The sequence below is a fragment of the Gouania willdenowi genome, chromosome 11, assembly GCF_900634775.1.
Source record: "Gouania willdenowi chromosome 11, fGouWil2.1, whole genome shotgun sequence".
Lineage (NCBI taxonomy): Eukaryota > Metazoa > Chordata > Actinopteri > Blenniiformes > Gobiesocidae > Gouania > Gouania willdenowi.
This window is the reverse complement of record NC_041054.1, coordinates 9,381,488-9,843,162: the sequence shown is the minus strand read 5'-3', so window position 1 is coordinate 9,843,162 and position 461,675 is coordinate 9,381,488. Positions and strand designations below refer to the sequence as shown.

Here is a 461,675-nt window from a genome sequence, read left to right as displayed (position 1 = left end):
TGCATTTTGCTTTCCTATTGCATGCTTCAGTCTCTGAACGCCCCACCACGAGCAGCAGCAGCAGCAAATCATATTGCTGGATTTCTCGATAAGGACTTTGGCAGCGAGTAAATGGGAAAAAGTTTCGTGAGTTCATCTAGGGGCGAGATAGTGACACGTACTGTTTCATTGCACTTTGTGCCCTGTTGCACTTCTCCAGTAAGGCACAGATTTCAAACCCAATTTATCTGTAAAAATTGACTGAAAGAAAGTTTTTGTTTTATTACATTTTCTCTGGTGTTCATTATTAATATTGTAGGATATTTTTCATTGTCAGCGTGACAGTAAGGTGCTGGGTACGATTCCCATGGTGGAAACCTGTGACTTTATTTGGTGAAGTGCGTGTGTGGTTTTTCAGATATGGCTTCTTCCCACAGTTCTGACAATCGCTAATGTCTGTAAGGTGAGTATGTCCATCTTTACCCCCTGAGGAGCATAAACCACTGTTTGTGTAACCCATGGAGTTTTACAGGGTTAGGTAATCAACCCTCCGCCACTACCCACAACCTGGAGGACCAGTAAACTGTTCTTATAGGGTTAGTCTGACCTCTCTTTTCAGCTCTCTAGCCTTGGTGACCCTACCAGGGACATGGGCAACTGGTGGCCCTCATCATAATTTTATGTGGGCCCCAATGTAAAGGTAAACGAATCCAAAAACAAAAGCACAAAACAACAGAAAAAGACACAAAATTATGACAAAAATATGCAAAACGACAGAAAGGTACTTAAAACGAGACGTTGGCAGTTATCTGGATCAGTGAATCTGATCATGGCATCAAGAATATTGATACAGCAACCGTACGGATAGCCACTGTACAGTAGATCCAAATGTATCAGCACCCCCATTGTTTTTGTTGGAAAATCTTGATGAAACGTACAATAAGGATCTGATTCTGATAGTCATAACTGAGTCATATGTTATAAAGATCAGTCAATTACAAACCGAGATGTGACTTTTTCAAAATTGGCCAATTATGAGCGATCAAGATTTTTTGACTTATGAAACTGATCCAGAATAAGTATATTGATCCAGATCTCCTCCAAAATGTCATGGAGTCGTCAATAGTGTAAGGTCTATCTTTGTTTAAAATGTTAAAGTGTAAGTACACCCTGAAACCACTGTTTTCTGCTAAATACATGTATGATTAGGTATGAAGTAATGTAGTTTATTGATCCTAGACCCACTGTTCATGTTTTAGTCCAAGTACTAAAAACGCAAAATTATTTTGCGTTTCTAGTCATAAAATGTCAGAGTGACTGCCAGTTGATTGACATGCTCCATGTGGAACTGTGTAGCGCTGTGGGGGTGGGGCTACTGTGAATGGGCGTGTCTTAACTACTCTAGGAGCAACGCCCCAGAGCGGTTTAGAGACAGAGTGGTGATAAGGAAAGTTTGAAATGCTTGACCGTCACGTGATTCATGTACGCTAGTGATAGACCGATACATCTGGCCGATTTTGGCGTTTTTTTTTACGTGGAAAAAAAATCGGTATTGGCATTGGCCCTAAAACATCCATATCGGTTGATCCCTAATGTTGACTGATTTTGTTTCCAGAAGTTATTGGCGGGCAATTCTAATCTATTGATTCCAAGTCAGATAACTGGGATTTTCGGTATTTTTACAATAACTGCATTGATTTAAAATATTTCTACAGTACACCGTCATATATATGTGTATATACAATATATGTTTATGTAATTCCATACATTTTTTGTCCTAACGTAAATTCGTTTTAAAGATTTGTGTAATTTTAACCAAGCTTACCTGCTTGATTAAAATATGTGTTGATATTTGTATGCAGGATGTATTGTTTTGAATTTTCTTTAATGTTCTTGAACTTGTATGGTTTTCAGAGCAATCACATCCCAATGTTTGACATACTAATAGCCATACAACTTTTGTGCATACAGCCAACTTCTATTTAGAAGTTTATTAATAGTTTATTTTCAGTAATCCCATGGTAATTAAGGGCCTATGTAATCTTAATTATATAATGTAACATTTTTTTTAATTTCCTGCTAGTGGCAGATCAGCAAAAACTTAGGTTTTAAGCACTTTTGACAGAATCCTGCAAACAGACAAACAAATAAATGCTGTGATAATATTCCCTCCTTGGAGGTAGTAATAAAAAATACAAAGAGGAACACAAGAAAAACACGGAAGCAACAACAAAAATACTCAGTTAAAAGAAAAATATACAAAACAACAAAACACACAATGACAACAATTAAACAACAAAATAAATGCTAAATTCTTTGTTTGAATACTCAGATTGGTCAGTAATGTAAATGCTGACATGTAAATGAAATAACATGGCCCACAGATCAGAAAATAGCATTTTAAAAAACATACCCATGTTTGCCTTACCTGCAGAACTTTTTTCCACCATAATAGTTTTTAATGGGCCATGGGAGTGAATGTAAGTGTGCCTGTAATTACTTTTCTCCCTTCATTTTGCTTTATAATGGTCTGACAGCCCGTCCAGTGTGAGCACTTACAGCCTACAATATGTACAGTATGTGGAGATAATGGATGGAAAAAAATATTTTAAAAAGCAGTTCATGATCATAACAACAACAAAAAAAAGACACGTTTACAAAAGCAATTAGCCTTTTTTTAATTTTACATTGCGTTGAAAATTTACATAATAGATTTGTACATTTTACAAATAATTTCCTCATAAAAATATAGTTCTGTACAAAACACTTTTTTATTCTATATTTGATCTTTTTTTTTTTTTTTTTTTTTCTGAAATGGTGAATGTCTCCAATGTCCCCATGGGCAGGAACGCTTTAAGTCTTTCAAATCGCATTGGTCTTATTGCGGTCGCTCCGTATGAAAAGCTTGTGGCAAAATAGACTGAAGCTTAGAAAAAATGACCACTGATGATAGGGCTGGGGGGGGGGTGCAATGAAAGTGAGGGTCACGTGATTTTTGGTAGGCACTGTGTCAGATTCATACCGAGGAAAATAACAACAGCAACATCGCCAACAATATCAGCGGCGGCAGCAGCAATTAGTCCCAACTGTGATAAGAAATAATGTCATCATCGCTGTGCAGTGCAGGGCGACCATGGCGAGAGGAAAACAAGGAACCTGCAGCTGCTGTGTCTTTTTAAATCACTAATAACTTTAGAGGGACTGTCTTTCTTTTGGCTGGTTGGTCTCGGTGCCTGTGGTCACAGCAGCAGGGGTCCTTCAAACAAAGTGGATGATTTGGCTCATTCTGCTATCCAGGCTCTTTTTTTTTTTTTAAAAAAAAGTACAGTTGTTCATCATGTGTGGGACACAGTCACTGTTCTTTTTTTCTTTAAGTCAAACAAACAAACAACAATAACCCAAAAAAAAACAAACAAAGAAAATCATTGCCATCAGAGATTCTAAACTGATTCACTCAGTTCGTTACCGACAAAAGGAAACCAATTATTATTAAAGTGGATTATGCAGCAATCAATTGCACAAAGATCAAATAGCCTCTCATCTATTAGCAGTGGATTTATTTTGGGATTTTCTCTGATTATTGCACACAAAGGCCAGTACGGTGTGCAATAACAGCCCCTGCAGCTCTTTAGCGTGTTATACGAGTTAAATGTGTAGATGTTTGACCCGCGGTGGAAATTGGATTATTTTAGATTATTTACGACCAGGGTTGGGCTCAATTGATAATAATTACAATTATGGCATAATTACCTCCACCAAGAGCGGAAAGGTTATGTTTTACCCTCCGTTTTTCTGTGTGTGTTAGCAAGATAGCTTGAAATGTTATGAACAGATTTGGATGAAATTTTCAGGACAATTGATAAATGGGACAGGGAAAAGGTGATTAAATTTTGGTGATGTTCTGGCTACCAAAATAAAATATATAGCTATATATATCCCATTCATTTTCCTATCCACACTGTGGAACTTCTGTTTAGAACACGAATGATGTCATCAACAGCGATGTCATCAGTGTTCCAATTAGAATGTTCTAACTGATGTCATCAACAGTAAATATGTCAGAATTCTATGCTATGCTAATGCTAAGCTAATGCATTGCGACGCAGGCCAGCACCTGCATCCACACTTCCTCTGCGCTTATGTTTTACCCTCCGTTTATCTGTCTGTCAGTTAGCTGGATAACTTGAAAAGTTATGAATGGGTTTGGATGAAATTTTCTGGAAAATTGGGACAAGGAACAGATGATTAAATTTTGGTGATGTTCTGGCAACCAAAATAAAATATATAAGTATCCCATTCATTTTCGTATCCACACTGTGGAACTTATGATGTCATAGGTCCTGTCAACAGTCAATGTTTTGACAGGTAGTCATGGTAACACAGCTCAGCGTTGACAGGTAGTCATGGTAACACAGCTCAGCGTTGACAGGTAGTCATGGTAACACAGCTCAATGTTGACAGGTAGTCATGGTTATCCTGAGTTCACCATGTTACAGGAGCATGTTAGCTGAGCTTGAGCTGCTTGGTGGAGGCTCCTAGTTATAATTGTAACTATAAATGAAAATATCTCTCGCTGTTGTATTCGTAATTGAATTGTAATTGAGTCCAGATGATTGACTTTGTAATTGTAATTGGCATGGAAATTAAAACAACTGTCAATTACAATTCAATTAAATGTAAACCTGGGGAACTGTGTTACAGTTCATTGACGTACACATAAGTAGTCAACAACCAATAAAATATATTTCATATAAACTTTTCCCACTACCTGTCAGTTCTCTTGTGAATCATTTTATCATTTAAAAAATATATAAATCTAGGGGTATACCGAAAAAAAGGCTAAGATGCCCATAACAAAAATATCAATACCAATATTTTCATTGATTAGGAAGCTTAACAAGGTAACAAGGTCAAACTGACCCATGTGATTAATTAAATTTGAACTTCAGTAACTGAAAATGTAATTGTAATTGACTTTTAGGGGGAAAATAATAATTGTAATGTTAACTGTAGTTGGAAAAAATGCTGGTCAACATAATCATACTTGAGTTGTAATTGAACATGGATACTGAAGACGTAATTGTAATTGAAAAATGTAAATGACCCCAACCCTGAAATGTGTACACGTTTGATAGTTGAGTATTTTTGATTATTTACTATGTTACTGTTACTATGTATGTGGAAAAAAATAAAAAATCAGATGAAATGTGACATATTAGCGGTCAACTAAACTTAATCTTTAATTTTTGCAAACATTTGAAATATTGTGTTTGCAGCCCAAAGTAAAAAAAAAAAAAAAAAAAAATATATATATATATATATATATATATATGAAGTCGATCAGCACACAGTCACTTTAATGTAGCACAAAGCTATAATTCTTTGCGTTCACTGCTTGTTTGCCTCTCTCCCCTGTGAATAACTTCCTACTAGTGCTGAATTTTGAATAAGATTAGCACGAAAACACAACAGAGCGTCGTCTGTGCTGCACCGAGAGCGTTCTGCTGCTGTCCACGCCAACACTGCGAAGAAGTAAAAAAAAAAACGGCAACCTTGATATAAAAAACCCACCTTTGAAAATGTGTTTATAAACCTGTGCCAGCGAGGAAGTGAAAAGCATGATTGTTGCGGACGTAGTTGTATCTTAACAATAAGGACGACAAAACCACTTACACTCATTGTTGCCTCAGACAGAAACACAGTGATCCTCATGTTACACATAGATTAGAAAAAAAAAAAAAGAACTATCTTAAAATATCCAAACTGTTGACTTCTGTGAACAGCACACATGATCTTTTATTCAGATTTCTTTCTTACTTTCTTCTTTTTTTATCTAAAAACTCTGATATAATTCCCTTTCAGCCCCTTGTGGTAATATATAGCACAAAAATATAGATGATGGATGATCCCGAATATATATGCAATAGATTTACAGATCAGAAGATTCTGCAGCAATATCAAGGAAAGAAGATGAGCACTCTTAGAGTGCAGAATAACAGTGGAGTCACATCCACAGTCGTAGGGCTACAACCCTGTTTGTCTTTCCTTTAACCTGTCTCTCAGATCACGCCCGTATCTGCCGTCTGTCTGATCAACTTTTTGTTTTTCTACCTACCATCTGTGAATAAACTCATGTGTCTGTTGAGTCCAGACCCAGGATGACAAAGTCTGTAACGATCCAGGACCCTGCTTGTCTATCCTGACCTTGTCTGTTTTATTATGGGACTTTTAATCTTTAAAGCATCTGTCTCCATCTGCCTCTCCAGATATTCAGGCTTTACCTGCCATCTTTTCACACTGCCAGTCACTCTGTCAGTCCTGTCTCTCCAACCTCTCTGTCCCTGTGCGAGCCAATCGTTCAGCGGGTAGACAGGGAAAGTACGTTCCTGTAAAATGTGCTTTAGTGCCAGAGCTTTCTCCACGTAGTCTCTCTCTCAGTTCGCCCCGTAGAATCAGGATTTTCCTAACGGTACTGAATCAGGAATGACTTTCAACAGCTGTTTCTTCGTCACTGACTTCTGGTAGGTCAAGCTCTGATTGGTGGTGATGCTTCTTTTTCCTAAACTACTCCATGTTTTAAGTGATGTGTCCGTCTCTTGGATACTCAGTGTATCTGTTGGACAGGACTACAGAAGAATCAATTAATCAGGTTCAACTTCGCCATTAAACTCTTTTTAGCTATGATCATACTTGTGTTTTCATGTCTGCCTCGATCTTTTGCTTTGGAGTTCCTCTTTTTAACAATCTGTTGGTAAAATTAGAGTCCATTTCAGTAGAAAACGATGACAAACCGGGAAGACCGGTTTATCATCAGCCCAGGTAGTTGTCCTGTCTGCTTGGCAGGGCATACATTATAATCCGTGGTCTTGTTTACTGATAATCTGTAGATTGTATTATCACACTGGTGTCAACAACCAACTTTGCTTTGCTTTTACAGCATCACAATGACATCATCTCCCCCTCGGTGGATACGGCGACTGTGTTCTGTTGGTAGTTCTAACGTCTGCTCAGTGCAGCTGGTGAGACCGGGGGAACCAACTCACCTTTGTAGCATTTTGTCTCCCTTTTACTGGGAAAACCATGGCCTGAATGCAAAAGATGTGGGGTTTTGTTTTTACAGTAGCTCCAAGTGGGTCACTCTTCCACACAATTCTCTCAGTGACAGGTCTTGATTTAAGAGGCCAAAGTACGAGAGCCTGGTCTGGTTCTGAATTAGATTATGAAGTATCCATTACTCTCCGAGGCTTAGGTTAGCAACGATTTCTCAAATGCGTTTTCTTTCTCTTTGTCAACGTCCTGTCTTACTGTGGGTTTACACTGGCTGTTTTGCATTCCTCAAAAGGCAGAAGGGCCTCCATAGTTTGTGGGTATAAAAGGCTATCAGTAAAGGGAACCGGCGCTGAGTTTTGGTTTCGGCTGGAGTGTTTTCCTCTGCAGCGGGAGATTAGATTTATGAACTGGGAATGAGTCTTTTTCAATCAGTGTATAGATCGTCCTGTTGACCACGTTTGAGTCGAAGCATTCAGCTTTCTCTTCCACAGCCTCATAGCAATGTGGTCCCCATGAGACATCACAGTCATTAGGTTCAAGGGAGGATAATCAATCCTCAGACCATGGTGCAGACAGTATTAAGATTTGGATCGAATCTAACAGCCTTTCCCTCCACGGCCTTGGCGTTGGTGTTGTACATGGGGTTCTCAAAGGCAGCCTGGCCATTGTTGTTCTCATGAACGGAACAACCTGTGTACTGGGTTTTTGGTGTGGTTCTGTGGAAAGAAACAACATTAAACATAAAAACATGTTAAAGTTGCTCTAATCGTCGAATGGCAGCATGACAAAGTATCCAGTGGACAATAGGGAGTGATTGTGTGGTCGCCTAAACAAGCTCTATTATAGATTGAAACCCTTTTTTAGGAAGCCAGATACATACCCAGTACGCATGCCTTTTCTTCATATATACACACATATATATATATATATATATATATAACACAAGTATTTGTTCCAGTCCAAAATACCAAAGCTAAAGAACAAAACTAAATCTGCAACGTAGCACGTCAAAATGTGTTTTTATTTTATGTTAAGGGAGACGTGACACTAACACACAGTGTACATTTTGACAGTTAGTTTTAGTCAATCTTTTGACTAAAATACAATGTAGTTTTAGTCAAAATTTAGTAACACTATTTCAGTGAAATACTAGTTTTGGTCAACTAACTGGCATTAGGCTTGTCGACTAAAATATAAAGGACAAGAGTTAATTCTTTTTTTAAAAGATTCAGTTGCCATTGATCAACCTGATATTGGATAGAATGTGACAAAATTATAGTTTTGTTTTTTAATTAGTCGTAGTCTAGTTGTCACTTAAAAAATGTAGTTGACAAAAACTGACAAAAATTTGAAATGGACAAAAATGAACACTTCTGTCACAAAAATAATAATTTCACATTTTAAGTACATTTTCATTGAGCTGCGCGACCCCACTTTCAAGCTCAATGTGTTTTGATTGGAAGTTAATGAGGATGAGGGTTATGGTTAAGATGGTAATCCTCAATAAAATGCATCACATTGCAATCACCACCCGGCAGTACCACAGTCACACTGCACAAAAAGATTTCGTGCTACGCACTATGAATACATATCATAACCTGCAGCATGAAAGCTCATTTCGTGTCGTTGTTACAAACTTTGTGAGACTGGGCTGTAATACCCTAGATGTGTTAACAGAATTCACTCATATACTTGTCTGACTTGTTACATGCATACCTTTGCTTGTAGAGATAGAAGCCGAAACCAGTGAAGATCAGAGCAAAGAAAGGCACCAGGATAGCAATAGCCACAGAACTGCTGTTGGTACCAAGCTGGGGTGGTGGTGAGTTCTGACTCTCCGACATGTTCAGGCCTGCGACACAAAAAAGAACCCACGTAAGCAGAAAGAAGTTGTGCATATTGTGCTTATTGTGTTATCAAGCCAGTCTGGTGACAAGTGTGAGGCTTAGCTGTAATGGTGGTGACAGAGGGAAGGAGTGAGTGGTTATACCTAGAACAGGTATTTGGGATCAACGTGTCTAAGGTTAGGGCCAGTACGACTTTTATCCCACAGCCCAAGGCATGTCAGTGCATCAGACCAATGTATGTGCAAGAACCGCTACTGCAAACCCAAGCGCTGCCCCGAGCTCGAAGATGCAGCCAGGCCAGCAGAAAGAGCAGGGGCCAAGAAGCCCAAGGCTACCCCCCCACAGCCGAGCAGCCCCCAGACGCCCCCCAAGATCCCCAGCTGAGAGGCAGCCACAATCCCCCACATACACACCCGAGAAAGCCCCACGGAGCCGAGGACCCAGAGGACGCAGCACAACCCGCCACCCGCCCAAATTCCCCTTCCTACCTAAAGCCTCACATTCAGTCAATTCAAACTGGTCATTTTTTGATCATGGAAGAGATGCCAGTCTTTTGCAAATACTATACAAAAAAGGTCTAATTTGGTCAATATGTTGGTGGTTTTCCGACTTAAGACATGCTTTTGAGAGGTATAAATCTACTCAACCTTTATACTTGTTGATCCTAAAAAGCTGAGTCACTGTAAGGACCTTGAATAATATCTTTTCAACACGAAGAAGAAAAAAATTACCCAGTCTTTGCAGTCCAAACTGTCCGTAGTCTTTTCCCTGAATAAAACCTTGGAATACGTAGCTGGATCCATCAGGCTCTGCCGATACCTGGGGGGACAAAGGAAAGAGACAGGACTCAGCCTCACAGAGGAAGTTGAATAATAATTCCTCGAACTGCAACATCCAGATTCTGGTCATGTTTGGTTATAGTCACTTTTCGACACATTTTAAACACCGTCTTTCTTCTGCAACCTGAATGGAATAAGTACCTCATTATCAGGCTTTCAGCATAACTGGGTAGTGCAGAACACATTCAGTAGTGTTAGTGCATGTTGATCTCTAAAACATAAAAGATAGTGGCTTTCCAGGATCAGGAATGAAGACCCCTGTACTGGAATACAGTTTCGACTTTCTAGACTGACACAGAAAAGTGCCAGTATCATTCGAAATGTTGAAAATCTATGTCAAAACAAACCATCACCGAAGATTTCACTTTAGCCCACGAGGGTACAACAAAAATCAGCAGCATCGTTTGTGATTCAAAGTGACTATATTCATCTCAGTTTTTGTGTTGCCTATTTCAGTGGTAGTGCTTCAAGCTCATACCAGTATTCTTTTTTTAAACCCACATCCACCCCATATGAAGGTCTTCAACCCTGCTGATTTTTCCACTTCGTAGAACAACTGACAACAGACGGTTGACTTCCAAACAAAAATAAAAATAGACAATTTCTACTTACAAATCCATCCATGGTCCAAGAGTCATCGATGATCTTTGCTGGGGACATGGCAGGATCTTTCAGCTGGTTTCCATGGCTCACATGGTTCACCTGGTACATGAGCAGCAACAGCCTGGCTTCGGAGGCCTTGTAAACTCCTAGGAAAAGATTCACAGAACTTGAGTGAATGTCATTCTCGTTAGATCTCGGAAGCTAAGCGGGTCTGGGCCTGGTTAGTAGTTGGATGGGAGACCACTGAGAATTCCAGATGCCACAGTGGAGGACAAGTCACTCCAGTGGCATCTGTTATTGTGTCCTTGGGCAAGACACTTCACCCACATTGCCTGTATGAATGAGTACATGTTGGTGGTGGTCGGAGGGGCCGATGGCGCACTATGGCAGCCTCGCTCAGTCTGCCCCAGTGAGGCTGTGGCTACAATAGTAGCTTACCATCACTAAGTGTGGAGTGAAAGAATACTCCCTTGATTCTGTAAAGCCTCTTTGAGTGTCCAAAAGAAGCGCTATATAACATCGATGTATTATTATTATTATACATAAAACAGTTACACAAAGAAAATTGAGGACTAAACACTTAGCATTACTCACAAGCCTAATGTGAGGAATGACATCCTATTTATATCATGTGCATTTACTGTGACATTTTCGTTAAATATATATCACATTTCAGAATCTTAAATTCATTCCAGGATACAGGCTTAAAAGGTCTTTGGAGACACACACTTTGTATGATCACTTCACTCCTTTAGACGATGGAGCACGGAAAGGGCACCGTGTGTCCCAAAGTGACAGACAACTTCATTAATAGCAGCACTTCACTTTGGAACGTCTTTATTCTGAGAGGTAAAACATCCAACTTTTATGTGACTTTGTGCTTCCTGGCCTTTCCGTGACTGTGCAAGAGCTACAGCAGTCATTGATTTAGAGCTTCTTCTTGAAGCCAGAAGACGAATGTGAAAGCCGGTGTGTTTTTTTTTTACAATACGGTGCCTGCACTCTTTGATACTCATGGACCAATGCAAGTTTTAACAAGACGTGTTTTCACTGAGTCTTAACCCTCTGCTGACACTGCAGTGATTTGTGTGTGCGCTTGTGTTTGTGTGTGGAGCTAATACATGAAAATTTCAGCATGACTGACCACCTGAATGATTGAAGTTGTCCTCAGTGTTAATACCAGGATGTGCAGAGTTCATAATTAACTTGAATGCTACACACCCGACAAAAGCAGCTCCATGTTGCCGTTGCTAAGAGTCACGTTGACTCTACCGGTTGTGGAATTGAAACTGGTGATGCTCAGTGTCATGGGCTGCTTCCTCCCACGGTAATTATAGGAACCCTTCCAGATGTAGTTCGGTGCAAAGACGTCATCTGGAACTAAACAGGAACATGGAAAAATGTTTAAAGAGAAAAAATGTCATCAACAAATACCTTTATTAGTGAGGATGCAGGAGGCACTATTGTTATCCGTCTTTTCTTCCGTCTGCCGTTAACTCCTCCGACAATTATGTCAAAGAAACTATCAAAACTTTCAGAAAGTTCCCGAGATTTATGCTTTTACACATGCTCAGCTTTTACGTTCAATCCATTTCAACCTTTTTAACTTTATTGCTAATGCTAGGCTATTGCTATGTTAATGTTAATGCTAAGTTAATGCTATTGCTAGGATATTGCTAATGCTGGGTTAATGCTAATGCTAGGATAATGTTATTGCTAGGTGAATGCAAACACTAGGCCAGGGTGGCCAATCCTGGTCCTCAAGAGCCACTATCCAGCATGTTTTTGATGTTTCCCTCTTCCATCACACCTGATCCAAATGATGAACTCATCATCAAGCTCTGCAGAAGCCTGATAACGATTCTGGTCAATTCAATCAGGTGTGTTGGAAGAGGGAAACATCTAAAACATGCTGGATAGTGGCTCTTGAGGACCAGGATTGGCCACCCCTGCACTAATGCAATGCAAACACTTGGATAATGCTGATGCTTGGTTAATGCTAATGCTAGGCTAATACAGATGCTAGGCTAATGCTAACCAATACTATGCTAATGCTAGCTAATGCTAATACTAGCTAATGATAATTGTAATGCCAGCTAATTCTAGCTAATGCTAGTTAATATTAATGCTAGCTAATGCTAATGCTAGTTAATGTTAATGCTAGTGAATGCTAATGCAAATGTTAATGCTAATGCTAGGCTAATGCAAATGTTAATGCTAATGCTAGACTAATGAAATAAAGAAATAATCAAAACAACAAAACATAAGGTTTAAACATTGAACCATCATCAATCAGTTTCTTTTCAAACTACGAAATTCAGATTCAAAGCTAATACTTAAATGTGATCCATTTCTCATTTTTGGTCAATCTGGAGTAACAGTAGATCAATAAACATCAACATTCAGCATTTTATTGAGGCAAAGTCACCAATTTTTAGTTATTCCTATTTGTTTCAGACAATGAATGAAGAGGTCTTGACTAAAACAGGAGAATTAGTTTCATTAAGGGAAACCCAACAGTAAATAAAGGCTCAGGTCTTATTACAAGAATCTGTTTTTAGAATTGTATAATTTAATCTCCTTTTAATAATTCAAATTTTAAGTCATATTTTCACTTACTGGGGCAGTGGACCAGTGTATTTAGCAGTGCTGACAGAAAATACTCCAGTTACTAAGAATTGTATTGATAGGCCTGACATTAGGTTTTAAAATAGAAATAAAGTGCAAAAATAATACAAACTGGGGGAGAAAACCTCATTTTTACACCAAATTTGTGACTGTGAATCTGTGAAGTGTGGGTATTATGATAAAATTTTTGTTGGAAATGTATAGCAAAACAAGAAAAAAAACAACAGCTGTAGCAAGAGTGTCTCACAGGTTAAAGCCCAGGGGTGGACAAAAAGCTTTTTGTTAAGATCTCATCCACCTCATTAACATGTTTCAAAAATTCATATTTTCTGTGAAGATGCCAGACTTTTCGAACATTTAAAAATGGTGCTTCCTTCACTGGCAGTTACTAGACCTTCATGTTTACCTGGAGGCAAAAACGATTTTAAACTACAACAGAAGCACTGGGGCAGCTCACAACAATGGCTGAAATACTGAGAACCAATAAAGTTTGTGGAGTAGAGATGGAATATCACAGGAGCTAATCTACCTTTCAATGTGTAGTGAGGCAAAGTAAATTATTTATAATGACGATTGAAGGCAGTAAAGTACAATCAAATCGACAAGAACAGAAGAAGGACAATGCCGTGCAGCTGAGCAAACAGAAGAAGAAGAGAATTTACTCAGACATTGACTTAACTAGAACAGATGGAGGAAGTCAATAACGGGCTTTAGGTGACAGGACAGTGTGAGTATAATAAGAAACAAACTGACCATTCAGTTTTGGACTTGGAGTTCCTGTTACTGGTTTCACAGGTTTCTTCTTTTCTCCAGCTGTAGATGTGAGAAAGACAGACACGGTGTGAGAAAAGGTCCGGTTCTGACTCACAGTGTGAAAAAAAAAATGCTATGTGAAAGTTAAAAAATGATATTTATGTGAGAGCACACTTTGTACGAGCTTTTCCTAAAGCAGTGTTGGTCATTCTTCTGCACAAAACCAGCCAGTGTTTTTCATCAGGGTCAACAAATAAATAACAAGTAAATTAGTCATTTGTTGGCGCAGGAATTGTAATGAGTTCATTACGAATAATTGTTGTGCAAATTGGACTTCTTTGTTTGAGACCATACAATGTCGGCTCTCAAAAGCTTTATGTTGAAATGCATTATTACCAACAGGTCAGGGTAACAATGCTTCGGAATCTTAAATTACATTACTGTGTTCCAATTTTTAAAGCCTGTTTTAGGGCAAGGTGGCAGCCTTGGTAATAAGTTTCAAGATTGCAATGAAACCTTTACATTTATCAGTGTGTGGTGAATAGGATGTTTCTTAGTCAAGCTTTTTTCAGGGTCATACAATGAGCAACTGGCAAGTGGAGTCCAACATATACATAACATGATTGTTAAAAGGAATAGATACGAATATTAAAGATACCAGGGAAGCATAGGCGGAGTTTGAGATTCTTGCCAGGTGGGGCAAAAGAAAACATATAAATAAATATATAGACTGTCGCGCCAACCACAATGTGTGTAACATATGCAAAAATGACTTCGAACATAATTGATAATGTTGACTACAAAAATTTGCATCGACGCATCGTTTAATGTTGTCAATTAATAATAAAATCCGGCCGGCAGCCGCTTTCTGCTTCATTTTTTGCCGCAGTACCATACATGAACTGCTGGGCGCAGTGTCGCTTCACCATTTACATTGTGAAGAAGAATTACGCAACAGAAGAAGAAACAATGAAGACATGAAGAGGTTGGTCACATGACTCGAGCTCCCAAAAAGAACTTCTACTTTTAAAAGAATAAAAAATTAATTCATATATATTTTGTACAGTCACTGTGTTTCATGACACTTAAAATATAATTGCATTTTTTCGAATGAATTTGGGAAACCTGTAATGAAAACTTTTGACCACTAGGGCGGGGAATACGTCCCCTGCCCCCCCCGCAAACTCTGCGTATGCAGGGAAGACTTAACTCATATGCTGCTTCTAGCTTTTTGGGGACCCTCGGCAATAAAAGATTCTAAACCAATTCAATAGTTTACAAGCTGCCACACTGGAATACATTTTACCAGCTAAACAGGCTACAGTCATTATAAACTCTGTGGGAAACTAAGCATCTTAGTGTAAACACGAGAAGGACTGAGTGGATGGAACATGAAATGGTCTGGCTGTCCAATCAAGTCAAAATAAAAACCATGGGGCATTTAAAAAAAAAAAAAGATCTTTCAGTATTATAACTGCCAAATTCTCCATCATCCTACCAACACATCCAACCCTCCTAGAGGGCCAGGCTGTTCCACTGAGTGACATCGGCTTAAACAGACATCATCAGTTTACACAAGCTAAACTGGATAAGATCATCAAAGAGCACACAGGCAGGAAAACTAAACAGATAAATGGAGCACTTACCTCGACATATAGGCATCTTTCCGGTCCAAGTGCCATCACTCTTACAGACTCTGTGTTCAGAACCTCCCGCTAAGAAGTAGCCATGCTGGCAGCTGTAGACCAAAGTGTAGCCAAAGCCAGGCAGATCCATTCCCACCACGTCTACATGAAGTGGGCTCTCCGGCTGCTTACAGGCATGGGCTGAAGGACAAAGATGTAAAAAAAAGTGACTGAATAGAGACTCTGATGGACAGTGAGTATGGGTTGGTAAAAGTGACAGATTTCAGTTTTCTTACGGATACACTCTGGCTGCGTTCCAGTCCATGTCAGATCAAGCTGGCAGGTTCTGGAGGATGATCCCTGAATCAGATGACCCGGCTGGCACTGAAACGACACCACACTCCCCACCTGTGCACAAAGCGGCAGACAAAAGGCAAACAGAGGCAGAGATAAAAAGAGTTGGTTGTTTGTTTACTGATGGTTAACGTGGAGTCAGAGCAGCTATAGAAGGAGAGCCACAGCATTACAAAGCAGTGGCAGATGCCATTTATTCTTTTTTATTACAGGGAAAGTAATTAAAATTGTGGCATTTTGTCGTGCTGATTACTACCGCCAGTAAAATACAATACTTTTTAAATTAATATCTCAGCACTTGACAGCCTGAATTGATTAATATTGCAATAGACTACTGCGTAATGACAGTAAAAGTAACCTCGAAAGCTTGAAGCCCTTTTATGTGCAAATGTAAAATAAGATACTTACATAGAAGGGACCTTCTGGTTGTATTCTACATTTGTTTAGGATGCATTTCTGCATGTGTTCATAAAGCTTATGAATACAGACCAAACAAAGCATTACTACTAATGACCAAGAGGGGCAATCTGGCTTCCGAAGGAGATGGCAGATGTCTATTTTGTGGCTTTCCACATAAGCATCTGAATATGGCTGAAACGTTATGTCTCGTGGAGTGACGTCATGTCACGGGGAACAGCATACACAAACCACAACAAAATGGCGTCAAATGAACCAGAGGATAGTTCCAAGTTCCTGGTTTTCTTTTACTGTTGTTTTGCCGCATCTAATATGAAATGCCTCTCATGATCACACTAAATTTGCGATGTGAGGTTTGACCTCCACATTCAAAGTTACATTTCTGATATTTGAGTGTTTTTTTTTTCCTTTATTCTGATGTGATTCCTTGAGCATCAATAAACCACAACAAAAATGGTGTTAAATGAACCACTATCGTCCTTATTTGTTGAAGAAACTCAAGGAATCACATCAGAATGAAGAAAAAAAAAGATAAAGCAAAGATAAGTGTGATAATGTGAGGCATCTCATATAAGACGTGACAAAACAACAATAAAAGCAAAGGACGATGCTACTTGGAACGAATGTATCCTTGCTCTCTTTCTTGCAGAATTCTTCTACGGGATTCCCAATCCCACAATGCCATGTGTGAAACTTTTCCAAAGTTCAAGTCACATGACCATTTGTCAACAAAGCCTTTGATCTCTCAAGCAGCAATTTCAACCTCCGACATTGTGAGTAAATTATCTGTGTAAATGAGTGTGTTCAAAGAGGTGATAAGAAGGATTGACGCTGGCAGCTACGTGACAATTCAAGGGATGTCTTTAATGATTTCAATTATCAACTGTAACAAATATCTATGAGCCTTTTTCCTCACATGAATAACATCCAAATGGCAATCCAAGCGTAATGATTTTGCATTACAGCTTTGCAATTAGTTGGATAATGTTTCCCTTCTGTGCCAGTAGATTTCTGGGTAAGTGTGTGGGCATGTTGAAAGTATTAGAACCAATTTAAAGAAAATGTGCATCACAGTTTTAGTTTCTAACACTGTACTGTTGTAACTTGTGGGAACCTTTGTTTCACGTGTCAGCATTTTTCTCCTCTCCTGTGTTCTTTCTTCATCATATTGCTGACTGTTGAGTGCTGACTGACAAAATGTCTTAAAACCGCAATTGTTGGAAGCCCTCCTGGTAGTTCTCATTTTCATAGGCTTTCCTGTTTTCTGATGGCCCACTTTCTCTCAAAAGTGTATTTTTCAACAACTGTTTTCTGTCCTTGGATGGCACACCTTGACTCTCCTACGACGCTTGCAGTAGTGGTTGGGATACATCGTCCAAGTCATTGCAAAAGTGCTTATTTGAGTGTGTGTGCTCTTGTGTGTCTATACAAATATGTACTATAGGTGTGTGCTGTAGTAGTTAAAGTTCCCATATTATGAAAAACATGTTTTTTTCTCTACATCTATAAACTGGTCCTCCCCAAGCCTGCCAACTCCCAGAATGAAGAAAACAAGCGATTCTTGCATGGTCTCAACAGCCCACCCACTGGTAAAATGTCACTCCTACCGGCTGTTCAGATTCAGCCCCTGTCGTGATGTAACCAAAGGAGTCATTTTCATAGGCCGACCTCCTCTGAGCTGTGATAGGAGTCTTTGTGGCACAATGTGATGCAGCAGTTGGACGAAACGGCGGCCTATCACCTTGAATGGACTATTCCTGTAATCACTAGAAAGGATGACGACAAGAAAGCGACTTAGCAGCTTCGGTAAGCGTTTGAAGTGTTTTGAACTCCTCTGCTTTTGGTGCTGCTGCTCTGGCTCTGCAGACATACTGTATACTGCTGGCGCACGACGCACACACACTTCATGAAACACTGTTTTCCTGACTCACAATCACAATAGCCGCTTAAATAGCCATGTGTTTTACTGTAATGTGCAGTTTTTTGGTGGAAAACAATAACAAGAGTGTGTGAATTGCAAATGAAAATTGCCAGTGATCAACTGTTGTGTGCAGTCCGTGTCTATAGACACGCCCACTCAAACAGCCCAGTTTTAGAATTGGTCAGAAAGTCACTTTTCAGAGGGCTAAAACTTTAAAAAACAGGCGAGTTTGGGGAAAAAAAAACTCAAATACTATATAAGGGTTCTTAGAACAAATGGAGATGGGTGAAAAATAGCATAATATGGGACCTTGTGGCTTCTTCTTTTTTGCCTCTAAAAAGTAGCTAAACCCTCGTTAAACTGAGGCCAAATTTAATTGTAATAGCTGTTTTAATCCATAGAGGGCAGTCACTCTTACATTACACTCTTACACAATATGCCACATTAAAATACTGTGACAAAAATGTCAAGATTTGGACAAAAATCAATCAACAGGACCACTTCATACCAAATACATTTGTTTTCAGCAGAGAAAAAGAGGGTTGCTGGTTCAGCTCCTCTTTAATTCAAGGTTATTTGGTTGAGTTTTTGAACCGGACTATGACCTTTTGTAGAGTGGCTTTTACAATAAGTTTTTTTCACAAGATTACAATTTCCTTTGTAGTTGTGACCACGTTCATACATTCTTACATTAAATAAACCAATGTTACAGTTTGGAAACTTTCCTCATACTTTCATCTTACTACCCTAACACAGCATGCCATGTTATTAACTACAGAGTAATTTATAGTTTGTGAGCTCATGCAAATACTATACCTTGAATCCAAAGGTACGATTGAGGGAGCCATATCGTGGTGTTCCCGGGTTATCACAGCTGGTTTTGGTTGGTTCTGAGAAAATATAAAAATAAGCAGCACAATAGTCTAAGTAACCCAAAGTATATGGTAGAAATTTAAAATAGAAACATCACAATATATCCTCTTATAGGGCTCCTGTTCGTAGCTCTCCTCTGTTGTCATGGTAACAGTCAGTTATATGTTTATATGAGAACAGCAGGGGGCAGTAGCACCTTGTCAGAGAACGAAGCAGGCCTCTGTGTGTGTGTGTGTGTGTGTGTGTGCATATTCGTGTTAGTGCGTCTCTTACTTTAACTGTCAGTGTGTGTGTGTGTGTGGGGGGGGTGTAAGGGTCATCAGCATGTAGAGCACATCCTGACGCAGAGCTCGATTCAATACAGCTTCCGAAATGACAGATTCACTCTCCACCTCTCTCTCTCCTTCTTTCTCCCTCTCTCTCTCTCTCTCTCTAACCTCTCTACCCCTCTCGCTCTTCTTGTAGCTCTCCATTTGTCCTCTTTCTGTCTTTCTCTCTCACTGCTCTCTCTCCTTCCCTCTCTCTTTCCATCTTTCCGTGTCACTATACCTTCTCTGACCCCCCCACCCCCCACCCAACATGCCTTCCTTCCCCAATCTTCCCTCGTCTGTCTTATTTAAAGGCCGGGGCTGCTGCTTTAGCTCAGAACTCATTCTACTTCAGTCACAACGTAATACACATCCCACAATGACACACAGCTGCAATCCGCCAGTTATAAATCACCTAAACATACGTACAGTACACACAGCCCAACACTCAACATTACGTTTAGGGATGTCCTGATACAACTTTTTCATTTCCGATATTGCAGCCTTGCATATCGGCCGACACAGATATTGATCCGATATCAGCATGAATCATACGCAAAACATTTTTCTTTAATAAAAAAATAATAATTACTTATTTTGTAGAGTGGAATGTTAAAAAAATCTTGATCAAGTGATGTCACTCAGAGAACAATAGTCAGCAACAGTAGGTATGAGGAAAAACTGACCCATTTATTATTAACCAATTGGTTACATACATTTTCACCATCAAAATACTACCTACAGTATTCTACAATTTAATAAAATAATAATTGGGGGAACAATATAAAACAAAAAAAACCCCAGAAATTTGAATCAGATATTTGTATTCAGGCTGATATCGGACTGATATCCGATATCAATATCGGATCAGGACACCCCTATTTACGTTCTCAGTTCATTTCAATGTTTTAAAAAAAAAATCCTCAACAATAAACGTTTTGTGTGTTTCAGTGCAACAGTGTAAAAAAAAAAAAATCATTTAAGTAGCATCATAGTCACTGTCATATTTCAACAAGTTCTTCTTTAGCACCTAGTAATGCACAGTGTTGGGAGTGACTAGTTATTTTTGTAATATATTCCTTTATGAAGTAACTCAGTAGTGTAACTCATTACAAAAGTGAAAAGTGGTAATATATTACTAGTTAGAATTAAATATATATATTTAATTTAAGTGCATATTTGCTTTGTTTTCTCACTGTTTGCAATTATTTAAGGAAAAAAGATGATCATTATAGTTAAATATAACTTATAGGGAACAAAAAAAAGCTTTCTGCTCCTGAAACAGCAGAAGTATTTGAAACAAAACTTATCGAACACTATCAAAGCGATATAATTAGTGTTCTGGATCAAAAGTAACTCAAAGTAGTGTAACCCAGTTACATTTAAAAAAAAACAGTAATATTGTAATACAAATATATTAGATTTTCATCCCAGTATAGAGTAACTTACCCAACACTGGTAATGCATCATGAAGACTTCTTTAGCCATATTTTATGCATAGCTTCTTATTTTTATAACATTTTCTGAGTTTGTGGCTGTTGGACAAATACCTTTGATTAGGGTGTGCGGTATATGCTGTATATGGTATCAATTACTGTATATACATTTAGCCTACACTAGATACTTGGATTCTACCGACCAAGCACGCTAATGTTTGTTGATGACGCATTCGTATCTGCCTCTGCGTGAAAACAGTCACTGATTTGAACTTTAAAAAGTCAGATAGTCAGCAGAAAAATGTTATTGAAATATGTGTTGAGTGTCTGTATACAGGCAAAGGTAACATGAGCACTTTGTTCTACCGTCTAAAAACAAAACGTGTCACATCAGGAAAAGCAGAGGAGGCTCTCAACTCAAACTCAGTCGGTCTCAACAACAAGTTTGTCCTCAACTGCACACCGCTATTGTGCAAGCTTTTTGAAGAGTACTTCCTGATATAGAGAGTAAGCGTCGGACTGACATTACAACAGCCATTATGCTACAATTGTGCAAATATGTGGTTGGTTTCCAATCTGATGAGACAGAAAAGCTCAAACTGTATAGGTAGCTCCCAAACACCTCCATGAATTAAAGTACTTAGTAACCATACAGACCTAATGTTGAGCTTTATACAGTATTAGCCTCACGATCCATTTCATAACCTTTGAATAAACTCATAACTGTCCATCCATTTTTTACAGACTTCGTATTTTCCTGATGACTATACGAATTAAGCGATAGATTAAAGGATGCGCTGAAGTCATGTGGTCTCAGGGAATAATCTCAGGTGTCCACTGCGTACTCACCGACAACGGCGCTAACGTGTTAATGGCAGCAGAGCTTCAGTCACTTGCTCCATCTCACCAGAGGCTAAATCTTTTGTTTGTAATATTATAAGCTATTTTAATTTCATTATTCCACCAGGTTGAACAGAGAAGGCATAAGTGCAACTTGGCATAGCCACCGGTTGTGTTACTTGAGTGAGTAATTGTTGTTGACGTTTTTACTATTTTGCTTTATAGAAAACAGCCTGTTGTACTGTTTTTAGTTAAAATATTAGCAATGTTAGCAGTGTTTGTTTGCACTATTTTGCATTTTATTTGTTAGTTTATTATTTTTGAATCAATGCGTAGCTTTGCTAGGGGACTATGGATCTGAATTTACAATTTTTACACGATATATCACGATATATACCATTACCGTGAAAGTATTCATTTCATACTGTTATATGAATTTGACAATGAATGAATGAGCCTTTGACTAAGTCTGGTGTCTGAACGGCAGTCATTTAATGCCATTAATTCCCATACTTGATGTTTAAGCACCTGCTCTGCATCAGACATGTGAAGTGGTTCTCTGAGGATCACACGTGGTGATGGAAATTGACCCAGCGGGACCATTTGTAATGTGTGCAGAATATCCCTCCTCATTTTCCTCCTAATCCCCGGATAGCGGCGGCTTGTTTGAAGTTAGATGTGGATGCCTGCTTCTGGAGGTCTTTAACTAAATACTGTACATTCGGCTAACGCTCAGTTATGCTGGGATTTCTAAAAGGCTCGTCCCATACATCCTCTGCATAATTTGTGGATGTTGTTCAGCAACGGGGGGAAGTTAAAGCAGTGAAAAAAGAAAAAGGGTTATGTTGTAGGTCAGATCATTAAACAGTGTTTTCAACAAGAGAAGATTACCTTGAAACTGGGCTAACGAACAGCCTTTGTGCAGCAGTCCATTAAAATGCTCTTAGCGAGCCAACGTACAGCTTCATTGACACAGGCACTTATCCCAAAGCTAAACATACAGATGGCAGGGTTGTTTATTCTGGTTTGACTACTGAGAGCAGGTACATTTTTGAGATATTTATCCAGTCCAACAGTCAAAAAAGCATTCTGAATCAGTCTTGTTAAACTAGAAATGAGTCATCTCTTAAGGGAAGTCATCCTAAGCGTTGAGTGAAATTAGTTACCGCAAGTTTTACTCAACTTAAGTTACAGTACAGCAAACTCCTTGTCCTCTGAATCGTGGCTGTCAGCTTGATAATGGCCAGTCGTTAATTGCCATGACATTAGGAAGAAAAGGGGCCGGCGATCAAACAATCACAACAGAATGCTCCCCACTGAGACTCAAAGGGTAAAGAACAAACCAAAAAGTCAGCAAAAACCGACCAAACTTCACAGGAAGGGATGGAAACAAAAATGAATAAAAACAAACCGCAAATTATCAACCACAAGAACTAATGTGCTGTAGAAGAAAAACATTTGTGAATCTATGCTCTGATGTGTGTTCTTCATCTTAAATTAAAAAAAAAAAAAAAAGCTTGTTTTACTAGAAAAATCTCTGGAGGAATCGCTTTGACAAGTTTGGAGGAGGTGGCGGACCGACCCAAAACCCTTCTTTAATTTGAACCCAGACTTTGAAGTGGGGGAGACGGCTTTGCCAAGGGAATAGTCGGCTGTGCTCCAACTCGTGGGGATAAATGTTTGATGACATTCAGGAACTGCTTGAAAGCAGCCAGTAAAATCTTCAGACAGTCTTTGCCAAAAGATAAAAGCCTCACTAATGTATTTTATAAAACTCAGTCATTCAGGCTAACATGGATATATTTAACAATAATAATAAAAAGAATACTTGGGATACTTTCTACTTTTGTTTTTATTTGTTGGGGAAAATATCCATTTATTTTGATAGAGCTTTTTGTTCACATTAGTATTTTTCTTAATTAGTCATAGGCCATGCTTACATGGGAGCTTTAATTCTTCTTTAAAGTGGAATGAAAGTGAACTCAGTGCAAGCCGTTTTTGAGCATTTTTACTGATTTTTAAAGACCCACAGAATATTTTCTACTATGACAATCTGAAATCTGACAGCAGATTCTGAAAGATTGAAACCTCTACTTTCATCAAAAAAAGAATTTGTTTCTGGCTCGTTTCATTCTTTTGTAATCTGCCGATGAATAGAAAGTTTTACACAAATCTTCAGTTTCAGAGAAAAAAGCCTTTTTCTAAAAAAAACCCTGTCAGTGACTTTAAAGCTATTTTTTTTTTTTTTTTGCTTTAGTGACAACTCTAACATCTGAACATTGTTTCCTTATACAAAACCAAAAAAACCACTGAGACAGGGCTTTTGAGGGCAAAATTATTATTATTTTGCTATCTGGGTCAGAGTTGAATGAATTTCTTACTGTATTTTGGCATTCCTCCAAGCTTCTCTCCCGTCAGTCTGCACACACGCAACTTCCTCTTCCTCCCGGACATACAGAGTGTCACTGCGTTCCCCTTTTTTTTTTATTGTTTTATCTCACAATCACCACACTATCCATGAGTTCCACACATGCTCTGGTCAAATATGCGCTGCTGTGCGCTGCTGGGAACGTCAACTCTCGTACGTAGCCCCATTTTCTATCTCGTAAACACCTTTCGTCCTCTCCCTCTTAGCTCTGCTAAGCACCCCCCCCCCCGCCCACCCCCTCCCGACACTCAGCGATGACCCGTTTGGCCCGGTTAGTTGATGGTTTTATCTCACCATCGCAACATTATCAATAATCCACTCATGTCCATACATGTTCTGTGTTAGTATGTGGTGCTGTGAGCTGCTGGATACGTCACAATATCACTCTGTAGCGCCATAATCTCACTCGTTCCTGCATCTTCCTCCTTTGCTGGGTAGCATCAGTGGCTAATCTCTCATCTAAAGGTGTACTGCTGCCATCTTCAGGGCACAGTTGGTCACTACAACACCCCACAGCTTAGATATTGATGAGGGACCTCCGCCAGGGTGTTTTCTAGTAACCCCGTGAAAAAACGCAAATGACGAGTTATCTCGTCAATGGCACTGAGCCTGACCTTGTAAACACATAATTCCTAATGCTAATTGAATTCCGAATTAAAGTTAATTCCGAATTAGGTGGCTGGTTTATTCCGTTTTTAATTCAGAATTAGATAATTCCTCTTTCTTGTAAACACTTCACTTGGTTGAAGTGGCTTTAAGTTAATTCGTATCGTTTTGAGCATGTGCGACTTGCGGCGATGACGCACTGGTGACAACATAATCCAAGATGGTGGCGGCCCGGACTCCAGCCTAGACGATTTAATAAGAGTCTTAAAAGACATGAATATAATGAAAAGAGTGGATGGACGGATGCATAAACATGCAGATTTTCACACGGACACACACAGACTTATGAAACACACACGGACCTCGTTTAACATGGTAAATGAAACAGGCTTCACAGGACATCAGGCACTAGGAACCGGAGGCGGAGTAAATGCGTCCCGGTACTGCATTCACAGGCTGTAATATCGCCAGTTTATCATTTCACCAGTTGTTAGAGCTACTGTCTTTACCAGAGAGCAAATATTTATTCCTGGTTATTGTTTTCCAGAGTTTTACTGGGCTTTTTACCGGTGATTAGTTCCTATCGCTCTTCTGCTCCGCTTGTCCAGCTGCTGCTTCAAAACTACAATCAAAATAAAGGTGAAAACAGTCTCGTGTGGTTTTCCGTGTTATAGCCGACAATAAAAGGTTTGTTGTGTGTTTTTCCTGATAGACGTGGTACGTCACATTCTGTCCAATCAGAGCCTTCTCAACCCCCAGACCTGAAGCGGATTTAACTAAAGCCCAATAAACCTGTTTTCCATGTAAACCTCGTTCGGGTATTACCAGTTCCGCGTAAACACGAAGCAGAACACTTTAATTTTGAATGATTTAATTTGGAATATATAATTCGGAATTAAAAAAACATCATGTAACCATGGCCATAGTCTCGTTATTGTCAAGTGTAGTTAATGTAGTCGACGAAAACCTTGACAAAAACAGTCAACAAAAATAACACTGGTATTGACCCAGTTTAAGGCCTTCACCGTGATTCGAGTGTCAACACATAAAAAGATTGGTAACCGTGTTCATTATTTGTTGACTGGGTAGATTTGATTGAATTGATATTGTAGCATACAACATTTTTGAAAAGTCAGTTGGGATAGCAGAAACAAGTTTTGTACAGGCACAGGAATCTGTCCGTTTTGCTTTCTGAACAAGAAAATTGCATTACATCAGAATATGAATCAGTTATTTTTTATCATAGGTCATTGAAGGTGGCGATATGCACCTATTCAAATTGGTTGCAACACACCAATAACCATCGGAATCTTTAATCTTAAGCGCTCCACCCGTTTCATCTCATTATCTTCTGTAAACTAATACATTTACCAATGCATCGGGGCTGCGTTCCACTCCAGGTACCGTCGCTTTCACAAAGCCTGGTTGTCGTGCCGACGAGTATATACGGAGGAGCACAGTTGAAGGATACTTCTGATTGGTAGATGAAACTTCTCCCCTCTCTGAAACCACCGACTGGCGTACCAGGGTCGCCACAAAACTTAGCTGCGAACACATAAACCACCAAGTTCTCAGCGTAACTGTGAATGTATGTTAACAGTACGGTGTACATTTTAGGACATCCTCAGGTTTCAGAATGAGGAATCAGGTATCAGGGAAACCTCTGTCATTTGTCAGACCAAACGAACTCATGACTCAGCAAAACCTCCGTCAAATGAAACGTCGTTAAATTACAAAACAAAAGTCGTCAGACTCAACGGCCTCAGTCCGTAAAACGCAACATGGCATTTTATTTTGAAGGAACCGGAAGTATGTATGAAGAAGTAAGTTATTTTTTAAAAGTTAAGATATATCAACGTACTATTTGATTAATAAATAGATAGTGAAATGAAACATTAATATGTCTTAACCTTTAAAAAAAAAAAAAATCGAAAATTGCAGCTTTCAACTTACTCCCGTCTTCGAAGCAGCGCATATTGATGATGTCATGTGTATTTTCGGTTCCTTCAAAATACAACGTCATGTTGTGTTTTACGTCCTGTCTGACAGCTTTTATTTTGAAGCCTGAGGCCGTGTCATTTGACTGTGTTTGGTTTGACATGTTAGGCCGTCTCATCTGACAGAGGATTTCCTGATACCTGATACCTCACTCTGAGACCTGAGGATGTCCTAAAATGTACACCGTAAAACATTTACCGTATATATTTTGTGATCAAAGCCTTCATTAGGTCATGAAGTGAAGACCTTGTTTGATATTGTTACTTACGTAGACACTGTGGGAGCATGCCGCTCCAGGTGCCGTTGGCTACACACGTGAGGACAGCAGGGAAGGAGAGCTCGTATCCAGGAGAGCAGCTGTAGCTCACACTGCTGCCCCACTCAAAGTCAGTGCCCTGCAGAAGCCCGTTACTGATGGCAGGAGGCGCTGAGCACGTCACCGCTAGCACAGAACAAAAACAACAACAACAAGCGCTCATTCACACAAGCTGATTGTGACGCTACAGCACTTATTACACAGAGGAAGGGGATTGAAAGCAATTGTGTTTTCACTTAAATTAGGTTGCCTCCTACTTTTTCATCAGGCAGTGGCACAGCACAGCGATAGTAAAGGTGACTTTAAAAAAAAACTTTTTCTCATTATGGAGGTGCAGTTACTTGCAACAGGGAGATGGTGTGTGCCACAATTACGTTGTTTTTTTAAAACAGTTAATATGAAATATAAGGAGTAAATCATAAATGCATTGTATTGTAATAATGTTCTTCTCTTTTAAAATTTAGGCCTGACAGTTTGGGAATCACTGTCACCTTCAGTCTACATTTTTGTATAAGCATGTATTTAACAGTGTGATACAAATTTATTTTCTAATGTTTTAAACATTACACTACTCTATATAACTATATATATATAACTTTAAGACACACTTTTCTGCTCCTAACCCAGAGGTTCCCAACCTTTTTCGGGTTGTGACCCCATTTTGATATCACAAATGTCCGGCAACCCCAGAGACATTTTTTTTTTTTTGCCTAGAATTAGTTTTCTGATCATGTTTATTAAAGTGTGATACAAATACAGAGTAGCCATGATTAGTGCACAAGTTGACAAATGCGCCACATTAGCTATTTTTATACTACATTTGAGAAAGTTCAAGTATAGGATACAGTTATTTGATATGTATTGTGTGTGGTGTGTATTTGAAAAATAATAATATTTTTTTAAAAATGTAAAAAAAAAATGTAAAAGTTTATTTGAATACGTTTTTTGTTTTTTTGTACCAAGTACTAGACATTTCAGGTGACCCCATTTGAATTCCAGGTGACCCCACATGGGGTCCCGACTCCAACGTTGAAAAACACTGTCTCAACCACTCAGAGGCGGATTTAGGTGAATTAAAACGTGAAAAAATCACTCCACGCACTAATAATCCATACAAACCCAATGGAATCAGGAGTGCGCGGCTGCTGCACGTCGCAATGCGCCCTCAATCCATTAATCCATTCCCTCTAATGAATATGTATAGTAGGCGGAGCTCACAAGGGGAGCCAAGATATGGGAGAAGGAAATGCAAATAAATTAATTAAGCAATGCGATTCATCAAAGCTGGACTTCACTGCTGCCTCTTTTTTTCTGTATGAATTTAGCACGGCCCACAACCAGGTGGTAACTGTCAAAGCTTTTTGTGCAGTGATGGCAGCAGTGATATTTGTGAGGAGACGAAGCAGGGGAGAGGAAAGACGACCGAGGAATGGCATTTTCAGACCTATTTGGGATGAATAAATTCACAATTTGAACAACGTGTAAAAGCCTTTCCTGCTTCGTCTCCCCACCGTGGCTGGGAGGACACAGCGGAGATCCGCACTCTCCATAGCCGTAGAGGCTGCTTCTCCTCCAGGGATCACTCCCGTACACCTCACGCTTGTTAAAGATGGTACCACGTAGGAAGAACAGGCCGTTTTGCTGTTGTAGAGCTGCACTTTATTATGTGGCTGCACTATAAACATACGCTCGCTACCAGTCTCGGTCGCCGTGTCGGACTCTACCCATAGGAACGCACACACAACTCTCCTCCGCGATTCACTCTCACACACGCGGGCACACCCCCGTCACTCACACCCACGCACATTTCCCCATTGCGGGATGAATAAAGAATCTATCTATCTATCTATCTATCTATCTATCTATCTATCTATCTGTCTTTGCTGTAATTCATCCAATTTTTTTATTAGCTTCCTCTACGAACACGCTTTGCTTCTACGCACTTCGTATGAAATAGGGCGGTCTCCACCACTTCTGCACGTGCACTAATCATTGCTGCAATCTTAGTGAATTCCTCGCAGCAGGTGAGGAAACTGCGTCACCAAAGGATTTAGGGAAGCAACTGGTTTACCACCCTTTATTTCAGATCTTAGTGAATCCGCCCCTCAATCTTTTATCCAATTAAGTGCCTTTCAAAATAAAATACCAAAAAGCGCATTACAACCCAGCAGTGGTTTTTTATGTTTAATCTAAACATGATATATAGATTCATAATTTGATCTTTAGTCTCTTTTTCTTGTCTGTGTTTCCATTTTTGACTTTTAAAGTGTCTTTGAGTGTTTTGAAAAGCAATTTGTGAATGAAATGAACTATTAATTATTATTATTATTATTATTATTATTATTATTATTATTATTATTATTATTATTATTATTATGATCTTACAGTTTTACCTGAGCATATAGGCATATTCCCACTCCATGTTCCATTCTGTGTGCACATCCTAATGGGTGAACCGTCCTCCTCCATCCTATAACCAGGCTGGCACTGGAAAGAAATGTTCTGGCTGATGGTGAAGTCTTCTCCGTACCGCAGACCATTGGCTGGGACTCCTGGATCCCCGCAGTTTATCACTGAGCAAATAATATAAAAAAAAAAAAAAAAAAAAAAGGAAAGAAAAGGTGGAAGTGAGTGGACACAATGGGATAAAGATGAAGATTGCTTTGCAGGTCATGCTATTGCACAGGGTAATTGGAATTTAAATTTGAATATTACAGCTTTATCAATGATTCTTTGTGTGGGTAATTCAAATAATAAAGAGAGGGTGCATAATGAAGACAAGAGGGACAGCAAAGGTGACAGAAGTTAAGAATTACATATTGGCAATTTCCTCCCTAAGCAGGGAGATGAGAAAGGGGAGGGAATGGTCTTACTTTCACTCTCTGTCAGATTTATCAGATGTTTAATTCTTATATTTTATGGTAATCCATGATGCATGTTTGAGGCAAAGGAAAAAAGCTGGAAGTCTGTAACGGTATGATCATTTTGTCTGTGACCCAGCAGATGGCAGATAATGTCACAGCAAAAATCCTCTAATTGTCTCTGGTAAACTCTAATTGTAAATCTCGCACGCTTGTTTGCAAGTGGAAGTTCAACTTGAGAGGTTTACAGTCAATAATGAGTCGCGTAATATACTAGATGATGTCTTCACAGATTTATATGGGCTTTTCTTCTCATAAAGAAAACAACAGGAGTAATTAACACAGCAAAGGTTGCACTCTCTTTAAAGGAATATAAATTCTTTTTCAGTCCTTCGTCATTAATGTTGACAGTTAAAATGCTTTTAAATCCCAAACCAGAACATGTCAATCTGGATATCTGCTCTGATACTTCATTTTAATCACATTAGGTCTCCAATGTTTCTCTTAAGGTGATTTTTATTATTTTAAAGACAATGTTTAATATGACAATAATGTCAGAGATGTAAGATGCCACACATATCAGTAACTGCAGGATCTACACTTTAAAATTACTTTATTTGTGTCCAATTCCTATTTAATTTAGGAAAATTTTGTGGAATAATTTGGGGGGGAAAAGCAGGATTTTAGAAAAATATTGATTCTTTCAACAATTTATGATTAGAAATGACGGCCATCATGTTGGATAAGCATGGGAAAACTGTAAATATTATGGAGTTTTAGGTTCATTGACTTTCAATGATGTCAATTTTTACTTTTTCCTGAGGGCCAAAGTGAATGCTCAAAAGGGCCGGATTTGGCCTCCAGGCCTCGAGTTTGATACATGTCCTAGGATAAAGTTTTCTTAATGCTTCTGGTTCTGACTGAATTTCCTCAGCAAACACAAAGACACATTATGTTTGCACACAGATTATTGGCAAATGTAAATGCTGCCTGCCTCTGTCCCCGAACATCTTTAAAATATGCTTACACGTACATTTTCTGTGGCACGGTGAACGTACAGCAGTGATTAACACATTATTCCAAATGGCACTGTTCATATTTTACATAAAAACGGGATGATTTCTTTCAAGGTAATATGCTGTTGATATTTTCTCCCCTCTGGGTTCAAAAAGCCAATTAGTTGTAGTCAACAGCCATCAGGGTTATTCATGCTACTCTATAAAAGCTGCCGAGAGATCAACATTTAAGATTCATTTAATTACACAGACCCTATAGTGTGGCAGGATAATTTAAACAATGGCGTATGAAACAAGGTGAAAAGGAAAACTTACAATCTCACATTAGAAATTTAGGAATATTTATGATTTGGACGTCGTTGCAAGGAATTTATAGTACACAGCTCGTATTCTTTGTTTAGTCGCCCCATTGGGTTCAATGTAAAGACGGATTTTAAAAATGGCTTTTGCTTGTTTTGCTAAGGGTTGGAGAAACATCTCCTGTTAACTACCAACTTTATTTTGTCTATTTTTTAATTTTCATCATTTTGCTTTAAGAACAAAAAAATAAATAAAGTGAGTAAAACTATATGACACTTGTCAACGGTTAAATTCAATAATTGTGTGGAAGGATAGATTTGATCAAAGCTAATGTTTCCTAAAAGGAGAAGGTTAGGCAGTATTTGGACATGATGGTGAGCAGGCTAACGCTAACGAGCTGCAGGTGTGAATTAGCGGGTTTGAAGTTGCCGTACGGACAACCCCCGGTTAACCGAAGTACACGTACGTCGCGTCTTTGGATTAGGGTTAGGTTATAACCCTATATCGCAACATTTTTTAGGGTTAGGGCTTAGGTTTACGGTTAGGTTTAGCCACGTGACCTAAACTGGCCAATGACTGACCTATCATGTGACCTAAACTGGTCAATGACTGACCTATCATGTGACCTAAACTGGCCAATGACTGAACTATCATGTGACCTAAACTGGCCAATGACTGACCTATCATGTGACCTAAACTGGCCAATGACTGAACTATCATGTGACCTAAACTGGCCAATGACTGACCTATCATGTGACCTAAACTGGCCAATGACTGACCTATCATGTGACCTAAACTGGCCAATGACTGACCTATCATGTGACTTAAACTGGCCAATGACTGAACTATCATGTGACCTAAACTGGCCAATGACTGACCTATCATGTGACCTAAACTGGCCAATGACTGACCTATCATGTGACCTAAACTGGCCAATGACTGACCTATCATGTGACCTAAACTGGCCAATGACTGAACTATCATGTGACCTAAACTGGCCAATGACTGACCTATCATGTGACCTAAACTGGCCAATGACTGACCTATCATGTGACCTAAACTGGTCAATGACTGACCTATCATGTGCCCTAAATTGGCCAATGAGGGGCTAGATGGATAGAATGTCTGTATATTGATACGGCAACAATACTGATAGCCACTGCCAAGAATATATACACAAAAAGACCAACAACTAACACAGAATAATTAATTTGCTGTTAAAGAACGGCTAATTTCCATTCACTATAAATCCTTTAGCATAAGAACGTTTATTATTCTTAATAAACTACATTAGTCAAAAAAATTAAAAAAAACAACAAAAAAAAACAGACTAACAAAAACAATAACTTTTCAGGAACTCCTATTCAAACAAATGTGCTGGTATTAATAAATAATGTATTTCTTCATGGTGGTGTTAATCTGTGAATGGCTGCCTGGGTAACTCACTGGTACAGTTAGGTTGTAACCCCGACCAAGTCCCGTTGGCCTGGCAGAGCCTGGTGGTGGCACCAGTGGGCAGATACCCATCCATGCAGGAGTAAATCACAGAGTGAGAAAACGTTGTTCCGTCCAAACGAAACACTCTGCCATTACTGGGAGTGCCAGGGTTCCCACACTGGACAGCTGGGAGGAGGATGAGAGAGAGTTTAGGTCGTTTGAGTTTCTCCATTACTGAATCGTGATCAAAGCTGCATCGGACTCAAGCAGAAATATCATCCTACGTTTACAAAATGGCTGCGTGCCAGACCACGTTCCGTTCGGGAAGCACATCCTTTCCGAGGAACCAATCAGATCGTATCCCTCTGAGCACGTGAAGAAGACCTTGGAACGAATCCTAAAGTCTGTTTGTTCTCTTGAACCATGGGATGGGATGCCAGGATCACCACAGGAACCTGTTGTGTCGCCTACAGACAGGAAAACACAAACACTGGTTTTGAGCCTCTGGATTTTCAACTATTCATTCTTCTATAAAAATCAAGGCAAAAAAAAAAAAATACTGTATGTATGATGTAATTTAAGTCCTTGCAGTGCTTTGGAAAACACACTATGGCTTCAATTTTTCAACACTACTCACATTCTTGCGTTACACAAGCGTGCCAAAAGGTTGTTGTGAACTGTATATACAAGATATTGACAGGCGGGAGTGTATATCATTATGTGTGTGTGTGTGTGTGTGTAAACCTAGTTTGCCCTTGTACAGCAGCTTGGTCAGCAAATTCTGTCAGACAGAATAAACAAGCTACTGGAAACACCTTCACACATATGAACATAAAAAATGTATTGATTATTCTTTTATGTGGCATTTTTTTAAAAATTATATTCTACCTTATTTTGAGGTTAATATAATATTACATTTATTAAGAGGTTAAGGTGTTCCTTATCCTGAATATAATTCTTCTTTTGTGAATTCCTATCTATATACACTATAAATACATAAACATGAGGTTTATTGGTAAGATACTTCAGTTTAGAACGTATATGGCAGTGGATATAATACAATACAGAAAGGCTTTCTTAAATGAAAGTGGGTTAGGAGTATATTTCTAGTATAGTGATAGTATACCCATAAGGTAGTATGAAATAAAGCTTTGAGCATATAGACCCCTTAATGGCCCACGTCATGAGTGACGTGGCTGGAGGCAAAAACAGGAAACACTATGGAGGCTAGTAATGTTACAGCTTTGTTGTGTGTTTGGGTGCCAGAAAAGGAGGAATAACTTTAGTGGACGTAATATAAAGTTTTATAAGATTCCAGCGGACACTCATGCTCAGAAATAACAAAGACAATTGTGGTTTTGCCTTCAGGCTAAGCCCCGCCCAACAAAATACGTCACAATGTTTACAGACAATCAAAGGGTCAAAACCCTAGGTTCCCAAAGTGGGGTACGGAAATTGTCATAGGGGGTACATGAATAAAAAAATAAAAATTGGAAACTAGAATATGAATCAATCAGCAGTCAGAAGTCTCCATGCATTGTCACAAATGATACATTAGCCGATGTTAGACTACCCATGGTTACAGATTATTATTATTTTTTTGTTATTATTCTATATTTTTCTTTAACAGGATAGGTAAAATGCAGAGACAAATTTCACCGTACAGCTACATTGTGACATCACATCAGTGGTTTCCAACTTTTTTTTGGTCGTGACCCCATTTAATATCACACATTTTTGCCATCTCCAGAGCCTTATTTCTTTCTTTCTAGAATTAGCTTTTGATGTTTTTTGTTGGATTAGTGCATTTATATTTGAAAAACTGAAAGTATAGAATACAGTTGTTTAGGATTGTGCTTTGTATGTGTGTGTGTGTGTGCGTGTGTTTATAATTTGAATACAAATTTAATACATCTTAAAAATGCATTTTGAATCAGTATTTTTTAACGGGACCCCATTTGAATTCCAAGTGACCCCACATGGGGTCACATCCCCAAGGTTGAAAAAAAATTGCATTACATTACTGTGTTTTTTAAGTGTGCAGGAGTAGGGGGTACATGGCTTCAGGTTAAATGTCTGAGGGGGTACGGTGTGGGAACCACTGGTCTCTACTAAAAGCCAATATATTTTACACTTATAGTACACAAAGTTTACTCTTGATACATCAAAATTGGGAAAATTTAGTCCCAAGAAGTATTAAAATAGTAGATTTTGAGTTATAGTGTTAATACTTTTTACCCTAATGCACACTGAGCAAAATACACTTAAGCTATACTACTGTATATTTAATATAATGAACTTGAGGTATATTCTTTTTGGTCGAGTGTTTCTAAGCTGTTTTTAGGTCATTGACAACATTTTGGGTATGAAATGACTTTCCCCTAGCGTTAACCATGAGTTCAAAGATTATCTGTACAATGTTCAACCACTCTGAGGCTCTTCTTTAATGCATGCGGAGACATTTTTTTCGTATCCGCTCATACGTTTAACAAACAGCAGAATTTCACACTGGCTCTTGATACTGCAAATATCCAGAGGCTTGCTGCTAAATTGAGCTTACACATGGGAAGGTTCCAGCAGATAATGACATACCATCTTTTGTTACGCCTCCGGTTGGGAGAATGTGGCCCTCAGATGTGAATAAACATCACACCATGTCATTATCATTTGTCTGTTAAAGATCAGAAATGCGAGGGAAATAGTTTGTGACTGCAAGGATGATTTTTCACTGTGATACTGAGTATATTGGAATGCACGCATGCAGGCGCTGTCTATCTATGCCTTCACACATAAGCAGCCTCAGCCCCAAAGCCAGTGTGGATCCGTGCATAAATTAGATTTCAGCAGAAAGAACAATTTTATATATCTCTCCAAAATTCAATAAAAACTCTCCTATAGGGTGTTTCGAAGTTTCATCATTATTGTATTACTCAACCAAAGGGAATATTCTACACACTTTATGATGATGGCATGTTTTCAGGGTTTTGAAAATCCTTGTTTTTTAGTCTTTTACTTTAGTTTTTGTTCTAGTGTGAATCTATCTCAAGGATTTGGTCAACTACTCCCCAACACCAGAAAACGTAAAGCTTTTGACAGCAACGTAAGTTAAACAAATTGCAAATGACATGACGCGTTAAGGTACAATTTGGCTTTTTTGAATGTTTGAAGGAAGTTTATTCCAATTTAATTAGGTTAATGCTCTTAAATCTCGACATTCGCAAACATGATTACTCAAAGACAATGAGAATGCTTAAAGGAATAGCAAAAACCAAGGTCTTTCCTTTATTAGGCCCAATAAAATAAACCTAAAAACTGATGAAAAGCAGGATCTATGGACGTCTAAATGGTTATTTGTAGTCATGAAATTTGAACAAAACCTGTTAGAGGTCAAACTTTGCGATAAATCAAATTAGAAGTGAAATCGCCAAATAAAAACCTTGCACATTCAAAGTCTAGTAACGTATGAATATGCACACAGTTTATTGTTCCCACCTAAAAAAGGAACACATTTCTATATATATATGAAAGTCTTTTGTATAACAGCAAGACTTAAAGTGATTTGCAAAGATTGCAAACGAACTACAGGATAGACTCTTATCTCTGCAGGGGTTTGGTGCCAACCTGCCAGGTAACAAGTATGAATCACTTCTTTTTAAACCATTACCCTTCCTCACCCCACGTCTTCCCCCAGGCATTTGCTGTAAATAACAACACATTCTTCGTCACTCATCTGGAATGCTTTATCAACCATTTGTTATATAAGGAGCAACTGGGAGCCTCTCAGTCTCAAGACCCATAACCGTGCCCCCAGTCAGCCAACTGAGAACCATAAAACTGAGATACTTTGTTTGTACATGATGGAAGGTAAGGAGGTCTTTGTGTCTGCAGAGACAACCATCTCAATAAGTGTGGAGATATACATAAATCCAACAGGGATGAAATGTGCTGGTGTAAAGCAATCTGAAGAACAATTACGCTGATGCGTCTACAGCAGGCAGGCAATCACATATAAATCTATTCCTCTTCAAATTAGAATACAACCAAAGCTGAAGAAGAATTTGAAAATGTGTGATTGTTTCTTCAAGCTGCCATCTCCGACACAGTTTTTATTTGATAAAATCATAGTGTTTTCCTCTTAGATCAATGATTTAAACATCGTTTACTCCAAAAAGAAAAGTTAAATGGTTGAAATTGCTGCTTGAAAGCATGTTTTCATCTCCGCTTTAAACACTGTTGAGATTTTGGCGCATTGCATTGTGGGAATCAGGAGGTCATAACAAGTTAATGACGATCCAATTCAGCCACCGGATTTATTTACACCCGATCATTTGAATGCCGAAATTGGTCAAATATGAATGTTTCATTAATCACAAGTTTGTCCTGTCGTACGACCAAATGTGCACTTAGATTTGCACCCGTTTTCACGCAAAGTTGACAAATGAGGGTCAGAGTGTTTGTGGTGGAGATGAAAACAAACATTCTAGCAGTAATTTTGACCTTTTTCCTTTCTTTTTGGAGTAAAAGCTTCGATTCATTGATCTATGAGGCCTACGCTATGCTTTTCTCTAATAAAGGAATCATCGGGGGTAGCAGCTTGAAGCAGATTTTGGTGGTTTGTCTGCTGACTTGTACGTAGAACATGTAACATCTCAAACTGCTAAAAGAAGATTACTGGATGAGAAAGACACATACAATAGTCCAGAGTCTAGGACAGAGGTGAATGTAAGTGCAGGGCAGGATATGCTCCAGAGGTTTTTTAACAGACAGATGCTGATATATTCCCTTTTCATGTGCAAATCCTTCCCTCTATATGTTCATCCATCCCTCTCATTATCCCTCTCGCTGAGAGCAAAAAGGTCTCAAAAATGCAAAGGCATGAAATGCTCCACACTCTGGTGAACCTACACACATCATCTGAAGCGTTTTTTGCTTTTCATCTGCAACTCCTATCTATCCATCTCACCTTCTGATAAGACAGACATTAAAGTACGTATTTTCAATAGGGGTTAAATGGGTTACCAGAGCAGAAGGGCATGGGGGCACTCCACATGCCATTGAGCTGACACGTCCGGGATGATTCTCCTTTTAGCTGTCTTCCTCCCAGACAGGAGTATCGAACCGTTGAACCAAATGTAAACTTATCTCCGTTCAGCACACCGTTAGGAGGAGAGCCAGGGTGACCACAGTCTACAACTGGGGATTCAGAAGGAGACAGCAAAAAGGAAAGGAGTGAGGTTAAGGTAGGTAGGTCACCCTGACCAAACACTGCCTTCTGTCAGCTGCAGCAAACCAAGAACTTCAAAGAAATACAGACACATTCAAAAAGACTGAAAGGCCATCGACAAACCATTAACTTTATGTGGTGCATGATATAGCATTTACTAAGTGGAAACAATGATTGACATTCTTTATGAAAAATAACTGAAAATCGACATGAAAATGACTTCTGTGGAGTAAGAAAGTTGAAATAATCTCTGTGATGAAAGTTGTCCACTGGGTTTGGTTAATCTGGCAAGATGGAAGGAGAATTACACAGATTAACAACTTTGAGACACACACATTTTTAAAGGTGTATTTTCTTCGTTTTACACTTAATATTGTGCACAATATTGACAGACATAGTTCACAAAAAGCTTTGTGAATTAGTTGCTCTATAATTGGATAGTACCAAATACGTTTTGTGTTGACCAAATCGGAGAGAGGACAAAAACCAAGATAAATCTGTGTTTAAAGAAATAATAAGATGACAGAATTCTTATTATCACATTGAGGGCAGCAGTGAAAAGGAAGAACGCGCCGAGCGGAGAGAGAGCGTACATCAGAATCAGTATCATGGGACCAGAACTGATGGACTATGATGCCAGGCCAGATGTTCAGCTGTGGTTCTCCCAGGGCAGGGGTCTGCAACCTGAGGCTCTGGAGCCAAATGTGGCTCTTTGACTCTTTTGCAATGGCTCCCTATAGCTTTAAAAAGAACTATTGAAATAATTAGTTTTTTTTTTTTTTTTTACAGAGGCTATTAATGATTAATGACAAATAAAATCAAGATATAACAATTTGTTAACCTAAAATAAATCACGTTGTGCAATGACTCAGCACCTTCCTACTTCACCTCCTACAACATCTACAGACCATCAACTTTCCTGCACCTGTGGCTAACCTTAAGTTTTAAATCCCTGGTAAAATAACTAAACTAACAAAAACACTATTCTGGAAGAAAATAGAGATTTTAATTGTGTGGGTACAGATTCATTTAACTGGTTAAATGCATGTGCTGGTTAAATATGCATGCTTTATGTGTGGCAAGAAATGAGCAATTAGCATGTGTTAACCACATGATCATGTGTTATCAAATTCAAGTTACTTTTTGTAGCCTTTCAAATACATTAACTAAAAAAAATCTTCTTTATATAACATTGTGTTCATGTAAACTGAGATGTGTAAGAATATGAAGATGCAAGATACTGTTTTAAACTGTTTTTAAGTTTCCATTTACATGATCAATAATAAATCAAATTAAATTCAATCAAACATTATTCTCTATAATTTTAACAGTATATAATTTAATACACTGTATTGTCTTCATTGAGAAGGTGTGTTTTTGGTTCCAGGAGGACTTTAATCCAGGTGAGATGAGGTTAAATGGTTCCTTGTAGAGTAAAGGTTGCAGACCCCTGGGTTAGAGTAACGAATGACACTCAATGACAGCCTTCGTGACACCTTATTCATGCTAACGACAGGTGTCATGTCATATCATAATGTCAGCTTTTATGTATAAAATCTCAGGTAAAGTGTTACCACATTTTCAATAGTTTTTTTTTTAAGAAAAGTGACAAGCAAAAAAAAATAAATGATGAAAATATGTACATTGGACTAAAAATGCGTAAAAATCAAAAAACAATTATTCATATGTAATAAAGTAAGTTGTAGTATAACAAATGACGATACATTTAGAACAAAATAACAACAAAAAACAAAAGTAGATCCGGTGTAAGGATACTAACCTATGCATTCAGGTAGAGGTTTGTCCCATTGTCCTGTGGGCTGGCAAGTCAACACAGGTGATCCAAACAGGTAATAGCCAGGGTTACAGTCGTAGAAAGCCACTGTGCCAAAAGTGAAGTTGCCATGCTCAATTTTACTCTGCCGGATAGAGTTGGCTGGTATACCTGGATCGGAGCAATTGACCACTATACGCACAGATATGGGGACACACACACACACAAACACACATGGACACACGAGTAGAAAGAGAGACAGCAAGCCATGTGTTATTTGGCATTAACCAAAGAGGGTGACTGCTCTCCCCTCTGTTTGATGTCCTGGTGACTTGACAATGGAATGCAGTGGAGCGGATCTAAAATCTGCATTGGTTTTGAAAGGTTCAATGAACTCAGTGGTAAGATGATGATGATGATGATGGTATGAAGAGGCAGGTTTTCGCTGGATCCAGTTCCAAACATGCTGCTGTCTTTGCTGTTGTTGTTCTTTTTTTTTTTTTTTTTCAAAATGAGCTTCATTTGATCACAGTTCTTCTAGAAACTGGGCATAGAGCCATACAGTCTCTGTGCAAACTTGTGAACAATCAAAGCTATAGATCTATGCTGTACACATAATTAGTCATCATTCTCGGAACTGGATCCAGGAATGGAAGGCATGTACACAGAGCATTATGTCTACCTCTAAACACTTTCATTATTAAATCAATGCAAACAAAGTGTTATTTTTCAACAACTTGCTTCATTTAAAGTCACTTGGAGTTAGAGGTAGAATTAAGTGTGTTAGGATGAAAAATGGAGGGTATAAAGGAGGATGGGTGCTACAGGAACAAGTAAATAAAGATAGGCGTGAGGTGGCATTAAAGGCTGGGGGGTAAATAAAGTTAGGGGTGAATACACTTAACTTTTCTCCCCACCTTTACACGTTGGGGGCGGATGGCTCCACTGGCGGTTGGCCTGGCATTGAGCGCGTGCAGGCCCCTCCATTTCATAACCACGGTTACAAACGAAGCTGACCACGTCGTTGAGATTAAAGCCGTTTCCCACCGTGCGACCATAGATGGGACTTCCTGGATGGCCGCAGCTGATCGCTAAAGAATAAACCAGTTATACACAGTAAGACGGAGGCAAATTTAATACATTTAGAAAACTGCTGCAATAAAAATGAAAAACATAGCTCTAATGTTAACTTCATTACTTTATAAGTGATGTAGGTCTTTTCATATGAAAACCAGGGGTGTCCCAATACATACGATACAGATATTGCATCTTTGAGTATTACTGATATCAGCATGAATCATACATACTTGAATTACTTATTTTGTAGAGTGGAATGAAATTACTCAGAGAACTATAGTCAGCAACGGGTGTGATTTTGTTATTAACCAATGGGTTACATACATTTTAATCTTAAACATAACAATATTCTAAAATGTATTAAAATTAATAAAAAATAAATGAGAAGGCTCTGAAAAAAAAGTCAACACGAGCACTCAGAGAATGGAAACCTCCGGCAAATCTCCTCTTTGCCATATATTGGCAGATATATGGATCAATGATCCTGATAATAGTACCATGATCATTCACACTCTAAAGGCTTAGAATAATTATTAACCATGCGGTAGATCTAAATGTATGGGCACCGCCATTTTTTTGAGAAATTGTGCTAACATGCGCAAACCAGATCTAATCCGCGTGAAACTCAGCGATAACTGAAGAACAAACTTGACATAACTGAATCAAATTCAATAGAGATCGGTTAGATATGAATTTTTGACATTTGGACAATGATTGAGAGATTTTCTTTAACTTTTCCAAAATCAATGTGTTGATCCAGATCCCCTGATCCCCAAAATGTAATGGAATCTTATATAAATATACATTATATCAGAGATTTTAGATGCAATACTTAATACAATACTTGTTTTTTGCTGATATCTGACCAATAATCGATATCGGGACACCCTTATTGGAAATTGTGTATTCTACAACAATAACTCAAATCTACTAGTTGAACTGTTCACGCAGAATAACAAGTAGAATAATGTCAGTGCAGTTCACTTCCTCTTCCTAAGACCAGAGGTATAACTCGTACCCTGAGGCAGCACTACTGAAAAGGTTCCTCCTGTGAACGTGACAGATGAAACACTTTACACAGGCACAGGTAAGAACAAAAACAGGGGCTGCTTCAGCACCAGTAGCCACACATTTTTATTCCAACTGCTTTGTAAACTTCATTTGTAAAATCGTTATGCTTGTAAAGTTGAAATAAAAGAAGCAAAGATGTAAAAGAGAAAATAACTCGAGAATAATGCGCAGTAAGTCATAAATTAGAAATGTGTTTGTTTACCCAAAAGCTAAATTTAACTGACCCAATCATCCTGCACATGTATGCACGCATGCATGTCGCCACGCAGCCTCATCTTCTTTCTCCGTTTCAAAACAAGAGTCTCTCATCTCCATAATTACAGTATAACGTGACTGTAAAATGATTTCCCTCAATAACTCCTGCATGAATAACTGCAATATAAACAGCATAGCATTATTAAAATAGTTGAGACTTTGTCGAAAAAGATGCTTTCTCACTCAAGAAAAGATCCTTTATTATTAGTTCCCAACACTGAGCATTGCTCTAAGCTGTACCAAAAAAAAGAAGAAGTAAAAAAAAAAGAGCCTTCTGCTCTATAAATGTAAACACTGTGACAACCCCCTCTGTTCTTTAAACATGTTCCTAATTTGGTGAACAAATGAGCTGTCTCTTTTGGGTAAAGGCGCCTGTAATTGGCTTCATCATCACCACCTCAGCTCTGCCTGTGAGCTTTCTAAAATCCTTTGAGTAGCTCTCAGCGAGTGACCATTTTTAGAAGAAGTAGCCTGGACATGTCAGAGCTTTCTGGTTTATCCTCCAGCACAGCTGTTTATCTCATTCTGACTACACCGGCAGTTTTGGTCCCCTGGTCTTTCAGGAGAAAAAAATGAAAAAAATAAGTGCTGGTTTGAGGAGAATCTTTTTGAAGTTACACACCTTTGGATAAAAAGTCCATAAAAAAATGCAATGTTGGCTATAACATTGTAATGTTAAATATTTTAAAGGACTTTGGACTTGTCACTGTGGGATACATAGGGAATGTATCAAAACTTGTTTTAAAACAAATAAAATAATATTAATAATACTGATAACTAGACAATTTGCATTTCCTGAAGAAAATACAAATGAGGATGCAGGTGCTTGTCCGTTACGCAGTACGATGCATAAGCAAATTCAGAAGATCCATCCATTCATTTACTGACCCGCTCGCTCAAAACAACACTAGCTTAGCATTAGCAGAACATTAGCATAGCATTAGCTACTATTAGCTAGCATAATTTAGCATTAGCTAGCATTAACATTAGCTGCCATTAGCATCAACTAGCATCAGCATTATCTTTCACTAGCATTAGTTAGCATTAACATAAATTAGCATTAAATAAGCTAGCATTAGTATTAAATAGCATTAACATTAGCTTAGCATTAACCTAGCATTAGCATTTATCTAGCGTTAGCATTAGCGTTGTATTAGCATTAGCCAAGCAAGAGCATTTATTTAGCATTAGCCTAGCAATAGCATTAAGCTATAGTTAGCATTAGCCTAGTTGAAATGGGTTGAATAAATAATAATAATACATTTATACATCATAAATGAACATATTCTGTGTGTTTGTAAGGTGTTCTTACATATACAAATGGGCAGCTGGCTGGACCACTGGTTGTCCTGGAGACATATTCGAACTGATGAGCCTATCAGCCGAAAGCCTGGTAGACACTGGTAAACCACCGTGTCACGATAACCAAAGTTCTCCCCGATCACTTGGCCATTAGAAATGGCTTCCGGAATTCCACAGTGACCAGCTGAAAACAACACAAAAAGACACACACACTTAAAACAAGTTAATTTCTCCAAATGTGCATCTATTTACCTAATATTTATGTTTTTGGTGCTAATTATATAGTTATTATATGGGCTTTGTTTTTTATAGGTCCTTCATTTATATGTTAAATTTCCTCAGGAACTTAAGTTTGGCAATTTTGGGATTATTCATGAATATATAGTTTGTATGGGAATAATTTAATTAACACATCCTGTATATTTTAGTTGACTCCATCTTTAACAGATTTAGTCGACTAAAATCTTAATATCATTTATTATGTTAAGGTTTCATTTATTCAGACAATTTTTTTTCAGGAAATTTACTTTGAAGTTTAATTTGAAATATACTTTGATCTACTGTCAGTCTTCCTCAAAGGCATCTACTAATTGTTTGGTAATCATATGGACAGATCAAAGCGATCAGTAGATGTCTCTATAAGGAAGACTGTTGGCAGTCGAAACATGTCAAAAGATCAAAGTACATTTTCTGAAAAAAAAATTGTGTGAATGAATGAAACCTTAATATATTATTTCACAAAAGAAGATCAAATTAAAGTGCTGGAATTGCACAAAAACTGCAACTGTCCTGATATTTATTAACTAAAACTATATGATATTTTAGTCGAAAGACAAACTAAATCAAAATTTGCTATCAAAGTAAAAGTAGCTTCATTGAATATAATAGAAGACAGTTGTTTTTTTTAAAAAATGTAGCTTTACTGTAGAAACTGTATAATAACTGTGTAATAGCTGAGAACAAAAACACAAAGGCATCAAAGAGTGAACGGTATTTCTTTTCTTCAGTGTGTAAAACGTGAGAGTCAAATCAAACAGTCCAACCACAAAACACCAGAGAGAATTTCTGACACAAATTGGATCAACACTCAGCGATGATGACGGCTCAGGTGCTCAGTCGTGTGGAACAACATGTCCACCTTTCAGAGGAGGACGTGTTGTCTAAACGCACACCTGTGTTTTGATCGAATCAGATGTGATGATTGAACGCATGTCGAATGGAGTTTGGAAACTGTCACTGCTCCATCAGATTCCCAGAGCAAACAGACATTTCCCGTTCTTACACGTTTGGGACTGAATGCTTGTTGCACCCACTTGATTATTAACTGTAGGCCAGAGCACGACTGTCTCAATAACAATCATACAACTTTTTACATTCATAGGCAACAAAGTAAATACATAGACCTTTTTTTTTTTTCAATAGACTTTTTGATGGGACTAAACAATTTTACTATTAATCAAAAAATCCTGACTTTAATCTAACAATTGTGAGAAATTCGGAAAAATTCTTAATTTAAAATCAGAATCCTTAGATTAAAGTCAGAATTTAGATTTTAAAGAAAAATGTGTTTAGTGAGTAAATTACTTTTTTTTTTCTTCAATCTTAAGATCCAAATTTCCATGAAATCAAACATCTCTACATCCATAAACTAAATCAAGAGTTTACATCAACCATATATCTTCTCAAATTCAGATATTTGTCATCTGAACCAAACACATTAACACTTGTTTATTATGTATTATACATTTATATTCACTGAATTATTTAAATTTTGCCAAATGCAGATTGGTCCATAGTAACACTCTGATGTACAGAAATGGTCATTTGTTTTTAATGTAGTTTCACCAAATGTGATACATGTTTTTAATTAGAACAAAAGTTAAAAAAAAACCATGTGGATTTTTCATGTCATGAAATCCTTCAGTCTACGAAGTTTGCAGAAAAGTTTGGTTGTTACTGTAGCTTCTGGGTGAAGAAACAGCTCCATGTAATAACATCTGTAACCTCTGCTTGGCAGACTGACAGAAGAACAACATTTTTGCTTGTTGGTGAAAAAGTGTGTGTGTGTGTGTGTGTGAGAGGGGGGGTGGAATCCAAATGATGATGGGTGCACAGCAGAGGATTGTTCCAGGTTTCTTGTGAGGTGGTCGGGGTCACGGAGAAGCAGTTGTGTGGCAGCACGAGAGGTGTAGGGGCCACGCTATACCTTTGGTAACTGTCCTCATTAGGTTGACTTGAAGCATCACATCTGTCCAACTCTCCCTGAAGGGGGTGTTTCACACATCATGTGTGTGTGTGTGCGTGTGTGTGTGTAAATTACACACTCTGTCCGCCGTGAAAAAAAAAAAGAAGAAAATAGGTATTTACAAGATGTTTGAATGTGCACTCACCTAAACATTGCGTTTCCGTTCCACTCCAAAGACCCGACGACAGGCACTCCCTCACCGCCGAGCCCACCAGCATGAAGCCAGCATCACAGGTAAAGATGGCTGTAGCACCGAATGTGGTTTGAGTTCCGATCTTCTTCCCGTTGGGGGGAGGCGGCAGCTCGCCACATGAGATGACTGAGACATAACCAAATAACAATAAAAGTAAGTTCCCAAGTCATGGTGTCAATAGCTGGGTTTCCATTGCCCTTGGCAATGCGCAAAATCTATATAGCGCAATAAAAACTGGCAATGGAAACACCTGGATTTCCAAAAACACTCGATAATCGCTAAAAAGTTTTTACAATTTCATGAGGAGGAATTTCAGACCTTTCGATCTTGAAATGTGTCGCAAAAAAGCTATGGAAAAACTTGTGACGCGTGACATACCTGGTCACATGACCACTTCTCTCTGAGAAAACATGGCGCGGTAGGTGTAGACAGAAGAGGAGACCAAGGCATTTCTTAGCATTATATTTTAAATGTATTACTGCCACATTAGACAGCAAACAGCAAAGGAATAAAGAGTGTTATAAGGAAGTTTCGCAGGAGCTCCTGCCCAAAACAACCTTCAATGAAAAAACCTTCAAAGCGCAATTATACTTTGTCGAGATGTATAAATATCGCTTTTATTTTGAGAAAATCTGTAATGAAAAGGCAGCTTCTTATGTTTGAGAAATATATGTATTTGCTAAAAAAGGTCAAACATTGTTTTATCAAACCTTACCTTGGCAGTGTGGTCGCTCGTTCCTCCAGCTCCAAATGCCATTGGGTAAGCACTCAATGTGAGCAGGACCCAATCTGTAGTATCCGGGATCACAAGTGAACACGATTCGCGTTCTGTATTCGTAGTGTGAGCCGTTGACAATCCTCCAGCGACCGTGCTCCAGAGAAAAAGATCCAATGCTGGGACATACGACAACTGCAAACAGGGACGGTGATGTGACATTAGACAATGTGGAGTCATGAATACGTCAGAGAAACGCAACTGGTGAAACTGATAGCTACTTGCTAAGCTAACCCAAACATGAGAAACTGGTCGCTACATGCCAAGCTAACACAAACATATGAAACTGGTTGCTACGTGCTAAGCTAACTCAAATATTGGAAACAGATGGCTATGTGCTAAGTTAACCCAAGTATGTGAAACTGGTGGCTATGTGCTAAGCTAACCCAACTATGTGAAACTGGTGGCTACGTCTAAGCTAACCCAAATATGTGAAACTGGTGGCTACGTGCTAAGCTAACCCAAATATGTGAATCTGATGGCTACGTGCTAAGCTATCCCAAACGTGTAAAACTGGTGGCTACATGCTAAGCTAACCCAAACGTGTGAAAGTGGTGGCTACGTACGAAGCTAACCAAAACAATTGTTGGCTACGTGCTAAGCTAACTCAAATAACTTGTGGCTATGTGCTAAGCTAACTCAAATAATGTGGCTATGTGCAAAGCCAACCCAAATGTGTGGAACTGGTGGCTATATGCTAAGCTAACCTAATTATGTGAAACCGGTGGCAACGTGCTAAGCTAACCCAAACATGTTAAAATGTAGGCTTCGTGCAAAGCTAACCCAAACAACTTGTGGCTATGTGCAAAGCAAACCTAAACTTGTGAAACTGGTGGCTACATACTAAGCTAACCCAAATGTGTGAAACTTGTGGCTACGTGCTAAGCTAACCCAAACATGTGAAAATGGTGACTTCGTGCTAACACGAACATACTGTACAGATACTGTACACTGTCACTCAGAAAAAAAGTTAAAGTCAAAATTATGTTTTTTTGAAAAGGTCAATAGGGTCAAAAATAATGAACATTATCAAAATTATTTTAAAAGACATTTAAATTAGTAATGATTAAAATGACAGATAAATCTGTGGCTGACCTGAGCATCTTGGGATCTTGTTGTGGTTGCTCCACGTTCCATCCGGCTGACAGATGGCTGATGTCAGCTCTTTGCTGGAGAGTCTGTACCCATCATTGCAAAAATAGGAGACTCTGGTTCCCACAGAGTAGTCGGCTGTTAAAACACCACCGTTTAATGGAGCCTTGGGTGCACCGCACGAGACAGCTAGGAAAGGACACATACAGCGGGTTTAAAAAACACGCAAACAGCTCCGCACACAACACTTCTGCCCGTCAGGACCACTGGACAAAAAGTTGACATGTAACACCGTATGTCTAAATCATAAAACCAAAAACATTCATATTTGACAATAAATAAAACATCGACCTTTCAGAATTGCCAGAGGGTACAGCATTGTTTTAGAAAGTCAACAGTATTGTTAATGTTATAAATGTCGTTTATTGTGAAAATTATACACCCGTGGTTAGCGACAAAGTTTTAGACAGATTGGTTCACTGAAACTATACATACGAGCAGATGGCTCAAGAGAGACAGCTTGTGTGAAGAAAAAAAAACTGGATGTTAAAGCTGTTAATTGAAAACATGACACAGAGTGATAATAAAACATGTGAATATGCATAGTTTTAATCTAATTTTAACCAAAAGATGTACTGCTTCCAGCTTATAAACATTACAGACGGATGCTCACGTATTAACCTACATTGTTAAGGCTGATAATTGGTAAGTTGATAGCCATATTGGTGAAAGTTAGCTTTGTCTTTAGCAACATATGGGCCTGTCCTGGGCAGTCGTACAGACTCGTGGCTGCCAATGGGAGGACAAAGGTCCTAACAACCAACACGCAACCAGTGGTTAATTTTTACATTTAACCAGGGCAATGTCGATAAAATGACATAGCAATAAAAGTGGGAATAAGCCGTTTTTTTTTTTTTTATTTCTGTACAATCCAATCTTTAGGAAGAGACTAAAACAGTCTCAATGGCTTTGGAGACAAAATATGAACTTAAACCTTTCTTAGTCAATGCAAAGGTAAAATGAACTATACCTTGACACGCAGGCACGGCAGAGTTCCAGGCGTGGTAGCCCAGCGGTGTGCGCCTGCAGGTAGCCGTAGTGTTGCCGATTAGGCGATAACCGCGGTCGCAAGCCCACCGCACTACGCTGTTAACGTGGCCGCCACTTTGTGAGGAGATGGAGCCGTGGAAAGGAGAGTCTGGGGTGGAGCAATACAGGGCTGTAGGCGAAGCGAAACAAAAAGAGGAACAAGTCAACAAAAAAAGCTGAGGAAAAACAAATAAACAGAGTTGATGCCAATTATCTGTAACAGTACTTCAATCGAACACTTCACATCATGAAAGTACTCCAAGCGTAATTGTGCTCAATTTTTTTATTAATTAAAAACACCCCAGTTTGATTAGTGTGATTGTAGGAGTAGGGTAAACCTTGTACCAATGTGTCAGTGTAATTTAAAACCTATTCATAACAAAAATAACCACAAATCGTCAATGGAAGCCATTGTCACAAGTATCAGTACCTCATATAAAAAAGTATATAACAAGGTTCTGTGCTCTTAGTGTGAGGAGGAGTATATCTTTAAGCAACCCGGCACAAAGTTCAATTTATGGATTTTTATAACACCATTAATATTGATATTGGAAGCATTGGTGCTTCGGAGTCAATTAGATTCTGTCTGACAAGAGTTCTGAACACCACACAATATAATAACCTCAAGTGCAGCTTAAATGGCCAATCAATGAGTAGAGTTACAGTAGATGTCAGAAGTTTCCGAGCACTGTGTCCACAAAGTCAATGGCAGCAGGAAAGTTGTCAGTTTATGAAGTACGGCGAGAATGGAAAGCATTCATCTTTCACTTCAGATCATATTGGCAGAAGAATGAAGAATTTCTCCCTGAGGACAACCTGGGACCATGCACACCCCCGTTTATTGTTGTGACTTTATTTGCAGCTGGTCACTTAGTACTAGTGATGTGTCGGTCGCGAACGAACTGGTTCTGTGACGTGAACGACGGGAGCCAGCTCCTGATTGGGAGCCGCTTTGTTTCTCTCACTCTCTTTTTTTCTCTTCAAGCCACATCTGATTTGTTCAATGTGTGTGTCATCTCTGTCTGCGCTGAGCAGAGGGGGGAGGGGCCATGATTTTACATTAGTTTAAAAATCAACACACGTGAAAGCAGCTAAAGCACTAACTGTAGTTAGTGAGCGGGCATGCACTCGCGGTCCCTCTACGAGGTGAATTCTCGGTAACTCTTGGTAACTCCATGCATGCTCGATCGACATCACTTCCTGCTTGCTCGCGTAGCAAAATCACTTTACCCACCAAGATCAACCCCTCAAAGCTGAGGCAATTGGTTTTTGTCAATGCCAAACTTCACTGAAGAAGAAAACTTTTACCTGGATGCAGAATTGTTTTCATTTTCTTTTACATTTTAATTTATATATTAGCTTCTGTATGTTGTTTTGCATTAAATTTGTTCAGTAGTAAAAAGCTAAAACTTAGTTAGTCATTTGTAAATAGTTAAACATTTGTGTTTGCACTTTGTAATTTATTGTATCTTATCACTCTGTAGAGTGTATAAATAAAGATGTATTTATATAATATATAAATATACAGTGCATGCATTTTTACATTAGTAATTCATATTGCACATGATTTTACATGATTGTTGGTAATAGTGAGCCAAGCAAAAAGAGCCGGTTCTCAAAAATGAGCCGGAATTCCCATCACTACTTAGTAATAGGCTATGTTATGTTATGCTATGTTAATTAGTGAACAAGTATCTGCTTGCAGCGGTTCTATTTAGGATTAACCATAGGTCCAGGTCCAGTAATATGTTGACTTGGGCACGGTGCCTGCTCTGTAACCCTCCAAATTGGGCAAGACCTCAAAATGAAGTTTTAATGCTCCTTATTTATTGGTGCTAAGTCTGTTTTATAGCCTCTGAGGTGTGCTGCTGGCCCACCATCTGTGTGGGGCATTTTTGAACCCTAACACTCTGGTGCCACTTTAGAGTTAGTTCGGGAATTTTTCAGCTTTTCCTTCACTGAGGGAAGACAGTCTCCGGCTGTAAAGTTTATTACACATTTTCCACAGCCATTTTGTATGAAGGCTCTCTAAAACATGTTGCCAGCTGAAAATAATCATTCAGCTCCAAACCAGTATTTGTTTCTCTATGGGAATTTGATAATACTTCATACATACCTAAAATACCCGTTATGAAGAAAGTAGTGATGAGAAAATAATGCAAGTAAACATGTTCAGTGTTGTGTTGTACAATGGTTCGATGTTGCAAGTGAACGACATCAGGATTTTAGTTGACTTCCAACACGTGTTTAACATCTCCTGAAGATGCTTACATTAATCACAGCTACAAGGAAGGTTAAAGAATGTGAGCATCTTGGGAGGTTTCTTTTTTTATTCTTTGCTGTATAATTCATCATGCAGAGCAAGAGTGTTTTGAAGGTTGAAGCCGGCGACGGAAAATGAAAGGTTACAGAATGAATGACTTAAAAAACTTCCTGGTAAAAGTCTTGCCGAACCAATAACTTGTAAAGCTGGCCATAAATAAATAAAAAACCTAATCCTTTATTACTTAAATGTGACAATAGCTTTGTGCAGGCAAATGTAAAACTAGCTTTAACTGAACAGCATGCACCACTTCTGAGATAAATTATTTCAGGAGACAGACAGAAGTTGGATGGAAGATGCAAAACATGGACAGGCCAAATTCAATAATGAAGAATATTACGTAGAATGAATCTCTCAGAGGAGAGACACTTCATTCAACAATAGTTCTCGGAACTTTTGTCTGTCCGTTTCCACATGTCCATGCATTGTATAATAAAGTAGTAGTAAAATAAAGTTGGGATACATACTTTGGTACTCACCAACATAGCGAATTTTGAAGCCTCTTTTGTTCGTGCCATGGTCTGATGACCAGCGAATGAGGAACTGGTGACTGGAGGTTGTGAGGTTGAATGGCGTTGGCAGATCACCGCTCAGTGTTGCCAGAGTGGGACTGTTGGCTGTTGGACCTGTGGGCGACAAGGCAAAATAAAAAGAGAGGGTAGGAGTATGAAAACGCAAGAAATCATTGAAGCTAAAATTGTATAAACCACTGTTAGATATGAGTCAGTGTTTCTGTTTCTTTGCTCTTTTTGTGTTGTACCATCAAAAATCTCCAACACGTCAAACTCTCTCTCAGTGTGGAAGTTCTCAAAGGTTATGGTGATATTGTATCCTTTCTCCACTGTAATGCTCCACGAACACATCTGAAGGTTAGGGTAACTCTCTGGCCAGCCAGGGCTCAGGATGACACCCGATGAGTCATAGCGCACATCATGGGCAGGGCATTGAACTACAGGTGAGGGAAATATCAAGGGAGTACATGCTTGAATTTTAACGCTGACGAGAGATAGTGCTGCAGTATGAATTTATGACTTGTATAGAAGGTATTAACATACCTTGGCATGTTGGAGGCGCTGCGTCCATCTGGAGTCTTTCTCCTAAGCGGCAGGTGAGAATCTCACTGCCTACGAGAGAAAATCCTGGATGACATCTGTACCTGATGATGTCACCTGGAAGACAAAATGAAGGGAAAAATGAGTAAAAAATTCAAATATGTAACAATAATGTAAAATTATTATTTTAGGACAGCCAAAGATAATGTATGTTTTTGTAACCGTATCCACTCCAAGCAAATTTAAGGTATTTCGACAATTTTGAATAAAATCACGACTAAATCATAACAAGTGGCTTTTTCAGTAATGTTAGCGTCAGTGTAGTTTACATTGGAATTTCCTAGATCATACAAGTATTCCACATTGCTGCACTGATGAAAGCTAGTGGTGCCTGCACTAATTCTTGTTTTACTTTAAAATTTAATTGATATTCCTTGTAATATTCATACATACAATTTATATTTGAACAATTTGAATCTATCAATTAGGTTGATTATCGATAGTTCTTAACAGTACGACCAAAATGGCTCCACTCTTGCCGTTCTTTTTAGTGTCCCTTGCTCGGGTGTAACATTGGCCTCTTTTTTAAACTTCTTTCCTCTTAATAAAATTTATCTAGCCCTTTTTTTGTGAGGGCTTGTGACGGTGACAATTATGGAATATAATAAACTTATTATTTTACGTTTTGTCAGAATAAAACATACATTGTTGTAACGATTGATTAGTGTTAACCTTTGACGACGTATGCAGACAGCTGACTGAGGAAATCAGTAACAAATTGTGCAAAAGATACATACATGTATATATTTAATTATTATTTTAGGACAGCAAAGGGCAGCCAAAGATAATGTATATTTTTGTAACTGAGGGATTTTTAATTCAGTTAACTAATATTTTCACATTTTATACACAACAAGCAAATCTAAGGTGATATCGAAGAGTTTGCTCTTTTCTTCAAGCAGATACCATATGTCGTCACAGTGTTCACTGTACCGACTTAAATAGCATCCAGTGTGCTGTAGCTTTTTCCTACTAAGGGATTACATAACCTCGACATATTATAAAACACCCATGACTCTAAATGGCACTTAAATTCACCCGAGTTTTATAGCCTTGTTATATTGATGGGATTGGAAAGTTTCCAGTTTGCACTCCAGTTTACAATCAAGCTGTAACATTGTGGAGGGAGGCGGACAGAAAGCTCACCTATCTCCAGCTCGCCATCCTCCATCAACATGTCAGCGTTGGGAACCTCTGGAGGAGGTTGGCAAACCCTTAATTGGTAAGCTGGAAGAGAGCGAAGGAGACAGAGTCATTATAAAGTAGGTAGGGAAAAGACAATGATGAACCCCAAGAAAAGGGGACACTTATAGAAACATGAATAGTTTTTGCTGCACTTTGTTAACGTGGTGTTTTTCCTTTGTCAGACACTTGGACGTCCCCTTAAGATACAAATTCATGCATTTCTTTCTTTTTTTTTTAATTGGAATTTTAAACATGTTTCCTTGGTGTGAGTAGGTGATTGTCTGTCTCTGTAACAAACTGGCATATTGTCGATACACCCTGACATGAGCTGTGATAGACATGAGCAGACACAGGCGACCCTCTGCACCAGTGCTTCTCTAATTGTCTGGTTTCCTGTCCCACCATCACCCTTTAAGAAACATGTTGCGACCGAAAACAGGGAAAATTGTAACATTTTTAAATAAATAATGCAGTGTAAACCAATGTTAAAGCAAAAAAAAGTGCATATTTTCCCGAAAAAAAACTTTTATTGCACATTTTTGGCACTGAATTAAGAAATATTTCCACTTTTGGTAATTACGTGCATTAAAAATAACAACAGGATCAAGGATAAACCAATAAAGTCAATAATAACGGGAGCATTGTTAGTAATAATGGGTATAACAGCAACAATAATGTTAAACGAATAGTCAAGCAGAGCAATAGATATTGGATACCCTTAAAAAAAAAAAAGTACATACTGTATGTATGTATATAGACACCCACATACCCATAAATATATGTACGTATCAATAAACAAAGTAAATAAAATACACAGAATACAGATTCAACAAACAGCATACTGATATTTAAAAAATAAGTAGACAAAATTGAAATAACATATATAAAAAAAACTAAATAATAATAATTCAATCAAATTTGGGATAGGTCAGAGGGCAAACGGAGGTTCATCAACAACCATACCAGTCATGATGTACCAATGTGTGCAAAGTAACAAAAGAATACGTACAAAACATATTAAAAGAACAACCAAAACAACAAAAAGTACATCTTTACAACACAAATAGTGCAAAACATGTTTTTTGTTCAACAGTTCCATTAATTTTTTTCAAATCTGAATAGATACCACTACATTTAAAAAGCATAGCGTTGCCCCCGACTACCGAAAGGCAACTTGATGTTTTTCTGGTGTCTCAACGTGTGGTGATATGCTGTGGTAAGAACAGGAGAAACACACGTTATCTTAACAGAAAGGACGGTTTATTCTTCCTCAGTGCGCAAAGCTTACGCTATGCCACAAGTGCAGTGCGCCCCCTAGTGGATGAATGTGGAATAGCTACATAGAAACAGAAACTGCTGTAAAATAAAGGTAAACTAGAGAGAAATAAATAATAGGGGTGTCTGTTTTTCCAGTTTTAGTGTCCTAGTTCAAATTGTTCCTATTCAATTTGTAAGCTCATTTCAACTCTCTACAATAGCACCTACTAACAACAGGTCATTGACAAACGTTTGGATCCAAAAGTCGAAAAACCTCTGCTCAACATGAAGAAGTGGGATATATATATATATATATATATATATATATATATATATATATATATATATATATATATATATATATATGAACACAATAATTAATTAGATACTGATTGGATTAATACATGTTCCTTCCCATTGATTTATGGTTCGAGGCAAACTCTAGATCAATCCAGCTGGAATTCACCCTTGAAGTTCACGTTGGCAGGTTAAAAAAGGGGTCAAAAAACAAAGCAGCTATTATAGAAGTGCTTTAAATCATGAAAAAAGGAAACTTGACTCCACAGCCACTAAGCTAAAGGCTGTAATCAATATTACCGCATGGCTGTAGATCACTGAGTAACAGAAAGAGAGAGAGGGAGAAGAAACAGAACAGATGGTGAGGGGAGGGGGTCTGCAAAGAGTGAGGAGAGCAGGCTGAGGGCTGTAAGTCAGGATGAAATTGACTATGAAAATGAGACCTGCCAATAGTATCTGCTGCTCTCATGCATATCAAAGCCCAGTGGTTTGTGTGCCAGTGTGTGTGTGTGTGTGTGTGTGTGTGCGCAGTCCAACGTGTGCACGTAAGTGTTTGTGTGTGCAGCGATGCCTCGTTGGAAGGGAGGGGATGACCGCTCACGGTCATTGATCTCACTAAGCTCTAAGAGCGCTTTTATAAGCGCTTCCACATTCACGTCACATCGCGTTCTCAGTCTTATGTCCATGACAGCATTATCCTACAGTGAGTGCGGGGCCCATCGGAGACGGAGAGGGAGCCCTGGCATTCAGAACCATGACCCACAGATGAATAAATACAAGGACAATGCCAAAGATAAACATTCTCAAACATTGGATCGCTGCATCTTGTGGGCTTTGTTTGGCATTTTAAATAAAGTTTGCTCTTTCACAGTTGTCTCTGTTGGAAACAGTGACATTATGGATTTTTTTTATCGGGTCATTAAAGGACACTATAGAAGAACCACAGTCCAAAGTTTCTTCTCTAAACTTCAGCCACGTTTCTCATCGAAGCTGCCAACGCATTTCATATATATATATGTATATATATATACCAATATTGTCCTTTTAAACAGGGGAATAACAACGGCTGCCACACATAATCCCCCGCTTTCTACTTTATCTACCACCATTGTCAATGTGTACTGTATTAAAATATATATTAAAAACAAACTTCAGCAGAAGTCTTTCAGAGCGAAAGCTGACAATCTGAACCCGCCAACAAAAGTTCATTAATATCACAATAACCCTTTGTGCAAACAAAAACAAGGCTGTTCAAACACAAGCCGACATATTTTCACTTAGAGCAAAGAACTGTTATTGCCAAAAAGCAAAAGAATTTTATAGGAGGAAAAAAAAAAAGCTGGAGGTTCTCATAGAATGACATCGATTTGTGTGCTGATGTAAAGAAGAGGATAACCAACAAAGTCTTTTCTAAAGAATGAATAAAAATGGACTCATTAGCAGCTTCAGTTTTCCTCTGAAAACTTTTGACGTGTAATTGTTCCTAAAAACATACTTGGAGTTTGCGGGGGTTTCTCCCAAATTCATTTGAAAAAAATACAATTCCTAATATTATGTACATAATATAAAACATTTTAAGTAAAACAGTATGTATTAATGTTCATGTCACAGATGTTAGTTCTACCTCAGGTGTTTTTCAGTGAAATGGTCCCCTAATTTTGAGACTTTAGGTTGGTTCTTCTGTTAAATGGAGAAGCGACACCGCACCCAGCAGTTCATGTATGGTACTGCAGCAAAAATGAACCAAATAATGTAGAGAGTTTACTTTTAAAAAATCTGCCCAGTTTGATGATGATAATTGATGATGGCCGATGCTTGGATGAATGTTGTTTGGCTGTGGGTGTCTGAGTGATGGTGGTGTGTGAAAGGAAAGGAGGAAGTGGCTCATGTGGTCACTTGTGTTGTGTTTGTGACCTTGTTACTTTAGTCAACTCAGACTTGTTCAGGCTTGTAGAGTGTCCATGTGTTAGTGTACAGTATGTGTGTTAGTTTCCCTTATTACCAACACTAATGTGCAATAAATACTTAAACATTTCTTCTATATTTAGAATAAAAACGTCACATTAGATACAATTAAGCATTCATTGAGAAGCCGCTGTGGTGGTGATACTTTTACAATGAGAGAAAAACATAGTTTGATTAAGCTGCTTGTAATAAACGTTATTAAGTGGTAATCAAACGTGAATAAGCCTCTTAATAAGGCGTTAATAAATGCTTATTATTAACAATAACAAGTCTATATAAACGTTAATAAAAAGCTTCATTAATATATTTACATTGCTTGTAATAACCAGTAAATATACGTTAATGAGTTTTTTAATAAGGCCTGATTAAGTCCTTATTAACATTAATAAAGCATTAATTAAAAAAAGCTTCATAAATGTATTTATTAATCCTATTTAAGCAGTCATTATATTAAAAAGCCCCTAAAGAAGGACTTATTAAATTATTTTTTATAATTTAACATGAATGAGATGTTTATTGACATTAATAATGTTTTGTTAATGTATAGTGATTCGCTCTGCAGCTACTGGATCTAAAGTGGGAACAGTGCTAAATAAGTGTTAATAAAGACCTTCATTAATATATGTATTACTGTTATTAACACACTGAAGCTGCTTGTAAAAAGCAGTAAATTTAAGTTAATGAGCTTCTTAAAAAGGCCTTATAAAGTGATTATTAACATTAATCAGGCTATATCAGTAATATTTAAAAAAAAAGCTTCCTAAATGTTTTTTCTAACGCTATTTAAGCAGTAATTATATTAATAGCCCTCTTAATAAGGACTTATTAAAGTAATTTTAATAGATTAACATTAATGAGATGTTTATTGACATTAATAATGCTTTGTTAATGGATAGTAATGCCTTATAAATGCCAATAAATCATTTTATTATGCACTCAGTGCTGGTCTGCAGCGACTGGATCTAAAGTGGGAACAATGCTATATAAGTGTTAATAAAAAACCTTCATTAATGTATTTAATATAACTTTACATAACTTAATGAGCTTTTTAATAAGGCCTTATTAAATGCTTACTAAAATCAATCAGGCTATATAAATGTTATTTTTTTAAAAGCTTCAGAAATGTATTGATTAATGCTGTAATTATGTTAATAGGCCTCTAAATAAGGACTTATTAAAGGATTTTTTTAAATTAATTTAACAATAATGAGATGTTTATTGACATTAATACTGTTTTGCTAATGTATAGTAATGCCTTATAAATGCCAATAATGCACTCAGTGATAGCTGCTCTCCAGAGATTGAATCTAAAGTGAGAACTTTAATAACGTCATTATTTTGCATTCACTATTAAAACTGCTTATCAAGGCTTATTACAAGCTATGTAATATTAGGTGTTTCTGTTTGATGGGACCCAGTAGATGAGAGGTGTTTTCTCCTCCTCACAGCCTTACCGTGATAACTTAAGACAAAGAATCCAGCTCCTGAGAAGTCTGAGTGGAACTTGATGAGGATGATGTTTGAGGTGGAGTAAACTGACTCTAAGGCTGTGTTTCCACTGAACTGGCCGATCTGTGGGGATGATTGATCAGGTCCATCCCTGCAGAGACACAGAAAAACAGGCGTAGGATGAATGGTTGGATAGTTTAGAACAGTGTTTCTCAAATGGGGGTACGTGTACCCCTAGGGGTACACGATGGTACTTGAGAGAGAAAGAAGGAAAATAAACAATTGAAAGCATTCAAGATATGGGGTTTTATATGGTTTATTTTTAGTTATAGTGCAGCAGATTAGTAAAAAAAAATGTTCAATTTGGTATAAAAGCATGAAATTTGGCACAGATTTTGGAAAAAAGGCGTTGGCCTCTCAAAAATTCAATATGGTGGCCATTTTTAAAGATGGCCGCCATTTCTATTCAATGGTTATTACATAAACTATTCAACAGTGATCCAAGCATAACGTTTGATATGAATACAATCTTTTTTTTTTTTTTTTTTTTTTTTTTTTTTTTGGTCGATGGGGTGGGGGGTCTGGGGGTTGGGGGTGGGATCGGTGGCGTGGTGCGCTGGGTCCTTGGCTCCTTGGGGCTTTCTCGGGTGTGCATGGGGGGGCGATGGCTGCCTCTCGGCTTGGGATCTTGGGGGCGTTCGGGGGACTGCTTGGCCGTGGGGTGGTCGCCGGGGGCCCTTAGGCTGCCTGCTCTTGCTGCTGGCCTGACTGCTTCTTCGGGCCCGGGGGCGGCTCTTGGGTTTTGCAGTGGCGGTACTTGGAAATACATTTGTCATGGATGCACTGGTCTTGGGCTGTGGGATAACACTCATACTGGGCTCAACCTTAGACACGTTGTTCCCAAATACCTGTTTTATGGAATTTCCACTCACCTCTTCCTCTGTTCACAGCCACCACCATTATTCCTAAACCACACACTGGTCACCAAACTGGCTTGACAACACAACAATAAACACAATATACACAACCACAATTTCACATCGCATCACTTAAAACTATTCCCCACCCATTCCATATCCTATCTTGTATCCCTCTTCCCTGTTAACTTCCCCACCCCTCTCCAACCCCTCACCTTGGTGTAACACTGCCCTCTCTTTTTTACATCCTCCCTTTAATAAAGTATTTCTTACCCTTCCCTAGGGAGGGCTGGTGACGGTCACAATTATGCAATGAAATAAATAAATTTATTTAATTGCAATAATAAAATATGCATTGCTGTCAAAAGATTGCACTTCTTGTAGTGTTAACCTTCGACAGCATGTGCAGACAAAAAAAAAAAAAAAAGATATGAATACAATCTAAAGGACATGATAATGGAAATAGATGCTTGTCCCAAACTCAAGATGGCCGCCATTTTTAAAGATGGCCCCATTTCTGTAGAATATTAATTATTTCAATTGTTCAAATGGTGATGAAAGCACACAATTAGGCAGAAATACTCTTCAAGGAACACTCTTTTGGAAAAAGGTACAGTATGTGTGCCACTCAACAATTCAGGATGACGACCATTTTCAAGATGGCCGCCATTTCTGCCTCATCTCCTTTGACCTGTACGGCTTAGTTAAACTTGTCAGGGATATAAACTCCCTGCCCGCATAGCGCTCAGGTTTATTAGAGTACACAAGCCTCTCCACCACGGCAAGATGGAGTCCACAGAGCGGTGTGTCCAATAAAAATTCAGGATGGAAACAATTTTTCAAGATACCTGCCATACCTTGCCACTGTTTCCAAATATTGATACAGTAAATATGCCACAAGTACTCTGTTAAGGCCACTTTTAAAAAAAAAAAAAAATTGGATGGCCAACAAAAAAGTCAAGATGGAGCCTTTTTTCAAGATGGCCGTCATTTCGGTAGTATGTACACTGATACACATATACATTAGGGATGTAACGATTAATCGTAAGGCAGTTAAAAATCGATTCATAGGTACCACGGTTCACATCGATGCTCTGACAATTGAATCGCAGTACTTTTTTTATATATTAATCCTTCCAGAAGCGGACGTGACGGGCGGAATCTGCTACTATTTTCTTTCTGGCCGCCATTTACTGTTAAACATGCTCATAAATGATTCTTTACTCCTTTAGCACCGAAAGAATATCTGTAATATTACGTGAATATCTGTGAAAGTTAGGTTTTTCTATTAACTCTGTCTGCTAGCATAGCTTCTCTTCTTCACTGGTGGAATAACTGCATGCCAACCGACCACTGAGTTACCAGCGCCCTCTGCTGGTCCAAACAAATATCTGACGTAAATACAGTAAAATGACTGTTTTTTTTTTTGTTTTTGTTTTTTTTAAAGTCCAATTGTAAAGGCACAAAATACATTTTCAGTTGCACTTTTAAAAAGAACTATTATGTAGTTTTGAATTGTTTATTATAGAACCAGAATTTAAATTAATAGGTTTCTTCTTCATTTGTATTATTCCTTTATTTAATTCATTCAAGATTTATTTTTAGTTAAATTGCATCATTTTGAATAGTTTATCAAGGGATTCTTTTGACAATGAAAAATAAAAGGAAAATAGTATAGTATTTTCCCCAAAAAAATAAAGGAATATTTTTCAGTCATTTGTCAACAGTCCCATTTTGTAAAATAAATCGCGAGAAAATCGTATCGTGAACCCAGTATCGTGAATCGAATCGTATCGGGAGTTGAGTGAATCGTTACGTCCCTAATATACATGTTAGCAAAAATACTCTAACAGCCACACTTTTAGAAAAATTCAAGATTCATTTTTCAAGATGGGTGTTGCTTTAATAGTGTACTCTGTATGGACTAAGTTTAAAGGAAGGATTGAAAAAAACAAAAAAAACAAGTTCTATTCACATTTTGCCTTGTGGTTAGTGTCCAACCTGCTGAGTCATAATAAAACAATGTTAAATAGTAGCCAATGCCTCCCTACTTAGCAAGTGTTGTATTGGGAGCAACATATCCAGGAAGGTGTACATACACATTCTTAAGAGAGTGTTTTCAAAAAATGTTATGATTGCATCATAGTTTGAACAGATGACATAATGAGCATTTCACAGAAATAGCGGCCATCTTGACAAAATGGCCGCCATTTTGAATTTGTGGGTGGCCAATGTCTTTTTCCCAAAAAGTGACCCTTAGAGAGTATCTGTGCCAAATTCCATGTTTTTATACCAATTTGAACGATTCTCTTGAAATATGCAATTCATCTGCTGCACTATTAAAAATGATAATCACACTAGATATTACCAGCAACTCACAAAACGACAACAAAAACACACAAAATAAGATGAAAAACAATACTGAATCCTAAAAAAAAACAGACAAACAACAACAAAATACAGGAAATGACAGCAAAAACACACGCATTAAGAAAAATAACAATAACGAAGACACACTAAATGAGAGAAAAATACACAAGATCACAACAAAATACACAAAAACATACAAAACAACATAAGAAACAACCAAAGGACACCAAAAACACACAAACTGAGAAAGAATAATTTAAATAATACCAACAACACACAGAAATGACAACAAAAACACACAAAATAAGATAAAAAAATTAAATATTGAATAATAAAAAGAACAGACAAAACAACAAAATACCCAAAATGACAGTAAAAACACACACACTAAGAAAAATACTTACTATTACCAGCAACACACTAAAGGACAACAAAGACACACTAAATGAGAGAAAAATACACGTGATCACAACAAAATACACAAAAACATACAAAACGACATAAAAAACAACCAAGAGACCCCTAAAACACACAAACTGAGAGAGAATAGTTTAAATAATACCAACAATGCACAAAAACACACAAAATAGGATAAAAAATAAACTGAGTAATAATAAAAAGAACAGATGATGACAAAATACACAAAACGACAGCAAAAACACAAAAAATGAAGCAAAAAACACAAAATGATGATAGATATCTTGATTAAAACGTGAACTGAAAATACCAAGGTCAGTCTTGGTCCCACACCAGGTGGGAGATGACCATAAATGATAAAAAAAAAAAAAAAAAAAACTATAGAAATAAATCTATTCATTCTTCTTATTTACAACATGAGATTCTTTAAAATGTGTTAATCTTTCATTTCATCATTATGCTCTATAGTTTCTGAGTCATTAAACCTTTCACTCTGGAGATGTTCTTTAGGTGGTGGAAGCTGTTTTTGTGATAGATTTGATCTGACTGGTAACACGCTGTTTAGAAATCATTGTAAAATGACTTTGAAATTATAAAGTAGATACATAATTATTAATGATATTTATGAAACCATACTGTGGCTGAACCAGTAACAGATCACAAATGTCTCGGCTGGATGGCGGTAATGAAAATAAGAAAAAAAAAAAACATGTCTAAATGTCAGAATTCTCTTCTAAAACTATCTAACCTTTAGCGTTAAAAACAAATGTACTACAATGCGGAGCTTGTATCTCGCTAAACAAAGAGCTGCTCTTGATAACAACATTCTATTCCTCTTTGAAAATGCTTGAGGTCATAACTTTTGATTGAACATTAGGTCAATTCAGAAAGCAATATCAGATTGCCTTTAGGCATTTCTCCAATATACAGTAATATTCGTAAAAAGTCATACAATTACAATAGAATGAAGACAAAAGTCATTTGTCAGAGAGACTATTTTACAACACCACAGGCATATTTCACCTTTAATGATGCCACTGCCACCTTTAAGACTGGAGCTAACCATAGCAGAGTCATTATAAAGGATTACAGAGCATCATCTGACGTTCGATTAACTAAATTCTTCCTGCTGTTGAGTGTTGCGTGATGAGCCTAATTATACCTGTCACATAAAATGATGAATAATTCTCTTCATGTTACTGGGAGTCATTAGAGTTCCTTGTGTTGCTTTTCTCTACACCAAAGGACTCAAACTCATTTTCGCTCACGGACCAAATACAGAGAAATTTGATATCTAGTGGGAAACAAACTTTTTTTTTACATTATTGTGCCCTAGTTTGCACTTCCACGTGTAAATTATATCTTCAACCAAGCAATAAAACACAGATTTGAGTCCTTGCAGGATCTTCTCTTTTAAATTCTTTGATTTTCAGACCAATTTTTGTTTAAAGTTTTTCAATTTATGTATCCATTAAAAAAAAAAATTAATAAAAAAATTATAATAAAAAATATTATAATATAGTGATAATAATACAAACAATATATATATATATTATAAAAAAAATATAATAACAATAGTGATAATACAAACAATATATATATTATAAAAATTAAATAAGTAAAAAAAAAAAATTATAATAACAGTGATAATACAAACAATATAGATCATAAAAATAATAAATAAATAACATGTGCCGTAAATGCATTTATCTTGCCATGTCCACATATGTCATCTACATACAGGTAATGCAATTTTATTTATTTATTTATTTTACAACAATGCATGGTTTATTCTAGCAAAAAGTTAAATCATCATTTTTTATATCGCCTAATTGTGAACATCTTTTGTGTGCTCTTTAGGGGAAATTTGTGGAATTGTTTGACAAAATTTTAAGTTTACAAAGAAAATTCCCACAATTTGCGATTAAAAATTATGGCACTCATGTCATGTAAGTGTTTAAGCTTAAGTGAATTTCAGATATCAACTGGATTATTTGGTAATTTACACATTGATAAATGTTTTCTCTGTCATTTTCATTTTCTCCTGCGGGCCAAACTGGATGCTCTAAAGGGCCGGTTTTGGCCCCCGGGTCTTGAGTTTGACACATGTGCTCTACACGGTAGCTGATGATTTTCATTCCCTTTGACTTGTACCAAACAGTAGATTAAAGTCTACACTACAGGGCTGTATGGTGGATGTGATGCTGTGAAATACACAGTAACAGCATGATATATGATATTCCTGTATATATATATGACCGCATGGAAACACACAGTTTGAGACCAATTTTGCAGATGAAGTAAGTGTCAGGTCGTTGGCTCTGGACTGAGACGGCCGCTGTGAAAATCACACCTTTACTACAGACACTGTGCACGCCGTGGGAGGCCAGCACAGTAACCCAGTCACTGTCAGTTTCTAGTTTGTTCTTGTGTGGTTGCAGCCTTTGGCTTTGTGTGCGTTCAGCACTTTGTCAGCCGGGTCAAAAACATGCTGGGAGAACAATTTGTGCAACTCACACAATCAGCAGTGGTTGAAAAAGATGAGATTCATCAAGGTGATGAAACTAAACGATGGTATTTTGACACTTTTGAATAGAATCACCAGGAAAGCATGGGACGTTGCTTTTTCAGTAATGTTAGCTTTATTGTGGTTTACCTAAATCACAAGTGTCAAACTCAAGGCCCGGGGGCCAAATCCGGAGCAGTGTGTTGTTGGTTTTATTTAAATTATTCTCTCTCAGTGCGTGGTTTTTTAGTGTCATTTTGTGTATTTTGTTGTTGTTTGTCTGTTCTTTTTATTATCCAGTATATTTTTTCTCTTATTTTGTGTGTTTTTGTTGTCATTTTGTAGTTGTTTGTCTGTTCTTTTTATTATCCAGTATATTTTTTCTCTTATTTTGTGTGTTTTTGTTGTCATTTTGTTGTTGTTTGTCTGTTCTTTTTATTATCCAGTATATTTTTTCTCTTATTTTGTGTGTTTTTGTTGTCATTTTGTTGTTGTTTGTCTGTTCTTTTTATTATTCAGTATATTTTTTCTCTTATATTGTGTGTTTTTAGTGTCATTTTGTGTCATTTTGTTGTTGTTTGTCTGTTCTTTTTATTATTCAGTATATTTTTTCTCTTATTTTGTGTGTTTTTGTTGTTATTTCGTAAGTTGGTGGTAATATCTAATTAAATTCAATTCAACTTTATTTATATAGCGGCATCAAAATATTTAGTATGATAATCATTTTCAATTAAAAATAAACATTATTAAACCCCATATTTTAATGATTTTATTTGTTAATTTTGCTCTCTCTCTCTCTCTCTCTCTCTCTCTCCCCCACGGACCCCCTGTAGTGCCATCATGTACCACTAGGGGTACACGTGCCCCCATTTGAGAAGCAGCACTGCTTTAGAGCATCCAATTCAGCCCACAGGAGACAGTAAAAATGACAGAGAAAACATAAAATATTGTGTAAATTACCAAATAATCTAGTTGATATCTCAAATTCAGCAATTTAATGAAATTCTGCAATAGTTTTAATTTGTTCTTATCAGATGAATGCAGTCATTTTTAATTGCAAATTGAGGAAATAACTCTGAATTTTTCCACAAATCTTGCAATTTCTGACAAACAATTCAACCTGCATGGAGTGATATTAAAAACTATTGCACAATTCCACAATGCTGCACTGATTAAAGCTAGTGGTATCAGCACTAGTTCTAGTTTTAGTTTAAAATTTTTACTGATATTCCTTGCAATATTGATTTATATTTGAAAATGTTTATCTTTCAGTCAGTTACATAATAGGTATCTCTACATTTGGAGATTTAAATATTTTTCCGATTTTTGTACAAATCTGATTGGTTTTGGTTTTTGCATTATACCAGGGGTGTCAAACTCATTTTAGGCCCAGTTCAGTTTCCAGTATGGGCCAAACCAGAAATACTGTATGCATGATATTGTAATTTGTAATATATTTGCATAACACTTCACGTGTAAACAACCGTATACATATAAGGTGAAATACAGGCAGTTTTAGTTATTTTGAACTGAACTTTGTGTTGATTTAGCAAACGACTAATGCACAAGTGTTAAAATAAAAGCCAGTAGTCCATGTTTACCAATCAAAATGTGCTAATTTGAAAGAAAAACGTACTGGAATTACAGGAATTATGAAGCAAAATGCTATTTATTGTAAATGTATGTATCACTTAGCATTTTGTTTTCAAGCAGATATTTTTTGACGTATTAATAGTCATATAAATCAATTGATGTTCAATAATGTCACCGTATTTCTATTATAAATGTTTAAATGAATTTGGTCTAGTCCAATTGATAACAAACTGATAAAATGTTGCTCCAGAGATAAAACGACTGTGATACTACAAGAATAATGTTTTAAATGTAATTCTAAGCAGAATGCTATGCAGGGTTGGATTTGGCACTATATTGAAAGCCTTGGAATTGCACCTAAATGTTTGAAAATCCCTGTTTTACCTGTTTTTTTTATTCAGCGAGGCTGTTTATCAAATTGTCATATATTCATGTGAAAAAAAAAATTGGAAGGTTTGCAGTTCCAGCAGGATGACAAATGAACAAAAGAAAAACGAGAGACGTCTGGTTCCAGAGCTCGTCTATCCATCCAAGCTTTTCACTTAAGTGGGACTAGGAGATAAGCATGTCTTCCTCTGCTGTTTTTTATTTTGCTCACCATTCTCCACGTGTCTGTTCTTATTGCTGTTGCTCTTCTATAGCCTCTATTTATAGGACGCTGGATTTAACCAGAACACCTAAAAGAATGGCCAGCGACACACGGCAGCCATCGAGAAACACTGGTTTATTTATATCTGCAGCCAAAAAAACCAACAACTGTATTTGCAAAAGATCTACTTTGTTCATGTCAGCTGGCTTCATAAAGTACAGTAATGAGAGAACTATGTCAGAAGGATAAGGAAGATGTATCACATGTCACTTTTACAATACTCGATGAAACACAACAAGTGGGGAACTGTGTTTCGCTAGCTTTATATTTGAGGAGAGCCGCCAGTAGTCATAGTAACCTGGGCAGGAGTTGAGCCAATTAGTGGCAAAGTGTGAAAAGATCTTAGAGAGCACAGCTTTGTGTATGTGGCAGAAAAGTGAGAATATGGTAAATGTGCTTTGCACAATATCTAATATAAATTAAATAACTTTTTGAATCACTTAAAAACCCAGAATATTTGTGAATGAAAGCACTTTAAAGTTCTGCTGCTGATGTTTAAATGTGTGAATTAGATTTGGTCCAGAATTCACCTGTGAGATGTTAGTCAGGTATGAACCCAGCAGGTCTCTCAGATAAATTCATTTTTTATGTATTTTATTCAATTGTAGAATACTGTAGATATTATGTTGAAGGTTCAAATGTATGGAACTAATTGGTTAATAATAAATGGGTCAGTTTTTCTCATCCCTACTGACTATTGTTCTTAAGTGACATCACGATCAAGCCTTTTTCTAATATTCCACACTACAAAATAATTATTATTTTTATTAAAGAAAATATTTATTTAAAAATATTAAAGAGGTAATAAAATATGTATGATTCATGCTGATATCGGATCAATAACCGGTATCGGCTGATACGCAAGGATGCAATATCGGCATGATATGGGAAATGAAAAAGTTGTATTGGAACATCTCTAATAGATAAAGGTCAGATAATGGAGCCCAGAGTTCACAGCAAACATGGTGATGCTGCTTTTAGAGCTAAATTACTGTAATCATTCAAAGGGAACATTCCAAGTTCACATTTTTCCTTTTCTCAACTGCTTGTGACTGAGAGGGAGATTTCTACTCATTTTATTGGTAATTTAATGTTTTTATCCTTTAATGCAGGGGTGTCAACATCATTTTTGTTCAGGGGCCAAATCTTAACCAGTTTGATTTCAAGTGGGCCACAGATTTTAGCAAGAGAAAGAAAAATGTCAACATTAATGGGCCCCAATTTGCACTTCCAGGTATATATTACATATAAAGTATATTAGAACAACGATCTCAGAGCATTAAGTGACCTTAAACTTAAATTATTTACATTTCCTTGATATTATGAGCAGTTATTTAATTTAGTAGAATAATTTGAGGAAATTTGCAGGATTTGGAAAGAAATTCGTTTTTTTTTCATCAATTTGAGATTTAAAAAAATAAATAAAAATGACTATCGTGTGATATAAGCGTGGGAAATTTCTGTAAATTTGTAACCATGACTATTTGGAGGGGCCTGTGAGTTAACAAGTGCAGGAAACTGAAAAGCGCCTCCACCTACCAGACAGTGATGTAGTCATAGATGGGCTCGGTGCTCAGCACAGTGAAGTTGATATAAATCCCATGTCCTGGAGGAACTCGAACACACCACACGCAGTCTTGAAAGTTGGGGTATTCTTCAGGGTGGCCAGGAGAGTAAATAGTTCCATTTAATGATGTGATGTTTCCGCCACACAGAGCTGGAAGACAGAATATGAGGACATATGTATCTTAACAAAAAATACCAGCAAAATAGTTGCACTTTTGTGAAAGTTCAGCAACTGACGCAGGAAACATCTGGTCATGACCGATGTCGGGCTTAATAACACTTTAACACCTTTTCATAAATTCAAGACACATTGATATTCCAGATCTCAGATACATTTCAGTTGAAGTATTCAACCGAGAGCTTTGAGGTTAAATATGTACAGCTCTATTTAACAAAATTATTCAAAAACAGTCTGGCTTTACTTTCGCTTCACTGTCTAAAAGAAACCATAAAATGACTCATTATCATTATTAAAATCATTACAGCAGTTGTCATTTTTATGAAAAGAATAATGTTTTTAATAATCTAATTTCACTTCCCACAATTATCTGGAAAGCATGAGGACAGTGAGCTTGCCTTCTTTGCAATTAATTCAAAATTTATTTGACCCTTGCAATCTTTTTTTAATCCCTATGCAGCAGCAGCAGCACTGCAATTTTTCTTTTACACGTTCATTTTCTTGTAATTGCACACAATGTTCATCTCACTTTGCTTTTGGCAAGGCATTAAAATAACTGCTTAGAATCAGTGAAAATGTCAAGGACAATTAATGTGCTGACTTTCACAAAGCAGGCATAGTTAGCAGGTAAGGAAAAATAAGTAGTTCAAGAAATGTAATTTAGTGAAAAGAAAACAATAGTACATTCTTTTCAAAGTCAAAAACGCTGCAAAGACAAGGCTAACAGGTTCACACATTGGCTGTTTGCTATAGTAGATTACCTTCACACCGTGGCAGTGGGTGGTTCCAGTTCCTACTGATGCCATGTAAACATGTGAGCGAAGCTTCCCCAATCAGAGAGTAACCAGGAAGACACTCGAACGACACCGTCATTCCAACGCTGAAGTCTGTACCGATCACGATGCCGTTTCGAAACGGTCGTGGATCTGGACAGCTCTGGAGCTGGTAGGCTAAAGATAATGTAACCCAAACAGGTTAAGAAAACCATCATTTGGAAACCTACATGATGCTTGTAATGAGTGCAACATGTAATACATTGTGTTTGGCAATGTTGTTGAAAAAAGTAAATGTTGATAGAACGTATTAACTCTCAATAACCTGAAGATATTGATAAAGTCGTGAACAAAAATCATTGGTAACACTTCACTTGAAGTTTTATACATAAGGCTGACAGTATGCTGTCATTATTACAACATGACACCTGTCGTTAGCATGAATAATGCTACATTCACACCAAACGCCGTAGTAGGATGCTTGTGCTCATTGAATCACACGCTTGTCACCAGCGTTGAGGACGCTCTGGACACGCGTCCAAACAAGTTGGGAATTGGGAAGAGCGCGTAGAGCGAGTTTAGTGGAGGGGCTTCTCTGTTGCCAGTGGTGTTCATACAATGGATGATATTGTGGCGATCAGTTACATTCATAATTCACCCAGTGACTGTGAAGTGGTGGGGAACATTATTGTGATGAGAAGGCTGTGTTTCCGGTCGGATGTATTTTGGTGTGACTCAGTGTGTGCACTGTGATATAGAGAAGTGTGGGTGCATGGAGAATAAAAGTCAGAGTTCCTTGCTGAACACGCCGCCTCCGACTCCCGTTCATAGGCTCTACATTATCCAGAGAGTGGCTTGGCTTTTTTTGTGCCTCGACGCCGTTTCTGGATTCACCAGAGCTGCTCTCGGACAAGAGTCGCTTTCAGCGCTACTTCCGTCTCTCCCGTGCCCAGTTTGACAACCTGCTGACCCGCATCAGTGCTCACATCTCCTACCAGGACACCAACTACAGGTGCTCTATTCCAGCAGAAGAGCACCTGTCCATCTGTCTTTGATTAGTGTTTTTTTTTTCCAATATTCTGAATTCGTCAAGGTTGAAGAAAGCTCCTGATTGGTCGACACGCCACGATATGACCCAAAAGTTCAACAATCCCAACTCTAGCATCAGTTGCGTTGGAGGCGCCGGACGCATGTCAAAAGCTTGAAATCTGAAAACGCGCAGCGTCCGCCGCGTGTAAAGCTTCAAAACTTGCCACACAGGAGGCGTGGGATGTGCAGCGGGACCTCAACGCTCCTAGAAGGGCATCCACCATATATTTTCTATGTAAACCTGACACTGTTGACGCTTTGGACGCGTTTGGTGTGAACGTGCCATGAGGTGTCATGAAGGCGGTCATTAAGCGTCGTTCGTTACCCTAACCCTAACCTTAACCTTTAATTGTGGTGTACACAAACGTGGTAGGCTCTAGTTTGCCTGATTTCTGGGCACCCTGTTAATGGGAATTCCCTATCCGTACATCTGCCTTTACTTAACAAACAGAGCATCTTTATTGAACATTTATGTTCAATTCTGCTGTAAAAGGGAACCATTCAACGAAACTATGCAGCGTAAAGACTCACAAATCATTTTAAACTATACGCTATTATAGCAGTTGTCAAGCAGGAGGGAAATTGCACAGTGAGTATTTACAGTGTAAGTGGGTGCAAGATGAAGTTCTACCAAAGTTGAATATTTAAGTGATTGTTTCTTTCTCTGTGATAGAATACATATCAAATACATTTCAGAAAATGTCTGACGGAGCATTGTCTGATATGCTGTACATTGTCTGGCCAAAAAAAAAAAGGTCAAAATGACATTTTCATTGGACCGCCTTTAGCTTTGGTTACGGCATAACACTCGCCGCAGCATCGTCTCCACAAACTTCTGCAATGTCAGTTTCTTTCTGCCTAAAGTTGTATGGGGACACTCCTACCTATTTGCTCAGTTGAATCCAGGCGATGATCTTTTTACTTTTTTTTTGGCCAGCCAGTCTATCTCGTAGCCGACACTGAGTCATTGCAGTGCGAGTTACATATCATATTGTGCTGTCGTTTGCATGACTAAAGGAAGACACCTTGCATTGTCAGCAGCAATGTCATCAGAGGTAAAAACAACTACAGCTTCTCCTGATAATCCTGTTTTAAAACCTCCTGCCAGTGCCATCCACAGAAAATAAAAGATGTTATTCATCATCCGGTGAGATTTGTACATCCATAACATATCTAAAAAAAGTAATTTATGCCATCCCAAAACACATTTTTTTCCCGTTGTAAATATACAACTTCTCAAATAGTTTTGGTTGCCAGCTGGAGAAAATTTTAAATTCCTCTCATCACTGAGATTAATCTCTACAGAGAACCGACATTCACACTGCAATCTCTTTGAGGAGCTACTTCACACGCACTTGAGGAAATATTTTATAATCAGGCCTCGGTTTGTTTTTAATCACTTTTTGTGCAGGCAGAAGATTCCTGTTTGGTAAGCGCGGCACATTCGTATGCCAGCTGCTGTTGTCTCTGTAAAGGATTGTTGGAAACAAAATTGTTGGAGAGGAACGTGCCGGAACAACATTTACCTTGATAAGTGATGTGGAACCCCGGTTTGTTTTGGGAGTAGTCACTGTGGAAAAAAAAGCTGGTTTGGTGGGTGGTGCTGAAAAGAGGTTTGGGAATGAGTGGCCCGCTGAAGCGGTCGATGACCGAGCCCAGTTCCAGTGTTCCGCTGCGGATCTCCAAGTAATCGTGGATTGCTTCAGTGGAGAAGTTCAAAAACTGTAGGTGGATACCTACAAAACAACAAAAAAAGAAACTATGCTCAGCTTGAGATAGACTATAAATAAGATAAAATGGTGATTCATGGTAGCTGTTTTAGCTAGAATAGAAGAGAGTTTATTGCCATATGTACAAGTTAAAAAAAACAGGTACTATGGATTTTTTGTGCATGTCTCTGAATCAGATGGAAAAATTACAAACAACAAATTATCCAACACAGTATAACAGTAGAAGGTGCAAAACAAGTATAGCAGGGATGGGCAACTCTATCATAGCGGGGCCACAAACGTGATTGTATCTGATCCGAGTGCCAGATACAATCACAACCCCTCTTTTCCTCCCCTGTTAATACAGTCCCTGTCTGTGGTTTTGATGTTTTCTCAGTTTTTGTCATTTTGTGGGTTTTTGGTGTAATTTTGTGTATTTTTCTGTCATTTTTTGCATTTTTGTTCTCGATATGTGCATTTTTTTTGTTATTTTCTGTATTTTCCTGTCATTTTGTATATTTTTGTTGTTATTTTCTGTATTTTCCTATCATTTTGTGTATTTTTGTTGTTATTTTCTGTATTTTCCTGTCATTTTGTGTATTTTTGTTGTTATTTTCTGTATTTTCCTATCATTTTGTGAATTTTTGTTGTTATTTTCTGTATTTTCCTGTCATTTTGTGTATTTTTGTTGTTATTTTCTGTATTTTCCTGTCATTTTGTGTATTTTTGTTGTTATTTTCTGTATTTTCCTATCATTTTCTGTATTTTTGTTGTTATTTTCTGTATTTTCCTATTATTTTGTGCAATTCTTCCAACAGTTTTTGTGTCTTTGGAGCTATTCTGTAATGTGTTGTTGTTTTGTGTGTTTTTGTAGTCATTTCGTTCGTTTAAGTCAGGGGTCTGCAACCTTTACTCTCAAAGGAGCCATTTAACCTCATCTCACCCCGAATAAAGTCCTCCTGGAGCCAGAAAAATACCGCCTCAATGTATACAATACAGTGTATTAAATTCTATACAGTTAAAATGATATAGAATAATGTTTTATTTAATTTGATTTTTTGTGTATTATGTTGTGCTCCATATTCCTTCCAGCTTCTTGAATTACAATTTTTGGGGTTTTTGCTTTAGGGGCAGCAAAAAATGAGACTGAGGGTCCCGGGGCAGCCAGTTGCCCATGTCTGAAGTATAATATACTAAACATAAATATAACCTGAGTTGAAGCACATTTTTAAACATTTTTACAAGTAGACAAACAACGTTTTCTATAAATAGAAAAAACAACTACAAAACAAAGCAGAGTTTCTTACCAAAGCCGATGGGAAGATTGACCGTCCATGTGCAGTGTAACCCACTGGGGTAGTTGCCTGGGTAACCTGGACTAAGGATCACTCCACTTACATCAGTCATCATCCCACCACACTGAGCTGTGAACACGCACCCACACAAACAGACAAAAATAACAAATGAGGAAGACCTAAACAAGTTCAGCAGATGTGCTTTTCCTAACTCTAATAGTCTAGAGCTGTAACAGATACTTTAAAACAGTGAAACATTTTTTTTTTACTATTCTTTTTCAAACTTCATAAAAATAACACATTTGGATTAAGTTTTCGTCATAGTCTTTTGACTATGTAGAATCCCCACCCTGGATCTGCCAAGGTGCCAGAGCTTAAAGGTCCTTTATCATGCAAATCAACTTTTTTGAACTTTTAATCTTGTTACAATGTTAATTCTTTATCAAAAACACCACCAAAGTATTATTGGGCTTCCTTCCTGCATCTCTGAGAAATCCTGAATAATCCTGCTCTCTGAGCTGCTTCTTTGCCCTCTTCTGAAAAACGAGTGGTTCAAATGCTAGTGAGGTCACTAGAATTCTGAACCGCCCCCTCCAGGAAGTGCCTGCAGCTGGTGCCGCCCCTCCACAGTGAACATACACGCCCATTCTCTCTGGTGCTAGAGGCATGCGAGTGGCTGAAGAACATCTGTTTGGATGGTCATTGTCCTCTCTTATCCAGTCTGCACAGGGAAAATAGACTGTTTTAGTACCAAACAATAATGTCTGGTAACTGAAAATGCGTGTTCGACTGCTAAAGTCCTCAAAAGTTGTTCAAACTTCCTAAAGAAGAGTCTACTCACTAGAAGTAGTTGGAATTTATCTCTGGGACACACGCGACACACCATCCAGCATCCGTTAGTCTGTGACCATCACTTTACAGAAGACTGCTTGGTGAACCTTGGCCAGTTCCATAGTGGATTGTCCAGTAAATTACGTCTTCTAACCAGAGCGATTCCCACAATAAAACCCACTGATGGAGAGGCCACAGCCATAAGTAAAATAAACCTCTAGTGAAATGTTAGCTATACTCACTTCTTTGTCTTTATATTAGAAATACATTCTCTGGAACTGTTTACTAAGTTTAGTGGGCGTGTCTGTTGCCCATGCTGCCGGGGCTCTAGGGCTATACGTCATGAAATGGGAGGCACTCACACGAGGAGAGGCGGCGCTCTGAGAAACTGTGTGTCTTAACTTCTGGGTAAAAAGAAAACATGTAATAATTCTTAATAAATAAGTATTTTATTTTGCAAAATGTAACATATTACCCAGGTCACCAAAAGAAATTCCTCGTGTGTATTCATTCACCCCTGGCCAATAAAGTTGATTCTGATTCTGATTCTGATATGTGACTGTAGTTGATTTTATAAGGTCTTAATATAGCATGATACAGGACCTTTAAAGCAAAACTGCAACAAAAAAACATGGTTATGAAATCTGACATGCATTGATCTAAGTGAGCAGATCCATTTTTTTGCACAGTCAGTCTTTTGACTAAAATACATATTAGTTTTAACAAAAATGTAGCCATCGACTAAATCTATTACAGTTAAAGTCACCAAAAATATACAGAATAAGAGGTTCTGCAGTTTTAAAAAAGATTAAATTATTATTTATCAGCCTAATTTTGGACGGTATTAATGTTTGTAAATACATGGATTTGATGTGATCAATGCGTAAGAACACATGGTCACATGACATCTGATTGGATTTCCTCCCATGTGACGAAATCATATGAAAATATCAATTTATTTTATTGTCACTTTAAAAAAATTTGTTGACAAAAACTACAACAAAAATGTATAAAGAGGAAAATTACCACAGATGCAGACTGATGCCCTGGTACACCCTCAGCGCTGCTTAGCTTGTGCATCACTTCAAAAAACCTAATCACATTCTAGACAGATTGCTCAATAATCAGCTCCACACGAAACAGTCACTTTACCAAAAATACATGTTTTTTTAATGAGTGGAGGAACGCTGAGAGTGGAGACATTTTTGCATCATCTCTGCAGCACGGTTTCATTGCACATGATCTAGTAGTCAACGTATGGAGGACGTACCAATACACAGCGGCACTGGATAGTTCCATCTCCTCACAGGTCCAGGCATACAGCTGATGTGAGCGTTGCCCTAAAAAAGTATTATCAACAGAAAATTAAAAAAAAAAAACAAACTAGAACAACACAGTTAAATGAAAACTATTGATGTGTATATTCAGTTAGAAGCTGGAAGGGGAAAAAAAAGACTATTAGAGCTTGGCAATACAAAGCACTGAAATTGGGCAGAGCCCCCCTGCAGGCATACATTATTTAGGAGTTTTGTAAACCACACCAGCGATGTGTGTTTAGAAGAAGCTGAGAAGAAGAAAAAAAAAAAAAAACCACACAAGACCGAGGTTTCCTTTGATTCAGTTTAAACAGTTTCTAGCTTTGTGCAGCCAAGAATGCATCAGAGGAGCACGTTTCACATACATATTTGGTAGATGGCTTGTATTTTACAACTGATAGTGTGTGTGTGTGTGTGTGTGTGTGTGTGTGTGTGTGTGTGTGTGTGTGTGTGTGTGTGTGTGTGTGTGTGTGTGTGTGTGTGTGTGTGTGTGTGTGTGTGTGTGTGTGTGTGTGTGTGTGTGTGTGTGTGTGTGTGTGTGTGTGTGTGTTATAACTGAATGGCTTTCCTCCAAATCCTCACTATCCCTGTGTAGGTAACAGATTTGTAAACACAGGGACACACAGGTAGAGGTTTTACCTGTAGGGAGTATCCTTGTTCACAAGAAAACTGCACCACATCTCCCACCATGAATCTGTCTCCTTGCCTGATTCCATAGTTTGGAGTCTGAGGTTCTGGGCATGACTCCAAACCGATAGCTGGTATGAGAACAGGATAGGAAATTCAATTACATTTCTGTTTGCCTCCCATGGTGTGTATTTATATGGTTGGATGACACTGGGTGATAATAAGTCTGCTTGGAAAATAAACATTTACCTGTGTATTCCAAGTGAAATCCAGCAGCGGAGACGCTAATATCAGAGCTGAAGCTGAGATGGAGGTTATTGGATGTGCTGTTCAGGAGAGGAGGGATAGTAGTGCCTAAAACCAAGGAGAGTGAATTCAAGTATTTGAGAACAATAAGGATTTTTTCTCTCTTTTTTTTTGGTTTTGTTTTTCTTTTAAACCAAAGCTTGACAGCCCGTGATCTCAGTAAACTGACGGTCAAAGAAACAACAAAGACTTTTCAAACTAACACTTTACCTTTGTTTTGTTGGTAAAGTATTCACACGGGAGGTGAAACGGGAATTACTTTTATTTGAGATATCCGTTTTATTTGATAATACTTTAAAATGTTGGCTTGACCTACTTAGGGTGGCAGAGGAAATACTGTGTGAAGAAAAAACTACTTTGCACTTGTGAGGATAGGGCTTCGTAATGACGTATTTGTTTGTAGTACCATCTACAATGACTACGTTTACATGGGAGCTTTAATTCCTCTTCAATTCAGAAAAAAAGTTAAATCCTCTTTAAACTGACCAATATAAACACTTAAATCCTAATGCTAATTTAATTCCGAATTAAACTTAAATCCGAATTCGGTGGCTAGTTTATTCCGATTTTTTATTCCGAATTAAATAATTCCTCTATCTTGTACACACTTAATTCCGCTTTAAGTTAATTCCGGTCATTCTGTGCTTGCGCAACTTGCCGCAATGACGCGCGGACTGGAGCTGAGACTATTTATTTAACAATAGCCTTAAAAGATATGGACATAATGAAAAGAGTGGATGGAGGCATAAACATGCGGAAATTCAGACGGACACACAAACTTATTACTCACACGGACATCGGCAAACGGAACAGGCTTCACTGGACGGCTGGCGTAAATGTGTCCCCGTACTGCATTCACAGGCTGTAATATCACCAAGTTTATCATTGTACCTGTTGTTAGAGCTACTATATTTACCAGGGTGCAAATATTTATATATTATTTATATTTATAATTTTCCGGAGTTTTACTGGGATTTATTTACCGGTGATTAGTTCCTATCTCCTCCTGCTCTGCTGACTAAAAGTGAAACCGTTTGTTATTGTTGAGCTACTGCTTCAAAACTACAATTACAGTTCTCATGTGTGGTGTTCTGTGTTATAGCAGACAATGAAAGGCTTTTTGTGTTTTTTCCGATAGACGTGATACATCTTGTTTCCCAACCCCCAGACCTAAAGCGGAATTGAATAAAGTCGAATAAACCGGTTTTCCATGTAAACCTCAATTTGGAATTACTGTTTCCATATAAACACGAAGCAGAACACTTTTATTCCGAATGATTTAATTCGGGAATAACTAATTCTGAATTAAAAAACATCATCAAACCAGCTGACATGGCCAAATGGTGGCCCGGAGGCCACATGCGGCCCTAGGGTCTAACTTTGGCGGCCCTGAAGTAAACACTCAAGACATCAACAAAATCATATCAAATCCTTCAAAAATGCCAAACAAAAATAAGAAAAAGCAACATCTGTTAAAACAATTAATTTAAATTCTCTCTCAAAATTACATCTGGGAAAAAGGTAAGGCTCAAATGTGCTTAATTCAAATTAAAAGCATACATTGAATACTGTACTTAGGTACAGTGATGAAGCAAATATTTGGAGTTCCTCAAAATCTACACTTGATGATATTTTTCAGTACAAAATAATATTTTTTATGTAATCTTCGGTTTGCAATTAGATCATGTTTCCATGAATGACTCCAAAGTCTGATTCTTCACGAAAAGTAGGAGACATTAGGATGGGTTTGCATTCTCAAAAAGCATGAATCTTCCCCTCGGAAGACTTTCCCCTTAAATTGAAGATATAATAGATTGAAAAAAAAGGTTGAAACTAAAGATAGCCCATTTTTTTGGGACACATCTTGCTGCTGCACTAGAAGGCTGCACTTACGCTGTAGTCAGTGTGGATATTTAGACTAGCTACACTAATGGAATACTAATGTACAACACTCGCTTTTTAGTATTCTGTCAAGTTCACTACTTTTCCTGCAGGCGCAGATGAGGAGAGACAGCTTGTGCAGTGACTTTTTAGCTCTGTGCGCGTGTGTGTGTAGGTGTGTAGGTGAAAACCAGAAGAAAATGTCATAAGAATCAATTTAATCTTGATATTATTATTTTAGTCAACAGACAACAGTTGCATTTGGAAATGTTTCGGGAGTTTTAAACTTAAAATGTTACATTGAAATGAAAAATATTTAAGCAGGCCAAAACGAGGTAGAAAATATGGGTCGGTTTGCCTCAGACTCAATGTTATGATTATTGGCCAACTGAAGGCACGCTTGAAGGTTAGGCTTCAGCAGAAGAATAGGAATCAGATGCGTAAATGTTTTCTGATGAAAAATATCACACTAATCCTGGGTTTTAGGAATCTCCAAAATCTTTTGAAATAGACGAAAATTACTTTCAAATGGAGGCAATGTCACCACATCTCGCAGTCAATTTTACTATGATTAAGGAGTAATGCAGTAATGTGTTTTAAAATTACTGGGTTTGAAGAATCTTTTCAAATGTGGCTTTAAAAGAAACCATTTTTTTTTAAAGAGGAGAATTAGGCAGTAAGAGGATCAATTAGTTATGCACCTAAAATGCCTTTTCCTTTCAGAAAGTTAGAGGAAAACAGGCCAGCTTTGATGAGAGTGGAGCCGAGCACCCATTAGAACACGCTAAACGAAAGCAAACTATCTCTAATTACTCCCTTTGCATTGAAAATATATCTCTGTCTCACACAGCAGCATCAAAACACTGATTAAATCAACTGCTGGCAAGCAACAATTACCTTATCGAGAGAACAGATGGATGCATAGATGGATGGATGGATGGATGGATGGATGGCTGGCTGGCTGGATGGATTAAATAAAAAGATCATCATCAAACTAACTGCTGCGTTTGACCAAAAAGAAAAAAAAACCAAACCTTTGATGATCCTATCAAGATGTGGATGAATTCATTGAAATTGAAGGCAGTTGTACCTGAGTAGCTTCCCAGTCTGGGTGCGTGGTTGTCAGCACCATCATAGAAATCTAAAGAGTCCCAGTTATGCTCAGTGGCAAAGCTCACAACTTGAATCTAACAAAAGGAAAGAGAATGGTGTTAGCGGTTGTCTATTAAGTCGCCACATTCACTGAAGAATTGTTTCTTTAGAAAAATACCAATGACACCAGTGGCTAAAAGAAGCAAAAATGTGTATAAAAGAGACACTAACGCTCCCTTAAAAACTAGGCTTCACACGATCAGGATCTTTGAGCCAATCACCAATCAACGATCAGTGAGTATAAAAAAAGCAATCACCAATCCAATCATATAAATCGGGATGGTTACCGAGTTCACGTTTTTTTAGGTACAAACTGAATTCCTTCAGTACTATCTGACAATTGTTCTCGAAAAATCAAATGGTACTATGTTTCAGTACCTAAACGCATCCTTGTGACTGTGACCAAATGTAAGATTTTCCAACTTTCCTAAACATACAGAACATTGCGAGCACAAGAGCGTCATGACGTCAGTATTTGCTGGTTGAGTAACTGATAACAAGGAGTCCAAAGAATGACTCTGCTTTTTAAAATGCAAAGCACTTGTAAAAAAAAATACATGACAGGTGTAAATGTGAGATTCACTCCAGCACTTAACCATTTAATGTAGTCCCCTGAACAGCAACTCGCGCAACTACAAGAGAGTTGGAGATCAAGCTGCTGAGGCAGGCGACATGACAACTACGTGAAGCCTCCGTTAGCCAAGCGCAGACATTATTCCCTGTTCTGTGGGATTAGAAAACCCACTGTTGCTTATAGTCCGTATTCACCATAGTATCCGGTATTAAAGCAAAAGTGAACGGGAGTGCTCCGCTCTTAGGACTCTCCCGTTTACCATGCAGTTGCACATGTTTAATAAACAAAACATGCTCACACACACACACACACACACACAGATGCTAACAACAGACGCTGCCACAGCTTTCAGAGTCGTTAGACTCCGGAAGCAAACGACGCTCTGACGCTCCGTTCCAACCGAGCGACATTTTTGCTGTTCGCACATGGGTTTTCACAAATGCGAGTGAAATACAATAAAGCTGTGCCAGGCAGAGCAAACATGTTGGTGGTGTGTAAATGAGACGGATAAAACAATGCAATTGGACCATCTACAGAACGTTTCATCACGACACCACAATAATTACATAAAATGCTAAATATCGGCCAATCCGATATAGCCGATCAGATTGGTGTAAAGCCTATTAAAAACAATACTATATCTGACAGAGCACTTGAGATCCTCAGTCCTAGTGCTGAAGTAAAAGCCAAACTATGTAAGATGTCTGTCAAATGCTTTCAGAAAGACTCTTCTGTGTTAAAGGAGCCTGTGCCTTTGTGCTCGTCGGGGACAGCAGCTTAGCTTACATGCAATCAGGCCTTATCTATTGTGATTAGATCCTATCTACTTATCTTTAGATGGCCTCTTCACAAAACCCGCACATCCATTCATCCTTCTAATAAAACCTTATCTTTTCTGGGATCCTGCCTGCTCAGCTTTTAGGCCAATGATACATAGGTCATTGAGGAAGCAGTCTGCCAAAGGGACTACCTGTATTCCTGCCCCTTCTGGGACAGAGACCTTCCACACACAGTTCTGGTTGTTGTCATATGGCTCGGGGTAGCCAGGTGACAGAATGGTTCCACGTCGGGAGGTCAATACGCCTCCACAGGGAACTGGGACAAGGATTTTGAGCAGACACAGCAGAAGAGAAGAAGAGAAGAAAATGTAGAGGTTAAAGCAACACAAGGGTGTGTTTAGCCAATTCTGCTTTGGTTCTCCTGCAGAGAGGAGCTGGTATTTACCAATACATGTTGGCAGGGTGTCGTTCCATTGCGCAAGGTTGTCTGGAACACTTTCACAACGAATGGCCGACGAGCCTTGCAGGACGTATCCAGGGTTGCACTCAAACTGCACCAAAAAGCCAACTGCAAAATCGTTACCCAGACGCTTCCCAAAGCGTGGTTCAGGGACAGAACTGCACTGGGTGGAGCTGGTCCGAGGTACAGCTGGAAAAAGACAAGTCAGATACTAGTATGATATGGGTCACCAGGAATCCCAATTTTTTATTGTTACAGCCGCCAAAGAGAAATAGTTTCACTGTTTGTCTTTTTGCAGAATTACACTGAAAAAACTTGACAAATTGTGATTAAAATTTGAAGCTTAAGGCATGGAAGATTCCATTACATTCTGGATGCGATCTGAATCAATACACCAATTCTAGATCAGTTTCGGAAATTGGCAAAATCTCCTTTGGTAATTTGCCAATTTTATGAAATTTGTCAATACAATTTGTTGGTCAACAAACCCAACAAGTTTAATTATTTTTAAAAAATGTGGGTGACCAAATGGGAGATAAACATTCTTACAAACCTTTAAAGTGTGAATGCTAATGGTACCAGATAACCGGAAATATCCTGAAAAGAGGAAATTTGGCAGCAGTTTTTTGCTCTCTGACTGCTCTTGTGGTATAATCAGTTTAGTCTCAAAATGTCAATTTAGTGATGCATTTTACAAATTGTACTGTCTGAATGTTTTCCTTTTCATCATGTGAAAAGCATTGAGTTATCCTGCGTATAAAACGCTCTTCACAAAGAAGTTTGCCTTGCCTTCAGATCAATCTAGAAATAATCTTGATTCTCCTGTGGATATCTTGTGAAGGTTGAGTACAGCAAAATAAAATATCTCATCTACCACATCAGTGACATATATATATATATATATATATATATATATTGTGGGATGATGCAGAGAACGATACTCAATAGGGGAATACTTGAAAATGACCACCTTGGTAGACAAAGTGAAATCCTTTGGCAGTTTCTGGTCCAACCGTGGTAAACTTTACTGTAATCTGGTTTCCAGAACTCAGTGGAAGGGATTCACCTGGAGCAAAGTGGAAGTTAGTGTAAAGAAAGAGAGTTTGGTTGTCAGATGTTCTATCAGACATTTTAATCAATACCAGAATGGGACCCGGAGAGCGAAGACAGAAGTGTGCTTTGTTGAGTGGACCCGTCATAGATCTCCACCACGTCGTTCAGGGATGTCTGGAACAGCACAAACTGACCAAAGAGAACTGCAGATGAAAAAGAAAAAGAGAGAAATAATGAAGAGATGAATTAACCGCAGTCGGATAGTAGCAAATGTTCTTTCCTGGCCAATTTCTCCTTCTGACCTTCCTGTGATAAAATCAACCTGAAAAACCTCATTTAAATTCTATTAGGGCTCGAATTCTATTAGGATCAAATTCTATTTGAAGCCAACTATTGGCAGAAATTGCAGATCAGCGTGCTTATTAGTCGAAACACAACCTAATCTTCATCCTGCAGCAGTCCTACAGCCCTCGATTGCCTTCCTTTCAAACTGTTAAATGTAAGAAAAAAAATCAGGTTTTGACAAAACAGGTGAGCAGCTCCATTATATTATTCTGTTTATAATATTGTAACCGTTCTGGTGCTTTTATTGTTCCTGTAAACTACAATTACACCAAAGCAGCTCTTTATTTGCTTGCTTGCATGACGATTTTGTTATTTTTCTTTTATCTTTCTGTAACAATTTTTTGTCGTTGTAAAAAGTCATTTTTAAGTTTTTGTTGTTTTTTTTTGGATGGCAAGGTGGTTTTTATTTAATGTTCAAGGGAACGTGTTGGGCCACTTGTTGATGTGAATACTACTAATTCTACAATGTTCCTCTGACGGTTTAGCTGCCAAAAAAGCATTGATTTTGGATTTTTGTATCTTAAACTCAGAACTGAGAAACAATATCTACAAAAAAAAAAAAAAAAAAAAATCTAAACCCGGAGTTTTACAAACGATCACTGGATTTGCCAACAACATGCACTACAGTATATATGAATTACTTTTCATTAAAAAGAAAACCCTCTATCTCCCATTACACACATATCACCTTTAAATCCCACCACATTTTCTCTCTTCAGCGTCGATTAAGGCAGAGGTGTAAAGGATTAAAAATTAACATTACCAAGGATGTTTGGCTTTAAGAAGGTCATTGGTCACTCTGTACAAGACTTTCTCTCCGTGGATTTTTGTAAAACCTGGAACTAAGACACTGATGTGGCTCACAAAAGAGAGTATAGGTCCTTGTTAATGCAAATTCTAAATTTAGGTGAGGATAATGAAAATAATTACACAATAGAAAGAAAATATTTGCTTAAGAAGACATTTGATTGGACAAAAAACAGAATTCACTGAATAAATTCTACCCATATGGTGTGATTTTATTGGTTGTTCTGGCCTCGTATGAGATGTATAAACTGGTAAGAAATAGACTCAAACTTTTTTGGCTCAAGTACCCCCTTTCTCTTACTTCTGAATCCAAGTACCTCCTTTTGTCCAACTACAACATTTAGCTTAGAAAATAATCTACTTTTGTAAATAGTGGAAAAAACACTATTTATTGCAGTGATTCATAACCTTTTTTGGATCGTGACCCTATTTTGACATCAAGGATTTCTGGTGACCCTAAAGACATATTTTTTCTACAGAATTAGTTTTTGATCGTGTATGATCGTGTTTTTTTTTTTTTTTTTTTTACTGCAATTTAGTTGAACGAGATTAATTATTCATAAAGTAAAAAGTATAGAAATACAGTTATTTAAGATTGTGTTTTAATTTAAAAAGAAAAAGAATAATTAAAAATTTTTTTTAAATCTATTTAAAATTTCTGTGGTTGAAAAACACTAATTTAGTAGCCCCTGAATAGATTTATTTCTATAGTTTTTATCATTTCCAGTCATCTCACGCCTACGGTGGGACCAAGATTGACACTTTATTTGTTAATTTACCACTTTATCTGTCTCTCAAGTACCCGCTGTAGTGCCATCGCGTACCCCTTGGGGTACATGTACCCCAATTTGTGAAACACTGGACAACAGAATGAAACGTTTTTGGCAGAGTAGAAAGAAATTTCAGAGTAAAAAGCAAGAGTCAGAAATATAATAGGTTTTTTTCAGCACTTGCTCTGATGTCATCATCATTTACAAACCTTTGATGCAAGACAACACCTAATGAAATGTTTCTAGACCTAAACATCTGTTCATATTTTTGTCAGCTATTTTTTTTCCAATTGACCATTGAAAGCTAGCTTGAATAACTACAAAGATTGCGCGCACACACACACACGCACGCGCGCGCGCGCGCACACACACACACACACACACACACACACACACACACACACACACACACACACACACACACACACACACACACACACACACACACACACACACACACACACACACACACACACACACACACACACACACACACACACACACACACACACACCACAAACACAGGAATCAGCGAGTTTGGTCCTCTCTGTGATAAACGAACTGCTTCTGAATTGTGGTCACACCCCACCCAGGAGGTCTGGTCACTCATCAGCGCCCTATTCACCTCAGCAATGTTTGAAACAGTCACGCCGACTTTTTTTTATTAAGCGACAGAAAATGTTTCACCGTTTTGTTAAAAGGCCTCTATCCAGCTCTCGACATGAGACGGAGGAAGCCTGAGCATCAATCCCCGTGGAGCTGTCATGCCCCCCTCTGCGCTGGCTGAGTGGGCGTCTCATTCTGAGTCCAGAGGTACTGCCTCTACAGAGGGACGCACGCCAAGGGCTTTCCTCACCCGCTTTTAATACTCTGGCAGTCATTTACATAAATAGTGCAACACTGCAAATCACTCAGTGCGACGGCAGGTCCCATCCCATCACTACTGATGATGACACGCACTTTTACCGGCATTGCGCCCATAAATCTGAAACCACCAAGTGACAGCCAATATTAAGCACAGTGTCTGAAACCTTTGCTGCTGACTGTCCTTTAGTAGAAAAAAGATTTTACATAACCCTTGATTCATCTTAAGCTGAGAAATTACTAGAATGTGTGAATCCAAATAAAGGATATTATCCCCTTAAAGTGAAATATGTGTTCTTTCTGTCTGTGTCTTTGAAGCTGCGGCTTCATGTATAATGAGACGAATACCTGTCAGCCTGACGTTATGCTACTATATATTAACAACACTGATGGGTATTGAACATTACATCCAATTACTTAGTGCTCACTTGAAGCTTGATGTGTCGGTCGACCCCTGACATTATAAACCTCCAATTACAATTAGCACATCTTGAAATATAATTCAAATTATGGCTCTGACAAAAAAATCTATATACACTGTCAAAATTATCTAAAGCATAAAACTGTTTCACAAAGCAGCTCTCAAAGCTCTCAGAACAGGTCACGTGCTGTGAAGATTTTCAACAAAAAGCTGATTTCTCAGAAAGTAACAAATAATGTGTTTGGTGTGTAGAATTCATAGGTGGAGTTTGAGATTCTTGCCTGGGGGACAAAATAATTAAATATATCGACCGTCTCGAGATTTTCACCAACCACAATGTGTGTAGCATACACTGTACAATAATGCAAAAATAATTTGTAACATAATTGATAATGTTAATGGCAAAAATGTGCGACGACACGTTAAAATCAGCCCGGGGGCCACTTTCTGTTAAATTTTTGCTGCAGTACCATACATGAACTGCTGGGAGCAGTGTCGCTTCACCATTTACATTGTGAAGAAGAATTGCGCAACAGAAGAAGAACCAACCTAACGTCTCAAAAGTAGGGGACTATTTCACTGAAAACTTGAGAAAGAACTAACATCTGTTACATGAAACTAACAGTAATATGTTAGAATCAAAGCAGCAGAAAAGTATTATATATATACAAATTTATTGAAAACTGTAATGAAAACCTTTGACCACTATGGGGGGCAATGTAAACGGTAAATGGTAGAACTGAAAACTTTTTCATCTTCATAAATCCTTCTCGTAGTCCCTGTGAGGGTAATACAAGTGTTTATGGGGTGATTGGGGGGTCTTTTATCTCTCCTTGCTGTCTCTTACCAGAAAACAGCACTTGCAACTTACCTGCCTCCGACCCAGTGGCAAGACGTACTGCTTTACGGCAGCCCAATACAAACTAATGCTAGATTATGACCAGATCCGTGGCTGTACACGGTTGTCTGTCTTTTCTGAAATTTATATCATTAAAAAAAAAGGCGGAGACGACCTTTGTCCGAGGAACGGAGCGACTCCATGCAATGACAGCTCAGCAGCAATACACAGCAATCACGCTCACTGTCGTCGAGGCAAGCATTCACACACACTCGCAACCCAGTGCTCCATCAGGCAGCACACACACAAATATCCATCCATCCATCCATTTTAGAGCTGCTTTGTCAGCACACAAACAAACATCACACACATTTCCACACTCCCTTCCGTATTACTCACACATCATTCATTTATTTTACTTGTCTCTCTTCCTCATACTGTTCACATGGTCACATGGGACTATATGTGTGAAAGCACCCTTAGTGTCATTGTTGTATTTGGATTTTTCATTGATTGGTTGCTACCGTCTTGGGAGAGCAAAGGTGTACATGTACCTGTGGGGTGGGGCAGGCGGCGGGGGGGTGCGGAGTGTTTACAACAGTGACATAACCAAAATGACCTTTAGGGGGAGCGCTAAGCACAAGTTACTTAGTTCTGCTTTAAATAATCTTGAAAATGTGTGCATGGTATGGTGCACTATTTCTAAACATTATAGCCATTTCCAGTCAGTATTGTTTGGCCGGGCATTAAAATTAGTTTGCAAAAATATTCAAACTTAAAACATAAATTGTCTCTGGCACAATAATACTATTGTTTGACTTCTGCCTAATTCTTCTTGCCAATGACAATCTAGCCCCTGCCTTTCCTCTAATGACCACAATCCCATCACCAGGTTCATTGAAGTAATGTGTAACATCCCCTGCATCACAAATATTGTCTTAAGTTTTCATTTCTGACAGGTTTTAGTACCGATGATCAAATGCAGTGAGAGAACAATTTCAAATGTCACTCCTGTCATATCAAACCCTAACATCCAATCACATAAACTGCAGTCAAGGGAATGTTCCGTCGCTTGTCGTCTCCCTGCTAGCTTTTTATCATGCTTTTAAAACCCCAAAGGAGTCCTTCAGGGTTTTCTGAAGCATTCCTTTTAAAAAATCTGACAGGGTTTGATGACACTTTATACTGAGTGAAAAACAAATAACAGAAGTGTCAAAAAAATCGTGGTCAAAGTTTTACACTTGCTGTCTTCACGATTAAAGATTGCGAGACCTTAAGAAATGTGTCTTCATTTTCTTTTCAGGGGAGAGTTGAGGATTATGACGAATGATTGTGAATTTGCACTGAGACACAAGAGTAGAAAAACTCACCAAACTCTCTCGGGACGGATATTGAGTAGACACACGTCTGTCCTGAAGTGTAGTTCCTGGGGAAGTTTGGAGACAAAACGGTTCCCTCGGATCCTGTAGAGCGACTCCCACAGGGAGCTTGACATGTGTATGTAAAGACAAGCATTTCATCACAAAGCAGAGAAACATCGAGTTAGACAACACGTGCACACAGATCTACGTTTTTTTGCGCTTTTGACAGGTGCATGTGCGTTACCTTGGCAACTGGGCAATGCTCTGTTCCATCCCGGTCTGCCATCGTCTCCCATGCTGCACGTCAGAGTTGAATAACCCTGAACAAAATCATTAGCAAATCATTTGCCTGACTAACATCATCACGCACACCCAATACGATCTCACGAGGGATCGTAAAAACTGTGACGTTAATCAATCTATGGTTTTGTGCGTCAACGCCATTTCCTCTTTTTTTTTTCATGCTGCTTGGAACGAAAATATGCTTCATACTGTATGTAAAAAAGTGAATTAAACCTCTGCTGCCTGTGTGAAAGAGACCTTCACCACTGCATTAACTCAAGTTATGTACTGTATGATAACGTGGTAGAGCTAATATAATATAATATAATAAGGACTTGGTTAGGGTTAGGAGAAATGGAAAGGGGCCATGGTTAGGAGTTAGAGTTAGGGAAATTAGTTCCAATTACAAATTATATCATCAGCCAATATTAGCCATAAAATGTAATATCGGTCTCAATTAAAACCAGTTTTTTTCCAAATACTGAAAAATTGAGACAACATTATAAAAAACAATATTGCATTTACTCCTTTCTTTCTTTCTTTCTTTCTTTCTATGTAAGACATATTCTGTTAAGCGCGCTGAGATGACTTTGTTGTAATTTACGCCAGGGGTTCTCAACTGGTCTCATCCTGGGACCCGCATTTTGCCACTTTGTCATTAAATTGCGACCCAACATGCATTTCACAGCATGAGAAAAGTTTCTTTCAAAATAAAAGACATGTCCAACATGCAAAACATTAAGTAATTATTTGTTTTTGACCACCTGTCCGCGACCCACCCAGTACAGGTCCGCGACCCACTTTTGGGTCCCGACCCACCAGTTGAGAATCACTGATTTACGCTATATAAATAAAGTTGAGTTGAGTTATTGAATAAGTATTGAGATTTGAAATGTATCTATTCTTTTAAAAATGGGACAATATGTATTAATAAACATTTAAATGTAAATACATGGGGTTGTAACCGGGGGGCAAATTTCCATCCCGTCTCATCATAAAATCATAAAAGAAAAGAAAAATGTTTTTATTTTATATATTATTTATCAAATTAAAGTAGGTTGGGGGCTGGGGGTCTATGCTGGTATCGGCTAATAATGGAAATAGAAAATCTATTGGCATATTGGATAACTATCGGCAAAACACTAATATCAAACAACCCCAGTTCCAATTTAAATACATCAATTTAAAGTTCTTCCTAGTAGCACACAACTAGTTGGCACGCGTTACTCAGCATATACAACATCTATCAACTGGCACGGAAACGTTCACTGAGATATAAACCAACTGATTGGTTCTTGTGACATTCAGCTGCTGCTTACCTGCAGCACATATCCAGCTTCACAGTAGAAAGTGACGGTCGACCCCAGTTTATAATCAGATCCCAGTCTGGTCCCATTCAGAACCACCCCAGGGTCGAAACAAGACTCCCTTAGCTTTGCTGTAGGAAAAAAAAGAATGACTTGTCTTCATTCTCCATCTATACAAAACTAATACTTTATTGGAGTGATGAAAACTCACACCCACTAACAGCCTGACAAAGACTCCTCAGAGACCTTACAGTGAAAGTATTCAGCCTTTTTAAAATGCTGATGTCGTGTTCCATCAGTATGGCAGTGCATGGGCAATACATGTGCCCTCGTGTTGGTCTGACATAATGAAATATACCCAAGTGAAAAAACACTGAAATGCAAAACCATTGAAGCCTTAAAGAGTCACTTTTCATGTTACCTTGTTTATGAAAAGCAGATCAGACAGAAAGTCTCTGATGCATTCACTCCAACCCAATGTAATGACATTATTTTTCAGCTGTTGACATTCATAAAGGGGCAATAAAAACACTCCCAGCTCTCCCTTGTGTTGTTGTTTCATCAAGATGAAACCTGTAAGTGTTTCCTACAATGCATTACAACTTCTACCACTAAATAAGTGATACAGTTGTTAGCTACCTTCAGTATTCATAAGGACAAAACAAATGCAATCACGTAAGACATTCGCAAGCTTGGTCACTGATACCCTAATATTGCCTGATAATTGAGTCTCAATGAATTGAAACCTTTATTCAAACAGTGGTTACGCAATGCAAAGTAGACAGAATCACTTACCTTTATACTCCAGGTGAAAGCCAGCGTAAGAAACGGACCCATCACTGCGGAATGCCAAATGCATAGTGTTGGAACTGCTTTCTATTCGCTCTGGGAGCTTGCTGTCCTGGAAGCTACCAATCAGAGGACTGTTGCTATCAGGGCCATCGTAGATATACAGGAAGTCATAGTTCGGCTCAATGTTGAAACTGGAAAGAAAAGAGAAAATATTACCAAGCAGAAGGTGAAGAGGACACTTGATACAGTGTAAAACAAAAGAGAGAGAAAAAAACTTCATAAAATCTTGTGAAAAAATAAACTTCACCCTAAAGTGACATGTTACTATGGAAACCCATTCTCACCTAGGAAAAGTAAAAAAATAAAAAAAATAAATCACATTTCATAATTATGACTTAGCACCTCATGATTATGTGATAGTATCTCATAATTATAACGTAGTATATCAGAGTTTTGACTTAGCATCTCACAATTATGATGTAGTATCTCATAATTATGACTTAGCACATCATAATTTGATTTAGCATCTCATAATTATGACTTAGTATCTCATAGTTATGACTTAGCATCTCTTAGTTATGAGATAGTACATATGTATCTTATTAGATAGTATCTCATAATTATGACTTAGCATCTCATAATTATGAGACAGTACAGTATATGCATATCTTATTAGATAGCATCGCATAATTATGACTTAGCATTTCATAATGATGAGATTGTACAGTATATGCATATCTTATTAGATAGTATCTCATAATTATGAGATAGTATCTCATATTTATAACTCAGTATCTCATAATTATGACTTACAATGTTTTAAATTATTCTTTAACTTTTCCTATTTATGTATTTTGTGTTCCTGGTGGGAATGGGCTTCCATATGTTACACAAGTTAATATGATGAGTTGTTGTTTTTCAGGCTACCTGATGAAGGCCAGTGATAGGACGTAGTCAGAGTTGACAGCGATGAGCCAGTCACAGTCCTTTGAGTGTGGGTAAGGGTGAGGGTAGTTGGGCGAGAGGATAAATCCATTGGGGCCAGTTAGGTTTCCTCCACAAGGAGCTATGATGAGAACACAAATCACATTTGATTTATGGATGTCCTAAAATGCCATTAAGTCATTCACAATGCAACATTAAAGAAGATCCAATTACTAGTTTTATGTTTATGGGAATTTGCAGCTCAAAACGTTGTGATTCAAAAACAAAATGATGGAAAGCTTTGGTTGGATAAACATCTCATAGGAAGTATTAATAGTGGTGTCCTTGGCTTCAGACTGAGCACTAGAGCTTCAGCTGGATTTACAGCCGCCCAGTTTATGTCCCCACTGGCCATGTGAGACTTCTCACCTATGCAGACAGGAGGACTGGGCTGCCAGTAGTATCTGTTATCCACTTGTATGCAGGTTATTTTGTCATCCCCCTGGAGCTCGTAGCCTGGGTCGCACTGAAAGGACACTGAATCCCCCGGCTCACGGCCATCTCCACTACGACTGCCGTTCATTGGCACACCTGGGTCCCTGCAGGCTGTGGCTACTGAGCCTGAACCAACGAGGAGAAGGACACAAGTTTAAAAGAGCAGGAAGCCATTACCTGAACTATCAAAAAGCTGGGGACAGATTTACTAATGATCTGGATCAGTCTGATCAGTCTTTGGTTGCTTTGGGCAAAAAATGTCACCACAGTTACAATGTTTTCATTTTGCTGACTCAAGGCAGCACAAACTGAACAGGTGGCAAGTAAACAGTAGAACAGTAGTACAAAATGGTATTAAATACAATTTATTTCATTTTTCTTTAAAAGTGCGAGAACAAGGAAATGGTAACTAAGTGAAATTCAAGTTTATCAAACTATGAAATTGCATCTCTCAAAATAGTAACATTTTTGCTTCTACAACAGATTCTGATTCTGTTAAGTTCTTTAATTCTTCAATAAAGGGCAATAAACTTTCAAAGCTAAAATGCATGGAGGAGTGAGGTAGCTTAACAGGGTCTGATGTGGTTCACTGACACCTAGTGATTACGTGCTATGCATAATGTTAGCGCAATTAAATGTTTTATTTTTTTTTTTTTACTCGTTAAAAACGATTAAAAAACCAATTGTAGATTTTTTGAATAGATACAATAATTGCTAGGTGAAATATCGCAAAATACCGCAAAATATCGGAAAACAATTGTTTCTTACACCCTTAATAAACATTGCTGAAAGAGACAATCAAACTTGATACTAAGTATTTCCTTATAAAAATGATCAATACTATAATATTTGCATTATATGTAAACTTTTTGTTATAATGCTAAATTGCTAAGCACTACATCTAATAAATCGGGTAAAACATTTAAAGACGTGCTATGTAAACAAATAAATCTTGATCAATACTCTATCTCCTATTTATACTTCTAAAGCAGTGGTTCCCAACCTTTATTTGGGTCAAGGCCCAATTTTGATATCAAGAATTTCTGGCAGCAACATATTTTTATACTGCATTTTTTTTGAGAAAGTGAAAGTATGGACTATAGTTCTTTTAGATTGTGTGTGGTATTGTAATTTGAAAAACATAATTTTGATCAGTAGTTCCTTCAATCAGTTACACATTTCAGGTGACCGCATTTGAATTCCAGGTGACCCCAAGGTTTAAAAAGATAGTTCTGAAGCATGTACCAATGACTTACTGGAGAACTGGATTGCAAAGCCTGATTTGCTGATGTAGAAGTCGGTCTCAAACTGGACTGAGACTGTATTCAGAGTAGAGTGGATTCCCTCTGGGAGCAAAGAACCACTGAGCTCCGCCAAAGACACATCATTTTCAGGCAATCCGTCCCAAACTTTCAGCATGTCGTGGCTCGCCTCAGTGTCAAAGGCCAAAAACTGGAGGCTGAAAAGTGACAAATAAGAATGTACATGTATAGATCCATTATAGTTTAAATAAAGATAATCAAAGATTCCTACACCTCCCCTCCTAGAAAGATATTTTAAAGGTCCTACATCATGCAAATCAACTTTTTTGAGCTTTTAACCTTGTTACAATGTTAATTCCTTTTCAAAAAAGAAATCCTCAATAATCCTGCTCTCTGAGCTGCTTCTTTGCCCTCTTCTGAAAAACGAGCGGTTCAAATGCTAGTGAGGTCACTAGAATTCTGAACCGCCCCCTCCAGGAAGTGCCTGCTGCTGGTGCCGCCCCTCCACAGTGAACATACACGCCCATTCTCTCTGGTGCTAGAGGCATGCGAGTGGCTGAAGAACATCTGTTTGGATGGTCATTGTCCTCTCTTATCCAGTCTGCACAGGGAAAATAGACTGTTTTAGTACCAAACAATAATGTCTGGTAACTGAAAATGCGTGTTCGACTGCTAAAGTCCTCAAAAGTTGTTCAAACTTCCTAAAGAAGAGTCTACTCACTAGAAGTAGTTGGAATTTATCTCTGGGACACACGCGACACACCATCCAGCATCCGTTAGTCTGTGACCATCACTTTACAGAAGACTGCTTGGTGAACCTTGGCCAGTTCCATAGTGGATTGTCCAGTAAATTACGTCTTCTAACCAGAGCGATTCCCACAATAAAACCCACTGATGGAGAGGCCACAGCCATAAGTAAAATAAACCTCTAGTGAAATGTTAGCTATACTCACTTTTTTGTCTTTATATTAGAAATACATTCTCTGGAACTGTTTACTAAGTTTAGTGGGCGTGTCTGTTGCCCATGCTGCCGGGGCTCTAGGGCTATACGTCATGAAATGGGAGGCACTCACACGAGGAGAGGCGGCGCTCTGAGAAACTGTGTGTCTTAATGTCCGGGTTGAAAGAAAATAAGTAATATTTCTTAATAAAATAGTATTTTATTTTGAAAAATGTAAAATATTACCCATATGTGGCTGTAGTTGATTGTGGAAGATCTTAATATAGCATGATATAGGACCTTTAACCATAACATTGCAAAGAAAATTGCATTTCTAAAGGCAAAATGACATTGATATTATAGAGAAAATTATGGACTGTCATAGGAGATGATATTTTATACCTCACAATATTCCCTGAGTCGACCTCGATGGTCCAGGTGCAGCGAAGGTTATTGTCGTAAGGAAATGGGTATCCAGGGGAAAGAATCCGCCCTGAGGATTCACCCTTAAAACGACCTCCGCACTCCGCTGCCACAGACACAAGAAAAACATAAACCTTTCAGTTTGAGTCACATTTGTCTGCACTGTCAAGACGTTAAGTGCACATTTCCTATACATTCAATCCATTATTGCCACCCAACAAAAACTGCATAAACATATTCGTAAGACACATTGTTTTTTAAGTGCAGCTTTTGAACACGCAGACAATACGGCGTGCGCAGGAAGAAGAGGAAAATTACTGGTTAAACACCATCCCCAAAATACATCACCGGACATTTGAAAACAGAAAATAAATCTCCCATTTGTTTCCTTGTCTCTCATGGTTATATTTATTCCCAATTTTGATTCCACTCTCTGCTTTTCCCTCTTCCTATTTTCCTCCTCCCTCAGGCACCCATCCCATCATTACTAGAATACATTATCTCATGTAATAGGAGCAATATTCAGGGTTTAGATGAGAAAAAGGGAGAAAGAGTTAAAGAAGCAAAGGGTTAAAGAAGGATACACCACAAGTAATATTATAAGGAAATATAATATTAAGACTAGAGGTAAGATGAGGTCACCATGTGCCACTGTTAAAATATAAAGCCAAAGAGTTTGAGCCGGGGGCTTTATGAGCGCTTCATTATTAATAGTGAGATAGAGACAGACTTATTAGGATGAATCTAGAATCAGAAAGTTCAGCGACAGAAAAGGAAAAGGAATGGTTCAATGCTCCCTTTCTTTAACAGTGTGCTGGATTTGACAAATGTTTGACCGCTTTTCTGAAAAGATCATTTCCTACAAAGTAAAATCAAGGGATATCAGTCTGTGGATGATTTTAAAATTGCCATGGAAGGCACTGAATCTGAGATTGGTATTTAAAATGATGTTTAAAGCTGCTGGAGTTGACAGTTTTTTAATCAGATAAAAGTGTTGGCCTCATACACCAATAAATCAAAGACCATCTGCTTGAAAAAAACAGATGTAAAAGCTTGAAATTGTCGCTTTGAAGTTTGTTTTGATCTCAACCGTAAACACATTCCCATTGATATTTGCAGAAAATATTTTTGCATTGCATTGTGGAATGTGGAGTCCCATAAACGAATGCATACAATTGTTTTTCCTTCTTTCTTACCAAGTGTTTAGTGGAGATCAAAACAAGCTTTAAAGAAGAAATTTCTAAACTTTTATGTCTTTTTTTGAACAAATGATCTTTGATCTATTGATCATGGGGCCTACGCTCAAGAAGCTTTGAGTATTATATAAGAATAATATTTCTTGCCTCACAGCAACAAGGTCCCTGGTTCAAGCCCTGAGGTGGACACTTAACTGGGTCCTTTCTGTGTGGAGTTTGCATGTTCTCCCTGTGCTTGTGTAAGTTTTCTCTGGGCACTACGGCTTTATTCCACAAACCAAAAACAGCTATAGGTTGATCTAAGTCTCTAAACAATCCATAGGAGTAAATGGGAGTGTGAGCATGGTTGTTTGTCTGTGTGTTGTCCAGCGATAGACTGGCGCCCTGTCCAGGGTGTACTCCTGATGACAGCTGGAGAAAGGCACCAGTAGACCCAGAAAAGGAGCAAGCGGGTCTGAAAATGGATGGATGAATGGAGGAATGAATAATGTACTTAATTTTGATGACTATGATACACAGAAGAATACATAAAATGAGTAAATACAAATAAATCTCAATTGGACTTTTTATCTTTCCTTGTCCCTGTACTCACAATCAGGTGTTAGAATTACAATTTACCTTTCACACTCTCAGTCCTAGATATAAACTGTTTTTTGTTGGTCACTCTAATCAACACACTTTTTTTTAAAGAGTAACTAAAACCTGAGGTTTTGGCTGATATGCGTCGAGGCATTTTTCTTCAAATGCCTTGATTATGGGCGTGTCTCTTGGAACAGTTAAGACATGCCCAGTCTACACTATAAAATATGTGCTAACAACCTATACTATACATCTCTATTCACAAGTCATATATTCACCAGCTAGTTTTTTATAAGAGGGGTGGGGCTAACAGTGACAATAATGCCACAAAACACCATTCTCAGCCTATAGTATAATTTGATTGTAATAGTCGGGTTTCAACCAATAGAGGGCAGTCATTCTGAGATTTTTACAACAAAATACACCAAATTGAAATATTTTGACTAGAATGTCAAGAATTGGACAATTGTCAATCATAAAGCTACTTCATACCCAAATACAATTTGGGTTTTTTTTTTAGCAGAAAAAAGTGGATTTGGGGTTTAGTTACTCATTAATGTGCTATATCACTGACTATTAGAGATGTGACGATACACTCAGCTCACAAGACGAGACGAGATACCATATTGGGTTCACGAGAACGAGACAAGATGAGATTTTAAGAAAACTACAATGATCAACAGACTTTTATTTAACCGAGTCGCACATGCATTTTGAAACGTTTCATTATAACTCTTTACATGGAAGATGTAAGCATGAGCTTTTAATAAACTTCTTCTTCCACACCTTGAAACTAAAAGTTATAGAAGTTAAAATAAAATAAATAAAATTAAATATTTCTTTTTTTTTCGAGTGCAAACAATAGTATGTGCAAAACCAAATCAAAGTACAGAGTACAAACAATGCAAACAGAGTCTGAACAAGTATGTAATTAATAACATGCTGCAACTACACAACCATGTTCTTTTACCTGTTAATAAACTACTTCTTCCACAAATTAAAACTAGAACTAAAATGTCCTCCTCCTCCTCTTCTTCTTTTCCTTCTCCTGCTTTAGGTTCTGGCAGGCTAGACGTAGCAAAGGTGCATTACTGCCCCCACAGGTCACAAATAGAAGTTTGGATAAAAAAAAATTAAAAAAAAATCTCAAGAGACAGATTTTTCGTCGTCGATCTCGTCACACCTGTGTTGACTATTATTTTAAAAAAAAAAAAAATCAATCACCAACCACTGAGCAAATTCTGTTTTAAAATACATAATGATTGACATATATTGAGGCATTAGAGGGATAGTAAAAAAAGACTAATGAAATGCAGCACAAAAGAACAGTCTCCAATGACAAAGAGAAAATGATTGACTTCTGGAGAGAAATGCTTGGTCTGGGCAGAGGGAGTCCAGGTGGTGCAATCCTCAACAAATAGGTTTTTCATTGACACCTTAAAACTATCGCTGTATGAGATATACTCAGAAAATCAAGATGGTATTTTGACAGGAAATTGCCGAGCATCTGTTTTCTTTCCAGATTAGTGAATAAAGGTCCTGTAAGCATGAAGACTTTGTGGGGAAAAAGCAGCCACTTCTTATAAACGCAGGCAATAGCATCAAAACCTCAAGGCACTGGTGGGGGCCTTCGTGTCTTTACCTGTCAAGCTTATTGAAGAGCTGTAACTCAAGGTCAACAACATTATGCGTGCGCTTACCAGGCTTTGTGAGTCAGCAGAAGTGTGCATGAGTCTTTTCGATAAAACTCTTTGGTTGCGTATGAAAGGTTCGACAAAACAACGGGACTTACCTATACATGAAGGCAAAGGGTTATCCCAGGCTCTCCTTTCACCTGTCATACATTTAAGAGTAGTCGCTCCATGCAGCGTGTATCCAGGCTCGCATCTATAGGTGATGCTGCTGCCGGAAAAATGACCTTGGTCATTGACTTTGAAGCCGAACTGAGGTACACCTGGATCCTCGCAGTGAGACAACTCAAAACCTGAAATAATAAATGAAAGAAGAATAAAAAAAAGACGTAGGGGGATTATCACCGTGTGCTCACAAAGCGATATCTGGGAGCCACACATTTAAAAAAGGAAGCACACCATTCCCTCCCAAATCCTAGCACTCAAGCAATCACTTTATTACAAAACATAGCCTATTTGGCTCCCCAACCTGATTCAATACCTTGTGTTTGTGATGGAAAATTTGCGGTGATGCAGGATCAAGTGCACACCTTTTCCAATATCTTTTTTTTTTTTTTTGCTTTCACGCAGTCTTTTAAGGCTCCGTTCCCATGGCAATATCTACAATATTCCATTTGTGCACAATTTTTGCCGTGTGGGCTATGAAAAGGTGTATAAACAGCTTATCCCTGTACGAGCATAACCAGGATTTGATCTGCAGCATTACCTAGGAGATGTGGGGGACCAGGTTTGGAGTTATTTCCCTGCAGATTGCAGCAGGTACATGTCTAAATCCCTGCAGAATGGTTACTTGGGAAGCTGAAAGCATCTGTTTTTAGTCTGATAGTTTGATGCTTATTAAATAGTACCATGTTTGAAATTGCATTTGCATTTTGTTCCATATGTAAAGTTAATGTTAATAAATCTTATCTTTATTTCAGTGCTCACGACCATATCTATGGTATGGAGCACAAGTTCACAAAACAAAACAAATCAAAGCACAATTTGAACAAATATGATTTCAACAAAGGAAAAACATTTTTCAAAAGGCCGTGTCTACGGGTACACCCCTCATTGGCCAGTTTAGGTCACGTGATAGGTGCACCACTCATATTTATTTTTAGCTGCCCCACTAACCCTTTTATTTTAGTCCTAACCCCAACTGTAACTCTATCCCTAACCCTAAAATGTTTATTTTTGTCGGCTATGTATTTTTAAAGGTGGAATTTGCCATGTTAAATATGTTAAAATGAAAAAAACATATTTGTCAAATGTGGGATTCGAACCCACGTTAGCAAAACCCATGTTAGAGGGGAGTGCAGCGCACTTTCTTTTCAAAAAGGCACCAAGTTTATGAATTGCTTTTTGACTTTCATTTTGCATCATTAAAATAAGTTTGAACATAGAAGGGTGTCTTGCATAAAATTTAGGCAAATATTTTTCTCTATAAATGACAACTTTGACAAACAGTAAATGAAAGTCATCACCAACAACATTATCATTGCAGAGATTACAATAATCTCTGTCAATACCTTTGTATCCGCCCACTATTTTTGCAAGTCGATTATTTCCAGTTCTTAAATAACAAATAACATGTCTGTGGGAGACATTCTCACACAAAAGATACTTTTCTAGTTTAAATATGGTCTTAAATTCCACATAAACGTCACAGGATGACATAGTTCCACCATTTCTGGATGAACTGGTCCTGTAGAGTTTGTTCCACTGTGAGTTTCAGCCAGTTAACATTGGTGATTTCCTGAGATCTCCAGATATAGGAGAGACCGCAGTCATCTAAAATCTGTTTCACTTGCAGTAACCATGGCGACATACTGTATATTCACATTTTCTACTATATTAAATGTAGTAATACAAATGCTAGAAAGGGGTAGAGCCAATACAAATGTAAGATTTTTCAAACAAGCGTTATTTTAAAAGATAACGTCACTTGCTAAAGTAATTTTAATTGCGATGAACCACTGACGTATGGTCTGTCAATACCAGGTGTTTTATTGCGTCTATGTTTACTGACCGTGGTGTAATTTGAAGTTGAGCAGACATTGCGTATTGTTACTTTTTCCCCCTCATAGTCACACACGGGTAACACCATGGATTAAAAAATAAAAAAAAATTAGAATGTATTTTATTATTTTGTTTTAATTTAATTTATACACAAGTTAGTTTTGACCAAGTAATTTGATTGGTCAAGAGGCATTCCGTAAGTGCTGATATGGAGCAATAACAGCACAGGGACTTTTTACAGACACCATCACTCCCCTGTACAGGTGTTCTAATAAAATGTTTGTGTTGCCTGGCAACAGCGTCGTCTCCCTTCCAGTTGAGGAACTAATTGTTTTGGCGGAGCCAAATTAATGAATAAATAAACAAAAATTTATTTTTTTTTTTAATTTTTTTTTTTAATTTAAGATTTAGTTTATTATTTTCAAAACCTTTTCTGCTTTTTCACTAAAATGTGCAGGTACGTCTTGTCACTGTTTGTTGAAGGAACCAATATATTGTTTACTGGAATATGGCACTATAATGGTGTCACTGGAATGTTTACAGAAAGCACTATTATCTCATCGTTTACATTGGAATGTTGACACTTATTTACAGAAATGTTGCACTAAAATAGTGTCACTGTTAATAGGACACTTTTTCAATTTATTGTCTTTCAGAGATATAAAATAAAAATTGTATTTTTTCATTCAATTTTTTTTCCTTCTTGTTATGTCATAGATTATCATAGATTGTTTTATGACCAATATATCAAAAATCGCAGTATTGTCATATTGTGAGATAATCGTTATCGTGAGCTGTGTATCGCGCATCGTATCGTGAGGTACCCAGAGGTTCCCATCCCTAGTCAAAAGCCTGCAAAGTTGTATTAACATCAACTGTTTCACGTTTTCAGATGTCCATAAATTTCAGCAAAATCTGAAGTTTCGGAAATCCCGTGCGAATGCGCCACATAAAAAGCAGACAATTGGGGGGATCATTTATTTATTACATGTGGTCCCTAGGTAAAATTAATCCCGTGCGAATAGGGCTTAAGAGCGAAATAACAAATTAATTTGGTGATGTATTACGATATTTCACTGCAAGATTATCGTATCTATCCAAAAAATGTCAAAATTTTCAAAAAATTGTTTCATTGTGCTAACATATGCATAGCACGTAAACGCCCGGTCATTAGATGTCAGACCATGTTAAACTACCTCACTCTTCAATGCATTTTAGCTTTGGAAGTTGATTGCACTTTATTTTCATGAAACACACTTTTATAGATGAATGAGGTTACTTTTTAAAAAAAAAGAATTTAAGAACTTTAACAGAATCAGAATCTGTTGGAGAAGCAAAAGTTTAACTTTTTTGAAAAATGTAATTTGACACTTGTTTTTGATAGTGGTACTTGAATTACACTTAGTTACCATTTACCACTTACAAAAAAAAAAAATCAAATAAATTGTATTTCATACCATTTCATACTTGTAAATTTGAAATTTGTAATTATTGACGTTGCGATATATCGCATTGTATATCGTATTGTTTAGTACTGGGATATATCAGGATATATATATTGTAATGTGACATGCAAATCGTGAATCGTATTGTATCATCAGAGTCATGGCAATGCACACCACTAGTTACAAGACTAATTTATCCATCAAATTATCACTTATGCGAAAAATATAACAATAAACACATTCTTTTAATCAAAATTGTTTACCACTTGAGTGAATTTACGCACCAGCTGCAAAAACCTTTTTCCAGATGTTTTTTCTTGGGTCGGGAGAGTGTTGCGTGCTTTGAGTGTTGATATCATTAGCGATGTAAACGTTCAGCTGGGTCTGAGTCAATAGTCGCGTTACTTTTGTCTCGCGTTACTTTCTTAGCGGTTCTACTACACTATCAGTGAAACAGTATGAGCTCCATTCTGCTCACGCAGCACAGAGACAACAGAGCATCAAAGCTCTATGCTAATCATGCAACGCTACCATCCCAGATGAATGCATTTCAACAATTACACATTCTAATTCCAACTCTGTATCTGAGAGGGCACGCGTGGGTGTGTTTAGGTGATCATCCGAATCCACCTTGAACACAACACCCCACGCTGGAATCGGGGCTCTCTGAAAGCTTTGCAAATCAAATGTGACAAGTTTCTTGTGATTGTTTTAGTGATAGAACTCATAGCCTCTATTGTGATGCCTGGACAAATGAGAATCATTTAGAGGTAAAGTGATTCAACAAGTATGTTACAATTGTCCGACATTAGCAGTGCTGTCACATGGAGCTGCATGTAAGGCAAACTGGCTGACAGGCTATTACTCGGATCACCTACCTCAATCTTGTCAAGCTCTGCTCGATTTAAAAGTAAAAAGAAAAATCTGATTGCTCCCAGACAGGGATGGGTAATTTTTTATCAAAGCGGGGAAACCAATAAAGTGTATTTGTGTGATCCAAGGGCCACATTATTAACATTCAGGTCAGCGTTTAGAATGATCTGTTTGTGTCATAATTTGGTCTTTTTAGTCATTGCGTTTTTAAAAAATAAAATGTGTTCGTGTTCTAATCATTTTGTGAATCTCTCTTTTCTGTCATTTTATTTAAGTGGTTGTTTTGTATGTTTTTGCTGTGATTTTGTGTTTTTTTATGAGTCATTTTGAATATTTTAGAAATATTTTTGTCTGTTTATGTTGTTACTTTGTGTACTTCAGTTGACATTCGTTTTGTGTGTTTTCGAAATAATTTTGTGTAATTTTCTGTCATTTTGGGAATTTTTGTCATAATTTTGTCTTTTTAGAGTCATTGTGTTATTTAAAAAAAAAAAACAATATTTTTTGTGTTTTTATTTTGTGAATTTTTTTTGCTGTGATTTTGTGTGTTTAAGTGGTTGTTCTGTATGTTTTTGCTGTTGTTTAGTGTTTTATGTCATTTTGAGCATTTTAGAAATATTTTTGTCTGTTTGTGTTGTTACTTTGTGTACTTTAATTGACATTCGTTTTGTGTTTTTGGAATAGTTTTGTGTAATTTTTAGAGTCATTGTGTTTTTAAAAAACTATATTTTTGGTGTTATTTAGTGAATATTTTTTTGCTGTGATTTTGCATTTTTTTAAAAGGTCATTTTGTGTATTTTGGAAATTTTTTTGTCTATTTTTGTTGTTACGTGTACTTTGGTTGCAATTTTCCACATTTCACTGTCATTTTGGGCGTTTTGGGAATTACTTTATGTATTGTGAACAAAATTTCAACAAAATGGGTACAAAACTAAATTAACCTTGTTTAAAAAGGTAAAAATAATTACTATTCTTCATTCAAAACTCAAAAACAAAAACGTGCAGTCACATATTTTATATTTTAGAATAGTAATAATAAAGTTCTCAGAGTACAAAGAAAAAAAAACTTTTTTTTCCTATTCTTCATGCTCAATGAATGCTAAGGCTGTTCTTTCCCCCCATTGGGAACCAGTGATCTAACCCGTGATTAGAGGCCACTCAATAACCTCAGTCCTCATTATGAATGAAAAAGGAGCATCAAAGGGTGAAGGGCAAGACGTCCAATATGCATAATCTCCATAGAAACAACACTTTAGTATGGGTTTCACTGCATGAAAAGTGGGATTTCCGGCAGCTTTCGTCACTTTAAATTGCCCTTAACTACGGGTCCACTGGAAGTTCCAGTCAGCTCCAGATAACTGCCAGGAATTGCCGTAAACTCACAGCACAAGGTGAGAAAGTTACTCACCCCCAGCTTCTAAGACTGGGTAAGGTTTGCATGTAAATGATCATACTGTGATCTATCAGGGCTGTCTCCACCAAAAAGACACACAAGACTCTGGGAGCCAACACGTTGACATGGGAGCTTTAATTGGAATAAAAGTTTATTTCTCTTTAAACTGACCTTGTAAACACTTAATTCCTAATGCACATTTAATTCCGAACTAGGTAGCTGGTTTATTCCAATTAAAAATATGGCTTCCAGTCTAAATTTAGAATAATGACCAATCTGAGCGTTAACACAGGAAAGAACAAAGAGTGTTTTTCTATCATTCTGTGTATGTTTGTGGTTGCCCTGCTCCTTATGAGGCATTCTGTGCATCTAATATCAAACAAATAATATGAATAAATAAACTATGGCTTTCAGTCTCTCTTTCTTGTTTCTCCCTTTCCTCTCTGAGCCCCTCTAACCCTGGATTTCACATGTTCTTTCTTTCTCACCTCTTTCATTTTGTCTTGGGGAAGCCAAAATGCTTCCACACTTTCTGATTTAAAACACGGTGGTGTGTCCTGAATTTCAAATTCTAAATAGATAGCGCCCTCTGTTGTTCAAAAAAATTACTGCAATTCAATTTCAGAGTATCGATGTGAACCGTGACACTTTTGAATAAATTTTTAACTGCCTTACGATTAATCTTTACATCGACAGTATCTAGTATGTGAGTCATAATGAAGGCTGCATTACTACTTACTTGAGTAGACAAGTTTAAATCCTTCCCCTGTGCTTTCTGTGTCGCTGTAGAATTCCAACCACAGATGATTTGAAGTGGAAATCAGCGTTAGACCCAACATGGATGATCCCGTAAATGCTCCGAGAACATGGGCCATGTGGTCTTTACCGTCATAAATCTGTAGAGAAACAGCTTGATTTCATTCATCACCAACCAGGTGTCCACACAGACAAAATACATCATAAAGGACATGTACATACAGTATACGTACGTATGTGTGGCTGCACAAGTGTGCGTGGGTGCACGTGTGTGTGTGTGTGTGTGTGTGTGTGTTTACCTTCAGTATATCGCCCTGGGCGAGATGAAAGGTTCTAGCTGAGATGTTGATGCCTTTTCCTGCTTGCACCTGGAGTCAACATGAAACCCCAAATTGCTTCACTGACCAGAAGCAGACATGAAACATTCACTAAAAGTTCAAATAGCTTTGGTGTGTGTGGCCCTTTGCAGACGTCATAACAGAAAACAAACAGTTGTTCTTTTTGTACTTTTCAAGCTTTTTTCACCTGAATACTGTAGATGCACTCATGGTTGTTGTCGTAATTCATCGGGTAGTTTGGAGAGAGAAGTATTCCTTCATTGTTTATAACAGATGAACCACATTCAGCTGAGGATGAAAATAGACAACAATGAGTTAAAACACGTGTTAAACTCAAGGCCTGGGGGCCTAATCTGGCCCTTTACAGCAGTGTTTCTCAAACGGGGGTACGTGTATCCCTAGGGGTATGCAATAGAACTACAGGGGGTACTTGAGAGAGAAAGAGAGTGGAAAATTAACAAATGAAGTGTCAGTCTTGGTCCATATCTATATATTTTCCTGTGCAACATGCATTTCACAGCAAGCCTTTAAAAAAAAGTTTTTTTATTTATTTTTTTTAAATTTATTTATTTATTTTTGACCAGCTGTCCGTGACCCACCCAGTACAGGTCCACGACCCACTTTTGGGTCCTGACCCCCGATCAATGCTTTAGAGCATCCAATTCAGCCCGCAGGAGAAAGTAAAAACGACAGAGAAAACTTACAAATTATTGTGTTAATAACCAAATAATCCAGTTGTAGAAATCTACAACTGGATTATTGTAGATTTCTACAATGGCCCGTCGGGCAATGACGGGCCATACCAGCCTGTCATTGCCCGATCCTGTTAGATTTTGGAAGCTAAGCAGGTCTGGGCCTGGTTAGTAGTTGGATGGGAGACCACTGAGAATTCCAGGTGCCACAGTGGGGTGGCAGTCACCTCAGTGGTATCTGTCATTGTGCCCTTGGGCAAGGCACTTCACCTACATTGCCTAGTATGAATGTAGTGTGTGAGTGAGTGTTGGTGGTGGTCGGAGGGGCCGATGGCGCACTATGGCAGCCTCGCTTCCGTCAGTCTACCCCAGGGCAGCTGTGGCTACAATAGTAGTTTACCACCACTAAGTGTGGAGTGAAAGAACAATACCTTAATTCTGTAAAGCGACTTTGAGTGTCTATGATAAAGCGCTATATAAAACTGATGCATTATTATTATTATTATTACAAATTCAACAATTTAATAAAACGCCACAATATTTTAGGGACTTGTGTTTATATCACTTAAATGCAGTCATTTTTAATTGCAAATTGTGGAAAGAATTCTCAATTTTTCCACATATCTTGCAATTTCTCACAAATATTTCCACAAAATGTATCTAAATTACACAAAAAATTGAATTTGGCCCCTGAACTAAAATGAGTTTGACACCCCTGAGTTAGAACAACATAAAGAAAGCAATAAATCTTCCAAAATCCCATTGTTTTTCATCTAGAATGGGTGTTGTTACCTTACACACTTTTTGTCTGATAAACTAAGTAAAACGTAAACACATTTCATCCTTTAATTACATGGCTTCTTAAATGCTCACATTCAAGGGTTTTGTGACAAATAGGAGCAAATCAAGAGTTCTGTCAAAGGCCGTCTTGTAAACCAACCACTTCATTTCGAGAGCACGAGACGGCAGTAAAACTAAAAACCAATTTACTTAAAGATATCCTCTCTCCACACTTCTCACATGTCCGCTCCATCTTACCATCCATGTCGCTATCCCCTCTTCTTCACTCCACCCCCCCACCCCCCCTCGCCCCCTCATGTGTCTGTACTGGTGTAATAGTCGTATTACAGCTGTCACATTGTCAATAAATCACCCTGCTATGGTTTCCATTTAGATAATTACCTCTGCACCCTATCTCTCTTCAAGTCCGTCGCTCAATGCTTTCCCCTCGTCTCTGCCACTATATGAATAGCTCCTCCTTTATTCTCCTCCTCACTCAAATCAACCATCCACATTAACTTGTCCTTAGCTTGCTTTTCTGTCTCCCTCTTGCTTATTTTTGCCCAACAATACCTTTAGAAAAACGAATAAATGACTCTGAGAATTTATTATAAAGTACATAGAAAACCAACATTATCAACAACAACAACAAAAACTCAAGTATTAGCTTTGAGCACAAAAAACCACTCCAACTTTTTTTTTTTTTTTGCAACTAAGACGAGCTCTAAATACAATAATAAGATGACACATAAGATGTTTATCCTTTATACCCCCTATCTTCTATGTGGCACATGATGCAGAGGATCGCATTGCCTATATAAAGCAAAGTGTACTCACAGCACACACAGAACCCCTCCCATCTCGATTATCAGTCCTGTCACAGGGATGACAATGAAGCTAACATGAACACACCAGAGATTATTAGGCGATCTAAACCAAGACTGACATGCAGAGGTCTCACAAATATGATAAGAAGACTTCACACAGCCCTAAGGAGTCTGGTTTGTCATCACATAAACACATGCATTGGCCATTTAGATCCTCTACCTGCAAATCAAACACCATAAAGGCTGGACATTGATAAATATACGCTGAGCCGCATTGCAATTCCTATTAATTAATAATATTTAATTATTACCATTGTTATGTAATCTGATCATGTACAGCTGCAGAAATGAAGACGGGAAGTATTTCTAGCCTCCCTTTAGCCTAATGGTTGAGGAAACAGGCTTACAGCCAGAGGGTTGCTGGTTTGAATCCACTGTGGGCCATCACTACCCTTAACATGGCGCTAAGATTTTGGATTTAAAAAATATGGATAGTGGGCGGAAGCGTACGCCAAGGTGCAACAAAAGCAGGGTGTGGCAATTTTCATTTTACTGGATGTTTATCTTTGTTTGTTTGTCAAGATTAAGTCAAAAGCACTCAACAGATTTTTAGAAAATGTTGCCATGAAAGATGGCATTACATTGTGAAGGGGATCTGGATCAATATACTGATTCTGGATCAGGTTAAAAACTCTACAAACTCTCATGATTGGCAACATTTCTAAAGTTCATATCTGGGGGTGCAAAAGACCAATATTTATTCTTCTTGTTAATTGATATTTGCATGAAAAGGTAACAATGCCAAAAAATTGCAACATAGGGACTTAACCATCCTATCATCTATGGGGTCAATTTGACCCCATTCAGTTTTTTTTCTAATTCAAAAAATAATTGACTCTTTTTTGCTTCATATTTCATGGCTTTTCCTAATTTGATGGGTACAATAATTAATCATAAAATTATCATGATGATATTTTTTCGATATACAGTATGTGCTGAACAGATATTGCACACTTTGGTGTTCCTCTGGGGTCAATTTGACCCCAAGCTATTTTAGCTGTGTAAAACTTGTCTATGTCTGACCTTACATCCCCACACCTGCAGGTGCAGAGTTTATACTTTTGAGTTGATTTTGAGAAGATTTTGATGATGGATTTTCAAGATACGCAAACTCTAAAACTGAATGTTTGACTTGATGGTGGCACCTGAGGAAATGTCACATCATCACCACAACCTATAGGGTTCATACTCTTGTGGTCATTAATGTTGTCAATAAGTTTGCAAAAATTTGGATGAAAACTAGATAATTCAAGATAAATTAATTCTAATTTAAAAATTTGGCCTGATGGTGGCGTTAGAGAACAGGTCAAGGTTTCATTATCAAATGGATATTTATGTATTCAACAAAGTGCATGACATAAATACTTGGTGAACATTTTTTGGAAAATAATGCTTTTCTGGAGGCAAATATCCCTGGGGTCAGATTGGTCCCTAGGGTCAAATGTGTTAGAATTATTTGAGGATAATCTAATCTGCTGACTGAGCTCCTATGAGTATTGTGATAACAACAAAGCATTCACGTACCAACACATCTTGGTAATAGGGCACTCCAGATTCTCCGCCCTCCGCCGAGACAAATTAACTCTGGTGCCCCCTCCAGGCGATATCCCATATTGCAGGAAAAGGACAACGTATCTCCGACGCCAAAGCTGTAACCGTTCCTCCGGCCAAACCGGGGCATGCCTGGATCCTCACATGGCTCCAACGTATACTCTGTAGAAGAAGAAATGGATATATTTAATGTATAATATACAAGTTAGAAATAACAGGATGACAGTTCTCTAGAAAAGTTGGTTGGACTTTTATTCAAGCAAAATGTTCTTATTCAGCAAACGTCCTTCATAGAATCAATTTATTGCCTATTTGTCTCAAATGAGTGCTATTAGAGGAAGGAGAAAAGTATGAAATTGGTAAAGGGGGATAATTTTCTCCTTAGAGTGTTTATTTAGCAAATCAATACACCCATCACTCCGCAAGCCTATCCTGCTAAACTCACGCTAATAATTAAATTAGGACTAAATGGAACAAAGCTACAGCCGTGATCTCGCTCTCCTCTCAGAAAAATGTCAGAGCATCTCCTGCTAAGTATGTCTTCATATTATGAGCAAACAACACACAACCTGTGCTGTAGCAATGCTCTCCATTAGTGATGATAGGCCAAAGAGCCTGCCTCTAAAAACACATGAATGCATTACATGTTCAATGAAACTTGAACTCTCTTCAAGGAGAAACTATTTTCAGTTACATGAGAAAAGCCAATCAGTGAACAACTGGAGATGATCCCTTTCACACAGAATGACGGAAATGAAGGAACGGTTACATCAGTGACCTCTTCTGAGATCCATCAAGCTGCTTTCATGACAACTTTGAAACACAGGGTTTTACCATCACATGCCTCAAGAGTCACTAGTTGTGTAGTTTGTGTTTTTGTTCAAAAATGGCCGCCAAGAGGTGAGCACCTGGTGTTTTTGATTGAAGTTTTAAAGGAGGGCAGCTGGGCCTTATCTTGCAGTGCAGGTTCTACATCAATGTGTCCAAGCACAAGGCATTGACGATGAGGCATGTGGTGTTGCCAGATTGGAAGCTCTCTAGTTTTTATTGTGTTAGGGGATGGAAATCAGTAGGTTTTCATCTGCAGTTACAATAACAACAGTACTTTAAAGAATACCCCCAAAACCATACATACAAATGTATGTGGGTATGAAGTAGTGCTGTTGATTGATCCTCTCGACATTTTAGTCAAAGTATTTGAATTTGGCATATTTTGTTGTAAAATGACTGCCCTCTATGGGTTGAAACCTGTTACAATTCATTTTTACTATTGACTGAGAACAAGATCATGTGATGTTTTGGGACCATCTTGCATCACAGACAAGCACTGTTAGCCCCGCCCCTTTAAAAAAAAAAAAAAAAAAAAAATAGCATCTGTTTGCTCTACAATCTGTGGTGAGTAGGTTGGATTGAGAGAAGAGTGAATAAAGAGGTGTAATGAGTAGCTAGTTAGCATAGCATAGATTGGTCATTAGAGATTATATAGTATAGACTGGGAGTGTCTTAACAGCTCCAGGAGCCCCGCCCATAATCAAGGCACTTTTGGAATTTCCTTCCTAGTGGCAGATCGTGAGAAGGAAGGAGTTTAGTTACTCTTTAATGCAGCAATTCTCAACTGGTGGGTTGGGACCCAAAAGTGGGTCACGAACAGCTGGTCAATAATAAATAAGTACTTAATATCTTTCATATTGGATTTTGTCTTTTATTTTGAAAGAAACTTTTCTTTTGACAGACATGTTGTGAAATGTATGTTGCACAGAAAAATATATAGATTTATGATTTCAAAAAAACGATGTGTGTGTCTTCAACAGCTACTTTTGAAAAAGTGGGTCGCGATTTAAAGACCATGGAAAAATGTGGGTCCTAGGGTGAGACCAGTTGAGAACCCCTGCTTTAATGAATGGTTTATGCATCACAAAATATAGCTGATATCAGGGTATATACTGTATATATGTATGTATAACTCAATATAAATGTATATCCTTCACCCACATTGCCTAGTATGAATGTAGTGTGTGAGTGAGTGTTGGTGGTGGTCGGAGGGGCCGATGGCGCACTATAGCAGCCTTGGTTCCGTCAGTCTGCCCCAGGGCAGCTGTGGCTACAATAGTAGCTTACCACCACTAAGTGTGGAGTGAAAGAATAATCCCTTGATTCTGTAAAGTGCTTTGAGTGTCTATGATGAAGCGCTATATAAAATCCAATGCATTAATATTATTATCATTATTATTATAAATATATATATATTTGTTTGAATTTCTAGTAATTTCCCATTATTCTAGATATATTCCCATTCTATATCGAAATAAAATAAAAATAAAGATGCATTAACTGTATCCTGTGGTGGACTTTTGTCATATTATGGGAAGTGTTTGTTAGTTTTAGAATTAAAAGAAGAAAGGGTTTAGGATTTATAGAAAGGTTAGTAAGTAAAGTAAATAACCCTGAAGTGTTCTATTATTCATTGCAAGTTCGTGAACCTCTTGATGCTTTGGTTAAGTTCGTCACCCGTATCTACATTAGGGAGCTTTTCCAGGCGTGTATTAATAGAAGGTCAGTGATCTCAGACCTCACTTTACACAATGTGTTTGTGGTAGTGGCCTATCAGGCTTTAAAGCACACTATTTTTTTTATTATAAAGCAGGATTTTGCATTGAGCTGCTGCGTGTAAAAACCGTACAGCTTGAAATGAAGTCACAACTTATAATTTACAACATTGATTTTAAGGGATCGTAATTGTCTAGTGCTCTGCTTCCTCCTTTAAAGAGAAGCTATAATTCTTGAGTTATGTCTTCTTTCCGCAAGCTAATCCTGAGGTCCTGGATTCTTAATAACTTTTTGGCATTTTTTTTTTCTTATTTTCATCTAATTCTTATTTTATAGGTCTCTCGGACTGATTATCAGACTTAGCTTTAAAGTCAGATAAAAGCTGTTCTAAGATGTACGAACAGCAAAAGAGTATTTAGTTATTTTGCATTAAATGTAGATTTAGCCGAGATGAAGCGACTACAGAGAGGAGCGGGAGTGTAAACTGAACCCAGACTCCGTGAGGTGTAACAGCAGCTTATGAGTGTGACAAACACTGGAGCAAATTACCGGAGAAAGTTATGTTGAAGCCCTCGTAAGAAATGGAAAAGTCGGAGATGAAGCGGAGCTGGGCTTTAAAGTTGCCATAGAGACCAGCATTGATGTTGCTAGGCAACTCGTTGCCTGTCAGGCGAGCCAGGGGTTGAAGGAAACTCCCGTTCTCGGTAACTAAGAGGTAGTCGTGTTGGTCCTCCAGATGGAAAGAATTGAACTGAAACTGGACTCCTGTAAAGGAGAGGATTTAGTTTCATTTACCATACATGGTTATTATATCTTTAACTTCAGCTCCACAGTGTTTTACTGTACATCTAAAAGAGACACAGATTTAAAAAACATTAAAATAAATAAATAAATAAATAAATCACAATCAAAGCAAAGTAGAAATTACTGAAATAATCTGGACACGATGTTGCCAAAAACGACTAAAATGACTCATCAAGCAATTTAGTCTCTACCAGGGTTGGGGTAAATTACATTTTTCAGTAATAATTAAGTTTTCAATTACCCATGTTCAATTACATTTCAATTACAATTACAGTGACTAGCATTTTTTCCAATTATAATTAAATTACGATTGTTTTTTTATCCTCAGAAAGTCAATTACAATTTTCTTTTCAATAACTAAAGTTCAATGACAATTAATCACAAGTTAACCTTCCTCTTGTGTTAGCTTTCTGTTAGCATCTCTGATGATAACTGGTCCTAAATCAGCTGTAAAATACAAATATCAATCATCTAATTTCTTTCCTATCAATTGATGACCTTGATAGGCTTCCTAATCAATGAAGATATAGGTTTTAATATAACTAGTGTGGGCGTCTGAGCCTTTTTTGTGTCAGTACACCCCTCAATTTCAATTTTTGAAATGGTAAAATGTGGCAAAGCTTGATCTGAAACATATTTTAAAAACTGTTTACTACATACAGTATGTGTAGAGCTGTACATGGAACTGTATCGTGGTTCCCCAGTTTAATGTATAATTGTATCATTTTGAGAGAATTACAAGAGTAATTTTTCTGAACTCAACTATAATTTAATTCTGATTACAACAGCAACAGTTTTTAAAAAAATCATAATTACAATGAAGCCATAATTGTAATTAACTATCAAATATGCAATTACAATTATAATTGACCCCAATCCTGGTCTCTACAAAAAGATACAGAGAGAAACAGTGGTAATGAAGACATATTATACAACAGTTTGTAATCTGGTAATGTCTGGTTTTATTATGAAGTGCTCGTCTCTTGCCTTTCCCGTGGCTCACTTCAACGGTCCAGGTGCAGTTGAGAGATGAAGGGTAGCTGTCTGGGTAGCCTGGACTAAGGATGGTTCCCCAGGGACCCCTAACATCACCACCACACAGAGCTGGACAGATTGAGAAAGACAGAGTGGAAGAAAGAAGCAGAGGACGGAGAACAGAGAGAGGGTTCACATCAGATTGTAGATGGCTAAAACAGATAACGCCTCCCCGTGGACCTCTAATACTGCCTCTTTGGTTAGCATACCCACACACTAATGCAACGGAAAGGGGAAACAGAGACTGAAACAGATAAGACAAAAGAGGCGAACCAGAAAGAGAGAAAAAGAGATTTGGGGATAGAAAATTCTGCAGAAAAGTCCCACGTTAGTAATTGATAATCATCAGTGCATCAGTGTGTCGACTCCTCTCTCACAACATTGCTTAAAATGTTTGAGCCAGAAGTTCAGATTTATTCCTCCCACTGTGACACAAGCATAAAATAATGACATAAATAATGTAAAATCTGCTACACACTGTGCCGGAATCATAAATAATGCATTATTTGTTGTTCATATAGTTTGATGCCCTTGAAACACCTCGTAACGATTAGCTGCAGAGATATGTCTCATTGCTTCCGTGGTTGGAAATCAATGCTGGGAGAACACATGGCATATCTGTAATTGAAAGTATATAATCCCATGTTTTAGAGGGGTTTTGGGAAGAAAAAAAAAGTCACTGTGTTACATCAGACTGATGTAAAAAATGTATTTCAACTAAGACAAGGACTGTGGTCCCCTGAATGGTAAGATGTTCCACAACAGTACAAATCAGCTTTAAAGGTAACAGTCTGGCCAATAATTTTAAATGTAAATAGTTCCTTAAACTTTTACAAATGCGCTGCAGTAATCAGTAATGTGATTAATTATAGGTGAAATTGGCTGAACGCATCATAAACACAGTCAATGGACAACATTTAGTCATTTTTAAGGCTTTTTTATGGGTTTCGATCGTTAATTATCTTTTAATGTGATATCTATTGCCAAAAGCATGTGGACTGAGGCTAAACGTCATATCTGTGTGTGTCTTCAGGTTCTCTGTTGTGAAGTAGCTCGCAGCGCACACAGGGAGGCAGACGTCAACTGCTCAGTACCTGATCCTCTTTCACAGACAGTTTAATGAGCACATGCCGAGTTTCATCCTGAAAAAGTTTTGTTGACTGTTCGACCTCGGTGGGCGGGGCCTCCAAAACAGAAGGGCGTAACAGTTGATGATGATCGAATTCATCCGCTGCATTTATCAACACCCAATCATTTGTACGCTGGGATTGGTCAAATACAAATGTTTCATGAATCACACGTTGATGGTGTTCTACGACCAAACGTGCACTCAAATTTGTACCCGTTTTCACGCAAGTTTGATAAATGAGGACTACTGAGTACATAAAGTGAGAGAGAATAAATCCATTAACTCAAACAAACACTATTTTATTTTATTTTACTTTTTTGCTGCCCCCCTGGCAAGAATCTCAAACTCTATGAATGACATCCTTTAAAGTTTTCTCTGAGAAGAAAATAAATGAAATTTATCATCTGCAATCTTGTTTTTCTGTAATCTGCCAGTTACAGCAACAAGTGGCAACTTCTTTCTAAAGAGTAAATATTGCAAAACAATAGCTTTCCTCACCTGAGAACCGTTTTGCACAGCTTTAAGATTGTGTTTGGGTTGAGGGGAGAAGAATAGGACATGATGCCGCTCTGTTACGTTGTTGACTCGACAGAAATTGCACTCAAATTGTAGGAATTTTGAAAAACAAATTGCTTTGCACAAATGGGGACTGTTATGAAAGATTGCATCTGAAAACTGAAGTTAGTATTGTTGTCTGTTTATTCACAAATGAATACATAACCCCCTTAAGTTATGAACATGTTTGTTACATATCTTTTACCAGTGACGTGCTGTGAGCACTAGGGTTGGATCGGCAGGGCGTTGAAAATCGAGACCACCAATGTCAACACCAATGACAATTCCACATGTTTCTGCTGGCAAGTGTTAATTTATTCAACTTTATTTGTATAGTGCAATTTACAACAAAGTCATCTCAATGTGCTTATCAAAATATAAAATTCATAATACGTATAGGTACTGTAGGAAATGAAAAAATAAATAATTTATAGTTATACTATAATTAAAACAAATAATCAAAATATCAATACACCCTTGGGTAGGCACTGCCTACCTGGCCTACCCTGACTGCACGTCACTGCCTTTTACACACATGCCGTGTGTATATTTTCATTCTAATCTATTTATTTGATCATTTTCTTTATTTTTTATCTCATATCAAGCATCATTTGCATCCAACTTCCACACAAGTAAAACGGGCAAATTGCATTTATTTTTGTTTGATCTCCAATAACAATAAATATAAAAGATATATTTCATCTTGGAATCTTTTTTCCCAATCAAAATTTTAATTGAAGTCAACACTGCAATGCTGCACCGAGAAACAGCTGTTTCCTTCAGAATACTTAAAACATTTTGAACCTCAAAGTAAAAACCTCCATATGACCCTAGAAGTTCTGCATGTGCTTCAGCTGAGGAAATTGTTATGCAGAAGACCTGCTCCTGCAATAAGATCAGGTCCTCCAAAAAAAGCTGAGAGAAATCTGTTGCTCGCTCTATGCATACTAATGCGTGCATACGTCGCGGGGTGCATCAATTCTTCCTGTTCTGGTCAATTTCTTTCACAATGCCCATGGTGGCCTGTCATTTTATTTCAGAAGGTATCAAAAAACGGACACAACATTTGATCAAAAGCGTAACTGGAGTAGAGCAGGAAGGGGTGGGAGGTGGTGGAAGGTCAGAACTGAAAGTTTTCCTCAAGTCTATGTGGAAGTGACAATTTACTGAGCAGGAAAATCTGCCAACTCTGACAGCTGTTAAAAATTGGTGCAGTTTTTTGTGGATTTTTTTTTTCCTTGTGGCTGCTTACGACAGAAAGAAGCTGAAAGTGTTCAAACCACGACAGGGAATCAGTGACTTCACACAATCAACCGCTTGAAATGTGAGAACATCTTCACTCAACTGTAGATTGGCACGCACATATACCCACATGTGCCTTCATGGCTGCCTTGAATTATTAAATCTTTCCAAACCAAGAAGCCTTTTATTTGAAATGCTCAGCCTTGCATCACATCCACATTACTACCAGATCTCTTCTTTCTCTCCCCATTTCAACTTTCCATCCATCATTAAGAGCTCCTCTGCATGCAGTCCATCTCTTTGTCCAACGACTCATTTGATCTTTACAGCTGAGTTGGTGGTGGAAAATAATTTTAAGCGTGCCAAATTATTTTATTCTTAAACCCTTTATATACCCTTTTATTCTCTAAAAAAAAGATCAAGGTAGAAAGCAAATGCGGAGAAAGAGTAGAGTGGGGGTGCGTTGGGCAAGTGTCATTAAACACAATCACTGTACAAAATATTTATGAATTCATTTGTTGTTCTTTTAAAAACAGTTATTTTTTGGTGCTCAAGTCATGTGACTTGGTTCTTGTGTTGCGCAATTCTTCTTCACAATGTAAAAGGTGAAGTGACACTGCACCCAGCAGTTCATGTATGGTACTGCAGCAAAAATGAAGCAGAAAGTGGCCGCCGGCCTGATTTTTATCATGAATTTACAACATTAATCTAAAAATTAGGATTTTTAATGACACAATCAGCCTCAAAGGAGCTAAAAACAAAAAAAAAAGTAAGAAGAAATCAGGGCGGAGCTACTTTCGTCTTGTAAATAAAACATTACTTTTTATTTTTTTACAGCACTTTTACTGTGTTTTGGGGTAAATGCTGGAATCCATTAGATCTTTTAATTTCTTAGGAAGATTCTGAGACCACGGATGATGGAATATATGGATTCAGTAAAACATGGCATCACTTTAAAGGTGAGGGGTGCTGGCTGGTTAATGTCACCATTTTTTATTTCCAAGTTTTACAAAATAATTGAGTGTATTTGTTGTGATGGTTGAGTCTTAGAATGGTTTATGGTTAAAATGGAAGATTCTAAGCTTTCCAACTGTATATGATACTTGTAATATGCTGCTGTATTTGAGAAACATTTAATCCCTTAAGAGGGTGAATGATACGGGGCGGTGGACGTCGACGCACATTTTTATTGTCAACATTATCAATTATGTTACTAATCATGTTTGCATAATTGTATACAGTATGTTAAACACATTGTGGTTGGCGCGGATCTCGAGACGGTCAATATATTTAATTCTATTTTATCTTCCCCCCACCCCCACCCTCGGCAAGAATGTCAAACTCTGCCTATGGTAGAAAGTAATCTGTAACTACAACACAGCCCTATGAATTAGCTATTCATTCATGAAAAATAATAACCAAAAACAAATATCATAATGAAAGGGAAAAACAACAGCAACACATGCTTTCTTTGAGCCAAACTGGTGGACTCTTAAATTTTACATGTTAGGAGTTGTCATTCATAAGGGTATTGAATTCCTCTGCAGCCACAACAGCAAATACTTGTTATATTTGCATGAGTACATATTGTGTAAACACACTCTAATGGCATTCAGCCTGCACATTTCAGACAGTGTGCTTGATGTTTATACTCTCAAAATGCCTCCTCAGAGGAATTCGCTGACAGTCCCAGTAACTGTGCAATTCAAATGTGGCACACAAACAAAAAGGCAAAGTGAGCGAGCCACAACAGTGATGCAGCGGTGCAGCATCCGCCCGCGTTCCCCCCTCCCCATGCTACATTACTGAGAGAGAGAGAGAGAGTGTGTGTGTGGAAGAAAGGAAGCCACACAGTGAGGAGAGAGGAATGCACAGTGCCAATAACCCCCCCTACACACACGCACACACAGCGACCTGAGAGAAAGGAGAGACGAGGTGACAACCAACATAGCCTCTCGTCAGCCTAATCTCAAGCCTTACTGTGCTTGTAGTGCACACAGTAGAGGATGTAAGCAGAGGCACATGCAGGAACACACACACACACACGCACACACACACACACACACACACACACAGATATACTGTCGATGGCCATCTAATCTTCTTTAATCATCCCCAATCAACCACAGCAGTATCTTCTACAGATTGCCTCAATGTGCATGTGCCGTGCGTGCCTGTGTGATTGTGTGCACACAAATATTTGTGCAAACTTTCTGATTGTGTGCATGCGTTTCCATGTTCAACCATCTGTGTGAATCAATCTGGTGTTTTGCCATGCACCTCATGTGACTCAAACACAAACGTTGATTAAGACGCTAATCTGTTCCATAAAGAAGAAGAAAACATGGAAATAGGGTTAATATTATTGTCTGTGCCTTTAATCATGAAAATGAAAATAACTTCATCAATCTACAGTATATAGCAATTAAAACATTGATATGCACGTTATTATCAGGTAATTTTCAGCTAAGATAGACAATAAAGGATAGCTGTAGTAGCCGCATTAGTGACATTATTCATGTTTTATACAGGGTTTGCCAATAATCAAAAGAAAAAAGTACACTTTCATAGTAAAAACACCATTCCCTCCACTTCTTTTTTTCACCTTTTCTACACATGCTGCCAAAGGTCACTATATGTAGTGCAATCTTTTCATGACAGAAATGCATGTTTCATTTTTGCAATTAAATAAATACATTTATTTTATTGCATATTTGTGATCATCACTAGCCCTCCCTAACGAAGGCTAAAAAAACTGAATTAAAGGGAGAATATAAATACCTCGGTGAGAGGGAAGGGAACAGGGAAGAGGGAGTCAGGGAAGGACAATGGAAGGGGTGGGGATGACTATTTTAAGATGAGAGTACAATGTTGGTGTTACAGCTGTGCATATTTGATTTGTGTAATCAGTTAAGCCATTCTGGTGACCAGTGTTGTGCTAGTTACTGAAAAAAGTAACTAGTTACCGTTACTAGTTACTTCATTCACAAAGTAACTCAGTTACTATTTTGTTTGTTACTTAAACCAAAAAGTAATGCGTTACTGGAAAAAGTAACTTTTGACTTACTTAGAATGAAAGAATTATTTATTTTGGGTCATTTGTGTCCATACAGCTTCATATTAGTGCTGTAATAATATAATAATCCACTGTTGATCAACTGCTATAAAGCAACCATAAATGATGTGCATATAAAGCACAAAACAGCTGCTCCAAAATTAAAACAGTAATTTTTCAGCCTTAGCAGAGTAATGTAAAGTAAGCTGTGCATATTCCAGGTGCACATTCTGCTGTTGAAAATGCTTATAAAAATAAATGTGGAAAAACAAATTCACAGCATTTTTCTCAGCTACACAATGCTAAACATATCAGGCTAATGAGCTGCTGTTAGCAGTGACTCAGCAGCAGCGACAGGCTGCATTTTTACAACAACATACCATGCAATAGTTTGGCTGACCTGTCCCTGGATAACAGTCACAGTCCGTTAAAATCCAGCCGCAGCGTTAGCTTAGCTTCACTGATCTTTTGGAGACAAAAATAATGTGAGTATTTCCACTCTGAGAAGCTGGTCCTGTTCTCGCATTGACTCGCCATGATTGGCGCACGTGATGTAAACAGAAACACGCTGACAATGCTTCTTCTTCTTCTTCTGTTTTACCGTGTTTGGCACGGCGTCCCGCAAAAATATGTAGCGCCACTGTAAACAGGAAGTACACTGCAGCTAGCAAAGTGACGGACAAACGCACCATATTGTAACGGTTACGGCGTTATTTCTTTAGAAAAATATTGCGTTACAGTACTAGTTACTGTCAAAAGTGACATTACCGCCCAACACTGCTGGTGACAAGTGTGAAGAAATAAAACTTAAAAAAAACACCTTAAAAGCACTTTTTTCAACAACTCTAATCCTTTAGTGATTTTCAGGCTGAATGCGACATAGTGTAGGTTTGTAGACTTTGGTTTATACTGTAAGTTACAGGCAAAAAAACAGTGTTCTGTTGGTCAACGGTGATTGAGAAGTAAAAAAAAAAAAAACCTAGTAACTGTATGAGAAAAGGGTGTAATTGGTTATTTGCTTGAGCCAGAGTGGGATTATCCCGCTTAGACGTGCTATCCCGCCGGGATAGCACGTCTAAGGAGAGGGAGTCTTCATATTCAAAGAGCAGCATAATGTTGGAATGATGGATGTTTCATTCTAATTGTGTATAATAAAGCCTTTCTGCTAGATATTGTGCAAATACATATCCATGAGTGAACACCGACTATTAATTCTATTCTAATTTGAAAACAATCAAAACAATTCATGAACCAATAAATGGTTCAGCCGTTAAACACAGCAACTCCACTTGTTATGCGTTGCAGCCTAATCGTAATAAAAAACCATATTTATGTTGTGACATAATAAATATGTGTATTATATTATATTATAAATATTTACCGTCACATGTAGGTAAAGGATGGCTCCACCAGTGGTTCTTCTCACACACTAACGGCTCCTCGTGGCTCAGTCTGTAGCCAGAATCACAGCCAAAGGAAACTGTGGAGCCAATGGAGAAATCCTGCCCATAGCGAATACCATTGACTGGGATACCTGGGTCCAGACAAGAGTAGCTGTCCACTGTCACACCTGTGGCACAAAAACAGTATTTATTGTATATTTCAAAAGACATTACAATTTTTCATGATATGAATACAAATTCCTTTAGGATGAAAATATAAAATACTATTAAAGACATATAGGGGCGGGAACTGGAGGGTTGCCAGTTCAAGTCCCAGTGCGGACCAAAAACATGGAAGCTGTTCTGGTAGCCGCCAAGGTGCCCTTAAGCAAGGCACCAAACCCCAACACTGCTCCCTTAACTGTAAAGCAACTTTGAATACCCAGAAAAGCTCTATATAAAACTGATGTATAATAATAATAATAATAATAATAATAATATAGGCATTGTTAGATTAACAGATGACGCAACTCTTTATGCTATGCATATATTCAAGCCCTTTCCATGCAAACCCCCATGAAGTTTTGCCCTTCGCTTTTCACAATAAAAGCTGGACAGACTGCTCTAATGTCACCAACACCAGATGTTGTCAGAGTTACATACTGCTGTCACATGTTTTTTGTATATAAATTAGGCAGTGGCTATACGTACGGTAGCTGTATGAATATACCAACATTCTATCCGTATGCAGCACCCCTCATTGGCCAGTTTAAGTCATGTGATAGGTCAGTCATTGGCCAGTTTAGGTCACGTGACTAAGACTAAATCTAACCGTAAACCTAACCCGAACCCTGAAAATTGTTGCAATATAGGGTTATAACCTACCCTAACCATAAACCTAAACCTAAACCTAACGCTAAGACGCCACATACGTTTACTTCGGTTACCGTACCAATAGCACCTGGGGTTGTCCGTACGGCAACCGTACAAATAGACACGTTCTATAAATGAACCTTCTTTAAATGTGTATTTTCACTGAAGCATTGTGACACATGTGTTCAAGTGTTGCAGACAGGATTTGGTTCCAGATGTGGCAGATTTGGTGTTTAGATTGTTGTCAGATTGTTTTTTTTGTTGTAGTTTTTTCTCATCGCAAAGTGGATTTTTGTCAAATATTACATATTTGTTCAATTGTACAAACATGTCACTTTAATATGATTAGTTAGCAGCTATTCAAACAGAACATGATCATTTTGGTTGAGATGTCATGAAAATTAAACAATTGCATAAAATGACACAAAATAAAGTGTTGCATTTACAAGCTTTTTAAGCCTTACACTTACTGTGTCCCCAGCGACACTTCCTGGTATGTGCACATTAAAATGACCTTAACTCTGTTAAAACTTGTTCTATTTGAAAAAAATCTAACTGTTTCTGAAAGCTATCATTTTCCTGACAACCTACAAACATTACGGTAATCACGTTCCCTCCTTCTTAGAAAAGCCCGCTAAGAAATCGCTTCGACTTGCGAGTGTAATACAGGTAGTTGCCATAAAATGGCCTGATTTTGCACATTTACAAACATTAAAACATTTTATTATTATTAATATTATTATTGTGAATAGTAATGAAAATTGTATATATTTGTTGAAAAAAAATATCTGTTATCTGAGCTTTCATTGTTTTTTTCCTACTAAATCTCAAAAAATCTATTTCGGGTTAATAGTCGGGGAACCAAAGTCTCAATAGCTCAATAAATTGGGTTGAACCTGACATGGTCTGTCATACTTTTTATTTGTGTTTTTTCTGTTAACTTTTACTATGAGGACAAATAATTGGAGGGTCTGCTCTGCTGAAAATATTGTGGAAATATTGTGTATGCACCCTGTATTTTTTTATTAGAAAAATGTGAAAAACAATTTTTTTCTTAAAATCCTCAGTGGGTTGGGTAGGCTGTCAATAAATGTATTCCCCATACACATGTGCTGACAACATCCACTGAAAAAATAACTCTTAAAACACATAATTTTACATCAATTTAATGCAAAAAAAAAAAAAAAAAAAAAAAAAAAAAAACCCAGGCGTTTTCTCACTTTTTTCCAATATTTTCATCTTTACTTCATTGGCAAACAACTATTCCACCAAGTTATGGCATCAGTCAATATGCCATTCTTTTAAAAAAAACTGTAAACTCATTCCACAGAAAAAATATGATAGAAATCCAAACAAAATCATTGGATCTTCAATCAATAGACTCAGACCCTCAGAACTCTCAAAATTCTGAAAAACATTCTGGATGTCATCTCAACATAACCCAATTATTCCAATGGAAATGTGTCACACAAAAAACACAATACAGCAAAGTAACTTTCATTTTTCTACTACCGACTATAAGTCACTGCTGGTCTTCCTTCAATATCTTACCCTTTAATTAAAGTAAAACCTTGACAATTTGGTATTTAAAAATGTTAAATCAACCTGTTAGCCGTTTGCATTTTTCAGTACATTTCAAGTAGCTCACAGTTTCAGATCAGTCGTTCACCCTTGGACTTTACCCTAATCAACAGAAAGAGTTATTAAAAAAAAAACCAAAACATTTATGGATTTTTTTTTGAAAGTACAGGAACTTGTATGCATGATACAGTACATGTACCGTAGCAGAAGAATGGAATTTCTTTTTAAAATATTTGGTAAATCAGACAATCGCAACAATATTGAAACAGCTGGTGTTGTTTGCATAAAGCCTGTAAACATATACCCATGCACACAAAATAAAAATATCTGCACCACACCAGTACATTCCTGCCTCACTTACTTTCATAAAGTATTTTGAAGCCGGCGTTGGAGCGACTGTTGTCAGTGGTGAACAGCAGATACAGGAAGTTGCTGCTGCTGAACAGGAACTGGGGCACTTGGGTACCGTTAAAAGAGCCGACCAGAGGGGACAGCAGGTTGGGACCGTCGTGGATCTCCAGGAAGTCATAGCCAAGCTCCGTCTGGAACCTGGGAGGATGAAAAAGTCAGAGGATCCCTTTTTAAATGCTGAGAATTTCAATCAAAAAAAAAAAAGGATCTTTAGACATATTTGAGGATGGCCCAGCAACAATATGACAGTAATAAAGTGGCTGTGATCACACATATATATAGACCATTACTTTATTTGTGGTCATAGTTTTGAATATGGCTTCAGGATGGAATAAGATATAATCACTGTCAGTACTGGTTATTAAAAACAAATATAGAATAAATGGTTCATCATTACTTAAGTAGGTCTTTTGTGCCTCGATTATATTGTATATCTTAAATTGAAACAAATAATAAAAAAAGAATTATCCACCTTCCTTATTTAAATATGACTATAAATCTCAACTCAATAGCCTAAATATTTACAGATGAATAAATACATCATACTTGCATTTGTAATTAAGCTCCATAAACGTTAAATCCTGCATGTCAGACAATTGATGGGAATTTTAAAATAGCTTCACATTTGTGCACATTTAGAGCAATAACTGCCTCTTTTATTGTACAGATTTCTGAAATATTCCGCCTACCTGTCAAATGTGATTTTGATTGAACGTCCGGGCTCTGACTCAATCACCCACTCACAACTTAGGGAGTCTTTGTAGTACCCAGGCCACCCAGGAGACAAGATGACTCCATTCGGTGCTGAATAGTGGCCTCCACATGGTGCTGGAGAGATGAAAAGGGGACACAACAGTGGGTAAATGGAAAAGAGTGCACTGGAGATAATAAACCTTAGTCCAAGTTAGCATTAGGTTGAGGGAAATGTCTTTCCACCCATTAGATTACATGTGTTTGCTAAACCTGAACCCTGAGGCAGAGCAGTGGACTGAGAGCACAATGGTGCTAAGGTACCAAGTGGTATTGTGAACACTTGTGCTTCTTTAAAAAATAATGGGGTAATGATTGTCATAATAACAACCTTCTTTCACTGGAGGCGTAGGGGGTTGTTACTATGAGTGTCGGTGGTGTTTCCACTTTAAAACATCTCTGTAGACCACATTAGCACAGTGCTCCTGCATTAGCTACAAAAAAAACTAACATTTTACCAGCAAACACTGAAGTAATATTAACAATAATGAAGGCACACATTCAGTTTAACGCAGTGGGCCTTTATGAGACATGTAGCATTATTAAAGTTTGTAAGTAATATTATTATTATGAGAAATAAATATGAGAAATTGGAACATTTTGATATTTGATTATTTACCATTTATTACCACACAAAAGTACAGAAAATTGGTGCCGTTGAGTATCAAATGTGAAAGGTACCCATCCCTAACCCTGATTGGTTGTAATATTTTCAAAAGCCAATGGCAAACCTAAATTGGCTTTTCCCCACCCCCTTATTAGCATATATGGCTTACTAGTGACACGTTTTACTTGACTATTCACACACTAGTAAACCAAATTGAGAACATGTGCTCCATATTTGAGCACTAGTAGAGCATTTTATATGGTTGATATCACTGATATCAATCGTATGCACAAATGGCTTTCCATAGTGACCATTCTTTGTACTAAATAAATAGTGTTGTTTTAATCATAGCTTCACTGAAAATAAAGCAACGAAGCAGATTCCTGCTAAATAAGCAGTAAAAACAAAAACTCACGTTTCTCTCTTTGTCTCAGGTACAAATCACATGAGCGCTAGGAAATATTCTTCCTCTTTAATAACTAGACTCTCCAAGCTCCTATTCTACATATATTAGCATGATAAATTGTAAGCTGTGCTGGAAATATTAGCCATTTCCATCAGGGAAAGGGCTTTGGTTTAAAGACTAATAAGATGGAATTACCTGACATTTAAAAGGTGCTAGAGTTGGATTATACACAATTACAGCTAACACTCTCACAGTAAGGATGTCGTTACCTTCACATTAGGTTAAAGGTCACTTCTAAAGCTCTGATCCCACAAATCGCTCACAGACGATGCTTTATCATTAAATACTACTACAGTAGGTACACATTTGTTAGCTAGTTGCTTTTGTGGTGGAAGCACTGTATTAATACAATATATATTCTCTAGGTGCTAAGGTTAACTGGCTACTTCTGTATTTTCCTTCCATTGCGCTGACAGCAAATAATTCTACCTTCTGACTTTTTATTCAGCTGTAATAACGAGGCTCTTCGTGACATATTGTTCATGATTTAATATTCCACGATGAAATATAAACATAATTTACCTTCACATTTCGGAATGGGCCCACTCCACATGACTTTCCCTCTGTCTAGCTGACATGAGATGGTTTCGCTTCCTTGGGTTTTGATAAATCCGTCCTCACACACCACGGAGATGGAGCTGCCGAGCTGAAAACTGTCCCCAAAGCGGCGAGCGTTGATGGGAATGCCGGGGTCAGGACACTCATTGTGGCCAAAAGCTGTGGTTAGAAGTTAGAAGGTTACAAGGAGAGACTGGGATGATCTATTGAATACTAGATGTGCAAAGACACAAGAGAAAGACTATTGATATAAAGGAAATCTGCAGCAATCAATATTTGTTATATATTAGATTAAATTACATTTATCTTTCTTTTCCGTTACTGAAAACCTTTATACATGTGATTCTTCCAATCCTTCTTTAATATATAAACTGGCATATGAGATAGTAGGCCACAAAATGTAAGCTCTTCCATGTTGTCAGGTTGATTTAGTTTAGTGTAATGATTTTGTTAAATTACAGCGAGAAGTTGACAAAATAGAAATAACAGGGAGAAAACTTTTTTGGTCACTTTTATTAATTTATGCTTTCAGCCAACCAGTCCAGAAGATCAATATCATATTATATTTGTGTTGTCCGGTATTGGTTCGTGTGGAGCCTAAATCACCACACATTTTTTTTTTTATTATTATTATTCTTTAAGAATGCCTCCAAGTGCCTCAGAATCTTTGGACTTGAATACTTTAAATATTGGTTGCAGAAGCTACCAGCTTCCTAAAAACTGGATATTATATCATGATACAGTACAAAGACATCAGACCGTTGAAGGGTCTAGATCAGGGGTGTCAAACTCATTTTAGTTCAAGGGCTGAATATGGAGCAGTTTGATCTACAGTGGGCAATAGATTCTATGTGGGAAAATTAGTAATTTTAATATTATTGTGTCCTAGTTTACACTTTACTACGTGTACTGACAGATATCATTCCCAACAGGATCTTCACTTTAAATTTTGTGACCAATTTGTATTTAATTAAGGAAAATATGTCAAAAATTTTTAGAAAACCCTAAATTTTCGTTTTCCCCTACAGCTTAACGTTAAAAATGACTTCCATCACGTCATATAAGCACCGGGAAAAGCTTTGAGTGCCTGCAAATATTGTTGAGTTTAATTTATAATAATTATAATTACATATTATATAATTATAATAATTAATGTTTTCTCTGTCATTTTTACTTCCTCCTGCGGGCCAAATTTGATGCTCCAGAGGGCCGGATTTGGGCCCCGGGCCATGAGTTTGACACGTGTGGTCTAGATGTAGGATCTGATTCTCCAGTCTCTTTTGTTGGGTGCAATGTTTTTGACAGAGCTAGAATTGCCTTTTTTCATCACTTCAGTCTTTGTGTCTTAGAAAATCTCATTGAAGGCATTATAATCTATCACAGCACTTGAAACACTCAGACCTTTGACATAATCATTGGCAAAAAAAAAAAAAAAAGTATAAACACCTTTCTGCAAACCACTTTCTACTTTCTATTCTTAGCACCTTAGTGACACACGAGACATCTCCAGACGTTTCAAATGGGATACAGCAATTAGCAATAAAAAAAAAAAAGAGAATAGATCTGAGGTTTAACTTCAAGAGAGGGAAAATGAGGTTCTGCTTCCTGTGTGTGTGCGCCTGATGAAAGCTGAGTAACTGACAAATAAGGCTAACAACTTAAGGCAGGCATGCACTGTGCAATTTTTGGCCCATTTTGAGCAGATTTTTTATTTGTGCGTCTATTTTTGGGATCGGCCCGAGTCTCGGTTAAATCGCGTCGTGCATTGTGTAGTATACATAGTGTCACGAGAAGCGATTAACACCTCACGACCAGCTCCCGATCAGCAATCGTATGGTCGTAAGGAAATCAAACATGTTTGAAATCCTGGTCGCCCCTTGTGAGGTAATCGCACTGTTGAAGCTCACATTGCCCATGCATGAACACCGTAGGACCGCTGTAGAGTGGATGGACTGTACAGCCCATGACTGTCCGGCCAGTTCCTGGTCCATCACATTGCCGCCTTTTCTTTTTTAAAACTCTTTTTGCTGAGATCTCTCCACTTCCGGGTTCTTCTTTTTTTCCCTGTCTTAAAGGTACGAACACTAGCAGGATTTTGAATGTAGCCTCCCCGATGGCTCCGCCTTTACCCCCCTAAACTCTAAACTTTATCATTATATATGTTAAAAAACATGACTTCTTCTTCTTCTTCTTCTTCTTCTTCTTTCTTCTTCTTCTTCTTCTTCTTCTTCTTCTTCTTTCTTCTTCTTCTTCTTCTTCTTCTTCTTCTTCTTTCTTCTTCCCTCTTCTTCATCTTCTTCTTTGTCTCCTTCTTCTTCTTTCATCTTTCTTCTTCTTCTTCTTCTTCTTCTTCTTCTTCTTCTTTCTTCTTCTTCTTCTTCTTCTTCTTCTTCTTCTTCTTCATCATCATCATCATCATTTCCGAAACAGACCCCGATGTGTCGTGTATGAATGTATAGTTTGAGCTGTCAGAGTGTTTGGTCGTACAGTGGTGAGAACTATTAATCGTGAGCTGTGCACATTCAGACTCTGCAATTGAGTCGCAACAGTTGAGCTGGAGCTGAGTACAATTGAAAAAAAAATCGCAACTGTGTCTTTTCTTCTGGCCTAAGCCGTACTTCTCTGTACATGCTTTGAAAGGTGTGAATTAATTTTGTGATACTAAAACAAAGTTAAGAGTGGGTAGAGTTATAGTTATACCATAAACCTGAATATAAAAATGGAAAAAACAGATGAAAAAGCACTACTTTATATGCTTTTGAGAAGCTGGCCTCTATTCCAGAGCCATTTCTTGCTATATATGGACTATGAGGACAGATTTATCTTTGTCATCCCCACAGGGGTGCAAAGTTGCAAATTGCATTAGACTCTTCTTGACCTACAACATAACTATTATGATCTTTTCTTTATGTTGTTTTTCATTGTTTTCTCTCTAAATCAATCCTGGTCTGTCCAAAAGCCCTAAATATCAAGCTTGTGGTTTATACTTATCAAACCTTGAAAAATCCAGATAGATATATTAGATGGGAATGTTTTTTCCCTCTACCAGTAATATCAGTATTTGTCATACAGTAATTCTAAATTTCTTACTTAAATTTGATGCTAGTTTCTTTTCGCATGCTACCAAATTGGTATGACTTTATATAATTGTCTTAACATCTTTCTTCTCAGCTCTCTTGCAATTTAAACCCATATATGGCCATACCAGGTAGATGAAAAGATAACATACATTTCTGTAGTAGACTTTTTTTTAACCTATTTTAGTTTGTCTTTTAGAAGGATATGTCTTAAGTAGATTACTCAAAAGTACGTAAGTAGACCTTACGCCATGGAAGATTCCATAACATTTTGGAGGTGAACCAGGTTAAAATACCTGATTCTGGATAAGTTTCATCCAAATTGGATCCGGAATTGCTGATTTCATTGGAACCTTTCTAAAACATGAGGGTGACCATATATTGGCCTACTGTATCATTTTTAATGTGATAGAACTTTTTTCCCAGCCTTAAAGTATGAATAATCATGGTATGATGATCAGGATCATTGATCCAGATAACTGCAATATCTGTCAAAGAGGAGATTCGGCACTTGGTGGAGGTTTTGCGCTCTGACTGCTCTACTCTTTTTTAAATTTACCAATCTTATTACACAACAGTTTCTTTTGTATTGAGGCACAGCAGATATACGTACTACTATATGTGATATTAAATCCTCTTCCGGACATGGAGTGATCAGCCTGAAACTCCAGCCTCAGCGTATTGGTATTGGATGTCAGGTGGGATGGACTTTCAGCACCGGAGAACCTCCCGATGACATTGGCATCATTCATCTCACCATCTTTCACGGTGAGGGCGTCATAGGGAGCTTCAAGGTCAAAGTCATTAAAAGCCAAGTGTATTCTGGAGCCTGGATCCGACTGGATGAGCCAGACGCAGTTCATGTTGTTTCCATAGCCTTCTGGGTAATCTGGGGAGAGGACCGTTCCTGATGGTGCAGTGAAGTTGGACATGCAGGGGACTGGGTGAGGAAAGGAAATGACAGAAGACAAAGATAGGACAATGGAGATGGCATACAGAGAGAAATTTGCTATTAAGTATTCATCTCAACCCATCAATCGTCATCGTGGCGCCTTAGGCCATAATAAACTGAACTGTCACCATGGTGACAGGTCAGACTGAAGTTATCCAAATCACAGCAGTTTATATTATATTCTTTCCACGTTCAATCTTCTGCATCCGTCATACTGAAAACCTTCACAAATGATTCCAGGACTTACAAATGCATATGGGGATGTTTGCTGACCACTGATTGTTGTCTTGACAGGAAATGGTTTTTTCTCCAATGAGCTCAAAGCCAAACTGGCATTCGAACCTCAGGATGCCTCCGTTTAAAAAGCTGTCACCATCTCTTACAACCGTATAGAGGAGTCCCAGGGTCCGCCACAGCTCTCTTTGTCAATTTCTGGAAAAATTGAGAAGAAAATGACAAAAAAAAATGTTCAGTTATTCATGGCAATCTGTCTCCAAATATGAGCAGCATGTATGCAAGAACATTTCAAAATATTTGAATTATACAATCTGCCATGTGAAATATAGCTGGAATTAATTCTATGTATCTGTTATCTAATTATCTTCAATAAAAATCAAAGAGAAAAAGATTTTGGATCTCAATCATCAAATTACCTTTTACCACCGTTTGCATGCCTCCATTAAGCAGTAAGTTCCCATTGACAAAAATATCTCCAACTGAAGCGAGAACCATTGTACATAAACTAAACTAGCGTTATTAATTTGTTCAGACAGCACGCATGATTCACTGATGTTTGAATGGTTCATGTTCAGTCCAGCTCTTCAAGGTTTTCTCTACATTCTCAATTCACAAAGATATTCATCGCCACTCTTGATCTTTAGATAGCTTTTGAAAAGGGATATTCAAGTTTAGGACAATAAAATGGGTCGGATCCTCAAAACACTGCCTCTGCTCCATGGCAGTCATACGATCAAATACATCGGCAAGAGAGAGAGAAAAGACTTTTCTTAAAACAACAAATGTACTATATGATAGCCCAGCAAAAGTCTGTCTAATGTAAACATCATATTGTGTCGCCCTGTAATGAGACTTATGAATGAATGTAAGCATAGGGACATTAATATGTACAAATGTTACTGTACAAGGTCAGTGTATGCTAAAGGCCTTTGTTTCTATTTCTATAACCTTAAAGAAAATTAGAAGTGGCAAATCTTTGAATGACTGATTGATTTATGTTTCCAACCATGTGCAGTGAACGCAGCAACTAAATAGTCTATGTCTTACTCTGAGATCTCTTCCTTCTCCCATTTAGAACAGAATAACTCTGCCAACTGAATGGAGTCTAGCATGAAAATGATTGGCTCTTGGTTTGCAGAGTCAGGAAAATCTTATTGAATACTTCTGCCTGGAGCTAGTTTGTATCTATCTCCTTCTGAATGCCTCCTTTCCTGAGTTTGCAAGTATTCATGACACCCCTTCTTTTCTACATTAGGCTGGAATATAAGGTTAAACATTACCTTCTTTGATTTTATATAAAGGTGCCACCTTGTCACCATAATTCTGTTTAAAATGTTGTCGATGGAATTTCTGGAAATATACCCTCTGTTCCCCCATCTTACTCTGCTTTATTACCCTATCACTTTCTCCTGTTTTCAGTGTTATTTACAGTGGTGGTCAATGGCAGGAACGTGTGTGCTTAGAGTGCCAGTGTCCCACTTTTAGTGTATGTATGTGCATGGCTGTGTCGACGTGCGCGCTTGTGATGTATTGCATTAATTTCCATCATGACACGGTCTTTATGAGACCCACAGACCCAACCAATCACAAGCTGCCTAACACACACTTTTACGTGTAAACCTCCAAACAGATGCACTGGCACACAGTGAAAAAAATTGAAAACAAATTGCTTTGGAAGAGAAATCAGCCACAGTACTGGAGCAATCCTCTGCTGCTGCTGCTTCCTCCCATATATGCATTTCTTGGAGACTGCCAATGACGAAGAACTAATAAATAAGATCCCCAACCAACCCTAAGCCCCACTTAAAAAATAGCAAATAAGCCAATATCAAACAACTAGCCCAACAATGTGTGTATTAAAACAAAGCAGGGTTGATGATAACTTTGCAGGTGAAAATGGAATGATATGTCCAAATATGTCCAAAAACCGACTCACCACCTTACACTTTGACTAGTGTGACCATATGTTCAGTCTTACCTGGACATGTTCATATCTCATGGAAACGCCAAGATTTCCCACTGATGCGGAATGTGTCACTGAGTTTAAATTAACACAACTACGCCAACATTTATTCAAATGGAATAACTGTAAAAGTTTCAGAGAGATAAACTTGTTGCACTTTACAGTCCCTATGGTTTTTTTAGGGTTATTTTACTCAAAAAAGTCACGAATTCAAGATGGACGATATTATCTGCCAGGCAATATTTTAGGCCTACTGGTTTTTCCACCAATGTTGAAATTTATAAATTATGTTTTGGACAATATTGGCATTTAAAATATTACCAAAAGCTCATGTATCAGAGGTAACTGTGCTGGGCAGAGTATACCCATCACATATAAATACCTGTTTGAAAAGTTTCTATATTATATTTTGCACTAGTTTCCATTGATTGTCTTTTCCTTGGAGTTTTACTATCGTATCATGTATTTATACTTACTTATACTGACTGATGCTGTAACCTCTGATTTTACCTTTTCGGGATCAATAAAGGTTCTTGTGTTACTTTCTACATTTTATTATATTTTCAATAAAATATTTTTATTTAATGAGACCAAGGGGGAATTTGCTTTTTCCATTTGTGCAAATTGTGGATTTGCTTTCAACATTGCTAATGGCAACTTAACATTGAATGTTCCAAAAGTATTATGTAATACCGTACGTTCTAAATTTCCAACGCTGTTCATCAGTGAAGCCGCAACTGAAAATGTGACGCATTAAACCCATTTTCATGACATTTGAGAGGCTTTAAAAGCCACAGTGAAGAAGAAAATGAGTGAACAGATAGTTAACGCTCCCATGCAGGTGTGAAGAACGAAGTAGGAGAAAAATGTGCCAGTCTAATCGTATTGTGGTGTTACGATGCTGTGACTTGAAGGGAGTGGCTAAAAAAAGTCTTGTTCACACCGTAGACATCAGTGAGGACACCGTTGAATGGAAATGTTCTCATTTGTTATTCCGCCAATGCAGCCAGGATTTCAGGTTCCAGGCCAGGCCACAGTAGACCTTTTGAAGATTGATTTGATAGTTGTGTAGAAAGAAGACAAGAATTTTCTGTTCCCCTTTAAAGCCTAGTTAATAAAATGCAAGGCGTGTGTTATATTCCACCTTATGACTCCCAGATACCTGCAGCTCCAGGAACTCTTTCAATACCTTGGCCTGAGACATTCAACACTTTCTTACATAAACTCAATTCAGGACCTAAACTTTTTTTTTCCTCTCAGGACCAAGTAAAAGGCTTGTGATGTCAACATTATCAAATAATCTTGGGATGTACTGTAGCAACATATCCGAAAAAGCAATAACGGGGATTAAAGTTCACCGCCCTCTCAGAGCTTCTATATTTGGTTATTTTTGTTACACCAAGATGTTTCAGGTGCTTCCTCATCAGACTTAGGTATAGAGCAAGAGGAAGGAATTGCAACAGAAAAACAGAAGATGAAGAACAAAGGTAAGGCGAAAATGCACACTTTCTATCAAAGTCATTTTAAAGTAAGACAGTAAACCAATAAACCATTGCTAAGCCTGTACTTAACTAGGTTAAAGAAAGCATTTCCCAACCTATCTTCTGCTTGAAGTAAATACAAGAAGTCTAATGAGCCCTTAACCATCTGGAGCACCGTCTTAATGAGCTTTTCAAATTACTTCATGACCAGTAAGGGCCAAAACAACATATTGCTTGTTTCAAGTAGCTTCGTCTTGCATTTTACAGCCTATATCTGTTTAGAATGCCTTTTTTCTGTGGAAAAAAGTAGAATATGTATGGAATTTATTATTAGGTCCGCATGAGGAAAACAACTCCATTTTTTCAGGTACATTTACATTACATTAATCGTGTAATTGATATTTAATTACAATTACATCATAATTTCAATTGTGATTGTAGTTTAAAAAATGTGTTGCTGTCATAATCATAATTAAATTGTAACTGAGTTTAGATAATTGACTTTGTAATTGTAATTGCTATGAAAATTCTATAAGAATTGACAATTATGATTTAACGCAAAACTGGAAAACCATGTTACAGTTCTACATGTACAGTATGTAATTAACTATTATCAGAATATGATCATGCTTTCCCACATTTTACAACAAAAGGCTCAGACGCCCACATTAAGAAATGTAAAACCTATATTTAAATTGATTAGGAAAAAATGAGATGATATATATTTGTTTTTAGTGTATTTTACAGCTGATTTAGGATCCGTCATCATAAGAGATGCTAACAGAAAGCTAACACAAGAGAAAGGTTAACTTTTATGAGGTTATTTATTTCAAGCTCAGTAATTGTAATTGAACTTTAGTAATTGAGAATGTATTTGTAATTGACTTTGAGGATAAAAAAAACAACAACTGTAATTTAATTGTGATTGGAAAAAATGCTGGTTACTGTAATTGTAATTGAATTGTAATTGAACATGGATAAATGTAACTGAAAACTGTAATTGAAGCCAACCCTAATTTGGACTGAATGAATGAATGACGATTTTCACAACTCAGATTGGACTGAATATTACACCAGTCAATAATTAATGACTGGCAAATGAAACAGTGCTGTGATTAAGTGAGTTTTGCCCTTCAGGGGTCACCCTATATGTTCACACATACAGCACATGTATGTAGACACCCAGGAACAAGGAAGAATGACAACACGTATTCGTTGGTAAGAACCAAAGCTCAAGGATGAAAGAAAACGCGTACGCCTCCCCCTACCTCTGAAGTTATTGACTTTGAAATTGAAGCACATTTGTGGTCATGTTGTGAATGAATATTTCATTAACTCATACCTCAAGGTGTCTCAGGTTCTCTATTTAGTTCTGTGTCATTAGGAGCAGCCTGTTCAGTGCTTAGATATCAGGGCTGACATCATGCAGATCTTAAAAGAACTGTGGAATTATTATTATTACCACCGTGGCTCAGGTGGTAGTGGGTCGTCTTCTGATCGAGAGGTTGGGGGTTCGATCCCAGTACCTGACTATGTGTCGAAGTGTCCTTGGGCAAGACACTGAACCCTAAGTTGCTCCCAGTGGTCGACTAGCGCCTTGCATGGCAGTCCTGTCCCACTGGTGTGTGAATGTGAGAGTGATTGGGTGAATGAGCTGATATGTAAAGCGCTTTGAGACTGCTTCAGTGTGGTGATAAAGCGCTATATAAAATCAAGTCCATTTACCATTTATTATTATTATTATTATTATTGTATTAAAATTTAAAACTAAATTAAAGTTTTTTCTTACTTTACTTCTTTGCTTGTTGTCTCTTCAAAACGTTATACTTTATTATCTGTAATATAGCCTTGTAATATGTATATCATACTTGAGAAGAGAACTCCTTGATCACATCACACACACTTACTGTATAATCATACATTAATGGTGATATGAAAACACACAAGAAAAAATACTCATTCATCACTCTGGCCATCTGCTTCATAGCACACACCTACAATATTGAACCAGAGGTCATCTTATCCATAAAAACTCACCTTGACATATTTCCTTCAATAAAACACTCACCCCTATCACTGGCAATATAAAAAAACTGATGAAAAAAATAAAATAAAATAATATCTCAAAAATAGGAGCTGACCTCCTGACTCGTTGAGTGGATTCAACTACCCACATGGGTATGTGACATTCAGATTGAAGAAAGAGAGTTTTTTATTCAAACCAATAACTAAAATAGCTGGTGTGTCATTTCTTTGAAACTGAAGCCTTGGCTAGAAAAAAACACGAGCTGGAAATTCAACAGCATACAATTAGATAAACCTTCCAAAATGTGGCATAAGGCAGAATCTCATTAAAAAAAAAAAAAAAAAAATGAAAAAAATTGCATCACATTCAAATAAAATGCGTACCATTTTACCTTTCTGCTTCTCATTGGCTGTAAGGCAAATATTTGATGTAAAGGCAGCTCCGTGTAGTCTCAAAATCCTCCTTATATAACACCAAGAAGATGATTTGTTGCTGGAATGATTCATTTATAAAAGCCATCGAGAGCGTGACTCACAACTTTGAATTCATGGAAATAATATATAATTTACGCTATCTTTTAATAGAGCTAAATGTCAGGACAGGTAAATGTCTATAATTTAGAACAGTTTTAAAGAAACAATATAAAAACACTTAGAATGTAGTTTCATTGTAAGTAAATATGACACATATTTTCACATTAATATACAGTGGTGAAAGTAACAGATTACAAGTACTCATGTTACTGTAAATGAGTTGCTTTTATGGGTAAATTTACCTGTTTTAAAAAAAGTAAAGTATTTTGTTAAAAAGTTACAGAAATTAGAGACTTTAATCTTTCAGAACCTGGTGTCAGAATTCAGATTGTACAAAATATTCTGTGGGTCTTTAAAAAATGAATCAAAATGCTCTAAAACGGCTGGCACTGAGTGGGTAGAAATTTTGAAAATGGCTGTCACTGTAGGAGTTAATAAAAAAAAAAAAAAAACCTACATGGCACCAGTTGGTCACTGCATCATGGTACAAGTTAGATATTCACCGAGGAGCTTCGTCACACTGTCTCCTAGCAACCCCAGCCGAAAAACACAATTCTCGTCTATAGACGGGAGCGGTGGCCTAGTGGTTAAGGACGCTGGGCTTGTAATCAGAGGGTCGCTAGTTCAAGACTCACCTGAGCAAGCCACTTAACCCCCAATTGCCCCAACAGCGCCACACCGTGGCTGCCCACTACTCCCTAGGGAGGGGTCAAATGCAGAGAACAAATTTTGTATATGTACCTGTATGTATATGACAATAATGGCTAAATAAATATGTGTAGACATTTTTTTTGCTTTTCTTCTTTACTGTGTAAAGCCTTGTTTCAATGACTGAACGAAAAAATTTACTAACTAAACTAACTATTTTATGAGTATTTCATGTATGACTCACTTAATTTAATTTTAAATCAAGTAACAATACATCGACTTGAGGAGGATATACTGTATCAGTACTCTTTACACCTCTGCTAATATACCTATATGTGGATTTTTTATGAATGCTGTTTGCATGAATGATAATCGATACAATGTTTATATCTAAACCAGAGGTATTTTTAATTGAAACACTGTCCCATTATTAGGTAACTCGTACATTATGCAATATGATAAATTTACTTAAGAAACAAGCTCCATATTTGCCAAAAGAAAATACACTTTTGTTTGTTTCAAATGACAGGAATTAACTTGTACTGGTAAAAAGAGAAAGCTTTATCCGTGGCAGCTGCTCCAGTACATTTCAAGTAAAAAGAACAATAGTGTTCATGGCAGACCTTCACATGTCAAGAGACTACACAGTTAAGATTTACTGCTGCTGAAAACTGACAAATAATTGGAACATATTTTGCAGCTGGATCACTGCCTATCTAAAAACACGAGAGGATTAAAACAGCCTCGACACCATGTCAGCCTCCTACCAAACAATGTTCCCCTCGAAGAATATGTCTCGTAAATTATTAAAACATTACTTTGCAAGATTGACTTCCTTCAAATGTTAATGCAAGAGCAAGACAGTGAGGATTTGAAAGGTGACCTTTGAGTTTTTATCTTTTGTATGTAAAGTCATATTCAGAAGGAAACCTTGTAACACTCGATACAAAACAGCTCGAGACAGTGTTTTTTTTCTTTTTCCTCACAAAAAATATCTTCCTCAAATACCAAAAAAAAAAAAAAAATAGACTTTATCAATTTTGCCATTGAAAATGCTAAAAATGCTTGAGAAACTCAAAAGCTTAGTGAGTACTTGTTTAGTTTTTGAAAAGAACTATCAGATGTCAGAATGGGAAATATTGCTCTGCACAAAAAACACAAATCAATCAAAAACACAATAGAAAGATGTGACAATCACTGTTTAGTAGGAAGACAGAGGGCTGTTGTTTAGGGACATGCAGGATGAATTCAAATGAATGAATGTTTGGTCTGATAGAGCATTGTTCTCTTGATGGGCAAGAAAAACACAATGTTTGCACGCTGCATAGTTTTTCATTTTTTTTTTAAACAGTAAAGCAAATAGCTACTTTCCTTGGTAATGAGTTACTTTTATTATAGAATAATTCAGTTACTAACTCAGTTACTTTTTGGAACAAGTATTGAGTAACTATAACTAATTACTTTTTTGAAGTAACGTTCCCAACACTGGTGACCAGGCTCACCTCTCCAACTGGGCTGTGCCAACCACTTGACAAATAATCAATATTTTTAAGTGACAATCTATGGGTGCCAAGTGTAAAAATTTTGTATTAAAGTTGTAGCTAACACATTTTCATTATTTATCTCACTTTTCTCATATTTAGCACATTTTCCTACATTTAACACAACATTTAACCACATATATAGAGGTAAAAAAAAGCATTAAATCTAAATATTTCAATCTAAATCTAAATGGTAAATGTTTTATCTAAATGTTAAATCTATATCTAAATACCTAATCTAATTCTAAATCTAAATGGTATATGTTTTATCTAAATGTTAAATCTATATCTAAATACCTAATCTAATTCTAAATTTTAAATCTAAATCTAAATGTTATATGTTATATCTAAATGTTAAATCTAAGTCTAAATATTAAATCTAAATCTAAATATTATATATCATACCTAAATGCTATATCTTATATCTAAATGTTAAATCTAAATCTAAATATTAAATCTAAATGTTGAAATCTAAATGTAAATATTATATGTTCAATCTAAATGTTTAAATCTAAATCTAAATGTTATATATTATATTTAAATGCTTAATCTTATATCGAAATGTTAAATGTTAAATCTAAATGTTAAATCTAAATGTTAAATCTAAATTTAAATGTTAAATCTAAATTTAAATGTTAAATCTAAATGTTGAACTTAAATGTTTCGCACATATGCAAATTGACCCCGCCCCCTGCAAGCTCAACCAATACACAAGCAGAGACACACACAGCCGCTCCCACCCACCTCATAACAATCATGATGGGGTACAGCATGAATCTGCCCAAAAACTGCTTTCACATCAGAATCGTCTGTGACTCAAGCAGATTATTTAAAACCTTGATTTGACTCGGTTTGCATTCACAACGTGCTTCTGGATTCTCAAACTGCCCAAAAAGACCTGATGTAGATGCATGATGTGCTTGTCTGTGTTTCTCAGCCCAGCTACTAGTTGATTGGCCAGAACTAAGAAATCATCAAAATATATCTGCACCTCCTTGTTGCTCCAATGTTGTCCATGTTCCATTTTCTAACTCTCTGCATTCTTTTTTTCCTGATACTTTTACACTATGTATCACAATGATGTTTGCTCTATGTCACTTTAGATGCAGTTCCTATGTTTGTTCCAAGCCACGAAGCATTAGACTGAAAACAAATTGCTGTTGAGTTTGTTTGCAACTCTGCCAAAACTCTGATTCTTTTATTCACGCCGTTTGTGTGTTTACCAAAAAAAAAAAAATGCAGACATTTTGGTGAGAAACTGCCCTCATCAGCTGCAATGCTTTACTTTAAAGGCAACAGTTGAAATTACGATTATTAGGTTATTATTTTAACACAAGAAAAACATTATTCCATGTTATCATTACATGAATTTATCTATTTATCACCCGATGCATACAGAAGTTCTCATGCATTTATGTAATACCGTGTATACTCAATATGATACAATAATGCAGGGTTTTTGAACTTTAGGATTGTGACCCCAAGTAGGGTCGCCTGAAATGTCTAGTAATTGATAAAAAAAAATACTGATTAAATTATGTATTTATATATTTTTTAAGTTATTATTATCATTCTTTAATTATTATTCTTTACCACACACTAGTTCAAATGAAATGCAGTAAAACAAAAATTTTAATATCTGAGCTGGCCCATCTTGTCACTTTGTGCACAAATAACAAAGATGCACAACAAACATGATAAAAAAAATTTAAAAAAAACTAACTCTATAAAAAAAAAAAAAATATGAAATCTGTGTGTTAAAAATGGGGTCACAACCTGAAAAGGTTTGTGAACCACTACATTATCATAATACATTAAACAAGAAATACAGTACTAGCATTGCTTTTATTATGGTTATACAAAAACCACAGAGTAAATACATGCTTCCAAATCACTTGTGTGTACCTGCACTGTAAAATTGTCCTACATAATTCAAGAATTGCAAACAAGTTATTATATTACTGCCTACAGACCAGTGACATGCCATCAGGGTAGGCAAGGTAGGCAGTGCCTACCCAAGGGTGAATTGATATTTTGATTATTTAATTATATATATATATATATATTTTTTTTTTAAATTATAAATTATTTATTTTTCCATTTCCAATAGCCTACAGTACCTATAAGTTTGAAAGTGTCCGAATTTTGTGCGTTTCATAGCCCAAATTACTAAACAGCGCTATTTCCTGGAACAGCTGCAGTCTTTTTTTTTTTCGCTCCGCTGTAAGGCAGAGGGAGGCCACGCCCCCTCCCAAAGGCACGTCGCTCTTCTGCCTCCGTTCCCATTGCGTGATTTTACGTGTTTGCGCATGTGCAGTCAGGTCCCCAATATGAGAACCATTTACGCGTAAAGGCAGCGTAGAGAGCTGCCTTTGCACGTACCTGCGCTATGCTAAATGCTATACGTAAGTTCACAGCACATTAGTGAATAGATGACTGCTGCTGCTACGTTCTCTAGCTAGTGGGCGGGATAACACTACAGTGTGGATGACGGCGCTAGAGATGATAGAGAAACTTTGTTTTGAGGAAAAATGACAGCTTTTAAAAGATGGAGACCAACACCTGAGTTACCAGAGCTTTAGCAAAGGTAAGGTCAGAACATGTTTCATACTTTTCACAGTGAATGGAACAAAAGGAAGGATTGACTTTGTGGATGCTCCTCACTGAGGCTGTTCTAAGTTGTCATTTTTTCCGTGTTTCTGTGTGTCCAACACAAACAACAGATGTGCTGTCGTGTCATGAGATATATCTTGTTGGGAGAGTATGGAGGTTATATTAAATAATTGTTTATGTTTCTTTAATGGTGTTTATGATGTTGATTTTGTTAGATGGCTAAACACTTGTTCATGTGGATCTTATTGGGTTTTTTCTTTCTTATCATGAATTTTATATTTTGATAAGCACATTGAGATGACTTTGTTGGAAATTGCTTTATACAAATAAAATTGATTTGAATTGAATTAACACTTGACAGCAGAAACATATGAAATTGTCATTGGTGGTCTCGATTTGCAACGTGGTCACTGCTCCAGACCGAGTGACACCTCTCTATAGGCTGTGTAGACATATACTGTATATATGCTACTATATTACATCACATTTATGTAGTCACTAAATAGAATTAAAATGAGAAAGACGGTAAAATTCTTTCTTTAGAATGAGAGCTGTTTATTGACTGAAAGTCAGCTATGCAGCCTTTAAACTGATCCTTTCACTCTAGCAATTTGACTCATATTGGAACCAAAAAAACACATTTACTACAGCTTTGAAGTTAAAGTCTCAGCTTTGAACGTGTTTTATTAAACAGACGGGTAGATTAAGTTGAGTGAGGTGTGACATTTTTTGCCTAAGTATATTTTGTGACCCCTTAAGAGAAGGAAAAAGGGTGGCGTTTGTTTTTTTGTGTGTAATTTGTATGGCATGCGATGGCTGTGTGGAGTCAGAGTATTGCCAGGTTGGTGACCTTGACTTTAATAAAAGATGAATGGCGACAAGACAAACACAGGGACTCAGAGGGAAACTGGTGGGCTAGAGCCAAAAAAAAAAAAAAAAAAAAAACAGCGAAAGATGAAAAGCGAAAAAGCGCATAAAGAAATGTGAGCGATGATGGCATTTGGAAAAGGACAAGACAAAAAAAGAAGGTTGTTCCACACAGGAAATGAGTAGAGGAGGAGCCAATCACAAGCAGCAATGAATTAGAAAGCATCCATCCAAAAACCCCAAACATTTTATTTTTTTATTTTTAGAAGACAGTAAAAGGAAGATAGTGGACAGCCAACACAACAAACAGACAAAAAAGCACATGGGCTCAAAATAGTCAGAATGTGAGGAATGAAAAGACTACATTTGTTGGAAGATTTGTTAATTCACGCATGGAAGATCTTTCCAACAACTACATTCATTAACAATTCCAGCAAGTTCACTTTGTCTTTTTAAAAAAACATATATGTTAAGGTTGGCCACGCCCACAACGAATACATCAGGAAACATAAAAGCCATCAGAAAATGCTTTGATGCTTTCCTTACAGTCTATGTGAATTGTAGGGATACATCAAAGCATTTCACCTCTGAGGAAGACTGGCAGTTGACATTTGAAACATGAGAGATACAATTTCTTGAAAAACCTTGTCTGAAAAAACAAGACCTTAACATACATAGTTATGAACTCAAAAATGGAGAAAATAATCTCCATTCAACGCTGTTTTGGCACCGTGTATTACGCTTAATCTGATTGGTCGGCTATGATGTGATACATTTGATTGTTGTCAGGTCATTTCATTTTTTGTAGTTTAAAATAATAATAATTTACTCAGTAATGGTTGAGTGTAGAAATGTAACAAATTATTTTACTCATTTTAAAATGTACTTAAGTACAACTAAAATTACTGACTCAGAAATATACTCAAAAAAGTACAAGTATGCATAAAAGCAGTACTTGTAATTCATTACTTTCACCTCTGGTTTTAGGAACACCGACATAAAAAAATACCACATTTTCCCTTAAATATACACATATACGCTACATCTACCACCACACCACAGTGGCAGATTAAACATATACATTGTTATATCACCCTTGATGAACACATTTGTCCTATAGTGAGCTTTGGAGAAAACTTTGCTGGCATAATGGCATGAAGCTCATACTCCACATACTTTTGCTGACAAATAATCAGAAAATCTCACTGTATTCAGGATGCTCTTTGTGCAGGTTAAAAACAAAAATAGGTGACTTCTTTACTTTCAAACATTTCTTTGTAACTTACCTTTGTAGTTAATTTTGAATCCTATCGAGCCGACGCTCTCGTCTGACTGTAGGTGAAGCCACATCTGGTGGGTCATACTGACAATCAGGTCTGGAACAAAGCTACCTGACAGCCTGCAAAACACAATTCAGAACTATTCAAAGGGTTGTTCCAAAAAAAAAAGAAGAAAAAAGGCTATTAATAATTACCACTTCCACAGTTGTAATCATATTTTTCAGTTGCACTCTCCTTATCTGGAAAATGAGATCTTCCATTGTGGATCAATTCCTGTACCTTTCGTTCTTTGGTTATTTCGTATCAAAACCAAATTTAAAATTTAAAAAATGAGTTGGGTTTTTATTCATTTAAAACCAGAAACAGAAAAAAAGAAATCCAAACAAGCAGCGTTTTTCTATTTTAAAATTTAATCTGGTTCTGTTTGTGCGATATTTGGATATTCACAGGGAAACTATGACGAGAGCGTCATGTTTTAATCTCACCACGCAGACGGGACCGACAGACAGACTTTTATTCTGCTGCGTTTGATAAAATGATCTTGTATCATGTTTTCCACCTCACACTGAAGGCAGAGGTGTAATTTGCGCGTCGATGACGTTTCGTTAAAGAGTTATTGATGCTGGAAGTCTGAATCTGTGAATATCTGCCAACTTTACCGATCAGTGTTACAGTCCAAATAGTATCCAGATAAACTGGTGACTGGGTAGACTTTTGCTCCCGGTTCGGACATAAAAAGAAGCAACGCATTAGTCACATTACTGGTGAATTGTAACGTTATTAAGACATAAAAAAATCAAAACAAAAAAATGGATGTTACGTAAAGCATGTACATGATGTGTGATTAAAGGAGCCAGAGGTGGTGTAATGACTCTACTGGTGCTCCTCGTTTCTTGTGATCAACTTCCGTGTGTGTTGACGGCTGCTGTTAGCGGTATTTATAAAATAAACATTTTACCGCCCTCAAAAAAAGCTGTAATTGTTTTTGCAAAAGTGCCAAATGGTAGAAGTTCTAACATCTATTGTTCCTCACACCAGACTCACAGTCGACAGTCAGTCACCAGTTTATTTGGATACTATTTGGATCGTAACACCGCGAAACAAATCATAAACGTGAGCAGCTCTTTATGAGCTAAAACATCCACAGACTGAATGAAAACAGAAAACTGCTGAAATAAATCCTTAACAGTCCTATTGTGTGAGGAGACCTGGTCCAGGACCTGGGGAGGGAACCGAGGTGTAGTGGACTTCAGCTCTCGCTCTGATTTCCCCGTAAATATCGTACAAACATAACAAGTGAAAAACAGAAAAACTCTGCTTATCTGGTTTTTGGTTTTTCTGCATTTCTATTTTGGTTTTTAAATCAGTAAAACAAAATAACCACACTGTTTAATTGTTATTTTGATTTGGTTTTGAAACGGAACAACCAAAGAATGAAGGGTACACGGATTTGGATCTTTTGGGAGTGACCATTTACAGCAATGGCTCCAACTCATTTTTTGTTTTGTTTTGTTTTTTGACAACTTTCTTTTTATTTGTTTTTGAACAAGTATTAAATAGAAGGACAAACAAAATAAATCAATTTAAAAGTAAAATAGTAAGAAAAACAATAAAAAATAAAATTACAGGGGAAAAGGATTTCAAATCACATGGGGTCACTATTTTCCAACATGTCTCAGTTCACAATGTCGCTGTTCCCATTCCTGTATAACGTCCATTTCTCCCCATTTATCCTCAACATGTGAGTCGGAATGTCCATGAGATAAATCTCTTCAATAGTCTGGATCCATTGGTCCATTGTTGGGGGGTCAGCATGGTTCCACTTCCTTGTTATAGTACGGTATATCAACATTCAATGGTATATTATATCCTAAAATGTGTTTTGTTTCTGTATGTATGTTTTTCCAGTGGTTTCTTACTTTTGAACACTTCCAGAATAGATGGCTATGATTAACATTTCCTGATCCACAAAAGTATTAATTCCATTTTGTCAATATTCACTCGTGTGCATACACATACGCACAAACAAAGACAAGAATAAAAATGTCATCACGCAGCTCCTTAGAAAGCCTGATCATAAGCCTCTGCTTACAATAGGGGGTTCGGAGCACACCAGACGCCATAAACACACTGTTGTTTGAAGACTGAAGTCGGACAAATATTGTTTTTAGAATAAACTACGGTGGCAGCTTTGAGACGGGTCTGCATCTGTTATCCTTGGTGCTGCAGAGCACTAAAGCCTGAGCCCCGTTTCATGATCTAATGTTGTGATTTAATGTGTCGATATAGATTTGAGCTTCCGTGAGCGGAGGATTGGGAATACACCAAATCGATGGAAATAAAGACATTTTAAGAAACAAACAGGGCGAGCTTTGCTGACAAAAGACAACAATTTATCACAGTATTTTAGAAAAAAGATGTCATCTCTGCTTCTTACTGTTTCTCATGACATGCACTAGTTTGTTGTTGAAACTTCAGTAGGAGTTGGGTTGTTATTGGTGTTTTTAATAATAGACACAGATGATAACAGACAAAAACAAACTCCATAGAGCTTAAGTGTCTTAGTGAAAGGTGGAATGAAAGAGTAACTAAGCCCCAAAAAGCACTTTCTGCTGAAAACAACAATGCATTTAGTTCATTTTTTTTTTATTGATCCGAATCCAACTCTTGACATTTTCGTCATAGTGTTTCGATTTGGCATATTTTGTTGCTTATTTTGTGACTTCCCTCTATGGGTTGAAACTCGGCTATTACAATCACATTTTCTAATTGGTTGAGAACTGTTGGCCCCGCCTCTTCTATAAAAACAAGCACCTGTCGACTCTGCAATGTGTAGTGAGTAGGTTGGAGTAAGAGAATTGTGAGAGGAATATTGAGTATTAAGGATGTAATTAGCGTAGCATAGATTATTAATTGGTCTTGGAGTCCCACCCATAAAGAAGACATTTTTCTTTTATTTCCAGCCAAAACACACGTTCGTCAAAACCTCTGGGTTGAGAGACTATTTATCATTTAGTCCAAATATCTGGGCACCTTAACCTCCATCTATACCATTTGATATAAACTCCTGGTACATTAAATACAATTTAAACAAATTAAAACAGCAAGTGATATATTTAGTTCATTTCTCCTCCAACTACCTCTCAAAAGAATTAACAGGCACCTGATCCCTTCGACTTCCAGCCAACATCTTTTTCATAAATACCTGATTATTTCAACCAAAAGTTCACTAAAACAGTGAAAATCAAAAATCCCTGCTTTGACTTATTTGAAAAATCATCTGTTATTTCACAATAATCCAAAGTATTTCAGAGGGACGATTCTTATTTGCTACTATCAAGTGCAGCAATGGTGTTCTGGTGTACGTTTGATTACTTACACTTGTAGTATTGTGGTTGGATCCCCCACCTCGCCTCCATCTCCTATTGTTAGGGTATCGTAGGCAATTTCTAGATCAAACTCCTCAAAGTTGATCTGGATCACCTGGAAATGACACAGGAACAACACATTCAAAGGCTTCATTTTTAATTCAAGAGAGGAAGAATTACTTCGCAGTTATGTGTAACATCACAATGTCAGCAATACACAGTTTAACTTTCCCTTCAGACTTGACCTTAAGGTATTTCAATGTGAATATGTGTTTTTTTGCCTTTCCCCGTCTAGGAATCTAAACACTTTCTAGGAATCTAAAATTGATATTTTACCGTGTGTCAACTGAAAATGAACATGATAGCTTTTTCGCATCCGAAGAAAACTTTAATCAACAGCGTAAAGTATGTATAAAAGTGTGTTTAAAAAGTCTAATGACACTGATCAGTGTGCAGTAAGTGCTGAATCTGATTACATGTAGATACAGGAAATCAAAGACATTTACTTGCATAAAACAAGGCCTAATGTATGTGTAGGCCACACAGGCACCAGTAAGTAAAAACACAAAAGTAGTTAATAATAAAGCAAAAATAGTAAAGTGTAATAAATAAGGTGAATCAGGGACTTCCTGTGATATAACAGACATAACAATATAGCCATACGGTAGACTGATGTGCAATAGGCTACTGTATTTTTCTTTTTCTTTATTTAATAATACACACAAGTGTGCTACCCATAATATGGCCCAAATATTAAAAAAAGGTATACTTCAACAAAAAAAGCTATTTTTTGGGTATCAAACATTTCTTTGCAGTTGAACACTTCCTTCTTTTTTTATTTAACTCAACTCAACTTTACGTATATAATGCAAATTACAACAAAGTCATCTCAGCGCGCTTAACAAAATACATGGTTCATAGTAAGAAAGAAAGAAAGAAAGAAAGAAAGAAAGAAAGAAAGAAAGAAAGAAAGAAAGAACCCAACAAGATCCACATGAACAAGCATTTGGCGACAGTAAATATTTTATTGAGTTTAAATATAAAGAAAAATCATATTTAAACATATAGACAAATTCATATTTGTATGTAGGTATGTAGGCATACTTTTAATGTGATTACATACAAAAACCAGGTATTCCTAAAACTTAACGCTTCATCCCACTGCTACCCCAGCCTTACCTTAGCCTGGCACTGGCAGCGGAAAGTGAAACCACCAGAGACATCAAATATGAAACAAACGTGACCCCGGTGAACAGTGCTGACACATAATGTTAGTCAGCATGTAAGTCAGCGGATTGGATTAAAGCATTGACTACAAACTTGCAAACTTTGTCTGGAAAGCCCACAGGCAGACACACTCACTTACACAAGCAGGCTTAGCTTAGTAGAGATTAGCCTATCTATTGCTGCGATTACAGTTTGTGCATTCAAACTTGTCGCTGTATTCCAATGAGCTCACAGCAGGCTGCCAATACATCAGCAGACTTTACATATCACACCTGTGTAGAAGAGGTTTTACATAATTTGATAGAAAATTCTACATCCACGACCAGACAAATCACTAGTCTATCTCAAAAGCCCGAATCCATCTGAACACCTTAGAAAAAAAAAAAGAAGAGCACTCAGAAAGCATCAACCTCCACCAAGCACCAAATAATCTTTATTATCTGGATCAGTGACCCTGATCACGGTAACAGGATCAATCACATTTTAAAGGCTTGGAAGAAATGTATATCCCCATTAATAGCCATACAGTAGGTCCAAATGTATGGGGTACCCCCATTTTTTAGAAAAGTTGCGAGGAAATGCGGATTCTGGATCTGGAACAAACTTGACATATCTGAGTCAAATTGATAAATTTGGTCATTATGAACTGAGAAATGAATTTTTGAAATGTTATCAATAATGAGAGACTTCTGGCTTTCTGAAACTGATCCAGAATCAGTACATTTATAAACCCCTCTATCAGAAAATCTGTCTTTGATTTATTGACATAATCCTGCTAACAGACAAAAAGGCGACAAAAGGAAAAATAGGATTAAATATACTGTATAGACCGTCTTGAGATTTGTGCCAACCAAAATGTGCGTAACATATACAATATTGCAAAAATGATTAGTAACATAATAAATAATGTTTAGTACAAAGATTTGCATCTTTGTACTAAACACAGATTTGCGTCGCTTAATATTGTAAATCCATGCTAAAATCAGGCCCATGGCCACTTTCTGCTTCATTGTTGCTGCAGTACCATACATGAACTGCTGGCCGCAGTGTTGCTTCATCATTTACATTGTGAAGAAGAATTGTGCAACAGAAGAAAAACCAACCTAAAGTCTCAAAAGTTTGGGACCATTTCACTGAAAACTCATACTACACACTTGAGGTAGATAGATTTTTTCAAATGAATTCGGGAAAACTGTAATGAAAACTTTTGACCACTAAGGGGGCAATGCTCCACCTATGGTTTGTAGGGTAGGATGAAGTTCAGGAAGAACATTTTCCTCAAAGGGATTACTTTGGTTGTAAATTGTCATGAATAACACACTTGTTTAGGTGTGATCAAAGAACAGAAATGTTCTTCAGGCTGCTTTGGGCTTCACTGTATGACAGAAACAGCCTCTGGATACTTTGGTGGGACAGATTGCCCTCCATCCCTTAGCAGAACAGCCTCCTGCCACATCAGCACTGTTCACACAGCATTAAACACCGCTTGCCTTTAGGACATTACACAGAACCCACGACAAGTGCCTGTACACATGTGCATGTGAACGTGGCGTTCATGTTGATTCCAATTGGTTTGCTTACAGTATGCACGTGTAAGAGAGATATTGAGCATGTTTCTGTCACCTTTCCTTTTTTTATGTATCCAAAGTGTGTGCATGATGGATGGAACTGAACCCTTATACATATTTCCTCTCACCAACTCTAATTGGTTGGTGTTCATGCAAACATCCATCTCTCTCTCTCTCTGTCTCTCTCTCTCTCTGTCTCTCTCTCTACCTCCCCTACCTCTCTTAACCGTTCCCTCTCCTGCTGTCATCCTCTTTGTCCCGCTCATTCTAATTGGCTGCTGCATTCCCTCTCTACATCAGTCTATGGCTTCTAGCCAATGAGGCGACAGAATTGGATTTCTGCTTGATAAAGCACTTCCTTTGGGTTGTCGTGGGGGAACAATGAGGTAAAGGAAACACCTCTCCATTTGTAGTGTAACATGATCAAGGGGCAGTTGGGATGATACGGTTCCTGCCGGAATGTCACAAAGATGTGCTGAGCGACATAGTCAGCGATGCAGGGCAGTCATTGACAGGCCTGTGCAATAACAGATAGTGTGTCAGGGTGGAACAGTCAACCACCCGCTTGAAAACACTCCTGCCAAGAAAAAATAAACTGTTCCAGCGTGATGTGAGCAGGGCTTTAGCTGATGAAGACTGATGGATGAGAACCTATCACCACTTTATATGTTTGCCTCTCGCTGCAGCTTCATCACACCGAGTCTAAACTTATGTGCATTCTTAGCAGATATTAACTGAAAGGTCAAAGTTCGCTTGATAAAGTTGCCTTCCATTATTGAATAATTGTAAATAGCAGTGTTTTCTGCAGAATATGTAATTATTTGCCTCGAGCTTTAGATCTATTTAGTTTAGATAAACAGAAAAACACAAATTAAAGCAGAAAGCAAAGTAAATAACATGCAATTTTTACTTGCAGGGTTTCAATAAGTTTGTTATATTACTACTGAAACACCTAATAAATACTGCATGACTTTTTTTTGGTGGAAACAAATTTATCTCAAGAGGTTGATAAAACATGAATTTAAAATTGCATGATGCAATGTTTTGGAAAAATGGCTGCACTTGAGTTTGATCTCTAGACATACAGTAGTTATTTAAGCTAAATAGGAATATGTGAAATAAAAACAAACCATGTAGTACACACGTGTCAAACTCATGGCCCTGAGGCCAAAACAGGCCCTTTGAAGCATCCAATTCGGCCCGCAGGAGAAAGTAAAAATGACAGAGAAAACATGAATCATTATGTAAATGAAACTCAACAATATTTGCTGGGGCTCACAGTTTTCCGCACAATTGAAGTCATTTTTTATGTTAAACTGTTAAACTCAAAATTCTTACAAAATCCTTCTATTTTCTTTAAACTATTACACAACATTTCCCTTATTTTCCCTTAAAAAATCTAAGAAATTTATAGTGAAGATCCTGTTGGGACACTTATTGCTTGGATGCTGTCGGTTTCTTACATATTTTGTATTTTATGTATACGTAGAAGTGTAAATGAGGGCACAATATTGTTGAAATTACTAATTTTCCCGCATAAAATAAGTGGCCTACTTAAGTTCAAGCTCCGTATTTGGCCCCTGAACTAAAATGAGTTTGAAACCTCTGATGAAGTCAATCATTTGGACTTTTTAAAAACATTTTAACCCTCCCACCCGCAATATCACTCTTACCCTTGCCGATACATCTTGATAGCATTTACAATCCCAATATCTTGTAGCGCAATATATCGTCCCACCCCTACTTTACATGTAACCTTACCAAATAAACATGAGTTCAGTATAACTGTTAAGCACATCTGTATATCTATAACTAGTGAATGTCCCAATACAACTTTTTCACTTTCGATATACCGATATTGCGGTCCTAATTGCGTATCGACCGATACCAATATTGATCCGATCTCAGCACGAATCATACATACTTTTAAAACTTAGAAAAGGCTTGATCAAGTGATGTTACTCAAACAGAGAACAATAGTCAACAACAATAGGTTACTTTGTTAGAGTGTGAACCACAGTCACCTATGGATAGAAGTGCGAAAAATTTTATCGGAGAGCTTATATCGGCGATTTTAGATGCAGTCCGATAAAATCTGATATTCGTTTTCTGGCTGATATCGGACCGATATTTGATCTTTGATATTTGAGGTGTCCCAATATTTGAGATCGGGACACCTTTATCTATAACTGAGGATATTGTGATGAAAGGCATAAAGATGTGGGGTTTTTTGTGGGTGTGGTATTGTGACTGCAGTATTATTGAGACTTACACAACTCGTTCAACCTCACAAAGCCTCTATATTTCTGCATGAAGATTTTCAAAAGCTAGCATAATTTTGAATGTCGCCTACCTGATGGCTCTGCCTTTACCCCCCTCGCCCTTCCCCTCTGTGTTCCTTCTCACTCACATGCATGAGCACAGCTGCTGCAGAAGAGGAGCTCGACTCAACGCTTGTATTGTGTACAAATGTTGTTGTCTCATGTCTCATTCAGCAGTAAGTAAACAATAAAATGTATCATTGTATATGTTAAAAACGTGACCAAAAACTCTGTTTTAACTCGGTGATGCGCTTTCAGTGTGAGCTCGTGCATGAGAGGGATCGAGAACGTGCAGGGAGACAGGGAGACGTGATTGGTTAAAAAAAAAAAAAAAAAACAATTAGTTTTTTCATTGGACGAAGTTATTACAGATTTACAGCTGCTACTGATTTTCTTCATTCATTTTTCAGAGCACATAAGAACTTGATTTCTGTCAGGACATAAAGACAATTTCAACCAAGAACTTAAAAATTGTATCTACCCTAGTTTTAAGGAATAAGTAAAAAAAAAAAATATATATATATATATATATATTTTTTTTTTTTTTACTAATTCTTTAAATCTATATCCACAATTAATCAAGACAGAGAAACTAAAATGCAGACAAGAAAATCATGTAAAGAAGAAGTTATGTCGTGCCCATCCGACCATCTCCAAGGTTAACTGAGAACAAGAGCAGATGAATTAGCTTCAAAGGCTCAATCTGCCAAAACTAGATGAAGCCATAACATCAGAAAGCCATAGAACCCCATTAGCACTTAACCTGAGAGAAGGTGAGCAAGAAGAAAGGGGTGAGCAGAGGAAGAGAGGACAGAGGGATCTGAGCTTACATGGTGAGACCCTGCCCTGCTTTCCTCTCAGTGTGTGTGCAGCGCAGAGAGTGAGACGTTGTGTGTGTGTGTGTGTGTGTGTGTGTGTGTGTGTGGGTGTGTGAACACTTGTAATGAAGAAATGAAGATGGAATTGAAGCTGTGAAAATCGGATTTTCTCCCTCCAGTGCCCCCCCTCTGTGTTCCTGCCTTCCTCATAGTAATTTGATGGTTTTAGCCATGGCTCTTTAATGAAGGATCTGGGTATACTTAAGAGAGAGTACCTAGTAATGGAGAGAGGTTTAGAACCACATGTTGGGTCCTGGTTACAAACCATCTTGTTGGACACCTACTTTAAGTTATGTACCTACATTTTTTATTTTCATTTTTTTGCCAGGAAACTATACTAGTATTCTTTCATTATTATAAAAGCTTTCTTTTTTCTTCACAATAACTGAATGACTCCATATCCATTGATTGTATTTTTATAAATCTCTTCTACTATATTTTAGTGGTTTCGTGAATATTGTAATTCCAGTAAGTTCGTTTTGTCTTCTTTTTTGAAATATATGTCAAAGTTTATTCAGACAAGGTTTTTCAGATGTGTGTGTTTTAAAGCTCACCTCTGAAGAACTGAGTGAGCAGTTGCTTTCCCTTATTTCACTTTCTCTCCCTTTCCTTTATTTTCTTGCGTTTTTGACCTGGTTTTACTTTCTTGAGGAAAGACATGCTTTCCTGTCGCTGTCAATCTCCCTCTCCTTGTCACATCCACAGTTCAGACTACCTGCCACAGCTCAGCAGCACAAGCACATGCGGGTCGTACCATTTGCACTGTTTTAAAAGGGGTTGTAGCTAGGGCACTGATGCAGCATGAATAATAGTTTTTAGTGCAAAACTGTGCTTAATAACCAGCTTATTTTCACACAGGGCCCTTTTCATTCCAATATAAATAATCTAAAAACGTTAAAATGGCATTTTTGTACATATGTAAAACAGACCTCTGAGGTACCCTTTACGTAAGACGAACGTGCATCACGGCTTAAAGAATGGTGGAGAAACAGCCCCTCAGCCAGGTAAAGCCCCTCAGCCAGGTAAAGACAAATGCAGGACCGTCAATCAAATCTTGAAACAATAATTTTTCTCACAATGTCTATTTTTTTAATTCTACTATACTAGGTAGACATTTTGTCCTTACTCACTCATTCTCTCTCACTTGCACTTTTTTTTAGCCTAGAACAAACATGATGGAGTACCTCCATGAGGCCAAGGCATCCAGACCATAACCCTACGTCCTGACACGGGGAAATGACGATCAGCATGCATCTCAGGCCTTTGTCATCGTTGCTGGACAGGCTTTGGAACACTTCAGGCCATCAATGTCTGCTTCAAGGCATTGTTCTTTCAGACCTTAAATACCCAAAGCAGTGTGAACATGTGTGGGCATTACTGCAGAGTGCTGTCTATGAAATGCCAGGAGGGGAGTCCAAACTGGTAAAGTTTCTTCAAACTAGAATACTTGCTTGCAATTAGAGCTAATGGCCTCAAGGACAGCTTGTTCCTACCAGGCAAGAAGGCGTTTGAAAAATGGACACTAGGCTTGTTAAGACTGGGATACACTGTGCGACTTTTTGAATCATTGTACTCACCTCCAGCTCAAACTGTGCGACTCATGTGCAGAGCCCGAATGTGCGCAGCTCACAATGCATGTTCTCACACTGTACGGACCAGCGCTCTGACACGATCAGACTGCTCACACTGTACGTCCATCAATCAATCCATCGGGGTCTTGTTTCCGGAAATGCGATGTACAAATTAGAAGTAGTACTCTGAAGCGTCGCCATTAAAAGAGACAAAGAAGAAGAATCCAGAGGCGGAGAGACACTCACAGATCTCAGCAAAAAGAGCTTTAAAAAAGAAAAATGGCGATGTGATGGATCAGGAACTAGCTGGACAGACGTCGCAGTACAGTCCGTCCTTACGACCATACGATTGTTGATCGGGAGCTGGTCGTGAGGTGTTTATCGCATCTCGTGACCCCATGTATACTAAACACAATCGAGCAGAGACTCGCACAATCCCAAAAATAGACGCACGAGTCGACAATCGGCTCAAAATGGGCCAAAAATCGCACATTGTATGCCTGCCTTTAACTGTTGTCAGTTGTTTTGCACTGAATGTTTTACTGACACTGATTTGCATTGTTCCAGTTCTTAACCTGAATGATAGAACATTTTTTTATTGTGGATATTTTGCCATAATACATTTCAAGGTGGTGCTTTGTTAAGATTCCAGTATTGTTTAAGTGTTTATTGCATAATATTTGCTTTGCATGACCAAATCTAGTATGTATTTTCTTATAGGTTTGTAGCTGAACAGTTTTATAGATATGGGTAGTCTATTGCATTTTATTTTCTTACAGATTGTACTTTAATGTGATAGAATTAATCTGGCATATTGGTTAATTAGACCAAGCATTAGATAGATTACTGAATAGGGATGTAACGATTAATAGGCAGTTAAAAATCGATTCATAGGTATCACGCTTCACATCGATGCTCTGAAATTGAATCGCAGTACTTTTTTTTTTTAAACAGCAGAGTTTATCCTTCTTGTCCAAAAGTGTAGGTGGTGGGCGGAATCTGCTACTACTTTCTTTCTGGCCGCCTTCTACTCTTAAAATGTTCATAAATTATTCCTTACCCCTTTAGCAGCAAAAGAATATCTGTAATATTAAGTGAATATTTGTAAGAGTCACGTTTTTCTATTAGCTCTGTCTGCTAGCTCATAGCATCTCTTCTTCACTGCTGGAAAAGCTGCATGCCAACCAACCACTGGGTTACCAGCGCCCTCTGCTGGTCCAAACAAATATCTGACGTAAATACAATGCACACTGTTTTGTTTTTTTGAAGTCCAATTGTTAAGGCACAAAATACATTTTCAGTTGCACTTTTAAAAAGAAAAAGAACTATTATGCAGTTTTGCATTGTTTACTATAGAACCAGAATTAAAATTAATAGGCTTCTTCTTCATTTGTATTATTCCTTTCTTTATTTCATTCAATATTTACTTTTAGTTAAATTGCATTGTTTTGAATAGTTTATCAAGGAATTCTTTTGACAATGAAAAATAAAAGGAAAATAGTACAGTATTTTCTATTTTTTCCCCCCAAAAAATAAAGGAATATTTTTCAGTCATGATTTGTATACAGTCCCTTTTTGTAAAATAAATCGTGAGAGAATCGTATCGTGAACCCAGTGTTGTGAATCGAATCGTATCGAGAGTTGAGTGAATCGTTACATCCCTATTACTGAACAAATAAATTTAGTTGAAACAACCCGGAATTGTAGTTAAATTGACCCAGCATTTGGGTAGAATAGTTAAATCATCTGTTGGGTTAAATGAACCAACCCATCTTGCTGGGTCAAAATAATTAATGCTGGGCTGGTCCTATAATGACCCAGGTTATAAAACAGCCCAAATTGGGTTGTTTCTAACCCAACTGTTTTTAGTGTCTATTAAAAAAAAAGAAACAAAGTGTGCAAAGGCCACAATAAGAATATGGCCAAACAAGATAAAAAATAAACCAGACATTGAAGAGCATAAAAAAGATATAAATGCAGAAGGCAGTCAACACTGGACCAGTAGGGACTGCTGGGGTATTTTAAATGTGTTGTGTGACTTCTCTCATCCTCTTATCAGTGCTAGACAGTTCCTTGTTTTGGGGTTGACAGTTGCTGGTTGCCCTCTCTCCTGCAGAGATCAGCTGATCACTCCCATTTCCACTGAGCTGCCCAGCATCTCCTCATCATTCACATAATCATAACTGCATTTCACTGCCAGCACTGCACATCATCAGCGATCCCATTCTGTTCCCCTCACTTTTTGTCTATTACCTGCTGCTTACTTGCCAGGTTCCCACTGTGCCTTTGTCACTGCCACCTGTCCAGGTCCAGCCTCGCTTTTGAACTGGTAATTACCTTTTAGCTCAATGGGATGCAGCTCTACATCTGCAGTGTTTTTTTTCCCTGTTTTTCCAACAATGTAAAGACAAACTGATGCTAACCATAACCTTACTGTCAGCTATAGACCTTAACTAAAGAAGGATATAGGTACTGAAAATCAACAGAACTAGATCAGTAATGGGCAATTGGCGGTCAGCAGGCACCATTCAGTCTAATATTGTGTGGTCCCTAAAGTAAATGCACAAAATGACCCCAAACAAGACAGAAAATGACAGAAAAATACACAAGATGACAATGAATATACACAAAATAACTAAGAATACACAAAAATGACTCCAAAACACAAAAAACGAAAGGAAAATGTACAGAATAACCACACAAACAAACAACATGATAACAAAAATGTACAAAACAAGAACAAAAACATAAAAAGCCTTTGTTCTTTCCTGTATTAAGATTGGTCATTATTCTAAATGCTGACATGGATGTTGATGTGGCCCTCGGATGAAATACAATCAATGTTTTTGTGGCCCCCGGGGGATAAAAGATGCATATCTCTGCACTAGATAATACGTCTATATTATATCAGTTTATGTGGCTCATTTTGAAATTATTGTTTACTGCCATGTTTTAGTTCACATTTTTGGTTTTAGATACGCTTCAGTAATCCAAAGCTCATTTATTTAAATTGAAACATTTCAATTTCTCAATAATAATATTCATTAAAAAAATAAAAAAAATAAACATAACACCCAAGGTTGAAAAAAATGTCTAATTTTTTTTCTTTTGAAACCTGTTATGTTCAACATTATATATATTTAAAAACCATGGTACTATTGACATTGATAAAGCATTTAGTTCTCGCTTCTTTATCTTTTTCTCCTAATTTGATTGAACTTCTGTATTTGTCAGGTTTGTTCAGATGTACAAATACATAGAAAATTATGGAAAACGGCTTGTGTAATTCAGTGTGGTGCTTGACTTATCAGATAAATACAGTGTGAAAAGGAACGAACACGGGGATGTGCAAGGCGGCGTGGCGTGAGTCACACCTAAGAGTGAGAATACGTGGTAACAGAGTGACACGATGTAATCTGGAGACTGAGAAAAGCTGTATTTTGTCTCAAGGTTTCCTTCACGTGGTCTTCATTTAGGACAGCCTCTGTTATAATTGTATCCAGACCTAACTCCATTCTAGAAGCGTCGAAACTCTTAGCGTACAGCCTACACACACAGACTGCTGAGTGCAGAACGGACATTAGCATCGTAGCCTTCACAGTCACATCCACGTTGTAGCCTTGAACAGGAAAGATACTGGTCCAGGACATTAATCATCAACTTCACGCATTGACACTGAGTTTGTAAGGTAATAGAACAGGAGAAATAGAATCAAAGGCAAACAACAAAGAGAGCTAAAGGGTAAGTGCAATTTTTTTCTTCAATGTACTGCTACTCTCCATTAAAAGGCTATGTACAGTAAGACAAATATTATTTGTATGTGTAGGAGCATACATGAGTGTACGTGCAGTATTATGCTGATGCAGGTGTTGCTATTGACAACAAAGCGGCCGGCAGGGAGACTGGGAGTTGAATTAGGACTTGTCACCAAACCCTGGGCAGTATGATGTGTCACACATCATGCCTTTTGTGAGAACAACCAATCACACTGTTGGTTCCTGATCTGCTTTGACCTCCAAAAAACATTTTATAATAATTAAAAGCATAAAAGAGCTTTGATCATTAGTGCTTACTAATCGATGTAGCCATAGCAACCCTGGCTTGACTTCAGGCCACTTCAAGCACAGATAAGAGCTTTTTTTTCCCATAAGGTGGTTGGCAAGCTAAAAGTCGCTAATCTTTTGTCAGTCAAATCCTTGTAGTGTAGCAAACAGATTGGCTTAGTATTATGAATTGTGCAACGCACTTCAATTGTGACAAGAAAACAACCGCTATACTATTCTGTTTGAAAATAGTGAAGTCTATTGAATTATTCATGTGATTTCAACACCAGCACTCGCCGGACAGTCTTTTCAGTTTCTGCCACAGCTTTGTGTCAGATGCTCATTTATACTCTCTTTAAGACAAGTGTCAAAACCCAAAATTTCATTTCAGAGCATGGAGGATGCCGCAAGACGTTTAATGTTAACCCTAACCACTAGGAACGAGTGTGTCATAGTGTATCACGTTTTTCCTGCAGTCTGTGCCTTGTCCTCGCCCACCGCTCTCTTTTCTGTTTCAGGTGTCTTGATGCTGGAGCTGGCGGTTCCTTATTGATAGCTCGCGGCTAAACTAGTCTGGGACACCCGGATGGACTGATCAACAATTCACAGCTCAACTAGTCTGGAACACTTGGATGGACTGATCATTGGTTCATGGCTCAACTAGTCTGGAACACTTGGATGGACTGATCATTGGTTCATGGCTCAACTAGTCTGGAACACTTGGATGGACTGATCATTGGTTCATGGCTCAACTAGTCTGGAACACTTGGAGGGACTGATCATTGGTTCATGGCTCAACTAGTCTGGAACACTTGGATGGACTGATCATTGGTTCATGGCTCAACTAGTCTCCGACACTCGGATGGACTACCCTTCTATCCTATTCTGTTTGCCCTTCTGTTCAGTAACCCAACCAATCGAAGCGGATGGCTGCCACCTCTGAACCTGGTTCCGCTGGAGATTTCTTCCTATAAAAAAGAGGGAGTTTTTCTTCCCACTGTCACTAAATGCTTGTTCATGTGGCTCTTGTTGGGTTCTTTCTTTCTTACTATAGACTATTTTTTTATTTTTATTTTTTTTGTGAAGCGCTTTGAGATTGCTTTATTGTAATTTGCGCAAAATATAAATAAAGTTGAATTGAAAATTGAATAGAATTGCACCCCTGTATATGGCATAATATAAACATACACTGATTTGTTTTTTTTTTCTAAAGATATCATAGAAAAACAAATGTTTTATCTACAAAAATAAAGCACAGTTTAGAACAGAAGATGTAATCTCAATAATATACATACAGTAAATGTCTTAGAGTGTGCCAAACTTAAAGTTTTGGTTTTATTCCAACAGATCACTGATTCTCAAACTGTGGTACTGCATACCACTAGTGTTAGGCGGGCTCCATCTAGTGGTACGCCAAATGAATTTTATTTGATTCATTATTTAAGTACAGTGTTTTATTTTTCAATATTTAAAACAGTGTTACTCTTCAAACTGTGTGTAAAGTTCCAGTGGCCAACAATGTTAAATATACTTGTTAGATAAAACCTCTGCATTGTTTTTAATGAATACTTAGGCCTACTATTAGTGTTGTTTTCAAGACCACACTATCCGAGACCAAGACTTGCCTGTGACCAGAATGCACGGAGACCAAGACAAGACCAAGACTTTCGGGAGCCGAGACCGAGTCAAGACCAAGATCGAGGCAAGCCGAGACCGAGACCAAGACCATAAACATTTTTTTTTTCAATTTAAAAAAATGTATAAATAAATAAAATTATGGCAAGGTTCAACAGTTAAATAACATTCTCTCTTTAATTTTAGTTTATTTTAAATACATTTGACGGACAAAAAAGGTGCCTGCAAAAAATTAACTAAAATATTAAAACTACTACTGCTACTGATAAATTCACAATTATTCTACATATTTGAAAACAAGATTTTTACGTCAGCAAGTGTTTAAAAGCATTTCTGCCAAGAAATAATGATTCTTGATTCTGATTCTTTGAGTTGTGCAGGTCAACAGGTCACAGATTTCACAAGATATTTTTTTAGTTTGAAAAAGCCTTTACACAGGTTATTTTTATTAATTCACTTAGTTGATACAGTTTAATTTGGTTGCTGTAATGTAACTAGAATATTCAATTAACAAAGGTTTCCAACTGTAACTGTAAAAGTGAAACTTTCTGAAATAAAACTACAAACAAGTTGGCATCAGTCTAAAAAACAAAGAGCTACAGGTAGATGTGAAACTAAATAAAACAAACTCAAACCCTGGAACAGTCATGTGACAAATCAATCAATAGTTCTTGTTGAGAATTATTATTATTCTGGATACAGTGGAAACAGAAACTATAAAAAATAATTATATTGTGAAGCTGTTTATATTGTGGGGAACATATTATATACATAAATGTAATTGGAGTCTAAAGCCACAAAAAAAACACCACTTTAAAAAGATAATAGACTAATATAAGACCTCTTTACAGTTATTTGACTCATTCTGTGCTAGTGCAACTCTGCGGCGATGACGCGCTGGTGACGACATAAACCAAGATGGCAGCGGCCCGGACTACAGCCGACATTATGTAATAAAGCCTTAAAAGACATGGGTATAATGAAAAGAGTGGATGGACAGAGGCATAAGCATGCAGACTTTCAAACGGACTTATTAAACACACACGGACCTCAGTAAACACGGTAAACGGAACAGGCGTCACCGCTCGGCTGGCACTAGGACCCAGAAGCAGAGTAAGTGCGTCCCCTATCCAGCATTCACAGGCTGTAATATCATCAGTTTATCATTTTACCAGTTGTTAGAGCTACTGTCTTTACCAGGGAGATAATATTTATTACTGGTAATTGTTTTCTGGAGTTTTACTGGGATTTTTACCGGTGATTAGTTCATATCTCCCTTGCGCTCCGCGGTCCAAACTGACATCGTAGCCACACACACGTATGAGTGTGTCACACACGTATGAGTGTGTCACACACGTATGAGTGTGTCACACACGTCACTCAGTCACATTAAGGAAGGTTGCGGTCATTATACGGGGTGGATTAAATAATGAATAAAGGATTGTTTTATCCCGTTCTTCTACGTGTTATTATCACATTATAAAAAAGTTTTAAAATAGCAGGAACGGTCTTGAGAGAAAATCCCGAGTCCGGGCAGCCCGAGTCCGAGACAAGACCGAGTCAAAATGGTTCAGAGTCCGAGACGAGACCGAGACCTTTAAAATTTGGTCTTGAGACCAATACCGCTCTCGACTACCACAACACTACCTACTATGCTACTGTATCGAAATGGTCATTTTGGTGGTACTTGGAGAAGTATTTTCTGAGTTGGTACTTGGTGAAAAATGTTTGAGAACCACTGCTTTAGATGATAAATGGGGGAATTTAGTAACATTTTACATATGTTTTGTCTGCTTGGACTTGGTGGATTATCCTTTTGACGAAACTGTCTTGTTGGGGGTGATTGGGGACAATTGGCTGCTTGGGCCACTGATGTGTGCAATCTGGTCTTGGATAGCTGTTCCCATTTACTCAGTACTATGTTTGAAACTTTGAGCCCATGATTCTCCGCTGAAAAAGACAGAAGCCCTCTTGAGGTAGAAGGGGGTCCTGAGCACAGGTGATTGAAGGGGGGGTATTTTGAGATAGGCAACAGGATTGGATGCAAAGTGGCAGTGATGCGAGCAGTGTATCGAGCTGCTGGAGTGAAGAGAGTTGAGTTTTCACACGCTCTCTGTTGTGCAAGAATCATGGATTAAGATCCTGACCGATACAGTGGGGCTGACCTTTAGTGACTAAATAAAGAATTTGGTGATGTGAAAAAAATGAGGGGGGGAGTAGAACTGCTATTATGTCATAATGAGGAGAACAGAGAATCTGGCTAATGATGCCTCCTTGAAATCTAGCAATGCACACAATATGTCCATAGCTACGCTGGAATTGGAAAGACACTCAAGCCCTCATTATGTTGGACAGGCTGAGAGTTAGTAACACATGTAAACACACCAAAGGAGTATTTACTGTCTGGTGACTACTACTGGTTGTCATCCAATTACCTCCAGATAAATTCAAACAAAACTCGCTCCTGATAAAAAGATCCCTCTGATTAAAAACACACTTGGTGATCTGCGCTCGTCTGTGAAAACCAGCCTCAGAAACTTTGGGGTTGTGTTTGATCAAGCGATGTCTTTGGAGGGACACTGTCGTCAACTGACTGAAATATCTCTAAAGTGAGGCATTTGTTATCAAAATCCGATCTCAAACTGGTCATCCACGCGTTTATGTCATCTCGCATTGACTATTGTAATTCTGTTTTCACTTGTTTTAACAAGTCAACCCTAAACAGACTCCAGACCGCACAAAATGCTGCTGCCAGACTTTTGATCGGTGCTTCCAGAACATCCCACATTACCCCCATTCTTTCTACTCTGCACTAGCTTTGTCAAGTTTGGCATCGAGTATAAAATCTTAGTTCTGACTTTCCGAGCGTTACATGGCCAGGCCCCTCAATATATCTCGGACTTGTTGTGCCCCTACACTTGAGGGCGCAGCCTTTGGTCTTCAGGCAAGGGTCTCCTAAAGAGCCCAAAAACTAAATTTAAAACCAGAGGAGACCTGGCGTTCCAGGCTGTGGCCCTCAGATTCTAAAATAACCTGCACCAGTCTCTCCAGAAACTCAACTATGTGGACAGGAAATGTTTATCTCCTGACATGTTTCGACTGTCAACAGCCAGTATAGTATGTTACGTTGAGGTTTTGTTTATTCCTTGTCTGAATAAACAAGACCTCAACTTAACATACTCTTCAAAAAGAAGACAAAAGGAATCTTGCTTCAACTATTACACGGAAGTCAAGTGAAACTTCAAAGGAACCATCAAAGGCAGAACTCCTCTGACAAAGACTGGCAGTGGAAAGTCAAAACATGTCAAGAGATAAACATTTCCTGAAAAACCCTGTCTGAATAAACAAAACCGAGCCTTAACAATGTATCTGAAGTTTACCTGAAAACTCGGATGGAAAAGGTTGAAGTTTACCTTGTTGGGATTTGATGCCGTAATGATCCACACACACTGTGCGTTGCTCTCGTATTGAATTGGGAAGTTCGGAGATGTGAAAGTTCCTGATGGCCCCTGCAGATTACTGCCACAAGTCTTCACTGTGAATACAAAACAAAGTTAATGTTAGTGTTATTACAGGCCACTGCAGGGTCGCCAGTCTTATTGGCAACGGCAATGTTACTGTTAAGTCACAAGCACGACTCCAGAGTGAAATTACCCTTTATAACTACACCATTATGAATCATGCGTCAGAGATTAAAAACAAAAAAACAAAAACCCAAAAACAAAGGCAATTGTTGTTCGGAGTATTGGTTCAGTAGGAATCCATTTTATGTGACACTACTACAGTCTTTAGAAGGAGAAAAGGAAGAAGAAGAGAAACAGGAAAAAGGGTATATATTCTATATATTGTGAGCATTCATCAGTACTTATTGGGAAGCAGCCAGTTAAAAGATAGATATAATTCAACGCAATGTTAACATGTCCAAATTTTGTTTTCTGTAGTAACCTGTAATAATTAGATTTCTTAATATCAAAAAACAAACTCAATATTTGTAAGTTTAAAGCTGCTGGAGATGACGGTTTTTTTGTTTTGTTGTTTTTTCATCAGATAAATCCATAGTGTATATCCTCATACATCAATAAATTGAAGATAATTTGCTTGGCAAAAAGATGTAAAAGGTTAAAATTGTCGCTTTGTGAGATATGGAGTCCCATAGACGGATTTCTTGTGTTTCTTTGCCAGACAAGGAGGACTGGGATTTGCTTGATACCATTTTTGTTCCAGTTTGTTCCTGGTACTCATCATGATATTACTTCACTCTGCAAGATGATCAATTTTGGGTGGATTGAGATTGTTGGTTGTAAGCCATGAAATAAACATCTGCCATTGTTTTGGCGCAACTTCCAGTCTGTGAAAACATCATAAATGTGTTGGGGAGTCACTTTGGTGGAGTTTTGGGGCAAATGCAAAAAATCTCGGTAAGAATGACGTGAAAACACTTCTATGCATCTGTCAACGGAACTCTACATTTTTTTTTAGCAAATTTTTTTTCAATGTATTGATCTATGAGGCCTAGATTATGTCTGTATCATGTTGAAAATTGCCTTTTCCAACAGCGTTAAGTTCTTTTAACAGTAAAAAATGTTCCGAAATCTTCTACAACTGCACACTCACTGACACCAGGCTTAAAGTCAGCGGGGTGTTAAAAACGACAAATGCTAAGTGTTCGATAAACCAACTAAGCCTGTGTTAGGCTTTGTGCTCTCACTGGGTGTGATAGAGAACCTGCTTGTCTGTCCTTGGGTCGTCCTGTTAGAGTTGGGAGGTAATTTTCTGGTTGGTTTGAAGCAGCGTTTGTTCCTTAATTAGTTTGTTCAGTGGCAGGCAGCAAGAATGCGTACAGTTAACACGCACAGGCACAGACATACAAAAAACAAAACCACACCAGAAGGAATGTTTATATCACAAGCGGTACAAAAAAAGTAATAATGAATTGAATACAGGCTGACTCATTTATGGACACGCACTGCACAGGATTGAGACAATTAACTATATATTGCTAAAGGACAGATTAAAATGGCATACATCCTCAGCAAATACAAAACCAAGACGTATGTGTGTTTTCAAGCCTTGCTGCTCACATAATCACATTCATCGTTGCTGCTGGCAGACATGTAGAGTACTGATGTATCCCGCTTAAGTAGAAGTACTGTTACTTGATTGAAATTGTACTCAAGTACAAGTCATTCATAAAATAATGAAGTACACGTAAAAAGTAGCTCAATGAAATAATACTCAGAGTAAAAGTTACTAGCTACTTTCACCACCCATGCTTATTTTTGGTAATAAATTGCCTTATATACAGTAAACATCTGATGTATAAACAAAAAGAAAGAGATAAAATCTTGCACAATTGAAATGTATTTTATTTTCCACAAATACATCTGTATAAATTAAATGGTTTGTCAAAATGTACAATTCTTTTTAAAATAAAATAATACCAATGAATTCAATTCAAAATGAAAAAAAAAAAATTCTCAGGCTCCAAGTATAGCTAACTTTATGAACTCTAAAATAGTGCCATGCCAAATGTGACATGTGGATAACAACATAATAGGTAGAAACCACAACTCTTACCTTAATACAGTCAACTCTTCCCCACCCCTTCCATTGTCCTACCCTGACTCTTTCTTCCCTGTTCCATTCCCCCTCCACAAGGTGTAACACTGCCCTTCTTTTTTTATATTCTCCTTTTAATAAAGTGTTTCTTACCCTTCCTTACGGAGGGCTGTAATGGTCACAATTAGTACCTAAGTATAAGTAAAATGACTGTTTTAGAAATGTACTAAATATATACCCATAAAAGCAACTCAATTTACAGTAACGTGAGTACTTGTAATCCATTACTTTTACCTCAGTGGACAGAGTGAGGGTAAGGGACAAATAAAAAAAATCATTCCAATGTTTGTGTGTGTATTTTCTTGATGTGTGTGTGTGTGTTTAATGGAGTGCATCCATGAGGAGCTGTAAGAGAGTACCAGAACAAGTATAAACTCCCTCAGAGACAACTTCATATTGTTCTTGTCCATCTGCACCAGTTTTCTGTCTCTCTCTCTCTCTGCCTGAGCTCCCTCTGACTGCACACTGTTGATTCTTGCTTATCTCATTCTTTGTTCATCTTAGGATGACCTTCTCTGTGTTCAACTGACTGCAGTTAAGAAACAGATAGAAAAGGGGTGATAAAATGTGTGGGCACACGAGCAACATGTGGGACAAAAATGTATTTATTTATTTTTAAAAAATGAGTAACACTTTATTTGAAGTTTTATACATAAGGCTGATATTATGCTGTCATCAGTAGGGGTGAGGATTGGCAAGGATGCTGCAATACAATATGTATCACGATACATGGGTCACGATACGATATTATTGCGATATATCGGAATATTCTACCCAGTTAATATTAAAATTAAACATAGAAATGAAAAATCAAGTTGCTGTAAATGTTCATCAGAAGATGTTGATCATTCAAAGGACAAATTGAGTCAAAACTATAAATTATTAGTGTTTTTGCACATGTTCACTGAAAAAAACTAAATGCTGTGTTAAACACTATCATCATAAAATAAAGTGCATCAAGTAACCATTGCAACACATTGAAAGCATTGTAACCGCCACTGAAATATTGCACAAATACACAAAAATATTGATTTATTATAAAAAAATAAAAATGTAAAATTGGCACCCAAAAAAATCACGATATATCGTGAAATCAATTGTTTTCACACCTCGAGTCATTGTCGTTCATTAAATGATGACACCTTTGGAGCTATGTTGGTATTTTTTGGGTTAGGTGGAGTAATCTAGTGGGGTTAGGTACACTGTAAACCTGAACGTTTAAACAAATTAAATAGATTAAGTAGTTTATACTCAAAGTTATAGAAAAAGTTGCACTAACTTAATTATGTCAAGTTGGTGAAACATGTTCTTCCTTTTTAAGCAACTTTAACTAATAATTTTTGAGTAAATGAAACTATATTTAAGTACTGTAAGCATAGCTTAAAAAAAACAACTTCAACTTCATATAATTGAGTAATTCCATGCTGAGAATGATAGAGTTCTGTTATTTCTGTTGTTTGAAATAGGGATTATTTAACAAATAAACTTAACTTAATTCATATAGCACTTTAATTTAACTGTTACCAAAAATTACAAGTAGCCAATTTTCCAAACTTTTCATTTCTGGAAAAATGTTTTCAGCTGCTTTTGAGCTGCTCAACTTAAAAAAAATTGAGGCAATCAATTGCCTCAATTTTTTTGAGTTTTGGTAACTTATTCGGATTTACAGTGTAGGGTTAGGGGTTAGGGTATAGGGCAGGGGTCTGCAACCTGCGGCTCTGGAGCCTCATGTGGCTCTTTGAGTCCTTTGCCATGGCTCCATATAGCTTTAAAAAAATACTGAAATAAAGAGTTATTTTCTTACAGAGGCTATTAATGATTAATGACAAATAAAATCATGATATAACAATTTGTTAACTTAAAAATAAATCACGTTGTGCACCATCCTACTTCATCTCCTGCAACATCTACAGACCATCAACTTTCCTGCACCTGTATTATTTTATATAATTTTAACTGTATAGAATTTAATACACTGTATTGTATACATTGAGGCGGTATTTTTCCGGCTCCAGGAGGACTTTATTGGGGTGAGATGAGATTAAATGGCTCCTTTGAGAGTAAAGGTTGCAGACCCCTGGTATAGGGGTTAAGGTTAGTGGATGGGGTCAGGGGATAGGGGTTATGGTAATGAAGGGTTAGGGTAACAAACAACACTTAATGACAGCCTTCATGACACCTTATTAACGCTAATGTCAGGTGTCATGTCATAATAATGACATCGCAATGTCAGCTTTTATGTATAAAACTTCAAGTAAATGGTTACCAAAAAAGTGTGATGCTAAAAATATTGATTCGTCAAGAGCATCATACATGCCAGAGTGTAGTTGTAACCAATATTAACACATATCTCAATAATAGAATTGTACAATTACGTTACCGGGGCGCAACGTGAGCAACACAATCTCCCTTTGATTGCACCTGCTTGTGGGTGGGCACATTAGGCTGGAAGTGATAATTAAGTGCGTGTTAGAAGCAGAAAAAAAAGAAGAAGACAAGCCCAAGATTATGAGTGAGTCAGACAAGGGGAAATTAATAAATACCGCAGCTTTTGAGACAGGTCAGTTTTTCAGAAAAGATAGCGTAAATGGCTGTGACAGGAAGGCGTCATAATGAGAAGTGCTGGTGGTTATATAGATTTTAGCGACTCACCTTAAAAGCACAAATGACTAATATACAAATTAAAAGTTACTATATAAGTTTTGTCAGTAGCTCGTTGAAAAATGTGATCATTTATTTAAAGCTGTTTGTGACCATCTGGCAAATGTAAATTAAATGTTCTTCGTTTTACTAAATAGGTTTTTGATCTATTCTTTCTGCCTCTCTTTTGGCTCTTTAGCTGCTAAATAGCCTGATATCCTCATCAAATACTCACTGAACAGTTTAAGGAAGTTCTTACCAGGTGGAGAAATAATTCAACAAACTATGAAGGGTCTAGAACCACATACTGTATTCTCAAAAGGCACATAGACAAAAAAGAAATAAGAAATAAAAACAGAAAGGTATGACAATTAGGCTTGCTTATGAAGAAATATGATTATTGGAAAGACAGGGTCAAATTAGCCTGCTTAACTACATTAATCAAATATCACATTTTAATCTGTACATGTATTTTATCCAAAAGTTGTTCTCATCCACTACTGATGCCAGTATGGCCAAAGTCATATTTCTGGTGTTTTTTTTTTTTTTTTTATAGATAGAAAGTTGCTGACATAACAATGGCAGTGTTGATATTTATTGTGGCTTTGCATGGAAACACCGAAAATCGGAGTGAAGCCATAACACAGGTAGAAAACCAGAATAAACATGACATGTGAATAGGTCTTGTCTGGTAAAGAAACACAAAAAATCAGGGTGAGAATGAAGTCAAAACACTTCTTAAAGCTGATATCTGGAGTTTCTGAGAATCTATGTTTAAGTATAATTCTTTTGAAATGAAATGAAAAAACACCGAACTAGTCTTTTACTATGGTCTACTGCCGGTGGTCATTCATATACATTAATGTATATAAGTCCCGCCTTCGTCCTATAGACCCCTATACAAATGGATACGAATAAGCTTCGACTTCCTGTTTTTGAGACTGTCAATCAAAGTTGATGCGGAACTGTGAACGGAAACAAGGCCACGCGTCACAACAGCAAACATGTAAATATGATTTTGGCTCTTACCTGACCCATAAACCTATATCAATGTGACACGATGCAACCTTATTATGTTTCGCGATGCGCGCACAGAAAAGTAGAGGCGTGGCTGCTGGTAGATTGGGAAAGGCAGTGGGAGGAAGTGAGGCTGTTTAGGGCGGGACATCGAGACGTTTCTCAGAAACTCCGGATATCAGCTTTAAAATAACCCTTTTCCATTCTTCTACGGGTATTTAAATCCCACAATGCAATGCAAAAAATCCTTTCAAGTCACTTGACCATTTGTCAGCCACTTATTTGTTATTGGTGAAGACAAAAACAAACTTCCTGATGGCAATTTCTACCTTAGACTCCTCCCTATCAGAGGATTTCAAAGAACACATTTTGGATGACATCGCCCTGTGGTTCCCAAACCTTTTTAGCCATTTTACAAAAAATGTAACCCCTATTAAAAAAGGTCAAAATTGTGATTCCTATTCTTCAAAACAGTAATAATATAGTTGTTTGAGCGCAAATAATTAATTTTCCAACTATTTTTCATGCTCAATGACCCCGCCCATCCTGCCACGATATCACGCCCCCCCTCTAGGGGCGGGCTCACCCGTTAACCACTGACATAGCATACGTTACATTTTTAAAAATGTGAGTTAAGCAGCTATACGTTTAGAATCAACAAGGAGAGCAGATTTTATACAGTATGTGACATATAGTTTTCCTCTTTAGATTCTGATTTTAGGCATTCCTTCAGGTGTCTCCTTCACCGGTTGTCATTCTCACTTCGTATCAAAAACAATGTCTTGGGATTTGTATCAAAATTAAAGAATGCTGCAGTCAGGGCCCACATTGCCAGAGTCTCTACTCACACATCAGTGCTCCTGCGTGACTTTAAAGTTTTGTTTTATGACTTCAAAACATGGCCAACGTGCTCCACAAGCACTAGTAACACTGCTGGAAGACTGCTGAGAGATGAAAATCCTTTTCAGCCAACAAACTGTTGGAATTCCCATGAGCTTCGTTCAGTGTGATCTGCTTTAACCACAAGGCTTGCAGTATAACTGCTCCCCTCCCAGCAGGACAAGCTTTGTGGTTAGTAAACTGTCCTTCCAGCAGAGGCTCAGCTTCAATCATCCACAAAGTAATATCTGCTGAAGCATACTAAGGACACTTAACCCTTCCCGTCTCCTGATTATCTGCGTGACCCTGTACCCCTGGCTGGAAGCATGGAAGCAACTTGGGAGGTAAATAAATCAAATTCCATGAAATCTTGAGAGGATGGGATTAATCTAGGGGTCCTTGGGTTTTACTTTACACCAGGGGTATACAAACTCAGTTCTGGAGGGCAACAATTCAGCATTTTTTAGATGTTGCCCATTCTCCAACAAACCCGAGTTATTGTTTATCTGGTTTTATTCAGGGCTGAATGATAACACCAGCGCCCGATTTATCAGTTTTGGAGCAGTTAAAATCAGCAGGAATGCAGTTTTTTCTTACACTGACTCAAACCCCCGTGGTACATTTTCCATGTTATTCTTCATTAGCCGTGCAAAGGGGTGGAACATTTCCGGACAGGGATTTGCTTGATGCTATTTTTGTTGGAGTTTGTTCCTTGTATTTATCATGATATCACCTCACTAAGCGAGACATTCAATTTCCATGTAAACGCCAAAATAAATATCCGCCAATGTTTTGCCTCAACTCTCAGTCTGTGAAAACACCGGAAATGTGTTGGCAAGTCACTTTGACAGAGTGTTTAGAGCAAACACAAGATATAGTAAAAATGAAGTAAAAACACTCCTATGCACCCGTCTATTGGACTCCACATTACACAATGCAATGCGCAAAACTTCTCTGAAAATGTTCATTTCATCTTTTTTCAAGCAAATTATCTTCTATTTATTTATCTATAGTATGAGGCCTTAACTATGTATATATTTAATGACATAAATACATATGTCTCCATGCAGTTATTCCAATTTTGGGAATATGAACAAAATAAAATAAACTTTTCGTGGGAATTATTTATTGAAATTGACCAACAATTGGATCAAATATTTCCAAGATTCCTTAAGTTCCCATGGAAATTTACTGTGAATTTTCTGCCCCTCTGCAACACTAACCTTCATTTTCATATTGCTTTTATTTGTATGTCCTCATAATGATTGAGGGTTATTTGATTTTGTGCTACGATTAGATTTCCTGAAGCTTGTAAACCAAACAACTAACCACTAATCTGTCTCGATAATCATGCTATAATTAACATGTCAGAAGCGTGTCGTCAAGGAAACGCTCGTGAAAAATGTAATTAATTTCAAAAGAACAGAACATAGGGTTGAAGGTGAATATTGTATTTAAATGTATCTCAACATTATCTATAACCTCATTTAACGTGGAAGTTTAAATATTTAATGTTAGATTTTTTTTGTCTATGTTTATATTGGACAGTAGATAAGGGTTTTAAGACATATTAATATTAAAAAGTTCCTGCAGCGTAGTTGAACAAGCTACACAGGAGACAAGAGAAACTGACCAATGGACATTGAGAATGAGTGATGATGTCATTAAACTGGCTCACAGTGTTTTAGTGTCCCCTCTTTATGGTTACAGATTTGATGTGTATGCACACACACCGATGGACACACACAGGCATTCTGGGCACAGTTCATCTCACCTCCTTTCATTCCATATTCCCCCAAAAAACCAACATATGTGCATATGCACTTGTGTATCTGGCTGACATATAGCACACTTTGTTGACACACAGTGTTGAAGCAGATCAACTGAGGTCCCCTGGAGTTCGCTTATACACACACACACAGAAACACACACACACACACACAGTTGGCTCGACTGCACTGCCATCTGTCCATTTATCAAGGTGCCACATGGGCTGAATCTCTCTTTTTCTCACTCACACCATTTAAGTGTTATAAGAGTGGACAAAGGGCCGCTACAGTGTGATCGTCTTTTATCGGTTTTTTTCTTTCTTTCTTTCTTTTTTTAGGTGAATACTGACAATTCTGCCTCACAACACTCCTTTTGTCGTTAACTCCTCTATGATCACTTGTAATTCTTAATGGGTGATTTGACGCAACACTAAATATCAGGGACACATCTTACACTAAATTCCATCTATAGTTAGTGGTTTTTAAGTGTTTTGACAGCAACTCTGCTGGCTTGATGCTTCCTGACATATTGCCTTTCTCTTGGTGTTATTCATGAGTTTCCACTTCGACTATTGGCTGGTTGGATGTAAAGGTCAAATCTGTGCTGTGTTTAGCCAGACACTGGCTTATTACTCTCATTCCTCTTTTGTTCCAACATGAAGAAAAAAATAAATAAAAAAATCAACACAAGGCTAAATGAGGACACGGTGCTTCATGAAATGAACCGAACTCATGACACATTAAGATTTAGTTTTTTGGTGTCAACATGAAGCTTGTGTAAGGGGTAACTAATGCTTTGGGTTAAAAAGGCATTCATGTGTGTATATGTCTTTGTATACATATGCAGCTTCTATGTTTGTGGTTATACTTTTGTGACCAATATTTATATTGAAAATAATTAAAAAAAAAAAACAGGAGAACCTTTGGCCCAAATATCCTCTGTCAGTTATTCTGATTTATCTGGATCAATGATCAAGATCATTGTACCATGATCATTTATAGGGCTCTAATTCTCCCATGCGCATAGTCCAAATAGCCACGCAGTGGTGCTGTTTTTGGCGGCGCGCTATTCTCTCCCTGTACTTAAGTCAGTCGCTGCGCATCTTCATCCCAGTTACGCACTGTGGGTGGAGCAGCCCTGAAATGTAGGTGTTTCCATTCAAATCTGCCATTGCGCGCCATTGCGCGCATTCTCTTCTGCCTAAGTCCTTTTCCTCTTACGTGCTTCTAACACTGGAATAAGTGCAGCGCCCCGATTATATTACACTAGCTCAGCTGCTGCTGCATGATTAATTCAAACTCTGACAGACGCAGACTTCTGTCCACGTTGGCCACAGTGATTCAACTATTTTCATACTATGTCCAACGTAAAGTCACAGTTTGATCCACTACAGAGTGAAACAAGCTGTCACATGCGGATGAGGATGGACCAGAAACTGTTCCTACATGTTTTTATTGAGGCTCAGCTCAGGTCGCTTTAAACTATTTATATTTAAAACTGCGAATTATGGAAGCCAATAGTTCTGTTTCACTGCAAACATCCCTCTGTATTAAAGCAGGACGCTCTGCCGCCGGATTATTTCCTCATATCTCCAGTGCATTTGACTCGGTCACGCTTTACAGTGATGATGATGATGATGCCATTTTAGATTATGATGAAATGCACTAATCCGGGTTCAATCCTAATGAAACTGTGGGGTAATTGGGGAACCAACCTGATGTAACCGAGACAAATTACATAAAGATCGGTCAATTACTAACCGAGATATGAATTTTTTAGTTAGAGAGAAAGAGGATTTTTGTTTTTTTAAACTGATCCAGAATCTGTATATTAATCCCGATCTCCTCCAAGTTTAATTGAATCAAAGATATAACCAAGTTCTATATTTGGTTAAAACATTGGGTAACACTTTACTTGAAGTTTTATACTTAAAGCTGACATTACGCTGACAATATCTGTCATTAGCATGAATAAGGTGGATTCAGATGGATTCCACCGTGGAACTTTAAAAGGAGTGGATAGTTTGTGTCACAGGAAATGGCCACACTAATGGATTAATGATTAAATGACCAGGAACAGTAGAGCTGGCAGTCATGTTATGGCTAGCCCGTCTGAAAACATCTTTTATCTCATTCGGCCACTTCTGAATGAACAGCCTGTCAAGGTTTGTTTCTCTCCAAACTCTCCAAGGATGGATGTTGATTTTACGCTCTGACCTCTCCCTTACTTTCCACGTACACCTGGACCCGGCTCTACCAACAGTCATCTCTACGGCAACGCATTTGAAATACAGTTAGCAGCAGAGTCTGAGTCAACAGGCTTATCTCAACGAACACTTTCATTCCTCCTACATCACTACATACCCTGTCTTTGTCACTGTCTCCTCTGGCTCCAACCCCTCCTCCTTCCCAGTGGTTGGTCAGTAGTAGGCGCACCGTAAGGGCAGCGCCATACTTTGGCTGACCTGCGAACTACCCATCCTAAAAACCAATTTCCTGTGCTAACGTGCTGTTGTATTAAATTGAATGTTGTGTTTGTTGGTTCTTGTCGCAATGTTGCTGAAGAGTTTTTTCATGATCCCAAACTCTGCCCATGTCTACAATGGGCCTAGTTTGGTTTTACCCGTTGTTGTCATCCCATTTCTCATATAAACAAGGGGCGCCGCCCTTGTGGCAAACCGCAGTTCTCCCACTCCTGTGCTCCCATGTTATAAATGTTATGTTTTACTGTCTTTTCATGTATTATTGGACGGGATGAAACTGAAATGTTGCGTTGCTCTGTTGCTTTGTAACATGTGCAATGACAAATAAACATCATCATCATCATCATGAAGGCTTTAATTAAGTGTTGTTTGCTAAATTATGACAGCTTTGGAGCTATGTTGGCATTTTTTGGGTTAGGTGGAGGGATCTAATGGGGTTAGGTAGGGTTAGGGATTAGAGTAACAAAGGGTTGGGGTAAGGGGTTAGGGGTTGGGGTAACGAACGACACTTACTGACAGCCTTCATGACACCTTATTGATGCTAATGACAAGAGTCATGCCATAATAATGAGAGCGTAATGTCAGCCTTATGTATAAAACTTCTAGTAAAGTGTATTGGTAAAATTCGTCAAACAGGTTTTGACGTAATCCTGCTAAAGAAAAAAAAAACCTCAGTTGAAAATATAACAAGGTTTCGAATAAACTAAACTCCACGTTTCTTTTTATGTCATTCATTTGTTGGGAAGCTATTTAACACTCATATTGCCCTTACTTTTAAACATGAATGTCTTATTTCCATAACCAACGTGTGCTGTGAAAACTTCAATGATGAAAACAACAGCAACAGTGTAAGGTGTAAACTTGTGCAGGTGTTTTACATTCAGAAAAGCTTTTGAGCAGCGATGCACATCTGCTGCTTTGAAGCTAAAGTGACTTTGAGAAAATGTTTCCCTTTGCCCACTTAGTTTCCTTGCAAATACCTCTACTGGCTGATGATATTTCTCAGTGATAGAAGCCATCCTCGTCCCTCATTCAGGGCTTCAAACAACAACATGAGTGACTTTCAATGTCACCCGCATTTCTTTGGGGAACCTTAGACTATAAAAGTGAGGCGGTGAATGCAAGGCTTCATTGGCTTAATGTGAATCGCTATATGTAAATGATGATTGTGCGGTCTGTATTTAGTGATGATGAATCCCAGTTGGCTATTCACATCTATAATGAGCCAATCAAAAGCTATCTGTACTATGATATCTTTGGTAATGAGTTTGATGATAATAAAAAAAAAAAAAAAAAGTTGATTGGCAGAACTATTGCAGAGATAAAGTGGCACCCAGATGCCTTTGGACCAAAAGGTGTCTCACACTTTTTATTTTACTTTTGGGTTTAAAACTAACTAACTTTCTCCCCACACTAACAAACAAACACAAACACACACATCAGAGCAAGGATGCAAGAAAGTCTAGTGAATATTGTTTTATTTGTTAAAGAATGTGCCTTCGGTCACAATCTGAGGCCGACTGAAGGAAGACATGACAAATGACTTTGGCATTTAACATGACAGATACCCTTTTTCTCTGTGTGTGTGTGTGTGAGAGAGTGTGTGTTTTAGAAACACAGTGAAAAATGTCAGGAATTAGTAAATTATTCAGAGCTACCCATGCTCCCATGTATACAGGAATTTTCTCACACACTCAAATGACCTCATATGACCTATAAATTAAAGCCTGGTGCACATAATGAAAAGGTTGTTTTTTGTCCTGATTTTACCCCATCGTGACTAAGGACAACCAACACAAGATTATATTATGTTTTATAAGATTATCTTGTGGTCTGAGATGGGACGGGGCCGACAATAGAAAATATTAAACCTGTTCAATATTTACAACCTTAAATCCATGCGTGTGTGATAAAAAGTAGATGACTCCTAACTCATGACCCACTGATGTGATGACGTGGAACGGAAAGTAGCCAATCAAAAAGCAAGCTGACAGAGAAACAAGTAATGCTGCATTAAAGGCAACTTGGAACTCGACCTTTCCGTATTCAAAATTCCAGTCGTCGAGTTCAGCAGCACCACCTCGAAATATCTCAAACATGGATGACCGATGTAATATTAGATTTTTTTCCCCCTATACCAAGTATGTGCTCCTGGTTGTGTTCAAAATGGCGTACTACTCATACTAAGTCTGACGTCAAAATTAGTATTTAGTGCGTTCACATTATAGTATGCAAGCAATACCCGGATTTATACTATATCGGGACATTCTTTTAAGTATGCACACGAGTCATCAATTGCCCCATGATGTATTGCTAGCAGAATGTAAAATCGTCCTGGGACTAACTTCAAGCTAAAAATCAAACATCTCGTTTTCAAAACAAAAGCATCTCCTCTTGTCTTTCATTTGTTTTTAACGCTTTTGGCAATGGTGGATCTCCGAAAATCTCAGAAATGTCAGAATGAAATGTGTTTCTGTGAGTTTTATGGATCAAATGACCACATGTTGATATTCTACTTGGTCACTTTCTCGCTTAAAATGTTTTCAGAACTTTCAAAGATGGCTAATAAACAGAGATATTTAGACTCAGTGTGCTTCCGTTTTTTGTTATAGGTTTGAAATGCATCTTGGGAAACTCGGACGTATACTTCAGTGGGAACAGTCATCATCCTGATCCTCCTAACCATACTGATATAGACAGCATATACTCATTGAATTTGTAGTGTATAGTACGGAGTGTGACATTTCGAACACAGCCATTCTGTGTGTGTTGTGCTGTGTTGAGATTATCGGATCACAACTGTTCTATGTTGGATTTTTTAATCTTCGTGTTTGGGGTGTTTAACAGATAAAATATGTCTTCAGACTGAATAAATCTCGATGTGTACCCCCCTTGAAATTGATGCTATTGGCAGCATAGTAGCATTGTTGTTCACTGGGTTTGACTTGTAGATAATTCAGATTCAGATTCAGAATACTTTATTCATCCCCGAGGGGCAAATCAGTTTCAGTTACATCCCGTCCAAAAAAAAAGGCAATCACATATAACATGGGAGTACAAAAGAGGGAGTACTGTAGGTCGCTACAAAGGCAGCGCCCCGTATCTTACATGAGAAATGGAAAACAGGAGGTAAGAAAAGGGGGAAAAAGGCAGGTCCCAAACTATGCTCCTTTAGTGAGGAGCACAGTGTGGGAATAGGAAAAAAACTCCTCGGCAGGGCAGATAAGGGGCAAGAGGGAGTGAGAGAAAAAGCGTCTGCCTTCGTTGAGAGCAAGAAGAGGAGACATGGGAACCTTTTTGACTGTGTTTGCATGATATACTGCATTTGTGTGGGTTATACCAGGCATTTCAGTGTACATGTCTAATTAGAGCCACTAAATTAGCGAGGACTAAATGGGTGTTAGCTCTGCAACAGACTGGTGTCATGGCGTTGTTATTTTATGCTAAACTGAATAACTGTGATTAAATAGGAAATGTGTTTGCAGCTACATGCTAATGCTTGGCAATGTCAGGTCCTGAACTATCTCTCCAACTCCTCCCATTAACAAAGCCGACAGCAAATACATGCCAGATGCTCCATGCAAACTTTGGAATGATTTGTGTTGTGTCTAATCTCTTCATCAATAAAGGCTTAAAGCAGAACAGATACTTGTCCACTAGCATCTCAGTCCTGCTTAACACAAACACTAACGCTGAGGAGGGAGCCGTGGCAACCTGCTGCTAATATTCAAGGTCATGTGTCCTTGAGCATTTTCTAACCGTTACATCTGTCATGATAGCTCGTTCAGCAGTCCGTGTCCGTGACGGATTGGAGGATGTCAGTTATTTATGTGCTTGTGGGGAACCGTGTTTACAGGCATTTCTTACCTTTGCAGACTGGTCTGTGGTCACTCCAGGCGGCAAAGACTTCTGCAACTCTCTGACAGCTGATTGTTTTACTGCCCTGGAGCACATAGTCCTCTCCACATGTGAAATGCACCTCGCTCCCAATGCTATGCACAAACACATGAGCACACAATGGATAAAAATTCAAGAATTCGAGTCTGAAAGTCTGCTGTAAAACAAAACAAAAAATAATTAGCAGCGTGCACCAGCAATAATATTGTCAATACATATTTAGTGTCATTGTTCTGGTTGGCAATACTCTTTCTACCTGACTAAAAACAAGCAAAGATTAAATGAGAACAAAGGGAGAATGAGTAAAGCAAATACTTAAATCCATGACATTTACAGAAAAAAATAGATATTTTGAAAAAAAGGCTTTCTATAGACAAAAATGTATTCATTTTGTTCATTTGTTGGTTATTTTTTTACAATAAATAAATTGTGGCCACTAATTAGCTATGATATGCGCACAAAACATTAATTTGTGACCAGTAAATAAGGAAATAAGTGCAACGTGTGCACAAAAGTCATACCCCCTGCTGGTAAATAAACCTGTTTCTTAATATTCTGTTATATGCCTCTTGGTAATAAGTATGTCGCTAATTCCCAACCTATAATACAAAATGAATTAATACCATCTCTGTCCATTGTGTAGCTTTAGCCTCTCTACTGCCTCCAACTTACACCTTAGAGAAGGTGCTAATTATTATTTTGTGTGCATATTTAATATACTGTATATGTTATTTCGTGTGCACAAATTATTCTTTCCTGGCCACAAATAAAAAATATTTTGGACGGAAAATGCATTTGAATAATAAACAAACACATTTCAGCAGGCAGAAATTGTTTCCTGAACTATGAAAAATTCTGATGCTAAAAATAATGAGTAACAGACATTTCTCATAAACTAAAATTTAATTTGTATAATTATACAAATATGTGTCAATGAATTATGTCTCTTTTTACAGTGTAAATAGGTGTATATTATAAGAAGATTAATGTGTAGAATTAAAGTATAGTACTAGATATTATAACCATTTATTCTCTCTTTGCTTTGTTTGATTCATTATTATTATTATTATTATTATTATTTTCTCATTGTAGTAAATACACTGCTGTTGTGTTAAATATGATAAAAATTAAATCAAAATCACATCAAATTCAAAATTTTGTTTTAAATTAAGTTCCTTAATTGATGTCCTAAACAAATTGAAAACATAAATGAAATATTAATGGTACCTGAAGTCATTTCCATGGCGCCTTCCGTTCTCTGGCTCTCCAGGGTCGGGGCAGGAGTTTGACGCCTGTTTTACACCACCTTCATTCACTACACAGGGATGTGGACAAACAAAGAGGACCAGGACAGACATGTTAGACAGGACAAAAGATCTGGTGTTAAGACCAGTTGGTAATAATGGACTCACTTCATTGATTGATGCTTTTTTTTAAAAATTTGATTTAATTTTGAGAAAGTAACTATTAGCCATTTGTCAGCAAGTTTGATAGTAATATCAAAGCTATACTAAGCTAGGTTTCCTCTTATCGCGCTAACTTCCGGGATTTAATCAGTGTGTGCTGAACTGCGAAGCTGGCTAACGTCTTACAGAGCTAAATCACCATGGAAACTTAGGCTGAACGACTAACCTGGTCGAGACAATGTTTTGTTCTGGATAAGATCTGAGCGAGTACTAAAGTCCCGCCTCCTGACCAATCATTTCTCTTGGAAAATGATCTGCCCAATAAAAGGAGGATCATTGTGTGGATATAATGTGACACTGACAGGAGACTTCTCATCGGAAACTTATAGATTTTTATCTGATGGACTAATAAAGTAAAATAAGTAAAACAGGTCAGCTGATAAAGCCTGCGTGCATCAGGCGCTTCCAGACCGATACATTAATTAATTAATTCATTCATTCATGTATTCTGGAATGACGCAAAGAGCCTCAGTCCTATAGGATAATATAAAATAGAAATATATTCCACTTTATGATTTAGGCTGATCTGTATGAACGCAGCATCAGAGCCACGGACAAGGCAAAAGAGAAAGTGAAACTGATCAGATGTGTCTGTTTATTCTCCGTTTATAATCTCATTAATTTAATCATTAACACTCATCAATTCCTGCATTCGTCCCAGTGTTATTTTTGGTCTGAATTATGGATTTTAATTCTTCATATTTTAAAAGAAATATTCCTCAATTGTGACATAAGTTGTTCCATACAGTTCCTCCGTGATTGTGATTGGTCTGACGCTGTAGTCTCCACCTCTGTCACAACAGTGCGCACGTAGCCAGGCTGAAATAAAGATTCATAATACTACTTCTGTCTGACATGCAATGATTGGTTAGGTGAATCCAGGATATAATTATCTAGCTTCCTAGTATAGACCCTTATTGCTAGACTTCCCTGAAATGTAATGTAACGATCCTTTAGCAATTCGTTATCATTTAACGTAAATGTTTGATAAATAATTTCCAGCTCTCCACTTTGCCTTAAAGACCGTGTAAAGCAAATTCTGACATTTTCTTGAAAACACATTCAATGGGTCATAAATATATTCATTAAAAAATGTACAAAGCCATTCAACCATTTATAATTTCATTGTGGAGCTTGGCTTCGAAAACTGTATTTCCAATTTCTGTGTTCAGGATTTAAACTTCTGCGCCCTGCAGCGGGCGCAATTCGGCCCCGAGCCGAAAACAAACCACATATTTGGACTCAGGGGAATAAAACGCGTCTGCTGGTGCCACATTTTCCATGAAATTAGCAAGTTTACGCACCGCAATTTTGTTTTTCGCCTCTAGCGGGCTTAGTTTTGACTCTATCCAGGAGGGATGAAGATATTCGGACTCAGGTGGAGCAGACCTTTCCGCTGATATCTCGTTTGGCCCGATCCGAGCACGTTTGGAAGCACCATCACACTGCTCTTTCTCATAGACACAGTAAGGAGGCGGAGCCCTTCTAACTGACACGCCCCCAGCGTCTCAGAGCAGAGAGAAGTGCTTGTTTTTTTTTATGATTTTGAGACCTAATTTTATATACTTAGCGATATTTTTCATCTTTCAAATTTGGCTCAGTGGTCAATGACATGTTTCTGTGGTGTGACAAATGTATTTCTGCTTTACACGGACTTTAAGTTTCAGTGCTAACCGTTCACTTTAAAGACTGAAGCAAACATGGTCGACCTTACAGGGGTCGTACCTGTCGGCTAACACAGGCCGACAGGTATGACCTACACTCCAGACTCACTCCTGATCCTTTAAGAAACACCAGTGCTAATCCTGACAGTTACACTCCAATTATCACAGTACTAGAAGTCTGCAGACATGAATACACAAAGGTGCTTGTGTGACGTCTTTGTCCTAGTTTCTAATTACAGCACGCCAGCAGTTTTTCATGTAACTTTCCAAATTTTAGATTTAGTTTTGCGTTGTATTTATTTAATTCATTATTTTGTTGCAGTGTCTCACTGTCGGATTTTTTTCGTTGATCCACAAGCTCGTTTCAACATGTTTTACGAATGTACGCAACATTTGATAAAATTATCTTAAACCTGAACTGATTTAGATACATTTTCAATTAATGTTTTTTTTGTTGTAATAAATTGCATGAGTGAGGATTTACCATTATATTAAACTTAGTGAATGCAAAACATTTTTATTGCCTGTGTTTTCTCCATAAAACAAAAAAACACAGCCCTTAGCTTTAGGAGTTTGCTTAGGAAAAAAAACAACAACAAAAAAAGACTGATGACTTATGATTTCATATTTCAACTTGATTTCCAAGTGTCTCGAATACAATCAGGACTTTTGTTGTGAAATGCCAAAGGCGGAAGTTTGAGTTTTTGGGGTTGTTATTTTGAGCTCATACATATAAAAATGTTAATTTTTAGTTTTCAATTGTTTTTTTTGTTTTTTTAAATCCTTTTTTGAGGCTACTTCTTACAGTGGCCATCATTCCCTAATGCCCGGTGTCAGTTCAACAACACCAGAGGGAAAAGCTGTCTGAGTGAGCTTGTTTATTTCAGCTGCCCACCAAACAAAACAACCCATGGTGCATTTTGATATTCACTTGCGTGTTTTGCAATACAAATGAGTAGGGATGTAACGATTCACTCAACTCCCGATACGATTCGATTCACAATACTGGGTTCGCGATACGATTCTCTCCCAATTTTTTCATTTACAAAATGGGACTGTAGAAAATACTGTATTATTTTACTTTTATTTTTCATTGTCAAAAGAATTCCTTGATAAACTATTCAAAACAATGCAATTTAACTAAAAATAAATCTTGAATTAAATAAATAAAGGAATAATACAAATGAAAATTAAGCCTATTAATTTAAATTCTGGTTCTATAATAAACAATGCAAAACTGCATAATAGTTCTTAAAAGTGCAACTGAAAATGTATTTTGTGCCTTAACAATTGGACTTTAAAAAAAAAAAAAAAACCGTCATTGCACTGATTTATGTCATATTTGTTTGGACCAGCAGAGGGCGCTGGTAACCCAGTGGTCGGTTGGCATGCAGATATCTTGCAGTGAAGAAGAGATGCTATGCTAGCAGACAGAGCTAATAGAAAAACGTGACTTTTACAGAGATTCAAGTAATATTACAGATATTCTTTCGGTGCTAAAGGGGTAATGAATCATTTATTAACATATTTAAGAGTAGAAGGCGGCCAGAAAGAAAGTATTAGCAGACTCCGCCCGCCGCCAACACTTCTGGATAAAAAGTACTGCGATTCTATTTTCAGAAAATCGATATCAACCGTGATACCTATGAATCGATTTTTAACTGCCTTACGATTAATCGTTACATCCCTACAAATGAGAATAACTCATGTACTTCAGTGACCAAAAAAAAAAAAACAAAAACGAAAAAAAAAAAAATCCTTTTATTAATAGAGCAGTAAGCAGACAGCCGAGGGATGAGTTTCTGTTGATTAGGCTACTTATTTTATTACCATGACTAATTTTGTGTTTGATGTTTGGAAAGAGACTCCTTATAAAGATTCCATTTTTTTTTTTATCCTACAAACTGTTTAATAATTTCAATCATGTTTGTAATTTTTGTCAGCGGGATATCTTCACACATCATTGAACATAATAAATACCTAAAGTTGAAGCCTGGAAGTCGCCCATATTTTGAAAACATGGATAGCTGCTTGTCATTTCTCGTCAGATGTTGCTCAAATAAATAAATGAAGCACTAGTTTTGATTTTTCATCACAAATAAAGAAGAATATCATTAGCCGCTAGCAGCAGAAAACCTCCTCAAAGAAACCTTTCCACAATGGCAAACACGTACATAGATGTTGAGTTCATATCCACAAACCCAGCAGGTGGTTGGCATGTGTGCGTGTGTGTGTGTGTGTGTGTGTGTGTGTGCATCTTTGCACTGAATTACACTGACGTTACAGTAGACAGTTTGTTGCTTTGTTGGAGCAGCTAATTTGACCATCTGGACAATTACCAACAGCACAGGGGGTATTTACAGTATCAGGACTGTGTGCAAACAATTCAAACACAAACCCTGAATTCTTTTTTTTACACTGAAACATACACATACATGCACGATCACTAGTGCACATCTACAAACACATACTACATGTGCACACACAGCAGGCACACATGAGAAAAAAAACTAGAAAGGGTAAACCCGTCACAGTCGAGCAAGCAAGCAAGCATCCGGACCAATCGGAGCCAGACTAATTAACACACACATTCACATCTGTAGGAAACAACTTCATCCATGACGCTCCAACCTGTCAGGAAACCTGATGAATCCACAGTGCGCGATCTGATTATACCCATCCCTAGATCAGCTACTGTACGAGTAAAATCAGCAGACGTGCTAATATGTGTGCATTGATCAAATAATGTGAATTTTTAACAAAAGCTGATTTAATTGATTTTTGCTTTCTTCTGTGTCACACTGTGTGTGCATAGTTATTTTAATAACTATTTGCAGGTTTACAGAAAGATGCATATGTATGAGCATATGATCCGTTATGGATCGGGTGGACGGTTTGGAAATCTCTGGCAACTAAACAACCATCCGTCGCAGATGAATCCCAAAACGCAGTCAAAGTAAAGACTTAAAAACTTAAAATAATCAGGCAAAGTTAAAGCACTTTTTTTTTGTTGTTGATCAGATAAAGACAAAGCATCGTAAATCAATAATTTGAAAATGTTTTGCTCGAGAAAAAAAAAAGGTGTGAAAGGTTGAAATTGCCACTCCAGTATGTTTTGATCTCCACTGTAAACACTCGTTTTTTGACAATGTCAGAAAAGTTTTGCACATTGCATTGTGGGATGTGGAGTCCTGGAGACAGACGCATAGAAGTGTTTATACATATTATTTACGTGATTTCTCACATACCCACTTTAATACTGATGAACTTTTTAAACAGACAGACTTTTACTGTATCTTATGTTGTTTTTATGATGATTGTGTCAGTGTGGCTTGAATATTTGAAGAGTACTTGAATATTTGTGGGAGGGGCAAGTGCAACTTTGTAGTACTTTGTGCAATGCCATTGATTTGATTTGATTTGACTCAATTCAATTCAATTTTATTCTGTTTTATTCTTGTGTTTACCCCAAAAACTTGACCAATGTGACTGCCCAACACTATTTCTAATGTTTTCACAGACTGAAACTAGCGGCAATACCATGACGGATGTTTATTTTGAGACTCACACAAAAAGATCCAAATACAAACAATCTTGAACAAAAGTAGAAGAAAAATGGTGTCAACTGATTCATTAAGATTAAGAAAAAAAACACTTCCCTGCATTCCTCTACAGGGTTCCACATCCCACAATGCAATGTGCAAAACTTTTCCAACAATGTCAATAAACAATGTTTACAGTTGAGATCAAAACAAACTCTCGAGCTGCAATTTCATCCTTTTTACATGTTTTTCCAAACAAATGATCTTTGATGTATTGATCTACGAGGCCTACGCTATAACTTTATTTGATATATTTTTTCTTTTATTGTCTCCAGCAGTTTTAAAGTGAATAATGATGAATGGAAAAACGCGTTCAAAGCTTGGGTTTTGAAATAAATGAGCTGCTTTCAATTGAGGCTCAACATTGTGTCAGGTTTTAATAAGCTTTCAAGGGAACTTCATCAAAATGCGTTTATACATCAAATGGAAAAGAACACCATTAAAAATAACCTGGCATTTAGATTTAGGTTGATTTTGAAGTGAGCTTGCTTTATTGTTATCAGGGGGCACATGTTTACTTATCAAGGATGCTTATGGTACATCATTTAAACTAACAAGCTCCCGGTGGCATTCAAGTTCGTCGTCGACTGTTAAAAGTTACATATTACCATGCTCTGATGGAAATAATGACCAAAGTATATAAAATATATTCCTCTAAAAAATAAGCTACAGTCTATGTGATTGAAAAAATATCATTTTTCTCAAGTATATGGATGCATTAACCTCCATGACCCACAGAAATGTAATTACGAATCCAAGAAGAAGAAAAAAAGGAGGAGAGAGGGAGAAGGAGATGTATAGAAGAAGAGGCAGGAGTGGGTGGCAAACCATATCACGTTAGCTGAATCACATTCCCCTATAAAGCCTAAAGCAAAGCAAAACCAACTGTGATTAAGCTTAGCGGAGCAGACCATGATTAAATATAAGAAAGCGAGACACCATGACCAAAACACATGCATGCACAACAGAAACACAAGCAGAGAGCAAAACAGATGCACTCACGCAGGCCGTTTCAACACATTTGTGCGTCACTTTCATCCAAATCTGTTTCTCTTTTTTGTATCTCGACATGAAATTTTAACAGGTTTAGTTGAAGCTATTTTTTTTTTTTTGTAACCGGACACACAAAAGTGTTGACTGTCAAATCTTTTTTAGGAAAACAGAGTCCTCCAAAAAAGAATAAAAAAATATCATTCCAAGCAAAACAATCACATGTAAGTCCATTAGCCAAAAAGTACATTAAAATGCAAACTCACATATTGAAAACTTGTTGGTGGAGTCTTTGCCAGGGAATAATTTAACGCCCCGTGATTTAAAATCTACTGATCGCTTCACTGCAGAGGAGAACAAAATACAGGAAAGAAAAACCAGAGAACAGATCAGATAAAGGGAATAAAAATAGTTCTAGCAGAAAATGTTTTAATTGAAATGGCAAAGTCCTCTCCCTCACAGTGCTGAGGAAGAGAGGAGAGCGCAGCGGAAACAAAACCTACAAAGCCAAAGTAAATCTTAAAGAGAGAGTGAGGGAGAGGAAGGCAAACATAGGTAGGAAGACAAAGGTAGTAACAAAAAGAAGCAAAAAACGATTGAAACAACGGTAACGATAAGATTTTTTTCGTTAATGGGAGACTTAATCGCTCTCCGTATCTCTGTCACTCAGACATCAGCTGTTTCACTGAAAGCTGCGTCGCATTTGGAACAAAAGCTGGTAAAGTAAACGGCAGCTTTAATTGGGAACACAATGATGCAGCTTTGTAATCAAGGCATTCAGATAATGGCGTGTTTTCACAGGGATGACCGTTTCATCAGGGGAGGGGAGATGGACAAAGACCAACAGACTGATGGAAACCCCTTTTGCTCCAAGCTTTTGTTTTCTAACAGTTACATTATTTTTTTTACAAGGTGAGCAATGCTGTGTCTCTGTGGTTATAAAAGGTTATAAAAGACTGCTGCTCATGGAAGTGAGTGGGAGGGTGCTGGGTTTGAATCCCTAGACTGCAAACATGAAAAGAACCTCAACGCTCCTCAGTTCATCAGGTTAATCTAAATTTGACTCTGTGAGTGGATGTTTTCTATTAAACACTTTTTTTTTTGTAATGACACATTATCAACATAAATGTTGTGAAGGTTTGGATGAATGAGGTGTAGGGTTGCTGGTCAGATGTGGACACAGGGTTTGCAACCTGCAAAAACCAGAAAGCCAAAACAACCCCCGGACACCAGGGGTGGAGCAGCGATTTTAAAAGTGAGGGTGTTCTAAGGGTAGTTCAACTGTCAACTTAATAAATACATTTACTAAAACCATGATAAAGCTGTTATTAAGTGAGGGATACTCAACATGTGGCTCTTCATGTCTTAATCTGAGTTATTTCCCCAAAAACCTTAAAAGGGGGAACCTTTTTAACCCTTTTCTTTGGCCATTTTGCCACTTCCTTTGTCCCATTTTTGCCCCTTTTCCAAAAAATGTAGCTTTCTTTTGCCAATAAATATCCCTTTCTCCTCATTTTTGTCTATTTTTGCAAGTTCTTTTTGACACATCAAATTTTTGTCGATTCTTTAACCATTTTTTTTTTGCCACTTTTCATCCAAATAAGCTATCTTTTTCCCAATAAATAAAACTTGTTTCCTTTTTTCCTTTTTTTGTTCAACATTTTCGCCCTTTTTCACTATTGTTTGCCACATTTTGCTGATGTAAGCTACCTTTTTGCCATCACAAAGCACCCGTTTACTTTTTAGTCACTTTTCACTTATTTCTTGCCACTTTTGGATCATATCTTGCCACCTGTCACTCATTTTTTTGTCACTTTACTTACACTTTACTCATTGCTGTTAATTCTTTGTTTACCTCCTTGGAACGGCGGCTTCGTCAAATGGTTGGCTGTGATTGGCTTTATCACCAATCAATCAATGTAATCCCTCTGTAAAATTAGCCACCAGGACTGATATTTCCTTGTCAGCTCTGGTCAGACTGTCCTAAACAGGCCAGATACCATCGTACACTGACAGCATCCACCAAGCTCTGCCTGAGGATGCTTCGCTATGTTTTGACTACCACTATCAGCAACATACATAACCCTAAGAGATCTGAACAACAGCAGATTAACTGAGGCACACACACTGAAAGCCTGTTTACCTCTGAATCCCAGACCGGAATGTTCCCCAAAACCCTTTGACCAAATAAACCCGTGTCCGCATCTGACCAGCAACCCTAAAGCTTGACTCCGTCTCATTCATCCAAACCGCCACAACAACAACAAACACAGTATCAACATAAATGATAACACAAACATATCTTGTCCTGAATTGCAAAATACGGTGACAAATCACTGTAATGAATGTCTGACAGACGCCGCCTTTATAATGACATGACTAATCCACTGAATAGTGACGAATGGTGGCTGAGTTAATGTGCTACTATTCCCCCTGATGTTAAACAGCGACTACATATATGCACATACATCAGTGATGAATGGATTCAGCATGTTTAATGACTTCCTGGGTATTTTGCATAGTGTTGGGAAGTACCAACACCGACATACATGTTCAAGATACTCCACTTACCATGTTGACGTTTACCAAATTGATTAAAAGGCTAACAATTCATCTAAGCTAAAGCGCTTCCACTTACCAGCAGCATGCTAATCTAACACAATCCATCTGCTAAAGGGTATGTTTGGAGAAAAACACGTAACGAAACCCTCTAAAGCTCCATTTGAATGACAAATATAAATCTGTGACACACTAGAACAAAGTAAATGCAACCTGACACCAAAAGACAATAAAACTAATGTAGTGTTGGTTGGTAATTTGCCTCATAGTATTAAATTGGGTCTTAAATTTTAACAAATCTACACAAAGTAAATGTATAAAACTGAATCATTAGCTGGTATTTTACAAATAAATTCTATTTGTGTGTTTCATGGGGAGAAAGGCATTATTTTAAGTAGGTAAAAAAAATGATTGTTTTCTTTGATACCAAGTAGAAACTGGATTTCTCTGCATTACTTTTCATTAAAAATAAAATGGAAATTAATTTATTAATAATTAAATTTTAATGCAACTCTGTTCAATAACCATTTCAAGGTAAATTATGCACCACCTAACTTTAAAATCACATTTGCTATGCTACGAAAACTTGAAACCCCTAAGGATTGTATAATCTGAAGGATTTTCTCCGAGCAGGCGATGGTTTGTGCACAGTTTAAACCATAAAAAAGAGAAACGTCGCTTCACCTACACAAGAAATGAAAGTTACCATTACTGACACTGCAGTCACCTCCATTCAGGAGGAAAGAAGTTTGATATCTCATATACGCAAACATTCATTATGTGATTGTAAGAATAAGTGTCTACTTTTCATTGGAATGATGTGATTCACGCTGCACTTGGCTGCTACAAAGGCTTGAGAATTGCTTGTGAAAATATTTTCACATCTGTGCACCCACTAAGAAAGGGAGCTATGGTTCCATCATTATTATTATTATTATTATTATTATTATTATACTACCTTGAAATTGTACTCAAGTAAAAAGTAGCTCAATTAAATAGTACTCCAAGTTACCCCCCCACCCCTTTTTTTTTTTTTTTTTTGGTTAATAAACATTGCCATGGTTCCCTTGCATATAGTAAACGTCTCATGTATAAACCTAAAAAGGAAGAACTCTTGCACAATTGGAACTTAATTTAGTTTCCACAAAGGCATCTATATAAAATAAAAGGTTTGTCAGAATGTACAATTATTTTAAAAATAAAATAACACCAATAAATTAAATTAAAAATAAATAAATAAATTATATATATATATATATATATATATATATATATATATATATATATATATATATATATCCATCCATCCATCCATTTTCAGACACACATATTCATGTTTGACAGGGTCGCGGGGGTTTGCCGGTGCCAATCTCCAGCTCTCATTGGGCGCTGAGCGGGGGTACACCCTGGACAGGGCGCCAGTCCATTACAGGGCATATACTGTATGTATATATATATATATATATATATATATATATATGTCAGGCTTTAAGTATAGCTACATTTATGAACTCTAAAACAGAAAATAACCAGAACTCAATGCTGTTTTGGGGCCATGCATTACGTTTAATCTGATTGGTCGGCTATGATGTGATGCATTTGATTGTTGTCTGGTCATTTCATTAAAACAAAAAATAATAATTTACTCAGTAATGGTTGGGTGTGGAAAAGTAATAAATGACTTTACTTCTTTTAAAACGTACTTAAGTACAAGTAAAATGAGTGATTTAGAAATATACTCAAAAAAAAGTACAAGTACCCATAAAAACAACTCAGTTACAGCAACGTGAGTACCTGTCATCTGCTATTGTCACCTCTGCCACTATGTGACAGTCCAATCAGACAACATGGGCTGAAATAGTTACAACTCATATACTGTATATTTGGGTTTGTTGCCACAAACTCAGATTTAACTGAACATTTTTCTCCTGCTTTACGTTTCTTTGACCGTTACTCATTGGTTCTATATGTATTATCTGTGACCACACCCATTACCTGATTGATCCTGGTTTACCTCATCGATCGAGCCTGCTTTGTCTAAGTGCAGCGTTGTGTGCACTGTAGTCTGATTCTGTCATGTCTATATTCTGATAGTCTGACCTACTGTTAGCAATATTTCTCTTGATCTCTCACTTCCTACTGTGCAGCATATTTTTGGACTCTTTTTTCCTTAAACTGAACATGGATCCTGCCATCCTCCATCTGTCCCCTCGCCCTGTCCGACGCATTTACGGTTTCTAGCCCCCTAATATGCGTCATTAAACATTTTTTCTGTGCATCAGAGGTAAACATGCACACGTTAAAATTCTAACCTTCCAGCAGCAGTTTACAGCAAACAGCAGATGGAAGCGCAGATGCATTTAAGTAACCATATTCATGAACTCAAATATTAGATGTTGGGGGGGGGAAAGCAATAGCAACAAAAAACAAACAAGCTTGAAGTGTAGATACAGTTAGAAATATCATATCTGGATAAACAGCATTAATAAAACACAAACACACACACACACACACAGCAGCATATTTGAAAAGAACATTGCCTCTCCGGTTTCTGTGTATAGACTTGTTGGTTTTTAATATTCTCTGATATTACAATGCACGCAGCAGTTTTGAAGCAGCAGCCCCGCTACCCAAGGCAAAATCTGGATTAATGACTCATAATGGCGTTTTACACTCCAAACCAACTGTACTTTACATTACCTTTTCACAATTGTGGCATGAGGAGGAGATTCTGACTGAACCATTTTGAGCAATATTTCCCCATCTGTTGTGTAAAATTCTCCTGGGAAGCTAAATGTTTACTTGTGTTTATAGCAACACATGAGGCTTTTGTTTTACAAATACACTCACAAAATGTAAAGACAGCATTGCATTATGTGAAACTGATTTGATGCAGCACTGTTGACAGTAAAAATAAGAAGTAAAGATAGTTGAAAGAAAAGCAGACACTGCAAATGATGGATGACGTTTATGTAGACGTGCTTTTTAGATAGAAACATTTGCATTGTGTCCTATGTCACAATTACTTAGATTGAGGTTGTGGAAAATTAATTTTTTTCTTCTCTTCTTTCGTTATTTGTTTAACATTTATTCTTTTTATTCGTACATAAATGAAGAACTTCTGATTCTGATAAGGAGTGTTTGAGCGTCCATTTTCCTGCAGCAAAGTCACAGGAGTTACGCGGCGCCTGCCCAAATGAAGTTGCTAATTTGTTAGTTGTGGTACAGGGATGAGTTGCATTTCTTCACTGTATGTTTTCAAGCTCAGTTGTGCTTTCAAACTAAACATTTGATGTTTTTAATCATGTTAAAACTATAAAAGCAATTTATTGTTCTTCAACAACATATGCAAAACGATGAATCCGTATCTTAGATTGAGACTGCAACTAGATAAACCTTTGCTGCAATGTTTCCTGCACCACACAGATCTGTTTACAAAAAAAAAAATATATATATTTTGATGTGGTAACAAAAAAGTAACATCAAACTAAAATGTAAGCCAGCTTTACTTTACTAGGATCGTAAGCCCCCACAATATAACAAAAGATGATGAAGGGATTGTTTATAGGTTTACGTGCTGATATGAGCCCCTTAAGGCGAGGAAGTGTCTCTTTACTCATTGTGACTAATAGTTCTTAGGATATGACGGAGAAAAAAGGTTTCTGCATTATATGTACAGAACGAACTACATGTTCCATAAGTGCAAATATTGTTCCTATTCCGTGGCAGTAATTATCTTCAACACCAAGCGCTACGAGAGAGCTGCTCTTGATCACGAAGGGTTTTTGAGCCATTATTAGAGTCATATCCAATGTAGCATGCAGCCGACAAAATCCAATATGTCGGTATCCCCGAGGGGTCAACCGTCTCACGACTCCAGCTGAATAATATCTCCGAACCAGTGGTTGACTGGCGTTCCTTTTGTGCCAGGGGACTTATTTTGTTGCCATGGCACCGGCTCACTGATAATGTCGTCAGTTGTTTATTAGGGACCAATCACAAGCCTGCAGACGGAGGAAAACTCATGAATTTGTGATGAAGAGAGATGATGGAGGGGTGTGATTGGTAGGTTCCGCCTCGAGGAAGGAAACAGATTGTTCACACCTGCCACGCACACACACACACATACATGTACACACACACACACACACACACTGAGACACACGCACGTGTTTGGAACAAAGCAAACACTGTTCCTGATGTCAAATCAACAGAGTTTAAAGGGTATAAGTGATCCAACTGGGACCACAGGAAAATAAATAAATAAAACAATGTATTTAAAATGCACTTTTGATTAAGAATACGTCTTAAAAAAATGCTACAGGTTAAAAAAAAGGTGTGAAGTTAAAGTAATTGACATTGCAATCATTTGTAATGGTATACTATAAGGTAGACACGGGCATGTGGCAGCCCGGGGGCCACATGTGGCCCTCAGTCTCATTTTTTGCGGCCACCAATGCAAATCCCCAAAACTTGTATTTCAAGAAGTAGGAAGGAATATGAAGACCAACATAATACATAAAATAGTTCCCAAAACAGACAAATCAGCAGCAAAATGCGCAAATTGCACACGGACGTAAAATGACAACAAAGACATACATAACAACCACCTAAACAAACAAAATAACACCTTACACAATCGCTCCAAAGACACAAATGCTTAACAAAGTTGCACAAAATGACAAGAAAATACAGAAAAAAACAACAAAAATACATAAGGTTTCTCCAAAAATGCACAAAATGCAGAATAAGACAGAAAAAACATGCAATATTACAACAAGAACACACAAACTGACTAAAAACTGACAAAACACCTAAACCACAGACAAAGACAAAAAAAAAAAAAAAAAAAAAAGACAAAACCCTTTCCCTACGCCTGTATTAATGGTCTGATTGGTCAATTTTCTAAATGCTGACATGACTGGTAATCATACGGCCCTCGGATCAGATATAATCACATTTTCAGTTCTCTAACTGAATTTTATGCTTTATTCCAGGCTGTGTTGGTAAAATAAGTGAAAACAAAACAAAAAATAAGAAAATAAAAACTCTAAGAAATGCCTTTATTGTCTTTGAACAATAAACTGAAAAGTTGCAGCATAGACTCAAAGGATGCATGAGCCCCTGAAGGGAGATGCAGTCAGGGGAAACTGAGACTTTCATGTCATCTGTCACATTTCAAAATAAAAATAATAATGATGTCATTTGCCTACTCAAGTGTGCAAGTCATTTTTTTTTTTTTTTTAGCAAAGCAATTTGCCTATTTCATGGTAAAAATGGTGACATGATAGGAGGAAAGTTTCAACTCATACCACAGACTGAAATATGGAGCATTTCATCTTCCTACCTGTAGGGGCAGTGTTATGCAAATTCGTTTGCATTCATACAAGAGTCCTTTTTTGCGCACCTGCAGTTACGCGCTTCTCTCCTACGCGCATTCTTTTTTCAGACTGCGGACACGCCCACCACGCGTAAGGAGCCAAAAAGCACGTATGTGTGAATGAGGGCGGGCTGAAGGAAAGGAGGCGGTGATGTTATTTTTTTGGGCTGTCAAGAAATCACAGAACATGGAGTTTTCCCAACCCTTATAAATGTCATTGAAATCCGTGAAAATGATAAACGTTCACTTTTAATTTGAAACGCCTTCTTTGATAAACAATGTAACAGGTTGATTTGATCAGATTTCTGCCGTGTGACTTAGTCACAGTTAAAATCTCTTTCCTTGATCATCATCATCATCATCATCGCTGTAAAGCGTGATCGAGTTAGATGCACTGGAGATATGAGGAAGTAACGCGGCCGCAGAGCGTCCTGCTTTAATACAGAGGGATGTTTGCAGTGAAACAGAACTATTGGCTTCCATAAAGCGACCTGAGTTGAGCCTCATTAGAATATGTGTGGGAACAGTTTGTGGTCCATCCTCATCCACATATGACAGCTTGTTTCACTCTGCAGTGGATCAAACTGTGACTTTACGTTGGACATAGTAGTTGAATCACTGTGACCAACGTGGACAGAAGTCTGCGTCTGTCAGCGTTTTAATTAATCATGCAGCAGCAGCTGAGTGATCACAGCTGCTGCTGCGCAACACACAAGTCTGTGTGGCTTCAAATGTAACTAAGTCCATATTTCTAGTGCAATATAATGTTTCACCTTATCGTGGCGCCGCACTTATTCCAGGCTTTTTGGACTTATGCACATACCATGTGCATTGGTCAAAAAATCTGCGCAGCGGCGCTGTTTTTCGCTGAGCGCTATTCTCCCCCTGTACTGAAGTCAGTCGCTGTGCGCCTTCATCGCAGTTACACACTGTGGGTGGAGCAGCCCTGAAATGTCGGCGTTCCCTTTTAAATCTGGCTTTATGCGCATTCCTTTTTCTCTTACGCGCTTCTAACCCTGGGATAAGTACAGCGCCCCGATAAGCTGAAACATTGTATTGCGCTAGAAGTGTGGACTTAATTACATTTTAAGCCACACACACTCATAATATTGCAGAAGAAACTCCCGGAAAGAATCAATCCAAAGCGACATTGACACGCTGTCACGGGGGTGGGGGGAGTCACACAAACACGCCAAAGGAATGACTATCAGCATTTCTAATATGTTCACATTGACCAGTTCTAGACGTGAGAAAATGTGTTACATTATATTTTACCCGTGCGTTACGAAGCTTATCAGCTGTGTGTGCGTGCGTGTGCGTATTTTAACACTGTGTACAACGTAATGCTACAGTTTGCTCACACTACAAGAGTAAATAACAAGTGAAACATTAATGACTGATGATGATGACGATGACGACGACGACGACGATGATGAAGTGCTGATCAAGGAGAGAGATTTTAACTGTGACTCGGGCAGAATGCGGCCGATTCTCACAGTGGAATAATCTGATCAATAATTTGATCAAGTCAACCTGTTACATTGTTTATCAATGAAGGCGTTTCAAATTAAAAGTAAACTATATAATTTTTACAGATTTCAATGATATTTACAAGTGTTGGGAAAACTCCATGTTCGGTGATTTCTAGACAGCCCAAAATTAATGACATCACCACCTTTTTTCCTTCAGCCCGCCTTCATTCACACTACGTGCTTTCTGGCTACTTATGCGTGGTGGGTGTGTCAGGAGCCTGGACCGGAGAATACGCGGAGGAGAGAAGCGCGTAACTGCAGGCGCACAAAAAAAGCACTTAAATCCAGGTGGGAGAATAGATTATTATAGATATAGTTTAAGATGGATGTGCCTGTAAAAGCACTATCCCAATACTTGTTGCAATGTTACCTTCCCTGCCACTGACTTTAACACACATCACTGACAGCATTGTGTAATATTTATACCACAACACAACATTAACCCTATTATCCTCAAATATTACAAACACATTTCACCCATGGGGTAAATCTCCTTTTTTGGTCAAAATGACCCCAAAGGCATTCAGCACATTGAAAAAACATCATAATTATAATTTTATGCTTGTACCCATCAAATTAGAAAAAGAACTGAAATATGAAGCCAAAAAAAGTTGAATGGGGTCAAATTGACCTCAAGGATAATAGGAAGGTTTAGAAATTCTTCAAAGACTGTGAATTTATCATCTGTGTTCATGTTTTTAAACATTACAAAACAAAACTAAACTGTGAACAAATAATCTGAGCTTTTTGCATAAATTATTTTATGAGAGTTACATTTGCATTTGTGTTCCACTCGACATTTTGTTTTGTCAGGCACACTGAAAAGACAGTAACAGGTTTTTAGTGGCGTCACAAAAATACAATCAAATAACTAGTGACATTTTCATTATGCAGATGCCAGGAGAGTGAAAGGCTCTGTAAACTTTTTTTTAAATTGAAGACATAAAATGCATATTGATTTGGGGAGCTACTGAGAATTTAAACACTTTGACCACCAAAGGTCAAAGAAGCACTCAGGCCTGCCTTTACTTCAATTGTTTAGAGGCAGAATTTAGTTTCCCTTCACCTTTCATAGATTGGTTAAATTACAGTTTAATAAAACGCACTAAGAAATCAGACCTTTTTCTGCAGACGTGGAAACAGATGGGACCTCACAGAAATTGCGCAATCAAAACTGCAGAGTCTGCATTCCTGCTTTAATGGATAAGAGCATGGATCCATACTATTCTTTTTTTTTTTTTTTTTTTTTTTGTTTTTTTTTAAATCAGAGGTTCAGCCTGGTGCTGTGATGTGTGGGGGCGACTTTTCCACAACGCAACCTACGATCAGTAATGTTGCTGACGTAATCCGTCCCTTTATGACCACATCATACCCATCTTCTCCTGCTGGTAATATTTATTAGGAATCAAAAAGGACTTCAACCCAACCCTTTGATCATTACTGCCCATCGCGGTCACCACATCTCAATGGTGTTGGAATATTTACATCGTCATCACTGTGCAGAACCACTTAGCAAAAACTGCATGAAGTCACTTTTTGTTGAATTAATGCCACAGACACTCAAGGCTTGCAAAGCATGAGCAAGCAGTGCCTATTAAACCGCCCAGTGAGTGTATCGGCTCAGTATGTTAGCAGTGATTAGTAGGTTTTCAGTCTCCACCAAAACGTACACAAATACTCTTAAAAAGGCACGAATGCACATATTAATAATTAATATAAATAGGTTCCCAAACTTCCTAAAACTCTAATAATGAGTAATTTAATATCATTTATTATAAAGGCAGAATAATTTCCGATCTGGACCTTTGTGTGTGGAGCTTGTATGTTCTCCCATTGCTTAGTTATAGTAGGGAGGTTCAAGGCTCAAACATACTCGGGCAGACACCCGCAAAACGGAGTCCCCCGTCCAATTAAATGCAAGCTCAGTTTTTACCACGATGGACAAGAGCTTAGAGGAGAGACAGGCAGACGACCTACGACAGTAGCGACACCTTTAAAACATGTCCCAGGAGTACAAGCACTACAGAGAACCGCTAAGAATCATGGGTGCCAAGTATGTAAGCTCTCGTTTGTGCGCAGAGCCTTAAGCCAAACTCATGATGCAAATGTCCCCTTTGGTACAGAGGTATCTTAGTGTCATAGAAATAAATTTACCCTGTGACACAAGGGAGATCACACTTAATATATTGGGAATAGTTGCGTTTCAAAAATGGCCACCAATTTGCTGGAAATACTCTCAAGCCTATCTTTGCTTTTGTTATAGCTATAATTACAAATTTGGTGTCAACATTTCCATTTTGGGGGTCAAGGAATCCAATGCAATAGGTTTTAGGTTGAAAAAACGAAAAAGTTTTCCTCTTACTATGACAAAGTAAGGGTAAATATGCACGTTTTACATCAAAATTGAGGAATACTGTTGGTTTTTTAAACTTGAAAACAATTTTAATGGATTCCTTGACCATAAAAATGTATACTTTGACACCAAATTTGTCATTATAGCTATAATGGAAGCAGAGATATAGGCTTCTCATGTATGGCCGGTGGCTATTTTTTGTGTATTTTAGGCACAAAGTATGTTCGCACTTGGATCTTAGGATACATTTATTTGTATGGCCCTAAGGTACTTCAATACCAAAGGGAATCTTTACATCACGACTTGATGTCATAAGTCACTAAACCTCCCTATTATTAGGTTTACACTGGGTACTAAGGTTTACTCCTCAATCAAATATAGTAATATTTACCCAACTACACAATCCATCAGTCTTAATAACTCATTAGTTGTAATTTTGTTGATATCCATGAACATTTACTGTGAAGTAAGAAATATATAATAAACAATACAACCAATCGATGTTGGCCAAGCTGCAAAAAGCTAAACGAAATCAAAAAAAGCTGTCTGGAGGCCTATTGTAATTTGGTAAAGGGACATATTTTTAAAAAATGGTGATGAAACATCTGCACTGGTCTTTTACTTTATGCTTAAAAAATAAAATGAAATAGAATAAATCAGTTGTGAGATTCCCTCTTTCAGCTGGTTATGAATCAGAAGAGGCTCAATCGATAAAAGAAAAATGGTTGCCTTGAATGGAAATTACAATATGTCTATGGATTTTTTTTTTTTTTTTACACCCATTACACAGTAAACCTTAAAAAACAGGGTTCTGATATGAATAATTTGTTGTGGCTTTGCACATAAAGTCCCCCGGGCGATGGCACTGATGCTGTGTTCCTCCATGAAACACACAGAGCTAATGTATACATGAGAACTATTAATCTACAATTTTAGGTTAAGTCCTCTGACTCTAGCGTCACCCCACAGGCAGGTTAATAATTTTAATGTGTAGCAAGATATGCAAATGTGAATCAACTTTGAGAGACATAAAAGCATAGCCAGGTCTCATCCAGGTCTGCTACTTTCCTGTTTTACTCACCCTTTTGTTTTCTTTTCAAATCCACTTAAGGCTTTAAGTGATAGAGATTCAGGTAAAGTTCATTTAGAGCTTTTAATTAGCATTCCTCCTCTTAAACTGTTTGCTTCTCACTTTGAAGTGCTGCCATGGACTCCTCCATTCCTGCTTTCTCTAATGTTATTGTTCATTAATAAGAGTCAGACATTATTTCTCTCGGTGTTGGGATTAAAGTCTGTAAAGGAAATGGAGTCGCTGGCATCGGTACAGCTGCTTGGACGGCTTCCTGACTAATCCACTGTGGTTGACTGCCGACGATGGTAACACAATCCGACTAACGGCCCATGGTTGACTTTGACATTCAGTCAACTAACAGTTGATTAATGACAGACTGTGGGAATCTAACTAATTTCTAATGAGTGGTGGTGAGTGCTGCGGTTGGTTTTCGTAGCTTCCAGGAAGAACTCAGGCCAGCGAGTTTGAAATCTGCCAGAATGGCTGTGAACTTTTTTTTTTTTTAATGTTCTTGTTGGGATTGGGCAAAAACGTAAGTGTAATAAAAATGTGACAGAAACGCATGCTGATTGATGATTGAGACACGAGTGAGAATTCAACAAAGTCAAATAGTGCAAACCGAATGAAAAATAAAAAAGTGCCTTCAGGCACTTTGCCTTTTGCAATTTTCTCACTGTGTTTAAAAGTGAAAATACAATAAATAAAAAAATCAAAATATGAATGCCCTGGGATAAAATGTAAACTTAAGCATCCCATATGCATAATGAAATGCTTGGTCAACATTTTGACGTATACGCAAATAAAGATCCCAATGCAACATTAAAACATGCATGATAAGGTTTTTTTGTGCACTGGATTTTGCATTTCATTAATTCTTTTCACCAATGAGAAGTATGGTTTTACTCAACATATCGCTGCTTAAATTAGTCATAGGTTAAAGACAAAGTGCCTTATATGTGTGCTTTAAAAAAATTAACAAACATATTAACGATGTACAGTATATGCTGACGTCAAATGGTCAATGCTGAGAGCACCAGAGAAATGTTGTTTGTTACAAACAACCTTTACCTTAGTCTGTATATCAAAGTAAAAGGCCTTTTCATGTGTACATGAATATGAAACTTCTACTACTACCTGCTATCTGACATATGAATACTAATAGTTTCAACATGAGAACAGAAATGAGGAATAATTCTCACTTAGTCAGTGTAAGATGCTTCAGGGGTGAATAAGGAAAGAAAAACTTTCAGGGTACTAAAAGTTACTTAGTGATGTACTGAGTCCTACAGCCAAATTAAAGATTTTAATGATCCAGACATATACATTAGAGCACTGATAACCATCTTACTGAAAAGCTGTTTATGCAGGTTGCAGTGAATCACACCTGCAATTAGGAGTGTGACGATATCTCGATATGGCGATTATCGATAATCTCGCGCAAAGTATAGTTTTTTTTTTTTTTTTTTTTTGATTTAAGATTTGTTTTATTATTTTCAAAACCTTTTCTACTTTTTCACTAAAATGTGCAGGTAGGTCTTCACTGAAATTTTGTCACTGTTTGTTGAAGGAACCAATATATTGTTTACTGGAATATTGCACTATAATGGTGTCACTGGTAAGAAAGACCCTATTTTATGTTTACAGAAAGCAATATTGGAGATACTCATTTGTTTACATGGGAATGTTGACACTTATTTACAGAAATATTGCAGTAAAATAGTGTCACTGTTCATAGGACACTTTTTCAATTTATTGTCTTTCAGAGATATAAAATAAAAATTTTATTTTTTCACTTGAGCTATTTTTTTTCTTGTTATGTCACAGATTATCGTAGATTGTTTTCTAAGGAATATATCGATAATCGCAGTATCGTCATTTTGTGAGATAATCGCTATCGTGAGCTTTGTATCGTATCGTATCATGAGGTACGCAGAGGTTCCCACCCCTACCAGCAACATAGTGCTAATGGAATGGATCAAAACTTTTGAAAATCATAGAAGTTATCACTACATTTTTAACACAAATGGAACATGGGACACTTATTTTTAAGTGCCTAATTAATATTTTTTATTGAAAAAAAAAAAACCTTTGTGTGAAGTAAATATAATAGTTACAAGTAGGGGTGGAACGACAGATAGAATTCACGATACAATACCATACAATATTTTGGCAAAAAATTGCGGTTGTTTTGTTTGACTTTAACATTCTTACACTGGGTATGAACTTTTGGAATATTTAAAAAAATCTACAATAAATAGGACAGCAAATAAATGCACAAACATAAACTGACTATCCATTATCATAGGGACATTATCTAAAAAAAATATATTCATCTGTGCATGAACTTTACAAAGAAAGTTTAAAAAAACTATTCTTTTTCAAGAAAAATAGTAGGAGTGGTGGCGTAACCTGGGTCAACACTGTGGGGTATTGAGCAAGTCCCTTAACCCTAACTGCTCATGTTGTACGCGTCGCTTTGGATAAAAACATCTACTAAATTAAATTGTAGTATATGAGCAATAGAGACCTTTGGGCATTTTCTTTATCACCAGCAGTTAAAAAGACACCAATCGATAGCTTTTGTGACATTTTAATATCTTGTCACACGATATATTGTCCCACCTTTGGTTATACAATAACTTAAGTATCAGTACAACGTTTACCATGCTGGCTCATTCTCCTTCAATTTCACTGGTTCAAGTTATTATGAAACAAGGACAGTAAAACTGACGGGGATAAAAGTACACTGCATAAAAGGTAAATTCACTGTGAAATTGTTAACTCGTGTCTTTTTAGTGCAAGTCTAGGTTTATGGGCCAAGCTGATATAGAGGTTTGGTGCTTCCAGTCCAACATCAAGTGTTTATAGTCTATTCAATGACAGGGACTGCGGTAATCAGAAAACTTTTATTATTGTGATGAGACCCTGACATCTGTCTTTTATAAATGAAGGGTTTTCTCGTTTATAAATTTGCCTAATGTCTTATTATCCTTAGTGCGTGTAAGTAGATCAGTAGATCTGTTTCAGATAGAGACAAAAAACTGAGCTATTCTTATGGTAGTAGTTGAAGTAGAGCTATACTTGCAGCAGAAATCCATGCAAATCTTCCAAGAAATCTCGACACAAGAACCCTTGCCATTGCTTGAAAAGATACATACTGTACATCCAACGTAGATTATGTAAAAGAAAGTACAACAGTCCAATACCTTCTGATCTCCCATAATATAACAATAACTGCAGTGTTCATTTAAGTTTCCTTAACTTAAGTCGCCACAATTGTTCATATTTCATCCATTCTGTGGAAAACAAATGTGTAATGAATGCAAATGTGTGAGTTCTTAAAGCAGAAGGTGTTTTTTCATTTTAACGAATACACTTTGTAAGAGGGGTAGGCATTTAGAAATGAATGTATAATGTATCAATGTAGATCAATCAACGTGAGGCCAAAAGGCATACTTCAAATCCTTGCTATTGTGAACCTTTTTAAAGCCTTGATTAGAATTTCAAATGAAGAATAAACCAGGCCCGTCTGGTGAAGCCATGCCAGGGGACTGCTGGCTTTACATTACTAAGTATATTCATCACAAAGCTTTTTTTTTCTGTGTTCAAGAGCCCTCACCGTGCACACACACACGCTTTCTATCAATGGCGTGGTCCTCCAAAGATGTTAATGACAACAAGAGATTATTTGAAAACTTCAATGTTCGATCAAAGAGAATGCCTTATTCATTATTTTACATGGAGGATTATATACAGTTGAAACCAGAAGATTGCATTCACTGTGCAATAAGACAACACTTTTCTCACTGTCTGAAGTTAAATCAGACTAAATCTCTCCTGTTTCAGGCCTCAAAGAAAGTAATAAAAAATTATCTAAGAAAGTATCTCTCTCATTATTGTTTCACAATTTTGGTAATCCTAACTAACTAACCTGAAACAAGAGAGGTTTAGTCTGATTTAATTTCAGACTGAGGAAAAAAAAAGCATTGTGTCTTTTTGCTCAGTGTATGTAAACGTCTGGTTTCAACTGTTTATATAAAGATATATATATACATATTTACTGTATGGCATCGGCGAGTTTGAGATTCTTGCCGGGGGGCAAAAGAAAAGACATAATTAAATATACAGCATAGACTGTCTTGAGATTCGTGCCAACCACAATGAGTGTAACATACAATAACGCAAAAATAATAAGTAACATAATTGATAATGTTAACTACAAAAATGTGCATCAACGTGTCCTTTAATGTTGTAAATCTATGATAAAATCAGGCTAATGGCCAGTTTCTGCTTCATTTTTGCTGCACTACCATACATGAACTGTCGGGCGCAGTGTTGCTTCACCATTTACATTGTGAAGAAGAATTGCACAACAGAAGAAGAACCAACCTAAAGTCTCAAAAGTTTAGGACCACTTCACTGAAAACTTATAGTAGTAATTTAAAAAACAACAACAAATGAATGTGTTTTTTTGGCACTTCACATATTTGTATATGATGTACATTATATCAATAATTGTGTTTTTTCGAGTTAATATGGGAAAACACTGGGGATCTATAAAATATATCCTGTGTTGTGACATTCTACCATTCTGTAAATGCATGTAAACAGATGCTTCATTCTTACTATGATTTCTAGCGTTTTTTAGCCAGAGAAGGTCAGCGATTCTCATGACACCATGTTAGTTCTAGTTTGTTGCCAGTATTCCCAGTGATATCACCTCACTCACGAGACATTCCATTTTTGCCAGATTCAGATCGTTTTCTTACAACTGTGTGTGTTGGGAATTCACTTTGGCAGAGTTTTTGAGGGCAAACACAAGAAATCACAGTAAGAATGAAATAAAAACCCTTCTATGCATTCGTCTATGGGGCTCCACATCCCACAATGCCATGTGCAAAACTTTTTCAACCTTTTACATCGTTTTTGCGCCAATAATCTTCAATTTAATTTATTTATTTTTTTTTTATCTATGAGGCCTTCACTATGGAGGTATCTGATAAAATATTTAGTCTCCAGAAGATTTTTTACTTTTTTTTATGTTTTAAACATAAAAATAAACAGTTTTGCAAATGTGGATTTGTCTTCTGTAATGTGTTGAAAAGTTTAAAAATTTAGTTTTTATTGACTCAAATGGGTAAATATATACACACAGACACATATACACAATCATTTGACTGTCTTTTTTAACGATCTGTTAGCACCTCAAGCCAAACCCCTTGGAGGTCTCATGGTTGTCTCTTATAAACTGGACCGACTTTAATCGAATCTGCCCGAGCAGATCTGTTCGTTTACTCTTTCTGAGAACATTTTGGATGTGTTTAGACACTAAACTTGAGTAACCCTGCCCAAAGGGCTTTGCTTTTCTTATTTATTTTCCTGAAGTAAAAAAATAAAAATATAGAGTTTAACAGACCAGAAAATCACTGAGCGCTCGGGGCATCATCAAGTGGAACAGTTTGAAAGAATAAAAAGGAGCTGATAATTCACTAACAATGCTATAAAAGTAAAGGGTGGGTTGAAAATAAGAATATTATTTTCCCAACCAAATCTCACTACTTGTTGTGTCATTTGGCACATTTTTCGTGCAGCAAAAAAATTCTTATGTTTTCATAACAGTGCCACGTTCTCCACTGAATTTCCTCATTCCTCTAAATGAGTGACATGTGTTACACCCCAAAAAGGGAATAAACACATTAGGAAGGACACGGGAAAACAATTAGGATTTTAACTTTTATTCATAACTGTTAACTATTATTTACTACTCCAAAAAAAAAAAAAAGAAGAAAGCTCAGGAACCTGAAGAACAGAATAATGTTAAACACAAATAAAGGACACAAAAAACCCCAAACCATCCCATATCCTTAAACTAATGAACTTTAAACAAAGTTTACCTGGTGGGCCGGCCAAAAAGAAGAAAAAGATGCGGTACTGGGCCAACCCTATACAGGGCCGTAGAAGCCAGTACCACATCCAAACTAAGAAAGAAAACCCAATCTACTCCTGAAAACCAACTGAAAACGAAAACAGGACAGCCGGTCCCATCAGAAACAAACAAAACATACCTAAACCCCAAAAAGAGAAGCGCAGGTGGAGGAGCAGGAACAGACCTCCGCCCAGCTCCGCGTCTGCAGGTGAATGAGCGAGAGAGAGAGAGAGAGAGCGCGCACTCCAGGCCCAGCCTATTTATAGGCGGAGCCATAGGCTTTACAAGCGCCTGAAACAAAAAAAATCCCCAAATTGGAAAACAGTATAAAAATAAAGAAGAGGTAATTTAATCACAACTAAAAACTACCTTATGACCAAGAAATAAAAAGAACAATGTCTTAAAGTCATAAATGTATAATATAATAAACACAAAGAAACTTGCAAATACCTAACAACATGGAACCGCTTGTTTGGGCCATTTGGATATTCTACATATTTTTCTAAAATGTTCTGGCTTCACTCAACATAGGTTTACTTCCTTTTATTTTGTAGTCATGGTCGTGTGTGTGAATAAATTAACATCAGTATTGTTGCTTTTGGATTGAACAAAACACTATTTTATTTCATTTTTCTTTTGTAATCTTGTGGTTCTATGTTCGATGTGCATTACATGAATTTAATGATATGAATTCTATATAATGTTTTGCAGTGTGTTAATCTCTAGCTGTGTTTCCTTTTACAGACTTTTGCAAAATAAAAAGCAAAATTTCTAAATTTTGACAAAGTGGCAGTAATCATTTTTAAGTATAATGCTTAGAAATGTCTCGGTCTCCTCTTCTGTTTACATGTACCGCGTCATGTTTTCTCTGAGACAAGTGGTCACGTGACCAGGCACCTCATGTCATGTGACCAGGTATGTCATGTTCTGTGACATGTATTTGCTAAAAAAGTGTTTCCACGCTGCTTTTGCAACACATTTCAATATTGAAACGTCTGAAATTCCTCCTCATAAAAGCGTCAAAACAATATTTGAGTGTTTTTTTAAAAAAATTCAGGTGTTTCCATTACCAGTTTTTATTGCGCTATTCAGATTTTGTGCATTTCCAGGGGTAATGGAAACGCTGCTAAGGTCACATGACCACACAGGTGTTTTAGCTCACGTTTCCTGTATAAGGAAGTGTACTCATTGTTCATGCTCTGTCTGATGAAGTTCATGAGTCTGAAACGTTACACTTTCCATTACATTTTTCTATTCAAGCTTTGTCACCATTGTCATGTTCTCTCACGGTTTTTAGCAACTACAGTTAAGCTCATAAGTTTATATATACTGGGCAAATTTGCAAAATGTGTATGAAAACACGAGAAAACTGCCTATAAAATGTTTTTAGTATCACAGTCATCTGATTTCTGTAAACTACTGTAGGTCTTCTTGGTCATTTGGTTTGACCTAAAGTGTGAGACGTTGATGACTGACAGCTGACACAAACTAGCCAATCAATCATCAGCCAGTAAAGAACTTTACCAATTAATCAACTAACTGATCATACTGATGCCACTCATTACCGTGTTGATTAACCTTTTACACTAATTAAAATCACTTAAACCAATTACAACCAAATCCCAAGAGGACTGGTTGGACTGTCAGTCAATCAATCAAGTTGCACGTTGAACGTTGATGGCAAGACAAGGAAAAAAGAAGAAGAGTTATTAGAGTTAAGCGTTATTGGGATAAAGAACATGGTAGTTGAAAATAGAAAAAAAATCCAGAAAAAAAAAATGTCGGAAAGGCAAATGTTTTATAAAAAGAGTCAGTAATAGAGTTAGATTAAACTATTCTTTCACTGTGTGTTTGAATCCTAGATTAAAGTATTGTTGACTGCAAGGTCATAGCCCATATGCAGACATTGCAGGGGTGGGGGGGTGGATTTACTGCATTTTGGATTTATTTTGGCAGGTCCATAAAACAGCTTTCAAAACTTATGTTACAGAAATGATAATAATAAAAACAGTTAGATTGGTAAATTTATATTCATTCCTTATTTGGAAGCGAAACTCGAGACATTCTATATACAGTATATAAAATTGATTTATTTATTTTATTTTTTGCTGCCCCCCCGGCAAGAATCTCAAACTCTGCCTATGCCGTGGCCCATTGACTAGTGAGTAAAAAATTCGTAGACACTGCAAATGCAGAAATCTGTTCTCAGGTCCAAGGAAGCATCTGCAATTTGCATATTTCATTTGTATGCAAATTAAATATAAAGATAAATAAAACCAAGTATAGAAAAACAAGTCTTTTGAAAATATCTATAATTTAAGTTATATAGTGAACTTCACATTTAAACATACACAATTTAAAAAACAAAACAAAAAAGGAAGTCTTCGGTCAGAGAAAACTACTAAATCTATCAGACACATTGGCAACCTTACAAAAGTCTACTAACAACCATAATTATGACAAAAAGAGGTCACTGTGTTCCACAGCGTGTATGTGAAAATTGCCAGTTTTATATTTATAAAAAATAAAAACTGGAATTAAAGGTATGACTAAGGGAGGAACAAAACAGAAACCTCTGAAATGCACAAGCCGACAATAGCCTCAAGTTTGCAGACGTCCACTCTTGAAATGTGATGTTTTGGAAAGGTGCGTACCTTGTTTTTACGCCCGAGTGTGTTTGGTATTTTAGTGACTTGGAACTAACGCAAATGTGCTTGAGCAGTAGGAGCACAGTCATGAGTGTGTCAGTAATAACCGAGGGGCACAGTGCAATCTTGGCGTCAAACAAACTTGATTTATGGCTTGATTTCTTGCCCACTCACAACACATGAAAATGTGTTGGAAATTCAAACAACACTCCTGCTAGGAATTTGGTAGGAAAAATTTGAAAAAGAAATTAATTCAAAAAATAGATAATGCTTCCCAGAATATTGAATATATAACACAAAAGCTTTACAGAAATATTTCAACAAATTGACCAAAACCTGCATAAAAGCTGCCAAAGGGGTTTCAAATCATTTTTTATCAGCTAACAAAAGAAAAATAATCTACTTTGTACAAATGAGTAGTAACTCGCAATTAAACTAAGCAAGAAAAAAAGGGAAATTCATAGGTCAAAGACAACAAGCAAGTAATAAATAAAAGCGTTTTGCATTGATGACAACAAAACAGCAATGAAAGAAAAAGAAGCATTTGTTAAGCAGAAATGTCTATAGGAACATAAGGAACATAAGGCAATGACAGAGAACTTTATATGGGGAATCCTGTTTGATTTAGTTCATCATAATGTGCATATTCTGTGCTGTAGGGGTAAGTGCATTTACCACATCTTACCCGACACCTACCTTGGTAATGTGCGCTGAAGCCTCGGTAACGATGGTTGCCATCAGTCACAAAATGCAGCCGGAGCCAGTTTTTGTTGCTGACAATTGGAGAGGGAACATTACTGCCAGACAACCTGAGAGAAAGACAAAAAGAAGATATTCAACAACAGGGCACTTATCATTTACATTTGCGTTGTTACACACAGTTATAGGTATGGAACATTAGCCTTTGTTTGACACGTGTTTTAAATGTATACAAGTTTATATGCAAACAAATGATGGTTTTTGCAGTTGTTTTTATTTTTTGTATAGAACATTCAGATTTAGTACTTGTACAATATAGTAAGGGTGTAACCATGAATCTGCACCGATGCATTGATTAAGCAATTATCCAAGAAAGGTATGCATTTTTGTTTGATTTTTGCATGATTTCTATTTATGTCTGAAATGTTTTTGCAATAAATCGTCAAAACATCAAAACTGCTTTGTATTTATTCCAAGCTTTAGGTGAAATGTAACTATGATAGATGAGTACAATATTTTCTTGAATCGATCTAATGGCCCTGAATTCAAGAAAATTGTGACAATTATTGTATCGTTGTCCAAAGAAACGTATTGTCTGTATTGTCACAAAATTGTGGATTTACACCCTTACGCTATAGAAGTAGTCACTTAAAAGTGGTAACATTTCTTAAATGCTTGACTCTTTACTTTGAGTGCACAATATTTGCTAAATATTGAATTTTGTGGACTAAGACTGCGTTCACACCGAATGTGTCTGCTGCAGCACCGAATGTGTCTGCCGCACGAAAATGTTCCGCATGTGTCGCAGAATCAAAAAATGTCCCCATTCGCTTCATATGCGCATTTGAAGAGAAGCACCGCCCACCAGCGACACATCCAACTCGGTGAGTTTCACTGCCTGTTGAAGCGAGGAGCTGCGTTTCTTTTTCTCCTCTCATAAACATAAACCATCAGTGAAAAAAGCTGGTGTGATTAGCGGCTAATGCTATCCTAGCTCAGTGCTACAGAGAGAAGTTTTATCTCCTCCAAACCGGTCCCGGTTATAAAGGCCGTGTCATACAGCTCCAGGTGGACACACACAGCTTCTACTCCATGGTTGAATGGGTGAACAGACCGGTGTCCGTGTTGTTGGCCTGACATCATCGTCAACAAAGACTCTGATTGGCTTTTGTCCAGCGAAAAAGTCGCAAGAGTTCAATATTTTCAACTCTAGCGGATATGCGTAAAATCGGGAGCGTGCTCGCACGACAAACGCTCTTGACGTGCGGATCGGACCGCACTGCCGCACAGGAAAGATTTAACATCTGGGACGCATCTATAAATTGACTTTATATGTAATCTGGACGTACGGACATTTTGTGACGCATCCGGTTTGAATGCAGCATAAGAGCATCACCATGTTCTCCATGAGTGGCCAGAAGTAAATTCTGAATGTGAAGTCATCATATATATAATACACCCACCTGAGTTTTTGTTGGCTCTATGAAAATAATGCTGATGTTTTAACTTGTAAGGTTAGTCAACTCATGCAATAATATTTATTTACATGTGAGTAAGCTCTGGTAATGGTACAAGTGCAAGACAAGGATTGCCAATTCTGATAGAATAGGAGATTGGTTTCAGACTAAAAAATGCAAAAGTCTTTCTGCATGGTCAGGGGTACTACACTAGTTAATCAAACAGGAAAGCGTAATTGTTATTCATTCTTTGCTCCAGGATCTCCCCTGGTGGATCAAGGATTTACCTCGGATCTCTGAACTCAAACTCAATTCTCCTGGTACTTTCTGCAGGTGCAGCTAGTGATGGACCGAAAGTTTATCACTTTACTTTTACAAGTGTGTTATCTCATATCTTAGTTAAAGTGTTGTATATGCAAATATAATCTAAAGGCCAATATGCCAGGACTTCTGTGTATTTTTTATTATGTGGAAAAAGGCTTTGAAGGTGAGTGAGACTAGAAGATAGGAGCCAATTTGCAACACCTTTCATCAGTGGGTCAGGATAAGATCCCTTAATTGGCTGGGTAAATGAACAAGGCTCTCGTGGCTAGCTAAGTGGAAAGTGTTCACAAGTGTGAGTTAGCTGACACTGGGAAATACTGGAAATAAAGTGCCCCTGTCTCAGTCAGACTGGGAATTGTAAAGCAAACCTCAACTAACGATACCTCCCCCTCATGCATATCATAGTTCTTTGACATTTGCAACCCTTGTATTTTCCTGACTAACTTTGTTTGCCATAAAATATATGTTCCTTGGCTTTTACATTTGAGACCAAGTTCCCACACGTAACTGCTGTCAGGAGAGAAGAAGGCTGCTGCGTTATATTCACTTGTCTTCTTTTATAAACCAACGGAGACCATAAATGTCAGAACACATAGACACTTAAATGTGACACGTGCCCACTTGCAAAGAGGAGCTTTAGTGGACAGGCTGTTCTCCAACACGTGTAATCTTCTAGCGTAGTAAAATAATGGAGCACCAAAATGCTGAACTGTTGTTTTAGTGGATCAGTTGCTTTGTGTATAAAGGAAAGGTCACCTTGTGCCCTTAATCAGGAGCCTGCCTGCTATGAGTCTCATAATTACATGCACATGACCACTCCTACACACCAATATTCTTTCATAATTCTTTACATAAATAATCGGCAGGATACACTGTAGAACAACATACCAGCAGCCGACATGCAGAATGTCAGGGTAGAAGAGAAATGGATAGTGAGGACTACAGCCGGACAGGCAGGCGCTAACAGTGCAAAGCAATTAAGAAATGGGCTGCATCCAAATAGTCCCTCCTTTTTCCTTTCCTATCCACTTTTCTTTAACCCCCAGAAGAGTTTAAGTGGCAGCCATGATAAGGAACATTTCAATTCTCTAAAGGCTAAGAAAAGGAGGTTCAATGCTTCCTTTATAAGCTCCTTTAGCCGTGGAAACACTGATGCGTCCTATACCAATGGAGACCAGATAATGCTGCCCCACAATTCCTTTCAGCAACGTTTAAAGGGACCCGTTTGTGAACGTTCACGGGAACTCACAAAGACTGAAAAGGGATGCAGATCATGTAAGTTACCAATGCAATAATACACTTATTCAACATAATTCATATTTGTGAGTGGAAGGTGAGTGTGAGCAACCATTCTCAATGTGAAGTTCTTTTTAGTTTCACTTTTGTTCCTCGTAGCCTGGTAGCCTCTTTTCCTTTGATTCACATTCCAACCTTGAGATATTTGAGATTATATCAGCAGTTAGAGGCGCAGGGGAAAGTGTTATAAATGCACTTTTATTAGTCCATTTCTAGAAATTTTGAGTTTTTCACCACGGCAGATGTCACTAACCTTTGCTGCCGTAGGATTATTACATCACCTAGTGGAAGTGCATCTGATTGTCAAAACAATGTGATCGTCTTTCCTTAACTCCTTTGGGAAGTCTCCTAACACCCTTCCTTATCCCCATGACATCATCCACGGGGTTAAGGAAAAGTGGATACGAAAGGAGATAGGAGGGACTGTTCGAATGCAGCCATGGTTCATTTAAAATCTAATGAAGGCAAGTAACTAAAGCATGGCTTCACCCATAAAAAGAGAGGAAATACTCAAAACACATACAGCAGGTTAAGTATCTCAAACAGGAGCACTCAGAGAGCGCAAACCTCCACCCCGCACCAAATCTCCTCTTTGCCAGATATTGGCAGTTATCTGGATCATTGATCCTGATTGTGATACAATGAACATTCACACTTTAAAGGCTTGGAAGAAATCTCTATCGCCATTAATAACAATACAGTATGTCCACATGTAAGGGTTCCCCCATTTTAGTAAAAATCGTGATGAAATGCGCAATCCAAATCAGATCCGGATGAAACTTTTTGGAGTGACTGAGGAACCAACCTGACATAACTGAGTCAAATTTTATAAAGATCAGTCCATTATGAACCAAGATGTACATGTTGTAAATATCACCAATGATGAGAGAGATATTTTTTTCATTTTTCAAACTGATCCAGAATCAGTTGATTGATCCGGTTCCCCTCCAACCTTTAATGGAATCTTCCATGGAATAAGGTTTATCTTTGGTTAACATGTTTTAAAACTCTGTTAAGTGCCTTTGACGTAATCCAGACTAATAAAGAAACGCTGGTGAAAATATGACAACCTTGGCACAGGAAATTAGTTATTGTATGGAAGAGCCACACTGTGATAATCCCTGATAATATTCAGCATTCAAAAAGTATTCATAAATCCAAAAATAGCTTATCGAGCACGCTTTTCTTCCCATTGTCAGTGTCATGCATTAAAGTATTGGATAATTTCACAAGGCTTGACAAATTAAATTCTAGTCAAGTAAAGAATTAAGTAAAAACCCAAGTGTGTGAATGAATAATAACTATTTTTTCGTCTTTTCTTTGCATGCAAAAAAAGATGCATATTTAATAATGACAACAGCAGCAAACAGAGACAAATACCAGCTTTCAAGGGAAGTGCCAAAAATAGATTGACCTTTTCCGAAACAAACTCCGAGGACAAAGTTCATCCGAGACCAGCAGAGAGTTTAAGTCAGATGCAATACATTAAAACATGACATATTGTAGTCGGCATCCACGTCTGTGCCTCACTTCGAGGCACTGGAATTGATTCTGTCCTCACTAGAAAGCCTGACAGGCATAATTTTTGCTCCTAAATAAATTTGCAGTACAGTTTAAAAAGATCCGTCCCCACCAACAAGAAATTGATTCAGGAATTCTTTTAACAGATGGTGTGACCCCTACAGAGCTGTGATCTTAAAACTATTGATTCAGAGCAAAATTACACAAAGAGACAGAAGTAACTGAAGCGCAAACGCAGACGAGCAGTGACAAGTTCTCTACGGTACTTGGGGGGGCGGGGGTGGGGGGGCCACCTAAAAGCAAAAGAAAGTCACAACATTTATGAGTTGAATTCTCTCTCACTGTATAAGTTTGAAGGCTTGCTCACTCTCCTTTTAGCGCCTAAAATTTACCACAGAGCCTGTTGTAACATCTTAAGCTAACAAGTATCTCAAAAGGTTTATTGCTCCTTCAAGCTCCATGAATTGTGCAATACCCGGACACTTTATACATTTATGCAGAAATGTCGTTTCTCTAAGTAAATGTCTGCTTGATGTTTTAGCTAAATATATTCCCTACAGAAGCTCTCCAGCGTATGGAACCTATTACACACATCTCTATGGACCACAATTAAGACATTGATGTCTTTGCAGAGACAAACTGTATTTAGCAAAGCAGTGTCCCTGTGCATATATAAATATATATAACACAAAATGTTGCAAAAGTATAGACTTCAGGGAAAAGCTTTTAGATGAGCTTGTTAGCTTAACATGAGTTATTTGGTTTTCATTCCTGTAGCTTTGTTGTGTGTGTGTGTTTCACACAGATGTGTCATGTTTTAATCTGCCGATTAACATTTCATAATAACGTTCAAACCAAGATTACATACTTTGTACCTTCAGCGTGATCAAATATTAAAAACGGTAATAAATAATAGCACTATGCTCGGAATGTACAATAAAAGATTTAGCTACATGCCAATGAGGCACTTAGCAACTCTAAGCTAAAAGATGGAGAATATATTAAAACAAATCTCTTCTAGGAATATATGATGTATAGAGAAATAATTTAAAAAGGCCATCAGTCAGCAATTTTTTTTTACAGATGGGGCACTTCCCGCTTGCAAATTTTTGGTCTCACTTGCTTTTCAGAGAAAGTCACACAACACAACTCTTATGGACTATTTACTTGCATAAACAGAGAAAAGGGAAAAGTAAAATTTAAAAGTACAAAGCAAACAGTTTCTAAACTGGTGAAAAACATGCTCACATGTGAACAATCTGTGACGCTTTATTAAACAATTAATCTATATTGATGGCTTCTGCCAGTGAGAGTTAAGTGCTCTAGTAAGCACATAGGCGAGATTTTCTTTGGCGCCCCCCAAAAACTAACTATGGCACTATGTACTGAACCTCACCTCTCCTACTACAGCTGTACTTTCCTAAATTTTCCATTTTCCATACATTATTAGTGTCTGCAGGCTCGTCTAAACTCTGTCCAGTGTCTCGTCCAGCGTTAAAGGTTTAGTCAGTAACTTTTATAAAAGTAACTTTTTCTCATTTTTGCTAAAACTGTCACTATGTTAAGACAGCATTACATGAAACTAGTAATCTGTAAAAAAAGAACAGGCTCATTAAGTCCCGCCTACAGCTCCTGCTGCAAATTGCCAGAATTCACCGTGACCGAGCAAAAAGAACCAATCAGAGCCAGGATTGTGTTTGAACTGTCTGACAGATGTCAATCACAGCCACCGCCCCCTTCCGCTGGGTCAAGCTCACATCTCTGATACCTCCATGTTACGGCCCAGACTTGTTTGAGCTGCAACAAATAAGGAGGGACACAACGTCAACGTTCAAGCTCATATGAGCGCTTTTATTTGTACTAGGTGATTTCAAGTGTGTGTGAATGCAGCAGTGTGACCTGCCATGGCCGAGCCACAACAGTGCTCAGAGGTAGCGTAGAGGGAGCCCAACAGCTTGTTTCCGATGCTAGCGCTAACGTTGGCGTGTTTCCGATACTAATGCTAACGTTACTGTTTGGTGTTTCATTAGAAAGTAGCAGGCAATATCATTATGAAATGACCTGACAATCGGTTTTGTTGTGTGGTTTACACGCCAGCCTCCTCTGGAGGAGGGACTTAAGAGGCAGGGCGGGAGAGCAGCCGAGAGGGAGAGGGAGACTCTTCTCTCTCCTCCAAGTTACCGACTGCACCTTTAACCTTGAATTTAGGCCTTTTTATTCATTTACTTCTGATATTTTGCTTGTTTTAATAATTGAATTTCACCTTTTGTTGTATTTTAAAGAGTTGTACCACAAACTATTAATGATGGATGAAGAAAAAAAAAATCTCTGATGTTTAATAATTACCCATCAGTATGATTTTTTTGTTAATAGCCCTACCTAATATGCCTATTTATTGCCTAATCCTACTGTAATAATAAATATTGGGGCGGGCACTTATTTTGTATTATTATTTATTAATTGGGCATTGCTTTATATTTGAATCTGTGTTTCCAATTCCATTTAAGGACTTGTTAAATGGCCACGGCTCCCTTGGCATTTTCCTATACTGCCTATTGGGTGAGCCAGTGTAGTGCAGAATAACCCTACCGTAAAAATTTCCTACTGTGGACAATGGGCATGCGCACCTGGCGAACTGCTCATGCACGTCCGTCATGTTGAAAAAAGGTACGAATATATCCTTTAATTTTTAGGGTTCGGGTTAAAATGAGTGTTTATCATAGCAGGAAACTTTTAGGTATCAAAATATTGTCAGTATACGTGTAAATATAATATAATAATATATATTTTTAGCATAGTTATATAATAAATATAACTACGCTATTAGTGCGCTTGTGCCTGTAGGAGGCTTTCACGCGTAGGATTATTTTTCACTACACTGGCTCTGCTCGTAACAGATTTGCTATAAAGACACTTCAGAGGAGCGCCAAGGTCATAGACTTTATGAAAATGTCCTGTTTTATGGTTTTTACAGTGACTGTCTTATATCACTTAAAGTTCAACAAAGATTGCTGCAATGACGATAGTTAAAAGTTTGTTGAATTTATCAATAATCACAGTACCACTAGGAGGGGCACTGTTAGCGGTGCTACATCACAGAGCATCACGGAAAAATCTGATAACGGCTGAAATCAGAGAGACGTCATGTCCCGGGGAACACCAGAAACCAGTTAACGTCAACCGAGTCTTGTCTGGCAAAGGAACACAAGATATTGGGGCAAAAATAAAGTAAGAACAATTCTTAAAGAAACGTTTCTGCTCCTGCGTCATTTGCATTCTTCTACAGTACTCCAAATCCCACAATGCAATGCAAGAAACTTTTCCAAAGTCCAAGTCACATGGGCATTTGTCAACAAACCTTTGTGAGTAAATTCTCCAATTTTTCACAAGAAATATCTTCAATTTATTGACCTATGAGGCCTACACTATTCTTTTATCAGCTACCTTAGCAGATTTAACTTTATCAGAATTTTCAACGGGACCAAAAGACAAGATGGTTTACCCTATGACAGATTGGCCCTCTTTCCAGGACATTATACAGTCAATATGTTCCCTGAATTAGCCTGGTGGTTCTTAAACACCCCATGTTACCAGGATAACCAACTATAGTTTATAGAAGATGAAAATAACAAATGGATAATTTGCATGATACATCCACCATCTGTTGGCCCTAGGACAGGCACTCTTCAGACAAAAGCTTATAAAATCATCTCATTTGAGGTTATTGGATGTTCTCCCAATGGTTCTGTAAGATCCTGCAAAATACAATGGGGTTCAATTTTTAAGTGTTTTTAGGCTTGAATGTAACGGGTTAAAATATTTCAAATCAACCAACTTTCAACGTAATAGGGCTTTGAACTGAACATGTCAAAAGCATGGTAAATAGTGGAGGGCCACATTTTAAAGCTACAATGCAAGACACTCACCATGTAACAACAATACATACAATACATTTGGGAATTTGCTCACGGACATAGGACATTGCGTGGAAACAATGATTTAAAAATAGTCCTTCATAAGAGCCTCGCTCCTCATCTCTATCTCTTTGTCTTCCTTCCCCTGGTCATCTTCCTCCAGAAACAATACAATGTAGTTAATCCAAAGGCAGCATGGGAAAGTGCACAGGGAAAAAGGAAAGTAAAAAAAGCATGAAGTGGGGAAAAGCAAAGATCAATGCAAGCAAGACACACAGGGAGACTTATTAAGGAAGGAGGTAAAAAGGGAGTAAGGAAAGCCAACAAAGGCTGACAAAAGTACTTTGCTCTAAGTTGAGTATTGATGTTGGCGTTGGCAATTAGAATGAATGGGACTACAAAAAACTGCATGACAGCAGAGTACGGTATTGTAGACAAATTATAGATTAAACATACACATCCATGTAAGAAAACCTTGCCTCGCACATTGAACATACTAGAGGCAAAACATTGGAGCAACTAATTTTCACTAGTGTTAAAGGCTTCTCAATTTTTACTACGGCAGCTACGGAAACCAACAGATATGTGATTGTCTCCATTGATTTAGTAAATCTAACACAACAATACTCATGACTCCACATGTTTGGGAAGTGTGTCACAGCTTGATCACTCACAAAGCACAGGAAATATTAAACTAATGAGTTTAAATATCATAGTTGGAACAGGAGGGCATAAAAAACGCCCCACGACCATCCTTTGGGTTGCATGCTATTAAGTAAGTTTGGATGAAAAAAACTAATCATAGTTCATTGTTTGCATTTCAAGTCAGTCACAGGCCGATCTGCATGAAAGTTTACTTTTGGATCAACCCTGTATTTTACACAGGGGCAGTAAAAGCCTCACTTAGCAAACCTTCAGTGTTTATGCCATTATAAGGGCTAAATCTGTCCAAAATGAGTCAAACTAGTGGCATGCCAATGATTTTCTTGATTTTTTAACCAGTAAGATTCTAATGCCAAGATTTATGCTAAATCTTAATTCAAAGAAATGTTGCCATTGTTCTACACTATTAGCGTGTTGGATTTTTAAATATTACTCAAAACCTATTACCATATAATTTATTATCTCCAAGTACGACCACTGGAAAATAGCTTAGTCCCATCATTTTAGCGATCACATATGTTTAAATACCATGTCTTAAATTCAATAGGACATTGTAGTCAAAAGTGTACTTTATGTTGTGTAGTCAAAAATGTACAATTACCGTTATCTTGTCTTTCTAATGTATTTCCGTCTTACGGAAACCATTGATTAGCTCTTGTACAAGCTCAGCTAAAGATCTCTTAATCTCTTAGGGCTCTAATTCTACCACGCACGTAAGTCAGAAAAGCTGTGTACCTGTGCTGTTATTGGCTGCGCGCTATTCTCCCCTGTACTTAAGTCAGTCGCTGCACACCTTCATCCCAGTTACGCACTCTGGGTGGAGCGGCCCTGAAATGTGGGCGTTCCCATTTAAATCTGGCCTTACGTGCATTCTACCGTCTGCTTAAATTCTTTTCCTCTTACATGCTTTTAGACCTGGAATAAGTGCGTCCCGATAAGGTGAAATATTATAATGCACTAGAAATATGAACTCAGTTACAATTTAAGCCACATAAACTCATAATATTGCAAAAGAGATTCCCAGAAAGGTTCTATCCAAACTGACACTGTCACACTGCTACACGTATAATACTGCGTATTATGTAGGAAGCCATTGGTTCTGTTTCACTGCAAATATCTCTGTCTCCTCTGTATTAAAGTAGGAAGCTCTGCGGGATTATTTCCTCAAACCTCCAGTGCATTGCACTCGGTCACACTTTAGAGCAGGTTCCGCATTGATGACGGATGATGATGATGCGCTGATCATTTCTGAATGCAGGAATGGAAGATGTTAAGAAAATCAGGCTTTCCAAACAAACAAACTTTAATCTGTCGTTAGTATCGGAGGGAAAAAAGAGAGTTTTTACTGTGACTCGGACAGAAAAATGCAACCGATCCTCACAGTGCAATAATCTGATCGGTAATCTGATCAAATCAACCTGTTTCATTGTTTATCAACAAAAGCGTTTCAAATTAAAAGTATGCTTTATCATTTTCACGGATTTCAATGACATTTACAAGCGTTGGGAAAACTCCATGTTCCGTGATTTCTAAACAGCCCCCAAAAAATGACATCGTGGCCCAGTTTGCTTCCTTTGCTTCAGACCGCCTTCATTGACAGACAACGCGCTTTTTGTCAACTTACGGTGAACGTGTCAGGAGCCTGGACCGGAGAATACGCGCAGGAGAGAAGCATGTAACTGCATGCGCATAAAAAAGTGCTTAATTCCAGGCGGGAGAAAAGGCCCCTTAAAGAGTAACTAAACTCTGAGGTATTGGCTGAAATGGCTGGAAATGAAAAAAAATACCACGATTTTGGGCGGAGCTCTTGAAGCAGTTAAAACACACACAGTCTATATTATCCATACTATCAATCTATGCTATTCTAACTACCTACTCAAGACTTGCTTACTCTCTAGTCAAATTTCTCTTAATCCAATCTACACACCACAGATTGCAGAGTCCACAAGTGCACAAGTGTTTTTATAGGAGGGGCAGGGCCAACAGTGCTGGTTTGTGATGTAACAAGCCATCAAAACATTACAATCCATCATTCTCAGCCAATAGCAAAATTTGATTGGAATAGCCAGGTTTAAACCCATAGAGGGCAAATTTTTCTTACAACAAAATAAGCCAAATTGAAATATTTTCACTAAAATGTCAAGAGTTGGACTAGAACCAATCAACAACACTACTTCACACCTAAATACATTTAATTTCAACTGTCGCTTTGGTTTGTAGTTGGTCTTTAAGTGGCCTCTTGCAATGACAAAGGGACCTGCGATAAAGAGCACTTGAAATTCGACAAGTAAGAACTTTTTTCCAATTGATTACTCTTCACATTCAGGCATGTTTCCATTTTCCATCTTCACACTTACCAATATTAACTTCTATCAGCCCCAACACTGTGTGCTGTCCATGGTTGTGTGTCAGGGAGCAGCTATTCATTAGAAGGAGAATGCTACTTAATCAGGCAATCCGTCTTAATAGCCTCTTCTAATTAAGACAGGTGGGAACTGCCATGCACATACACTCGCAAACACACACACGCACTCACACAGAGGAACAGAGTATGATGATAACACACTTACACACACATGAGAGCACATGCAAGAGATGAGCACAGACTCTGCAGGAGCGATGTGCTGAACGTAGTCGTAGTTGAACCATCATCAATCAGTAGTGAGAGAAATTCTCATTCTGTGACTTTGTGCACAACTTCTGTATACGTGTTTGCGTACATGCGCGTATGTGTGTGTGTGACAGTATGCCTGCTGTGTCAGTCTTTATCAATCTCAAGAAAGCAGAGAGTAATCAGTGTTCACAACAGGACTCTACTCAGTCTGCATCTGCCTCCGCCTCCCTTCCTCTTTATCTCATCTAAACTTCTCTCTCCATCATCTCTTCATTCTGCACCGTTTGTTCACTATGGACAGCGGAAAGTTATAGTAAAGCAAGCGAGTTGAGTAGATTTTATACATTCAGTAAAAATAAATTAAAAGTTAGAGTGTAAAAAATCCCCAATGGTGGTTTTTCTAACTTGGTTGCATCCTTTTGAAATCAAGTCATTTTTGATGCTTTAATGTTTAGCCTGAAATTTTTGAAAATATCCCTCGGTTGCTTCAAAACTTTTCAATTTCAATGGCAACAAGTTAATGGGGAAAAAAAAATTCCTGACCTCAACCCCCATTAAATATCTTTTGGATAAACTTGAATGCTATTAGCTTACACAGCCTTCTTACCTACCAGTCATCGGTGGTCGGCATTGTGTACAGTCAGAACACACTGTCGTTGAAAACCAATAATGAACCTTTGAAAGTCATTGTTAATAAAGCAAAAAAACACATTATTTATGGTAATGCATGCTATATCAGATGCTGGTGTTAAACAAATAAAAGCACAACAAAACTATTTGTGGGAGAAAACTGGTGATGTTACAAAGGTGAAGAAATATTGTCTAAATACTTTGGACCATCTGTGAAGTAAATCGTGCTTGTGGTAGCGGTGCAACCAGGTTATAAATACTGATACCTAAATTATGTTGATTGTTCTTTTGCATTTCAGATATGAAAAACAAAGCCTTTGTGTTAAATGTGAAAAATCATCTTTTTGTATCAGGGCATTTGCAATTTTCACAATGAAGGCTACATATTGCCTTTGACTGAAAAATGCCCAATAATAGGGAAAGTGCAATTAAGAATTTTTTAATTTTTATTTTGCCAGAAACAGTTTCATGGAATACCCATTTATGACACCAACTTTCTGTATATATTTTCTTCCTCTTGTGTTCTTATCTAGTCTTACAAAGTAGATTCATTCATTTCTTTCATATTGTACAGTGGAATATGAGTGCTCTGAATGAAAAAGTAACCTAATCTGTTCTATTCTGTACTGCTCTAATACAGCTAGATCCACATTATGTAGTCACTAGGCAAAATGACTTGTTAAAGTACACTTTCACATGATCTTTGAGGTTTGCGTTTATTAACCAGGTATAAAGCGGGATTGGAAGAGGCATTTAAGTCAAAGGTTTTTATCTATCAGCAGAGATATTTAACAAAATACAAGCAAGTCGGAAATAAATGACAGAAACATTCCAACTCAATTATACCGTACTGCTTTGACTTCTTTTTTCCCTTTCTATTCATTCTCTGGGGTATACACTGTAGTGCTTTTTGGTGCAAAGTTTTGAGTGAATCTTTTCTTCTACCATAAATGTGTATATATCTCTACCCTTCTACGTTTAATAGCTAAGACATTACAGCGATGATCAGACAAAAGGCTGAGAATGTTGATAGGAGGCCTTTGTAGCTACCGCTGCTCATACAAATAACCCAATACAAAATCACCTATTTACATATGAACTAATGGCCACGTTTACATGGGAGCTTGAATTTAATACAGAATAAAAGTTAAATCCTCTTTAAACTGACCATGTAAACACTTAGTTCCGAATGCAAATTGAATTCCGAATTAAACATAAATCCTAATTAGGTAGCTGGCTTATTCTGATTTGAATTCCGAATTAAATAATTTCTCTATTTTGTAAACACTTAATTCTGCTTTAAGTTAATTCTGGTCATTCTGCACATGCGCGATTTACCGCGATGACGACGTAGTTTAAGATGGCCTCCCGGACTGGAGCCAAGACTATTTATTCAATAAGAGCCTTAAAAGAGATGATTATAATGAAAAGAGTGGGTGGACGGAAGCATAAACATGCGGATATTCACACGAACACACTGACCTCGGCAAACGGAACAAGCTTCATTAGTGCATGAAGCACCAGAGTTTCACAATCATGGGTGGGGTCCCACAGGGGTTGGTGCTCGGCCCCATACTATTCACAACATACATGCTCCCCCTCGGTAACATCATCAGCAAGAATTGGATCTCCTACCACTGTTATGCTGATGACACGCAACTCTATATCCGAACTGCCCCAAGTCCATCTACAACGCTGACATGTGTCACGGCATGCTTTGAGGAGATAAAGGCATGGATGCAGTTAAACTTCCTCCAACTCAACAGCACCGAAACTGAGGCACATCTCATCAGACTCACCCATCATCCATACCACAGCTCATCTTTGACAATCAGACCATAAATCTCCCCTCTGCAGTCACAAACCTGGGCTTCTGGTTTGACCCTCAGCTAACTTTCTCTCAACATATCAAAAACCTGTGTAAAACATAACTTTTTTTAATCTGCAAAATATTGCCAAACTCTGTCCTCTTCTAACCGTTCCTGACGCAGAAAAACTTGTCCATGCCTATATTCACTCAAGGCTGGACTACTGTAACAAACTTTTTCTTGGGCTTCCTGCCAAAGAGCTGCAAAGGCTCCAACACTTGCAGAACAGTGTAGCTAGGACACTTGTGCGAGCCAGGAAGTATGACCACATCACACCCATTCTGTTTTCACTGCACTAATCTTCCGGTTTCTCCTAGGATCGAATACAAAGTCCTGCTACTCACTCACAAATGTATCACTGGTCACGCTCCATTATACCTGCAGGAACTCATATTACGGCAACCTTCCACCCGCACCCTCAGGGCATCCAGTAGCCTCCACCTTCATGTTCCTACCACCAAGCGCCAAACCATGGAGGACAGAGCCTTCTGCTCTGCTGCGCCAAGGCTTTGGAACAGCCTCCCCGTGGAGCTGAGAGAATTACAAAACCTGGACTCTATTTTAAAGCTGAATTGAAAACATACCTTTTTAATAAGGCTTTTAATTGTTAATGTTTTTAAATGTGTGTGTTTTCTTGAAGCAATCTGAGATTCCCTGAATGAAAAGTGCATAACAAATAAAATGTATTATTATTATTCACCAATTATGTGCGGATCATTATTGAGTTCTTTTTTCACTCAATGTCCTGTGGAGGTAGAACAGCTGTTGCATTAACCGTTCGCTTTGGTTGATCGAAGTACGGTCCTCTATCCCTCTCCTTCTGCTCCGTGGGCGAAAGCAAAACCGTGTGTTACTGTCGTTCTGCTGCTTCAAAACTACAATCAAAAGTAATAATAGTTCTCATGTGCTCTTCTATATTGTAGCCGAAAAGAAAAGGTTTGTTGTGTGTTTTTTAACGATAGACGTGATACGCCACGTTCTCTCCCTGTCAATAGGAACCCTTCCCAACCCCGAGACCTAAAGCAAAATTGAATAAAGCCAAATAAATCGGTTTTCCATGTAAACTTCAATTCGGCATTGCTATTTCTATGTAAACATGAAGTAGTACACTTTAATTCGGAGTAACTAATTCCAAATTAAAAAACATAACCTTGGCCAGTGTCAATACCAAGATTACATTACAGAATGACAGCGGTAGTGCTTTTTATTTTTCACGATGACATAATAATTTGCAGAGACCTGGCACCGTCATAAACAGTAGCCGTTTGGTGTTCCTGAAACTCCAGTCTGGTCCCTCGGGTTCAGCAAAGCAGCACCTGGAAAGGTCATCCTCTGTGCAACGGTAAATATCAGCAGTCACTGCCCTATACGGATGACCTATGAGTCCTGGGAGTCATGACAAGTTCACTGTCATTAAATCTGATCAGGTCTGACAATCGAAGCAGGAACAAATGGGTTAAAGAACCGTCTCTGACCCTGGGGAGCAATGACCACTGAACTGAACGCTGGCTGCACTTTGACATTGACTATTACTGCAATGTGTCATGTTCTAGCAATTTATGCTTTCGGGCCAGGCATGGCAAGGGAAATTTATTTGTAAAGTGCATTTCATACACAAGGCAATTCAATGTGCTTGACCTGATTAAAAGTGAACATTTCGAAAAAATGTAAAACAGCCCAGATCAGGCTGTCCAATACCCCATACTCCCGGAGAAACCTCCATGGGAATCAGCGAGGGATGTCGCTCAGCAAACTCATCAATATATTTTCCATAATATTTTGGGAGCCAATAAACAACTAAAAGCTGAACTCTTGAAACACCCTTGAGTAAGAAAAGAGAGATATTCAAAGGAGATCAAGAGGAAAAGAGAAATATGACTTGCTAGTTACATATTGAGCAAGCTACACAGACAGGAAGAAATCAGATGGGTAGACTTGGCGTATGGTGTTTACATCTGATGCAGCCAATTTCACAGTTCACACATCCCAATGTGAACACTTTGTAAACGATTTAAGTTAAAAAAAATAGTGGATTAACTTCTTTACATGCTTTTGGCTGAATTATATTTTTTCTTTATTTTATTTTTGCAAAAAGTTTAGAGATACTGCTAAAGTTTATCCTCAGAGATCAGCATCAGCTATCCTTTTCTTTCAGCCTCAGCCCATTTCAATGTATGTCTCTTTCTTTCGGGAACCGCTTTCATTCCTCACGAGTCTTTCTGATGGCTTTCCCTTCCTGTGCATCACCCTCTATCCCTCCGAGTCTTCATTTCACCTCTCATCCCCCAATACGTCTCATCCGCGTTTCTTCACCCCTGCTTTTGTCTCTTCCCTCTCTCACTCCCCTAATTTTGCTCGACACTCATTTTCTATTACCTTTGCCAGTCACCCCAATTGGTCTTTTTTTCTACCTATATCCCTGTCTCCTCTCGTGCTTTCCTCTTTTTGTTGTTGTCTTCTTTGCAACTTAACAGTACCTATTTGAAAATCCAGATTTTCCTTGTACTGTCTTGTTATTTCACATCAATGATTATCTTGTCTGCAATGGTCTCTGCAAAAAAAACTGTTGGTTTCAAAACCTTCCAGGTGGAAAGGCGGATTATGATGTGATGATGACATTGGATACCAATACTGATTTTTTTTTTTTTTGGTTTTGTTTTTTTTCCCCCAATGTTGCAAAGTGAGAGCCACTACTGCAACCAATAAGCACACAAGTTGCAAATGTCAGACAGGGGGATTGATAGGAATCAGGAGCAAATCTTCAGGTTACTCCCAACGCACAGAAAAATATGATGGATATGAATAAAATGATTTCACGATCTGGTAACCAGATCCGGTGGCTTGACTTTCATATTCGTAGAAACAATCAATCAGTAACACTTACACCAATGAACCAAATCAAATAGACAGGACAAATAACAGGTTAAAGAGCATCTGGTACATGGTAGGGAAAGGGTGTGAAAATAGGAAAGGACAGAGGGAAAGAAAAAACACTAAATGTGAAAATAAGTGAGACAAACAATAATACAGAGATATTTAGATTTTTTTTGGGATTTTTTTTTGGTTCACCAATTACAGCCATTGATCTCAATTGTTTTGTTTTTGTTCTATTGATATATTAGTTTAAAAAAAATACCACTTGTGGGGTAATAAAATAAGATAAAAACTTTTTCAATTAAACACTAAAGGACCATAACCAAAACAAATGTGTTCAGTAAACATTTATGCATTTTATTTTATTGGGAGTTGTTGACAGTTTTGGTTCTAAAAAGCTGTTAACTACAGGTTTTGGTATACTATGTTACAGGAGTGGGATTTTTTTTAAAAAGGACACGTTTGCACTGTTTTCAGGTTATATTTGCTAACTGTATATAATATAGTCTATCCTCTAGTTATTGCATCTCCTCAAAATATGGAACAAAGCACAATTAGTTGCTTTGTGTATGAAATGTGCTACACACATACATTTTCCTTGTCTTTTCATTTAGGGAAACATGTTCACTAAGAAAATAGGGTCCAACTTACTTTAACAAAGGCTTTCAATGAGCATAGCCCTACAACTGATGTAGTACTCAATGCAACAGTTGCAAAAGCTACTAAAACCTGTTTATGGAAAGTCGCTACAGTACACAGCACCGTGTACAAACTAAGCTAGAATGAAACTGGCAAATGGACTTTGATTCATATTATCTCAACGCACACACTGCAGAAATAATCTGATCTGGTGTTTCTGGGGTAGGAAAAGAGAGAGAATGTGTGTGTGTGTGTGTGTGTGTGTGTGTGTGAGGGAGTCAAGGTCAAAGCTCCATTTCCGATTTGGGATAAAGCTGCTATCCCAGCATCCTCTCTGCCAGCGGCATTGATTAGCTCTCTGCAAGCACTACATTAAACACTATCTGAATACACATGCAAGAAATAAATATGACAATTTATAACTTTTTTAAATCCTAATTTGACATCAATTTATTTGTTTCTTGTCGACTTACAGTGAACTACTGTTACTATTTATTAGGCTTTTGAGAAAACACAACAGACACACATTCATCAAAATAGATTTGTAAATGACCCCAACACACTGCTAAGTGAAGCAAAAGAATATAGTGATACTTCAGTACTTTAGAACAGTGGTTTCCAAACTTTTCACAGTCCTGTACCCCTTCAGACCTTTAACCTGACACTATGTACCCCCCAGTCCTGCTCATTTAAAAAACACAATAATGTAATGTCTTATACAATGTAGTCCGACAGTGAAAATTATCCCAGAATTTTACCTATCCTGTTGAGTAAACATATACAACAAAAATATTTGCATTTCCTGAATAAAATGCAGGTGCTGGCCCACGTCATCAAACACTGCTTTAGCATTAGCCTAGCATTAGCATTAGCTTAGCATTACGGTTAACATTAGCATTTGCTATCATTAACATTAGCCTAGCACCAACATTTGCATTAGCAATGCATTACCATTAGAATGGAATAGAATGGCTTTATTTGTCATTGCACATGTTACTGACCAACAAAATTTCATTTCAGTTTCATCCCGTCCAAGAAAATCACATATGACACATGGAAGGACAGGAGCGGGAGAACTGTGTCTTTCACGAATATTGGCTTTAAAAAGTAAACACTAAAGAAAGAAAAACTGTTTTGTAACTGACTTTATATATGAATAAAACTGCCCACTGTAAAAAAGTTGTATGATACAACTACAAATTCAGAAAAACAACAAATTCAGAAAAAAAAAAAAAAAAAAAAAAAAAACAGATGCAAACTGCAACAACAAAGACCTTTTGGGTTAAAAATAAATAAAAAATGAATAAATACAGAAGGTTCAGTACAACTTTTATATTAGCAACTGTAAGCGACCGCAGCAGTGCAATCTGTGTTTGCCTGTATGTGACATTTAGAGTGCCACTGTGTTGTAAGAATGGAATTAAATGTCTGAAAAACCAATCCACCTGTAATGATGGGACTTCAGGCATTTGCCAACAAGGCTTTAACTCAATCTCAAGCCTGACAAAAATATATTTTTTTGTGCCTCTAAAAAAAAGAAATCCAAGACAAGCAGGAGATTTGTAAATGACAGCCTTTGAATAGCCTAGTAAACCATTACTGATGGTTCTGTAATAGGCTGTCAAGTAGCACAAACTAAAGGCAATAGAATACGAGCTTTGTCCTGGAGATAAAAAACTAAAACAAAACAAATCATACAAACTTGTATTCAAACAGACAATATGCCACACAGCTGGCTTTCTTTGATTTCAAGGGAAACTAATGGTAAAACATCAATGTTATATATATATACGTGTATATATATATACAGTATATCCTGTTTGAAACTTTGTGTATTCTGCATGGATGTTTCTCCTGTTATGCTAAGATAACATGCATTTCACCTACAGCCCTTATAGAAACAAGCAAACCTCTGTGCATATCAAAGATCTCCGTTTGTGTACGACCAGCAGACAGTGTGTGACGGTGTGAAAGCAGAGGGATAAAGACGTGTTGGCTTGTGCTACGCTATTGTATTTCAATAAGTGTGCATGGGTGTGAGACTGCTGTTGACAGCTCAGAATCAACTGATGAATTCACAAACACAATTCTACATTAAGGTAGCTGTCATTATAGTGGGTTTTTTGTTCTTGTTAATTTTGATCGGAAATTAGCATTGGAGCTAATAGTGTCTTTCTGCTACTGTATATTCTGTATTTTATGTTCTTGCACTAAAAGCGGTAAGAGTCTAAATGTAATTTCATTAAACTTATGTCGAAGAACAATAACATTTCTGACTATATCTTAATTTTAACCTTAATTGAAACATTTACTGTCAGAATCTTTTAATTAAGCTTTAAATAATTCTATATTCTATTTTTATGTTTTTGGCTGATTTCTTTTTACATTATCAAAATTCAAAACTGTGTATAATCTTACCTTTATTTCTAAATGAAGTTTGGGGGTCAAGGGTCTAAACTAAGAAGAACTAATGGTGAGGAAGGCCACATCTAGTCACAAATTCTTGTTGAGGATATGGTAGTATGGCACTTTTAAAAAATAAAATAAAACAGCAAAAAAATTCTATTTGGAAATCATGATGTTGTGAAACTGGATACTTCTCAAGGGAACTGATTAGCCGAGTCATCATCCAGTTTATCTGTAAGCTGGATTTAGATTATGATCCATCTCTATTTCCCTCAGTTTAGGAATTGTGTTCTGGTTGTTTCTAAATCCTAGAAGAACCATTGGAATCATGAAGGACACACAAAAAATTCTTGCCAGTGCAAATCAAGCCAAAAATGGTTGTAAAGTAGACAAATCTCCTAAAATACAGCACTGAAAACATGAGATTCGAGATCAAGAACCAGAGGATCAGATTAATTCAAAACGGTTAGTTACTCTATATACTATATAGAGCATTAGCTTTACAGCTAACAGAAAAATCAGTATGGGACATAGTTTCTACTTGTTTTATTGTTGTTTTCCAATGAGCATTTGTAACCTCAAATTAGACTCAAAAAGTCAACTTTCAGCAAGCTAATGTGGCTTTAACCAGAAACAGCATGCTTTGTTTCTATGCTAACAATGCTAATGCTATTCATACTGGTGTGTATGGTCGCGAACATCCCTTTGGTACACACTTGAAGAGCTCATCTGTGTCACTAAATCTTTGTTATCGGGGTTAAAAACTTGAAACCGAGAGTGATAAACTAGTATTAGCTAGTTACAAATGACACATAATCATTTCAACAGTTTTTATGTTTGTTGTAAGTTATGGTACCATTAGAACTTCTTTGTGTACCCTTCTAAGTGGCCATCTGCTTTGGACTAGGGGAGATAAATACAGGTTGTTAACAATGTCTGTGATGAAAACAGTTTTGTTTACGGGCTGAGTTTTTGTCAATATCAAGCTCCAGGAGTTTTGATGATTACAAAGAGTGCTGACACTATAGCTCAGACAGAAGAAGAAAAGTCATGCATGACTAAATACACAGTGATAGAACACAAGACACTTTCCGAGTCAACTGGTAAAGTCTGGATAATAAGACATTCACTAAAACGCAACAATAATTGTGAATGTTCCTCATTTTTTTAACTGTGTTAAATTTGGAAAATATTACCTTTAGGTAAAACGCAATCTAGCCTCTGTCCGAACATATGAACGAAATACATTTTTGAGTAATTAATTTTTTACAAAGGCTTGAAGTTTGTCCTTGATTTTGTGTTGTAAATTTGGTGCATGTTGGAGAGCCATAATTCAATCCAAAAAACTAAATTAGCTTGCTTGTCGGGCTGCAAGACGAATCGATTTTGAATCCCCATCGTATTATTTTATTTAGGGCCATAGTAGAGTAGAAAATCCATACACGTGCTTGTAGTTTTACTGCTTCATCACAAAATTCAGATTGTAGATCGTAAAAAAAGAGAAAAAAGGAGTCGACATTGTGCGAGGAAACATAACTTCCTGTTTACAACGGATGCCATCACTTCCAGAAATACACGATCCATTGTAAGCATGCACTTTAGGTCTAAAGGTAGATAGTAATACCTTTTGTATAATTGGTGTTATAAAATGTCTTTGGAGTAATCTTTTTTTATCATATTTAAGCCTTTGGATAAAGTCAATATAAGTTTATATGTGGGCATTGACATTTTGTAGATTTTAGCCAATCAGTGTTAGCATATTGTGTTCTTAACACGTCACAATTACTCTATGGTGAAATAGCAGTTTCATTCCAACATTTTAACACTTAGTTACGTGTCATCCAGTTCCTTGGATGTTATAAAGTTTTGACTAGGAAGACCAGGGAGATTACTGAATGTATTTTGACGTTGCACTTATCAGGAAAGTACAAAATATGACTTTTAAAATGCCGGTTAGCGCAACGTTTGAATGTCACTATCAGCCATCTTACTATGGATTCACTTAGGATCGTAAACCAGTTGGCGTTTCGTAAATAATCCATTTCCTTGAGTAATTACTATGTCACACGTTCAAACATGATTGACAACCTTCACAAACTTGCATTTAAACTGCTTTTTATTGCATATATAGGATGACCATACATCTGGATTTAACGGGACGTGTTCTTTTTTTCACGCCTTGTCCGGGCTGTATGGGGATATTTTACAAATCAATGAAATTGACCGGGTTTCCCAGGGACCGTGAACGTATCTCTTGGAACACGTAAATTTAAAAGACTGTAACTCTGATCATATTTGCACTTTTTGAGATACTCCACTAGTTTCTGAAAGCTAAGGAGTTGCTCTTTAAAGCTAATATGGTTCATTATGGTCATTTTACTCACACAAACTTTTTTGACAAAATCATCACACACGAGGAAAAGAGAAAGAAGAGGAATGTCCATGAGAAAGAGGGTGGGATTAAAATAGACCAAAGAACAGTGGATTTAATTAAAAAAAGGTTATTTATTGAAGTGTATATTTAATGATTATTTACTGTTCTGTAAGCCTTGAGTTTTTGTTATAGTTTTCATTTCTATGAAGGAATGTTTCTTATATTGTTTCAATGATCGAGAGATGAGATTTTTCAAAAACAGATTATTTAAATGCATAATAAACATGACTGACTTGAGTCTTGAGTCTTTGTTATAAAGAGAAATACATTTTTCAACCTTATGGACAATAACAACTTATTTATTATATTTTATTTTGCCATTACAAAGTAGACTCAAGAATTGAGTACTTTAAGTTTGATGAGGTCGGCCCAAGTGTCCTTTTTTTTTGGAATTCAAAATGTGGTCACCCTAATTGCATGTGACACGTCCACACTTAAAGCTGATATCCGGAGTTTCTGAGAAATCTATGTTTATGTATGATTCTTTTGAAATGCGAGATCCCCATACAAATGGAAACGATCGAGTGCACCGCTTCGACTTTGTGTTTTTGAGACTGTCAATCAAAGTGAATGCGGAACTGTGCATAGAAACAAGGCCGCGCGTCACAACAGCAAACAGGTAAATATGATTTTGGCTCTTACCTGACCCATAGACCTATATCAATGCGACCTTATTATGTTCCACGATGCGCATGCAGAAAAGTAGAGGCGTGTCTTCTTGTAGATTGGGAGAGGCAGTGGGAGGAAGTGAGGCTGTTTAGGGCGGGACATCGAGAACTTCGGACATCAGCTTTAAAGAGTGCCTCCGGAATGGGAAAAGTGTCTTACTTTGAGGTACAGGAAAATAAAAAAAAAAAAAAATGGCAAAAACACCAGCAGATGTAGCAGCTAACGCTAGCAGCTTCTACCTTACGTTCAGTCCCAAGCAACAAAACAAGAGCTCAACATTTAGGATTTATTTTGTAAGGCAATTTGTGCAGCCCTACCTGTTATTATTCAATCTATAGACTGAACAAAAACAGTGTGGCTTCAATCTTTAGCATCAACATTAGTAACTGACATGTTGTTAAAGGTATTGAGGGGTTACTTCCTTTTTGGGGCAGTTTCTATTGTGCTATAGAAATAAGTTTCCTGGTGCAGGGATTTTCCACTACTTATGTTTGGGACATTTAATACTGTAATTAGCAAACAAACTCTCTAACTTAGGTCAGTTTGGTGGTTTGTTATTAAAAACATCACGTCAAGCAGTGACATATCTTGCTTTGGGCTGTATAATTAAAAAAACGGGCTATAACTTAAAGTCCCTATTTTTTAATATCAAGCTGGCTGCTGAAGAGCAACCGCAATATTCCAACATCAAAGAGAGTGACCTTAGTAGCTTTTGAAACTACAAATTGAATTCAGCAGGTAAATGATCATGCAGCAATACATCACACTCTACCAGCCAAAATGACAATTTTTCTCTAAAGGCTTTCTGATCTAACTCTGAGCTGTAAATATTGGTCGTAAATACTCCTGAGGAGATGATTTTTCAGAGCAATCATGTTGTGTATTTGCCCCTGGAACATAATTAAAGGTTTATGAGCAATGACTGTCTCAGTAATTTCTGTAATGTGCTACAAAAATAGATTAATCGAGATTAATATAAAAAATGCTTGAGTTTATAATGCATATCTTTAATTATATAAAGTACATTGAGTTGCCTTGTGTATAAAATATGCTATACAAATACATTTTCTTTGCCTCATTTCAACCTGTATGAATTAGGGGCCAAGCATCCTAAGATCATGAGAGGAACCTATTGTTATCCTGCTTGTTCTTTTTCTTCTTCTTCTGAGGAAATCATTGTTTCCATGTGCAAAAAGTGCAAAAAAAATAAATCACCAAATGTTGTATAAAGGTCCAAACAACAAGCCAATTGTCCTATAGGTGGTGCAACAGCAAGCCTCTAAATTTCAAAATTTTGAGAATTCATATCAAATCATCCATATGTGCTACCTAAAGAGTTGACCCATATGAGTTATTTTAAATGATTCCTCAGGCCAATATACAGCGCTTGACAGTATCAGCTCTGAGTGGGGATTCTCTCTTGAAATGCAGACTATGTAAGTTTGAAAAAACGGACTGTCTTTGGCCAGGTCATGTGACCTGGAGAATGCCTAAAAAACGTATTACTTTACGGCAGTCACGTGACCACAGGCTCGGATATACAGTTGTCCCTCACTATATTGAGGTACACCTTTCGCGGCCTCTGTGTTTCGCAGATTATTTTTACAGTGTCATTTTGCATTAAGTTTTTTACAGCGTGTGAACGTGCATTGTGTTCTGCATTCTGATTGGCTAATGCTGCGTTCACCCACTAGCAACACATCCAAGTCGGTGAGTTTCACTGCCTGCTAAAGCGAGGGGCTGCACTCCTTTTTCTCCTCTCATAAGCATAAACCACCAGTAAAAAAAGCCGGTGTGATTAGCGGCTAATGCTAATGGTGTCCGTGTTGACGGACTGGTGTCATCGTCAACAAATGGCGTTCAGCATCAATGTCTGATTGCTAGCAGTGACTCTGAAGTGCTGTATGTTTGAAAACAGGTTTATGTTTTAAAATCTTTGAAGGTTTGAACTTTGAGAGTGTTTAAACAAGAGAGAAATGTTAATTCCTGTTTGAGAAAAGTGTATAAAGTGTGTGGTGAGGGGTTTTACAGCCTTAAAACATGTATAATAATTGTAAAATATAAAGCTGACGACTTTGCGGATTTCGCCCATTGCGGGTTATTTTTAGAACGTAACCCCCGCGATAAACAAGGGACTACTGTACTCATTGAGCTAAGGCTTTTGCTAGTATTTTTCCGTCTGTTCGACTCCTGGTCATGGCCGAGGCAAGTAAAAAGTTTAAAACTGCTTCTGAGGAGGCTGAGACCCGGCCCCCTCCGCCGATCCGCCTTTTCCGCCCGGCGCTGGACACAGCCGGGCCCTCCATGTCACCCCCCGGTGAAGGCGGGCGACAACGGCAGCGAGGCCAGGGAGTAAGGGTGGAGCACCACCGAGGCGGCAAGGAGGGCTGAGCGCCGGGCCTCCGGCGGTGGTGAGAGGAGGGTGGCGGCGGCTGCTCCTTCAGCCACGGTGTGAGCCCAGCCCCGCTTTGCACCCCAGCCCTTGTAGCCAGTCCTTATCCCTAAGTTACAGGTCAACTACTGTCTGCATACACAATCAAAAGACAAGGGAGGCTGGCCCAACTGACTGTTGATTTTTGCGACAGTGCTATGGCGTTTGTGGCCACTTGGGGAGCTTGATGTGAAAGTTACAGGTCCAGCGCCCCTAGTGGCCAAAAGTTACACAGTGTGCCTTTAAACCAACTGCAAATTATGAAGACCAATACTATGATTGGTTGAAAAAACATGCAACAGCACATCATCTTTTTAAATTTTGTTCTTATGCTATAATTGGAGTCAATGCTGTTTTTGAAATTTGCCTTTACATGCTAACTACTGCAGTCGTGTTTTGCCTAACATGGCCTGGCCCCGACCTGATAGGTAACCAATACATCATCTGAGAGCATCATGTAAAAGTTGACAGTATGTCATAATCTATACCCACTTTATGGTGAGCATGCAGGGTCAAACGATTTGATGCAACCTTTCTCAAGTCATCTACGGTAGGTTGGAGGGCAGGATACACTGTGGAGAGGATGTTAGTCCATCACAAAGACACAGCCATGATTATTCTCCTACGGCTAATTTAGAAGACTTCAATGAACAGCACTGCACATCATTTTCCCTAAAAAACTTCTTCTCTGCCAGGTTTGACCGTCACGTTAATGAGGTTACAAAGCTGCACATACGTTTTACAAGCAAACAGGAAGCTGTGCAGCCATGCACACATGAATACTTAGGCTTACCTGGCCATGATTACTTCTAAACCAATTACACACACACAAACTAATATCCCGTACCATGATTAGATTCAAATTGGTTACAGCAACAGCAATGGCTGATCAATAGTGTAATTTACGCACGATCAATAGGGAGCCAGAGCAATAAATTGTTATGAGTGAAGGATCTAAAAATCATATGAAAAAAGTATTGCTTGCGTCATACACATAATCATAGTTTTTTATTCATTTCGTATGTGTGCAGTTACAAAATTAATTCTAACACAGTATTCTTTTTTCTATGATGTGAATTTGTTAAAGCATTAATTATTTGTTTGTTAGAGCATTAATTATTTGTTTGTTAGAGCATTAATTATTGCACTCAAAGTGTTGGTGGAACTATACCACAAACTTAAGCCATGTGCCTAAACCATAAAAGTCAGCATAAAAGGTTTATCAATAATTTCCCTTAGCAAAAAGTAGTATACTTAGGTTCATTTAATAAGTACTGTATGCTTAAGTATACAACAAGTACATTCATCTATATACTACTAGTGTACTAAGTATATACTTTGAGTCCACATTTTAGTTTATTAAAGTATACTTTATAAGGTCATTTTAAGTTTACAAAAGTACATAACAAGAAGAAGAATCAGGACTTTCGCCTTTATTTATTGTCATACTGTATATGTTTTTACACATATACAAAAATTTGTTCTCTGCATTTAGCCCATAACGCCCAGGGTGCAGTTAAAGTACTTACTCAACATCCTACAGTGTTGGTCCAGAGACTCAAACTAGGCCACCACGCACTTTAAGCATACTTGTAAGTTTGCTTATCAAATTACTTGTAGCACACTATCTATGTACTGGAAATATACTTCTTAAAGTAAACTCACACTGTACATACAGTACACTAGACTGCAATGGACTCGATCAATAAAATCAAGTGAAATATTTCTCTGTTTTTCAGTATGTTTTTAAGGTACATATAGGTAATGCGATTGAGCACACAAACTATTTACTGTAAACTTTTAAACGTCAGCACTATATGATGTTGAACATGTAGGTTTATAACAGGGGTTATACCTCAAAGCAAATGTGTGTAGTGAAAAACATTTTTATCCTGCAAAATTAAATGTAAGCACATAAGTCAATAAATTGACCCTATTCTGTACTTGGATCAAGATATACTAAATATTAGTACTTTGTGGCAGAAAGAAGTAAAAAGTATATTAATGAACAAGTATAAGTTTTAGTATTAAAGTATAAGTGTAAGTCTAAATATGAATGTACTTAGTCTGAGACTATTCTTTATACTTTTCAGTAAGCTAAGTATACTTCACTATACTTTTCTTAAGTATATAAAATATAGTATATAAAAAGTACATGTCAAGTATACAGCCTCAGTTTTAGTATAAAATGAGTATACTTGTAGTACACTTGAATAAACTACTTTTTGCTAAGGGTTGGCCCTTTATATTGACACATTTTGACATGCGTTTTCCTTTTGACATATAAAATAGAATCAATGTTAATGGTATGGATGCACTTATTTATCACCATCCCTTCCTGAAAAAAAAAAAAAAAAAAAACCTAAATAAAACTATAACACGTATGAAATGGCAGCGTTATGTTAGATCAATTTCTTACTAACATCACAATATTCACAAGAACAGTCCGTGGGTGCTTTATGCTTGATTAAATGTGTCAACATGGGCCTACAGTGCATTTATGGTGTGACATAATGGATTTTCATATAAGTGAATTTTAGCAATCATGAGGTCAAATTGAGTTCTTGCTTTTCTTTCCTCCAAAATGAAGCAATAGGTACATGTTTTCAACCTCAGTCGGTGTAATTGTATGTCTTTTACACAAAGTATCCTGCAATTTTCCATAATTCCACAACGGCGGACAATAGCAGCCATTCAGCGTTTCTCAATACGACATTGCCCAAACCAAAGAACACTGGTACACACACAAAACGTTTTCAATGAAGAAAAGTTACTCACCAAATGGTCGGGGGTTCGGAGCCCTCCACTTCCAAGTAGTCGTACTTTTCCTCCGTTTGGAAGTCTGTAAAGATGACAGAGATGGTGTCTCCGGGTTCGGCCAATAGGATCCAAGTACAGTCGGCTTGGTTACCATAGTTGCCGGGGTAACCGGGACTGGTCACCACCCCACTGCCGCCCCTCACAGTGCCCCCACATGTGTCCTCAGCTGTCAATCAAATCAGAGTGACAAATAGAAAACCTGGGTTAGGGAGAGGAGGAGGGGACTGAGGGGCGGACTTTTACTTAACTCAATTTCTTGTTTTTGGAAAGATTTTTGCGCTTCTTTTTTTTTAGAAGATTTGCAAAGTTAATGACCAAGTCAAAAAGCTTGTCAAAGACCAAATTATACAATCATATCAAACTGTTTCGATTACTTAAAGTCAAATCTGAGAATTTCGTCGGCTTTTTTCTGATAAATATTTCTCACATCAAACTTCAGATACGAAGTAGATATGAAGAAAACCCAAAACCAAACTATAGCAGGTGCTGTATCTGCTCGTCCCCAGGTAAAAGAGCTAGAGTTAGCCTCTGTACTGTCGTTTAAACAAGTACAAAACTGTATTTAAGATCACATAGCTCCGCTCGCGTCTCCTCCAATCACCACCTAGGAACTTCAAACTGCGCTTTCCAATTTGCTGAATAAGAATCGTTTCATAACGTATGAAACATATTCGACGGCGCTTTGCCAAAATTGGTCATCACATCTGATTGATCTTTTTTTTTTTACTTCTGCATAACAGATAAAGACACATGGTTTGCTCTGTGTACATGATGTAAATTATGCAAACATAATTTATACAGATACACTCAGAGAAAAAAATAAATAAAAATCAACATTGGACCTTAATATACTATTGGGACATTGGCTGAAGGACAAATCTGTACGAAAGATTAAAATGCTATTGAATATATATCACTTTAATAAAATTTTACTGACATAAAATAGTCCCCAGACAGTGTCCCAGCAGTACAAGATACAAGGTTGACCCTTTTTTTTTTTTCTAAGAGTATATACATTTGACAGTAACAACTGTATAAATTATAACTGTATAATTCATATTCATATTTAAAAAGATATGAAACACTTTGTTCAGGGAGAATTTTTTCTGCTTACCAGTGAGTGCATTTTGGTAGGACACACAATTTGTATTATTTTCCAACATGTGTCAAGGTTTAGCCACATTATGTACTCAAACTGCACTTACAGATAAGCTGAAGAAAAAACGTCCTTTATAAAAGTGCAGACAGGCACGGTCAAGGTAACACATGCACATCCCATGGGGAATGCATGTACAGAGAACAATGTAAGGTGGGGACCAAGCCGGACCCATGACCCATGATGATTACGGTTAAAGACTCACAACTACCAACAATGAACAACCATTAAAAATAACAACTTTTGCCAAATAGAAAACAAATACAAAACGTAGAGTAGAAACAGACGGGAAATACAGTACGCACAAGTTAAAATAGGAACATTTTATCAACACAAACAAGAAAATAATTGAATTTAAATGGTTAAAAAATTTACAAAAACAGTAAATTAACCCTCAGGGCCCCTTAAAAAAAAAAAGACACTTTTTGTGCTTAGGTACCAAAATGTACCCTTCATAAAACTGTTGTAAAAATGTTTTTCACGGTTTTTTCACATTACATCTTTTCAACAACTTCAGACCTAACCATAGATATAAAGTTTTCATTATATTTCTGAATTATTGTAATTATTTTTTTTACCTTTTTATGCCCTTTGTCATAAAAACCCAATTTTCTTTAAATAAGAAAAACACTAAATATGCATTTTTTTCAAAAATAAGGTGCAAAATGGAATATTTGGTATGAAGTTATTACAGCTTTGTCGAGATCAGTAATATATATATAAATATATATATATATATATATATATATATTTTTTTTTTTTTTTTTTTGAGGAACATTGATTTTGAGGCATTGTCCTTTTTGGAGCGATGAGCATTTATTGAAAAAAAAAAACCTACACACTTTAAGCTTACGTACCAAAACGGTACGCTTCATAATAATGTCTTCAAAATCTCATATATAAATATTTTTTCCCACTTTTTTTTTCATCAGATTCATTTTTTTTTTTGCGCCTTTTGTCATAAAAACTATTTATTTTCTATGGGAAAAACACGTATAATGCATTTTCTTTTCCAAAAATAAGGTGCATTTTGTATTTTGAATGTATAGGCTTAGATTTATTAGGTATTTTTTTAAAAACCACTGTTACATGTCAGGATAAAAGTATAACCAAAATAGTGTGTTCATGACCAATACAGTGCCCTTGGTTCCCATTATAACCAAAGAGTGTTGGTACATTTAATATCTCCCGTTCTATACGTCTTGCATTAAAAGTGATCATGGAATTATGAACATGATATTCAAAGAAAACTCCTGAACAAGGTTCAACACAATTAGTGTTTAAACTGAATGAGATATTAAACAGAATTTAAACATCTGAATAAGCGGAAGGTACACGTTTGGTCCCCAAAGATGCCCCGAGAGTTAAACAAGACAATTAAAACAGAAAGAACAAAAAAAAAAAATAGTGCCTTGGAAGAAGATCCATTGAGCTGTTTGCCAATTTAGTCAATCATACGCTAAATTAAAGATATAGAGTACACAATTAGAAATGCTGTTTTGTACAGAATTAATTGACTGTACGAAGCAAGCCTTCCCCAAAACTGAGCAGTCGTGAAGGACTTCCTGAATGCCATTAAATGTTGTATGTGAACACATTCATACAGCATATTTCATCAGACAGACAGGAAGATAGAGAGACACAGAGGCAGTCAGGCAGGCAGATATTTAGGCATCCATGAAGACAGATAGGAGAGACATAGCAGACACTGACAGACGGACCATTCATTTATCTAGACACACACTCATTCCACAGCAAGACAGTTTAAGAGATTTGTGAAAACGACCCAACAACCCAAATCAAGACCTGCTGAAACTCCATCAAATTTCCAGGAGAGCAATGATGCATAGTTTGCCAAACCAGTGCAACACACACTCACACATACATACGCGCACACACACACACACACAGGCAGCCATAACATTATGACCCCCTTCTGCTATCCCTATGATGTACTACCCTTTCTATCAGAACCAGCATTAACCTTGGCAACTTTACAACTTGGCAATTCTGACTGATGGTAACTTACAGTATCTGTTGAACTGGACCATAAATGGTTGCCTTCACAGCCCACGAACACCAATAAACCTTGGTTATCCATGACCTTGTGTCTGGGTAACCACTTTTCCTTACTTGGATCATTTTTTTTTTTATAGGAACCGACAACTGCAGACCCGAGAACCCCATTTAGACCAGCAGTTGTGGAGCTGTTCTGACCCAGTTACATTTACGTTTGTCAACCCCGCACCATCTTTTTACACTCGCCAAGAATCTCTCTTCTAACTAAACGATGTATCAAAGAACTTTAGAGAATATCAGGCACTTTTACTATATATTTCCCCTTTTAACAGGTGGTTAAATATGGATCAAGTATTTTGAAGAGACAACCACACTGGCAAGCTATTTACAGGATTGAATTCCTCTAAATAGCTTTAATTATTTCTTAGATAAAAACTGTAGGCCTCAGAGATCAATGAATCAAACTTTACTCCAAAAAAAAGAAAAAACTTTTAAATTGTTTTGGTCTTCACTGTAAACACTCCCTTATTGATATTTTCTGAAAAGTTTTCAAATTTTCATTGTGGGATGTGGAGTCTTGTAAACAGATACATAGAAGTGTTTTTACTTCAGTGTTACTGTGATTTCTTCTGTTTTTCACCAGATAAGGATTACAGTGATACACTTGACGCCATTTTTGTTCTAGTTTGTTCCCGGTATTCTCCATGATATCAGAATTAAGTAAAAACACTTCTATGCACTTGTCATCGGGACAATGCAATGAGCGAAAAATAACAACAAACCCAGTGTTTATGGTGGAGATGAAAATCAACTTTTAAGCAGCAATTCAACCTTTGATTTAATGATCAATGAGATTTATACCATGAATTTATCTGATTAAATTTTGAGTCCAGAAGCTTTAAGCATTTTTGCCATTATTTTGGGATGTTTAGTGTCTCAGTCTTCACATCAAATATGGCAAAGCTCATAAAACAGAAATAAAACAGAAATGGAAATTATGAAATTGTCCCAATAGGTAAAGTGTGACTATAAATAGCCTATAACTTAAAATAAAATTATAACTTTGGGCAGTAATGGTCAAAATAAAAGCTAGGTCACAATTAGTGCAAATTAACAACAGTCTATTAGCAGCTAATCCGGCTAATAGTTATACAAAGACAACACTGCTGTTGTAACTATTTATAAATGTTAAACTTTTCTTCTTTTTAAAAGTAAGCTTAAGACAAGTAAATTCACCTCTAGAAGTATAAACAAATAAATACTAGTTTTCAATGTTCAGTAAACCCTTTATAGCTGAATGAGGTTGTGGGTAAAGCTAATTAGCTTCTTTTTCAATAGTTCTACATGGAGCAAAATCCATTTTAAAAGGTCCATACGCTGTCAGTAGCCATTCCATGTCTTAGCTTAATCTCCATTGTGAAAATGTAGCTGTAACTTTAGGGTAATTTAATGAAGTTCATAATTTTCCAAATTAATATTCTCTCTCCAAATTACACTTCCAAAAATATTATTGCTTTGTAGATTCAATGTGGTGCCCCAGCATCATTAGTGGGTGAAGTTGTGGACTGGGAAAAGCCAAAAACCACATAATGATTTTTTGTGATGGTTTTTGTTGTGATTACCATCTTCAGTAATTCTGTTTGATGTCAACTGGTAATGGCAGGACTGTGCAGTCAGCATCAGGAGCAGCTGCTCTAATAAAACCAGACACTTGTTGCATGTTTGAAGGGGTAGTGGGGAGGCAACCAATGGCTCCTTGTGTTTTAGATGTGCATGAATTGAAGTCTTCAGCATTCTTTGCCTCACCTGATAGTTTCCGTTACAGCCTGGGCTGGCTCTGTTAATTTGGATGACACATCAGTGTGAGAGTGGTAAATATTACGACGCCTAGCTGCTATCACCTTCTGGAGCTACTTTTGCATCTGTTTTGACTGTAGAGGTAGGGATGTGAATCTTTGGGTGTCTCACGATTCAATTTGATTCCGATTCTTAGGATCACGATTCAATTCAAAATGTATTCTCATTTTAACTGCTGCAGTCTATGTAATACATCGTGTCATTGACTGTAAAGGTCTGGGTAAGTTTGTGTGTTTTGGTCTGACACTGTTGCCGTAGTAGTCGGAAGTCGCCATTTTAAAAGCCCATGGCCTACTAGTCTCTATGAACAGTTCTTGTGTTTTTGGCTTGAAAAAAAATATGCTTGTGAGTATGTTTAAGTGTACTGTTTGATAACACTCCTAAGACTGCATTTGTGAAAGTTAAGCATAAATGGTGTGTTATATAAATCACCGCCGATCGCGGTAAATGTTAGCATGAGCATATACATGGATTTTCCCATTGACGTTAGCATGAAGCTAGCAAACTTTTTGCATAGTGGTATTTTCTATTTATGAGAACACTAATATGTATTTGTAAGTTCAGTTTACAGTGTTTCCTGAGTAAAGACTCTAAGCAGATCTTCTGAATCAGAGTTTTAACTGAAAAATATAAATAAAGAAAAATTACATTTTTTAAGTTCATGAATCGGTTCAGAATTGTGGATAGTTACAATCGCGATTCTTATGGGATTCGATTTCTTCCCCCTACCCCTAGTAGACAGATATAACAGATTTATATAAAATGAATTCAATAAAACTGAAAAACACTTTTTTTTCCCAAGAACTTCCTGACTGTTATAGTTTATTGAAAAAATAAAATAAAAAAGATACATTGAAATATTAAAGTAAACACTGGATTTCATTATAGATGACAATATTTTTTTTAGAATGACTATTATAACTTGATCTTTGGAAAACATCTCTGTCACTATGCTATCATATATCAACCAAACATAAAGTAACCTTTTTTGACTGGAAAATAAAATATTGTAAATGTCTGATCAAATTTAATTTGCACTTTTACGTGCAGCAAAAATACAAACCCAAAAGAAAGTGGGGAAAAAGGCTAGAGGTCTGATTTCACGATAGAAATGATCAATTACACATTATATTGTTATTTTACATTTGTATAACTGTTAGCAGGATAATGTAAATAACCAAATATAGACCTCATGCTATGGAAAATTTCACATTTCACAAATCCAGATCAATATACTGATAGATCAGTTTGACAAATCAAAACATCTTTATGAAATTTGACTCAGTTATGCCAGTATGGTTCCTTAATTACTTTACCAAATTTCATACAGATCGAATACGGATTGGGCATTTTTTTGCGATTTTTCAGAAAAATGGTGGTGCCCATACATTTAGACCTACTTTATTGTTAATAATGTGGACAGAACTTTCCTACAAGCCTTTAAGTGTGAATGATGATGGTACAGGGTGATGGGGAATATTTGGCAAAAATGATATTTGACGCTTGTGCTCTTGTTATTCTGGATCTGATCTATTATAGATCCATGAGGCTAGCCAGACAGAGTCTATAACTACAGCTCTACTTCAAAGCTAGACTGCTGTGTTCTCTTCTCTTTCAGATGACAACCTGGGGAGGCTAAACTCATACTCATACGCAAGTGCACTGCAGGGTGTGTGAAAGAGAGTGCTCTACAAGTTCGTTTTGGTGGGATCCCTTGTGTGTGTGAGAGAGAAGTGGGGGGAGCAGTACTGCTGGCCATGTTGCTGTCATTTCCCATCCCATCAACAATGGTTGGTGTTCTTTTGCCTTTCAGCCCCCAACACGCTGCTCGATGCTGAAACACTGTCTTTCTCTGCCTTATGACTTCCCATTTCTTTCTCGAGCTCCATTGAAATTGTTTTGATGGTAGAACGGCACATCTCACTCTCTGCCATCCATAAATTCTCTTTCCTCACCTCCTCGCTGTTCTACGTGCCATATTTCCCTCTCTCGACTTCATTCATCCAAGGCTCCTCACACTCCCACGTTCTATCCTGATCCTTCACTCCGCTAAACTCTCCCCTTTTCCAACTCCATCTCTCTTGTGGCCTGCCGAGCTTTGATCTCTCCTTCTTACGCTCCACTCAAATTCATTCCTTACACTTCTCTGTTTTGCATTGTTTTACTTTAAGATATACAGTGGGTAAAAAAAGTACTTGGCAGCCACCGGTCTGTAATTTTAATCAAAGGTCCACTTCAACTGTGAGAGACTGAATGTGGAAAAAAAATTCAGGACATCACATTGTATGATTTTTAAAGAATTTATTTGTAAATTCTTGCGTAAAATAAGTATTTGACGCCCACAAACAAGCAAGAATTATTTCTCTTACAGATCTGTTACTTAGCTCTTCTATCCTCCACTTGTTACCTGTATTAATGGCAGAGGTGAAAGTAATGGATTACAAGTACTCATGTTACTGTAATTTAGTTGCTTTTATGGGTACTTGTACTTTTGAGTATATTTCTAAATCAATAATTTTACTTGGATTTAAGTCTGTTTTAAAAGAAGGTAAAGTAATTTGTTGCAGTTTCACACCAAACCGTTACTGAGTAAATTATCATTTTTTGTGATAATTTTTTTTTTCTTTTTATTTACGTTTCATGGCACAATGAACATAGTCCATATGTTCTTAGTTGTGCCATTTTTGATCAATGCTCAGCCACTTCCTTGGGTTTAAGTTGGGGTTTCTCCCCATTTTTATGTCGTTACCCACATGGCATACAGTATTTGGCATGGCACTGTTTGAGTTTTTATTATTTTTATGGATTTCATTAGTGTGATTCTATTTAAAAACGAATTCAACATTTTGACAAATCCTTTTTTTGGCCTTTGAGGAAAATAAGTTTATACATGAGAAACAAGTAAATAGTAACTTTATTCAATTGAGCAAAATTTTACTTGTACTTGAGTATTTTATGTATGTATATTTCAATCAAGTAAAATAGGATAAATCCGTACTCTCCACACCTCTGATTAATGGCACCTGTTTGAATGTGTTATAGTTTTAGTCGTAGTCTTGACTAAAATTATTTTTAGTTTTAGTCAAGATTTAGTCATCTGATTTGTTTTAAATTTAGTCTCATTTTAGTCGACTAAAATACCAAGCAGTTTTAGTCGACTAAATCAATAACAGATTTAGTAGACAATTTTTTACCGCTGGTATTGGGAAAAAAAACTAAACCTACTGTAATTTATGTGTCTATGTAATATATAAAACACAAATATAACTTTATTGCAGTACTGAATAACACAGACTGTCAAGTTTGAAATGGTATCTTTCTCCCATAATAATGCAAACAAAAATGTGCAATAAGTATTAATTTCAAACTCAATATATACAAAAAAAATAGTGCAAATATCAAAGATCATAAACAAAAAACAAACAGAAAGTAAGATAAAGACCAAAATAAATCAGAATTCACTCAAAACATACATTTCTAATTATTTGTAAATAACAGGGTTTCAACAAGTGATCCACCAATTCATCGGCCGATTTTTGCGCGTTTTACGTGTATCGGCATCGGCCGATGTGCGCTGCTGCGTTCGCCAATCCACTTTATAAACAGAGCGGCTGCTTCGTGTTGCTGGAGACAGGCTGCAGAGTGCAGAGCCCCTCCCCCCACTAGCAAGCTCTTCAATCCCAACGGCAGGTTTTAAACATTTAAAGCATCTTTTAACTGTTTAACTTGTCGTAGTTAACGAGCAGGTAGCTGTGTTTCTGTCCCTCTCTGCTTCTCACTCAGCGCTGCTGAGGAGAGCTTTTAAAACTTTGATTATCAGTTTACTACAAATTTGAATATTTATTCCTGTTAATGTTGACGCAATTTGGAACAGAAACTTGAACAGTATGTTCTGGGGTTTATTACTACTATAATTCATGGTTTATTTTTGTGTTTAATACTATAATTATATATATTTATACTCATCAATCCTGTTAATAAAATATATCTTCAGTCAGGCCAACTTTTGTCAAAGCTTTTTTCAGGACAAGGACGAACAGTTCTCTTTCATAATATTTCATGAGATGTCTCACTATATTTTTTACTTGTTCTTGTTCTGCATCCCCTGTTTTTATCACTTGTTAAATATTTTTTACTTAGTGTTGTTCTACCTCACCTTTGTTAATTTCAATAAATGTTCCTTTTTTTAATTGAGACTTGTACCATTTGTTATAATCTTTGTGTCATTTTATGATGTAAATTGAGGGAGCACAAGTAGTATCCGTTCAAGTAAATCAGCAGTCTGTATCGGCTAATGCCGATGGAAAAAAAATTGGTATCGGCATCGGCCGTAAAAAACCCATAAGGTAGTGACAGGTCGAGGAAATGAGAGCCGAACAGGAAAAAACGTCATATCCCCTGCGCACAGCAGTATCAAAACAAGCGGCAGATGCAAACAAGACCTTTGCAGCCGTGCTCTGCTCTGTTTTAAAACACATGGATATATTGTTGAAACATCAACAAGAAGAGGCTTTAAAACCGTAAGTCTGTACCGTACTACATGCCGTTTTCATCTGCTGAATCCGTTTAGGTAAAAATAACTACGCTTGTCACGCTATTGTCGTCAGATCTGCTCATTGTTTGATTGGTTAGTCTGTGCGTGTTTGTCCCGCCCCCCTCAGCCACCAGAACTCAAACGAAGTGAGTGCTTCCAGACTAATCGCCTGTATGAATAATACAAGGAGATTAAGATGGATTCCAGGCTACATCTCTCCCGTCTTCTGATTTGATTTTCATCATAGTCTATTTTCGTCTCGTCCTTTATTTGTTGACGATAATGTCAATCAATTTAGTCACAGTTTTAGTCTCAATCAATGACTTCTTTTTTAGTTTTCATTTCAGTTTCGTCCGCAAAAATATATTTGTGACGAAATAATGACGAAAATATTAGTCAACAAAATTAACACTACTCCAACCTCCAACTTATTTTCTGTTTTCTTTTTTTAATCTCATTATTATTTTCGTGAATTTCCCTTCCACAATGTTCTTCTTCATTGATATTAATTTATATTTTAAGTCCAACCTCTTTGTTACCCAGTTGTTTCTTTTCTCTACTTTCCCTTCTAACCCATAACTTCTGTCCCTTTGCCACATCACTTTGATAGGCAGATCGGCATCAGATTCACACACACACACCTATACACACCTACACACACCTACATCAAACACACAGGACCAGGTCGGCTGACAGCTTTAAGGATTATAGTCCATCTACATCATCCTCTCCTCTCTTTTGTCTCCAGGTTGTATCCATTCATCCCTTTTCTTCCTTATCTGCATTCACCCTCCCATCCATCAACCAACCCCGTGTCCCCCACCGCCACCACCTCCCACCCACATGTACCATAAAGCTGAACATATACTGCTACTCGTAAGTCTCCTTCATCACTGCTGCAGATTTCTTATACCTCCGTTTACATGTCAAGGTTGACCCAACAATGAGTGACACTATTAAACATGTGCCAGTTGATAACCCCCTCACTTTCACTTATTTAAGACAAATTGCCTTCTTTAGAAGCCTGACAATGATCAGACTACATCTGTGAGTGTGTGTGTGTGTGTGTGTGTGTGTTTCACTTGTAGTCTCACAAGGACATGTTGGGTAACTCTGGATGTATCAGACACTATAACCTTACAGAAAATAGAATTAGCCATACTAAACCATAATACTCAACAGGATCTAACGCTGCTTTTTATACTGTATTTTTAAACAACTTTGGTGGTTTTTAGTGCTGAGTTGCTACAGAGGGGTGAAAAAAAAAAGTATATTAAGTTAGCCAACAAAACTATACAATGACAAAAAACCCATTGGTTTGTACGTGTTTGTGTTGCATTCAAATTACCTTTTTGAAAGATAGAAAAGTTGGAAAAGTCAGTCTTTTTTTTAAAAAAAAAAAGGGGCGTTACATTTCCATTTTATTTTTTCATAATTTTAAATGTCATGTTATCCAGTCTTGCACCATCAAGTTTTCAAGGTGTTATTCAGAGTTGGTAGTCCTTACTTAGAATAGTTTGGAAGTGTGTTCACTATTCAGCATATAGTGAGTCTATTTTACATACATTTTTATGCAAATTGGAAAGTTTTCTCTAAAATAACATATTCTCTCTTTTTCCAAAAACATCTGGTGTTTAAATTTCCAGCAATTGCCATTCTGATGAAATTTATTTTAGGCGTCCACATCAGTTTAAGACCAATATTTTACTTTTTATTAGAAAATATTGAGTATACTTTTGTCTTTATAATAATAATGCATCAATTTTATATAGCGCTTTATCATAGACACACAAAGTCGTTTTACAGAATTAAGGGCTTATTCTTTCACTCCACACTTAGTGGTGGTAAACTTCTATTGTAGCCACAGCTGCCCTGGAGCAGACTGATGGAAGCGAGGCTGCCATAGTGCACCATCGGCCCCTCTGACCACCACCAACACTCACTCACACATGACATTCATACATTTATAATGTTAAATCCATCACATCCGTTATCAAGCAACATCTGACAATAAAATCAACTGCTACATTCCTGGTGTAAAGTTTCAATAAAATAAGCAGTTTGACATGTCTTTGTTTCCTAAAAAGAGGGATATTTAGTTCATACTAGAGGATTTCTTGCACCTCTGTGTGGTTTATGAAAGGTCCATCGTCATACTACTTTGTGCAGTTTGCACAGATCCTAATAAATCATTGCACCTTAACATTGTGGTATATATCCAAATAGAATGTCAAGAGTGTTTGGCTTTCTCGATCTGATCTGAAGTGTCTACATATTTGTTTAGTTGGGTTAAGGTCAAATAAATACACATGAAGGCGAGTTCCTTAGAGTCAGCACTCAGCAGTTTCATTTAGCGCTTTCAAAAAAGTCAAGGTGTGCGTGCACAATTATCACCCTTTTTCACACTGCACACAGCAACAATACAAACTTTAAAGGCTCGTGGGCTAATTTAGTCAAATTGAATATTCCCAATAATATTCTTGCTCATTTATTAGCGTGCACAGATTTTTTCATTGCACAAATCTCAGAACCATCTAGATTTTATTTTCAATAATAAATGGATGAAACCCTTTATTTTCCAACTTTGAACATGGATAAGCGGAGAAGACAACAATGTCTATAATAGAAACAATCACATGATTTCATGCATTCTGTTTTATTGCATCGTCAATTTAATTCTGCAAAATTACCTGCAATGATTCTATCTTTAATACAGCGGTATTGGTTTTCAGAAGTAGGGATAGACCGATGTGGATTTTTTAGGGCCGCTGGCGATACCAATTTTTTTTCCATCAACCTTAGCCCATGACGATACAGACTGCCAGTTTTTATATTTGGAGCTGATACTACTGTTGCTCCCTCAATTTACATCATAACAAATTACACAGTGATGATAACAAATGGTGCGAGTCTCAATTTTCTCAATTTTTTAAAAAGGAACATTTATTGAAATTAACAAAGATGAAGTAGAACGACGAGTAAAAAATATTAGGGTTACGGTTAAAAACAAGTAATGTAGAACATTACTATTATTTCTGCTCTCTGTAAATAATGCGGATTGGCGAATGCATCAGCCTGCATCGGCCGATGCAAAACACGCAAAAATCGGCCAATAAAATCAGCCGGCCGATGTATCAGTCTATCACTGTTCAGAAGCACCTTGTATTACTCCTTCTTCGAAGTGCATGTTAGTATAAAAGTACGCTTACAAAACGGGCAGTTTCATCATGTTCAGATTGTGTACGTAATCCCCAGCTTGTGACCACTATGTAGAATGCCCTTCTGGTCTTGATATCTGCACTGCTTTATGGCTTCTGTGCCATATTTCCATTCATAAGCTCAACAATCACATATTTTAACTCCAAAACCACCATATTTTTTTGCAATCCGCCCACTTGGCAGCATTCATTTTTTAGAAAAACAGTTGGAAGAGTTTTGAATGCACACTCGCCCCCGCACTAAACTAGTAATCATGCTGACCTTCGGCTCGTCCCACCATCTGTCCATAAATCAAGGAACAGATGTGATGTGCCAGTCAACTAAGAGTCGGATATTTACGTCAATTAGAAGAAAAGTGGTTGAACTCCGGCTAAAGCCACCAAAGCCATGCAATTTAGGGGCAGTGATTGATAGCTTGATTACTATCCTAATTAGAATTCCAACTGTAGCTCATCTGAACCTGATTAACCATTATAGGTCACAGCCTTGCAACACATTTAGTATGATAAAGTATGAATGTAATAATACCGTAATTATTCTCGAGCCATGATAGTTTGACCTTCTCTACAAGGCTACTCTGTGTCAGAGACTAATAACATAAGAAATCATTCAGGAGGAGATTCATGTTATTGTTGTTTTTCTTATTTCAATGTGCCTAAAAACAATACTGATTTTCAACCAAAAAAATACATTATTACATGATCTGGTTCGACACGATAAACACATTTTAGAAATCTCAAATACCTAAATGAAATGATTCTATTGCTCTGAAATCCTATTTATATTGAGTTCTAAACATAACCTACCTTCTTTATATAGTATTTGTTGCCAAAACAATGATATATAATTTTTAAAAAATTAATATATTGCACATTTTAGTGTTGCCATTCACTTGTTGCACAATGTACTGTATTCTCATGGTATCAATGATATTTTTATATTTGCATCTGCACGTTTTCTTAATGTGTGACTTTTTTTTTGATAACAGAGCTTTGATCTCTGGATGGATACATCATTTTTTTTTTGGTATTTTTGTTTCCTGTGATCACATATTAAGAAATTCTACCTACATTCTTCCTTACTGTTTACTGGCGCTTTCTCCTTTGGAAGAACAGTGCAAACATGTACTGTGTTCAGCCTTCATGGACTTCACCTACATACAGATAATGAATGAATGATGGAATATTGCACCATAGAAAATATCAAGGCTTTGACCACATTTAAATGAATGGTGGTAATGAATGGTGAAGATCAACCCAAACTAGTGACATAAATGGTATGACACAAAAAGTATCACACCAACCATTGAGCAACAACAGCCACAAACCTTGGACTCTGCTACAAAATAAATGCTACGTCTTGTTAGCATTTACCCCTATGTAATCAATAAACACATTCAGAGATGTTGATCAATATGAGGGGGAAAAATAATCACACCCCTGAACATATGCAAGAACTACCAGTGGACCACATCACTCAGACTCAAGAGGTGAAGACGACCTCATGTGATTTTGGTGGTCAATAGTCACCAAGCAACAGCAGTTGAATGGCAAAAGACACATGATCAATACTGTTTACATTCACTGCTGCAACACTTTCCATTACCAGAGATTATGGCAGGGAAATAACTGCTTTAGCACCAAGTTACCAAGATGTATTTTGCAGGTTATGAGAATTTCTGTAATGGTTCCCAGTTGCTAGTTAGTGGTGCATATATACATAATATTTAGTATGAGCAATTTTAAAATAACTCCCTTTACATCTAAGATGATTCATTGAAAGCTTTTACAAACTCTTCATCAACTGCTACATTAAAAAGTGGAGTATTTTAGCATTCTTTGTTGAGACTTTGCCAATAACATGAACATATGTTGTCTTTGTCATATTTTACACTGTTTTACCATAAACCATTATGAACTACATTTTGCAGGTTAAAATGTCATCAAGGCAAGAACACAAATTGACTATTAATATAGTTAGAGTACTTTTTTAAAGCTTTTGGGAAAGAACATATGCAAAACTAATGTTTTTGGAATGGTGTCATTAAATGTCCTCATGCAGCTTTAAAGTAGGTCATTCAGTAAACAAATGCAGCTGTCATTAGAAAGTTCAACCTATTGTCATTATGATCATATTTTGAATTTAAATAAGAGTGTATTAATTACTAAAATGTACATTTGCTAGTAACTCTTACAACACTTATTGGTGCATCAGCTTTATAAAATCTTCAAAGAATTTGTCATATTTTCTTTGGAAAAATATACTTGCTTGTGTCTACCCAGAAGTCCCAAAAATAACCTTATTTATCACGTTTCACATGCCAGGTGGTGTCCAGACAAACAAAACCATTTTTTCTTTAAATTTACTGTTAGGATGACTGTTTACTAAAATGCCCATCTGGTCATTTCCTTCCGTGGATCAGATTGTACTTGTGGATTGTTGTCAGAATAACATTCCAAGCAGCAGTCTATTTGAGTTGCAGGGCAACACGACCCAATGAAGAGGAAAGATAAAAGCAATAAAAGGAGAAAACAACAGCCAAAGATAACAGAATAAAAAAAGACAGGCAAGAGGAAGAAAAAGCAGAAAGATTGTCTCTAACTTTTGTATTTTCTGCCAATTGTGCAAGTAAAAATGTGTAAATGGACTCAATTTATATAGCACTTTTTATCACCACCTACATAGTTCCAAAGAGCTGTTACATAATCGACTAGATTCACCACTTCACCTCCTCAGTACACCGACGATACAGAGCTGTCATGCATGGTGCCATTGCGAACAGTTATGGGTTCAGTGTCTTGCCCAAGGACACTTTGACACAGAAATGAGTATAGCTTTGAAAATCAACAGTCAACCTCTTGATTAGATGACATCAGGGTCGGGGTCAATTATAATTATATTTGAAAAAACTTGTGCTGTTGTAAACGTAATTGAATTGTAATTAAGTTCAGATAATTGACTTTGTAATTGTAATTGGCATGGAAACATTTACAATTTAATGAAACTCAAACTTGTGCAACCATAATACAGATCTATGGCGTGCACACAGACGCCCACACCAAAAATATTAATACCAATATTTTCATAGATAAGGAAGAATAACAAGGTAACCAAGAGATGCTAACAGAAAGCTAACACAAGCAGAAGATACATTTTATAATGTTATTTATTAAAGGCTCAGTATCTGTGATTAATTGAATCTTAAATTTAGCAATTGAGAACGTAATTGTAATTGACTTACAGGGGAAAAAGTAATAATTGGAAAACATGTTGGTGTCCGCACTAGTTTGTAAGTTGTAATTGAACATGAATAATTGAAGATGTATTTGTAATTGAAAAACATAATTGACCCCAACCCTGGATGACACTAAGTTCTTACTTTGTATATAATTATCTTTACTTTTTTGGTTTTGGTTTATTTCACTAGTCTAATGAAACACATGCAAATTTATATTATTTGCCATGGCTGTCATATAGATTTATACAATCAATTTCGCACCTCATAGGAAAGTAGAATTGCAGATTGCAGAAAAATGTTCATATGATTTGATACACAAATTACAAAAGGGTTTTGTAATCCTCCAAAGTGTACTGAGGCTCATACAAACATCAGGATGGTATTAGATTTAAGTAACTAATCCTAGTCTTTGAATCACCAAAAAGATTATCTTGTTTCACATGCAAAATCTTGTCTATGAAACTGTTTTTTTTTTTTTAAAGATCACAATGAGGCTCATATCAGGCCTAATGACCAAGCAGTAATATGTATTCATTTATAAAAGAAAAGGAACATACAGAAACTGATGCATTATTGTCGTTAAGGGTTTAGTGATTTAGTGATTCAAGTAGATTTTCATTGTTTTCAAATGATAAACTAAAAGTTTCTGTGATCCTTGTGGCCCAAAAGCATGAGATGGAGTCATTTTTTGCAATCCTCAAAGTACCACTTGGGGGGACAATCATGAGCCCCAACACAGGATAAAGGTTCTGACAGCGCTCCCATTGATTTCCATCACTCAACACAAAATCAACAGTGGCGAGGCCAACTGTTAAACAATAAACTACATTTTAAGGTCTGATATCTATCATGCTGCTGTCATAAAAACCCCATGACTTCTGATAAAGATATGAGAGACAGAAGGTACCAGAGAGATATCCAAGCTCAGACAAAGACTCATCACAGGCCAAATCAAGATGATGACAGATTGGAAAATGAAGAACCGCATGGAAATCAGAAAAGAAGAGCCAACCAAGCACAATGAAAAATGATGAGTGAAAATAAATGAGAGGGAAGATGGATGAATACTGGATCAAGATGGATCAAGGCAACAATTGGGAGGCTTAGCAAGAACAATGGTGATGTAAGCTTGGCGATAAAGACATATGAATATGGATAAATAGCAGCACCAAAGACAAAGCTAAAGATATGCAGAATGAATAGACTGTAATACAGACTGACAACAACAATGAGTCGCGTCATGCGTATTAATGATACTTTTAGAAAAAAGTTACTAGGAAACAGAGTGCTGAGTGTTACTGGAAAGGAAAACAGTTTCTCAAGTCCTCAGACTAGCTGCTTTGGGCCAACATTTGTGTTTTGTTTAAAGGTGCTTAAGGCATTTTGTTTACAGTATTCTAAACTTTAGCAGGCCTTCTTTCAGCTGAAGCATAAACCTCTATGGCTCTCAGCTAAAAATAGCAAACATTGCACATGAAAAAGTTTCGAGTCTCCAAAGGTGGTATGTGTACGAAACCCATATAGTTTAACCCTATAAATCTATATTTGCCTCAAGCAAGAAAGTGCTCTACTTCTCAGTTACATAATCTGCCATTTTGTTTTCCTCACACTACTTCCTTTTTTAAAGTTTCAAACAAGAAATCCAATTTTCACCTTAATGAAGTCAGTAATATGAATGCACCTATCCTTTTTCTTACACACAACCTCTTTCACTCATTTGTTCTTTTTCAACCTCCCTGCGTCTTCTTTTCAGCCACACAAATCCACTCTACCAATCAATTACCCTCTCTTCAGCGTAGGTCCATTTCAGACAGTTTTAAATACTCAAAGATCAATGCAGGAAATGTCTACTCGGAGTGTGCAAGGTTGTGTGCGCGTTCATGCTCGCGCGATGTGTGTAGGTATCTTGCATAAGTGAGTGTGCATTTCTGTTAGTGGGTGGGTTTGTGGAGTGTCTTTGCATGCGTGTGAATTATTTATCGAGCTGAAGTGCTCCTCTGGGAGAAATGCTGTCTTATTCACAATCTAATCTAATCTTATATATGTAATATATGTATGTATAACCCCAGAAACGAATAGCTTCCAAACCTTGAAACTGGATACTGTGAACATAATGCATGTAGCCACCTTGACTGGCCTAATTACCTGGATAAGATTTTTCAATATACCATCCAGGGTCCGTTGGTCTGAAGCCGGCTGTCTCTTCTTACTTGCTTTAGCTTTATGTCCGGATGGTGACGGACAAGATGAGCAGTGTTCGTTGTGTTACACGATACGCTACTTGTCCGGAGCAGAGCTTAGTATAGCTTTGGTCACGTCTAAATCTGTTCACCAAAAGTATGTTCATAGTTTTGATTGAAATCGTACAGGTGCAGGTTCAATCACGGTTGTTGGTTTGTTTGCTGAAGGGAAGTCCCAGCTGCTGCAACTCTTCTTCATGTTGCAAGTCTTCCTTGTGTTTGCACTCACTTGTTGGTGCATTATTGCCACCCAGTGGTCGCACAGGAAAATGTAAAAAATACAATTGATACTGGGGAGCAGAATCAATTACTAAAATCAGCACCCAAAAAATCACGATAAATCGAAAAATTATTTATTTTTTTCCCACCCTTACTGATTAATTCTTAAACTTAAACAGAATATCATACATTTCAGTCAGCCTTTTGTTCTCATCACAGCACAGAAAGAGCTCTTATCAAAGTGATGGAAAGGTTTTGCATGTTTTAAGTCCTATTTAGAGGAGCAGAGGTATTTTGAATCTGACAGATAAACGATTTCCCGCGGGATTCCTCAGGGCTCTGTTCTTGGACCCCTTCTGTTTGGCCTCTATATGCTTCCTTAAAGCAAAACTCACTTATTGCTTTCCTCACTTATTCAGTTTTACTGAGTAAAACTGACACATATCCGGTCCTGACCACTGAATATACAGGTGACAATATTCTCTGTTACACCCCGCAACTGTTTTCGGTGGGCCCCTGCGGGCCGATGTATATCGTCAACTTTACATGGGTGATGCGTTCATGAATGAAGATGTTTAAACAGTTGTTTGTTAGTTGCAAACCTCACGTATAGTGCACTGTTTATCTATTTGATGGATGTTTGTTACCAGAGATGGCCTAGTTTATTTATTTTATTTATTTATTTAGTTCATTTCCGACATGGTTGCAATCACAGAAATTCACTTTGACTTTTTTTTTTTTTTTGTCTTTTTGCATGCCGGAAAGGGAGACGGAAAAAGCAGTTTGCTTATCTAAATCCGAACAGAGGCTGTTCTGCTGTAGACTTATACCCAACCGGTGGTAAATAGGTACTACAGGTTGGCCGGGCCGGCAATATTTATTAGTCCATATATAACTATGTAGTCTAAAAAAAATCACAGCTAAGGACATGTTTCTTAACACTCAATTTTTCTTAATTTTAGGTATTTAAGACATATTTAAAAGTTGAAAATTCCACATATTGCACCTTTAAGGTCAGATTCTGTAGAACTGCAGGTTGATTATCAGAGCTACACAGATGACGCACAACTACATCTATCATTGAACCCAAATGACAATGGTCCTATACAGGTAACCTGTGACTGCTTAGAAAAGGTAAACTATTAGATGAGGAAAAGAGAGGACTGCAGTCAGCGAGTACCTTGAGTCTTGATCTCTGAACTCTAACAACCAAGTACGAAATCTTGGTGTTCCGATTGACTTAGATCTGACATTCAGAAGTCAGATTAAATCAATCACAAAAACATCCTTCTACCACCTCATGGCTTTGCCTTGCATAATTAACTTTAAATTAACCACTACTCCATCCTCCTCTTTCTACAATTGAGTTGCCACAAAAACCTCACCTCGTGCGATGTACAGCAGTTTGACAAACCATTCTTTAAAACCGTATTATGTAACAGTGAATTATTGTTCTTGCATGAATAACAAAAGCAACATCTTACCCTTACAGCCTAATTTAGCCAAAAATGCTATCCAATAAAGAACTGGGGGTAAAGCAGCCTAAAAAAGACATAAAAAATACATGATTCCTAATACAGAATGGTAATTCTTGTGTAGTACCTACTTATTTGCTAAAGTGTATGCCGTATAATAGTGTTAACCTAACCACGAGAGCGTACAGGGTCTTGTCTGTAATGGCCACAGTTACAGACCATTACTTACTTAACCACTAGGAACAAAGCTCAAAACCATGCAGGCAGACTTGCTAATAGAATCATGTTTTTCTGCAGTCAGTGCCTTCTCCTCGCCCATCTCTCTCTTTTCTGTTTCAGGTGTCTTGAAGCTGGCAATTCCTGATCTGTGGTTCATGGCTCAACTAGTCTGGGACACTCTGATTTTCCATCTCTCTATCCTGTTTTATTCCTTCTGTCCACTAACCAGCCGAAACAGATGGCTGCCACCTCTGAACCTGGTGTTACTGGAGAGTTCTTCCTGTTAAAAGGGAGTTTTTTCTTCCCACTGTCGCTGATGCTTGTTCATGTGTATTTGTTGTTTTTTTTTTCCCTTTTTATTACAAATTTCATATTTTGATAGCGCTTTGAAACGACTTTTGTTATAATTAGCGCTAATTAAATTGAATTGAATCTACGCTGGGATATATTCGCAACAAGCAAGCTTTATTGCTGCTGTACTTATTCTTCATTTTAATTTAACTCATGAATCCAAAAAGCTGACTAAACCAGTTTCCAAATGATTTCTGATGCAGCCTGACCCAGTTACCCATAGCATCGTGCATGCAGTGGCCCACACTGAACTCCTTGGTTTTTGCAACAAATTTCCTATTGTCTGCAAAAAAAAAATCACCTGCAGCTGTTTTGATCACTATGTGCATATTATATGCAACTGTAAGATCTCCACAGCTAAAAAATACTAGCAGAAGAATACAAACTGAGGACTATATATGCACCTTGTTTAGTAATGATTTATGAAAGAATAATTTATATTGATGTGCCATCGCTATATGACCAACAACCTGATATTATGTGGGTCACCTTTTTACAGCTAGCGTAGCCTTGACCTAATAAAAAGTAGCTAACACTAGCTGTTAGCAGCATCTCCTTTGGGTCCTGTTGGCAGTAAGTGAGAGCCGAGATGAAATCACTGTTTATGACATAGTGGTCCAGGAATTGGAAGGCTATGGCAACTCCAACTTGTCTAGCTTAAGATCATTGGGTTTTAAGCTTTAGCCGATAAGCCACTGCCTGAGAAATACTGTTCATTTTAAGGGTTACATGGCACTGCTTTTTTTTAAACACATTTATCACATTTTTTGCTTCAAACTTGAGTTCTAGGGAAATACACCATTTAACAGATGTGATGATAGATGCAACATAAGAGTGAAATCGCAAGTTCTTCAACGATCATTACACATTAAATCAGTGGTTCTCAAAACCTTTTTAGCTCAAGCGCCCCCTTTTTCTTATTTCTGAACCCAAGTACCACAGAATAGTATGAAAAAACAACTACAGAGCATACTGATAATAAATGAGTGATAATACACGTTTTAAGAATCCCATTGTAAATAAATAGAATGATATAGTGGTTAGTGGTTCCTGAATGATTTTTTTTTATAGTTTATCATTTCTGGTCATTTCTTTGGCGTTGGAGCAAGACTGACCTTTGTATTATCAGTTCATGTTCTCATCAAAAGATGATTGATCATCATCAATAATGTAATTATCAAATTCAACTAAAAATAAACACATTTTTGAAGGTTTTGTTTGTTAATTTTTAAAAACGTCTCTCTCAAGTACCCCCTGGGTCAAGAGACCCCAAAATAAGTTGCTTTAGCTAGGCTGAATTTAACCATCATTCCTACCATATCTACCTGCATAGAGAACATGAATGTAGCAATAAACCTACCAACATTGTTTATTCCGTTTCAGTGTTTGATCTCTTTTTTTCATGACTTCATATAACAACAGTCTGTCACAAAGCAGATATGTATCTCAAAAATGTGTTGCTGTCAAACACAATGTTTGGCTTCTTTGTAGATGTCTAAATATCTGTTAACATCTGTTTATATCTGTGTATCAATCTGACATTAATAATATCATCCGTACTTTTGTTTACTATGAAATGAAAGAGCCGTAAACATACATGACACTGTCTCTGTGTTTTTGACACACCTTGCAGTATCTGTATATGCAATACCATGCATGTGATAAAGAATGTGCATCACCGAGTCATGCACAGTTGAACAACCTGATTGCCAGCAACAATTTGTGAATGAGCGAGTCATGCACGATGACTACTGATATGCAAACTCACACCAAAGAGGAGCGTGAAATGCTGTGTGTGTGTGTCAGTGTGTGTCTGCGAAAACCTAAATATTGTTTTTGAATGGATAATAATTAATAGAAATATTTCTAGAAATAATTACTGTACTATAGCAGAAGTTGGAGAATTTTTCTCTATGTAAAAACAAAGAAAAATAAAATATGAGGCTAAAATGAGCTTAGAAACATCTTCTCTAACCAGGCCACAAAAAACAAATACAATTTATTCATTTCTTTTATTTTTTATCATAGAGAGGTAACCAGCCTTAAAATGGTCTCTTTTCTTGTAACTTAGCAACATCAGTGTTTGCCTTTAGCAGGATTAGCATAGGCTACAGTGTAAAATACAAGGAAAATCTACAAAGCGAGTTGCAAATACCTTTTTTGGAGACCTAAAAAAAATTCTCCATTGACTCAAAAACCAGTACTAAATCCTTTCTGTGATTAGCAGCTGTGCTAATATTTTGGCAGTTGATCTATGACAGAGGATTCAACAGTGAGGTAATAACTGTAACACACAGCTGTCAGGAGATCTTGTTATATTTAGACTTTTGAAAATGCAGATTTTTAAAAGAGCACAGTTGTTCTGTTAACATTTCAAAAGGCTCCTCAAATTGTGTTTTTCAGGTAATTGTTGTAGGGTGTCAAAGCGTTGTTTTGTTCCTATTCAGGCCATACGAAATATGTAAAAAATAATGTTTTTTTTTTCTTTCTAAACTATGTAAGAGGATTACGTCCAATTTTCAAATGTTGAGATTACAGTGGAAATTTTGAGAATAAAGTTGAAATATAATGTTGTAATAAGAGTTGAAGGTTTGCTATTAAAGTCAAATAACATAAGTGGGCCAAGAACCAATTCACCATATACGACAGCAGTCTCCATCAAAACTGAATCTCAACATTTCAACTTTAATCTTAATGTTATCTTTCAACTTTATTCTTGATTTGTCCAAAATGAATCAAAGTTGGCCCTAATATGTTCTGTACCAATCAGTCCTGAACACATATACATTTATTAACTATTAAATCTGACAGTTTAACAGTTTATGAATGTTTAAGTCAGCATATTTGGCCTTTAATAACAAAAAAAAACAAAGAGGTACAGAGCAACATAAATCAGTTATTACGGCCATATTCAGACACTGGACAGACAAAGACCTTCCACAGATGGCCTGACCCTTGCCCGGGGTTTCCACTGGATACGTCTCCGCTGTGCCACGGCCCGGAATCTGGTTTTGCTACGCTGTCCGCCGTCCGGCAATTCCCACCGGTAGCTTTTTGAGTGCACCACAGTGCAGTCCGGTTGACGTCACGAGACCGAGGAGTTCTCGCGATATTTACACAATTGAGAGAGAACGCGGTTAAAGGAAGTGTTATAAACTTATTTTCTTTCTTTTTTTTTTAAATAGTGAATTACAATGACATACATTAATACAGTGCAACAATATTCATAAACAAGTACAGATGCAGACGAGCATTAATGTGATTATTAGAGCCAGAGAAATAGATTGAATTACATATATAATAAAAAAAAAAACATTAAAAAGAGAGAAAGGAGAGGAAACTGAATAAAGATACATAGATTACGATAAAGGCGTGACAGGGAAACACATTGACACTTCAGACATATCTGTATATAATACATTATTTAGTTTCACAGCTTTTTTGTTTGTTCCATGTTTTAAGGTACTAAGATATAAAATTTATCTTTTGTTGTTGTTGTCCTGGCCACATTTTTTTTTAGCTACAGCCAACAAAGAGATAATATGATGGAATATGATCTGAAGTGTTTTATTTTGAAAAGTAACTGGATGTTTAGTATGTGCTTAACTTCCTGTTCCACTGCATTTGCTCTTTGTTCACTGCATTGTTGCATCCGGCAGAAATAGAAGTGCCGGAGGGCTCCGGACTGTCAGAGCGAGGACGGAGCAGATACGCAGCGCACCGAACCCTATTTCAGCATATCCCAGTGACTTTTGTTCAAATTCACTAAAGATTTATGACATTTTATCAAATCACTTGCATAACTAATTAGCAAAGATTGTCAGTCCTTATCATGGCCACTTCAACAAACAAGTTTATGTTGGTGTGAGTTAGCTTTGACTTGAGCTGTTGGTGCATGAAAAATACATTTCAATGACCAGGATTTGTATGATATTTTCTGCTGCCACCTATTTAATCTATTTTCATTCAGGAATGGGTGGTAAACATTGCAAGAAAGCAGGTAGTTTCATTTCAAGCAATGAAGCCTGTCATTATTGATGTAGATCAGGGCTGCGCATTACATTCATTGGTCTGCATGGTGTAAGCTGTGAGCTGTTCCTTCCCCTCATTACACGTATAATTACAAGGTGGTGTGATATATAAAGAATATATACACAGTAACCACCCCTATTGTAGAAACACTACAATATTGTTCATGCAGTGTTAGAATTAAGGAAGCGCCGATGGAATGGTGCCAATTTCCTTAATTTTGGGGATCAGCAATCTGTTGCTTAATTATTTTTAGATTTATGTTTTTACATTTAAATAATTACAAAGCTGCTGCATTTGGACACATTTTCTTTTTTCTACACGTAGTGTAGATTATTTTATCATCTCCCTCAAACCTTGTGATTTTCTTTATTTGTAAAACCAAAATACTGCTGTACACTTTATTTTTGGCAAATAGCTCAAAACAGGTCTGCAGTGTATTCTGTTGCACAAGTTCTGTTTTTAAATTGTGAAAAATGAAAGGCCAAATGAAATGATATCATTTAGTATTTTAGACAGCGATGCTCTAAACTTTTCATTTATATTTGAAATAACTACCTAAAGCTCGTGAATTTGCACATTAGCTAAATATTTAGTTTCACCCGTGACATTTAGATTTAACATTTTGATTGGATTATTTAAATTTATATTTAACTTTTATACTTAACATTTATATTGTATTATTTAGATTTAACATTTATATTAAACAATGACATTATATTTTTACGAGAAAAAGTATTGCTATAAATCTGGTCAAAAGTAACAGAAAAAGTTTTTTGAGCGTGGTTTGTTGCTAAATGTTGCAAGAAGTTGCTGTTTATTTTTCATGTGCAACTTTACAATTGGCCCCTTATACTAGGCAGAAGTTTTTAAAACAGTTTTTCTGCACTGCAGGTGGGTTTAGTTGAAATTCTTCAATTCCAAAATGTGCTTTGTGATGCATCTTTATCAGAGAACCTGCAGTGTTTTTAACACTGATGCTTGTATCCCTGTCAGCTGCTGTGTTATCACACCATTAGAGAGGGGGAAAAAAGCCTCCTCTGGGCTTACTGCTGTTATGCATCACCATTCAATGTGTGATCTTTAACTACCGACGTGTAGCGATTCCAACTCCAATAGTAAAGTTGTTCCCGGTCCGTGCATACATCTCCCGTCCTCTATCTTTCCATCATCCACAGAGTCTCGTTAAGCTTAAAAAATATATATCTATTATGCATGCAGATAGAATGCCTAAACAGCGGTCTCCGAGGTAACCAACACATCCATCATCATAACCATGACAACAAGCGATAGAACTGTCAATCAGCGCTGTCCCATAGGAACGAGGGATAAGCCCACGCACCCACATCTGCAGAGAGTGATAGAGCTCAACACACCTACAGCCACACAAATCCACCACAAACACCAACATTGACACACAAAATAAGGGAATTTATGATAAAATGTGGTAATCCAGTGGTTCCCAATCTTTTTTTGTCCCATGAACCCCCTTTGCATTTTTGTCAAATCATGTGTATCCCCTTCTTATCATTAGTACCCTCTCCATAATTGCATACTCCTGTAAAAAAAATGATGTGTTACGTGTACTAAAATTGTGGCTTACGTGTACTAAAAAGTGCGTCTATGATTAGTTAACTTAAAGAATGCTATTTTGGAAAAACTAATTTTGTATTAAATATGTTTTAATTGTCATTAAATCATTTAAAAAAAGTTCAACTTGAAGTGTATTAAGTGAATTTTTATGTGCTAAAGTGGAACCACTTAAAGTGCATTTAGTACACTTTAAGTATATGACTTAAAAATGTACTAATTTATGCTAAATTACTAAATTTATAAATGGGCTGAAGTGCATGTTCACAGTAATACTATTGAACACTTTCCAAATAAATGTCTTAAGGTACAAGATTTCATAAATACACTCAAATGTAACTTAAAATACATTCAGACCTAATGTCTGAGTATTTATATTAAAAGGTATGTAATACACTTTAAAAATTAGACAAATACATTACATTTAAAGTATATTTTAGTAAAATATATTTTTCATAAATTGTAATAGAGTACAATTGCTTTAAAGTGTGTTAAAAGTCTTTCTGTGAAAGTGTGACGTTAGTATACTTTTTTTATTTAGAAAAAGTACAATTTGTACTACAATCAAGTACTTTTTTTATTTATTTGTTTTTAACCAGGTTATGCTTTTTCACTTGTGGAATTCTCTTAAACTCTTAACTGTGTCTCGAACATTGCTTTTCTCTCAGGCTTAATCTACAAATTAAAAAAAAAAAATAATAATAGTTGAATTTAAACTGGAATAAACAAAGTAATTATACTTTAATGTGATTACTTCAATATTAAGTATATACTTTGTAAAATGTAGCTTAATTATTCTTGTCTCCTATTGTCCAAAGTGTGATAAAAATGTCCTCCACAGAATAAAATTGTCAATAAACTACAAGAAAATATAGTGTTATTATTGAGCAATAGTACTGTTAATAATTCCAGCAAGTTCATTCAGTCTTAGTTTTTAATAATATGTTAAGGTTTCATTTATTCAGACTAATTATTACGCTGAAGTCATGAACAAAACTGTGTTTAAGCAAATCAAAGTCATCAGCAGACGCCTCTGAGGAAGACTTGCAGTTGACAGTCTAAACCAACAATGTCAGAAGATCTAAGTAAACTTCCTGAAAAAATGTGTCTGAATAAAAAAAAAAACCTTAACATATTAATAGTAGTTAGTTAGTGCTGAAAAAAAAAAATAGCCTAAAAAGGAACTCGGAACATTTCCCAATTATTTTTGAAATAGTTGTTAAATCTTTCCGAGTCGAGTACCCCCTGCAATGTGCTCCTGTACCCCTGTTTGGAAACCACTGCCGTAGACTGGATTATTATTATTATTATTTTTTTTTAATCCGTCAAAACACAATTTCAAGGCACCCCTTCCATTTTCCTACCCTGACTCCCTCTTCCCTGTTCCCTTCCCCCTCACCTAGGTGTAACACTGTCCTGTCTTTTATATTCTACCTTTAATAAAGTTTTTCTTACCCTTCCTTAGGGAGGGCTGGGCACAATTATGCAATAAAATAAATTCACTTACTTAATTGCAATAACAAAATATGCATTGCTGTCTAAAGAAGAATGCACTTCTTGTAGTGCTGACCTTTGACAGCATGTGCACACAAAACACAATTACACCAATAAATGCCTGTGATTGGTCAGATGATGAGAAACAGACACAGAAGTAGTAGTAGATGCCTGTAGGGCCATTACCACCAGAGTGGCCTCAGGAAGAAAAAAAACATCAACATCAACAAACATAACCCATCATTAATCTTGTATGTATACTGCAGTTTATTATTTAAGACAATAATTCATCCTGACAGTGTAACCTCCTTTGTGGCACAAAAGAATAAAATGAGTGGCATGACAAGTCTGCAGCTGGCTGACTTCCTCAAAGGGTGAGACTAATAAAGTTTTCTCTTTTTCCCACCGTTTCTTGCTGACACGTCCCGGGCACAACCTTTCCCTTCCTTTTGTCTCCTTGCTACTCACTCTATGTCTCTGCATCACCCTCTTCCCTTTTTTTTTTTTTTTTTTTTGCTTCCCCCCTCCTCCCTTCTTTCCTTCCTTCTTTTCAGATTAAACTGTCTGTCCTGCTGTCCCCTGAAATCCTTCGTTACACACAACCTCAGGGAGTGCATGTGCTAGGGTGTGTGGGTATAAGCCAGACACGCTAGCTGAGCATTAACCTGTCAAAGTATCAAGAGACAGTTGGGGTGGGGAATGACAGAGGGAAAAAGGTACACACTGCTGGGTTAGCGGATCCACAACCTTGCCTGTTGTCAGGTAGTCGGGGTGGTTTTGTCCTCATGGTGACGATTTCTGTAACTTCTGAAATATACCATTACTGTACAACATATACAGTCACCATGCTACCACTGTTCATTTTGTTGTCAAGAAATGTCGTTATAGAGACTGACTAAAACAACAACGTACTCAAAAACTATATCAAAATATAGTGACATCCTTCTATTAAAGCAAGGACCGTCTGTCTGTGTGTGGAGCACAGATCTCCCCGACGCAGTGTCTGTTCAACCTGAAACTTTTTTACAAGCTTGCACACACACCGAGTGTCTGCATCCGTTATTTTGGACTCATTTGGTGATTACGTTTCAAAATATTTTTTTTTCCATTTTATTTTGAAATCACAGCGGAATCAACGGGGGTTACACCGGTGTCACGGTCTGAGTTTACCTCCGTACTGAGATTATAAGCCCAACCTAACCCTAACATAATCCAATAAACATATAAAACATGTGTCCGTTCACTTTGTAAACAAAAACAAACAAAAATAAATTAATTGTTTTAGCAAAAATTCATTTTCCGGTAGTGTGCATGTGCACGCTTGCGCATATATGCACATATACAATCTCAGTACGATGCGCACGCAGTACATGACACGGGAGCGTGAGATGGACAGGTGGACAGGTAGTTGTATTTTAATGAAAAGACTATACTCAAAGTAAATCAAAATGTGTTGCTAAAATTAATACAGCTTGCTTCACACACAAGAAAAACTGAAACGCGTTGCAATTGATAAAAAAATGTTGACAAAAAAAAAAAACATGTTAGTTAAAGCATTTTACCAATGGTTTCATTAATTTTTAGTATTTCCTTTTTGGACATATTGAAAACTGACCTGCAGCTGAGCCATTTTCATATATGCTGACTTAAACTAGCCTGGTTTTAGAAAAATGATTCCCTCTGATCTAGAGGCTCATTATCTCCAAAGAGTTTGTTTGAATGTTATTTCAAAAAGAAATTCAAAAGGGGAAAAAATGCATCATATGTAAGCTAATAAGCAACGCGAGCTAGCAAAGAAATAGGCTACGTCTTGATGTATCAAAGACTCCTCGAGATGAGCTTAGTTGGGTTAAAAAAAAAAAAAAAATTTAAAAATCAGTTCACTTACTCTCATCACAACATACTGGAATTTGCGAAGTAGTAGCCAAAATGATTACATTTTACATTACATTTTTTTTAAATTGATCTCCTCAGCAACAATTTTATCTACTTTACGACCTACAAATAATTAAGCTGCAGAATTAGCTGCATCTTTATTCACTACATGCAGCAATGGAAACAGACAGCAGCTGCTCTACATGGAAGGAGAATGAGTTGCACTGATTTTATTTTCGTGGTACGGCGACAAATACCAGGGATTGGGTTCACCCCGACAATGACACACTGTTATTATAAACCGTTTGTAAATAAAGTGTGTGTTGGAATCACTTTTCACCCCAAATGGATTAACATAATCATTATCATATTTGCACGCTCAATTATTGTCCAGCTAAATTACTGTGGAAAGAACCAGTGTTGATTGATTAGCCACTTAGCTACAACAGGACAACGTGTCAAGTACGCTTGTTGATGTATTTTCTCATTAACCTGCATCACATAGCCACCCTGTCCCCACTTTAGCATCTGACCCAGCACCTCTGCCTGCTTTCTGTTTGACTGTTGGGTGAACTTTTACCACATAAGTCCATCTCGTCTGCCCAATGTCTCCATTTAATGAGTTAAACAAGCACAGAAATTACACCCACGAGAACCTTTGGCATATTTTTGTGACGCAAAATGACAGCAAAAAACATCAAAATGACTGCGAAAACACATAAAAATGACTCCAAAAACACACAAAATGACAGAAAAATACACAAAAGGACAACATAAATCACAAAAAAAAATTCCCAAAACTACAAAAATGTACAAAATGACAACAATAAACATTCAAATGACTGCAAAAACACATAAAAATGAGTCCAAAAACACACAAAATGACAGAAAATACATACAAGGACAACACAAATGCACAAAAATTACTCAAAAATCACAAAACAATACAAATGTACATAATGAAAACAACAAAAAATTACAAGATGACTGCAAAAACACATAAAATGACTCCAAAAACACACAAAATGACATGAAATATACTGTAAATATACTGTACATAATGACAACAAAAAACAATGAAATGATTGCAAAAACACCAAAAATGACAACAAATACACACAGAATAAGAGAAATAGATATACAATGACAACAAAAGCAGACTAAATGACTCAAAAACACAACCCAAACCCTTTGTTCTTTACTGTATTAAAGCTTATATTAGTCATTATTCTAAATGCTGCCATGTATGAATGAATCATTTCTCCTTTGGTTTAGACTATTATCTTTTTTCGGCTCCCGTTGTGATAATGTTCATATTTTTTTATTAATGGAATCTTGCCATTTGAGTTACTTGCACTTTAGATTGAGGTTTTAAAACATTACAGAGAAAAGAATACAAAGATGTTTTTTGAAGGCTGATGTTATGAGAATATGAAAAATAAAACCATGTTACTGAAAAAAAGCTTTTTGCAGCTTAAGCTACACTACTTAGTTGGAGAGAAAACAGTCAAGGAAACAGCATCAGAATAAAGAAAGCTGTAATCCTCAGAGCATGCTTAGCCATTATATTCTTTGTATGCCTGGGGGCCACATGCGGCCCTCTCTCTAATTTAGTGTGGCTCTCAAAGTGAACACACAAAACCACAACAAAAAACCACAAAGTGAGACTAAATTATACAAAATGACAGCAAACATGCACAAAAATGTCTCCAAAAACCCGAAATGACAACATATTTACACATTACATCATGAAAACACACAAAATGAAAGAAAAATGAGACAAAAACATCAAAAAAAAAAAAAAAAAATCCACAAATCGACCACAAACATGCACAAAAATGACCAAAAACACAAAATGGCAACATATTTACACAGTACAACAACAAATGCGCAAAATGGGAGAAAAATAGACAAAACAACCATAAAACGAGAGGGAAAAAAAACAAAACGACAGATACATTTCCAAAAACATTTAAAACAACAGCAAATATGCACAAAAACGACCTCAAAAACATAAAATACCAACAATTATAATCAGGACAACAACTATAATGCACAAAATGACTGAAGAATAGACAAAACAACAAGAAAATAACTCCGAAAACAGTTAAAAAAAAAAAAAAAAAAAAGTTATTTCCTATATTAATGGTCAGATTGGTCATTATTCCAAATGTTGGCATGAATTTTGATCATCAGATCAGATTATCACATCTATATTGTATTATATATATATTATAATTATATATATTATATTGTATTATAAAATGATATAAAAAGGCTGTTTGTCCTTTAACTTAAACTCATAATTAACAGTGAATGCAGATTATTGCCGTCCTGTGTCAGCTTGGTTGGAGACAGAGTGCAGCAATGGAGCGCACATACAACTGTGCACAATGGGAAAAAGAAAGAGAAATAATTGTAATTGGAGAAAATTGGTTTACTGGAGCTTTCCAAGCAACTGTGCAGCTGCAGCACCAGCAAATTATGGAAGTGACCAAAACTAAAGTGGTCCAGTACAGCATGAAGAGAGAAATACTTCATGGATGTGCTCAGATGTGGAGGATCACTGCCAACATGTGAGGCAATATGCTGAGGTGAAACTCAGTAATGGATCACAAGTATGTAACTGTAATTGAGTTGCTTTTATGTGTAGTATTTAGTATATTTCTAAATCAGTAATTTTACTTGCACTTTAGTACGTTTTAAAAGAAGTAATATGTTACATTTTTACACCCAACAATTACTACGTAAATTATTATCATTTTGTTATAATTTCTTTCATTTCCATTTCATGGACTTTTCATGAACTGAAAGCACAATGAACATAATCCATATGTTGTTAGTTGTGCCATTTCTGATCAATGCTCAGCCACTTTCTTGGGTTCAGGTTTTGGTTTCTACCCATTATTATGATGTTACCCACAAGGCACATTTAGCATGGCACTGTTTTATAGTTCATACATGTAGCTATACAGTACTTAGAGCCTGAGAATAGTTTTTTTTTGTTTTTGTTTTTTGTTTTGAATTTAATTCACTGGTGTTATTTTATTAAAAAAAAATAATTGTATATTTTGACAAACCTTTTATTTCATACAGATCCCTTTGTGGAAATTAAATAAAATTCCAATCGTGCAAGATTTCGTTAGAGCTGAACGATTAATTGCATTTGCGATATTATCGCGATATCATAAAACACGATTATCTAATCGCAAAGGCTGCAATTTTTCGTATTTTTTTTATTTAATTTAATTTTTTTCTTGTCCTGTCTTGTACTGTAAGAAGTGCAGTCCACATGTTTCATGAAGTTATATAGATATGTTGAAGAGGCAAAGCCACAGATTTGTTTGCTTTCTTGTTGTAATCTGTGCATTAAAATGTATATTTTATATTGATTTAAAGTTTCAATACATCTGAAATGGTTTATTATGAAACAGATTGTGCTTGTGTTCATTGAAAAATTCATTACAAAAGGCCCTTGAAAAATAATTGCATATTAAATCGCAATATTGAGAAAAAAAAAAAATCGCAATTAGATTATTTTCCAAAATCATACAGCCCTACCAAAAATAAACGTGGCGGGTAAAAGTAACTAGTAACTTTTACTTTGAGTACTATTTAATAGTTACTTTTTACTTGTACTTGAGTATTTTGTGTATGACTTACAATTTCAGTCAATTAACAGTACTTCTACTTGAGTAGGATATATCAGCACCTTTTACACCTCTAACAAAATGTTAGCTAATGCGTAAGATACATATTTTGTTCATTGTTCTTTAGTGAATACAATCTTGGTGAATATTGGACTTTGGAAAGAATTTTAAAAAGAGACATTTGTGTGGTTGTGTATTTTATTTTGTTCTATGGGGCAGCAGCAGTTTGTCACACCTACTTTGACTGAAAACTAGAGCTGTCCCGATCCGATATTGATATCGGATATCGGTGCGATATAAGCCAAAAAAACTAATATCGAATTTTATCGGCCTGCATCTAAAATCACCGATATAAGCTCTCCGATAAAATGCTCCGCTCCAGCACTTCTATCCATAGGTGACTGTGGTTCACACTCCAACAAAGTAACCCACTGTTGCTGACTATTGTTCTCTGTTTGAGTAACATCACTTGATCAAGCCTTTTCTAACATTCCACACCACAAAATAAGGAATAAAAGTATGTATGATTCATGCTGATATCAGATTGGATAATTATTGGTACCGGCCGAGACGCAAGGCTGCAATATTTGAATCATATCTGAAGTGAAAAAGTTGTATCAGGACATCCCTACTGAAAACCTTACAAATATGCACCGTGATCACCTTTGCTGTGATTTCACCTCATGAGAAAGACAAAAATGTACTAGGTTATTGTCAAACACATAACGACACAGATGTACAACAGGTATTGAAATATTGGCATAAGTAATATTTTTTTTAAAAGTTAACAAGGGCATTAGGGAGTTGAAAGTCAAACAGGAATGTAGATGGTCATTAGAGAGAAAGAAAGGCAAAGGAAAGGAGACTGATACCGCATGACAAGCAGTGCAGACTTGGAACACAGAAGAGGAACCAGCTGTCCTGAAAAAGCACGGCACTGTTGGCCGAAAGCCCCACACGCACGCACGCACATACACGCACGCACGCACGGTGAACACCCTGAATCGTTTAGCTGCTAAATGAGCCCCTGCTGACTACAGCAAAGCCCCTATCCTCTGTGTGTGCATCTGCTCGTCTGTGTGCGAGGAAAATCTTGCGCGCCCGTGCGTGTGCGTGCACGTGCATGCACAGTACACACCTTTTTACCTTGTTTGTGTATGCATGCACAAGAGTGTCCGACTGCTCGGGGTGTGCTGATTCTTTTGTGTGTTTCTTGCCGTGTCAGCAAACTAACAAGGGAAGGAAAGCATGGAGATAAACAAAAAATGTTAAAGCAATGACATTGAAGTCAACTACAATACACCTGACATCAACTTTCCGCTTGCAGGCTAAAAATGTTTGTTATAGAAACATGTATGCTGTGAATAAGAATTGGGAACAAAGTATCATTTAAGTGATTGTTCTACTTGCTTCACATTAAGAATATATATGTGTTTCATTGTAAGGTGTGTAAATATGCATTCTCCATGCACTGAAGTGATTTTAAGTGTAACATTTCGATGGTTCAGTGGTTTGCGTTTGTAAAAGCTGGAGGACGACGTTGAGAACAGAGATATAGGGCCCTATAAAATCTTTATTTTTTTTCAAATTCCGTTTTATTTTTCCCTGAATTCGATTTATTCCACTTTATTTTTTATTTTTAGAAATAGTTATCTTTTTTTTTTTTTTTTTTTTTTAAACAAAAATTAGTTTTTAACTCCTGTGAGGAAACAAATAAATACTAATAATGGAAAAAACTCACAATTAAAAAAAAATATGTCAAAAATAAATTAAGATACAATTAAAAGGTAGATATACCGTAAGTTGTAGTGACATTAATTATTCTGACTGCTCCTTTTTAAGTATTTATGTCATATAAATATGTATGAGAACAGCATTGATGTCGCCCAATTTCCTCTCAGGGATCAATGATTAACTGACCCTGAGCAGGTTTATTGATTAAGTTTTGATCAACTTAGTTTAAATTAATCTAATTTAAATTATTCTATCTACTGTAGCTCTGACAAAATGTTGTTGGAATGTAACATTCTAATGATGCTGCTCCAACGGACTTTTATTTTGTAAAACCGGAAGTTCCCACTGAAACGGTTGTACTTGAGGTAGCTTGCTGAATGTAAATGTGTACCTACGAGGCACAAATAAAAGGCTGGAATAAAAAGAACTAGCAACAAGTTATTCTTAGTTAACCAGGCACAACAGTTCCAACACTGAGCAGGTGAAGATGATTAAAGCTGATCACGTTTTCACTGAGCACCGCTGCGCTACATAAAAAACTGACAGAGCTTCACAGGCACGGCAAAGTTAAACGGGCACTGGAGGCTCTGTAGTTGCTCTGCAGTGATGATTTGCGTAGTTTTAGACAGTGTTTGTGGTGGTTTAGGATGAGATCCCCGGAAACATTTCCCCATAAAAAAACTTTCTTTGCCCCACGGTGACGGCGTTTCATGCTGATTTTGTCCATTTCCGCATTTAACCGTTTTCATTGGTCATTTTCGTGATTCCGTCCACGATTTCGTTAATGTGGATTTAATAGGGCCCTAGAGATGCATTAACTACATTTTAAATGTCAACAGTCTTACAAATGAAATAAACTATTTTTAAGATATTGGCCTATTTTAACCTGATATACTTTATCAGTATTTTACTGCAGCCTCTAAACCTTCATGCTTTACTTCATGTAAGCTGTATAAGCTGTATCTCGTCTTTCTGTTACTTATGGATTAATCATAGGCAGAGTTTGAGAAAAAATTAAATACATAGATCGTCTCAAGATTAGTGGCAACCACAATGTGTGTAACATAATTGATAATGTTGATTACAAAATACTGCGTCAACACGTCGTTTAATGTTGTAAATTCATGATAAAATCAGGCCAGGGGCCGCTTTGGCTGCAGTACCATACATGAACTGCTGGGGGCAGTGTCGCTTCACCATTTACATGGTGAAGAAGAATTGGGCAGCAGAAGAAGAACCAACCTAAAGGCTCAAAAGTTTGGGACCATTTCACTGAAAACACATACTACAAACCTGAGGTAGAACTAACATCTGTGACATGAAACTAACTAGAGATGTAACGATTCACTCAAATCCCGATACGATTTGCGATACTGGGTTCACGATACGATTCTCTCACAATTTCTTTTACAAAATGGGACTGTACACAAATGACTGAAAAATATTCCTTTATTTTTTTGGGAAAATACTGTACTATTTTACTTTTACTTTTCATTCTCAAAAGAATCCCTTGATCAACTATTCAAAACAATGCAATTTAACTAAAAATAAATCTTGAATGAAATAAATAAAGGAATAATACAAATGAAGAAGAAGCCTATTAATGTAAATTCTGGTTCTATAGTAAACAATGCAAAACTGCATAATAGTTCTTTTTCTTTTTAAAAGTGCAACTGAAAATGTATGTTGTGCCTTAAAAATTGGACTTTTAAAATTTTTTTTACGTCAGATATTTGTTTGGACCAGCAGAGGGCTCTGGTAATCCAGTGGTCGGTTGGCATGCAGAAATTCTTGCAGTGAAGAAGAGATGCTATGCGCTAGCAGACAGAGCACATAGAAAAACGTGACTCTTACAGATATTCACGTAATATTACAGATATTCCTTCGGTGCTAAAGGGGTAAGGAATTATTTAAGGACATGTTTAAGAGTAGAAGGCGACCAGAAAGAAAGTAGTAGCAGATTCCGCCACACAACACTTCTGGACAAGAAAAGGATATATAGCGCCCTCTGCTATATATAGCTACCAGTTAGCTTGAGCACCATTGTATTTCTTGCATAAAGATGAATAATTTAGTTTCAAATTGCTCCAATTTATTCAAACAAAACATCTATTGCGTACCTTTAATTGGTATGTGTTTTCCCCAGACAAAAGTGTTTACTGTAACAACACCACAAGAGTGCTATATCGTGACATCTCTAGTGTCTCATGGATGAATAAAACCCAGTATATGTGTACATCTCACATTCACACACTGAGGGAAAGTAAGAAGTACAGATCTTCATTTGAACCACATTTGGCATGCTATTACACAAATTAAGACAATGTATTAAAAATGAATGCAGTTCTTTCTGAATTTTTTCAGTCCCACTGGCTACGCGAGGCTGCAGATTATGATGATGTTTGTCAGCGTGGTGATTCAACGTCCGAGTGTGTCAGCGTAGCCAAGCTACACAAGGAAAAGCATCTGAACTAAAAATGTAACACATTTAATTTGATTAATACGATGTGAGGTATCAAGTGTGCAATGATTAGTAAAGCTGCCTTACAGCTACTTTTAATGTTTCCAGTATGTTGTTTGGTTTAAATGGGTACTACCTTTACAGGATAAAAAAAAATACATTCTAATTTTATCAATACGTTACGGTTTGCCCAAATGTATTAGCTATGGAAGCCCACTCCCGCCAGTAGAAAAACAAAACAAAACAAAACAAAAAACAGGAAATTAGGAAAAGTATAATATAATAAAAATAATTACAAAAAAAAAAAAAACACGTGATGAAATGTGCAATCCAGATACAATTCGATTGAAACTCTACTGTAATTGAGAAACAAACCTGAGATAACTGGGTCAAATTCCATGAAGATCAGTAAATTACAAAGCCAGACAGGAATTTACTTTTTCTTTTTTTTTCAAACTGATCCAGAATCAGTATATTGATCTGGATTCTCTGCAAAAGTTCATGGAATCTTCCATCGTATAAATGTTAAAAATGTGTCTCCGTCTAAAACACTTAGGATTAATACCAACTATTTACAAATGTTTATGTAGAATTAGGGTTTTATATATATATATATATATATATATATATATATATATATTGTAATTTATTTAGCGCTTTTCACTTATGGAACAAATTCGCTGGGGACCTGAAAGCCAATTTTAATGTATATATTATTATTTTTGAGTGTATTTGTTGATGTAATGAAAATGTGTCTTGATGTACCTTTCTATGTAGTGTTTCGGTATATTTCTTAACTGTCTTTATTTTAATTTTTTTATGCTTAACATGTACTGGAATCTTGATTGTATTTTTTTATGGAAGGTTAGAAACCACCACGGTGGCAGCTAATGGGGATCCAATGAACAAATAAACAAAAAGATGTGCAATAGAAAAAGTGCAAGGTGACAGAGGGTGAAGATAAGGGTACCATGTTATCAGTCTTCCTAAAATATTAGCTCTGCTTTCGTGCTTGTAGATGAACAAGACAGATCTTATATGTGAACAGAAGTTTAGAGTGCACCTATCATTAACAAGGAGGGAAGCAGAGGAGAAGAGTGGGGGAATACAGCGTTGCACAGAGAGAGAAACCGAAGAGACGACGGAGAGTGAGAAGAAGAGGAAGCAAGAAGTGAGTCGGTCTGCAGAGGAGCGATAAGAGGAATTGGAGTGTCACTACATAACTGCTACACTGATCTGAGGGGGAGAGGGAGGCCGAAAGGTAGACAGAGACTTTCATTATTCTCAAAGGTGTTTTGACTCTAATTACAATTACCACTTCTTATTGCAGTGAAAAACAGGACGGTTGACTAACTGTCACAAAAAATAGACACAAAATCTTCATCGTTTGTATAAATTATACGTTCTGGTTTAAGGATGTCATAAACCCTTCTTTGATGTTTCACAGTCATGAAAATAAGGAAGTGGTTCACAGTTCAAGTCGACTTATTTCTGCTTTAACTCCAAAAAAACTGTTGCCGCTGATGACAGGCTTTACCGGGGGAGGGAGAAAAAAAAATCTCCAATACTGGTAGAAAATATGTTAAAGTATTTCTCTTCTTTAAAAAAAGATCTGCATTTCTGGTAAGATGTGCAAATGTAGCTAAAGAGGTAGCTTTCCCCCACCACTATGACTGTAGGAGTTGTGTCCCCACTTTGAAAATCTGATAAACTGTTACTTTTTTTTTTCCAATATTATTAATTATTAGTTAGATTACGTCAAAACTAACGGATTTGGACACATTTTAACCTAAGATAGACCCCATAGGTGTCAAACTCATTTTAGTTCAGGGGCCAAATACTGACCAGTTTGAGTGGGCCACAGGTGGGGAAAAAAAGACAAACTTTAACATCATTGTAGGGCTTGGTAAAGGGTTAGTTAATCGATTTAATGGATTGTACGAATTTGTAGATAAAAACTATTTTTATTTTGCAAATTAGAGTTTAAAAAAAAAATTGTCATTTAAAAAAATATTATTTTTTGGGGGATTGTTCTATGCATTTTAACTCTTGAGGACAATCACAGCAATAAAGTTGCACTTTTGACAATATATCTGATGTCTGCAGTCATTTTTAAGTGCATTGAAAAAAAAAAAGAAAAAAAAAAAATCAAAAATCAAATCGAAACTCGAGATTTTGTTTTTAGGCAAAATTGCCCAGTCCTACAACATTGTGTCCTAGTTTTTTTGTGTAATTAAATTTAATTTGTGGAATTTCTGGAAGAGTTCTTTCCACAGTTTACAATTAAATATGCAAGCCCCTAAAAATATTGTGACGTTTCGATCACTTGGTGAATTTGAGATACCTACAACTGTATTATTTGTTAATTTACAAAATAATTCATGTTTTCTCTGTCATTTTTATTTTCTCCTGTGGGTTGAATTAGATGCTATAAAGGGCCAGGTTTTGAAAAACAGAAAAATCCCTATTACTCATCATTAGCAAATATTCATATCTCGGTTGGTAATTGACCGACCTTTACGAAAATTGACTCAGTTATGTCAGGTTAGTTCCTCATTTTCTCAAACCAGTTGCTTCCCTAAATCCTTTAGTGACGCAGTTTCCTCACCTGCTGCGGAATTCACTAAGATTGCAGCAATGATTAGTGCATGTGCAGAACTGGTGCAGACCGCCCTTATTTAAATGAGCGTTTTGTACATGTTGTGTTGAACGTGGAGGGTGAACATGGGTGCGCGGAAGCAAAAATAAAAATGTGAAGCAGCAGAATTGGAGGTGTTAGTAGAGGAAATGAATAAAAAAATTGATATATTACAGCAGATAGATATTCTTTATTCATCCTGCAGTGGAGAAATGTGCGTGGATGTGACTGTGATTGATGGATGGGTGCATGTGCGCAGCTGATCACTTGCGTGTGTGTGAGACAGTGATCCGCGGAGGAGAGATGTGTGTGGGAGGAGAGATAGACGCAAGTCCAGCTTTTTCACTTCTAAATTCATGTGCACCAATCCATCGCACGTGCACCTGCCAGCCTAACTTTCACTAAACTTTGCTAATTTTAGTAGTTAGGTGTAGTGGCAGGTGTGGCGTGACTGAAGTTGCCGTAATCAGGCCTGCTTCACTATGTAGCACCGCCTGTAAATACTTTGAAAAAATTGTTAGGAGTGCAAGGGTGTTACACGCGTGTACATTGTGCCTGTGTACCCATTCTAAGTCAATGACAAATGTAGATTAGACGTGCAGGCACAGGGTATGGGTGAGTTTACGCATTCATCGGACTGGTGTGAACAAATTTAGAATGGATCCACACCCAATACGCGCACACACTTGCACGCACGCACACACCTGGAGCCTTTTTTTCCATCTCCGCTGTGTTTTCTGTCCACATTCACTGCAGCGATGATCTCTGCGTGTGTGTTTGCACCTGCTTGTAGGTCGTACTATAATCTGGTACTAAAACTATCACCGCAAACAGTTCCATATTTAATGAATTGCATTGCTCCCCCTGCATACATTTATTTGCATTTCCTCCTCCCATATATTTGCTCCCCCTGGTAGATCCGCCTATTATGCATATTCTTTAGGGGAAAACACAGTAAATGGATTGAGGATGCATTGGGAAGCGCAGTGGCGGCGCACTCCACATTCCCTGGGCTTTGTACTCCTTATTAGCGATTGGAGTGATGTTTGCTCACGTTTTAATACCACTAAACCTGTAGTGAATCCGCCCCTCTGAGTGCACTTGTTAATATTATTTTTTTTATTATTACTGAATATACTACTACTACTAATTATAATAATATGTATAATCTGACAGAAGCGTGGCTGTCATTTTGCGCCTACGGTCCCTCTGACCACCACCGACATTCATGCACAATTCATACACATTCATATGAGGCAATGTGGGTAAAGGGCCCTTCCCAAGGACACAACAACAATGACTTGGATAGAGCAGGATTTGAACCCCCAACCTTTCAATTATTGGACAACCCGCTGTCACTGAGCCATGGTCGCCCAGTCATAAATAACTTGTAATCAAAGCAATCAAAGTGTGGTCTTTTAAATTCACAGTTTGGGTTTACCTGTACGGTTTGAGTGCATCAGCATTCTACTTTTGTACCTGCTTGTATCTGTGTGTGCACGTTTTTGTCCGTATATAGACGTCTATGTAGTGAGAAATAGGGTAATTTAATTATTTATTGTGTCAAATTTTATGCTCTAGTGGGTCCATACGGTCTCCGATTACTCTCTACCTAGATGTGCAGTGTGTACAGTGTGTGCACGTCAGACTGTGTGTGTGTTTGTTTGGCAGTGTGTGTATGTGAGTGTGTGTCTCTAGCTGCTTGGATCAGCAGAGCTTTACATCCACAGGGAACCATTAGGAAGATAATGACGGGACCATGGAGAAGCTGGAAGAAGTGCTTTTGTGTGTCGAAGTGGATGTGTATGCAAGAGCGAAAAAGAGCAGAGAGAGAGGAAGAATAGAAAGTTTCACTGTTCAAGGAAATGAATATGACACCAGCATTTTTCGCTGGTTTGTTTGTCCCCTCCTCAAGGAGTCATTTTGGTTTGCCACTGTGGGGAAGAAAAGGGATATCTGGGTTAGCCAAAAGAAATTCTGCAATTTAAAATTTGCACTCCATGGTGTTACCTTAAGTGTCTAAAGTTTGAGGAAAGGATGGTTGTGAGTGTCAGGATAACTTATAGAAGATATGCTTTAGTAATCATTTTAAGGAAGCATTCAACACCAAAAGCGCCGCTGCCTTGTAGGAGCGCTACATCAGGGCTGACTGCAGGTGGTTGGATTTCTCAGGCAGGCTCAGTTTCCAGATGACAGACGGCCATGGGAGCAGGTGCTGCAATCAGCGTCTCCACCGGGGACATGCTCAGCAGACCCAGGCTCTCCATGGACTCAAAATCCAGGGATGAAGTGCCCAGTACTGCGCCCCTGTTGCTGAACTGCCGGTCCTTTCAGGAGCGTGCCACCTCATCCAGCAGCTCTGGGAAGACGGGCAGCAGCTGCTTCGCCGTACCCCTGTTTGTCAAAAGGCGCTTCCCCTCGTACCGGGACCTGGTCACCCAGGTCAGACAGCGGGCCAAGGGATAGACGGGCAGCAGCGGGTCTGTAAACACCCAGCATGTCTGAGATGGGGAGAGGAGAAGCTGGGATGCTCCTCTCATCTCCTTCCAAGGAGGTGACAGACAGGGGGTGTCGGAATCAAGGCGCCAACTTGGGTGTTGGTTCCGGTGCTCTACAGCCTTTGGGTGGCGTTGAGCGTTCGCAGTGAGCCAAGACAAAAACAGGGGTGTCAGTGGTTGGCTGTCGACGCCGTGGGGGGGGGAGCAGGGAAAAACACTAGTTGACCTGGGGTTGTCGACAAAAAAGGATACCAAAAGCAGCGTCCGGCGACAGAATCCAATAAGGGTCCACCTGTGAACGGTTCAGCTGCTGTGGTGAGAAGTTTCCTGAGTGAGAAGAGGAATTTGAATGGTGCTGCATTTTCCACCCACTCTATTTATAGTAGGCAGGACTACCGGTTGAATACATTTCACCAGCCAATCAGGATTGGCGTGATGAGATAGAGGTTCTGAGATATGACTCAGGGGCATATATCCCATAGTGAGACATCGAAACGAATGTTATGAAAGAACTGTAATCTTTTACAGCTCAGCGTCGCTATTCACACACGTCTTTACACAAATACAGAATGTCAAGCTGACATGTTTACCTCTTTTTCTTTGTATGTCAGAATCTGATGCGAGCACAGGCATTTTCAACAGGATTCAATATTCACAAGAAGCAGCAGGCGGTTGATATTTTTGACTTATTTATAATTGCAATTTTACTACTGCAGCATGGGCAATCAAACTCACCATAAAATTAAAGCCACTTTCACACATGGGTGACTTTACTGCAGGTTAAAAACAAATAGTAAAATGCAGCGCTAACTTGGTAAGAAACACAAATAATACCTAAATGAGTAGAGACACGAAGTTAAGAAGCGAAAATGGGAAATAAAATCCAGAATATGTTACCATATTTATATACAGGGTACTTATTACCATTAAAACATTAGCTTTAGCAACAATTGTGGTCATGTTGCCTATTACTCATCATAGTTATTCTGTTAAAGGTAAGCTACACCTGTAGTAAGGGCTGGCCAATGGGGACGCTGGTTGCCAAATCTGTACAAAGATGAGAAAAACAAACATGAGCTTAAAGTTAAATGTGAAAACAGTTACTGCACTCTACAGTAACATCTGCGTACATCTGCACTGAGTCCAATTGAGTGCAGTCAAGTGAAGGAGTGCTGAAGTGGTCACTTTTCAAAATTAAATACCAGGAACAATAATGAAAGTAAAATACTTTATTTCATTTTTTGTAGCTTTTCTTTGTGGCCAGTTGACAAATGGTCTGATAGTGGGGGACCACTGCACTAGAAGACAGGGCAAAGTATAACCTCAAATTATGGAAGAAATATGAAGATGATTAAAGGACATTTTGTACAGTTAAAATACAGACACTTGCACTAAATGTAATACAAAAGAATAGCACTCTTCTCTTTGGTTCAGTGTAATTTATATATTTGGGTGAGCCTTACTGCAGGGGACTGAATCGATCACACCGTGTGTCTGACAAAGTGGTCAGCAACACCGCGGACCCTCAAAGGACTATTCTCTCTCCCTTCCTCTTCACCACCTACACCATAGACTTCAACTACTGACTGTGGACCTGAGGAGAACAAAGAGGCCCTGTCTCCATCCAGGGGGTCAGTGTGGACATTGTGGAGGAGTACAAACACTTGGGGGTACTGGACTGGGAAAATAACACTGACTCCCTCTACAGGAAGGGCCAAAGCTGCCTCTATTTTCTGAGACGACTGAGGTCCTTCAACATCTGCAGAAAAGTGCTGAGGATGTTTTACAAGTCTGTGGTGGCGAGTGCGATCCTCTTCGCTGTTGTTTGCTGGGGGAGCAGACTGAGGGTCGCAGACGCCAACAGACTCATCAGACTCATCCGCAAGGCCAGTATTGTTTTGGGGGGTAAAACTGGACTCTCTGACAGTGGTGGCAGAGAGGAGGAGCCTGTCCAAGGTGAAGGCCATCTTGGTCAATGAGTCCCACCCACTCCATGATGTACTGGTCAGTCACAGGAGCACCTTCAGCACTAGGCTGATCCACAGAACGCCACAGGAAATCATTCCTGCCTGTGGCGATCAAACTGTACAATGCATCACTGTAACCTCACAGCTTGATTGTTGTAACTATCTGTATCATATTTGTATCATTATTGTTGTAATCATCTGTATCATATTGGTATGTTTGTATACACATTTGTGTATTTGTATTATTATTAGTATTATCTATCTTACTTTACTTTTTATGACTGTAATGTGTGTGTATCTAATCCTTATTTTTAACAGCCCTATACTTAATTACACACTTATTTAACGTTTATTAATTCTTTCGTCTTTGTTTAACGTTTATTCTTTTCATTGTGATACTTTCTTGAGTGGCTGTAATAAAAGCAATTTCCCCCTGGTATTAATAAAAGAATTCTGATTCTGATTCCAACCTGTAACTAACTTTCCCAATTTCCCACCATTTAAATAGTTCTGATCTATTTCTAAAGTGTCTAGTGATATCATTGTGTCTGTCGATGCAATGAAATGCACTGCCCTTGTCCTATTAGATCAATCATGGAATCATGAGAGCGTTTTTTGATGAGTCCATGTCACCTGAGCATCATTCTAAAATACTTGTAAAAAAAAAACAAATTGATTTTTTCAGCTTTGCAACATCTCTCATCTTAGATCTATTATATAACAAAAAAGTGTTGAACTGTAGAAATGATTATTTACGGTTTTGTTTCCTCACAGTTAGACTACTGCCACAGCCTTTTCACATGCCTCAACAAGAGAGATTTGACGCGTTTGCAGTTTGTCCTACACTGAGCTGCAAGGCATCTGACCCACAAAAACAGGAGGGACAACATCACTCCCCCCTGTCTTGTACAGAGTTCATTTTAAAATCCTGGTTCTGACCTTTTGAATCCTACATGTACATGCTCCCGTGTACTTAGCCGACCTGATAAAACCTCACAGCTTGCCCTGGGGCCTCAGGTCAGAACCTCCTGATGGTCCCTCGTACATGCTTTAAAACTGACTGTTGAACGACCCTATTCTCTCCCTTCGTTCCTTGGACTGTATAGATTATTTTTTAAAAAGCACTTAAAAAGAAAGGGTTCTAGATTTACATTTTATTAACCTAAGAATAACTTTTTGATGGTAAATTGTATCGTCAGATTACACACAGCTTGATTTCAAAGTATTGAAATAAAAAGCTCACATGCTAACTTATCAGAAAAAACAGGCACTCCATGAAGTGACACTCTTCTCTAAATTATTGGCTTAAGCTCTAAAGGAAACTCTTTTAAATCTGCAAACATCTATTCGTCCTTGGCAGAAGCTTTTGAAACAATTCTCTTTGAGTTTTATCAACTTTACCAAGAGAATTGGTTGACACGTTTATAAAAGTGTCCCAGTGGGGAAGCCTCATTCCTCCCCTCACTAACTCAGTAATATGCAGCTAAATGTGCTTTAATGCTAAATGTGAAGTGAAGGCAATAGAAGATATCACAAGTGATATGGTGTCATTTATCCACGATTTGCCTCCGGTGTCGCCAAAAGTAGTCATTTGCTTTTTTTTTGGTGGATAGAAATAGTCATTCCTGCTGTTTGTCAATGTGAATGGAAGACAGTTAACAATATTATATTCTCTAGTGATTATTCTTGAGAAGACTATCATGAAGTAAATCTGACTGTTTGAAAGACACCCATCTCAACAACCCATCAAACTTAATATAATGTAAGTTTTGGGATTATCTTTTAGAGATAGAAGTTTTCTACTTAATAATACACACTGGGTTTGCCTGTGTTGTATTGATTTATTTTCTTGCAAGTGTCTGATCAAACTCCAGCAGAGTTAGGAAGAAGATCCCAGTAAATAGTCTGCACACTCCTGTGAACACACAAAAGATGAACCCGAGGAACTAGAACTGGCCACAGCCTCAATCTTGTTATGCTGACTACACACACACACACACACACACACACACACACACACACACACACACACACACACACACACACACACACACACACACACACACACACACACACACACACACACACACACACACACACACACACACACACACACACACACACACACACACACACACACACACGTTTCATTTCCGTTTCTCGGCCAGTCTAATTTCAAGTTTTGTCACAGCACATTATTACTATTCATTTCCAAAAATAACCCCCCCTGCTTGGTGTCTATTAGTTCCCCAGCTCTGTAACTTCCCACTTTGCTCCATTTTATTTTGTTGGCCATCTTTTACTTTTCTTTCTCTCTTTTTTCCCCCCCAAATAGTCTTATCACAACATTAGGATATGATTCAAAAAGTAATTTGTGTCAATAGCACGGCCATAGCTTTCCTCTCCATGTTATAGCAAACAAGGACAGGGTCAAACCCAGCCTAGTTGATTTTTTTCCACTTACTCACACATGGACACATTCAGCAAAAACATGAATAAAAAAAATTGGATTCATTGAATTTTCTGATGAACAAAGGTTGCACATGTACAAGTAGGTGTGTGTAAACAAGGAAGCATTAAATGATTGTGAGCTGTAAATAATTCTGTGCTTTCTCAGGTTCAAACGCATTACTGACATCTATATGTGGATGAATCCATACGTCAACTTTACGACCACTAACAATGTGATCATGTCATTCATTATGACACCTTTTAGAGTGTCGGAGTGAACGGACAAGCGCGCGAACAATGTGTAGTCAAACCAAACAGGTGGGGATTTTATTTTGAAAAGACCTGAAATATGAAGAACAAGAGAAATAGCATAATTATGGGTGTACTGTGTACCATTTCTACTATGTTGTTGTTTCTTCTGAGATTGTTTTGGAATTTTCTTTTTTCAAAATATGTTTATTTTTTGCAAAATTATAACATAAAAAAATAGCCAGAACATTGAAAACATTTCAGCTCTTGGGGGATATTGTACTTTAATGAGAAAAGATAATAAAATAATAAAAATTTAATTCAGCACATCTTGACAACATAATTTTTGTCAGAGTTTTAGTTATTGCATTTAGTCATAGTCTAGTTTTAGTTATTTTAAAAAGTATTGTCTAAAAAACACTATATTGAAAATGACACTATAATTATACATTACAGTCGATGAAATGAGTACTCGTCATTAAAAGCTATCAACTGAATTTAAGTAGATTACTTATTTTAGTCCGTGTTGAGCAGAAATGCCGAGAAGTAGCACCTGTGAGACAAGGCTTATTTTAAAATGATGCTTATGTGAGTGTTGCTATAGTTACACATTAAATAGAGTGAATTATTGTACCTTAAATATCATGGTTAAATTCATCAATAGGAGCAGGCATAAGTTACCAACCTATATTAAATGGATACCTTCCACTTCATCTGACTCAAGTACTTGTTCTTATAATTGTATGCCTTGTTTAACTGTTAACTACCAAAATATGAATTTTTGAGTGTGTTGTAATGTATTTCTTTTTTTCATTATTTTTTGGTACTTCATAAATGCTATATCGAATCCATTAATTACCCTCATGCAGTATAGGTTTGTGCATCTGTGTGTTTTTCCCACTTAATACAAGGTTAAAGCTCAACAACTGTCTACAATCCTTCCTCTACATGATGTTTTTTTTTCATACTTTAAACTAAAATATCCATAAAAAAATATTTAAAAGCTAAAAACAGCTTGCATTGTTTGCAGAGGCACAGTTGTAGTAAACAAAAATATTAGCGATGGGATTTGTGACAGATTTCTGCGTATGCCGCGAGCATTGCAAAGTGCTGTTTCTGTAACCCGGATGAAATAAAATGTGGGTTTTTCTTTCTTTCTTTCTTTCTTTCTTTCTTTCTTTCTTTCTTTCTTTCTGTAAAAGCTTTTGCCTTTAACAGGGTTGTCAAAAATATGCAAATACATTGGTTAACATTGAAGAATTTAACTTCGTTAGAGGAAAGCGAATAAACGGGAAGAGATTCGTCGCCTTGATAATAAGTGCTGACGAGGCATGTAAATACAGGCAACCAGGATCAAACTGCTGCTAATTAATGCCGACCCAAGTTGAATCTGTCTGCTGCGAAGAACCGGCGTTCTTGTCAGAAATGGTTGAAGGTATGGTTTAATTATCCAGATTTTTTGCTCTTCTTCTCTTCTTCATGCCGTCTACGAAACAGCAGAGTTGGAACTGTCGCCCCCTGTGGGCACAGATTTTTTCGATACAGCCTGTTCTATTTTCCTTTTTCTTTTAAAAACGATGAAATGTGCAAACCGTATCTGATTTGGATGAAACAGGAAACCAAACCGACATAACCAAGTAAAATTTCAAAAAGACGTCAATTACAAACCGAGATTACTTAAATTTTGAGAGATTTTTCTATTTTTGAAACTGATGCAGAGTTAGTATGATGATCCTGATCTCCTCCAAAAGTTAGCGTTAAAACTTAGTCAAAATCTATTCAGTACATTTAATGTACTGAATATCATGCTAACAAATAATGCTGGTGCTTGTGGGCTAGGTTTAAAAAGGCTAGCTTACTTAAGCTCCAAATTGCCTATAACGACTCCATGTTGATACTGTTTAAAAAGCCTCGATGGATCAGTGCACGAGAGTTATTCTGATATGTAAGAATTAGCACTTTTTGGGCTCTCATGAGAAACTTAATGTACAAACTTATTTGTCAAATGAGAATTTATGAGAATTCCATCATCCTGCTGTTGACAAATCCGCGTCAAAGCTCTGTGCGTTACCAGTCATTTGTTTTCATCTGTGATGACAAGTACCTCCTTGGAGGAGGTCAAATCTGAAGACAACATTGGATTGTGGGATTATTTGAAACTCATTGATGTAGTTAGAGCTGCTGAAGACAGAAAAGGATGGAAAGAGCAGGTCAGTGTTCCTACAGCTTTAGTCAAATTAAATTCAAGACTTTTTATTGTCATTTGAAGTTAAATTTAAGACCGACTTCACAGTAAACATAATTGAGGGGGAAAAAACGTTACATGGGGTTAGGGTCAATTTTTTCTAGTGTCTAGTGCAGACGTGCAACTGACGGCCCCCCCAAAGTAAACACACAAAAATACACAAATTGACAGTGAAATACACAAAAAAAAAAAAAAACACAAAAATAAACAAAATCACTCAAAACACTCAAGATAACTGTAAAAATAGCCAGAAATCTATAAAACAACAAAAATAAAAGCCATTAAGAAAAAACTCTAGTAGACAATGTTAAATTTACATTTTTTCATGTAGTTTATACATTTTTTTAAAAACCTAATATTACCATTTATTTTGAAATGTGAGACTGATTACAATCATAAAATCATACTTGTTATGTGTTAAAATTTAAGACTTTGAAACATTGATTTAGGACATTTAAATGACAATTAAGACCTTATTTTTAGATTCATGAATTTAATGCCTTTTAAGACTTTTAAAGGATTTCCGGGAACCCTGTTACATGACAGATAACCCAAACATCGTTACATTGTGTGGAAATATCAGACAGCAGCTATTTACTATAAACGTTACTGAGAAATTAACAGCTCATCACCAGTTTCAACAAATTTAAAATGTCGCCTTTGCTTCGATTTACATTTGTGCAGTTGAACATGTGAACTAGACGTGAAGAAGTGAATAACAGAACGAGCCAGACTTTAAAATGATGTTGCTAAAAGCATAGCGTTGCAACCTGATTAATTGCATGGTTGAATAATTGATGGAAAGCCATTATGGCTGGTATAAATGCATTAAAATGTGCTCGCATGCACACATGTTAAGGACAAGAAGCATTATGGCAAAGCGAGCATACAAGTGGGTGTATGTATGTGAGTGTGCATTATTATTCATACATTTAAAGTGTTTGTGTGAGTGTTGAGTTGCAGGGTGAACGTATTAGTAGCTTAGCAGCTCTTAGCCTCGCTGACAGAGTGACAGAGACATTGCTAATCCAGATCTGACATGTTGCTATTTTCCCACACTTTCTCTCCACCTCTTCTCCTCTGCAAGACCCAAATGACTGTTCACAATACAGAGGCGTAAGAACTCAGTAAAACTGACAGCCTTTTTTTTTTTTTTATAATGTTTTAAAAAGGTTTTAGTAGCAGAAGGTGTCCATCCATCCATCCATCCATCCATCTTCAAACCCACTAATTCCCGTTTATCAGGGTCGCGGGGGTCTGCCGGTGCCAATTCGCGGCTCTCATTGGGCGCTGGGCGGGGGTACACCCTGGACAGGGCGCCAGTCCATCGCAGGGCGACAGAGAGAGACAACCACTTACTCTCTCATTCACTCCTATGGGCAATTTAGAGACTCCAATCAACTTTACAGTCATGTTTTTGGATTGTGGGAGGAAGCCGGAGTACCTGGAGGAAACCACGCAGCACGGGGAGAACATGAAACAAAATTTATTATTACTCCATCCTTAGTTATAAAGAGTGAATTTTTGAAAGAAAGAAAGAAAGAAAGAAAGAAAGAAAGAAAGAAAGACATATTTTTCAGTTTAACACCAAAACACCAAAGCTTTTTTCAGATTTGTGTCTTGCATGATATAAAAAAATGACTATATTGTTAATTTGGATATACAGTAGCTTGTTTTTTTAAACTTATTTAGCGTTGAAACACAAGGTTCAAGGGTTGCTTTACTTTCCAGATTCTTTCCTTATTTGTCTTTTAAACAAACTCCTCTCTGAATCATCTCTCTCCCATAAACCAAACTTCTCCCCCCGGCCAAAATCATCCACAAATATTGCAGATACAACAAGGCGACAAACACCAACGGCAAATGAGTGTTCGTCTGTGTTTAACGTACAGAAAATGCCAAAAAACAAAGTTCTTACTTAAGGTTCAAGTACAACTAATATATAACAGTGGAATAAACTACAATACAAAGAGTGTGCTCACATGGCACAACCTAGACCATGAACTCACGGACACTACTGTATCTTATGAGGGAAAAAGCATAAAAAGCATTTTGCACCACTGACTTTGATCCAAAGTCGTCTTTCTGATAAGAATGTTTTATTTATACAGCCCAGCCTTAACCTTTCAACTTATTTTTCATGGAAAGCTCAAAGACCTTGTGTGACTATTGCTCATGGTGACGGAGTGGACCATCCTTCAATCAAAACGCTGGTGGTTAGAGGTTCCGACTATGCGTGTCCATGTGTCAAACGGTCCTTGGGCAAGACATTGAACCCTGCTTTAATCCCAATGGATGGAACATGTCTTTCTAAGGCAGATCTGTAGCGATCATGTGTTTGGATGGGTGAATATTCCAAGTAGGTCCACACACCATGTAACTCAAATGATCATTGACAAAAGTTAGTACAAGCAGGGCCGTTCTTCCTGACAGGCAACACAGGCGGCCGCCTAGGGCGCCATCAGCTGGAGGAGCGTCAAACTGCAACCCCCATTTTTTTTTTAAATATAGCAATTTGAAAAGTTATAATAAACGTGAAATACACCCTTTACAATCACTGTAGATGTTTTCTATTAATTTAATATTAAAAATCTGTAACTATACCTGCTAATCTTCTGCCCATATTTACATTTCTTTTAATTATTGTTCTATTCTATATAATTATATTGTATTGTTTGCACAATGTGTTCCTTAGTTTTAAAATGTGTGTTGCTGACTAGTAAAACCAAACAGAAAAGTAAAATGTCTTTGTACGGAAACTTTTATATCTTAGTTTAACTTTTGATTTGCATTGCCTTTTGGATTTTGCACCATTTTTGTGAATATTCTAAATTTTAAAATAGGTTGTTTTTTTTCCAATGGTTTGTCGTGTCACAGAATTGCATTGTTTTGTCCTGATATTTAGAATAAATAATGTTTACACTGTGTATAGACTTTTTATTCATTGAAATCGCAATTATATGAAATATTCATTCACCGAATGACCTAATGCCTTGATACAGGTTCATAAATTAATGTAAAATCTACTCAAAATGAGAGCTTTATTCTTGTTTTTAAAAAAAAATGGTAATCTGAGCAAGTGATTTAGCCAATGTAACTGCAAGAAATAATTATCTAAACATGACGGTTAAACCATTAATTCTACATTACGTTTGGCACATTTATTTCCTTTATAAAATTTTTTATCCTAATCTTAGTTACTGCCCATTAAAATAAGTAGAAATAAGAAATAAATGAGCTTTTTACATTTTTGCTGCTTTTTTGCTTGTATAAATCATTAGCAATTGCTCAATTCCTGCCACTTTATTTTTATTATATATATTTTACGTTTTCTACCTTTACTCGAGCTAACATTTTTGCTAAATAATATGAATTCACCCACTGTCTAAGGTTGATGCCATTTAAACGGATCAATGTTTAGGTCGGTGAAGATACCTGTCCAACCTTTTTAGTCAAATAGGCGACAAAAAATGTATCAGTGATATTTTTTTCTGCTCTTACTCAGTAAAATGCTAATAAGCAATAACCAAGCTAAAGCACATTAACAATGCAGCATACGGTATACATCATGTATATTTGCCTCTCCCACTTATGTCTTAAGTTAAAAATTACAGAAACACACACAGGCACATATTTCTGATCATTTCTACCTCTTTTCACTTTCATCAACTGAATCATACATTCACACGCACGTTTGCCTCCATGTCTCTGTCTTCCAAACACAAAAAAATGGGTTGACATGAAGATATAAGACTTTTTTTCCAAAGCATTTCTGGGTTTCAGTTATTTATAGAAGTTGTTGATAGAATCTAAATTGTGTCGAGAAATGAAATACAGTTATATAAGACTTTACGACGAGTTGGATGAGGATTAATCTTCGGAAAAAAACTCTTCATATCTGCCCGTTTACACACACACAAACACACACGTGTTCAGTCCTTACCTCGACAAATTGGAGCAGGAAAGTCCCAGACGGCTGCGTTTCCAGCATTGGTAATGCAGGTGAGAGTGGCGTGTCCATCTAGGACGTAACCAGGCACACAGCTGTATCGCACTTGGTCTCCAACGGCAAATCGTCCCTCACTACTGAGGACAGCCTTGGGTGGAACACCTGGGTTTCCACACAACGAACTATGAAGTTCTGCAAATAAAGTGAGAAAAAAAAAACAGTCTGACAAAGAAAGATTTGGGCTATTTTAACAATATTCGTCAAAAAATACCAACCAACCATTTGTCAAACCTAATACTAACACAACCAAATAATAAACCCAGATGTTGCACAGTAGTCTGCTCTCAGACAAAATACTATTTTTATATCTTTGATATATAATGTGTTACTCCATCTCTTCTAAAACTTCAATTTGTCATTCCACCATTGTTTTTTGTTTTATGTGTGAATTAGGAACATGTACCAATGTTTGTCTGTTTTCCAATGCTGATAATATACAGTTATTGTAGTATGTCAAAGGCTTTAGAGTTGCTGCTATTCAGTGACGTGCAGTCACGGTAGGCAGTGCCTACCCAAGGCTGAATTGATATTTTTTTTATTTGTATTAATTATAATATAATTGCAATGTATTTTTCAATTTCCCATAGCCTACAGTACCTTTAAGTTTGAAAGCACTTTGTGCTTTTCATAGCCCAAATGACTCAATATCTGCTAAATGCTATACGCACCTTCACAGTGCATTGGTGAATGATAAAGCATCGCTACTGCTGCGTTCTCTAGCTAGTGGGCGGGATAACACTACAAGCAGGATGACAGCGCTAGAGACGAAAAAGACATGTTCACAACTTTCTTTTGAGGAAAAACGGCAGTTTTTAAAAGATGGGAGACCAACACCTGAGCTACCAGACCTTCAGCAAAGGAAAGGTCAGAAAATTGTTTGTATTTTCCACAGTGAATGGTACAAAAGGAAGGATTGGCTTTGTGGATGTGCCTCACTGAACCGGCTGTTCTGAGTTGTTGTCATTTTCTCCGTGTTTCTGTGTTTCCAACACAAACAATGGACGCGCTGCCGTGTCATGGGATATATCTTGTTGGGAGAGTATGGAAGCTATACTAAATAATTGTTTGTTTCTTTAATGGTGTTTTACGATGTTTGATTTTGTTAGATCAACACTTGTCAGCCTAAACATATGAAATTGTCATTGGTGTCGACATTGGTGGTCTGGATTTGCAACGCCTACCCAACCCTAGTAGTTACGCCACGTCACTGCTGCAATTACATGTAAAAATGATTATTTCTGTGGTGAGGACAAGAAAGCGACTGAGCAACTCCGGTGAGGGTTTGAAATAACTGGCTTTAGTTACTGTACATGACTTATGCTGCTGCTGCTGCACACATGCTTCATAAAGCAGCGTTAGTCAGACTCACAGTGTTGGGAATAACGGCGTTTATGTATAACGGCGCTACCTTTTTGCTAACGGAGTAATCTACTTAATTACTCTCCCCATCATTACAACTGCATTATCGTTACTGGGAAAGTAAAGTGGTACGTTACAATTTGGTTTAATGGTGCACCACAGTGTCAGGTATCTAGGCAGCTTGCAGCCCATCTCAGCTGTTTTCATTGCATGGGAGAGCAGGTGTGGTGAGGATTGGCTAAAAAGTTGGGTGGGCGGAGTCTCTGCTCACGCAGAGTTGGTCGAGCTAATGAGAGCCGAACAGGAAAAAACGTCTGCGCAAAGCAGACGAGAACGGACAACACCTTCACAGCTGCGCTCTGCTCTGTTTTAAAACATCTGGATTGTTGAAACATCAACAAGGAGCTTTTAAACCGTAAGTCTGTACCGTACTACACACTGTTTACGTATGCTGGTTCCATTTAAGGAAAAAGATCTACGCTTGTCACGCTATTGTCGTCAGATCTGCTCATTGTTTGATTGGTTAGTCTGTGCGTGTTTGTCCCGCCCCCCTCAGCCACCAGAACTCAAATGAAGTGAGTGCTTCCAGACTAATCGCCTGTATGAATAATACAAGGAGATTAAGATGGATTCCAGGCTACATCTCTCCCGTCTTCTGATTTGATTTTCATCATAGTCTATTTTCGTCTCTTCCTTTATTTGTTGACGATAATGTCAATCAATTTAGTCACAGTTTTAGTCTCAATCAATGACTTCTTTTTTAGTTTTTGTTTCGTTTTTCGTCCGCAAAAATGTATTTGTGACAAAAATAACAAAGAAAATATTTAGACAACGAAATAAACACCGTTTGACACGATAGTACAAAATATATAATTACTTTGCATAGTAACTGAGTTACTAACTCAACTTAATTTGTAATGGTAACTAATAACTTTTTTAAAGTAAAATGCCCAACACTGCTCACAATCAGAATAGATGCTTAAGTAGCCGTGCGTTTTGCTTCAATGTGCAGTTTATGGGACGAAAACAATAATAAGAGTGTGTATAGCCAAAGACAATCGGTATGTTGATCAGAGAAAGAAAAAGAAGAAAAGGTTTATTGTTATACTGTTATTTGAAGCACAGAGGGAATTCTTTATATATTCAACTAACATATTTGGGGGGGTAAAAACACTGAAATCACAATTTTCTCAGAAATTGAAGGTTTTCTCTCATGCTGACTTCGTCCTGGTTTTCTCATGGTGCATCAAAAATACACCTAGCATATTTAGCATATCCAAGGCTGATCTCATTTCTATACAAGTTAACACTTTAAACCCAGGAGAAGGGAAGGAATGGAACTATAAAAGTCTCTTAATTACACTCTTCCCTTTGGATTTCTTTATAGCTCTGTGCAGAAGACATATGCCCAACTGAATGCATATAAAGATCCACGTGTATAGCTACAAACACCCACACACCGCTCAGCAAGAAGGAGCAGAAGGGAGGGAGAAGGGGTTATTACAAGCCATAAAGCAGGAAGTCGATGGGTGCACAGAGACCCACCGTGGTCTTATTGTTTGAACTTGATTGATACAGCTGCAAAACTGTGCAGACAGATCTGGGGTCAGGGTTGGGGTGGGCAAGAAGGTAAACAAGGCAGGGATGTGGTCGTGATGAAGCAGAGAGAGACAGGGGATCTCCCTTTGATAGATAAAACTATGAAACTACTATGACAAAAGAACAAGAAAGGTAAGGACAAAGGGGAAAAAAGGAAGAGGGATATACATTTCATTTAAAAAAATTAAAAAAAAATGCAACATGCTTGAACATGTAAAAACACAAAACAATACATATAAAATAAAAGAAATGTCACAAAACAAGTACATTTCCAAAACAAGTCAAAAATACAAAGTTGATCCCAATAAAACATTTACACGTTCAAAAAAGTCTAAAGAAGTCTTATTTAATCCTACCTCTTTTATAATCAGTATAACCAAGCTACTTATATATACATACATATTATATATATACATAAACAATGTACATACAGTAATATAATATACTACCCATATACAAGTTATAATCATAATATCAGCTATATTGATAAATGTAAGACAAAGTAAAAAACAACAACAATACGATACACCAAAGATTACTCGAGTTTATATCTACAAATGTAAACAGTACAATACAAGTAAATACAGTAACTAATGCTAATTTAATAATAATGGTTGGAGGAAAAAAGATAAATAAATAACAAAATAAAATGAATTAAAGAGAGAAGGAAAACATAGATATTGACAAAAATAAATAGTAATAAGATTGAAGAAAAAATAGTCAGGAAACTGCAACCCAGGGGTCCAAGCACACTGAGGGGGCCCAGTGGACTTCCAGAGAAATGTCTCTTTTTTAAAAAGTGCTATTCAGTTCATAGTTGCCTTCAGATATGATGTATAGTGAGCCTGTTCTCACACTGTCACCAAAAAATAGACATTTTCATTATAGTCTTTTTCAAATGGCTATTTGTGTGTTATCTTTTACAAAATGGGCAAAGGAGGAATTTAATGGCAGCATGTAAACTGGCAAAGTGGCTTTTGGCTGAATGATTCATTTATGAAATCATTTTGGTCTCCACACTTTTCAATTACAAACCATCTTTGTTGCTCTTCCGTCTTCATACCTCTGCAGTTGTGTCATCACTCATTGCAGGCATTCATCAACGGTTGCATGCACAAACAAGCAGCCAGTGTTCTGAAACTAAAACTTTGGTTTTCTCTTATATTAAAACCATCAGTCTCGCAAAAAGTGCAACAGGGTCTACTGAACCAAAGTTTGTGCATCATCTAAAAGAAAAAATACTCCAACAGCAATAATACCACTTGGAAAATAGAGACCATTTTGTGATTAGAGAGAAAGGATCCAGGCCTCCCACTATGTCCTGGAGTTTCTATACACTTGTGAGGCTGTTCTTTGATGGCCAATTTATTTCTGGTGCACGAGAAGCCAGAATGAAGGAGGAAAAATCGTTTTCGCTAAAGACCCTGATAGACCCACCTCCGACCACTATCCTGCTTATCTACGCACACACATCGACAGGGTCTTGTACTCTGAAGAGACACACGTGCACAAACATACACACATGGACAACGAGGGTCATTTGTCACTGTTGCAATTCCCTCCAAGCTGCACAGTGATTGGATAACAGGGTGGGCTCGTGTTGCAACCTGTTGGCCTATCGATTTTGGCCAAATGGCGTGCTCCTCACTAAGCGTCACGATGGATGTTGTTCACTATGGGACCACGCACACACACTTGATCTCACCAAACATACAAAAAAGACACAAAGGGACTAATGTCTAATTCCTTCTTTCCCTGGTGTTTCCTTTTTCACAGATTTTGTTCTCCAAAGAATCTTCTCTAAAAGTCTACTGCCACTATTCTCAGCAATGCACTATTCACAGTTGGTGAACATCAAAATCATTCAGAATCTAAAAAAGTTACATTTGTAAATAAGGTTTCCTGATCCAAAATTGATATTGGATATTGGATTATATCGATCTGTATCTATGGTCTACGATAAAAGTACTTGTAAATTGTAGAATATGGTAAACTATTAGTTATTTTGCACTTATCTATATATGTATATAAATAGAAATTATAGAATAGAATAGAATATATGTATATATATTTATAAGTTTTGCTTCTAATAGAATTTTTGAGGTTATTTTAAGGGTGTTCTAGTTTATTCGATTGTAGAATATTCCTCTATTCAATTTCAAAATGTCTGTAATCCATTGGTTCATAATAAATGAGTCAGTTTTTCTTATGTCTACCATTGCTAACTATTGATCTCTGATTAATATCACTTGATTAAGCCTTTTCTAACAATCTGCGCTACAAAACATATAATAAACCTATGTATGATTCGTGCTAACATATCGGATCGATATTGATATCGGTATTTCCCAATACGGTATCATATCACAAGTGAAAAAATGTGACAGGACATACTTTTAATCAACATAGTTTCAAAACATTTACTAACAAATATCTGGATTTACCTAAAATGATAAATCCAGATAAATAGTCTTTTTTTTTTATCATTTTGATGCTTTCCCTTCAGGTTTTACTTTGTACATTACTTCTGCACACCAGATTAGACACTGAATAATCACATTTGGCCCCCGGTTTTACGTAAACTACACACTTTAATGAGATGTCGGTTTATTTTTTATTCTACTTTACGTCATTTCCCTTTTTTGCCTTCTTTATAGTGAACATAACACAGTTGCCTTGCGCTAGTTTATTCAGTAGCCACCAGCTACAACGCACTCTTTTCCATGGTTTATTACTGCCTGCCTGCTCTTATTTACTCTCTCATACCCACACTTCCTCCTCATCTTACTTCTCTCTCTATCCATCTTTGCCATTGTTCTCCTATTGCAGTCTATCCCTAGTTTACCATAACCATGATTTCAGTCTCAGTTGCTTCATTACAAGCTGCTGCTTTTATGGGCCATCTGTAGAACAATTGGCATTTGTCACACACAGGCACGAATACAGGGGCAACTAAAGGCTCATATGCTAAGGAGGACTATGCAGCTTTCTATTATGTGCACACACATGCACACGCACACACACACAAACACAAACACACACAAGAACATTTACCTGGCTTTTATTCCTCCCTAGATAAGCAATTACAGCTGATTCCAAATACATGGGTGCAGGGGAAAGATAGTGCAGAGGGATAAGGGAGAAAACAACTGAGTAGTGGGTAAAAAGAAAGAGCGAAGCAAGAAAGAAACTGAGCGGGCTGCCGTGTTTTAGAGTTTTTAGTGAGACAGATGACACTGCAAACCGGAGGACTAAAGAGGGAGGGGTGAAGGACAGCGAAGGGAGAGACACAGACAGGGTGTAGGAGGTAAAGCGGAGAGCCAGGCACGGACAGTGAGGGATGATCCAATGAGATCTGAGGGTTTGCACCTCAGTCAGCAACAATTTATGACAAAGAAACACTAATGAGTTGTATCTCTAATCAACATACATGGAGAAGCCTTTGTGTGAATAGCTTGAATTGGGCCTGAAGTGATTATCTACTGTATATAAAATCAGTAAAACATCTATTTTCATAGTCATAACACAAAACATTGGAGCGAGATTCAAGACATGAATCTGGATTTTACCATCACCAGCTTTGTGTCTGTTTTGGAGTTTAGTTGCTTGAGAATTAACTTTTTTAATGGTCTTGTTTTGTTTCACTTTTTCTCAAATGCAATGGCAAAAACTAAATGCAGATTTAGTTTAACCTGGGTGATGGCATAATAAGGTAAAAATAAAGCATTTAATTAAACGTTTCTACCATAATATTTGGTAATTATTGTGTAAAAATAAATATTATTAATTCTGGAAAGCAAGTTAAACATAACTTGAAGGTATGACAGTTAATTTCTTCTCATCTCGTAATATGCAAACAGAGTGGAGGCGGACACAGGTTGCTTGTTTTTTTCATTTTATTTTATTTTAGCACATTGTTTCTAACTGTTGTGATTAAAAGTGTTAAAAGTGGTGTTGAATAGAGTTTTCTGCCTCACATTAACATCAAGGATACAGTTTGGTCAGAGGTGACTGACAACTTCCTGTTTGGTTTGATGGATTGGAACCAACGGTTGAAAAAATAAAACAAACATGTGGAGTTCAAAGTCATTTAAAACAGGAAGTGATCTGAGGAGAGAAAGATTTGAACTCATAGACTGTGTTTGAAATTGCATGCTTACGTACTACACACTCAATGAGTATATACTGCCTACTATATACTATTGGTATGATTAGGAGGATTAGGATGATGACCGTTCCCACTGATGTATACTTCCAAGTTTCCCAAGATGCATTTCAAACCTACTGATATCTAAATATCTGAGGTTAAATATCTCCGTTGATTCACCATCTTTGAAAGTTTTGAAAGCATTGTAAGCAAGAAAGTGACCAAGTAGAATATCAACATGTGGTCATTTGATCCATAAAACTCACGTAAACACATTTCATGCTGATATTTCAGAGATTTTCAGAGACCCTACATTGTGTAACTGACTAAACTTCTGGTTAACTTCAAAACAATAGCCCTATTCACAAAAGTGTCAAAAAACTGATGGAAGATAAAAAAAGATGCTTTTGTTTTGAAACTGGGATGTTTGACTTTTAGCTTGAAGCTGGTTCAGAAGGATCTTAAGTTCCGCTTGCATCATGGGGCAAATGAGTATGACTAGTATGTCCACCGTGCATACTTAAAAAATGTTATGATATAGTATACATCCGGGTATTTCTCGCGTACTCAATCATTCCATACTATCTAATGTGAACGTTCCTCATACTCATTTTGACGTCAGACTTGGTATGAATAGTACGTTAGTATGCAAACACAGACTTAGAGATGGAAAGTCATAGACACAGACAGACCATCTTCATATTAGAAAATCCTACAAACATCCTGTACTAAGTACACGATTCAAGTTTTTAGACTGTGAAACTCTAAAGCATGTTTAAATGAACGCACTGGTCTTTTAATATTTAGGAAGTGTCTATTGATGCTTTCAACGTGTTAGGGTGGCTCAGTGGTCTAAGGCGCCTGACTCAAGGATTCTTCCATCCACTGCCATGGGTTCGAATCCCACTTTTGTCATATATATTTTTTTAATTTGAACATATTTAACAGGGCAAATTCCACCTTTAAAAATACATATCCAAAAAAATAAACATTTTAGGGTATTTCCTGGGTTAGGGTTGGGGATAGGGCTAAAATAAAAGGGTTAGCGGGGTCGCTAAACATAAATATGAGCTACAGTATAATAAAACTGATGGTCACGTAATGCACCTAAATTGGCCAATGAGGGGCGCTGCGTATGCATTTATTCGTTTCCGTATCAATCGCCACGGCCTATTATTTATTACAAAGTACAACCTGCACTTCATAAGGGAATTCAAACAAGATCACCAGTACTGAAGCAGCAAATCTCCCTATCGTTCAAGCAAAAGCCCCGACCTAATCATTCAATCAACTACTGCTAATTTACACATTATCCAGCCAGAACGCTCTGTGGTGAAGACATTAATGAAATGTTAAAATCCACCGTGGTCCTTTCAGAGCACATATTACAAGTTCTCCACAAGGCCTTGTGGATTTTCTCTGAGCAGTCGTGTGTGCATCTTTCCACTATCCCACACCATGTTGTTCTGTAGTTATCAGTGTTAGCAGCATACCAGTGTGGAACATAGCATGATATTGAGCTGATATTACCCAGTGACCTGTAAACCAAACATAATGTAACCAGTTCTATTCTACAGTGTTTGGTTATTTATTGAAGTCCAGATTTCTGCAAGTGGCAACTATTTATTACGAGAACAGTTTACCCTACACTCAAAACTGACCCTGATCTAAATACATAATAGATAAATCATAACATATCCAAACAGTTGCAATATTGAAAGTGAATGTGTTTTCCCAATACCTTTTATTCTGTTAACTGAACTGTCAGCACTTTCAATTTCCTAATGATGTCAACTCAGCGTCTGTGACTAAATAAGGTGCTTAGAAATGATTATTTATTGGTTTTATTATCAGTAAATGTTTCCAATGGAAAAGCTGCAATTTTTTTCACAGCAAAAGCATTGACAGCAAAAACAATATATAATCAAAGACCTGCTTTGTGTGATATTATCAGGGTTGGGGTCAGTTATAATTGTAATTGCATAATTGATAATTAATTACAATTACGGCGTAATTATAATTGCAATTTTAAAAAATCTGTTGTAGTAACCATAACTTAAATTGTAAGTGAGTTTAGATAATTAACTTTGTAACTGTAATTGCCATTAAAATTCTATAAAAAATGTCAATTATAATTTAACTCAAAACTGGGGTGTCATGTTCCAGTCCTACACACATGGAGTTAACAATTACTAAAAAATGTTTCATATCAAGCTGTCCCACATTTTACCATTTAAAAAAAATAGAAATTGAGGGGTGTACTGACACAAAAAAGGCTCAGACTCCCACAGCATAAATATTAAAACCTATGTTTTCATTCATTACAAAGCCTAACACGGTAACAAGTAGATAGGAAAGAAAATAGATGGTAGATATTTGTTCTTAGTGTATTTTACAGCTGATTTAGGACCCATTATCATAACTCATGAGATATGCTAACAGAAAGCTAACACAAAATAAAGGTTGACTTTTATTAGGTTATTTATTTCAGGCTCAGCAATTGTGATTAATTGTAATTGAACTTTCATTATTGAGAAAGTAATTGTAATCTACTTTCTGTGGATAAAAGAATAATTGTAATGGGGAAAAAAATGCTGGTCACTGTAATCATAATTGAATTGTAATTCAGCATGGGTAATTGAAAACATAATTGTAACTGAAAATTGTAATTGACTCCAACGCTGGATATTATCATATGCAATCCACAGGTAGGCAACACTGAGGTGTATCACATTTCAAACCATTCACTATGTGTCCTATTCTTACTCAGCAGTATGTCAAGGAAAAGATGAATGTCTGTCTTAAAAGTGGCTTATGAAGTGACGATTGCTTGAGAGGAACAGTCGGGCACGCTCTGTGAATCCTACTTTTTTTGTTGGCTATCAAACTGAACATAATGTACAAGGCAAGGCTTGATATAATGCAAGTGGAACACAAAAAACCAAAAGCTCTGGGCTTCTCTAACCATAAGCAGTCTAATAAGAAAAACAGCAGGCACTGCAAAATCCATTCCAGGCAAAATTCTCTATGAATCTTTGTCCAACTCCCCGTGGTGAAGCCAGGAGTAGGAACAGGAACCACACCAGTCTTTAAAAATGAAGTGTTAATATCATCACAATATACTGTACCTTATACCTGATACTGGAAGTGGTTCTCTTTTCTACTAATGGCACATACTAATATAATAATGATGTTTTCAGTTTTCAAAGCTGTCGTGATGAGCCATAAACCATTTTATTATAATTAGTTCTATGCTGGTGGAGGTTCATCACATCCTGCGGCCTTTTAACAAGATTCCGTCTGCTACAGCAGGGTGAAACACATAATCTGACGCTGAACAAGGACAAAACACTCGGCTGAACTCAAAACAGGAGAGAGTGCTCAGAATCCTTGCAAGGGTTCTTGTTTTTATACTATTCACAGTAAATGCAGTCACTCCATGGTGAACGTAAAACAAAGGGGGTCAATGTGTCAACAACCACTCATGCTAACTTAAAATGCACAAAAAAGACGAAGGAAATTTACTTAAAGCTAATATCCAAGTCTCTGAGAAATCTATGTTTATGTATGATTCTTTTGAAATGCGAAAAAATACCAAACTAGTCTTTTACTATGGTCTACTGCCGGTGGTCATTCATATATATTAATGTATAGAAGTCCAACCTTCGCCCATAGCCTCCTAAACAAATTCAAGAAAGCGCCAATTTCATCCAGCCAATAGGCTTCGACTTCCTGGAGAGGGCCACTGTCAATCAAAGTGAATGTGCATGCATCGTCACAACTGCAAACAGGTATCACTGAGCAGCATAGCGTCATGGAGGAGCGCTACCCATTCCATGATTGCCAACGTATAAAGCTTCTACTAAAAAACGAAAGAAAAGCCCGGATACAAAGCTTGTGGTTAAACGTCTTTGTGACCGCAACAGAATTTATCTCGGAGCTGCTTTTCAAAGGGGGAGGGACTTGCTGCTTTTAAAAGGATTCCAAACGGACCAGGATTTGGTGACATTTCTCATGGACAGGTAATAAACATGTTTTAATCCAAAGTTATGGCACTAACAATAAATGTGTAGTTTTTGTAGCTGTGCGACTTTGTTATGTTTTGCAATGTGCGTGCACACACGAAGAGGCGTAGCTTCTGGTAGATTGACAGAGGTCGGGGAGGAAGTAGAGCTGTTGGGGGCGGGACATCGAGACGTTCACTCAGAAACTACGGATAGAAGCTTTAAAGAGTGACTTAACACCAAAATAACTTTTTTTTTCTGCTGAAAATAAATGTATTTGGTATGAAGTAGTGTTATTGATCTATTCTTGTCACACTCTTGACAATTTTAGTCAAATCAATTTGGCATATTTTGTAGGAGTGACTGCCCTCTATGGATTAAAACCCAGCAATTACAATCAAATGTTGCCATTGACTGAGAATGGTGATTTGTGACATTTTGGTGGCTTTTGATGTCACGAGCGAGCACTGCTAGCCCCGCCCCTCCTATAAAAAAAGAGCACCGGAGTAGCTAGATAGCATAGGATAGAACCTTCTTTAGAGGTTCTGTAGTATAGACTGGGCGTGTCTCAACTGCTCCGGGAGCCCCGCCCATAATCAAGAATTTTTCTTTTAGTTTCTACAGAAATTAATTCAAAACAACCAAGCCAATACTGTTCACTAATCTGTTTTTTACATCACTCCCAATAGCAAAGTGTACCAAGTGTTATTACTGATTTGGTATCAATTAAACATTTTTCTTAAATGTGTATTCTTGGTGTCCCAATCCAACATTTTTCACCACATATACAATCACACTATTGGAGACTTGAGTATGGTCCAATACCAATATCAGTCTGACACGCATTGATACGCAAACATCAATCATACTGTACATACTTTTATTGGTTATTTTATAGTGTGGAATATTAGAAAAGGCTTGATTAAGTGATATTAAAGAAAGAACAACAGTCAGTAACAGGAGGTATAAGTAAATTCATTAATCAATTAATTATTTACCAATGGGTTATGGTACATTCATTTTAACCTTAAACATGAGAATATTCTACAAATGAATTAAATACATTTAAAAAAAAATAAATTAGACGACCCCAAAACATCAATAAATCCAAGAATAACAAAACGTGATATTTCAAAGTGAAAAATAATCACTAATTTAACTTACACATAAGCATATTCTACAGTTGAATGGAACAAATACAAAAATATTGGAAGATCCTGAAAAAATCCTCAAAACAAAATATAAAGAAATGATTAAGTGCAAAATAACAAGTTCATTTCAGTATTTATTTAGTTCTGAAATCAAATCAGATTTAATCGGGTCAACCCTAGTTTGTACACGTTATTGACTATAATATTTCTTTATTTCCACATAATTGATATTTGTTATTGTGCATCCATGCACAGATGTTGCATATTCTTCTTGTTTTTAACACTGCTCATTTGGGAATCTAAGAAAGTGGAAGTAATTGGTATCAATATCAGAAAAAGCAGACACATTCCCTAAGTGCATGGAAGGGATTTTATGTGTCTTTTGAGATTAAACCAAAGGAGCAAACAATACTTTTGCACGACTCCAGGCATACCATGCTAAAACTGTGTAAGTTGAAATTAACTTTGATTAATTATGAAAACATTAAAGGAACTAACGTGGCGGCAGAAGCTATTAGTGTTGCAGCGAGAGACCAGCAGTTTATCAGGAAAAGATGTTAAAGCACGGACACAGAAAATAAATAAGTCTCCAGATAATATAAATTCTGTTTTGAGCGATCATCTGGAAGCTGTAAACAGTTAAGGCACACAACTTTGTCGCTAATGATGGTCGCGGCTTCTCACAGATTTGAAATATTATGAATTCAGAGTAGCAAACTGGTTATATCGTTCAAGGCGTAACACACACAAACACACACACACACGTACACAACTAGTATGATGCAATTTAATTTTGTTCGGTGTAACTAGCATCAGTTTGGTAGGAGAAAGTTAGACTTTAAAAGAGCGCAATACGCTATATACATAATATTTAGCTCATACAAACCTATTGTTCCATAAATCAAAGTTACTCAAATTTGCAAATTTAGTCGTTTTTCCAAACTCTTAAATTTGTATTTGAGGCCAAGAACAAATTATTACCTGAAAAATTCAAAAGTTTAGGTCAGTGTGTGGAATAAGATTCTGGAACAGTTTGCCAATGGAAATTAAAGAGTGTACACATATCAAGACATTTAAAAGAAAATATCTTTACGTTGTATGAATATTTTGAAAGTGTGTAATGTGTTTTGTGTGTATTTAATCAAAAATCATTTAAAGATAGGACAAAATGAATTTATTCACAGCAGCAATGGCTGGAAAACAGGATGATGAAAATGTGTTTTTTGTACCTGTAATGTAGGAAAAGGGGCGGGACTAATACATGTATACTTTCACCCACTCCATTTCCAAGACAAAAACGTGTGCAGTAATATATGTAATTGTTTTGTCTTTTTCTGGAGGAAAGCCATCTGCATCAAATATCTTGTTTGTTGTAATTTTGTTTTTGTTATTAGTGCTTTATTTATTTATTTATTTATTTATTTTAAAAATAAAACAGTATATCACATCATAACTTTAGCTAAATATGGCACTTTTTGTCTTTTTTTGTACATAAATGAAGGAGTGGATATTGACATATAACTCCTGGCAAAGAAATAATGGGATGTCAATTACAAGGTCTTTGCTCCCACTTTATTAGCGTATTGCTCGCTCATGTGGCTGTGTGTGTGTGTGTGTGTGTGTGTGTGTGTGTGTGTGTGTGTGTTTTCACATGTGTTGTACGTGCATTTGTGGCTCTTTGATGTGGTGATCAATGTTTCTCTGAGGCCTGGTTCAATAAACCATTAGATTCCCTCCCCTAAAGACATTCTGCCAACAGAACTTCATTAGTCCTGCGAATATACATGCAAAAAAAAGGGGGAAAAACATCAACAACAAAACAGCCAAAGTACCACACATACACATCCCTGTCTTACTAACTCTCCTCTGTTTACATGCTGTCACTAGGAACACCAAATTGGACCAGGGGCTAGTTTGTCTTCTTTGGCCTTTTAAGCCAAAGACGACTTCTGAGCACTCTACAGTATCTGCTATCGTTTGATCTAGCCTGAAAGGGCTGACTGTCTATTTGATGACCTGAACAAATAGGCTCTATATCAGACTTGATCGGGCATGATGGTAAATAGCATGGCAATGACAAACACATTTTCTTTCAGTGCACTGACAATTATTGTTTGTCTGTCACAACAGGAGAATGCTAGTGATAATATAGCATTAACTGTATTAATATATAATAGCTAGTGTTAGTACCTTAACCCTCCTATTATCCTTGGGGTCAATTTGACTCCATTCAGTGTTTATCATTCAGACAATAGACTTTTTTTTTGCTTCATTTTTCATGACTTTTCTTAATTTAACAGGAACAATTCATTAAGCATAAAATTATCCTGATTTTTTTTTTTTTTTTTGGTTTTTTTCAATTTGCTGAACACATTTCATGCATCAGTGTTTCCTCTGGGGTCAATTTGACCCAATTCAGTGTTTATCATTAAAAAAATAATAGTTGACTTTGTTTTAGTTTTTTTTATTCATATTTCATGACTTTCCCTAATTTGATGGGTACAATTGATTAAACATACAATTATCATGATGAGTTTTTTTTCAATGTGCTGAACACATATTGCACACACCAGTGTTTCTCTGGGGTCAATTTGACCCCAAGCTGTTTTAGCTGTGTAAAACCTGTCTGTTTGTGTGTCACCTTACATCCCCACACCTGCAGGTGGAGAGTTTATACTTTTGAGTTAATTTGAGAAGATTTGGATGAAAGATTTTCAAAATAAACTAACTCTAAAACTGAAAGTTTGACCTGATGGTGGCGCTGCAGGAAAGGTCATATCATCACCACAACCAATAGATTTCATACTCTTGTGGTCATTAATGCTCTCAGTACATTTGAACATATTTGGATGAAAACTATTTTAATTAAATGTATTCTAATTTAATAGTGTGGAATGTTGGTGGCGCTAGAGAACAGGTCATGGTTTTAGCATCACGGGGTTAATTATGTGTTCAACAAATAAACACAGTGCCTGACACAAAAACGTGGTCAACAATTTTCTGAAAATGCATTTCTGGTGGCAAATATCCCTGGGGTCAGATTGAGCCCAAGGGTAAATGTGTCCGTAACATTGAGATAATAATAGGAGGGTAAACAAACGATTTCAGTTTTGACATATTCTACAGTAACTCTATGTATTATCCATCTTGACATACAGTACACCTTACTCTCCATCTAACTTTGTTACCTTCCCTTAATTACATTTCCTTGTTTCTCAACCATTTGTCAATCAGTCCATTCTCAGGTTTATCATGCGATCAGAGTATTTGCGTGTCCGCGGTTGTGCGTGTTCTTCGGGCTTCTGCATTAATTAAAGGTGTGAATGCTAATTGGTCGGATCAATACCACGTCGTTAGACCTCAGGGGCTGACAGCCAATGGAAAATCGTTATGTGTCTGACATCACTGTCACGTTGCTAAATCTGCACAGCACTGTGACACATGCACACACCGCACTTCAACCCGTACTTTTACACACTAGCTAAAAAGGTGTGAATAAAGAAAGAAAAGAAACATGCTACCAACTGATAATCGTAGCCAGGGAGCAAAATAGAAGCACAATATATAATTAAAGGTTACATTGCCTGTATAGAAGCAATATACATATATAAAAAGAAATAAACAAGGACGTAGATTTTTTTTTTTTAAAGAGACACCATCAGTGCGACTGAAGCGATTTGAGTGCAATGTCTCAAAAGACCTTTTTGCACAGATCAATAGAAGTGTAGATACCATTTCCTCTGTGCTGTTAGGAGAAGAGGAATAAAATGTTGTTGTACTTTGTACAATGACAATAAAAAGACTCTGATGCTTCTGAAAGAGAAGGGAAAGAAAAGAAGCAAAGCTATACCTGTAGGGGCTGGAAAATACTTGCCTGTTGTAGATATCCAGTCAGCGACTGTATACCTGCTGTAACTTGCAATTGCATAGAATCAAACCCTGCTGACAATCAAACTGGGAAGTCACAAAATGTAAGGTTGAAATGAAACCATGCTCGATTCTAGGAAAAGGTAACACTTGAAGTTTTGTACATAAAGGCTGATATTATGTCATTGTTATGACATGACACCTGTCATTAGCATGAATAAGGTGTCATGTTTGTTACCCTAACCCCACTAGATTCCTCCATCAAACCCAAGAAAAGACAACATAGCTCCAAAGGTGTCATTATTTAGCAAACAACACTTAATGACAGCCTTCGTGACGCCTCATTCATGCTAACGACTGCGTAATGTCAGCATTATGTATAAAACTTCACGTTAAGTGTTATTGAAAACTCAAATCGTTGTCTGGTTTCAAGTAGGGTGGAACCATTAATTGCGTTTGCAATATTATCACAATATCATAAAATGCAATTTTCGGTAACACTTTAGTTTAGGGAACACCTATTAACTATTAATTAGCTGCTTATTAGCATTAATAACATATTGTCTCTTAATTAGACGTCATTAAGTACTTATTAATGCCTTATTATACACAACAGGGTAAGGATTAGGGTTTGGTTTAGCGATTAGGGTTAGGGTTAGGATAAGGGTTAACTTTAACCCTAACCCAAGCATGTTGAGCTCGTAATTCATATCCAACAACTTCCTTACTTACTACTAATAAGTAATAATTATAAGGTTATTAAGGAAAAACTCTTAGTTAATGGATTACTGGTTGTATAATAAGGCCATGCAGATTATGGTATTAATAAGTACTTAATAATGACTAATTAAGAGTCAACATGTTACTAATTTGCATGCTAATAAGCAACTAATTAATGGTTAATAGGTGTTCCCTAAACTAAAGTGTTACCCCATTTTCTAATCACAAAGGCTGCAGTTTATTTTTTGTTTCTTGTCCTGTCTTGTACTGTCCTGTTAAGTTCAGACAGTGTTTAAGAAGTGCAGTCCACATGAAACGTGAAGTTAGATATGTTGAAAAGGTAAAGCAACAGGTTTGTTTGCTTTATTGTTGTAATCTGTGTTTTAAAATGGATATTTTATATTTATTTAATATATAAAATAAATTGTTTAAATTGGTTTTTATGAAACAGATTGATTTATTGCTTGTGTTCATTGAAAAATAAATGACAAGAGGCCCTTGAAAAAAATTGAATCGCAATAGCAATGTTGAGGACAAAAATTGCAATCAGATTGTTTTCCAAAATTGTTCAGCCCTAGTTTCAAGTGTCCTCATGTTTTATTCTAATAAGAAAAGTCTGAGTAAATAAAAGATGAATCATGTACTTTTAATCCCCCATGAATTCTTATTATAACAAACAACTAAAAGAAAAACAATAAAAGAAAACAATAAATGAAATACATCATGCAAATTTTAAACTTTACCAAAACACAGCACTTAAAAATATAATGTAAAATAAATAGGACAGTAATTTAACTTTAAATACAATTGAAAATATAATCTTGATTGATTCTAAAGGGGGGGTTTCATGCTTTCATGGGGATTCATGGCGTCACTACAAGGCCTAGGGGAGTTTTCTTTCTTAATGTAAAATGTATGTACGTGTAAGTCTTTCAAAGGCATTCGTTTGTTGTGTATGCGTCTGTGATTGAATTAACAAAAGAGAAGGAAAGATAATCATCACAGTGTTGATAACATCCGTGTTGCTTGGTTGCTCAGTTGAGGTGAACTTGGTTGCTTTGGGCATATGTGTATCAACCCAGCATGTGTGTGAAAGCTAATAACTGTGGTTACTGTAGCATGACTTATTAAATTTAACATCAAGGGACCCCTGGAAAGCTGACTGACAGACACCGGGACACGCAAGCGCAAACATGCACACACATACACACACGCGTGGGGGCCAAATCAAACTTCCTCAACTTGAAAACCAGAGAAATTAGCAACAGTTGAGGAATAATTCAATGTACTTCAAACATAATCCATCAGTTGCTGGTGGTTTTCCTGAGGTCGTTTAATGTCACTAGTCTGCTAACAAAGAAGGAAATGTGAAAGCGCAAACCGCAACCTCAAATTCATAAAGTAATCATCAGAAAAACACATTCTATAACAAGTTACTGCCAATAAGTAGTATATTTGCACAAAAAAAAGACAGATGTGTCAAGAAAATCGCAATCTGATGACTGTTGACAAAAAATAAAACTGAAAACATATTACTGTTCATGATCTTGCACAACATGTAAACATACTGAATGTTAAAAACTGCAATTCAAGATCCGCTTATTGTCTGATTTCCATTTATTTATTTTATTACAGTTTACCAATAACCAAATCCCAACAAGTTTTTTATGCTGTGCACATATCCTCAGACTGCATGATTACACTATGGGAGATAAGCTGGTGTATCAGAAAACAGTTATGGCTTCACTGCAAAATCAATTTGTAAAGATATATGGTATCACAGTAGGGACCTTGACTGGCTTCTAAAGCCAATTTTACTCCCACGTCTTACTCAAAACAGGCATTTCAATGTGATTCACGTGCATTTGTTGTTTGCATACATCAGGATCAGCTTTCCCAATGTCTTGCAAGTTTCTCTGATCTTTTATATGTTTGATTAAAGATGTTGCTTTATCGGTCTGTTCATGTACACGCTTTTCTGTTAATGTTGAATACTGCAAATGAATGCAAACTGACCTTGTTATGCTAATAAATTGTGATTATTATACTGTATGTTTAATCAATGTAAATACTTACTTTACCAATATCCAACAGGCCAAACATCAAAAACTGCACATTGAAAAGATAAAAAGGAAATATGAGTTGGTCAAATTATTCACGTTGGCAAGTCCTTCTTGCATCGAGTTATCTATTAAGTACTGAGCAATTGAGTTTTTTGAGGAATACATACAAATCCCCAATGTGCTACATGGGGTGTTCAGGGAAAAAAAAAAACATTTTTAAGGGTAAAGGTATTTCATTGAAGTGAGAAAGAATAATAGTAAAGTCCTTAATTGCTTTACTCATCATTGGATTGCAAAATTCATCGAGTTTCTCAAATTTTTTTAAATGGGGTGTCCATTTTTCGGGATTTGCTGTATGTTATTGTGGTTATCCATCCATCCATCCATTTTCAGACCCACTTGTCCCGGGGGTCTGCCGGTGCCAAGCTCCGGCTCTTATTGGGCGCTGGGCGGGGGTACACCCTGGACAGGGCGCCAGTCCATTGCAGGGCAACACAGACAGACAACCACTCACTCTCATTCACTCTTATGGGCAATTTAGAGACGCCCATCAACTTTACAGTCATTTTTTTTGGATTGTGGGAGGGAGCCGGAGTACCCGGAGGAAACCCACACAGCACGGGGAGATATTGTGGTTATTAATGATGATATAAATTTCTTCCAAGCATATAAAGTGTGAATGATCATGGTACCATGATCAAGATCACTGATCTAATTAACTGCCGATATCTGGCCAATACCTGTATCTAGCCAATACAATATTTGGGGCTTGGTGGAGTTTGCGCTCTCCGAGTGCACTTGTTATTTACTTTTTGGTCCGTGTCGGCCTATATTTGCCACCTACACAGATTTAGTGGCAATGTTGACAGCTCTTAGTTATGCCGATCCCTGTAAAAGCACTGGCGACTACCTACAGTTTGAGTTAAAATAATAGATAATTACTTGAGCCATGGACAGGGCTGGTATCAGTGAGAACCAGCAGGGCTACGAGTGCATATTTTAGTGTCTGACAAGCACAGTAGGTGCATCCTTAGCTTGTAATCACCAATTAATTTGTATAATCTTAACAGTGTGTCTTCCTAAGAAACACAATATCTAAAAATGCATTTAAATGTAAAACATATACTAGCCATTTAGATAAAGCGACTATTGCGGCAAAAGTCATTTGATAATTTCATCATTACTTTGATGATTAAATATTCAACTCAATTGAAGGGTTTTAAATATTTAAAACTGCTGATGGAAGGAACCTAAAGACGTTAGAGATTGAATTTACAGGTGATACAGTATATTCTAAATGCTGCCCGGAGCAGCTGTCTGAGTCACGATAACACAATCTGCCACATCAGCATGAGCCTGTACATTTTTTGGGGGGGGTATGCTAATCAGGTGACATCCCTCCTTGTTTGGCATGAGGGGTTGATTGGATGGACCGCAGTGGAGACCCTGGAAGAAAAACCATTTGACTGGTTGGCTGATATAATGCTACATGATGAATTGACATTGACCAAAGGGCCTGTATTATTATCATTGGACTTTCACATCTACACAAAGTCACACACTCAACAGCAGCACACAGCTTTACACACACATCTACACTGTTAATACCTATATACTTAGATTGCCCATATTTTAGTACGGTGGCCAGTGGTTGTCTGACAAACCTGAATATCAAATCAATATATCATCTGATGTAATTTCAATCCTGTTCCAGCACTGAGAGGTTTGGCAGCTACTCCCCATAATTCCATCATCGGGGTGTTTAATATCACTTAGATATGAGGTCAATAGATCATTTGCCAGCCTTCTTTTGTGTAACACTTCTATATTGCCACTCAAGGTACAAAAAGTCCAACCATTTTAAGGGTTTCATTCAGAAACCCTTCAACCTTTTGGATATTCTTTAAAAGTGAAGTCCTCTCCTTGGCATCAAATTGTCTGGCAGTGTCCTAGGAAAAGTAGATCATTGTATTAGTTAGTTTTATCCATTTATCTCAAGGGCCTCTCAGTTGTTGGATTTTTGGGTTGTCAAGCACCTTTTGAATTCTCCCGTGCCATATAATGAGCCATTTGGCAGCCATTGTGCTATTCTTACTTTATCTAGATGTCAAACTGATACATGGTGTGGGCCAGTGGTGAAGGTTTGACACCGTTATTTGGCAGCAATTTCTTACTGTCAAGGGAGCCATTGTATTACGAGGGTACAATAAATGACCAATGCTCCAAATAATGAGCCATTATCACTTGTTTTTGACACAAGCAAGCAAGAAAACCGTGAGTATTATCCATGATGTTATCTTAGGCGTTGGAGACTTGAGCATGTCGGAGCATGGATTTGGGCTGTTTTGTGGTTTTCTTCCACATCCCGGAGACTTTACTATAATTAATGTTGTGTCTGTAAGGATTCACAGTTCAAAGAATCCTAATTATCGTCCAGGGGGAAATTTGTTTCATATTCAAGATTTTAAGTGCTCTCAGTCCTTAACTTTGTTCTGAAAATATCAAAATCAAAAGGATCATAACAAGCCATTTAAGTGCACAATGATATTAAGTTATTGCTTTCGGAACATACAATATCAAAAGCAGGAATTGGCTGCATCTCTGTCTTTGAAAAGATGGCTAGTTGTAAACAGAAAGCACAGCAACTATGAGCCATGCATGTGCAGAAAAATCATCCTTTACTTGTTTCTTTGTGTTTATAGACAGAAAGTTTGTTGCTATAGCTTGGCAACATCTCAGGCCCCTCAGCAACTTTCTTCCAAAAAAGCGATTCGTGACAATTCTGGTTTACAATTAAAGTCCTGTGCACCCTAACTAATTACCCATAGAGCCAAAAAAGCTGCATCTATGGCTTTGAACTGCCATCTCGCCTGTGTATCTATAGAGACTTGCCATCAACCAATCGCCCATGACACGTGGATTATATCATCAGCAGAGGGCGAAACATTACCAATACTTGATTCTTCAGGTTTATGCAATTAAGTCACTGGAGCAGGGTATAGAGTTTATTTTAGTCCACTTTATTCCACTTGTTTCTGTCCACTAACCCCAACCAGTCAAGGCAGATGGCGCCACCTCTGAGCCTGGTTTTTCTGGAGATTTCTTCCCGTTAAAAGGAGGTTTATTGATGCTTATTCATGTGGGGTTTTTTTAAGAATTTTATATTTTGGGCTGGGGCTTCAACTCCAAAAAATATAAACTAAAAACAGGGTTTGTGTAGCGTTACAGAACTGCTTTCAATCTAACAACATTTATTTCCACAGAACCCATAAATAAGAAAGAACAAATATAGTATATGCAAGTGGTTATCCGCATTTTTTTGGTTCATTTTCTGAATCTAAATACACCCTTATGTCCAACTACAATATTTTGCTCAGAATGCTGTAAAAAAAAACAAAAAAAACAACTATAAAACATAATGATGGAATGAATGAGTGATAAAACACATCTTAAAGAATCTAATTTTGTAAATAAGTGGAAAGAAACAGTATTTAGTGCCTCATGAATAGATTTATTTCTATTACTTTGAGAAACGCTGGTATTTACAATAGAGTTTTTCAGATTTTGTTTTAGTTAGTTGAACAAGTATATAAATACAAACAGGGGTGACAAAGGAAGTGGTAAATTAATACAGATAATTTAAGACCTGACAAAATATAATTTAAGACCTAGTTTACAAAATATGGACACATTCAAGATTTGAAATCATCAAATGTAGTTTGTTCCTTGTTTGTTCATGTTTCTTTACCTTTTCTGAAAAGTGCTTTAAATGGGTCCTACCTGTCTTTATCCATGCTGGGTCAGCAGGTAGGTAGAGAAAGCAGAATTATTTAATTTCTCTTTCTTCATTTTGCTTCTCCTTCTAACGTCCCACGGCTTCACCTGTCAAATCCACTTTATGACAGTCCACTGTGATGTCAGCCCCTCCTATGGCGGGAGGGGCGTGTTGAGTAATGATTCGGCTGCGTTCAATTCTGCACAGCCGCAGAGTGACTACATTGACTCGTATTGAAGAGGAGTTACTGGGCATGAACAACTTTTAACAAGAATGGACGTTAAAGATTTCTGCGCCCCAAGGAGGAAACACGTCACCAATCAGACACAGACGAACAAAACAAATTTACACATCATTATTATCTCTATAATATTTATTCTGATTATCGAAATACAGATATACATTTGTTTCGTAGTATTTTTAATTCATTATTATTATTATTTTTTTAATGTCTTACTCTAACGTGCTGAGTGCTGGGGCGGCGCCCTAGCGCCGTCTATTGGCCAGCCGCAACTGACTGTTTTCTTCATTGGGATTTTAGCTATCTGTCCAACCCCAACCTAGAGAAGTGGATTGCACTTAGTCAGACCTCTACCTTCAGACCCGTCTAATGTGGGTGCCCCACCTGAAGACTAAGCTCCTGCTGGTATAGCTCTTAAGATCACTGAGGCACACAACCCCCCGACCACAATAAAGTGTCAATCCCTCAATTGGTAAACTTAAAAATAAATAAAAATATCCTTCATTCATATTTTATCAACCAACAACTTAACACATATCTTAACTGGATGATTTTGATTTTGATTCTGTGTTGAGTTCACCCAGAGGGAGGGGCCGTGGGGTCTTCTGGGGTTTCGGTGAAACTGCTTGCGTCGGATGGGAGTGAATTTCAACAGTTGTGGCTGTTTCAGTCTCCCTAAATAGTGAACAATCCCCTGTTGGCTCAATCATGGTCGCCATGGTAGCCGTGGTAACCATTGAGTATGGTCTGGTGACAACAGGGGGTGAAATGGGGGAAGGGGGGCCGGGGGGCTTTAGGCTCGGAGGTGGGCCCTGGCCACCTTTGCTATGGCCCTTGAGTCAGCTGAAATGTGCACCTCAGCCCTGGTGGTGATTGTGGGACATTATTGGGCTGTGGGGGAGGGGGCCTCTCTGGTGGTGATGAGACCCTGTCTCCCCCTCTGTCACCTCCTCCCCCTGCTCATTCACATCTTCTACATGAGATATGATGAGAACTTCCACCTGCTCCAGAGTCTCATCTTGGAAACGCATCCCCAGGTTGCATCGTGCCCAGGATGAGGCTACCCGCTGTGGGCACGCCCAGGAGGGCTTCAAACTCAACCATTATGGCCCCGTGTAGTGCAGTGACATGTAGTGCAGTGAGGTTCATGGCTGGTGAGGCACTGACTTTTTCAGAGTCAGATTTACAAATATTTGAACCCATTTACAGAGTAGCTTAAATTCACCATTCAACTGGCAACTTGCACATTGACTACTGGTTGTGTTTTATATCTCATATCAACATTATTACACACACAGAGACATATTTGATCATGGAAGAACATTATATTCATAGCGCATCAGAAAAAGAGCACATTTGCATTGCTCCCTGATTGTTTTCTTAATTTGCCATTGCAATTCCACAATTCATACTTAAATAAAACTAAAAAAAAATAAAACTGCAGTGTATTCACGGTCTTACCTTTACTCTTAATGTTTTACACACTGATAAAACTCAATTATGTTCTCAATTTAGTCAACAACAGCAGAAACTTAATGGAAGATTAAAGATTATTCATCATCAAATTTGTTATGATTACATTTGAAGATGTAAGTTAACTACAGCTTGCAGAAGTAACCTTGCAACTGTTACAAAGGTTGGCAACACATTCAATTCTATAGTAGCACTTCTGGTGATGAGATGGCTGAAAACAGAAAACAAGTGTATACGGACAGCGCAGTTATGACGCTTTCAGCCAGAAAAAATAGTGACTGAAAGCCTGGCTCTCTGTAGCCGTGTGTAGCACTGTCATAGAAGTGGTCTGAGGACCGCGACGACGACCCGACGAGGCCGCGGCTGTGTTCGTCACGGTCCCAATGTTAGGAGACCAATGTCCACCTGCCCTCATATCCCTGTCTATCCATAACAGGAGTAAAACAGCCAAAAGAAAGAAAAAGCAAGCCAGTAACACAACGTTTTGGTACTTAAAAGTACCTTCTTCAGGCAGACTTGCTTGCTAATACACGTGTAAAAACATGCAGGAACAGTGTGTAATAGATGTGTCTCTCGAGAAATCTGAGCATAGAGTGAGGAATCATAATATTTGATTTGAGAGGGCAAGACATTTATTTGAGGGGGCACTGCCCCCTCTAGCCCCTGCGTAGAGCCAGCCCCGATGCGACCTGATTAAATGGTGTTTTATGTTCTAATTTATAAATCCTTTCAAAAATAACATTGTCATATACTTTTTATCATTCTCAGGATAATGAGTTTATGATATTGGAAAGCCAACAGATAACTCACACATTTACAATAATAGCACATATTAAAAAAAAAAAAGATCCTCATTTTGCTCCAATATGTCCATACGAGTGTCTATATGCGTGAGTGTTTTGATCGATGCTGACCTTGCAGGAGCTGGAACAGCGTTGAGCCACATTGACACTGAAGATAATGAACGCACAGATTTTGTGCGCACACGTCCACATTCACCCAACACGCAGCATTGATTTTGCTTCCTTAAATCGCAGTAAACTCATTACATAATTAAAGGGAGCGTTTCTTTCCTTTTAGTATCTGCTCTTATTTCTTTTTCCTCTTTTGGCTCAGATGTGCATTTCTAATTACTTTTCCCTTTTTTTTTTCTATTTCTCTTTTCATTTACTTATTCTTTACTCCATCCCTATCCTCTCAAAATCACTCATACTTTACACTTGTCAGCTATATATACACATGGGAATATGTAAGACATGTGCATGTATTGTGTACTACTACACACACAAACACACCTTAGTGCCAGCCTGTGAAAACCACTTTTCTCCTGGGAAGGCTCTGACAAATCCGCTATCATTTTAAATGTATGAACAGAGCCAGAGTTGTGTAAATATGTAAGCATGCACCCCCTCATGTAGCGGTCTCGTGTGTATGTCTTGTGGGTGCTAAATAATAAGTGCCCGAGGGGCGGATTCACTAAAGGTTTGGGGGTATTAAAACATCACTCCACACTCTAATAAGGGGTACAAACCCCAGAGAATCAGGACTGTGCTTCTTTAATGCATCTCAATGCACCCACAATCCATTTAGTGCGTTTCCCTCTGATGAATACGTAAAGTAGGCGGATCTCATAAGTGGCGCAATAAAATGGGAGGGGAAAATGCAAATTAATTAATGCAGTGGGTGCAATGCAATTCATCAAACCTGGAACTGCTTGCGGTGATTGTTTTAGCACTGGAAAATAGTACGACTGACAAGCAGGTGCAAACGCACACGTAGAGATCTGCTACAGAAAATATTGACACAAAACACAGCATACTCGGAGACGGAAAATAAGACTCCAGTTAACGTTTCTAGCATAAGAAAACAATTTCAATAAAACAATAGTCAATATTAACAGCCACTGAATAAAGAAATGCATGTAAAGTATGTGTGTGAGAGTGAAAAAGCTGGACGTGCACCCGCGGTGGCGCGCGTGGATGCTTTGCGTAGGGATCCATGGAGGTCGCTCCGGATGCATCGCTCCAATGAGTCTTTCTTTCCCTAATTTGATCGTAAAACTCTCGTGTCGTGTTGATGGCAGGAGTGTCAGGCCAGAATCAGCTGAGCAGCATGCGTAATTTACGCAGCAATGGCACAAAATTCACAAATGGGTGCGTGACTATTCAGGAGCTCAGACCTGCTGGGTGACGCTCAATAGACCATCTTCAAATGGTGATTGACTGATTGACAGACTGTGTTGCTGCACTAACTCAGATCAATGTCATCAACAAATCAATAGGATGGTTTCTGTCCAAATCCCACTGTTTTAAGAGCAAAATTACAGAACCTAGGTTTTATGTTAGGTTGTTGTTTTTTGGTTTAAAAAAAAAAATACACTAAAATTTTTTATTTTTTTTCTACATTATCACATGTTTGTGTTAAATGGAGTCGAACCCCGTAGCAACAGTTTCGAAACAGTTTTCCATTAATTGAAAAAAATATTTTTAAATCCTTTCAAACCTTTTAGAAAGACAGAAGAGGTTAAAACCATCTTTGCACTAGGTGATATAAATGTTGCTGCATAGCCTACATCCATGAGGAAGTTTATCTATTCTATAAATGAGATTAAGTTTTGGATTGAAAAAAACTGAATGATACAGCGTCTAGGGAAGGAGAAGGACATACAGGGTAGGATAGAATTGTCAATCCTCTTCTCGCGCCGTGTGGAGAAAAAGATGTGAATAATTTATCATTTGTGTAATAAGTAAGTGCATGCTCAGTCAAATACTCACTTTCACAGACTTTAATTTTGCTTTAATGGAGGGAACTGAATTTAGAATCAATTAAAACATTCAGAGTAAGTGTTTAAAGATTAAAAGAGACAACTGGGGACAAGCTTCAATTGATGTTGTGTCTAAATATGGATACAGAGACAACTGTACACTGAGATTTGGCACAAATTTGTCAATGAGGCACCTTTACCTCGACACCATCTTCAACTAATCAAACAATGCACTCGTCTAATTTTACTTCTTTTGACTCATTCTAATCACAAACCCTTCTGAAAGCATCTACGTTTCTTCATCCTGTACGGATAAAGTACATTTAAAATTCTGTATCAAACAGACCAAATGTGGATTTTAGATAAATAAAAAAAAACTACCTTTGTCGGACTACAACATTTTGCTTAGAATTCAATGGAAAAAACAACAATAGAGCATAATGATGGAACTAATGCTTGATAAAACACATTTTAAAGTATCTCATTTTATAAATGAGCGGAATGAAACAGTATTTAGTGCCTCCTGAATGAATTTACAGTATTTCTCTAGTTTTTATAATTTCTGCTCATCTCATGCGTGGTGTGAGACAATGACTAATCAAGATCATTTTCATCATTATTAATATGATCATCACTTTTAACTAAAAAAACACATTTTTAATGTTTTTGTTTGATAATTTTCCATTTCCTCTCTGTCAAGTACCCCCTGTTGTGCCATTGCGTACCCCCATTTGAGGAACACTGCCCTAGATTGCACTTCCACATGTATAAAATATGTAAATAATCAAGCAATAAATAACATATTTGTGCCAATAGAATCTTCACTTTAAATTCCTTGATTCTGTGACTCATTTTTGTATACATTTTAGTGGACTGTAGTGGGATTTTCTGTGAAAGATTGCAGGATGTTGGGCGGAAAAAATAAGTCCTTTTACATTTTGAGACAAAAAAGGAGTTTCACGTGTCAAACTCAAGGCCCGGGGGCCAAATCCGGTCCTTCAGAGCATCAAATGTGGCCGTATAAATCATTGTGTAAATGACCAACTAATTCAGTTGTAGATAGCTGGGGCCTCTCTCCCTCCCCCCCTGTAATGCCATTGAGTACCCCTAGGGGTACACATACCTGCATTTGAAAAACACTGCCTTAGACCATTTGCTACCATTTGTTATTCCCTCTTATCTCATTCTATTATCAATGATTCACAGTTTTTATATGCATTTTCTTAAGCCTGTATATATATATATATATATATATATATATATATATATATATATATATATAGCAGATAAAGCAGAAACACAGGCAGTGGAAGCTGGAGGTCCAGAGTGAGGAGGAAACACAGAAGCAGTCAAGAAAGGTTGGGGATGATTAGAGTGAAAAGAAATCTCAGTTGACTTGTTGGTCACATGATGACATGTTCCTGGAAAAAAGAACATGTTCTTCAGTCTGTGAACATGAGCAGTGCATGTGTGTGCAAAGCGTATATCCATGCATGTAAATGTCTAGATTTTTCCACACATGCCTATGTCTCTGGACACATGCATGTGTCTTGATGTTTATTGTATGAACATGGATTATGCACGTGTATGCTCGAGGTGAACACATTTTAGAATCATACTGTATCAGAAGCTTTCATGTGTCAGACGTGTGGACACTCAGATTTGAATCATTCGTGTCTTAATTCTTTATAGCTGAGTGAACTACAGAATCACCACCAGCCACTAAGCAAATTCATAAATGTAGGTATATGTTTGATGAGATTCATGAGAATGGTTGGAAATGTACTTACAACACAACAAACAAACATCAAAAATAAAATAAAATACAAAATAAGTATAAATGGTATAGGGAAGACATTTTAAATTGTAGTGATTAGCACTCCCTGCTTTATTAACATTACAGTGGGTGGTTTAATGTTGTGGACAGGCCATTTTTGATAATATAAATACAAACAATACTTTTTTTTTTTTTTGTTTCCCTTTTACGTCAGTGGTTCTCAACATTTTTTGGATCGTGTCCCCATCTTTAATATCAAGAATTTCCTGGTGACCCTAAAGACAGAATTACAATTTTTATCATGTTTGTTATACTGTAATAAAAAAATAGTAGCCAAGAGAAATGACAAGTTGTGCCAGCTCAGATATTTATCATTATTGTTATTATTATTAACTGGATTCATATTTGACAAAGTGCAAGTATAAAATATAGTTGTTTAGGATTGAGTGTGTTTTAATTTGAAAAATGATATGATCAGATATATTGGAAAAAAATATTTTAATTAGTATACCATATTTTTTAGACTACAAGGTGCACTTAAAATCCTTTAATTTTCTCAAAAATCGACAGTGTGCCTTATAATCAGGTGCGCCTTATGTATGAAATTAATATGTCAAAATGTTTTACTACAACTTTAGTAAACTATGAAGCTGCACTGCTTGATGGATTTTTGGCACTTTGTGGCGACCGTAGTCAGGCGCCTCGTGGAGTGATATGTACCAGTACTGTGCTTCAACATACTGAACTGTGAGTGTAATGTTCTATATTTTATGTGTTAAACCTGAACAATGTTGAGAGTTATTGTTAATGAGTTGAATAAAGTTTGACTTATCTGACTATTTTGTTTCGTTTAATGCGTATTAATAATAATAATAATAATAATAATAATAATAATAATAACAAACCAGTGCGCCTTATATTCTGGTGCGCCTTATGTATGGGAATAGACCCAGTCAGACCCATTCATTGATAGTGCGCCTTATAATCCGTTGCGCCTTATAGTCCGAAAAATACAGTATATATATATATATATATATATATATATATATATATTTTTTTTTTTTTTTTCAATTACTAGACATATCAAGCGATCTCATTTAAACTTTAGGTGACCCCAAGGTTGAAAACCACTGCTTTTATGCCTTTAATCTTTTCTTTTCAAAGTTGTAGTTTTTTTAGTGCCTCAATTTTACTAAGGAAGTAAGAGAAAAAACAAAATTAAAATAAATATATTGATAAAAACAATTAAAAAATAAATCTAAAAGGGGTTACGAGACAAGGGAAGTAAAAAAAAAAAAAAGGGAATAATTCTGACTGTCTTCATAGTAGAAAAAATAAGCAATGCCTCTATGTGTGTGTGTGTGCGTGTGTGTATGCATGCGCATAAGTTCTGGGATAATCTGTGATTCTGTCTCATCAGCGCAATATCAAACTGCCTCCAACATTATGCTAAATAATACATCACTGTGAATCATAGTGATTCACACCCTCGTACGCACACACATTCACGTGCACACACACACACACAGTGCATGTGATGCACCCCTGCCTGAATTAGTTATGACCTGACAGGCTTGAGAGGAAGAGGAAGAAGAAGACCAACAATCACATCAAAGTGCATCCCATCAAACACAGAGGTCAGTTAGAATTACTCCACCTTTGCACCATCTTTGCCAAAACACCCTTTTTTTCCATGCACTGATATATGCCCTGACCAATCTCAGCTCTCTATTGTGTATGTTTCATAATTTACATTCACAGTTTCTGCAAAAAAAAAAAAAAAAAAAAAACGTAACCTATTTCATTGATGAAGAAGAGGCGAGGCCTCGTTCTCACCATCCGTATCCTCGTCTGAGTCCCAAGCCATTTGTAGACCAGGCAGGTTATAGAAGCCCGCAGGCAGCGTTAGTGTGTGCCCCGAGGTGTACTCTTAACTTTATGTGTCTGTAATGCATGTATGAGAAAATGTCCAGAAGGTTTACGTTGGAATTTCAAACAAACCTTTTTTCTTTTCCAACACTTGGGATTTTTTCCAGATATTCATTTTTAATACATTTATAGAAACACATTTACGCCTATACCAGTTTCTCCAAGATCTTAACCTTTTTCATAATTATTGCAGGCAAAAAATGTCAACACTTTGAGAGACTTAAGTTACTAATATTTGTGGGTAATGTTTAACATTTGGGGAGAATCTAGCATTTCCTGTAAGAAAAGATTAGCTTAATTCATTTTAATAAACAATTTCAGGTACGATTTTTGAATAACTGGAATGTTGTAATATAAATATACATTATTAAAGTAAAAAAAAAAAATCTCCTAACATTCCACATGTAATATGTAGGTTTAAGTTTGTATTGCTTTTTGATTTACAATTATTATTTTGTTGAATATTTTAATTTGTCTTCTGATATAGATTTTTGTGTATATATTATTTTTCCTCATACCATCCTTATATTTCTTTAGGTTATTTTTTATCATTATTATTATTATTGTTTCTGGTTTGTTTTTTACTCTCTGTTCTTTGCACCGACTGTTTTTAAACTGAACTTGGCAAATAAAAACCTCTGATTCTGATATATCAAAATGTAATTGTTTATTTTGTCTCCTGAATTGTTTATTTGTTGGCCTTTATTTTAACTTGTTTGTGTTTATTTAAAGGGGTGGATCTCTTATACAAGCCGTTTGGGCTTCGTTCCCTCCTTGCACCTTTAATGTGTGCTAAATAAATAAATGAAAAAAATGTTATGATAAATGTGAAAAAAGATGTACAAAAAACACATTTACACACACACTTTATACTATTAATTATTAGTCTGTGACTCATATTAGTGCATTTTACCATGAAAAACATTTAATTCCATTAGTTTTTTTATGAAATGCGACACGATTCTCTGACGCTGTGCATAGATCAGTTAACAAGTCCTTGTCGTGATGAACTACCAAAATGTAGGTTGGAGATTGGATGAAACCTTTTGTATTTTATTCTGGTTTTTTTTTTTTTTTTTTTTAATGATTATTTCAGATTCACTTCGCCGTTAAAAAAAAAAGAAGAAAGAAATTCTTTTTTGTCGAGTATCTTTCCTAAAATATATAAACTAATTAAATGGACTTGATTTTATATAGCGCTTTATCACCACACTGAAGCAGTCTCAAAGTGCTTTACATATCAACTCATTCACCCAATCACTCTCACATTCACACACCAGTGGGACAGGACTGCCATGCAAGGCGCTAGTCGACCACTGGGAGCAACTTAAGGTTCAGTGTCTTGCCCAAGGACACTTCGACACATAGTCAGGTACTGGGATCGAACCCCCAAACTCTTGATCAGACGATGACCCTCTACCACCTGAGCCACGGTCGCCCTTAAACTGTCATAATGTTCAGAAGTCTTGTTTTTAAATAAAAAACGCTCTTACCTTTAATGGACATACCAATGGTGACAATGACACTATTTTAATCTTATTTTGAAAGCAATCGTTGTTGCCGAACCTTCCCTGCAAAGATCCAATGTTTGGAATATCTCCAAAAACTGATTAAGTAGAAGGATTACATGGACTGTGTATGACTTGCCAAAATGGCTCAAGCCAAGGAGGATAATTCCTTCAGAGAAAATCTCCTCCTTATATAAATATGCATCGTAGCTCTGGGCTGTGGACTGTGACAAGCTGAATATGGAAAGAGGACAAAAGGATCATTGGCATAATGCAATGGATTTTTTCAAATTCCCAATTTGGCCTGGTTTAGGCACACGCTCAAACACACACACACACACACGCACGCATACACACAGGCGCAAACACAAAAAGAAAGGGAGTGGACCACGGGCAACGACGTAAATTTTTGTGCCAATTAAAAAATCTGGGACAACTGCTTCGACATCCAAGTGGCACCGATACAAAAGCAGAGACACAACATGTGTCGAGACACTTCAGCAATCAGCGATAATGTGATCGTGCAACAAACTGCTCTCAGAAAATGACAAGAAATACATGAAGAAAAACATTTCCACACAACCGTTTAAAACATGTTTACTGCCAACATGAAAAGGAACAAAACCATTATATTTGGTTTACTAATTAAATAGTATTTAAATTTGATTTGATTTTTAGGCATTTTAATAAAATAATGTAATTCTGGCAAAAATAAATCTTGCAAAATCCAGAATCATTAAGAGGTGCTGTGCAATCACTGAGGAATTTTGCAACCAAGGCAAGATTCATTGCATCACATTAATTTCCATTGGCAATGAAGATATCTTTATACAAGAACTTAAACGTTTTTGTCTTTGACCATGTTTTTTTTTTTTTTTTTTTAGAAAACAAAAACCCAATAAAAATAGTAAAAAGAAACCAAACCAAAACAAAACAAAACATAAAATAATAAATAAAAACACATTTAATACAAACAAACCCTAAACATTATTTAAATATATAAGTTAGGGCTGGGTGATACGGACCAAAATTCATATCTCTATATATTTTCTCAAAATGCCGATATGCGATAAAATTCCTGATATTTTTAACTCAGTCTTACCGGAAAAACAATTCTAGGTTAAATTTAAATTTGCGCGTGAAAAAAGCCACACAGGCACATTTATTAACAAAAAGCTGCACAATATGTGTCGCTGCTTTCGATATGAAAGCAGTGACTCCTAATGACTATTTTATTCCAAAATAAGATATAAAATATATCAATATAGGGTATATGCTAATTTCTATATCGCCAAAATAGAAAACTCGATATATCTTGAATCTCTATATATTGCCCAGGCTTAATATAAATACAATAGGGATGTAACGATTCACTCAACTCCCGATACGATTCGATTCACGATACTGGGTTCACGATACGATTCTCTCACGATTTTTTCATTTACAAAATGGGACTGTAGACAAATTTTATTTTTGGGGAAAAAAATAGAAAATACTGTATTATTTTCATTTTATTTTTCATTGTCAAAAGAATTCCTTGATAAACTATACAAAACAATGCAATTTAACTAAAAATAAATCTTGAATTAAATAAATAAAGGAATAATACAAATGAAAATGAAGCCTATTAATTTAAATTCTGGTTCTATAATAAACAATGCAAAACTGCATAATAGTTTTTTTTCTTTTAAAAGTGCAACTGAAAATGTATTTTGTGCCTTAACAATTGGACTTTAAAAAAAACAAAAAACCGTGATTGCAATAATTTACATCATATTTGTTTGGACCAGCAGAGGGCGCTGGTAACACAGTGGTCGGTTGGCGTGCAGATATCTTGCAGTGAAGAAGAGATGCTATGCTAGCAGACAGAGCTAATAGAAAAATGTGACTTTTACAGATATTCAAGTAATATTACAGATATTCTTTCAGTGCTAAAGGGGTAATGAATCATTTATTAACATATTTAAGAGTAGAAGGCGGCCAGAAAGAAAGTATTAGCAGACTCCGCTCGCCGCCAACACTTCCGGATAGCGCCCTCTGCTGGTTAAAAAAAGTACTGCGATTCAATTGTCAGAAAATCGATATCAACCGTGATACCTATGAATCGATTTTTAACTGCCTTACGATTAATCGTTACATCTCTAAAATACAATATTACCAATAAAAAATGTAACAAGTGACAGAAAATAGAATTAGGAGAAATGCACAAAAAAAACTGTGATGGACTGGCGCCCTGTCCAGGGTGTACCCCCGCCAAGCGCCCTATGAGAGCCGGAGATTGGCACCGGCAGACCCCCGCGACCCTGTCAAAACAGGAATAAGCGGGTAAGAAAATGGATGGATGGATGGGCACAAAAAAAACTATTACAATTTCATAAGAAAATGAACGTATGGCACTGGAGCTAATAAACAATGCCATTTTTTCCAACATGATTTAAATTATAATACTGATTCCAGTTGGTGGTTATTATCAGAATTCTTACTTTGGGAGAAAAAAAGCACATTATAAATGTACAGTATTTTTCATTTGTTTCTTCTCTGTCACATCTTTATGCACCTCTGGTAGACGCTTTTAGGCTCTTTTGTTTCATGCGCTGCCTTGATGAGAACATCAAAGCTTTTTTTCTAATCTAACGTTAATCTTGGATGTTTAACATTCATGTGAAACAGAGTTGATATGTGCGAGAGCTAATCTTTTTCATCTCCTTTACTATTCATATCTCTTCTTTAATCTGTAAATACTGTGTGATGGTGGTGTTTGTTCAGCCCCCAGGAAGAAGGGGGCAAACCGAGGTGTGTGAAACCCTTCACTCTGCTCGTCGGCTACTGTCGCTAACCTCTTTGTTTTCTCTCCATTGATTTTCTAAGCTTATTTACAACAAAACTAATGTGCTGGAGTTAGTTAAAGGTCATACTATGTATTATTTTTGGGTGAAATATTCACAAACACTCTTGCTGAGCACTGCTCGCAAGTGAAACACATATTTTACTACAAACTCTTGACTTGGAAGCTTGTGGCAGCGTCTTTGTCAAAAAAAAAAACCCCCACAACTACCTAAAGCATGATTTTTTTTATTTTATTTTGAATCTAAATCATTGGACACAGTCTCGCTTCAAAATGGGTTTCTTACTCCCTCTGCACCTGGAGCTCACCATATACGCCCCCGTTTCCCTTCCTTGCTTCCAAATACATGAACTTGTCACCCATCCATTTCAGAGTTTACACCCATATTGAGTTGAAAGGAATCACAAAAAATGTGTTTGAGTTCAGAACATAGCAGCGAATATTTTCAGTATTTTAAAGGTCTCTGGAAGGAGCTGCATCGAAGAAATAACACTCCCTCAGCGAGAGCACGGAAAACAGCTTCTAAGTGAGTGCCGCTTTATTCAAGGGTACAGGGTTGGAAGTAAAGTCTTACAAATGTACTTTTTTTAAAAAATTTAGTTATTCTTTAAAAACAAAAAAAAAAAACACCTTTTACTGACACATTCACAGTCCTACGTTACTGTGAAATGATACACTGGTCAGTGTAACACGATAAGAACTTTTTTCTTTTCTCATAGATGTTTCAGACACGCCCACTGACCTTCATAGTTGAGCTTGAATCCATGTGCGGAAACGGCAAAGTCACTGGTCAACCTCAAAGACAAGACGTTTCCTGTACTGGTGACCGGGGCTGGAATCTGGAAGCCGGTTAACCTGGAGAAACACAAATAAGGAAGAAAAAAAAACATTACTTTTTATACATAAGGCTGATATTACGCTGTCATTATCTGTCATTAGCATCAATAAGGTGTAATGAAGGCTGTCATTGAGTGTCTTTTGCTAAATTAGGACAACTTTTGCTAAATTAGGATGCCTTTGGAGCTATGTTGGCATTTTTGAGTTAAGTGGAGGGATTTAGTGGGGTTAAGGTTAGGGTTAAGGTTAAGGTTAAAGTTAGGGTTAAGGTTAAAGTTAGGGTAACGACAAGTTGGGGTTAAGAAGGACACTTAATGACAGCCATGTCATAATAATGACAGCGTACTGTCAGCTTTATGTTTTCACTTCAAGTTATTCGAGAAAGTAAACCCAACAGAGTGCCAATAAAAATGTTCGTATTTCGTATAAACCAGTGGTCCACAACTATCGGGCGCAAATAAAAGAACATATTTTAGAAGTTATATTTCATTTCTTTTGCTTGGTGTTTTATTTTGAAAGAAGTCATGTGTCTGTTTTAAAGCTCATCCCTCTTGCACTTGATCTTGGTCTCAAATGGGTTTGATGCTCTGATACAAATAGCTGCACCACAGTCCGGTTGGAGACCAGAATGAATTTGAGATGAATTTGAAAAAAGCAAAACACGTGTACATTTGTAGAGAAACAAAACTAAATGGCATGTTATCAATATCATTGGTATATATTATTTTAAGAAATAGATTTTATGTCGCTTTTCAAATCACTACCGCCATCTCTGATCGTCTTTGGAAGCTTCTCGGCAAATAATGGATTGAGTAACTTAATCTAACTGTTATTTTCTAGATTTGGCTAATTTATCTCTTTGAACAATCAAATAACACAAAGTGGGTGGTTGACCAAGCATCTGCAAACAAAGCATATTGTACCATTTATTAAACTGTGACCAGTTTCCTTGACTTGCATTGATTGGGAGAACATGAAAACTCCACACAGGTCTTTAGGTCCACCATGGATAACAACCTTGGGACTTTCTTGTGGTGAGGCAGAAATAGCATGACAATGCTCACCACTATGTTTCTTATGCTATTTTAACGTTAGTTTGCTCAGATAGTTAGTTTTTTTCTTTCCTCTACTGCATAACCTTGAATTTCTTGACCATTTGTGTCCACCTATAAATGTAGCTTTCCTGAAGGCTCATCTATCTTCACTTCAGTCACTTACACTTTGCAATATTTGAACAGAATAAGAACATGCATACGTGATATTTTTAATAAAATGTATTTTTCCCTCTGCCTAACTTACTATATATAAAGGTGTACGTCTAACAGTGCTGGCTTATATCTAATGCAATTGCAATTCAACCCTGACATAGCATCATCCCTCTTCAAACAAAGTATACGGTTTTTTTTTTGTTCATAATTGACAGATTGATTTATGTAAATTTTGTTTTCTCTTGTCTCAGTTTGATTTGAATGTTCTTATAATATTGTATGTATAGTTTTACCTAATTCAGCTTAGCATTTGGTAGCACTTTGAGCTCTTACATGTCAACATTAGCATTTATCCTGCCTTTGTATTTATTTATTTTTTTCTCTACTCTTCTTTTCTCTGTGCCATCATCTCTTTTTCATGATTGCTACACTCTCATCTCATCAAATGCCGATGACCATGTTTTTAGTTGGTGGTTGTCATACATATGCACCATCCACTAACCATTCTATGTATCAATCATTCTTTTCATCTCAACCTTTCTTCAAGACTCTTCAGTTTGCTTTCTATTCATATACCTAAATAATATCTCATATCTCTGAGGCAACGTTGATTTCTTCTTTTTGCCCATATGCGACCAGTATCCAATCTGTTGAAGACAGTTTGAACAGCACAAATCTGATTTTTTTTTTTTTTTTAAATCTGATATGTATCTGATGTTGTGCAAAACAACTGCTGTGAACGACCAGGTTCATTCTATCCCACCTTTACGTCATTGAAATATGATAAACATTATAATCCTGCGTCCCAGGAGGAGTGGCGAAGGAAAAAAAAACGCAGATAATTCACTTTGTAATTGTAATTAGAATTGGACATTTTTATAAAAACAGTCAATTACAATGTAATTAAACGCAAACCGGTGGAAACATGTTACAGTTCTATGGCTTACATTTATGTACTAAACAATTATTAAAATATGTTTTGGATCAAGTTTACCTGTCAGTTCTCTTCAGGATAATTTTACCATTTAATAAATACATTTAAATCTAGGGTTAAAAAAGACTGAGACACCCACACCAAAAATATTAATACCAATATTCTCATGTTTAAGAAAGCTTAACCAAGTAACCAAGAGATGTAAAACTAATTGGATGATAGATAATATTTTTTTTGTGTATTTTACTGCTGATTTAAAACAAGGGTCAAAACTGACCCGTTATCATAAGAGACGCTAACAGAAAGTAACACAAAAGGAAGATTATGCTTTGTAATTGACTTGCAGGGGTAATAAAAATAATTGTATTGTATTAATTGTGTAATTGTGTATAAACTGCTGAACAAGCACACAAAAACATCTGATTTTTCTTTTCTTTTCTAAAAAAGAAAGACCTGCTGTGTAATCATAGTTTTAGTTTCTCCTACCGTGCATGTTGATCATCATTTCTCAACTGAATCTGCCATTTTCTACTTCTTCATTCCGCCTCTTTGGTCTGATCGCCGTGAAATTAAAATCAAATCCAATTTCTCAGGATTGCTTAACCATCTCTGTATTTTCGCCACTTTTTGTCAAACCATCATCATTTGTGATTGTGATGCAATGACTGTACTGTCGAACTATCTGTTTTTGTTTCTGATACTTTACGATGGAACCATGGTGAAAGATTTCCAGCCAATGCAAACCCAAATTGATGACTGAACGTTTGCTTTGCAGTGGGGATTTTGGTGTGGAAATTGTGGTGGGGCCACACAGTACTCACGCAAGAAAATCTGATTCAATCCAAACATTCAATCACACATTTAGTGCAATAAGAGATCATAACACATCTGATGACAACATTCCAGCTCAATAATGCCGTCTAGAATCACTATCACAACAATCGGACCTAATAGCCTATTACCATAGCAACACCACCACCAAAGGACAGAGTTAATGCTCTCCCATGATCCAACACTCCATACTGAAACAATGTGTTTTGGTCTCCACTTTTAACACTCTCTGATTGACATTTTTAGAAAAGTTTTGCACATTGCATTGTGGGATGTGTCGTCCTGTAGATGGATGCATGGAGTTGTTTTACTTCATTCTTATTGTGACTTATTGTGTTTCTTCGCTAGGCCAGTGATCATTTTGGCAGCAAATGTTGATTGTTTTAGCCTTTAACCTTAGTTTAAGTCAAAATGTAGTTATCAGGAATATTTTACTCCTCGTTTTTGTCAAATAAATGACATCAACATTGTAGTTGTCTAAATCTGTTACAGATATAGTCGACTAAAATATAAAGCATAAAAGTTTACGCATTTTCCCTAAATCCTTTATCAACCTGATATGAGATGGAATTAAGGCTTGTTCGTGGAAACCCTAATATAATTATCAGCCATTGTTTTGCTGCAACGTTCAATCCGTGACAAAACCGTTAACGTGTTGAGAAGTGACTTTGGCTAGTTAGTTTTTAGGGGCAAACACAAGAAAACACGGTAAAAATGAAGTAAAAAGACTTCTATGCATCCATCTGCAGGACTCCACATCCCACAATGCAATGCACCAAACTTTTCAGACAGTTGCTGGGTTTCCATTACAGATTTTCACAAAATAAAAGCGATATTTCTAAATGTGGAGAAGGTAATATTGCGCTTGGGCATGTGCCTCGTAACTCCCGTGAAATTTTTTCAAAATTCAGGTGTTTTCATTACCAGTTTTTATTGCGCTATTTAGATTTCACGTATTTCCAAGGATAATGGAAACACAGCTAGTGAAAATAAGCGCGTTTACAGTGAAAATCAAAAAAACTTTAAGGCAATTTCAGTCTTTTACATCTTTTTTCACGCAAATATTATTTAATGTATTAATTTTTGAGGCCTACACTATCTTTAACTGACACCCCCCCCCAAAGTTTACCCAAAAGGTATATTGAAGTAAAGTTTACATTAATTATCTCAAATATGGGACAAATGTCATGTTTTAGACTTTATTTGATCCAGAATAAAAACCACCTTTTCCTCACCTTTTACTTTACGCCCTGTAGATTTATTTCTGTTACCGGTGTTCAAAGTTCAGGGTCTACAGTGAGTGATTGATTAACAACACTATTGTGAGTGACATATACGGGCGCCCCACTCCCCATCACCCTCTTAAACACAACACACACAGATGCACCCACACGCATTCTCACACAGTGAGTCATTTTTCAGGTTACAGTACATATGCTCAATAGTCACTGGTGTGTCTTGTAAATCAGTCATCCGCTACGTAACCTGAACTCAATGTGTGTGCCTATGTGTGTGTATGTTTGCTGACGGTCCTTGACCATGGTGCCATGCAATCTATTAAATTAGGCACACATACACACTTACACGTACACACACGTAAACTCAAGACAACGGATGCACAAAACACACACAGAAGCCCCCTCCCTAGGTCACCCTTACACCCCAATCATTGACTGTCTTCATTCATCACAGACTGAGTGGAGTGAGAATATGACAGATTGAGGAGGGGGGCAAGGTAAACTAAGACGTCTAACATACCCAAGTGGGAATAATAGGAAATTAATGAGCGCAAACGGGTGCATTTTCTATGAGTTCGTAAAGGGCATGATGATTTAATATCATAACAAATAATGTTTGCTACGGTAACAAATGGTTTCTTGAAAATACCATTTTCTGATTGAATGACCTTTGAAGTCTTTAAAACCAAGGAATACAAAAACCCCATACCCTTTCTTATGTACGCTACACTGTGCCTGAGCATCCTGTTTCATGCTCAAACCAGTGTATGCAATGTGCCGTTAGCCCCCACTAAGTATTCCACTTTTACTCCTTCAAGTGACCATTGTGTCCCTGTGTGCAGATATGTCAGCTTGACTTTGGTCTTGTGTGTGCACGTCAATCTTTGTCACACTTATTGGCCTCCTGCAGTGCAAACATCCACTCGCACCAATCCCCCTCTCTGCGATGACTGTGGACGATAAGCTTTTAAATGGTGAACCATTACAGAGGAAGAAGGTTCTGAGGTTGTGCAGTTCTCTCTGTGCACCCCTTTCAAAGAGTGCCAGAAGTATAGAATATTGGATTAACCTTCCTGTCAGCCCGAGAAATTCAAAAATAAACAAGCCAATATTCCCACTGAACTGATGCACTCTAAAGATCTGTACTGGGGACCAACATGTAGCTTCTTCTTGGAATGTAAAATAAATATTTCTCGATATTTTTCACAATAAATGTAGATAAAGCAAGAAAGTGCGATAAAATATACTTATTTAAAATATTTTAGATTGATTTTTTTGAATAGAATAGATAACTAAAAATAAGAAAATGAAATGAATGAATACAAAAATATGTAAGAGCACTCCACCAAGCATCAAATATCCTCTTTGCCAATTTATTGGCAGTTATCTGGATCAATGAACCTGATCATGGTACCATCATTACAATCCCCATTATTAACCACACAGTAGGTCCAAATGTATGGGCACAAAAAAAAAAAAAAAAAATCACAAATTGTGCAATCCGGATCAAATTAAGAGGAAACTACTAGGAACCAACCCTAGTAGTTGGTTCCTAGTTGACTGACCAACATATCAGTCAATTTTTTTGAAATTCTGTCATTGATGGGAGACGGTGCAATTGATTTTTCAATTTATGAAAGTTTATTGATTCAATCCCCCCTAAAATGTAATGGAATCTTCCATAGTGCAAGGTCTATCCTTCTTTAAAACCTCAAAATCTGTTATGTACTTTTGACGGCGGTGAAACATTGGTGAAAATACAGTATTACCTCCTTGACTGAGGTAACAAATAAGCTGTTAATAAAGTGTCGTAAATTCTCTCTGCCCCGCCATCTGTTTTTCACATTTCTCAGGTTGTGTAAAATATGAATTATGACCATCACTTGTTTACAAAGAAGAAGCCAGGGCCTCTCTTTATATCTATATATCTTTACTTTATATAGGCAAGAGGACAAGGCATCTACCAGCATAAAGTATCCAGAAGTGTAAAAATTAGTGAGAGGAGTGGTCGAATCAAGGATATATGCAAAAAGCACACAGAAGTTGGCGGGAGAAGCAAGATGTAGTCAAAATTAGAATTGGAATTAAACTTAGAGGACTAATTAATGGCTAGGTTGGAGAAGAATGCTGTATTTGTATTTGAGAATAAAAAATAAGCCTTTTGTATTTTAACTAAAGCCAGACTTTGTCAACACTGCACCATGCCAAGAATCCTGGAGAAAGAATAACCCTCGGATGAAAATGAGGTAAAGATACAACAAAAGTCAGATATCTGATAAAATTGTTAGAACCTTATATATATATATATATATATATATATATATATATATATATATATATATATATATATGTATATATATATATTTTTTTTTATTTTATCAGCGCTGTCTATCCTCTTATATTCATAAAATCACAGATATTTACAAAGCAAACAGAATAACTCATCAATGCTTGTTGCCCTGTGAAGTGCAAGGCTGATTAGAAAAGAGTGAATAAAATATAGGAAATATGTGTTTGTTTTTTGGGTGTCTTTAAACTTAAAAACAGACCTATTGGATTTTAACTATACTGCTTTTCTTTGCGTGTCCTTTCTTTGTGTAAAAAGGAGTTGTTTCCAGATTTAAATGATAAATGTTGTGCACAAGCACCCACACCCAGCCCTCCGTCTGTCATGGTCTTACTCTCTCTCCTTCAGTTAGATAGATTGTGAGTGCAACCCCCTAGAGCTAAAGCTTGTTTAGGCTGCTGGCTACCCCATCAGTAGCCATTAATCTTTACTTGCATATATAGAGCAGGGGGCAAACAAAACACATAAATACATGTTATCCAAAAGGGCCACGAGTTAAATTTGAATGTGCAAAAATGTTGCGTTAGCTTGCAAGGCTTACACCTGTATTTGGTAGATAGGTAGAGACAGATTGCATGTGTCTGCTGGCCTTTAAAGTGGGGGTGTCAGGATTGACAGGACCTTTAAGGGACAGTCGTTAAAAAGATGTATGGATGCAGGGAGACAGAGCAAAAGGGAGGATGAAACGGGATGGAGAGGCAGAGGCAGGATGTGAGGGAAGAAATATAATGATAGAAAGACATACACAAGCACACAACTTATGCACCCGGTGCACAGTTTGTGTTCAATTGATTTTTTTTTTTTTTTACACCTATAAATACACGTATTACTTTCCAAATGCAACCTTTAGTTCATTACCTTTTAACTGAAAAATGGCGTGCAAATATTTTTTTTTTTAAACTGGGCACCCTATCATAATATAATGCACTATATAATAGAGACCAAGGAAAGATAAATCCTCCACTACTCTTAAAGCTGCACCTAAGTCCCAAAAACAAAGAAGATGCGGGTTCTTCAGGCAAAAAAAAGCAAAAAAAAGCAAGTAAGGTCCAAATAGTAACACCAAAAACCAATTCAACTCCAGCAATAAAAGTGTGCTGTGCAATTCTAAAACGATCTCAAAGACGGCAAAAGATATCGATTAAAAACAAGATACCCAGGAGCAGCATTTATTTTTATCCAAACAAGGCACTATCTAGTGAAGAAACAAATCATACTTTGTTTTCATGGTTGGCTGCACACTTAAGGTGATACACAACCAATTTGTTGAATAATAAAACTATGTTACCAATTTGTGTAAGAAAGGTCTTTGAAGGCCTCTATATTAACTTTCAGCCTTCAAACACCTCATCTCTCTTATGTATATTATACTTAAACTCTTATACTTATGTTTTTACTGTATTTTCTTATTATACCGGTGTTCCTGTGTGTAAGTACCAAGAGGAGTGACACACAATGCATTTCACTGCACATTGTACGCTGTATGATTGTGTATGTGACAAATAAGGTTGATTTAATTTTTTTTATGTGATTTGCCTTATACATTATAAAAACTTAAACGTTTAAAATGAAGACATTTACTTTTATGATATTTTATTTGAAACGGCCCAAAAAATTACTTTTGTTATGATGGTGGCAACATATAACACTTTTTTTTAAAATGTGGGCATTGCCATTTTGGAAATTTAAGTCCAAATCCTAAATATTGGTTGTCTTTTATCTCATAAAACCAATTGGCGTTACGTGAATGGCACATTTGCTTGAGTAATTATTACATCACAGTTTGTCAAACTTTTAAAGTGCTTTTCATTGCATATACAGCTTCTAAATCACCTCTCAATCCTACTAGTAACATTTATGTATAGTCATCTTTCAGTTGAGCTGCCCTTGTAATTTGGGTTGAGCATCTCTTTAAAGATTTAGACTGCTGTAATATTTATTCTGACAAAATATGAAAAAATGTTTGGCACAAAATCAAGGACAGTAACAACTGAGTGAGTCACAAACTTATATTTTAACTGTAAAAGCAAAATGTCTCAAAAAGGTAGCTGCATACAGATATAAAAATATAAATAATTAACAAATGCATGTAAGCCCACACAAAAGCACTTTTAACAAATCTAAGTTTAACGGGGACATATTATGAAAAATCCACTTTTGCAGTTTTTTTTTTTTAATCACATGAGGTAACTCGAATGTCCATCGGCACACAAAATGTGAAATAAATTCATCCAGTTGTTTTTTTTTTGTGGTCTTTGTAAGTCTTACAACAGAGAAAATTGCTCCGTATCAAATTTTCCAGATTTGTGACATCACAAGTCAAATCCCTGGTAACTCCACCCCAAACCCGATGAAAACTTTTGCGAAAGACCGCCATTGTTTTTCTCGCTAGCGAAGGAGTGATGGCTACTGGTAAAACTAAATACAGAACTTTCCTGCTGCCAGTGCTGCGCCTCCACAGTGAACATACACTGTAGTGGAAGCACTACAGTGTATGTTCATGCGGAGGTGTACTCCTCTCTTCTTTCGCCTTGTATCGCTGTTCTGATGTGTTTGTGGCATAATGTGATGCAGTAATTGGAGAAAACAAATGATTATCATATTATTTTCACTATTCCTGTAGTTAAAAGAGCAGAGGAGGAGGAGAAAGTGACTCAGCAGATTAACACTCCGGTGAGAGTTTGAATGACTGCTGCTGTTGCTGTGAGACCCTAAGCGCTGAGACGCACTCAGTGTTTTACTGTAATTTGCAGTTTTTTTTGGCTGAAAACAATAACAACAGTGTGTGGATAGAAAAAAATTAATCGTTCTGGTGATCACTGATCACCCTTTAAATGAGCGAGACATGAAGTGAGTGAGCATCCCACTCATGAATATGCATAAGTGGGCCTCGAAATGGCCCGATTTCAGAACTGTTCAGAAATTGACTTTTCAGAGGCTAAAACTCTGGAAAACTGGAAAGTTTGGGAAAATAATCCTTGAATACTATGTTTTTTAGGTTCTTAGAACAAATGGAGATGGGTCCCCTTTAAAGCAACCAACAGTTAGAAATTGTAGAATAAAAACATTGTTATTTCAAAATATTAAAACTTGAATATTATTTAAACCACTATGTAAACTACTGACTATATTGGTCCAATGACAGACAGTGATTAATTGATACATCAGCATAGCGTGTGCATGTGTTACAGTCGGTACATAGTCTTTTAATTGAATTTTTTTATGTCTGCCTTAAAGGATAATGGACAGAGTAACAGAGCAGAGAGAAACACAGTGTTCTTCCTCTCACTGTGTGAAAGCCTTTTTGTCCCTTTTCTATTCACTGGATTTCCCTGTGGGGTCAGAATGAATTGCAAGTATGAGAACTATACCTGTTAACTTGTTACACTACGTAATTGCGCACCCACAAACGACAAGTTATGCAAATTGAACAGTTGTTAGTTTAACTTGTACCTATAATTGGGTTATTTCAATGAAGAGAACCAGAGTAACCCTTTATATACTGCATGTAAAGTAAAAAGAAAGCAAAACTTAACAGTAATGCAGCCCATGGATAGAGTCCATGTTGATAATGACAGCAAATTTTGATTTATTTTCAGATGTACTCTAAGATTTTAGTTGACTAAATCTCGTTACAGATATAGTCAAGATGGGGTCGATTCATCAAAAAATTTGATTTTGTCCCACGTGAAACAAGTATAGTTTTGTTTTTATTGGTGGACAAAAATATAATTTCATTTAATATAGTTTTTGTTAACATGTTTGTTTATTTTTTTTTTTTTATAAGCCAGTCAAGTTATTGTCACTCAAAAAAAATCACTGGTTGAAGTAAACGAAAATGCACGGAATTATACTTTCTAATAAACATGATTGGTTTTGTATGTAAATAAGGCATTTGTAAAATGTAATTAAATTTAGTGTCAGCTTTCCCAGCATAGAGTGGGCATATAAATTAGGCCCAGAGGAGGTAATGGTGACCCTAACCTTGAACCTCTAAAGTCTAATTCAGTCTTTCATAAGAGAGTCTCTCATAACTGATACATTGTAATTTCATTTGAATAATGTAGCTTTATTTTCTCACCTTTAGCAGTCCAAAGCTATTATAATGGAGGACAGGTTTTAGCATTTACATTCACTCACAGAGGAATATCCATCCAACGATAGGTACCCTGCCTAACACATGATCATTTTTTTTTTTTTATTGCGCACCCAGATTCCCACTTCATTGTAAAATGTTTTAAACTTGTTTTTTTTTTGTTTCTGGGCTAAATCAAAAAGGGCTTAGTTTACTTGACCTTTAAAGCAGTCGTTTTCAACACCACCACCTAAAAAGATGAGCGAATCCATTGCAGATGTTTGAACCAATGTTATGAGGCAGTAATCAAGTCGAACGTATTTTCCACATTGGTGTAGATGACTCAGACTGACAGAAACATGGAGAAATCTGCTCCTAATGGTCAGATTTAGGACACTGGGCTCATTATCTAGTAAGAAGACTGTATAATGAAGATGACATTTAAACTACTTAACCAGCTTACTTTGAAGGGAAATAACGAGAAAAAAAGGGAAGAACTTTCCAACCAAAATATAAATGTCGTAAAAGGAATAATCTTCTTTAGTTCACTGACTGAGAAGTTTGAAATGGATTGAAAAAAGTAATCCAGGTAGATTAACTTGTGTTTCACAATGAAACTTTGAATATTATGGGTGATTAAAATGCACATATTCAATGTTGTAATTAAACTTACTTTTAAGCAATGTACAGCACATTTGTCACATTGGTTAGACAGGATTTTAATATAAAAAAATCAATCAAAAATGAAAGTCCTTTAAATGCATTTTTTTTGTGTACATGCACAAAGAAGGAGAAATCAAACATGTAAAAACCTACAGATAAAAACAACGGAAAGCAAACTGACTCAAATAGAGTTAAGGTAACCAAAATAGGAGTTTAATCTTAACCCAACAAACAGAATGGGGCCAATTCCAATAATAAATAATGCAAATAAAGTAATCAGGAAGAATGAATCCCCTCTGGGGGGTCTGTGGGTCCTCCCCCATAAAAAATTTAACAAAATGCATGCAATTTCCTGCATTCTGGTGCATTTTAGCCTCATGAACAAGTAAAAAAATCCAAATAAAAACGTTGGTAGAATAATCTTACTGAACTCAATCACACTTCTGTCACAACAGTGCATAATGAATAAAACTGAATTTCTTTACTTTTCATTTCATGTTGCAACCACAGGATGACGGGGTTGATACAGGTAGAAGAAAGTCAAATGTAATGCCTAAATACTATATTTTATTGGCACAAATGCAGCTGAATATGTTTTAGACCATAAATATATTATTTTCAATTCACTTATACAGTAAAAGTTGTTCAGCAATGTCATAATTTCCCAAAAAATTCAGATTTAACGGCAGTTTCAATCAAATTTGATAATTTTTAGTAACAATTAAGGCCTTGATATTGTCACAGTTCATTAAATAGTTTTAATGCTTTTTAATGCACCACGAAAAACCTGAATTACACAAATGTAAGAAAAGTTTTCCATCTGTTTGTCTGAAAATGAAACAAATTGTTGACAGATTGTTGTTTTGTTGATCTCATCAAGCTTTTCTTGATGAATATGGCAAACCACAAGGTTTTGTGTCTTTTTTAACATAGATCTGTGTTTAAACGTCAAAGTGCACTGAAGCTGCGCTCTGCTTCAGAGGTTAGGGTTAGTGTTGGCCATGGAGCCAACGGGGGAAAAGCGTAAAGAAGTACGGGCGGCCAAACGTGCGGTAGTGCGCCTACGCCAAGAGGAGCACCCGTGCTGCGTAGGGAGTAAAACAGTCTGCACTGTTGCGTTCCCTCTCAAGGAAAACAGATCCACTGTGGCCAGTGCGTAACGGGCCCGTGACTGTTCCACAACCTCCGGGTGTAAAGACCACTCCCCGTGTACCGGCGCGTCCCTGAACAACAGGTTTGCGCCCGTGTTCAGGACTTCCGGGGTGTGCGTCGCTCTCAGTGAGAGGAGACGACCACATCTCCATAGGATCCAAGCCCAAAATCAAACCAATGCCCTGAAAGCTTTCACCTGTTCCACTGAGAAGCACACCGTAAAAGACGCCGAGTGCATGGATAGTACCAGGAAGACTATAACCAGGCATATAAATGCGTTATGTATTTTGTCATTAAATGGTTGTAAAATACATCAAACATCAACCTTTTTAACTAAATGTTTTGGAATATATGTTATATGTTGATAAATTAGACCAGTTTGAATATTTGTGGTGTTGTAACCCCCATCCCCCGTATTTTACACCTATGGTCGACACACAGAAAGAAACATAACATGAATGCAATAAGATAAATAAAAAAACGCATGTAAACCAAAGTCAGTAGATTATACTAGCTTCTGTTGTTGATCCATGCAGCACAGAAAAGGAACGTCGTTATCCATTGCCGAGGTCGTGGTGTACCTTTTCACATAATAATTAAGAGAACGATCAAGATGTTTTACTAGATAAGTTTCATTTTTAGAGGGATTTCCAGAGTTGAATTAGACCAGCAGGAGAACGGTCTTTGTTTTTGGGTTTTACGTTTTCAAATATCTTCTTAAACATTTATGCACCCATTTTATTAACTTTTTAGTTCCAGCTTTGTAGTTTGTGTTTTTACTTCCTGTTTTACCAAAACATTAACCAACATTAGCAGATATTTCTAAACCCAGCAACTCATCATCCATTTTCTAGATTAATTTTGCTTTTATCTGTGATCTGCCTTTTCTTCCCCCTGTTCCATCAGCACGTATTGCCAGCTAGTGTCTCCATGCCTTGCTCCAGGGGCAGTGTGTGCCGGCTCCCTGGCTGATCATAGACGGAGCCGAGCTGCTTGACACCTGGTGACCGCCCTGAAGGCACCATAATTGTGTGTGCGCGTATATGTGCTAGCGGGCTGATCGGCATCTTCAGGGGATTATCATTTGGGCCAAAGGGATTACTGGAAATGCTGAGGGGTGAGTACATATGATATACTGAAGATGGAGATTACATTTTAATTACCCCAATTTTGTCTCACATTTTATAACTACTTAATAGATTGTACAATTGCTAAGGCCTCACCCAGCAGAGTGTTAATATTTGAACCAAAAAAACAGGGTAAATATCTTCCCAATTCAAAAAAGGGCAACACTTTTTTTGGGTTAATTGAGCACAACTTGGTTCCTGATTAGTTTAGACCAAAAAGATCCGGGTCGCCCGTCCGCTCTTGCGTGGAATAGCTTCAGTTCATGTACAATCAAGGCATGTTTATTATTTAACGTTGATAAAGCACTATAACTCCTGCTGTGGAGATTGAGTGACTGGGTGTGTCTTAACTGCTCCATGAGCCCCGCCTTAAATCTAAGGGTTGATTTCTTTAAGGATCTGAGTTTTATAAAGTTTGTGTAACTTCTTAACACATCAGCACTGAAGACATTCGACAAAAAAACGCTCTTGTGCGATTGCTGTGCAAACTACTGTTGAACTTTTTTCCAATATTGTTTCAACATAAAGTTGACATGATAATCATACTGTAAGCCCACTCACTTCAATTGTGCAAAGTCATTTTTTAATCATACTTAAAATCAATTCTTGTTGTCTTCCACAATTTTGCGTTGATTATAATCTTTGGTTAATTATAATAATTACATCAAAAAAAAAAAAAAAAAAAAAAAAAAAAACTCCTGACAAAGCAATTTGGGGAGTTCACGCATAATCAGGCATAATCACGTTTGCTGATTGGAATGAGTGATTGCACATAATGAGTGAGGAAAATAACTATTTTCTCATTAGAATGAACAGGTCATTGAGAAAGGAAAAGTGGAGGTTTTAGTTATGACAACTGTAGCAATGACGTACAGGCAGGGTAGGCAGGGCTTACCCAAGGGTGAAGTGATATTTTGATTATTTGTTTTAATTATATCATTTTTTTTTTTTTCCGATAGCCTACAGTATACTTTCATACATAAATTCAAAAGTGTCAGCATTTTGTGCTTTTCATAGCCCGAATGACTCAACACCGCTATTTCCTGGTATGGCAGAGACGCTTCACAAGTTACTCTCACTCCTGCGCTGTACTAGTAAGGCAAGAGGAAGCCACACCCTCTCCCAAAGGCACACTGTTGCTCTAACTGTGGCCCTCATCATCATCAATGTGTGGATGGGTTTGCGCATGCGTAGTCAGTTCCCCAATATGAAAACCATTTACGTAAAAAGGAGGATCGCTACGCAGCCTTTGGACATAACCGTGCTGCTATGCTAAATGCTATACGTACATTCACAGTGCATTAGTGAATTGATACAGCGTGGTCGCTGCTACGTTCACTAGCTAGTGGGCGGGATAACACTACAGGCAGGATGACAGCGTTAGAGACTATAAAGAAAATTTCACAACTTTATTTTGAGGAAAAACGACAGCTTTTAAAAGATGGGAGACCAACACCTGAGCTACCAGACCTTCAGCAAAGGAAAGGTCAGAAAATTGATCGTACTTTTTACAGTGAAGTGGTCCAAAGGGTTGTTGTTGTCATTTTCTCTGTGTTTCTGTTTCCAACACAAACAACGGATGAGCTGCCGTGTCATGAGATATATCTTGTTGGGAGAGTATGGATGCTGCTATTGAATAATTGTTTATGTTTCTCTAATGGTGTTTTACAATCTTGATTTTGTTACATTAACACTTTCCAGCAAAAACATATGAAATTGTCATTGGCGTTGACACTGGTGGTCTGGATTTGCAACGCCCTGCCTACCCAACCCTAGTGCTCACGGCACGTCACTGAACTGTAGATGATACATCATTTGTATTTAAAGTGTGACAAAAGGTGCTGCAGAGGCTCAGAAGGAAGTAGTTCTTTAAAAACTGAACCTCTACAGTAAAGATTATCTTCATAACCAGTGTCTATTGAAAGGCCAGCACTGGCTATCAGCATCAAATTAATAGCGTTTTGGAAGAAAAGAGAGAAGTTTAAATTAATTTTAGGAAAAGAAGACGACAAGGAAAGTTTGGAAAGTGAAAGTAAACGAGAGTTGAAGCAGGGAATTACGTTCATTCAGTGAATGGATTGAAAGAGAAGTTTTAAGGAAGGGAAAGTGAATGTTGATTTGGGTTAAGAGATACTTTAATTTAAAGAAAGTTAAAATGAGAAACCTCCAATCATTTAATTTATGCTAATGCCCGGGGTAGCAGCAAGTCATTCTTTAACTGATACTCAAGCACCAGATGAAGGTTATTGTCCAAGCAGTAAAACATTGGACCAGCTTTTTCCCTTGCACAGAATATTATGGTCTCAAAGGTTTTCCATGTGAGTTTGGATAGATTTCTTCTAGGAAATACTTTAGGGAAATCGTCAATTGAAATAGCCAGAAATAACTCGTAGCGTAGTAATATCAGGTACTGTATATCAATAATGTATCAGAATTATTGCGATTTGGCAAATTTTAAGCAGTGACACGGGATAAGTCATATTAAAAAGGTTTTCTCATTTAAATCAGTTAAGAAAGTTTTCATATCTTAGCAATGTATAAACTGTTCAAAATTTAAATAAACACTGGTTTTAGCTTCAGACAAGATTTTAGACAGAACAGAAAACAGCCACATAGAGAAAAAAAAAACACTTCCGTTAGTCTTCCTTCCTGTCTTTATAATATGAGAAATGCTGTCTTCTCGCTCCCTCTCTCTCTCCTACAGGGCAGAACTGATGCAGGAAGAGATGAAATACAACTACCTAAGGGGTAAACACACCTCAGTTCACGCTCACAGAAACCACTCACTCACACACCTACATTTACATGTGCAGCTCTCGCATTCTGCCCCCAAAAAGTGCACTCACGTCTGCACCAGAATATTGTCCCAACATCAAAGTCCATATTTGTTTATCCTAGCACCAATCACACACTGCAGTTTCCCATGGGCTTTGGTGTGTGCTTTCCTTCTGTGCCAGGCTATAGTTGGTGGATGACTTGTCACATGCCTGCATATTTGTGCAGTCTGTGGGTCTTTGGTTTTTGACTGTTTGTACGCGTCTCTATGTGTCTGTGCTTGTGCCCTAACCAGGTGTAAAATTGGTGCTACACAGAACTGTGGATACAAACTGGGTCAGGGCACAACGAAGAAGCTGTGATGTTTTGCTCTTTTTTACTGACTCAAGTAAAATCTGATCATCGGGATTCTAAATACGGTGAGTCATTTTGAGTCTCACCCAGAGTGTGGGAATCCGCGTTCGCACACAGGCTTTGTCCTTGGAAACCTGCCTAAGCCCACTGGTTCAAGGCAGAAAAGGCCTTGATACTCAAAGTCTGCTAAAACTGTGAATCAGATATTCAAATTGATTAAGGATCATATGCGGAGTTTGAGATTCTTGCCAAGGGGGGGCAAAAGAAAATATTGAATAAAATATATATATATCTTGAGATTCGCGCCAACCACAATATGTGTAACAGACAAAAATGCAAAAATGATTAGTAACATAAATGATAATATTAATGTCCAAATTGTTGTTCTCCCGTTCTCAACCCCCATGTTATTTGTGACTGTTTCTATGTTTTCTTTAGATGGAATGGTACTGGAATGTATAGCACTTTGTGGTTGTTACCTGTGAAAAGCGCTCTATAAATAAAGAAAGTTTACTTACTTATTTGAAAAATAAGGTTGAAAAAAGTAGAATTTAAGCACTACAATGCATACTTGCGCAAAGGATGCAATTCATAACAGCAATGCATTTTTCATCTTCAAAAACCAGTCATTTGAAAGGTCACAGACATTCACAGCTGGAAAGCCTATAATCATCACCATCACAGCTATAACACAATGTCAGTCTCATGGTATGTTAAGTTCTACAGTTCAACCAAAGTGTTTGTCCTAATGAACCAGAACACAACAGACAAAGTGCACGTTCTGTCACATACAGTACTTTAGATTGCTTAGTTATCATCCATCCCTTATTGATGATAAATGCATTCCTTTTTTCCGCACAAAGATTTATGTTGAATATTATGATAAACCACCTAAGATCTTGCATAAGCAGTATACTACTTTTTTAGACTTAGGTAAATTGACTATTAAAAAGCACGCCTAGAGACTTAAATTGCTGAAGTGTTGAGATCTGTTAAAATACAATTAGCATTTGTAGCTGAGGAAGCTTTTATGGAAGAGAAACATTTATGTTCATTAACTGAAGCTTAAAACAAATTTATTTGGTATGAAGTCTTTTTGTTGATTGACTAAAATATCTAGAGTCAAACTCGGATCAAAGTATTTCAGTCAGGGATATTTTGTTGTAAAAATGTAGGTGTGACTGCCCTCTATGGGTTGAAGCGCAACCAATACAATCAGATTTTGCTATTGGCTGAGAATGGTGGTTTGTGACATGATAGTGGCTTCTAATGTTGGAGATTTTACAGTATAGACTGGACGTGTTTTTAATTTCCAGCCTGAATGCAAACCTCAGGGTTTGTTTACTCTTTAAACTTCCAAGAGGACCATTTTTGAACAATATTGAAAACCGACAGCGATTAGAAATACAGATTTTTTAATCTTTTAAACGTACACAACTTCTGTGTCTACAATCTTGTTCATTCCATTAAAACAACCATTCTGACGACTTCAAGATACATTTGTCCTACTCCTTGGATGTTTGTGTAAATCTAGCTATTGTTCTGCTGCTCGCTCAAGGATCCAGCAACTGATTGTTTACCAAGCTACATTTAATCAATCAATGAAAACAATTTTCTCTATCACTTTTCATGGAGGACATACAACACAAAGTACTTCACGCTGCTTACGACCCCAAGACCTCATTCCTAAAACCTGCACAAGTCAGTAGTAAAACCCGAATGAGAAAACAAATACACAGATATGAAGATTAAGTGGTGTGGTTGGCTGTGGAAAGACTAGTGAGGAAGTGCCATTTAAAAAGGAACCCAAGGGGGTGGTCATTACCCTCGACAACCTGGCCAGATGCACTGAGTCCCACTTTAATCATCATTGTGAGACTTCCCTGATGAAAAAAAGTTAAAAATGTTCCCACTCAGTAGCACCAATTTCACACACTCACAGATGAAGAGACCAAGCGCACTAACCATTTATATAAAATATAAATATGAGTTGATTGTGATAGATATAAAAATGAGTAGGTAATCAGCTTTTTTCCCATTGTCTCCATTTAGAAGTGTGCTTCTTTAAAGCAGAACTAAGTAACTTTTTCACCTTAATAAATCCTTCTTGTATTCCCTGTGAGGGTAATACAAGTGTTTATGGGGTCATCGGGGGGTCTTTCATCCCTCCCTGCTGTCTCTGGTCAGAAAACAGCACTTGCAACTTTTCTGCCTCTGACCCGGTGGCAAGACGTACTGCTTTACGGCAGCCCAATACAAACTAATGCTAGATTATGACCAGCCCCATGGCTGCACACGGTTGTCTACGAATTCACCTTTCATTTCACTATCTTCACTTCACTTGTATCATGGTGGAGCCAGCAAAAAAAAAGGCAGAGAAGATATTTGTCCAAGGAACGGAGCAACTCCACGTAGTAACTGCTGAGCAGCAATCATACACACTGTTGTCGTAGTGTGTGTGAATGCGCAACAGGCCCGGACACACACTCGCAACCCAGCACTCCATCAGGCAGCACACACACAAAAATATCCATCCATTTTCAGAACCGCTTCATCAGCTCACAAACACATCACACACATTTCCACACTGCCTTCTGTATTACTCCCACATCATTCATTTATTTTACTTGTATCTCTTTCCCATACTGTTCACATGGTCACATGGGACTATATGTGTGAAAGCAACTTTAGTGTCACTGTTGTATACAAATTTTTCAGTGATCGGTTCCTACCGTCTTGGGAGAGCAAAGGTTCACATGTAGCTGTGGGGTGGGGCAGGCGGCGGGGGGTGCTGGGTGTTTACAACAGTGTAATAACCAAAAGGGACCTTTAGAGGGCACTCTATGCGCAAGTTACTTAGTTCTGCTTTAACCAGTAGGCCACCACTGGTCAGATAAACATTTTGTTTTTGCAAGTTCAAGCATAAGATAACCTCTACATGACTCATTTACTAATGGTTGCATCAGCCAAACATACCCATATAAGAAAAAGACACGTGATTGGAACGCTAATTAAAAAAATTACCATCTACCAACCATTTTAGCACAATGAGTAAGGAGACCAATCTCCTGCATGCTTGTGTGCTGCATAGCAAATTTAGGATGTGATTTTTATTTTTTTTTTCCTATGAAAAGTCTTGGCTTTGTATTGAGCAGAAATGGAGGTGCCTGATATTATACATCTAATTATGAGCAAATTTTGCAGTGCTCCAGTAAGTGGCTCATTTCAAGTCTTTTATTTCACTTCGCTTCAAAAACCTCATTATGCTAGTTTTCAAATAGTTTGACCCACTTTATGTTGCAATTATCAAACTCCATCCTCATTGGATTATATATTTTGGATTCTTGCAGAAACCATAATTCATTTTAATTAATTTAATTATTTTAATGTTTTAATGTTTTACCATCTAACAACATCTGACATGTTTTCAGGTGCTCCAACCACCATGTCTTATTTTACTTCTAAAAGTCCAGCCAAGAGAAAACCTCTACTGTGGTTTCCATCATTAACACTTGTATTTCATCTGTTCCTGTGTGACCAAAAACTCTCAGACACTCTTGTGGCTCTCACTTAATATCAATTTTCCAACAGATGGTAAATTCTCTAAAGTCCTCTTGTTGTCCCAATCACGTACTTGGTTAGCTTCTGTGCCAATGCCTTAGCAGGCTTTTACAACAATAATACATCAGCAACTGACGGGAAGCCAGTCATTACAAATGGCAGCTTGTGACACAGTAGAGCATCTGCTAGCAACACCCGAAGATACAATTGAAGTAAATAATGACTAATACTCAACTTAATGCATATTTTGAACCAACCAGTCATCCAGTGTAAATGTAGGTCTCTTTTTCCAGAGGTATTTTTTTTAATGCAATTTATTAAAAGCTGTTTTGGCTTAAAGGCATGTGTGATTTTGACTAATCACACGCAAGGACAAATTGATGCTTTGCTTTGATACGCTTTGAAAATATTGGTTTGACCTCATAACTTTGCCCTTCTGTCTCTTTTCCCCCCTTCTCTTCTTTATCTCTCCCTACTAATCATTAGTCATAATTACATTAACAAAGTGTTAATTCCTGAATGGTTATTTAGATTATTTTTCCTCATTTTCCTCATTAGCTTGAATAGGGTGTCATGAAGGCTGTCATTAAGTGTCGTTCGCTAAATTATGACACTTTTGGAGCTATGTTGGCATTTTTAGGGTAAGGTTTACCCTTAAGATTAGGGTTAGCGGTTGGGGTTAAGTAGAGTTAGGTAGGGTTAGGCGTTAAGAGTTAGGGAACTAGAGGTGAGACACGGGCAACAGGACGTCTTTACGCCTTAACCCTTAGGATTAGGGTTAGCATTAGCGGTTATGGTAAGCGGTTAGGGTTAAGTAGAGTTGGGTAGGGTTAGGAGTTAGGTTTAGGGGTTAGGTAAGGCTAGGGTTAGTTAGGGTAATGAACAACACATAATGAGACTTAATTCATGCTAATTACAGGTGTCATGTCATAATAATGACAGCGTTACCCAAAAATGCATATATCAACGCACAATATTGTAATTCTGGGGTACTTATTTCATTGGTCACATTTAACAGAGAGACAGTGTAAGTTGATTGCGTTTCTGCAACTAACCCTGCAGCCTTTGATTAAATAAGTGGTCCGTGAATGCTTGTTGCGGTTTAACCAGTGTGCCAGTGCATTTGTGTAGCGACGTGTCACAAACAAACTATCTCTAAGAGCTAATCCTGTGCAAGGAGCAATAAAAGTCCACTCCGCACTCCTCCCTTTCCTCTTTGCTGTGTTATAGTAGCGTGTGCATTCTTTATCAGACTGTTGTGCGCCTTATCTTGACCAGTGTGTGCAGTCTGTAGGTGGAGCGATGCTTCTCCCAAGCAAACGAAGGAGCATGTTTAGTAAGAGTCATTACAGTGACAGATTAGTACTTCACTGCAGCATTGGAAAAAAAAATTCACTCATTTGAGGCAACAGCACAATAATGCAATGTGTTTTTCAAATGCAGCTGAGGGAAAACCCTAAAGCTAGAGTCAGCTTCAGCCTGGAGCTACAGAATAAAACATGAAGGGTAAACAGCTAGTATACTCTGATCAAACCTTACATGGGTCCCCAACCATCAGACTGCAGCCCCACACAGGACCAATGCACAGTTAGTACAGGGCCCTTCAAAAAAACAACAACAAAGACCAAAGATGATAAAGGAATGGCATGTTGCCATCAGAGCTGAGACATCTGTTCTCCTGCAACGCCAAGCTGTAGTGAAAATCACATTTACTAAAGATCAAAGGACTTTGATTCTGCTTGTCATTTATTTGATGTGTGCATATTTGCAGTGTATTGCGTTCAGGTTTTACTTAAAGTTAGATCAAATATGAGACAAATAAAAACATTTGTGCTTTGAAAGCATGTATCTATGTAATTTATTCTCATTCTAGATTAAGAATCTTTTTTTCAAGAGTCCTGCAAGCTGTTAGGGTTAAGGGACTTGCTCCTGGTTCCTCAATGATGGCCCACAATGGATTTGAACCGCCAACCTTCCGGCTCGCTTCCTTAACCATTTGGCCACCACTGCCCACAATTTGAATAACGTCAGGCTCTAGCAAGTTAAGGCTGAGAAAAAAATCGTCTTCATTCGGGCCCGAGCTGTGTCGATCTAACTTTTGAAGCCTAATTACAGCTCTACATCCTTGTCCTTTTAAGAGTTTTGGTGCTGTAGTTAATCCTTAACATGCATTAGTAAGGGAAGCAGTGTTGCTAATCCAACAAAAGTATTTACATTGTTAACTTAATCAGGTTGTTGTATGTGAGACGTGGAGGAAAACCCAATAGTATGGAGAGATGGGAAGCACGAGTAGAGCTCAATGAAAAACTCAAACCTAAAAGATTAAGTTAAACAAAGTGCAACATAAACTACAATAAGTACAAACTCAAAATAAAAATATTAAGAGTGTCATGAAAAAGGTGAAAATCAAAGTACCAAAAAAAAATATCATGCACAGGAAACCACAGGCAATAACGGTAAGTAGTAAAACATCCTTGATAGACAGAAGACAATCTACCAGCAACAACACTGTGTTCATGAACATCTTAAGTAGTGAGGAAAGGTAATGAAGAGATGGCATTAACCTGTAACAGCACAGATATGAACACAAGGACAGACAAATCAATCAAACTGTACTTGTATAGGACTTTTCACAAAGAATGCAATTCAAGCTAACCCAAAAGCAGTCATAGAAAACCAAGCTGAAACCTAAAAAGTAGATTTCCACGAAATGAGTATAACTTAAACCTGATAATCAAACACAAGACAGGTTGTGAGATACTTCCTTTTCTCATACAACTACGATATCACTTAATATATAAAAATACAAAAAGACTTGAGAAACAGACGATTAAAAACTTTCCAATGTCACATTCATTAGTAGTTTGTTTTTGTTTTACGCACATAAATAGCAAAAATTATTTATTAGACACTTTTTCAACCTGCTTTGAGAGAGCTGACCCCGACTACATTCTAAGAGTAGAATAAATGTGATGAATTGGACCAATCTTACACCCTGTAATAATATTGCTTTTATGAATAATAAGGTTTCTATGGGTGTCTGACTTTTGCCTGCACAAAAAAAAAAGATTACCTTCATTCATCATGTCTGAGCCATCAGCATCATTAGAAAGTTAACGGGTGAAACAATCAGTAATTTCAACTTCGCTAAAATCAGGCAGCGCATTAGGAAACTGATATTTTCTGTGGTAGATGTCAACCTCAGCTTATGCAACAATCAAGAGGGCTTTAACCTGCTGATAACAACTACCTACAGATAAAAAGAATGACTGAAAGTGATGTTCATGGAATAACAAATGGCAAGGCATTCGTGAGGCAACATCACTGCCGATATTTTTATAAGGCAACAACTGTATTTATTGGAAAATATTAAGCTGCTAGGAGAAACAGATGTTTTTGATTGATGCATAGTTTGAAAGTTTCCCAATGAAACCAGACCATTAGGGAATACGCACAAAAATGAATTATTGTATTATTCACATACTTGGTGATCCTTGGCTGTGTAATAAAAAAGCAGTAATTGTAACCAAGTTCAAAGGAAAATATCCAATAAGTGCACGCTTATGTTTAAAGGTGAGGTCATGTTTGACATTTTAGAGATTTTTTGGGCTAATTTTACGGTTTTAAAACTGTGTAGGTTATAGCTATACTGACAGCTAATGTGCCTGAATGTGGTGCAAGTCATATAGACAGAGTGTGTAAAGTTACAGCGTTATTGCTATGCAGACTATAAAACTACATCAGGAACAAACACACACGCAAATCTCTGCATTATGTTGTGAAATGATGGTCATTTGAAGGTAATGGAAGTTTAGATTTGGTTTGAGGTTGAATTGTTTTCTTCCCATTCTGTGGTTGTGTTTGTGCTTTTTAAATGTTCGCTGCACACAGATGGAGGATCCCGATTGGCAGATATAATAATAATAATAATGCATTGGATTTTATATAGCGCTTTTCATAGACACTCAAAGCACTTTACATTGCATTATTCTTTCAATCCACACACAGTGGTGGTAAGCTACTACTGTAGCCACAGCTGCCTTGGGGCAGACTGACAGAGGTGAGGCTGCCTTAGTGCGCCATCGGTCCCTCCGACCACTACCAACACTCAATCACATTCATACAAGGCAATGTGGGTAAAGTGCCTTGCCTAAGGACACAAGGACAGTTCCTCCTGGAGTGACTGGCACCCCACTGTGACGTAATTATTAAGAGCTGAGCTTCATTGGAGCAAAAATTGGCTGAAGCTGATTGGTGGAGTCCACCAGGCCCGGCTATAAAAGCCTATTCCCTTAACCTCTGGCCCCGCCGCCTTCTGCAACTCCTCAGCTTATTGTCAACAGTCAGCCATTTTGTAAAAAGAAAAGAAAAAAACCAGTGTCATGCTGTGAAATATCTGTAAAGCTGTGCTCACCAAGGTGAATTTATAATAACTTTAGTTTTGTAAGAGGATCATTTGTTTAGTAGTCATCTAGTTCTTTGTCTTGAAATGACAGTTTTGTTGTTATTATAACATGAGACATAGTTCTTATGAAATCATTTTGGATTGCTTTGGTATTAATAAATGGTTTACAGTGATCTGACGTGTTTGTGTATTTGGGAGTGGGACGAGGGAGGGGGTGCTTAATGCATATTTTTTTTCCTTGCCCCCTATACCAGAGGCATAACAAATACAAACCAAGTCCATATGCATCAATGAGCCATACCATTATGGCAGTGCACAGGTTGTAAGTAGTTTGCATGGCACATTATGTAAACCATTAGATTACTTATTTCCCTCTAAACCAAGGGCCATTGGGGAAAATTCATTTACAAAATATGTATTTTGTATTGGTGAAACAAAAAAAAAAACGTCATTGCTAAATTTCTAATGGCTTTCTTGTTGGGGGTTCCTGGTCAGTGATCAGTATGTTACCAAATCAGCCCAGGGAGAGGAAGAAAGTGAACTGGCAACAGGGTCACGGGTGGCCAAGGCTCACTGATCTACAATGGGATTAAATCAAACCCCATGAGATCTGCTGCATTGCAGCCATTTATAGAAGGGGAAGAAGAATGATGATAAGTTTCTGCCATCAAAAGTTGCAACAGTGGATTTCTGAACATCAAAACAGAATCAGAAACCACGAAAGAATGTATCCCAAGCCTGAAATGTCCTCTTTTCTTTTAACATCAGAAACATAGAAGTTTCTGCGAATATCCCACTGCTGGATTTACAACACAGGCATAAAAAAGAATAGTTTTTGGAAGTTTGGGGAGAAATAGGACAAATTTAATATTTCGCTACATTGCAACTGATACAATAGAAGTCACAAAGTTGTGGCTGTTACTTGTGCACTAAATATACAGTAGTTTGTTATCCTGCATGGTATTTTATATAAGCTTAAATTCCTAATCTAACAGACGAAGCATAAGTCACTATGGATATGTGTTGCTTTGTTTTGGTCCCCTGTTTAATTAACTGTGTAGTGGAAATCGTGCGCTAAAATAAACCTCAATATCGTCCAAGAAAGGTTGATAACGGCATCTGGCTGACTTGAGATTACGCGTGTTGAACCAATGGAACGTTGTTCATTCCCTGATGAAGGCAATTGCTTTTCACCAAGCCACTACAAATCAAGTTCACTCATTTCATCTCAAAGTGACCCAATCCTTTCTTTCCTCAGCTGAAGCAAACTAGATTTTCATCTGCCACTCTTCATTATAGCCTTTGCCGTACCCATTATAAACAGGGACACTCTGTTGTAACATAGAAGTCCAATGAGAGCTGAAAATCTAGTCTTCAGGGTAGAAACTGTTGAGATCAAGTAAAACAAAAGTGTACACCATCTTTTTGTCCTAAATAGTTTATTGAGCTGTAAATAATCATATTCACTCAACTGTAACATGAAAAACAAACATTTTTCAGCCATTCCCCACTCATGTATTTCAATGATGCATCTTGTATGATTATATAACGCACTGACGAGTAATCAATTAGTTTATTGAAACCAACTCGGCCGGTTAGAAATCTATAGGACATTGTCATTAAAGCCAACATTCTCCAGCAAAGGTCCCATTTGTTCCCTTGTTTTTTCTTGTTTAAAAAAAACAAAGTTGAGAAAATCAAAGCTTTTAATAGTTTAAAGAAAAATGAATTGTACATCTCCTATGAAATATGGAATATTCGGAGATACCCTGTGGAGAATCAGTCAAAGAGATGTGTTATATAGATTTGCGTTTGATGAAAAACTGCATTTCTGTGTTTATTTTTTTACCGGGTTCTTTAACATAATTTTCAAGGATGTAAAAAGTGCAAAGAAATGCAGGAGATCTGTCATTAATATACTTACTTTGGTCTTTTATAGAATATTTGTGACTTACAATTTACAGATAAGTGTTTATGAATTCCAAATGTAAATAAAAGATCTGAGAATGATCACTTAGTTGCATATTACGATACATAATATGAGCAAACATAACCATCAATCCAACCTTTAATTCTCACCGTGACACAAACTGCTTTTCACGGAACTAGTACTGTATATAACAAGCTTGAAGTTTCTGATCTGAAAAATAAATGTCTCCCATAGTTTCTTCGGTCATCTTAGAAAACTTTAGTTATTTGTATTGACTGAAAAATCAATATAGTTCTTTATATTCAGCAGTTTAATAGATTCTGCCATGTTGTGAATATTACAAATAAAAAAGTTTCAGTATAAAGTGAGCTGACCCTGAGCTGAGGACTAAGCAAGAGTTGACAAAGAAATTCTAGTGCAGACAAAGTTGTGTCGAAATCTCTTTTAAGACAAAAATCAACCAAATGTTGAGTCACAGACCTTCACACAGGTGTACTTGTTTTTCAAAGCAAATTGCAAATTGGGAGACTTAATAAACGTTTAATTGCGGGGGGTCAAATGTGAACATTGTCACAGAGAGACATCATTAGACTCAGCAATAATAATTAAATCATCTGAAGGGCATGAGGTTTAATAGCTTCTTTCTCAGTTTTGTGCTTCTTCCATGAGGGGCTCAATGCAGAAATTCAATAACTAAAGGGAAACCACACTGGTATTAATAGAGGCTTAGCAATTTGTGCTCTCCAGCAGGACAACACCCTGTTGCTACACAAGGTCATTTGTTCTGCTGCAGTAAGATTGTTTGAAACAATCAAGCCAATGCTGCTTTTCCATGATCGATGTGACTGATTTGTATACTGCACAGACCAGATTAAAGTGAGCCTTTTATTTTCTTGCTTGCTTTTTGTTTGCTTTTTCAGATATTACCGTAGATGAATCATCCCTCCATTGTATCTTATTGAATGGGTTATATTTCAGTGTAAGCGATTAGAAAGTTTGTGTTTGTATACATAAATGATAGGGTAAGCAGCGGTGAGAAAACCTTAAAATGGTATATTGAATGTATAGGGTGGCAAATTCAAAAACTCGGTCACTGTTTCATAGCTGACATATTTTGAACATTTAGCTCACTTTCCTCACATTTAGCTTATTTTTCTTTCATTTCAGACAAATTCATGTAAAAAAGCATGTTATATATATATCATTGTTAAAAATGTTAAATCTAAATGTTAAATGTAAATATAAATGTTATATCTAAATCTAAATGTTAAATCAGTCACCAAGTGTAAAGCTCAGTGTTTAGATATTATGCAAAGTAGGCAGGTCAGCAACACCTGACACCTTTCATTTACATTTAACATTTTGATATATATGTAACATTTAGATTTACATTTGCATTTAACATTTCAATTTACATTTGCATTTAACAATTCAATTTCCATTTGCATTTAACAATTCAATTTACATTTAACATTTAGATTTCATGTGTATACATTTTTAACAATGATATAGAATGTGTTGTTTTGAAATGCATTTCTGTCTCAAATGAAAGAAAAATGTGCTAAATCTGAGGGAATTGAACTCAAATTTAAAAATATCAGCTATGAAAAAGTGACCAAGTTTTTACAATCGGCTCCCCATATGAATGTAGTTTTCCTTCTAACATTTTTTTTAGTATTTTTACAGGTTTTTTTTTTTAAAAAAAAAACATCTTACCGGGTCCTGAAGTTAGCCGGGTGGGGGTGTCCATCATACAATGACAGAAAGTCGTACTCTTCTTCTATGGCGAACGACAAGAAGATGAGCTGGATTCGACTTCCTTCTTCTCCCACTATGACCCAGGTGCAGTTTGCTCCATTGGGGTAGCCGTAGGGAAAGCCAGGGGACTCTATACTGCCATTACGACCTTTCAGTGTACCCCCGCATGTGTAGATGAAACCTGGGGGAGAAAAGCAGAAAAAAATTCAACAATATGAATAATATAAACCGGGGGTGTCAAACTCCTTTTAGTTCAGGGGCCAAATACACACCAGTTGGATCTCAAGTGGGCCACAGATTTTAGGTAAGGGAAAAAACAATGATTTTAACATCATTGTTCCCTAGTTTTAAATATCGGTTTAAAATCACTTCAACATTTTTTGATTTTGTTACCAATTTTTTGTGTAATTTAGAAGAATTTTGTGGAAATGTTTAGGAAATTGCAAGATTTGTGAAAAAAATTCAGTTGTTTCCACAAATTACAATATAAACAAAGGAAAAATTAAATCATTAAATTGGTGAATTTGAAATATCTACAAGTTGATCATAATTGATATTTTTCCTCCATCATTTTTACTTTGTTCTGTGGGCCGAATTGGATGCTCTGAATGGCCGAATTTGGCCCCCGGGCATTGAGTTTGAAACATGTGATCTAAATAATCTAGATATGAGCGAATATGTAATGGGTTCAACTTTAGTCTGCTGTAAAAAGCAGATATGAAATCATTTTTAAAAGAGGAGAGAAAATAACGAAAAATTCCAACTAATAATAGCTGCTGCACAGCAATGGTCAGGGCCAGGCAATTTATGGCAAAACAAGACAGCAGCTGTTTAAGGCAGATTTCAAGTGGCTGTCAAACATGTAGTTATTAATAAAAAATAAAAAAAAATAAAAAATACACAAGTTGCATCTAGACAGCATGAATATTTCGTTATCAATGATTTACTGGATTTTATTTATAAAGCCAATTTAAAAATGAAATAAAATTGTTAAAAATGTCATTTTTACAGACCACAATTTAAAATGGTATAAAAGAAGAACTCAGTTATGAGATAATTAATGTTAGAGGCTTGCTGTTGCGACTATGGGCCTGTTTTTGCAGCTGACGCCATCTGGAATGGGACTGGACCATTTGGTGATTTTTTATTTTTTTGGCATTGGAAGAATTATTTCCTTGGAAGAAGAAGAAAGAAGAACAGGTAGGATAAAAATAGGTTCCTGGCAGCCCAACCGCTAATACACAACACATCTTGATGTCTCAATGTTTACACAATCACACAGATTTGGATCGATCGCTCAATGTTAGGGCAAGAGATGGGATCAGTTGTAGAAAAATGTGTTTGAACATTAGACCTTTTTTTTTTTCCCACTAAACTAAATCTTTAAAGATGATATCAACCAATAACCAGAGCGTTCAGCTGGATTTACCCTATGTGCCCTCATTAGAACAAACAGTTTCCTTCACTTAGCGCTTCCCAATCAATTACTGACATGTGAGTGAGCACAACAAAAGTTTTCAGTCTCTGAACAATTTCAAAAGCAGGGTCATTTGTTTGGCTTTGTTTAATAAAGATCTTTAGTCACGACCACAACAATAACTGTAATATATATGAGCGTGGATGGTATACGCATCAACTCTACACACATTACTCAGCTTCAAAGATGGCTAATTATTTCTTCAGGGAGGTGGAGGATTATACCAACTAGACCTTAATGAGCTATTGTAGGCTCTTTATTATGGCCCATCACTTGGGATAGCAGACTGGTAGGAGGGGAAGACAAAGAAATTGGATGGCAGACGAAGTGTAGATGCAATGCAAACATCTAAATCAACTCCAACAGGAATTATTAACCCTATTACAAAAAGAGAGAGAGATAATAAACCCCAGCACTACCTCAATAGCAGTGAAGGGTTTACAAGCATGGAATATAGTTACATGAAGGACAAAGTATCCGACTGCATTTCTAGGAAAATGGTATTGCTGGTAACAGGGAATTTTTGAGTTACCATAAGAGATTTTTGAAGCAATAAGATGTTAAAGCTGCAAGAGACATTTTTTTTTTATTAGATAAAGACAAATAGACAGATAAATGGAAGATTTGCAAAAAAAAATTGTTTTCATCTTTAATGTAAACACTCATTAACATTGTCAGAACAATTTTGCACTTAAATTTTTTAGTCAGTTTTTTTTTTAGAAATATTTATCATTTTTTAAAGAAAATATAAATTTTTAACTCCTGTGCGGAAACGAAATACTTATAAATTTTAAAAAAAACACGTCATAATTAAAAAAAAATGTATGTAAAAAATAAAGTAATATACAATTAAAAGGTAGATATAAGTTTTAGCGACATTTTTTAATTATTTATGTCATTTAAATATGTATGAGAACAGCGTTGATGTCACCCAATTTCTCTCAGGGATCAAAGATTTACTGAATCTGAGCAGGTTTATTGATTAAGTTTTGATTAACTTAGTTTAAATTAACCTTATTTAAATGATCCTATCTTCTGTAGCTCTGATGAAATGTTGTTAGAATGTAACATTCTAATAACATTGCTTCAATGGACTTTTATTTTCTAAACCGGAAGTTCCCACTAAAACGGTTGTACTTGAGGTAGCTTGCTGACTGTGAATGTGTAACTACAAAAGAGTTATTCTTAGTAAACCAGACACAACAGTTCGAACACTGAGCAGGTGAAGATGATTAAAGCTGATCACGTTTTCACGGAGCAGCGCTGCGCTACACGAAAAACCGACGGAGCTTCACAGGCACAGCAAAGTTAAACAGGCACTGGAGGCTCTGTAGTTAGGAGTCAGTGATGATTTACGGTGTTTTTAGACAATGTTTGTGGTGGTTTAAGATGAGTGCTACTAATAAGCGGTCCCCGGAAACATTTCCCCATAAAAAACGTTATTTGCCCCACTGTGACGGCGTTTCATGCCGATTTTGTCCATTTTTGCATTTAACCATTTTCATTGGTCGATACAGTGATTCCGTCCGCAATTCCGTTAACGCGGATTTTATAGGGCCCTAAACAATAGCGGGTGGTTGTTATTGGGTTTTTGTTTTTACACAAAAGTTTATTTATGAGGCCTATGTGATAAAAAAAAAAAAAAAAGAAAAAAAAAAAAACATTTGTTCTTCAGCAGCTTTATGTATTTTTTTTAATCATAACTGTAGAATTGTCAACTTCTACTAAATGCTCACATAGAGTAGGTCACATTGGAGTACTTTTTGCCTTTCTTTAATCTAAATAATCCTGTATATCAAGCAAACCACAGGTGCTACATGGGAACATGAAGGTCTCTGGGAGATTAGTCCGTTTTTTAGGGGTTTTTTTTCTCAAAATGATATATAAATCTGTGGTGGAAAAACTCTCTGCTGCTTCTCTTCCTCTGCAAGGGAACCAGCATCAGTACATTTAGAGAGGAGAGGAAAAACTCCCAGAGCTGGAAGAGATTTCACATCATCCTGCTCAAGGACACTGCAGAAGAGATATAAGATGATGTAATAAGTGTTTGATCCTGTCTTTTATCCTGAGGGATGATACAAATTGGAAAACACTAAACTGTTTGATTTTCCATGTGGAGTTCTAATGGTCTGATTTCAACATGTTAAATTATAGATTCTAATAGATGGGGACACAATGCAATGGCTATATGGTTGTGTTAAAGCAAACATGAACGCCAGGGGGGTCACACATGTTACCCTTGGTTTAAGTTTGATGGTTTAATGACAAAACAGCAAAAATACACACAAAAAAAAACATAAAATATTATATAAATACTGCACAAAAGGCAACACAAATACTATATATTGCACAAATTTAGTCCAAATACATTTACGATAACTCTAAATATACTCAAATATCAGAAAAAAAAAACCTCAAAATGAATCATGCAAAATAACAATAAAAATACAAAATGATTGAAACACAAAACAACCAACAACAAAAAAAAAAGTACATAATGGCCACAGTAATAAACAAAACAAAAATAAAAACACAAAATGACAAAATGGCAAAAAAAAAATGAAAATATAGAAATCGACAAATCCCTTTAATGTTGCTTGTAATAATATGTATATTGGACATTATAGTAAATTCTGAGTTCAGATATTTTGATGATGTGGCCCTTCAGATCAGATAATCACCTATTTGTGGTCCCTCGCTGTGATTAAAGCACCATCCCTGTGTTCACCTTAATAAATCCTCCTTGTAGTCCCTCTGAGGGTAATACAAGTGTTTATTGGGTGATCAGGGGGTCTTTCATTCCCCCCTGCTGTCTCTGGCCAGAAAACAGCACTTGCAACATTTCCTGCCTCCAACCCGGTGGCAGTCTCGCAGCTCTGTTCTCGTGACAACACGTACTGCTTTACGACAGCCCAATACACAGTAAAGGTGCGTTCACACCAAACGTGACTGTCGCGACTGCAGTCGCTTCAATCGCCCGTGATGAGTCGCTTGAACACAGTGGTGCATTTTGGTCACTTTATCGCTCCAGTGACGCCATTACCAGGGAACACGTGTGTGTGGGTGCAGCAGGGTGACAGGGGAGACAACTGGCTGATCACTTTCCTTATCATAAACAGCACAGTTCTTACGGTATAAACGGTCAACTTACTGAGTTCACTCAGAATGTATACGCTTATTCAAGATAAACCGCTTTGATTTTGCCGCGGTACGTTTAGGAAGCCTCCTGCTGCCCGTCTCACTGTAGCGGGAGAGAGGAGCTGCTGCCTCGGGGTGCGGAGTGTTTACGACAGTGACAAAACCAAAAGGGACCTTTAGGGGGAGTGCTAAGCAAAAGTTACTTTGTTCTGCTTTGAAAGTAGGCCATGCAAAACCAGTTTTATGAGCTAAAAAAATACTATTTGGAAAAGGGCTTTTAAGCAGCTCATTGAGTTCTCTCAGTGCAGTTTGAGGCTGTGGCTTTAAAATAAAGTTTTCAATGGACGATGTGTTTAATTGCTCATTTTGAAGCCCTTGAACAGTCAGGTTTTAATTGATCTCCTCGGAGCCCAAATCAGGATGATCATCCTGCTGTCTTTCATGTTTATAAGCCTCGTTACATTTCCCCAGCAGTCAGGGCCACGGGGACAACAGGGCAAGGCTGCCAAACACTTTTCTAACCAATTACTCAACACAAATCCAACTAAAATATATACATATTTTTTTAAAAACCCTCTGTGGTTTGACGTGTGTGTGCTGCATGTGTTTTGTCTCAGTGAGCGAATTCATTCAACCTTCATTTACTCGGGCATTTCTAAGACCATCATTGTGAAAGATATAACAATCAATGGCAGTCTGGGCTGCAATTAAGGGCTCAGATCTCTGTCCTTTCACAACCAATCAGGAACAAAGTGTTGAGAAATCCAGAAGGGACAAGCGGGGAGACGTTAGAACATCCAAACATGCCAATACACACATATCGACTGACAAACAGTGACACAGATTGCTTTCCCTTTTCCTTCTGGTAATAACAAACCCACTAAATTAACATGTTGGCACTGCTCAGAGGAGAGAGGCTTGTGTGGGCCAAACAATAATAAAGTTTTAACTTCAGAAGTGGATTTATTTTCAAAAAGACGTGGTTCACATGAGGACAACACATATTTGCACTTGCAAAAGCAAATGTTGACACTTGGAACCACTTTATGTTCAGGTCAAAGGGTGACGAAGATTTAAACTTAAATTCAAGGGACATTAAAACCACTTCTGCTTTTATAAAACAATCTATTATAGATATGAGAAAAGGAACACAATTTACAGTTAGCCTGTCAGCCTTTCCTAGACCACAGCAGATGAATTATAACCAAATGTAAGCTACATTAGCAAAGGCACAATCTGACCTCTAAATACTAACAGTGAGAGTCCCTTGTCATTTTAATGTGGATGTTTTACACTCAAAATATATCTTTATTTGATTCAAAGCCCATTTGTTTATCCTACACAGCATCAAGTTTTGTTTTAACAAAGTGTTTGAGTGTGTGGTGAGGGAGTGGCTGTATATTTGTCCTCTGAACGAGGGCTTTTTCTCCAACACTTTGAATATCCCATGATTAAAGAGCATTCAAAATCATTGACAGAGAGAATAACCAAAGAGAAAAGGACACATTTTGTACCATCCACCATAATTGTGGTAGGAAAAGATGAATTTTAACTCGTCCCGCTGACAAAACATAGGCCCAAGAAGAAGAAAAGGATTTATGGGATAAAGCAAAAGAGAGAAAGTTTAAGAAAAATAAAGAAAGAGAATTCTAATTATGCACAGTAACACGGAAACACGCCTTCACACACAAACATGCTGGCTGACAGTGTAACCCATTAAGTTATAATTGTATCATGAATATCTTAATTCTAGACTGAAAACATATATTATTTTAACCCTTTGTTGCCTACTACAGATCAAGTCCACCACAGTATATCCTCTTTCCTTTTTGTCCTAAACTAACACTTGTTTTTTTTTTTAAAGATTTTCTTTTTGAGTATTACAAATATGTTGAAAAGTGAATATAACCCAATCACAATAAATCTGAAAAATAATTCTTTGACATTGTTTTGACAAAATTACATCTCTAGGCTGCATTTTGTTTGTAAAATTTCTACAAACCATTTAAAAATTTAAGAAAAACATACATAAAATGAATTTTGCAACCCAAGCCCTTCCACTTCAACCATTTTTACATTAAGTTTTGCTTTTTCTTATTTGTGTCAGGATATGGTGAGGAGGATCCAGATACAGAGAGAGGGAGGTGGCATGGGTACATTCGAACTAAAGTCCATCCTAGGACCAAAAAACATAATCAAAAACAGAAACCAAAATGTAAAACACAGATGAGGAGAGGGAAGACAGCATAGAGCCAATGATCCAAGAACCACTCCTTTACAGAGCGAGGGAAGGTAATAAGGAAATGAGGAACACATGAGGGAAAACAGGAAGAAGCCGAGTAATCACTCTCGCAAAACATGACTTAAGTCCTATTCGCACGGGATTAGTTTTACCTAGGCACCATGTGCGATTTGTAATAATTACAGAAAATGTCAGTAATTTGGAAAGTAAAAATTCACCCACAAATTACCTACTATATTTTGCTGAACTCTGGGGTCCTGTGATAATACTAAACCAATGCTAATAGGCATCTCTGTGCTTTGGAGAGAAATGGGCGGGATCTGATGAGTGATTACGCTTTGTTTTGTTTCAGGTGTCACGGTCTGAGTTTATCTCGTACTGAGATCGATTATGAGCATATATGCGCGCATGCAACCAATAACCCAAACCTAATGCAATAAATTGATAAAATGTCTGTTCACTTTTAAAACAAAAATAAACAAAACTGAATAATATTTTTTTTTTTTTTTTTAGCAAAAAATCATTTTCCCGTAGTGCACATGCACATATATGCTCATAATCGAATACCAACTAAAAGACTAACAGAATACAAAACCCACCCACTTCGAAAATCTTGACAATTTTCTTTCAGTTCCAATATATATTTACATTTGTAAATAGCCAATAGGAATAATTACTTGGACCAATAACAATATCACAAACTTTATGTATACTGGAAGCTTATTATTGAAATTAATTACAATTTCAAATCACTTAAGGATCGTTGAGGTGTAGCATTAAAACTCAAAAGTGGGTTTAATATTAGTGCAGATTGATGATGACCCGCGCTGCAGCACATCAAGTACACAATAATTAAAAACATTTGCAAGGTTATTGTTTAGACTGAGTGGGAATTCACTTCCAGGCAAGTCTTTATCCTCTGAAGACTTATATGGAGATGCTAATTGGCAAATCGTAAAAGATTTGCGGTTGAATCGGCTTCCTCCCAAGTGTTAGTAAATACACTACCGGTCAAAAGTTTTAGAACACCACACTTTTTCCAGTTTTTTACTGAAAATTATTAAGTTTATTGTGTCATTGTACTCTGAAATGAAAGCATAGAACAAATAAGCAATTTGAGTTGAAAAAAAAACCAATACTGTTTACCTGAAGCGCATGAGGGTCTGGTACCACAGTGTGTTCCAATACTGCTTTTATGCAGACAAAGGGGGTTGAACACCTGCAGGAATTAGTAGCACTAGTTTCAAGGCTGATTCAACCTTCATTGCTGCAGAACAGCTTTAAATTGTTCATGTTCACTGTAAAAGGCCTATTTGTATAATTCTAAAATGAACATTATTTTTCAGTTTTGGGTAACCAAACCTTTTTTTTTTTTTTTTTTTTTTTCCTCTGGCAGTTTAGTACTTACTTTTGTACCATTTCAAGCTATTCATTGGACTTGCACGACTTGAATTGCAATAAATAACTGGAAAAATGAGGGTGTTCTAAAACTTTTGACTGGTAGTGTACAGGTATATACTAATGAGACGTAGGGTTTATCACAAAAACACAAAACCACACAAAAAAGAAGCTTAAAAGGCAGCTGTAGTGGATTTTAACTGCAAGCTCTATTAATATATATGTATATATAAAGATCATATATAATTCTAGATATTTTGTCTGGTCAACTAGCAGACACAGTGGTCCCCATGTTAACCACCTCAGACAATGGCAGTAACGATGTTCCATTGCGTCTCTAAATTGCCCATAGGAGTGAATGAGTGAGTGAGTGGTTGTCTGTCTGTGTTGCCCTGTGATGGACTGGTGCCCTGTCCAGGGTGTACCCCCGCCCAGCGCCCTATGAGAGCCGGAGATTGGCACCGGCAGACCCCCGCGACCCTAATAAACGGGAATAAGCGGGTATGAAAATGGATGCATGGATGGATGTTCCATTGCATTTAGCTGTACCAGTTACTAGGGCTGAACAATTTTGGAAAATAATCAAAATGCACTTTTTGTTCCTCAATATTGCAATTTAATATGAATCAATCTGTTTCATAATAAACAATTGTAGATTTATTTAAACTTTAAATAAATATAAAATATACATTTTAAAGCACAGATTACAACAATAAAGCAAACAAATCTGTGGACATGTGGGCTGCACTTCTTAAACACTCTCTAAACTTAACAGGACAGTACAAGACAAGACAAGACAAGAATAGAATAAAAACTGCAGCCTTTGCGATTAGAAAATCGTGTTTTATATCACAATAATATCGCAAATGCAATTAATCGTTCAGCCTACCAGTTACTACCAGTTTTCCTCCTCAAACAAGCTTTAATGTCCTTCCAGAATCGTCCTCTGGAAAGTCCACTCTCTCTCCTACTCACCAGTGTCACGTCCCGTATGTAGACTCATCCCAGCTAGCTCAAGCACACATCCTTGTGTTATTTGTAGTAATAAATAATATATTTAGGAAAGCATCAACAAAAGTGCAACAAAAATGTAAAAAAAAAAAAAAAAAAAGAAAATCTGAGAAATCCAATGGGAGCCAATGTAAGTCAACAAGTTGGCATCACCACTTCCTCCTTCCTCTCTCTGCTGTTACGCCTGATTCAAATCAGCAATCAGGTGGATTGGGAGGAGGAAGCATAAAATCAACATCAACCAGCAGCAGATGTGGGGAGAGGTTTTTCCTGATATTTTCTAAATTTGTTATTTCAGTTTAGACTGGAGATTACTGGAAGTCCTGTTTTTATTAGGATTAGTATTATTAGTGTTTCAGCATTTCTGTTGTTCCAAGGGTGAACGCTGGGTTACTTTTTAGCCAGGTTCACCAGCCCCGTTTGGTTCTTTGAGTTGATTTTCTTTCCGTTTCTACTTTTCAGGTCCTTTAATTCAAGTAAACACTAAATTAACAGTTCTTGTGTGGTGTCCTTCATATGTTGGGGCACCGTCAAGCTTTTGACTACATCCTAGATAGCCAAAACATCTGGCCAAACATGGCTGCTTCCCATAGATTGTATTTGAAGCTATATAAAGGTGCAAAAAAGTGTCACAATGTGTTTAAACAAAATGTGCACATATTCTTAACATTATGTTAAAGAAATCTCTTCTACGGGTACTCTTTAAAGACAAAGCCTCACAGAGAAAGAAAATCTGCTTGATGATTTTAGGGGATTTAATGAGCCAAAATATCCAATATAACATTGATCTCCTTTTCCAAAGAACTATCTCATCTTTAAATGTCTCTGTAATATACAAAACAGAGGAGCAAAACTGGAGCTTAACAAGTGACTATTCTCATGATAATTTAGATTATGTTGCTGTATTTGTTTTAGGCTTTCATTAAAGTATTTCACAAAATGAAATTTAGACCTCTCGAGAGACTCTGCTCATAAGTATTAAAACCCTCTCTTTTTGTCTTGTTAAATTCAATATCCCTTAAATTAGCTTCTTGTTTCTATTTCATAAAGTAAATATACCCAAAACTGTTGCCCAGAGTCTACCTGTCTTTATTTGTAAGGGAATGTATTCTTGTGAGATATAGATGTTTAAATCTGTGTATATCCTTTGAGATAAAACAGTACCCTTCTCCCTGTAGACAATACATTTCACAACTCAAAAACTGAGAAAATTACACTTTCACGCAGTTTCAATTTTTTCTGGCTTGCTTTCAGTTTTTTCGTTTGCCAAAACTTCTTGTATCCTCATCCCTTCCTCTGCCTCTCTAGCTCTCTGGGGACCCCACTGAGTTAACACCGAGACAAACCATAAACACTGAATAGTGACCAAAGGGAGAGCGGAGTGGCAGCGTCAGACATGAAGCGAAGGAAGCTGTGAAAGCAGAGTCGCTACAAAGCGGGACTGCTTAAAAGAGTAAGCATGTTTAAAATCGTCCCTTTGGTTCCTGCTGTCGGGAGCGCTTGCCAGCCAAGAATTAGACTGCTCCACTCTGCCACTGACAGTCAGCTTGCAGTCTAGACTATACCCTGGAGTAATTGAGGCTAAATAAGGGAAATGCCTATAGAGACAGTGAAGAACCACACCGGGCTGAAAATCAATTTATTTCACTGTCAGTCAGTTGCAGAAGGGGACACTGGAGGCAAGATAGGAGAGATAAGATAAAGGACAAAAAGTGACCAAAAAAGGGGACACGGTTAGGAATTAAGAAAATAAAGCAAGAAAACGATTTGAGAAGATGATTTCTTTATAGGTGGCAGAGATCACATTAACCATTAACACAAACAGCCAATGAAAAAGACTTAAAGCAGGGATGTCAAACTCATTTTAGTTCAGGGGCCACATGAGGACCAGTTGGAGCTTTAGTGGGCCACAGCTTTTGGGTGGGAAAAAGAGCAAATTCAACATTAATGTGCCCTGGTTTGCACTTCCAAGTATATAAATGATAAAGTATGTGAGAATATCAGTCCCTGCAGGACAGTGCACCCCAAATAATGACTGACTGTGGATATTTCACACTGGACCTCAAGCAGCTTGGGTTCAGTTCTGTTCCTCACCTGTCTTCCTCCAAACCCTTGGACCTTGATTCCCGAATGAACGGCACACTTCACTGTCATTAGAAAAGAGGAATAAATACTTGAAATTGTTTAAATTGTGGGCCCTGAATCTATAATCTATGAAAGTTTAACTTTTTGAATGGAATTATGGAAATTAAACAACTTCTCCATGATATTCAAATTTTTTGGAAAGGGTCTGTATATACAACTGAATTAGGTGTTAATTTACAAAATTTTACTTTTGAGTTTGACATGTGACTTGAAGGTAAAACTTCCTTAAAGTGAACAATGTAGGTGGAAGACCTCTTTAAGTTACTCACAAATCTTAAATTAGGCATAAACTAAACATCATGTGTCCAGTCATATGTGTCATTTTTTTAAGCCAACACCATGTACTTATAGAGTTTACTGTGCTATACCTTGTAGCTATAAATAGTCTTCAGCCTATAGCAGAGGATACTTCACAGTAAAGTAAAATTAATGTGAGCTAATAAGCCAGACATTTTTAGCATCCCAACTTGTCTGGGAAGAGAAATAGACATAAGAAGAGGCGTTTTACTGCATTGCCAAAAGAGCAACAACAACAACACCCAAAACAGAAGCCAACATTAAATTACGCATATTAAGCAGAATCACAGACAGGTCCATGAAAAACTGATCATCTGTATATGAGTAGAAAAGAATACCGGCCACAGCCACACTTGTGTGATTTAGTCCAATGGATGTCTCTTCACAGCTTAAATTGTTTAAAGGTCTTGGGTTTATGTCTTTATTACACTCATCGAGGTAAGCTATATCTGTAGCCAATCTGTACAAATTACAGCTCCAGTGTTGAAACACACTATCATGTTACTACAATGGTGCAGATCGGTTTTTACGAGATTTTCAAGACCAAGACTTGCCCGGAACCAAGAAAAAAAGAATAGAAGAAATCATTTTGGGAGTCGAAACTGAGTCAAGACCATGACAGAGACAAGACCAAGACCATAAAAATCTATTTTAAAAACTACGATAAGGTTGAAAAGTTAAAGAGCATTCTCTCTTGACTTTTAGTTTGATTTTAAATACATTTGCCAGACAAAAACAAGGTGTCTGTAACTCTTTTGCAGCACAACATGCAAAAATATCAAATATTGACAAAATTGTTTGAAGAAATTATTGTCAAAATGTAATCCTTGTATGTATTTAAAAGCCACTGATAAGTCCAGAATGATTTCAAATATTTGAAAATAAGATGTTAACTTGTCAGGTGAATGAGGCCTAAAGTAAGTTTTCAGAGGAATTTCTGACTAGAAATAAGACACATGAGGATTTCCAGGGAGGCAGAACCATTAAGAGCCAATGGCATGTTTTAATATAGTAATTAACCAGGAACAGTTGCAAGTACTTCTCATTTTCATCATATTTAATGAAGTTAAATAATAGCAGATGCTGGTCTTAACTGGTCTTGAAGGAAGATTCCGTGTCCAGCAAGTCTGAGACCAAGAGCAAACCCAGTAAAAATACTCTCAAGCCCGAGACAAGACCATGACCTTCAAAATGTGGTCTCAAGCCCAAGAGTGGTCTTGAGTACAACAATGTTTTTATGAAACAATGTATGCAAGTTTAAATAAATAAACAAACTGAAAAGTTACTCACCATAGTTAGCACTGTTGTCAGTCTATGGGGTGTTTGTTTGTTTGTTTGCCAACCCATTTCAGGTTGACAAAGTGTCGTCCTGTCTAATGTTGTCAAAGTTGTGCAGAAGGTGGGAATTATTGGGTCAGACGTGGCTTTTAAAGCAAACCCAGGTGTGAGTCAGGGGAGTAGAATGGGAGATGAATGTCACTGACCAGTGCAATGCTGAGGGATTGTACACAAAGAGATTTACCACATAGCTGCATCGGGGAGTTATGGCTTGGATTCTGTTTACTAGCTCGCACAAGTATTGTAAGAACAGGGGAAACGGAAGAGAACAAATATCACGGGATGTTTGTGCCTCGTAAAAAAAAAAAAAAAAGCTAATACAAGCCCTGGGTAAATATAAGCTTTGCACATAACTTAAAGAAAGCATGTCAATTGGAATCAAAGCAGGATGAATGAGTCCTGTGAACTTCATGGAAACCATCAGTATTCCACGCACTTTGTCAGTTGTACAAAAACAGCTTTACTGTGGAAGCAATTTAAATTCTAAAGGGCTTTTATCCCCTCCCAGAAAAAAATTATATGTGGCTTCTATGAATATTACCACTGCATTTCAATTCATTGTTACTTTCACCGTGATGCCATTTCACCTTAATGCTTTTTCATTTTAAATGTGATTAGCTTCTCAAAGTCAAGATGCATATCCTCAGCTGACTTTGGTATTCCTTACGAGTGTCCTTTGCCTTTATTGATTGACAGTGGTGCTCTGGTTCCTGTAAGTACTGATAAAAACTGGCTAACCTGAACCGGTTTGTAATTTCAAACCTGGAAACATCAGAACAGCCTGGATACAGACTGTATCTTTGTCTCCATCTTCCTTATGTAAGTTTCTCCATCAGCCGGACACCGCCCCACGCACACCGGTTCACCCGTCCTCCGTCCGTCCCGACCCCGGCCGGCGCGCCGACTCGCTGACAATGGCAAAGAGGCCAGGGAGTAGTGGAGGGCGGCGGCGTGAGCTCAGCCTGACAGACCTAGCCCTCAGAGCACCGATCTCTCCTGAACAAGACTAACGTGGTGATTTAATACCTTTAAGCTGTTTGTTTCCTTCTATTACAAACTGGCTGACTTTTACTGTATTACTTTATAAAGGCTGCCACAGCGCGCTCTCTCTCTCTCTGACAACATTTCTCAGTGTCTTTGCCATGATGAATGAGTGTGCATCATGACAAAATGACTGATCAGAATGACTCAGTGGGAGCGCGAACGATTTAATGTAAACAGTTTCATTGGTCCACCTGGTCTAATGTGACGGAGCTCAATTTTTCAAGTACCCCTCTCTGGAGCCCGCGGAACGGCTGATGGGCGGCGTCAGCTACGTCTGTCTTTCACGAAGCCTGTGTGGCTCATTAGTTCCTGCTGCTTCTTTATCTAATGCGCTGAGCTGCAAAACGTCCACATGTGTGACGGTGGCCGGTGAAGCAATTTTTCAATGTAACCTCAAATTTAGCCAGGAAGTGGAGGCGCCAGTGGTTAGGGTTAGTAAAAAAGGAAGGTAGTTATTGCAAAGTTCCCCAAATTTGCCAGAAAAGTGGAGGCGGTAGCGGTTAGGGTTAGTAAAAAAGAAAGGTAAGTATTGCAAAGTTCCAAATTTGCCCGAACAGTGGAGACGGTAGCGGTTGAGGTTAGTGGAAAGGTTAATGTCCATGTATGAGATACAACCATCTTAACTCAAGACGATCAAAGGCTGTTCCTCAATGGATGTTACACGCTGGGGGTGGGGCCAGACATCCTACCCGGTCTTTTGTCCTACCCCGCCCCATTCCGCGTTCCGCAGCGAGGACCCTCTCCAATTTTTGGCGGCATGAAGTATGAAAACCGGAAAAATCCACAAATTTGTCGCGTCATTTTTTAAGCCGCAGGGTTCAAAGCATAGGAAAGAAGTAGCGGCTTATTGACCGGAAATTACAATAATGTTGATTCCAAAAATTTGCTTTGGCGTGTCGTTTAATGTTGTAAATTCATGATTAAGTCAAGCCAGCGACCGCTTTCTGGTTCATTTTTGCTGCAGTACCAAGAATTGCGCAACAGAAGAAGAACCAACCTAAAGTTTCAAAAGTTTGGGATAATTTTACTGAAAGCTTATACTACACACCTGAAGTAGAACTAACATCTGTGACATGAAAATCACATTGATATTTTAGAATCAAAGCAGCACAAAACTTTTTTATATATACAAAAAAATGTCAATAACATTTCAACATGGTTTCACTGCAGGAAAACTGATTTTTTTTTTTTTTTTTTACCGATGGTGTGTGCCTAAAAATGGTGAAAGTTTTACTTTTACTTACCAATGTTTTTGTGAGAGAAATGTTTTCATCAGATAAGTGAGGTTGTTGCTAGCAGCATTGGGTAGGTTAAGGAATGCTACATGCCCAACATGCTTTACCTCCAACATGGAGGTTTTGTTTTTGTATTCATTAATTAATTTGTCTGTGAACATTCAAACGACTCAAAAACTGATCGACAGATTATCAAGACATTTTTGGGAAATATCCAAAATGGGATAAGCAACAAGTGATTAGACTCTGAGGATGATTCAGATCAATATTGCAAATCTGTCTCAGCTTTCATAATTTCAAAATTCCTTTTTCTCATTATTTCAAAAATGTATACCTCGATTCGTAATTGACTGATGAAATTTGACCTGAACATGCAGGGTTGCGGATCTGGAAGAAAAAACTGTTACACTGTTACAGATAAACGGATCATCCAAAATATCTTTGTAGCATTTAGGCGACAATACAATAGGCATGGCCGAGGTCTGCACTCTCTGAGTGCCTTCTAGTTTTAGTAATGCTAATGCTTCTAATGGGGAATAATGGAATTTCCTTCTTTCAAAAACATTTCTTATAATCAGAGTTGGGAGAACAGGGTGCAATCTCATTTATTCACATTACTTTTAGGACTGGGACTGGGGAGATCACATTTCTGTAATAATTACGTCTCATAAAAGAAAGCCGTCCCAAATTCTTTGAGATTTATTTATTTATTTATTGCACTCTACTATAATCTATTCCATTCTTTTTCATCCTATTCTATTCTTCATAAAATTACAGTGCGTTGCTTGTTGGGAGTGGATGCATTCTCAAAACACACATATACAATTATTACCGATAATAATAGCAAGGTCAATTTCAATGGGACCACACTGGCTTTATTGACAGCTAACTAAATGGTAGCCCAAACGACACCAAGCACTGCATGACAACAGCTCAGAAATGGGAAGACAGAAGCCGAGTGGGCAGCAGGCGATGAGAATAAGTAAGCAATCCCTTCCCTTTATACGTTTGAAGAAAAAAAAAAAAAAAAAAAGCTGCTTTCTCAGGAAGTGGGTCACTGAGAGCAGGAAAAGAATGCAAAGCAGTGAATTTTTTTGTTGTTGTTGGTGAATACAACCCACATTGAAGTGGACGGAGAGGGAGACAAAGACAACATGGTTTGGTTTTAGAAATTGAAACATTTCAAAAGAGCTTTTTTAATTGCAATTAAAAAAAAAAAAAAACCTTTAATGAGGCATCGGTTAGCTCATCATAATTATCGCCTCGATGGAGTGCTCCTTCATACATAAGTAAGTATGAATACATAAAAAACATATATGGCCCCGTACATAATATCCTCACTGATTGATGAGTAGCATACAGTGCAAAGGATTAATGAGACTGAGAAAAGAGAAGACGCTACAGTCCTATGGGGTTATTATTGAACAGTGTCATCATCTTCAATTTGACTAATGAGCTACTATTCAGAAAAAGAATCAACACATCTTTACACAGTCTTCTCTCATCCTCCCACGTAATCTTTACCAAGTAGAGTCACCGACTGACATTTACTCATCTACTGTATTTGATACGCTCTGCTTTACTTCGCCTTTTTTGATTAATGCACACCCCCTCGTGTACACTGTTTTTGTCCATCACTGTCTTTATTCCCTTTGCTTGGCCAAGCAAACATTTTTTTTTCTTCTTTATCCTCCCTCTCACTCTTAAAAAGTAAAGTAGGATATGTCGGATTGGTTAGTGTCATGCAAGCGCAGTAAAAAACTAGCCCAGTTTTTAATCATTGTTTACATGATGTTAGAGTATGGAAGCGTTTAATAAATCTGAACTGACACAAATAACAATTTGTTTCTTCTTAACTTTTTGTTTTACCCTAATTTTACAAATATTACTACAATTTCTTTTGTAAAAAAAGAAAAAAAAAAAAAAACACCCAAGAAATTCAGCAGCCCTCGAGTGAATTTATAAATAAATGATAAAATATGTATGGCACTGATAATATCAAAGCAATAAATGACAGATACTCTATCAGTCTTTGCAGGATCTTCACTTCCAATTTATTTGATTTTGTGGCCAATTTTAATGTAAATTCTGGAAAAATGTAGAGTTTCTTTTTTTTTTTTTTTTTTTATCAATTTGAGATTAAATGACTGCCATCATGTGACATAAGGGAAAATGTGAGTCATTAAATGTGTATTTTTTTTCGATACCTACAACTGAATCAGTTGGTGATCTACTCAAGGGTTTCTTTGACTTTTTTGCTTTCTGCTGCAGGCCGAATTGGATTCTCTAAAGGGCCAGACATGGCCCCCGGGCCTTGAGTTTGACAACTAATGAGTCCCTCTGGGTGTACCTGAGGCTAATAAGTGACCCAACAGATTATTCAAGTCAGTGTATATATTTTTTGTGGTATTTTATATAGATTAGTATTATAATCAAACAAAAATAACAATAGCATTTATATTACAAATAATTTATTTCAGAATTCCATCTTATAAATAAACATTCCCTATATTCTAATTTAGAATTTTGATGAATAAAAAGCAATAAATGTATTCAGTTCCAATTCTGAATTCCTGTTTAACATCTGCTGCTTGCATTTGGAATAGTTGGATAGAAAAGGCATGTCTGAGCTAAAAAGGCCATTATTTGTTCACGTTGGTATTTTAGCCACTTTGATGGAGAGAGTTGGTCAGCCTAAACACAAAAGAAGAGCTCTCCTTAAAGGATCATGTTGCATTTAGCCAGACTTACTCACCCAGATGGTCACTCTCTCTCTCACACACCCACACACAAGCACACCCACAACACAGTTGACATTTTCTGGGTTGCCAGATTGGTAGCAATGCCTATTTTTCTCACTGCCAATATGAATCCGTTGACCACCTCAAAACCAAACTTGGCAATCCTGACAGTACAGACTGTATCTCCCTAAATTTAACAGAATATTTGTTTTATAAAACACAAAATGTTTGTCTTTCTCATATAAAATTCCCATAAGCTACTTCCATGTTACACATGAAACAGACATCTGCCCAACCCCCCCCGCCCCCCCCCACCCCCCCAACTCACTCCCAAACTCCATTAGACACTGTACTGAACTCCCAACCATCAAATCGTAGCTTAAAACACAGCTTTTTAAATTAGCTTTTAATCTCTAATTATACCTGTGTTGTTTTTATTGCTTTTTACAATCTTCTCTTATTTATGTCCATTATTATTAATTCTATTCATGTCTCTGATGTCTCACCTTTGTAACGTGTCTTTGAGTACCTGTAAAAGTGTTTTTATAGATAAAATATATTGTCTGTGTTGTTTAAATGCTGACGATATCAATACAAACTCGACTTTATTCATTTTGGGCAGCGTCTTCTGATCTTGAAGCTATTCCTAAATCTGCAACACGTTAAACAGACTCATCTCGAGACATCCGCCATTTTTTATCAAAAGACACGCTTCACAGATTTGATAATGTACAGATTACGGCATTTAAAGCATGAGTTTTATAAAGCTGCACATAAAAAAATTCAAGATAAAACCCCAAAAAACGAAACCAGTTCATGTGTCTGAATTTGAAAACAAAACCTGTAATAGCACCGTAAATCCAAATTTCCATAACCTTGATCTATTCTATGAATTAACATAAAGCAGATGTGCTAAATCTAATGCAATATTTACGAGAAAACGTTCCCACAGGATCACAGTAAAAACTATTTGTCCTAGTTACATAAATTTGCTTGAAATTGTCTGAGAATTTAAATGCACTAATCAGCTATTGCTGACAACATTTTCCATTTGACTATTAAACTGTGAAATATATATATAGCCTGGATGCGTTTCAGTGACATGAGTGCCAAAATTGTAAAAACCATGTAAAACTTAATATCACTGAGCAATCAGCTCACAGCTTCCTGCTTTTATGATATACTTGCGGAGCACGTACATTTAGTCCTTTTTCCCACCAGCGCCATCCATCAAACCTATGGGGCACGAACACTCTCACCTAGCAGGTGACTCATAACTGCCATTAAACACATCTGCAGGGGCAGTGAGATGTTCCCTATGGGACCGTCATAAGCCCAGGATGTGTTGCTTTACTCTCCAAACATTTCCACCAGGCAGAGAACCTTAACAATATCAAGTATTGAAAATAACAGCATTCAATTCAAAATACATTCTAGGCTCTAAGCATAGCCAAATTTATGAACTCTAAAACTGAGAAAATAACAGGCATTCAATGCTGTTTTTGGCACCATGCATTACATTTAATCTGATTGGTCGGCTATGAAGTGACGCATTTGATTGTTGTCTGGACATTTCATTTTTGTAGTTTCACAATGTCTTGATCATTTTAAAACAAAACAAAAAAAAGATAATTTACTCAGTATCAATTGGGTGTAAAAATGCAACAAACTACTTCTTTTAATACATAATGAGCAACTAAACCCCTGTTTTCTCCTGACCTGCCACTAGGAGGGAAATTTAAAAAATGCCTTGATTATGGCGGAGCTCCTGAAGCAGTTTAGGACACACCCAGTCTATGCTATAAAATCTCCAATGAACAATCTATGCTATGCTAACTACGTAGCTACTCAGTACTCCATATACCCCTCTATTCACTTTTCTCTCAATCCAACCAACTCACCACAGATTGTAGAGCCAACAGGTGCTAGTTTTTATCAAAGGGGCGGGGCTAAAACTAACTGTGCTTGTTTGTGACGCAAGATGGTTCCAAAAACATCACATGATCTTGTTCTCAGCCAATAGTAAAAATCAATTGTTATAGCTCGGTTTAACCCATAGAGGGCAGTCACTCTGACATTTTACAACTAAATAGGCCAAAATGAAATACTTTGACTAAAATGTTGAGAGTTGGACCAGGATCAATCAACGCAAATGTATTTGTATTCAGCACAAAAAAGTGGTTTAGGGGTTTAGTTACTCTTTAAGTAGAAATAAAATTACTGATTTGGAAATATACCAAATAATGTAATTTCACAATGTCTGTTGATCATTTTAAAAGAAAAAAAACAATAATTTACTCAGTCATGGTTGGGTGTAGAAATGTAATTAATTATTTTACTTATTCTAAAATGTACTTGAGTACAAGTAATATGACTTATTTAGAAATATAGTCAAAAAAGTACAAGTACCCATTAAAGCAACTCAATTACAGTAACGTGAGTACTTGTAATCCATTACTTTCACCTCTGGTATTGACTATTTTAAAATACACCTTTTTGGACTGTACTGATCTATAGGGCTCTGTGATGCTTCTTCCACTTTCACTGACATTGTGTTCGAGGACTTGTTTCATTATTTACTGATTTTGGAAGAAAACCAGGAAGTCACAAGAAAGAAGTTGTTAAAGGTCCCATATCATGCTATTTTTCATCTCCAATTGTTCTAAGAACCCCAAAAACATAGTATTTGTTGCTTATTTTCCCAAACTCGTCTGTTTTCCAGAGTTTTATAGCCTCTGAAAAGTCTCTTTCTGAGCAACTCTACACAAACAGGCTGATTTGCATCCTATTATGCATATTCATGAGTGGGCGTGTCTATAGACGGGACACTGACTTCCTCCTCCCCGCACGGTTACGTAGGGCAAGAGGACGGCCCGCCCTCCTCCCACCCACTCCGTAGCTGAGCTCATGCTGCTTTATAAACACGAGAGAGCGTGGGGGCGGGGCGTTTGCCGTTACATAAATAGACTGTAGAAAATACATACATAGCACTGCGCGAAGGACGCCGAAATGCTCACCTTTGTGGGCGTGTCTGTTTACATGTCAATCACGGCAGAGAGCTTCCTGGAGGCGCGGCTTGTCCAGCTCAGTGCCGTGTCAACTTCGTCATCAAAGTGGGAATGTGTCATCAAATTAAAACGAGGTGTTTGGGCTCACCCTGCAGTAAGAAAGGAGCAAATCACCCTCTAACTAACGATTGAGGGAATCAATGAAAAAACACTTTGGGCATGTGTATGAAGCCCATGTTGCACTTTATGATGTTTAAAGCACAGAAAAGTTGATTTAGCTTAACAAAGGGCACGTTCACATGTGGAACTTGCATGTTGTCCTAAGGTTAAACACTGACTCTTTTATTAACTGAATGTTTTCTGATATGATATGGCATCTTACACATCTTGTAATTTACCGCTGTAGGCTTTTTAATCAATTTATAGATGGATACATGGTATTGGATACTGTTATACAATGGAAATGTATTTCTCATTCAGAAAAGGAATTTAATGTCTTGCTCATGGACAGCTCGGTCGGCTAAACTAGTCACAGTGTTTGGTAAAATGAGCTGAATGTGAAGACTCCTTCATATCCTCTCTCTCCCAAATCATTAAGATGAAGGGGGAAAAAAACCCTTTAGTAATCCTAAGCTTTGTCGCCGTGGTGCCATCCACTCATATTTGAGTCTATTTCTAAGAAACATTCTTGGCAGTGACAAGCAAATTAAGGCCACTATCTGTTCCATTTTTCACAGTTTTTATAATTGGGCTCAAACTTAAACTTGGCCATGATCTGATACCATGGAAGAAAAGAAAAGAAAAAAAAAACACTAAAGTTTAGAAAATGGTCAGACTTAACTCTGGCAGGGTTTCTTTAGTGGGGAAAAAAGCAGATTATGGCTCTTTCTCACCGCTGAGATTGATTTAGAAATTCCAAACAATGGAACAGTGAGGAATACAATCATATAAAAGCGCCCTTAGTTTGGGCCTTAACAGTCTTTCTCTTAGACATAATTACAATAATTTAAACAAACACACACATAATGAAGATTTTAGTCTATTACTGTGAGATCTTTCAAGCTGTAACCCAACATAGGTGAAAGTAATGGATTACAAGTACTCACGTTACTGTAATTGAGTTGCCGTTTGGGTCATACTTGTACTCAAGTACATTTTAGAATAAGTAAAAATAATTTCATTACATTTCTACACCCAACCATTACTGAGTAAATTATTGTTTTTTTTGTTTTAAAATAATCAACAGACATTGTGAAATTACAAAAAATGAAATGACAACAATCAAATGCATCACATCGTAGCCGACCAATCAGATTAAATGCATTGAATGCCTGTTATTTCAGCCTGATAATTTTCTAGATTTTGAATTTAATTCATTGGTATTATTTTATTCAAAAAATAATTGTACATTTTGTGTATTAGCATTTAGAATAATGAGCAATCTGAGCATGGATACAGTAAAGAACAAAGAGTTTTTATCGTAATTCTGTGTATGTTTGTTTTTGTCTTGCTCATTGTGAGGCATTTTGTGCATTTCTGTAGTCCTTTTGTGTATTTTTCCTGCAAAATATATGTTTTTTGGAGTCATGTTGGGTATTTGTGCTGTCATTTTGCATTTTTTTGAAATATTTTCATGTATTCCTATTGTCGTTTTGCTGGTTTGTGAGTACTATGGGTTTGCAGATTGATTTTTTGAGTTTTTCTTGTCATTTTCTGTTTTCTGAATATCATAAGATTAAAAAATAAATTCAGATGTGAAAAACTCCTACTGTTGGATTGATTCAGCACCAAGGACAGCAACACACAAGCAAACATGAGCTCTTCTGTATTTTTTTTATTTTCTATAACCTGGAAGGATAATTGTAAAGGTACATTTAGCAATCAAACAAAATCTTAATAAAAGATTAATTTATTTCAGTAAATATTGATAAATGAGAAGAAAAAGCTCAAATATTGCAAAAATCACACACACACACACACACACTGTAATGATCGTAAATTCAATGTGACCTACCTTACAATAAATTCCTTTGAAACTCTCATTTGATTTAAAGGTCACATCCATTACATAATTAAACGTTTTACTTTTACCTTTTATTTAAGTACTCTTCATTTCGATTTACAAAAAAGCCATTCTTAGTACAAAGCTTCAAATGAGGACAAGAGTTAGCAAAACGTTGGCAAACAGGACCTCTTAACTTTATGGATTTGGCATACTCAACAGGGAACTGTTCTGTTGACTAAACCAATAACTACTTTTGCTCTGTTTATTGCTGTTGTACCAGGATGGTGGTATTTGACAAGGCTCCAACTCCAGCTTTTTCCACGTTCCCTCCCTCTCTCTTTCCTAACTCTTCAAGACTTAACTGTAACAGTTCTGGGAAAAAAACTAAACTAAAATGTCAGCAACAATTTATTTCAATATGTTTCCTTTTCTTGCTCTTGTTCGGAATTTACTTCAGCCCTAACAAACATGTCAATATGAATTATTTAAAATGCTTTGTTTTATGCACAATGAAAATCAAGGCTAAAAAAAAAAGCTGTAACGGTGGCAAAACACTGTCAGATTAGGCTAAAGCAGTTTCAGTTAATCATTTGTTGTGTTTTTGTGTCATTCTGTGTGTTTTTGGCATCATTTTGTGTATTTTGTTGTTGTTTATCTGTTATTTTTTATTCTTCAGTATATTTTTCTCTTATTTTGCACTTTTGTGTATTGTTGGTAATATTTAAATTATTCTCTCTCAGTGTGTTTGTTTGATTGTTTGCTATGTCCTTTTTGTATGTTTCTCTGTTATTTGTGTATATTTTTTGGTGTCATTTTGTGTATTTTGTTGTTGTTGGTCTGTTCTTTTTATTGTTCAGTATATTTTTCTCTTATGTTGTGTGTTTTTTTGTCGTTTTGTGAGTTGCTGGTAATATAGTATGATTATCATTTTTAACTACAGATAAACATTAGAAAACCCCATATTTTTAATGCTTCCATTTGTTATTTTCTCTCTCTCTCTCTCTAAGTACCCCATGTAGTGCAATTGCGTACCCCTAGGGGCACACATACCCCCATTTGAGAAAAGCTGAGCTATAGCAATAATGAGAAGCTGATCAGATGTCATTATGCCAGTGTTGCTGTTTAATTTTAAAGTCGGGCCACTCTTCACATGCCTTTCTTTCTCCTTATTGTGTATTTACTGAATATATGTCTGACATGTATGTGGCTGCATACATCTGCAATGTTGTGATCATTCTTATCTTGGTCACCCCATCCATTTGACTGAGAGTCTGGGAACATAATGCTCTGTGTGCGTGTGCGCATCCGCACAACTGAGAGAGAAAAGAATGAAGGTTGCCACGGATATTGGTAACGTGGCTCTTTGCCAATCTCATTAGCTTAGCATGAAGTGGGCAGGCTGCCCGGATACATACTGTCTGTGCCCGTGCGCATGCTTGAGTGAATACGCGCGTGTGCGTGTGTGTGTGTGAGCGGATGAACGTCTCTGTTTAGGAGCGCCAGGGCCAGTGAATGCCACCACTTTGGCTGATGGTTCCAATAATGGCATTAAGAGAAAAGGAGGAAGGAAGGGATGTTATTGGAATTGTATGTAGAGAAAGAGAACACATGTACAACACTGACTAAAGTGAGAAAGTGCTTTATGGGACCAAATTAAAACATCGGCTCGCAATTACCCTATTATATTGTGATATCTTGTGTTTGGCACCCTAAAACTCTGCCAAGTGACTCCCCGATACATTTCTGGTGTTTTCACAGATTGAAAGTACAGAAGGGCTGTCACTTTTATAGCGTTTATTGCGATTGATTAATTAATTAGAGTAAAAAATTACCTTTTTCCCACTCCACTTTACCCATAATACTGATGCACAGACTGCAATACAAAAAGGGAGAGTGCTGAGCTTCTCAGCTTCGTTTGCGTTAATTATGGCTTTTAAAAACACCGGATGGAAAACAAAAGCCTAGTTGTGTGCAAAAAAGAGTTTCACCGGAGCTTTTGGAGCCACCGTTACCACCTCAATGCTAAGCATGTAGCAGCTATCACGGACAGCTAGCGCGTACACTCGGACAGTGCTAACTGCTACATGTCCATGAGTGACAAATCAACAAACCCACTGGATAAATATTAGTATCTGAAGGAGGGAAAAAGCAATAAGTTCAGTGTACAATGATTGCATTGCTCAAAAAAGTGTTCTTACTGTTTATTATGTGCTGACTTTATAGCACTATATATGGACCTGATGTTTTATTTCATTTGTATTTTTTATCATTTGGAGATTGACAAAAGTCCCAATCTGTTAAAACCTTTCCTGTTTCATCTCCTAACCGTGGGTTGGGGGGACACAGAGGAGATTTGTACTCTCCAGGGCCAGAGGCTGCTTCTCTTTCGGGGTTAACTCCCGTGCACCTCATGCTCGTTAAAGTTGGTACAGCGTAGAAAGAACAGGCCGTTTTGCTGTTGGAACGCTGCACTTTATTAACTGGCTGCAGTATATAGCATAAGACTCACTTCCTGTCCCGGTCGCCATATCGGACTCTAAAGCTACTTTGTTATATATCACTCTTTTGATCTGCTACAAATGAAAATACATCAAGCAGACGTCATTTCTCAGAATTTTTTTTTCAGGTGAGTTTAAAAAAGAGATTTTAATCTCTTGACAGCACTAATTAAAAGTTGTGGCAAAACAATGGCAGATGTTTATTTTGGAGTTTACGCGAAAAGAAAAAAATCTGACCAAAATCTAATGTTTCACGGAGTGAGGTGATATTATCACTTATTAGAATACTGGAAGCAAACTGGAACAAAGATGACAAGACAATTAACAAATCACGATAAGAATGAAGTACAAACACTTTTTTGCATCTGATTTACACATTCCACAATAAAAGTGTTTCCAGTTGAGATCAAAACAAACTTTTGAGTGGCAATAGCAACCTTCTAGCATTTAAAAAACAAATAATTATCTTTATTGTATTTATCCATGAGAACCACACTATTTTTTTATGTGATAAAAAAATGAATACATTGGCAGCTTTAAAAGTCAATTTTTATCTAAATTTATCAGTTTTGATTTTTTTTTTTAGTTAGGGATGGGGGGGGGGATTTTTCCACTCATTTTTCATGCTTTTAATAATTTCTACAAGCTATGCCAAGAATACAAAACACAAACATGATTGTCCTTAGTCTGCAGGTGAGGGCTGGCATGGTTTTGGTGGTTGATGCTGTCAAAGCTTCCAGCATTATAATTAATCAAAAAAAAAAAAAAAAAAAAAAATTGGGACTGTGAGCTATGACATCAAAGGAAAGTAAAGGTTGGAAAATCTGCCTGCTAATGAGCAAAGGGAATATCTCAATGAACTGATAGAGGCTTACTGCCTTTCATGAAAGTTAGGCCTTCATCCATCATGACACTCATCCCTCCATCCTTTCAGTAGTTTATCATTGGTGCCTCTGTACACACATCCATCTTTTCTCCTTTCATCTCATCCTTTTTTTTTATTCATCTGAGGGACAGATGCACTCATTCATATCATTTGAAGCCAAGTGGTGAGTTGGATTTGGGCCGAGAGAAAATGTGATGACTGTAATGGCTTATGGGAGGAGATGGTGGCAGAGTTGATTGTTTAATTAACTAATTAACCTAACGAAGTTAATTTAGTCTGAAACGATACCTGTGGGAACACACCTGCATTAACATCAGCTATGAAAGCTTTTTTCTTAACATTTTAAAAACACATTTTAGGGCCTGTACCAAAAATCAAAGATAAATAAATCTAGGATAATTGGCACCGAACCACGCATTCTCTGTCAGAGATCGCCTGTACTACAAAACGGGATATAAAAATGTTCACTTAAGCGAGATGATTTCAGCCAGATTGCAGCGTCGGACTAATCACAATCACAGAGAAATGGGTGATACTAAAACCCGTAAACATCCAGAAACATTTCAGAGACATACCGGAGATAGAGTAAATGTGGCCCCGTATATTGCATGCACAAGCTCCAATATCACCAAGCTAGCATCTTTACCCAGGAGTAAATATTTATTACTGTTTATTGTTTTCCAGAGTTTTATTGGGCTTTATTTAACTGCGAGTAGTTGGTAATAATTAAAATACAACTTTTTTTTAATAAAAAAAACAATGTTACAAAAAAAAAATCTTTGAAACATTATTAAAAATAAGTCAGTTTTGCCTTTTGATTAGATTGTGAATTAGTTTGTACTATGATTTCAATAATAATAAGAATAAGAATAATTCTTTGAAAATATGAAGAATTAAAATCCATAATTCAGACCAAAAACCACAATGTTGCTGCAGAAAAAACAGGAAGGAAGGAACACAGGCAGGAAGCTGTCGACACTGTTAATGCATAAAAGAGTGAGATTATACAATATTTATCCATTGGATAATAAATGGCCAGCGCTCTAATCAGTTAGCACTTTATACATCACAGACATGTTTCTATTCAGGTAGTCCTCCTCTATTTATCACACACACTGGGATGAGAGTGCATTGTTTCACTGTAGTATGTTCCTGCTGATGCTGTCAGCCTCACTATAGCTTATGAATGTATGAATGAATAAAAGAAGAAAGTGTCTATTTGTACGGTTGCCGTACGGACAACCCCTGGTGCTATTGGTGTGTTACCGAAGTACACGTACGTAGCATCTTAATAAACATGCGTATATATTGAAACACGAGCACAAACATGAGTAAATTCATATAAATATCTTTGCAAAGAACGCCTTGATTAAAGGTAATGGAAATGATAACTTCTAATATTACTAAAATTAAATCACAGACAATACAACTATGTACCGAAACAAATTATATCATATTATCTTATAATAATATCTTCATCATAGTTTTGAGCTAGATTGGATCCCTGCGTCCAAAATGAGTTTAGTTACAATCACACAGCTTCATTTGAATGATTTGCCTGATAGAGTTAGCAGATATTATAATAATGAAGCTGTCACAAAAACATACTTGAGAAAGGAATGCCATTAGCTTAAAAGTGTAGAATAATTGTTACCTTTTCGTTAATTTTTTCTCACAGCACCAAACATCAAAAAGAGATTTTGCAACACATTTGTACGTCACAATATTGGAAGTTCCCCAACTTGTGTCAGTTGGGAATTTGTGGCCAAATTACTGTATGTACTCATTTAATCTATTTAGCACATTAATGCTCAGACACTCCTGAGGGAGACATTTTCCTATATGCTTGCTAAACGCTGCACTGTGTTCACAGTCGGTCACTAAATGTGCTCGATGGTTTTTATGGTTGCAGGTACTGTGCAATGTTTATGAACGTGAGCCATATTTGCTATAGCTTAAATCATTGTCCCTCTGTTCCTTGTGTCTAATGGCTCGTTTATATTTCATCTATTGACAAATGCACATTTTTACTCGTTGAAACAATCGGTTCCCCACAAGTAACACCATTTATATGCACTGTATTTTGTCATTTGATGAATTTTATAGTACACTACTGAGCAGAGTCATTTCATGTAAGCAGAAGAATCAATGCAACCAACCGGCTACAAAAAGCGCATTCATACACACATTCTTACTGATCTGCTGGCACGTGTCTGACTGAACACATTTGAATAATCACTAATAAATTATTCAAAAAGTTAGGATCCATACTGCCAGCTTCATGGCACTGCTTCACTCACACTATTGTAACTTGCATACTACACATCCACTATTATCAGTGAGCATGACATTTCACGAGCTCATCCATAAAGTCAGTAAAATGATGGTCCATTGTTCTATGAATCTGTGATCTGAATGAATCTGTGCGCCATAGTATATAGTCATAAATCCTTGCTTTAATCAGAAATAAATTGGGTTAAAAGTGACCAAAAATGGTGAAAATGGGGGCGAAATGGGGTTTTAAGAACCACAGAAATCGGTTGCAAATCAGAGCGGTCAGAAACAGACAGAAACAGTGGTAAAAAAAAAAAAGCTTTAAAGTGTCAATATTGGAACAATTAGTTTAAACTGGCAAATAATGGGCATTACAAATCATGAATGGGATTAAATTGGCAAAAAATATTCATGAAATATGGTGAAAAAAAGTTAAAAGTGACAATAATGGGTCACCTACTGTATGTGACATGAGGTGGGAAAAGTGGTGGAAAGGGTTTATAAGTCCCGAAAACGTCTTGAAAGTGGAAAAAAATGGGCAGAATTGGGACTAATGTAACACAAATGCATTAAAAGAGCAGAATTTCATCAAAAAGTGATGAAAATAGGTTAAAATATGGTGTAGTAGCAGAAAAAGGTTAAAAAATAAGCAAATATTGGCTCAAATTGTAAAACAAAAAAAAAAATCTCAAAGGCATCTGGCGACCACATCCCAGTGTCTCGCTACCCCAAGGTTGAGAACCCCTGTCAGTACCACTAGATATGATAAAAAAAATTTAAAAAAAACTGTCAATTGACTGGAAGGAAAATTCAATTAGTTTGAAGGTGAGGGAACAAGAGAGCAAGGAAAGGAAAATGGTGTGTTTGTGTGTGAAATGAAATGAAATAGATGATATATATATATATATATATATATTGCATGGATAAGTGAGACACAAATACTACTGCTTGGCTTTGAACATTGTGCCTATTACAGATAGCTCATGTGTTAGCAAAGGGCACTGCTGTTATGATGGGAGTCCCACCGAGACATTCCACGAGAGTGACAGTTAGTGCTAAAGACTCCACTCTTACTGTACTTTTATCTTAAAAGTCAGGGTGATTTTAAAGGGTAAAATCTAAATGGCTACCTCTAACTTTTTTAGCACCAAGGTTTCAGTCTTTCTTTGACCTCAATTTCATCGCTTTTTTTTCCCCCCGAACTGTTATCTTGCTCAATATGCAAGTCCTTACACAGCAAATCCCAACTTGGTTTTGATACTGCTAAACAGATTCAGACCTGAGGGCCTCCCAGTACAACCATCACTTTCAACACTTGTAATTGGAGTGCCTCGCAAACTTTCACCGAGCTATTTGATGGTTAAGTATGAAGCGTTACGCTTTTAGGCAAACTCAAGGTGGATGTTTATCGAGTGCAGAGAATCTCACCCATCTAGACTTTCTCACCTTCTTTGAGAACTCGCAAGTTTGTTTTTTCACGCTGCCTGTTGCATTCCCTCCACATTACCACACATATGTACTATATATACACACGTACATACACAGAGCTCGTACATGAAGTACATGAGTCATGACTCATGAGGACAAAACATTATTTTACTGAGATTTGTAAAATAAATGCAGTTACTTGACAATCTGTGTACCCTTCGTTCTTTGGTTATTTTGTTTTCAAAACCAAATTAATAAAATACTAAAAACTGGTTGGCTTTTTTGTTTAATTAATTTAAAACCAGAAACAAGGAAATGGAAAAACCAAAAACCAAACAAGCAGTTTTCTGTTTTAAAATTAAATCTGGTTCTGTTTGTGTGATATTTGGATATATACGGAGAAAGTAGGATGAGAGCTTCATATGTTTTAATCTCACCACAGAATAAAAGTGCATCTGTCGGTCATTCTGTGCACAGACCGACCGACAGATGTTTTCCACCTCACACCAATGGCAGAGGCGTAATTTGTGTGTTGATGACGTTTCGTTAAAGAGTTAATGATGCTGGAATCTGCCAACTTTACCGAACCAACTTTACAGTCCAAATAGTATCCAAATAAACTGGTGACTGGGCGGACTTTTGCACCCAGTCCGGACATAAAAAGAACCAATGCATAATTCACATTACTGGTGAATAGAAATGAAATCAAAACCAAATATGTGGAACCAAAGGCAAGAACGTGTATGTGAAGTGTACATTATATCCAGGAGTGAAAACTTTGTCCACATCTGTTGTAAGCAACTCAAATTTAATGAAGCACCTCACAACACACGCATCTAAAAAAAATCGGAATTATTTGACATTTTTTTAACAGTAAAGCAAATAGTTACTTTCCTTGGTAATGAGTTACTTTTATAATAGAGTAATTCAGTTACTAACTCAGTTACTTTTTGGAACAAGTAGTGAGTCACTATAGCTAATTACTTTTTTTTTTTTTTTTTTTTTTTTTCTTCTTTTTTTTTAACCTTGTTTGCACATGCTGTTGAAGGTTAACACTACAAGAAGTGCAATCTTTTAACAGCAATGCATATTTTATTATTGCAATTAAATAAATGAATTTATTTCATTGCATAATTGTGACCATCACCAGCCCTCCCTAGGGAAGGGTAAATACTTTATTAAAGGGAGGACGTAAAAGAGAGAGGGCAGTGTTACACCAGGGTGAGGGGGGTAGGGGGGGGAGTTAACAGGGAGGAGGGATACAAGATAGGAAAACGAATGGGTGGGGAATAATCAATAAGTTTCAAGTGATGTGATGTGAAATTGTGGTTGTGTATGTTGTGCTTATTGTTGTGTTATCAAGCCAGTCTGGTGACCAGTGTGCGGCTTAGGAATAATGATGGTGGCTGTGAGCAGAGGAGGAAGTGAGTGGAAGTTACATAAAACAGGTATTTGGGAACAACGTGTCTATGGTTGAGCCCAGTATGAGTGTTATCCCGCAGCCCGAGGCCAGTGCGTCCATGACAAATGTGATTCCAAGAGCCGCTACTGCAAAACCCATAAGCCGCCCCCGGGCCCGAAGAAGCAGTCGGGCCAGCAGAAAGAGCGAGAGATCTAGGGGCCCCCGGCGACCACCCCACGGCCAAGCAGCCCCCCGAACGCCCCCAAGGTCCCAAGCCGAGAGGCTGCCATTGCCCCCCCCATACACACCCGAAAAGCCCCCAAGGAGCCAAGGACCCAGCGCACCACACCACCGACTCCAACCCCCAACCCCCAGGCCCCCCAGCCCCCCACCCCCCCACCACCACCCACACCCCCGCGCCCAGCCCCCCGAGGGGAGGGCCCAGAGAGCCCCCCGCCCGAGACCCCAGCGGAGGAGCCAAAGCCCACGCCCAGCAGACGACCAGAGCCACGCCGAACGGGCAGCCGGCGGGCCCCCGCCGGTGAGCCCAGAGCCAGCAAGGACCCGACCCCAGGCCAGGAGGACCCGGAATGGATGCAGCACCAGGAGCAGCCCGCCCAGGGCGAACGACCACACCCCAAGCCGCATACGGCACCAGGGGGCCGCTGGGAGTCCCCCCGCCGGTCCCCAGGCACCCCAACCTAGCCCCCCCGGGCGCCCCAGATGCTGATGCCGCCCGCGCCACGAGCTTCAGTTCTTTAAAGCCAGGGCCCCCTCCAGAGGCCAAGCCAGACCGCCCCGCCGGGATGTGGCCCCCTAATTTAACCCCGACACTCTGCCTCACGGGGGACTGCCCAAGCAGGGGCCGCACCAGAAGGTATGCAAGGGCGCGGCACGCGCCACCCGCCCCAGAAGACCCCCGCCAGGACCGGCCCGGCCAGCCGGCCAAGCACCCCGGGCCCCAGGAGCACCCCCAGGGACCAGGACCCCCCAAGGGCAAGCCCCCGGGCCAAGCCCCCCGGGACGCGCCCCCCACCCCAGCCCAGGTCCCGGCCACAGCCCAGCAGGACCGCACAGCCCCAGACGGCACAAGGCCAGCAGCCCAGGGCCCGCCGCCCCCCGGACAGCGCAAGCCACAGGGCAGCGCCCCCCGCCGGCCCGCGAGCAACCGGCGACCCCCACCGCGGGGACGGAGGCACCCCAACGGCACACATCCAGCGCGGGACAGCAGCCCCCAGCCAAAGATGCCCCGGACCCACCCACCAGTCCGCAGATGGCAGGACATACCCACCAGGCGGCCGAAAGCAACCTCAACCATCGGAACAGCTAACGCCGCCCCCCCAGTAAACAGCATCATCCCGAGGCGCCAAACAACCCTGCCCCAACCCCGGTGAGGACACCAGCACCCCCCCAGCACACCCACCCCCCCAAACCGGCGAGGCAGGCCGCCCTGGGCCCGCACACCGCGGGGCCCGCCCCCAAGGCCACCAGGAGACAAAGCAAGCACCAAGCCACACCCAAGGGGGAGAGGCACCCCCGCGCCCCACCCGGCCGACACAGCCCGGAAAGACCCCGCAAGGAGAGACCCCGGCAAAGCCCCCCCGAGACCCACCGCCACGCCCGACCGCACCATCTTGATGTGCTTTTACTCTATGCAGTGGCCCAGCCACCAACAGAGGGGCCAGGCCCCCACCGGAGAGGCCCAAATATGTGTACCAACCCACCACCCTGTTATGGTGCCTCTCCATTCCCCAATGGAGAGGCACTTCCCGATCCCCTGTGTGAATGTGTGTGTTTGGTGAATGTATGGGGTGTAATTAAAAGAAGGGGGATGGAGGGGAGCGGTGCTCCCCCTCCAGCCTCTGTGGATTTATGTGTATGTGGTGTAATAGGCCGGAGGGTGTAAATGATGATACACCCTCCGGGGGGTGACATGTTGAGATGCGATTAAAATTGGAGGGATTAGTAGGGCAACTAGAGGTGGGAGGGCCGCCCCCATGCCACTACATAGTAACACAGGTGGCGGCCCCCTCCACCCCCAGCCCCACCATCCAGCCCCCCAAGGGTTGGGTATTGGTGTGTGGTGCATTTTCTGAGTGAGCCAGACCAGCTGGGAGTGGGGTGAAGTGAACATGTAGGAGGCCTGTCCAGTGTGAGCCGGGCCCGTCCGCGTGGCAGGCCACGCGAGAGGGTAGATGGCGCAGACGGGCAAGTGGCACTGCGGGCCCCGGAACAGCACAGCCGGAGCTAATTACTTTTTTAAAGTAACATTCCTAACACTGGTTGCGCTATACAACAAAAATGATATATGATGTACTGTATTTAACCATTATAACCATTTTCAAAGTCAGTTTAAGGATGAAAATATTAAAATAAAGTAAAAGGAAAGGATTGTTTTTTTTTGTTTTGTTTTTTAAATGTATTGCATAGTAAACGTCTGAAGTAAAAACATCAAATGTGTTGTTGACACTTGCCCTGGAAATACCAAATGTGCACAGCAAGCTTAGTCAACTATGACTGTGTCTAGATTTACGGTGACAGTTTACGGACACTTCCCGGAGATGCACCACACGTGCACAGACACACACAAACATGCATCAATATCTAAAAAAAAAAAAAATATGTACACTGATTTGTACATAAAAAAAAGGCGGAAATTGCACCTCCCTCCAGCACCGTCCATTATAAGTCAAAACAATGTGACAGGGCTGACAGCTCGCATTAGTCCGCTCGGCCTTAAAAAGACGACGCCTGTGTGTACGTGTGCGTTTCTTCATATGTGCTCGGTCCGTGTGTCACTGTGAGTCACTCACGCTGATAAATGTCAGGGGTTGGATTAAAGTCAACAACTTCTGACTTGCGCACAGCTTACAGCTCTCTTTGACAAACATTTTACAGCTTTCTATTACAACACAGGCAGGATAAAACATTTGGATTTTCCAGTCTTTCCTCATGCAATTTAAAAAACAACATTAACACTCATTGACTTGTGAAAAATAAAATCCATTCATCACTGCTGTGATTTAAATGAGGCCCTTTTATGTTTATTTCCCAACCAGCTCTGCTCGTTGCATATTATAATCATCATTATCATCAGCACAAGAGGCAGAGCCAGCATCTCATGGATGCTATCAAAAATCACACCCGAAATAGATTACCATGTATGTACTATTTTCCTAAAACACTTATTTTTAAATACATTTGAGAGTGCTACGAAACGTAAAGCGTACTACGGGCTAAACTGCAGTAAATGGGTTGATAAAATCTATGTAATTACACACAGCAACACTAAATCAATGAAAAAGCTGTAGAGTACCTTTAAGGTCAAACAGGCTTGTAATTTGGATATAAACAATTCCAACTTACTTGTCTTACCGCAAATACAAAAAAGTCTTAAAAAAACCTTTCAAAGATTTGTCATATTTAAACCTCACAAAATCTTAAAACCAATAAATTAGAAAGGAACTGATATTGTCACACAACCGCTGGAGAGACTTTCATTTAGAAATAGACAAATAGACATTCAATTGTAAGAAAGGGGAGAAAAAAACCCCCTAATTAGACACAAATCAATCCATATATATATATTACTTTTTCCCTTTGTCTTCCATTCTGAACACATAAATACAATCTTAGCTTACAGTATAAGGCATTGAGTTTATACACATAATGCTTCTGTGTGTGTTTGTGCGTGTGTGCAGAGAAATGCCAAATGCCAATGGAAGTACTTGTAACCAATTGTTGATTTGAAGTGAAACTTTACACCCTCAAGTGTGACATACTGTACACAGGCTACCAAACACCTTAAAACCTGCCATAGCTCATGATATCCGTGAGACCAAAAATCTTTCTCAAAAATCATACTTCTATCTGTAGTAAACCATTCATTTTTCATCCAAACCATTTCAGACGTGCTTTTTGCAGATATCCGATATGTTTTTTTCCCAACAGTTAATTTCCCATTTTCAATATTAACTGATATTGATATAAGCAGAATTTCTTTCAACAACAAAAACGAATTTCAGGTCACATCATGGATCTCCTTTCCGTATGTAATGTCTTAGTTTGTTCGATAACAGTTCTTGAATTGAGAGACAACTGTTGAGTTGACTTCTTTGTTTCCTCCCACTTAAATTTTACTGTCACACTAAAATGTCAATAATGCCAATGAATAATCACTGTTACCAACATAAAGCAGGTGACATACAGTGCTGTCGACTCATTGGTCACAATACCAAAATTTGTGTGGGGAAAAAAATGGCACCAAAGTCTGCTAGCTTACGGCTAACCTACAGTAGCAGCTCATGGGAAATCACATCGACAGGCTAATGCTGGCATAGAACTAGCATTGTGCTAATAGACACTAAATATACCACAAAAATAATCATTCAAACTGCAGAACGGATGAGTGCATGGAATCGAGTGAACCAATGTCCACTACAATGCTAACTGACATAACACGATACCGCAAAAATACTCATTTGTTTCTGTAGCTCTATAAGAAATTGAAGAACCAAAAATTCTTGTGCTAAGACATCAGTTACTCTTAAAAGATTCAAATGAAACTTAAAAACTACTTGGAAATGTAACAAGTCATGCATTGAATTTTGCTGAAAACATTTACTATATTTAGTATATGTGGAATAGTTGAGACACACAAATTGTAGTTCTATAACTACCTAGCTAGCTACTGATTAGCCATTTAGCTTTACCGTAGGAAGCGACGCGTTTTTAAAAAAGAGCATATTAGAAGAACAACCTCTTATTTTTAAACACTGTCACTAGGCATATTTATTGTTCCCTTAATAATCTGTGTTGCATTTCTCTTTTGTTAGCTATCGTTGACCTGTTTGCATCTCCTGGTGCTTTTTCTTTACCTTCTGAATAGTAATGTGCTCTTTTTTTTTTTTTTTTACTTATACTTAAATCTTAATTAGGAAGGGAGCAAGGATGATAGGTAAGGAACACTGCTACCCCCTTCCTCCTTGGCTTTAGCAAGGGTATTAAAAGCTCAGTGCTCTGCCTCATGCTGATTGCAGCGATATCCACAAAAAGGCTTCACACACACACACACACACACACACACACACACACGCCCATGCACAGCCACACACACAACGTGGTTGTAAGGGTTGTTGAGCAGGAACAGAATATATTGATCAAGGACATTGTTATCTGATGGCCAAAGTGACTCTTGCTCCCAAAAGTCATCAAGAAAGCTTGTGCGGAGAAAGATGAAAAAAAAATAGAAATAAATGGATGTGAGCAAAGATGTGTTCTAAAAAAAATCAGGAATTAATAGGTGATTACAACAAGATCTACTTGAAATAAGTGGGACAACGGTCAGAGTGACATTGTTGACAAGGTATTGCAAAAAGCTGTTAGCAAAGCAAAAAAAAAAAAAAAAAGGAGAAAGATGAAGGCAGGTTGATGCCGTCAAGCATAAAACGATTTTCTCTGACATGGTTGAGAAGTGTTTGCCTGTTGTCAATCAAGACTTTACTCGGTGATTGATTGTGAAAGACTTTTAAATCTAAAATCGCAAAGAGATCGAATACAGAGACATTGCTGAAAATAACGTTTGAAGGTGACTGCAATCTTTTCCCCAAGAGTTACATGTGTCCACCCTCTGGAAATACTGAGTACAAAAGATTGTCTTCTTATGTTGACAGGTAGAGAGCTAGCTTAGTGATCTCACTTTGAACACAGACTAACTTCAAAACAAGCCTGTGACCTAACTTGTTGCTCAAAAAGCATATTGCTGTCCTTCAGAGAGATACAACTCCTTCATTTTGTCTGGTTCTGGCTCGTTTTTGTAACATTATGTTATTTCACCCACAAAAGGTTCAAATCATATGCGTTATGTCAAAATGGCACACTCCATACACACTCCATACTATACACTACAAACTCAATGAGTACATGCTGTCTACAATATACTTCAAGTATGACTAGGATGATGACCGTTCCCACTGAAGTATACTTATAAGTTTTGCAAGATGCATTTCAAACCCACAACAACAAAAATCTGAAGCACACTGAGGCTAATTCGCCACTTTTGAAAGTTCTGAAAACATTTTACACGAGAACGTGACCAAATAGAATATCAACATGTGCTCATTTGATCCATAAAACTCACAGAAACACATTTAATGCCCAAATTTCTGAGATTGTCGGGGTCCCTCCATTGTGCTACTGACAAAACTTCTGGTTAATTTCAAAACAAGAGCCCTATTTACAAAAAATGTTAAACTAATAAAAGACAAGAAGAGATGCTTTTGTTTTGAAATGCGAATGTTTGATTTTTAGCTTGAAGCTGGTCCCACGACGATTTTATGTTCCGCTCGCAATGCATCATGGGGCGGTTGAGTATGACTAGTGTGCCCGCCGTGCATACTTGAAAAATGTCCCGATACAGTATAGTACATCTGGGTATTTCTCGCATACTCAATGTTTTCATACTATCTAATGTGAAAGCACGACATACTAATCTTCACATCAAACTTAGTATGTGTCGACGTTAGTATGCGGAACACAGCCATAGTTTTGTTTTTGTCACTAATACGTAGTCGACACAATCTGACAAACGTTATTGAACAATATTAGACTGCTCGCTAGCCCATTTTAGTATTTGATTATGTTGGAATATATTCAACTATTTTAATTGATAAAAGCTCCAGAGATGCCCAAAAGTTGTGCTTGAACACTCCTCGAGAATTGTTGGATGTGATCAATAGGCTGAACCCTTTTTTAATAAAATCTACTTTTTTTGTCAAAGCTGACAGGTTTTCCTTCATATTAGCTAAATACAAAATGCTCCGATGTGCATTCATCTTTTCTTCAACACCTGCAGAGTTTTGAACAATAACGTCCAATAAAAGCCTGGCATTGTTTTTTTTTTGGTTTTTTTTTTACACTACCCGTAGCTTGTAAACTTGGCTGATAATGACATGACAGTTGCCAGTGTTTTTTGGCAGTAATCTCACATCATGTAGGGCTTCAGTAGTTGAGACAATTATGTTTCCTTCATCACAAACAATTTTTTTTATTCAATAACAGATATGCAGCCCATAAACAAAGGTAGCAACAGCTTACATACAGTATACTTAGAGAAAATAATGATTTCATTAGGTGTCAAAATATAACTCAAACTCCATTGGTGCATTCAACTACTGAAATCATATTCCCAATGAATAAAATATATTGCCTAGCCTTGTGCTTGGACGAGAGGACATTTTTAATAATCAGATCCTAAAAATTCTGGCGAGTTCCTTTTTCAGAAAAAAAAAAAAATAAATTATTTTTGCCATTGCTTGATTTAAGATAAATTTGATGTCCTATTTAAATTCATAAACTCTCTCGAGATTGTACCTCACTAAAGCCCTTAAACTTCTTTCTGAAAATAAGAAAGACTATCGGCTAGAGTGTATTTCAGGACAAATAGATATGATACGGAGTGAGGAGGTGGAGGGGGGAGGGGTTGAGAGCCTTGAGAGTCACAGAGGGGAAGTAAAAACACCAAGTTGATAAGATAGAAAGGAGACGCTGAGATGAAAAGACAGCCGCTTTCCCAGATTGCTGATATTTCTTTGAGTTACATCATTCTGAACCCCCTCCTTCCTCAACTGCTGCACGTGCATTAGCCCTTTGCCTTGGGAAAAAGTGATAGCTCGCAATTGATTCTGAGTCTCACTTGCAAGCGTAAGACCTGTTTACGAAAACTCTGCCAGTGGCTTGAAAATATAATCAGCAATGGATCAGAAAAGGGATTTTTTATGGAGGACCATACAAAGATCTGTAGGATGACGACATTGATATGGATAAACATACATTTCAAACAGTGATCAATACAAGTACATTAGGCTATACATGTTTTCTAGGCTATTGGTTTATTAGTGAACTATAAGTGAACCTTGTATTAGTCATAAAAGAGCTGACACACTGGATGTTCCTATAGTCTATCATCTTAGCTTGTGTAGACACTTCCCAATTCACATTGGATACACAACCAGTACTCTTAAATCTATTATTATTCCTCCATTATAGCTTTTAATGCCGTCATTAATGCCGTCATATTAAATGCTTGTTTATTTTTTTATTTCATTCAAGACATACAGTATATATATATATATATATATATATATATATATATATATATATATATATATTCCTCCACAATGAACAGAGATAAATATGAATGAAAAGGAGCAGAAAGAAGTAAAACGTATAACATCTGCTCCCTCCTGAAAAAAAAAAAAAATTAAACAAAGTCAAGCTGCAACGCAGTCATTGTCAACAATACAGTTACACTTCTGTCTCATATCTCTTCAGCATATTTTTTTTGTGCCATATTTACAATATATTATTTGATATTGATGACACAAATTCCATCAATTAAATTTAGAGTGGCAATATATGAATTAACAAAAACCTTTTATTATGTTGTAACATGTTAAACATTCTTGGAAGCACTTAAAAAAGGTCTGATAGTCACCCAGAAGATGTCATGTAAATCCCAAAGACTGAAATTTAAGTGCCAGGGAATTACAAGCGGCAGTTTATGTTCGCAGCGGCTTTGGACTACAAAGTCGTCAGATAAGGTTTCACCTATTGTTCGGTGGATCTACTAATGGAGGCGTCTGTTCTTTTACGGTTCTTGTTACAAAATGCAACTCTACATAGATGTGGTCGACATTGATGTCAGTAATACGCAGTTTAATCTTATCTTCTGAGTATTGACTTTAATTTTTAATGTACTCGCTAAGTTTTGTTGTGTTTGCCCTTATTTGATTATCGGAAAGCACTTGAGGACATCTGTTTTGAAAGATCACTACCCTTTAGCTTCAAAGATAGTACATCAAGATCCATCATTTGAGGTGGGTGTGTGTGTACGACAGCGAGACGCTCGTCCTCTGAATGAACTTCGAGAAGTGCTTTGCACACTTCTTCATAAATAAGGGATAGAAATATTTCAGGGTTTGTGCCAAAAATTGAACAGGCCAACTTGCTTCAATCTCAATATTATTTGGAACCATTTAGATCAATAATGAAACTAACTGGGAGATGGGCCTTATTGTCCAATATCAAGGTGGCACCTTATTAATGTGAATTGGCGAAACTCCCTTCAGCCAATCTCAATACAGGCAATTTTAGAAAAAGGCTGTTACAGAAGCAGATGGAATAGTAAATAGGGCTCACTTACAGAGCACATTTTTACTTTAATGGTCTCAAAGGGGTTGACAATTGTTTTCAACCATCTACTCACATTAATTGAATTAAATAACTTCAAAGGCAACAACTAAAATGGCTTTGTCCAACAGCAGAATAAATAAGGAGATAATGCCTCAACTAAAAGCAATATTTGTTTTTAATTACATGGTCTTAAAATACCAAAAGAGCCAGATTATCAACTCATTTAGACTTATTTGAATTGGTAATAAACACTGGCCACATTTCTTATTCTCTCATTTCCATTCATTATTTTTTATTTATTTATAAAGTTGTGCCAAAACAATGGCAGAATTTGGTATTGGGGCTTTACACGGAAACACCCATATGACTTAACATCTCATAGAGTGATGTCATGTTACGGGAAACACCATAAACAAACCAAAACCTAAACTTGCATCAAGTGAATCACTGTCATCATTGTCTAGCAAAGAAATGCAAGAAACCATGGAAAAAATGAAGTAAAAACACTTCTTACAAAACGTTTTCGTCTTTGGAGCAGTCTTACATCCTTCTACAGGATTCCCAATCCCACAATACAAAGAACAAACATTTCCCAAAAGTTCAAGTCACATGACCATTTGTAACAAACCATAGATATATGATAGAGTCAACAACAATCTTGCAAATGGCAAATTCAACCTTTGACTCATTATCTCTGCCAAGCATTTATTATTTGTTTAGCTTTTAGCAGGATTACATCAAGTACTTAGTGGATTTTGATAAAATCCTAACGGCATGAAAGATTCCATTAAATTATAAAAGAGATCCAGATCAATATATTGATTCTGGATCAGTTTGAAAAAAAACAAAAAATCCCTTTCTTTCATCATTGGCAAAATCTCAAAAATTCATATCTTTATGAAATTTGACTCACTTATGTCGGTTTCTCAATTACCTCGCTGGGTTTCATCTGGATCAAATACCTATCACGCCATTCATAGAAATTTTTCTCAAAAATGTGGGTGCCCATACATTGGGACCTATTGTATAGTTATTAACTCATTGAGTGACATTCACGTCTATAGACGTGAATTGTGTTTTTCGGCTGGGGTTGCTTGGAGACGGTGTGACGAAGCTCTCCAGTGAATATCCAACTTGTACCATGATGTATTGACCAACTGGTGACATGTAGGTGGCAGCAGCGCACCTTTGGATGAGAGATCACCCGTGATACGCAGAGCTCAGAGGGAGAGGAAAGGAGTTTATGAGACAGAAAATAGAGCTACGAGAGTTGATGCTGAAGTTCCCACCAGCTCACAGCAGCTCACACTCGACCAGAGCATGTGTGGAACTAAGTGGACGACTGAGAGTGTGGCGATGGTGAGATAAAATGATTAAAAAAAAACGGGGGAAGTGGTGACACTCGGCATGTCCAGGATGAGGAGCAAGTTGCGTGTGTGGAAAATGACGGGGGAGAGATTTGGAGGAAGGCAAAATACAGTAAGAAATCCATTCAACTCTGACCCAGATAGCAAAATAATAATAATAATGTCATCAAAAGCCTGGTCTCAGTGTTGTTTTAGTAGTTTTATAGAAGGAAACCAATAATAAGGTGTCCCTAAAGCAAAAAAAAATAAATGCTTCAAAGTCACTAATAGGTTTTTTCAGAAAAAGCTTTTTGTCACAAACTGGCGATTTGTGTGAAACTTGCCTTTATTCAACTGCTGATTACGGAAGAATGAAACAAGCAACAAACAAAATTATTTTTTCTGAAATTAGAGAATTTAGAGACTTTAATCTTTTCAGAATTCAGATTACCATAGTACAAAATATTCTGTGGGTCTGTAAAATTAGTCAAAATGTTCTAAAACTGTTGGCACTGAGGGGGTAATTTTTTTTTAAATGGCAGGCACTGAATGAGTAAATGGGAATAGAAATTTCTCCCAAGCCTTTAAAGTGTGAAAGGATAGGAAAGGACTGATCCAGATAACTGCCAATATCTGACAGAACATATTTGGAGCTTGGTGGAGGTTTATTTGTGTTGTTTGTGGGTGAATTATCCTGTTCTTCAGAAGTATTATATTTGATTTGTTGATCTATTAGGCTTACACTATGTCTTTATGCAGTCATCGTTCCCAGAAGTTATTAGTTAAAACACAATAAAGCCCTGGCTTATCATTACAATAGCATGTAATTCACAACTGTACCACCCAAACTCTATATGTATTGATGTCCAAGCACACTGAAGAAAGGAGAAAGGAAAATGCATGCTTTCATTTTGACCTCCACCCAAGGTAAATTCCACTCTTTGCACTTTTCCTAAACATATAACTTACTTACCGTGGGTGCTTGGGGTTTACATTCCCCTTGTTCCCTGTTTATTCTATATCCCTTTCTTTTAAAACTATTAACCTCCTTTATGACTCAAATCATGATTGGCTTTTTGTGTAAGTGCTCGCCTGCTCTCCTTAGCAAGTGTCAGCTATATGCTTAGTCAATTTCTGTAGCTATCAGCAAAAGCACATTACAAGCCAAGCACAATCACCATTTCCATCATCCGCTGCTGCTGCTTGAGCCAAATGACACCTCTGATGATTGGACAATGACCCATGGATTTAATTAACAGTCCCACTGGTTGGCTGTTTTCTTCTCCCCATTCTTATTTTTTTTTTTTCTCCCATGAGGTTTCACCACCCCATGAGGATTTGTTCCCATACATATCATACTGTATAAATAAATGATGACTGCAGCCATCAGCACCGCATTCCACAAGCTTACTCTGAGCCTTAGCGCTAATTTCCCTTTCCCATCAACAGACTCCATTACATTTCTCCCTCACAAGTTTTCCCTGCGTTTGATGTGTCTGCTGGAGGGGATTACTTAAGATATGGAAGGAAATTGAGCACAAGAACCTCGTAGACTTGGCCAAATAAAACCAGGAAGCAGATCATTTGATTAATGTAATCAGAGCCTCTCTTTTTTTTTTTTTTTCAATTACTCTTGCGCCACAAGGATGCTGCTTGGCAGTCAGTGATTTCTGGTGGAACAGCAAGCACAGATGGAAGGGAGGGATGCACTTATGGCACACAGACACAAGACATTTTTAAAGATTTCATTACAGCACAAGGACTTTAGTGTTATGGCCTTGATTACAGTTTGTTTTACTTTCCCTGCAGTAAAACTGCAAGAAATAGGACATTCTCCTCCCATTTCTACATGGTTTGCTTTCCCCCCCCCCAAGTTTATTTTCTTTTTACACAGAAAATTAGCCTCAAGCCCCAAACAAAGCACACCTGGTGAGAGGAACATACGCGTGAATGAGGGGAAGAAAAGACTAAAAATGATAAGGAAATGCAAAAAATTAAAGGGCTAGAAAATTTAGGACAGAAAGAGGAGGGAGGCAGAAAGTCACACACACACACACACACACGCACGCACACACGCACACACAGGTGTGGATTTTCACACATTAGCCTGAAGCTCGGCATAGCTACACCTGGCAAGGAGCAGCAAAAGAGGCAATGGATGTGAGCTTGCCTGTGAATTGAGGTCATGCAGAGAGAGACACAGGTAATGACGATTCAAGGCAGAACAAGGGGGGGGGGGACTAGTGCAGCAGGGTGATAAGAAATAAAGTTAAAGGCTTTTCAAAATAGATTTCAACCAAAGAAAAATCACATCAAAAGTGATCACATTCAAAACCATTTTCAAAAAAAACCTGCAGTACATAAATAACTTCACATCTGGAAAAAAAAAAAAAAAAAACAGCAACCATTGAACGCTCAGACAGGTTTAGCATGCATCCGCACTGACAAAAGCAGGATCAAAGTTTGCATAAGCATGGGGGAGGTGTAAAAGAGCAGAGTGTCAGAAAAGGAACAATCCATCTCTAAATGCAGCATGAAGAGGTGCTAGAGTTATGAAAAACATCAGCATCCTGTTCAACATAAACTTAAACTACTTCAAACCACTCTCAATGCGTAAATCACAGAAGGTAGTGTCTACAGCAGTGGTTCCCAATCTGGGGTACGTGTAACCCTAGGACAGGGATGAGCAACTCTATCACAGCTGGGGCCACAAAAATGTGACTTATCTGATGTGAGGGCCACAACATCAACATTTATGTCAGCATTTGAATAATAATTTATCTAAGCGATATGTCTTTCTGTCTTTGTCATTTTCTTCATTTATGTTGTCGATTTGTGTGTTTTTGGGGTAAATTTCTGGGGTTTTGTTGTTTCTGTATTTTCCTGTCATTTTGTGTAATTTTGTTGACAGATTGTGTGTCTTTGCAGCTAATGTATAATGTGTTGTTGTTTTTTAGACCACATGTGGCCCCCGGGCCGCCCGTTGCCTATGTCTGCCCTAGGGGTACTTGAACACCTAGAGGTACACAAAAACATTTGTCAGTTTTTTTTAAACATTCTAGATTTATTTATTTATTTTTACATGCACACAGGCTTTTTTTTCTCCAAAAGGTGAAGTTAAAATTTTAAAACAAGCAAAACATCAGCAATAAATGAATAAAAAAGGCCTAATGTCAAGGTTAATGTTGGACAAGACACAGGAAAGAGTTTAGACGAGCCTGCAGACACAGGTAAATAATGTATAACATGAGCTAAGGGGTACTTGCGATATGAAATAAAGGCTAAGGGTTACATGGGGCAATGCATTTTGGGAAACACTGGTCTACAGGGTCTGGCACTTACAGAGCAACATGGAATTCACTCATTCTCTCTAAGTGTGTATTAATACTAGGGATTTCCGGATACAACTTTTTCATTTCCGATACAATTCCGATATTGCAGCCTGGAGTATTGGCCGATACCAATACAGATCCGATACGATATCAGCACGAATCATCCATACTTTTATTACTTATTTTGTAGTGTGGAATGTTAGAAAAGTCTTGATCAAGTGATATCACTCAAACAGAGAACAATAGTCAGCAACAGTAGGTATGAGGAAAAACTGACCCATTTATTATTAACCAATTGTTTACATAAATTCTAACCTGCAACATAAAATCAACACTATTCTACAATTGAATAAATAATATAATATATATTGGAGATTTTAGATGCAGTCCGATTAAATCCGATATTTGTTTTCTGGCTGAAATCAGACCGACATCCGATATCAATATTGGATCGGGGCATCGCTAATTAATACATACACGCACATATAAATACTGTATATGTATATCTGTGCATGCGTCATGAAAGTTGTGCTTCACCAGGCACAATCTTGACCCCCTTCTTTTTTTATTTTCCCCACAATCAAGAGACATTGATACCATTTGGAAAAAAAAAAAAAAAATCTTAATGAAAAAAAACATCTCAGCGGAAAAGCTGTGAATTAGTGTTAGCATGACGAGCACAGCGCTGTTGTTATCAAACGTTTAGCCTGCAGCGACTCAGTTTTTTTGTGTGCGTGTTGAGCCACTGGAGACTTGAAGCAGAAAACAGATTGAACATGTTCTCTCTGTTTTCCTCTCCAATAACATGTTGCCCAGCACCTTGGTACAACTTCTTTTTTTTTTTCTTAATTCAAAAAACATCTTTTAATATGATGAATCAAAACATTTCCCCTGTTGTCCCCCCATTTTTTAATCTACTGTATTGTTCTTGACTTTTTTTTACTCCATATTATACACCACACTAGTTTTGCTATTAGATTTATATTGTCACACATGCAAAAGCAAAACAATATTACCTTTTTGATTCAGTTTTAGTCTTAGTCTTTTCACTGAAATGCAACTTAGTTTTAGTCAAAATTTAGTCATCAGGGCTGTTTCAATTATATATTCTAGTTTTTGTTAACAAAATCAGATTTAAACATTATAGTTATGTTTTTATTAGTCGACAAAAAAAAAATCTATATAATTGTATATATTTTTTGTTCACATGTATTTTGAAAAAAAAAAAAACATTAGTGGAGTGTAAACAACACTGAATTTTGTCATACATTTAGACGTTTAAGAAGCAAGCAAGAATTTAGATTATAGTCATCAGGACTGTTTCAATTATACTGTATATTCTAGTTTTAGTTAACTAAATGAGATATACATGTTGCAGATATAGTCAACATTATAGTTTGGTTATTTATAAGTTGACGGGGGAAAAAAAAATCAACATAACTGCATATATTTTGACGAAAACTACCACGAAAATGTTTAGTCAACAAAATTAACACTGTAAATGATGTAGTTTAAAATGACGAGTTCCACTTGCACTGGGGATAAGCTAAGTCAGTGCTTTTTAACAAAATGGAACTGAAATGGTACAATTTATTTAAAAATGCACCATGTTCAAAATTCACATTTGCAAACACAAATTTATTCAGACACTAGGGGATGGGTGTGTGTGTGTGTGTGTGTGTGTGTGTGCCCATCACTTTTGGTCATGCTTTTCTGTAAAACATGTGTCTGTTGGATTGTGCATCACAACAAGCGGGTTGAGCCAAAATGAGAAACTGCATAAACTGCATGAGGTCAGCAAGTTTGACTGAGAGAGTCGTATCCTTTGTCTCTGTCCCAGAGTCACACACACGCATACCTAAATGCACGCAGCCATGCAAATAATAAGAAGGCAGCACTTTTTATACCTTCAAGATATATAAAAAAAAGGGCATGAGAGAGAGAGAGAGAGAGAGAGAGAGAGAGAGAGAGAGAGAGAGAGAGAGCGAGAGAGAGAGAGAGAGAGAGAGAGAGAGAGAGAGAGAGAGAGAGCGAGAGCGAGAGAGAGAGAGAGAGAGAGCTAATATGACAGAGGTATTGTGGGAGACACGGGGTTGGATGAATATTTTTATTTAATCTTGTTTATCCTTTCTTCTCAGATGAACGAAGGCAGACAGAGACACTTATAAATACTGACCTCTGATCTTACAAATCTTAATTAGAACAAAACTGAATTATTACTATTGATTTAAATAACATATTATAGCTTCATAGACTACTTATTAGGAGATTAAGAATCTGTCTTTCAAGAGAAGCAGTTAAGTTTAGGTTTAAGAAACTTACTCAAGATTCGAGCCATGACCACCGATTCAATTGTAGCCTCAACTATTTTGATTTGATTTATCAATGAGCCTGTTTGGTTGTGAAATAAATCCTGTGTGGAAATACTTAAAGGTTAGCAAGAAATGTGCACTGAAAATAGGCTTCAGTACATGGTATTAGCACGTAACAAATTTGAGTATCTGTATTTGTTCTCATTCTGGACAAAGTTGGTTTATGAGATTCTTAATTTATGTGTTAACATTCACGCTAAGACTGCATTTTTTTTTTAGTCATCTATCTATAAAGCAAGGAATCTCTGTCTGTCTGTCTGTCTGTTCTCAAACATCTCAGCGAATCAGGCTCAGATTGACCTGAGACTTTCAACATGGCTGCTGCTTGGGACAAAGGTGCGCAACGTCGGAATTGTTTGGACTGCAACGATACTGTTAATGAATTATTTCATAAAATTATCTTAAATGCAGCTTTGCAGAACAGCTCAATGTTGACTGGTAGTCATTTGTGACAGGTAGTTATGGTAACTCAGGATAAGTTGAAAGAGGTGTAGAATCTACAGGAGTGACTGCACAAAGGGCTTTTAAAAATGACTAAAGTGGGACTAATATCCTAAAAAAACACCCTGTAAATATTGACCAGCAGGTGTCCTCAGTGAGCAACATTTGTAACTAAGGTGATTAATAATAATAATAAAATAAAAATAGGCTTTCACTATATACAGTATATGTAGCCTATAATTACAGTGCTAAATGCAAAAATCTACTTCATGTAATTTTTTGTTCACTATATTCAAACCTCTGCATAACTGTAGGCTACCACCCAACCCCATCTTATGGGAATTGATAGGTTTCTATTAATGTCATTGTGCCAATAACTGCTTTGTCATGCCGGAGTCCTCTGCAACAGATAGATTGCCCTTTTATTTTTGCCTAATGCCACAGCTGTGTTGCATAAAATCAGCAAGGTAAGCCTGTGCGGGACAAGATGTAGTGCACAGATACAGAATAAATTATCCGGTTTCTTTTCAAAATAAAATACTCCATATTTCCATTCATTTTCCAACCCACTTGCTCCTTTTCAGGGTGGTGGGAGTCTGCTGGTGCCTATCTCCAGCTTTCTTCATGCGCTAGGCGGGGGTACAACCTGGACAGGGTGGCAGTCGATCATATTGTTACAGACTAGTCATGCATCATGTGGCAATCCAGTGTTAGTTCATGGGTTTCGTGCTGCTTTGAATCATTTTTATTCGTACGGTTACCAAAGTAAGTAACGTCTTGCGGTTAGGTTTAGAGTTAGATTTAGTCTTAGTCACGCAACCTAAACTGGCCAATGACTAACCTATCACGTGACCTAAACTGGCCAAATAGGGGCGATATCCACTGCCTAGAAAAAATTGGTTCCAGAAGCACAAAAAATATGAAAAAAATTCCCTTTGAGACTGGGCAGGCAATTGACAACAAAATAACTGGTCAGGACACCAAATCCATCCATATCGCTGTGGGTGTGCTCACTTTGCACCTCAACGTAGGCTAATTAGGGTTTTGCAAACAGATTTTTATGAACAGGTTTTAGTTTACTTAATTTGTTCAGTCTTTGTACAACATGTTAATGGTTGTAGTTTTATTTTTCAAACTCTTACAAAATTATGAACATTGGTGATGATTTATTTGGCAGTATTGCAAGTTGTTGTTTTTTGTTTGTCGTCGCAAATCTTCAAAAATCCTTCAGCGTTCAGAAAATTATGCCAAACCGAGCCTGTCGCTTTTAAATCAGCATCACACACGGCGTTTGAAAGCCAGCTCAGCCAACACAACACAAACGCATTTTTAATTGCATTTAAACAAAGCAAACATTTGTACGACTTTGATACCGAATTCAGTGCATGATGAGCTCTGCACACAACACAGAGATTAGCCCTAAAACCATTGAAACAATTCAGAATGTGTTCAAATCATTTCTCCCACTGGACCCAATCAATACATGTCCACAACTTTTTCTAATTAAATCAAGCATGGCAGACAGCTGTTATTCCCCGTGATACTTTTGAGCTTTTATTTGGAGAAAAAAAACATGTTTACTTCCAAAGTGTAGATTTTCTTTTCTTTTTTTTTTTTTTTTTTTTTAACTATGCCTTAAGGAGAAGTGGGTAGCATTTTCAAGTTAATTCAAATGTCGACACCCACCTTCCAGTCCAAAAACTCCTTTTCTTTCAAACTTTTAAAATCAGGCTGGCTTTTCTAACCTTGAGGCCACCAGTGCATGTTTTACCACAAACCTTCAGGCTGCCAAGCTTGTACTTGCAAGCTCAATAAAGCCCATTTTACACGTACCATTATTGTAAATTGTGCTAGCATCTTGAGAGTCATCCTGGACATTGCACAGCATGGCTGACATACTTTCACAGTCTGCTAGTCCTCATAACAGTTGTGTTAAATAGCTGTCTGAAATGTGCTTTGCACCGTTAGTCACATTGTCACATCAGGTCGGGATGACTCAGTTGAGGCTTAGTTTATTACAAAAGAAAAAAATGGAAATATGAAAGGGACTGTTTATTAGTTACACAAGCTTTAGAACGTGACCAAACAGAGTTGGAAGCTGAGAGCAGAGTTGTTAGTGTTACCTAATTCAGTTAAGAAGTGAAGCACACTTTGGAAAAGACATGACAAACTTAAATCTACTATTAATTTCTATATTTCATTGAAAAGTTGTTCCCATTCACTACTGACGGCGTTGTGCCAACAAAATCACTGCCAAAGTGACATTTCTTGTGTTTTCTGGTGATTTAAAACCAAAACAAAACATTTTCGAATGTTGGTAGTTTAGTTTTTAATGGAAAAACATGATTACCACCGAAATCAGAGTAAACTATTACGTAAATTATTAGATTACGGGGAAAACAATAAAAAAGCATAAACACATTTTTTTGTCGAGAAACAAAAGAAAAAGTACAAGAATCAAGTAAAAACTCTTCTAAAAGAAACTTTTCTGCTTCTTTGCATTCTTCACGAGACTTCATATCCCACAATGCAATGCGCACGGCCAGCAATGCAAGTCCCACGACCATTCGTCAACAACCCAATTGTTGATAGTGGAAACAATAAACATTTGAACAGCGACTACTTTTGTTTGTTAGCAAAATATCTTCATTGTATTTTTTTTATTTACTTTTTTTAATCTTCATTGTATTAATCTATGAGGTGTACATGTCTTTATCTGCCAAAAACAAAAAAACTAAAGAGAGTGTCATATTGAATTAGGCCAGTGTTAAGATTTTGACCAGTGAAAGTTACTGGCAAACATGCATTTTTAAAAAAACATCTTATACAGTAGCTCTTGTTTTGGCATATGTGACATTGGTAGATATTGTGTGATCTGAAATTAGTCGTAGTGTTTGAATGTTTTATAAAAGCTTTGAAAGCAGTGCTTCTCAAAGTGTGTGACGCGACAAACGGGAGGAACGTTTCACATTCATGCCAATCTTCTTAAAGTTCTAGCAACATGATAAAACAAGTTAATTTTAATGGACAATAGAGTACCCAATGATAATTTTGATATACGACATGTATGGTCAGTATAAGATGAAATATTTAAATTTTGCTTTGAAACCTTGTGTTTGCAACGTCTCTCTATCTGTGTGTACGCCACACACTCACACGAACATGGATGACATTAACACTGATTCATTTCATTCTGCTCATGAATTTCCACCTTTATTTGCGTGGGAGGGTTGACGTGTACTTTCTATGTAGGTTTTCATGCGAGTGTACGGCTCAGAGTCACGCCTTATCTCACGACATCTTAGACTCAACCACTGCTTTTGACAAAAACAGTAATTATATTAAGTTATGCCAAAACTGAATCCTTAAACAAAAAACAAGTTGTCCTGAAAACTACTGACTGAAGACTGCTATCTTGCTACGTGTACAACACAGCACTGTTTTCTGCATTAGTAAAAGCAACTAGTGTTACTTTTTTTCTAAACGTCAATTCTGGAAAATAAACATCATTCTGGCATCTTGAATGTAACACAAATAAAACAGCACAGAGAATGCGTATGTGTTGAAAGACTTGTGCCTTGTGGTTAAGGATGTCTGGCTTGTAATTGGAAGGTTGCCGGTTCGAGACTCACCCGGGCCACCACTGTGGGATGTTGAGCAAGTCCCTTAACCCACTGCTACCCCTCAGGGAAAATTGGTTAAATGCAGAGAAATAATTTCACTGCGGTGGTTAACAGCTTTATTTGATATACAACAATGTTGGTTTGCTGGATGCAGAAGTAGCTTCAAGAGGCTATATGGGCTGCCAGCCTACAAGTGTACACACATAGGGAACGTGTGCTGGGTTTAGACTATCACGACACGATAGGTTTTGGTTTTACCCTACTGATAATGTGCTCGTACATAAGTGATCTTGCAACAGGCTCAATAAGAAGAAAACTGAGGAGTGTACAAAAAACCCCTTCATATGCTTAAAGAACTTATGTAATGTAAGGAAGCTAAATTAGGATACGTTTAAAACAGACAGCTAGGTCGTCCGAGGAGGTGGGACTTCAAGTGCCATCTTATGAAAAACACAGTTAATGTAAAGACGTGAGGAGGTTTAAAAGGGGTGAGCAAAGCAATCAATAATAATGTGAGTGGTTGGAATAGCCATTAAAAAGAAATAGTGTTGAATATTGCCAAAAAACAATTCAGCAATGGCACCTAACACCGCTTTTTGTATTTCTGTGCTAATTTGTTCAGAGGACATCTTCTACATGTGTCTTTATTTGATTTTTTTTAAAAATTGCAATTCACTTTCAAAAAATAAAATATTTAATTTTGGATCCCTTATGGATCCTAATCTACCAGAGGCCAGGCCTCAACCTTTCTGCACGTGCATCGTGAAACAAAACAAGGTCGCATCCGTGCACAGTTCCGCATTCACTCTCAAAAACACAAAGTTAATATTATGTACATGTCATATACATTCATGTGTATGTATGCATACTGTATGTGTGTACGTAATGTATATATGTTTGATGTGAATGTATAAACTGTATATACAAAACTTGTGCAGACTATATATTGAATGTATGTTGTGAAAATAGTAATATAAGTTAAATATTTTTTGTCTGTGATATTATGTAGAGAACCTTGTTTTGTTTTGTTATGATGGGGTAGGTACGTATAAGCTTTGCTTCAACCTTTCGGCTTAAGAATTGGACACCCGAGTGTTTGTTCTGTACTTTTTTTTTTTTTTGTGAAGACCGCCAAAATAAAATTCAAATTCAAATTCAAGTCAAAGCCTATTGGCTGGGTGCACTCGGCGATCGTTTCCATCTGTAAAGGGGTCTATAGGACGAAAGGCGGGACTTATATACATTAATGTATATTAATGGCCACCGGCAGTAGACCATAGTAAATGACTAGTTATGTATTTTTTTTCGCATTTCAAAAGAATCACACATAAACGTAGATTTCTCAGAAGCAAGGTTAAAACCTTATCTCCATTGTCAATCCACAGAAAGGGAATAGCAGTTACTTTTTGATTACAACTTTCCTTTTCACAAGCTTGTAAACAGTTCCCATTCAGCCACCAGTGAACAAAGTGCGGTACACAGACAAATATTGTCTGAAATCAAGCTGTGCGAGATCTGGTGCCTTGGGCATTTCAATAACAGGCTCGTGGAGAATTTACATTTTGAACTGGAGCACAAAACTGGAATTTGTGCAATATCGTATCAGAGTCGGTAAAACACTCGTGGACATTGCAAGAAAGAAGACGAGTCAGAAGATTCACGACTGAGGGCTGTGCTTGTTTTTCAACCTTTACATTCTATAACAAACATCTCTACCCCATCAATGATTATTGTGGATAAAACTATTATTCAAGTCAACTAGCAGACTGCAAAGTGTACTTAAGTGTCCTTCGCTCCTTTGCACCCATAAAAAAGAGCCTGTAGCTCTGGAGCGGAACGGCATAATCCAACAATAATGAAGACTGGTAATTAGCGCGCTGTTGTGCACGTCTGTGTGTGGATGTCTCTTTGTGTGTCTGTGTGTTGATGTGAGCTCATCAAGAGGCGGGTGGTATGATTCCAGTTGTCAGGGGGTAAGTGAGTGTGAATCAACCCCGCTGACATCAAATACTCACACACACACACACACACAAAATTCAGTGCACATACACACACACAACATGGCACAAACTGTACACACTTTTAATTTTGTTGGGAAGTTATGCAGTGAGTGAGTGAGTGAGTGAGTGAGTGAGTGAGTGAGTGAGCGAGTGAGCGAGTGAGTTTTGCTGAGTCATGCGGCCCATTTAATCTACTCCTCTTTGGAAAACAGCTGCTGTGACATTGTAACCTTGACTGAACTTTATTGGCTGGCAGAATCATTTAGAGACGCACAAGTAACCAATGAGATGTGACGGATGAATGAACTTCTTGTGATAAATCTAAATGGAGACTGCAACATTCAGCGTGAAGAAGAAGAAAAAAAAGATTGGCAATAGAGAATTTGTGGGGTTGCATTCCGAGTTGCATATATACTTTTTGATACTCTGTTAAATGGTCCACTACAATTAGCTACTGGAAATGTCGTTTTATAGTTGAAAAAATGTCTGTTTTAATGATACTGAATTATTCTAATTGAGCAAATGTCATATTTTTGTAAAATAGTAAAATGTGGACAGGCTAAATGTGTTCCATTAATGGATAAATGTCTGATTAAACCAAAGATAATTACTTTAGACATAGCAATATTGAAAAATAAATTACAATAGATTTTTTAATTTTTTTTTTGAGAAAAGTTAAATTACCTTTGCTTCTTCACTGGTGGGGTAGGATTAATCAATTCCAGACCACACATCGCACATCACTCTGTAATTGTTCTCCATTTTCTTGCAAAAGAAAATCTGTGTTATTAAATCTATCTCAGTGCAACTTTTGATCAATTGAAAAAACAGAGAGATTTACAGCATTACACCTCTCATCACCTTTACCCTTGAAACATCGAATCACTTCTTTTTCTCATTTCTCAAAATTTGTATTTCCTTTGTTTGTGTTTTTTGTTTGTTTTTTAAATGTTTGTGACTTAACACTAGTGTATTTTTAATAATGTATGAAGCAGTAACAGCTGCTTTGTGATTTTCAAGTTCATTGACCAATTAAATTCAACTTGCGTAAATTAAAACAATAGTCAATAGCAATTTCAAGGAGGACCCATATGCAAAGGGAGAAGTAGCACAGCAAAAGCTACAACATTTGAATAAAAACTAATAATCTCAAGACAACGTACAAAATCAACAAAGTCTGTAAAAAAATGCTAACAGTGAGAATGTAACAAGACCATTAGATAATTGGAACATAAGGAGCAATTAGAAATATGAGGAAGGAAAATCCAAGGAATCGAAGACAACCCACACACCTTACATAGTGAGGGTAATCAGTGAATGAGAAACACCTGGGTGGAAACAAGAGGGACTTGTCAATATCTCTGCACCTACTCACCAACAAGACAAGGGGGCAATACACAAGAAAGGTCTATCAACAGAAAACATTTCACTTCCAAACTGAAACATAAACCAAATCCACATAAAAAAAAAGGCAGTTGCTAACCAAACGATTGCCGTATCAATATACCAACATTATATCCTTACGCCGCGCCCCTATTTGGCCAGGTTAGGTCACGTGATAGGTCAGTCATTGGCCAGTTTAGGTCGAGTGGCTAAAACTAAACCTTACGCTAAACCGAACCCTAAAAACATTGCGATATTGGGATATAATCTAACCCTAACCCAAAGATGCTACGTACGTGTACTTTGGTAACCGTAACAATAGCACCGGGGGTTGTCCGTACAGCAACCGTACAAATAGACGCTTTCTAAAAAAAAAAGCACACAACAAAATATGAAACAAAAAACAAAAAGGCAAACAAACTCACAATTGCCAGCTTGTGACAGTTAGCGTACATATTGTATAACATACTGAGAGTACATACAAATGTATGTCAAAGGCATTAATGGCATTCAATAAATAAATACAACAAATTACCGAGAGTAATCGCAGACCTTTTGACCAACTAACTATAATTGGGATGTTCTTACAACTATCAGTTTTTTGGATCTTGCAGGCAAACAGAATTAAAAAATCATTCATAAAAAAAAACATTTTATTATCATTCATAAAAAATATTCCATCATATAGTTTTAATGTGAAGGCAACAATACAATCATTATGTACGAAAGACCATTTGAAGAAATTATTCATTTTGAAGCATTTGGGCACTTACTTTAGTGAAAACAATTAAGCTAATGTCACTACAATGAGATAAAATGTGTTGATAACTGCTTACGTTAATGGTGCTATTTACTTTGACATTTCAAGAACAACTAAACAATCTTACCCTCAGAAGAAGAAGCATTTCTGTAGATGACCTGAAACTGATAGACTTCAGATCATGACTATTATCTTTGTAGACAGAATCTTATTTTTAATGTCTCCACACAAATAGAATGCTCTTTATCAACCCAACCCACAGTGGAATTGAGTTTTTTTGTACCTTGCATGATATGTGAAATTTATCTTGACGTGACTGCTTTCATCCTGTTTTCTGCCGAGTGGTAAAAAGATCTGTAGGATCTGACTTTATATCCGTAGAGGATTCATTTCTAACTGGTATAAGTATTTTTTTTTTTTACTTCAGAGTAATCTAATCAAGGAAGATTAGAAATATAGACGGAGGTTCATAAAGTTATCGGACTTGATATGACATTATTATAGCGAGAAGAAAGTTACGCTTTGCCAACTCAGGTGGCAAAGCAGGTGTGAAAAATAGATTATTTTTACATATTGGCAATGAATCTTTCTTTGGGGAAACAACGCCTTATTAAAGATGCAATAAAGTTATTCACAGCTGGCAAGGGAAAAGGGGCATAGTGAACTGGGAACGAAGGATCATAAAAGGGCCACAAGTGTAGAGGGAAAGACTAAGTCATCGTATGGAAAAAAAGAGAGAGATTGGCAGACAGTGATTAGAACCGAGCTCGACAGAGACACACAAAAACAAGAAGGTTGCAGTGAATGAAGTCAGAACATAGGAACATAGAAAAAGGAATGAAAAAAGTAAAAGGCACAAAAAAACAGAGAGACACAGAGGAAACAACAGAGGCTCTTATCAGTGTACTGCAGGAGGCATGAGATGTAACCGGGGGAATCTGAGCGTTATTGAAGTGACTTTGGTCAAGTTGAAAACTGCAAAGTCCAGTCCGCCATTAGAAACAGCCAAAAAACAGGGACTTATAGAGAAGTGGTTCCTAAACTTCTCTCAGTCCCATACCCCTTCCAAAATTAGAACCTGAAGCCATGTACCCCCTACTCCTGCACACGTAAAAAAACATAATAATGTCAATGTAGCCCAATAGTGAAATTTGTCCCTAATATTTACCTATCCTAATGTGGAATTATATATAATAAAAAAAAATTATCTTATTCAGAATGATCACATTATTCAATTAATTAGCCTATTGGCATTTTAAGTGATGAACCATCTCTTTTTTTGGAATATAAATCTACCAAACCTTTGTTGATTGAACATATAACAGTAATACAACATATTCATTACCCTGAAAGTGTGAAATACAACTTGCTACAACTTGAATGAGAAGGGTGAGGTTGAGAGGATGCACAGGGCTCTGCAATGTTTGGCTGATTTTCACATTTGCACTTTTTTGATGAAATTGTTTCTCTGCGTGAGAGGGCTCTGCATGTGTCATTTGTGGCAATGCATGGAGGCTCCTGACTGCTAGTTTCTAACGTCGCGCTGTTTTAAATTTCTATTCACGTACCCTCTATGACCCCTGAGGGTACCCGTACCCCACTTTGGGAATGTAGGCTGTAGAATGTATGTGGCTGAGTCAAGGTGCGTGCACTATTGAAATAATTTTAAAATCATTTGAATGTATTTACAGCTATTTGGAAGTAGAAAGTAAAGTATTTTTAAAGTCATCCATTTTTGTCCAACTACTGGAAACTTAATGGATCAGTCATATGTTACCAGTTTACAAATCATTTACCGTATCATATATGTCATTAAAGCTATTTTAATCATGTTTTGTTCCTCCTCTCTTATTTATTCAGTTATGTCTTTTTGTGTGCTTCCTGTTTCCCTTCACACATACCATTTCCTTAATTCATTATTAGCTGTTGTTGCAGACCTTTATCGCCATTTGACATTTATCAAGGTTATCTCTTCTTTTTGGTAAAATGGCAGTGGGAAATGGGGGATTGTAAAGCACATTATGCAACAATGTGAATAAAATATAGTAGAAGCTCTGGTAGTCCCATAATACCTTTGTTTATTAGGTTATTTTTTAATCTAATAGCAAAAATCATGGGTTTTATACTTGTCCTGATTAATAATTGGGGTATTTGCCATTGGCGCTTACAGAAAAACTGTCCAAAATATAAATCTTATCCAAAAGTGTTGGTATATCTTAGTTTTTGCTGTAATTATTTTGTGATGAACAGAGCCTCAAGCATCTTCTAGATACTGGATAACACAAAATCAGGGAAATCTCTGTTCGTCCAATAGATGATAACAAGATGATAACACCTGTAACAAAATTATACTGAGAGACATCGACTTACATCAAATCAAACAATTGTATTAAAATAATATTAAAAGAGGGATACACTGATTTAAATTACATGGGTAGTGCAATAAACTTATTAAAGTGCAAATGGCGGAGTATACAGATCTAAAATGTATTGCAGACAACGACTGTAAGTCGAAGGCTTATTAAAATGTCAGAGAGAAAATACAGGCACTCAGACTCTCATAGTCTCAGGGAACATGTCAACCTGTTATTTCTTCTTTAGAGTTTGCGTTGACAGAGTGACTTTGAAACCATCATAAATGCCTTGTCTCACTGGTTTGATGAAATACACACTGAACTTTGTCTTTTTGTGTTAAGATTGAAAAACATCCCCATTTTCTGTGTCTTATCGGCTGCATTGCTGGGTGAACGTATGCCTTTGTTTACATGCATGGATGTGTTGGTGAACCTAGCATCGGTCAGGGTGGAGGTCTGTGTGTCAGTATATGTTAAATAACAGACCACTTCAAATCCCCAGGTCTAGCGTGCGTGTGTGCGTGTGTGTACTGTGTGTGTGTGTGTGTGTGTGTGTGTGTGTGTGTACTGTGTATATCCCAGGATAATTTGTATTGAAGCTGTTGTCAGATTGACAAAATGTATAACAGCTTTCAAATCTTTAGACGTAAATTGCCACAACACAAATATAAACACAATGTGTGTGTGTGTGTGTGTGTGTGTGTGTGTGTGTGTGTGTGTGTGTGTGTGTGTGTGCGTGCGTGTGTGCGTGTGTGTAAAAATGTAATTGCATTAAGATACACAATACATGTTAAAAAAACATTGTTTTTCTTTAAGTCAATTCCAGATCCATGGTACAGAGTGTGAAGTCATGTAACATTTACTGTATATCTGTGTGTGTGTGTGTGTGTGTGCGTGTGTGCGTGCTTCTAATTGATCATTCTGACAGACAATTACTGACACTTTCATTCACGCCTACGGGCAATTTAAAGACTTCAACTAACTCACAAGTCAAACTCAAGGCCTGGTTCCCAAACAGGGGTACAGGAGCACATTTCAGGGGATACTAGGAAAGACTCAACAATAATTAAAAATAAGAAGGAATTGTTGCTAGTTGCTTTTTAGGCTTCTTTTGTTTTTTGTTTTTTTTTACAAATTCACCACAAACAAAAGAGTAAAATTGCTCAATAAAATACGATACTTTCTTGTAATTCATTGAAACAGGATTATTTTATACTGTAGAGCAGGCAAGTACGGGGGGCTGAGCACCTGGCCCTTTGTCCCCTTGATGCCCAAAGTGCCCTTTTGTCTTTTTTTTTTTCTGTGTGTGTGTGTGTGTGTGTGTGTGTGTGTGTGTGTGTGTGTGTGTGTGTGTGTGTGTGTGTGTGTGTGTGTGTGTGTGCGCGTGTGTGTGTGTGTGTGTGTTTAGACAAAGTCTGGTCACAGCTATTTTGAATAAATTGGTTGCACGTTCGCCGGGGCAGGATAAAGAGGGGTTTCATATGCTTTGACAAAAATGTGAAGGGGGTACACGGGAGAAAAAAAATTGGGAACCACTGCTTTAGAGCATCAAATTTGGTCCGATCAAGAAATTAAAATGATAGATATCTCAGCCCCTCCAAACACAAACATTTTATTTAAATCCAAATTATTTACAGAGCTCAGTTTCTAAGTTCTTATATCACATGACGGCAGTCTTTTTTTTTTTTTTTAAAGTATTATTATTATCTCAAATTGTTGAAAAAACTCTTTTTTCAAAATCTGGCCCATTTTCCTCAAATTATTCCACAAAATTTCCTCAAATTATTCCACAAAATTTCCTCAAATTCCCAAAATCAGGGAAATTTAAGTGAAGATACTGCAGAGACTGATATACAAATTAATACAATACTTACATACTTAAACATTTTTATATCATTTATATGTGGAAGTGCAAACCAGGACACATTAATGTTGAATTTTCTTGATTTCCCACCTAATATCTGTGGCACACTTCAGCTAAAACTGGTCCTTATTTGACCCCTGAACTAAAATGATTTTCACACCCCTGAATTAACCTAACACCCAAGTTTTTTGAAAGCAGGAGAAAACTGAAGTACCTGGAGAAAACCCACACCAGCATGGGGAGTGTGCGTGCGTGCGTGCGTGTGTGTCAGGAAATGTCCTGACTCAAAGATTTGTCAACAAAATAAGACGAGAATGAAATCTGTTGAACTAATAGACACTAATAAACTGAACTCAACAAACTACATTTCCCTAAGAAAACAAAAATGAGCATGCATAGGCTGAACCCCTCGGAGTCAGTATAACGCTTTAGAGTCAGCACATTATTACAGGAACCTGTATTATGATGACTACAGCAGGGGGTGCTGGGTTTGATTTCCAATAGGAAATAAGGATAGGTACATTTTATTTAGCCAATTGATCAATAACCATTAAGCTTACAAAAACGCAAGAAGATAGTAGGAGTGTCCTTAGTATTCTGTACACGATTCTATAATAATGATAATAAAGGACACATAATAATAGTGATAATAAAACAATGCATTTAAAAGCAATAAAATATATAAGATTATATAATTAATAGGCCTAAGCTACATTGTTATCTCATCTTCTAAGCCAAGTTGTCCTTTGCAAACAATGTGGTGAATATTAATCAGATTTTAATTAGAAACCAGTAATAAATCAGTAATAAACCATGATCCAGAAAAACAAGCCCCCTTGAAAGCAGTCTTTAAACACTTTTATATATAACACTTCAGATTAGAATGAAATAATAGCCGGTGGGTACAGACAGTACTTGTAAGGTGTTAATAATACACTGACAAAATACTGGACTGAGGATCAAAGAAGTCTACAAAAAAAAACAATTACTCCGACAACCAAAAAGCTGATTTGTTTATCATCTTCTTGGCCTTTCTTTTATTGCATCGATGAGTCAGCAGATCAAAGCCCCATCTGTCCCTCAGTCAGTCTTCTATAGAACACTTAATGCCCACGTCACGAGTGACGTCACAACTCTAGCTGGAGGCATAAACAGGAAACGCTGCTGGCTAAAGACTGTGGAGGCTAGTAATGTTATAGCTTTAGCATGTTGTTTTGTTGTGTGTTTGGGTGTAAAGTCAAGTTTTATAGGATTCCTGCGGACACTCGTGCTCAGTAAAAACAAAGACAATTGTGGTTTTGCCTCTAGACTAAGCCCCGCCCAACAAAATATGTCACAATGTTGAAAAAACAATCAAAGGGTCTATAGTGACTCATCCAGTCAGACAGTGAATGAACATAACACCTGTGCTACTGCTACCCTATATACTAAAGCCCCTTTCTCTTCCAGCCGTTAAATGACATTGGGCTAATTGCTGTGATAAAGGGCTTAGCATAGGGATCACTATATATTAGCAGTGCTTTGTGTATAGATACTAAGCCAGGTCCTTGGGAGCCTTTACAGCTGACAGACAGCCAGTGCATGAGGACAGGCATAGACGATAGGATTGTTTCACAGTAGCTCCATCTCATGTAGACAAAGAGATATTATCTAAATTTAAATAGAAATCAACAACATGCAGAAAAGATAATACTAATGATTTTGTTTTAATAAAAGTCCATAAAAAGTCTAAAGAAGAAAGCTTGAATTGAAATGTAGTTCTTGTTTTCCCTGAAAACAGAAATGCATGCATTTTATTGTACCATTTGATTTTTAAAAGGTAAATATAATATCCTGCCTGCTTTAAATACAATTGTGTCACCATGCATCGCTACAGTATAAAGTAACCATATTTAGATTTCCAAAAAAGAGGACACTTGGGCCAAACATGGCAGTATTCAACGTTTTCTTGAATCTACCTTATAACGGCGAAATACAATAGACTTGATAAATAAGTAGTTTAAAAATCCATTTATCTCTTTATAACAAAAGACTTCAAAACAACCTGAAATCAGTGGTGACTCAAGTCAATCACCTTTATTATGATTAAAGGTCCCATGTCATGCTATTTTTCTCCATTTGTTATAAGACCTCTAAAAACATAGTATTTGAAGTTTATTTTCCCAAACTCGCCTGTTTTCCAGTGTTTTAGCCTCTGAAAAGTCACTGTCTGAGCAACTCTACACAAACAGGCTGATTTGCGGCCTACTTATGCATATTCATGAGTGGGCGTGTCTACAGACAGGACACTGACTTCCTCCTCCTCGCAACCAAGCGTGGTAGAACAGGATCGCACCTAAAACATGCAAGATAAGAACTCTCCCGGTACATGGACCCCCTCCTGAATAAAGCATGCAAAATTAGTGAAGTATCGAACTACTCTCGTTTTGCAAAGTGCCCACACATTGTGGAATTCAGCTGACGTTGCATTCTACGAGATCAAATAAAATACATAAATCCAGATCAGATCAGGGGTCAGAGCCAAGAAAGCATGCAGCAGACAATCCGAAACGACAGACTGTGACAAGAGTCGGGAGGAAAGACACGGGTCGATACACGAGGGAACAAGAGTATCAGTCAAGCTAGTACGAAACGGGATTACACGAGACGAACTGGCAACAGGTAGAAACTATAGCAGTGAGAATAAGGCACGCGTGACACGGATATGAGGACGGGGGTGTAACCAGGAAGGAGAGGCACAAAATCAAAGCAAAACATTTTTTACTAACCCTTACCACGCTACAAAAATCCTCCCTGACATTAGCACTGACAGATACGAAAGCAATACAGCAGTGAGGCTAAGTGAGTTATGAGCTGTGTGAAAGCTGCTTTGTCTTGACCAAAGAACAAAAAGGCTTACTTTATCTTTTCACTTCATACACAAAAGGAACTAGATGGCTAGAGAAAGCTCAAATATTGGTCGGGAAACCCTTTGAGTCGTTACTCATTCTGTAACATACAGTACTTAAAATTGCCAATAGCTTTTTAGTTTTACAGTAGCATTTTGCTAAGACTAAACATAAACGTGACCAAAATATTTCTTTAGGCAATCTCTAACCTACAACTGCTGTTTGTTACTACTGTAACTGTGGACATTAAGTTTTACACGTGTGTCATATATGATATAGATTGTTTTCAACCCTTCTCCATCGTTGCATATAAATTACTTGTCATTGCCTGGCATGTTTCCTTCCACTACTTTATCGTTTTGGTGACAGCAAGTGACAACCTGAAAATTCCATAACACTGGTTTATTGTAATCTTATTAAAATGACATTTTTTCTTGATTTATGGTAATCTTGTGTAGTGGCATAAAATGTCAGACACGTTATTTATACCACTTATGCCACAGATCTAATATAGTCCTGTTGCAGTGTTTTAAGAAAACTGTTCAACCTGAAACATCAGGTACCTTTATTTCATTAACAGATGCTGTTATTGATTGTACTATTAACTATAGACACATTGTTTGTTTTCATTAAATTAGTGGAAATAGTTTTATGTCACGTTGGTTTCCAAGAGTACGTACAATGAACATGTTTGGAGAATGTGTTGCATCAGATGTATGCAATGATGTTGCATTGCCACACATCAGAAAATGATCACTGGGGGTTAGAAATATAGAGTAATCTTTGAGGGAAAAGATCAAATCGTCTTTTCTTTGTTCAACTGCAGGTTAAGTGTAAGAGCAAGAATAAATGACAAACAAATAATTATGTTGGATAGTCCCATTCATCCACTTTAAGGTTGTGTGTGCATGTAGTTGTCTCTCTTTATGTTGGATCAATAATAAGTTACTGTTAGCATGTAGCATAAATTAGCTAGACACTGACTTGCACCCAGAGTTGCCAGCTTGGGCAGTTTTATACGTTTTGGGTAGTTTTTCACTGAACTTTTCAGGCAATAAAGTCGTGAGTACAGGTTATTATAGCTAAATAGTCGTAGCTTCATAATGTTGTCCGTCGTTGAAAAAATGTGTGCGACTTTCCGAGGTCCTATCTTATACTAAAAAAAAACATTATCAAAGGTACAGGTTATAAAGGACTGCAATGTATTATGTACGGAGAATATAGCCACCAAAATAAACACCACAATGCAGTATAGGAGACTTTAAATATATTTATCTCTGCTGTGGTTGGATAGAGTGTGGCAGAGTCAATCTGTCATTGATGATTCTGAAGCTTTGTATAGGTCAGCTTATATAGCCTAATTATTACATAGCATATATATATATTAGCCATTTTAATTTAGTAATTTTACAAGTCTCCTGTGACAGCACACAGTCCACAGGCATAATGAGGTGGAGCAGAGTTTTGTGATTTTCATTAACTTCACCTTGATATTCAGTGAAAAGTCTGTCTGTGTGTGTGTGCATCTGTCTGTGTGTGTGTGTGTGTGTGTGCGCGTGTGCGTGTGCGTGCGTGTGTGTGTGTGTTTGGATAGACAAGTAAACAGCTGTAAGCCTGGAAGAAAAAGAGCAAGATGTTTTCTGAGAGTGAAATGTGCAGCACAGAAAGACTGACAGACACACAGACAAACACACAGACACACACACACACACACACACACACACACAAAGAATGAGAGGTAATGGAGTGAGCACGAAACGCTGCTGCCTGACCCAAAAATCAACATAGCATGACACGATAATTATATACTGTACACGCACAAAGATAAACAGATATCAATAGAACTCTTTCTGTGCCTCGGCAAAATGATTATTCATAATATGAATAATATATGCAATTACCATGACTTAAGCAACTGATAATTAGACATTCCCTTTAATTCATGTTCTCTGTGCAAAAAAAATGTAAAATATTTGACATGCAAGCCTTAGTTTTAGAACAAAGGTCAACATATAAACATACAGACACAAGTTATGTTTAATTTGCTTAAGTCTCTTGTGTCATACTCTGCATGAGTAATCATCATAGGCAACTGGCGGCCCTCGGTCCCCAAAACAAAACTGTAATTCATGAAGTTGGAAACTATGTGATGTGAAGCTCAACATAATATACACAATGACAGCACAATGCATACAATTTCAATTAAGTACACAAAGTAACAACAAAAAACAATACAAAAAATGACTAATAAAACACACAAAATGACAACAAAGAAACACTAAACAGCCACTTGAACACACAAAGTGACAACAAAAACAACAGCATACACAAAAGGACTTCAAAGACAAACAGAATTACACAAAATGACAACAATAACAAAAAACTATAACAAAACCATACATAATGACTGGAAAGATACATATAGACAATAACAATTTGACATACCGTCTAGAAAATAGACAACATTAATTAAAAAACAAACAAAATGTCTAAAAAAACATTTAAAACCCACGAAAGGACTTCAAAGACTTCCCTGTATTAATGTTCAGATTGGTCATTCTTCTAAATGCTGACATCAATGTTGATTCAGAATCAGATTTAGAATACAGTAGTCCCTCGCTGTATCGCGGTTCACCTTTCGCGGCCTCTGTTTCGCTGATTTTTTTACAGTGCAATTTTGGATGCATTTTTTTACAGCGTATGAACGGGCATTGTGTTCTGCGTTCTGATTGCCTAATGCTGCGTTCACCCACCAGCGACACATCCGACTCGGTGAGTTTCACTGCCTGTTGAAGAGAGGAGCTGCGCTCCTTTTTCTCCTCTCATAAACATAAACCACCAGTGAAAAAAGCTGGTGTGATTAGCGGCTAATGCTATCCTAGCTCAGTGCTACAGAGAGAACTTTTACCTGCTTCTTGTGGCCCCTGCTGCGATAGAAGTTGCCCATTTCTGATTTATGCATTAGAACCAGGGCTCTGTGTTCATTTTGACAGTTAAACTGTCAATGTGTTCGAATCCCCTTAGAAAAAATAAGTAAATTATGTTTTTCCTCGTCATGTAATCCCAGCATGTCTCTGTATTGGCTGCTTATCTACTTGACCTTTTGAGGGAGAGTTTAAGAACCCTCCAGAGGCCATTGAAGGAGGGCGGTGAGATGGATGAACATGGCATTATACGTACATCCCAGTCATGTGAACAAACTCACTCCCACACGCGCACACAATAAAAGTTAGTGATGCTGTTTTGAGGTGATAAAAGCAATGTAGCAGTGGTGACATTTAGCCCAGGGAGAAACAACATTCTTTACGTTCAAATGGGTATTCCTCTGTCGAAAATGTGTCTCTTCTTCTTTACAATCTGTCCCTCTAGCAGTGCTATTCTAAGTCCGCCATGTGATAAAGGACTTTGTTGTATCCAATTGAATGTATAGCAATAGCTCATTTAAAGCTGCTGGCAAAGATAATTTTTTAACAGATGAAGACATAATGTAGGCCTCATAGCTCAATAAACCGAAGATAATTAACTCACAAATGTCAAACGTTGAAAAAAGTTTTTTATCTCCACCGTTCACAATGGGTTTACTGACAAATGATCGTGTGACTTGAACTTCGGAACAGTTTTGTGCACAGTGCATTGTGGGATTTGGAACCCCTCAGACCTTTATTCTTACCGCAGTTTGTTGTATTGGTTTGCCAGGGAAGGAAAAAAAGGGAACCGCTGGACGCCATTTTTGTTCAACTTTAAACTTTTTTCAAGGTATTCGCCGTGACGTGACATCATTCCACATTCGGCCATATTTGATTGTTTCCATATGTTTACGATGGAGTTTAGAACAAACTTTCAATCAGTATATCAAATATGAACTCTGTTTCTGAGTAAATGATCCTTGATTTATTGACATACGAGGCCTACACTATGTCTTTACTGGTTCAGATTGCTTGCAACTTTGTGTAGCCTATTATATAACCTAACATGGCACTTTTACAATAGCATGTATATAATAAAAGATTTATTCTTAATTCACCAAGACTTACACTCTGCACATTCAAGACATTTGAATTAAAGAGCTTAAATGTCAAATTGTTCATCCTGCCATACATTTTTGAACAAGTTGCATCATTCATAATTATTTCAAAAATTAACAAAGTTTGAGCATAGGTTAAAACATCTAAGATTTTGACGTCTGTATGCTAATCTGTATGCTAAGGAAGAATAATATCATAATATAAACAACATTAATGAATAGCAAACAGTGGCACAATCTGTTAAAAAAAAATCATATCTATACATTTTATTATCTAATTTTTACAGAGCCTTCTCTAAAGCCACCCCCTCATTCTGGAATTCACTACCTCAAGACATTTGATACTGTACCACTCTGGACTCTTTCAAATTACGCCTCAATACTCATCTATTCACACTTGCTAAAACTACTTATCATATGACTTTCAATGTTACAATGGCTGTTAAAACTTAAATTATTACATGTACTATTTTGTTTTTAGCATCTGCACATTCATTATAAAGTATTTTGTGAAAAGCGTTATATAAAATAAAGATTATATTGTTATTTTCTTCCTAAAGCACCCTGTTTCAGAGAGCTAATGTTGATGGAATTTGCTCATTCTGCCCTTCCTCCAGAGTGTCTGATTCTCTGTCGGCTGCCTCTTTCACACTCGCTCTCTGACAGCTATAGTAGGCCAGTTAGCTGTAATTATGAGGTTTCTCGTTAATTAGCTAGGAACACCCAGCTGTTTCAGCCTCACAAGACAAAAAGCCTTCCTCACGCACACACACACGCTCCACACATGCACATTCAGACACAGACACCAAGTCTGTCACACACCTGGGGAGTCTTGGTAAAATGTCGTGTCTGCTCAGATTGTAATTACAGGGAGATTTGCAGCCTCTCTCACAAAGCTGAGATAAACCACCTGACTGACAGGCTCAGACTATAGCACTCATTTAACACGTGCAGCAAAAGAACAACTTCTACATAATCAATCCGGAACTGTTCTTTCCATTCTTGGAAAGGTGACATAATGTTAAAGCTAATAAGTAGACTTGTGCTAGCTTAGGTTTGCTCTCTATTAGCACTACCTCACAGCAATGAGGCCCTGGGTTTCGAGTTTAAAACATCACTAGCTGTGTTTGCATAACAGATTTTTTCGCAAAAATAAAAGCAATATTTCTAAATGTCGACAAAGTGTAATTGCGCTTTGAACGTGTTTCCATTGAATGTTGCTTTGGGGGGAGCCTTACAACTCCCGTGAAATCTCATCCAGCGAGACTTTGCTGCAGAAAGACGGACACTCAAAACCTCCTTATAAAACTCTGCATTCCTTTGTTGTTTCATGTCACATTTTGCCCTTTCTGCGCTATTGTTTGCCACATTATACCAATTTAAGCTACCCTTTGCTATCGTGTACCACTTGGTTCCTCTTTATTTGCTCATTTTTTGGTCACTCTTGACTGCTTTTGGCCCATTTTAGTCACTTTTCACTCTTTTCTTGCCACGCCACTTTTGGACCATTATTGGCCACCTGTTACCATGTCAGCCTCCACTCGCTCATCAAAAAAACAACACAGCAGACCAGACCAGCCCTCTTTGAGTCGACGGACCACTGGGACGATGCCTGGAATGCCGGTCCACACTTGCCCCAAACACACTGCCAATTACTTCCCAACACATTTCTGGTCTTATCACGTATTGAAAGTTCTGCCAAAACAATGGCGGATGTTGACTTTGTGTCTTTCCACAGAAACTTGTCTTGCAGAGTGACATATCACGAGGTACACCATAATCAAACCAGAACAAAAGAATGGCATCAAGGGAATAACTGTCTTTCTTGTCTGGCAAAGAAACGCAAGAAATCACAGTAAGGCAAGGCCAGGGCAAATTTATTTGTATAGCGCATACAAGAAAGAATGAATTAAAAACAATTCTTAAATATCAGAAATGTAACTTTGAACATCACAGGCCAACCTCGTATTGTAAAAGTTGTGACAAAATGTTGAAAAAGGATGATGCTTCTTTGCATTATTCCCCTCTTTTTCGTACCAAATCCGTCATGAAACCTTTTCACTTTTGTGCCATCTTTGTATTCTTCCAAACCCACACTGCCATATGCGAAGCTTTTCCACAGTTCAAGTCTCATAATCATTTGTCAACAAATCCTTCATTTTTGATGGAGTCAAAAACAAACTTATGAGTGGCAATTCAAACCATTGACATTTGTTTGCAAGTAAATTATCTGGTTTTGTCGAAGAAATGCTTTCAATTTATTGATCTATGAGGCCCAGACTATGGTCTTTATCTGTGTTCAAAGAGGTGATACGGATCGACAATGGCAGCTTTAAGACTACACAAACCTTCCAAGCAAAAAGGGATTATAAAACAACAAAGAATGATTTCAATACATTGTCACAGGACTTGCAAAGCGCTCTTTCGTAAAGGTTACCTGAGGTCGTCTTTGACAACACGTATATGGTAAATGTGTTATTAGCTTTCTTAAGCAATTTTCTTTGATATGTTTTTTCATTTTTTTAAAAACTGTCACAAAGCCACAAACGCCAGCAGGCTCCGTCTGCCACTTTGTACAATACCAGTCTTTCTTCCTGATGGAGGCAGTTTCCAGAAAGCCAACTGAGCTGTGAAACAGAGGTGAAATGATAATTTCAGCACCCTGTTGTTTTAACTATGGTTACATCAATACTTGGAGTACGTGCTACCACAATCTTCTGATGCTCTTATTCATAGCACTTATCTCTAAAAGGAACAGAAATCAACATAAAATTAGAGTGGGCAACATTGGCAGTCATTGGCAGTCGACGTTTGTTGTCCCATGGCAGCCCTGAATGGTTTGCAACCTTGTGTTTAGGTAAAAGGCAGCGGAGCATTATTCCACTTCCCTTACGGGGTTTCCAAGGTGCCCTTACCTCAATAAGACATTGAGATGATTGAGAGATGATTTACAAGCATTTCTCAATTACTATGATGTTGAACAAACCATGGTGCCAAATGCAGATCAGTCAGAAATTGCTTAAATCTTGCATCCCTTGCAAATATCTCTTTGACTTTAAAGGTCCCATATCATGCTATTTTTTACGCATCTCTATTTGTTCAAAAAACATAGTATTTGAGGTTTATTTTCCCAAATTCGTCATTTTTCCAGAGTTTTAGCCTCTGAAAAGTCACTTTCTGAGCAACTCTACAAACAGGCGGATTTGCGGCCTACTTGTGCATATTCATGAGTGGGCGTGTCTATAGACAGGACACTGACTTCCTCCTCCCCGCACGGTGACGTAGGGCCAGAGGACGGCCCGTCCTCCTCCCACCCACTCCGTAGCCAGGCTCATGCTGCTTTATAAACAAGAGAGTGTGGGGGCGGGGTGTTTGCCAGTACATACATAGACTGTAGAAAATACATACATAGCACTGCGCGAAGGATGCTGATATGTTCACCTTCGTGGGCGTGTCTGTTTACATGTCAATCATGGCAGAGAGCTTCCTGGAGGCGCGGTTTCTCCAGCTCAGTGCGTCAACGCGTCATCAAATTGGAGTGAGTTGTTTGGGCTCGCCTTGCATTAAGAAAGGAGCAAATCACCCTCTAACTAACGATTGAGGGAATCAATAAAAAAACACTTGTGTATGAAGCCCATATAGCACTTTTATGATGTTTAAAGCACATAAAAGTTGATTTAGCTTAACATGGGCCCTTTAATGTTAATTTTTCAATCGCAGTGACCAGGGATAAAAGTCAACATTTTTTCCCAAACCTGCCACAGTAGCTGGTAAATTGTAAATAGTTAAATGGTAAAAAATGGACTTGATTTATATAGCGCTTTATCACCACACTGAAGCAGTCTCAAAGCGCTTTACATATCAGCTCATTCACCCAATCACTCTCACATTCACACACCAGTGGGACAGGACTGCCATGCAAGGCGCTAGTCGACCACTGGGAGCAACTTAGGGTTCAGTGTCTTGCCCAAGGACACTTCGACACATAGTCAGGTACTGGGATCGAACCCCCAACCTCTCGATCAGAAGACGACCCTCTACCACCTGAGCCACGGTCGCCCGCAGTGATGTGTACAGTTACAGTACGATGCATAGAAACACATTTTCCCTGAACTTATTTTCTTATAATTGAAAGTTCAACCTACTCTGCTAAGCATTAACAAAAAACAAAAATGAACTATTTCATGGGAGTCATTAATTAGCATTTCACTAGTACAAAATGAAAATTTGGGATGACATGCTGGCTTATCTTGACTAATTATTCAAAAAGGCACGAAACTTCCATTAGCAGAGTATTAGATATTAAATATTTGAAGGACAATTGAGAAAATTAAGATATACAATCCGTGTAAGCATTTTGGTTTTTATCATGTGGGAAACCACTTACTGTAGTTTAATCTGCAAAGACATCATTCATATGTCGAATATGTCAGCGTTTTAGGCGTTTCCTTTAGTTGTCCGACTTCAATAAAGTTCCAGTGTCTTTTTTATGTTTCAAAACAAAATCTATGTAACTTCTTTAATGTATTAATTATATGCAGGTTATTGCCTCTGGCTTTACAGTCGAAAATGCAGCATTGCAATGTTTACTTGAATGTTATTTAACTGTAAATTGTCAATAAAATTCTGATGGAATTTCGAGGAGATTAGTTTTGTGCTTTGTAAGACCGCACTATTTTTTTTTTTTAAGAAAAGCTTTTAGCTGATTAAGTGTACAGTTGACGTGGATATAGGATCAGAACAAAAAGAGCTCTTGGCTTGTTTTCTCTTCTTTGCAGGCAGAATTTACTGACATTTGGCTCAAAGCTAATGTTACAGCCAAACACTTGATGTCAGGAGGCAGGCTAAACAAATAGTTCAACCAAGGCCCATAAATTTATAGAAAAAATAAGAGTATAAATGTTAGTTCTTTTTAATTTGGTGAATAAATGATTTAAAATATATCCGTACTGAACAAACACAAAAAGTTGAAGACTGAGAATTGACTGTTCCTCAGTTCGAGCAATACGAAGTTACCTGAGAAAATGTCTTGTATCGACTGAGTCTAATAAGTTGCAGGAAGTCAAGGGAGAGATCTTTGGAACACTGTGACCTTGGTGATATTACACTGGCACCATGTTCCGCATGGTTGAATGGATTGTGGCGTCGTTGACTTTTGCTCTATAAAGGCACCATTCATGATCCACTGACTCAATTCTTTTTTAACATTTAATCCCTTTTATGCTTTTGCTTCTTTTGATGTTAGAAACTCATTTCAGCCCAATCCCGACTGAGCGTTTGGTGCTCTGAGTACTCTTTCGCTCACAAAGTTCGCAAAACAGCCTTTGTATGTTCATATAATAATGCATCATCGTTAAAGTAGCTGCAACACTCCAAAAGTTACGAGGAACAAACAATGTATGTGTGTATCTTTGTTTGGGATAACTGGGTCATGCCTAACTCCGAGGTGTTGAGGCAATAATAGGCAAATAAATTGTTTTCTGAATAGCTTTTAGGCACTTGGGGTGAAACATTCTGTTCTAATGGATGAGCAAATAAGCCACCACAACGATGTACGCCATCAGCAAGAGAAGCTGGTGGTCGTTTGCATTGTTATTGCATGTTTCAGAAATTCAAACACCACCAGGGATTGAGCTAACATTCTCTTTAGTTCATCTGGCTTTTGCTCAGATACTGAGAATGATCTTCACAGTGAGTTGAAATTACTCAGAATGGTTTAATCCAGGGGTGGTTAAACTCTTGCCGACTCTGAACGTGAATTTAAAGCACAACCTCTTTATTTATCTTTACTACATCAAGTGTCATTCATCATCAATAATGCTAGAGTTTAACTAAACCCCCGAGGTTTTGGTTGTCATGTGTCTCGGCTGGAAATTTTAAAAATGCTTTGATTATGGGTGGGGAACAGTGGTGATTCATGACGAAAGCTGCCTCCAAAACGTAATCGGCTTCCAACTCAACCAAAAACAAAATGTCTACATTTCTACAAAGAAAATATGCCAAATTGAAAAACTTAATGTCAAGAGTTGGACCAGGATTGTTCAACAATACTTCACACCCAAACACAGCAGGTAAAAAATGGTTTGGCGTTTAGTTACATGTGAAGTTCAGATCGACTGATGGTGTAGCCTCAAACAGTTATACGTTCAACTTTAATAATCAAATAGTGTCATCTATGTGTTATCCATGTGTGTTTGGCCACCACAAGACTGCCATCAATAGTGGAACAGCAGAAACAAATCCAGCTCATCTTTACTACTCTTTTTTCATTTTCACCAAAAAGCCTCAACCACATCTGCAACCCCTAGTCAACACTTGTTATCCATTCTGATACTTCTCTGCAGGGTCCAATATCATTCTGGTGCTTGTCAGGAGGTACAAACTCTCCAGTAGCTTCTGCCCTGACCTTTGGGTCTCCTCCCATTAGGCTCGACCTCGCACCTCAAAGCATATGACCAGTCGAGTAGTGTCAATTGGCTTCTTTCAATGTTGGGGAGTAGCAGGTCAAATGTGCGTTCCAGCCAAAGGACTTAACTCCTCGCCCTTTTATCAAGAGGGTGAAGCCCACCTGCCTACAAAAGGTACTCACTAGGGCCACCAGTTACAGGGATCTCAATCTAATGGGCAATGGATTTTAGTTCATCACAACAAGTTAAAGCAGAAAGTGAACTGAGAATAAAAAGGCACAAGAAAACTTTGACTATTTTACCAAGAGTAATACATTTTGAAAGCGCTGCTATTACTGACTCATATACAACAAATTGCACTGCACTCTAGCTGAAGAGTCCACTTTCTCACTGTACCTTGTTTACCAATAACCCTTTTCGCCTTTATGCTACTATCTCTTCATTTCATTTCCTCGACTTTTGCCTCATTATCCTAGAGAACGAAAGGTGAAACTTGCTTAGTGTGTTCAGGAGCATCACAATGAGATTATCAAGGGTATTTACTTCAGTTGTCCAATTCATGATTGGAGCATTTTGTTCTGCATGTGGTTGGATAAAGGCAGTTTTTTTATGTTTGTGATGAAAAACATTTCTTTCCATGTGCTGCACTCATTGGCATTAAATTACCGAAGTAAAGACAATAGATCGAGCTGTTCTTCACGGGAATCCACAAATAACAATTACACAGGTGAGAAATGTCTTCAGCTGGGACGAATACATTTCACACGAGGAGGTGACAGAGAGAGAGAGCGCGAGCTGTGATGTCAGATTGGATGTGGTCATGCGGTGAGCATCTGCTCTCTGTCTGACCCACTGACCCTGAGAGAGAGATATGCAGGGAGGCAATGAAAGAGAGAGAGAGAGAGAGAGAGGTCAGGGTGCTATAAAAACAGATGGCAGGGTCAAACATCGAAACGTTTACAGTTGTCTGCTGCAACACCCTGTTGAGTTTTTGTTAGCGAGCTGGAAAAGCCAGCATGCCATCACTTTTTGGGTCTGTGCAACTACTTGCTCACCTCAATGAATATATCTACATATAATATTGCGTTGTTTCATGTTTTACATTATAGTAAAAGTAGTCCCTTCTGTAGTTGCAATCTGCACATTGTGTTCGATCGCAGCAGTTTGTGACCAAAAAAGCAATCTTGTATGAAATGTATGGATTTTAGTCCTTAAAACACAAGAAAATTCATATCTAGGTAAGTTTGCAATGCAACGGAACTTGTTTTGCTATACGTGTTGTTCATTACCCTAAACCTAACCCTTTGTTATCCTAACCCTAACCCAAAGGTGTCATAATTTAGCAAACAACACTTAATGACAGCCTTAATGACACCTTATTCATGCTAATGACAAAATTTTGTCAGCCGTATGTATAAAACTTTAAGTAGTTATGAAATATCCTATGTGTAAAATACCCAATCTTCTACAGCAACAACCATTACTATATATTTACTGTTTTTATCTTTTTTGTGTGAAGATTGTTTGTGAGAATCTATACTCTGGCATGATAAAGTAATTTACCAAAAACTTGCATTAACTACTGCTGGCCTTTTGGACTCCCAGTTGAATCATTTTACTGTGTGGACTTTTTAGGATCATCTCATTTTGAACAAATCTTGCTTTAAATGTACTTATAGACCCAATTCAATGTGGACAAACATGAGACATGTGACTGACGTGCACACTGATAGAAAAACCCAGTGTATATGCAAAAGAAAACCTAAAAGCATACAAGTCTCTAGATATTTGTAACACTTGTTATGAAAGGGAAGGTAGGCGGGATGCTGTACTCCCATTATCGAAGGCTTCCATGTATTTCCGCGTATTCTGATCAGTTTCAAAGGACAAGTTTCCATATCTACATTAAGTCTCCTCCTCACTGTCCCACGTCTGCATATTCGTCCATTTACAGCTTTTTATGTTAACTTTTTACTGGATCCAGACTGAGATGGCGCTACGTTCGCTCCCGTGCACCAATGCCACAGCAGCTATTACGTTAACACGATCACTTCTGAACAAACGTAACGTGGTTATTTGGCAACTTTATGCTGTTTATTTCTATCATAAACCGGCTGATTTTTACTTTATCCGGAATGTTTCAGTGCTCTCTCCGTGTGTGTGTGTGTCAGATATGTCAGCCTCTGTTTGATAGCACGCAACCCTAAGTATTGTTCATTCTTCTGAAAAGGGTGCCCACCAGCCAGTATGTTGTGAAATTTAAGTCCTGGATTGTTGGTACTCCTATTTGTGCAATCAACAACTCAACACGATGGCATTGTGTTGTTTTTCTATGAAAACAAATGTGTTTAATCGCGTCGATGCTAGTACAATGCAGTTTTCCGGTTGTTTTGCACCGAGCCTGCGCTCGCATGCACCTAATTTAGTATGCATACATCACATGAAATGGGTCTATTTGGTAAAAAAGAAAACGCATTATTTACAAAAGTCACTAATGAGTGACGATAATCCAAATGTAAAGTGAGGGGAGCTGAGAGCAGAGGAGAGGAGAGGTGTTCAGTAAGCAGTTGACAGCAGTGTCCTCCAGCTGTGAACTGAGTGTGCCCGGAAACAGCCTGACAGAGCCTGCTGGGGAAATGAGTCTTTTCTTGGAATAAATCCACCAAGGCAAGCAAACACACACACACACACTTGTGGAAAAGCATGATAAGCACAGGGAGACACACACCCACCTAGACATAATTAACAACAGTACAAAAAAGCTCTCAAGGCGAAAGACTCAGACAGGAAATACATCAGAACTCAGGAAGAGGTGCATCACCTGCAGAGCTGAGAGTCTCCCAGCTAGAATGGAAATAGTGAGGATGCTTATGCATGCATATTCAACTTTTCGGAATAATAACGATCTGAATTTTACAAAATTAAAAATAAACCAGGTCTTGCATATAAAAACACTTATCACATCTGTAATTATACAGTGCCATCACCAGGAAAGAGACAACTGTATTACTGGTGCTGCGTACACCAACAGTTCTCTGATGATTGAGGCTTGTGTGTATATAAGTGAAGTCTGCTGACCACTAAGTTACTGTGGGTTTGAAGCACATGGGCATAACTGTCATTACACACCAGGTCTGAACACACACACACACACACACACACACACACACACACACACACACACACACACACACACACACACACACACACACACACACACACACACACACACACACACACACACACACACACACACACACACACACACACACACACAACTATCTGGCACCTTTTCTCTTTTGATTTAATTTTGTCCCATATGACAGAATCATAGTGTCTTTTTTTATTAGTCGACAAAAATATAAATATATTTTGACAGTTTTTGTCAACATTTGTTTTTTTTAAATTAATCATAGTCTAGTAATTGTCACTTTAAAACAATAATTTGTCGACAAAAACTATGATGGAAACTTTTAGTCGACAAAATGAACAAAATGTTTTAATTATTCATCAAAGTTTCTGATACAACGGTTGAACAGGGCAGGTTGTGTAGATATCTGATATAACTTTGGTTCTAGTGGAGGGTCCGATAGTCTGATTTTCAACACATTCAATTCAAATTAGAATTTTTCTTTTGTTAAAAAAACATTTCTTCAGACGCTTTAATAGAAAAAGCCCTTTTTATTATTATTGCAAAGGAAAATAAGACACACAAGGCGTCAAGATACCTACAATGATCAAAATGTAAATGGTATGTTATATTAATTAACATAAGAAATTAAATGTTTGGACAAATATGCATGAAAATATAAGTATACAGGATATGCATAAGCTGTTAGGAAGAGGGCCAATCTCCCATGTAAAACCATTAAACCATTTAAAGCCATTATGTTTGTGTGGGCCTTTCTAATGTAACTTTGTATTCAACATTCAGTCACCATAGCAACGTTTTTTTGTTAAGTCGTCAGATACCGATGCAGTCACTTCAGCTTTTTCAATAATAAGCATCTAAGTAAAATATAACCGACATGGCTGAGTAAAAACGCACCAAGTATGATGTCCTCATCATACGAAACCCGAGAGTTTATTCAACTGAGCAGCGATAAATGAAATATAAAGTCAATTATGAATTTAATTACAAATAAAAATTCCAAATCAGATGCTCCACAGATGGGATTTAAATAAGCCATCATTAGCGATGCAATAATCAAAGCTGTATATTCATGAGCGTGAGTTACGCATTACTAACTCCGGCAGTGCTTGATAAGTCGTGCAATGCACCTTCCAAAACCAACGACCTAAAGTAACCTGATTATATTTCAACTAAGGCTATTTGTGTTTTATTATCAATTACATCATGCAAGTGGTTCTCCTTACATTTTTATGGTCAAAATATTTAATTCATTGAATAAAAAAAAAGTGAAATTGTGTTTTTCTTCTGGTTTCCTTTAGTTACAAGTTGGCTTGAATGGTTATTTAGTTGCCATGGCACCAACAAGACTTAGTTTGCTGGAGAGTCTGTAGAAAAAGGCAGCTGGGTTTTGTGACGATAACAAATGACCCAATTATTTGTATATTTTCAGTCTGCCAGTGTTGTGCTCATGGTTTGGGAGGAATCGTATGTCAGCTGTTGGATGTATTTTCCCCTCAGAGCAACAACAACAGTCATTAAGGGCATCAGTATTTTCCTCAAGGACGACCTGCCAGGAACGGACTCAAGGTGTCACAGGGGACTCAGCCTTTGACCAACTCTGCTGTTCAGGGCTCCATTGTTCCATTTTCATTCCCTACCTGAACTTTGAAGATTTTTCCATTTTAGCGTTACTTGTTTCAGTCTCGGGTGAAATACCTCCCTGTATACTGGTCGTCTTGCATGTTTCCTTACACACATTAGAATATCTCACACGCACCCACGCATGGAGCACCAGCTGGAGAGAAGTCTATCTGTCTTGGTTAATTTTTGATCTGCCTTTCTCATAACACATCAGAGAAATGGGTGTGCTCATGCATGAGCCTCTGTCTGTCATTCTCCTGTCCTCACCCCGGTGCGTGTTTGTGGTCACATCCTGAGGGTAACACATGCTATCAGAACATATTTATGTTTAGAAGTTTCTGTGTGTGTATCGGCACTTTTATAACATGTTCACGTGATGGATTTTCTCATCATTTTTGAAATGGGATTACATAAAATTACTTAAACAAAATATTCTGATTCTCGACCCGTTTAAAAAATGAAAATTTCTCTTATCATTAGCAACATTTTCTAAGCTCAAATCTTGATCTATAATGGACCGATCTTTATGAAATTTGACTAAGTTACGTTTGGTTAGTTCCTTAATTACCCCACCATCTACTGCGTGTGATTGAGAGGGAGATTTTTGGTCATGTTGTTTGTTGATGATTTTAAATGTTTTTAATGATGCTTTTAAATGTTTTGTTGCTGACTTTAATGTTCTTATTGATTTTAAGCTGTTGTCTGTTGCACTTTTTGATCATGTAAAGCACATTGAGTTGCCTTGTGTATGAAATGCGCTATACAAATAAATTTGCCTTACCAAGTTTTACCCAGATCGGATCTGGATTGCACATTATATCGTAATTTTTTATATATATATTTTTAATGGGCGTGTCCATACATTTGGACCAACTGTATTAATAAAGAATAATTTCTTATAAGCTTTACAAGTGTAAATGATCATTGTACCATATTCAAGATCTATGTACCATATTCAAGATCATTGGTCCAGATAACTGCCAATATCTGGCAAAGAGGATATTTGGCGCTTGTCAGAGATTTGTGCTCTCGCAGTGCTTCTGTTTCTAAATATATTTACTGTAATTAAAATAATTCCCATAATATTTCATGCCTTATGGGTATCAGATATAATGCAGAGATACATAAGGAACAATCTGCCATTTTTTTTTTAAATAAATTGTCTGTATAAAGATCTGTAGATTACTTCAGCAGAAAGCCACATCTCCTTTTTCAATTAAGACAAATGATTTAACAAATCACATTAATGACACTTTTCTCTGCATACACATTTGTAACAGACCTGAGAGGATATCAGTAATTGTATAACAAAGCTGTACTGGATACACAAAGCCCCAAAACAACTGGAACATTTAACCAGACTCTAGTCACACTTAATTTTAATTTGCAGGAAAGTTCAACATTTCCAATCTACACAGAGATGCAGATGACAGAGAAAGCTCAATGCGATAAAGTCTCTAAATGCGTATCCCAAACCTGCAATATTGACGTCATTTGGAGCCAGAGTCTGCGCAGTGATCCTGATCTTGGGACCATATTTCACTTAAAAAAAATCATAAAGAAATGCTCAATCCATATCCGATCCGATGAAACTCTCTGGGGTATTTGAGGAACTAACCCGACATGACAGTCATAATTTATAAAGATCGGTCATTTATCAACCGAGAAAGGAATTTTTTTAATTTAACCAATCATGAGAGATAGGGATTTTCTGATATTTCAAACAGATCCAGAATCTGTATATTGATCCGGATCACCTCCAAGATTTCATGGAATCTTTCATGGCGTAAGGTCTACCTTTGGGTAAAATTTGTCAAAATCCATTAAGTAATTCTGACATAAGACATATGAGTCATCCTAATGAGTAGCAGGTGTCTCCTTAAACACCACATGTGCACCTCTGGCCTGGTCTGCTAGAGATAATTCTGGTCAAGCCAGATCTAGCCTAGTTTGGTCCATGCAAGCCATTTCAATCTAATATGAAGATTATTCAAGTTATACGTTTAATTCACCTTGTGTTACCAGTAGTTGTGTTTGACAAAATCAGAAATGCACCATAAAACCACTTTATCATTAAGAATAAAAAGATGGAGCTCTCCCTTAAATATGGTAACAAGTGTTTGAAGTGAGGTGTGACAGCATGCTTGACGTCAAATCCAAATTGACACGCTCGAGCTTCTCTTCGCTGCATGACTGTCGCACTAATTTTGGCAATGTTGTTAAAGGTTGTCAAGAGGTTGGAAGAGGATGCTGCACTCTCATCACACCACACGGCTGCTTTACATTCTTGTCGTTTGTCTCCCTCTCTGCCTTTGCCTCTGCTCTCTCTGTCAGAACTGTTTATACCATCAAGAATATGTATCTGCGACAAAGACCTTCCTACCTGAGAAGTCCGCCATTAGCCACAGGATTCAGTGTGTGTGTGAAAGTTCTCAATCTTGGGGTAGGGACCCCATTTGCATCAGCAAGACACCGGGAGCGGGTCGTCAGATGCACTTCAAGAAACTACTAATATTTTCTGAACAATTTGAGCCAATTTTTGGTTTTTTAAAACCATTTCTGCAACTACACCAAACTTACCATATTTTAACCTATTTTCATCACTTTTTTGCCATATTATTTATTTTTTATTTAAACGCTTTTTTGCTACATTACTCCTATTTCTTCCACTTTCAAGACATTTGCGGCACTTAGTAACCCTTTCCACCACATATGTTAACCCATTATTGTCATTTTAACCACTTTTCATCATATTTCATGCTTATTTTTGACAGCTTAAAGTAATTGTTCCAATACAGACACTTTGAACCCTTTTTACCACTTTTTCTGTCCGTTTTTGGCCACTCTAATTCGCAACTTTTCACCAATTTCTATGGTTTTTAAAATCCCATTTCACCACCTTTTCCACCATTTTTGGTCACTCTTACATTTTATTTCTGATTAAAACAAGGATTTACATCTTTTAAGATGACTATATACTATGGTGCAAATAATATTAAACTTCCTGTATAACAGTGGATATTATTCAGATAAATAAATAAATGTGGTTATCACAGATTCATAGAACGGACCATCATTTTGCTGACTATATGGATGTGCCCCAAAAAGCTCTCCCCTTTATTCCCCCTTATAGATGGCCCTGTCTCCATATGACTGTTCTTTAATGTTCATGTCTGTGTTCAAACACCTTCAGGTACAGTGGGGGTCTCTGGGACCTTTATTTTGGGGGTTGAAAAGGTTGAGAACCACTGTGCTAGCGGTCCAAATACAGATAAGAGAAGGAAAGACATTTCCCACACATCACACAAAATATCAACTGATAACCATGACCAAAATATTCAACCAGTAACCAACACTGATAAATGGCATATTAATGGACAACATCCATCAATGCTTTATAATCAGCATCAGCGCTGCAGACTGCTCCATTCAATCTCCAATATCCTGTGATGGGTTATGGTTATAAAACCAGCTTGGAGGACCACTTTAGTGTGTCTGACAGCCTGCGCAATTTAACACTGATGACCAGCATTAAATTAGTAGATGCTACTACAGGATGACTGATACATTTCAATCTAGCTGTGTTGCAGGAACAAAGCACTACACTCCCGACGAGCGTCTATATAAATTAAATTAGCTATTTTTAGCCTGTGGGTTAATTGCATGGTCACATGCTGTGGACTAGCCTTTAGCAGAGCCAGTTGTAATTCCTTCACCCCACCCATGACCAGGAGTCGATTACCTCTGCTTTCTAATTAATAATTAGGCTGAGATGACTGATTTGGCATTCCCTTCTGATTGAGTGTCATTGAAATCTAGAAACTAGTCACTAAATAAACCTGTGATCACACCAAGGACACCTTCAACTTCCTAATAGTGCGGAGAACAGAAGAGATCAAATGTAGGCTGGGGTAAAAATAATAAGGGAAGACTTTGCCATGACTGTGACCATGACTTTTTTTTGGTTCTATACATGTACAATTTAGCATGTGGGGTGAGTAAATGAAACATCTGGAGCCTCAGAACCAATCTGGCAGATGAAAGGAGGAGAGAAGGTCTGGAGGAGAGAGAGAAATGGAAGGGAGGAGCAGCGAAAGGAGTGAGGCGGAGAGAAGGGAAGGAGTTAATGCAAGAGGAGGGAATCAAGGTCAGCAGTCATCTTTAGCATAAACTTCACATTTGAAAAATAATGTCATTAATGTGCTTTTGAAGAAGAATGCTGACAATAAATAACTAATTTACGATATGCTTAAATCTGCTGCCCCTGATACCTCATAATGGCCCTCAAAGAGCAATAAATCAAAGATTATTTGCTCCAAAAAAGGTTATAAATTTAAATTGATGCTTGGAAGTTTGTGTAAACACATCAATATTGGTGGAAAAGATTTGCGCCGCATTGCATTGTGGGATGTGGAGTCCCATAATCGGATTCATAGAAGTGTTTTTACATCATTCTTACCTTGATTTCTTGTGTTGGCCGCCCAAATAACTCTGGCAAAGTGAAAATGGTGCATGTTTTTTGGGGACTTACACGAAACAACCAGAATTTGGTTGAAATGCAATGTCTGGCGGAATGAGGCGATATCATGGGAAATACTGGGAACAAACCATTTTTAGCATCCGTCTACAGGACTCCAAATCCCACAATGCAATGAACAAAACCTTTCCGACAATGCCAATAAGAGAGTGTTTATGGTGGAGATCAAAACAAACCTTTGTTGCAATGTCAACTTTTAACATCTTTTTTCAAACAAATGATGTCCGATTTATTGATCTACGAGGCCTACACTGTCTTTATCTGATTAAAAAGAATTATTGTTTCCTCCATGGGTCAAGGAAATGTGTGCATTCAATTATGGCTTTGTTCATTACATTCACCCAATTGCTTTCAAGCACAGTAGTGCAGGTTCTTTCAATGATTGGTAATCTACCAATGGCCATTGTAATAATTCACAGGAACTAACCCAAATGCAAAAGGTGGCAGGTTTATTTATCTCATATTTTATAATGTGCTCAACTTTGATTCTAACAATTGGGTCTTCAGCTTAAAAGTTTAGCAACTCCTGGATGATATAATTCATTAAATTAAAATATTTAGCAAGACTTGAATGTTGAACCAAGAACTTAAACATCAGATCTTCTCTGCTGTAGAAAAACTGTTTTTTTTTGACTAAAGGTCATTTAACGCCAAATCTCAATCTGTCTTCAGCCAAAATGGGAACAAACTCTTTGAATTATGTTTCCAGAACAGCTGGAGAATGCTGTTTTGTGTATAACTGCATTCTTGCAAGTAGGTAATGGTGCCAAGTTGTGCATCTGGGCACTCCTGATGTCAATTTGTTTAATCCGTGTAGAAATCCATAGCATTTCTGCTCAGTCAGCCTCCATGCGATCTCTCTACAGGGGAGGATCATGCAGACTTACAATGTCAATGACAAATGATTCTCAATGAAGCCGCTGCATTTTCTTTTTACATTTGCTTTGCCTTTGTAAGCAGTTTTCTCTCCATGGCAGCCAATTTTTAGCTAATGTTTCCAGGGTAAAAATCAGCATGTCTGGCATTAGAAGAAGATTTTTTAGCTCAGCTTGTATTCCCTAAATCCTTTTGCTCATTATTTGGTATTTTGTGACTCAGGTTTTCTTCTGTCTATGGTTCTTTCACACAAATGATTCAAAAATTCAAAAAGACCTGACAAGACAGTAAAAATATGAAAATTGCTTTATTATGACATTAAAAGACAATTATTCACCATATTCATGGTGTCTGTGCCTATGTAAGTATACCATGTAACGGTGCTGTGTGAGAGGAGTTTTAAAGGGTTACGGAACCTTTCACCTAAGCCTTCAAGTTCCAGGGATTCAAACTCAAATTATAGAGCAAAATATGAGGCGGCGTCTGTGTGTGTGTGTGTGTGTGTGTGTGTGTGTGTGTGTGTGTGCGTGAATGAGTGGGAGAGAGGGAAAGAGAACGCTCACTGCAAAGATCAAAAGTGTTTTCCTTCAGTATTTCTCGAAAGAATCGAGAAATGAATGGAAGCCGAGAGACAAGGGGAAAAAGACAGAGACAGGGAGGAAGCGTCGGGAAATAAGAAAGTATGGGTGGCAAGAACAAAAAAAGAGTGTTTACAGATAGGAGATGGAAGCTGAAGCGGATACAGTAACATCAGTGTGTTATATATACAGTATATATAAATATATATAACACGCTGCATTATATAAGACTTTTGAAGCTGAAGTGTTGTTTAAAATAAATGAAAGGCAACAGCATGATGGGCTGTGGTAGTAAAATGCTGTGTAAGGCTTGGTCCTCATCACTCGAAACAACTCACGTTCTCACAATAGACACACACACACACACAACTAACGCTCTCCCGCACACACTAAGGTATAAGCAACTCACGTTCACTGCCACTGCCCAAGAGCTACCGCAAGAATATTTATTGGCTACCAGCTCAATGGCTGTATTGAAGAGGAGGATGGGGAGGAATGGGAAGAGGGGGGTGAGGATGAAGAGGAGGAGGAGAGGGAGAGGAGGATGCAGAAAGGGGAGAGAAAGGATGAAGAGGGAAAGAAGAAGAGGAGGAGGAGGATGGAGAGAGCAAAGTGATGAAAAGCTGGAGGAGAGAGGGAAAGAGCTTTGGCTGTTGCGCTTGTTTCCTCATCTTTCTCTTCATCCAGCCTGGAAGACAATTTATAGTTCTTCTCTTTTGCGGCGCGCGCACACACACACACACACACACTCACACACACGCACACACACACACACACACACCTATTCCCTCCCACTGACGCCTCGCAGACACCCTGACGCGCACGCAGACAGCTTCACACGCACGCGCCCACTCTCACGCACACAGGACTGAATATCCAGCGCATTCCCAACAACTGCAGTGGTGGGGGGGCAAAAAACACGCAAAAACTATTTGCACCAGGATGAGTGAGGAGGACAAGTCATGTCCGTGCGTGTGTGCATGTGTCGCATCCCTTTACCTTGCGCGCCAGAGGAGAGCGAGCAGCACAGAACGAGAGTCCACAGAAAACAGCGCATCATCATCATCATCCCCATCTCCGTCATCCCTCTCATCCTCCTCTGCGTCGTCACCCTCTCCATCCTCCCCGGAGCCGACCGAGGCTGTGCGGGGCAGCGTTCCCAGCAAGTGTCGGTGGTTTCATGAACATCTTTAATACATCTTCTGTGAGCTGAACGCGAGCCCCGTGAGCTCTCACCGGGCCGCATGCTGCTTCACATCCAGAAACAGAGGGACAGAGAGAGGGAGAGAGAGGGATAGGAGAGAGAGAAGGAGAAGCGTGCGTGTTCTTCGCCTCTTCCTTCTATCATGGACCAGATACATCCATCACATCAAAGAAAACAGGGAAACCAGTCGAAATCCACAGAAGGAAAATCAGAGGCGCAGGCAGGTGGTGCGCTCTAGCTTTAATAATAAATCCAAAAGGCTTTTATCGTCAGTGCCTCTCTGTTGTGTCCCGTTCCATGACGAAAAAAAGTGACAGAGAAGGAGCAGAGGTTTAAATTCACACTTCCTCCAGCATGCATCCCCTCTTCATTCCCAAATATCCTCCTCTTTTTCTCTCTCTACGCCTCTCCTCTCTTCTCTTTGATGTGCAAAAAATAAAAATAAAATAAAAAATCCCTCTTTGGTTCCTCTCCTCTTCTGTCTTCTGGTGTCTCGAGGTGGACACGGACACCTCCTTGTGTCCGGATAATCCTGTGCGTCAGACCATGAGCCAATCTCCAATGTTCTTCTTTTCAGCAAACATAGGAAAGATTAAGAAGCTCTCCTTCCTATACAATGAGAGCGCGCACCATTCCAATCACGTTCTCACTACAGGATGAGACTTTTCACCTTTAAAGGACTCCAAACTGAGCAACGCACTCAAACCAGATGTTGCTCGGTGATCTGATGAAGTCCAGTGAGCAAAAGGATGCTGTGAAATGTCTGAAAGCAGAGGAGACAAACGCAGTCTGTGCCGCTTGGTGCGCGCCGGTCTGTCTCTGCCGGTGCGTCTCTGCCGGTACAGCAGAGATGCTGCCTTCAGGAACTCCTCGTATTCGCTCCCGCCTCTACTTTAGTCTATTCACGTACTTTTGGTCAGAAATAATGGAGTGAAATTGACTCTTATGAACTACACTACTCATTTTTTTATAGTTTTTGTGGGGCGGATAAGGGGTTAGTTTTTGCCTTTGCAGCTGAGTAAAAGGATGAGGCAAAAAAAGCAGTTGTGAAAGTAATGGATTACAAGTACTCACGTTACTGTAATTGAGTTGATTTTATGGGTACTTGTACTTTTTTGGAGTATATTTCTAAATCAGTAATTGTACTTGTACTTAAGTACGTTTTAAAATGAGTAAAGTAATTCGCTGCATTTCTACATCGAACCGTTACGAAGTAAATATTTATTTATTTTGGTTTAAAATGATCAACGGACATTGTGAAACGACAAAAAATAAAATGACCAGACAACAATTAAATACATCACATCACAGCCGACCAATCAATTTAAACGTAAAACATCTGTTTTAAAGTTAATATATGTAGATGTACTTTTTTTCATTCTGAATTTCATTCATGTGTGTTATTTTATTGGCAGTGGCTATCCGTACAGTTTCCATAACATTATACCGACATTCTATCCGTATACGCAGCGCCCCTATTTGGCCAGTTTAGGTCACGTGATAGGTCAGTCATTGGCCAGTTTAGGTCTTGTGATAGGTCAGTCATTGGCCAGTTTAGGTCGCGTGACTAAGACTAAACCTTACCCTAAACCTAACCCTAAAAACTGCGATACTGGGCTATAACCTAACCCTAACCCTATGATGTTACTTACTTGTACTTCAGTAACCGTACCAGAAGCACAGGGGGTTGTACGTATGACAACCGTACAAATAGACACTTTATATTTTATTTAAAAAAACATTGTACATTTTGACAAACCTTTTATTTTATCCAGATGCCTTTGTGGAAAATAAATTAAGGAAAATTGTGGAAGATGTTGTGTTTTCCTTTTTAAGTTTATACATGAGAATTTTACTTTATGCAATGGAACCGTGGCAAGATTTATTACCAAAAATCAACGTGGGAGAGTAAAGTAAGTGACTAGTAACTTTTACTTTGAGTACTTTTTAATTGAGCTAATTTTTATTTGTACTTGAATATCTACATACGACCAATTACTTCTACTTGAGTATATTTATAATCAAGTAACATACTTCTACTTGAGTAGGATATACTGTATCGGTACTCTTTATACCTCTGGAAAAAAGTTTGATTACCCCCTGCTAACAGGCATCAGTTGTCAAACGTTAACAGTGTGCCGTATTTTCTCAATTTAGGCACAAAAAATAAAATAAAGAAGTCTGGGATATAAACCGTAGATGGAATAAAGCATCTTTACTGCCATTGATTTGCACACTGACCTACCCATGTTGGCTTGCCAGTCATCAGTCATTGCCCCACTTGTCTTTTGAAACTAAATCAATACCAGACAGGAAGTGTTTGGGATTTGTTGGCCTTGTGATAGATACAAACACTTATCTACTGGCTTAAGAGATCCATTGAGGTGATCCTTTATACAATGCCATGTATGTGTGAGAGTCATACAGGTATTTTTACTCAATAAAAGTATAAGGTTTATACATTTTTGCTGAATCGTTGCAGTCACAGAGCACTGAGTCAATACAGTGAACACAGAGCACAAAGCTAAGGTACACCTGTTGTATATCCATGCCCTCCAACAGCTGAGACACCCAATACTGACAGTTTTTGAAGACTTGTTGGAAATTACAGGAAGCTTTCTGCCATGTTCAAAAAGATTCTTTACAACAGTGATTCCCAACCAAGGGGGACGTAGATATTACTTTACGTAATGTGTCCACAGGACAGTTATTCCACCAAATTACATTAAATGCCATCAATGGAAAAAAAAAACTATAATATGTCTTTTCCTACCTAATATGTTGAAGGTTATTAAACTACCAAATATTTAAGCAAATGTATTTCCGCATATACAATATGAATACACACCAGGAAAGAGCTTAAGTTTTAGAAGTTGCATCTCTGAAGATGATTTTAGTCAAATGTCAGGGGAAGAAAACAGACCAACTGGGAATGGCAAAAAAGTCTGTTCTAAATCAAAGTAAATTGTACAAGTTGATGTGTATAAGCCACTGTTGCTCTAGCTGCAGAAGAGAGTTCAGATGCCAACGTGTAAATAAAACAAGGCGGTACTAATTGAGCGATCGGGGGTACTTGTCATTTGAAGAGAGGCTTTGGGGGGGCACATACTGTACAACAGAAACAGTTGTGAAACACTTCTTTACAGTGACACTACAGCTGCTATATAAACCAATAGTTAAATTTGCTATTTTGCCTGAAAACAGAGTTTTCTGCAAGAACATACAATGCATTGCAGTTCCGTCTCCATCATCCAAACGAGCACAAATGGCCACAAAAGCAATGGAACAGGACCAAGAAGACTTGACATTAAGCATAAATTGTTTCACTAGCTTCAATAAGTCAGATCCATTAAATTCCTACTTGAGAAATTACAGGACATTAATGGCCTCTTGTCATTGTCTTGGTGTCAGATAGCTCTGAACACTCTCAGGATTCTGTACGTGAATAAATCTTGGTGGTTTTAAAAGAATAGAGGGGATGGACACATTACAGTTGTGGCAATATTTTAACAGATCATCAATGTAATTTAACAAAAAAAATAATCAATTCCTAATGTTCCAGCCTGTCTTTTTTCAAACGAACATGTGCGTTCTAGAGAACAGTTTCATCCCTGCATTCATTTTTCAGCTACTCCCTTGGAAGAGACAGTCGCATCAGAACCAATCTCCACCCATCCGTTTCCTCCAGGGTGGCATGTGGTTTTCCTCCAAGGTTAGGAATGAGTTTTGTTCAGACGTGAGATGATGTCAAGTCCTTGATCTCGAGGCCATGAGAGTCGAGCAAGTCGGCAAAAAGTGGGTGCAGTTCTTTGGATGATCAAACTCTGCACTGTGCAGGTCGTGGGCTGACTTTGACTTACTTTTACAGAATGTCTTTAATATAGAAGGCAACAGTTATAACTGTGCAGACAAATCTCTGTGTAAAGTATGAAACGGCAATACCACCAAGTCTAGGAATTTTCATAACGAAGGCCTTAACTCAGTCTATTGGATAATTTCTTTCCCACTTATGAAGTGTTTCCCATTGCAAAAAATCCTTTTAGAGTCCAAATGCAAAATTAATGTAATCGACAGTGCTTGTGTGTAAGCTGGAGAGATGGAGTCTGAATGTGTGTGAGTGTTTTCTTTCAATTAGGAGGAAAATCTGTCAGCTACAGGTATATCCTCACAGGTGCAGCTTTAATTATGTGCTTATGTAAGTGTTAATGGGGATATTTTCAATACCCATGTGTATGTGTAAAATCTACACCCACATGTTCCCATGCAGCACTCTTCTGCCATCTACAGGCACATTTTACCTTCCTCCTCCTCCTCATCCTCACTCATTTCCTCCTCATCTCAGGCTCCTAGTGTTAATCATTTTGGCATCATTGAAATATTCACTGCACAACTGCCATCCTCAGGAGTGCGCCTGCATTCTGCAAACGCCGCCTATACACAAAGTGCACGTGTCTCAAATCCTCTGTGTGCGCATTTCTGTGCTACACTTCAGCTATACGGGCTTGTGTTGCTTTCACAAATCAATAAGCCATGTGTGAGGTTCATGTCCTGCGAGAGAGTGAAAAGAAGAGAAGAAACAAGAAAGGGGAGTGAAATGAAAATGGAGAACCAAAGGGGAGTGGACAAAGGGAGGCAAGTGAGGTGGGAGATGTACAGTGGGGTGTGATAGGGAAAAATAAGTCTGAACAAAGCCTAGGAAAGGCAGCCAAAGAGTGAAAGAATGCATTACTAAGAGCAAAAGGACAAGAAAAAGAAAGACAACAAAAGAAAGTTGAAGAAAAAGACAAAAATAAGACGGAAGGAGTGAGCGTGGATAATCTCCAGCTACAAGCTGTTATAAAAATGTGTGACAGAAAGTGAGAAGATATGAGGGGGATGGGTTCTATGTCTAAATAATAAAATAAGTGAGAAGATAGAAAAGAGGGACACTGTGGAAGCATAATGACGCATGGAATCTACAAAAAAAGCTAAAAAACATTTCTTAACAGTTAGATTTATTATATTCCAGCATGTTCTAGAAACCCAGCAAACTGAGATTCACAACGCACACCTTTGTTGTTTCATTAAGCTTCATCCACAATAGCTTATACTGTAGCACGCAGGTAGATGTCAATAACTTGTTCAAAGCGATACAACTGACAGATCTGAACTTGTCAACTTGTCCTGGTTTATTCCTGTTGTTTTCTGGTTCAAACAAGGTTACATTTGTTTGTTGTTCTGTATTTCCCATTTATTTATATCCATTAGTGTGCACTGGTTATAAAGCACACAAAAAAATCTGTTGTATTCATTGAGGAGAAGACAAACACGGCCCTTGAGGGTCTTTATACCAATGATTGACATCCGCTTGAATCACACTGTAATTTCTCCTCAGAAGATAATCCATGTTGCAGTAATTGAGGACAACAGCGTGGAGCATGCCGATTCTTTAACAAGCCCTTTTACAGAAATCCTGCTTCTTCTTTTGTATCGTGTTTGTTCTGACTGCATTTTCCTGAAGCAATAGCCCACAGTGCAGTAGCAAGAAACCCTGCAAGGAAAGCATTAGTAAACTACAAAAGGACTCGCTGTTATGTTTCCAATGCCAAGAATGATATAATTTTCAGTCAAGCACTTTAGTTTCAAAAGGCTAACAGACTTTTACAGCGTGAGGTAATGGATATTTAAGTAATAACAGCAGATATATCAAAGTTTTTAAAGTAATCTCATCAAATCATGTCTTTAAAACAAAAGTAAAAACTGAAAAGTAGTACAAAAGAAATGCTCTTTTGAGTTATAAACTCAAACATCACAGAACAGTTTCTTTTCCCAATTGTTTTGCATTTATTGGAAACATTCAGCTGTACTCAACATCAAGGTTACTATTATGTTCAATAAGTGCTTCACTTAAAACAATGTTTGATTAAAAAGACTGTAAAACTGATCTCCATCATGTATCATCGCTACATAATGAGGTAAAATAGGTGATTTTTGAATATTTTAAAATAGTAAACCTCGGGACGTTCTCGTTATATTTGCATGCACATTTCTACAAACACCAGTCCATTAACCGATTCTTTGGAGAGCACAGTTTTAATGTCAAAGGGTGTAAATGTCAAAGCAGAGGGCACATTATGATTATTACTAATTGAAGAAGATTCTAATTCTAGTTTTGCTCTCTTAGGTAAGAACCTTTTTATTTGAACCGTCTCTGTTTGGGAAATGGTTTGTTACTAATGTGAAACCTGATATGAACCAAACATATATTATTCTTTGGTATAACATGACATTAATCAACCAACTTCCATTTTTGTGGCACAAAAAAGCAAATTGAAAAATTGTCAAAAAGTCTGCGAAAGACTAACAGACGCAACAGACTGCCACAATCCCCATGTCCGTCCATGTTGTTCCCAGTCACTCGATCAAGGTTTTTCTGAGCAAATATGACAGCTGATAAGTTGCCCCCTTTAACATTTTGGAAAAACCTGAACAGCCCAACATAATGGGGCAGAATGATAGTGTTCAATGTATGCCTCGCAAAGAGAATGTGACAATGTGTGCACGAAGCAGAAGGTCGGAAACATGTTTTCTTTTGCATTTTGGCAAAAACAGGCTCCTCTACAAAGTATTTCACAATTTATTGATGAATTCTGCAATGCAATATACCTACCCTTACCACAAAGCATTACACATAGTACGTTTTTACCACAGAAGTGAACAATATTTATGACAAAATTGTCCCAAAAAATATTCAAACAGAGCAACTCATTTCTCAACAATGGCCACTCGTTTGTGCATTGTTTCGGTTTTGCTGCATCTTGGTACAGAGATGGTGGCTTCAAGTCCTGCTGGTGGCCAGGGGCTAGTCCATGTCTGCTAGCCCTGCAAATACCAAAGTCCTACTCTGCTTTGTCCAAAGTTAGCTAAGATTTGCTCCATCAATGATGAACACGTGCCAACGACAAGGCTTTGACTTTCAGATTAGAGGTTAGATACGATAGAGTCGGGCCCCATCGGGTTTGGACATATTTCGAAATGATGCACCGTCAACTGTCGGATTGAATCACATCGGCGCGCCTGTGTTAGCATCTGCTTGTTGCCCTGTGTACGATGGTGATCTGTTAATGTTTCCGGAAGCTTTCGTAGTAGGAAGTTGAAAGGATTTTAACTGTGGCTCGGCTTGGAAAAAAAACTGCAGCCCGATCTGCACTTTATTAACACAGACTACTGGTATTCAACACCAAATTACCAACAATTTAATTTGAGGACAATGTACAAATCTGCTTGACCCAAGGTAGAGTGAATTAGGTCTGTTTTTGACAAAGACATTTGCTTCGTTTAAAAGATTAATTGTTTTTTTAGATACCACTTAGGTATTTCTCATAAAACATTTTCACCATTGTATCTTAATTACACTGTATGTCAAATACATACTACTCTATTCCAGAATAAATAAGTATCACCCTAATTGGTGTAAATCGTTGAAGCAATGATGAGGAAAAGCGATCAGGTTATACTCGACATGGGATTCCTTGTGATATTTGCATCAATATTCTTCCTATAGAGAAGAAAACAAAGGGTGGAAGGTTTACTGTGATTACTACCTCCTTTTTTCAGTTGGTGGATCATATGGTCAAAGAAAAAAGCAAGTCTTTGAGGTACATTTTAGTTCATCTTTGAACTGGAGGAAAAAACGATTACGTGCACCAGCTATACTCTGCTACATACTGTACATCTTGCGCAGGGCTTTGACATTGTACATGGTTAGGTGGCACAAAGAGGCTGTCAGATATGCGTTGTTGGTATTTGACTGCAGCGTTTAATAAGCATATAACCTGTCACATCTGTATGAGAGAAGACCGTTAAGCTACAATTTGTAATGTAGAATTCCCTCAATGAAGGACATGAAATGGATAAACTGCAACAAGCTAAACATTAGGCAGTATATCCATTTTTGCCAGTGTAGCGTGGTACCTTAATGGGACATCCAGTAATTAGGTAATTGACGAACGAGTTTTCCAATCATATTTACAGTGCTGCAGGCGGGGGAAGTGGCTACTGCAAACACTACCAAACATTGCTGTTGGTCGTGTGTGTAGATCAGAGACGGACAACTTCTATCACAGCGGGGGCCACAAGAATGTGATTGTTGATAATTTGTCACCCTCAGATTAGACATTCATGTTTGTATTTCCAATCTGAACAATAATACAGGAAAGAAAAAAAATAGTGATTTGTGGTTTTCGTCATTATGTATATTTTTCTGTCCTTTTCTTAATTTTTTATTTTTTTTAATTTAATTAATTTTAGTTATTAAATGTGTTTTTGGAGTTTGGAGATTTTTGTTGACGTTATTTACATTTTTCAGTTATGTTGTGCATATTTGTAATCTTCGAGGATTACAGTCTTGTTGATGTTTCATGAATTTTACAACTACTTTTGTGTATAATTGCTGTCATTTTATAGAATTTTGTGTGTTTTTGATGTCATCTTGGGCGTTCACTTTGAGGGGCCACACAAAATTAAACCAAGGGCTCCAATTGGCCCCCAGGCTGCCAGTTGCTCATATTTAGTGTAGGGGGTTGGCAGTTGAGTCTGTCTCAGCTGCCAGAGGCTATTGCAAAAGGATGCATTCACTCCAATAAACACACATGTTTAATGAAACATCAGGGGCGTTACAGAATGTTGCAGTGAGGCTACAGATGCCATGTTAAAAAGGAAAAATAAATGGAATGGCATTACTGTCGCTGCCCTGCAGAAAGAATGTATGCCTGCCAGGCAGCCAGTGTCGATCTGACTTATCCCTGAGAGCTAGGCAGCATTTTTCTATATTGTGTTTGTCTGAAGCTCAAGACTAACCAAATACTTTCTGTGTAGAAAAACTCCAGGGAACACAATGTAAGCTGGATGTGTGTGTGCAAAAAGTGGTTTAGACATTTAGAATGACAGTTCAAAGCTAAATCACTAGAGTTTATAAAAAAAAACCCTTCATTCTGCAGCTGAAAATTTTACATTTGATTACAAAAGGAGAAACATTCATATTTGAGTGTTAAACTCTCCAGCAGTGACGGGCATGACCACTAGGGTTGGGTAGGCACATTGCAAATCGAGACCACCAATGACAATTTCATTTGTTTCTGCTGGTAAGTATTAAACAAAATCAACATTGTAAAACACCATTAAAGAAACAAACAGTTATTTAATATAGCCTCCATACTCTCCCAACAACATATATCTCATGAAACGACAGCGCATCTGTTGTTTGTGTTGGAAACACAGAAACATGGAGAAAATGACAACTCAGAACAGCCTCAGTGAGGCGCATCCACAAAGCCAATCCTTCCATTCACTGTGAAAAGGATGAAACATTTTCTGACCTTACTGGTAGCTCAGGTGTTGGTCTCCCATCTTTTAAAAGGTTTGGTTTTTCCTCAGAAGAAATTTTCTTTATCGTCTCTATCGCTGTCTTCCTGCCTGTAGTGTTATCCCACCCACTAGCTAGAGAACGTAGCAGCGGTCACGCTGGATCAATTCACTAATGCACTGTGAACGTACGTATAGCATTTAGCGTACACGGTTACGTCCAAAGGCAGCGTAGAGAACTGCCTTTTTACTGTAAGTAAATGGTTTTCATTCTTGGGGAACTGACTGCGCATGCGCAAACACATAAAAACACGCTATGAGAACAAAGGCAGAGCAGCAATGTGCTTTTGGGAGGGGGCGTGGCCTCTTCCTGCATTACAGTGGAGTGAGACTGTGCAGCCATACCAGGAAATAGCTCTGTTCAGTCATTTGGTCTATGAAATGCACAAAATGCTGACACTTTCAAACTTATAGGTACTGTAGGCTTTCGGAAATGGAAAAATAAATCATTGATAATTATATTTGAATTAGGTAGGCACTGCCTACCTTGCCTACCCTGCCTGCACGTCACTGCTCTCCAGCCTTGCCTGAAAGTAACCCTCTGGATTTTATTGCACATTTTGAGGTGAAGTATTGATGTGGTGTCTTGTTTTTAAAGGGTTAAGCAGACATGGCCCTCAGCCACCTGTTCCGATTACTTTGAGAAAATGGTGATTTGTGCTCTGGTGCACTGTTAGTGCGTGTGTGTGTGTGTGTGTGTGTGTGTGTGTGATCACCTCTGTATTCTGAGTGATTTCTAATAAACCACTGATAAATTGTGCTGCACAGCCATTTTGAGAGAGATGGACTGAATCTAGGTATTGTCCTGCCATCTCTCATACATCCCCCCCCCACCTTCCCCCACAACCACACACCCTTTTTTCCCCTCACACTCTCTCTTCTTCTCTACCTCTATCTTTGTACTCTGCTCTTTTTCCCCCGTTTCCCACACTGCCAGCCGAGGAAGAGGAATCTTCTAAAACAGTTATTTATCTACATCTCATTCCCTCTCCTCACTGGCTTTTTCCTCTCCACCCTATCAGGGCGGGACACAAACACACACTCAATCACACACACTTGCAAACTTGCACACAGAAGCAGGTCGTTTTAAGGCTGTAAATTTAGCTCCAACCGAGAAGCTGTCACAAGCCACACTAGATAAATAATGAATGCTTGTGAGTGTGGGCATGTGCATGTGTAGAAACAATTGTGTGGTTTTATGTTTGGGATGAGAGTGATTGAAGTGATAGTCTTTAATTTAATGGCCTGAAGAATGAGGTCACGCTTTGGAAATTGATGAGAATGGGTGGTGAAGTTTGGTGTAATCAAGCAAAAGGAGGAGGGAAATTTGGAATTGTGATGCAAATCCAACATGTAAATTCATATTCTAATCTAGACAGTTGTGAATCTGATTGACTTGAGTTTTATGCAGTAGCTCGCTTAGTGTTATGGGTTTATAGTTCAGTTTAGGCTCAGTTAAGTCTGCTTACTCCATCTTTGAGTTTAGTTTCCCATATGTTTTTGCCCCACCCTATGTGTTATTTGTTACTCCTGTGCCCATCTTTTTCGTTTTTCTTTCTTGGTTATTGGCGTGCGGCAACCACCTTGAATAGGGGCATATCACCACCTACTGTACTGGAGTGTATAAAATCAACAGAACACCCATATCTTATCCTTCCTTCACTTATAGCGTGTTTGGTCATTCAAAGAACATTAGTTCAAGTAAGTTTTTGTCATTTTCCCTCAGTCTCTCCACTCTATGGTGCACATCTTAGGTTAGTTTTGGATATATTTTTTTTCATTCTGCCAGACCCTTGAAATATATACAAATTCTTCACCACAAAGAATTTCTCATCTGTATCAGGATGCTTACTCCCCCTGTACACTACCAATAAGTGGTAATGGAGGTCAAAGATGCTAGGAAAGACTGCCAGCTGTCAAGTGCATCCTTCCAGTTGCAGAAGTATTGCACTTGCCCATTAATGACAGGGGAAACTTACATTATGTTCTGATACAAGGCTATACTAAGCTCTTGAGATTCTAAGTGTCACTCAGGGATTGATTTTAATGCTTGCCCATTTGCCAGGTTAAAGTTATTGTGTGACAAGACCAACGGAAACCCGTCCGGAGCAAAGCCAATAGGCCCACTTCAACTGAACCAATGTCTGCGGCTGCGGCTGGCATCGCCCGTGTTTCGAGAGGCGCTTGTTCTGTTTATTTAGATGTAGTGCAGCCAGATGGTTATCGAGAGAGCACTTGCAAACATACTAATGGACTAAAGCAAGGGTCCCCAGCCTTATGTACCACAGACAAAAGGGACAAAAGGGAGGGTCTGAGCCAAGAGTGGAGAGCGCTTCCATACACTGTATTTATTCATAATGTTTTTTTGAATTTGGTCATTTCTGCAGTGTAGAAGGCAGTTGTATCAAAACTTGTCACTTCTGAGAAGAAGACTGTACTCGGGGCTTTCCCAATTATTTTCAACCCAGAGCAGAGCATAAATAGTTAATGCAAAATACTCAAGAAAGGTGGTGAAAAACTAGGAATTACTTGAATAAAGTCAAGAGTATTTTACATCATACATTCACCTTTGGTTTCTGGGTTGACTGCATTAACTGTATGGTCAAACTGAATGTTTGTTTGTTTTTATATCTCTTTAACTGTCACTTGGTGATCCAAACGTGTCTGTCTTTATATGTTAACCCTATGATACTCTTTCCAGGCTGCGTCAAGCATTGTCAGTTGTTACCCTGTACAATGAGATAAATGGGTTGTTGTTTTTTTACACTTGTATAGCTGTTTTTTCTCTGGCGATTGTATTTGGCACTAAGCAATGCCATCTTTCACTTTACTGTAACCAATGAAGCACATTTTTCATTTTCGCAGTACAATTTTCTGTTTAGGAATGCAAATTACAATTTCCACAGAAGCTAGTAGGTTTATAATTTAAAACAGGACATGATTAATCAATCAAACAAACAAAAAAAGAGAAAACAAATCAATGCGGCCATCAGAGAAACAGCTTGCACAGCAGTGGTCTCTGGTGGCAGCAGTTCTTATACAGACACTCCCCGCAGAGAAAACAAATTTATCAGTAAGTGCTGCATACAAACAAAAAGCATGCTGAGAGGATGAGACCAATGAAGAGGTTTGACAAACCGGAGAATGCAAGAAACTAGGTCTAAATAAATTACCAAATTGCAAAAAGCAAAAAATGAACATCCTCAATTCAACAAGCACATCTTGCTTTCATATTTATTCATAGGTCAACTTTTCTAATGGTTGAAATAACCTCAAAGTGGACCAAGTTTAGAGCTCCAGAAAAGAAAGCCAAGAGATTCTTTACACCCGGCTCTTATGGCCCTATGACATTGATCAGAGTGGTGTCCAATCACGTCTGCTGTAGAAGCAGGTTGAGTTGGGGTTGGAATAAAATCTCTAGCCTCAGGCACATTTCCCCAAAGAGCAAATCAAAATAATTATCAACGAGGACAGTTACCATCTCTTGTTTTGAGTGTTGGCTTGTAAATTCAACTTAAAGTATGTCATGTATAACTGCTGTGACTAAATAACATGTAATGTCACATTTGGTTAGGTGTTATATAAAAAAAAAATAAAAATTCTCGTATGAAGTGTAAATGTGGTGTTCCCAAATATCTAAATATCTTGATCAATGTTCTGGTTCAGTTTCAAAATACAGATGAAAATGATTGCAATAGAGGAGGCTTATTTCAATAGAGTGCAACAATGCATGAATCAACAGTACTAATATCTTTTCAGGCAAAAGACTCACAGCAGGTGTAAACAATGGTCCACCTGCTGTAGCTGGAGAGAACCACATCTTCTCAGTCTTTCAGGTGTGCAATTTTAGCCCCCCAGGGTTCACCATGTTGAGGCAACTTATGGCAGGAAGTTACCTACCAACAACAATAATGTAGTTAGCTGAACATTGCTGCATTCTCCATTACATCTGTAGGTTTATTTCCAGCTTCATCATCAGTGTTTTTAGATATTTCACATATTATATAGAAAAGAAATGAATCCCTTTTTGTTATAAGAGGACTATATTTGCGCTAGTGAACTGTAGCCTATTGTTTCTGGTCAAAAGGCCTCAACAATCACATTCCCACCAATTACCTCCCCAGGGAACTAATTACACCATCCCACACATCTTAACACTGAGTAATGTTGTTTCTTTTTTTTTTTTAAATCTCACATTTAAAAATATCTCTCCTAAGCCATTGAAACATTTTTTTTTTATGGTTGTTGATTTGTACACATAATTTCACAATACTCCTGCAAGATCAAATGATAAAAGAGCGTTTTACAAAAAGACAAGTTCCCCCCGCCGCCCCCACCCCCCCTTGGCCTGGACACTCAACTGTTGGTCAGTATAAAACATTCTAAATATTCTTGCGAGACATACTTTAAAGGGGTGCCCTTTAAACCTAAATTTTTTTAAATGTATTACCAAGAGAAAAAAAAAAAAATCACGCTGAAATATACGAAATCATGCTGCGCGAAACAAGTGAGTCAGAGATTCTGGGAGGACAATGAAGGCATTAGAGAAGAAATAGTGTCTTACAGATAAGTAAGTTTTTTTCTCCTCCTAGCTGCATTAAAATTACTTAAAAAGATGTATGATTTAACACTAGATTTTGACAGTGTGTTAGTCTTTTTATGATACTCATTGTTTTATTTAAATTAAGATGACCATTTCATCATTGTTTCCTTCATCTCGCATTTGCTTGACATTAGGCGTTTTTGTTCATTAGAAGAAAACCTCAGATTTGTTTTGAATAATAATGAAACAATTTAATCCACCACTAAATTAATACTGCAGGCATATTGTAAATCACAAAGCGATTACACTTCAAATAGCTGAAAAAGTACACAGTAGAAACCTTACCTCAGATTCAGTGTATTACTCGAAAAAAACAAAACATTTAAAAAGGTGAAGAGTCACTAACAGACTCAACAAAAAGTAGATCATCTAATTATTGACTTGGGACCCTATCGCACAGAGAGGACACTAGAGGAAAAGAAAAGATACCAAAGGTACAGGGAGTATTCTCACAGCATTGGAAAGGCAACCTGGTGCCTTGAGGTATCATCCAATTACTTAAAGGTCATGGTTTTGATCACAGAAAAAGCCAGTGAGGGTCTATCAGCAACCATGTATCATGTCAAAGGGTCCTTGAGATTGACACTGAATGCTAGTCGTCTTACACAGTTCAAGTTCATAAATGGTAAACACAAGGGTGTTTTCAATTTAAAATGTAGACGGGAGAAGTACAGTAAAACTGCTTTGTCCTAGATTTCATTGTTTAAAGTCTAATAATATAATATCAAAATATCTTTGAGAGAATGTAGTCCCTTGAAACGCAAATAAACTGTATTTAAGTAACTTTATCTGGATTTACTTTCAATCTGAACTCACCCTGATTGACAGCAACTACCATTTCCTAATTGGTCGCTTATTTTCTACGTTAAGAGGTACTTTGCCCTTTGATCACAACAATTTGATCCGATCACTTTTCAGCAATAGTCAAATTGATTATTATGGAATCTGAAATGTCATTGAAACACAAAGGAAAAAAAAACTTTATGTGTGAACAAAATGTTATGAATCCCCCCTGGGACATTGCTGAACTGTGCCAAGAAGGATTTTGACGAATCAGCATCCCAGAAATATAACACCGCTAGCCAAAAGCTGTTTATAATGCATGCGAAAGAGAACACTGCTTTCTCTGCTTTTCAAATGAAAATTACACAATGTGTAACACTTAATAGGCTAGGAGGCCTGACTGCAGCAGGCTACCAAATTAATAGCACACTGAATCACAAGACATATTCATCTCGCTCAGAGTCTGAGGTGTGTGAGTTATTACAGACGAAGATTATTTTGCAAATCCTTATATTATAATTTTTTGAAGATATACATTTAATAAATGTATAATATACAGTAATCGATACAAAATGTAAAAAGAGGGAAAAAATTTCAGCTCATTGATAAGTTAATGCATCATTACATGATTGATTGTCCTTTGATTGTAAGATAACAGTTCCAAGATCCAGCAGAAAAAAACAATAAGTGTTCAGTTTCCTACCACAATGTGGTTGGTAGCTCACCATCTGCTGGTTTTTTTTGTAGGCAGGTAAAAACCTGGCATTGATTGAACTTTGTGTCAAAGTATATTGTAGAGTCACGCTCGGATCGCAGGGCATTTAAAAAGGCACTAGCACCTCAATCAGCGTCCATGTGTGGGACTCCATTTAGGACATGTACAGGTTCAAGCGAGGAGCTGAGACAAATGCAGCAAGATGCCGGTCACCCGAACTTAAAATTCAATGGCCCATCTTGGGGGCGGAAACAGCAGTACAGCCCGAAGGTTACCACAATAAAAGAGTATCAAGTAACACGTGTTACAAATGCCAAAAGGTAAACTGCAGATACATTTGTATATCATTCAGTTTTGACTAACTGTAATCTATAAAATAGACAGCTATGGCCATACGTGTGAGGGGTGAAGGATTAAGGGCCTAAACTTCTGTTAAGTATTACAGCTGGTAAACGCATTCAGCAACACAAAGCACAGGTGATTGTTTTATCAGATTATTTGGTCAAACACACAGGCTCTGAATAAAAAAGTTCTGTTGCCAATTGGGAACGACTTGTTACTGGGATAAATGACCCTTTTCTTTATTCAAGACAAGCTAGAAAAAAATGTAGGAAAGTGAAGTTGAGTAAAAGATCTAATATGGATTGTCACAGGTTAACTCAATCCTGAACACCCATTTTGATGTCCAATAGAGAAAGATGGTGGGTGTGCATGTGTTTAGTGGTTGGTTATGCGTCATAGTGGCCACATTTACATGGGAGCTTTAATTCCTCTTTAATTCAGAATAAAAGTTAAATCTTGTAAACACTTAATTCCCAATGAAAATGTAATTCCGAACTAGGTAGCTGGTTTATTCCAATTTTTAATTCCAAATTAGATAATTCCTCTTTCTTGTAAACACTAAATTCTGCTTTAATTCCGGTTGTTCTGCAAATGTGCGACTTGCCGCGATGACATGCTGTAGGAAGGTGAGATGAGTTATTATTAATGGGTTATATAACTAAGAATATTAATTATGATTATTAATATTACTTCAAATTTGCGGGGTGCCACTCCTTTTAACAGGAGAAATATGTCTAAGTTTTTAGACTAAACTCATCAATGTGAAACCAGGGAAAAGTGAATTCTACCAGACATCTACACCATCATCACAGCTTTAATGAATCAGAGGAATCAAATATTATGTTTAACCTTTTATTCAAAAGTCAACAATTAACACAGTCAAAATATCAATTGAAATGGGATAATTAAATCATGATAAAATGCATTTCTAGGCTAATAAAAGTGAGGATTATACGTAATAAAGTGAAATCACTAATCTAGAAGGATGCTAATCTACCAAATATTGAATAAAAATGCAGGATTCAATAATAAAATCATAAAATCAAAGAATAAAATAAAGAGAGCTCATAACAAAGAGAGGAGGACGGACAAGGGGGAGACGAACAAACATGAATGAGATGTACTGTGTGTGTAGCATGTTGTTAATGCGTGTAAGTTTGTAGTTATGGAAATATGTATGTGATCTATTGTAGATGAAAGTTGCTGATGAGAGTTCATTCTTGTACCTTGAAGATGTCAGGGTTGGACCTGGAGGTGCTGTTTGAGCAATGCAGCAGGACGTGCCACCGTTGGTTCTGTTTCGGTTCAACAGAGTGTAGCCCCTTCAGCCGATCCGGGCGGTTAGGCCTTCGCAGCTGGCTTAGAGAATGGCTCTTGGCTAACCCCAACGGGTCGCGGGCCGGGCTTCCTTTCGGCTGTTACGCACGTCACTAGATGCTGTATTCGTCCGAACCAAGCAGCTGTGGTTTCCAAAATCTAACTGTTTCAACTAAAAATAAAATGAAATAAATGAAAAGACTGGAAACATGAGGGAACACGTGTGAGCATGAACGCCCGCGTCCAAAACCGTTGTTTCTGGTCGCGCGTCTTTTTTTAAAGGGCGTTTGACGACGCCTTTTGGAGGAGGCGTCTTCGTTGATTATTCTGTGATCATGTCGGTGATTGGTCAATGTCTCTGCTTTCAGCTTGTGGGTGTGTCTTGGGTGTGTGTAAGTGTAAGACAGAGACAGACAACAAGGGATGATTCTAAACATAAAAGAATGCCTAATAATTAATTCCACATATTTCAAAACATCTTTTCAACATCATATCCTGAAATATCATGTATTACGAAAGAGTTTGATACCAAACACGACTAGGAAATAGCCTCGAATCACTTTAGGAACTAATTAATGCATTTTACCTGTACTTACTCATAACATAAATGTCAAAAATCATGTTATGCCTCCTCTTAACTATACGGTTGCAGTAAATACCTCAAACTAACTTTTGTGATGTTTTTCTGGTAATTTTAAGCACTTTTAAATGATGAACACTTTAAAATAGCTTTCTGTTGTTATTAAATTACATGACACGAGTGCAGACACATTTGCAATTTCAATTACAGTAGAAATCATTCCAAAAATGTTTTCATTTGTAACTTTTCAGTCCAGCACATGTCCTTTGTTCTCATTTGAGCAGGAGAACTGGGGTTATTCCATTGTCCTGTGTAACCATTGGTTTGGGTTCGGGAGGTGACAACATCTGCAGGGGGTCAAAGGGGTCATTGGGACAGTTCTTTGATGTTACAGCATCCAGAGGTATCTGTTTGAAAAAGGGGGAAGGAGAGGGGTGTTCTTCTTTTGATTGTAATGTAGCAGGGAGATGATAACAGGAGACGACTGGTCTGGGATCCTTCTATCTTTTTGTTCGGCAGGAAGGGAAGAAGACCCCCCCTTGGGGCACGTTTGCATTTCACAGCAAGAGGTAGACACTCTGACTCCACGGACTGGTGAAGCCGGTGTTCTAAGTCAGGTCAACTTGGGGGTTTAGTTCCCTACATAATCCCCCTGTTGATAAGGTTTCAATGCTTTGAAGCTCTTATCAAAAAGTTCTTTTGAGGAAACAAAAGAGGGAACGAACCTTCAAGTTGAAGAAAACTGGAAACAGGTAAAGGTGTGTTGAGGTCCTCACACACCCTGACGAAAGTTCAGGAGTGACAAAAGTCCAACGTCCTTGTTGGAACTTGGAGGTGTTTCCCCCTGTAGGGTAGGGAAATCACTCTCACCTTGACGTGGAGATGAGCAGCATTGCCAGGAAGTCAATACTGGAGGCAACGCTGGGAGGTTGAAGCTAGAGCCCCTGGTGGTTGAGGATGGAGCCCCGGAGGTTGAAGACTGTAGCCCTGGCGGTTGAAGACTGGAGCCCCTGGAGGTTGAAGACTGGAGCCCCGGAGGTTTGAGGCTGGAGCCCCGGAGGTTGACGCCTGGAGTTAATGCCCGTGGACCCTGGAGGTAGGAGTTGGGCGACCATGGAGTCGATTCTGAGGTGCCGCTTGGCAGTGGGCACCCGTAGACCAGGAGGCAGACTAGGTGTGTGTACTATATGTTGCTATGTGTCCCTCAACAATGCTCGGTGCGAACATGTAATTTGGGATCAGCAGGATGGGGTAACATAAAAGTGTACACATAACACATAGATAGCGTGGTATCGGTCAGTTACTCCTGGTGCACATCAATAAGACAAAGACAAAGCATGCAGGGTGTAAAAGAATCAAATCTAAACACACAAAGGTAAGTCCCTAAGGGAGCTTAAACTAAATGAGAGAAAAAGAAGAGCTTTCTTTTGCTCTAACTAAATTTGGCCTGTGCCTATATAATGAGACGAGTTGGTGGTCTCAGTTACAGGGTGTTAGATATGCTAATGTCTGGGGCCTGATCAATGGGATGGCTGATTGGAAGTTTACGGATCAACCAGCACGGTTAAATCCTGACCCTCGGGTGTGTCCTCGGTGGGACCAGATAGCGTAGTGGATTCTAGTTCCTAGGTCTGAGTTTATGTCGTCCTTGAGGTGGTAGATGTTATTGAACGTGACGACTGGTAGGTTAATTAGGAATGCTATCTCTTGGCTCGTAGGGTTTATTCAGCTCGCGGTTGATGGCTTGTCTGTTGATTTTGGTGTTCTGTATAGCTTAATTTGGTTTTCGGTGGACCCATTTGAGCTTTGATTTGGTTTTTGTGCTCGGAATCTTTATTTGGTACACCACTGGAGACAGTTTATCGGTGACCAGGTAGGGTCCTGTTCATTTGGGAAGAAATTTCTTCTATTTATTTATTTATTTTTTCAGTTTGGTTGCATGATGATTGGTTTTGCCGGCGGGCGGAGCAATGCTATAATACCAGACGCGGTCTCCCACCTGTAGTTCCTCTTGTGAGGCTTTTTGGTCGTAGTAGGTTTTACGGCCCTTCGCGCTCTCTTTGAGGTGTTTTTGAGCAAACGCGAACGTAGCTCGAAGGTGGTTCTCAAGATCGGTCGTGTATTGGTGGGTGGTGTAAGCGGTAGCGGTGTCAGCTTGGTTTTGGTTTTGACTCCTCTGTGTCTGGCGTAGGGCATGTCATGGGCATGTGCCAATATCACCCCCCTTTGGTTCTGTGGGACAACGAACGCATGCGTTTGGGAGTCCGCAGAAACATGGACCAAGGTGCCCTTGACTGTCTGTAATGAGCGACGGGCAGCGAACAGATGGCTGGGTGTGGAGGCAGAGTCAGAGGAGACTTTTAACGTCATTGGGCCATTGTCGATGAAAGCGGGTTTTATCGGTGCGATGACCTGCGAAGACGATGGGGCGATGGTTTCGGCAGCCGCACGAGAGCTCGTAATCGAATTCACTGAGAACGGGTGGGGCTCAGCGAGCTGGGTGGGGTCAAAGGACCAGGGTGTTCCTGATAGCGCCCTTTCTTTGGCGAGAGCATCGTTGATGTGTCGGTTCTGAAACGCAAGACCATCGGTAGCGAGGGGGTTGTTGGTTAACGAGCACAGGGAGGTACTTCTGGTCGTTAGAGTACGGTCTACGGTTTTAGTAGCCGGACGCATTTGGGCCGGAGACCGGCTTGGGGTCTCCTTTAGAGCCCGAGAGTGGTTCAGTTGGTAGCACTGAACTCCGTCGGGTGAGTCATGCTGCAGCGGCAGTGGCTGCCTGACTTGGGCCCAGATTTTCAGGTTCCGAAAGTCGATCAGGGGCTCAAATCGGTTGAGCAGATCGATACCTATGAGAAGAGGAATCTGGTTGTGGTCTGAGATGTAAAACGGGTGCACCAGAGTCAGCTGACCTATGGTGACTTGAACGAGAGCCTTCTTCGTGATAACGGTGGCGTTGTCGCCATAAGGTTCGATGTCAATGTGGCAGTCTTGGAGTATCAACCGTAGGTTGGCCTCCTTGGCTAGGCTGCGCAGCTCGTTGAATAGTTGGGCTGACATGAGGGATATGTCTGCTCCTGTGTCAAGTAAGGCTTCGTTAGTGAGCACACCTTCAAAAGTGGCTGATATATAAAACTTTCGGGCGATTCCTCTTCCGTAGAGGTCGCACAAGAATTGGTGAATTGGTGGTTCACCCTCAATGGACTGATGTCCTCCGGAAAGGAGGCGGTCTGGTGAATGTGTTTGCACCAACAAGACAGCACTAGGCGGATCATCGTCATCTTTTCGTTTTGATTGTTTTGGTTTTTCATTGGTTTTGTCATCTATCATTTGTGCAAACATCTGTTTCACAATAGATACCATATCGTTAGCCATTTTGTTAGACAACTTTGTTTTTAAGTTTTCTGTTTTATTAGATTCATCGTCTGATTTTGACCTGTTCGGTGACTGGCTGTAGGACCGTTTCTGATTCTTGTGGTACCGAGGTTTTGAGTGTTGGTTTCTGGGCGGAGGTGTTCGGCGGTCGTTGTCATGTCTTTTCCACTCTTCAGAACGGTCGTAATCATACCACGGTGGTCGCGATCGGCGGTCCGGATGGTGTTGGTCGGGGCGAGAATTTTGGTGTCGAAAGTTTTGCCTTGGAGCGTAGTCGCGGTTATTGGCTCTATTTTGGTAACGTTTTGGTCTCGTACCGTGGTACGTTTGCTGGGTGTGTGGTGGAGGAGGTTGTGGCGCTTGCGGTGGAGGCATTGGAGGACTGTCGGGTGTTCTTTTTGTGCCTTCCAATTGTAGCGAGTGAGAGTTATTCTTTACCGGGAACATTTCGTGAGATGTGGATTTTGTCGAATTTTGTTTGTACAAGAGGAAGCCTCTGATTGCAAGATCGCGAAGTTTCTTACTGGACATGGTAGAGGGATCTGCCGCGACGCCGAGATGGGTGCTCGTGCTGTGGTGAAGGTTTCTGAGGAACAGTTTTTTGAACTGCTGTTCTTCCTCCATACCTGGGTCGTTGCGATTACCAAAGTATGCCTGTAGCAAGGTGTGGTAATATTGTTGGGGTGATTCGTTCTTCCCCTGTTTAACGGTGTGGGCATAGTCGAAACCTGTTTGGTGAAGTGCGTCAGAAAATTCATCCACCAGGAGGCGGCACAGTGTTGTGTAATCATTTCTGATCTGAGGTAGTTGACGTTCAATGAAATCATTGACAAGCCTGCTCGAGGTTGCTTTGATTAGGTAGATTTTATCTTCAACATTAGCCATTGGATAACTTTTTAGATAAAAATCAATGTCTCTCAAAAATGCTCTAGCATTTTGGGGTTCGTCGAACTTTGGTTCGAATCTCGGAATGTTTCTGGCGATTTTATCCAGGTCGCGGTTGGACGGTCGATTGCTATTCGGGGGCCTGGCGGGCGTCGGTCCGCCGTCAATAGGAGGGTCCGCGGAGGCATCCCGGGGCCTCCTTAAGCGACGCGGACGTACCGGTGGGTCGGTGGTGCGCAGGACTTGTCGAGTTGCGTCTTCACCGTCGGAGTCAGGATCGCCATCAGCCTCCGACATTGACAATGATGAGAGAGCGTGCCCGAGCTCACGTCTTGCGTCTAGGAGCTCTCTCCTGGTGAGGTTCAATTGTCGTTGAACCTTAGCAGTAGCTACTTTACCGTCAGCTACTTGTTGTAATAAGTCATTAACCCTCTCTCGTTCTGCGTCTAATTCTCTAGAGAGCAGTTTAGTTTTGGCTTTTGAGGCTTTGATCGCCCCTTCTGCCTCAAGGAGGAGTTTCTTCCCATCATTTGACTCGTGTAGTTGTGCGTCTAATTCCCGGGT

General features: G+C 37.5%; 1 protein-coding gene and 1 long non-coding RNA gene across 2 annotated transcripts; one reads left to right on the top strand and one right to left on the bottom strand.

Annotated features, from left to right (window-relative positions):
- Positions 1 to 5,002: 5,002 nt before the first annotated feature.
- On the bottom strand, positions 5,003 to 439,917 carry csmd3b (CUB and Sushi multiple domains 3b). The gene is given in 74 exon segments (XM_028460951.1): positions 5,003 to 7,745; positions 8,746 to 8,881; positions 9,608 to 9,695; positions 10,328 to 10,464; positions 11,540 to 11,698; positions 13,700 to 13,759; positions 15,346 to 15,525; positions 15,621 to 15,732; positions 18,833 to 18,906; positions 25,879 to 26,052; positions 26,774 to 26,947; positions 29,215 to 29,394; positions 32,445 to 32,621; positions 32,720 to 32,902; positions 37,455 to 37,628; positions 39,440 to 39,625; positions 40,351 to 40,524; positions 43,149 to 43,322; positions 45,529 to 45,702; positions 46,292 to 46,486; positions 47,447 to 47,632; positions 48,474 to 48,662; positions 51,335 to 51,481; positions 51,616 to 51,804; positions 51,911 to 52,024; positions 53,114 to 53,194; positions 58,126 to 58,271; positions 68,112 to 68,289; positions 69,078 to 69,266; positions 71,705 to 71,914; positions 73,195 to 73,311; positions 75,284 to 75,353; positions 75,969 to 76,087; positions 76,206 to 76,310; positions 79,234 to 79,330; positions 80,840 to 80,964; positions 81,094 to 81,297; positions 82,079 to 82,174; positions 82,251 to 82,364; positions 87,577 to 87,693; positions 87,812 to 87,887; positions 89,169 to 89,287; positions 89,952 to 90,139; positions 90,876 to 91,014; positions 91,302 to 91,493; positions 92,624 to 92,826; positions 93,972 to 94,098; positions 97,560 to 97,751; positions 103,910 to 104,066; positions 104,226 to 104,294; positions 104,452 to 104,552; positions 108,148 to 108,336; positions 111,271 to 111,486; positions 112,513 to 112,629; positions 119,923 to 120,111; positions 122,739 to 122,926; positions 123,478 to 123,616; positions 125,134 to 125,328; positions 128,860 to 129,186; positions 129,446 to 129,581; positions 129,583 to 129,606; positions 129,608 to 129,630; positions 142,394 to 142,506; positions 145,767 to 145,870; positions 162,412 to 162,533; positions 177,273 to 177,397; positions 178,530 to 178,617; positions 185,291 to 185,368; positions 207,191 to 207,303; positions 235,712 to 235,919; positions 289,105 to 289,302; positions 325,135 to 325,247; positions 353,546 to 353,768; positions 438,905 to 439,917. Coding segments are annotated over 74 exon segments (10,902 nt in total). The 5' UTR covers positions 439,152 to 439,917; the 3' UTR covers positions 5,003 to 7,585.
- LOC114471952 (uncharacterized) lies at positions 25,149 to 44,111 on the top strand. Its single transcript, XR_003675049.1, has 3 exons — positions 25,149 to 25,334; positions 25,450 to 25,453; positions 44,097 to 44,111. It is a non-coding gene; the product is annotated as an uncharacterized LOC114471952 (long non-coding RNA).
- Positions 439,918 to 461,675: the final 21,758 nt, after the last annotated feature.